We start from the raw sequence: 576,716 nt of genomic DNA on the forward strand, positions 1-576,716 counted from the left end.
CTTAGAATAGAGAAATGATGTTATGGCAGGACAGGGAAGATATTCGCATGACATCATTTCATTTTGTAAAACGCAGCTGTTGAAATTGAACCATTCCACACCGACAAACAAACCCAGCAAGAAGCACAGGACGCCATGTAGCCAGAAATACTCATCTAAGGAACATTCTTTTCTCAGTCTGCCTCCACATAAAATCCTACCCACACACATCCGCGCGCGCACACACACGCGCGCGCACACACACATCCGCGCGCACACACACACACACACACGCACACACACACACACACATCCGCGTGCACACACACACACACACACACACACACACCCCCCATTTCCTTTCAAAAGCATGACAGTTCATGTCACTTGTGTCTGCATATTTACTGTTCCATGGTAACAACTGGGGCTCAGCGAGCAAATGGGAAAAGGGAATATGAACAGTTTTCTAAAATGAGTTCTCAAAATCTGCTGGGGTCAAATCACTAACATGCAATCACTGTGGCCTCTGTGGGAAGCAGCCAGATTATGAGCGGCACAAAGAAAACACTGTTTTCTCAGCTCAAGAACGGACTAAATTCTTCAAATTGCAATTAAAAACACTTGTTCAAAAGTCACGGGGGGGGGGGGGGGGGGCAAAGTTACAAAGCAAGCATTTATTAATGAAAGACATATTACAAAATGTCAATCTTGTATTTGTTCTTTTGTCATTCTAGTGCTTGATCTGGGTTTGGTCTCCGTGGGTTTCCTCTTAGAAAACGTCAAGTTTAGAATATAAGTGGAAACTGATATCGATTTGTTGCAGCCAGTGAGGAAAGCTGATACTGGTTTGTTGCAGCCAGTGAGGAAAGCTGATACTGGTTTGTTGCAGGTGAGGAAAGCTGATACTGGTTTGTTGCAGGTGCAGAGAGAGAAGCAACAACATGCCTAAACTGGGCAACAATTGCGTGTGAACTGAAAAATAAGAGAAGTCAAAGGAGGTGTAAGTGCTGCATATGCTGGGCTTTTAACCGAAAATGTATTGAAAACAACATTTAGAACCTACAACTTAATGTTGGTCTCATGTCAATTATTTAATTAAGCAAATGTCATTTGGTTAATACTTTCCCCCAATGCATGCGTTCATGAGTTGTCACCTTAGAAAATATATACTATTTGTGTTGAGTCAGAGTCACGTGCCTCCCCCTCATCCAACCAACAGACAAACAGTACAGTACGACCATGTCAGAGAACTATGAGGACAGTAAAAGGGCAAAAAAGCATATAAAATAATCGTTCATTACTTCATTAATCATAATCGAGGATAAAAGATGATAAAAATGATTTGAAGTCATATCACACAGCCCATTTCACAGCAACCGTTTTGAAGTGGTAAAACAGGAAGGAAAGCAGGTGTAACTAATAATAACATTCATGAGAGAACCTGGAGAGCGTTGTACTATAGGCCCACTTCACAGCAACTGTTTTGAGGTGGTAAAACAGGAAGTAAAGCAGGTGAAACTAATAACCTTAACGAGGGCCCTGCGGCACCGCAACACCTAAGCGGAATGGAAGCACCGTTAATGGTATTGGTTGGTTACACCTGCTTCACCTCCTGCTTTACCACCTCAAAACGGGTGCTAAATGGGACTATATAGCTAGCTAGCAACGCGGCTGGATGCCGGTGGCGACCGAGCCTCTAGCCGTCCAAAGGCCTACCCTCTCTGTCAGCTCACATGCTTTTCAGTAAGACATGACGATGGTATTATGTGACTATTTAAACTCCATGTCTGTCCTGCTGCCGTGGCACACCTCCTCCATTTCAACACTACTCTGCAAGCGTCCCGCCATATCTGCCTTGTGACAGCTCCTCCCTCAGTCGTGTGCTGCTGTTTCCCTGCACCATGCGGTCCTTACAGGGAGTTTGTTTCATGCGGGCAAGTGGGAGAGGCACATGAGTGTGAGAGAGTGGGGGGAAGTTGGCATGTGGGCTCTGCCAAATAGCCTCAGGAGGCAGGTTGTGGAGTAGAGAAAGATGTAATACTTCAATGCCCCCTAGTGATGAGTTATGATAATGCCACACAGGAGACCTCCCTACATGATGTGTGTCAGGTAGGTATTTATTTAACCTCAGATCTTTTGCACCTTTATTCTATGAACTGTAATTCTTTGACAAGTTTAGCTCCATTTGTGGAAATATTTGTAAATGCAGTTTTGAATAAAGGATCAACAACACCTGAAAAAGAAAAGTGAGACTGTTAAGTAACTAAGCTATATTCTACCTATCTGAAAAGTCCAAGTTTGCTCTTTAAGCTCACATATTTCAATAGAACAAAACACTTAATTCAACAAGTTAAATAACAATATCACACTCACAACACCAAACTTGCAAACTTGCTGGGAAAAGAGTAGCTGTTCCCACCTATGCGCAGCCTGCAGCCTCCTCTCTGTGTCCTCTAGTATTAAGCCACCCTCTAGCTAAAGTCTGAACATTTTGGCAAATCCCCGGAACAGACTACGACACCCTACTGCTTTACTTCCCCATATTTAGGATCCCACCAACCTCACAGGCGCCTCGCTTTTAAAGCTTCCAAAGCAATACGATTTCACACTTTCTTCTGCTCCAAGTAAGGAGGGCTTCCAGCCATAATCCTGCTCCTACCGCTTGTCAGGATGACAAGGAGAACAGAAGTGTGTGTGTGTGTGTGTGTGTGTGTGTGTGTGTGTGTGTGTGTGTGTGTGTGTGTGCGTGTGTGTGTGTGTGTGCGTGTGCGTGTGTGTGTGCGTGTGTTTAGGCACACATGCATCTGGGGGCAGGGTGGTCTGCTCAAGGAAATACAAAAACAGGGAAATCAGAAAACCGGCTACCGGAGAAACAGGGTGGAGAGAGGTAGGCTACAGAATAACATGTAAACTTGTTGGAGAACCATGTGAGGGGAATTAACTCTGTTTCAGCAAAAAGGCAGAAATATTAACTAAAATAACTTTGAAAACTGTTTTAAGTTAATTTAATGATAATATGATAGCACTTTTCAAAATGTGATTATGAAGTACTTTACTAAGGAGAAGAATGGCAGACGTCAAAAACCAACATTCTATAATTGCCACTAACTAATTTTTACAATTAGTTCATTAATATCAATTTCAAATCGTTCTCTTCCAATTAAGACCTTCCTCATGTGACTCTAAAGTCATGTAAAGCCACAGTAGAATAGCCATTTCTGTTGTCAATCCCCGTTATAAATTGGGACCCAGTGGAACCATCACTCTCCCTTATTCGACAGTGGGAGACTCTTGTCAGTAATGAAAAGTTCTCCGTTTCTGTTGTCTTCCTGCTCTGTTTGATACCCGCTGTTTCTTGGAGGGCAGAAAGAAAGGGGTGGAGGAGGAGGGAGGGAGGGAGGCAATGTAACCACTACTACACTAACAGGATGTGTATCAAAATTGAAAACACCTGAATAACATCTGGTCCGATGAGCTACAGCTACTGTTGCGGTGGAAACTGAACATCTGGCAGAATATTAACCACATCAAACAAACCATAATGTCTAAATAGAAACAAGCAACAAAACTTTCCATCAGAAGTACTGTAAGCCAGGTAACATAGTGTGACTAGCTCCTACTGTAGCATATCTTCAAGAATTCTTTACCAACAGAATATTGAAAATGACTGACACATACTGTACAGTACACAAGTCTTGGTTTGCAGCATTATGGCCAAAAAAAAAAGATAACTTTTTCTGGAATTGGGCAGAAACTTTAACTGTTGTGAGTGACACATTGCTTTTTTGTTTAATTCAAATGTTCAAATTTATGCAGTGTCCACATTTCAATTAAATCTGAAATGGCGTCAAGCATCTAGCCTGTAATTTATTTCTGGATACTGATACTGATGATGATCCCCAAAAGACAGAGGTCAAGATCTGGATTTAGTGTCTTTGGGGATGGTCTCCCTGCTGCTCCATTTGCAAATCATATTCAACTGCTATCATGCATAGACACACAGCACAGGTGTGAACAGGTAATCATATTCAACTGCTATCATGCATAGACACACAGCACAGGTGTGAACAGGTAATCATATTCAACTGCTATCATGCATAGACACACAGCACAGGTGTGAACAGGTAATCATATTAAACTGCTATCATGCATAGACACACAGCACAGGTGTGAACAGGTAATCATATTCAACTGCTATCATGCATAGACACACAGCACAGGTGTGAACAGGTAATCATATTCAACTGCTATCATGCATAGACACACAGCACAGGTGTGAACAGGTAATCATATTCAACTGCTATCATGCATAGACACACAGCACAGGTGTGAACAGGTAATCATATTCAACTGCTATCATGCATAGACACACAGCACAGGTGTGAACAGGTAATCATATTCAACTGCTATCATGCATAGACACACAGCACAGGTGTGAATAGGTAATCATATTCAACTGCTATCATGCATAGACACACAGCACAGATGTGAACAGGTGCTATCATGCATAGACACACAGCACAGGTGTGAACAGGTCATGCATAGACACACAGCACAGGTGTGAACAGGTCTTGCATAGACACACAGCACAGGTGTGAACAGGTCATGCATAGACACTAGGGATGTTCATCAATTATCGAAAATCGATAATCGATCGTTAAGGATTGGAATCGATCCTGTGGCATTTGGATCGATTTTTTAATTATTAAAAAAAAAAAAAAAAAAAAATTTTTTTTTTTTTTTTTTTTTTTTTTTTTGGACTAGGTTTGGGTGGAATTCGTTCCTCCTCGCCCCACTCCATTGCACAGCCGACTAACGTGAGATGGAGCTTCATATAGTCTCTAGTTTTCTGGCTGGGCATGGGCCTTTGTGCCAACAAAACTGTTTTAAACATGAGAAATTCACACCGGCATGCGCCGGGGACAGCAGTGTTGGAGAGGAGACACATTGAAATAAAGAGTTCATTGAGGAGAACACGTTGTCTTTCGTATTTTCTGCCATAGGCATTCATTTTGTTTAAAAAAAAAAAAAAAAAAAAAAAAAAAAAATGAAAATATTGAAAATTTTCTAAGTATTAATAAAATCGATAATCGATAATTGATCGTTAATTCTCACCGATTATCGATTTTGGAAAATTTTCAAAATGAACATCCCTAATAGACACACAGCACAGGTGTGAACAGGTGTCAACATAGACACACAGCACAGGTGTGAACAGGTGCTATCATGCATAGACACACAGCACAGGTGTGAACAGGTGTCAATCCTGACTCTCCCATCCCAATTCCGGTAGAATGACTCCCATCCCATCCCGCTCCCATTTCTTTTCACATGTCAGATGTCTGCCTGCAACCAACCAACCAACCAGCAAAGCAGCCACCAGAGCAGCCAGGGAATATTAAACAAATAATAGCATTAGAACTGCATATTTACACATCAAAACTGATGATGTCATCATTCCCGCCCCCGCCCGCTCCCGTTGAGTTTTTTTCCTGACCCGTCCCAATCACGTGATGAATAGTGAAAATGACTCCCATCCTGCGGGAATCCCACTGGAATCCCATGACCCCACCGGACCCCTGAAAAATGTCAGCCTCTTCTGTGAACCAGGGTATCATCAGCACCTACAGGTACCACACCCAATCATTCATAATCCCAAATGTAGAGAATTTAATGCATTTTGAAATGTGACCAAAGACACCCAAGATTTGAGAAAAGCCTTCTGCAACAGCCACTGTGGAGGTCAACTAATGACCTCGGAGCCATGGTTTTACAACAGCAGTGACAGGTAAACATTATGGTCCGGAGGATTTCAGGAGTTCTGAACAAAACTGAACAAAAACATAAATGCAACACTTTTTCTATGCACATAAAAGGCTTATTTCTCTCAAAAGACACATTTGTTTGAATGCGTGTAGTGAGCACTTCTCCTTTGCCAAGCTAATCCACCTGACAGGTGTGGCATAGTCACAAAGGCCACACTAAAATGTGCAGTCATACATCAGATACTGTCTCCAGAAAATACATAATAGCCATTTGAGATCCGTAGTTCAGTGCCCAGTAGGCCCTTTTCACAGGAAAAGTTTTTAGGTGGTAGAGCAGGAAGTAAAGCAGGTGTAACCAATAACACTAATGAGGGCCCTGGCACTGGAACACCTAAATAGAATGGAACCATCATGAATGGTATTGGTTAGACATGCTTTACTTCCTGCTTTACCAGCTCAAAACGGTTGCTCTGAAAGCTCTATAAATGGCTTTTTTCAAGAAAGAAATTGTCATTTTCTACATCACTAGCGGGAGGCTAAATACTCACCAGTTGATGGTGTGGTGTGGTTTTCTCCTCAGTCTTGCAGCTTGTTGTGGGGGTTAATGTCCAAAACCAGGCCAATCGAGTTCATGAGGACTGTGACTTATAATAAGGCTATATCCTCAAAGTCCGTCAGGTAGGCTACTCTGTGTAGCAGATTTATATTATGCTACACGTTTATGTGGACGTGGACGAAAGGTTTAATAACTAACCGGACAAAGGGTGTAGTAGTAATTCTTCAAAAGCCGAGAAATGCCATATTTGGTTAGCCAAATTAGTTCAAATTGCCGACCTGTATGGACGCCGACGGTCAACAAAATATTGTCATGGAATCATTTACAGACTGCCACTGCCTTGTCTTCTGCTAAGCTAGCATGTTTCCATGACCTCTCAAATGTTGTCGAGCTCAATCAAAACTGCCATATTGATTGGTGTTGGCTGCTTGCTTCTCTTCCGAGTTCCGCGCTTCCGACCATGCTGCCCGAATGATAATTTTTTCCCATGATGGTGAAGGCATGACCCGCCCCTCTCTGCCTCTGATTGGCTGACTGCACTCGGCTGCTCTCGCCTGCTTCCCAGGCGACCCAGAAGTAATCTCAAACGGGCCTAATATATAAATTACTTTCATTCAATGTCACGATGCTGCGGGGGGGAAGTAGGCTACTTCCAAGCATTATTACTAACTAGATTAGGCTATTAGTGGTGTGTTTGCTGGACAGCTAACGCATACAGCCGGTGACGTCATTCCAAGACGGCCACGCTGTGGCGATTCTCGCTCAAGTCTCGTCACGTTCGCGAGATTTTGGTGCAACGCGGGATGACCACGCCCCGAACCCAAAACTGCTCTTCCTAAAAACCAGAGCAGTGTATCAGAGCTCTGGCAAGTGGCAACTGCTGGGATACCTGGATACGCGATCCATACAAAGTGAATGAACAGCAGTGACAGCCTGCATCAAACGTAGCGCAAATTTGGTCCCACTGTGCCAACCGTCCAATCAGCGCCGCCTGACGTCACGCATGTAACACCATGAGTGAAACAGGTGTTCACATCTGACCCTATATATATGCTAGGTTTTCATTTCGTAGTTGTGTGACGCCTGTAGTCACATCAGCCTGCACACAGCTGTGGCTAAGATCGCTGGTTAAGATATAATCATAGCTACCTATACAGGATAAGTGTGCGGCTGGACTCGGGGTCACCTACCTTTTTTCACAGCCGCATTAATCTCCCGTAGTTTCTCGCTTTGCTGTGGCAAAGATGGCGGAGGCCTCCGTTTAGGAATTACTACATAAAGTAAGTAATTTATCATTCAATTTGGAATGACATTTTAATGATTAGACTCATGTTGTTTTCGTATGTTACTTTAGACAGAGGTGTGTTGCTGTGCATTAGCTTAGTTAACGTAGCGTTATGGGGTGAGGGGGGGGGGGGGCAGAAAATATTGATTTATTGACGTTAGGATATATGATAGTATCATGTGTCTGGTTTCACTGAATGTATGTAACCTGGATCACGTTAGCTAATGGGCAGTCTTGAGGTTTGTGTCTCAATCGCTTGTGGTTATATTACAGTAATATTGTCTACTGGCTAGCTACGACTTAATCTGAAATCAGGGTGACAAGGTTGACAGGTGACAGGGTGCCTTTCTGTGTAACTGAGAGTATCTTCTCATAACATAACGTTACTGCCTGCAGCCCCTGAAGTGCTGTAGCTACAGCTTGTTTACAGTATACAGACTGTACTGTTTGTAATTCTTAATTATGTGTAGCTTTGCTGTAACTCTGTATAGCTCTCTATAGGTGTCATAATCAGCAATGCAGATTGTAGCTTGCTATGCTATTGTAGCGTTCCAGGTAATCCAGGTATTACCTGTAATGTGATGTGCAATAGAAGTGTCTAGATTGCAGCTAGGAACTAATGTGTGTGGGTGTGTTCCTAGGGGGAAGGGGGTATATAGGACCAGCGGCCGCGGGCCGGATGTCAGTCTAGCTATGCGAGCGAGCTGAGACGGTTGCTGTGGGTAGAGCTAGCGATGTGAAGCTAGCTGCTAGGAGCTGAATGAGCCTGTGAATAAAGAACCTGTACCAACTACAACTCTCCGTTCCTTGGCGTATCAGCGATACGCTACATTGGTGTCAGCAAGTGAAGCGGTAGCGCCTCTGATTCGGTCGAGAAGGGAGAGAGTGAGGAGGAACGGCGGAGGAAAAGTTGGAGATCAAAGGCTCGAGCGACCTAGCGGTAGCAAGCTAGCTGTGTGAGCTAGCTGCTACGGGCGCCACGTGTGATGGTGCGCGAGGAAGAATGGCCATCGGTGAACGGGAGAAAAGAGGAGCTGACGACGGAGATCAGCTCGATGCTGGCGGGCATGGAAGCCTGTGTGTTGAAAGAAGTCAGACGGCTGGTGGAAGAGACTCCTGCCTGGGCAGTAGAGGTAATGCGGGCGCTGCGGGAAGTCATGCAGCGGGTGGATTTGATGAGCGCGGAGGTAATGCAGTGTGGAGAACGGCCGGAGGAGCCACAAAATAGACTGTGTTGGATCTGTGGAGAACCGGGCCACGTGGCGAGGTGGTGCCGAGGCGGTCCCGGGAGACGGACCGGGTATGCGGGACAACGACATGGACAGCAGGGAGCCTGCTGGGCATGCGGCGCGATCGGACATTTAGCCAGAGAATGTCAAGAAGCTGTCGGGGACTGGAGAACAGCGGGAGAGGAGAGACGTGCAGGCGGCGGACAGGTGAGACTTTGTTGGACGTGCCGGTCGCCTGAACATTTAGCTAGAGACTGCACTAAGAGTGCGAATGCTGGAAGAGACACACAGCCGGGGGAGCAGCCGGAGCAACAGGCAGAGGAGCAGCGGAGTAGCGGAGAAGTGGAGCAGCCTGAGCTACAGGCAGCGGAGCAACGGAGCAGTGCAGAGCCGGTTGTTCTGGGCAGGAGAGTGACGTTTGAGCCGGCCCAGGCTAGCTGCTCTGCATCCCAGCCAGTAGTGGGGGAGATCACCATCAGCGACGAGACGATCAGGATAATGGGAATCGTGCTGAACAGCCCGAGGGAAGCGGGAGACATCACCTGCAATGCTGTGGCAGTCGGGGAAGCGACACTCGAGCCTGCGGGTGAGCCTGGGGGGTTACCGCCGGGGGAACCGGCCCAGCCTAACCGCTATACACCCCCTAACGTTGCACTGCGGAGAGCCGAGGGGAAGATCGACGCCGGTGGTGTTCGCTCTGCTGTCCTCAACAAGCCACCCCCTGGAGGAGGGGGACGGAAAAACGAGCGAGTGCGAGGCTGGGAGGACGACGCCAGGGTCATCTGGAGAGTCGACGGGCGCGAGTGGAGACGCGGGCAGGCGGAGGACGCGGATGTCGATCCGGTGCTCGTTCGTGCATTTGGCTACTGGGACAAACAAAAGGGGGGACCGAAAAGAGTGCTTCAGGCGGGACAGAAGCTGGGAAAAAGGGGGGATGGAAATGGGGTTTAAAAGAAAAGTTAAGGAAAATGTGGGGGCTTGTGTTTGAATTGAAATGTGTGAAAAAGAAAGGAAATAATGAAAAACTAGACATTATGGAGTGCCTAATGGGAAACTAGACATTATGGGGGTACCTAATGGAAAACTAGACATTACGGAGTACCTAATGAAAAACTGGACATTATGATGGGGGTGCTGAAAAGAAAAGACTGTTGTTGGGGAATTAGAATTGATGTGGTGATGGAAAAATGTTGTGGGGTGCTGTGTTTTGGTACAGGGGGGATATGTGTGTGGGTTGTGCATGTCGCGTGGAAGCGACATTATTGTTGGGCGGGGAGTATGTAGCGTTCCAGGTAATCCAGGTATTACCTGTAATGTGATGTGCAATAGAAGTGTCTAGATTGCAGCTAGGAACTAATGTGTGTGGGTGTGTTCCTAGGGGGAAGGGGGTATATAGGACCAGCGGCCGCGGGCCGGATGTCAGTCTAGCTATGCGAGCGAGCTGAGACGGTTGCTGTGGGTAGAGCTAGCGATGTGAAGCTAGCTGCTAGGAGCTGAATGAGCCTGTGAATAAAGAACCTGTACCAACTACAACTCTCCGTTCCTTGGCGTATCAGCGATACGCTACACTATGCTCTTGAGTAGTTTGGGAATTAGAAAAAATGTTAATAGCTTTAGGTTGTTGTGGAGCCACTTTGAGTCCACAGTTTTTGTTGATGATCAGAATAATGTACAGTATAACGTTACTAGAGGGATGCTCTTATGACCCAGCTGCTGCCAGTATGTATTGTAGCGATCCAGGTAATCCAGGTATTACATGTAATGTGGTGTGCAATAGAAGTGTCTAGATTGCAGCTAGGAACTGATGTGTGGGAGTGTTACCGAGGGGAACACTAGGTTGTGGGAACGCTTCCGGGGGGAGAGCATGCGTGGAGTCAGTCTCCGGTGACCGCCTAAGGAGAAGCAGCTAGCTAGCTATGGCGTAGCAACCGCCTAGAGTTGTGATATGACTAACTGAGAATAAAGAACCCTGTACCAGCAAGAAGCCTCTGTCTCTTAAATACCAGGAACGCTACAGTATTATATCAAATACCCTGCACCAACGTCACCTCCAGTCAAGAACATAGCCTAGGTTTGCCTGGAAAAGTATGGAGTTTTAAAATGGAAAGTGTGTAGGAACCCTGCCAATCATCTCACATTCTGATATTTCTGCCTGTGAAGAACAATCTTCGTGCTCCACTTCTTTGGCCGACTTCTTTTTCTTCTTCTTCTTTTGAGTTTAATGGCAGTTGGCAAACAACTTTCGGGTGCATTACCGCCACCCACTGATCTGGAGTGTGGACTGAAATCTATCTCTGTGATTCTATGCACACCAACAATTAATTCATATCAAACAATAAACACACTAATCATAATTAAATAATAAGGAACCGATTAACTATAATCAATTCTTCACATTCTATTTATTAATCTTGTTGATATTAAATACTCCAGAAGGAGTATCCAACACTTATCCCCTGAAGATTTTCTTAGACTATTACTAATATGTTCCTCTCCAATGTCTTTGGCCGACTGGTTAGCGTGTTTGACTTTGGAGAGAGGAGAGAAGGTGAGACCCTGGGTTCGATTCCCCTACAATATAAATAAAACCCAAATCCCAAGGGGAGGTAGTGTAACTACTACTTCATCGGGTTACATTCAGCTCCTGGTCAGAAATAACAAAAACAAAATTGGTGGCAGTTGCTTTATTTAAAACAAAATCAAGCACCACAGAGCTGCAGTGGGAGAATGAACAGAATAAAATGTCTATTAAGCATTTATTCATTTATTTATTTATTGTTTGACTTCTTTAATGCTGTAACATAAGGCCTATTATGTAGCCTACAGTATAGCCTATTTGTCCCACTAGACTTGTTAGTGTGGATGCATGTTAGAGATGCCGTCTACATTACATAGAATATGAAACAATAATAGGCTACATTTAATAATTAAGTGCATCACTTTTACCAATTAACATATTTCCGACAGTATTTGAAGGCAGCACAAGGACCCCAGCCCATGATTGCTTCTGAGGTCTGATGTAACGTTATATTAGCCTATTGACTTAATTTGATTTCAGATGTTATTCCTGCTTTTAGATTATAGTTGATCACAAATGGATTTACATCAAAGAAAATAATTATACAAAAAGGAGCAAATTGCTCATGTAACCGAATGACTGTGAGTCCTCGTGAATCCCGAGTGGTAGCGAGTAGGTTGGTTAAACTCACTCCCCAGTATAAAGGCCCATTAATCAGCTCCGCCAAGGGAGCTCGCTCTCTTGGGATAGATAGTGGTTCGTCTTTGTTCGCACCAGCCGCTTAACAGACGCAGAACTGAAGCTTAAAAGCACGCTGAAGTTGAGCTCACGCTTAACCGGTCCCACAAGAAGCAGTCTCTTTCCCTCAGCGCCTCGCTCGGCGCACCTTGAACCCGCCCACAGCTCCCATTGACTTCATGCCTGGCAGCTTCATGCGTCAAACTTGGAAAATAGGACTGAATCCTGAACAATCGCTTGAGCGTGCCTTGAGCGTGTGTAACCAAAGTGAATCAGCGTCGATTCCTTGTGAGGCCCGTGTGGTAGCGAGTGGATTGATTAAACTCACTCCCCAACTATAAAGGCACGTTGATCTGCTCCGCCAAGGGAGCTAGCTCTTGGAGCGTGTTTGACTCCCAAGCCGAAGGTCGGCGGTTCGTATCCACCCCTGGGTAAGCCCTTAACATGGGTTGCTGCAAGTACCACCAACACAACGCCGTGCGTTGAGCATGCCTTGAGCAAGGCAGCTGGTGTGAACGGATTCGCCTGTTAACAAGGATGCCGAAATGACACTTGTGGGTTCAGCGTAGGTTGAGCTTAGGTTGAGCGTTGCTTCGGCGTATGGTGTGAATGGGCTGTTAGCGTGTGCACTTTGGAAGCGGGAGGTCGGTGGATCGAATCCCGTTCCACCCCTGGGCAAGCCCTTAACATGGGTTGCTGCCAGTGCTTCAACACAACGCAGGTTACATTGGTGCTGTGACCTGGATGCCTAGTGGAATGAGTTTAGGGGGGCGAGCGTAACCCCGAGTGGTAGCTAGTAGGTTGGTTAAACACTACCCAGTATAAAGGCCCGCTAACCAGCTCCGCATAGTGGTTGGCACGTTCGTGCACTTTCGAAGCGGGAGGCCGTCGGATCGAATCCCGCTCCACCATTGGGCAAGCCCCTAACGTGGGTCGCTGCCAGAATTGTCGACACAACGCAGGTTACCCTCACAGGAGTTTTGTTTTTACTGGAGCATATGAGACACATCTGGTGATAAACACCTGTGATAAAACACCTGTGCAAGTCAGTCATCCAAGGGTTGAATGACTGAAACCAGTTTAATGATGGAAAACATCTGTGAAAAAAAGTGATGAGGTTGACTGAATAGGATATGGTGGCAGGAAGAAGAAGAGCGAGGACAGGACAGGGGGGGGGGCATTTGAGCAAAGAGGGAAAGTTGAGGTATAAGTTGACAGTGAGAAATCACATGAGGATGGAGGGGTGTGTGAGGATGAGCTTGAGGGACGGCCTGAGAGAGAGAGCGAGAGGAGGGGAGGAGAGATGAGAAGGCAGAAGTCTGACTCTGACAGTAGGCTACAGCGCTCAGCTCATGATGGTTTCCTAATGAAGTAAGCCAGCTGCAGAGGAGGAGCCCACACTGACAAGGCAGAGTCCCACTTTGACGGATGATAGGGAAAACACGCACGCACGCACACACGCACGCACGCACGCACGCACGCGCACACACACACACACACACACACACACACACACACACACACACACACACACACACACACACACACACACACACACACACACACACACACACACCGGGAGACAGCTAAGATTTAAGCATACCAAACTGTGACAGACGCTTGCAATGAGCAGACGTGTGCTTTCTAGATGCTGTTGTCAAGATTGACTGTATGATAGCCAGTTCCCCTTCTTACTCCACTGCACATGGGGAGCTTTCTTCTTGACATTGTGACATCTCATAATTCACCGTCCGCTTTTAATTGTCTTTGTCACTATATATGACATTATGACAACAAATATTTTATTTGACATAGACAGCCTGTGCTGTGTGCACAAGCTGCCACACGGAGACTCCCACTGCGAGGGAAAATTAATGTCTTTACCTGCTTTACTCATTAGTCAGTCAGGCTGTTGCCTTTTTTGATGTCAGCTCATCTTTAAAAGCCTATTTTAAATGACTTTAATGGACGTTTTGTATTTTTTCATATTTTGACATATGGGTTCATTAATAGTGCGTGACGCATTATGTGCTGGTCAGGTCACCATACCTCTACTTACTCTCTCTCTTCTTTCTTTTTTTTGCTTTTTAGATTCTATGTTTGTTTTGTTTGTTTTGTTTGTTTGTTTGTTTGTTTGTTTGTTTTTTCCATGTAGGCCTAATTGACAGGAACTTATAAAGGGAGTGAATAAAAAAGCCAGAGGGCCCGCAGTGAAGGATCTGTATCTGTGATCTCTTTTAACAGGTGCACGTTGCCTCGGTTTGTTTTCATTTCATCCAAAGAGCAGAGGTACTGTAGGCTAAGTGAAGCATGCTCTTTCCATCATTCCACCTTATGGGACAATCTGTGACCCATTTAGGCAAAAACAATCCTGTAGGAAAAGCATATAGCCTACACAGAATGAGAAGGTATAGATGAGCAGATGTAGAAAAAGTTGAAGCCATGGCTTGACAATGATGTAAGGACATTTTTTGGAACGTGGATTAACATTGATGTATAGATGGGAGTTTCTAATTGTACACTGATGAAAAAATAACCTCAATTTAGTTTATCCCCCTATTTCAACAAAATTTGGAACCCTTAATTTCAGTTGCAAAGTCCTCTACTTCCCTCTTGAGGATGAAGAAAGTATGAACATTTCCTTTTCTGCTCTGATTCATGAAGAAGACAGGAGGGGAGAAAGAATCCCGCCTAAAGGCTGTTGATACGCATAGGCTACTCATCATTTTTAAAATACACATAAGGAGTAGTGATGTCACGGTACCAATAATTCAGTAGTCGGTACCGGTACTAGTGAATTTCCATGGTACTCGGTACCAATTTCGGTACCACGGTAAAAAAAATAGACTGATATTTCTTCAACATATTCTCCTTTATTAAAGTATGCAACCATTTCCAATGAACAAATGGCATGTAGCCTTCAACTTTAAAACAAAACAATGTGCTTCTGCTTACTTTATTCAACTCTGTATGGCAGTGAGTGCAGACAGTGCAACATCAGTGGCATGTAGCCCTCAAGTATTGTTTATTGAATAAAAAAAATAAAAAATAAAAAATCGATACCCTCGGTACCATGCAAAAACAGGTACCGAAGTACCGAAAACAATGTAGTAGCGACTAAGTACCGAAGTACCGAAAACCGTGACAACACTAATAAGGAGGAAAAACTCCTCATAGTTAACATTAGCTAAGATTATTCCAACTGTGCTGGAAGAAATGGGTAAATTAGCCATCCTCCAGCCAGTCATATAATAACTCGCCATAACACTGACAGGTAATCAAAGTTTAGTATCATTTCATTCATTCCCAAGTCCCAAGTCTACTGGAAGGGTGTTGAATGTGCTCATATGCTGTTAAATAATTCAGGGCTCATACAGTTTGGAAGGGAATCGACAAAGACATGGCTATAAGATAAGCACTTTCTGCTTATTTCAATAAATAAGAAATTCGTATTGCTTTGCTGTATATTTACGTTAGGCAGAACCCAGCACAGTATGTATAACAAAGATAAAACAAAAACTCAACTTATAACTACTTAATGAAAGCAATTGTCCCCTATGGTGTAACAAAGTTCAGTTCTTGAGCTGGGAACGGCAATTCAAGGTGACTGCCACTGTAACATTTCACATGTATGAACAAATGAATGGTCCATAACTTGACCATGTTATGATTTTCTACAGATGCCATGCAGCTAATCGGCAATCATAAGCCTGAATTAATTGGAATTACTAGTCATTGATCAAACATTTCTCTGCACTCTGAAATATATTCAGTGCAATTATGAAAGTCCAGTCTCACACTCTCAGACCACGCTTTAGTGGCAGGGTCACCTGGGAAGTCTTTTCTCTGCCCATTCATTACAGGGCCACATGTTATTTTATCTGGAAGGACCTCTCTTTGTGGAGTATTTAATAAGGTCATTGCCTGTGAGATTCTGATTCTCCCATCGGGCGACATCATTTCTGTCCTGTTCTCATCCGACGGTGGGAAGGGCACAAAAATGGCCTTCTGTCTGTGAGGGAACAAAGGTTTTAAAAGAGTCTGTCTCTGAAGGTCTTTAGTTGTGGGCCCCGACACTTCATCACAGCGTTCAAGCAAATGTTAGAGATGTGTTTTGCACTGGTGCCTATAGCAACACAAGTCAAGCTCTGTGCGTTTGAAGGAGAATACATATTTTATTTCTTTCACCTACCTAACAGTGGGAGTGTGTGGGATGTGTGACACTGCCATCATACTGTATGTTTATTTTGGTTGCAAATTGTAAGCCAAAAAAGCTATATCACTCTGGCCACTTATCAATTACACACACAATTTCCACAATTTCTGTGTGGAGTTTGTATGTTCTCCCCGTACCCCCCAGGGGGTTCCTCCGTACATAACCCCCCACTAAAAACATGCAGAAGATCGTCATCCGACCAGTGACGACAACATCTGGAATTGATCCAATGATGGTCCAATGATGGTCCCCGGGCACTGGAAAGAAAAAGCGATCACTGCTCCTGGCCTGCCCCCTGGAGGAAAGGACAAGCCTGGATGGGTCAAATGCAGAGGACATATTTCACCGGCCACCGTCAGCATGAGTGTGTGTTGTGGCCGCATGCATGTGTTGTAGTGTGTTCGTGTGACAATAAAGACGGGCTTCCGTCTGAACTCGTGTTTTTTAATTATTAGCCTTGGCATGCATTTTGTTGTGGCATTGATTCCAATCGGAAACAAGCAAAGTGAATCTAAGGAATTTAAGGCATTTGAAAGCATCATTATGCTGGACCAGGAGGACTGAATGTTATTTTCCAGGTGGTCACCGTCTTTATGCACTCAGTCCATAAAATTACCTTTCAGCAAATATGAAGACTGCCATCAACATTGTCAAGCACATGTTGTGCTGGTTGTTTTTGATTTCCACATAAAAAGATAACATATCAGCCGCACTTCATTTCCCATCACTGATGTGATGCATTAATATGTAATAATTTTGATGGCTCAGTCCATCCACCCCTTTCCCTCTTCTATACAGAAAATGCCATTTTTGCTTTCATCCCTTCAATACTAGAACTATTGTCTTTTAACAGCCTGGGAATTTTCACCTGAACAGCAACCACTTAATAACAGAAGCTGCAGTTAAGAGGAACAAACAGCAGGTGGCAGAAAAATACCATGCTTTCTAGATTTGTTGAATACAAGCATTGAGGTTTTCCTCTCAGCAGTATCAATTCACTGGAGTAAGTTTAATAACAATAACAGCCTTCATTGTCAATAAGTCATGTTTTGATATTTTAATGTAAGCGTACTGATCATAAATCAAAATCAGTTTTCCCCCTTATATAAGTCAGGTGATTAGTATTGCTATTCATGGAACTTTATGTATACTCATGAATGCAAAATGTCTTGACACTCATATGGTTAAATAAAATTGTTTATTAAACAATTGTTAATCAATAAAAATTAAATGTTACAAAAGAATCTCTGAAATTACAGAATTGTACAAATCATGGCTCCTTATTTAAACCTGCCTCGACATAGAAAAATACAAAGGCACTGTGCAGTGAAGTCTGCTGAGGAATATATAAAACATTATTTTCAACCAAAAAAATAAAACACTAACGAGATTTACAGCATTGTTTCCCCCCCCCCCCCCCAACATAAACCACGGTGTTGGGGTTAAGCAAAATTATAACCTGCTAAAAATAAAGCAAGCCCTATCCATCTGTAGAAGACACTCTTAAACCCTGACATGTCCATATCCTACCAGTGCAGGTTTATTGTACAAGCCAATTATGTCGGGAGCATATTTTGAGAAAGAGGAGACAACTTAGAATACTTCGATTTGACTCGGAACATCAATCAAAATGGAAGGAGCTTATAACTGGAAGGAGTGTGAAAGAGATCATTTCTCAAATTGAATACAGTCTAAAGCAAAACACCAAATGTAGGGATGACGGTGTGTGTCTGTGCTGCATGTGTGTGTGTGTGTCTGTGCTGCGTGTGTCTGTGCCAGATACCGTTTAACCAGCCAACAATAAATTCAACATATTTGCCCATCACCTTATACCCACGCGGACCCTTGGGATCCATTTTTAAGTAGTGCTCATATCATAAACAGGTACAATATGTAGAATAACTTCCCCAAATTTCAACAAAAACTTTTTTTTTGGGGAATATCTTTGAAAACTCTCAAAAGTTTTAAGAGCCTACTTCAAGACAAATCCCATCAAAAACATTAAATGGGCAGAACTAGGGCGGACATCTTATTATAACACTAAAATGAAAGTAGTTCAACAAAGAAATACAAGCATTCCATAGTTTGAAAGAAAATAGATGGGTAAGACATAGGTAACTTCGTGTGATTTTTCTCTTAATCTCTTGCGGGGTAAAGTGGCTTTTTGTGAGACATTCTTCAACCCTTGGCTCATGTGTTCCAAGAAGTCCGAACATGATCGACAGCGAAAATCTTAGGTGCGTTTCTTTCTCTGTACGTTTTTTTGGCTCTCATTACTGTGCAAATTCAAAAATGACAGCTACCAAGTAGCTCATACGAAAAGCAGCTACAGAGAGTTAGCGAGCACTCCTGCCTTTCTTCCAACAGTGTTTCAGGACCAATCTCTTTGGCATCCAATCTCTTGTCCAACTTTGCATGACAGCTATGCAAGCAAATAAACATCCCGGTTCATTTTGTGCAGTAGCAGTCATAGTGGGTAACAGTTAGTTTTGACATCTGCAGTCATTGGATCGTACAAGGTGGCTTGATGCTTTTGCTCAAATCACAAGAAACCATGTTCATCAAGTCCTTTTGGAGTAACGGGGTTCCACCTTGCAGTCGGTTTACTCGTAGAATAACCTGAAAAATGAAGGAGAAAAAAATGAATCAATGATAGCTCTACAGTGCGGCAAACACTCTGGTACAGTAAAAGTCTAACAGTCTTGTAAATATTACCGTATGTCCAGATACCTGATTCTGATCTGTTTTTTGGAGGCTCTGGCAGTTGAACATTTGGGATCGGAAGCCCTTTCCCTTCCACGTCACTCTCCCCCGATGAGGTATGCTCCTCTCCTTTCAAGTCTGTCACCATGTACAAGGCGGGCCTCTTGTGGTATTGGGCCCGGTAAGTGTCTGTCATACAGTTATCCACAGAAAAGTAGGTGGTGGGCAGAGCCATCTCTGTGGAAGCGGGGGAGTCCATGTTGTCGTCGTCGCAGGGCTTCGGGCTGGGATACCTCTCGTCGCTCTCGCTGGCCGACAGGTCGTTCCGGTCCTGGTCCGACGAGCCCGACTTGGAGCTGGCGTCGGACGAGAGCTTGTGCTCGGCGGGCGTCTCGATCCACCGGCGGAGGGTGGTGTGCGAGAGGGAAGACAAGCCGTTTCTGGCCTCCTGGCGGGGGCTCGCCCGCGACGGCGCCTCCAGTTGCTGGGGGTGGAATCCACGCGGGTCGGCATGCCTGTGGCCGTAGGTCTTGGGGGGTAAAGGCGGGGCGAGCGGGGGGTAGTAGTGTGGCGAGGGGTCTTTGTGGGCGACGGCGGTAGTCTCCTCTTGTTCGGAGAAGGGTCCGGCGAGATCATCCGAGCTGTTCCACTCAGAGCTGCTAGTCTTTGCGAGGTAAGGCGGCACGGGGCTCACAGGGCTGCCATCCACGTTCTCCTCTCGTTCCCCGTCCACGCCAATGTTCTTCTCCAAGATCCCGGGCGTGTATCGGAAAGCTCTTCTTCTGTTACAATGCAAAAGCACAAAGATCAGTATTGTCTTTTGCCCACGTGTTGAACTGAGAAATTGTAATTGTTTGTATTCTTTTACCTTTGTAAGGGAGGACTGGTTTTGAGGTTTGAGTCTTGAAGATCTGGAGATTTTCTGCCATGTTCACCTAAACAACATGAATGAAGGCGCATGAGCATTTTATACCACAACACTCTAATTTGTAAACTAATGGTCATCACAGCCAGATGGTATAACATAATAACATCTGCCATGGGTTTCCATTTGAACAGGGCTACAATGTTTTTCTGCGTCTCTCCAGCAAAGACATGTTATCTAACAGGGGTCACGGTGAGGGCCATTGCCTGGCGCTGCGAGAGGAAGTATCAAAGCAGATAGTCTGGCAGAGCGCCCTCGGGCCCCCTGTGTACCACTCTGACCGTCTGATCCAGCCAGAGAGTGTGGGGCCCCTCAAAGGGAAGTCGGCTCCGCATCCAGGCTGTTAGCTCTGAGCTAACAGCGCTAAGGATAAACAATGCAGAGAGAAACAGGAATGTAACGCAGTCATGAAAAACTTGCCAAATTCTATTTATCCATCCATCTGGGTCAATTAGGTTCTGATGTTATGTCAGTGAAATTGTGCCGCAATAATATAATAGGTAATCTTGCAAATGAGATCAATAGAGGCAAGTTCACAAATGGTTGCCCCCCAAAAAAATAAAAATAAAATAAAATAAAGCCTCAGAGTTGGCAGAAAGGGTGTGATTTTTAGCAGGCTTGAGACAGATGACAGCTGACTAACCGGACAAGGAAGAGAGTGAGTGGCTATGGACCATCTGTGATGTGTCAGCACACCCTCTCTCTCTCTCTCTCTCTCTCTCTCTTTTTGTGCTCTGTCGGAGCATTAGTGTTTAAATCCTTTGTGCTGGCACACAATTACCCCCCCTCCCCTCCCCAGCAGTCAGCACTGCTGCGTTTTTAAGCCGCTACGTCCATGTGGCAATTCACAATTTGATGCTGTTGATTTGCAATGTTAGCATTAGCAAGCAACGCTAACATGTCGTTCTCAAAAACAAAAAGCGGGATGCGGTTAACAAGCCCTGTTACATTGCTCCTTCGTAAATCCCCTCATTTTTACAGTCACGTGCGCTGCTGCCAAGAGAAAGCTTGAGGGGGAAAAGCAGTTGGATAATGACTGTGCTGTCGGGGTCTAAGCCTGTGCATTACTGTTGAAATCAAAAGATTCAACAGCAATAACACTATCTAATCCAGGGGTGGGCAACATTTTTCCCCAGAGGGCCATATCGACTTACATAAAGTAAGCGAAGAGCCACACATTGGACATCATACCTGCTAACACGACTGATTTTTGTGAGAGTCTCCCTATTTTTAACCCTCTCTCCCGATGTGATTGGTCATTTCTCCTGTTAATCTCCTGATATCATGGTGATACAAATCTAATGGCTATAGCAGATGACATTTATTAACATAATGCTGTCTTTTATTGACTTTTTGGGGCGCTGTTCGGGGCCTCATTTTTCTTAGGCTCAAGGTCAGGCTGATAGCCATCGCACATACAGTGGAGCTTGGGGATCACTGCTGTAGCTTTCAATGCCTGCAAAACAGACATATTCGGGGTCTCTTGCTGTTTCCATGGCACTTGCCTGGGATACATTACCATCCATGTTTCTGTGATTACATGGATTTGAATGTGGATTGATGTCGTCAAGGACCCCTAAACCGACACAAATTAGACCATGGACCCCCATCTGATAAGATTTGGTCACATGGTCCCCCCATTTTTTTTTGCTTTTAGATCTTTTATTACAGATATTACAATCCCCCTTTTTGCTGGGGACCTCCTGGAACCCCCTCAAGGACACCTGGGGGTCCCTGGACCCCACTTTGCGAACGACTGATCTAAACTACACCAAGTGGAATAAGTGGACTCTCTTTAAAATAACTGTTCACTATACACTAATACAAGTTCACACAGATATATTTATATTAACTGGATGGCATACAATCAGCTAGTCCAAATAGGAATGTGAGGAAAGTGAAGTGGCCTAGTTTTTTCTTGTGCAGGTTTGTCTCAGGTTGCATTTCATTATATATTACTTTTAAGTAGCCTGCAGCACTTCACAAAAGGTGCATACAATTAGTGGCTGGTTTGATTGAATGGGGCGCCTGCTATGTGTGCTACTATAGCTTCAGCATCCGCGATGGGAATAAAGATAGCGTTTCTGGGGATGTAAATCACAGATAGACCCGTCTCTGATCCCATTCCAGCATGAAGGATTATGCTGAGCAAGCCAACAAAAAGAGACACCTGTTTGGTGGGATGCCGTGATCTGCTGAAAAGTCATTCAGGTCACTTAACGGATCACAGAGATGATGATTTGACACCGTCTCAATTATTAACTGCCAGAGTGTGAATCTTTCAGACGATATGGAAAATCTGTTTCTTTACATGCCATGAAAGCAAGCCCAATCGCGATTTGAGAAATTATGAGTGTAAAATTTGTTGACAGCTCTTTGAAGTTTTGTTGACGCAACAAAACGACACAACTTGGCGTGTTTCAGTTCTAAGGCTGGCGAGTCAAGATTTGTAGCTTCAATCAGGCTCTCTGCTTTCTGCTGATCCGCGGTATTTCAAATTCTTCAACATCAATCACACTTGCATGCATATTAGCAATTCGGTTCTGCATGCAGAACTCAACTATGTGGGCAGGACAAACAAACCCTGGCAAAATGTCAAGCTTTCAACAAATATTATTAACTGGCATTTATATATAGTCCCTGTTAAGATATAACTTGTTCAGGCATGTCACTGGATAGTGTACATGTCAAAAGGAACTTGATATATTTTGGCCTGTAGATATACAGTATATACTGTAGTTGTCATCATTGCTGTCAACTCAATTAAAATAGTCCAATCAAATTGTCTCAAACTCACAATTTGACAACTCAAAAACTCATGATAAAAGTATAATGTCCAATGATCAAAATATGATCTTGTGTTTTGTTAAATCACTCCACTCAGTACAGTACAGTACAGTACAGTGTGTGTGTGTGTGTGTGTGTGTGTGTGTGTGTGTGTGTGTGTGTGTGTGTGTGTGTGTGTGTGTGTGTGTGTGTGTGTGTGTGTGTGTGTGTGTGTGTGTGTGTGTGTGTGTGGATTTGGCACAGGCCTGGGAACATTAAGTCAAAAGCCACAATATAAATGTGGCCTCATCACATGGCATTAACACTTACAGTAGGTTAACACATCAGTCACTGGCTTGTTAAGTGGCATCAACAGAACATTGTAGATGAACACGCTAACTCATGGACAGACATGCACATCAGAAAATGCATGTAACCACACTTGTATCCGAGGATAATTTTCCTCCTGACTGCTTTTATGTATTTGCTGAAAGTTTGTCACAAGCAGAGTTTCCTCAGACTGATAAGTCGGCATGTGAAGCTAAGCATAATAAGGGAAAAGGAGGAAAAAGAAAAAAAAAGAGCAATGGTGCATTCTCAAGCAACTGTTTTCGCTTTCTTTTTACATGTTCGAAATAAAAGCGATCAAATCAAAAATCTGTGTATAGGCATTATGTTAATGTGCTAACAGCGCAATAATAACTTCTGAAGACTGTCTCTCTATGGCGTCTAGATGAGGTCTGGGGAGCCACAGGAGCCAATCAGGCTAAATTGAGTGAGGGCATGATTTACGGTTTAGATGTAGCAGGTTGAAGTGCCTGAACATCTCCCAGCAGCCGTGAACTTTCACCCCATCAGAGACAGAATGTTCTGCTACAATATCCAGTTCAAGTCTGCTGTGGTTCCAGAGGAATTTCACCCACAAGCACAAAAGGCTGTCATTCAGGTGACCAGGTCTGGACAGCAGCCCATGAAGCGTTCTAAAAAGAAAATGCAATCTTGACTTTTATCTTCTCAAATGCTGCAGAGATTGTCCAAGTTTAACGTGTCGGTCAACTGTGCTTCTCTCAATGGAAAAAACACTGCCTAGTGGTGCCTGTAAAACAGAAATCTGCAAAGGAAATACCATACAAAACCCAACTTAAAATACATGTTGTCGACTTTTTGAATGTGAGCAAACCTGTCACATATTCAAAAAAGACTGTCAATATTAGTGTAAAAAACGTCTCCGTTAGATGACAGGCCAATGAAAAATCACCGATTCCAAAGCACTAGAAATGATCATTTGAGGGGAAAAGCTTAGCAAAAGGGCAAAAAAAAGGAAAGGAAAATTGCAGCAGTGAAAAAAACCCATATCTGTCTCAGAAGTTGTTTGTTTCACCTCTTCATCACTCTGCAATCTGCATAGGCAGATCCTCACAGGCCAAAACACAACCAGCATTTAACTCCACCCGTTTTCTGTTTCTCCTTCTCAGCTCACCACACTTGTGCAAAAGCGATCTTCAATTTCGGATCAAAACAAAACACTTCTGCAGCTGTTGTTTGCAACCAATGTTCCCATTCCTTGCCTCATATCCATTTGGGACTTGGGACAAATACTTGTGGCGCCTCAAAATGCCATTATATGCGCCTGCACATTTGAATACCACCTTTTGACAGGCCCGGTCATGGCATTTACTGCCCGGCTAGGCACAGCTGGGTGGCCGACCACAAGCACTCCGGTTTAAGCTCCATGTATTCCTATTGTGGAACTTAGTGACGGCTCTTGCAAAACCTTTGTTAATTCAAAAGATATGTTCCCTCTTTTCTATGGTGATAGATCACGTGTAGTGGGAAGGAGAGACAGAGAATGTGGAGAGTGACCAGCCGACAAACCCCCTAGTGCTATTCAATCTCCCTCCATCCTGTCGAGAGACAATAATAACCATTATAGTGACTTCTCATCTATGTTCCGTCAGTGGTTTTGCTACCAAAAAAGCTTTGTTTCTCACTTTATACAGAAGGGGAAGCAGATTAGTTGGGTAGATTTTGTTTCAGTGTTTCCTTTTTTGATAAATCAGTCAGTGAGGACGGACAAACAAGCTAAACCCAAGCCTGGACTTGTATTTCTACAAAACAACACATTAGGTAATATTGCTGTTGATTTCAGAAATCCAAAACACATCTACAGTATGATCGAGAAGCAGTCTTTGCACAGCACATTACAGTTAGACTTGAATGAGACATACATTATTTTTTTCAAATTTGCCCCCCCACCCCCATCACCAAAATCAACATTTTGAAACGCAGAACGCCCGTTTACATTTTGGGGTGATTTTTCCTTGAAGGCCACATGCATTTCCCTGTGTGCAGCATGGCATTAACTTTCCTCAGGCAAAAAGGTCAGGGCCAGTCGGTGAGGAACTGGAGCACATAGATTTCCACACAGTATCCCTTCAATCAGACTCTCTGACCTTAACATGTCTGATAGAACAATAAATCAAGGAAATTACTCAGTACTATCTTAATGTTTCAGGTCCTTACAATACTTGGCAGTCCATTGGCCAGAGGGGATTTATATAATGAGAGGGACAAGCTTTGTGAATGATTGACTCTTCCACTTGTGACCTATTTCTACGATGTAATATACAGAAAAGAAATATATTTCTGAAATAATGGCTTAATCATTTTTGTCTTGATTAAACCACTGCCAAGTCTCTACAGACGAGCTCCAAACTCTTCCCAGGTGCAAGTTTAACTGTCTGATGGTGTACATTTAGATTTAGGAACCCGATATACTAAGAATGCAAAGTGTCTGTCTGTCTGTCTGTCTGTGTGTCTGTGTGTCTGTGTGTGTGTGTGTGTGTGTGTGTGTGTGTGTGTGTGTGTGTGTCTGTGAGTGAGCAGAATTGTGTTCAGCCACAGCTATGCCATTTTATGTGTGATCGCGCTGAATATTTCAGGTGACCTAACGTGATTTTTGAACTAGGTAATTAGGGCTGACTAAATGGGGAAAATAGCTCATTAGTAGCCAAAATGCCTCAACACTTTGAATCTGCCAGGGAAGTGGACTATGAAAAAAAAGAGAGGAGAGGCTACAACACAGGCATGGGTATTCTGCTAGTGTACAGAATAGAGGCAGACATCAATAGAGCTCAATAGAGAGCCAAAGTGAACGTCACTTCCTGCTTCAGCACTGTACCAGAAATCTTCTTCTGCAAATTATTTTCCAATAGACATTTCGTAAAAGCTTATAAAAATAGTTTTACTTGTTCAAACCAAATGGTACAGACATATTTAAAAACGCATAACATTTCACTTGGACCAAAAGGTTAAAAAAAAATGCGAGTTTAAAGAAAATATCTTTTCGATGTAGTTTTTTTTAGGTTTTGGTCCAAGTGAAATGTTCAATGGTCTCTCTCGATTCTAAATATAGCTGAACCTTTTGGTTTGACCAAGTAAAACTATTTTTATAAGCATTTTAAAAAATGTCTATGGGAAAATAAATTGCGGAAGAAAATCTCTGGTACAGTGCTGAAGCAGGAAGTGACGTTCACTTTGCCTCTCTCCATATGTTTTAGGCTCACCGAAATAAGTGTAAAGTGACAGTTTCTTACCGTAGGAAAAGGACGAGTGCAAAATGTCAGACTTGAATTCATCACTTCTCCTCTGAGCGAAGGGATCCCTAAAATACAAAATAAATTTGATTATGTATAAAATGGGTAATGCCACAGGATATTCAGAGTATGCCTTTGGCTGTGCCTCAACATGCAGATTTTCCTCTTACCCACCTTTTAACCCATTGATACCTGATGCAGCATTTGTGTGTGTATCCCTTTAAGAAGCAGTCTTAAAGGGATACGCACACAAATGAGGGATATACACGCAAATGCTGCATCAGGTATCAATGGGTTAAGGAGATTAAGATTAAGATGGATCTATCCTGCGGGCGTAAACAGGGAAATAAGCCATCGTGACTTCAGCCTATCTAGATTTGTTTCCCCATGAATGATTTACAAGAAGGGAATCCAATCCCCCCAAAAATGAGAGGACTGCATGCATATAGGCATCTCGCCTGTCAAAAATAGTGGTGCCCATAAAATACAAAAAGCATACCTTATTACTGGTAAATTATATATGTTACACATATTCTCAATGACTTACACATTAAACTCGGTCACAGAACATGTTCATGGGATATATGGCGACGAATGAATAATTGAGCAGCACTTAGGCAATCCACTGTCAAGAGATAGGCTTGAATAATAGACTAGTGGTTAGAGTTGGCCATCCCCTGGCTCTCCCCTCGGAGTGGAAGAGCTAGGTGTCAGCTACTCGGGATCATTACCTCCAAACAAGACCTGTAGTGCCGAGCCAACAAATGACAGGCCCGCACAATAACCTCGCTGTATCTGCCTGCTGTGCATTTATGTTAAATGGGTCTTTCTATTCTTAGAACCGATTGTTTGTAATATTTAATTATTTAGAAATGGCTGCACATTTGAGATTCAACTCCTTACACAAGCGGGGCATGGGAGGACAGAAGCATTTTGACACGCTAGTGGCCACTCAGTAAACATGATTTATAAGGAGTATCTAGCTTAAATTTGCATGCACAATACTATATGGTAGAGAGAGAAATGCGATTTCATTTGATGGGAGTGGTGCGGAGGGGCGGGATTGTTAAAAAAAATGTTTTTATTGGATAGAAACTTATATTTATGCCTACAAGTGCAGGATGAGGTTATCAGCAAAGAGATACTGTGTGAGTAAAAGTAATGGCAGTTCATTTCATGGGGACTTTAAGTAAATATATATAAATGAGGAATTACACTGTACTGTATGTAGGCTGATTTAAAAAGATAAAACTCAAGCATGATGATGCATTGTACCTCGTCAGATGCAGCTCGGGTATGGGCCTCAGCTCTTTGGAGGGGAAGTTCTCCACCACCGGTGAGTCCAGGTTGGCGGAGCCGTTGCTGAGCCTGTCGCTGCTTTCGTATCCAGACTCCGTCCGCTGGATCTTCCAGGTGTCACTGCGGACTTTGAGGGTGGCCGAGCCTTTGTCGCTGTAGCCGCTCCGGAAGTCCGAATCCAGCGAGCTCCGGCTGCCGCCCGTCTCGTGCCTCTGCTCGTCCTCGTAGATCGTCATCAGGCTCTTGGGTTTGCGCTCTTCTCGGCCTGCCCATGCGAAGTCTCTGTCCTGCTCTCGGTCCCGGGAGGGCGGCGACTGACTCCCGGGCCTCGTCCGGGGGCTGTGCTGTCTTCGCTCCTGACTTACCGCCGAATTACCACCACCACCACCGCCGCCGCTTATCACGCTGTCCACGTTCAGCGCTTCCCGCATGGGCTTCCACGGCCGACTCGGCCTGCTGCCGCGGCTGTTCCCTGTGCTTCCGGGACGCTCCCGCGAATCCTGGCTGCTGCTGTCCGTATCGTATCCGTTAGAGACCTGCTCCAGTCTCCGGCTGTGGTGGCCACCGCCACCGCCGCCGCCGGGCACGGCGGGTAGCACGTGCGCCCTGGAGTGAGAGCGAGTGGGCTCGTGGGAGGAGGAGCGACCGCCCAGGCGGGGCGTTCGCTCAGTCCGCGTGGGCCCTTTCCCCTGGCTGCTGTAGAGGCGAGGCTCCATGTACTGCTTAAAGCCGTTCTCTGGAGGGGAGACCGAGCGGGAGTAGCTCCTCGGAATAGGACTTGGATCTGAGGGCGAGGGAATTACGTTCAATGAGTGCTTTAAACCGACAGCACACCATATTGCCAACAGATGCTTCAGGTCGCCGATTCAAGAATAGGACACTTTCTTGTTGAAATCAAACGTTAAATTTGTTTTTTCAGCAAAACGATGCTAATTCTGACACTGCATGTTGGCTGGCGTCACATCTCTCTTGCTGCTCTGATGCCAAATGACAGTGCTGTGTGTGTCAGGTTGCCAAGAACTAAATTTGACTCTCACCAACACCTTGACCCGGGACACAAAGCCTTGCTAAAGATAACAGCAGGGGGCGACAACGGGGTAACTGACATTTACTTCGGTGATGTGTGCAGACGAGAGGAAGGTGTAAATAATAGACACCAGGAGTCAATTTTCCTCCATGGTGTGTACATGGAGGGAAACCAGCTTGTATCCTGACACGAAACGTAGATATATTTTATGTGTGTAAATATGCATTTGTCTGTGCAAATACATATGTGCGCGCACACACACCCAAATTTGTCTAACACTGCAAAATGGAGATCTTTGAACAGCAGTAAAAAGTGCTTTATTCCTTTTCGGGCTCTCTCTCCTGCATCTCCGCTGCGGCGCTGCTTCTGCTCTGTTCCTTGTTTCTAGGTTTGCATAAGCTTTTTGTAACTCTCAAAATGAGGTGAACTCATCAAAATGGTTCATTAGTTAGCATTAAAAATGGTTCTGTGAAAATCACTAGAACCTCAGTAGCTGTGATGCAAACTGTGGTTTGGGGGGGGGGCTTTTGTTCTGTAAAGTGTGGTCTTGTTCTGTTTTTTTCAAAGTCAGGTTCGACTTACCGTAATTCTTTTATTTCTTTATTTAATCTTTACAGTTTACCAAGGGATAAGAAGCTGTAGTGGTGACAATTATCCGTCCCACATTAATGCAAAACTTGAATTCTGCACGTTCTTCTCATTTTATTTTCAAGGCTCATCTATCCTCCACTATAGTTGTGTCTGACAGTGAATGGAGTCACAGGTCATGTGCTCTGTATGGACGGCGACATAATGAACGACAGGTGCACGTGATCTGTTGCAGGGTGATGGTGAAACATAATAGGAGACAACACTGCCAGCCCACGGAAACAACGTCACAAGAGATGGAGTTCCTATTTCTTTGGATTTTGCTGAGTGATAAATCACTGAAACATTACTGTCCAGGCGTTTGGCAGAGTGTTTGGTGTGATTGTGCTTCTGCTGCCAGCTCCCTGATGTGAATGCCTAAAATGAAGCCGAGGTTCATTTGTGGGAGAAGAATACTATAACATCTCTAAATCAATTGAGTCAGACATCATTTAGAAACACATAGGGTCAACCAACCCCTCAAATCCCACAGTCTGAACCGAGTGCTGAAGTTTTTTTCCTCTTTGAGCGGTTCGAGTTTTTTTTTTTCCCCTTTTTTCTGGAGTAGGCTTTTTAGCAAAGTGCTAGCCTGGGCACGAGCAGTGCCGGGGTAGATTTATACTACTTACATTAACTGTAGTGTCACCTCCAGCCTCGCCATCCATCAGCGCAATGACGCTAGCCGCCTTTAGCCGACTGCATTCAATCATAATGGGACGTGAGCCTGGTGCTAACAGAGGCTTGCTGCTGTTTACTCGCTGGATTTGGGGGGGGGGGGGTGTTACAAACGGCGTTCCATAATCCCTGCAGGCCTGCACAGATACTTCACTGAGAGTGCTGCTGGTGTAAGCATGTAAGGAAGAGGACCAACGGGCCGCTTAATTAGAAACACCGCACAAACTCATCAGTTGTCGAGATGAGACAAACGAACATGTCGACCATCTTGCTGGCAGGAGCTTTTGGTAGCTTCCTGTGAATTTTGCCAGCCACAAGTACAATTAAATCCACCTTCATATTGAAGCACACATACATACATACTGTATATGGCTATTTTGCCTTTGCCTGTTTGTGTGTGAACGCTCGTGCAGACCACAGAGGGGGAACCAGTGGCTGAGTCTGCATATGAGCGAGACGGATGAAGGCCGGCTTGAACAGACGTCAGCACTTAATCCGCCTTCTGACACATTGCTCCCAAACCCCCGGCGTTACATAAGGGAGAGTGGATGGAAGGATAGAGGGCTAGTGGACGGAAGGATAGCCTTTTGTCTCGTCGAGCCTGGCCATTCTCATGCCTATGTTTATGTGACTCATCTCTTCTGGTGCCCTGCTGTGCGTCGGTCAGCGTGTTTATATACGGTCAGCCGGGGGAACACAGCTGTCCTATGATCTCTCTCACTCTGCTGTGTGCGTGGTGGTGTTCATTTGTCCACATGAAGAGATACACGCACTCTGTACATCTGCTTGTGTGGTGATGGCTGCATTAAAATAATAACAACAACAACAATAACAATATAATAAATAAATAAATAAATATATATATTTAAAAAAAAGCCTACCCAGGGACAGGGATTGCAAATTAGCCTTGGCTAGATATCCTATATGCATCGCATATGTTTCATGTTCCTGTAACTTGTAAAATGATTCTTGCATTGTCCCTGACAAATAAATGGGGAAAAAAAAAAAAAATATATATATATATATATATATATATATATATATATATATATATATATATACCGTATATAAATATATATATAAATATATATATATATATACACAAATACACACGGTGGATTGCGAAGGACAACCAACCTCTGTAGCGTGACTCCTGCCTCCGCTGGCCGCTCCTGTCAGGTTCTCTTCTGGGTGGATGCATCCCCCGCACTTCTCCCGCTCTGTGGGCAACTTCTCTGTAAATCTCCCTGAAGCGACTCTTCGGATCACCGCTGCCAATCTTCACTACAAAACAGAGGCGGTATAGGACATTATCATCAACCATCATTTTAACACATCTTCCTCCCAATGAGGGACAAAGGGGGGACACCGACGACGCCGAGTATGCAATTAATGCAAGGCGAACGCACACAAAACTGTTGTTTGACGAGCTTCAAAGGGGGAGTAGATGTGCACACATGGGTCTTATAAGCCAAGCTGGAAGTGATGAGCAGGGGTTAAAGGTGACGTTAACCCTCTCTATGCAGTAGTTCATTTTGTTCAATCTGCAGACTCAATTAGGAAATATGATCTTCATCTAGATCTATAGATGTAGAGCTAGATATACAGTACTATCACTATACCATCCTCCTCTCTTTCCTTGCCAGCATCCTCCAGCTCTTCGCTGCCTCCCCCCCCCCCACACCCCCACGGCATTGGGCAGCTGCTGAGTCTGTAGACGGGGGAACTTTACGGCAGATCGATGTGCTGATGCATACGCCACGTTTTCTGCTGCGTGCGGGGAAAGGCACCGAGGTGGAACCACGACCATGCAGGAGCCTCGGCTCGACACTCCGCCCCCCTATCTCTGTGTCTGTGAGATCTGAACAGGGACTGAAATCACGTCCTTGTGGGCATTTCCCCTATATCAAGACATACAGTATGAGAGTATTTCATATTCTCCGCTGCACCAAAACCGGTGGAAATATTTATGCATTATCGACTTCCAGACTTAAAACTGAAATCAATGATGAACCAATAGATTTTCTTAACATACAGGCACTTGAGTTGTAGGATCACAATTAATCATTCATGGCCAATTTCCTGTCCAGAGCTCTCTAGTTTGACTTTGCTACTTAGTTCTAAATGCTCTCGCTCTCGCGCCTGGCTCCTCCTCCGGCCCCTCCCTAATACCACCACAGGTTAAGAGCTACTCGCTTCAAACTCAACAACAATGACCAGGAGATCAAGATCACAAGGACACACACAACTCCATAAAGCCATATAATAACACTGGAATGTGAAATAATACCACATGTGTAAGGTGCGATTTCACCATTTGTCCTTCGCACCTATCCTTGATCTTGACCTTGTTTTCACTACTGCACATTCCTTCTCTCTCTCTCTCTCTCTCTCTCTCTGATTGTAGTCTGTTGCTACTACTGTCTTGCCAGGGCCGGATCTAGAGAAATACTCATAGGGGTGGCAAGATGGCGGTATGAAGATTTTAAGGGGTGGCAGTCGGGCAGAAATATATCCTGTATTTGCTGATTTAATTGTAAACAATCACGTATCAATACTTTGCTTGGCAAAGCCCCAAATTTGAACAAAAAAAACATTACATTATAGTGACAATGAATAAAGCATTGAATAGAAATATCTAAAGGTGGTATTAGGGGTGGGTAGTAAGGAGTTACAAGTGTAACACACATGAGTCAACATTGCTGATGTGCAAGGTCAGATAACATTTGTCATAAAATGAAACCAATAGAAAACTGCAGTTCTTATTCGAGCATGTGTTTAGGGGGGGGGGGGCAGCTGCCACCCCATGCCACCCCGGTAGATCCGCCCCTGTGTCTTCCACCCCTCCCCGTCTTTTCCACTAGGCCCACTTACTTATCTTTCCATATCTCTGTACTTCTCAATATGCACTCTACTCCCTCCCTACATCATCAGTATGTGCAGTTGTGCTCTGTCTGACCTGCCTCGTTAACAAATGCCCCTAAATCCCCTCTGTATTACTAACATGGTCAGATTTAGTTGAACAGGAAAGACATTTAATTATCTCTTCCCCCGGTCGCTGTGCTCCATCCTCGCTTGTCGCCTTTGTCTGTGAACCCAAATGTGTATAAATGACACGCTCTTTAAAGGCTAGAAACTTTGCCACGTTTCATTCTCTCGCTCACTGCACTGTAAAAACACTCTCAAACTATCTGCCTGCTGGGGTGAGATCTTTGCCTCCTGGAACAACCTCATGCACTGCAAAGAAATATTAACAAGTCATTTAGTGTCAAAATCTGGGTTTTCTTGAGAGTGAATGAGCTAAATGAGTGTGATAATTCCACTTGTTAGCAATGGAGTTTGCCTATTCCCAATCATTTTCTTTGAACAAATGACAGTATCTTAAAAAAAAAAAAGGCAGGTCGTTCTACTACTTTTTTCAAAATATTGTGAATGAAAGTCTTCTTTTAATTAGCACTGAAAACAAGTGAAACGATGTCACCCCACTGACAGATTGTTTTCAAAACTTAAAATGGAGATTTTTGCAGTGGGTTTCTTTCCACGGCATTTCGGGTTGCAGATCTCTCTCCCACTTTTCTCCCATTGCACCCTCACATATGCGTTCTTTCCACTTCTCCTCCACTCCTGTCTCGTACCTGGTCCCCGTCCCCCGCTGGTCTGACCGCTGCCCCGACTGAAGGTGGATGGGGCCTTCTGTTTGAAGGAGCCTTGGCCCAGCAGAGCGTTCAGGTTCTCCCTGGTGAGGTCCAGCTTCTTGGGTACCGGAAGTGGAGACTCAGAGCCTGAGTAGCAGCAGCAAACGGGGAACACAGAGAGATTTTGAATCTTCTACGTCAATCCTAATTATTAAAGTCACAAAAAAGTTGTCAAAAAACACCGACAACACACACAAAAAAAGCTGGCAATAGCGCTATTATATACTTCACTTAAAACTAAGAAACAAAATTTTTTAAATAAAATAAATAAATCCATGCATAATGTTCTTGGTTTTGGAGGATGATCTGATTTACCCCACCCTGACCACACCCCCCACGCAGCTAACCCAGTGTGTATGACGAGACATTGACTGTATCTATAGCAAATGTAAGGGGAAAACTATAAAAACCATGCTTAACAGGCCCACTACAAAGCGAGCTAACGTCTTGTTGTTGAGATAAGGACACTAAAGCGTAATTTATACTTATTGGAAAGTGTCGCTCAACACATGGTCGCCGACGAAAAGTAAAGTGTCTCCCATGGAGTTGCATTTATGGTTAACCACATCGGACATAAACAGCGCTGTCCCTGCAACCTGATGTAACGTTCAACTGCAGCATGACGAGACACAACTCACCTCCTCTCTCTCTGGGAAGTTGGTCACGGTGTTCTTTGTGATATTCACGAAGTCATACATCCAGGACAGGCCGATAAAAAGTAGCGGCGACACGTTTTCATATTCATTTTCAATCTATTTCAATACAGCGAAAACCAAAACAAGGAAGTCAAGCGTGCGTCCCTTCTATCTAGCCCAGTGACAGCCAATCACACTTGCGCGACACTTTGTGACATAGTCGGCGACATTAGAAATTTCACTTGGTAGGAGACACTTCTCGGCGACACTTAAAAGTGTCGACAAAACCTCATTTTTGACGCAGACGGTTTTCAAAAGCGTCGAGAGACGAAGTATAAATTGGGCTTAAGGCATCTGACAGAATGAGACTGTGTTGCCAACAGAGATGAGATCATAACGATGCAGTTGATGCTAATTATGATGGTGATTTTCATTATTCCTTATTGGGGGCCTCGTTCAAATAAAACCGGGCATATAGTGAAAAATGTTAAGATAATAGAAACACGAATGTTGCCTGAACTGAGAGGAAAACCTGCTACGAGACAATGGGGGTTGCGGGGGTACTCGGGTGCCTAACGGGGGCCTGTTGGGGTGGCGCTTCCTACCTTGGTCTTCTCCGTTAACAGGGCTCTTGTAGTGGGACTGGCTGCTGTTTTGGCGTGCGGGGTCATCTGCAGCGACGGCACTCCCATCGGGGTTGGAGTAAAAGAGGAGGAGAGGCTGGAAGTGACCCTTGATGCATTTGGTGACCACGTCTTTCCACCTGGATCCAATCTATGGCAAAAGACAAAGACAAGGTGGGTCAATGCACATTAAAGTGAGTGAGAGGGAGAGAGAGAGAGAGCAAGGCGTGCACACACACACACACACACACACACAGAAAATAATTTGCTCTCTCATAACTCAAATCTGTTTTCAAAAATGTATCGTTTATATCTAAACCAATATCAAGTATTGCCACTAGCATCTGAATGGAACATTCTCCGCTATAATGCCCTGTTTGCATCACCAGGAGGCCAGAACACAACTCAATCCTAACCCGACAACAAAATGCTCAGGGAGCGTTCAGAAAATTCCATTTGTCTACTTCGATACAAAACCTGTGTGTGCAATTCCATCCATTGTGCACGGTCTCATTTGTTTGTGATCTGGAGCGAATATCACGCAGTCAGCCAGAATCGCACCATCACATTAGCTACGCTGGGCGAGGTGCGTGTCTCGCCACAAGAGCGCCACAAACGCCGGCTGCAGGCTAACAGATGCTCATGTGCTCCTTAATTAAGCAAATGACGGGGGGGGCAGAAGGTAGGGGAAGGAGAGATGGGGTGGAGAGACGAGGTAGAGACCCACGCAAAGGAAAGTGAATGGGAGGATGTACTGTAGAATACAGAGGAGACGGGGGGGGGGGGGGGGGGGGGCACAAGAAAGAGCAAAAGGAAATGACATTGTGGACGAGGGAGTACAAAAAAAAGGGACAGGAACAAACTCCTCGAGTGTGCTAAATAGTCTCTGTGTGTGCTAAACAGTCTCTGTGTGTGCTAAACAGTCTCTGTGTGTGCTAACAGTCTCTGTGTGTGCTAAACAGTCTCTGTGTGTGCTAAACAGTCTCTGTGTGTGCTAACAGTCTCTGTGTGTGCTAACAGTCTCTGTGTGTGCTAACAGTCTCTGTGTGTGCTAAACAGTCTCTGTGTGTGCTAACAGTCTCTGTGTGTGCTAAACAGTCTCTGTGTGTGCTAAACAGTCTCTGTGTGTGCTAACAGTCTCTGTGTGTGCTAACAGTCTCTGTGTGTGCTAAACAGTCTCTGTGTGTGCTAAACAGTCTCTGTGTGTGCTAACAGTCTCTGTGTGTGCTAACAGTCTCTGTGTGTGCTAACAGTCTCTGTGTGTGCTAAACAGTCTCTGTGTGTGCTAACAGTCTCTGTGTGTGCTAAACAGTCTCTGTGTGTGCTAAACAGTCTCTGTGTGTGCTAACAGTCTCTGTGTGCTAACAGTCTCTGTGTGTGCTAAACAGTCTCTGTGTGCTAAACAGTCTCTGTGTGTGCTAAACAGTCTCTGTGTGTGCTAACAGTCTCTGTGTGTGCTAACAGTCTCTGTGTGTGCTAAACAGTCTCTGTGTGTGCTAAACAGTCTCTGTGTGCTAAACAGTCTCTGTGTGTGCTAAACAGTCTCTGTGTGTGCTAAACAGTCTCTGTGTGTGCTAACAGTCTCTGTGTGTGCTAACAGTCTCTGTGTGCTAAACAGTCTCTGTGTGTGCTAAACAGTCTCTGTGTGTGCTAACAGTCTCTGTGTGCTAAACAGTCTCTGTGTGTGCTAAACAGTCTCTGTGTGCTAAACAGTCTCTGTGTGTGCTAAACAGTCTCTGTGTGTGCTAAACAGTCTCTGTGTGTGCTAAACAGTCTCTGTGTGTGCTAACAGTCTCTGTGTGTGCTAACAGTCTCTGTGTGCTAAACAGTCTCTGTGTGTGCTAAACAGTCTCTGTGTGTGCTAAACAGTCTCTGTGTGTGCTAAACAGTCTCTGTGTGTGCTAACAGTCTCTGTGTGCTAAACAGTCTCTGTGTGTGCTAAACAGTCTCTGTGTGTGCTAACAGTCTCTGTGTGCTAAACAGTCTCTGTGTGTGCTAAACAGTCTCTGTGTGTGCTAACAGTCTCTGTGTGTGCTAACAGTCTCTGTGTGTGCTAAACAGTCTCTGTGTGTGCTAAACAGTCTGTGTGTGTGCTAAACAGTCTCTGTGTGTGCTAAACAGTCTCTGTGTGTGCTAAACAGTCTGTGTGTGTGCTAAACAGTCTGTGTGTGTGCTAAACAGTCTCTGTGTGTGCTAAACAGTCTGTGTGTGTGCTAAACAGTCTGTGTGTGTGCTAAACAGTCTGTGTGTGTGCTAAACAGTCTCTGTGTGTGCTAAACAGTCTGTGTGTGTGCTAAACAGTCTCTGTGTGTGCTAAACAGTCTCTGTGTGTGCTAAACAGTCTGTGTGTGTGCTAAACAGTCTCTGTGTGTGCTAAACAGTCTCTGTGTGTGCTAACAGTCTCTGTGTGCTAAACAGTCTCTGTGTGTGCTAAACAGTCTCTGTGTGTGCTAAACAGTCTCTGAGTGTGCTAAACAGTCTCTGTGTGTGCTAAACAGTCTCTGTGTGTGCTAAACAGTCTCTGTGTGTGCTAACAGTCTCTGTGTGTGCTAAACAGTCTCTGTGTGTGCTAAACAGTCTCTGTGTGTGCTAACAGTCTCTGTGTGCTAAACAGTCTCTGTGTGTGCTAAACAGTCTCTGTGTGTGCTAACAGTCTCTGTGTGTGCTAAACAGTCTGTGTGTGTGCTAAACAGTCTCTGAGTGTGCTAAACAGTCTCTGAGTGTGCTAAACAGTCTCTGTGTGTGCTAACAGTCTCTGTGTGTGCTAACAGTCTCTGTGTGCTAAACAGTCTCTGTGTGTGCTAAACAGTCTCTGTGTGTGCTAACAGTCTCTGTGTGCTAACAGTCTCTGTGTGTGCTAAACAGTCTCTGTGTGTGCTAAACAGTCTCTGTGTGTGCTAACAGTCTCTGTGTGTGCTAACAGTCTCTGTGTGTGCTTAACAGTCTCTGTGTGTGCTAACAGTCTCTGTGTGTGCTAACAGTCTCTGTGTGTGCTTCATTTTATTTATACCGCACTTTTCATTCACAGAGAATCTCAGAGTGCTACAGAGTTAAAAACAAAAACAAAAACAAAACAAAAAACAGTCTGCTAAACAGTCTCTGTGTGTGCTAAAGCAGTGGTTCTCAAATGGGGGTCTGTGGTCTAATTTTGGTCAGTTTAGGGTTCCTTCATGTGAAAAGATTTGAGAACCACTGTGCTAAACAGTCTCTGTGTGCAAAGCGCTAAACAAAGCCACGGTTATTGCCAGGGTATAATTACAGTGCTTGGCAGCGTCTAACTCCTGCCATTAAGCAGAAAAATAACTGCATGTTGGGAATCCCACCGTTAATACTCCTGGGAGACTGGAAAAGAAGCACAAGCGACTTCCAAGATTAGAATATTTTGCCATCCATTTTTATATACATGCGTTTCTTTTGTCATAATACAAAATGATTTTCAAGGCCTTGCTTGTGTGCGCGTGTGCAGAGCCGTATAATAGAAGAGTTCCGACATCTCCATTCACTCCAATGGACCAGTTTTTTTCCAGGAAGTAGAAAGTGGAACTCTTCAGTAAAAAAAGCAGCACTGTCAAGTTGCATCAAAATAGACAGTGTTGTACTTTGAAAGGGTTTTTCATCCCTTGAAATGAATCAAATTGTACATTATCTGCTTTATTTTAGCATGCAAAAGTAGCGCGAGACCCATTCCTGGCTGTTCATTGGCTAATGATTCTTGCATTTTGGTCCTCCGCTGACGCCACTCTCTCTCTAGAGGACACTACGCGTGTGGTTCCCCTGGATAAGCCCTGATAGGGCTACGCTAGGGTAGCCATTTATGGGAGGTGGGACTTGGGGAGTCACTGAAATGCTGCCGAGTTTCGATCCAGGTATGGACTTGGCAGGCGCTCCGCCATCTGAGGGGCGGGGAGGGTAGGTGGGTGGGTGGGCAGTGGGTAGGGGGGCGGGGGGTAGGGGGTTGCACACACAGCACAAGCTGCTGATGGATTGACAAGGAGCCAGCCAGCCGCTGCACCACACAGTCGCGGGGGAAAATGGATGGCGAGGATGTGCAGGGCACAAAAGGCATGCTCAGTGCTCACACACACCCGGATCATAAAAACCACATCCAATTAAGACAAGAAAAGAAAAACAAAAATAGGGAATTAAAAGCTGTACAGACGCACACACTCGCACTCGTGTCCATCAGCAAAACAAAACGCACACATAGAAACACACACAACAACAGCTTACCAAAGACAACGATGTCTTCATACAGAAAGCTTCACAACACAACAGTCACTTGCACACCGCTACTGCAGCACTTTGTAGCAACAGAGTTGAGGAGAGGGGGTGGGGGGGGTTCACTGCAGTGGAAGGTGGGGAGGGGGGGGGGGGGGGGGGAGCCCGCAGGCTCGTCAGCGCCATAAACGCTCATCAACCCTGAGGCTCATGAAGGGCGATCGATGGGGTGATATGGGGCGATAAAGAGAGCGGCGCTGGAGATACGGGACTGAACAGTGCTACACTATGCTGTCGCTCGTAAAAACAAGCGCCGCGTTTATCAACTCCACACAAGCGCATTTTATATGCGCTGGGTTTCCCGGACAAAGGGGATCTTGGTGCTCCCGCTGTCAGGTATCTAAAATGTGAGCTGCGGCTAACCTGTAGAGTTCACTCAATCTCAGCAGACGACCTGACCACTTTCAAAACATGTATATATACCCTTGTAGGCTTTTCACTGGACACTTCATTGTATTCGTACGCTGCTGTGCTATACAGACATCTGTGTGACGCATTACGCTTGTGTGCGTCAGCGTCTCCTCACCTCTTTCACGGTGGCGTCGTCGAAGAAGACCCATTTGGAAGATTTGGTGTGGAAGGCGAAGGCACAGTAGTGGCGGCTGGAGTAGCAGATCATCCCGACCAACAGCAGCTCCCCCTTTTTGGCGTGTTCATCTGTCACCCTGTAGAAGAGCTGTATGCATGACATGTAGCAGTTAGCGGGCCGGCTGCTGAGTGAGTGATGTTGATAGCTAGTGGAATCAGTTACTCTAGTCTGTTTATAGATTGAGCTCTGAGGGAATCAAGCCGCATTGATTTGACAATCAGCGGAAAATCATGGCCGGTTTAAATCAAGAGCTGTCATAGCGGACCTTGATATGGAGATCCACAGTATTCTTAGCGAGGGCCTCGATTGTTTTGCTTCCCCCACCTGGGTCAAATTATTGGCTGGAATCCACGCACCAATCGCTGTATGTCCACTGACCTTCGAAGGAACCCCGTGCTGGGTTGAGTATTGAGCCGAGCTCTCTGCACAGTGAATGCATGTTCACAAGGCAAAAGGAATCTCGCTCAACAAAAAACACTTTCCTTTCAAACATGCATCTTTTGAAGAAGTACCGGATGTCTAGCCTGGTAAACCAGCCGGTCACGTGAACTCACAGTTCATTTCGTTCTTCGCTTCCGTCTGGCCCCAAGCTTTCACACGCTGTCTGCAGTGGGCGGAGGTTGGGGGGGGGGGGTGTACTTGCCTCGACAGACAACTCCTTCAGCCAATCAGCGTTGGATCCAGTCAAACCCAAATCCACTTGGGAGAACGGCAAAACCATATTTTCCGCCGAGGAACTCCACGGTTGCGGCGATACTCCTGTACTTATTTAATTGTTGTTATTGAGTCTATTTCCGCAATAACTGCACTTTATGGCTGTTTAAACTCGACGAATGCTGACATTACTCCTCGAGGCGGACAGGCAAGGAGGCGGCCATTAATGTTTTGCTAGTGGCGTTCCTGATTGGCTGGTCGCGATGTCAACTACGAGGCGGGTCGCTGATTGGCTGGTCATGATGTCAACTACGAGGCGGGTCGCTGATTGACTCGTCCGCTTTGCAGTTTCTGCTAGGTTACCTCACCCAGGGCATGGGGCCAGACGGGAACGACGAACACACTGAAATGTGAGTTCACGTGAGTGACTGGTTTACCAGGCTACCGGATGTCACCATCGGCCTGCTAAATCATATCCTTTCTCCTCTGCTCACTTTCCTTCGAACTCTCTCCGAAGCTCTAACTTTATTTATTTTCCAAGTAATTTTCGCGTATATGATTATTAAAACGCAGTCAGAGAAATATTACCAGGGCACTATAAGCCTGACCCTTGCAAACATTATTAAATATAAATTTAAATAAACTTTTTTCTCTTCTCTTCTTCTTCTTTTTTTAGATTATGTGTTGGCCTTCCCCAAAATGGAGAGAGGAACAACTGAGATAGAGAGGGGGGGATGACATGCAACAAAAAGGTCCTGGGACAGATTCGAACCCAGGATGTCACGTTTATGGGTCCGGGATGCGGCTTAGAGTGGTAATGTTGGTCACTTCAAATCTAAAGCTACTGATGGACTCACTGTAAATCACTATGGATGAGTGTGTCAGCTAAATGCCTACAGTACATTCCAACAACAGCATTTCAAAAAGAAAAACGGCAGTGGGAGAAGTGGTTGTGAAACAGCCACTTGTTTCTCCCAAGTTTCCTGCACAGCCGGTTCTCTCTCTCTCTCTCTCTCTCTCTCTCTCTCTCTCTCTCTCTCTCTCTCTCTCTCTCTCTCTCTCTCTCTCTCTCTCTCTCTCTCTCTCTCTCTCTCTCTCTCTCTCTCTCTCTCTCTCTCTCTCTCTCTCTCTCTCTCTGTCTCTCTCTGTCTCTCTCTGTCTCTCTCTCTGTCTCTCTCTGTCTCTCGCTCTCTCTCTCTCTCTCTCTCTCGCCTTGTCTGAGACAATAGATTCCAAAGCAGGGGGAGGGGCTTCCCTTAACACCCAATAAAGTCACATGAAACGCTCCCTAATGAATCAAGGCCTTTGTGCCATGCTAGTGGGAAGGGGGGAGACTAATCCGTGGGAAGGGGGCAGACTAATCCTTGTGATGGAATGCTTTCGAAACTCGCGAGAGGGAGCCGTCAAATAAAGGGTCTGAATACTTCAATGGAGATGTTATATAATGTGTAGAGCATCGAGTGTGCCCCGATTTGAACTTCACGGATTGATTTTTATTTATTCATTTATTTTAACTCTTCCAACACGGTGGACCGAAGCGAACCAGCTGCTGAGGAAATTTAGCATGTCATCATGTGCTATGCACACAACTTCCACTTATTATCCAAGTGGAAAATATTATTTTTATGGGGAGAAAAGGAGATGTGGAAGTTGGCAAAACAAGTGTTGTGCTGCACAGTACAAAGAAAAGCACACTAACATCACGCTATGTTAATATTTGAGGTTTCGAAAGACACATGCTCACTTGTGTACTTTGTGATCAAGCGTGTGTGAATATAAACGGGACAATGAACACAGTCTGAAACACATGCTTGTTTCCTATCTCAATGACATCTATTCAGCCCACGTGTTCTCTGAGACGCGCACGCGCCCACGCATTGCGCAAACACACACACACACACACACACACACACACACACACACACACACACACACACACACACAGCTTGAGGGTGGGGCTTGACAAGCTGACCAAGGCCAGCAGGGGCTCAGTGGATCAGTGGCGCGGGTCAACTGAGCATTGGGCGTCAACTGCTTACGCAACAGACCCAACTTCCAGAGGAGTAAATCCCCCACTTTATTTCCCACATACGGTATACTCAATCAGACCAAAAATAAACTGACTTAACATGACGGCTTTACAACTTTACTGCCAAAATCCATGAATACAGTAGCCAGTGCAGCCAGCCCTGCTAAATAAGTGCCTCTGAAGTTTGACAACCCAGCATTTGGAATGCATATAGCACTTTTCTAGTGTACCGGCCACCCAAAGCGCCTGCATTCACCCATTCATACACCGATGGTGGCAAGCTACCACGCAGGGTGCTGGCACAACCATCGGGAGCAATTTGGGTAATCTTGCCCAAGGACACTTTGACATTGGGACAGGAGGAGCCGGGGATCGAACCACCGACCTTTGATAGTGGATGACCCCCTCTACCTCCTGAGCCACACCCGCCCCGAGCATAGCCACGTGGAGCTTATTCACTTTTTCTGAAAGCAAGGGTTCAATGGTATATTGTGTTTTGGTACATGCAGTGCTTTTGCAACTCAAATCTTTAAATCAGACTATTCTCAACTTAGCTATGTGAACAGGGTGCACTCCAAGATCATTGAGTCTTTGAATATGTTTTTTATGATCCTGTGGCTTTCCAACTTTGACATGTTATAAAACTGCACCAATTCCAAACAATTCCACAAACCACAAAGTATCTCTTCGTGCTTTTAAGGCATGCCCAAAAACTCAAGTACAGAACGGAAGCTGGACATAAATTGTTGGTAATAGCGGAGCTGGAGTAAACATGCTTTTTACCCCAGAGAGGCTGAGATGAGGCCCCAGCGAGCGGATCACGTCCTCGGTGAGGTCTGACTGGTCAGTGTCCCAGACGAAGCCGATGGTCACAATCTCTGGGGAGTTCATGAGGACCCGCCTCATCTTTATCCTCTGGCCACAGTTACTCTGGAGAAGAAAGGTGGAGATGCAGACAGACTATTGGCTAATTGGCTAATCTAGATTAGCCAATGGTGCCCTTTATTTTGGTTACAGCCAAGACTGCCCCACACTGATGCTAACCCACATCACACAAAACCGAGCCCGTCAGAAATATGAGCATCTACCACTGTAGAAAATTTAACAAATATTTTGGGGGCAACTTTTGCTCCCCACTGTCTAAGAAAATGGGGGCATTTACACAATTTTGGGGGCACTTAAAGTAATCCGGAATCTCTAAGTCTGAGCCTCGTGCACTCTGTAATCTCAAAATTCACCAATGATACCATTTTTATATGTCATCAGTAGTGCTGGGCCAAGCTTGATACACTTTCTTCCTATCTATCACTCTCCGTGTTGTGTTGGCTACAAGTATACAGCAATTTGCTGATCACCGGCGCTGTGGTATTGGCTGTTGTGCTGTCTCGTAGGCGTTCTTAGCTCAAATATGCAACCTGTGGTGGATAAATGTGTGTTTGAATCTTTTTCCCTCTGCTTTATTGCTTGAAAAGTCCTTGAAAAGTATTGTTACAAAACTGTGAAAACCCTGAAATTGCTAAAGCGTAGTGTGAACAAAAACACTGTTTGTGTGACTGTGAGTAATGTTCTTCATCATCTTCTTCTGGCAAACAGCTTGCAGGTGCTGAGTGTGTGTTAAATTAATTGAATGTAAATAAAATTATCCAAATCTTGGGGGTGATTTTTGCGCCTCGATCATGGTTTTTAGGGGCATTCTGAGATTTCTTGGGGCATTTTTGCACATTTCCTACACTGGCATCCACAGAGGAAAATATAAGCATTTTCTTGTTTTAGTTTTTTTGCGGACGAAAGGCTTCTGTTGGACAATGAGGTATTTGATCGGCTGTAAACTGTATTCCTACTGTAAAACAGCTCTTTGGAGAGAGTGAGATCAATGTGTCGGCCTTCTTAACGAAGCCTTTCAATCTTAAAAAAAGAAACACTTACTGGACAGTTACGCAGGTCCCCGATGGTACTTGCTGCTTGTAGCAGTTCCCCGAACGACTCGTCTCGCCGCTGATACACCTGTTGGCTGAGGAAGAAGAGACGCAGAGAGAGAGAGAGAGAGAGACACGCGTCGTCAGCAGGGAAAGCGCAGGAGAGAACAAGCCAGGAAGAGGAAGGGAGACAAACTGAGACAAATGGGGACAGACAGACGAGGGCTTGGGACATGTGCAGCAGAGTTACAAAACCCATGATGTGTGTGAAATGTGAGGTGAAAAGTGAAGCGGGGAGCCGTACCAGAGGGCGGTGGTGGAGACATAATGCACCAGCTCTGTGAACGGCAGCGGGTCGGAGGACGCCCCGCAGCTACGGCACACAGACTGCAAGACGGGAGACGGGGAGAGACAGAGAGGACAGACAAACACAACAAAACATGATGCACGGGTGTTAGCGAGGCACCGCGTAGCCACTGTCAAGCACTCATTATCAAGTCAGCGTCTCGTTTTGCAAAGGGCGGGTCCGCAGATCGTCACGGTGTGAGGAACCCCCTCCGCGCTTGTCTTGTATCAAACGAGGAGAGAGATAACGGGGTGCAAATAGACAGGGGGCAGCAGCAATAATCTTGGCGATAGCAGGGTTCGAGTCCCGCGGCTTCCCTTGCCATCGATTACAAACAGCATGGGCTCTATAGTATTCAATTATAGCTATTCAACTCGGCGACTGCGGTGATTGACAAGCCAGGTGTCCGATTCAATTTCTGATGTCATCAATCTCTCATCGACCAAAGCGCCCGCCGCATGCGGCGTACAGGAGCCTTGATAATACAATCAGTGCTGGATTGGTTTGCTCTGAACTCGGGGTGGGTGGAGCCGAATCCACTGACTCCGAGCCTTGGAGGGATTGACTCCAAAGGCCACGGTATCTATCGGATACAGAGATAATAGAAGTGGCGTGGGGACTAAAGGGACGGTGACGGTGACGGCCATCGCGGGCCAGAGGGCAGGGTGGCACGTGGCTCTGCTGGGGACGTACTGTACGTGTGATTTATCTGCTGCTACTGCTGCTGCTGCTCTGCTCCGGGGGAAGCCGACCTGCGGGCTAACCCAATCGCAACACATAACAGATTGGACCGCTACCGTCTCAGACAGTGATCCATGTGCCTGTCTGTGTGTGTGTGTGTGTGTGTGTGTGTGTGTGTGTGTGTGCGTGTGCGTGTGTGTGTGTGTGTGTGTGTGTGCGCGCGCATGCACGCTGCTGAATCTTCACGCTGGCTTGGATAGCGTGTGTTCAATTTGTCAACACACTGTAAGCCGGAGGAGCAAACAATATGTGTGTGAACAATATCAGCAGCAGCAATATGAGGGGGGAAAAAAACATGGCAGACAACACGGAATTATAATCAGCATCGCTTTCACAGACTGATGCAGTGGCACAAAGCAGTTCGTCAGCGTGAAGGAGTAAGTCACCGCCTCTCCCACGGATTGGTGCAGCAGCAGAAGGCAATCATTCATCACAAGTAAATGAATATGCCGATTCATAAATCCCAACGCCCCCCCCCCCCCCCCCCGCTCACCTGCTCGTAAAGTGACATGGCAAACTTCTGGTGCGTGATGCAAGACTTTGAAGTGCAGGTGTCTGTCTCCTCAGGCACAATGTGCAGGTGGATCCTCTCCAGGATGTTCTCCTGTGATACAGTAAGAGGTCTATAAGGTACAGGTGGTGAATATCGGGAAGGTGTCCTACCACCAGAGATGCTCAGTCCAAGTCGAGTCTCAAGTCTTTGAGCTCAAGTCCAAATCAAGTCTCAAGTCTTTGAGGGGCAAGTCAAGTCTCAAGTTTTTGAGCTCAAGTCCAAATCAAGTCTCAAGTCTTTGAGGGGCAAGTGCAAGTCAAGTCTCAAGTTTTTGAGCTCAAGTCCAAGTCAAGTCTCAAGTCTTTGAGGGGCAAGTCCAAGTCAGGTCTCAAGTTTTTGGTCAAGAACAAAGTCTCTATGGATGCGCGTTCTATCATCTGCTGCATACCATCTGGTCTGCTTAGAACACTAAAACTAAGGAATTCAAAGCATGTACTGTCTTATCGTCACTCGGCCTCACTCCTTTATCTATTGGCATACAGTATCAGCATTGATTGGATTAAATTAGTAGACACTTGCTTAATGTTAATGCACACAACAAAAAAAGATTGTTCACAAGTCTCAAACCTCAAGTCAAAGTCAAGTCCAGTCTTTGAGGACAAGTCACAAGTCAAGTCTCAAGTCACTGTGTGTGTGACTTAAGTGCGACTGTCTCAAGTCCAAGTCCCCATCTCGGTTTCCTACTCGGCTGTATGGAACCCACTGCTATATATATATATAAATCACTATACAAGCAGCAGTGGAGATTCTTATTCCCACCTCATGAAGAAAATCATTTGAAGCCCTTATAAGAAGTACCACCACGACGACGCCGTACATTTCTCTTTAGAGACTCATTCAGAGTTCACACTTCGTGTCGTAAACATGCCAGCCGAAGGAACACATTTAAATAAGTGGCACTCCGTTTGAGCTCCGTGGTCGTTGCTATGGAGCCCTTGTGCGTTTATAAAATATTAAGGCAAGTATGTAGGCCTGCAAAGGTTACAGGCGTAACTTCACAGGCACTTAATCTGACACTGGCTAATTCTGCCCCATCAATTGTCCCCTGGCATACCGCTGCCAATGCATTACATCATGTAATGCATTCTATAATGTAATGGATTACATCATGTAATGCATTACATGGTGTAATGCATTACATGGCCAGTGTTCAAGGGCAAAGATCTATGTGGGATTAAGCATCAAGATTCCATATAAAAGACATACATTTTGGCATGTACACTTCAGCTGGAAAGGGGTTAGAAAAAGGTAACTTCAAAGAGTATATATCTGTATGAGGCGACTTTGTAACTTTGTACGCGAAGCAAGAAACAAAACACCAAAGCTGTTTTGCCTGCATGTATCCGACTTCAAAAGGGGCAGCAAATGTGCTGTAATATTGCCTGGTCGAGCGGTTGCTTAAGGGGTCAGTTGTCCGTTACAGAAGAGTGCACGAACCGAAGAGTTGGAAGTTAATGTTTATGCTTGTTTAACCCAGTCCTTCACACACAGAGTCTCAACAAACTGCTGCTTTAGAGAGATTTGATTCTCTCCGCTGTTTACGCATTGCTGTGCAATAAGACATGCTGTGCGAATGAACAAGAGATTAAACTGCCGTCTCAGTTTAAAGCAATTATATTCAATTAAGAAACCACCAAAAACACACAAGCAATAAACAGGGTGAGAATAAACTTATGGACAGAAGGAAACACAGAGGAAAAGTGAAGGGCAGCAACACAAAGGCTGCACTGTTTTCTATTTGATTAGTCAAACTAATTTAGAAGTGGAGTAGAAAAGGAAAATAATTTAATTGCAGTTAGGAAAAAAGACGTTCTGGCCAAAACGGTGCTTCGTTTTGCCAAACGGACCACAAAAATTGCATTTGTTAAGAAATGACCCGTGGCCATTGGTCAATGATGCTACATAATATCACAAAGCACAAAGCAGAGGGGTTCAAACGCAACTCCGGTGCTTATATAACGTGTCCCGATGATATTTAGAGGCAGTGTGGCAGAGGTGAGGTGAGGGGAGGGGGGACAGAAGCTCTTTCAGTGACCTCGCCAAACAGTTTGTTACAGTGCATTACCCTAACTAACACACACACATTCCTTTCCATCCGCTGGCCTCCCTCCCTCCCTCCCTCCCTCCCTCCCTCCCTCCCTGACTCCCTCCCTCCCTCCCTCCCTCCCGGTTACCACAGGAACTTACGAAGCACTCTGCGGCATCATCCATGAAGCCCAGCTGGAAGCGCTGCTCGTCCTTAAAGGTCTCAGCCAAGGCGTGACGCAGGTTGTCAGAGGGCAAGGCGCGCTCCCGACTGTGCTGAAACTGGGAGAAAATGCCCTGCAGAGAACACAAGAAGTTGCAGATGAACTATCAAGACATTTCATTTGTTATTATTCTAAGGAAATATGTGGTACCCTTACTGCTCTATATGCAGAGTCTGGATAGTTAACCCAACTAGAAGCCATGTCAAATCAGAATCAGAATCAGAATCACTTTTATTGCCACAGTATGCAAGTTACATACGAGGAATTTGTCTTAGTGTCTGTATGCAGCGTAGCGGTCACATCAATATACAGAGATAAGAAGTAGGAAGATAACTAAAGACAATCACAAAGTTGCAAGTGCAATCAAATTGAGTAAATATATACAATATGTACATGAGTGGTGAAGTGTTCTGTGGATGATAAATATGAATTTACGTTGAATTTACATGAGATTTACAGACAGTGACAAACAGCAACAAGTCAACATTAGTTCCCGGTCACTACGCTGCTGAATGTACCTTACCTTCAATGCACAAAAGATGCAGGAATCTCCAAGACAGAAGTGACCAGGTAGCTGCCTCAAGCTTCGCCTGAAGATGTCCAGGTGCCATAGGACCTGGACAAGGGATTGAAGAGAAGACGCATAATATAATCCCAGGCCTGGAATTAAGTCGTTTTTTGGGCAAGGCCACTTAGGACTTTGATAAATAGGACAATAAGGCTAAAACCAATGGTTATGAATCCTTTTTTCAGTCAATTTTCCCCAACAAAAGAAATACTCTGACAGAAAGGTGCTACACTGTGATATACAGCGCATAATGTAAGATGGCTCAGACTGCAAACTTAGTTACATGTCCAGTAACGCACAATAATGTGTAATAACACAATAAAGTGTGACCCAGTTTATTTTCTGTAGCTACAAATTACAGATGTCCCCGAAATGCCTCGCACAATGGCTAGTTGAAAACAGGGCATGCCAAACTGGCCTTGCGGGTAGTTAATTTTAGAAGGGGCATCCATGGCACTGACCTTTTGACCTTTGAACTTGGTATAATAATTCCTGCCCTGTAGTCCAAATGCTCTGACCTTAATGCAGCACTCTTAGTCACACAGACTAGTTTTTTGCTCATTCAAACTATGATAGGCCCTTTTCACGGGGGCCATTTTGTGTCAAAAAGGCAGGGTAAACACAGGTGCAAGCGAAACCCTCGTTAGTGTTTGGAATGTGGTGACATTCCAACCAATAAAAGCGACATGAGAAATCCCATCACGCCAATCAAAATAAAAATGGCCTTTCTCTCCCTAGCTGAAATCCCATTGGTTTACACACCTTTGAATGATGAATGAGGTCATGTCACACCCCAACATCCTGTATCAACAGGAAATCCACCACATTAAGAAAGCAAAAGACTTACTGAAAGAATGAAAAGAAGATGGCAAACAAAAAGCATAACAAATGTGACACAATTAGGGATCATCAAAGGTCCATAAACTCTAATAGCCAACCAATTTAAATCAACAACTCTTTTAACCATCAGTTTTGTAAGAGCGGGTGTTTTTTCTTCATATTATCTGGCTCCTTTCGTTGTGTATGGTGCTCAGTGACAAGACACTACAGTAGGGGGACAGAGTCTGTGAGGTCATGGAGCAGAGGGCAGAGTCTCTGAGGTCATGGAACAGAGGGTACGGTGGAAGAGGAAGCCTTTGCACAGAGACAAAGACGAAGGTAACGATCGTCTTTGACCAGCTCATCGGCTCTCTCACCATCTGACTCACGGTTCCTGAGAATGACCTCACTGTGGGCTGGCTGACCGCAGCAGTCAACAGACTCGCCTGCCACTATCCCACTAGACAAAAACAAGCTTCCAGTAAAACAAGCTTCCAGCTTCCAGTGAGTTTCTGAGCAGCTCTGACTAACTTAGAGAGTGACTAAGTGATGGTCATGTTTTGAAGAGGGTCGGAACATGGTGAACAGCCCCTATAGACAAAGCAACAAGAATGTACCACACAGGGGGGGGGTTTTCTTCATATAGGAACCCCCAAAAAACATGCAATATCCTGGTCGCTGAAGTGGTGCCTCCTCTGGTCGTTCGGGGCGCCTGTTCGGAGGGAGCGGAACTCGTTGGAATAGCGTGATCCTCCCACGTGCTATGTCCTACCGGTGAAGCTTCCCCTGTCAGGTGAAAAGAAGGGGCTGGCTACTGCCCATGTCTCGGAGGAAGCATGGAGCCAGTTTCGGCTCTCCCCAGATCGGCAGAGGGTGGAGCAGCAACCAGGATAAATAAATTAAAATTAGCACTAATGGGTGATAAAAATGGGATTTAAAAAAATCTGGAAAAGGGGTGGGGGAGAATGTAGCACACAGGCGGGAATAAAATCACTGCTTATAGGCTAACCCCTGCTTAGCAGATCATTCATCCTGGAATGGTGGCATTACTTTAACTTTACGAAATAAATCCAGCAGTTGGAAAGTGTAATAAAGCAAAGGGAACTACGCTCCAACGAACATGCCCACCCCCATTACATGATGCATGGGAGAGCTGTTAGCGCTGACCAGTTCTGCAACCTGGAGGAATGCTATTGACAAGTGAAATAATAGCGTTCAAAGCTTTGCTATTATTACACTTGTGTAAAACCAGGGGATTTTGCAGCTTACAAAGAGATCGCCTAATTAATGGCTTGCTTCGCACTGTTCGCACTGTTCCCGCTTAGTCAAGTTCAGTTGAATTAAATAAGGATGAATACTGTTATAGTATAGGCACAAAGAGTTAGGAAATTAATCCAAGTTTAATTAACCCTGAAAATCACTTTTGTTAGTAGAATTCTGGTTGATAGTCCAATAAACCTCCTAACACGTTTCCATTCACAGATTTGTTTGAGGTCAAGGACTCCAAAACCAAAAGGCAAAAATGGAACGGAACGCGAGTAAAGATTTAACTCCTTAACTCCTCCTCCTCAGTAGCTTCCTGAATTCCATCTCCGTCTTTTATTGTGTGTTTTGATGTAATTGTTGTTAATATTGGTTTAACTTCTTAGGTAAGAGACATCGCATAAGCCCATTTGGGTTTCTTGTCTCTGCACCTGCACAATCTTTTCAACCACTTGTATCCTTTGTTGTTTGTTGTTCTTGATTTTACGATGTGCAAAAAAAAACAAAAAACAATCTCACATTTGGCGTATATTTTTGAGCAATTGTTCATTATATCAAGAGGAACCTTGTGGATACCTCAATAGAGAGCCAAAGTGGAGCGTCACTTCCTGCTTCAGCACTGTACCAGAGATTTTCATCCACCATTTATTTTCCCATAGACATTTCGTAAAATGCTTATAAAAATACTAGTTTTACTTGTTCAAACCAAACGGTTCAGCTATATTTAGAAACAGGAGAGATCGCATAACATTTCACTCGGACTATAAAAGTAGAGCAGAATGATTCTGAATGATTCTGAAGAAGGTTGTGAGACCGAAACGTCTTAATAAATCTACTGGGAGACATCTTAACCCATTGATACCTGATGCAGCATTTGTGTGTGTATCCCTTTAAGACCGCGAACCGCGTTAAAGGGATACACACACAAATGAGGGATATACACGCAAATGCTGCATCAGGTATCAATGGGTTAAAGCAGTGTGCGGACTCTACTTTTTTACGTGTAAAGCGGAATTTTAAACAGCTAAAATGCACCGTGCTCACAGTGCGATGGGACCCACCTGCACGGCGCTGTTGAGGAAGCAGCTGTTCTGGCCCGGCTCGTTCAGCAGGCCTTTGGTGGGGGCTAGAGACAGCATGCTCCCCGGCTGGTACGATTTGGCAAGATTGCCTCCCGGCTTCCTGAAGAACTTCACCCATGCCATTGGATAGCGGGGTCTGCCTTTTGACGGGTGGGAGAGTCAGACTACGGGGCAGGATTGGTGTTAAGGGGGCAGGCTCCCTCGGCCCCGTGAAGGAGGAACTCCCCAACAGTCTGAGGCTACGTTATTCCACAAGAAGCAGCAACTGTCCCGCTACACATGGGCCTCTACTCCATTTCTGCAGCTCGAGAGGAACGTGTTTTTACCTTGTCTGCTCCTTACAAGGTCTCTCAGATGAAACGATGCGCGCACAACACAAAATAAAAGGGGGAAATTACGAGGAAAGTCTCAGTTTGGGAAGTCCTTTGATATCCAGCGGTGTGGCATTTCTGAAGACAAGTGTTTTGAGCATGGAGGGACGTGCCTCAGTCATCGTCTGGTCTTGATGGTTCTCCACAAGGCTTCAGATGAGGCTCAGGAGGGACTGTGGACCCCGCGCGTCCCCAGTGGATCGCCACATGGTCCTGATGCGATTGAGGACAGCCGAATGAGTCGGTCACCCTGAGGTTCATCCATAGGGAAGATCTATCCAGGCATCTCTCAGCATTGGATATCAAATGCGGGCAAACTGTTCAAGAGAAAGAGAGAATCAGATTTTAAGACAATTGCTACATTTTTATTACATTTTATAGCAGACATTATTATTAAGTTACTGTATTTCTGGCATCCTTAATTGCCTCATTCATTATTCAACGTGTATGCAGCTGAGCAAAATGCAGAGTGGTTCTTTATTAAAAGAGCACAATTCTAGTGTGAGAAAAGCAGTCGTCCCATGCCCAGTTCCAGGTTAGATATCAAACTGGAAGCTTAGTTTCTACACATGTCAACAAAGCTTACACATTAACTTTTATGAACACCCTTTGCACTGAAGGTCTGTCAACATCAACACTGGAAGCTGAAACTGCCACTCTGATTCCAATACATGAAAAAGTATACATGTATACAAAAAGTATACAAAGTACACAGGAGTGTGTCAACACTTTACTTTAGGAACATTTTGGCCCTAGCATGAAACGACATAACCTTGGTTTACACTGCCATGTTTTCATGTGTTAAAACTATATATATGTTTTTTAAATAAAAAAAGTCATAACTCCAGATCAGGGGCCAAACCCCATTCACAGTCATTGTAGAAAAGGCCCTCTCATACCGACCGATGAGACCATACACATTGGAACACCCACGGGCCGGATTCGAACCTGCGACCTGTCATAAGTGATGTCATCAGTGCAGTTGGGATGTGATTAGTGATGTACCTACACGCCAAGATATAAATGAGCGATGTTTCATGCCCAAATAAAAGCTGAAAGCTCTGTGATTCTGATCGATCACCTGGGGCGAGTTTCTATTTACCGTAAATAATCCAGCACATAATAACATCATAATAACAACTTCCCTACAGTCATTCTTTTATCAACAGGCTACAAAAGAAGGCTGGCTTAATCAATCAATCAATCAATCAATCAAAAAAATAAAAGAAGCAGAGCACATGATAGCAAAGCACTGAATGTGCATTTCAATTCAGGATTTCCTGCTTGTAGCTCGAGCAACAACAACAACAACAATATGCAGTGAATGTGCCAGCGTACGACTGAAAGATGAAAGCAGAGTTCTTTGAATATTTTTGACAGGCTGTTTGTCTGCACCATGTGGCTTGGCAGGTTGTGCAATGATTCAGTTTGATGGATGAGTATGATGGTACTGATTCCGTCAAACCTGTGTCAGGGTTATTAAGGTTAGCAAATATCTCAAAGGGGACAGAATAGTCTTAGTACAAAAGAAGTGCCAAGAAGAACAAACCGTGAGCAATAGTTTCTTGTGTGGTCTATGGTGATTCATCCGCTTTTAGCACTGGAACACCTCAAAAAAAATAACCCCACTGTCTGAAATTAGAATCTTCTGCTATTCAGAGAGTAAAGGCATGAAATACTGCCCTAGTTTGCACAAACAATGAAACATCTCTTTTGTGGCAGTCTCCAGAACACCTCCAAAGTTTCAGCCAAAACCAGTTGGACAACGTTTCCTTCCTGATCCTGGTATTTCAGGAATTCTCAGAGGATCTCTTCACTTGCAGCCATATAGCTACAGCACAGCAGGTTGCATTACATTCTACGAAACAAGGACTTGCTAATAGAGAGCCGCAGGAATGAGTCCGGAAGTATACTTCCGGGTTCTTCAGTGGAAAAGTCGATAGGATTTAACATGGGGGTTTTGCTTCAATCCATAAAATAAGGTCTGTGTTGTTTTTTTAATACACAAACAAGAAAAACAAACTCAGACACAGGAAAGAAAAGAAAAACAAAACAAACAAACAAAAATGATACAACATTACAACATAGTGTTACCAGTCGCATAAGGTGCTTGCACCTTATGCGAGCCATCCGTCACTTCTAACATCAGTCACTTGTCATTCTGTACCTCATCAAAGTAGGCCAAGAACGGGTCCCAGATAGTTGAGAACCTTCTAAGCGAGTTGGTTCTCAGGGACCTGAGTCTCTCCATCTGTATAACAGAGAGCATGTCCATCAGCTACACGTGAAAAGAAGGTGAAGAGGAAGACTTCCATTCCTCCAGAATACGTTTTTTGGCGACAGTTGTCCCGAGTGTCAGAGATTGCTGCAAAGCTGTAGCGAAGTTCAGAGAGGACTCCGAGCAGGAAGGTCTGTGGTTAACAAAAGTTTATGGAAACGCGAATCTGGGTTCTGCATGATAATCTTCACAAACGTGAATAACTTTTATGACTTTTGGAACGTAAATGCGTTGGGTTTTTTTTTACATGATTTTTTATCAAACGCTTCAAAAGGCATAAAAGTTATTCACGTTTGTGAAGAGTATCCTGCTGAACCCAAATTCACGTTCCCATAAACTTTTGTTAACCACACAGACCTTATCTTATGCATTTAAGTGAAATCCCCACTCTAAAACCCCATGGACTTTTCCACTGAAGAACAAAATGGCGGCGATTTCTGGATAAAGCCTACAAAAACACCTCATCCTCCCTGCGGTACTCTGTGTTTCTGCCTCAGTACTTTTGCAATTGGACTCCATGGAAACAACATTCCAAGACAATCACTTAGTTAAGCCCAATGTTGCTCAAGAGCTGTTGTCTTCCGGATGAGTTTCAGTGCTAGACGGGCAAGTGGAAGAACTGTACACTCCTGTACAGCTCACCTGTATGAATGACGTCATTTGACCCAACAGGTAACAGGCGTGTTGCCATCTCCAGGCACAACGTGGTTTGACATTCAAGTATCACTGGTCTAACCCAGAGCAATCTAGTAAGAGAGTGGCATCAGCGGAGGTCCAAAACGCGTGACTCAGTAGCCAATGAATAGCCAGGAGGGAGGCTCGGCTCGCGCTACTTTTGAATGCTAAAATAAAGCAGATTGTGTACAATTTGATTCTTTAAACGTCTGACCCTTTCAAAGTACATCACAAACTGACCATTTTGCTGCAACTCGACAGCGCTGCTGAATCCAGAACCTTACTTCCGGGAACTCTTGAGAGTAAAAAAAAAAAAAAAGTCCATTGTAGTGAACGGAGATGTCGCAACTCTTCTATATAGACGGCTCTGGTCTAACCCATTATAACCACTGTCCCACTGGGAAGATAACGTTCAACCACCAGTGCACACGCATCCCGTTAGAAGGAATGTTTGTGGCGTCGTCAGATAACACAACCACCACAGCAATGAACCGATTTGGAGACAGTGAGACCCAGTGCTGGTGGCACTGGGCGTCTATGCACTTATTCACCACCACCACCACACATGGCTCATGTCAATGCTTTCACTTTCTCCGGTACCAAGAGTTTGACATTTTGCAACTTAAATGTTCGTAAGTATGAGTGATTTCAAACTTGCAATAACTGTCAAAAACCTTGCAGTAACCCAATGTGTCCCAATTATGATTTTTATCACGTCGTCTACGACAGTGCATTACAGTCTTGGTAGACCGCAGTGGCCTAATGTTGCCCAGGCACATTCATAGAATATTTATCGACCACACACCATTCGCGACCGCGAGAGAACTATGTGTTTGTCTGTTTAGAACTTTGAAATCTACTGGCCCGAGCAGGCTACTTACAATGTTAATCTAATAATCTAGCTCTGGAAATATGCCTCCGGGTCAGCAGGGAAATGGCAATGCCGGCCCCCTGTGCAAGTTTCTTATAGCCATCCATCTATTGTGTAAGCACATATATATATATACACATATATATATATATATATATATATATATATATATATATATATATATATATATATATATATATATATATATATATATGTACACCGTATATACATATACCGGTACATATTCAAATAGTCTGGATGAGGAGAGGACTGATTACCGGTGAAGGCCCTCAATGCATTTCCATTATTCTTAATGCCACCGTGTCATACAGTATTTCCTTCAGACATCTCCATCAGTCCAGCGTCAAATCAGATCAAATCAAATGGTGATCCACATTACAAACAAAATCAGTCTTGCATCCAGCCCCTTAAGGCCATGTACTACGTAGTGTCATTTACAGACAACACTCTAACATGACTCTCTTCCATGCATAGAAAAGACGACACATCCCCGGCATGTCCAAATAATTTCACATCAAATACGACGCCATGGAGAATGAAGCCCATGCATGTTTCGCATTGAGCGGCTGCTGACAACAGCAAGCGCAAAGATGGCTCCGCCTTTCTAGTCACAGATTTAGATTGCATTATGGAACTCAATCTGAAAATCTGACAGCCTCACTTAGGTTCAACTATCTCTTAGTCTGACCTAACTTGGCCCTTGCTGACTACAATTGGATGACATGATTCGAAAGATTACGCTCCATTTCTGAAGGTCAAAGATCATCTCTTGTCAACAACACAAGACAATGACACCACGTTCCATTCAAACAACGTTTGGTAGCTTCTTCATTAACTCCTTTGGCAGATCACACACTGTTACTTAGCAATAATTATCATTTCTGCCACTACTGCCACCATTTTCTTTATGATGTGGTGAGCCCATCGCTGAAGAGAGAGATAGCCATTAATGTACCCATTAATTAACCCATTAATGTATGCAGTGGAATTTGATCATTTCCTTTACAGCGCGTAATGTACTAGGCTAGCTGAGCTAAGCACAAACAAATCCATTGACGTTAATTAAAATCGGTCATGAGGCCACAGCACACGTTTTTCTTAAATCAAATGAATGAAAGTCAAATGTTGTTTTTTAAGAAAGCCACCAACGTATAAATTAACTTAAGGCATGATAAATGTGTAAAATCAAAAGTTTTGATGTTGTCATGTGTAGCCACATGTCTTGACAGTTTCCACAGCAAATTGGCTGCTTCTACCTCTAACAGACAGAAAAGTAATTATCTGGGGGGCTTTTACTAAATATAGTCGTTAGTCATTAATGGGTTAATTCTTCCCAGAAAGAAAATAAGCATTGGGTTACTGACTGTATAGATGGATTATGAAATATGACACTCCTTGTCAGACAACAACATACCAAAGGGACAGGGACAGACACACATTCAGACATGGACTGACTGAATAACATGAATCCACAGAGGGTAAGGTGACACAGAGCTAACCTGCTTTTGGCGCGCATGCGCGCGTGTGTGCGTGTGTGTGTGTGTGTGCCGATAAGCTGGAAGGGATCATATACAAAGTCTGCACAGGTGACTAAGGACAGGGACGTGCCTATTGCTGTCATGCTCTTGTATGATTCAAAGATCTAGACCCAGAAAATGAATTTCAATGTATTGAGTGTATCATAATATGAAATATCTGTTTCCTGGTTTAAGACAAATCTAGGTGGAGAAGATGACTGTGCTGATTGGCCACAGTCATTTTCTCCACCTAGATGTTTCATAAACCAGGTGACTTGTGCTGATTGGTCACAATTCTGTAAACAAGCCGGGTTATGTCATTGCCTAACGTCGTCTAAGCCAAGACGACTGTTCACACCCTTCTGTTTCAAGTGTTCGGCCATGAATGACATCATTTCCTTCAGGCCGCAATGTTCCTTATGAGTTTGATCATATAAAAAAAAGATCATAAAACCCCTCTGGCTTCATATAAATAGTGTGACACATACTAGTGTGTCATTTCAAGGCTAGCTGATGTTGTTGAAATACTCCTTTCTTTCTGAAACACACCGGCGTCTGTCTCCAGCCGTGAACAACAAACTGTATCAGACAAAGCTCGTCATATAGATGGCACACACAAAAAATGTTTCACCTCCATAAAAGGACTTTACACTGAACACTAAGAGCGTTAGCACTAGCGCTAGGAGTGTCTCATGACAGTCCTGATGCATGACACATGCTTGCGAAACAAGCGTTCAGTCATTTCTGGCCTTAAAAAGGACGCTCCAATAGGAAGGAATGTGTCATCATCAATGCCTGTTACTGTGGGGAATTACTTACAGGTACAAAATAAAAGAAATATCACTCTGAGCGCATCTCGGGGGAACCTGCCAAAGATATAATATAGATCCGGAGATAAACCGAACAAAAGGGCTCCAGAAGTCGTTTCACTTTTCGGAAGCGGCGTTGCACAGGAAGCCCGCGGCCTTCCTCTGTAAACAAAGACTTGCTCAGTCGTGTTGAGCGAAGTCTAATTTTTCCTTGTCGTATGGGGGAAAACGCTATGGCTAGCACCTTGGATGACCAAATCAGCCAAAGAGTCTGTTGTGCATCAGCAGCAGCTCTGAGCTCTGACAGGCTGAGGGAGTCGCGCTTAGACCTGCAGATCTCTGGTGTCAAAGGCGTGGGGAGTCTGCTGCTATAATTTATCTATTAGCAACGTGTTGATGGATCGCCTCATTAAGAATGATTTAATTGATCTATTCTATATGGTAATGCCAAGAGCCTCTGATGGATGGATGTGTGGTGAACTGAACCCCACTAACTCACTGTCTGTAACAAGAATAGGTTCGACACAGACACCTCGTGAGAATAGCACACATAGCAGGGAAGACGCACTCGAGTATAAGAAGAGGTATTTGTTGGAGCAATTGAGTGTACTTACAAGTCCAATCTCTACCCAATCTATACCCATTACAACAAACAAACACAGAGTAGGCTACTGTACTGCCTGCTCTAGAGCCCGACCGATATTATCGGCCCGCCGATATTATCGGCCGATATTGGCGATTATTGATATATCGGTATCGGTAAAAAAAAAAAAAAATTATCGGCCGATTTTTTTTTTTTTTTTTTTTTTTTAATATATATATATATAAGTTATAGACAGCATGGACAGCATGTTGTGTATATTTGATATTTTTTCTTAACTATTTGTTCTATTGTGTTTTTGTATTTCTAGTTATTTATAATTATTAAATTCCCAGTTAAGTTTACTGTTTCATTGCATTGAGTTTATTAATAAGCTGTAAAATATCCTGCCTACATCACATATTTCAATTCATGTCAACTCAATCATATCTTTGTCAAGTGTTTGATATTTGAGGGTTGCTGATGTGGTGCCTCCTCTGGTCGTTAAGGGCGCCTGTTCGGAGGGAGGGGAACTCGTTGGAATATCGTGATCCTCCCACGTGCTATGTCCTACCGGTGAAGCTTCCCCTGTCAGGTGAAAAGAAGCGGCTGGCTAACTGCCCATGTGGAAGCATGGAGCCAGTTTTCGGCTCTCCCCAGATCGGCAGAGGGTGGAGCAGCAACCAGGATAAATAAATAAAAAATTAGCACTAATGGGGGATAAACATTTGATGATAAAAACAAAAATAAAATAAAATAAAAATATCGGCCGATATTATCGGTATCGGTAATTTTTTATTCCCTAAAATCGGTATCGGTATCGGTTTCAAAAATCCCATATCGGTCGGGCTCTAGCCTGCTCCTAAAGCAAATGTATAACTTAGAGGCATACAACAAGAGTTTTAATGGCAACATTACCCCCCAGTAGCACCAAAGCCCTACAATTCTCTCTCCATTCCCCTCCTTTTGATCACATCCAAAATGCTTATACCATAGGCCTTTTTCACAGCAGCCATTTTGTGTCTAAAAAGGCAGGAAGTAACACAGGTGCAACCAAACATTAATTAGGGTTTCCAACGTCCAATCCATTTTGGGTGTTCCAGTGCTGGGGTCCTAATTAATGATTTGGTTGCACCTGTGTTTACCCTGCCTTATTTTAGAGACAAAATGGCGGCTGTGAAAAAGGCCCATTGTCCGTTGGGCCATGCATATTTCTTGCAGACAGGTGAACCATAATGGCACAATGCCCCCCCCCCCCCCCCCCATCATCCAGATTCCAGATCAATACATCAGCCTATCAAGCTGCTGCAGTGACAGCTGAGTGTCCCTTCCTTCCTGTTACTCCTCAACTCTGTCTGTCTCAATGTTGATGGATGGCTTTCCTGATTGGGGACGATGTTCAACAGTCAAACCTCCTCCCATGGGGGGCAAAGTAGTCTGTGATCCCTGCCTTATTTTATCTGTATTTTAACCATTACAATAGCTTTATAGCCCAAGGCGGACAAAAAAAGTAACTTGAGTTATAACTGGAGGGGAAAAAAAGAAAAGTATATGTCCACCTGTTTCACACCTACACTAAGCCCACACAACAAAGCAACTATTTTTGATTTCAAAATACACGTGATCATCAACTGCTGGCTGACAGCTAATTGGATGGCACTGGGTGAAAATTAAATTAGTGTGTTGTTGCTAGGCTAAGGGTAGGCCATTGCTTAAAGCTGCAGACCTCAATGATGATGAATCAATTCCTTTAGCAACACATTTATTTTATGTTTTGGGAAACAATTGTGCTACAGTTGGCAATTAACTGGATGCGATTATGCTAACAACTTAGTAAATAGGGGCATAAATTGATTATCTTAAATGGAGTAAAAAAAACACACCAAGCAACGTAACTTTTGTGTGCTTGTTGCTATAAATTTCAGATATTGTAGCACTTCCCTTGTCAGATGCACTAACCTGAATTCCACTTCAGTCAGTGTTCAGCTGTGCACCAGACAGTGTATTTAAAGTAAGTTCCTGGAACATGTATGACAGTGAAGAAGTGGACAAATACAGAGTTTTTCCTAACTCTGGATTTAGCCTTGGGAATGCGTAAGAATGCTTCCAAGTTTGGGTGCAGCCATGCAGACGTCTCAAAGGTCTGACTCACATAGTAGATGTATGAATGAATTCACGACTCCTTGGGACTTTTATATATGTGACAACTGACTGTTTACAACCTAGACTTCTCTACTTCTACAGTGTGATTTTTGCACATGTATCAAGTGGTGAAATAAGCCTCTGATGTGTGTGAAGTAAACAGATTCTCCCCTACCAAATACTTTCTAGATTTCCTCTCCAATACCAACACCAAATTATGATTTTCTATGATACTAGGTACCTGATATACTTTTCTTCGATTCCTAGGCTCACTGACATCAGTGATGTCACAATGCACAATTGCTCAAGTGACATCACTGATGAAATCACTTATGCCATCAGTGACATCACTGATGACATCATCAGTGGGACAACATTTGAAACAGAGAGCAGAGATTGCCGACAGTCTCTAGATTTCACTTAATAAGACTTGGCATCGAGCCTAGACACAAAAATTCTCTAAACACACACAAGCATGAACACAAATGTCCACTACTACTTAGACAGAGTAATGAAACGTGACCCTGGACGCCAAAGCCCTTAAAAATAACAGTGAAACTTGTCAAATTCCCTAAAGACTGCAGAGACACTGTTTAAGCCTCTGGGCAACAATGCAGTGTTTCCTGACTGTGTGGGCTTCCTGCACAGAGGCTGCTGCTTTCCAGCACGCGGTCACCACCGCCGCGTTCAACCCTGTGAAAAGCCACCAGGTCACCCACACCACGACGGCGCTGACTCACCCACTATTCCCTTCTCCGTCCGACAGAGGAAAAGGCAGAACAAAAGCACATGTTCCTTAGTGGACACCATACTGAAAAGGCTTTGATTGAAATATAACATCCTCTTTTCCACTCCTGAGACTACTTCCCAAATGTCTCCCGGCATTTATTGCAGCTGGCCAATAAATGTCAGTGTGCAGCGTGATGATGCTGGCTTTTCCCTTCGTTACTGAATATATAATTAATTATAATTTCTGCTCCAAAAACTAAAATGCAGTGTGGCAAAACCACTGGGTCAGGTGGTTTTAAACACATCCTGGCATAGACTCTGTGTAAGCAGGGCTTGCATTATAGTTGCCACCATAATCTTGCAACGCGGGCGAACCCTCATCAATAGCTGATGAAGGCTTAGCACATTAGCCAACAGCGTAGGCTACTTAGTAAATGGAAAACTTGTTTGTTTCCATGTATGTGCAGTCAAAAACATACAAAGTAAAACCGTTGCAGGGGGGTAGTCTCCCATGCCTGCAAACACAGAAGTGACATGGTAGGCTTACTGTCAAAACTGGTTCTTCGGCATGTTTCCATATTTACTTTATCATTTTGAGCCTGAAGAAAATATTCCACAGCTCAAGCACGAGTATGCATGGTAGAATATCTACAAAATGGTTTCTAACAGCTGATGATATTTTGCTCCATCAAAAAAAGCTCATCATGACTATGAGAGAGGTGGGTAATAGCCTAGGTGGGAAAAGGGGTGATAATTTTTATGGGATATCATGCAGTTCAGTTTTCCATATCGAGGACGTGGACCCATAATTTATTCCACATTCGGGCTACAGACCCCCACTTGATGAGATTTTGTCTCTCTGAACCATACCTGCTAGATATGATTTTGTCCAGAATCCTCTAGCTGTATTGTAGGTAGAGTGATAATAAGGGACCAGGACTATAGTCTAACTATGATCAATACAGTCATTCCTCGTGTTAAAACTTGGAAATATAATAAATGGTGAAGTTTGATTTCCAAGTAATCGATTTCTTGGGGATTCCCCGGAAACCCCCCCCAAGGACCCCTGGAGGTCCCAGGACCTCATGTTGAAAACTATAATTCTGCTGACTCTTCAATGAGCAAACCTCTGCCCAGTGTCCAGTCCTCATCAAACCTGAATGAGACCTGGCAGGGAGGCGAGACGTGCTGATTTCTCTCAAGGTGTCGCAAAACCATCAATTATGAAAGGAGGCTAATACATCTACTCCTCACACTAACAAACTAAGCTGAAAAAGATGTTTCTGCATACTTGGACTATTTTCAACACTCTCAGCTAACGCTATATCATTCAAAATATGAGTCACTTTCGTCTGCCTTTTGTTAACTTTCAATATTTAACGCTAATAAATAAAAACCTAACGTAAAGCAACAATAGCAATAAGCAGTAAACATGCGGCGCGACAGGGGACGACTCCATATCGTTTCATAAGTAGACATAACAGCATGCAGCTATTTAGACACAGATGACAGATCACAGAGCATTTTAACGTTAACTTCTCTAAAACGAATTTTGTAAACAAGTGACAAAGTGTGCTAAAAGCTACACGACCGACAAGATGCTACTGACGCCAGGCCTACATGTCATAAGCTAGCCTACCTGGGTTTCAGACTTACCTGAGTTTCAGGTAGGGCTACATTTCCTGTTCGCCATGCGTAACGTTATTGCTGCGACAATAACACGGCTTAAAAAAGTTTGAAGAACCACTCAAACCAAACTTAAATAGAGAGTCACTCACCTCGGAGCGGATCATAACTCCAGTGTGGTAAGTAATATCCTTCAGTGTGGACCGATCAGACGCGAGTTGGGATATTTTGGCTGAGTTTCGGTGGAGAGGGACAGAGAAGCCGTGGCAGACGCTGGGTCAAATGTACCTACTTGAGGCGTTAAAAACTAACAACACCAACCAGAAAACAAACAAAGTGTCGCCGAAACTTCACGATCGCCGTCTTTTAAAACCCTATTTTACAAATGCCACTTCGGATCCTGTACAGGAGGCGTCCCCATTCACTTGCTCTGTGTGTGCGTTTTTTGGAGGCGTGCTGTTCTGTTGCAGTGTTGGCTGATGCGCGGCGGTAGTGAGCAATGGTCGACTTCTCGGCACCTGAAATACTGGATTAGTGATGTTTTCAGAGCTGAGGTCAAACCCCGCCTCTTCAACACTGTATTTACTGCAGTCTCTGGACTCCATGCTACTGTACTGTACACTACTGCCAGTGTACGCTCACTCACACATTGCATTCGCAGAGCACCGCCTTGGCAGTCTCGTTAATGTATGCAGGAGTAGAAGGAGTTTGCAGCAGCCCACAAGTGTGTTGTTGTCAACCATCCATTAATGCATCAATAGGCTTAGAAATGGAACAAAATGGTTTAAAAAAAATGCATGCATTACATAATGTTTTTGTTCTTTTTGAAGCATATATATATATATATATATATATATATATATATATATATATATATATATATATATATATATATATATATATATATATACATATATACATATACATATACATATACATAATAACATATTTATAGCAACATAATAAAATATAGGCTATGTATGCAGCATAGATAATATTTCAAGCTGTAGCTCAGTGGTTCCCAACCTGGGGTCGCGGGGACCACCAGGGGTCCCAGGGGGTCCCCAGAAAATTTATGAATTATTAAACTTCAGCATTTCATTTACAAGAAGTTAACTATTGAATGTAGAAAAACTGCTGTTTTCGTCCATTTTTGGCTGTTATCTCTCTATAGTGTGGACAAAATCTGGACAAAATCATATCCATCAGTAAAAAAATATTCCCAGAGTTGTGTTCAAGAGACAAAATCTCATCAAATGAGGGTCTATGGCTCTAATGTGGACTAAATTAGGGGTACTCTATATGAGGGGAAAAAAGTTGACAATATCTGCTGTAACCTTCAGTATAGCCTACATTTCAAATGTACCCTGGATTTGCATGTATGAATTGCAGTGTAGTGGGAAATAATTAAACAAGCTTTTAGGGGTGTTAAATATTTACACGAACTGGTTATGCCACAGCAATGCGGTGACAATTATAAGACAGCTAGATTATGATAAAGAACATAGAGCAGGGGAATGTGATGTAAGGCTCTTGTTACCAAATCACCATCTGCCTGATCCTGTTACATAAAGAAAGCAATGAAAAGGATGTACAATTAAAGTGTTTCTCCCCTTTTCAGTGGCAATGGACGACTGAATGTAATATCACCCTGATGTCACGCCGAAGGTTTCCACCAGGCTGCCCAGATTTCTTATTTGGAGTAAGTATACTTTCTTCAAGATGTGTTACCGGTAAATTATACAAGGTTTAGGTTTAGTTTATTGACAAAGTTTAATAGTAAGTAGAAACATTTATCACAGCTTAAAAAAAACTTCAAGCAAAAACACAAAAAATTGTGTGGTCCTTGGTATCAAGATATATGGTATTGCTATGAGAGCATAAGCTTTTAATGTCCAATTCATGTAGACATCTTTAGCTTTTCCCACGGCGCTGGGCCAGCAGGCCCCCTCGGGTTCAGAAGTGACAGTCACTCACTCACTCATGGATGTTTAGTGAAGGGGGCGGGGCTAGGGGAAAAGGGGCCGTCGCTAGGGATAGGAAGGTGGTAGAGTCGGGATTCGAGGGGTGGTTAGGGGGAGTGGGTGGTGGGGGCATGGTGCCATAAAGCTGAATGGCTACACCACTGTGCTGTGCGCTTGTTTGTCCTCCAACCACCTATTCCCTAACTTTAAGATTGAACACAATTTCACACAATTTTATGACTGAATGCACATGTTCAGGTATTGTGACTTTTGTAGCCATGGAAAATTAATTTGTACAATATTTATAACAAGGACTCTTGCTGATTTGCAAAGGGCAGCCATCTGTTTCTCCATGACCCCACAAATCCAGAAGTTCTGTGAATGTCGTGCAGATTCCACATTGCCCTTTTAAGAAGCATTCAAGAAACTAGTGTGTGCTCTCAACCTCAGTGTAGATCCTCCTTTAGATAAGACGCGCAATGTGAAAATGTACTAATCTTTTTCACCCGGGCAATAGGGCCAACACGCTTTTTTATTGAAGAAAAACATTGGGGTTCAAAGAGATCAGCACAATCAGTGAGTGTGGCTGAGGAAACTGGACGCAGTGACCGAGTGTGCGGTGAGGGGTCACAGAGTATCAGAACGGGCCAGGCTTTCCCCAGGAAGTAGTTGAAAGGTCCCATCGAGGAGACAATGCCTTTTCCCTCTGCACACATTTCCTCAGGGGACATATAATGCTTCCTCTTAGAATACGGAGCAAGTTTGGGAGTGTGTTAATCATTATAAGTGATGTGAGCTCAAGGGCCTCGCTGCCAAGGTGTTTGACCTGTCTGTTCAATTGTCTTTTTCTTTTTCTTTTTTACATCTGTTTATTGGTAGTTTTCAGTTTAACCATACAGCAGTGCATACAACTTCTTTAACATGTTACAAAAAATATCCATAAATAATATATTATATTATTATATTATTATTATATTATAAATAAATATCCATTACAAAAAAAAGTTCTTATGCACAGACACGCAAAAACAAACAATAAATAATAAAGATAAATTAAAAAAAGACAATAGAAGACATACAGTAAATATACAACAGAATACAGGATAAGCAGAAGTACAGAGTATTGACGTCTTATCAGAGGCATAACATTGTGGCAGTTCTTACATTATGTCTATTGCCTAGCCTCTACATCCAGTAGTCAATGAAGGGTTGCCAAGTCTTGTAAAAAATTTCAATGGAACCTCGTAAGGTGAATCTGAGTTTTTCCAATTTTAAACCCATATAGGCCTATAGTAGGTTTTCAGTCTGGCTACTCCATGTTCACTATACAGTACTTCAAAAGTAGGTTGTCATAAACAAGCTCTAAAACATTTACATTAAATTAACTCACCCAGAAAACCTTGTAAGCAAAGCAAAAGCACTTGGAAATAGTTACACGTTATACAAAGCACTCTCAAAGAGAAAAAAAAATCTGTTTCTTTTCTAATAAAACAGGATTAAGTATTTTCTGATCATCATGATGCTCTGAGCACAGCCAAGTGATGTATTTTGAAGCTCCGTCTGTCCGTGTTGGACATTCCCACCTCGCTTTGAAGCGCTGCCAGTGAATATCTTATATTCCGTAAATACATTCTGGATCAGACAGCTCAAGCAAAGCGGGCCTTTGCGCAAGTTTCACAAATTGAAACTTTTTGTGTGACCTTGGATTGTTTGCCATTTCAGCAGCTGAATCTACCAATTTGTGCCCGGTCAGCACTGCTGCCTAACACCGAGCCAAATGTCCAAAAATGACTGTATCGTTGCAGTGTGTGCATTGACGGGCCATTTTGCCCGGCTGGCAAGCACCGTGAGTGACTTCTGCACAGTAATGGCTCATTGGTTTCCTATTGTTTCTGGATGGGGATTATTCATTGTTATCCCCAGATTTGTCTGCGTGTCCTATACTGTCCTATAGGGGTTGCCATTTTGCAACTCCAAGCTTGTAACTTTGCAAGTTTATGAAGTGAGTATTGTAACTGGATTCCCTATGAGGTGGGAATATACCTTGCTGAATGTCAGACCAAATTGTTTCTCGATCACAAATCTAGCGGTCTAGCAAACCACCGATCCTATATGACTTTGATTCTGTTGTGAAGGGCATCTTAATTTCAGATTAATTAACAAGGGTTTGCCAGCGCTGCAAAGAGACAAGTGCACGCAGCAAACGCCCCGCTGAGAGTTGGTGCCGTTGCCCTGGCTCCTCACCTTGAGAAAGCCCCAATGAACAGCAAGGGATTTGCTGAACACAGCTCAAATGACAAACGGTATATGTCCTCTGTCTGCCCATGTAGCCCTCTGTGCAAATTCACCCAGTAATAATCAGAATAGTCATAATAATGGTTAAAAAAAAAATCCTAATTTTGAATTAGGTTTAGTTTAAATTCTATACATCAAACAGGCGTTTGCTTACTTTGGTTTACTGTTTCTCTAACTAGACAATACAGCCATACAGTAAGTTTCATGACCTCTTTGTCCAGTTTCTTGACCAATGAAGTATTTGCCATAATTAAGCCCTTGTTTTTGACTGATTGATTGACTGATTGATTGATTGACTGATTGACTGACGGATTGATTGATTTATTGATGATCTTAATTGGGAGCTAAATGGCATTTCTCAAATGTGGTGTGTCATTTGAAGGGCATCGAGGGCTATTTTTAGCACAGCTGTCTGGCTTTTCAATACTTAGCCTACTCTATTATTAATAGTGCTGAGACAAGAAACAGGAAAGCGGGACACTCTTTGCGCATTCCATTTGCACTGGGAACTAGGAATTTCCCAGTTGAATGACGTCACACCCGAGTTGATCGCGTTCCAGTAAAACGCATGTGGAAAACCAGCCCGGGTTAGCCCTATAGCCACTAGCCGGGCAAGCCATTGTTAGCAGTAACAGTGGATAACAATGCATTACATGGTATTTTACCATACAAATACTGTAGCAACATGTCCACAGATAGAAGTTAGACAGTACTGTGTGTACAACTGATTTAATGAGGCACAAATAAGACAGAAGTTTAAGTTTATTTGGATCGCCATTAGCTGCAGCATTGCAGCAGCTATTCTTCCTGGGGCCCAAAAGCCTAGATGTTATCAAGATCAAAAGAAAAAGGATGTTTGGACTATCAACCCTAACATGCATGTCTTTGATGGTGGGACTCAAGGAAAATCACACAAACACAGGGAGAACATGCAAACTCCACACAGAAAGGACCTGGGACGGACCAGGGTTCGAACCCAGGACCTTCTTGCTGTGAGGCAGCAGCACTGAACCACTGTGCCGTCCAAGTGCTAATACACAGTGTATTACTACAGCTTTCACTACTGTTGAAACGTGGACCTGCCATCTTGGATTTTGAGGTCGGGCTGGTGAGGTTTCTCCAAGTTCAGAGCAGGAAATCCCAGTTCAGGTCACGGGGGGCATTCCTGTGATGTCAACTGGTAAATTCCTAGTTTCCAGTAAAACTGGGACACGGTTTGAAGCACTCCGAAACCATTCTTCTTTTGTAAAGCTGGCGTTTTCACTGCGTGGACCTGTTCACACCAAGACGTAAATAAACCAGAGAGGCACTCATGCATTTTAAATAGTAAGGGCTTAAAATTTATTTAGATTAATAACGCAAATAAAGCAAGAATCCTTTCAATTTATGAAGCATTTTCCGACAAGACAGTAGGCATATGCTATAAATACATATACAGTAGAATGCTCCTTCTAGCTCTGATCTCAACTGCTGTGGTCATAAGTGCAAAATTCAACTGTACAGTACCTAATTAAAATGTAAACTTAATCTGCTCCTTTCTCAGCCCCTAAATGCCCAGCTTGTTTATGCGTGTTGTATGCACACACACACGCATGAGTAGTATCATGGGAAATGCAAATAATTCAAATGGAACTGCCATGAATAGCAATATAAGGACTACTGTTCCCACCCTGTTCAAACTTGATTGACATGATTAGAAAATCTCCTTAAACTCTCTTTGTTCACAACGGATGCCTGCAAAAACTGTACCGAGTGGGATGACCGAACAAGACAAAGCATTTCATGTTTTCTGTGAATACGACTTGTTGTGTTGCTATTGGATTACAACTAATGAGGAACCCACAATAGTACATGAACAATACTGTGGTTTGAAGAGATTAGACACGCTTGTTGCCACAATGGGGACGACGGGAGACAACACCTCTGAAGCAACGTGTACTATATTTAACCAGGGATTAAAAACCTGTAATGATGAGTTTATGAACCGAAACTATTCCTCCGGCTTCTCAAGAACAATTGGCCCTTTTCACAGCAGCCATTTTGTGTCTAAAAGGCAGAGACTAGCACAGGTGCACCAACACATTAATTAGGGCTTCCAACTTCCAGTTCCAGTGCTGGGGCCCTAATTAGTGAGTTGGTTGCACCTGTGTTTACCCTGCCTTTTAGACCCAAAATGGCAGCTGTGAAAAAGGCCCATTAAGTCAATAGTTATTTGGTGGTTTTTTCTTCTTCTTTCTTTCTGTACCAACCCCCCCTGAACCCCTGAATTTCTCCCTAATTGTACAGTACCTGGCCAATCCCAACCCCCCCTGAACCCCTTCCCCGCTGTCCCGGTCGCTGCTCCACCCCCTCTGCCGATCTGGGGAGAGCCATAGACTGCAGTAGCACCATCCTTCCTCCAACACAGTTGCTGCAGCCGCTTTTTTTCACCTGACAGCGGGGAGTTTCACCGGCAGGACGGTTCTTTGGTGTGTTTTTTTGAGTCGGTGAATGTCTTCCACTCCAAATCGCTAAAAGTATTGGTGGTTATGCTGAATATATCGTCTACAGGGTACATCTGCACGGAAGAACTGCTGTAGCTATGTATTGCTCATGGAAATGGAATGACATTTGTATGCTATCATGATGAATTGGCATTACCATAAAGCCAGCATGAAATCACAGCATGGCTGCAGTTCATAATGCACCAAGGGCGCAGGTGAGAGATTTAGTTCAGCCAAGAGGAACAAATGGGAAGACTGTAAAGAGTTCACTGCTACGCCCTGTGTGTGTGTGTGTGTCTGTGTGTGTGTGTGTGTGTGTGTGTGTGTGTGTGTGTGTGTGTGTGTGTGTGTTTCATTTTATTATATATTTCACTTATATATTTAGTTCCCTGCTTCACTGACCACTGACTGTATTCATTCGTTTACAGCAGAAAAGGGGATGACATAAGCATATTTTTTTCCTCTTTATAATTGACCATGTGACATTAATTTTGGCGCGCAGCCAAAGGGTGACTGTGATGTATTTTGCGGCTGTGTTTGCTGTAGCCGCGGTAGCCGGGGCACCCGGGGAAAGCATGCCACCGCTGAAAATAATAGCCTTCGTTGACTGGGATAAGTCACATTTATTATTCTTTCCCCCAGCAACATCATCAAAAGACGGGTATTTCCTCCCTATATATCCACTTTAATGCTGTGCAGGGGCTTCCCCCCCTGCTCCCTCCCCACCTCCTCCCTTTCCCTGCTCCCTCCTCCCCCACATCCCCCCGCTCTCCCTCTCCTGCTCTTTCCCCCCTTCCTCCCTTTCCCTGCTCCCTCCTCCCCCACATCCCCCCGCTCTCCCTCTCCTGCTCCTCCCCCCTCCCTTTCCCTGCTCTCTCCTCCCCCCCATTTCCCTGCTCCCTCCCCACCTCCTCCCTTTCCCTGCTCCCTCCTCCCCCACATTCCCCTGTTCCCTCCCCACCCCCTCTCTTTCCCTGCTCTCTCCTCCCCCACATCTCCATCCCCCTTTTCTCCCTCTCTTTCTCTTTCTGTCTCTCTCTCTCATATGATCGTTCAATCATGTTGTCATTATTACTACCGCAATTGTTAGTGTTGTGTCAGTTAGATTTAGCGTGACTTATTCTCTGTGACGTCCTCTGAGACATGCTTGTGAATTAGGGCTATACAAATAAACTTGACTTGACTTGACTTGACTTGACTTTCAAAGACAGTTTTTGTGCTCTCTTTCAACCGTTTTGAATGGGAACGGAACATTTATCCGACATCACTGCAATATGTTTATTTATTGGTTGTTTTGTACCCATCTGACTTGGTAATTCTCCCATTACCTATTAAGAGGAGGTTAATATATATATTGACCACTCAGCAGGGGGAGAATATAGATGAGCCCCCTGAGGTAAAGGGCATGGGCTGGATTACTGTGAGCGCTAATTGGTCTCCGGGGCGTTGCATGTAAACAGGAACACCATGTTGAATGTTCAGATGTCCACACAGGCTAATTACTAGACCTCCCTCTGCTCTGTGCACCCGCCGCGCCATCAAGTTGCCTCTGCCGTGGTGTATTGCTTCATGTTTAAAGTCGAGCTGAACCCAAAAATGACTTTTCTTTTATTTTAGTTCAAATACCTGGGTATACTATGCAGTGCACCTATTTAATAATGTATGCCAAAAAATCACAAAAATCTTTCTTTAGTTTTTCACACTTTTTCACATCAAAAGTTCATTTTTCAAGATTTCATTGATAACAGTAATTTACAGTTTGCTGACGTCACCTAGTACTATCAAATTTCTACCCCATTTCAACCAATCATATCACGACATGGCAGCTGTCAATCAAATCTTCATTTCAGGATAAATTTCTCTTCCAAATGAAGGGGAAAATGGCGCCTAGTGCCTGTCATCTGGCAGAATTTCTAGCCCATAAACTAACTACTAACTTGAGCAATTATGCAAACTAAATCAAACGGTAATGTCTAAGAATGCAAAGAAATTTAACTTGCTTATTAAAAGTCGCATTCCAGGAATATTATTTAATGCAATGGCGATATTGGCGCGCGCCTCGCCACCTCACAGAGAGCCTGGTTGTCAGGGGTCGCACCTCGGAGATTCCAGGCCGACGTGCTGCACTCTCCGCTCGGCAACACGAAGGCAGCTGGCTGCCTGCGCTGAGCTCCACTCAGCCACTAACCTCGCGTCAGTCAGCAGGCTCTTCCCGAGGGGAGCACCACAACACGCTGAATCCCACCCGATTTGGAGGCGGAACACGCCAGGATTGGCCAAAGCCCAATCCAGTCCCCAGAATTGTCAAATAAAATCATCGACATGATACTATGACCCGCCTCTCAACTTGTCATCACGTTTGTTTTGTCAGACAAATTATGTTTTCAGTCTGAAACGGACTCAGACGCACGTGACGAATGGGTTCAGCTCTACTTTAAAGGGATGCTTGAGTTCACCCCAAAAATGAAAATTCTGCCATCATCTACTCACTCACTCTCGTGCCAGTTGAAACACAGGTGAGGTTTGTCCATATAGCACACAGGGAGGTTGCTAGCACAACCCGAGAGAGAACACGTCCCTAGTGACTTCAGTACACTTACTGAAGTCAATGGGGACCTGTTCTCTAGTAGGCCTATATTATGTTCCCTTCCCTGTTGTATGGGAAAACTTCATCTGTTTCAACTGGCATGAGGGTGAGTAGATGATGACAGAATTAAACATTTTGGGTGAACTGTTCCTTTAACGTCTCTCATAGATTAGATGGAGTGCACACACTGTTGAAGCGTTTATTTGTACTGGAAAGGATATTTTCTGGAATATCTTGTATATATATCTGAATATATATATCTTGTGTGAATATCTTGTCTCTGACTGATAATAATATCAGAAAAAAAACCTCCCACACACTCACACGTGCGCACACACACACACACACACGCACATGTGTGTACACACACACACACACACGCACACACGCACATGTGTGTACACACACACACACACACACACACACACACACACACGCACACTTGAATGCACATGTGGAGGGCACCCTTTGAACACCTCTCGTCACGCGTGATTTATTAAAAATTGCTCCTGGGTGCAACATAGTCGGGCCTGTGACGTCAGCTCACCTCATGTCAGCGGTGGAATGTGTGGGCCAATCACCTTTCACCCGATCTCATCAGTAACCCGACACCACCCCACGCTGACCGCGGGCTTACTTTATTTTCACTCATATTTTTAGGCGTCCCATCGGGCTTTGCACTCCGCTGTGAGAATGGCCACCTGCTGTGAACATCCATCAGGGCGTCTATGGGTGCGTATCGTGTCATCAGCTGAAAAAGACATACACTAGACCACTGACAACACTGTACATTGCCTGCACTTTCTTTGCAGTTATTTATGGATTTATGTCAGGAGGTCAGGTAACACAAGATTACCAGTTTAAACCCAGCTCTCCGAGACGTCTGCTGGAAAACGTGAGATTTCACAATGTCAATATGGCAACACTCACCCTAAAACCCCACTGTAAACTCTGCAAAAGTATGCCTGCATGCTGTCTGTACATAGAAAGCCTTCAGAGGCAGTCTTACTATATAAGACAGGATAAGGACTAATGTAAACCTATTTTTAATCAAATTATTTATTTATTTTAATTTTTAATGATTTTTTTTTTTTGTCTTACAATAATTTCAAGACTTGAGCCTTGGTCACGCCCCTACTCAGTCAGGCGGGCTAGTGAGATTTTGCCACTGGACTTTGAGCTAACTTTCCTTGCCACTGCATCAGTAGCTGAGAGAGAACTCAACAAATTCAAACAAGCAAAGCTAACTTTCCATATTGAATGGATGCATTAGAAAGTGAGAGATTTGGGCTTCAGGGGGGGACCCACCCCCTTTGCTTGCCTTTGCCGAGGGCCCAAAATCACTAAGTCTGCCCTTGAAAGCCTTTGAGAGAGAGAGAGCCATATGCTGCCAACGCCAAGACCAACTGTTCATTTAGGTTTCATAACATCTCCCTCTAGCTACGCCTCAGTGTCCTTGCAGTTTCTGCTTCGCAATAGATAATTCCCCCCCCCCACTCGACCCACGTGTACTTAAGGAAATCCTTGGGGTATATTGGCTGGTTGTGTGGCTCAACCTTTTAGCAGTTGTCTGTGTCAGCAGCACACACTGGTTTGTTTGGTGCTGTGTGTGCAGATGGAAACCCAAGGGACCGAGGCTCTGCATGACAGTAAAAGCAACAGCAGCAGAGCCCCTTAACTGCTGATGAAGATACTGAGGGCCAGTTGCAATATAAGACAAAATGATGTTTGAACTTCAATTTAATTTCTAACGTCTGTCTCACTTCTATAGCTCGCTCAAACACAAGTAAGATGTGTTGCCATTTTATCAGTTTTCTCGAATTACACCCTAGTCCAGTCTTCCTGTAGGTGTCTGAGATGGTGTTTGTGTGCTGTTTCTCCCTCTTCAAAAACTATTTTGTTTCGGCTTGAGTTACACTACAGCTCACTGCCTTCTAGAGTGGTGCTAACATGCTCTCTAACCTGACGCTGTCAGATGGTTTGTTTTCCCATAGCCGTCTGGCAATGAGCCATTTCAAAGGGCAGGCACTTTAAAAAAAATACCTGGCAGGTGAATGGTTGAACCATCTGTCTATCACAGGCTCGCTATCGCTGGCGTCACACCTAAAGCCCGCCTGTAGCTGCCTCGGAGGACACTGATTGGTGCGAACCACTGGTGGTTTGGATTCAAACCAATAGATTGGAGCGTGGCAAGATGGATTTATCATGTGATCATGATCTCATGATCTTGTGAAAATCCAGCTTCCTCACAAGGTTAAACATTCTCTCCAATATACATTTACCTGCTGTTATCCAGACCAGGCAACGTAGGAGGACTAAGGAGGTCCGAGTAGCGTTTTGCTTGGGGAAACTTCAGTAGGAGACTTAGCTGTTGCGTGTGGACCACATCTGTGACCTTTCAGTTGAGGGACAGTCACTCTAACCACTAGGCCAGCCCAGACTTTAAGTAGACTCTCTGGACCTGGCAGCCTACCACCCCCTGTGCCCAGCGCCTGCTGTGCCATCTCATGCCAAGGCAAACACCCTTCAGGGGGAAACAGGCGCACGATTACAGACAAATAATCGAATCGTCTGGTCCCCCGACCCTCAGCCTCTGCTGCAGTTAACTGCCGATAATATTTCCGCCCGCTACGTTTTTGATAATGCCTACATTCAAAGTTCAAAGAGAGTTCATGCCCGCCCTTGATAAACAGTGCTGGATATTGACTGTGGTGCTTGGCAGAGCAGCGAGCGCTGTGGGATGCTGGGCGGTGTGCAGTGCACAGTTATGTGGGATGCTGGAGCGAGGAGTTCAAGAAGGCTGCAGAGGGAGCGGCACCGGGAGGCATTCCAAAGAGTGTCCGACAGAGGCCTGGAATGCCGATGTGGGACTTAGTCATATGACCACAGGGAATATGAGAGGCATTTCCTGATTCATTGGGGAACAACAGAGACCTTAATAACTTTTATCAAATGAAACACATCCCTTCTTCAAATCGACACGCATCAAATTCCTCCACTATGGCGGTCAAACCTTAAGCCATTTCGCACGTTCAAATACAGTTCGCATGAGAAGGCAATAAAATGAGAATTTTGTGGCTGGTTTCATCAAACTTTGAATTTAGGATAGCTTATTTTTCAATATTGCTAGAAATGTGTTTCATTTTGATGTTCCTTTTACTGTATGTGGCAATTTTTATTTTTGGTTTTTGGTTTTAAATTACCATTGCTGTGGTGTTTCTGCACTGAATTTCCTAGAGATCACTTGGCCAGTAGCTACTGTTATTATTATTATAATATATTATTATTATATATTTTCTTTGGATTTTCTTCTAAATAGTTTGAGTGCCACTCTTTTCATTGTCTGTTTAGCCATGCTGGTCGTTACGCTAACTACCCAGTTCTTCTTCTATTTATTTATTTATTTCAAGCAAACCGCTGTTGCTACTGCAGGAAACGTGAAACGCATCTCTTCCTGTGCGCCGCAGGATTTTTCTCGGGAAAGTGTAGAACAGCAAATGTAGTAAATGCAAAGGCTTTCGTGAAATGAGCATGGTGAAATCACTTTAGTGTTATATCATTAAATGTCTGTGACATTTTTATGAAAATGTCACAGACATTTAAAGGATAGGTTCACCCAAAAATCCAAATTCAGTCATTATCTATCTACTCACCTCCAGGCTGATGGAAGGGCGGGTGTTTGTTTTTTAGTCCACAAAACATTCAGTGTTTCACAGCAAAACACAGAATTCTCCTAAACAATTGAAGTGGCTGGTGACCAACTTTCAAAATGTAAAAACAACAAGAACAAAAAAAGCCTCCAAGCTGCTCGTCTGGCCTAATCCAAGTCTCCACAAGCCCCGAAATGCCAAGTTGATTTGAAAAGACGTCATTTACACCATATTTTTAGTTGAAATCTAAAGTATCTGCCCCCCAGCTTCTTGGAGCACCTGGCTACAGTAAAGAGTATGGAGGTTTTTTCCCCTGTTATTTTTTAGTTTGAAAGTTGGTCATCATCCAATTCAATTGTTTAGGAGAATTCTGCAATGGTGTTTTGCTGTGAAACTCCACAGGTGTTCTGTGGACTAAAAGGATTGACCCGCCCTTCCATCGGCATAGAGACAGTCCGCATGTCTGGGAACGCCCATACAGGCGCTAGGAACGCCCACAATAGACGCTGAGTTAGCTGGCTCAGCCTTGCTGGGGGCGGGGTCAGGGTGGGGTAAATTCCCCCGTTCTATCCATTCAGCAAAGTTAGAATTTAGCTGATAGCCCAGCCCAGGCAGACACGATCGGGGATTTAACCACCGCAGTAAACGCACATCTGAGCAGACGTCTTGTGTTCTGCTCTAGAACCCCCAAACATGTCGTTTAGAGCCGCAGCACCGTCTTTTGGTGAGTCAGCCCATGAGATATATCGGCGGTTTTACCCCACTCGCGCAACAGCCGTTTAACATTTTGTGGGCGTTCCCAGACATGCGGACTGTCTCTATGGGCGTGAATAGCCTACATAATGACTGAATTTAAATTTCTGGGTGAACTTCCCTTTTATCCTTTAACATCTTGAAATTCCCTCACAGTCAGCAGAAACCAGCTCAGAAAAGGGACACTAACCAAGCCTCATTCTTCATTGGAACAGCCAGTATTCATCAGATGACTTGCAATCCAGAGCTATAGTCAATTTAGCTGACGGCAAAGCTCAGTCGTATATTACGCCATGTGGGTTATCTTATGTACCACACGTTGCCAGAATGATTGGCAGCTATGCCTAGAGTGGGATCTGACCTCCTCTGACCAAGACCTGTCCGTCTCGCCTGTTTATCTGTCTGACTGTCCATCATTTTGTCTGTAGCTAATGTGTCTTTCCTTCCATAACACTTTGACACAGTTAAACCTAGCAAATAAGAGGACGACAACAACAATCCTGCAGTGGATAATACGAGCGTTATACCATACTACTCTTAAGATCAGAGCATCGCTAATCTGTGGTCTGTGGTAATCTGTGAAATGAGCGAATCTGCTCTTTTATGGCTTTAACCTTGCGGCACGTGACAGGTGAGTGATTATATAGGAAGAGGAAGATAATAGAAATGGATGACACAGAGTGAGGCTGCAAGAAATACCTCAAATATTTGCCCCTCTCCACTCCCTCTGGTTTGTTTCATTTCTTCACATTCTGTACCTCACGAGGTACCATGTAAGCGTTAACATACGTTTGAGACATTGAAGAAATGCATTCATATTTGGGATTTTTGTTATTTGTTATATTTCTGTAGCTACATTACAGGGGAAGAAGTCTACATTTGTCCATGAGCTTCCTCAAAAAAAGTCACTCATGTTACTAGCATCAATGAGCACTGATCATCAATCAATCAATCAATCAATCAATCAATCAATCAACCAAATTTATATTTATATAGCCTGCTTGTTAGCTTCCAACTAAAAGTAGCTATTGTCATGCTAAAAAGCTGTTTCTTTGGTTCACCGAAGTTTTCATCTCCTTATAAGCGCCCAATGAGTAACCAAAATTCAAAATAGCCCTGAAATGGGATTCAAATTGTAAATTGTGATCAAATGTAAAATGTCTACATATATTGAACATACAGTTGGCTCACATTAGACATGTCTTGCAAAGCCTGTTGGTAATCTTGCCATTTCAACCTCATGTTGGCTTAAGCCTAGCCTATTATTTCTGAGATAAATTTGGAAGTGCTGTAGCGATGAATAGAGAGACAGATAAGGAGCGGGCACAGCTCATCACGCAGCTCCCCCATCAATCGCACTCCTTTGGACTGGGCACGGCCCAAAGGTGAGAGACGCATCAGTCACTCCGGCTCGCGTCACCGACGCACATTTGATTTGTCAGGCAGTAACCTTGAGGCGTGTTACACTGACTCACATGTATCTCTGGCCTCTTATAAGACGTGCTAACTGATGGGTTTGCATACGGCTACAGTACACAGGCGCGCGCGGTCAAGTCACTCAGGTTCAGTCAAGTGAGCCTTCAGTGTAGATCAAACCAGGACACTCACTGGGAAGTTATTTCACGCATCACTTAGGGGAAATATGCTATGAAATATGTCACTGATTTGAATCTGAATCCAACAATAACACTATCTTGAAAGCGTATATTCATTTTGTTAACGGCAGGAAATAAAATTCAAACTCAAGAAAAACTGATAACTGAAAACTGATAACGTTGGGCTTATGTTTTACACAATTTTATTTGGTATATAAATGAATAGCATGAGCAAGGAAATGTGTCAGGAAGATAAAATACTCTTATACACATTAATATACAATTTTACTTATTCCTGTAGTGACTCTGCCTAGTACAGTATTCTGTATAAGGTGTTTCATTTACTTTCAAGTGCAGTGAAATAGTTTCGAGGCCTGGGAAAAGCAAGGGCTCCTACTTCATGCATGATAACTCATACCAGCAAAGCCCACCAAACTGAACCTTACCCCCTCCCACAATAACCTCAGGCGCAGCAACTACAGCGTCTTCGGATGACTCCATCCGGGGGTTCAAAGGTCGTCTGACTCGGGGACGAACGTGGGCTCGAGGGAAATGGTGGGGATGATGGCAGCGGTGCCCGTTGACACCCATCCCACAGGGGCTCTGTTGAAGGAGGGCCGCTTCACCGCCGCCTCTCCCTGCAGCTCCGGGTATTCAGGCAGGGGCTCCACCTGGGCGGTCCCGATGGGAGCGGGTCCGGGGGCCCTGCCGAAGCCGCCGAACGGAGTTGCCACCCTGGAGGAGGAGTCGGATTGACAACGTTAGTAGCCGCCATGCGCTAATGAGAGGGACTGAGGTGACAGTCCCAACTGATTGATCTAATTAAAGTGGAGTGAAGACTTAGCCCGGGGACAGAGATAACTGCTGTGAGTTATGAGCATGTTTATGGCACATTGTGACTTAGATGAAGGGCAGTTACTTGCTCACTCAGCACTTTATAGAAACAACACATCTGCATAATGAATGTGCATAATTCTGGATGCATGTGTATGTTCATTATGCTGCTTTAATGGACTTAATAAACAGTCTTAGCGTATCAGATAGTGTGTGTGTACAAGATTGAAGATTACATCAACATTGTGATATAAAAATATTCACGAGAGATACTTTTCCACCTGTGACGTTCTCACCTGTTGAAGCTTTTGTACCCTGGTAGCTCTGCTCGGGGCTCGGGCTCTGGCATGCGGGTGATGAGGGTGTCCGCCAAGGCAGGGTCGCTGATGATGGCCTGGTCCCAGGGTGAGTGGTAGGACTTTGGGATGGCCGTACTGTTGAACTTCTCCGGAGGGACGTTTTTCAAGGGACCTCCGTACCCTGAGGAAATAGAGATGGGTTATATAAGTTAAGTTATCCTTTATTTATCCCCTTGGGGAAATTCATCCTCTGCATTTGACCCATCCTCTACTAGGAACCTTCCTAGAACTAGGAGCAGTGGGCAGCCACTGTGCAGCGCCCGGGGACCAACTCCAGTTCTTTTGCCAGTACCTTGGTCAGGGGCACGGACAGGAGTATTAACCCTAACATACATGTTTTTCTTGATGGTGGGAGGAAACCGGAGCACCCGGAGAAAACCCACACGGACACGGGGAGAACATGCAAACTCCACACAGAAAGGACCTGGGACGGACCGGGGTTCGAACCCGGGACCTTCTTGCTGTGAGGCAACAGTGTTAACCACTGAGCCACCGTGCCGTCCAAACACAACAGACTGATTGGAGATAGGCTTTTACTGTGTCACTGAGAGGATTGCTGGAATGGAGAAATTACCCATTTCCTCCCAACTGAGACCCTGTAGTGTGAAATACAAACTGTCTCTTAAACAGCAGCAAGTGCTAAAGATGGACTCGCCAACGTTCTATCATTTGCCTCTCATCCCTTTAGTAGCCTCTCCTTTGGTTTAAAGCGATCCTACTCTGGTTGGGTTGGTAAACCTAAGTGCTGTGTGTGTACCTTCTGACGTCACGTCACGTCACATGATTTCTGGGTATTGAAGTTCAGAATCTTTACCTCTTGCTGCTATACGCGAGGCCGCCGACACGCAAAGTTGCCTCGTGCAACTTCAAAACACGGATTATTATTTGAAACTTCAGCAATTTGACACTTCGATTTTTTTTTTTACATTCATGCCCGCCAAGCATCTTGAAAGCAATTAAACTGATGTGAAATGAGGTGTTTGATGAAGTCAAATAGAGAGAGAGAGAGAGAGATAATGTGTGAGTTTGTGTATTGTGTGTGTGTGTGTGTGTGTGTGTGTGTGTGTGTGTGTGTGTGTGTGTGTGTGTGTGTGTGTGTGTGTGAGTGAGTGAGTGAGTGAGTGAGTGAGTGAGTGAGTGTGTGTGTGTGTGTGCGTGCGTGCATGCGCGCACCTGTATCTATGTCTACCCGCTTATTGTATGTGTGTTGCGCTTCACTCAGGGGGGCTTACGAGCTCAGGCATTACATAATGTGGGGGCGTCGTGTCACATCCTCCTCCTCTCTCCCCTCCCCTCCCCTCTCCTCCCCTCCCTCCCATCTCCCCTCCCTCCCCTCTCCTCCCCTCCCCTCTCCTCCCCTCCCTCCCATCTCCCCTCCCTCCCCTCTCCTCCCCTCTCCTCTCTCCCCTCCCCTCCCCTCTCCTCCCCTCCCTCCCATCTCCCCTCCCTCCCCTCTCCTCCCCTCCCCTCTCCTCCCCTCCCTCCCATCTCCCCTCCCTCCCCTCTCCTCCCCTCTCCTCTCCTCCCCTCTCCTCCCCTCTCCTCCCCTCCCTCCCATCTCCCCTCCCTCCCCTCCCCTCTCCTCCCCTCCCTCCCATCTCCCCTCCCTCCCCTCTCCTCCCCTCCCTCCTCTCCCCTCCCTCCCCTCTCCTCCCCTCCCTCCCTCCCTCCCTCCCCTCCCCTCCCTCCCTCCCTCCCTCCCTCCCCTCTTCTCCCCTCTAACAATGAACAATCCCCCTTCCTGAGTTGATGTGTTGCCCTGAGGAGGAAGCAGTGAAGACCAAACAGAGACCTTTGGGAAGTTTACGGTTTTGGGGAGGGGGGGGGGGGGGGGTCAATTCCAAAGAACTGTATTGGGGGGGGGGGGGGGGGGGGGGGGGGGGGGTCAATTCCAAAGAACTGTAAAAGATTTTCTGGGGCGGTGACTTTGAAAGAAAAAGCGAAAGACGGCGATTTTTGCACATGCGTTTTGTTTTTGTTTTTTTCTTATTTTTTAATGCAATGCTCAGATGTGACAGCATCTCCTCAGGTTAATATTGCCACCTAAACTAAAGAGAAGTTTGTTTTTTGTTTTTCATACTTTTACTCCCTTTGGATGTGAAATAGAATAGCACAATGACTATGATGTTAAAATGCACAGTATATTTTCAGCCATATTTAAACCATTGCTGTGGCAGTATGCCTATCTTTGTAAATTGCAAGAGGGTATCTATCAAGCTGGTTTTGAATACCTTCCTGATACAAAGCTTAAAATCCTTCCTACCCAGCCTGAACTCTACTGTACTTTACTGTATAGTCAACCTAGGGACATCATCAAACAGCGCCTGAGTTGGCGAATCTGAACTAGCAAATCTAGGTAAATTTCAGACTTGAAAGCAATGTCCTGTCCTGCCTTGTTTGGGATGAAATGCAAATGAACTAGAGTCATATGATCAAATGTTTCGCGTCCTCGATTTGCATTAACATCTAACAACAATGAGTTTTCTTATTCAGGCTCTACAGGAATCCAAGGTTCACTCTAGCTCGGTTAAGCAATTTAGCCACCTATGCCAGGCACAGCTTTCTGGTACAAGCTGTGGGACGTGCACCTACTGTACAACACCTGGGTAAATGACTGGACTATTTAATTAAATAACTCTTATCCATTTCATACCAATTGACTTTGGCCTGATTTCTGCCACAGCCGGAATGACTACATCCACAGGCTAGCGACTGAGGCGTGGCGGTGGCTAGTTGTAGCCTCCAGAAAGAACACCACGTTCTGTGTAAATGTGCTCATCCTTGAATCAGTATTGGTTTTGTGTCAGCTGGGCAGAATTGAGAGATGAGGGAGGATGCGAGTGCCAAGCTTATCCCGATGGTATCAGTGGCAGCGGAGGCAAACAGGAAATACTCCTCGCACTTCCTGTGGGGTGCAACTAGACAATTATAAAAAACGATGGTTACAGCAGATCAGAACAAGGAGGGCTCCAACAAGAAGAAAGAAGGGGGGATGGGCGGATGAGAGAAAAATGTTGGGAGGAACACGCATGAAAACAGAGGGGTGGGATCAAGTTAGAGAAGGACAGAGAGAGAGAGAATGGAGAGAAGCAGAGGGAAATTGAAAGAAAGAAAATAGAAAGAAAGAAAATAATAACATGTACTTGTACTCTGCCTAAGGGTGGCAGATTCCAGGCAAGGATAACATGTTTTCCCACATGATCAAAGTATGCGCGAGTACGAACAAATGAAAACACTTGTTGAATCCTTATAAAAACACTGAACACACATTCTGCCCACCAGGAGCAATACCTCATATGCTGTACCGTAGATTAAAGACCCTGAGCCCAGAAGCCAAACATATGTTTCCTTCTTGTCTCTTCAGCTGGATGTCTGAGCTTCACTGTGCAGAATGACGCCTGCGCCGAGTTTGATACTAGAAGGCTGTTTTCACATTTGTCTGCTGAAAGTGGAAAGTTTCTCTGTACTCATTGAAAATCCAACTTTTAGGGGTGGGCCTACGAGCATGATTTGTGACATCCCTGTCCAATTTCAATTTGGAAATTTAAAGTCTCTATTATGCTGGAGACTCAATGGACTTTACAGTGAAGTAGAGACATTGTGTGTCCAGCAGGAAAACTTTGGAGTTTAAACGTATTTGCATATTCATAGACTCTGGAATTTTGAATGGGGGAGAAGGAATATTATGTGATTTTAAGGATTTTAACAAGATAATTTAACTTTTCTTGTGCGGAAAAACCACATCAGACAAATTATTATTCAAAGTATAGTATTTTACATACATCTTAAAACATAACTTTAGGGGATGTTTTTAATATACTGGCATATTATAAAGATGCACACCCAAAGAAGTTCTACATAGTAAAATCACAATAAAATGCAAATAAGGCCAAAAAAGGATCCGACCATGTTTTCAGCATGTAACCACCGTCGGTGTTGATGATAAATGATAAATGGCAAGCAGTTCCTCATATTGTTCTATAGACTTTGTGCCTGCAGGATCACAGGGGTCGAGTAAGGCCGTTGAGTTAAACAGAGGTCAATTGGGTTTGTTATTGCTGTGGTTTCGGGGCCCTTGGAAAGTGTTGTGGTTTCCTACTGGTCTGTGTTACCTACCGGGGGCAATACTGTCTGGGCTCGGCTCTGTTCTTGTGTCTGGTGCCGTTTCAGTCGGCTGGTCGACTCCCAGGTTGCTCTCGCCACTTTGGTTTTCCGTGGCATTGCCGTTCTCAGTTTGAAGGACCATTCCGCTCTAAAAGAGAGACAGAAAGGATGAGTTGGGTTTGAGAGAAAAGGAGATTAGAATGTCCTATCAAAATGTTTAGATTAATGGTAAATAATACAAATTTTCACTTCTCGTTTCTTTTATTGAAATGTGATTTTAAATGTTTTGGTTCACATTATGAAAAGTGTCCACTTGTCAGTGCTGGTGTTCATCTCCTCTCAACGCGCTCACATAATGAACCTGGATTTGTCAGGTTGTCCAACAACAACAAGCAGACAAATTCTCTGCTTGTCCACATTTCCTCAACATTTAGAGACATTGTTTCAGGCTGGGACAACGTGCTGCAGCCATAGCAACCAGCTTTCATCCCCTGAAAGATATTTATGATGATTTACTTCAGCACTTCCTCAGGAAATGTGGACTACTTGAAACGAAATCCCTCCATTGACCCAAGCAGTAAACAACCCAAAGTATGGAGTCATTCTCACTTAAACCAAGAGGGGGAAACTTCACTAAAGCATTAGTATGAACGAAGAGGGGCATAAGTCACATTTGACCAACTTCACAGGAGAGTCTAAAAAAAACAAAAAAATACTATACTTTGTCCTGATTTTATTAAATTCAACATTTAATATGAAAACTTATAAACATGTGGATGACATTAATGAACAATATTTTGACATGGGCGGGATACTTTTTTCCTGATTTCGCCCCCATTTTCTCCCCAATTGTGCTTGGCCAATTTCCCCTTGCTGATCTGAGGAGAGCCGTAGACTAGCACCATGCTTCCTCCGACACATGCACAGTTGCCAGCCGCTTCTTTTCACCTGACATCGGGGAGCCTCACCGGCAGGACATAGCACTTGGGAGCATCACGCTATTCCCACCAGTTCCCTTCCTCCCCGAACAGCCAGAGGAGGTGCTAGTACAGCGACCAAGACACATACCCTCATTCCGGCTTCCCACCCACAGACACAGTCAATCATGCCTGTATGGACGCCCGACCAAGCCCGAAGCCGCTTTCACACACAGATCGCGCAAAATTGCAGTTCAGAAGGCCCGCAAAGCCGGCAGCCTCGCCACAGAAATTGCTTTCACACACAGCAAAGCAGCACTGCCACATTCCCGTTCTGGGGTGTGCTTTCAGGTGACAGCCACGGCTCCCGGATTGAAAGGCGAGCGGAGGCATTACCACCCAGCTCTTCCTAGCCCAAATTAATATTTTCATAGGTTAGTGTAGCCTAGGCTACTGTATGATGAACGAATTCATTCAACAACCAAACATCGCCAGCCAACTACGTGCAGCTGCGGTCGTTAAGGATCAAAGTGATAAAACACGAAATTGTCCATATGCAGCATGGTAACAAGGCTTTCAATATTTATCTGATCGACTTTATGGAGGATCATAGATGCACCATCATGTAGCCTATTAGGTACAAGGCTAATTCTTATCTTTTGGTTCCAGTTTTTTGTAAAGCAAATTATTCCCATGAAGTAGCCTAATTAGCGTCCGTTCTGAAAGACGACGCTCGCATATCAAACAGCTGCAGTCTGCATAACGTTACTCGTCGTCGGGAGAATAGTATAGGCTATAAATGCACATGACTACTATAACGTTAGTAGTTTTTGTAAGGGAACGCACAACTGGCTAGCTAGACAGATTGCAGTTCTGGAGCTGGTTTCCAGAGGGAATATCCTCAGACCAACTCGCCACAGACAGCTATAAGAAGCTTATTATTATATCCGTTAATTTTACCTACTAATGTCAACATCGTTTGAGCATAAAGCCTAACCTACTTACTGAAGTAAAGTAAAGCCAATTTTTTTTACTTTCACTTATGCTTTTCTTGCTGCATGAGGTGCTTCCCCCTGTATTTTTTTTAATGAATGAGCTGACCATTTGCACCGTTCCGGCTTGCCACTCCGACGCTTTCAGGTGGAGGCGGGTTGCAGGGTAACCCGGCGCTGAGACTAGGTCCACGGGCGGAACGAAAGGCGTACAACAATTACCCACCAACCCGCTTTCAGAACTTTCACATCGGAGGCGCGGATCTCATTTTCCGTGCATTTTACGGCTTTCAAAGTCGGTGTGAAAGCGGCAGAGGTAACACGGGGGTGCAAACCTGCGACCCTTGTGTTGGTAGTCAGGGAATCTACCGCTACACTACCAAAATGTCACTTAGGGGCCTCTTTGGTTGTCAAGGTCACCACACAGCAACATGAAAGAGCATAGAAACTAGTGCTGCTAATTAATTAGACAAAACAAAGGGAAACTTTGTTACTTAATGTCGATTCAATTTGAGTGAGAGCTCCAGCGCCTAAATTGCTCCATGTGTGACCATGCAGGCCGGACTACTAAGATAAGTGCTGCTGGGAAAGGAAAAATGATGACTTGGCACGCCGCCCACGCCAACACAAAGGAACATGAATAAAGCGTCTTATGACCGGCCGTAAGGCTTTCACACCTACTCTTCCGTGTCAGCCCATGTCTCGAATAAACACTTCAAGTACTCAATCTTTCCCACAAATACTCAATCAGGATGTGAGGTATTGTGTGCCGCTTAATCTTTTTCACAGAAGGGAAGGGAGGGAACGCCGTAGGGAGGGAATGCCGTCAGCAGAAACGTCAAATATTCCCGTTGAAAAAGTCTGTTTTAACACAGGGCAGCATCATTAATCACTTGTAATACGTATTTACGCAAATTGAGTTAAAGTCCGAATGACTGACAGCATGTGGGTGACCTGCCTGTCATGTGCTCTCCTGTACAGCAGTGGTTCTCAAACTTTTTCACGTCGAAGGACCCCTAAACTGACACAAATTACACCAAGGGCCCCCATCTGGTAAGATTTTTGCTTTTAGATGTTTTATTACAGAAAGTGTATGAAACCCATGACCAAAATAATCATACATTCGGTCATTGTTTTACTTATGGATGGAATTATAGTGAAAATAAATGATTCCTCTTTTTGCTGGGGACCCCCTGTAACCCCCTCAAGGACCCCTGGGGGTCCCCGGAACCCACGTTGAGAACCACTGCATATGGCATTCAGTAACAAACAACAGTACGGTTTCAGCTTACATTGATCTGCGTGTTGGTTTCATTCTGGATGCTCTCAAAAGTGTATTTCTCCGAGCGTCTCTGGCGCATTTTGAAGAGACGAGAGCCACGGTTGGAGGTAAAAGACAGCTCGTCCAGCATGATGTCTTTAGGCACGCTCACCTTCTTCCCAAGGTCCATCTGTATGTCTGGACACAAACAAACGGCTGTTACTCATTTAATTTGGCCACTTTACTGCTGGGTTTCCAAGCAGTACCTTGACCTTTTGTGGGGGATTTTGTTATTTAAATGTTTTCTTTGTTTGCTGTCATGGCAGTGCAGTACTGCAGCAAACTGGCCGAACAAAATGAGAAACAACTGTACCCACAACACTGAAGAGATGTGTATGTATGTGTTCCCCTATAGCCTATAGTGTGTGTTGAGATGTGTATTCCCCTATAGCCTATAGGAACACATACATACACATCTCAACACACACTATATAGGCTATAGGGGAACACATACATACACATCTCAACACACACTGTAGGCTATAGAGGAACACGTACACACACATCTCAACACACACTATAGGCTATAGGGGAACACATACATACACTAAATTCATGGCGGGCCACTTAAAAACGGGCAGCGGGCCGCAGTTGGCCCGCGGGCCGTAGTTTGGCCACCCCTGCCCTATATCCTATAGTGTGTGTTGAGATGTGTATGTACATGTTCCCCTATAGCCTATAGTGTGTGTTGAGATGTGTATGTATGTGTTCTCCTATATCCTATAGTGTGTGTTGAGATGTGTATGTATGTGTTCCCCTATATCCTATAGTGTGTGTTGAGATGTCTATGTATGTGTTCTCCTATAGCCTATAGTGTGTGTTGAGATGTGTATGTACATGTTCCCCTATAGCCTATAGTGTGTGTTGAGATTTGTATGTACATGTTCCCCTATAGCCTATAGTGTGTGTTGAGATGTGTATGTACATGTTCCCCTATAGCCTATAGTGTGTGTTGAGATGTGTATGTACATGTTCCCCTATAGCCTATAGTGTGTGTTGAGATGTGTATGTACATGTTCCCCTATTAGCCTATAGTGTGTGTTGAGATGTGTATGTACGTGTTCCCCTATTAGCCTATAGTGTGTGTTGAGATGTGTATGTATGTGTTCTCCTATAGCCTATAGTGTGTGTTGAGATGTGTATGTATGTGTTCTCCTATAGCCTATAGTGTGTGTTGAGATGTGTATGTATGTGTTCCCCTATTAGCCTATAGTGTGTGTTGAGATGTGTATGTACGTGTTCCCCTATTAGCCTATAGTGTGTGTTGAGATGTGTATGTATGTGTTCTCCTATAGCCTATAGTGTGTGTTGAGATGTGTATGTATGTGTTCTCCTATAGCCTATAGTGTGTGTTGAGATGTGTATGTACGTGTTCCCCTATTAGCCTATAGTGTGTGTTGAGATGTGTATGTATGTGTTCCCCTATAGCCTATAGTGTGTGTTGAGATGTGTATGTACATGTTCCCCTATAGCCTATAGTGTGTGTTGAGATGTGTATGTATGTGTTCTCCTATAGCCTATAGTGTGTGTTGAGATGTGTATGTACGTGTTCCCCTATAGCCTATAGTGTGTGTTGAGATGTGTATGTACGTGTTCCCCTATAGCCTATAGTGTGTGTTGAGATGTGTATGTACATGTTCCCCTATAGCCTATAGTGTGTGTTGAGATGTGTATGTATGTGTTCCCCTATAGCCTATAGTGTGTGTTGAGATGTGTATGTATGTGTTCTCCTATAGCCTATAGTGTGTGTTGAGATGTGTATGTACGTGTTCCCCTATATCCTATAGTGTGTGTTGAGATGTGTGTGTATGTGTTCTCCTATAGCCTATAGTGTGTGTTGAGATGTGTATGTACGTGTTCCCCTATATCCTATAGTGTGTGTTGAGATGTGTGTGTATGTGTTCCCCTATTAGCCTATAGTGTGTGTTGAGATGTGTATGTATGTGTTCCCCTATAGCCTATAGTGTGTGTTGAGATGTGTATGTATGTGTTCTCCTATAGCCTATAGTGTGTGTTGAGATGTGTATGTACATGTTCCCCTATATCCTATAGTGTGTGTTGAGATGTGTGTGTATGTGTTCTCCTATAGCCTATAGTGTGTGTTGAGATGTGTATGTACGTGTTCCCCTATATCCTATAGTGTGTGTTGAGATGTGTATGTACGTGTTCCCCTATATCCTATAGTGTGTGTTGAGATGTGTATGTATGTGTTCTCCTATAGCGTATAGTGTGTGTTGAGATGTGTATGTATGTGTTCCCCTATATCCTATAGTGTGTGTTGAGATGTGTATGTACGTGTTCCCCTATATCCTATAGTGTGTGTTGAGATGTGTATGTATGTGTTCCCCTATATCCTATAGTGTGTGTTGAGATGTGTATGTACGTGTTCCCCTATATCCTATAGTGTGTGTTGAGATGTGTATGTACGTGTTCCCCTATATCCTATAGTGTGTGTTGAGATGTGTATGTATGTGTTCCCCTATAGCCTATAGTGTGTGTTGAGATGTGTATGTACGTGTTCCCCTATATCCTATAGTGTGTGTTGAGATGTGTATGTACGTGTTCCTATAGCCTATAGTGTGTGTTGAGATGTGTATGTACATGTTCCTATAGCCTATAGTGTGTGTTGAGATGTGTATGTACATGTTCCCCTATAGCCTATAGTGTGTGTTGAGATGTGTATGTACATGTTCCCCTATAGCCTATAGTGTGTGTTGAGATGTGTATGTATGTGTTCCCCTATAGCCTATAGTGTGTGTTGAGATGTGTATGTATGTGTTCCCCTATAGCCTATAGTGTGTGTTGCCCTTAAGGGCCGTAGAAAGAGCTCACCAATAATAGCTTTTATTTGATACACTGTATAACAAGTTTTCGCCCAAAATGGCACTTACTTAATAATTAGCTCCTTACTTCTCTTACCACTCTCACCCCTCACATAAGTAAATCTGCCAGACCTCTATGAATATTGCATGTTCTCTACTCACACCTATCAACACTCATTAATTCTGCATGACGATCCATCAGTGCAATAACACGCTGACTACATGGATTGCTGACACGGTATTCCTGCCAATATGATAAACGAGGAATAATCTCTCCTTGTCATTCACTCACGTCCAGTGCGTGTGTTGCGGTTAGCGCCGCCGCGCGCATGCTGGCTCATGCATGCTGATGGTGGAGATGTCATAGGCCTATATCCAAGTGGGAGACGCATGATTTGCCAGAATATCTTTCAGCTGTCAGTGGCCTTCAGGCCCTCCCCATCCCAAAGAGCCACACAGTTGTCCTCACCCCGAAATAGCGTGTTCAAAGGACGACGACAAAGGGATTAGTTACGTACTTTGGCCAATAAAAGTTCTCATTTGCTTATTTATAGTACGGGTCGTAGAAGGGAGTGTTGACTGCGAGGGACTGGGAGCTGATACCTTTTATAAAGTGAATCTGGCGACTGTGTGCGTCTGTGTCTGTGTCTGTCTGTCTGTGTGTGTGTGTGTGTGTGTGTGTGTGTGTGTGTGTGTGTGTGTGTGTGTGTGTGTGTGTGTGCGTGCGTGCGTGCGTGCGTGCGTGCGTGCGTGTGTGTGTGTGAGAGTGAGAGAGTGAGAGAGTGAGTGAGTGAGTTTTTGTGGAACGGGGGGGGGCGGTGCTTCTACTGTTTGGGTGTGTTTTAATGAGTGATTTGTTTGTAGTGTTTACTGTATGCCAGTGATTCTCAACCTTTTTCCTATCAAGGACCGCTAATTTACTACACAGAGAGCCAACTATACCACCAGTTGATGAAATTCTGTCTCTGACCCAATCTGAGAAGATTTTGTCAGATTTTGTCACGTCGGCTATGATTTTGTCCAGAATACCATAACTACCCGTATTGCAGGTAGAGAGATAAACAGTCGTTCTTCTACATTCTTCAATGAAATTATTTCATTTTACTAGAAGTATTTTATTTCATTTCGTTTGCTGGGCACCCCCTGGAACGCTCTCAAGGACCCCTGGTGGGGCTCCACATTGAGAACCACTGCTGTATGCTATTGAATCCATGTACATTCATATGTGTGAATGGGATACTTTTATGTTAGAAATGGATGGGAGAGGAGAGGAGTGAGGGAGTGACGGGACTAGGAGGAGGGAGACAGAGAGAGAGAGAGAGAGAGAGAGAGAGAGCGAGAGATCACAGGTCAGAGGGGTCACAAAACGAGGAAGTGACGGGGAAGTGATATGCGGCTACCTTCCGGGGCTTGAACCTCCCTGCAGATCGCCGCCGCCTGCATCTTCCTCTCCCTGGTCGTCATGGTAGAGAACTGTGACATGGCCGCCCCTGCACGGGGGAGCAAGGGGGAGCAGAAAGAAGTCACGGGGGACGGTCCACATCAGTGCATGCTCCGTGTTAACACACCATGGAGGTTAACACACGGCGAGTCACAAAGCCAAAGACCGGTGGGCCAATCGATTGAGTGACATTAAGCATCCTCGCCACGCGCACACCCTCCCACTTGAAGCAGGTAGAATTTATCACGGCGGCCAAAAGGGCAAAGTTAGCACATCCCCTTTAAATAACTTGGGCTGTTAAACGCCAAGCACATGCTCTTCAGACATGGCAACCCGCTGTGTCAGGGGTCTGCCGATCAATACGTTTGAAATGACCCCAAGTGGGCTGAAGGGACATGGTGCTGTCACAGCAAGCGGGCGGGACAGTGGATGGAATGAGGCGGCGAGAGATAAAGTCCACACCGAGGGAGGAAACTTTTACCTGCTGGGTCACCAAATAGCCCTTTATCATTCCTATCCAAAACAGCTTTCAGCATGTTTTGTGAAGAAGCAGAGGGAAAATGTCATACTCAAATGCAGAAGTCCAGTCACCATGCAGTTCACTCCATTGTTTGCAAAGCTTCTGTTTCTGCTGACCAGATACAAAAGGCATGTTGGCACAGTATATTCTTAGCTCCCATAAATCAACTTCTGAATGCTATGTTATCGGTTTACTCTGAATTGTCACAGCAAAGAGATTATTTGTTTGTTAAAATATAGTAGGCTACAAGTGGAGGGAAAATGTAGAGTTAAGCATACTGGAATAAATCCCACATATACTGTATACGTATGCCTTCTAGTCAGGACACAATGTAACCATCAAGCATGAGACAAAAAAGGATTTTGATTGATTAAATAAACAAAAGCAAAACCTAACGTTGCACAAGAGAGGTTGATTATGAAATCCAATGCAAGCTGCTGGATTGGCTGGAAGAGGTGGAGGGAAAGACTGTAGGCGTTAGGGGTGAGTCATGCTTCATTTGGGTTGTCACGGTTTAGAACTTGACAGCGAAAGCCCCGCGCGACACACCTGTGTGAAGTGGCCTCAGGGATGGCTTACCTGTCCCGTGGGGTCCCTTAGGGGCGTCTTGACTTGTGCCCGTCTCCTCGAGGGGAAAGGAAGGAAGTCAGAAAGGTGAGAGGCGAGGGGGTCAGACTGTGCGGGTCCTCGCGCTCCCCGGCGTTGTGGGGAGGGTGGGAAGAAGAGGGGGTATAGCAGCCTGATCCAACTGAGTGACTGAATGAGTGGGTGGGTGTCAGTTTGTCTGTTGTCACTGGTGACTAAATTTAGAGCACCCTCGCTACATGCTCTCTTTGCCCTCTACCCCCCTCCTCCTCCCCAGTGTTTTTACAGTAGCAAAGGGTGTGCTATATGACTCCCTGTGGCGCCCTTCACCCATATTCACCCTGGCTGATTGCCTGAATGTATATGCTTTAGCCATGGGAAAATATAGGGTGACAAAACTTTGGGTCACACTTTATTTGGATTATCCAATGTTGATAGTCAACTTCCTATCAAGTGACTAGTATAATGTGTCACTAAATAGCGTTTGAGTGATTATCATAATTGCATGAAAAGTATAGATATTATAGATATGCCTGGGCTAAGGTGGGGTTAATGTTAGAAATAGAGTCAGGGTTAGGGTTGGGGTTAGGTTTAAAAATGGGATTATGGTTGTGGTTCTGGTCTGTGGAGAATGCACCAAATTGGCAAGTGACACTTGGTTGAACATCTACTTTTTGCCATCTGATACTTACTGTAGTTTAGTATCGACATTGGACTATTCAAATAAAGTGTTATCAAACTGTGTCTGTCTCCTTGACACTGTGTAACTCACCTATAGGCAAAAAAAGAGGGGGTTGCAACCTTGCAGCTCCATCAAGCTGCACGAATCAAAAATAATCAAAGTAGTGAAAGCAATTCATGTTGACCCTGGAAAAAGCAGACATTGGCTATTGAATCGTAATTAGCTATCATAATGAAACAATGAACGAGACAGTTGTACTTGACTTTGCACACAACAAAGAGATCCCTATTCATTTCTGACACAGAAATCTATGCCAATAACCATACGGAAAATTAAGTTCAAGCTATCAATGTCACACTTTGACATGAGGAATGAGCTCATATTTATATTCCTGTTATCCCATTTCATAGTATGTGAATAAAAGTTATGATAGTGCTTTCCAAGTATTATAAATTGATGGGCCAATCATTTCTATCTACCATCTCTCTGAGTCTTTTCCTCGCCTTTCTCGTATAGTTCAGCTACATAGGTATCCACTGTTTTTATGTAAGTGGCTGTCTCCTTGGGAACAAGTCACCCTGCCACCACCTCCCCAACCCACTCCAGAGCGAGTGACTCTCCAAGACAACACAGCATACAAAAAGCTTCATAGGATGGTACTGCAAGCAACAAATGGCCCAGAGCAAATTATTACAGAGTATTTAATGCTTATAAAGTAGAGATCAAAGAGTAAGAACACACACTGAAATCTGTGAAATTATGCTATATATTTATTTTGTAAAATACTTTTTTTTGTCAATGGAAATCAGGATTAGTCTGGAGCAGAAATTGCACTCCATCTGAGTTTTGGGTTCATGAGATTGCTTGGTGCGAATGACATCAGCACATTGCAAATGCCAACCTATTTAATCTTTGGAGATTATTACAAACAAATCTGCAGTCTACAGCATAATCTGTGAACCAAAAACAAGCAAAACACACACATATATATATATATATATATATATATATATATATATATATATATATATATATATATATATATATATATATATATATATATATTACACATTGTGTGCAATCTGCTTGATCTATGCCAGTATACCTATGTGAGAGATTTAATCATACATGTACCGAGTGATTAAAATACATGTAGAATATGTGACCATTTGGTAAACAACTTTATAATGAAGCAATTAACCCTGTCTGACATTTATGAAAGAGGAAGTTCAATGCTAGGCCAGAAACTTTCAAATGTACAGACAGTTGATCTGAAAAACAGTTATGAAACAGATGGACTTCCCTGTTCCAGAAACAGTTCTAGACAGAGAACTGTGTCTGGAGAAGTAATTTCACTTTATGTCAGACAGGCAGATATGCAAAACAATATACATGCCTCTCTGAGACATTTTTCCGTAACAACCTATCAGAAACTAAAACAATCATAATCAACCTCCTTAAAATCCTCTTTTCATTTGGGAAATACAGCTCAACAACTCAATAGTCCTTCTAATTCTAAAACACACACATATATCTCACTCTTCAGTATACAGTGGGCTGCATTGTGACCATTAGCTTGTGTAATACCAGGGTCATTTTTCCAGGTGCCCAAGGTATAATTTAGGAAAACTGTCTAATGAGAGAAACATTGCCTCCCTTTTTAAGTCTTCCACTCTCTCTATTTATTGCTCGTTATCTGCCACATGCAAATGTGCTAAATTAAAACACTGTCTTTCTTACTGGAGCTTCTTACACAACAAACTGTCCACCTACAATTAGTTAGGCTTTTCCTAGTTTTAGGCCTCATACCCAGACTGGTCACACTCTGACAGTGGAAGGATTTCCTGATCACAGATCAAACTTTGTCTGAAAACACAGAAAATCTGTCATCGGACAACTTACCCATCCTCAAGTTTCACGGACTGAGGAAACAAACCAAAGAACAGACAAAAGAAGTGCATAAGCACCGCAGGAACCAGCATGCTAAATACATCCACAGCAGAATGTCACACCCTGATGCACAGCAAACCCACAAACCATTATATTAGGCTCAAAACACTGCAAAAAACAATCTTTTATTGCTGCTGCCGTGGTCACTGCTTTCTCTTAGCGCCACCAAATAAATGTCATTATACCAATCTCTTATTTAAGCTTTCATACCTATTTTGTGGTCTTTGTGAACTGAACTGTATGACAAACATATTTTAAGTTACTTTCTCTTCATATCTTTACAAAATCACTGACATCATCATTCAAATCTTCCACACCTTCCGCTTATTTTGTTCTATACTTACCGGTTCTTAACCACATGCTCATTGTCTCCTCTGAAGTATATCCCACTGTTTGAAAATTCAAATAAAATCATTTACGTATAGCCATACAAAAATAAAAGTTGTGAATTAAATGTTTTTGAAGTAAATTCTAAACGTTTCCGAAAGTCTACGTCTGTAAGAATAATCGCCACCGTCCACATTTGTGCGTGGCATGCGTAGTAAATGATTCCAACTAAATCCTATTTGCCTACACTTTAAATGAAAAGAGCCAGAAAGCATTCATAAAAAAATAAAAGTGGCATTTCAAAGGAAATCTTTCAGGATGTTCACCTTTCCTCAATAAACATCATCTTACGTATTTCCGTCAACATGATAGCCCGTTCTTGTGTCTTTGCATTTATATACTGATGAGTAAAAAAAAGAAGAAGCTTTAGACTGCAGTTGAATGCATGGAGTAACTAGGTCAGTGGTTCTCAAATGGGGGTCCAGGGACCCCCAGGGGTCCTTGAGGGGGGTCCCCAGCCAAAAGGGGGTAATTTAGTTTCGCTATAATTCCATTCATAAGTAACACAATGACTATTTTGGTCATGGGTTTTATACACTTTCTGTAATAAAACATCTAAAAGCAATCTTATTATCATATGGGGGACCGTGGGACAAAATCCTATAAAATGGGGGTGCGTCGTCTAATTTTGTCAGTTTAGGGGTCCTTCATGTGAAAAAATGTGAACCACTGAACTAGGTAATGGGATTTTCTTCATTAACGGTCACACAGGACGGGAGGGGATGTACCCTATCGCTTCCAACTCCATGCAGTGTTGCTGGTGTACACAGCCTTGTAGCTTGGCTTTCCCAAGGGCCTCTTATACTCAGAGGACATCGAGGGCCGGAGGTTGGCCTCTGTCACGGACCTCTGTGGCTGCCACTGTCTGGGCAGGGACCTGTAACCAGCAGGACCAGCAGGGGCGGAGACAGTGCTCCTGGTCGGGGACACAAACGACGGCAGGGGAGCTCGACTCTGACCGCGACTTTGGCTCTGGCTCCAAGTCTGGCTGCCAGTTTTCTGGGGGGCTTGGTAGGACACTCTGGCCTTCCACTCTGCTGGTGGCTCCGGGAGCATTTTGCGCTGAGCTGCCGAGTGGACGTTTGAGGCAATGGCTTGCTGGAGGTTCTGAAAAGCGAAGGCTTCGTCCACTAGGCCCAGCGGATGGCGGGAGGCAGCCTCCCAGGGCGTGGGGGGTTTGTAGCTCCTCTCCAGCCAGGATGTGTGCCTTTCTCGGGGAGCCGAGGAGGCCCGAGCCGGAGGCTTGGGGGAAGAGGAAGCCGAAGCTGACCGCTGGCCCCAGGATGGTACTCTGGCGGGTGGGGAAAGGGAGTAGTGCCTGAGTGCCTGCAAAGAAAGATCCAGACATGTTTACTTTAGCATGGGCTCGTTCTATTCTGTCTGACTATAGCCCTCTGGCCAAATCAAATCACACAGTGCAACTTGGAATATTTGGGGAAATATCGCCAACACATTTGTTTTAAATATGTACTGTAATAAATTTATTGTGAAGAATGTAGCCTGTGCCATTCTTTAAAATATATAAGTGTAAATTGTAAAATAGCCTATGCAAATTATACAGCTTGTTCATCTTGAAAATAAAAACAAAGGTGACATTTTTGTTGAGCAGAGGCCTGCAGAAATCCCCTTCCCTCAACACAGATTTCCTGTACGCCAGAACATGTAGGCTACATGTCAAGGACAAAAATCATGGTGTATGAAGGGGTGGGGGGGTGGGGGGTGTCATGTAAACTCAAGCTGGAGCGCACTGTCCTTACTTGTGCCAACAGTCAACTCCACCACAATCAAACTGCAATACTTGATCCACTTCACAGGAACAGGAAGCCTACTCAACCAGCTACTTCATCATTTGTCCTGGCAGAGCACAAGCACTTATGGACTGTCCTTTGATTTCTCACAACAAGTGGTTGCTATATGAGAGTGGGTTTCCCATGTAAGCCACATTTAGCTTTTTTAAGTTGGATCTGCCCCCTCTGCTTTGCGGATTAGACAGAAAACACCTTCGAGGCATCTCAACGAGTCGGCGAATCTTCTCAGCGGTTGTTATCTAGCTCCCTCTCCATGTATCAAAGACCGGGGCCCTTTTAAAAGTCTCCATTAGGATGCCTGGACAGGCAGGGGATATGTGGGGTGATGGGACTGGACAAAAACACCTCCCTACTGTACTGATTATTACTGTACATTTCTTCTGGAGAGGGTAGACAGGACATGCAGGAAAGGCAGTGCTGCCATCATCTGGTGAAAAATGGGTAAGATCAGCCGTAAGGAAAGAATGGAATAGAGTGCAGTAATAGGGAGAGAAAAAAAGTAGAAATGTGATTGAATGAGTCATGGGGGGGAATACATTCTAAACTGATGCAGGAATCTGGTCTGATTACTTGCCACTAAGCACACTGGGGAAGGCCCCAAATGTTTGTCTTGGAGTAATTCCTTTCTGTGACATTTTTGGGGAATTCAGCACCCACAGAAACTATTGAGAGTTGAGCAAATTTCTTTCTGGTATTTTGACCTGATGTTGAATCAGTCAAGATGTCTGTGACAGTGTTATCCTGGATTAGGACAGACACGCATATGGATAGATTAGGTCATTTGATTCAAGAACAGTGCCAAAATGGATTACCATATGAATGTACAGTATATTGACATTGGTTGGGATGATTAGGAGAATATGAGACAGGCATTCTGAAAGGAGTGTGAAATGTAGCTTGCTGCGCAACTTAGATCAGACATGGGGCTGAGCAGGTCTTTGGAGTAGGCTGGGTGTCCTGGATGGCATGCTTTTCAATGGCTTTTGTTTTGAGACAGTTCGACTTATTCTACATCAGTGTTATGGATCAGATTATCTAGAGATTCATGCCTTTCAATCCACGAGTCAGTAGGTCTGGATAAACGAGACTACCACGTCAGTTGAAAATAAACGCTGTATGTTAGGGATGGGAGCATGAAACCTGGACTGGCTGATTTGAAGCCATGGTAGGGTGTCCTAGGTCAATGAGGAAGTGTGTATGAGGGTGGAAGGTCACACTTAAAATAATCTGATCACCTCACCATAATATGTGGAACACATCTTTCTGGATCTCGTGCCAGTTTTTCTTGTTTTTTCTATTATGGGTTTGAATAACACAACCATTAAAATGCAAAATCTTCCTTTGTTTTATGATTAAGAAGCAGGGGTACAGTGGTGCTTCACTCCAGTCATTTAAGTGGGCATCAAATTCCTCCAGATATAGCTACAAGAATCTGCCAACTGAAGGCAACAATTGAAATCTAAAAAAAATAAGGAATTCAAACTTTACAAATAGGCTAAATGCCCCTTCTGCAACTGCATGACGCACCATGGGTGCACATTTGAGTCAGAGCCCACTCACATATCCTCCAGAATTATCCAATGAGGTCGCCTCGTTTCAGTGAAGTCACCAGTCTAATAATACCTTTGACACCTACAGCATCATGTAGTCCTTCCGCAGCAATGTGCTCTTACTTACATCAATCACTTACATCAATTGTAGAAAAGGTCTGTCATTTGAGAAATGAGCTGCTGCCAGCTGCTATTAACAAGAGCTTTATAGTGTACAGTATGTGCTCTAATGTTGAAAGGTAATTGGTTCTGGACAACTGCTTTCGTGAAAAAGAAGATAGCGACTGTAAGAGTGTTCGTCAAACCTAAACTGAGGGTGCTTCAGTAAAAAATCGATTGAGACATAACTGAAACTCAATCAGTATTTTTGTCTGATGAAATACAGAATGTGTTTGATGATGGCTAATATTTATGGTACAGGGGCGGGCAGAGAAGTGGTGAAACTCAGCAAGCTGTAAAGAAAGGGGACTAGAAACAGGGAGGATAGGTATGAGTGACAAAGAAAGGAAAGCCAAAGAAGGATAAAAGACATTTTAATGGCACTGCAGTGAATCATACAGAAAGTGCACTATGAAGAGCAACACACAAAGGAAAACAGAAAAAGAACATGAAGAAAAAGGCAGAACCAAAATTATATGTATGAACATTACAGGGCTCGTTAACCTTTCAATAATTGGTGTATCCTTGGTGTATCTTTTTTCATCTATCCATATAAAACAAAAGCAGGTGGAGATGCGTGGGTGAAAAAGATGCAAGAGTGAAAACAGGGTGGGGAAAGCACAATATGAGGGCTTGAGAAGTAGTAACTTAGAATGGCTGAATTTGAAATTCAAGCCTAGTATCCCTGGACCTCAGCACTCTCTCACATGAGACAGTTTAAATATAGTACCTAACATGACGCAACAGCTGGTAGGAAGTTTAAAATAAAACTAGCCCACTCAAGTCGAGTCTATGGAAGACACTGAAAGTAGATAAGGCACTAACAAAAATATACATTTTATTAATTAATGTAATATATTATATTATATTTTATATTTGCAATACTTTGGTAAAATGAAACAAGTGGGCGTTAGTGTTAATGTTTCCTATAGATTGCTGTATCCTCCAACCATTGCAAAAAAAAAAAAAAAAAAACTCCACTGAGTTATTACATAACCTCTGGATTTGTGACATCATTGCTAACTTGGACTTCTGCTGGGGTATCTTTACATCCCCCAACCCCTCCCTCGTCCCTTGCTACCCTATCTTATTTCCAACATAAGGGCACAATTTTACACATGGGAACAGATCGTATTCTGCATCATATATCAAATAAGATTGCATACATTTTGCATTTTGTTCCTTCCTTTTAAATCTCCTTTCCAATATTAACTTCCTGTTATCATTCAGCCATCATGTTTCCTCCCATTCACACGTTTCTTTCCATTTTTTACTGAGCATCATACTCCCCTACATTCTGCTATTGCCACAATATATTTGATTACATCTTATGAGAACTCATACTGATTTGTTCACTAATAAGTCTCAATATGCATAATTGTATATAAATGTGTTCAAATATACATGCTTTATAAAAATATAAAGTTCATTTGGGCTCAGTTGTGTCTGATAAGCTATACTTACATCTTATGTTCTTATTTCGATTGTGATGCCATGAGGATTATTAGCTCTCAAAACTCTGACTGACCTTCAAGCTATTTCTTATGATAATAGCAAGAGTAGAACAGATGGAGCTGAAGATAACCATTACCATTACAACAGCTAGCTTAAATGCATCAAATATGCAGCTCAGCTGTGTATTGTAAGAGCACCCGCCAATGTTTCAAGCAAAGAGCAAGCATGTCATGAAAATCACTCTTGATCAACTGCTGTAGGCTTCCACACTTGAGCTGAACTCTTTTTAGCCATAAACTTGGGCTTTGGAGCAGCTACAGTGTTGCCACCTGCGGCGGATTCAGGCCTGGCAGCGACTGGGAAACTAGCAGCAATATAGCTGCTAGGAGGCTGTGGTTGGTAGGGCACTGTGGGAGCTGCCAGGTATGGAGGGCTATTGGCTGGTTGGTAGGGGACCTGCGGCACCTGTTGGTAGGGAGGGTTTGGAGATTGAGGAGCTTGGGGCTGGTAAGCAGCTGGAGGGGCTTGTTGAAACTGTGGGTTATATACTTGCTGGTATGGGCCACCAGGAGCCTGCTGATAGGGGTTGGCAGGATAAGCGTTAGCTGGGGCTTGCTGGTAGCGGCCATCATGCATGAGATGTTGAGGCGGCACGCCATAGGGTGGCTGGGGATATGGGGCAACAATTGGTCCAGCCGGCTGGACGGGAGCCATTTGCTCGTATTGAATTGGTTGGTTTTGGACAGGGGGGGTTTGGACAGGGGGGGCAGGAGGTGAAGGCTCAGGTTTGGGGGCAGGGGGCTTGGCAGCCTCTACCGCTGGCCCATAAGTAAAGAGGGAGGAATTGAGTTGATAGGGTTGATGCTTCATGACATCTATAACATTGAGGGGTTTGGGGGTAGGCTTTGGTTTCTCTTTGCCTTTTTTCTTGTCTTTGGCTAAAGGGCTCGATGGAGGGGGCTGCTTTATTGCTGCTGGTGGATAGGAAGGGGAATGGATGGGATTATATGCCAATGGAGGGGGAGCTCGTATATTGGGGGAATATTTCCACTCATTCGGTAAGGAAGCAGCTGGTGATATAGGACGGCTTGCCTTATTCGCTTGCACAGTCTCCGAGTCCACGACAAACCTCTCCATACGGGACTGCCTCTTGGCAAACAGATCAGCTCCTTTCCCTCTGACAGTTGGCATATCATAAGATGAACTAGATGAAGATGGATTTAAGACACTGGCCATTGGGTTGATAGGCGATGAAGATCTTCGACCAATGGTATAAGACGTCATTCGTGGTGGGGGTGTTGGAGGGGCCTGGTTATGTGGGGCATTTTGTGGAGGATGCCAAGGTTTTGGAGAAGCTTGAGTCACCCTGGTGTTCACCATCGGAGCTGAAACATTGAGAGGTGTTTGCTGTGACTGTGGAGCCCAAGCATTGACCGGTGTTTGGGGCTGTGCCTGTGCTGGAGACCATGCATTCATTGGTGGCTGTGGTGGAGTCTGTTGTTGTGGAGGGGGCTGTTGCCAGTTTGATTGTGGTGTGGACTGAGTTGGAACTGATTGAGCCCAAGGTGGCTGAGGTTGGGCTTGATTCTGCTCTGGGCCCCAGGAATTCATGGGGTGCTGAGCGTGTTCTGGAGGCTGCTGGGCCCATGATGGTTGGAGCTGAACCTGGGCAGGTGCTGGTGCCCATGGAGGGGCCTGAGGCTGGGCTGGAGGTTGTGTTTGGGCTGCTTGGACCCAAGGAGGCTGGGCTTGGGCTAGGGTCTGTGATGGAGGCCATGCATTGATTGGAGGCTGTGGCTGCTGAGGCTGAGGTGATGAGACCCAAGGTGGCTGTGGCTGCCCCTGTTCTTGGGCCTGAGGCCATGCTTGTTGTGGAGCCTGATGCTGAGGTTGCTGAACCCATGGCGACTGTGGCTGGGATTGTGGCTGAGGCTGTTGGACCCAAGGTGGTTGTGTTTGGGCCTGTTGCGGGGGCTGTTGAATCCATGGTGGCTGAGGCTGAGTGTCTGTTTGTGACTGCTGTGCCCATGGGGACTGGGGCTGCTGTTGCATCGGTTCCTGAGGTTGAGCCCAGGGGGGTTGCACTTGCTGAGGCTGTGGCTGAGCTACGTAAGGTGACTGAACTTGTGGCTGAGACTGTGGTTGTTCGCTAGGCTGGGCCCAGGGCGGCTGAACTTGGGGTTGCTCTCCAGGCTGGGCCCAGGGCGGCTGAACTTGTGGTTGCTCTCCAGGCTGGGCCCAGGGCGGCTGAACTTGTGGTTGCTCTCCAGGCTGGGCCCAGGGCGGCTGAACTTGTGGTTGCTCTCCAGGCTGGGCCCAGGGCGGCTGAACTTGGGGTTGCTCTCCAGGCTGGGCCCAGGGCGGCTGGATTTGTGGTTGCTCTCTAGGCTGGGCCCAGGGCGGCTGAACTTGTGGCTGGGGTTGTGCTTGCTCTTGAGGCTGGCCCCATGATGGTTGAATTTGAGGCTGGACTGGAGGAGGGGCCCAAGCATTCATGGGAGGTTGAGGCTGTGCTTGTGGCTGAGCAGGTTGATGTGTCACCCAAGAAGGCTGTGGTGGAGACTGACTTGCAGCTGGCTCCTGGGGCTGCACTTGGGCTGGACCCCAGGAAGTAGTAGATGGCTGCTGTTGTGCTTGTGTTTGTACTGGGGCCCAGGAACTCACAGGGGCCGACTCGGGGTGAAGGGTAGAGTTAGTGTGACCATTTTCCTCCCAAGCTGTCACTTGCTGGGGCTGTTGTTGTGGCTGAGGCTCTGGCACAGTCCACGTGTGCTCTTCCTCTGGAGGGGAGTTGGCAGGAGCCTCCTGGGGGGCAAGGGGTGGGGGTTGCTCAGGGGCAGGTGCAGGGGTTGGCTCTAGTTCTGGAGCAGGGGTAGTCTCTGCGGTGGGGGCCAGAGCAGGTGCGGAGACACTATTTTCAGCGTGCTGAGGCATGTCCTGGTTGGTCTCTTCAGTCTGTGGTGACCAAGGAGGACAGTTGGGGTTGATCAGAGGCTTTGGGGCCACTGGCGGAGGGGTCTTGTGTTTAACTCTTGGAGACTGGAGGAAATTGCAGGCCTCAGCCCCCAGGCTAAGGTAGTCTTCCTCAGGTCCTGACTCAAAACCAGACTTCTTTTTACTCCTGTTGAGTAGGTTCAGCAGCACTGGGCTAGGTGATACTTTTGGTGCCTCTTTGAATGTGAACATGCCACTAGTTTTCCTCCTTGTGTCCTGCAAAACGCCAGTCCTTATTGCAGGTGTAGAAATGCGCTCATCGCGGGAAGCTATCTGCTCTCCTTGGCCCACAGCATCTTGATTGGTCCCACTCACTGCGGGAGAATAGGGGGCAGGCGTCATTTCTTCTGCTGAGAAAGGTTTGGCAGAACGGTTACTTAAAGAACTCTGCATTTCTTCAGTTTGGTGGTGGACTATGCCATTTACATTTGCAGAATACTGCTGAATTTGCTGTTGCTGCTGGTGATACTCTTGCTGCTGATGATATACTTGCTGTTGTTGATAATGATGTTGTTCATACTGTAACTGTTGTTGCTGCTGATACTGTTGTTGGTACTGCTGCTGTTGGTAGTGATGCTGTTGTTGTTGTTGTTGTTGCTGTTGTTGTTGTTGTTCATAGTAGTGTTGTTCTTGGTACTGCTGGTACTGCTGTTGCTGCTGGCTTTGTTGGTGCATATTCACGTCCATGTATGCGTGGCCCTCTGTCGTAGCCTGCATATACGAGCGCTCCTCCATCTTCTTTTCAACCTCCTGCACCCCTTCCACGGGAATCCCCTGGCGCCTTAACTCCTCATGTTCAGCGGCGATCTCATCCATCCTTAGGCGCCGTTGCGCAAACATTAGGGCACCCTTACCCTTGGTATCAGGCAAACATTCCATTTTTTCCTGGTTGTTCAACATACGTTCGATCTCAAGGAGTCCCTTGTCCCAGTTTAAGGTTAGCACACCTTTGCCACCCTGGGCATTCGTGAAGAAATGCTCGTCTAATTCGGAATCACTAGTGGCCACTAGGGTAAATTCAACAGCGTGGGTGTCTTTTTTGTCGTCGTCCTCGTCTTCGTCGTCGTATTCTGGTTCGCTCTCTCCTGTGCCGTAGCTCACAAGTGTGTATTTCTTGGCCCTCTGCCGATGCTTCTTGAACATCAACACCCCCTTGTTGTTGGGGTTGGGCGGAGCAGCCGTGAGAAGGAGAGCAATACGTTTACATTTGGACTTCGCCTCCTTCACATGCTTCTCAGACAGACTCTCGCTGCGCCTGAGCCCTGCATAGAGAAGAAAAAACGACAGAAAATCAGTGCACAGTATAAGGGATGTTAGACAGCGAGATCAAAAGGATCGCTTCTCTTGGACTACCGATGATTTGATAGATGGTGATTAGATATTAACAGCTTAGGTTGGCGATGGCGATCACCACAAATCATCTTTTTGGAGCATGTATGAACTGTGTAGATTCTTGAAACCTCTCAGATATCATGGCGCCATTAATATCCCTTTCATTTAGTTTTAAGTTCTTTGATCAATTACTTTGCTGATGTATTGCACTTAACTTCAACAAGTAGATTTGTTTTGCTCACTTTAACAGCATTAATGATATAATTGCAGTAGTTGAAATTACTTTTGACAAGAACACAGAAAGCTACGTTCAACATAAGCCCATTTTCATTATAACCTGGGCAAGAAGAAGGGATCATGCTATTATGAAACCCCCAAATTAGATTTTTCTGGCAATTTGAAGACCTTACAAATAAAAGAATTACAATAATTATGGTAACAGAGGGCAAAACAGAGTTGCAATTTAGTTTCAGTACGAAACACCATTTAACTTATTTTTCAAACAAGTTTCTTCAATAAATCAAATGGATGTTCATACTAGAGAAGGCAGCAGAGTTGTCAACAATACATTCAAATATGACAATACACCATAAGGAGTTGAACTGATACCAACACAGCAAATATAAACTGAGCTATTAATTGATTGCTATAGAATTAAGATACAGTACAAGTACATACAAAATGAATGAACATTGCATTCCTTATAGTAGTCCATAAGAAATTCAGACAAAGAAAACCTGATTTAGCTATATTTAAACAAGTGATTTGCAGATCTAATTATCCACATATAATGTGATGGTATTATTTCAGATGTGCTCATTCAATTGAACATGCCACAACAACTACAACCCATAAAGCAATTATCAAACTCTCTGAACCACATCTAACATCCTCAATTGTTCTCAGATAATAGACTATATTAAAACAGATGTGTCTGTTCACCCCCATAACGTAGCCTGTAGTAGGAAATGGGAGATTAAAAATAGCCTGAAGGCAATACATTTACCAGTACCACGAGCACCTTTACCAGTCCTTATCTGTAAGTTCACAAGCTGTCCACTTAAAACCCTATGGTCCTCTTGAATCGGTCACTTTCGCTGACACCTAAGGCCAAGCCGATGACAGACATCGTGCCACACAAACACTCTCTGACGCCCCGACCCACCAATCGATGCACAGCAAAGCTGTAAAAAGTAATAATAACAAGTCCTCTTACATTTTTATATTCCTGTAAGACTAACCTGAAGGTAGAGGAGGCAGCAGGAGTGAGCAGCGGACTCACTTTTTTAGCTCAGTTAAAGCAGCCGGTGTGAAAGGATCAGGTAACGGGGCTGGGGGGAGCACATGCTGGTGTCTGTCAAACGGCCACTTCAGCTGCAGGCATCATCAGCGTGTTGCTGTTATATTTCTGGCTCCTACACAGCCCAGAGGAACGCCTGCAGCCATCATTCACGGAAGCCATATCCTCACCAAGCCTCTACTACACATTCATTGTTTGAGACTTATCAAATAAGGGCAGCAGCTTCACTCAAACGAACGATATGGCTTTATTTAATTTCACATGTCCTTTTTGACATCTTGTTTTTGTTCTAATTCAGCCTTTGTCAACTGCCACCATCCACTCTGCGCTGTGCTTGCCTACTACTTGCCCACTATCAATTTTGATTATATTGTGATTCACGTTAGAACAGGAGGTATCTAACAAACCTCCCCCAATTGCAGTAAGAGAGATGTTTTACTATTTTGAGGCTCCGTTTGAGACGCACACGCTTTGGAATGCACACATGTTGACAAATGCAATTTAGTGCTGACCTACTGTATGCCTATTACGTTGCAGAATCCCCCTTTAAGAATAGATCTTTATTCCTCATAATCACACACATATACATATAATGATGTGCACCAATATTGTGCAGCATGGCAGGAGTGGAAAACGTGCGTTGTACTTACTGGCGTGCTTTGCCCGGTGCTTGTTGGGTTTGTCTGGGTCCCCCTCAGAATCCGAGTCGCGCTCCTCTGCCGGTGCCGCCTCCTCTGAGGGAATTCCAAACGAGACAGTGAAACACTGAGGAGCGCCCTCGCTCTGGCATCCCCCTTCTTCTCCTTCCCCTTGGGATCCAACACTGCCACCGTGCCTGGGGCCACCCACAGTCACATTGCCCCTCCCAGCTCCTGTGCTTGATGTTGCCGGTTGCTGCAGAGTGACCACCACTCCATGCTGGCCAAGCGGCTGTCTGACCGAGCACGGAACCCTGAGTGAATGGGTGTTGGCGTGGATAGTGTCGGAGGCCTCTCTGTTTGAGAATAACGTGGGGTCGAGGCCATGAGCGCTCCCGAGAGAGGTGCAGCCTATATCCCCTAACGTTTGCTCAGAGAGGGACACCTGGAGCTCCACCACGGCCCCGGGGGAGAAGCTCCGCCGTGCTCCCTCATCTTTCTCCTGGTAAAGAGGCTCCAGGCCTGTGGGATCGCCAGATGTGGGCACTCGTAGCTGCGTGCAGAGCAGCTGTCCCTTATTGGGCAACTCTGTGTTGCTTTCCACCTGGCCATCATAGGCCTCGTCCCGGGACTCGGTTATGTAGAGCTCCCTGGGGCCTTGGGACCTGTGGTTAGGGGACACGATGTGGAGGGTGGTGCTCTCCAAAGCCTCGCCGGAAGATGCCCTCTCACCAGGGTATGTCCCCTCTGATTCAAAGTCTCCAGGGGCGATGGAGCCGTATCTTTTAGAGAGGAGAGGGGGAGAACAGGGATGAGCAAGTGGGGTAACTTTCTTAGTCTAATGACCAATCTCGATCATTAAAATAGCTTAAAACTGAAGAACTCAATATGCACATGAACAACAATGAATCTTGGATTCATTGTTGATTGTTTTGGGTCTGTTTCTATGGATAAGTGACAAGTTATTGACTGTTAATGAGTGATATGTAAACATCTTGCAACACACTTCCTGTATATTCCTCAGGCTATTTTCCCTCGCAAAGAAAGAGAAAGAAGACAGAAAGAGATACATCTTTTGTGTTTTTGTTTGGATCATTAGCTTACAATAGATTTTAATATGTAATCATCAGTGAGGGATGGAGTCACTGGATTGTCAAGTAAGGCCTGTCTCATCTCCCAGTCCTCAAGTGGCCAAAGTAATCAAGCAAATTCAATCTTCATGTGTCAAGTTAAATGACTGCTGTAGTACACCGACGCGCCGGAGTGGAAAGTAATCACATCTCAATGTGGCTCCGCTTTATTTCCTCTTTCAAGGCCACCGAGGAATTGAAAAACAGAACGCCATTATTATCTGTGAACACAATTATTGACTTGAAGTCAATTAGACTCCGGTGACCAGTCCTTTTCTCCAAAGAGGAAGGAGTGACATGTCCTTAAAACATTTTGATAGCCGCGAGCTGAGGTCATCTGCCCCCCCCGCGAGACTGCGAGAGAAGAGATATCACCACCACCATGCAGTTACACATTCAGTTTAACGACAGAGCTATAAGCATATCTGCAGTCTAATAATATGTGATAATATGTGCTATAGTCAAAGAGAATCTACTTTCCAAAAAAACTACATAAAGAACTAGATCTAATTTGATTTGTAGAAATCTGCATTCAAGACAACCGTGTCCCCTACTGCCCAGTGCCCTCCATATTGCTTTCAATATGGGCATGTACTGTAGTGGCCTAGGCTGCAACGTTTGAGGACACTCCACCCTAACACTGAGACTTGTAATTCCCCCACGAGTAATGGCTGAGCAGCTGCTTGTCGATCCGTAGCACTTGGTTTTTACAGAGGCCACGCCAGTTGGAAGGTCAATGTGACTGGCACACATTCACTGGCTCACACGCGCTCACGTGCACGCGCGCGCATGCACACACACACACACACAGGTCATAAAACAACATACTATCTAAATGCTAATACAATGTGCAACATGGACCTTGTACTGTGGCCCAGTTGGAGTTGAACACAGACAGATACTACAGAGTGAGTCACAGAGTAGCATTACTGAATTGTCCCAGCTTTATCTGATCTTAAATATCACTCTATTCACTCTATGGCCACATCCTATGATCTTAAATACCTTTTGACAAGTAGCTGCAGGCAGCCAGTTGATGTGTCGATGAGATCAAAGATCTGTGAGAGAGTGAGATCAGAACATGGCTCTCCGTTGACTGACACCACCTCATCACCATCCCGAACTCCAGCCAGGAAGGCATGGCCACCCTCCTCGACCTGTGGATCACAACAGCACAGTAAGAGGATAGAAGATGGGACTAGAGTAAACTATAGGAGGAGAGGAGAGGAGGGCAGAGGAGAGGAGAGAGGAGAGGAGAGGAGAGGAGAGGAGAGGAGAGGAGAGGAGAGGAGAGGAGAGGAGAGGAGAGGAGAGGAGAGGAGAGGAGAGGAGAGAGGTCAGGAGAGGAAAGGAAAGGAGAGACAGAACACAATCAAAATCAAGTTTTATTGGCTTGCCTCTTACATTAAACGTAAAGTAACCATAATTATAAAAATAAATAAAAGTAGACATTTTGGGAAATGTCTCCTTAAGACATAGGTTGAGAGGACAGCAGTGAAATTCTCATTTACATAGTAAATAAGAATCATGTAAAAGTATTTAAGTAGTTTAGGTATAAGTGATGTATAAAAAGAGTGGTATATATATTAAAAAAAAAGTAAACTTAAAGAGGAGCTGAACCCAACGGAACCCTAGTGGCGCGTGGGTCGGACGTTTCAGACTGAAAACAAATTTTGTCTGAGATGACTGAGTGTTGAGAGGCGGGCCATAGCATGTTGATGATTTGATTTGACAATTCTGGCGTGTTCTGCCCCCAAATCGAATGGGATTCAGCGTGTTGTGGCGCCTACGCGAGTGGGATCCGCAGAGGCAGCGGAGCGGAGAATCTTAGGGAAATGTGCCGCCTGCCGGCCTGAAATGTCAGAGGGGCTGGGGTAAGACCTGCGGACATTAACGTTATCCTAGAGAGTCAGGCAAGTGAGACTAACGTTATCCTGGAATGCGAGTTTAACCAGCCAGTTACATGTCTTTGCATTCTTAGACATTACCGTTTGCTTTATTTTGTATGTTACATACAATTGGCCAAGTTATTGCTTAGTTTATGGGCTAGAAATTCTGCCAGGTTACAGGCACTAGGCAGCCATTTTCATTTGGAGGAGAAAATTCTCCTCAAAATGAAGATTGATTGACAGCTGCCATGTCGTGATATGATTGGTTGAAATGGGGTAGAAATTTGATAGTACTATGTGACGTCAGCAAACATACTGTTATGAATGAAATCTTGAAAAATGAACTTTTGATGTGAAAAAGTGTGAAAAACTAAAGAAATTAGATTTTTGTGAAATTGTTTGCAGACATTATTATTAAATAGGTGCACTGAATACCCAGGTATTTGAAAAAGATATTGGGGGTTCAGCTCGTCTTTAAGATACAAGACTCTTATCTATACAATATGCCCATGGTTCTGTTGGAACCTGACTTGTAACTGGGATGGTTATGACTTGACATGTCATGTTGTTGTAGTACTTATTCTAGGGTTAGAATTCCTTGCCAAGTAGATATCAAACTTGGGTATGTAATAAAACCTGAGATGCTGCTATAGCTGTGCTAAGCCCACACATTAGCTTGAGAATTAAGATTACATTTAACACTCAGATAAAGTTACTGCCTCCTCTCTTTGCTATAGCTCTAAAGCTGTCAATACTGTTGACAAAAAATATAGTTTCAATAAAATGTTTATATTTTCCACACAATTTAATCCCCAGTTAGGATGGAATCTTCCATAAGACATTATGGCCATTAAAAAAAAAAAAAGAAATAAGCACAAATAGCCATATCAAATTCTGGGTCTATAGGTTAACTCTTCCCCAATGAGGTCAGAGCATCATCATCAACTCAGTGTCCACAACAGGTGGTGACCCAAAAACATAAATCTCAGGCTCCTCACATAAAGAACTGGAATAGCTTGGGATGTCCCAAGTGTGAGAGTTATCCAACCCTTGACCTTCATACAGAGTTCAGCTACGAGAGTAAATACAGAGCAAGACAAAGGAAGACATGCCTGAAATGCTAAACAAATTGTCGCTTAAACAATTTAACGCCACAATACAGCCAATTCTCTAACAGGTCAGTATTCATGTCCAATTTCAATTGTAAAAGTAAGAGCATGCCTTATTTCAGCTTAACAATAAGCCAATGAATGCGTTATGCATTCTTGTGAGAATAATATAAGAAATCTAAAGTTATAAGTGTAGCATAAATTAAAGAAAAGCATGCAGCCTATAAATTAGGGCTGTGCAATAAAATCGATACGGCAATATATCGCGATACTTTTTTCCGCAATACTGTATCTATATTTCAGAAAGATATCGTGATATATCGCCATATCGATTTTTTTGCACAGCCGTGTGTTCAGTGACACAATAAGAATACTTTTTATTTCAGTGCGTTCAGTAAGACACTCAACACTCAGTAGTTTTGACTAAATTTGTCAACTAAGTTAACAATATAAAATTATGTTCATATTATTACACTACCTGGGTGGTACACAGCGTGTTGTATTTTTAGCTATATTTTAATTTCCAGTAAATTATGTAGAGTATTGCAATGTATCACAATATGTATTGTATCGCAATGTATCGTGGTACAATCGTATCGTGAGGTCCTTGCCAATACCCAGCCCTACTATAAGTAATGACAGTGTTCTCTGAGTAAAACAGCCCGTCCTTGTAAAATTTACACCACAGCGGTTTATGTTTAGCACCAGCTGCAATGTGAAAGGCCTCTACAGATCAAATGGGGCTTCCTACTGTAGGAATGCCAACGGGCACTCCGCATCAAGGTGTAAATCCAAGCCAGGCAATGGATGATAATTATGTTTGCAGAAGGGAATAATTCAATGTGAAGACAGAGTCCTAAGTTAACAAAATGAAAACACATTTTCAGACTGGATTATTATTAATATTGCAGAGATTTAAAACGATGAACTTCAGCAGGCAATGGATTTTTCTCTCCCCCCAAATGGATACATAATATTTTGGAAATGAAGTCTTTTTTTTTTTTTTACGATTTGTTTTTATTTACCTGATGCTCACTTAAGTCTTCATTTATTTCTATGGCAATCTAAGAAAGATTCAATTCAAGTTTAGCCTCAGCACAGATCAGGTTCATTAATAAGAGCATTTAATAAGGAGAAACACGCCATAAATTTGGCCGCTTATACAGCTAGAGCAGACCTGGGGCCGGTTGCACCAAGTGGTCTTAACTATGCCTGGTCGTAACTCCTACGTCGGTCTTAGTTAAGACCAGTCTTTAGAGTGGATTTATGCCTGTTGCACCAACACGGCTTACGTCTGGTCTTAACTATGCTGGTCGTAGCAATGCGCGTCCATGTGAATTGCCAGGGAATGCACCATGATTGGATGATGTTGGAAAAATGTGCCTCGCGACCTGCTTGGAGCGCACTGTGCCACTACGCTCTCTCAGCCACTACTGTAAGTGCATCACTACACCCTCCCTCATCCCACCCTCCCTCGCTCCGGGGGAAAAATGGCGGCGATTGAGGCAGACAGACAGTCTGAATGAAATTGAATGTAACGTTCCCAATTCTATGTATTAAATTCTAAAAAATTAACGGCAACATTTGGGAAGGCTAAGCCACACAACTAGTTAGTTATAATCTAACATCGTGCTTTCAAAGACGGAGAACTGGCTGTGTTACGACAATGACGGTAAGGACTCAAAAAGGTCTCCGCGGAGACAGGCAGGCGCTACGCCTCCTCCTGACCAGGCGTAAGAGTTACGCCTGGTCGTAGTGAAAAGAAGGCTTAAGCCGTCTTGGTGCAACCGGCGTAGCTGTTAGGTCGTAAAGTTACGACCAACTTAGCTTAAGACCAGTGTAAGACCAGTTGGTGCAACTGGCCCCTGGGCATTATGAGGCCCGGGGGCCAGAACCGGCCCTCATGATGGTTCTGCCTGGCCCCAGTGGCCCGGGAGGTCTAAGACAAACCACACCAATTTACTTAGTTATGAAGCTAGAAAGATCGAATGATATGACATAAATTGGCAGTTTAGAGTGATTTTCAATATAATAAATGCTGAAGAATAAGTGAACAGTATGCTTTCTATAACGGAATCTAGTGATTAAATTAGAGGTTACGTCATGACAATACTTTTTTGGCCCCCGGCAACAATATGGATTTCTCATGTGCCCCCACAGGAAAAATAATTGCCCACCCCTGAGCTAGAGGGATAAACTATTACTTCACTACCTTGCAATTAGGTGTTATGCGCTCATGAAATGTGTGTTGCCAATACTGCAAATTGAAAATGGGTTAGAAAGGACGTTTGTTGCTCAGCTGATTTCTCAACATTGGGACCAGTTCAAAATGTGCAATGCTTAACGACATGTCATTAATCAAAGTCCCAGCTAATTCTCTCAAAGGACTCACTAAATGTTCAAGTTTATGAGAGAGTGGAGTCAATACACGATAATCTCAGTGACAGTGTCCATTTCTATACTTGTATGAAACTGCAGATGAATGACTGACAGTGGTGCCCTCTAGCTGCCATGACAGCACTCTCCTAAAGGTGCATTTATATTTTCACGCACCAGTCAAATACAACAGTCTCACCAGCTCATACATTGGTTGTATTTATAAAGTTGTTGTTACCAAAACGGACCCCAGGCAGCCAGCAAGACACATAACTCATCATGTACAAAGCTCTCCTTCCAAACTCAACATTCTGGGAATTTCTAAACAGGCAATTACGGTGATCATTCCCCAAGGAAATGTCCATCTCCATGACTATTTCAACAACACAACACACACAAGGCTTAATCAGAGGAGGGTGAATCCATCATGTTAAGACATTCAAGGTACCGACACATCAAAAATGGCTCTCTTACCGAGCCCCTCTCCAATTTTGTTGATACCCACATACGTCCTCTAGTTGTGAAATTACCATCCTACCTAAAGGACACTAATGGATTTTCTTGAACAACTAGCACATGTGCAAATTCCTGATGATGGTCATATCCTTTTGGCAACACTAGATGTCACCAGTCTCTACACCAACATCCCCCACTCCAGTGGTTTGAAGGCTCTTCAGTTTTCCTTGGACAACAGGGATGACTTAACTCCCCCCACACAAATCTTGGTCGACATGTCCAACCTCATATTGACTAAGAACTATTTTCTCTTTGAAAATGATGTCTTTCTGCAGACTCAAGGGTTTGCCATGGGTGCAACATTTGCTTCAGACTATGCTAATTTGTTCATGGGTTATCTTGAGAACCAACACATCTTTTGTAACAACCCTTTTGATTCTAACATGCTTTAAAAAAAATAGTTACATTGCTGTTGTTGTTGTTGTTGTTGTTGTTGTTGTTGTTGTTTTTATCTTTAGGGGTTCACAATCTGATTTGACTGCCTTTGGTGACTACATTAATTCACTCTCTGAGACCATCAACCTGAATATGGAATCCAGTGCTTCCGCCATTCATTTTCGAGACACCAAAGTTACCTTGACCGACAGAACACAGAACACTCTCCTCAACACTCTATATGAAGCCGACAGATAAATAGTCTCCTACATGCTTGAAGCTTTCACACATCACCATTGAAAAGAGGTTTACCCTACAGTCAGTTTGTCCATGTGAAACATATCTGCACACTTTTGGCAGATTTTGAACTGGAGACTAAAAAACTATATGGCCAATTCCTTGCAAGGGGCTATCCCAAGAGCTGAGAAATAGAGGCCATTTACACCTGGCGTGATCCTGGTGGTTTTCTGTGATCAGATTGCAATCAGATTGTGTTTTATCACTTGAAAGTACAGGTGTAAACACCCCCAAAACGCATTGAAGAAGGATTGCAATCTGATCGGCCAAACCACCTTTGGAGGTGGTCAGGGATGCATTGTGTACACATTGAACACAAGTGTAAATGCAATGTGTCCTCTCAATCTGGATACAGCAACTTTATGCGGATTGAGAGGACAGCCATTTCTGCCATCAGATTGCAATCAGAAACCATTTCAGAAAACGCATGTTAACGCCAGGTGTAAATGGCCTCTATATGACCAATTCCTTGCAAGGGGCTATCCCAAGAGCTGTCTTAATTCAGCATTAGCCAAATCACGCTCCTATACTAAACCCATTGGGCTATCCAACAAGACACCTCGTCCTGGTAACCTCAGGTGCTAGACACTTTCAGGAAGCCAAACATCCGGCCGGCCACTGTACTTATTAAATTCTGTGGCATTGACAAAGTTAAGCCTCATCGAAGACACAGATCGGGAAACAAAACGTTTACCTGCTCAAAGCTGAACAGCGTTTAGGCCTCAATGAAACACTCAATCTAACTTGTTTTCTCTCATTCTGATGCGTACAGGATCTGCATGTATCAGCATGACCTCATGAACCCAGCTTTGCCAGTCTCTGTGTTCCCTCTGTACTCTCAATGAACCGTTTTTGTGTCTTGGTTATATAGCCATTTCAGTTTTTTTCAATAACCATGTGTACAGTATTTAATAACCATGTTATCTCTTTGATCTATGGCCTATGTCATTTTTGATGTTTCTGTACCTTGAATGTCTTAACATGCTTTTCACTCCTCTCTGATTAAGCCTTGTGGCAGGGTGCCTTCAATTAGACAATCAGGCACCTGATAATATCAGGCACCTGATAATACTGTATCAGGTGCCTGATTGAAAAACAGGTGCATTATATCAGGCTGATATAATGCAGCTGTTTTTGGTCCAGCCCTGTCTTTATCTCTCCTGTCTAGCATTGTACTTTCAACACTGATGATAGTCCCTTACTGAAACGTTTGCTGTGTGCTGTGGTTTTAATTCACTTTTTATTTTTGTCACTTTTTGAGCACCTTCTTCACCATGTCTTGAATTAAAATACATTCTTCTTGGAACTTGACCTCAACCTCTGGACTGTTCATTTTGGCTTGTTTAGCCTTGGTACATTGGTGTGCGGATATTTTCACTGTCGGTCCTCTAGTTATATCTTCCATATCGACGCACCCAAGACTACTTTTTTGATGCCCTGAGTCGGCGCAGTATCACAGCATTTTGATTGTCTTAATAAAAAAAAGGACATGGATCTGATTGCAGGGCAGAAGAAAGAAACCCTGTATGAGAATATGAATATGAATGGGAACAGAGCTTTTTTATCTAAAAAGAAAAGAAAAAAGAAGCAAAAATATCTCATACACCAAAGGAGAATTACAGATGCCAATGCACAAATTCAATTGAAAGTGCATTACTACACTGAAATCCTATTTTAAGTCATCAAATGGAAACAAAACATATCCTCAGTCTCTGTTTAAGTTTTGATACTTGTCACTGCTTCTGTTGCATTTACTAATTATTCAGTACCACATACCAATTGCATGGAATTGTACTTTTTTACTAACACAATAGACAGTCCAAAGAGCATGCATCGTTTGAGTGCAGGACCTCAGACATAACATAGTTAGGCCTAAGTCTAAACTGGGCAATAAAATAAGGCTGCTTTGCCATATATACACAAACATTTTACGAGTTACTTTATGGGGCTGGTGACTTTCAGATAAAACCCCTTTGACTCCATTGCTCTGAGTTTGTAGGAGTCGAGTGTGTGCACACAGGCCCTATAAGGCCTCCTGTGTGCCTGTGTATTTGGCCTCGCACCTCTCTGTGGGGGAACAAGGTTTGTCTGGACCTCTGCACTGTCACCACTCGTCCTCCAAAAAAGGAGGGGAAACCTCTCTGGTCCCGCTCCCCCTCCCAACACAAAGATACACAGTTAGTCAGGCGGTGTTCAAGGGAGGCAGACTGACACCACCTGTAGTGTCTAAATACAACTTGTCATATGCTGCTTGTAAAGGGATAGTCTGCGGTGAGTGTGCTACTGTGTTTAATCAAGACTATATAAGTAAGTTGGTGGAAATGATAACATAGGTGCCAGTCAGACAAGAGAAGAAAACAAACGGTATAATTGTCAGTCTTTTCAAATACGAGGGTGCTTTCCAAACAAATTTCCACCGTTACATTGGACATCAGAATTGACTCGACTCTGGGAGTACAGTCGGATATCATGTCAACGAGGCCACAATGTTATGCTCGTGCTATGCTGGGTTGCCCATTTCCAAATGACCAACTTAAGCCCTAATGGGCTTGAACACAACAGAAAATCACAGGAAACAGAAGTGTATGAGTTCACACAGCCCCAAGCGGTTCCTGCCCCTCGCAGCTTTAAGCAATTATGTTTTGAAATTTCAGGCAAACATTTCCCAGCTGCGTTACAGGTAGCAGCCACACTGTGTGGGGCGGAAAGCTATATGTACATTCACTCTCTCTCTTTTCCCCCCAGCTAAATGCATTTACAGCCAGGAACATCACAGCTCATTCATATAGCATACTACAGTGGAATCAGCTTATAGTGATCACGGTTATAGTGATCAAGCGCTTATAGTGATCAAAAAGCTTGGTCCCGAATCATTCCTATATTACACATGCTGTTTAAATAATTTGCTTATAGTGATCAATACTTTTCATTTAATCATTTTGGGCCTTTGGGCACTATATCCTGACGAAGGCTATGTGTGGTAGCTATTAAACACGGCAGAGGAGAATTTGAGCGTGCGACTTTCTTCATGTTATTTTGAATTCTCGTTAGTCTGCACCTCTTCAACTTTTTTGGGTGTGCTCCACTCTGTATAATTTGAATCATTTTGGGCCATGTCACACCTGAGAACACTGGAAAACATGTTTATACTGTAACTACAGTAACTTAATTTTCTTTTCTTTAATTAGAAACTGCTAAAAATGAGCCAATGAGATATAGCAGCGATACTTGGTGCATGTCTGTCTGTATATAGAGAGATCGTGGCATCTCTGTCTGTCTGTCTGTCTGTCTGACTGTCTGTCTGTCTGTCTGACTGTCTGTCTGCCTGTCTGTCTGTCTGTCTGTCTGTCTGTCTGTCTGTCTGTCTGACTGACTGTCTGTCTGCCTGTCTGTCTGTCTGTCTGTCTGTCTGTCTGTCTGCCTGCCTGTCTGTCTGTCTGTCTGTCTGTCTGTCTGACTGTCTGTCTGCCTGTGGAGAGATGGCGGCGTCTCTGTCTATGGAAGACCGCTGTGTTTGAAACAGCTGGAGGCCTAACTTACTATATGGATTTTTAAAGTCAATAACATTCAGTAAATAGCTAAGATGTCCCATTTCATTACTCTATATGTACTATAATGTAATTCATGGTAATCTGCATGAGAAATAAAGAAAAAGAAAGAAAATCTGTTATAACGATCATCCCGCTTATAGTGATCAATTTGACCCGTCCAAAAGGGATCACTATAAGAGGAGTGCACTGTAATTAATATATAAAATGAATATATCATGTTGTGGGATTACTGTCTTTGATTAGCAGGGAAAAAATAAAGCAAGCATGAAGTGAAGTCATGCTTCCTAACAGAACCACGGTGCTGATGTTTTGCTGAAATACACGATGCCAAAGCTTCATTAAGGAGTGAGAGCTACAGAGCACATTGTTTACTTCCTGAATCCTGCATCAAATGAATAAGACGCTGGCATTTTGCTGATTGCTTGACTTAATAGGGTTCCTGCAGTGCTCTATTAGGACTGAAGCAGCAGCGACAAGGGCCCTCTTTGCTCTGCCAAAAGGACAAGATGACCCTGCTAAAGGCTTCTATGTTCAAGCATTACGCCAAATTATATTCACATTAAATTATATTCATATAATGAATATAATTGAATGTAATTTGGCTTATTTGCAGCTGGTTGCAGTGGGAAACCACATGCATAGTGTGTTCTTCATTCTGGGGGGGAGAATGGGTCGGTGGGTAGGGGGGGGGAATATGTCTTTCAAGCTCTGTATTTGATCTCTATTTCATATATGGAATAAGGTTGCCTGTAACTCATTGCAATTGTGAATTGTTTGCTCTGAAAATCCAATAAACAAAGATTGAAAAAAGTGTCTAAGAGTTAATCCTAACGTTCCTACTCTCACTCTTTTAGATGATTCTGATAAGTTTTTTGTTTCTGTTTTTGCTCACAAGACTTTTGGTAAATGTATTGTGTAGTTTCTGTATCTTTAAAAATGAAGTGAGTCATGAGTTCATCAACTTTGTACTCCGTCCAGGATTCCAAATAAGAAGAGAAAAAACAGCTTCCCTTATATGGGAACAAGCTTTTCAGAGTGGATACCCCACCATGCTCCTGCACTGCACCGCCTGTCAGCGCACTGACTGATCACTTTCCCTCAGGAAACAAAACCCACGTTTCACTCAATTCAACCAAAGCTTCAGAGAAACCATCATCTTATCAGACACTATCTGAGGAGGATTTCTCATCATCTTGGTATGATTGCTTTTTCAACTTCAAGCTAACAGTCCTGGCTTTCCCCTCCTTCCCACAAGAAATGTGTTCGAGGTGTGATTAGTTATGCCTTCCAGATGATGTGGGCTCAAACCCCCCAAGATGTCCAAAACTGAGGCACACATTTGCAAGATGACTCATACAGTATGCAGCTACTTCACTTTTTATAGGCAAATATTAAAGTGCTAAGAACAAGACTCGTATAACATATAAGCAGAGTTGCATCCCTCCTGCAGCTTTTAAGGTTAGACAACTCTAAACACCACATTTCTGCTTGGATTTAAAACATTTGAATTCTAAACTAATCATCAGTGCAGTTAGGAACTCCAACATATAATGAAACTATAACATAGCAAACAATTAAGGTCATTCAATATCGCTTTAACTGGAATCTAAGCTTAAAATGCTACTGTGAATCTACAGGTGTGGTGTGTCTGCAATATAGATTTTGGCTTACATTCCTTTATTTATCTATCTTTCAGAAATGATCATTGTAACTACTATACCTATACAGCAAACAACTTCACTGAGTGCTATAAAGGCGACATGGTAACTTTTTGTGTTTGTCCTGAGAATTCTGGTCCAAGCCACTCACCAAATGCCAGGACTTAGCTCAGTGATTTCTCTCACTCTCTCAATATCAACCAGCCAGACTTTTACCAGCTTCCTCGAAGGCCTCGGCACCAGCAAATGTGGGAAAAAAACCATCTACATTCATACAATATCAAAAATAAACTCACAAATGAACTCGGGGAATGAATTGTTTGAAACACAGGTGACCAGACCATAGTGACTGAGAACAGGCCTGAGAGCAGGTCACGTGGGGGATGGGTTTACCCAGGCTAAATACTATCTACCGGTATATATACTGCCTCAACATGTTGCTCCTGTATTATTGCCTTTACGGTGATTCATATGTACCAGTAGTCCAGCAAATAAGCACTAATGACATGATCTACTGGCATCTATGATGTATTACCACACTAACTGGCATGACTTAACAAAATGATTCATATGACTAAACATATTTAGCAGAACTTAATATGTCTCACTTCATTTCTGTTGCTTAGTCAAATGATCTTTTAAAGTAAGCAGGCGGCTTATATCTCAACTTTAGGTCAACATTTTACTGCCTTTCGTGTTTGTTTAACTTGGCATTCCCACATGAGCGCTGCAGATAGCTTTCACTCATCGGGTAGGTAGGCTACTCCTCTAGTCTTACCAGATCACACTGCCCTCACCTCACTCACAGCCTCACACTCTCTTCATGGCCTTGACCATATAAGGGTCCCGAGGAATCTTGCACCAAAACAGAGCCGACGCGCACAAAAATGCAGGGACAAGCACTGTTCCAAATAAACTCCCACCAGTTTGTTCAACTCTGTCTTCTTTACTGGGAATTACACACAAAAAACTCTATCATAAAAGATAGCCTAGACTAGACTAGAGTGTAGGCTGTAAGCCAAATGGAGGTTCTCTTTATTATAGCCTATAGGAGGCATATATCCAAAAGGGCATGTGGTAAAACTCAGTCAGTTTCATTGATATGGCATTGTAGGCTATGGTGAAAGCCCAAGACACTCATGATGTATTATCAATACATGTCTGGCATGATCCTAAGAAAATCAACGTTTAAGAGATTTTTTCGTGTGCAAAAAGTTTGTTGAACTTGTTGATAATAACACCGAACACAAAGACTAAAACTAAAACATAGATAGATAGCTAGATAGATAGCTAGATAGATAGCTAGATAGATAGATAGATAGATAGATAGATAGATAGATAGATAGATAGATAGATAGCTAGATAGATAGCTAGATAGATAGATAGATAGATAGATAGCTACAGTAGATAGATAGATAGATAGATAGATAGATAGATAGATAGATAGATAGATAGATAGATAGATAGATAGATAGATTGATTGATTGATTGATTGATAGATCTAATCAGATAAGGCGGATTCCAGCAAACATCAATCAGGAGATAATGCTAGTTGATGGATGGATGGATGGATGGATGGAGATAGATATATAGATAGATAGATAGATAGATAGATAGATAGATAGATAGATAGATAGATAGATAGATAGATAGATAGATAGATAGATAGATAGATAGATAGATAGATTATGCTCAGCAAATTACCTGGAACACCTGGACAGGTGTGTAGGTGTCCTCCTCTCCCTCGCGCAGGGTGAATCCCCAGGGCGCGCAGCCGCGCAGCGTCACGCAGATGTAATCCCCGGTGCCCATTCTGCATGCGCACAGCTGCTGATCAGCCGAGCCTCCGCTGCGCGTCAGCGAGACCAACGGCACTGTGCAGAACCCAGAGCAGACCCCGCTGTATACTCCTAACATTAAAACTAACATCGTCTGAGTGATGCCTCGGCCAGCCCGCTGCGATGTGACGTCACGGCGTGAGGACCCGCCTGCGTGCGTAATTGCATCCAACTGGTGGTTTGTTCTGGGGAGCTCCTCCTCAGACAGTTGTTGCATGCATCGTCTGAGCAATAAAGACATGTAGTTGTCCCAGTCTGATAACATTTTTCTAAAGGGACAATCCCAATGGCCAAGGGCCAGCGTGCACTCCTTAACTCATCCCGGGTTGAAGTAGTGGTTACACTACCTCCCCTTGTGTGGCTGTCGCCTGGCCAGGGGGGAATCGAACCCGGGTCGTTTGTCTGACATTTTTATACAAAGTCGCACACGCTAACCAGTCGGCCAAGGAGACAGTCCCACTAAAACAAGACTATACAGTTATAAAACTTATGGTCGCCTATAGGCTACTACTAGCCATAGGCTAGCCTGAAAACGAAAAGAAAAAAAGTACAACTTCTATAGCCTAGATAAAATATCACTCAATCTCCTATAGAAATAGGCTACCAGATGACGTAGGCTGTCTATCATAAAACACAATAACGGTTTCTAGCCTATGGGCTATTATCAATTTTGACTACACACTGTAAATCGTAGCCTATAAGAATATGAAATGGATATTGTCGTCATGTCATGTGGCTGTGGCTGTGGCAAGGACTTTTGGACACTGGAGACATTTTGAATAATTAGCCTAGTAGAAAATATCATATCATATCATATCATATCATATATCAATATAATATCATATCATATCATATATCATATCATATTATTTCATATCACATCACATTAAATTGTTCCAATAACCTCAACCACTGAGGTCTTCATCTTCACATCTAACATCATTATGTGTGACATTTTGAGTATGCTTAGAGATCATTATAATTCTTAGTATTCAACGTAGGCTAAGTAATTTCAGGTGAAACATTGAACACTTGAGGAAGAGCATTAGGACCTATCATGCCACACTATGGGCGCACATTCCCTGTGCTGCTCAGTGGTGCTGACGTGTAGGCCTAGGGGTTCCGACTGGTTCACGCATGCGCACAGCCCTCGACAAGATACACTGCTACGTCAAGTTAGTCAAAAGTAGACGGACTAAACCCGGAAGTTAAGCTGTGTAGTCTTCAACAACCTCGTCTTGTTTGGTTGTGAAAACGAAATTTTTGAAACACATGACTTTAGACCGTTTAGAGATGTTCTTCACTGTCACTTTGGTACTTCATATCGTTCAAGAATGTTGCTAAACATGTTCGTCAGTAACGGTTTATTTTGAAAACAAATACCGGAAGTTGTATGTTATATTCCGTCGGGCTTGACAGTGGTGAATCACTGCGTAGCGTGAGACCGGCGCTGTGGAGGAGTTTGACGTGGCACTCTGCTTTCACTATTGGCAATACATTGAAGAGGACTCGGCTGATACTGTCCACAATTCAGGTAAATAAACCGATTCGACAAGGAAAACTCAATAGCTAGCATGGAAAAATGTCTAATGCCTACCCGAATGGCTTATTTGACAGTAGTAAGCTGTGAATGAAATATGCTGCTGCTACAAGGGGAAACTTTGTAGCAATTTCCGTGTTCATAAAATGTTTTATTATAACGCCAAACAAGCCAGATGCTGTGATATTGCAGTCTTTCGATAACATATAGCCAGATTAGTATTGTAGCTACTACAATAGGAATAACACGTTTGTCCATACGGTTAGATAGCTCTATGACCCAAGAAAGGCAGGGATGCTCAGATTTGTAGCGATCATAACGGTTTCGACGTGGCAATTCTGGGCAGTGTTAGATTGCAATGAGCAGTGAGTCATGAGCTATATTTCTTTTGATATAGCGTATATTTTAGTCTTGATAAAATAAGGCTATGTTGAATTCATTATGTAGTAATAGGCCGTCATATTTCGAAGAAGGAGCTGTCAATGCGCAGCTGTTACCTTTGTTGGCCCAGCTGTGCTGAAGTTCAGCAACTCGCCCAAGAAGGTTTGACAGTTTAAGGCCCTTGAATGTATCAATACTCGTTATTTAACGTTACTCGGTTTCAGCTAATACCCAAACTCATGATATAGCCTGCAAAATAGGCCTTAGTAGATGCAGTTGCATAAAGTTTTCTTTTTAAATGGTCTCAATTCCAGGCCTGTGTTTTATTTACATGGTCAGAAATAATGGCTGTCTGTGGGTGCAAAGTGAATTAAATGCTATCAATCTTATCTTATATAAGGGAGCATGTGGGCAATATTTGTTCTCTATTCTCTGTTTCTATGTTTGTCCCTTAGGCATTGTGACATCACTGATGATGTCATCAGTGATGGCCATAAGTACTGATGATGTCATCAGTGATGTCATAAAAGACTGATGGATGTAAACTTAAGGGGCACACACACACACACACACACACACACACACTCACGTGCATGTAAACTTAAGGGCAATAACATTTTGTGAGAGAAACACAGACACACACACACACACACACACACACACACACACACACACGCCAATAGAGCAGGTGAGGCCATGCAGCAGCCGAGCTGTGTATGCGAGCTGCAGGGCCAGCTCGGAAAGCTGCAGGGCGGGAGAGGCTGCGCAGCGGGCGAGCCTAGCCTAGCAATTAGATGGCCAATGAATACACGTGACAATGTGCATTACTGGTAGCAAATAGAAACACATACATGCAGTCACTTGAAGATATGTGTGTGTTATCACACTGACAGGCCTGCCTTATCTCTCAATAAAGCAATGTCAAAACAAAGTCCATGTTACACGAGTGTTGGTGCTTTCTTGAGGTCAAATATCAGTTGTTTGTGGTGTGATCTTATAAACATACCAGATTTGTGAAAATGTCAGCTGCTGAAAATTGTCCACTCTAGGCGTTTTTATCAGTAGGCTACCTTAAGAAAAATAACACTAGATTCTCTTCTTATATTCTTGCCCTTTGTCAAAATGCTATAGAAAGAGTAAAGTACCTTTGAATTACATTGTACCTTTTCAACTTCACAGGTTGTCAGAACTCACCTTGGCATGAGAAGACTGTAAAAGCCATCCCAACAAGATGAGTCAACAGGGTTATGTTGCTGCACCGCCCTTCTCCCAGGCCCAGCCCGGGATGGGGGGCTACCAAGCTGGATTTGGATCTGGCCCCACACAGCCCCTCTATGGGCACTATGGAGGACCACCACAGGCATTCTCTGCTCCGCCCACAGGTAAGATACTTTCAGTCTTGTGTTTGGTTTTCTCCAAAATAACATGTAGCCTACGGATATTTTTATCAGCTTTGCATTTGACAGGTCCGGTCTTGCTACCTGAATGTGTACATAGCAGCTCATTCATTCTTGAATTGTTGTAATTAGCGGTCTTTCTCCTCAGATCCAGTAGAACATAACGAATGTCAAGCTCACACATAGAGTAAATAAATAAATAGTCTACATGTCTGACTTGCTTCCACACTATGAACCCTCTAGACTTCTTAGGTCATCCAGGACAGGTCTGCTAACTGTTCCTATGATTAAAACAAAACATGGTGAAGAAGCCACATTCACTTATTATGGTGCACACACTGTAGCTGTAATAACCTTCTGGAAGATCTTAGATCTGCCCCAACTCGGCCTACCTTTAAAAACAGGGTAAAGACTTGTATGTTCACCTTGGCCTTTAATTGCTGCTAATAATTGTATCACATTCCTGTTTTTATGTTCATTCTGTCTATTTTTATGTTTTACTTACTTTATTTTTTACTTATTTTTATTAGACTTTGTAAAACTTCAATCTTTTCATTTCTCTATGCTCTTTTCTTTTTATCTATTTCATGTAAAGCATTGTTGAACTGCCTCTGCATATTAAATGTACTAAATAAACTTGCCTTGCCTTGCCTAGAGGCTGTTTGGCTTGTGACATTTTGGGATGATTGAACTACATTGAAATACAGTGCCTTAACTATTTTGCAGACTATGAACATTTGCATGTAACATTTCTTGTTTTGCAGGTGAAAGTTATTTGTGTATTTTCACTCGGCAAGTAACAATCACATACAGTTAATAAGATATATTTATTTTAAGATATCAGTGCGTATTTTGTTCATTATGGGGGGATTTTCTTCCAAGAGAGGCCATTTGGATTTTTGAACTTTAAATAAATAGTTTTTATCAACTGGAATAGCAACACATTAGGTACCACCAGTCCACCAGAGGTGATGGAGACCTACAATAAATTCATTGGGCTGATTCAATTGACTGTCTTTTATTCTGACCATAAAATAGTTGTCATAATTATTCACATCCTTAGTTGTAAAGCTATAATTGTTGTAAAATTCCACTATATGCCACAATATGCTGCTTCAATAGATCTACTTAAAGGAACACTCCGCCCATTTTCAACCAGCTTTGTATCATTAGAACATCACTAGTATATCAGAAAACTGTAAACGGTTTTGAAGTCTGTCATTTAATTTGACAGTTATTGAGTGTTAAAGTGTGGACCAGTGACATCACTGGTCCACACTAACTCAAATGAATAACTCATTAACTCAAATCAACTCTCAATAACTGGAGTTAATGAGTTATTAATTTGAGTTAGTGTGGACCAGTGATGTCACTGGTCCACACTTTAACACTCAATAACTGTCAAATTAAATGACAGACTTCAAAACCGTTTACAGTTTTCTGATATACTACTGATGTTCTAATGATACAAAGCTGGTTGAAAATGGGCGGAGTGTTCCTTTAAGGTGTCACCCAACAATCCATCACAATATTCATAGATATAGTGAGGACAACACAAATACACATGTCTGTCTGACAATGTTACTTGTTGTAGGTATGATGAAAGCACCAGTGTTGTCTGCTCCTGGCATGCCTCCACCAGCAGTGTCCAGTCATTACAACCCAAACGCCCAGCAGAATGGAGGTCATCCACAGAGGTACAATAGTGGAGACTTCAATTTGAAGTATTCTGCTGTCGTTGGACAGTACATCACCAGTACTGGTGTGTCTTTTCTGTGTGTGTGTGTGTGTGTGTGTGTGTGTGTGTGTGTGTGTGTGTGTGTGTGTGTGTGTGTGTGTGTGTGTGTGTGTGTGTGTGTGTGTGTGTGTGTGTGTGTGTGTGTGTGTGTGTGTGTGTGTGTGTGTGTGTGTGTGTGTGTGTGTGTGTGTGTGTGTGTGTGTGTGTGTGTGTGTGTGTGTGTGTGTGTGTGTGTGTGTGTGTGTGTGTGTGTGTGTGTGTGTGTGTGTGTGTGTATCAATCAACAAGAAAGGAGGCTATGAATGCGCCGTTCAAGTAGTATGGTTGAGTGTGTCCTGGTGGCTCACCTGGTAGCACGCGTATGACGGAGGCTCAGTCCTTCGCGCGGCTGATGCGGGTTCGAATCCGACCCGAGGTCCTTTGCTGAATATCATCCCCTCTCTCTCACCCAACCTTTCCTACTGTCCTATCAAAAAAAATGCCTAAAAATAATCAAGAAAAAAACAAGTCGTGTGGTTGAAATGACATTCCATAGTATTGTAAACGGAGTAAAAAAAAATCATTTTATTATGTGGATAATAATGTTCCACTTTGTTAGGCGACAGGAATAAAACTACAGTATAGCCTACGAAGCTTCACAAGCAACATACCATTGGAAACCATGGGAATGCATGTCTCCTTACTGTTACACTGAGTCATTGTTTTAATTACTGGGTGGGAATGAGCTAGCATTAGAGGCAACAGATAACAATTTAAGTTTAACCCAATGGTGCCTGGTAAAAGCAACTTGGAGTATTTTTGCACTATGGCAGCAGCATCAGACTACATAGCACCTTTGTTACAAGCCCTTGTTTCACCCCTCAGGTACCCAGCTCCCCCAGCTGCCTATGGACAACCGCCACAGACCCCATACCACACCATGGCCTCTCAGGCCCCGCCTCCAGCACAGCAGCTCACCAATCAGATGAGTGCTATGAATTTGGGCAACTATGGTAAGTTTGCTTTATTATACTGCATGTGCAGTCAGGCTTACAGCAGGGTGTGGGATACCTAACATAACAGTAGTGCAGTCAAGTAGTCAGCTGATAATGTTTTGATAGATGACATAACAGTAGTGCAGTTGAGTAGTCAGCTGATAATGTTTTGATAGATGAGATAAGTTGTAATTTATGTGGATGTTTTTACTGTTTGATGAAGTACTGCTGGCAGATCTGTCAAAGGAAGCCATTGACTGGTCGTAAAGCTGGTGTCTCAAGGACTAAAATGGTATCATTTGCCCGTGGTGTCATTTGACAAAAAATGGCAATTATAAAAAACTAAACCGAGCCATGATTAAAGTATTGCTTCCCCTTTCCTCACTGTGTAGCCCCAGGACCCATGCAGAGCCCTCCTCCCCCAACTAGCCCTGCAGCGCAGCAGCCTTTCCAGGCACCGCCTCCTCCAGCCATGGGCCAGCCACAGATGCCTCCAGGCCCCCAGTCACCCCACATGCCCCCCCAGATGTCTCCACCACAGTCACCCCCAGCAAGCATGGCGATGGCAGGCCCCCCGATGGCAGGCATGGGCAGACCCTTCCCTGGGGCGCCTCCTCCAGGCGCTGGGGGGTTTCAGCAGCCTGGCCCTGGAGCTGCCGGTCCACCGGGTTACCCTCAGCCTCCAGGTAACGTGACCCTGTAACCCAAAGGAATTTGAACCCTCACCACGCAAGCCCTAAACCAGCGGTTCCCAACCATTTCCAAGCCAGGGCACACTTGAAAATCTCAAAAATGTTCGTGGCCCACATCCAACCGTAAACAGTACGGATGCTAGCCTGGTAAATCATCTGATCACGTGAACTCACATTTTGTGTCGTTCTGCGGGACCGTCTGGGCGTTTTCAGAAATTACAAAGTGCACAGGCCAATCAGGAACCTGCCTAGTAGTTGACATCGTAACCGGCCAATAAGCGGTTTTGCCAACCGCTGGCAAAACAGTAATGGCTGCTCCCATGGCTCTGCGGCCCCTGAAGTAAGTTTTACAGCTGCTTCTTTCCCCGTGTATGTCTATGGGAAAACATATTTTTGTGTCACATGACTAGCAATACTGAGCTTGGCCACTACTCCAAAATTGCTACAGAGCCCAGAGCTGTTCCCGGGGGCTTGGTTTTAGTCAACAAAACAGAGTTCTACACAAATATAGAACTTTACACATTAGCTAATAATCAGCCAATAACTGCTAATACTTTCTGCTTTCCTTGTCCAGGTCAGTTTGGGGGCCAGATGGCTGGGCCCCAGCCCGGCTTCCCCGGGGCCTTCCCTGGAGCAACAGCCCAGATGTCCGGGCCACCTCAGAAGAAACTGGACCCTGACTCTATTCCCAGCATAGTGAGTAGACCAGTGGTTTTCAAACTTTTTGTGTCCAAGGCACACCAAAGGGCAAGCCAAAATCTCAAGGCACACCTATATTAATATCCATTCAAAATAGTCTGTATTTTTGATAAAAGCGCTATATATATGCAGTCCATTTACCATAAAGATCTGGAATTCCAACAAAGGGTTAGCATTTGGTTGTCAGTCATGTTAATTTGTGCTACGCATTCATAAATAAGAAAAAAAAAACATTTGTTTGCAGTGTAGTTAGGCTGTCCCTACCATGGACTGTAAATAAGTCCCTACCATGGACTGTAAATAATATGGACGTAGCCATCCTGTTTTGAGATGGTAGATATTTGATGCCTAGTGTGGCCTGTCGCCATCTTGGGGTCCTTGGCACGAGACAAGGGGTTTCCCAGAGCAGCTCTGACTGCTATTGGTCCATGATCGGCAAGCTGTGTGATCACTGGACAGGCGACCTGCCAATCTCTCCAAAAACATCTTCTTTTCTATCGTCTGTTTTACTATAAACAGATGAGTTATATAAAAATTCACCCCCGTACAGTTGTTATGAAAGGTGAAATTAGATATACAAGCTAAAACCGTGTTTTGAACGAAAACGGCTGTAAACATGCTTAATCCTGTTACAAAATCGGGCATTTTAACATGGGGGTGAACCGAACGGGCAACGACTCGACTCCCTTTTGGATACCTCCTCAAGTGGCCATTCGAGGAACTATAGCTTTCAGTATCACTTCTGCAGCTTCCTCTATCAAACCCTGAGCTAGTAGTCTCTCAAGCCAGACTGTCTCTTCTACATTCTTCGAGTGCACCATATACAGTCTGTACTTCACACCCACAGAACCTGGTCAAAGGATGTTGGGGAAAAAAAAACTTCAGACCGGAAGGAATTTTGATTGAATTAGACCAAACACGACACACCGAGGCAGGTGATTGGAGAAATTAGCGGATGCGCCCGCCTTCAGCAGATGTACCCGCCCAGAGCCATGTAGATAGAAGAGTCCCGACATCTCCATTCACTCCAATGGACCAGTTTTTTACTCTCAAGAGTTCCAGGAAGTAAGGTCCTGGATTAAGCAGCACTGTCGAGTCGCAGCAAAATGGACAGTTTGTGTTGTACTTAGAATTTTTTTTTTTTCTTGAATCAAATTGTACATTATCAGCTTTATTTTAGCATGCAAAAGTAGCGCGAGACCCATTCCTGGCTGTTCATTGGCTAATGTGTCTCGCATTTTGGTCCTCCGCTGACGCCAGTCTCTCTCTAGAGGACACTGTACCCGCCTTATATCCGTTGGGAACTATTGGACTCTGATTGGACTAAAGGCGGGAAATCTGCTCTTTAGTCCAATCAGAGTCCATCCATTATCTTCACCGGAGTTTCCCCTTTCCGTTTTGACCAACCTTCCTCTGCATGAAGTACAGACAGGTAGGCTGAAGCACTGAGCTAGCCCACTGGTCTCTACTCTACCAATGCAGAATCAGTTGTGAAAGCCTGCTATCTATCTACCTAACAACTCTGAAGAGGTCAGCTTGTATTGCAAGGCATACAGTTAACTCTCTCTTCTGTTTTAGACCCAAGTCATTGAGGATGACCAAGCAAAACGAGGAGGACAGCTCTACACCACAAACCTCAGAGGCCAGGTTCCACCTCTGGTCACCACCGACTTCACGGTACAGGACCAAGGTAACCTATGATAACAACCTCCCTTCATGCACAAAATGTTTGTAGTAAATACTTCCATTAATGTCCATTAAAACTGTATTGATATGGGCGTCCGGGTAGTGTAACGGTAGACTCCCTGCCTAGTGCCTAGCACTGCCTACCAACAGGTTCATGCCCCTGTGTTACCCCCCGGCTTGGTCGGGCGTCCATACAGGCACGATTGGGTGTGTCTGCGGGTGGGAAGCCGGATTAAGGGTATGTGTCCTGGTTGCTGCACTAGCGCGTCCTCTGGCCGGTTGGGGCGCCTGTTCGGGGCGGAAGGGAACTGGTGGGAATAGCGTGATCCTCCCACGTGCTACGTCCTGCCGGTGAAGCTCCCCACTGTCAGGTGAAAAGAAGCGGCTGGCAACTGCGCATGTGTCGGAGGAAGCATGGTGCTAGTCTAAGGCTCACCCCAGATCGGTAGAGGGAGTGGAGCAGCGACCGGGGCAGCAGGGGGAAATTGGCCAAGTGCAATTGGGGAGAAAATGTTGGGGGGGGGGGGGGGAAGTCAGAAAAAATATATATTATAAAAAAAATTATCGATATAGGTTTTCCTTGTAACGAAGATGAAAACATTTGTCAGACAGCTTTAATTTCCAATACAGCCTTTGTTCTTTGTTAAGCTGTGTGACATCAAGTTGAATAATTTAACATTAACTCTGTAATGTATGGGCTTTTGCTCAAAGGGTAGGCATTTCCTGAAGGATTAGTCCTGTAAACTACTTCTAATAATCACAAATTAAGGAAAGAATTCATATTTAATTGCGATACTACTATTATTTACACAGTAACAACAACAGTGCCCACGTTCGAAGAGAGCAATATTGGAAATCGTATCTATTACACCACTCAAGTAATCCCCTGATTGTGCTTCTAATTCCAGGCAATGCCAGTCCCAGGTTCATGCGCTGCACCACCTACTCCTTACCCTGCACAGCTGATCTGGCCAAGCAGTGCCAAGTGCCCCTAGCTACCATCATTAAACCCTTTGCCACTTTGCCAAAGAATGAGGTAAGTCAAGGTCGTTACTTATAACATACAACTAATTCCCCCAACTAAACCATTGGCAAGTTCAAAACATGGGAGATTCCAATTAATTGCTCTGGAAAACTCCCACAAATATATAGCAGGCACTTGCCTAAAATACAGCGGGTGGGAGTAGGGGCGGAGGTTACGGTGAGTAGATTCCTGGCTGCTCTGCTGTGGTATCGTCTGCATCCTCACATGCTTTAGTTAATTCTAACTCTTTCCAGGCCAGATACATGCACAGTCACATTCTTCCCACACCAAAACATGTCTGTCCTGGGAGTGGTCACTATGTATTTCTGACATTATGTGAACCACATCATCCCTTTGCCATCTCAATTTTCACAACCTAACCTTATTTGAACCCATATGATATGGGAGATGATTTGTTCATATACTGCTGGAACATAGAATAATTGCATTTCTTATGGAGGAAACTATCCTTTCAATATAGTTTCAGATATTTTGTAAAATCTATATCAAGGTGCACTGCAGCTACAGTTCTGGCAGTTGGTGAGTAGCCAGTGCCTCGTTAAGATGCCTATGTTGATAATTATTTTATTTTGGACAGTTGCTTGTTACAGGATAGAGAGGGAGACATTTCACAGATGCTTCTCTTAAATAAATAAAAAAAAATGTTGAAATTGAAAGTTAAGCTGGGATGCCATAGTATATACTGTAGTAAGGGGCCGGAATGAAAGGCATGCTTGAGAGTAAAAAAGGATGAGTTCTCTTTGGATAGACATCTCTCCTTTACATCACATCAAGTACTGTGAAAGTTGCATTGTCCTGTGAGTGACCTCCTTTTGGATGCTGTGTGGTCCAAGAATCCTGCCTTAGATATCCCCCCCCCCCCTCTCCACTCTCCTTGTCCCAGGCGCCAATAAGCCTTTTTAGGCAATGTTAGCTTTCATCCATCGCGCTTTGGGCTAATTAGCTAATGTCAGATCCACAGGGACCATTGCAGATGAAAGGAGTTTATACAAAAAGAGACTCACACTTAAGTGTATTGAATTTGCACATTTGTTTTCATGCAGTGCAATGTGGAGGGATAGTCAATGCCAAAATGCTCTGCAGGAGAGTCTGCTGTTGTGCTGGGATGTTCTATGTGTTATTTTATCATTTGACAGATTGGGTAAACATGAAGTCTCCCTTGATGGACCGGTCTAATAATAAACCTGCTTGGCTGCCTTGCATGTGTTTTGTGGCAGAAGAGTTCATTTTCAATGCATAACAAACTGTGAGCAGAGAGTGCAAATGTTTGTGAGATTTTGTTTTCCTCATTTTGTTTGCTACATGTCCTGTAGATAGTGTTAAAGGAACAGTTCACCGACGAATGAAAATTCTGCCATCTCCTCACCCTCATGCATGCGAGTTGAAACACCGGTGAAGTTTGTCTATATCAGGGATGGGCAACTTTGATGATAGAGGGGGCCACACAAAAAAATTCCTTGCTACCAGAGGGCCAGATTGTGACCGTGCACTTCCACCAGTAGCCTACTGTAACACCATCACTCCCAATTATAGCTACTAATTTGATGAAAAGGACTGGTAATCACAGTTTATTATACCAACATTTATATTTTTCATATTCAAATTGAGTAATTCTTCCATTCAGATAGCACCAGAAACTTTGCTCTAGCTTTAAAACAGCCCACTACAACAATTTGATGGGGTACATCACCCAAATATGTAATATTATTCAGATTAGTAAATGTTGCATGTGCAATGTGCACCCTAGACATAGTTTGTTACAATAGCATTAGCTCAAATGCTAACGTTAAACAGTATGTGGATGGACAATGCTAATGCCATTAGCGCCATGTTATGGGTTGTACAGTAAAATAAAAACTCAGATTTTGGTGGTCTAACCTAACCTAACCAAAAACGTCCGCCTTGTTAAAAAAAAAGAAAAAAAAGGGGAAATTGACCCAGGGGCCACATTGAGTGAGGTCAAGGGCCGCATGCGGCCCACGGGCCGCCAGTTGCCCACTACTGGTCTATATAAAACAGGGAAGTTGCCAGCACAACTCCAGAGAAAACCAATCACCATTGACTTAAGTAAAGTACAACTGAAGTCAACGGTGACACGTTTTCTCTCAAGTTGTAGATGATCACCGAATTGTCATTTTTGGGTGAAGTTTCCCTTTAAGTCAGTCTCCAAGATCTGTGGGTCTGCATACTCACCACTTAGTGTGAGAAACTGTTCCGTGCTACAGTATATTAAACAGAGGAGACGCGCAGCATTTACATTCCACCATGGATGGATGAATGTTCTTTATATGAATGTGTAAAGCATAATGGTTATCGTGTTATGGGATTATTATTGCTTAAGAGACATATGGACATTATGTGCTATTGCACCTGTTATGGATGAATGATGGACACACGATGTAAGTTATTGGATCACTGAAAATATAGAAACTACAGTTAATTCAACCTTTAATTTGCATGTTGTGTTAGGTGTGCTCTTTCCCTCTTCATGTCAAACCTGAGCTGTTGCAGTCTTTCTCTTAGATCTAAACAGTTTATAACAGTCCATTGCCTTGTTAGAAACAGTTAGGCGAGCTCTTTTCGGGCCCCTGACTTGATTTGGGAGCAGCTTGTTGAAAACGTGACTCTTAACGGTCTCTTTTGTGTTGACTTTCTCCCCGCTCAGACCCCTCTGTATGTAGTAAACCACGGCGAGACGGGGCCCATCCGCTGCAATCGCTGCAAGGCCTACATGTGTCCCTACATGCAGTTCATTGACGGCGGCCGTCGCTACCAGTGCGGTTTCTGCAACTGTGTCAATGAAGGTACAGCGGGATGCAAGAGAAGCTGCACAATGTGGCCTGGAGATTTTAGCAGGCAGCAAAAACATTTGTCTCATCTGAACTGAAGATCAAGTGGACATGATCTTAAAATACGGTTTCTCTCTCTGTGTCTTACCCCAGTGCCAGTCTTCTATTTCCAACATCTTGACCACATGGGCCGGAGGGTGGACTTCTACGAGAGGCCGGAGCTGTCCCTGGGATCCTACGAGTTCTCAGCCACCATGGATTACTGCAAGGTAGAGATGAAACCATATTGAAACTTTCATATCACCATTATAGTGACCAAAATGATCACGGTTCTCAGTATTATCACGGTGTTGTTGAAATGTACTGAAAATGTTCAAAAAGTACTAATACACTCACAGAAATCATTTCACCAAGTTTTATATTATATATATATATTTTATTTTTCAATTTTCCACCAAGTTTTATATTGACAACTCAGACCCAAAAAGGATTGATACACTCACTGAAATCATTTCTCCAAGACGTCTGCATCTGGGAGACGGTTGCCAAGTTTGGTTGATGAAGGACAGTATTTAGCATGTTTGTTAAAGCGTACAGTTATCGTAAGGAATTTTATCATGTTATCATTAAAACCGGTTCTTGATTGCCAGTCAATCAATACTCATTATGCACACTGGACTCAATTGACCAATGGAGACCGTTTATGCATGAAAGTGCATAGTGTGTCTTGAAAGACTTTAGTCAACTGAAATAGATCATCCCCACTGGAGTCTGCCATGCCATGGACAAATGAGGAGCGAGGATACAAGTGATTAGCACCTCTACTGTATATAGCATTGGCTTAGTGATCTTCCCCTCACTTGGCAGGCCCTTGAGGGGAGGTGCTCACCTTCTGGCAAGCACCTTGCATTTGATTCAGCAGCAGATGATTAGATTGCAGCTGAACGCAGGCCACAAAGCGTTTAGCTCAGTTCTATCGAAACCAGCGAAAAGACAACGATGCCAATCTGTGTGTCTCTATGGAGGCTGGAGGCTGTGGTTTTTGTTGGGCACAACAATGTAGGGCAGCCATTCCAAAACTTGAAGAATGCCGCGGCCCTCTTTGAAAAGTGAAAATCTTTCCGGGGCCCACCCAACCCTTTTAATCACAACTCTGATCATCAAAATGCGAGACTAAGATAAAGGTATTTCCCTAATGTATATACGAAATTATTATTTTTATTTCATAAACGGAGCATGTGAACGTGGGCATACGGGCAATGCAGTGCAAATTAATAATCCAGCATAATAGCAGTGTTTATTGTGTCACTTGTGGAAAAACAAAAACAAAGAAAAGGTCACACATCTGACCCAGGCACATCGCAAAGTGTAGAAATAGAATAAAAAAGCGCTATCACAGAATCAGCGACAATAACGGTAGACTCCGTTCTCAGCTGTGGCTAACACTGGGTAGAAACAATTTGAGTAAAAAAAAGAAAGTCTGCATCGCAGACCCAATCCAGAGTCTTTAGGGCGCCCCTTCATGCAGAAGGGCAGTGACATGCAGAAGCCAGGTGCTTGTAAACTGATCAAATGGAATCAGATAATGTAACGTTGTAACTCTCTGTGTTACAAAGTGATTCGCTGTATCTCCAGGTTGTTTCACTACGGAAGACAATGGGGAAGAGCGCCATTTCCCATAACTTGACAAAGAGTTTGTTAGCAGCCGCTCTCGCCGCCTTTCAAGAGACTATTTTTGACAAGGAGTTCCCAGACGATTGGTAGGCCGAGACTACAATAACTATCTGTCTACCAACAGCTCCCTCCCTCTCTGTCTGTGTGTGTGTGTGTGTGTGTGTGTGTGTGTGTGTGTGTGTGTGTGTGTGTTAGGGGTGGGAATCACCAGATGCCCACGATACGATACTGAAACGATACTTGAGTCACGATACGATAGTATAGCGATACTGCGATATTTTCGATATTGCGATATATCGATATTGCAATATATTGAATATTTTCGATTTTTCGATATATTGCGATTTCTTACATTTTCAACTGCAAATGATGTCCCCAAAGGAAAACTTTGTCAAGATCTGGTTTATATAAGAACAATTTTTCAATCTGTACATCTGACTTCAACCATTTTATTGCAGCAACATTGCCAATTAGACAGACCAACAACTTTCATAAAGTCATGTCATAGTTGCATGCACCTGACAAACTGAACTGTTTGTTACAGTCTACTTACAGTCCACCTTAACTGGATGTGTGTGTGGACTACTGTACTTATGTAGTTTTTGCAACTTCACTTCACTTACACAAAACATCTTGTGCAGCCCATTCAGTAACTGGGGAATTTGTAAATTACTATTATGACAAAACTGTTACTGTTAAAACAAAATGAAAATATGCTACCGTTTGTTTACTGCTGGCCTTGGAACTAAAGTTTATAGTAGCCCGGTGGCCTGCAAAATTTTTTTTTTTTTTTTTTGCAATATCGATACTTGGCGTCCAAATATCGATACAATATCGTCAGGCAAAATATCGCGATACTGTGGTGTATCGATTTTCCCCCCCACCCCTAGTGTGTGTGTGTGCGCGCGCGCATGTGTGTGTATGTCAAAAATGTTACTTTCAGGCATGCATGCAGTGGTAGATTCCCTGGCTACCAACTCGAGGGTCGTAGGTTCGAGGCCCCGTGTTACCTCTGGCTTGGGCGGGCGTCCATACAGGCACAATTGGCCGTGTCTGCGGGTGGGAAGGCAGATTAGGGGGTATGTGTCCTGGTCACTAGTGCCTCCTCAGGGCGGAACTGGGGGGAATAGCATGATCCCCCTGTGTGCTACGTCCTGCCAGTAAATCCCCTCGCTGTCAGGTGAAAAGAAGCGGCTGACGATAGCACGTGTATCGGAGGAAGCACGTGCTAGTCTATAACTCTCCCCAGATCGGCAGAGGGGGTGGAGCAACGGCCGGGACAACAAGGGTAATTTGCCACGTACAATTGGGGAGAAAATGGTGGCGAAATCTGAAAAAACCTGATTAAAAAAACAACTTTACCTTAAATGCAGACTTTTGCGCTTTATTTTAATATTTTGTTTATAGCATAACATGATTGATAGCTAAGGTATTCGTCTGGATGTCTAGTTTCAGTTAATACCAGAAGCTCCGCTCTAGCTTAAAAACGGAGGCTTGCGAGAGCTCATCAAACATGGACTGCGCTTCTTCTTCCTCGTGTCCGGCCGTCCTCTATATCACGTCTTTCCAGTGGTTGGCGCAGGCGAGTGCAGCGGCATTTGGCTCGGCCAGATCATCTCCAGTGCATTTTGGAGCATAGCTACATCTCATGATGTGTTCCATTGTTTGTGGTTCGCCGCACACACATGCATCAGAACATGTTAGTGTCCATTTTTTCATGGCTGCCTTGCAGCGTCCTTCGCCGACCCGCAGACGGTTCAGTGTTTTCCAGACGGCCCAAGGTTGGTCATGGCCAGTCGCTAGGCATTCGTCTGGGGTGATGCCTCTCTCTGTCCATTGGGTTATCTGGCTCCCCAGGCTGTTCCACTGGTTGTGCCACTCTGTAGTCCTGGCAGCAGATGGTGTGGTCTCCAGTTCTGCAGTGGCATCCAGGAAGCTGCCTCTGGACTGCGCTGTGCCATAGGAAATAATGACCAAGCTCCGGACCTCGGTGACCTCATAGGCATGTTCGCTGCAGTACCTTCACGGCCCACCAGTGGGCCGCAGCCCACACATTGGGAATCAGAATCACTGCTGTCTGGTACGAGCAAGCTGGCAAAGCAGTGACTCACTCCCTTGGCCTACTTGTGCTGCGTTTATTAATACTTGGAAACAGCGTCTGCAGGCCAGCCAGATACAGTATTAAACAAAAGCCTTCAAGGTGAGACCCTTGTCATGGGCTGTAACCGTGGAAACAAAACAATGTCCCATTGACCCCCCCCTCCCTGCCCCCACCCACTGTCTCCATCGCTATTGCCCTCCATTTCTTATGAATGTATAGCCGTTACAAACGGTCTGCTCACAACGACACCAAATTATAAACAAGTCAAAACAGAAACAACATTTGAGAAGGAAGTGCAGAAACTGAAGGTAGGTTGGTTGAGCCCAAGTTGGGGCCCTGTGTTGAGGGAAGAGAGAAATAATAATGTACGGTGAATGTAAGCAGGATCAACTTTACTTTGTCAATTTACTCAGTTTTTCCTCTTTGGTAATCTTCTATTTTTTGTGTGGTATGTTTTATGCTGTAAGCCTACCAAGCCATCTGAACCTCGAAAGAGATTTAAAAACAGCACTGAACGCTTTCTCTCCACCTGCTGTCTTTCCCACAGAACAACAAGCCTCCCAACCCTCCTGCCTACATCTTCATGATCGACGTGTCCTACTCCAACATCAAGAGTGGACTGGTCAAACTCATCTGTGACGAGCTGAAGACTCTGCTGGACAAGCTGCCCAGGTACGCACACACACACGCACGTCACGCACGCACGCACGCACGCACGCACGCACGCACGCACGCACGCACGCACGCACGCACGCACGCACGCACACACACACACACACACACACACACACACACACACACACACACACAAAACTCAGGGCCACACTTTAGAGCTATGACAGCCATTCCCAACCTGTGACTCGGGGCCCCTTGGTGGGCCGCAAAGGTATTGCACGTGGGCCACCAATTCATTAGGTAGATATGAGAATGCATTTCTCCATTGCTGAATGATGCCGTTATTTAATTTGTAATCAATTCTTTGTTAATTAGCATATTGCAGACAGCCCCTCACTTTTAGCTTTAGATTTCTGTGTGGTGCTGATGGACAGCTCCTTTGATCATTTAAATATAAAGTGCTCTGAGAAGGCATTATTTGGCCTCCGTACTGTTTACAGCTGGATGTGGGCCACGGACATTTTTGAGATTTTCAAGTGGGCCATGAGTGGGAAAAGGTTGAGGACTGCTGATCTGTGAAGATGCTTGTTTTCAGCGCCCCTCCACTTGCAATGCTGGACACAAGTAAAGCTGGGTGCTTTACCCAGGTTGCAGAGTGGCACAATCTCCTTCAAATGTAGCTGAATACTGTTAAAAAGCTGCCATATATGCCTTGCCAAATATGGAGTTCCCACATGTCTTAAGCTTAGAGGGGGAAAAAAAAACGTTAAGCCAAGTATTCAAGTATCTCATCGGTTGAAAATTCTTGCTGGAAGGTTTGCAGCGGGTGCGTACCGGGCAAGGAGGCTGCCAAGGCTGCCCAAAACGGAAAGTATTATAATGCAGACTCCCATCGCTGAAAGGCACCAGAGAGCAAACACAACAAATGCTCGGTGCCGGTGGTACAGATGGCTCTGGTTCTGCTCGGTGGTACAGATGGCTCTGGTTCTGCTCGGTGGTACAGATGGCTCTGGTTCTGCTCGGTGGTACAAATGGCTGTGGGTCTGTGGTAGCCAGTCCAGAAGTGAGTTTTTGATTTATCATTGGAGGACTAATAGACTTCACCTGGACACTCCTGAAATAACTTGGAAACTCTCTTTTCTCCTCCCCGTGTCTTCAGCACCAGCAACAATATGTCCATATTTGTCTGCAGCCATTACATCATCCCTCAAACACTTAGTTGTAGTGCACTCCAAATAAGCCCGCCCTCCTGCCCTCCCTCCCTCCCGCCCGCCCTCCCTCCCTCCCTCCCTCCCTCCCTCCCTCCCCCACTTGTGTTTTAAATCTGTCTTTTCCTCCTGGCTCTTTCTTTTTTAGGGCACTAAATTGAAACACGTTGGACACGCTCGACTTTAACATGGTTCAGGCACTGCTGCAGTATTTGTCAAAATGCATGTTGATCTCACTCAAGGAAAAGCAAGCGAGCTCAGAGAGAAAGTCAAAACAGATGTGTGGACTCTACTTCTCGCAGTGGCATTTTCTTTATCATCATCATCATCATCACAGCCATTTCTCAGCACTTTGGCCTCGTGTGAGAAACGAGCCGTACGAACTTCCCTCCCTTCCCCATCTGTTATCTGTAGCAGCACCGGGCTGTGGATAATATTCACAGAAGAGCCCTCGTTTGGACAGTTGACCGATGGGACGTTTACTTCAAACGCCACCTGATTTAAGCCACATTACTTATTCCTGACTGCGTCTGTATGATTTAGGAAGAGAGACCTACAAACTCCAGTTAGCAGTGTGTCAGTAAGGAATGCTTTTAAATGATTGCCATGATGATGGCGAAGGCTTTTGATGTACGGTTTTGGTTCGCCCGAGCTACCAGCTACTGCTATCAGAGCACTCTGCTCAATGCCAGGGTTGCTCACTTCCCTTAGTCCCGCCCCCTCTGATAGATCAAGCTTGTGTCAGCCACAAACACCGAGTGTGGGAATGAGAGAAAAGGGGGGGGGGTAAAAAAGTAAATAAATCTAAAGATGGCAGTCATAACACTCAGCAGAAAATGGGTATTATTGTTTGATGCACCAAACAAAATGTACTTGGTTCTCTTTCATCTCCAACAGTTACTTCCTTCTCTTCCTTCCTTTCTCTCCGGACACACACACACACACACACACACACACACACACACACACACACACACACACACACACACACACACACACACACACACACACACACACACACACACACACACACACACACACACACACACACACACACACACACACACACACACACACACACACACACACTCTATAAACTCATACACTCTATAAACTATTCCATATTGGATGTTATTACACTCCTGGATGGATGTTTATGCCCGTTAGACATGGCTGAGTAATAGCCATTTTAATTGGGGGGGGGGGGGGGGTGCTTGGAAGTGATGCCCATTTCAAAGTTAAACCAGATTCCCCTCTTCTGTTTTCTGTTGCGCTAGAAAAGAGACAGATTTAATCTCTGAATGTTTCTAAATATCAGCTGCCATGCTTCAGTGATTTACTGAACGGGTAAGTTATCTCGGTTGTGCAAATATACAAAAAGGTCCCGAAAGCAGGCTTGCAGTAGGGCTTCAGCCATGACTTGAGGGCTGCTGGACAGTAGAGTCTTGTCAACATCGCCATTAACTTGAATATGGCTGCTTCGTGTGCTATCATATTTGATTGTCCTGCATTGTAGAAACCGCTGCATGCATGCAACAGTGAACTCACATTAATAACAACTCGCATATAACTCACATTATATCAACTGAATGGGCAGCTATGGAACTTACAGATGCTTCTGCTCTACCCTTCTCCAGAGAGGAGGGTGCGGAGGGCTCAGCGGTGAAGGTGGGCTTTGTCACCTACAACAAGGTCCTCCACTTCTACAACGTGAAGAGCGCCCTGGCCCAGCCTCAGATGATGGTGGTCTCAGACACGGCCGAGATGTTTGTCCCGCTGCTCGATGGCTTCCTCGTCAACTACCAGGACTCGAGGGCGGTCATCTACAAGTAAGATCCAGATGGTCGTTGGTGTGGGCAGAGTATTTGTTATTCTGAGTATGGGGAGAAAGAACCTGGCATGTTATCCCTCAGGCTCACCAAAGCAGGATCTGGGATCTGTGGGATCCAGTGATACAAAAATCAATTTATTTGTCCAGCCAACAGAAATTGAATATCTGTTGGCTGGACACTTAAATTGGCAGGCTACGGTACAATCCACATTGTTGCAATTTAATATAAATGAAGTGCTTATTGACAGCTCTCTCAGACCTCTTGCCAAAGAAAAGCCTCTAAATCTTGTTTGCCTCAAACTGTCTCATTATTTCCCATCAGGCTAATACATGTCAGGGATAATGTTAAGGCGCTTCTGGAGGGATCTTTATGGAAAACATGACCACTGATTTTCACAAGCTTATCTAGCTAGATAGTTGCAGATGGATTGTGTCATTAGTTCATTCCAGCCTTTCTAGCCTAGTTTAAGTCCTTTCAATCCATGGGACAAGTCACATATTACATGTTTATCAGTTTTGGCATAATTCCTTATGATGATGTGGCACTCTGTCATCATCAGACATGCTCTCCCAAAGGCAGTTTCATTGACACAGAACTATAGTATAAATACATAAACTTGACTTAACTCAGAGAGAGAGAGAGCACACACTGGGGTGAATGCGTCTTGAACTTCCTCCCAGTCAGAGAACGTTCCTGTCTAAAAACGACACATCACATTTACTATTGAGGATTGGCCAGGCAGTTCTCCAAGGAGTTGTGTAAAAGTTGATTCCTCTGAGCCTGAGGAAGCTGATGCTAGCTGCTTAGCTTGTCTGAAATCTCTCAGTATGCGCTGAATGTGCTGGATTTCAAAACACAGCTTGAAGCTACCTATAGCCTTTGGCTAGTTAGCTAGTTAGTTGGCTGGCTGATTCTATCCTATTCTCATCGTGCCGCAGATTAATGTAACATACTAGCCAGTAGCCAGTAGCCAATATTATGATATGCCCTGATATACTACACTATGGGATACTGTGCTGTCACAGTTGCTTCATCACTGAAAATATGCAATATGTGAGCAAACATGGATTTGAAATATATCAAATAATATCAATAAATGTACCATATCTCACACTCTTCCATGGCCAAGCACTTGCTACAAGATTCTGCATGAGAAAGACACAAGAATCATACGAATACTGAAACAGCATTGGGTTTGACTCTGATACAACCCAACATGGCCATGTGAAGGTATTTCAACAAGGCACTGATGGAAGTAGGACACATCCATGGGGCATCAACACAGATGCTGCCACTCAGTCTGCTGGCTGTGTGACATGGTGACCCAGCCATAACCCTGTCCCTCTCCTGTCCTCCCCTCCCTTCGCTTCCCCTCTTCTGTCCTCCCCTCCTTTCCCCTCCCCTTCCCTGTCCTCCCCTCCCCTCTCCTCTCCTGTCCTCCCCTCCCTTCGCTTCCCCTCTTCTGTCCTCCCCTCCTTTCCCCTCCCCTTCCCTGTCCTCCCCTCCCCTCTCCTCTCCTGTCCTCCCCTCCCTTCGCTTCCCCTCTTCTGTCCTCCCCTCCTTTCCCCTCCCCTTCCCTGTCCTCCCCTCCCCTCTCCTCTCCTGTCCTCCCCTCCCCTCCCTTCGCTTCCCCTCTTCTGTCCTCCCCTCCTTTCCCCTCCCCTTCCCTGTCCTCCCCTCCCCTCTCCTCTCCTGTCCTCCCCTCCCTTCGCTTCCCCTCTTCTGTCCTCCCCTCCTTTCCCCTCCCCTTCCCTGTCCTCCCCTCCCCTCTCCTCTCCTGTCCTCCCCTCCCTTCGCTTCCCCTCTTCTGTCCTCCCCTCCTTTCCCCTCCCCTTCCCTGTCCTCCCCTCCCCTCTCCTCTCCTGTCCTCCCCTCCCTTCGCTTCCCCTCTTCTGTCCTCCCCTCCTTTCCCCTCCCCTTCCCTGTCCTCCCCTCCCCTCTCCTCTCCTGTCCTCCCCTCCCTTCGCTTCCCCTCTTCTGTCCTCCCCTCCTTTCCCCTCCCCTTCCCTGTCCTCCCCTCCCCTCTCCTCTCCAGCCTCCTGGACCAGATCCCTGACATGTTTGCAGACACCAATGAGAGTGAGACGGTCTTTGTTCCTGTCATCCAGGCCGGAGTGGAGGCCCTTAAGGTTAGCCAAGGCCCACCTCTGTCAGCATGGAGTGGGAGATGAGAGGCCCACTGCTACATGCTGTGTGCTGCCGTGTACTGCTGCTGCTGTAGCCCTGGGTGTAAACCAGCAACATGCTGTGTGCTGCCGCTGTAGCCCTGGGTGTAAACCAGCATGTACATGTATGAGTCACACAGGCAGAAAGGTCAGAGGTCATTAGCTGAACCTCCACATAAATCCCAGCTTCATATTTGAAAGGGTGTAAGTAAAATTCTGACGAATCTGCAGACACTAACAAGTCTGTTTTAAGTCACATGACACGACTACTCCCTGCCCCATATGTTTATTACTATATATAATAATACTAGTGGATTCAAATACCAAATGCGACAATCTGCTTGAGTTTTGGGAAGTGCTTACTATTTTATTTTTTTTACTTATTTGCAAGAAAGAAAAGGTCACAGTTGTCCATGCCACAGCACATGAAACAGAATGATTTCCTGTGTCAACGCATTTGAGATCATATTGCCTGAGTTTGCTAACTTTGGCATTGACTTGTTACGTCATTCAAGCTGTCAACTCAGTGGCTCAACATGGTTTTTCTCCTCCTCCTGATATGTTCCTGTTTACTTTGAAGTCTGACTGAAACTTGCTCAATGATATGAGCTCAATGTTTTGCGTCAAGCAAGGGAAACATTCACATGCAGCTTGCCACTGGAAACCCTTTTGCAAAAATACACACAAGCTCACAGTTAATTACTTATCTTTATTTATTTGTTCACATTTGTTCATGTTCAAATTTTTATTTATTGCTACATCTTTCTCTTGTGAAGCACGTTGTAACATTGTTTTCATGAGTGCTAGGTTATTATTACTACATTACATTATTTGGGTCCTCTGCACGATTTGAATTTTGCATGCCGTTAACCATGACATGAGCTCATGATTTCACTGTAAAGCTAGAAACAAAACACAGAGGCAGTCACGTCAGGTCAGGAGAAAACGTGTTGCACACCTTAGTGAGTTTTCTTTTTTGCGTTTTCCTCTCTCTCATCCTTGTCTCCGCTGCAGGCAGCAGAGTCGAGTGGAAAGCTCTTTATCTTCCACTCCTCCATCCCCACCGCTGAGGCTCCTGGGAAACTGAGGAACAGGGACGACAAAAAGCTGGTCAACACCGAGAAAGAGAAAGTGAGTGGCCTTTTTGTTTCGAGCAAACTTCCCCATCACATGCTGAACTGCAATGGCAGGCGGCGGCAGCCCGTTCTACAGCGAGTGAAATCAAAGTGCAGGGTTGGTTCTCTTACAATCGATACAGAGATTGGATTTGATTTAACCTTTCAAAAACAACCGTTGCAAATCTTTCTCTCTAAAAATGATGTCATATCACATCGATCAAGGCAATTATTGGATCGAAAGCTATGGACATTAGTTTTGAATTCATTCACCTGAAAGTGAAATATCTACAACCCTGCAGATACTCTATCTTGAAGCTTTGTTTGACATTTGAGACGGGTACTGCAGGAGACTTGGACTGATTTGTCTGCGTTTTCTTCCCGTAGACCCTGTTCCAGCCGCAGAAAGGTGTGTACGAGCAGCTGTCTAAGGAGTGCGTGGCCCAGGGCTGCTGTGTGGATCTCTTCCTCTTCCCCAGCCAGTACCTGGACATGGCCACCATGGCCGACGTGCCCTCGCACACTGGAGGCTCCGTCTACAAGTACAACAACTTCCAGGTATAACATTCAACACCACACTGCAAGGAGGAGACACGTGTAGTATTATGGATATCATAACAAGCTTCTCGACAACGACATCCGATCTATGTTTACAGCTCCTGTTGATGTCCTCACAATGAAAACTCATGGTGTAACAGATATAGTCTGGGACATTTATGGGATAATACCAGCTAGTTCCCGCCACATAATCACTCTGGCACATTACTCATAGTCCAATATAGCACTGTCCCATAGGAATGGTGCAACAAGGCGTGGGAAAATGCAGCAAACGGTACAAAACAACAGATGGTAAGGCGATACTGTATTGTAATGATACCTCACATACTTTGTAGGACTACAGCGAAATACCTTGGGTAACAGTAGTATATACACACACAAAACAGGAAGTGCCACAAAGAGCTACAAGATTTTAAAGCTCCAAAACAACCACATAATTTAATTCATTGTAGTTTAAATATTCAATTGATTGTAATTTACTCTATGGGATTACTTGTAAAAGGATAAAAGTGGGCCCAAGTGTCCCTGGAGTGGAGCAGTGACAACACTGCCCCCTGGTGGCTAAAGCATTATATACATGTGTCACTGACTCGATGCGTTTGATGTGGTCAGGTGGAGACAGATGGGGAGCATTTCCTGAGAGACCTGAGGAAAGATGTGGAGAAGCCCATGGGTTTCGACGCCATCATGCGTGTTCGTACCAGCACAGGTACAGAATAGCACGGGAGGTCGCATTTGGGACCCGGGAAATACAATGTTCCATTTCCACACATCTCTGTGCAAATCCCATGCTTCTCTCAAAGTGTACGTATGCTGATAAGAAGGTGGTGTGTGGGCGTGTGCCCTCTCTCAGGCTTCAGGGCCACAGACTTCTTCGGAGCCGTCCATATGAACAACACCACAGACGTAGAGATGGCGGCCATGGATTGTGACAAGGCCCTGACCGTGGAGTTCAAGCATGATGACACGCTCAGTGAGGAGGCTGGAGCGCTCATACAGGTGCCAACGCCTGACAGACACACACACACACACACACACACACACACACACACACACACACACACACACACGTGCATGCACACACGCACACACACAGGAAGGAGATTTTATTTTAGGCGTGTGTGCGTGTGCGTGCGTGCGTGTGTGTGCGTGTGTGTGTGTGTGTGTGTGTGTGTGTGTGTGTGTGTGTGCACACGCGCATGCGTGTTTCAGCGGCTTTGAGCCACTCTGTAGCGTGCCAAAGTCTCGCCATCGCGACATTGCCCATGGGAAACTGAGGAAGTGAATTCTCCATTCATTTCCCCCTAGACATAGACAACCTTATTTAAATAGTCTTACTTAGACAAACCAAGCGATTCAGCTATAATCAGAATCACTCTGACCAACAACAACAAAATGTTTTGTTTTGTTTTGTTTTGTTTTGTTTTGTTTTGTTTTGTTTTGTTTTGTTTTGTTTTGTTCCAAGTGAAATGTTCTACTATGGTCTCTCGTGATTCTGAATATACCTGCATCACTTGGTTTCACCAAGTAAACCTCTTTAAATAAGGATTGTAAGAAACCCTTAGGTCCCATGCCGATGTGGAGCCGGGGGGAGGGGCTTAGGCTACAGACATCTCATGCTCAAACAGACATCCTGATAATAACAGTTAAATCCCCAGAGACTGCTCATAACTTATCTTTGCACTCCATTTCCCAGTGTGCCTTGCTGTACACCTCCATCAGCGGGCAGCGACGTCTGCGCGTCCACAACCTCAGTCTGAACTGCAGCTCCCAGCTGTCGGAGCTCTTCAAGAGCTGTGAGACCGACTCACTCATCAACTTCTTTGCCAAATCAGGTGACTGTCGTTTCACACTCAACTGCATTGAAAAAACATTGAAATCGTCTATCCCACACTTATGGATTAGCGAGAAATGTACTCATAAAGCATAGACTATCTTGCAATTTAGACTGAAAGCATGGAAATAGTCAATTGTTTTTTTCCCCAAATATGGGAAAAAACTTCCCTCTCCCATGGTGATGAAACAGGCCATTATTTCAAGAGGCAGTCATCCTGTCCAGTCAGCACTCTTTCTCCGGGGGTGTAATATATTGCAGACTGGCTGATGTACTGCGGCATCAATTTGACCTTTGCTGAACTGACCCCATGCATCACCTGATAACGTAGTCATGCTCAGTTAAATGTACTCATCGGCTTATGAGTCAAAGAAGAATGACTCATGGAAATGAGGACCACATGTCTCCCATAAAGTATAGATGACATTGAGCCTCTTTCTCTGATTACCGACCTTCAGTTGCCTTCCCCTCACTCTTCTCTTCCATCGGCCGAACGTTACTCCCCAGCTCCCTCTGTGCCTCGAGACTCCCCCTCTCCGTTTGACTCCCCTCCTTATCCATATCTCTCAATTAGGTTCCTCTCCTCTCCTTTAATGAGCCGTTTTTCTCATGCCCACTCAGCTTACCGTGCCATGTTGAACCAGCCTCTGAAGAACGTGAGGGAGATCCTGGTGAACCAGACCGCCCATATGCTGGCCTGCTACAGGAAGAACTGTGCCAGCCCCTCCGCTGCCAGCCAGGTCAGTGTAGGACCGCTCCGGGACTGGTCAGTGCAGGACCGCTCCTGGACTGGGCAACCATGGAGCATAATAACAGTGCTTTTGTGTAGGGTGAAGATTCAATAATGCATCCATTCTCTGTCCTTCCATCTTGTAGCTGATCCTGCCTGATGCCATGAAGGTGTTCCCAGTCTACATGAACAGCCTGATGAAGTCGGCTCCCTTGGTGAGCAGCACAGAGCTCTCCACAGACGACCGCGCCCACCAGAGGCTGGCCGTCATGGGCATGGGCGTGGAGGACACCCAGCTGCTGCTCTACCCGCGCCTCATCCCACTGGTGAGGCACTACCTTCACACATCTAGAGGGGAATGTGTGTGCACTTACCGTGTGCGTGTAATGATGAAAGAAAAATTCCACGGTGTGACATCGCACACATGGCTTTGACTTACAAGTGAACGTTTAGCCCGCTTCATAGAAAACACAGGGATATATTATTGTGTCTCGCCATTCAGCCTAAAAATACAGAGATAGGATTTTTGGTCCATATGGCCCAGCCCTATACCAGAGGAAGTGGGCTTTAGCTCACCCAGATAAGCATAAGGATCTGGTGCAGAAGGTGGTTAGTTCAATCCTTGCATCAGGTTATGGTTTCAGAAATCTTCAGTTCATTCAAGAACACTCTCGTCATAGATTTAACCATTTATTGCATAAATGGAAATACAGTTATGTTTGGCGTTGAAGGCTCCGCTCCTTACAGAAGATGCTCCTCCCTGAACCGGCCCAGCAGCATGCTACGCCGAGCAGGGAGGGCAGCAAAATCCCCCCATGGGGATACAAGATTCCAGATTAATTTAAAGCCATAGTGAGTAACAGAGGGAGCCTAAGCAAGACATGGAAACATGTTCACTTTTTGAGCCATGCAGACTCTAGCGCTAGAATACATGATTAGCCTTTGAGCCAAGCAGACTGAGCTATAAAGGTGGAGGCTGGGGTGGTGGAGGCAAAGCTTTGCCAGCAGCAGCAGTGTGAGGCAGCGTTTGTGGAGCAGATCAGAGTGAGAGAGGAGGCCGTGTTTATACGGACGGCCTTATTGTGAGAATGGCTGTGGTTGGTGAATGAATGATCCAATCAGCGGCTGACAGCTGGATACAGCTCGCGATATTTTTTTTCCCATGATGGCGAAGGCTAGGCGAAGGCATGACCCGCCCCTCTCTGCTTCTGATTGGCTGACTGTACTCGGCTGCTCCCACCTTCTTTCCAGGCGAGCCAGAAGTATCAAACGTGAGCAGCAGGTGCAAAACAATCATTAAATCAACAAGCATGAGATACTTCATTATATGGAACGTTACAATTGCAAACCTTATCTGAGATATTTAGGCCTACTTATTATTGCACAGACGTGTAATTTTTTCTTGTCATTCCAAATGTAATCACGTTGTTGCTCTGATTAAGTAGAAGTACAGTTATTTGTGTAAGAAAAAGACTGGTAAAGCAGAAGTACTGATTCAACTTAATTACTCAAGTAAAAGGAAAAAAGTACAGGCTCTGAAATGTACTCAAGTATAAAAGTAAGGTTTTCTGTGCAAGGCGAATAGAAACTCACGTCATATTAATATAATTCAAATACTATTCAACTTAAAAGGTCTCTTCAAAATATATTTTAAGATGCATAAAGACTATACTTTAATCTTCTAGTCTAAATCCAGTGTTTCCCATACATAAAGGAATTTGTGGCGGGCCGCCACAATAATATTTGGACCGCCACAATAAGATGTTGCCAAAAAAAAAAAAAAAAATTTTTTTTTTTTTTTTTTTTTTTACAGTGCACCTGAACGCAACATGCAAGATATCCGCTGAATAAGTGTCCAATAAATGTTCATGTCATTCTGGCCAATACTTCTGTTATAGCTTTTCAGTCTGGAATATGGAATATCTTTCAATAATCTATGATTTAGCTGCTAAATTGTCAAATACCGCCATCTGCTCGCTACCCAGGCACTTATGTATGTACTTAACCCAACTAACTTAACCTAACTAACTATCCGGTGTGCACAACACTGTCAGCCTAAACTCCGGCTGACACCCCAAAAACCTACAATCCGCTACAGAAAAATGTATATTGTTTGTTTATTAACTGGCCCCTCGCCTTCTATCATTTCACGAAAGTGGCAAAGCAAGTTGAGTATCCCTGACCTATAGGGAGAAATTTAGTTTGTCATTGTAAACCCACAGCACAGTAATGATGACATGTTCTTCATAGATCTAGCCTTTTAATTTTGCTCTTAAGCTTTCTCAAAGTACATCAAATTCATGCATTTTACTTTAAAATGTTTAAAAAAATCTCGCGGGGGGGCATGCCCCCGCACCCCCCTAGTGGGTCTGCGGTCCCCCACCACAAATTCTCAAAATCCTGTGGGAAACACTGAAATCACTATGACCCACTAGCTCAGAGAGTTGGATTGCTGTCTAGCAGTTTGGAGCTTGTGGGTTTGAGCCTCAGTGACTATTGAGGTTGTGGGTTCGATCCTCAGTCAGTTTTGAATGTTGATAGCCAGAGGAAAGAGTCATTTAAATCCCTGAGAAAACCTCATTCAATCAGTCTGACTTGGTGGCACAGAGAGTAGGCTTGCTGCCTGGCAATATTGAGACCTCAGCCACTTTTGCGGTCGTGGGTTCGAGCCTCAGTCAGTTTTGAATGGTGCCAGGCAGAGGGAAGAGACAAGAGCGCCCAGAGAAGAGCTGTGAGTGTGAAGGAATAATACACACAGAGACCCCGGGGCCAGAGGTTGTGGGTTCGATTCCTGCTCTGCTGCCACTACCTGGAGCCAAGGGGGGGGCTGTTCTCCCCCCTGACCTCTGCAGAGACATGAGCTGAGGGTTATGAGACAGAAAACCACAGATCTTACTGACATCGGAAGTATGTTTTACATTTGCTCTGAGTCTTGTTGCCTGGCTGCAGCTAGGGGTAAAAATAACTTTTTGAAAAACTGCTCTAGACTCAGTATATGACATGTCTGGATCTCTTTGCAGTCTGTCCACAGTGTCCATTTCTGTGGATCTGTAGGAGGCGCTGTGTCGCTCTGTGTATCTGCCTGTAAGAGGCGCTACGCTGGTGATGTTAAAGACAGGGCAGTGCTATAATATGTCTCCTCCATTGGGAATCAAACCAACAGTCTACCTGTCAGACAGAGACACAGCCGCTCAGCCGACTGAGCTATGAGCTGTTGGGAGTTTAGCTTCTGATTTCTAAACACTGTATTTACACTGACAATAACACAGCATAAAGAGTGAGACAGGTGAGATTTGTACCAGTGAGTTGAGCTAGAGTCAGGGACTGACTACCGGTAGTCTCCTTCATCAGCTTATTTCTATCAGTGTTCAAACTACTGGTGATGATAAAGAAGGATCACTGCTGCAGCTTAATGTGAGTACTTTTTAAGAAATTGCCTGAAGCTGGGATTGAACCAACAACCTTTGCATATCACACAACATTCACACGTTTATCTGAGTGAGCTATAACCCACTTTCTCTAAAGCTCTTATCATATGTAGTCAACCTCATCCTGATTTTATTTAGTCAAGTTTTCATTGACTAAGTGTCTAAGTATTTTCATCTCATCTTAGTCAAAGAAAACCGTAACTATTCATTAGAATTTCCAAACTTATTGTAAAGATATATTAATCTGTTATTCTGGAATTGTTTTAAGGTTTGAATGTGCAATACAGACACAGATGTTTAACTTCTTCTTCTCTTCTGATTGGATCTCTGATTGGAAGCTTCATTTATAAGCTGGTGATTGTAAGATATCAGTAGTGATGTATCTTTGTCATCAGTACTTTGAACACTGATATATAAATAAGCTGATGAAGGAGACTGGACGTGGTGCCTGATTCTAGATCAGTGAGATTAGCAGCTGCTTGTTAGTTGTTTGCTGGTTCAAATCCCACCTGTCTCACTCTTTATGCTTTCCATGTTTAAAACCGCTAAACTAAGCTCAACCCATTGACACATGGGCTGACAGAGCAACACAGTGCCTCCTACAGGCAGATCTACAGAAATACACAGCATGGATAGACTGCAAAGAGATCCAGAGCAACAGACAGGCTGCGGTCAGGACTGGGATCCATACTGGCTGCTACAGACACAGCTCCCATACAGTCTAGATGTGTTTTGAGTTGAAATGCTTTATGAACTCTCCCAAACCCAGGCAACTTTTACAATTCTCTTAGTGTAAATCCATACTCATTCATTTCCAAAACCTTTCTTCCAGCACAACCTGGACATTAGCAGCGAAGTGCTGCCCACTCCGGTGCGCTGCTCCGAGGAGCGGCTGGCGGACACCGGCGTGTTCCTGTTGGAGAACGGCCAATCCATGTTCCTGTGGCTGGGCCAGGCGAGCCCACCTGAACTCATCCAGAGCCTCTTCAACCTGCCCTCCCTCGCCCACCTGCAAGGACCCATGGTGAGATGACATCAGCACCCAGAGCATGTAGCTTTCTCTTTTTCACGCCAAGGGTTGAAACCTTCTAAACCGTTCTGACATTCTAAAATTCTCCCAGCTTACTTCCTGTTGCAGGGTTTGCTAGTACAATAACTGGCAGGACATAAGCTAGATCCCAAATTGTTCCCTAGCAACACAATTCTGTGAAAACTGTCTATAGTAGAGGTTGGTCAGGGCGCCTGTTCGGGGGGAGGGGAACTGGGGGTAATAGCGTGATGATCCCACGCAGCGGCTGGCGACTGCACATGTATCGGAGGAAGCATGTAGTCTACGGCTCTCCCCAGATCGGCAGAGGGGGTGGAGCAACGAGCGGGACAGGGAATTAGCCAAGTACATTTGGGGCGAAAATGGGAGGAAAATCACAAACACACACGCATGCACACACACGCACGCACGCACACACACACACACACACACACACACGCATGCACACGCGCGCACACACACACACACACACACACACACACACACACACACACACACACACACACACACACTTACACTTGTATAGATAGTAGCAGGTGTGGAACTGAAAGTCCAGTATTGTGAAATACATCCCTTAATGACCACCTTAACATCATTTATTCTCTTGGAATAATGTGACACAGGACACCATGGTTGAGATTCACAGCTTCATTAGATATGAATACATGATTACTGCACATGTGAAGAACCTGTGTGAGTGGATTGTATTTGATGAACCTGTAACTGTATATTACAACGTTGTGATTGTTCTTCCAGTGTGCTCTACCAGAGCTGGATAACGCCCAATCAAAGAAGATCCGGTCCATCATCGACACCCTACTTGAAATGAGGCCCAACTCCATGAAGGTAAGATATCAAGATCCAGTTGCTGTAACACACTCTCAAAACCCAGTACCACACATCAGAAGTCTTTGTTTGTTTGTTTGTTTGTTTGTTTACTAAGAAAAGACTAGAGCAAACACTTTTTGAATGTTGTGGGCTGTAAAACAGTAATGAGACAGTCTGTAATTGTTAATTTGGTAGTAACGTTAAGAGGGAGCAAACTGCAGCAGCTTTTCCTGATCTCTGCCTCCACCTAGTGGAGCTAGTAAATAAATGCACAGTCTCACAACTGCTACTTAACCTCACAGCCATGTTCCCATAACCAAGCTAATGACAACACATGCCCAGGCAAGAGTATTATTCATTCCACATTTGAATGGATGGATGGATAAATGTTCATCACTGCTTGTAAAGGTACAGGGCATCATTTCTTGAAGAATGGTATGATCTTTATTGAACTCTTTGAAATTGGTCGACTACATTGCTATGTTTGAAATCTGAAATCAAATAGTCAGAACAATGTTTCGGTGTATCATTTTGAAATACAAAGTGTAGGTCAAGGTGTGTGCCCGACACAATGGCTGAACATAACATCCCTGTTAACTGCATTGGGATTGGAAGCAGGGGTTGATGTCATGCCTTGCTTGATATCTTTTCCTCCTGCCCCCCTCTCAGCTCCAAATCGTGAGGCAGAAGGACAAGCCCGAGATGCTGTTCCGACAGTTCCTGGTGGAGGACAAGGGTCTCTACGGTGGTGCTTCCTACATGGACTTCCTCTGCTACGTCCACCGGGAGATCAGGCAGCTCCTTACTTAACTCCCCATCCGCCTCCCATCCCCACCCCCAAACCCGGGCCTCCGTGTCCCCTTCCTGAGACACGGGCCATCCAGTGGACCACGCACACGTCTCACCGGGTCGCTCTCAACAGGCTCTCATTGATTCTACAACGTTTGACTGCATATAAGACAAGGAAGGCCCAAAGAAAGACACGTGTTTCTACGAAGGTAGAAGAGGGAACAAGGAACCAGGGAGAGCCTTTTGAGATGGAACCTCCAGAGTCCAAAGCTGCCTTTCCAACATGCCTTTGCCACCCCTTATTACAATACACATAGTTACTGTATATGGGACGTTGGCGTAATCTTAAAAAAAAAACGTAAACGCTTGAGGAACCTCCAATTAGAATTTAATGGATAATGTGCGTTAAGTATTTTAGCCTTGCTGCAACACAGCCAGCATTTCTCGTTCAGACATGCTGCGTATCGGACTGTGGAGTCGGCCAGTAGAATGACATCCATCCACGAGGCTGAAGTACCTTTAAGCACACGGTCCATTGGTATAAGGCTATAAGCAATACAACTTAACTCCACTGTGCATTCTATGGACTGAGTGAAGCATTTCCGCTAATGTCACCTAGCCCCAGTAACCTGACTCCGCCAGATGGGGGCGGTAATGTTTTCACAACAAGACACGCAGCCCTAGTAGATTTGCAGGGATTGGACAAGACAAACAAGGGGTTATTTATGGGCCATGTTGTACTTTGACGCTTTTAAACTCGAAGCCTCCGTTGAACATGACTCTCCCAAGAAACTATAATATTGGAAGACTCAGTAACTCATTTCAAACTATCTTGCTCAAACTATATTTAGTAGATTTCACTATCCTTGGGTTTGTACATACTACCATACCATCACCATGTCTTTGGTTCATTTAGTGGAACATTTCCTATTTAAATTAACATTTAACAATTTGGACACCCAAATTGTAATACAAGTGACGTGAATTTTCATTCTTCGGAATAGCGCGTCTCAGCAACAGATGATTCTTTATCTATAGAAACAAAGGCTGGAATAAAAGCCTCTGGTTACCAGGACTGAAAATTGGTGCTAGGGTTTAAAATGTATGGCTTATTACACTTAAGAATGATCCAATGTATTCAGTTTACACAGGCACACATACACAAAAATAATACTGTATGTGGCAGAGATTTGACAGACACACAGCAAACAACTTTTGTTTTGGAGTCTGAACATAAAAGGAATAACAGAACTGCATCACTTTACTTTCACCAAGGTCTGTCTCAGCATGTCCTGATGAAGAACATTACCAAAAGTAAAACATTGCTTTCTCTACAACAGTCAGACAGGGTTAATAGACATTTAGCATGTTTAAATGTTATAAGGGAGAGAGTATGGAGGATGAATGGTGCCAGTGATGGGTCCAGATTAGCCAAAAATGAAAATTCTGAAAGGGTGGTAGATCAGGGCCACATGGAAGGCCAGGACTAAGGTCACTTTTACAACAAAATTATCAGACAGCAAGAGATTTGTGTGTGCTCTGGGACAGCGGTGATTAGTTTTGAGAAATACCATCCAAACATCCCTAACCTGCCACCTTACCAGAGGTTTGTCTTTAATGAGCTTACAGGTGAGCGGAAGACAAAGTCCAAGTCAGCCATCTTATGAATGAGGTGCCAGTCAGCTGACATTCAGTGCAATTGAAAGTAATTTCATTGTGAAATTATCAGGTATGATTCGAAGATCAAATTGTGTCAGCTAGCCTTGAGTATAGAATAAAGCCAAATTAATTTTCAGCAGCCCAAATTCAGAAACAGTGTGTTGACTAAAATGGGGAATTACTATTATGCAAAAAATATTTATGAGATTAAACATTCCAATCCTAGGTTGAAGTACAGTTTAGCATTATGCCTTGTTTTTTTTTTATAGAGGTTTTTGCTCATGTAATTCATGTATTTGATAAACATTGTATGATATTCTATGTGTGGCCTACAAAAAAAATTATGTTTGTACATGAAATGGGCATCTTTTGTGTTTGCAAAATATTACCACCTGCCTTAAGTTGATATAGTAGATGTTAGATGTATTTGTTCTAGAGCTGTGTGACCCAGATTTCTCAATCTATTTGGTTTGTATGCAAACTTATCTCAGGTAATTTGAGTACCTTACAATTTCCGGTGCCGAGTTGGCAGCAGCCATTTAAGTGTAACTGGAAAGACTTACGTGGAAAGACTTGCTCAAGTCTGGCTGTGTTTTGAATGGACTAGTGGGCTTGGTGTGCCATGTACATTTTAATCCAACCCCGATACAAATTTTTGAATTAAATTCTTAACTGTCTGTTACTCCTTGATTATTGTTTAGTTTTTTACCTCCACACCTACAGTGCAGAGAATTCCCCTCTCAGAAAGCACATATTTTAAATTTGGGAAAATGGCAAAATAAGCTTCGTCAGGCCTTGCCGGTCCACACGAGACACTAACACTTTCAATGTTTATTTTCTTTCATTTTTCTTTTCTTCTCTTGGCAATTTTATTATGGTTGTTTCTGTAGTGATATTAAAAGTGATTGGGAGTTAGAACAGCTTACTTCTGGAAGAATAGTGATTAGGTATTTACTAGGTATTTACCATTTACTAGATTAGGTAATTACTTAATGATGTGATGTCACTCGAGCAATGATGTCACCAGTGATGATATCACCAGTGATGATGTCATCAGTGATTTCATCTTTCCTGGCAAAACACTCCTCTGTGTTTGCCTTGCACCTGTGTTTGTTTACCCGCCTTTTCGACACAAAATGGCCCAGTGAAAAGGGTCTGAATCGCTATTCCACTTTTTTAGGTGGACCGGAAAATTCCAATCGGAAGCTGCGAATCGGATGCCAACTTCAGCGTTGTGCTGAAAACTGCGATTCATAGGGGCTGGATAGTGGATACCAGGCTATTAAACACCTTGGATATCAAACAATTCAACACAGACACATAACATTCTGGGTTTATTGTTGCTCTCTTATAAAATGCACTCAACCTAAAATGCACAATGACACAACTGTACATCAGAAACGGCCCAAGAGGCCCATTATCCTAATACATCTGTAGAGCAAGATCCCTCCTATGTAGCGGTAATTCACTTAGTTCCTTGCAAACCAGACCTACTGCATCTAAGGTAGCACTATCCAGAAGTTACACATTCAACATGCTGATTGCTGGTCACCCTCTTAATTTGTACACAATCTCCTGTACTGCAGGCCATCCAATATGCAGACTATTTTTGTATTCAGTGTTAAAAAAACATGGGGCTTAGATCCATTTGATCTGTTAACCTAAAGGAACATTTTATAGACCCTTTCCCTTTAGTATGTGGACAGCAAAAGCATACACAAATTTGATCGCCTCTTCTCATGAGCTTACAATACACATTTTTGAAGGTGCAATGAGTTTTTCTGATCCATGTTGGCCGAAAGGAATTGTGCCCCAGTGGGTGTGACCCCCTTCCCACCAAGAGGGGGCGCCACATAACTGTTCTTCAGTTAGACTGAGCCATGTGGTGATGCTGAACAAAATACGTTTTAATCCAGAATATGATCTGCTTTCGGTGCAAACTACACACCTTTTAAATTAATCAATGAATACAAACTGAAACATACAACAACAATGATATAGGCTATACAGCAATTGGCTCGTCTGAGCAGTTGTTAAATCCAATCTCAGGGTGAAGGATTTCAGTCCAATCAAATTAACTAATTTGCAGAAACAGGACAAATGAGGTTCAGTTTAAAAAAAATCTGTCAAAGTTGACATCAACCAATGTTGTCGTAACTATAAATTATGGTAATAACATTTAGAAAGTTTGAAGGACGTGAGCTTTTCTCACCTTGCCAAAATGTTATTATGGTAGAATGAAAAACTGAGAAAAGCATTTGTGAATGTTTTTCAACCTAATCTTCTATTGTGTGAAAGGCCCTTTGGCCATCACAAACAATGAAATGTTTCCTTACTACTTAAAAACAACAACAACTACAGATGTAGCCACCTTATTGCCGGCTGATCCCTGACAGTTTCCTGGCAGACAGGGCCCATCCCGATCCATGGCAGATTAAACAAAAACTTAACGTAATACTTATTACTTAAACTTAACGTATCATAACTTAAGCCAATTCAACTTCTTAATAAACAATTTATTATCATTCATTTCTCGAAAGCAACATCGGTTAGTTTTTTGGTATGGCAGCCAGCTGGGGTCCGGCTGAGAGTGGCAATAGACCCTTTTCACGTGGGCCATTTTGTGTCGAAAAGGCAGAATAAACACAGGTGCAAGCAAAACACTAATGAGGGTTTCCAAATTCCAATCATGGAAGTTGGAAACCCTCATTAGTTTTTTACTTGCACCTGTGTTTACCCTGCCTTTTCGACACAAAATGGCCCCCGTGAGAAGGGTCTATTCAAGGTGGCTTTAACTGTAGTGAAGAGATTCAACAGTGAATTTAACATGAATTATATCAGACAACAGTAGTACATGTTTGAACCAGTTTTAGTTTTTCATGTAACACTACAGAACCACAGGAGTGAATGATTCTAAACTGAAGCAGGCTAGCAAAACAGGACTGTGAAAAACAGTTTAATACCATAAAGAGCCAGTTGTGAACAGTTGCTCAGGATATGAAATAAGTTACTGATTACTCCTTTAAAAAGTAATACAATTACTTTGTATCAAATGTAATTAGTTACATTACTCGTTACATTACTATATTACTTTCGCTACCACCATTCTAAAAAAGTGAGACAACCAGTTTAGCCAGCTCCTTTTAGAAATACATACTTTCAATTTATTTGCCTACCTAGGGCAACAAACCAATCGACTTCTGGCAACACAGTAGTCTTGCATAGCCAGACCTATCTCCACACTTCATTTTAGTGCTGTGCCAGCGCTGGAGAAAGTAATACAGTAACTATAGTTACTTGGATTAGTAACTGTAACGTGGTCTCGACCGAATTTCATGAATGAAGATACAGTCACGTCACCATATATCACTAATATATCACCCCATCCTCAATAGCCAATCAGCCCATGATATCTGTCTAATATGACGTCTGTTATGATGTCGTTCATCTCCGTCTGCTGAGCCAATCCCCGAAGAGGACAGTATATATAGCCATGTTTATCACGTTATCATCCTCTTCCTGATTGTTCACCTCAGTGGCTGGTTGCATCTTGGGCTGAACGTCTTCTCTGGAGGTGTGTTTCGCCCCACCCACCTCCCCAGTCCACCACCAACATATTGACTCCTGAAGAATTCCCTACAGGGGGGATTTTGTATCTGAGCAGATGCCCTCCTCTCTCACCACAAGGGGAGCGACATCTTATCGAGTCATTAGGCCAAATTAGTTGCCATGCCATTTGTGAATAAAGCTTGCTTGTTCAATTTTACCCACTGGTCTCTCATGATTGAAATATAATTACTGTTTTGGAAACTCTACTAGTTACTGGGAAAGTAATCAAATTACAGTAATGCGTTCCTTTTCTTTACTGCCCAACACTAAAGGAGAACCTTTAGTGGACAATAAAATATGCAAATGCACTCAAGTCTTTATCCAACTGGGCCAATTTACACAGATCTGGAAGAGTGAGCTAAAAAAACAACAACTCTTGTCATAGTTATTCTCGCATCTTTTTCAGAGGTTATTGACTTTGGAACGTTGGATCTTACTAGCTGAAGAAATGTAAAATTACTTAATTACTCAAACACAAATGATGGCAGGCGTGATGTTTATCTTTGTTGAAATACACATACCTTCAATCAGTGAAAGGAATAGAATAAGTAAAATACATCTTATTAATAAATTGATTGATGATCAACATGGCTGATTTGGGGGGGGGGGACAAGAGTTGTGTGTTTGTGACTCTTACTACATGTAATAAAACAAGTACAATAACTCCTTACTCTCCACAGAGAGTAATATTGTAACATGTTCGTACCTTGAATGACAAGTAACATGATGGATTATTCTGCCGAATGCTGTAAAATAAGTATTCACCAAATATCAACCAATTCTCAAGAATAAGTTAAGTCTCGGGCTGGTTTGATGGATACAACTAGTATCCAAGTCATTGTAATTAAAAAGAAAATCATACATCCACAGATAGCGTGAAGCGGCGGAACACTCAGTATCTTACTTACATCATGATCATATGTTTTTTGTTTGTTTGTCTTCCTGTGTCAGAGCGTGTTCGTTTGTCTTGTCTGTAGCCACACTGTTCTGCAAAATTGAAAATAAAATATAATATATAATATATATCATGTCCACACATTACTCTCAATGATCCAGTAGTTTCCAGCAAGTGAGAGGGGACGTCAGCTTAGTGAGACTTCAACCCAGCATGCCATGTGTTTGCTCACATTTCGGGCCAATCAATGGTTTAATCACAGACAGCAGGGACCAGTCGGGCTGAACCACTGAGTGGGCTGAACGGGTGGATGCGGACTGGACCGATGCCCAGAGACGGAGGAAAGGGTCAGGGGGGGGGGGGGGGGGGGGGGTCCAGTAGAAAGCATCTTAACCGACAACCAAACGGATGAGCTGAATATACAGTTACAACATTTGTACCGAACGCCGTCACCCTTTCTCCTTTAAAACAGTGAAATACATAAACAATCTGAAGACCTGAAATTCACCCGAGGGGGAATCTGTGTGTAATACTGTACATCTGACGACCTTTTTGTACAATGACCATAATACCGTATAAATAGTCAGTGTAAACTCCAAAATAGTGCTTCAAAACAAATGAAAACATATCGATAGATGGTTTACATCTTTACAGTGAATATATATATATAGGATTAAATGAAATACATTAAAAGCAGCATTTTTTTTATGACAAAGATATCCTCTTCTTATACTCTTGGTAAATATAGCTACCTGTGTGCTTCTGTTGACAAACCGTCAATATTATGGTCCAAGTTGACATCAATACAATCCTTGTGTTGTCTCATTCTAATTGGCAAGTAAACATGAACAAAGTTGAAAAGTTTCTGCATTATCTATAGTATATACAATTTTAAAAATGGTACAATGTACGTTTTTCTTTTTCTAAACGTTTCCTCCGGAGAGCAAAGGAAAGACCACAACGGTTCACTCAGTTGTGGTAAGAACACTCTGGAATAGTGAGCCAGTTTGCACTAAAAAGCATCTTGGATGTAAAAAGCGATGTATGTGATATTCTCTCAGATATTTAGTAGATATATTCTATGTTGTTTGATGTATAAAGTCACAGTGATTGTACTCTTCAATAAATAAATAAAACAAGTCAAAGGTGCAACCCAAGAAGAAATCAGAAATCGAAACCTTTAAACCTACTCTCCAAACTCTGAATTTGATCTGAAACTCTTATTTTCCACGTCGATGATGTCAACAGCGTTCAGCAAATAGAGACTCCCGAGACAGACGGTGAAACTCAACCTTAACGCTAAGCTGTTTTCACTTCTCCATTCAGTGAATTCAAACAAGCCGCTGGATAAAGCCGTCCAGCAGCAAAAACCTTGCTTCTCTCCACCATGTAGGAAAAAATAAATCCCACCTAAAGTCGTCTCTTCAAATGAAACGACAACTTATTTGATAAGATGTTCGAGCGGCGAGTAATTCCAGAGTGTTCAAACCGTAATGCCTGCTTCTACTTGCGGCGATGAGCAATATTCTGTCAATGGTGGAAAGTGGTTGAGTCTGCATAGCACACTGTACACAGTATCCAAGTCAGGGATCGGAACCCAGCTAAAGATGAGGGTCTTTTCCGAGGCTTCCACCGTCTGCTGACAGGTTAAATGACATTTTCAAAGAGGTGCATTGACCTCATGATATTTTCATCCTGTGGACAAAAAACAAACATTATGATGAAATGAGAAAGTCAGCTTGCATCCACATGAAAATACACATAGTGAAGATATCCCACTCACATTTTGGCAGCAGTCAATAAACTCATCTATGGTTACCACACCATCCTTATTCTTATCCATCTTCTGTTGGAGACAGAGATGGGAAGTATAAATAAGTATAAATAACAAGAAACCAGGTAATTTGAGCCATTTGACTTACAGTAGAACGGGACTGCCGACTTGCCTGAAAGAATATTTCCACGTGCTGACGAGGCGTCTCCTCTCTGAGGACGGGGTACGTGCATTTTCCCATCATGTCATAGATGGCTTTCATGATGTCTAGCATTTCCTAGGAGATACAAAAAAAGGGCTACTATGAATCCAATACCTCTTTATTGTGTCCTTTGAGGTGGATGTGTTGGCATTTCAGTGATCATCTCATGACATTCGACACTTTCAGAGTTTAGGGTCAATACCTCTTTAGTAATATATCCATCCTTATTGATATCATACAAGTTGAAAGCCCAGTTGAGCTTCTCCTGGATGTTGCCTCGCAGGAGGATAGAGAGGCCCATGACGAAATCCTAGAGTGGAACACAAGATTCACAGAGGAGATCGACTCAATACCTTATCAGATACACAAGTAGAAAGACAAACACCTAACTAACACTAACACGTATATTATGTATAAAATGATTCAAATAGATACACATTTCCGCAAGGATATTATGTCAGGCAGATGATGAAGCGACAGGAGTGACATTATAAATCACAGATTCTTTATTAATCAAATGATTAGCAAAGTCAAACTCAGTCAGTCCTCGGGGAGTTGCAGTGCTTTTAAACAGAGAGATGTGGAGAGATGAGAGCGTTACTGTCCTAATAAGCAATTATGCTCCTCATAAATATTAACCACATGTTAATAGCAATCTCAAGTAGACATGGTTGGGATACATTTAAATTAGTGGGGCTGCAGGCCATCTAATGCCTTGGGTCAGGGCGAAGTTCCCAACTTGGCAAACATCAAGTTTGATATACGTTTGTACTTTTTCTAACACTAAAGGGTGCTCTCTCACTGGTGCCCCGGTACCGTTCCCGAGCACACTTGTCCCCGAATTGACCCCAGTTTTGGAACATTTGACAAGTGTGAACGTTGCGTTCCGTTCTGTTCCGTTCCGCGCCCGGGCGCGCAACAGAGAACCGTGACAGGATCCACTTGAAAAGGTGGTCTGGGGAGCGCTTTGGCGTGCCCGGGCAACGGAACACTTGCGAGTGTGAAAGCCAACCGTTCCGAACCTCATAGACCACACATGGAGCAAGGATACACTGCGGGCATAGTTGATGACGCAAGTGCACTCTGTTTTGTTTCTGAGCGTGGAAGAAATGTTAAATGTGAAAGCTGACCAGCGGGGGAGAGGGGAGGGGGGGCAATCGTTCCCGGGTGCGGAACAGAATGGAACGAAAGCAATCGTTCCCAGTAGTGCAGCAGATAAGTGGAAGAATCGTTCACTTTGTGATGCAAGCATGAAATTTTGCACAAACACTCTCCAAGGGCCACTCATTTGAAAAAGGGCGCTGGCCACTCAAAAATCCAAGATGGCAGCCCTTTTTCAAGATGGCTTCCACGTGTTGTACTAAATGAGCATGTAACCTATGTTTGGTAACATAAAATGTTTTATGAGTCTCACATTTCTTTATCTTTAAGTGTTATTTTTGTCATAACTTAAAACAAAAAAACGATTTTCAGACGGCAGCCCGTCTTTATTGTCACACAACACACTACAACACATGCACGGAGGGCCACAACACACACATGCTGACGGTGGCCGGTGAAATTTGTCCTCTGCATTTAACCCATCCTGGCTTTGTCCTTTCCTCCTGGGGCAGGCCAGGAGCAGTGGTCGCTTTCTCGTACAGCGCCCGGGGACCGACTTCGGATGTTGTCGTCACTGGTCGGATGATGATGACGATCTGATCTTCTGCATGTTTTTTAGTGGGGGGGGTTATATACGGAGGAACCCCCCTGGGGGAGCACGGGGAGAACATGCAAACTCCACACAGACAGAAAGGCCCTTACGACGAGATACCCCACCTGGGCAGTAGGCACTGAAGATATGGGGGGGAACACAACCACAGCGCCCACAGTGTCCCAGGCGAGAATCGAACTCAGGACCTTCTGACTGCGAGGCGACAGCTGAGCCACCGTGCCCCTACTATGTGAACTGCTGTAGCAAAGATGGTGTGCAAGATGGTCGCCATAAAACTAGCTGTGACGATATCTCATGATCTAAAATACATAGAAACCCAGTTTTTGGGTCTATACATACGTTTTTGGGATTGTGGATGAAAGGCGCTGGCCACTCCAAAATTCAATATTGCGACCATTTTATCAATGGAGCATCATATCAATGTAATTATTTTGGGTAAAACAGTCTGTGTATGGTATAAACCAAGGTTTTGGGGGTCATATAATTGAGAAGGAATGCTACTTTGACTGAAACAGCTAGTTGAAAATAGCTGTATCAAAGATGGCGTCCAAGGTGTCTGCCACAAAACAAATATTTGTAATATCTCAGTAACTAATAAAGATAGAGACACACTTATTTGGTCTGACCCAAGGTTGTTTGGGTCAAGGAATTAGATAGACATGTTGTTTTGGCCCTAAGTACCACCGGTAACGCTTTACAATACTGGTGCAAACATGTGCATGAATGCATGCTTAACTCATGATGAATTAAGCCATTAATTGATGCTTACCGCATCATCAACTAATGAAAGGTATGTTTGATGAACACACCGAGTCATATATGAATTACTATTAATTAAGTAGGCTATGCCTATATCATCATAGTTAATTCCTCATCAACACATACATTAACACACTGTGTTCAATAATACCGTAATTCATGTGTTAATTACCACTATTAATGTCACTTTTCCCCAACCAATCTGCATTTTCCTTCCTTCTTAGCTATGTTTTATTCCTGCTGTAATTTGCCCTGTTTTTAATATATGTTCTTATTACGTGAAACTGTTTTTATATGCACTGTAAGGCGACCTTGGGTGTTCTGAAAGGCGCCTCCAAATAAAATGTATTATTATTATTATTACTATCGACATCCAGCTCCCTGCAACCGGAACTTTAGCGTTACCAGACCGCAATGCCGATAGCCCACATCAGAACCAGCTGAGCGAGGCGGTGTGCAGCATGTCAGGGACCGGCTGGATCTAACCTCTCCCAGCCATTAGCTTGTTCATCATGGGCATTCCTTCCTCTTCGAAGCTTGGTCCACTGCAGGGACGCAGAACATGTGGCCGGTGTTTTGTGCCTATCTTACCGGGTGTCTACCGCGTTGATACCAGCGGTGGAAATGGGCCATGCACGACCCAGCAGGCCAGCCACCCTCTACCACTACCCAGGCTAAGAGCCTCTCTCCCGGCCCGACACCCAGGGCAGCCCCCCTACTACCACCACCCATCCAGTCGCCTGCACCCGGGAAATCGATTGAGTTTCCCCCGTTGCATAACGAAGACGGGATGCGCTAGCCACGCTCCTCCTTGTCCGAGCTAGCCTGGTAAACCAAATGAAATGTGAGTTCACGTGACGGGCTGGTTTACCATGCTATGTCCGAGCGACATCTCAGGGAAAACATACTCGACTTCGGGGAAAGAGAGTTCTCTTTGTTTGACCGGTGCCTAGCTGGCTGGAAAGAGAGGCGTTCGGGGTGCAGCGGAGTCGCCTCTGCTGTTTACGGTAGTTTGTCAGTGGTGGTGGCCTGGCGGAGACACTGGCGCTATATGTATGACTGGGAAGCGTGTGTTTATGGGCGAACTGTGCTGTAGTCTATTAGATACTATCAGTAGGCTATCATTCTGATTACTTGTTACTAGTGTAGTGTAGGCTACGCTATTTTATGGAGGTTCCTCTCGTGGCTCAGGCTGATCGAGTGATTGATGCTTGGTGCTCACGGGTAAACTCAAATTGACAGTAGCCTAAAAGAGCCCATGTGTTTACCCAATCTGTCATCCGCTGCATGTATCTTTGGGATTTGCCCCTGGTAATCCGAAATAGGCTAAAAGCGCACTGTGAGCGTGCTATTTGTTTGACATCCTGACCTGCAACATGTTCTCATATCAGACACCATTGTAGCTGGGCCACTGTCAAGGTAACCACGAGAAAACATGTTGTTTCCGGCCAAGACTTTCAGAATAAAAGTCGAAATTCATGTTGTAACCAGCTACGCAGTACTGAGCTCTGCGTGCTTTTATTTTTGATGGCAGGCTGAGGCAACGGAAGTAATTGTTTGTGTGCCATGTCTTTCTTGACACTTATCCTCGTGGTCGAGAGCAACTAGCTGGGTTGCACAAGGTGGTGTTCGTTTTGCAAATATCAGCTGCCTCCGTGTTATTATTCTACAAAGAGTACAAACTGCAAAGCCTAAAAGTCGGTCACAGTGGTGGTGGCAGTGTCGAATGGATACCAATCGCAAGAGGAACGAGCGGGTTTGTTAGAGTTTCAGGTAGCTAGCCGTAGCAATTTAGCTAACTTGTTTGTTGTGTGTGCGTACATGGTGGAGACCTGTCGCTACAGTCACGTTGGTTCGGGAAGTGAAGAGCAACACAAGTGAAAAAGGACGAGAGCTGGACCCGCCGGAGAGATCGAGCAACGCGGGCCGTGGGGAGGAGAGGGGAGAGGCCAGACTGTTTCCCCCAGCTGATACAGACAAGGGGCACTGGAGAGCGAGTCCTTGCTCCAGGGCAGACTTTGGGGGGACATGTTCACAAACTTGATAAATAAATGTGCTTTTATAACTCCAATGATGGTCTTCACTGATTACCTATATATTTTGAATTGTTCACATGACTATACTGTATAAAAGTGATTTCATGATCAGCATCAGCTAATGATTTGTGAGGATATCATTATGTCGTGACTTTACATTATGTGGCACAAAACTATTAATTAATACATAAGTATGTCGTGACTTTACTATTTGTGGCACATAACAATTAATTAATACATAAGTATGTCGTGACTTTACTAAATGTGGCACATAACTATTAATTCATACATAATGATATAGGCACTTGTGAGGCACAACACTTAACTCATACATATGTGGTTCTTGGCATATAGAGCCTACAAGACATACATCCAGTGTTTGATGTCTGTTGGAGATGCACAGTGGATACAACGTCAGAGAATGTGTTGGAGTTGGTCTGGTTCGGGGCTACTACACGCATAGCCTATATCAGAGCAGCAACATCGGAATGATAGCTACTACAGCTGCTGAAATAGCCGTACCCGGCTAAGAGGTTCTGAAGGGGTCTCGGCCGGAGGTGTGGGACCCAGGCAAGGTGAGGGGCAGGGCGGGTAGCGGTTGGGTGGTGGTAGCCTGGGTAAACCCAGCCCCCAGTGACCTCGACCTGCTCTCAGACAGACCCTGGGCTGCCCTGGGTGTCGGGCCGGGAGAGAGGCTCTTAGCCTGGGGGTGGCTGGCCTGCTGGGTCGTGCATTTAGACACCCGGTAAGATAGGCACAAAACACCGGCCACATGTTCTGTGGACCAAGCTTCGAAGAGGAAGGAATGCCCATGATGAACGAGGTAAAATGGCTGGGAGAGGTTAGATCCAGCCGGTCCCTGACACGCTGCACACCGCCTCGCTCAGCTGGTTCGGATTGTGGGCTATCGGCATTGCGGTCTGGTAACGCTAAAGTTCCGGTTGCAGGGAGCCAGATGTCGATAGTGGTAATTAACACATGAATTACGGTATTATTGAACACAGTGTGTTAATGTATGTGTTGATGAGGAATTAACTATGATGATATAGGCATAGCCTACTTAATTAATAGTAATTCATATATGACTCGGTGTGTTCATCAAACATACCTTTCATTAGTTGATGATGCGGTAAGCATCAATTAATGGCTTAATTCATCATGAGTTAAGCATGCATTCATGCACATGTTTGCACCAGTATTGTAAAGTGTTACCGTACCACCTAGGATTAAAAAAAAATATATCCATGTCTGCCCCCATGGGTTAGGGTTAGGGTTAGGGTTAGGGTTAGGGTTAGTCACATTGGTATTTGTTTGTTTACAAAGCCATCCTGAGCCAGCTACCAATTTACTTAAGCACCTCGCTCACTCAATCTAGAGGTGGTCATTACAATCTGAGATCAAAAACCTCTATCTCATATCATGTTCCTACTGTGAGAACTGAGTTTGGGAAACATGCCTTTAGCTGCTCCTTTCTCCTGGAACCTGCTACAAAAGGATTTGAAATTACCTTCCCTGATTAGGATGGATCATTTCAAATAACAAATTGGACAACTGCTGGCAAAGGAGTGCTCATGTTTTTAAATTTGCCTTTATTTGAATTGCGAACGAATTTTATTTCCTTCTCGTGTGACCCCATTGTCTAGTATTTTTTACTTGTTACTTGATAAATACAATAAAATAAAGAATTAAAGCCAAGAGCACAATAACCCTCTAATTGTCCATAAACTTATGGAACATGTTGTCAAAAATATAGGGTTGGGGCCCTAAATACTGTAACATCCCCACACATCCCCCACCAGTTGAAAAAACTGGTGCTGAACTAAAAGAGACTCAAGGTAAAGAAAGGAATGTCTGCATCAGTATATTGAATAACTAAGTAGCCTATTTAGTGTATAGTAGCTTACAGTTATAAAGTGTTCGCAAAAAATACAGTTTCTCAGTAGTAAGGCACTAGTGAGAAATACAGCAATGAGTGAACAGTGTGACCATATGCCCTGCTCTCCCCTACATAAAGCAATCTTATTTAGTCATTCAACTACCTGTGTAATGCCTTGTCACTACTGTAAGGTGAGGTGACCATTAAGACAGTCAGATACAGTTTCTGGGTTGATATGTCTTGGGTTGTGTGCCAGGGTGAGACCTGCCAAGTTCAACTAAAACTACGATATGTAGACTCTTGAGACTGTGTGTGTGTGTGTGTGTGTGTGTGTGTGTGTGTGTGTGTGTGTGTGTGTGTGTGTGTGTGTGTGTGTGTGTGTGTGTGTGTGTGTGTGTGTGTGTGTGTGTGTGTGTGTGTGTGTCCGTGTGCTATCTGTGTGCGCAGGCATGCCTGCCTACAGGCAGTGTGTGTCATAATATCCTGAGGATGTTGCAAAGCAGATGGAAGAGAAGGAGAAGAGGCCCCAAAGTGTCACAACTCATTTAGCAAACAACTCCTTTTACTAGCTAATTGATTGGGCGCTGTTAGACAGCATTTGGGAGACTAAACTATACTATCACTATTCATCACAGTATTAGTAAAACTAGATCAGCTCACACTGAACCCCATGCTGAGTTCCACAGCAGTGATGTCACCAGTGTGCCCTGGTTGCGCGCTGACATTCACTCTATTAAACTAAGCTAAATTGTGCTCTGACAAGAAAACGAATAGCTCTATTGGAATCCACAACCCCAAAAACCTATGTATAGACCCAAAAACTGGGTTTCTATGTATTTGAGATCATGAGATATCATCACAGCTAGTTTTATGGTGGCCATCTTGCACGCCATCTTTGCGACAGCATTTCACATAGTAGCTATGACAAAAATAACACTTATAATAAAGAAATGTGAGACCCATAAAACATTTTATGTTACCAATAGGTTACATGCTCATTTAGTACAACATGTGGAAGCCATCTTGAAAAAGGGCTGCCATCTTGGAGTGGACCTTGAAGAGTATATGTGCCAAATTTCATGCTTGCATCACAAAGTGAATGATCCTTCTGAAATATGCAATTATCTGCTGCACTACAGTGAGAAAGCACCCAGCAGAGTTGGATGACATTAGAGGGCCAATTTCCAATATTCAATAAAAGGTGAATATTGGCCTGATATATGGGCAGACCAATATCTCTGTCTATCTCTATTTGACAGTAGTAAAAGTCCTGTAATAGAATAATAATAATAATAATAATAATAATAATAATAATAAATCAGATCAACAACCATGTGACCAACAGCTCGCTTACCTCAAAACTCACTGACCCGTTGTGATCCGTGTCAAATGCATTGAACAGGAAATGTGCATATGTCGATGCATCTGGGAAGAAAGCCACAAACATACACATGTAGTCAAACGGACACAATGAATCCATTTACACCAACATCTATCTAAAAACCCACCACTGCTGCAAACAACAAACTGCTGGTTCAAAGGGGAATGCTGTAGCTTCTTGTTTTTTCGAGGCAGCAGAATAAGAAGGTGCTAAAAGCAAAGAGTTTTTAATGCTTTGCCATCGTTCCCAGTGTAGCACGCTGTTAGCTCTGCTCTGGTCTATCTTTGCTCAGGTAAATCAAAGCACCTTCATGCGTGTCTTTCCTGTCCCTCGGGTGCAGTAGAATAGCAATCCTTACGCAACGATGAGAGCCAAATGGGAATAACTCTCGGCTGTATACTGTAAATACAAAGTGTTTTCTCTCCCTCTTTTCTTCCCTCTCTCTCTCTCTCTCTCTCTCAATCTCCCTCTGCATTTTCTTTGATGAAAATGGAAGGAGTCCTTCCATGCAGCCAATTAAGTGATCATCAGATACTTTGCCTTAACTCAGGGGTGCCCACACTTTTTCAGCTTGGGAGCTACTTTTAAAATGACCAAGTCAAAGTGATCTACCAAACATATTTATTTATATATATATACACTGAGTATACAGTGGAAAACAGTGGAAAAACAGTGGAAAAACAGTGGAAAAACAGTGGAAACAGTGGAAAAACAGTGGAAAAACAGTGGAAAAACAGTAAAAAAATTTTTTTATTTTTTTTCTTCCCCTCAAAGCCATGCGATCGACCACACTACCTTCGCGATCGACCGGTCGATCGCGATCGACGTATTGGGCACCCCTGCCCTTAACTGAAAGATTCACAGGGAATACGCATCCTCATTGTGCCCATGGCAGCCTGAAATATGAATGCATGGAGATTCCAAGAACCCAAACCCTCAAATTTAGTTTCAAATATTCCACAAAAAAAAGTCATTTGGTAAGCCTTTAACAGGAGCTCTCTGCTGGAGGAAGTGTACATTTCTTAACTTCCGCTATTATTCATAATAGCAAATGAGCTTGAGGCCAAATGCTGCTGCCGCCACAAAGGTCTCTTGAACAAGTGCAAGGCTGCCCATGCGGATTTAACGCTAATGCGACATTAAAGGCGTTCTGTGTGACTTGAACGTGTCGTTATGTCGGGTGAGAAGCGAGCGGCGGGAAGGCAACACAAGATGAAAGCGGAGTGTGTTGCGTGTCTCGTGAATAAGAACGTGGCCACGAACCTCCTTGCGGGAAAAACTGCGAGTAGATTTCTTTAAAGGTTTCCTCGTTGACGACTCCACTGGGGCATTCCTGAGGAAGAGATGGAGAGTGCACACGTCATTAGGATTCAACAGCCTTCCACACTTTCCCATTAGCAGGCCCGCCTTTACTTCTTTAACTCAATTAGGAAGAATAATGTCATCGGGGGTTAACACTGGCAAGCATCAACATTTTGATCAAAGACGTTTTATTATTGTAGCTAGCACTCGCTCACTCGTTTCTCAGACGGTGTGTAGTGTCATCATCATACAAAAAAAAATCTAAAAATCAATCCAAGCCAGCAGACATCTTGTCTAAGGCCATTGACACTCACCCACCTGAGGTTGTCTGGTAGCATTCAGTGGGAGAGATTGAATATGTTTATATAACACCTCTAAGAAGCGTGCTTTTGTCTCATTTAAAAAGAAAAAGAAATAAATAGGTAATAGACTTGGTGGATGACCTTGCGCGGTGCAGAATAGGCACGCGGTCTTTGCCAACTCAATATGTGCCTGTCCTCGCACTCTGGCAGGATATTGCATTTTGGAAAAGGCCATTTTTCTGATCTCCAAACCAGGAGGCACAGGGACGTCTTTGGCTTTTAATCAGTTGTATATGAGAACACTAAATGTTCTTCGCTGTGCTGCTATTGCTGTTATCAGGCAATTAATATGATAAAACATTGAAACAGGGTGTTTATAGGTTTGCAGTATATATATATATATATATATATATACATACATACTGTATATAATATTTGACAGTGAAGCTTGGATGCACAAGTCACAATAAAAAAAAAATCCACAAATTAGGTGTCTCCAGAAGTTTGTTTTCAAATCCAAATCTATCCTGTGTTTTTATCAGGTCACTCCAGTCTTTACAGCCAGCGATTTGCTCCATTTTCTCTGAGATGATGGGTGGGGCTGGCCTGGCACGAGCCAGAGAGGAGGAACACTTTCCCAGTGGGAGAGAGCTCGTAGGTATCAGGGGACAAGTGGGTTCCCGGCCACGTTGGAGTCTAATCGGATGCTTTGGAAAACACGGAGCTGGAGCAAAAGAAGAAGCATGTTGTCTTACTTCACACAGGCTGCTTGGGTTTCATGCTAAGAGGCTCCCTTGACGCTCGATCTTCCGTTTCATATCTTAGTGAGGTGAGGTCACCAATGTCTCAATTTGCCATAAAGTTTGGGGAAGTTATGGAAACAGAATGGGCACAAGTCTGTCTCACCCGATTACTTTTTTGGCTTGTGACCTGATTCTATGGAGATGAATTGTAAGAGTCTGGAGTGAGTCTGTGCTAGGTTCACCTAGGATCAGTGTACCGATCCAAATAATGTAGACTGAAAAATGATATGCATTCTCCTCCTAGTTTTTGTGGCATGGATATTGACTACTATTTCAATTGCCAATCCTACTCATTTGTAAATATGAGGTGTTAGTGTCAATATTGTATAGTCATTTAGAAGGATTTTGGACAGAGCTGCAAAACAAATTTGAAGCTTCTCAATTTCTCTCTAAAAGCCTTTGAGTACAGTATGTTACAAGATCTTCAGCATCAAACACAGAAAAACATCAGAACAAAAACCAACAGAAAAAAATAGATAAAAAAAGAAAAACAAGAAAACAAGGTTGCTCCTGCTGTATCGACATTTGACAAAGACAGTATTTCTCTGTGTTTGTATTACTCTGTGTTTGGTTGAGCTTCGGTTAATACAGTAGGGTTTCCCAAACGTTTCCATGCCAAGGCCCCCCAAATAGCAAGATGTCTTTAGAAACCCATTGGCAATACTATTGAAAATGTCAAAATTCACTAACATACAACCTCAGAATATATTTCCTTACTTTTATTTTATGTAATAACCTAATAATTACATTTGTATCTTAAATATTTTCTTTTCTGTTTTCCATTATAAACATTGTTCCAGAGTCAGACTACTGTATCACACCAGGGGGAAATGACAATGAATGTGATGACAACTGGCAGGCAATTAGACAGATGGGCATGGCAAATACGATTATGTGGAAGGAAAGGATTCAATTATATTTGTTAACACTACACTAAATATAATTATAAAATATAATAAAAAATATATTCTTGATTTATTATACTATAGTATTAACAAATATAGCTGAATCATTTCCTTCCCCATAAAGATGTTTTTTTCTCCCCATTAATTTGCTGAAGCCCCCCTAAGGCCCCCTAGCAGCCACCCAGGGGCCCGCAGCCCCCACTTTGAAAACCACTTGAATGGGTTGTCAAAACTAAAGGCCTCCATCCTTTTGATGAAGTCGTGCAAAAGAGTGTCCCGTAATTATGTACAGTACCTAAAGTAGTTGAGGTAGAAACATTTAAACTAATAATTTCACTACTACTAATAACTACTACCAATTCTACCTCTCCTGTGCCTGGAGTCTGCACGCATGTGTACAGTGAGCATGCAATTACAGCTCTCAACACTTAATAGAACACACAGTATGTGGGCTAGTAATATAGACTGTCTGTGTTTCTAACCTTGGTAATTCATCCACAAATCTGAAGGAAAACGAAAGGTCAAAGAAGATGAATGACTGTTGAACCAAGACTCACACACTGAAGGTGGAATTGAAATCATAATGTTGTCCTCTCAGCATCAGGACCACACAGGCACAGGAGATGAGCTTTCCATTGAGAATCAATCCAATACTGTGAAAATTGCCTACTTATTACATCACACGCAGCGCCTTGCAATTAAATTTCAAGTCGAGTAAAATAGTTAAGAGTACAGTACATCTCAGTCGATAATGATGGTCATTTGCTCACCGTGTTTCAATAGCAACGCAGCTTGGCGTTAAAGAGATAGTTTGGCGTTTTGGGGAATTTGGCTAATTTTCCTACTTACTTTTCCAGAGTGAGACCAACTCATTGGGATTCCATTTTCATGTCTACTGTAGCCTTATCGCAAGATTGCTCATGGGACCTGAGGAAGTGAATTCTCCATTCATTTCTCCATAGATGTTTTGTAAAATCCTTATAAAAAGAGATTTACTTGGAAAAACAAAGCAAAAAAAAATCTAAACTAAATAAAGAGGTGCAAGTGAAATGTTCTATCTCTCTTGTGATTCTGAATATAACTGAATCGCTTGGTTTGTCCAAGTAAACCTCTTTTTATAGGGATTCTACAAAACATCAATGGGAAAATTAATTGGGAATGCCGAACCCGGAAGAGGGCGTGACTTAGGCACTCTATTCCAAATAACAGAAATCCATTTGAATTGTCCTCCAACTTGGGACTCTTCTCCTAACCCACCAATATAACACTTCCACAGTTGGAAGGTGGGAAATAGGAAATTCCAATTGGGAAGTTTCCTGCTTGTCCTGAATGCAACATTACTTCCGTTTCTGCTTTCTTCTCACGAGACTCCAGATTTGTAAACCCAAAACTTTCAGGAGCCATCTATCTAGCCACAACATTTAAAAAAAAGCATCTTCAAGGTCTTCTGACTCTGGTTAAGTAGGAAAAATAGCTATCTCAGTGGAGAGTACAGGACTGAAAGAGCCAATTATAACCAGGGATGATTAGGTGGCTATGATGGAAGGAACTTGGAAGACCTGTTTAGGAATTTTGCCAGGGCACCGGGGTTCCACCCCTACTCCTGCAATGAGTGCCGAATATTAATATGGATGTGCCCAATACTTGGCTGAAACGAGTATCTGTTACAGATAATATACTTTTAACGAGCACGAGCATCACACGCGCGCGCACACACACGCACGCACACACACACACACACACACACACACACACACACACACATTAGGAGTTGCTTTCCTGTCGCTTAATTCCTATGTATCCTGCTGCTGGTTGCCCCCCAGCATGATCACCTGATTTCCAAACAAGCCAATGGTCAATGGTCTCACCTGAAAACAAGCTATCCACCTTATTTTTGAATGCCCCGCTATAAAATAATTATGGGTACAAGGTCCGGTGTGACTTGATTGTTGCAGCTTGCCATTTCCTTTGTTATACTCTTTGTCTGTAACCCGAATTATAAACCAGAAACCGGTTAAACGTTATAAATACAGTCACGTTATAACAACTAACCAATACTGGGTGTCCGTATGGAAACAGTGTTACTCGAAATGGTTAAAAGTTATATCAATTTGGTCATTCAGTGGCGTTTTACTGCCATGTAACATAGCTAGCTAGTCGCTAACATTAGCCACAGTAGGCGATTACACATGATGCATTGTGCTCTTAAAGGGATATTTATCGACGGATTTTTGCCAAGCTGGACCTGATTAGTGATTTGCTCCGTTCGCCCAGACGGGTGACAAGCTGTCAGCAACAAGGCTGGGAGGATCACACCGGAAGAAGCACCCATAGGCATCATGGCAGCTAGAAATAAGGTGGATAGGTTTTAAAAAAAGAAAGAAAAATGTGTAAACCACACACACTTTCAGTTTAACCCGCCCAATTTTGATTTAACCCACGCCCCCTCCAAGTACGGATACGGATACAGATAATTTAGTTCGTTAAACAGATAAATATAATGGTGTACTCGCTCATCCCTAGTTGTTATTGAATCGTGTTTTATGAATAGGCCCATTCTCCTTGAGTGCAGCATTGGTAGATGCACCATGTGAGGGAAACAAACTGACAATGAGTGAGCAGGTAAAGGTTCAGCTAGAGCGCTATTTCTCAACCACTGGGTCGTCCTCTAGTGTGCCGCAAAATGTTTTCAAGTTTAAGCTCAGCAAATTTGTGGGCTGTGAGTCCGTGCTTGACAAGGTCTAGCGCGCTTAAGCTACAGTAGCCTACAGGTGGAAACTGGAAATCTGTTGTGGCACAGACTCCCTCATCCCTGAGTGTACCTCCAAAAACAGTAGAGTTCATATCAAAACCAAACCATAATCTACAAATAAAAATAATTTTGAGTTTATCGACAATTTCTAAGGAGAAGTACGTCACTGTCAGAGAGATAAACATGTCAATATTCCTGTTAGAGGTGTATGGTCTGATTAATTTTAGGTTGACACCATGAAACTCAACCTGATACAAAACAGAGAGCCCATCTGTCTTTGGCATAGGATGGATGGCTTCCAAAAGTGGCTGTCCTCCTTACTGATTAAGACATTTTATGGCAACAGGGACAAATTATTTTTCTTATCCAGATGTCCTGTTTTAAGTGGGACTATTGTGTTGCTCAAGAACAAACGAGGGGGTAATATTTCCAATTGTCCTCGGATGTTATTCCATATTGCACATTATTCACCGCCAGTCTTATCGAAGAGAGTGAGAGGTGAGAAAATATTTGAATTCATTTGATACGCTTGCAAAACGAGCTCATCCGTGACAATGAAATCGCAAATACAATTTGAGAAATGCAAAAAGCAACCAGGCGTGAAATTCCTTTGCGAGGCTCCTGGAGGGATGGGCGAAATAAAGCGTATGGGGAAATAAACTCTGCGCGGGGGTTATCATCTTAATCTTGCGCCCCCAGGCGATGCCCCTCGCAGGTGAACTGTGAGAGCCGGGACAGGTTTAGTCATACCAGACGTGAGAAGAACAATATAGTGTCACTTCCAGGAGTTCGAGGTCAAGGAATGGAATAAATAATGGAATCCTGTCATATCTCAAAGATTGAGTGCCACGTCTGAGGGTGACCTCTGTTCAAATGACTGCTTTCCGTCAAGACCCGAGGACCACGGGTCTTTTGCGTTCTCAAACAAAGCTGCACTTCCACAGCTTGTGTTACAAGTGGACGACCTCATCCCGCCACCCACATCCGCTAACGCCCAAGCCATTTGATTTGCTTCCAAACCTCAGACACCAAGGACAAAGGGCCAAATCTCTCATCATGGGAACCGTGCCAGCCTCCATTTGTCTGGCTGGCGGCTGCCTTAAAAGGCTTGCCTGCATTCAGCCAGCGCCACCGGGTTGGGGTAAGATACAGATGAGCTTTTTGACCCCGGGCGACTAAAAAATTAGCTACAGTATAGACTCAGTGATGGACAAAAGCCATTTAGCAGCAAGTAATTTGATTTCGGGAAGCTTTGCCCAAATGGACCGCTGCCCAAAACAGTATCGGTCCAACTACACAGCAGAGAGGAGGAACTTCAACTACACAGCAGAGAGGAGGAGCTTACACAGCAGAGAGGAGGAACTTACACAATGCGATGTCCTGACGCCAGGTATCCCAGCATGCTTTGCAAGCTGGTGAGCGACAAGATGGCAGCGAGGGAAATTTCGAAATCGACCAATTGAAGACGGAAATACAGCAAGGCAGCCAACCACGCTGTAGAGCGGGGCAGGGCTTACTGAGCGAGTGCGAGTACATGCAAGTTTATCGCGGGCGGTGTGTAGGAGCCGTAAATGGTCCAAAATTCTAAATGTTATCCTTTTCCTTTGTTATTGTCATTTATAGTGGTTATTTGCATAAAAACACACAACTTGAGTAGGAAGGATTGAAGGAATTGTATCTTTATTCAAATATGTGCTTTGATTAAAAAAAGTAACTAAATTTGTAACTTGTGTTACTTGACAAAGTAACTGGTATAGTCCGGGAGCCAAAGGCTGTTTTTTTGATGAACCTTGTTTCGTCTGATAAAGTTTTTTTCTCTGCTGATTCTTGTAGTTTGGGGATACCTATTCAAAATACAGGAGGGTGCCCGGTGAGCACCCTTGAGCATTTTTAGATATTAACCCCTTAATTGCCAAAATCCTATACAAATAGGGATTTATGAGATTTCATGCAAAATACTCAAATCAAATGCATCAAATTTGCTTTCTCCAATGTTTATTCATAAAGGAGCAAGGATGTCATGTATAATGAAGCCTATTTGTTTCCCCCGCCATGTGCCCCCCCACCCCCAATAAAAACATGAAATTAGCAGAGGACTTTTAATCTGATAAATCACTCCTAGGTGTTGGAAGCGGTGCAGGTTTGCGCAAGTCAGACCCTTCTCCTCCACTCCCCTCTCTCTGGCACTGTGTGTGTGCGTGCGTGTGCGCACGTGTGTGTGCATGCATGTGCGCGTGTGTGCATGTTTCACCGGCTTTGAGCCGTTGCACTTTCTGTCTCCACTCTCAATTCCTTGTACAGCCGGGGGAAGGGGTCTAGGTGCACTGTTCAAATGCTGTGCACACATCTTGGCAGGGGAGTTTCTAGGGAGTGGCCAAGGGTGGCACTGGCCACTCCTTAAATCTAATTGGCCACCCCAAAATCCTGAGGGTGCTGGCATCTGTGGCCAACAATACTGTCTTTCAGAGGCTGTAGCAGGCTAATTTTTAAGCTAAGCTAGAGTGATGTTAGGCTAAATTTTGGTGAGGGAAAACCTTTTGACATCCTTCCTAAATGCCGCAATCAGTGCCACCCTTGCTTGAGTCTGTGCCCCACCTGGGCCACCCCACTCAAAATGGTTGGGACACTGCATCTCGGCTCAGACACATCTCGCCTCAAACAGACACACATGTCACTTATAGATGTGGCTGCGCTGCTTAAAGTGTCTTGGGGGTATGCACGCATTGATGAGTTTTGTTGGGGCTTTATGTTCACTGATGGCTGATAGTGGGCTCTCTGGAGTTCCGGTAAGACATTTCCAGAAAGCAAATGACCTGATGAGAGCCTTCAGAGGATCAGATTGTGAGTCAGACCAGAACAGACAAACTTTGGGTTTAGGTCTTGGTGAAACCAATGATGCTGATGCTGATGTCATACATCTGGGCTGAATGTGAGGGTGACTTGCTTCTTCATCTGATCACATTCCAGAAGATGCTTACCTACTACTTTGCAGCTGGCCATGTCAACCATGTCTGTTATGGCCTCTACTATCTTTGTTCGGAGAAGCTTCCTCCACAAAATAATTTTCTCCAGGGGCAGCATGTGATGTGACACTTTAGTGGAATATGGAATGGCCTGTGGATCAACCAGTTCATAACCACTTTCATGAGGTACGGCCACAGTGATGGAGGAATCATTGGAATAACCATGAAGCCAGAGGCACTGAAGATCTGGGCCCTGAGCCACCACATACTGTATGCTGCAGGATTGAGTCACACATGAAGGAGATGGAAGAGGATGAGACAGATACAAAGGTTCATCTCTATCACAAGGAGGGGGTTAAAGCCATGAGTTAAGCAGATGCCAAATTCATGGACAGGGCTGGACTTTGTCAGAAATTGGAAACCTGCCTCCATCCATTGGATCCCAACGAACATCCAGGGGAAAGCATCATGAACATCAAGATCACCCCACCAGTGACAGTGCTGTGAAGATGGGGGGGGGGGGGGGGGGGGCGATGTTAGAAGATTTTGAGAAGACCTGGCCAGAGGGATTTTACAACACCATCTCAAACAAAGTAAAGACAATGACAACAACCAAATCAATCCAAGTTGACAACTCCACAATTTATGACCTAAATACCATCGATTCAAGCTTCGGCAGCTACTCTGATTACAGAACTGTATCAAGTCCATCACCTGAGATGTCACAGAGACAGGGCTCAGCTAGAAACACCATCTCTTAGCTCTTATGTGAGGAACTGACCCAGGAGGGATCAGCTTTTCCATCTGCAGAGCACAAGGAAACAAGTTGGTGGTGACAGGGGAGGAGCCATGTGACAGGGGAGGTGACAGGGGAGGAGCCATGTGACAGGGGAGGTGACAGGGGAGGAGCCATGCCCCATTGAGATCAGGTTTGAATAAAGAAGGAAAGAGGGTAGAGCCTGCACACTTACTCACAATGCCAAAAAAGTTTAATTCAAAAACAAACGTTTTCGATCCACACTGGATCTTCGTCAGGTCAGCAATGATTGGTGGATGAAGAATGCCCATATATATAGTACACCACAAGCGCAGTCATAGGCTGATGGGCTCTATGCTGATAGGTGGGGGTGACACAATCACCACCTCACAGGGTGGAGCACATCCACACATAATTGATAATTAACCATGTAAAAAAGCCCAAGGAAATGGATAATAAAGTGAAACAAAGTGGGCTTAAAAGGGAGAACAATATACAAACAACAATATAGGACTATAATGTAAAAAACACCAATTAAAATCTACATTACGCCATGATACATAATATAAAGGTAGCAATGGAAGTTTTGAATAGAAAAATAGAAAAATAGAATAATATGGAAAAGGTTTAATTTTGTAAATGTTTTAAAAGGGGGGGTACATATATTATACGTATCTAGATGGTTCAAGGCCCAATAAATAAATAAATAAATCAACCGGACACTAGAGAAGACATTAGGAAACAATCAGAGGGGCAATAATAAAACCTCCTATACATAGGCACATTTACAACTGTTTCAAGTTTTATTAAAGAAAGTGTTTTATATCGTACTCTTGGTTCAGACCTCTGGGTGCGAGAGTCTGAAGGTTAAAGATATGAAAACTCTCTCTTCTAAGTAGGAGGGTGTTTTGGTCACCTCCTCGTCTTGGAGTTGGTACATGCTCAATGCCTATATATTTCAGGGTGCTTTGCCTCCCTAAAATGGACTGCCACCGGGTTCCGTGGATCCTGGGTTCTGATGCAGCTCCTGTGCTCTGCAATCCTAGTTTTAAGGGCTCTTTGTGTTTTACCCACATACGCCAGGCCACATGGACATTTAATTAAATAGACCACATTTTTTGTTGAACAGGTTATCATGCCCTTTATTTTCATCGTTTTACCTGTTGTCGGGTGAGTGTATGTGGTGCATTTATATGTGAAATTGCACTGTGTGCAAGAACCACATCGGTAGTTGCCAGGTGGCAGATCAAGAAAGGTGGTGTTTTTTGTTGGAATGAGGTCAGATTTGACCAGCATTTGCCTCAAATTAGGAGGACGTTTATACACTACCTTGGGAGCAAAATTGAACTCATTTTTGAGCGATGGATCCGAACTTAAAATGTGCCAGTGTTTCCTAATAGTTCTCTCAAAGTCTTTCCCCAGAGCTGAATAATTAAGGAAGTATCTAGGGGTGTTAGTGGGTGGAAGTTTATCCTTCTTAATAAGACTTTGTTCTTGTGTGACAGTTTTAAACCTATTACGGGCAGAGTTAACCCAGCTGTCATTGTAGCCTCTGTGCTTAAATCTATACTCCAAAACATCTGCTTGTTTTTCATAGTCAGTGGGTTTGGTGCATATTCTTTTTATCCTACTGAATTGGCTAATGGGAAGACTTTTTTTCTGGTGTAGTGGGTGGAATGATTGACCATGTAGGAAAGAACATTTATCAGTTTCCTTTCTATACAGGTCCGTAACTAACACATCACCTTCCCGTAAAACCAAGATATCCAAAAAGCTGATTTTTTGTGTATCATGCTCAATGGTGAATTTCAAATGTTATTGGTTATTGGTTAAAATTGGTTAAGGAACTCATAAAACTCCATCAAAGTCTCGATAGAACCATCATAGACCATAAAAACATCATCAACATACCTTTTCCATAATTGAATATTATTGAGGAATGGATTATTAGGGGAAAAGACAAAGTTATTTTCAAAACAGGCAACATACAGGGAACTGAAATTAAGGGACATTTTGCTGCCCATGGCTGTCCCCTTGCATTGCCTGTATAAAGAAGACACTTTTTCAAACATAAAAACATTTTTGGACAACACCAATTCTGCCAATTTGCCTAGACACTGAGTACTGGGTATAGTTCCAAGTGGTCTTGTGTCTAGGAAGTGGGTCAAAGCATTTAGGCCGCCCTGGTGGTCAACATTGGTAAATAAGTTTTGTATGTCCATTGTGACAAGATGTGTGTCATTACTGAGATTATTCACTGCCTTTAAAATGTTAATCATGTCCATTGAATCTCGCACATATGATGGGAGAGCAATGACAAAGGGTTTTATAAAGAAATCGACTCAGTGAGTGATCCAATGGCAGACACAATGGGTCTCCCAGGTGGATTTTCCAACCTTTTATGTATTTTTGGCAGGATATAAAAAACGGGCATAATGGGGTGTGCCACCTTCATAAAAGCACATTCTTTTTTTGTGATTTCTCCTGCTTCAAAAAATTAATTCAGTTTTACATCAATTTCACTTTTAAAAACATGAGTTGGATCCTTTGCAAGTGATTCATAATAAATGGGATCTGACAATTGCCGTTCAACTTCATTTTTATAATCAACCCGTTTTAATATGCAAATTGCACCACCTTTGTCGGCAGGTTTAATAACAATACTAGTATCTTCCTTAAGTTCAATTAAAGCATCACGTTCTTTCTTGGATAAATTGTTAAATACTTTGTATTCTTTTCGCATATTCAACAAACCCATTACGTCTTTTTCTACAAGTCTACAATATGTATCTAAGGAAGCATTTCTATACTTGGGGGGACAAAAAGTAGATTTTGCCCGGAAAGGGGTAGAGACCCTGTTATCCTGCTCCGGATCGGGCAGGATATTAGAAACATGTTCATTAACCACAGCAACAGCAACATTCTGCTCATGTGCATTTATTGTGCTTTCATTGGAAGCCTTATTGCATGAAAAAAACTCTCTTAATCGCAGGCTGCGGAAAAACTTTTCAAAGTCAACAGAGGCTTCAAAAGGATCACAGTGAGTGGTGGGGACAAAATTCAGGCCCTTACATAGGGCAGATTCACATTCTGGGGAGATGGATCTATCAGACAAGTTCACCACACTTAGGAAGTCTTGTTGTGGGTGATGTAATAGCGTGTTGCAGAAAAAGAGGAGGAGGAACTGCCAACTGGGGTCCACCACCACCCCCTCACAACTGGGCACCGCCCTTCCCCCACCAAGAAGAAAGTGCCGACGGGGTAAGAAAAGAACAAAAACGTTATGCAACACGCTATTAGGACACATCAGTGACTGTCATGACTCATGATCCTAAACATCTCATGGATTTAGATCATCATGCTTCATTACCTGTGACCTGTTTTTATACGCTGATGATTCGGCTCTGGTAGTTGCTGATAAAAATGTGGTTCAACTCCAGGAAAGACTTAGCGAACAGCTATCTAACATCAGTGCATGGCTGGCCGACAATAAACTCTCCTTACACCTTGGGAAAACAGAATCAATTTTATTCGGCTCCAAACCAAGATTAAACAAAGCCAAGGATTTTAAAATAAGTTTGAATGATAAAGACATCACTGTTAAAACGTCTGTTAACTATTTGGGCTGTACACCTGATGCCAATGTAGGGGGTGCAGGTATGGCCCTGAAAGTGGTAGGGAAAGTGAATGCTACAACTAAGTTCCTGGCCAGAAAGTCAGAGTTCCTGGACAGAGAAAGTCACAAACTTGTGGCATCCAGCCTAATTCAGTGCCACAGCCTGGTACTGTAGTCTTCCCAAGCTGTGGAAGACAAAGCTCCAGGTCTCTCAAAACAAGCTGATGAGAGTGGTCCTTGGTCTCGGGCCCCGTGAACACATAGGGAGGAACCAGTTCATGCAGCTAAACTGGCTCCCTGTGGAGTCCAGAGTGACACAGCTCAAACTCTGTCAGGTTCATAAAATTGTAAATGGTAAAGCCCCAAATTATTTACTGTACGTCAAATACGTCGAATTTAAAATGTTTAAGTACGTCCAAAGTATGCACATGACATGTGCACCTATGTGCAGTGAATATGCCACTGTCTCTGACTTGTCTTATCACTCTACTGCCTTATTGCTTGTTGTGTCTCTTGTTGTTTTTGCACTCATATGCCCTGTTATATTTGTACTATGTTGTAAACGGAGTTCACAGCACAAGAATTTCACACGTGATACTTGTACTACGGAGTGACAATAAAAATCTTGAACCTTGATAGTTGCAAACTTGCAATATGAGAAGTCTCTGCTCTCTCCTCCCTCTCTAGAGCATCTACCAGTCAAGTCCAAGTTATGTGACACCCCCAGGAGGTGCTTCACTGCTGGTCCAACCCCCTTGCTTTTGCTTAAATACACGCAGAAAGAATAAAAGGTCCTATTCACTTATCTCCCGATTCGATACTATCACGATTCTTGGGTGCCGATTCGATTTATATTGCGATTCTTAAGTATTGCGATTCTACGATTATTGCGATTCGATATTACGATTTATTGCGATTTTTGTTTATTTTTTTCTTTTTCTTTTCTTTTTTCAGTTTGTTTGCTTTTTTACACTAGATTAGAACATGGGAAAAGTTGAATCATACACTAGAGACTGTATATTATATATCATGAGTAGGGCTGGGCGATATAGTTAAAAACAGGGGCGGACTGGGATCATAATTCAGGCCGGGCATTAGATACCAAGCAGGCCAGGCCGATATGGGCCAACGCGCGTGAAATTTGGGCCGTTTGAAGCCAGATTTGGGCCGTTTGAAGTCCAATTTTACAATGAGATGCACCCACTTTAACCCTGAAGTGTAATTATTACTTCAGACTAACTAATAAAGTAATAAAACCACTAGTAAACCAGTAGGCGGCGCCTAGCCTGGTGTTCAGTGAGTGGCCTGACTGCAAGCACCCAATTTTTTTTTTTTTTTTTAATTTGCGATTATCGATTCTGGAATAAAAGATCGATCCAAAAAATCGTGACATTAAAAATCGCGATACTTAGGTGAATCGATTTTTTCCCCCACCCCTAATCACCACTGTCCATTTCAAATAAGACGAACTTCACCATCACCACTGTCCATCTCAGCTGAGACAAACAGCCACTATGGAAAGAGTGGCCACTATGGAAGGAGGCCAGGCCCGTGCTGCTGCCCCATCCTACCTACGATGGTCCATCTTCACCGCTCTGTTCTGCTGGCCCCTGGGGATTCCTGCCATTCTCATCTCCTCCAATGTAGGTTGAAGAGTAAACTTCTCTAGTCTCCTATCTGCTGCTACAGTACCTGCTCCTGCATTGTAGGAGAAGTGTGGGTGTTTTGTAAGCAGGCAAGCAGCCTAGTTGATTTGACATGAATGTACATTTTCCTGATCATCATAAATGTTATTAGCCTTTGAGATTGAAATTTGAGTCACTGAGTTGTAAAAGCTAGAAATGTTATTTCTATTTACCGGTAACTGTATTGAGCAGTGGTAGGTTTTCTCTTGATTCTACTTAAATTGGTTAAAATCCTCGGGGAGGAACACAGAGATGATGGCCTCGCCCCTGGGCTGTGCCGGAGCTCGGTTTTTTAATGTAATTACATTTATTCCGACATACAATATTTTGTTGTTTATAGCAAACTGAATGGCACACAAACTGACTAAAGCCATTTCTTGTTAAAGGCACAAAAGGCTAACATTGTCGGCGACGCGGCTGTAGCTGCAGATGCATCGAGGACGGCCAAGATCCTGAACATCGTGGGACTTGCCTATATAAGCATTATCTTCATCAGTATCATCATCCTCCTGAAGGAAGTGTCAAGTGTGATAGCAAAATATTGATTAAGTGCTTATTGATTGATTGATTATTAATTATTAGAAGCCTGAAGGAACCTGACCAAATTTGCAATTAGGGGGAAAAAAGCATGAAGGGAGCCTTTTATAATGTATATGATAATATAATTATAAGCTCTTTGAGACATGCTTGTGTTATTCTATGCTATGTTGTGTTCTTCTGCTTATTTGCTTAATATTGCATTTACTACTGTTTATTTTATGCTATGTGTGTTCTGTGAGTGAGCTACTGTAACTTGTCCCAATTTCCCCCCAGGGATCATTAAAGTCTTTCTGATTCTGATTCTGATTCTGATAAGGGACTATAACTATACATAACTATACATAACTGAACTGAATGAATGGCAGCAAAAAGTGGCCACCAAGGACCAAGGACTCCAAGGACCTGGACAAGGGGACATTTTGTCCCCCTAAACATGAGAGAGAGAGTGGGGGGGAGATTTGTTTTCTTTCTTTTTTTTACAGTGCACCTGAATGCAACATGCAAGATACCTGCTGAATAAGTGTCCAAATGTTCATGTCATTCTGGCCAATACTCCACTTCTGTTATAGCATTTCAGTCATATGGAATATCTTTCAATAATCTATGATTTAGCTTCTAAATTGTCAAATACTGCCGTCCACTCGCTACCCAGGCACTTATGTATGTACTTAACCTAACTAACTTAACCTAACCAACTATCCGGTGTGCACAACACCCCAAAAACCTACAATCCGCTACAGAAAAGTGTATATTGTTTGTTTATTAACTGGCCCCTGGCCTTCTATCATTTCACGAAAGTGGCCCCCGGGCAAAGCAAGTTGAGTATCCCTGCCCTAAAGTCAAACATCAGTTTTTCTTCTTGTTCCTACAGCTGGACGTTTGGGCTTCATTGTGCAGAATGATGCCTGTGCAGAGTTTGACACTTGAAGGCTGTTTCCAGAATCCTTTCCTGCTGAAAGTGGAAAGTTTCTCTGAGCTCACTGAAAAGGCCATTTTCAATTAGCATGATTTGTGACATCACAAATACTGGAGCCAATCCCTGTCCAGTATTCAGCGGTGAAATCCAGAGCAATCTAGTAAGAGAGTGGCGCCAGCAGGGGTCCAAAATGTGTGACTCATTAGCCAATAAACAGCCAGGAAGGAGCTCGCGCTACGTTTGAATGCATAAAATAAAGCTGATAATATACAATTTGATTCTTTAAACATCTGACCTTTTCAAAGTACATCACAAACGGTCCACTTTGCTGCAACTCGACAGCACTTCTCAATCCAGAACCTTACTCCCGGGAACTTTTGTGAGGTAAAAAACTGGTCCATTGGAGTGAATGGAGATGTCGCAACTCTTCTATTATATGACTCTCGTTAAATCACTTCTTTGTATGCTGTGATTGGCTACAGTAGTTATGTTCAATAACCCTGATTGGTTGCTTTGGCATTTTTAATGAGGCAGAAGGAGGGAAAGTCGTTTTAAGGATTTTAACAAGATAATTTAACATTTTTTGTGGGAAAAACCATCAGACACAAATTATTATTCAAATTAGAGTATTTTATATACATCATGACTTTAGGGGATCTTTAAACTTCACATTGTTTCATTGACAAGAAGTTAACACAATTAGAGAATGTATTAGAATGACTGGTTTGGTCTCTTTGTTATTTCATACCTACAATACAGATAGTCATGGGATTCTGCTGGACAAAATCATATCTCTGACAATAAAAGATATTCTCAGATTCGGATTCAAGAACAAAAATCTCATCAAACGGGAGTCCGTGGTTCTAATGTGAACTGAATTAGGTGTTGTTGATATATATAAAATAAGCTTGAGAATCACTGGCTTATATTATGACGTTGTCTCCCACATGGCTAGTGGAAATCAGGCAGACTATGGGGCACAAATTAAAGGCCTCATTAGTGCACTTCTTACCTCACACACTCTCTGCCTTCAGTGCCAGCGGAGGGCTAAGGGCCAGGCTTTGCGGGGCCTTTGTGGGCCCAACAGGGGCCTAAAGCTGCATAGGTATTCCAGTGACCTAAGACGAGAGCCACCACTCTCTCTACACGTCTCCCTTTCGTCGCCAAGACAATTTGGGTTGAGTTAATTCTGGGTCATCTCATTACGCCTCACACCGGAGGTGACAGCGAAGCCAGGCGCTTTTATATGGGCCACTCTCGAGAACTTTGTGTGACCTGGATTGCTCATCAGTAATCTTCACAGATGTGTGCTTGAGGTGTGACCCAATTATCCTGTGAAGAATGTACTAAAACATAACCTACAATTCAATTTTCGGCGGTGAGTTGATGTGCTAACATTTACCGCAATATGCAGATGATTCAGCAAAATTGCATCCCTCTGAGGCTAGCGCTGGATCCTCCCAATTATAATTTTATCACTACACAAGCAGAGTGGGGAATCAAATAGTGACACGAGAACTAAACAGGAGTGGAGCTATTTGTGGAGTGTCAAAGCAGTGTAGAAAAGTAGACAAGCTTTCGGCTGTGGTAAAAAGAATAACTCAAATACTCAAATCAAAGGGATCTTTTTTGATGTCCACGAGAGACGTGTACTTTTTGAGAGAGATCAAAGACCAGAGCTGTTAGATGTCAGGTGCCGAGGTGCGCGCTGGGCTGGTCACTTACGTTCTTGAAGCCGCGGTACAGGATCTGCAGCTCCTTGCGAGAGAAACGCGTCTGGGCCTCCAGTTGCTCCAGGGCCTCGGGGCGATGGCGGACTGCGGAGAGTTCAAGCTCATCCTCGACGCTGTCTGGAGAGGAGGAGGAGGAGGAGGAGGAATGTCAGATTTGCACAGATGCTGTTAACACTTTCTGCAGATTAGCAGTCTTCAGGCTAGTCTTCAGGCTATCCTTTACTTTCCAAGTAACTTCCAAACATAGGCGATAGTACGGATGCATGATCACTATCGGCCTAAGTTTTCATATTGAGAGGAAGCAATGCAATTATGGGCTTTTCCAAATGTTTTGGAAATGAAGAAATACATGACCTTTTCAAATTCAGTGATTACACGTGTTTTTCAGTACAGTATTTACAAAATATGACATTTTCATATCGGTGCCTCCCTAGTCGATAGCTAAGCAAATACTGCTCCAGACACTGTAAGTCATCACATTCACGTCGCTTTTCTATTGAAATTCTCACATGTTGTCCTGAAATAGCCACTGACTCTATAGCTATCCTTCTAAACAAAAGCCCATTCAAGTGTATGCATTGCAAAGTCTTTCTCCCTCCTTTATACATGTATCTGCAAATGTGACTTCACATAGCCAAGCACATGTCAGTGCTCAACCTCTGTTCTACACCAAATATGACTGCAGGGGCAATTAGTGTTATCGAGACCCCCAGAACACGGCCCGTCTGGCAGAGAGCCTCTTCAAAGACGGGGGGGGGGCCACTCAACCCACGTTCAAACTTTTTAATGGGGCCTGTAACGATGGCAGCCGCTGTCTGGGCGCCGTCAGTGGCGGCGGCACCACGGCAGTGTCCTCGGAGCACAGCGTTTGACTCGTGGTATTGGTGCTGCTGGCCCTGAAGTCCAAAGTTCCACACAGCCTCTATCTAAGTGCCTCATTGGCTCCCGTGGTCTTATTGTGGCCCACAGCCAAAAGGCCATGATTAACCTGCTGCACTTGAGCCAGGACTGTGTGTGTGTGTGAGTATGAGATGTCAATCCATATATCATACAGAGCTGAAATTGTTCTTTGACCTCATACGTTGCCCTCTTTATTACGATGTCATCATCAAATTACTCCGTAAGTCAATAGACCTCTGTAATTAGTATAGATTGTTGTAGCTCAGGCATCCAATTTGACTTGACACCAAATGAGCACGACAGAAATATTCTGCAACATACAGTACAAACATATTCATCCAGTTGTACACAACTGTTGGCATTAATACAAAAAAAAAAAAATTATAAAAAAAGATTTGATAAATGTTATTATGTTGTGTATCTCTAACCAAATAAATGATAACAAAAAAAAATCCACAACAAATATATGCACATGCTCATTTAATAGAGTGAACTATGTCTGGCATTTCAATGCTTCCCAGAAATCAAAACATTTCCCCTTGACTGAACATGTGGCCTTCCCGAGCACAGACTGACTGCTTACATTACTGTAAAGCTACAGTCTAGTTAACTGCTGAGGGTTTGGCAAAGATGACAAAGGACGTGCAGAAAACACTCTCTGGTCCACATGTAGCATCGCATCATGAGCCAGATATCCCAGATGAAGGATTTAACACACTCACCAAACATCTGGAGCCTCATTTATCAAAGCGTGTGTAGAAGAAGTTTTAAATGTGTGTGTAGACTGAGGAACTTGTTATTTACCAGACGTGCGTACGCACAGCTGTACGCAATAACTCAACCATGATAAACCCCCTTACAGATGCAGCGATCTTCAATTAGCGTGTGGGCCCTAACAGGTCCTTTGCAGGTCCCTGACAGGTCCTTGGCAGATTAAACAAAGATAACAGAAACTTAACTTAAATACTTCAACTTAACTTAGATTATCATAGCTATCATAACAGTATAGATATCATTAGTTTCTATAATAAACAGTATCGATAGCATTAGTTTCTCTAAACAAGCAATGTCCCTTATTGTGTAACAAAGTTAACCCAACTGAAGATCACTGCGACTGTACATCCCATATGAACGGACCATACGGTAAACAACCATCTCTTTATATAAGACCATCACAGATATAAGTTTCATTGCTGAAGACAACATGAATTACCAATTACGCATGGTCAGGACTAGGTGTGAATTAAAGATGGCTGACAAATGAGGCCTCTGGTGTCGACACCCTTTCTGTTCCCACAGCTGCAAAACTAAAAGGTTCATTTTGAAGATGCATACAGTAAGACTATGACTTGACAAAATAAATCAAATAAATATGTGTGCTACATTTCACGAATGTTCAAAATGAATGGTAGGTTTTGCAGTTGTGCAGCAATGACGTGCAGCTACAGTAAGCCCCTTAATGAAGTGTATGCCCCGCCCCCAGACAAAGAAGAGACAGGAGAGACAACAACAAAATCACCAGAGTGAGGGAGAGAGAGAGAGAGGGAGGGAGAGAGTGAGGGAGAGAGAGAGAGAGAGTGAGGGAGAGAGAGAGAGAGAGAGAGAGGGAGTGAGAGAGAGCCTTGGAAGAGAGCCACTTGCTTTGATTACTGGCGGATGACTTTTTGGCAGTGGAGCATGGAAAGAGCCTCATGAGTCGAGCTCTCACCCCGCGCTTGTGGCCATTCTGAGGGTAACCTAGGAAATACAGTCTTACAGTTACCCAGGCAACTAGAAGCTTCAGTACATTCTAGCAGACCGGACATGAAGATGCAGTGCGGGAGGGGAAGGGTGTGTTTGAGGTTGATATGGACTCAAGGCTTTATAGCGGTTTATTCAGGACAACAACACATGAAACCCATTTGAGTACAGTAGAAAAGTGCTATATAAGTCATAAATTATTATTATTATTATTATTTATAATTATTGTTATTGTTATTATTATTATCATCATCATCTGCAGCTTAAGCTGTCAACTTGCACGTTGACAGCTCTAAATGGCCCCAACAGATAACGGTTTCAATTTAGGAGACCGTTTTGGAATTCTCTCTTTAGTTTTGTGTCGTCACTTCCAGTGGGTGGAAAGACATGGCACTCGCCATACTTTGGCTCGCGCCACGATTGTATCTGCTCCACAAAGGTCATTCAAATGAGAGAACACACCCAAGCACACAAGCCTCACTCCATCATTTCCATAGCAACGGAACTGTCAAAAGGCTGACGGAAACCAGCTGACATCGAATGGCTGTGGTGATTATTTACTGTAGATAGGTGTCTGTGGATCAGTTCAACAAACCAAACCTCCTGAAACACTTCAACCTACCTTGCTAACTGAGTAATCCTGCTTGCTGCAATACCCCACCTGGACTCTAGTGCCTGGAAGGCAGGTGTCTGACTGATGGACATTGTAGGCCTATACAAAACCAAAGCTGACATTCCTTGCATTTCCCCATGTATAGCGGGGTATTTTATGGTTGGATAATTTTTTTTGCTGGCATGTAACTTTTTGCATTACCGTATATTTTGTTATAGGACGAATCAGCGTGACATCACAACAACAACAAATCCCCCAGAAATGCAGAAGCCCACAGCAGTTAACTAGTATGAGTTGTGCCAAACAATCGTTAAAATCTCAAAAACTATACACTATGGCATCACTTATATTTTGACATTCTGAGTGAGAGCAGAAGTAGCTCAAGTGTGTGATGTATAATATATGCATGTCGTGTTAAAGTTGTGTGAACTGTTGCAGTTTTAAAAATGTAAACCGCACAGCCGGGGCTAGACAGCACTCAAGGCTGGCTCCATAGGGTCCCACCCACTGCCGTTTTTCCCCCAGTGACACAGTTTGTTTACCAAAATGCTGCTCGGCTTATCCCTCGTATAGTTTTGTATGTAAATTGTCAACTTGGTCTTCAAAGTAAAAAAAAGGGCAAGTATAATTACTTCTCTAAGGACCTTTAGTTAACCAAACTAGCATTCTCCCTAGGGTAGCTTTGCTGTACAGTACTTTCAACTACTTCCATGTGTGAAGTAATTGGTAGCTTGCAAAGCTATGGTTTCAAAGCAACTTCCCCAACACTGGGCGAATCTACAGGGTCTCAATTAGGGAGATGGGAAGTTCTTCACTGTTGCAGCGCCACTTCCTGTTTTAGGCTGGTAAGGACAACACAGTGTGTTTTTGCCAGCCCAATCGGCAGAATCAAATCCACGGAAATGTAATACATGAACATTTTTGAACCAAAATACATTGCACATCACGTTTCTAGCTACATGAATAATTAACGTTATACACGTCAGAGCGCAATGACAGTCTGAGGTTTTGAGTAACTAAGTCAAAGTCACATTAGGGGGGGTGGGGGGGGTGGGGGGGGGGGGGGCTGGGAGTGGCGGGCCCGCAGCGTTCCCAACTTGTAACTTTCTTGTGATGAGAGAGCTGGTTCGAATCACGACCCAAACCATAACCCTAACCAAGTTGTTTTTGTTGCCTAAATCCAACCATTCTTTTACTTGCCTAAACCCAGCCAAGATGTTTTACTTGCCTAAACTTAACCGGAGATTGGCTCCCGCAACTCGCTGCCGGACCGAGTCGGTGGTCACGCCGAGCCAGCAGCGGTCGCTCCTCCAAGGCGGGGGGAAGGGACGCGGTTATGTGACTGAGCTGAGCTGAGCTGCACATAACCAGGGAAGAGCCATTAGTGTCTGTGCTGGAGGACTGAAATGTCCATTATAACACATTTCCAGGTGATTGGGTTGATTTTTTAACGTAACAATCTTTTTTTTTTTTTTTATGTTTTTTTCCCGATTTTTTATCCCATATTTATCCCCCGTTTAGTGCTCATTTGAATTACTCAATCCTGGTTGCTACTCCATCCTCTGCCGATCTGGGGAGAGCCGAGACTGATTCCATGCATCCTCCGAGACATGGGCAGTCAAGTCAGCCGCTTCTTTTCACCTGCCCGAGGAAACTTCACCGGTAGGACATAGCACGTGGGAGGTTCACGCTATTCCAACCAGTTCCCCTCCCTCTGAACAGGCGCCCTTAACGATCAGAGGAGGAACCATATAAGCAACCAGGATGTTGCATGTTTTTGTGAAGGGGGTTCCTATATGAAGGAGACCCCCGGGAGGCACGGGGAGAACATGCAAACTCCACACAGAAAGGCCATTTTGCCAACCCCCACCCGGGTGGTGGGCACTCGAGGACATGCGGACGGGCACGCATTCCTTCAGTGTTCACATCGGCCCAGGTGGGAATCGAACCCACGACCTTCGAGCTGTGAGGCGATAGTGCTTACCACTGCACCACCGTACCTCCTAACGTAACAATCTTGCTTAGTGCAGTTTTAATCACTAGGCGCTCGATTCCTAGGCTCAGCCGCTGCGCGGGCTCGCCCGCCCTGCAGCTCGCATACCTATTTATACAGTCTATGTCGCATACGCAGCTCGCCGCTCGGCTACTGCGCAGTGTCTCCCTCTCTCTCTCCCTCAGTCTCTCTCCCCCTCAGTCTCTCCCCTGACCGCTATAGCCGATAAAAAACATGGCAGACTATCTAACGATGTACTCGAGTCAAGAACGCGAAAGTCATTACGGTAAGTAAAAAGTTTAGAGCCTCGCCTAAAAGCGCTCAAACCCATTTCCCCTCGCGCTGCAGGCTGTTCTGAAAAATTTTGCGTGACTGATTGATAGTGTGACGGCAGTGACTGATTGAGTGTGATGGCAGGCAGTGGGCGTCAAGACAGGCTCCTGAGTGCTGCGACCCATTAGTCAATCATCACGCCCGCCCTTAATTAATCTCAAGGCCAGGTAAGAAATAATAGCATAGGTAGAGAGCTCGCGGCGTGTTTACGACGGGTCGCACAAATGTCAAGACTCGCTGAACCTGGACCATAAAGGATGTGGCGGGGGACAAGCCCATTCATCAAACAGAGGTTGTGTGAAGCTGAGGTGGTGGTGCGGACCCCCGGACGGGTCTAAAAAGTTACAAAGTCAACATCTCCCTTCACAGTGGGCCCGCTTAAACCGAGCGCAGCAGACACAGAGACACAGAGCAGATGGTTGAAAGCTCAGATTTGGCTCACTTTACACAATAATCAACTTCATGGCGCACACACCACCAAATGTCGCTGCAATGAGTGACGGCGGTGATTGGTTTAAATCTGGCTGTTATATAACGCCTTTAAAGCCAGCTCATATTGCCCTCTGTAATGAGACATTGACTTTGAGATTTGGGGGCTCTCATCCATTCTTGTTACCCGTCTGACACCCTCCTTGAGAGGAGTCTGAGTGGCGTCACTGAGGTTGAGCTAGACAGATGCTGCTTTGGTGCCTAGAGATATTGGTGTTGACGGCAAGCTATCTTTATTTGGGAGCATAACTGTACAGCAAAGGCATCTTTTGCACACCGGGAGCTCACCCTAAAATCCAAAATACGTTTTTCATCTCACCTGTGTCGCTATTTATCCATCTGGATTGTTTTGTGTTAGTTCAAGATCAAGATCAAGATTAATTTAGATAGCCATAGTGAGTAATCAGATTACAAATCAGATTAACTCATTGAGTGCCAATGACGACAATCGTCGTCAATTCAAATAGTAACGTAGAGTGCCAATGACAACGATTGTCGTCAATTGCGTTTTTTGACGGTGGGACGTGGATCAAAGCCTGATGCATCTCCTGTGAAAGTATGGGGGATGTTGAATGTGTAAAAGCTATTTTACGGACCCATTAGGTGGCGACAGTACTCTCCAGATTAGAGAAAGGTGAGGAAAAAAACAGAAGAAGCCGTGGGGACACGGAAACCGCATCGGTATGCATCGATATGCATGAAGCATAACGTTAGCTGTGCCTGCAGCAGCCAATCTGCTGCCACAATTGAGCCCCTCCGTCTCTGCTGCGATAGCTCCTCCACATGATTAGTTGTGGAGTTGTTATTATTCTCAGTTGGAAGCGCTGGGAGCGGGCGACAAAAACGGCAGAACGCTGTGAAAAAGCTGGGTTTTCAGTGCAGAGCAAACGCAGCAGAGAGCCACCAGAGCCACCAGAGACACACCCACGGAGGAGGGGTTTTCAGTTGAGGGGGGTGGGGCACGCAGGGCAGCATACAACACTGACCCAGACAGCAGGCTCGATGGACAGATTGGTTGGCAAACACAAGCTAGAATATCTGATGCCCACCAGCAGTAAATCAAGACCAGCAAGAAGGTGTAGGGTCTGCGCAGCAGGGGCCAGCGCTGCTGGTTGCAGCTAAAAAATATTATTTTGCCAAACAAAATTCCTTTGTTTTCGCTGTTTTATTGAAGGAAATTATTTTTGAGGTGTCACTACATCAGAAAATATTAGCTTCAGAGTCAGTGATGTGCTTGAAATGCTTCATTTCACAAAAGGCTGATTATCTCAGCTTCTAGTTTGAAACGTCTGTTTTTGCTGAAAACAACCTATCTTCTCCGGCTGATAACTAAAGAACGGAAAATGATATCAATAAACTTTTTTTTGCTGATGATACAATAGACTCTCATCGTCCTTTGGGCGTGTTCAGTGTTTACATAGTAATATCACACAATATTCTGTGGGCCTCGAGAAATCACTGAAAACGCTCTGAAAGGGCTGGCACTGGGAGCATCCGTTTTCCAAAAGTGGCTGGCACTCAATGAGTTAATAATGGGGAATTTGAGTTAGTGCAAGTATGCAGCGCAGCGGTCACATCGACAGCAGAAGATGGAGCAGAAAACAATCTCAAATTGCAGCTAGCGGGTATAGTTCGGGCGAAAGGAAACAGCTCCTACATGAAACTGCTCACAACAAGGGCTGTGGATTATCCTGAGTAACCGGGTCATGATTTATGGAAAGAGACATCGCTGTTGAGTTTTTGAAATGTATTCTTGTGGCGCTGTGAGCAGCACAAGCCCGAGCGCCATCCAGTTCCATTGTATTCAAGAGAACTCAGGTAACTAACACAAAACGATCTAGATGGATAAATAGCACTTCAGGTGAGAGGAAAAATATGTAATGTATTTGGGATTTTAGTGTGAGCTGTCCCTTTAAGGACATTTTGGGAGGGGGGGGGGGGCTACAATACAGGCTTATTCTTTAGCGCCTGGCCAATAAATGAGTTTGGGATGCAATGCAAAAATGAAGGAAAATAAGATTTATTTGCTGAAATAGACTTTTACGGATAATATTACTTCCTGATTGCTTATTCAAATTGAGATTTTGAAGTAAATATCAGTGATTGGGTAAGATTTCTTTCCATTTCAGCGACAATCTTGTGTCTATATAAATTAATATCAGAGCTGATGAGGCTCTGAGGCATTGAGATGTATCACAATGCATAGAGGCAATGATAATATTTATGCAAATGGAATTGCTATCCTAATAATGTCTCTGCCCGGCACCGGTATGAATATATTATTTGTAATCATATGATATGTACTATTTGCTCTTCAGAGAATTAAAAGCATGCGTGCTGTGATAAGCGGCACAGACACAAGAGGCAATCAACTGTGTTCTGCAAAGTGGAAGAATGTGCGGCATGAGTGACACTGGTCTTAATCAGACAGGAATAGAGCATGCCGTCTAGATTAATGTTTGCCCTTTTTGTTTCCTTATTGACTAAACGGATGGGTCTAAGAGGACAGGATGGGTCAAAATGGATGGGTCAAAATGGATGGGTCAAAATGAGGATAGTTTGTGCTGTGAGTTAGCACTAATCCCCAGTCCCTTCACTCACCACAGTCAAAGTTAATCACTATGCTTGTATTGCGCCACTTGTCACCCATTTATTAAACCATCAGTGTTGTTGTCCTGAAGTATCAAACATCAAGCAAACACACACCCACGTCACACACACACACACACACACGGTGGGTGACACGGTAAAGGGATCCCAAACATCTTACATCGCTGATTCAATCATTGCGTGCACACACAAAGTCATGCCATACTTTTGCCTTCGTTGAAAGGGAAAAACGCTAACCACCTCGTGCACCGATCAGCTTGTAGCCTGACTCGCTGCTGCAAGTTGTAGTTGAATGAACAGCTCATCAGAAATGTCATTCATAAATATAGCCAGCTCAGAGTAACAAAGCTGCCCCCTGGCAATACAAGGGAATCAGATGGAATGCCTCGTGAGGGTTATGAGCACAGAAAAATGCCTCAGCGCAGCATAATCACCTTGGGACACACGGGAACTAGCGTTGTAGGCTATAGCCACATAAATGTAGCCTGGTAAACCATCCGATCACGTCAACTCACATTTCATTTTGCGGGGACCGCAGAATGAAACAGAATGTCAGTTTGATCCCGATGGTTTTAAGCAGGCTAATAAAAATGCTATCCAGTGTAGCCAGTGTCTTGACTCGTGTCAGTGCTGCCAACTGTCTTCTTGGCTTTGTCAAAGACTCGAAAGGAACGTCAGAATATTACTCATAAAACAAGGCTTAGGTGATCAATCGAAGCCCAACTGCTACATTCCTTCAAGGTCTGTGATCCAGGAGACATTTATCTCAAAGGTAAAGCCAAGCTAAACGCTACCAGCTCGCCAGGCCTATATCAATTCAATGGAGCGAAAAAGACGGGTGAATAAATATTTGATAAATCTATATCATGTTCAAACTAAAAGCCCTTTAGTTAACCTCGGATGGCTGCTCAAAATCAATCAATCCTAAGTCAAATTTTGTGCTGAAACACACAGTTTGATGGATTTTGCTGCTGTGCTTGCAGGCAGCTCTATTCTTCTGTATCAAGACGTAGGTAATGAACAGGGCTAACAGATGGCCCGGGGGACCATGCAGGACTGCTGAATTTACTAAGTGCAAAATACTCCATTGGGTTTGGCACACAACCTGAAACTAATTAATTAGACCGATCTCCAACAGGGAGGGAAATTAGTCTAAAGTCTAGGTTTAGTCTCTGTGAAACCACCTTATCTCAGCTATTATGCATGCTAAGGACTTGCCTTTGGTGATAGTGTGCACTGCACACTCTGCATGTTACTTCCTCATTGTCTCTCTCTCGGTCATTAATTACCACTAGCATTTTCACCCAATGTCATCAGACTGTAGGAACCAACCAAAGAACAGAACAGGATTGAAATATAGTATAAGTGTACAACTTAAAAGTCTGTGACACTCAGTCTCAAGTGTCTCTTCCCAAGAGCTACTGCCTTGCGTGTGACAAGGTCTTAACCCTCTTGCACAATTTAGCTTCAGCTCGTCTCCTTTTTTTTTTTAGCACCGCGGTGCCAAGGAGGTGGGATGCACATACAGAAGTAGGCCATGGCTCAGAGACGGCACAACTTCTCTTCTGACAGATGATAGTGTTACGGGCAGCAGCACGGCCGGTCCGGGTGGGAGGCGAGCCTCCAGCTTTACTGCTGGTCTGAAGATCTCGGACCATGCTTGGACAGTGGTTCTGCTTTATAGTTAATGGCCCGACATAGTCTAATTGGCGTCGCGGTGACCTCCCTGGGTTTAACTTCCCAAGGTTTAAATAATGAAGAAGCTGGAGGAGACTTTGTGGAAATTACAAGTACCCACCTACCACTCGCCCCTTAGTTTCTTCATGACACAGATGAGCTCCTGAGATGCAGGGAAGAAGTAGAACTATTAGACTACTAGAAATAAGAGACAATTCAATACAGACAAAATTGGCTGTGTCTACGGGTGGGAAGCAGCGTTTTACAAGAGAGACAGAGAGAGAAATGAAATGAAGACGTCAGTCCACTGAGCCAGTATGTTGACCAAATTTGTTGACCCAATCTTTGATTTGTAACTGTTAATTTTTAGTCATTTCAAGTCAAATGTGCTGTGTTGAGAGATAAAGCAGCACAAAGTAGGCTACCAAGGCTGAGAACTAAAACGCCTTTTTACATTCAGTGATTTTTGTTGTTGCCGTGGCTCACCACGTGGTTCTACCAGACGGTCTGGTAGAACGAAATGAAATGTGAGTTCACGTGACCGGCTGGTTTACCACGCTATCTCTATCTGAGCCTTAACAGGGAATTGACCAAGTACAATTGGGGAGAAGACACCGGGAGGGGAATCTGAAAAAAAAAAATATATATATATATATATAATATAGGGGTGGGGGGAAAAATCGATTCACCCAAGTATCGCGATTTTTATTGTCACGATTTTTTGAATCAATCTTTTATTCCAGAATCGAATCGCTTGCAGTCAGGCCACTCACTTAACAGCAGGCCAGACGCCGCCTACTGGTTTACTAGTGGTTTTATTACTTTATTAGTTAGTCTGAAGTAATAATTACACTTCAGGGTTAAAGTGGGTGCATCTCATTGTAAAATTGGACTTCAAATGGCCCAAATCTGGCTTCAAACGGCCCAAATTAGGCTTCAAATGGCCCAAATTTCACGCACGTCGGCCCATATCGGCCTGGCCTGCTTGGTATCTAATGCCCGGCCTGAATTATGATCCCAGTCCGCCCCTGTTTTTAACTATATCGCCCAGCCCTACTCATATAATATAATATACAGTCTCTAGTGTATGATTCAACTTTTCCCATGTTCTAATCGAGTGTAAAAAGCAAACAAACTGAAAAAAGAAAAGAAAAAAATAAACAAAAATCGCAATAAATCGTAATATCGAATCGCAATAATCGTAGAATCGCAATACTTAAGAATCGCAATATAAATCGAATCGGCACCCAAGAATCGTGATAGTATCAAATCGGGAGATAAGTGAATCGCCACAGCCCTAATATAATAATAATAATAATAATAATAATAATAAATAAATAAATAAATAAATAAATAAATAAATAAATAAATAAATAAATAAATAAATAAATAAATAAATAAATAAATAAATAAATAAATAAATAAATAAATAAATAAATAAATAAAATAAAATAAATAAATAAATAAATAAATAAATAAATAAATAAATAAATAAATAAATAAAATAACTGGTTCATCCTTAAAGGGATAGTTCAGTTTTATTTTGATGTGGGGTTGTATGAGGTACTTGCATACAGTCAGTATACTACATGCAGTAGAATGCAGCCAGCGCGATGCCAGTTTGGGGAAATGGAGACCGGCTGCATCAGACAAGTAGAGCTGTTTGCTGAGTGTGAAGGGGGCCATGAGCAAAAACGTAAAAAACAACAGAAAAAATACATAAAATGCTTCCATACTGCTCACCTGGCATAATCCAAGTCTCCACAAGCCCTGAGATGCCAAGTTGACTTTAAAAGATGTCATTTACACCCTGTTTTTAGCTGAAATCTTCACTGTAGTCAAGTCAAGTCAACTTTATTTATATAGCACATTTACATTCAGCGGCAGCCGAACCAAAGTGCTTCACAGGCGGGGAGTAAAGTGCACAGATGTAAATAAGTAAAGTGCAAAAAATACTAATTGAGAGCAACATAATACAAAGTGCATATATGATGACAATTAAAATCTAAAAGATAAGCCAGGTGGGGCAAGAAGTGGAGCTGCTGCACCACCTGGCTAGTGGCTACATTGAAGATTTCAGCTAAAAACAGGGTTTAAATGATGTTTATTCATAAAAAAAGGAAAAGGGTAGCTCAGCTACATGAATAACTACATGAATAACCTGGCTGACTGACAGAAATCTGATTGACAGAACTGGTGGTAAGCCTTTGATAATGTGTTCAATAAGAAAAAAACATGAGTTTGACATTAAACATTGAAACACTTGGTCTTGCCCTGTTGCATGATAATCCATCAAGTTTGGTAGAGAAAGAAGATTGGAAGGAAAACACACTGTCCAAACTTGCAATAAAGACTGTTTATTGTCACGTTTCGGTCTCTGACGGTTTTGAAAAAGGTCAAAGACCGTAACGTCACAATAAACAGTCTTTATTGCAAGTTTGGACAGTGTGCGGGACTCTCTTTTTTACAAGAGGAAGAAGATTGGAAAGTTGAAGGTTGGCCAAGACAAACCCTTTGATTCAAACATGATTAGATATCATTAGTCATCTTAATGGCCAAAATTTATGGTAGATTGCAAACAGACAAAGACTTGACCCTTGACTGATGAAATATAGAGAGACCATTGCACTTGTCATATTATTATATTAAAACGGCTATCAACATAAACAGCATACTTGTGTTTGTAAATATTTGATGCTAAGTTACTTGTAGTCAGGATTTACTGTAGCAATGTGGTCACTCAGGCTTACAAATGTATCTTTCAGGCACTCAGACAATGCTATAAATCTTCACTAAAGAAGCGATCAGGCTTTTTAGGTCCGATTACGTATTATACTAACAAAAGCACATGATGAAAAAGTGAAAACAGTAAAATTTCAATATGACAATGTTTAACAGATTGTTGTTATGGTTACATGGCATTTCTGGCCTAACCATATGTAAATAAATCAGTTTTTAACCAAACATTGTTACTTAGTGTGGCCTTGATGCTGGTGGCACATTACATATGTTTTCATGGATGCTTTATGTTATACAAACTGTTTCTAAATGATACACCTTTTTACACCCAGTATATTTCCTATATAATTTATTTTTCCTTCTTACATATTATGTTGGGCAGCTTTTGTTTGGTTTTGATCAGACAGTTGAAACAGTTGATCCCATACAGTCATCTGTCATCATCTACTCACCCTAATGCCAGTTAAAACACAGGTGAAGTTTGTCCATACTGTATAACAGCTGTACTGTACTGAATCAATGGTGATTGGTTTTCTCTCGAGTTTTGCTAGCAACCTCCCTGTGCTATATGGAAATGTTCCTTTAAATGTCTATTGTCTGATTATAATTGGTGGCCGATCAGTACATCCCTAATTCAGTTTAACCGACCTCTATAGAGCTGAACAGTCATGTGATGTGTCTTGCCCCGGAAGAGAGTTCCCCATTCATTTCCTCCATAGACATTTCGAAAAATCCTATGAGTTTTAAGGCTGGAACTAAACCAAACATAGAACTCCTGAATCGTGAGTGACCATAAAACATTTAACTTGGGAGCAAAAACAAAAAAAATCAAAAGCCTCTCCCCCAGCCTTAAATCTGGTTATATAAAGATTTTTCTAAATTTCTATGGAGAAAATGAATGGGGAACTCTCTTCCGGGGCAAGAGACGTCACGTGACTGTTCAGCTCTATACAAATTTTCCCACCGGTAAGCTCTCACTGCTCATGACACATCCTGCTGTGGCTGACACACTAACCCCAGAGCCACTCAACACAGATCGTATCTTGACCTCCGCTCACTCCTAATATAGTCCCTTCTGGGTCTTGGCAAGGCAACAGAGAACCACCAACCTCATGCTATCATGTTCATCATAAGACTACCCTCTGCCTGTAGTTGTCCATTTAAGGGCGAAATATGTCAACATTAGTATGTATGGATGATCACTATGGAGCAGACAATAACAGTATTGGTTATGTATGATCGTGAGTAGAAGATTTAGCCTACTGTCAGGCTCCAAGCAATATCCCAGTGTCACTTGAACAAGAGAGCAATATTTGAGCGACCTGATATCGCCACAGAAACAATATAACTGGAAATTTCGATTCTCGGCCTCCAATTTAATTTGATCACAACTCTGTGCACGTTATCAGTGAAGTCATCTTCAAGGACTGCAATAGACCTAAGAACATCCCGACACTCGCTCATACAGGAGCACTTGGATGGATGCATTATAACTTGGCTGGCTGATGCTTGCTATCCTTTGGGCCATCTCACAGCTACATGATATTATTGATGAAAAAGATAAGTGCATTTGTCCTATGAGGTCACATGCATGTCCTTCGAACTGATGTATTTAACACTGGGAGCTATAGAAGTAATATTTTGACATTGATGCTTTCCTCATCCCTAGGTATTAAACTGGATGGTTCCAAGGTGTCACAAATCAACCAGATGGTATCAAGTTAATATGAGGGCACCCCTGCCTCCGTCAGTATGGGAGATTTACACTAGAGTAGTATCATAGTAATACCATACTGCAATTTCCTGGAGGAGTCATATAAATGATAACTTGTGCATTAACCTTAACCTGGCAACTCATCCTGTACCTCCATCTGCAACACATCAATAACTGCTGGCCTTCACCCCTTGGCAGGGAAACATCTGACTGCAGGTGCACATTTTACATCTCAAATTCCTGTGATCTGACAGCTGGAAAGAGGTCATCAATGACATGTGAATTGGCTTTCAAAATACTACAAACTAAAATGAACTATTTATTACTCGTTGAATAATAACCAAACAAGGTTATAATGTTAATAATGGATAATTGATCATTGTAAAAACACATTCTTTTTTCACAAGATGTTAAAGGAACGCTGCTGATTTTCAAGCTTTGTATCACTACAAAATCAGCAGTACCGGTATATCACAAAACTGTAAACAGTTTTGCAGTCTTTCATTTAGTTTGACAGCTATTGAGAGTGGATTTGAGTGAAGTTGTGGACCAGTGATGTAATTTGTGCATGAATGACATCACTGGTCCACAACTTCACTCAAATCAACTCTCAATAACTGTCAAATTAAATGAATGACTGCAAAACTGTTTACAGTTTTCTGATATACTATTGTTTTTGTAATGATACAAAGCTCATTGAAAATCGGCAGTGTTCCTTTAAAGTGGAGACTGATCAGTTTGTTCTACATTTTACACATATATACATACAGTACATACATACATACATATGTCGATGATATATGAGATATATATATATATATATATATATATATATATATATATATAATGTATATATAGGGACAGCAAGTTCACTTCAATACCTCATTCCAGTGTAAGTCCCAACACACAAACAGTCCCTTGGCAGCGAGAAATCAACCAAAATTACCCTACAAAGTGAAATTAGCCTACACAGTGAAATTAGCCTACAGAGTGAAATTAGCCTACACAGTGAAATAGCGGACGAGGAATGAAGTTGACAAAAGTTGGGCAGTCCAGCTGATATTTTATCCAGGCTGGCAGGTGTCGTGTAAAATCACTGGTGTGAGATGGAATTGACCTGCTCTCCCAAAGTTACACCGATACTGTTGGCAGTGCACCCCTGATTTCCCAGCGGAATATTCAAATTGGCAATTGATGAGTCATGTAGCTATTTTGATTTAGTGCTTGCAGAATGACCCACGCAACAGCACATCTGCTACAGCAGCATTTAGAGGTGAAGCCTTTTTAAAATTCCAAACATACAGTGAGCAGGGCAGGAACTATCCCAAGGCCAAAAGGCCAGTGCTGCGGATGCCCCGTAGTGTGGCCGTAATGCCCCTCCTAAAATTAACGACCCACAAGGACAGTTTGGCATGCCCTGTTTTGAATTGGCCATTGTGCCCTTAAACTAAAGTTGTGGATTTTGGAATTGACTGAATAAAGGATTTTAATAACCATTGGTTTTGAGCTTGGTGCCCTTCATTTTGGCCGCGATGCACCAATACATTTGTTTTGATCAAAGGTTTAACTGGCCTTGCCCTAAAAATGACTTAATTCCAGGCCTGTTATTGTGCCATCTGTTGCATTTACAGTATACGACACAACAAGCCACCAGGTCAAGAGAATGCTTTGTTCGTGCTTTAGCGGAATGGGAATTTTTGGACATACAGAAACTCTGCCTGAAGCCTTTCATATTGAAGTGGAAGGAATTGTGTACGGTAGTTAGTCTGGGTTAAGAATCCTTTGCCTGGGGTATCCTGGTGACTCAGTGGTCTAATTACCACGGTGCGTTCATGACAACTCGGAACGCAGGAAAGAATGAGCTCCAACATGTAAAAAATGAATTGAACGGTTTCTCTATACTGTAGCTTGGAGGGAGTTCTAAAAACACTGGGAACCAAAAATCATTTATACTGTCGGTCTAATCATTATAATACACTATGGAAGAGAGAAAAAATCTGTTCCAAATGCATATGCTTTTCACCATGCAACACTAGCTTAGTCTAATTTGCAAAGAAGCAAGTCTCGTATTTTCTAAATGAACGAATCCCCATTACAAAACCCATGGAAATTGAGATCAAATAAACTTGCAGAAAAGGCGAATGAAAATGCGACATTAATAAATATTCTGCTAGCCTCGAGGAAGAGGAGTCATATTTGGCTATATGACAGTGTGCCTTTCCTGGGAGGTAATGAATGCCTTGTGGCCCCTTCACAGCTCCAAATTTGCAAATGTTCCAACACAAATTGGATCACCCATCCCAATATCAGAGCTGCCAACAATGGACATCTCTCTGATGACTTATCTGCTGCTGCACGTGTTCTGCAGATCCATGTCGAGAGGAGAAAAGTAATTTGAACACTCTCTCCAGTCTGTGATGACAAAGGCTCATTTTATTATCAGAGCAATCACAGGGAAGATGAGGGGGGAGGATATGGATTAGCCATTTGGTGAGCCCAAATACAAATAGGCCCAAAGATTGGAATCCATGAGAGTGATATGTCATTGTTGTTATTTAATAAAGCAGGCTCCAGTTCCCTATGGCTGTCGGGAAAAATGCCAGTGAAATCGACCTGGATAGAAAGACAGGGTCATTGCATAGCCTCTATGTAAATCAAGGCCCCTTGGGTCAATTATGAGATGACAAAGAGCAACTGTTGAGCGACTGTACTGAAACAGTGTTTTGCATTTGAAATCTTTCTGTTGAGATATGAATTGATTTGTTTTTGGAAATGACAGCAAGTTTTGGTGCCTTACTGCCTGGTGAAAAAGATCAGTCTGATCTTCAGTCTGAGTACATTTGTGAAGGCAGGGATGAGGGAGACTGTGAATAGATTTGTGTAAACACTACCAAATGGTTAAAATCAGATTTGGACTATGGGCAGTGGTTCCCAAACTCGGGTATGCGTACCTCTAAGGGTACATGGAGGTACTACAGGGGGTACTTGAGAGAAAGGGGACAGCAGATTTTTTTTTTAAAGAATAAATCATGAAAATAAATGAAACGTTAACATAAATCTGCTCAGGAGGCACTAATTGCAGCTCTTATACTCAATTTCTTATTTTGTAATGTTATATTTTTCAAAAGGTGGGTTATCATTCATTCATTGCATCATGCTATAGTTTTCTCTTGCAGTTTTCTAAGTAAAATGTTGTAGTCTTGATTCAGAAATCAGGGAAAGTGGATACTGAAGCCAAAAAAGTTGAGAACCACTGGACTAAGGTATTGATTATTCCCTGTACTGTACGTTAGCACAAACGAATGCAAGACAAACGGCAAAATATATAACAAACTAGGTCTTCACTGGCCTAATAATGCATTGTCCAGAGGTTTCTGCTATTAGTGCAAGTTTGCTACCGTATGTTCGAATCCGACTCCTGGTCCCTTGGCTCATGCTCGCTCTCTCTCTCTCTCTCTCTCTCCCTCTCTCTCTCTCTGTCTCTCTCTCTCTCTCTCTCCTCCCTGTCTGCCTACTGTCCTATCAAATAAAGTCAAAATCCCCCCCCCCCCCTAATAAAAAAGAAAATACCCAGATTGAATATGGGAAATTTGTTGGGCCCTATATAAAACGTCAATGTCTTCTAGTCTCAGAAGCCCATTTTTCAGCCTTAGAGGCATGTCAAATAAAATGCTGTCCTTTGCCGTTACGGGCTGAGTGTGAGTGACGGCGCCGGAGCGCAGGGGACCGGCTGCCAACATTCTTTATGAAGGAGAGCACGGCTCTCACGCCAGCCATGATGACACCCCATCAGGGGGCACAGGCATTTGCTGGAAACTGGGGAAAAGTGCAGTCTATGCCTTTAATTGCAATAATTTGTCACTGGGAAGTGTTTCGATAACACAGTGTGTCTAAAAGGAAAGCTGGCTCCCGCACAGAGGGGAAAGAGCCCTCTGACCTTTCTGCTCCAAGGGACATCATTTTAATGTTTCAGGGGAAAAAAGAAGGGAGGAGGGAAGCAAGGCGACGTCTCAGTATTTAAGCACACTGCAGCTTCAAAGTTACTTTTGTCACAAAAAAAACTAAAAAAGATACCGAACAAGGAGAGGAAAGCACAGAAAAGAATGGCAGTTTATATAATATAATCACTTGAAATGACAATGGAATATGAATATGAAAGATGCCAAATCTAACCCTTTGAACGCACACTTACATGATCTCTATATAGTTTTGCCAAAATACAAACAGAATGCCAAAGTCGGGGGGAAATACTGTCACAATTAATTCAAAAACGGACATCTATGTCAACAGGCCAACTGTCTAAGATCTGAGATTGTTTTAGTGAGTTCAGGTGCCGTCCCGCAAGTAAACAGCACCAGTCAAGTGCAAGTGTGTTGGACTGTTGATTACCACTGTAACTCACTATTCTATAATGAAAAGTCCCCAGCTACTTTGGTGGCAGAGTGATTTATGTCCCGTGAACTTCAAAGGCACCAGCCTATTTCCCTAAAAGGACTCAAGTGATTTGTGTGATGGGAATGAAAATGTAAGCATTCTATTGCCTGCTGCGGTGTGGACCCAACCAAGCTCATGGGTAGCACGGGCTTCCTTTGTCATTGGTGAGCTGCTTTATCAGACGTGAAGCTAATTAAAACGTAGCTATTATGTAGCTAAGGGTTCAATATATCATAGCATATGAGTCACTGTAATGGGATTAGATCATCATATAGGCACACGTCAGCACTTTCCCCCGTGTGCCCGTTCTCCATGCATACAGAGCAGCACCACCACCACCCACTGATGCAAACGGTGAAACGCTGAGAGCTGCAGGCAATTTTCAACACATTTCTTTTCATCTGTGATTTTGCTTTCGATCAATAGGGCGAACGAACGCACTTGCAGTTCGGGTAAATAGGGAGAAGCAACAATCAATCTCATAAGACGGGGTATAATGCAGACCTCACAAAAGCAACTTTCAAACAATGCTTTTTTCGTCTGTGGAAATCTGAAAGCGCCACGAAGCCCAGTACAATAACGTCGATCCATATGGAAAAACAACAGCTAAAACTTCTCATTTAAGCTTGAATGTCTGCAAGGCATTTCTGCATTATGCATGAGAAACTACGTCTTTGGCTTAATTATGGAAAGTTGTTGCTGCGTTCATGTGGCAATATGCTTATTCATTTAGCTGCCTAATTAAAGTGATGAAAGTGCTGAATGAGCACATACTGCCTTGTGTTGCTTTGATTGAAAAATGACAGTAATAGCAGATGGGTTACATGAAGCCGGCGCACGTGTGCAGCTTAAATAATTGATTTTATTTTATTTTTGCAACAACACTTTTTAAGACACTTTAATTACCTCCGCCAAAGAGGTTATGTTTTTGGTGCTAAGTGATATTTGTGAGTGCTGACTTAATTGTAATTTTTATTCATAACTCATAACTCATAATTACTAATACTAATAATTACCTCCGTAAGGCGCTTATGTTTTCGGTGCCGTGTGTCTGTCTGTTAGCAGGATTATGGAAACATTACTGGGCCAATTTTCAGGAAACTTTGTGGAATGGTGTAGAATGGGCCAAGGAAGAACCCATTAAATTTTGGAGTGGATCCGATCCGACTCATAAAATTCACATATCATACAGTAGCAGGCTGGACTATTGGCCGTGGTGGAGGTTTGCGCTCTCTGAGTGCGCCTCTAGTTGCCCCCGCCAACAGAAGGTAATGTTTCTGTCTCCGTTTGTCTGTCAGTTGGCAGGATACTGTATATCAAAAAGTTATGAACAGACGTACACAAGACTTGGTAGAAAAGCAGGTCATGGGCCTTTTCAATTATTAAAGACCCCCTAAAGTCAAACATCAGTTTTCCTTCTTGTTCCTACAGTTGGACGTTTGAGCTTCATTGTTCAGAATGATACCTGTGCAGAGTTTGACACTTGAAGGCTGTTTCCACAATCGTCTGCTGAAAGTGGAACGTTTCTCTCAGCTCACTGAAAAGGCGATTTTCAACGAGCATGATTTGTGAGTGACATCACGAATTCTGTAGCCAATTCTGTCCAGTATTCAGCAGTTAAAGCCCTTGTTTGTATGCTGGCTTTTATGTTCTAGATAACCCTAATTGGTTGCTTTGGATTTTTTTAATGAGGGAAAAGGAGGGGAAGTTATTTTAAGATAATCCAACCTTCTTTTGTGGGAAACACCATCAGACACAAATGTATTAATATACATCTTAAAACATGACTTTAGGGGGGTCTTTAACTTGCCACGCCAACTTGCCAAAACGGATTCGCGTAACACCTAGAAACTTTGTAGAAAGGTTGGCAGAGGTACGGTAAGTAAGCACTCTACCGAGTGCCTCTAGTGATGCAATATCTTGCCTTTAATAAGATCCTGGCAGTCTGCATAGCCAAATACTGTTGTGGCTCACAGCACTGAGCTTCTGAATTAATGAATATCCCAACAACTCAACAAGCATATTCATATAATATTCATGCTCATGTCTTCTAATAATGTCGAATAATGTCCTGGGATATCACAAGACCTCTGGCGCCTCATTGCTTTAATGACATTGTAAATGACGTTGCTGGGGAGCAGTCAGCGGCCATTCAATGCAATACATCTTAAAATACATACCATCCAACCATTATTAGATCCCCGGGCTCATCATCATCCGTCATTCTCCCTCCATCACAATTGACTATCTGTGATGTTTTCAGCTAAATTGATTGCTCGAGTTAAACTTGTCCTTTACGTTCCTAACCCAAATTGACAGGAAGTCCTCCAACTTTCAATGCGCTGCCCCACCATACTCTCCATCTCTCTGATTATACAGTCAAACAGCAGATGGACCCTTAACTTAGGACGTTCAATGAGGTACATCATGTCACCACTCTAATTATGCATCATGGAAAATAACCAAAGGGTAGATAGGCCAGCTGACTGCTGTCCTAGCTGAATTGGAAAGAGGCCACAGTTTTCGATGGGGGATGCTTACAAACCGGCTTGCATTTATTCCCCATTTTAGTAACTCAATCAAACTTGCTTGTAAAGACGTATGAGATGATACTCTTCCCTGATGGTCATGGCCAATTAGCTTACTGTAATTGGAGACATCTTAAATGCCATCATCGGAAATCATGAAAAGATGCTAAACAGTCCTGCTGACTCAATGTTGATGGATGGGTGACTCAACAAAATACACACACTTCTGCTGCACTTAACTCATTGAGTGCCAATGACGACTTTAGTCGTCAATTCAAATAGTGACGTAGAGTGCCAAAGACGACTAAAGTCGTCAATTGCGTTTTTTGACGGGGGGATGTCGATCTAAGCCTCTTACATCGCCTCTTACAATATGGGAGCTATTGAATGTGTCTAACCTATTTTACAGAACCCTTAGGTGGCGACAGTGCTCTCCAGATAACAGAAAGGCAAGGAAAAAACAAAGAAGAAGTCGTTGGGGAAACGGAAATCGCATCGCATCCGTATGCATCGATATGCATGAAGCATAACGTTACTGTAGCTGTGCCTGCAGCAGCCAATGTGCTCCCACAATTGAGCCGCTCCGTGTCCGTTGCGACAGCACATCCGCATGATCAGCCGTGGAGTTGTTATTATTCTCAACTGGAAGCATGGTTGCCGGTGACAAACACACGCTGTAAAAAAGCTGGATGTCGCGCACCCTTCACTGTGCACAGCAAACTCAGCAGAGAGCGACCAGAGACACTCCCATAGTGTCTGCAGTTGAGGGGGGGGGGAAGGGGGGCACGCAGAGCAGCACACAACACCCAGACAGACCCAGACAGCAGGACAGGATTGACAAACGCAAGCCAGAATATCCGATGCCCACCAGCAGCAAATCAAGACCAGCAAGAAGCTGCAACCAGCAGCACACGCAGGGGCCAGCGCTGCTGGTTGCAGCTAAAAAATATTATTCTGCCAAACAAAATTCCCTGGCCTTCACTGTTTTATTGAAGGAAATTATTTTTGAGGTGTGACTACATTAGAAAAGATTAGCTTCAGAGTCAGTGATGTGCTTGAAATGTTTAATTTCACAAAAGGCTCATTATCTCAGCTTCTAGAAAAAAATTGCTGTTTTTGGTTAAATCAAGCTATCTTCTCCGGCTCATAACTAAAGAACGGAAAATGGGATCAATAAACTTTTTTTTGCAGATGATAGAATAGAGTCTCATCGTTCTTTGTGCGTGTTCAGTGTTTACATAGTAATATCACACAATATTCTGTGGGCCTCGAGAAATCACTGAAAACGCTCTGAAACTCTGGCACTGGGAGCGTCCGTTCTCCAAAAGTGGCTGGCACTCAATGAGTTAAAGTCCCTGGAAACCAGAAATAATTTCTTTATTATTTAGCATTTTGAGTTCATCACATCACAGGAACCTATGTTAATAAGCCACCAGCCAAATTTGAACGATGATGAACGTCGCAAAGTATATAAATTTAGGTTTGACAGTCATGGCAAAAGTCATGAGAATCAATTCGATTTTAGACCGTCTTTTCTCCCACGGACTGTGTGGGCGTGTCCCGTCTGCAGCAGGTCTCCTCCGAGAGACAGAGAGAGGGAAATGGAGAGAGAGAAGGAGAGAGAGAAGGAAAGAGAGATGGAGTGTGTGTGTGTGTGTTCGCTCGTTGCTTGGCGGCAGCGCATGCTGACAATGAGGAAGAGATCTCTGCCGCTGCGAGTGCACAGCGCTACTGTGTGTGTGTGTGTGTGCGGGCGCGTGTGCGTGCGTGCGTGTGTGTGATTCGATTAAATCTTATGACGTGATAAGATCATGCATTTTAGCACCGCGCGCACCGCTGTCTTTAATGAGGAAGTGGAAATCCAGACCTTGTAGAAAAGTGGCGATTTTGGGGGTTAGGGTTGAAACTAATGTCAACTACTTTCTGAGGCGCACAATTACTCACATAAGACCCTAAATTTAATAGTTAGAAGGTTTTTGTGGATTTTGGTTTCCAGGGACTTTAACAAAATGAAGAACACGCTTCAATATTTTACAGTGGCCCAATCCCAATTCCTATCTTAACCCTCAATCTTAACCCTCAGTCTCAAAAATGCGCACTCCCGCGAAGTGCTAGTGCTGTCCCGATTCTCACTTTGTTAAGTTAAGGGTCGAGTTTGAGGGCTCTACGGCCCTCAGTTTTGAGATTTTCCACGACCACACTTGGCGGTGAGTGCGATCCCAGAATCCCTTGCGTGTCATCAGCTAGATCCATTCAGATGGAAGATGGCGGCGAAAGGAGGAAAAAAGTAGCCCTACAAAGTTAAGTATTTCCTTGTTAATAGAGATGTAAAAATTACGATAACCATTGTATTAGCTTAGTTTAATGTCATTTTATGGATTTCTGTTTTGGAATCCTAACAACAATTGTTGTTGCTAACGAGTGGGGGCTAGAATGACCGTGCTTTCCGACGTGAGGGCTGGCTTGACTGCAGTGTTTAACTGCAGTCAAGCCAGCCCTCACGTCGGAAAGCACGGTCATTCTAGCCCCCACTTGTTTTGTGGTGCGTTGCATTACACGTAGGCTGTATCTTGATCAAAACAACTCAACAACGACATTACCACCGAGAATTATGGCATTTCGTAACAACGTTAACAATGTTATAATATAATAATAATATGGCTTGACCAGCACGGCTACTGACTATCGATAGTTAGCAACAACAAATGTGTTAGGCTCCAAAACGGAAATCCATAAAATGACATTTAAACTAAGATAATACAATGGTTATCGTAATTTCTACATCTATATTATCAAGGAAATATTTGTAAGGATGCTTTTTTCGTCTCCTTTTGAATTGACAGACTGGACGGAGCTTTGGCATATTGCTGCCCCCCACAGTCTGAAGACGTATCTGCCTTTAAGGGCTGTCCCATTTTAAAGTCACAAGATAGCCCTTAACACTTAGTTTTGAGGGCTACTAAGATTGAGGGTTGAGCTTGAGGGTTAAGATTGAGGGTTAAGAAAAGAATTGGGATTGGGCCAGTGTTTCAAATCTCCCACTGGTGGCAAGTCTCTCAAGCCAGTCTCTCTCTTCCACAATCTTCGAATGCTCCATAGACAGTCTGTCGTTAAAATTTGCCCAGGGGAAGTTGTCATCTTCCCAAGACAAAACAAAAAACTCTTCAGTTCGATGGTATCTAATCTGACCAATCACGATACGTGTAAACATAACCGAGGCAGGTGATTGGGCAAATGAGCCGATGTCCTGCCTTGAGCGGATGTCCCGCCTTAGATCCGTTTTGACCAACTTTCCCCTCCACAAAGTACAGACGGGTAGGTGGGAGCATTTGCAAATTGCGTGAGCCAACGCATCTGTTTTAAGAGACTAACTGGTGGCCTACTTTCAAACAACACCATAACGACCTGTAAAGACCGCTCTGACTAGCACAGTCACCTTCTGGGCATGAAAAATAATTGTGATTGTTATACTGTACGCCTGTTTTATTACTGTACCGCGGTGAAGTGATGATCGATGACAGGCACCTCAGAACTACAGCACACCTAGAAATTCTCAGAAGAACTATGGGACACCATTATTTCACAAATTCATTCTTCATCCTTCTGTGTGAGACTTAAACTAATACAATTTAAAATATTTCATCGTTTGTATTTCTCTAATGATAAATTATCCAAAATATATCCATCTGTCAGCCCGGAATGCCCGAGGTGCCACCATGCCCCGGCCTCTCTAGGGCAGTGGTTCTCAAATGGGGGTCCGCGGACCCCCAGGGGTCCGTGGCACTTTGCCAGGGGGTCCGCGAAAAGTTTTCAGGTAAAAAAAATAAAAAAAAATGCTACATGTTACTTATTCCTTCTCAAACTACTTCCTACATGGTGCTAGTCTATCAAAATATCTTGGCTGTCATTGATTGTGTTGCATAGTGGTTTTCTGTACTGTTGACAAATTGTGATATTGTAAGTCGCTTTGGACAAAACAAAAGCGTCTGCTAAATGACGTAATGTAAATGTAATGTAAAAAAAAAAAAGTATATATATTTTTTTGCAAAATCTTCATAGTTCAACGAAAATAGTTTATGCTTTAAATCTAAAATGGTTCATGGATTACATTCTAATAACAAACCTATCAAATTAAAAGTCGAGCACGTTACCGTGGAAACAATTAAGCTTAGCCCAAAATCACAAATCAGAATGAGGGGGTCCCCGGTATATTTTCTATCTTGTAAGGGGTCCTTGGCTGAAAAACATTTGAGAACCTCTGCTCTAGGGCATATGTTCTGGTCCTGCCAATCTCTGAGCAACTTTTGGTCCAAATTTTTGAGTGTTTTTCATCTCTAACTAACACAACACTGAGTCCTAATCCCCTCATTGCCATCTTTGGTGTAGTCCAACCAGAAGAGAGCCTCCGAGGTCACCAAAGAAATACAATTGCATTTGCCTCTCTTCTGGCCCGCCGACTCATTTTGTTTAATTGGAAGGCAAAAAAACCACCGTCCTTTAAGCAATGGCCTCAGGAAGTGATGTCAATGTTGAAATTGGAGAAGGTCAGATATACTGTGCGTGGATCAAAAGAAAAATGTTATGAAACCTGGTCTATTTTTATTAGTCACTTTGAATTTATATCCTTTGACTGAATATTATCTAACTGTCATACAAACGTTAATGACAAAGCTAGTATGACCCTGGATGGGAAGATGTGGGTGGGGGAGGGTATTGGGGTTTTAAGTATGTTGATTACATTTCAATATAATATGTCTTACATACTGTGAAAACTTAAATAAAGTTTGTAAAAAAAAAAAACTACAGCACACCTGAATGCCACCATACAACAGTAAGGGTCTTTCATCATTTTCTATCCTAAGAAATCAACAACCATGTTTGACTTCGTACCTCACAGTTTTGAACATCTATTCCGGATCCCCCCCCCCCACCCTGATTCTACTTGGCCAAGTCCCGCTGCCTAGGCGGGCCCGGTCATTGCACTACCCCCTGTTGTAGACTCTCACATGCCTCCTCTGACGCATGTGGAGTCACCAGCTGCTTCTTTTCACCTGAAAGCGAGGAGTTTCAGCGGGAACATCAAAGTTTTACACTCTAGTTTGGACCCGTCATTGGTTTTGCCCTCCAGTGGTGCATGACGGAGAAGCGGACAAGTCCCAGAAGCTCTGACCTCCCGTCATTTTGAATTTCCACTGTCGACTACTGCGAAGACTGTTTACTGCTGATAGCAACCAGCAAAGTGAAGCTTGGCTAAAAGTGGCCCGACTCCAGATCAGAGCATTTCAAAGCATAAAATTAATTATGATGATTATTAGGCGGGGGGCAGCTTTAGCCTGGGGAGGTAGAAAAGCAAGCTTGTGTGACCTGACCACAATGCTGCCTGTTTGAATATCCATCTGGGAAAATTTGGGTAGGCGAAGTGAATAGTTGCTGTAACAACTACAGCCAGCCTTTGAGCAAGGCACTCAGTGGCCACACGTAGAAGACTTGTGTGCAGTGCACACAAGAAGCTGTTACAGTAATGTGTGTTACGTGCGGATTTGAGAGAGGAAAAGACTAGAGGCATGCAGTACTTGTTGAGTGTGTTACAGTGTGGATTTGAGAGAGGAAAAGAGGCGTGCAGTACTTGTTGAGTGTGTTACAGTGTAGATTTGAAAGAGGAAAAGACTAGAGGCATGCAGTACTTGTTGAGTGTGTTACGGTGTAGATTTGAAAGAGGAAAAGACTAGAGGCATGCAGTACTTGTTGAGTGTGTTACGGTGTAGATTTGAAAGAGGAAAAGACTAGAGGCATGCAGTACTTGTTGAGTGTGTTACGGTGTAGATTTGAAAGAGGAAAAGACTAGAGGCATGCAGTACTTGTTGAGTGTGTTACGGTGTAGATTTGAAAGAGGAAAAGACTAGAGGCATGCAGTACTTGTCGAGTGTGTTACGGTGTAGATTTGAAAGAGGAAAAGACTAGAGGCATGCAGTACTTGTCGAGTGTGTTACGGTGTAGATTTGAAAGAGGAAGCGACTAGAAGCATGCAGTACTTGTCGAGTGTGTTACAGTGTGGATTTGAGAGAGGAAAAGAGGCGTGCAGTACTTGTCGAGTGTGTTACGGTGTAGATTTGAAAGAGGAAAAGACTAGAGGCATGCAGTACTTGTCGAGTGTGTTACGGTGTAGATTTGAAAGAGGAAAAGACTAGAGGCATGCAGTACTTGTCGAGTGTGTTACGGTGTAGATTTGAAAGAGGAAAAGACTAGAGGCATGCAGTACTTGTCGAGTGTGTTACGGTGTAGATTTGAAAGAGGAAAAGACTAGAGGCATGCAGTACTTGTCGAGTGTGTTACGGTGTAGATTTGAAAGAGGAAAAGACTAGAGGCATGCAGTACTTGTTGAGTGTGTAACAGTGTAGATTTGAAAGAGGAAAAGACTAGAGGCATGCAGTACTTGTTGAGTGTGTTACGGTGTAGATTTGAAAGAGGAAAAGACTAGAGGCATGCAGTACTTGTTGAGTGTGTAACAGTGTAGATTTGAAAGAGGAAAAGACTAGAGGCATGCAGTACTTGTCGAGTGTGTTACGGTGTAGATTTGAAAGAGGAAAGGACTAGAGGCATGCAGTACTTGTCGAGTGTGTTACGGTGTAGATTTGAAAGAGGAAGCGACTAGAGGCATGCAGTACTTGTTGAGTGTGTTACAGTGTGGATTTGAGAGAGGAAAAGAGGCGTGCAGTACTTGTCGAGTGTGTTACGGTGTAGATTTGAAAGAGGAAAAGACTAGAGGCATGCAGTACTTGTTGAGAAAACAAAACAATTACTGTAGTACAGTTGCAGCCACCGTAAATTGGTGCTCCCAGTGCCGGAGGCTGCCATGCTAAAGAAAGAACTGAACTTTGCTATACCATAACGGGCATTGCTTTAAAGAAACAAAGGACATCTATATTAAGGTGACCAGACGTCCTCAATTTTTGGGGACCGTCCCCGTTTTTGGAGACCTGTCCCCGAACATGTTCCCGATTTTCTAAGTCTTCATCCGCGGCCGACATAACTGTCTTTCAGAGGCTCCAGCGGGCACATATTTAAAGCTAGGGTGGATACTTACTTACTGTATATCATATGAGACTAGAAGACCTAAGACATCCATTGGACCATGTCATGCTAGCTTGTCGGGAGGGCGACTAAGTCAGAGTACAAACTGGCGTTGCCATTTTCAAAGGGCTCCCTCAAGATATCTGAATGAGAATGGGTTCTATGGGTACCCAGTACCACGAGTCTCCCCTTTATAGCCAACAGTTACCATGGTCAAAATACATGAAACTGGACGTGTCACCCTTTTTTATTTCATAGATAATAATATTGGATATTTTAATTATATATTATTGACTGCCGAACTGGAAATGTCCCCGATTTTCATTTCAGAAATCTGGTCATCTTAATCTATATGGTTTATTAATAGGTGGACTTGCTTTATGTTATCTTAAGTCAAGTTTAAGTATGTTAAGTTAAGTTTGTATGTTATCTTTGTTTAATCTGGATGGGCCCTGTCAGCGGCCTGTCAACGATCAGCCGGCAATGGTGGCTGCATCTGTAATGTCCACCTGCTTTCTACCATTACTGGACATAGCAGCAGGTACTAATGGTGTATAATCAGTATGTGGTTGTAGTAGTGATCATGTATATAAGTACAATAGCTGTACTAGTGCCTACATCCCCTTCAAACAACACATTCTGTGGTTCAACTCATGCAGGAGGCACCAACCACACACATGACTGTTCATTACTGCCTACACTACACTACACTACAGCAGACGATCAGGCCATAACACGGGGCATTAATCCCAGCAGCAACACTCACCCAGGTCAGTGCTGACACTAACTCACCAAGGTCAGTGCTGACACTAACTCACCAAGGTCAGTGCTGACACTAACTCACCCAGGTCAGTGCTGACACTAACTCACCAAGGTCAGTGCTGACACTAACTCACCAAGGTCAGTGCTGACACTAACTCACCAAGGTCAGTGCTGACACTAACACCAAGGTCAGTGCTGACACTAACTCACCAAGGTCAGTGCTGACACTAACTCACCAAGGTCAGTGCTGACACTAACTCACCAAGGTCAGTGCTGAGACTAAATCACCAAGGTCAGTGCTGACACTAACTCACCCAGGTCAGTGCTGACACTAAATCATCCAGGTCAGTGCTGACACTAACTCACCCAGGTCAGTGCTGACACTAACTCACCAAGGTCAGTGCTGACACTAACTCACCCAGGTCAGTGCTGACACAGGTCAGTGCTGACACTAACTCACACAGGTGAGTGCTGACACTAAAGGTCTCATTATGCTTTCCGCATCAGCGAGGAACGCGAGTGTCCGCGCGGAAAAGTGACGTCAAATCAGCAGACAACGCCCCTCCGCAGGGCTCCGTGCGGATGGTTTTCGAGCGGCCGTGCGCACGCCGAATTTTGTAACTACGCGGACGCGGACGGGCGGACAAAGTGGAGTTTTCAAGACTCGCGCTCAATTCCGCCTGCAGAAACCCACACAGAGTATACAAGCTCCACACGTTTCCTCGTCGGATTCCGTGTCTCTTATTTCCGTACGGCCGGCCAAAGCGTCAAGCATAATCCAGGCTTTACTCACCCAGGTCAGCGCTGACACTAACTCACCCAGGTCAGCGCTGACACTAACTCACCCAGGTCAGCGCTGACACTAACTCACCCAGGTCAGCGCTGACACTAACTCACCCAGGTCAGTGCTGACACAGGTCAGTGCTGACACTAACTCACACAGGTGAGTGCTGACACTAACTCACTCAGGTCAGCGCTGACACTAACTCACCCAGGTCAGCGCTGACACTAACTCACCCAGGTCAGCGCTGACACTAACTCACCCAGGTCAGCGCTGACACTAACTCACCCAGGTCAGCGCTGACACTAACTCACCCAGGTCAGCGCTGACACTAACTCACCCAGGTCAGCGCTGACACTAACTCACCCAGGTCAGCGCTGACACTAACTCACCCAGGTCAGCGCTGACACTAACTCACCCAGGTCAGCGCTGACACTAACTCACCCAGGTCAGCGCTGACACTAACTCACACAGGTCAGTGCTGACACTAACTCACACAGGTCAGTGCTGACACTAACTCAGCCAGGTCAGTGCTGACACTAACTCAGCCAGGTCAGTGCTGACACTAACTCAGCCAGGTCAGTGCTGACACTAACTCACACAGGTCAGTGCTGACACTAACTTACACAGGTCAGTGCTGACAATAACTCAGCCAGGTCAGTGCTGACACTAACTCACACAGGTCAGTGCTGACACTAACTCACACAGGTCAGTGCTGACACTAACTCAACCAGGTCAGTGCTGACACTAACTCACCACCCAGGTCAGTGCTGACACTAACTCACCACCCAGGTGAGTGCTGACACTAACTCACCCAGGTCAGTGCTGACACTAACTCACCACCCAGGTCAGTGCTGACACTAACTCACCACCCAGGTCAGTGCTAACATTAACTCACCACCCAGGTCAGTGCTGACACTAACTCACCCAGGTCAGTGCTGACACTAACTCACCCAGGTCAGTGCTGACACTAACTCTCTCTGTGGCCCGACCATAAATCCCCAACAAGGACACAGGGAGAAGACAAAACCCTTGCTAGATGGTTATCTGCACTAAGACACTCTCTGTGCTCTCGGCCGGTAATGGCGTACGGCGAGTCCAAATCGACACAGCATTCGCTCCCTGTTCGTGTAATGGAGTACACGTGTGTGTGTGTGTGTGTGTGTGTGTGTGGGGGGGGGGGGGTGGTACCATTGAACTGTAGAAATATTAATCATCTTCTGACAGACTGATTAGTCTGTGCGCTATGAGACTTGGCTCAGCACTCTGCGCTAATGAGAGAGAAAAACAAAGAAGAAAGAGCTTACAGTACGTATGGGTGAGTGCCATGCTGTTGTGCATTGTGCCTAGTGTGCTTGCTTTATGCTACAAAGCATCTGAGAAAGTCAGTCTTGGACATGAACACCTAAAAGTACTGCAGAAAAACCAAGGCCAAACATAAATAACAAGAGGCCTCAGCAGCTGATCCATCACTTAGCCAACTTCTGCCAAATCCTAATACTGGCCGTGGGATAGTTGCTACTACGTACGTACGTACGTACGTACGTACATACATGCATCAATTCTATACAATTAGAGAGTGGCTATTCACACGCTACTTATCAGGATTCAGCTCACATCCACAGTAAGGCGGTGTGGTTGATTGTTCAAGGTCTGATGCAACGATGATGTAATATTTCTCCCAACACAGAAGCCTCTGGCAGAGACGCCTGCGGTGAATTAGAATATTCTACTTGGTCTTGACAGTTGCCCACAACTTTTTTGGCTGCTGCAAGTCGATGCTACAGTCGAGTCTGTAGACCTGTGCTAGTACCTCTCAGCATGCATCCTCTATGGAGCCAAGTCGAAGTGTACACACACAGCAGTAACCTGGATTTTAAAGTGTGCTAGTCTCGCGTTAAGTCAATGTTTTTAACACATTTACACAACCACACAGTTGAACAAAGGAGCGCTGAACAGGTTACAGATAACAGCATAGACAGATAGATAAGTTTGTAACGAATAGGAATAAAGAAAACAATAAACGTAATAAAAGAATAAGGGCACAGCATAAAATGAAGTCGAGGTGTCAAGCTCAACTTGAATTGAATGATAACGAGAAGAGATGAGCCTTCAGCAGCGACTTAAAGGGTGTCTGCGCAGTTCTGATATGAACACGTTAGCTGTGGCAGCAACGCGAAGGCTCGTATCGTGTTCTGATTCCCCGGAAACCCAGGAATAAGATGAGCCGTCACAATAATTTGGCTAGGATGATTGAAGTTGTAATTTAAAAATAATTTATTATAAAACTTGCTGAGATACAAAAATAAATGAAATAAGCTACAAAAATGACCTGTTAGAAATACAGGTGGAGTAGGAAATTCTCCATTGAAAATGAGCCGCACCCAATCCCGTCTCTCAGACTGATCCCAGTTAGCTGACAAACGAAGTTGAGTGAGACTGAGTCCCAATGTTGCAACGTCTGCTTATATCTAAGAAAGACTTCCTGTTTCAGGGTGTTTTTTCCATCAATACACATATAGTCAAACATAAAAATGCATAACATAAACATAAATGCATAACGGGTTAAACAGGAGTTCAACTAAAGTATCTTTGTGGTTAAACCATACATTGCTTCTTGTAAGCTCTGCGCCTAACGTCTTTACCTTCCTGGAAAGGGTTATGGACAGGAAGTCTGCACCTGCACAAGAAGTCTACACTCCGCAGCCTGCAAACACGACAAAATTGTTGCAATTTCCGACACTCGGTCGCCTCTGTTTTTGTACCTAGATCTCGAACATCCAAGAGCTGGTTTGTCAATCTCAGTGCTGTAGCTTGAGTATGATGATGCAAGAGATAAGAAGACGCCAGCCAGTGAAGAGAGACCTATGGGGTTATGTGATCACCTTTTCTTTTTCCACTTAGAAGTCGAACGGCAGCATTTTGTAACGGGAGCTGATCTTTGCGTCATCCGAAAGGTTGCCAGTTCAAAACTCTACAGTCCAGCTGAGCAACTCAAATGTGAACACGTCCAGCTCTATAAGTGAAACAGTGCGTGGCTTCATCAAAACATTTTCTCTAAAGGTTAAATAAAAAATAAAAAATAACTTGACTAAAAAATAACTTTTTAGTCAAAAGGTGACAGCCGCAAAACGTGTTTGTGTTAGAACATACAAAGATGGATCGCTATATATATATATAAAAAAAAAATCCTCTAATTTCCTGTAATTATCCTGCTCATGTCAAACGCCTAAAGGGCTTTTCCGTTTTCTTCCATGACCACTTCTCAAAAACGGGATGAATGAGCTTGGCCTGAGACAATCCCAGGGTTGAAATCTCCCCCTCTTCTCCGGAACATGACTGGTTGACACATGCAGGACATCAATACCTTTTATTGACTGGTTGTCAGGTGGACCATAAGCTCAGATAGCAGATATTCTGCAGGCAATTACACTCTGTGTGAAACTCCTGTGTGGAATACCGATCAGATCAGTGAGCCGATGACATCGACACACCGGCTTTGATGTCTTTGTCACCGCGCCACGGCAACGGATCGATACGATGACAGCTACATTTGAAAGCGTAGAAGGGAGGAAGTGAACTGCTGACCGCTGTTTACTGAAGCACGTAAACCACCGCGCTGCGCACCAAGTCCACAAATTAAGCATAAATCATCAAATGAAAACACCCGGCGTCCGGCTAGTGTAGCGGTCGATTCCCTGCCTACCAACACAAGGGCCGCATACAGGCACACCTGTTTGATGGGAGGGGGACTGGAGTGTGATCCTCCCACGTGCTACGTCCTGTTGGTTAAAGTTCGCTTCGCTGTCAGGTGAAAAGAAGCGGCTGGCGACTGCACATCTATCGGAGGAAGCAGGTGCTAGTCTACAACTCTCCCCATATTGGCAGAGGGAATGAGCAACGACCAGGACAGCTTAACTCATTCATGGCCAGTTTAGGACTGCCAATATTTAGCACAGGCCAAAGATTTTCATAATTGTTGGTCATCTTTCAAGACCCACAGTAAATTATCTATTAGCACCAGAGTGATTTGCAATACCTCAAAATGAAGATGTACGTCTCTGGGTTCACCAGGAAAAAAAAGTGAGCTTTTAGCATGTTCTGTACTCTACTTATATCCATTTATATACACCCTGTTTTCACCCAATAGGTCTCTCTGAGATGACAAACAGGAGAAAAGTCAATTTCTGTAAAATACACATTCTCAAGCAGAACTCGCTCTCAATTCTTTTATTTTGAACTGTATTGACATCAGACATGTAAATACTATTCGTTATGACACAAATGAAAATAAATAAATATATATATATATATATATATACACATGAAGTGCTTTTTTTTTACATTCAACAATACAGCAGTGTGAGTGAGTGTGCAGACAGACACACAGACAGACAGACAGACAGACAGACAGACACACCGACAGACAGACAGACCGACAGACAGACAGACAGACAGACAGACAGACACACACACACACACACACACACACACACACACACACACACACACACACACACACACGATCCCCCTTCGTTGCGTGATTTCTAACCCCACATAGGATAAGCAATAACCACGCCCTGTGGCGCCGGGATTGGCCAGGAGCAACACTGGAGGGCACGCAGCCCAGCGATTTCATGAACCAACTGAATAGCTCTTGAGAACAGACAGCGGGCTGCTCTGACTGCCGCTTCTGCCGTGTGTTTATTTTGTTTTGTTCTGGTGCACCCGTCCTCGTCCATGTCTCCCTGACTGTCCTATCCTGCCTGCTATTTGATCGTTCCCGTTTTCCCCTCGGCTATTCAACACGTCCTCCTCACCGCCCTCTGATCGATCATTTCCTCATTCCTCCGATGATCAAACGCATCTGTGGATTACTTTCTCCCCTTTTCTCCGGCTGGCACACAGGAAAGCGACCAGCTCCTGCAGCGCGCGAGGGGCGTTTCAATGGCGTTTCTCCTGTCTGCACAAGGCAAGCTCCTTATCCGTTTTCTGCTTTTCCTCTTGCTCAATTTCAAAACAACAGCTGCGGTATGTGTTTGATCGCGTGTTGTCGGTTGTCTTTGAGGTTTTAGGGACCTGATACCATGTGACAGGCTGGGGAAGTGTTTTAACTATGCGCTGCACGAATAAAAACAAAAACACGTCAAACACGTCATTGGCCCTCTGGGCTATTCCTGATAACACGTCAAAGACGTCATTGGCCCTGAATGAGTTAACAGGGAGAATTGGCCAAGTGAGATCCAAAGTCAGCGTCACTTCCTGCTTCAACGTACAAACCAGCGAATGGCGGTGAACGGCGAGAGACGGTACTCTTTTTAATCCTGTTTGAATTGTGCCATAAAAAATACAATGAAAACATCATCGCCACGTGCCCTCCAAAAACGTACCACGACCAATCCAGCATCATTAACAAACCCATCTAAACATTCCCCTTAAGCCGGGGTCAGCTTTTTCCAACCACCTTCTAATACAATAATAAAATATCACTTTTCTATTGACTTATGGTGCCTCTGAGTAGGAATCATATCACCTTTCTATTGACTTATGGTGTCTCTGAGTAGGAATCATATCACTTTTCTATTGACTTATGGTGTCTCTGAGTAGGAATCATATCACTTTTCTATTGCCTTATGGTGCCTCTGAGTAGGAATCATATCACTTTTCTATTGACTTATGGTGTCTCTGAGTAGGAATCATATCACTTTTCTATTGACTTATGGTGTCTCTGAGTAGGAATCATATCACTTTTCTATTGCCTTATGGTGCCTCTGAGTAGGAATCATATCACTTTTCTATTGCCTTATGGTGCCTCTGAGTAGGAATCATATCACTTTTCTATTGACTTATGGTGTCTCTGAGTAGGAATCATATCACTTTTCTATTGCCTTATGGTGTCTCTGAGTAGGAATCATATCACTTTTCTATTGCCTTATGGTGTCTCTGAGTAGGAATCATATCACTTTTCTATTGCCTTATGGTGCCTCTGAGTAGGAATCATATCACTTTTCTATTGACTTATGGTGTCTCTGAGTAGGAATCATATCACTTTTCTATTGCCTTATGGTGCCTCTGAGTAGGAATCATATCACTTTTCTATTGCCTTATGGTGCCTCTGAGTAGGAATCATATCACTTTTCTATTGCCTTATGGTGCCTCTGAGTAGGAATCATATCACTTTTCTATTGCCTTATGGTGTCTCTGAGTAGGAATCATATCACTTTTCTATTGCCTTATGGTGCCTCTGAGTAGGAATCATATCACTTTTCTATTGCCTTATGGTGCCTCTGAGTAGGAATCATATCACTTTTCTATTGCCTTATGGTGCCTCTGAGTAGGAATCATATCACTTTTCTATTGACTTATGGTGTCTCTGAGTAGGAATCATATCACTTTTCTATTGACTTATGGTGTCTCTGAGTAGGAATCATATCACTTTTCTATTGACTTATGGTGTCTCTGAGTAGGAATCATATCACTTTTGTATTGACTTATGGTGTCTCTGAGTAGGAATCAGCATTGGGGACGTTTGATTGATCATCCTAATTACTGTAGGAGATAAAGCACGCTTGCCAAACAGAACTCTGATGGATCGGCACGGTTTAAGCGCAAACTGCTTACTATGCTGCTCTACTTTATTTAATGAGACAACTGAGGCAGGGCCAAGCTAAACACTTGATTTAGGCCTGACACAATCTGTGACCGGCCAGCCTGGCTGTGCCCTTACTTAGTAGCACACGATGGGGCACGGTTTCCCTTGAGTGCGCAAACAGTGGTTAGCAGTGTTGTCTCGCTGCGAGAAGGTCCTGGGTTCGAACCGCGCTCTGTCACAGGGTCCTTTCTGTGTGGCGTTGGCATGTTCTCCCCATGTTTGTGTGGGTGCTCCAGTTTCCTCCAACCATCAAATGTTGTGAGTTAATACTCCTGTGGCCCTGATCAAAGTACTGGAGTGGGTCCCCGGGCACTGTACTGCGCCTGCCCATTGCTCCTAGTGTGTGTATAGAGAGGACCTGGAGTAATAATTTAGACCCTTTTATGATTGCATTGGGAGTAAAGAGGCAAGATGGAGGGATCGTTATGCAGACAAAGTAAACTTGTGCAATTAGCCACACAGACACTTGAATACATGCACACAGGTGCACACAGACTCGCCAAAGGAACTCTCTTCAAAGGCTTGCACAATAGCAAAAGCAGCTCTACTAGGGATGTTCACAATTAATCGAAGATTGGTTAATTTTTTTGTTATGGATTTGCTCGAACACGTGACATTTACTCGATCTACTATCAAGCAATGTGTAGTAGTCTCATATTGCATTCTAGCTGTCAGCAAAAGGTGTATTTTCAAAGTATGTTTCAATGAACCGCCAGGGGACGCACCAGCCCGCCGCAAGAACTATGACCAGGCAGTCATCCCGGGTCTAATATAAGTGGGCCGAAGTGAACCAAAAGGAGAAAATAATGCCACCTGCAAACACTGATTCTGTGTTTGCGAGGAAGAGCTGCAGCGCACAGTTTACAGGGAGTTGTATAGTACCGTATATGCAGCGCCCGCGGCTTAAAGCATAATTTAGAAAATATATATATCCTTTAAAGCCGACACATCTAGGCTTCTATGTTTTTATATGCTTCATAAGGCTATGCAATGCTGTGAGAATATTCAATATGTTGCTGCTGTGGAAATAAAGCGTTTGATTGAGGAAAGAACGCATTTAGCATTGTTTGGTAAATTTGGTATTTTAATTACAATTAACCAATTGATTGATCGTTAACATTACCGATCGATTCAGGAACGTGCTTACAATTTGCAACCCTAATCTCTACCACTGACAAAAGTTTTGATACCAAACAAATTCATATGTACTTGTTCACATGGAGGCCACGCGCACGCGCACACACGCGCGCGCGCGCACACACACACGCACACACGCACACACACGCGCACACGCGCACACACACACACACACACACACACACACACACACACACACACACACACACACACACACACACACACAGTACACAAAGGAGGAGGGACCACACCCACAGTCCTCAGCGGAAAAGAGAAGCCGAACTCAGAGGGAGTTCAACATGACAGAGGCACTTCTCTCATAACCACAAATCTCCTCGGGTCTCTGAACCAACGATAAGAGATAATTGAAAAATGCAATCATAACTCTGCTCTCCAAAGCTCTCTGAGCCCCCCCTCCATCACTTTCTCCTGAGTTCTGCTCAAGCTCTTCCTCCCTTCTCATCACATCACATCTCTTTTCCTCACACTTCAGTCACATCTTCTGGTTTTTCAGAACTTCATCTCACACAATATGACATCTCTGAGCCAATCCTGCTTTAGTATGGCGAACTCAATTAACTTGCCAAGAACCTTCACGTGTGTAGCAAAGGAGAACTGGCGACAAAGGAGTAACCTTGTTATATCAAAGCGACAGAAAAGCTGGAAAAAGATGGGAAATAATTTGAGCTGAGAATTAATTAGAATGACAGAAATTTGCATAAGCTGTAGCTCTCTATCAGCAAGTCATTTTGGTTGCAGTTGTTATCTATCTCTCTCTCTCTCTCTCCACCTCTCCTCCGGTGTCTCTTACCTTCGGAGAAGTTGATGAGCCCTAGCAGGTGAAGCAGCTTGATCGACGCGCACACCAGCACCACGATGCCCACCGTCTGCAGCCCCTCTGTCTCCCAGATGGCGTTCATCATTGCTCCGCCTCCCTCGGCCCACTCCGTCCCGCCACCATACCCGGACTCGAACCCGGAGCCCGACCCCGAGTCGGGCTCCCCGCCCTCGGGACCCCCGCCCGCTCCCCCCCCCCGCGCTCCAGTTCCCCAGCACCCACTCCACCGCCACGCCGGCCCACACGCACGGGCCGGGCGCCCCGCGGCAACCGCCTGCCGCCCGCTCCTCGCTCCCTAAATCCAGTCTGGGTCGAGTCGGGGATGGGACGGGGGGTTAGAAGCCGGACCGGCGGTACGATGAAACGATAGGTCTCAGGTTTGTGACGATCCCCAAGTCATGAAGTTTCGCTCTGGTCTCGAGGGGTCACCGAGATTTGAGAAAAGCTGATTCCGAGAGGGAGAACGTGCAACAGACAGAACGGCTGATGATCTCAATTCTTCTTCCTCCTTTCCTCTCCTCCCAAATGAAGAGACAAGAGAGAGCTGGTAAAAGAGAGCGAACTCTGTTCTTCTTTGACAGTTTGCGGCTCTCTCTCGCTCTCTGTCTGCCTCTCTCTCTCAGGCACGCTGCCACACTGCGAAGTAAAGGCAGGGAAGATGAGAGGGAGTGGATATGAGTGAGGGAGTCGGAGGGAGGGGATATGGGACAGAGGGGGGAGGGAGGTGTGGTGGGAGAGAGGATGCCCAGCCTCTCAAACACAACGGTTTACTTCAAACACTGAAGCGCAGATCTCGAAGCGCAAAATACAGTCCTGAATCTTTGTCTGTAACAGTTAACAGAATGTACAGTACGTTATGGCAGTGCAGTGTTGAGTGAGTGCGCTCGCGGCATCGTCCAAAATCTATTCTCACAGGCTGCAGGACCGATTGCAGAGCAAGATGATGTGACAACAAAGACAAAACACAGGCATTCCATAGAAAAAGTATGACAAAAGTATGAAAAGCAGACTGGACAGCCACAACAATAGCTTGTACAATCATGCTATGTAAAAAGCATTCTTATAGGGGTTCATTGTAATTCAGATGATATGAGTTCAATAAATCTTCCAAACTGCTGCTGAGAAGAGGCTTTGTTTCAACGGGGGAAATGCTGCAAATTCCCAATACTCAGAATTTGCTTAATCGAAAGAAGTGGCGTGCTCAACCCACGCAGTGTTTACAGTGTAACGGGTGCCGGCCCGAAAATGACAAAAATAACAAATGAAGTCGTCAGCACTAAGTGTACTGTAAATCACTGTTTTTTAATGACGCACAGCAGCCAAAAAACGGACGTGTTTCAGCTCGAGGCTTTCCTGAGCATCATTAAAACAGTGATATACAGTACACTCATTTGTGAGTGCTGACGACTTCATTGTCATTTTTACAATGCTCATAATTACATCTGCCGTGTTTTCCGTGCTGTTTGTCTGTTTGTTAGCCGGATTACGGAAAAGTTACTGAGCCAATTTTCATGAGACTTCCTGGATGGTTGTGTACCCTGGGCCAAGGAGAAGAACCAATTAAATTTGGGAGCGGATCTGATCCGACAAAAATTTGCATATCATAGCAAAATTGGCCTTGCACTTCTAGCTTATTTCTATGGTATTTTTTCCCCAAACGTAAAGTTTTTGCAAAGTGCCTTGAAAAAAATGCAGGCACTTAAAACAGTACAGTACATTAGAATAGGATGACAGTCACACAACAAAATACAAAATAATATGTACAAGAAATTGATTACCGGTAAATACTTTAAAATCCCTGCCAAAGTGATTGCTGATTTTTTTTTCTTCTCTAGACCTCTTGGGCAACGCCATATTGGTCCATAAAAGTCTTGGTGGATGGGTCCATTTGTCTAAGCAGCCTCTCTCTGACACACACACACACACACACACACACACACACACACACACACACACGCCCGCACGTAAACGTAAAGACATGGAGAGTGGGGTGAAAAAGCCTATTGATCATGCCCGGTCATTAAATGTACCGTAATTGATTGTCTTCAGGGAGCCAGCTAGTTCTTTCAAAAGGAATCCAATGTCACTGAGATGTAGTGGAGCGATCAAGAGTACAACTACAGCACAGGACGAGAGAGAGAGAGAGAGAGAGAGAGAGAGAGAGAGAGAGAGAGAGAGAGAGAGAGAGAGAGAGAGAGAGAGAGAGAGAGAGAGAGAGAGAGAGAGAGAGAGATTGGATTAGACATCTTTATTGTCCACTTTGTCTTTGGCTTCGCAGACTTTTGGCTTCACAGAGACATAGATACACTTAAAAACTTCCTCAGCCATGGGTTAGAATACATGTTGATAAAGAATTCATAAAACGGTATGAAAATCACGATTATAGTGACCAAAATGATCACGGTTATCATCAGTATTACCACGGTATTGTTCAAATGTGCTGAAAATGTTCAGAAAGTACTGACTGATACCCTCACCGAAATCATTTCCCCAAGTTTTATATTGAAAACCCAGACCCAAAAATGACTGACACACTCACTGAAATCATTTCACCAAATTTTATATTGAAAACTCAGACTCAGTCTCATATTGAAAAACACTCAAAGTACTGCTATGAATCATTTCACCAGCCTGCGCCTGAGAGACTGCTGCTAACTTTGGTTGATGATGGACAGTATTATACTTAAACAAACCCACCGTAGGCCATGTCGTCCGCATACTTCAAAAGACACAAGTTGCTGTCTAGATCTGCATTTTCATTTATATACATAGACAAAAAAGTGCAGGAGATAAAACACAACCTTCCCAGGATTCAAAATTATTTCATCACACGGGAGTCGTGTACAAAGACTCTTTGAAGGCGGTCAGATAAAAAGCCTTTGATGCACAGTGCAAGGTGTCCTGATTGCTATCAAGTTTATAAAGTCGAGACAGAGAGAGAGAGAGAGAGAGAGAGAGATATGGTTAACAAACCTGATCAATGGAGTCCACAGTTTTGTATATGGCTCAGACCTGGGGCTGGTAGATAAACAACATTATGCGAGAGAGAGAGAGAGAGAGAGAGAGAGAGAGAGAGAGAGAGAGAGAGAGAGAGAGAGAGAGAGAGAGAGAGACTTTCATGTGGTCAGTGTGTTTGTAGTAAAGGAGTGGAAACACTACCATCTACTGGCCCTGTGGAGACGTGGTTATCAATATCAACAACTAGAGGTGATCCACTTCGTCACAGTTTCAAATCACATCCAAACGAAACGAAAATGTACCACAACTATCTGAAATACCTGCATTTCATTTACAGAAAAGCTATTCATTTATCAATTACTAACACTCGACATCAAACAAAAAAGCTCAAAATATACCGTCACGCCTTTTCAAATTTAATTTGAAACGACGTCATCACAATTTCAACGGCTTCAAAGACTCGGAGAGACCATTCTTTTCAAGCGATTTATCCTTCCCATAGTGACGTCAGCCATACATCACTGACATACAACAAACATATTAAGTACATTATTCCGGCACCGTGACAGAAACGGTGACTCACCGCCTAATCAATTCGCTCAATGATAAATTGTCCAATAATAACAATCAGGCCTGCGTTCGTGGGTTTCATAAAAGCAAGAAGTGAAGCGGCTTATTCCTGTAATGGATAATCCCACTTTCCACACATGCATCAATTCAATCCATCCGCTTTCTGAACAACAGAGAGTGAAAAATGTTGTTTCCCTTTTTCTTATTTCTTTTAATCTTTTGGCCACATGAGTGATTGTTGCTGTTGGACAAAGAAAATGATGTTCAGCAGACACATCCTGGTTCATCTGAATGGGCCCTGGCCTTGTGACGACTCATTGGTATGTGTGAAGCTCATCTCCAGCATGTGAAAATACCCCGCTGAGACAATAACGCTGAATAGATAGGAGGACCTGGTGAAATATGATGATGGGATCATCTCAAGGAGCATCTTTGTGCTGTTGCAGCAAGGAGAGAGAGAGAGAGAAAGAGAGGGAGGGAGAGAGAGAGAGAGAGCGAGAGAGAGAGGGAGGGAGAGCGAGCTGTTGTGAAAATAGATTGAAGTCCATGTTCTTATACAACAATGTAATGAAATACTGAAATGAGTGTGTTGATCAGCTTACTGTTGTGTGAGAGTAAGAGAGGTAGCAGTATTTCCTCTGTGTGTGTGTGTGTGTGTGTGTGTGTGTGTGTGTGTGTGTGTGTGTGTGTGTGTTTTTTTTCCAGGTCACTACTATGAATGTGAATGCTTATACACCCATCCTCTACTAGGAAGCTTCCTAGAACTAGGAGCAGTGGGCAGCCGCAGTGCAGCGCCCGGGGACCAACTCCAGTTATTTTGCCATTGCCTTGGTCAGGGCCACTGACAGGAGTCTTAACCCTAACAAAGATACATGTCTTTGATGGTGGGAGGAAACGGGAGCACCCGGAGAAAACCCACACAAACCCGGGGAGAACATGCAAACCCCACACAGAAAGGACCTGGGACGGACCGGGGTTCGAACCCGGGACCTTCTTGCTGTGAGGCAACAGCGCTAACCACTGAGCCACCGTCTAATTTCTAGGTATTTAGTACAGAATTGCAACAGCTGTCCAAACATGAGGGAGAGATAATGAGAGAAAACTTTGGTATTTTTTTTTTTACTCTTAAGTTACATGATCTTATTATGTGCTAACTTAACTTAATATTGTGAAATTAAAGAATTTTTCATTTTGCTAAGAACCCCGTTAAATCCATTCGAGGAGGTAAAAGCCAATCTGCAACATTGTTGCTGCAGAATGCTAAGTTGATCAAAGATCTTGTTTGCCAAAAGCTCTGGCAATCATTTAATACAACCAAACTCCCATGTGGACGGACTGTGGATTCGACCCAAAGAATGATCAAACAGACTCCATCTATGACAATGTGTCGGCGGACCTTCGCACTGTTTTTCCAACAGAAACTTCATCAGATGCATCGTGGTCTCGCGGGCTGCTAACATCAAACTCACCGCGGTGCTGCCAGCGTACGCGTACTGGCACTACATCAGTGAAGCCGCCGCGCGCGCGTGCACCGCATCACAAAGACGATCACATTCAAGCCACGTACGTATACAGTGGCCAGTGGCTTCACTGACTTGGCTGAGTTACTGTACAGCCAAAGATCCCAAAGCCAGCTGGAAGCTTTGCCTCTGGCTTGGCTCTCTTTGCCTCTGGCGTGGCTCTCCAAACGGCCCCTGATGGTTAATAAAACATGGAGGGATGAATGATGAACCCGATCATACACTCTCCCAACACAGAGATACTGTATTCAACCCATACATTATGGAAGACATGAACATGGAGTAAGGAGGCAGGCAGGTGATATGAGGACCATCAGTCCAGCCTCTATCAAGGGGTCTCAAACGCAAATGACCTGGGGGCCGCCGAGTGTCCAGTCTTGTCACAAGGGGGCCACTTCATGTATTTAAAAAAAAAGAGAGAAAAATGCAACCATTCGAATTCTCAACATTAACAATTTATTCATTTATTTGAGGGACAATCTATTTTTTACATTAACAATTTATTTGTTTATTTGAGGGACTTTGTTTTCTTTTTTTTTAGGAACAATGCACATTACTAAATTAGGCAGTGTTAATTTTCAACTGTCCCTTGGAACTCCAGCTAGAATTAGAACTGATCATAAATGTCACTTGACAGCTCAGTAATCCGCTCTGCCACTGTGTTGGCTGAAAGGCTGATGTTGCTTAAGTGACTTTTTTTTCTGGACAGACGATATACAGTAACATATAACAGAAGTGGAGTATTGGCCAGAATGACATGAACATTTGGAAACTTATTCAGCGGGTATCTTGCATGTTGTGTTCAGGTGCATTGTGCCGTGAGTTTGAGACCCCTGAACCATGATTCTATCAACACCACTGACAAGAGGTAGATATTACACCCTACATTCCATTCCATTAACGTCACATAAATTGTGAACAGTTTTGCAGAAGATCACAAACTGAAATCTGAGGAAAGTGTTGAAAGTTGCTGTGCTGTGAAACAAAGTTCTGAGAAATTGCCCTTCAAGGTTTTGAGAGGGTTTGCCCTTTCAGTGATGGTCTATAACGGTAGGCTTGCTTTGAGACCAGTGGTAACAAAATCATGTTTTCTATCGATGGAGCTACATTGCCCGAGCTGCTGTGCTTCTTGCTGAATTTTGGTTCACTGCAGCTATAAAGCATTAATATTTCAAGATCAAAATGTGATTTATTCGGTTTAGCCTTCAACCTTAGTGCTGCACTAGGCAAAGTGCTCGCTGGCGGCCCCAATTGGCACTGAGAGGTAGCCGTTTGAATTTGAAAGACAATTCAATACACTTCAAATATTGAGAAGGGTGGAGATTAAAAAAATAATCATCACAGACAGTTGTCCAGCTTTGTCTGGATGGAGCACTCGTCCGCCACCGTTTTGTACTTCTCTCTTAAGTTTTGGTTCCTCAACTATTGTGCACAAAATATTTTTCCCTGCACACAAACATTGCATTTGGAAATCCACATCATTTGCATTTGGGGGGATGGGATGCTTTTCTTTGTTGCACCACCATTTTTTGATTTACAGTAGGCTGATAAGATGGGTGTATTTTATTTTTGCAAACATAAAAGGGTAAAATTGTCTGTTAGTTCTGCTGTAGTGTATGTTCTGCATTGTTGGACATGCTGTGAAGAACTTCCTCAGAAACAAGAAAAACTACCATGAATGACAGAAATGTGTTAATAAGGACCAAAAAAAACCAGACCATTTAAGGGATAAGAAATGCTTTGGGGAACGTTTGACGACGGCACAAAAACATCCAGTCACTTCATGACAGCTTAACGCCACCCAAATCCCCACATGCCATCATGTCTCCAGTGAAGGCTTTCACAAAGTAAAGGACTTGGTCTGAAATGTCAGGCCACATTGAGGCCGGGAACGTCACGATTCCTCCGTGGAAATTCCTTATCGGTGTAGCGAACAGGGTAAGTCTGAGTGACAAACCTGCTGGCCTTTTGTCCCTCTTCCTCTGTAGACCAATAGACATCGATTTGGGGGAAAGATGACATATTTGCGTGGCTCATGGCTGCCACCTGCCTCCGGCTCTTTCCTTGCCCAGTAGTCGCAAGGGGAGGAGGGGGGGGGGGGTCTTATCGCTCCTTGTCTGGGCGGACTGGACACAGACTGGACACAGAGGACGCAGCCAGCAGCAGTAGAGGTCAATGAATCAATGTCCCCAACAACACTGGCTGCATTTTGCCTCGTCATGAAAGGCACCGGGACCGACGGAACAAAGAGGGCAGGGAACCGAAAATCCATCTGTAAATATGCAAATAACGTCACTGCTGACTGCCGTCCCCACAGATTTCATCTCCAATGCTTTAGTTGAATCCATCGCCTCTGTACACACTAGCTCAGTCATTCCCAACCTATGGTACGCGTACCACTGGTGTGTTTTTTTTTTACAGTGCACCTGAATGCAACATACAAGATACCCGCTGAATAAGTGTCCAAATGTTCATGTCATTCTGGCCAATACTCTACTTCTGTTATAACATTTCAGTCTGGAATATGGAATATCTTTCAATAATCTTTATGACTAAAAGGATAAAAGTAATCTCATGTGTAAGAAATGACTGTTCTACATTGAAGTAAAAAATTTAAATAATTATATTTAATTAATTAATATTGGATTTATTTAGCTTCAAGAGTGCATTTTTGTTTGTGTGACCCTCAACACAGGCTTTGATAATCCCCCCAAGAGGGTCCAAGCAAGGTCTACCCACCACAATCTCCCCAAATCCTGTGGGAAACATACAGTTATTAGTATTTTCTTTGTTCTTAAAAATATACATTGCCCGTTTGTGTTTTGCAATATGGATATTGTTTTATTTATAATTAAATCGAGCATTGGGCCTTTATAAGAATGTTTATTTGTATTATTTCAATTGTCACACTCATCGATACATATTTGAGGTTTATTTATTAATTGGGAAAAGGACCACTGGAACATGATCCGGCTACTTTTTCAATCTGACTGGCTACTCAAAAGTTTGGGGAACTCTCTCATTTAAAATGAGATATTCCTCTAAATTGGGCTTCAAATGGCCAAAATTTTCCAACGCCGCCCTTCGGACGGCGGGATCCGTGGACCCGATGTGATATCCTTTCATGGGGCCCGAAATCCCTGGCCACGGCCCTGGTGCTACCCCTTTGTACATTGTGGCTGTGGCTGACAAAAGTTAACAATAAATAATGTTATTAGGAATAAATGTGCCTCCTGCGTAAACTGTGCAGCTGAATAGACTGTATTTTAACGTCGGTCATATGGTGGTACTTGGAGAGCCAACTCATTTCTCAGGTGGTACTTGGTGTAATAAGGTTGAGAACCACTGCACTAGCTGATGATGATATGAGCACTTTTTTAATAATTCCCTTCCAAATCCCTGGGACTATTAGGGCAAGCGTTCTGGAACAGTAAATCGTGATAAAAAAAACAAGTTAAACACCACAGATGGAAAAGTAATTTAAGAGTTTTCTTGTGAACGTAACCAATTTGAGCTGTTTATTAGCTTTCTCCACATTCATAGTGGCAAAGAGGCCCCCGGGGAGAGCAACATTTTCCATTAGCTATTGGACAGCTGTTATCTTTCTGGAGGCATCTACTGTGAACGTACAGGATCAAGAGAGGAGGGGGGCGCGGGAGGCGGGGAGTTGGTCTCATTGTAACCGTCATCAATCACAGCGGCGCCGATCGGCAGAGGTGACGAAGAGATAGTGCCGTTGTTCAGCTCAGGGTCCAAGAGGCTGATATATAATTAGTCGACACCTGCAGCCAAGTTGCTCAGGCGTGCAGATCAGCATTAAGCGCTTGTGTTGTGTTTTGGAAGACGGCGCGTTAAAATGAGCCTGTCATGTTTCCTGCAGCGCCGCCACCTGTGAAGGAGGGTTGGCAATTATGAGCTATGAACCCAGGCAACCCCCTGGGGGAAGCTGCAGGTGCGATCAACCATGCGGTGGCATGGGGTGAGCCCGCTACTGAGGACTTACTTTGTAGACTCACTCACGCTGCATGGTCTGCACTGCACGCGTGCGGCGGGACTATGCAACTCCCCAACTCTCACCTCTTCCTGCCACACACAGTCACACACAGAGCATTGATCCTGAGGGAAGAAACTCTGCCTGAACTGTTTTCAGCTCCATAAGGGGATTGATGGCTCCCTGTCAGTGTGTCCATTCATTCAGTGTAATCCCGAGATTATGAGAAAAGCACCTTTGCAGATTCTCTGCAATCACAGTTGGAGGGCCAATAATCACGTAAACGTGCTTCCTCTATGCTGATCATTTCCCCGTGGCAACCGTGAAATCAAGATAAAAGCAAGATAAAAGGTTGTTTTTGGGAGAGAGAAAAGTTGTAAACTTGTTTTTTCATATCACGCAAGTTTAAATGTTGAAGAACACATTCAATATAGTCTCACGTGGTCAGGTCTGAATTACAAGTCAGCATCGCAAGCATCTGATTGGCTGGGCTATAACGGAAGTGCGGCTCCCTGCATGCATTGATGAATCGTTAAAAAAGTGCCGGCCCACAAGTTGCATCACGCAAATAAGGAGGTCCATGATTGGTCAATTCATAAGTCTGTCACGCATTTTGTTTTGGTCTCAGGGGGTAGTCCAGTCTTAACCACTTGTGAAGAGTTGTGCCCCTGACATAGATACTTACCTATGGCTGGCTACTACTGCGAGGCTACACTCAATATAACAAACAACAGTTTTAGGATCACTAAATACTTACCAGTCCCTGTCACATTTTATAGAACATCTCGGGGGTTAATGAGGGTTCCCAACTTCCAGTCCATTTAGGTGTTCCAGTGCTGGGGCCCTCATTAATGTGTTGGTTGCACCTGTGTGCTACTTCCTGCCTTTTAGACACAAAAAAGGCTACTGTGGAAAAAGGCGGAATCAGTGCGCCCGATCAGGGCCGCCCAGAGAGATGGCAGTGCCCCTGGAAGGGTCCAGCCACTATGCCCCCCCTCCCCCGCACGCGCTTTACTCATATCAACGCTGCAGCTTTCGGAGCTGACTGAAAAAAGTGTGTTAACAGATTGTTATTTGGGTCTAAAGCCCTTGCCTGCTCCCGCTTTTTTTTTGCCTTGCGATTTTGGCATCCTGACTTTTGTTTTGCTCCTGGCATTTTGCTATCACCGGTCTTGTTTTGTTTGCTATCACCTGTGTGTTGTGTGTTACACCATAAATGGTCCCTCTAGCTGCTGCTGCCCCAAGCAAAATGGTCCGCCCCAAGCCTGCCTTGTTCTTCTTCTTCTTCTTTTGGCTTTCCAGCAGACTAGATGCCTTGCAGCACATTGCTGCCTCTCACTGCACTGGTCGGATGGGGGATTACATCAGAATGGCACTATTTTCCACAGGAGCACTCCTGCCCAAGCATGCCTTGTTACTGCTGCTGTGTTTTGTGTATTTGTTCGACTCCTTGCAAAAAAATTAATTAGTTGCCGCATTTTCAGGATGGGAGATATATTTTAGTGTTAAATTGTTTTTAGTTTTTTTTGCCTGGCTCCAATGCCCCCCCTAGTGGCGATGCCCATCGAAGCTTACCCCTTTACCCCCCCTTATGGGCGGCCCTGCGCCCGATCAAAGCATATGGTCTTCCCATTTATTAACCCTACAGCTTCTCTGGAGAAGTGTTAACATCCCATTAATGACTGTCATTCATTTTCAGCAGCCATGCCAGTCCTCCCTGTACAACAGCACCAGCAGATTCTATCTAGCTCCCAATCCATCGCAGACGATTGGTAAATGGGTAAAGTCAATGGCATTGTCTGCACGTGGACAGTGGCACAAAGCTGAGGCCAGGGTGCTGCAGCTGATAACATTGACCTGCTGTTCCATGTGTCTTCGCCATATTCGCTCGGGCACGGCTATCTGACAGCTCAGTATGGACGCCATGCGCGGGGACAGAGGAAGACACCGGTCGCATCTGAAGGGCCAGGCTTGTCCTCTGATTAACGGTGTGTTGCCCTTCAGCATCAAAGTGCCGATCAAACTCAACTTTGAAAGCGTGAAGGTCAATGGAGACTACGCATTCAGACAGAATACAGGACGGCTGGAGCCACTGTCCAGAGGATGAGATATGACGAGCGTAACTCACCGGCGTGAAATGGACGCTGGGAAGAAATCGATAGAGGTGGTTATCTCTTGAAGGAATCATGAGTGCGGGGGGAAAGTGCGTCTGTGTTTAAGTCACCAAAAGAATAGAAACGGTTGTTCTTAAGGTTAGAGAAACTAGAGGTTCTCTAAAACTCACCAAAACCTCGACAATTTGTCGGCAACTCAATAAAAATCCCTTGTTGCTTTACAAGTGCAGCAAGTCAGCAACTCAACCTAAAATCGTTGAAAACAGACATCAACTCCCATCAACTGATCTGCTATAATGTAGTATAGCATGAATGTGGAGAGACATTACAGAAACAGTGACACAAGGTCCATGATATTCTTAATATGTCCTACAAAATGTACACTTCTACATGCTTTAGGGGAGGAGCATAAAGCCGCTATCATACTGTAGGTACAACACTTCATCATATCCTGATTCACTATAGAGACACTGCGGAGCGCGTCATCATTCAGAAACCACGCCCAAAACGGGGGGAAACAAAAGGCCCCTCCCCAATTCTGGCGTTCTCCTATGCACACAAAGATCATATATACGGAAGATGAACACTTCAACTTACTTCCTTGACAGCTAGATCCACATTTTTCTTCTCGCAAATTCTCTATGGCTCTATGGCTTCCTTGCTCGGGAGTACAAAAAAACTTTAATTGGCGATTTTCTACATTTGTTGTCTGCGCAGCCCACCACACAGCAGCTTTTAGCTATGTTTAATTCAAGGAAAATGACGCTGGTGTATGGGAGTGAATGGAGCGCTTTCCCCCGTGATGGGCGTGGCCTATTTCATGCAGTGTCTCTATTAGGAAAGCAGAAGAGAGATCACTTGCTTTCACCCTCAGAGACTCAATCAATTACAAATATTTCGTCTGCATCAAAGTGGACCGCTCCACTTGATATTCCAAGCAAGTGCTATTCCTGCAGGCATATTCTAATATTATTTAGCTTTCATTAATCTCTCACTACTTGATATTCTAGTGCCTTACACCTTCTCCTTCCTGCTTAATTGTGTGGAGACATAACTTTGCCATAAAAATGTTAAATGTAAAAACAGATTTATTGGAGCTCTTTTGTACAATGATCTACACAGCACGTAAAGGCTTTAACAGTCCCATAGAGAAATGCCAAAGACAGAAGGAGATATATTTCAAGAAGACAATATAAATTGCACTCCATGACTGACTTAAATCCAGAGGGAACACTATTGCCCTATTATTGCATTAGCGCGCAAAAAGCCTCGTAGGAATTAATATCATCCAGTGAGTCAAATTAAAACTATTGGAACCCCGTGGAAGAGATTGCAGAATTGATGGTCAAGAGATTTCCTGAAATGAAAAGCGAAAACGCAGATAAGAGGGGCTGAAAAGATTGAACTTCGATATACAATCATGTTCCTTTAGAAACATGTTACGCAAGGCATGTCACGTAACACAAGCTGGTGCACATTTAATTAACCCCTTCTGAACATTAATCATTATGGATTGGTGCATAATTGCACTCACCCAATGATAACCCCAATAAATAACACTGACCCCGCCCCTTTCCTCTACTCCAGGTTTCCACACAGGCGCTCATTCTAGTTCAATAGCACTAAGGACAATTACATTAAATCTTGTGTACTGGTAAACGCTCGTGACAAGAATTACCACCCTGTTTGTTTTACTGTGTGGCACAGTAAACACTCATGCGTAGCGTAATGGGAGGTGACAAAATTATGTTTTGGGAATGATCAAAAAAAGTGTTCAGTAATTACAGATTTTCCAGTAGCTCGTTCTCAATCATACACAACTTTGCACAAGTCAAAATAATTGACCAGTGCTCTAATTTAATTGTGTTTCTGTCTAGGCATCGTTAACGCTCCAGAGAGCCAACACTGTCATTTAGTTATGCTTCAATAGAGTATTTGGATTTAGGATGATGTATTTTTGTAGGCTTACCCAGAAGACCCGGCACTGGTTCCTAAATGTGAAAGTCAATGGGATTTTTGTATGGGGATTTCGGTCAAATGCATGAAATAAGGTCTGTGGTTAACAACGACCGTTTATGAAACAGCGAACTTTGTGTTCAGCAAGATTATCTTCACAAATGAGGACCACTTTGATGACTTTTGAAGTGTTTTCTAAAAATCGCGGTACTGCCTTAAATTGGTCTGTCAAATGATTCAATCTATTCCAACTCCAACTCAACTCTCCATGTCAATTGAATTGTGCCATAATGTTAGAATTCTGTGTAATTTTGACTCGGTATCGTCAAATATGTGGCTGCCGGGGCTTGGGATTAAAACTGGCTGAGCAGTGACAGAAAGGTTGTTGGTTCAATATCTCTTTCTATGCTGCCCTTGAGCAAGGCAGATAAGGTAACCATGCCTGAACATTTTTAGGTGCTTTAACCAAGTGCATGTATTGCATGTTGAGACTAATTTGTCTGAGGTCAAGGACAAGATGGTGCCTTCAAAGTCACACTTTCTTCGTAAAAGTCACTTCTGGTCACAAGCCGATATGCATGCTCTCTGATAATTGGACAAAATAAAAGGGATGTAAAATAGATGTCTTCCTCTCAGTCAAGATTCCAAAAATGTCTCCTGCAATGAGCTCAGCCTGGAAGAAAATGGGATGAGTGTGGGGAGTATTTCCAAGCCAACCCAGACAGGCGCAGATCATTCAACCCTGCCAAGTTGAATCCCAATGCTTGTCTATAGAGGAAACGTAAGCTTGATTCTATCACTGCCAAGGTCCAACGTATAAATTGTTTAGTAAGAGCAAAGTCGCCCGAGTGCGTTAGCAGGAGTTCAAAGCTGAACACTTTTGGTTTGAAGTGCTTAACTTCAAAGACAGACACTGTGTTGTGCTCAGAGCCACTGAGAGAAAGAGTTGCGTCACCCTTCATTCACTGAATCAGATGTTGGCTGTTTATGCCAGTGTGAAGATGTAACAGTACCATCTTGTCCTTTTTATGTTAATTGTATGTTAATGAGGGAAGAACATGCCGTCACTTTTTGTTTCCCAAATAAAAGTAATCACTTATTCTAGTCCTGTTCACTCTTTGTCTAACACTCTTATCAGACTTAGTAACACCTGATTAATAAGAGAGATTTGTATGTCGGCCAACTCTCTCATGCACTATGTTCATTGGTGTACCTAAATAATAATAAAATGTGAGTACCTTCCTCTAGGTCAGTGGTTCCCAACCTTTTTACACCAAGTACCACCTGAGAAAGTAGTTGGCTCTCCAAGTACCACCATATGACCGACGTTAAAATACAGTCTATTCAGCTATGCACAGTTCACGCAGGAGGCAAATTTATTCCAACCTGCAGCCTATGTGCAACCTGCAGCAGCTGCACTTGTGCTGGGTTGACTGCTGTCTTCACCTCCTTGTGCTTCATCGTTGCTGCTCTCCTCTACTACAGCTCTTTTACGATTCCCTCCCGTTTTCATCCACTTTAGCATCCCTCCTCTTCTCGTGCGTTCCTTTATCGCAAAAGAACTGGGACGTGGAGGCTAAATGACGTCACATCCGTTTTGTTAATCTTCTTCTTCTTCTACTATTGTTTTATGGCAGTTGGCAAACAACTTTTTGTGCATTACCGCCACCTACTGGAGTTTGATGTCAGCATCCCTCCTCGTCTTTGTTCACCACTTGTGTAACCATGCGGGGCGGGCAGGTAATTGTGCATGCGCAACAGGTATAGTGTCCGTCAGAAACAAATATTTGTTTCTAAATCTCAAGACAACAAAATAAACCTCAATTTCAATGATCACAAGTTTATTTTCATTCATAGTATTATTTTGATAGATGAACATGTTTTACAATTGATTTTAAACTTGGGTTTATTTCATAATTTAAACATTGAGATTCCAGGGATCAAGTACCACCAGCAGGGGGGGGCGCAAGTACCACCTACCTTGAGAAACACTGCCAATAATATTAATAATAATTATTATTATTTCACTTTCACATGTTTGAAAACTACTACTAATGACCACCATGGATTTTGCACAAAAAATAAAAAAATAAAAATAAAATTTGAATTTTCACAGAGCCTTCCAAGTACCACCAGCAGGGGGCGCAAGTACCACCTACGGTACGCATACCGTAGGTTGGGAACCACTGCTCTAGGTCTAGGACTATGTCTAGGGTCTGTACTTTAGAAACTTGAAATGAGTATGATTTAGTTGGTGTCAGTGGAATGCTTTTATAGGTCATAGACTGCTCGCAAGTAACTTTCAATGACAGCACTGAACATCACTCACTGCTGCCCACTGCTGTCAGTTGTTGGTGGATTCACACTCACAGCACTGGGAGAGGCTAACTTGATGGATTGATTCAATTCATAGCTTCTGGTGACATTATGTTAAAGTCCAAAAAAGTAAATAATAATACAATGGGCCTTTTTCACAGCCACCATTTTGTATCTAAAAGGCAGGGTAAACACAGGTGCAACAAACTCATTAATTATGACCCCAGCACTGCAACACCTAAATGGACTGGAAGTTGGAAAACCTAATTAATATTTTGGTGCACCTGTGTTACTTCCTGCCTTTTAGACACAAAATGGCTGCTGTGAAAAAGGCCTATTAGGCTACAATAGGATGTAACACAGTGAACAGTGGGCAGCCAAAGCAACACATCATTGGCTATAGGTGGCAAGCCTTTATGACCTATCTTCTATTTTGAGATGATTTAAAAATAGGAAATATTACAGACATATAACCTGTCAGTTTACAATACTCTAAATCAGTTGTCATATTGGTTATTATACCCAAAGTTGCGGCTGTTAGTACTCTTCCAATAGAAAACAATGGATTTGACTGGACCGCATTGAACGATTGGAGCTACATGAACCACGTGACCGTCATGTGACCGAGTGGCATTTTTGACCCTCCGTTGGCACAACAACTCTTTCTCTCAATGGGCTCTGGTTGTACTTGAGTGACGTCTCAATAAATGCCCTGGGTAAGACTTAAATAAATGCACAGCTGAAATGGTCAGTACCTTTAGGTGAGTCGATACTACTCCCTTTTCAGGTTCCATTGTCAGCACTGTGGGTTTACTGTGTGCAGCAATGGGACTTTCAACTCACCGCTAAATGCGTTTCAATAAAGGGAGAGCAAGACGTCTGTAGAGACAGTCTAAAACAGATTGGTAGCTCTCGTATTACTGTTGTGATGGATGATACAGCAAACTAGCTCTGTGGCACAACAATATGACAATATGTCATTCTACCTGAAACCTGATAGTCTAGGAAGGGGGCGGCAGGCCATTATCAAAAAATCCAATAAATTGTTGAGCCTTCATGCTTCTTTATTTTACAACATCATCTATTTTGTTCAGAATCATAAGCATGCCATAAAGAGAACACTAGCAGTATGAACATGAATAAGAATTACATATATTTTAAAACTAAAGAAGAAGAACAAAAGATGGGTTTGAGTCCTCACTCTATTTGGAGATAAATTGACAAAACATGTTTCTAATAACAGAGCAAGTCCAAGAGTGCAATATTCATAGAGGTTGATGACATTGGACATTTGATTAAATGTTGAAAAGAATCGTGGCCTGAAACCCTTGGAATGGGCCAAATGCTTGGAATCCACAGAATAGGCTAATAAATAGGCTATGAAAATGATAAACGAAGAAACATATTGACTTGTTTGCACAACATCGAACATCCAGACTGGTATGCTGTCAGCAGCTGTGTGACTGGTCCAGGCTGGCGATAAGCTTTGCCTCCCTCTGCTGGCACCATGTGGTAATTCTCACAAGTACCGTGCACTTGAATGAAAGGGAACATGGGGCAAACTGTCCAGGCTCAATCTTCCAAGCATAGTCAAATGGGCAGCTTTGCCACTGAAAAGCCAAGTATGGGATTAATCCCCCCCCCCCCCCCCATTCCCAACTCGAAAATGACTTCTTGATATCAGGGTAAACAGCTATTATGAACTTTTAATAATGCTCTGAAGATGAGTTTATGTTGGCAATGTTTGTGCAAACTAATGTAAAATAGATCAATGATTTGAGTTGGGATGTATTAAAACCTTTGGATATAACATTTCCACTTACAATTCAAACTGTGCAAGAATATATACCACAAAATGTATATACCACAGTTAAAGCTATCCTGGATGAGTGCTTTATTTAAATCAGAATCACTTTTTTTATTGCCACAGTATGCAAGTTACATACGAGAAATCTGTCTTAGTGTCTGTATGCAGCGTAGTGGTCAGGTCAATATACAGAGATAAAGAAGTGGGAAGATAACTAAAAGACAAACACAATGTTGCAAGTGCAATCAAATCAAATTAAATCAAATATATCTATACAATATGTACATGAATGGAGGAGTGTTCCGTGGATATTAAATATGTTACGTTGAATTTACATGAAATTTACAGTCAGAGTTAAATAGGCTTTAAATAGGCACTGATCAATTTACATGAATTTACAGTCCGAGTTAAATATGAGTTTACATTGAATTTACATGCAATTTACAGTCAGAGTTAAATAGGCTTTAAATAGGCGATGAATTTACATGAATTTACAGAGCATGAGTTTAATGAACATGAGTTCAGCTGAGTTCAGAACTATATTCGGTAGGTTCTCTGGCACAATAGTCCTGGACCTTCAGGCCAATCACTGTGCTTAAACACGGCAAACTCCACTCAACTGGGATGCCGAGCGACTTTAAACAAATGCACAGGAAAAGGAAAAGCACAGACAGTTTACTGAGCCGCGGAGCTGACAGGGTATGAAAACTTTGATAAAGAATAAGAAACAACACATTACTTCCTATTTTAACCCAGTGTGAATACAATGTGTTCAAATTAATTAAACTTGTTTCTATGAAGCAGCTTCGTTATGAGCGAAGGCTGCTGTGTTAATGTCTCTCCACCAGGTTGACTTTTTATGACCACGGGAAACAATATTAATGTGTTGAATCCCAAAGCATTTGGCAATAAATGTATATGGCTGATGCCAGTTTGCTCTAATTGTTTGTCATCCAGAGAAGTCTGATGATCACAGCACAAGCACGTCCCAGTGTAGCCCCCTCCCTCCACTGCGAGCGGAGACTATATAGGTTATATCCATTATGCAAATTAGAATGTTACGTCAGTTATCGATTTTTTTTTTTTTTTTTGCTGTATTGAAAACGTACCGAATCGTGACACCACTGTGTCATATTGAACCCAACCGTGAATTTTGTGAACTGTTACACCCCTATTATGAAGCAAACACATTTTTATTCCACTGTGGATTCAAAAATGGAAAATTGAGAGTATTGTTGCTGCCGCATGTAGCTCAGGCTTTTGTTCAAAACATGGGTTATGCTTCCCTCAACCATTAGCCTGGATCCACTTATATTGTTGCTCAAAAACACATTCATACTTGATAATAGAAAACCATTTGCCATGTTGAATTACACATTTACATTACACCCCTGAACCACAGACTGCTTGGGAAAAACAAATGCCAACTCAATGGGAGAAGAGCCCATATAGGCTGTAGTCGCGCCGGTAACACAATAGAGCCTTTTCACGGGGGCCATTTTGTGTCGAAAAGGCAGAATAAACACAGGTGCAAGCAAAACACTAATGAGGGTTTCCAAATTCCAATCATGGAAGTTGGAAACCCTCATTAGTGTTTTGCTTGCACCTGTGCTTACCCTGTTTTTTCGACACAAATTGGCCCCCGTGAGAAGGCTCTATAATTTCAGATGAGGATCAGAAGGGTAAAGACCTCCCACGTGCTACATCCTGCCGGTGAAGCTCCCCGCTGTCAGGTGAAAAGAAGCGGCTGGCAACTGCGCATATGTGTCAGAGGAAGCATGGTGCTAGTCTACAGCTCTCCCCAGATCGGGAGAGGGAGTGGAGCAGCAACCGGGGCAGCAGGGGGAAATTGGCCAAGTACAATTAGGGAGAAAATGGGGGGGGAATCAGATAACATAATATTATAAAAAAAAAAGACAAAGTAGGGCAAGATCGACCTGCAACAATGGGAGTTTAATGTGTGACAGACAAGTCTCTACAAACAGACATGAGCACACAGAGGCCCAGATGGCTTGACTGAAACCGAGTGACACGGGGAAGACTGGTGGCATGAAGAGCGCCCTCTGTCTGCTGACGCTCATAGCTGAATGTAAACATCATATTTTTTGGCAGTGAGGTGGGTGGAGGTAAAACAGTGAGAGAGGACCATAATCCATTGCATTTATTTATACATGTAGCGCTTTTCTAAGTACTCCAAGCACTTAGCACATATGGGGGGGGGGGGGGGGCAATCTATGATTTCCTTATCAATCATAGATTAGGATTGTGTGTGGTAAAGAAACTGAGTATAACTAATGTGTTTAATTGGAATCAGTCGATACAAATATGGGAAAGAGTGGCTAGCTGACATTATAAAATAGCTTTTTAAGAAGCAGGGGGGGGGGGGGGGGGAGTTTTGAAACAATGCCATCAGAAAAAGTTGATTTTGAACTTACTTGGAGCTACGATTATAATGTTAAGTGCAATTTACAAGTCAGATGACGATGCCCAAAGGAGAAATGTATAGAAATGCTAGAAAACACATTTATAGTAAGTAAGTAAAAAACCTTCCTCCAGCCATAAAGTTTCAGGGAACACATTTGGAAGCACGAGCCATGCTGTAAAGGGAGTGTTGTTGTTGTAACCATTTCTAACCTCGATCCATTACCTAAAAACATCTTTACAAATGCTGGATGGAAGCCACCTTGGCCAGGGGGAGGAAGATGATCTGTATGAAACTGCCATCAGACTGTCAGCTGTCACGTCACGACAAGCTGGTGGCACACCACTGTCACTCACTGTCACACCGCCAAAGACGAGCCACACAGACTGGAAAGAGACATTTGCGTCCGGCTGTGTCGCAAGTCTATTTTTAACCCGAGCCATCAAGCAGGAGAGGATCACACAGGCATGAGCAGTCCTCCGAATCGGTTTCCTTTCGGCGAGCATTTCAGAAAGATTTTCGTTTTTTCAATTTTCAGGAAAATTCCCAAAAACAAACAACAAAAAAGAGTGTCTGCTACAAAGCCATTGATCAAAATAACATCAACTGTTTGTGCATTCACTCGCATTGAGCCTTGAACAAGCTCTAGTCCGGCTCTCTCAGGTGGTTTTATTTACATGTCCTTGAGAACTCAGGGGGAGAAACAATCCGATAAGCCGTCAGCACACTTCCTGCATGTTTACAGCTTGTTTGGCTCAGTGGATGATGGGAGATCGATGCCTCCTCCTGTATGTAGGCTACGCTTGATGAAAACACAATTACAGTACATCTGATACAGTAGGTGTCCTCTGATCTATTTACAGTAAGCAAGCTTAAGCCCACTTTACAACTGCTGCTCAAGTATTCTTGAACAAGACGCGCATGCTGCTACTGCTCTGACGCAACCGCTCAATGGTACGGCAGACTGTTATGAAATAGCGGTAAGTCTGAAGTGGAAGGAATATTGTTGACAAAGAGCACATGAGTTCAACCAACTTGGGTATATCAGAGGTAAAAAAAATAAAATAATAATAATAATAATATAATAATAACAAAAAATCTGGTAAAGTTTCAGACACTGATATATGGAACAGTTAATAAAAAAATGCGATATGAACTTTGCAATTTGGAAATAGCAGAGGATGGAATAGACCAGGGGCCAGGGGTTTTCAAAATCTGACACTGCGGGCCTCCCCTCGGCCCTCGGACAAAGCCTGGAACCGCATCCCCCCAGTTTACTTGCTTAGTTTCGCTAAATCCCATATGCCGACTGTATGGGATCGTGATTATGTTATTTGATCCTATAGACGGTTTTCACCAGCTGCAACCCTGCAGCACTTCCTTTTGTTCAGCTTCTTCTTCTGTGTTTTATGGTGGTTGGCTTGGCATCCATAAATGTTGCATTACCGCCACCTGAATTGTATCAGCTTCACAGTGCTAACTATTTATAGTGTCCACTTTCTAAGCTGTTCAGGGGAAAACACTGACATAGCCTACTTCTATTTCTATTTTTGCTATACGTTTAAATGTAAAGATAGGCCTATGTGTGCAATAATGTACTGATAGTCAGCTTACTCTGTAACATGTAGCTTTTATTAGCCTCTCAGGCTAGCTCCGGACCAGATAACAACGCTTCCTACTACCCAGCGTACATTCACGTCTTTCCGACAGGGGTGGTTGTTATGGAACTATCAACAACAACAACAACAGTTCAAGTCAAATGCTTTACGGTCACTCGTGATTAATCTCCTAGCTGAATCGCTTGGTTTACTTTGTCCAAAGATTGAAATGTCTTTGCAAATTAATTAATTTGGTTCCATTGATAATAGAGAACAGAACCATTTGTTAGGCATGCCAGTAAATCACTTGAATATTATCCTGCCCGGTCCAACATTCAAATGGAGAAGTAATTACTAAATTGAAAAAGCAGGCGGCATATTTCTCAATCAAAGAGACTACATTTTTAATCTAAATAGTGATTAGAATGGACTACCTGGCATGGGGCAGATTAAAAAATGAGTAGGCAAAAAAATATTAGTGTGCTAGCTAGTCATTGTAATTGCAAATCTTGGCTTTGAATACATTTTGCCATCAACAAGTATAGATGAAACATTCATTAATGATTAATTTAAGGACGAGTGACAACACATGGTGCATTTGTGAGTACTTTCTTCAAATTGAGAGGCAAAGAGGGAAAACAGATTTTTTTTAAATGTTTTTTGAATTTTTGGTCCGAGTGAAATGTTCTATGGTCTCTCCCGATTATAGCGTTAGCTGAACCGTTTGGTTAGAACCAGTAAAACTCTTTTTATAAGCATTTTACGAAATGTCTATGGGAAAATAAATGGCAGATGAAAATCTCTGGTACAGTGCTGAAGCAGGAAGTAGGCGGTCACTTTGTCTCTCTATAACACTGATAGCGCTTTCAGACAGACACGGTTCTGGTTCTGGCTCCGGCTCCGTTCTGGAGTCTCAGAACCTTGGTGCTTTCTGGCGAACCAGCCCGTGTTCACACCAGTTTAAGCGGAACCAAAGTGGGAGGACATTATTCGGTAGTCCTTCTTCAGTTTATTTTTTATTTTTTTAAGTTTATTAATTATTTGGTCTGGCGTTCGAGTGAACCCAGCCTTGGCCCTCTCTTCTGCAAGTTCGGCATATGACTTGCTCTTTCTTGTACTGCTTTCTAGCTTTTCTTGAGATTCGGTAGATGCCTAAATCGCCACTAAACATTTGGTTTCCTCAGGAGACCACTGCAAATTATTTTTCTCCATGTTGTCACTGCCTTCTTCTCCTTCTTGCTCGTTTTCACAGCCTAGAATGAGACACGCCCACTGATGATGTCACGGTTCCCAAGAAAAACCAACTATTTTTTGGTTCCGCTGAGAACCAACTTTTCAGGTTCCGAACCAATTATTTTTTCGGTCTGAACGCGCCGGCCAGTTCAGATTAGGGTTCTGGAACCGGAACCGGCACGGAGCCCTGCCGGTGTGAAAGCCCTATGAGTGGGGACTAAAGTGCAGGGGCCTGCCTTTGGTGGGACTTTCTCAATCCCATGAGTAAATATGAGTGTTTGCAACATTTTGAGAGTAAATACATTGTTTGGATTTGACTCTGAGAAAAAGGGACATACAGTACATCATGACTGTACAAACCAATTAGAAGAAGTATAAGAAATAAGAAACTACATGTGCAGGCCTACACCACGGCCAATTAGAGGCCTGCATTCTGGAATCCTTCTGAAATTCTGACAAGTCGTAGGTAGGGCTCACATCGGGCTCGGGCCCGAACATGTAGGGCCCGGGCCGGGCTATAGGGCCTAGATTTGAGGGCCAGTGCAGGGCTCTAAGGCCAATAGTCCAGGCTGCGATATGCACATTTTGTGAGTTGGTTCCGATCCGCTCCAAAATGTAACGGGTTCTTCCTTGGCCCGTGCTACACACCCTTTCCACCAAGTCTGATGAAAATGGGTCCAGTATTGTTTTCCGTAATCCTGCTAACAGACAGACAAACAAAGAAACAAACAGCATCGAAAACATAAACTCCTTGGAGGAGGCAATGATTACTTTCTCTAACTGGAAATGTCAACATCGGCTATAAGGAGTTTGGCTTATTTTGCTCTATTGCTTGGTGAGAGTCTGGAGACGTCTGCTTGCCTCTCAGCACTGAAAGCTCAGCAAACAGGCAAACAGCTCAGCAGCATGTTTGGGGCGTATATATAATAACAGCTATAACAATAACAACTCCTGCATATTAGATTCACACTTTCAATCAAAAGAGAGAAACGGCACCGCCTTGACAAATCTCCAGCAGGCACAGGTTCCGCCATTGGTCCAATAAGACTTGGCCCTCTGAGTTATTCATGTAGCAAGCAGTAGCAGTGCAAGAAGTGTTACTTTCCCCCCGATAAGAGAACCGCAATCAATTTACGACTTTCTTTTGCATGCAAAGCACTTGAAAAGAACAATACAATTTTGTGCCAACTTAGGAGAACATTTCGTTATCTTGAAACGTCTTTCTTCACTAAGCCTCAATTCATGTTTAGTTTATTACATTTATTTGTCAGGGGCCATGTGCAAAAGATAACACTGGTCTCAAAGAGAAAATAGACTTTGCACCTCAGTGTTTCCCCTACCGTTCTACAGGCCTGGCGGTAGAGAGCTGCAAACCCGAGGGTACCCTCACGGGCCCCTCGGGCCGACCAAAACGGGCCGAGGCCGGGCTTGTTTTTTATTTTATTTTAATGAATAGGTCCGGGCCGGGCCGTTTCAATAATTCAATTAAATAATGTTGTATTAGCGTACTCGCTTGATTTGACACAGCAGAGCACAGTCAGACAAAGAGGAGGAGTGCACAGACACTCCCCCAGCCACACAGTCACACACAGACCCTCACGTGACGTTAGTAGCTGTAGACAGCTCCCGAAGAGAGATAGAGAGAAAAAAACAAGCCGTTTGTGCCGTGTCCGTCCATGTACAGCGAGCGGACAGCTCCCGAGCACAGAGAGAGAGAGAGAGTCAAATAGAGAGACAGACAGAGAGAGGCTGCGCAGGACAGCCGCGCAGCGACGCAGCACGCGGAACAGAGAGGGAGAGATGTGTCATTATATCGTAATATTGGCTTCGGGCCTCGCAACGGGCTCGGGCCAATTCATTTTATAACTCCTCCGGGCCGGACCGGGCACAGGTCTGCATGTCACGGGCCGGGGAGGGCTCGGGCCGAAATTTCAGGCCCGCGCAGCTCTCTACCTGGCGGGCCCGCCAGGCCAACGACGCCCCCGCCAGGCCAGAGTTTTTTTTCAATAAACCTTTATGGCATAATACTGGTGTTGACAGTAATAGAAGATCCCAAATCATTCAAAACAATAAGCATTTTGCTTTTAGGAGCAATGTGCCAGCGTGCAGCACTGTTCCAAAACGTGTCAACGTGTGTCGTTACCTGGGAAAACGCACATCCCATAATACAACTGTTTGCATCCCATCCCATAATAGTATGATGATACTTGGGATGCCATTGCGAACAGAGATGCGAACAGGTTAGCTAAAAGTTTAGCGTCGCCAGCGAGGGCCCCCACCGTTGCGGTCAGGGGACGTTTTGAAATCCCTCCAGGCCTGAAAGATTTTCTAGGGGAAACACTGCACCTGATTATAGCAATTTGCCAGTTTCCATCTCCAGTGCCAGGGCAGGTTGACATCTGTCCTTAACACCCCTTTTCAAAAAGATCACGTCCAAAAACGAACAGCATGTACCCAATCTCATTCTGAGTCTATACTTCTCATTCCAAGCTGACAAGAGGGAAATAGATGCCTTCATGGCAGACTGCCGCTCACTGGGTAAGTCCCAAATTCTTATAAAGTCCATTTCCACCTAAGCATGATTATATTCAGTACTCTCATTTGGATAAACACGTTAGCCAACCCACAGATAGATGCTAGTTTTCATCTCAATCCAATTAAATTAAAATTCGACAAATCATTAAAGTAGGTGTTAGAGGAAGCAATTTGTCAAGATGGTGCAGCAAACACCTGATGTAAATCTGACCACAGGGACCCTGTGGAAAGTCAAAAACAAAGGTCTAAAAGCACCACAGGAGATTACAGTATTAATCTCAATGTATAATGGATGACTCATCATAATAACTCAACCAATCAGCAACTAAGTCAGGCGAAACCTGAAGAGATGCAACATATTAATCATATTAATTAAAATTTAAGCTACTCTGGAGGATTCCTTCTCTGGACTAAGCAACAGTTGCATGAATGGCCGATTTGAGGCTGAAGAAGACCATTTTGACCAGCGGCAGGCTGAAAGTTCAACCCAAAAATGTTCATAAAAGATAACCGAAACATTAAAAGTCTTCATAGGATAACAATGCTGCTCTAACTGCAAAAATATCCATGACACTTGGCCAATTGTACCCATTTGTAATCCTTAAATACAGTTTTCGAAGCATTATGTTCATGCTTGCAATGGGATTCTTCAAGATATTGCCCTGAGAGACACTTAAACTTCACCTTAACACAGAGTGCCAATCACTTAAGAGGTGATAAGCTCCAGTGCGGAATCAGATGCTAAAGACAAACTCAGCTTTAAATATATACTGAATATTGCTGATTCACATAGTCAGTGTAACAAATTGAGTAGGCTATGCTTTTCATAGCAATCAACCACTTGTTGTTCCCTTGGATCGAAATCACAAAGCTGGTCAAGACATGCAGAGAGTTTGCCATTTCCCTACCGTCATAGTCAGCCTCCAACAAACCAAACTGGTCCAGCACCTTGACAAAGAGGACCACGACCACCAGCACAGCGATCATCTCCAGTCCCTCCAAGTTCATATCCAACATGTCGGACAGGTCACAGGCTGCCCATGGCCACACACACAGAGCTGGCTGTGCAGCGCTGTCTACAGGCCGTTTGACTCCAGTTACAGCGCGGCATCTCCGGCTGACGAGACACCGGCACACGCCAGCAGGGAGGGAGGGAGGGAGGAGAAGTGTGTGGAAGAGCGAAAAGAGGGAGGGGGGGGGGGGGAGTGTGTGGAAGAGCGAAAAGAGGGAGGGGGGGGGGGGGGCGGAAGTGTGTGGAAGAGCGAAAAGAGGGAGGGGGGGAGAAGTGTGTGGAAGAGCGAAAAGAGGGAGGGGGGGGAGAAGTGTGTGGAAGAGCGAAAAGAGGGAGGGGGGGGAGAAGTGTGTGGAAGAGCGAAAAGAGGGAGGGGGGGGGAGAAGTGTGTGGAAGAGCGAAAAGAGGGAGGGGGGGGAGAAGTGTGTGGAAGAGCGAAAAGAGGGAGGGGGGAGGAGAAGTGTGTGGAAGAGCGAAAAGAGGGGGGGGGGAGAAGTGTGTGGAAGAGCGAAAAGAGGGAAGGGGGGGGAGAAGTGTGTGGAAGAGCGAAAAGAGGGAGGGGGGGGGGAGAAGTGTGTGGAAGAGCGAAAAGAGGGAGGGGGGGAGAAGTGTGTGGAAGAGCGAAAAGAGGGAGGGGGGGGGAGAAGTGTGTGGAAGAGCGAAAAGAGGGAGGGGGGGAGAAGTGTGTGGAAGAGCGAAAAGAGGGAGGGGGGGGGAGAAGTGTGTGGAAGAGCGAAAAGAGGGAGGGGGGGAGGAGAAGTGTGTGGAAGAGCGAAAAGAGGGAGGGGGGGGGAGAAGTGTGTGGAAGAGCGAAAAGAGGGAGGGGGGGGGAGAAGTGTGTGGAAGAGCGAAAAGAGGGAGGGGGGGAGAAGTGTGTGGAAGAGCGAAAAGAGGGAGGGGGGGGGAGAAGTGTGTGGAAGAGCGAAAAGAGGGAGGGGGGGAGAAGTGTGTGGAAGAGCGAAAAGAGGGAGGGGGGGGGAGAAGTGTGTGGAAGAGCGAAAAGAGGGAGGGGGGGAGGAGAAGTGTGTGGAAGAGCGAAAAGAGGGAGGGGGGGGGAGAAGTGTGTGGAAGAGCGAAAAGAGGGAGGGGGGGAGAAGTGTGTGGAAGAGCGAAAAGAGGGAGGGGGGAGGGATGGAGTGGCAAGGACGACGACGAGGGGGCGTTGAGGAGAGAATGGGGGGGAAGCAACAGAGTAAGAAGAGAAATGATGGACAGAAAGCTACAAGAGGATTAGATTGCTCACAACCATAGACTATGCTTGCAACTCAAAGAGTGAGAAATGAGGATGATGATGGTGGTGTGTGTCTGTCTGTGTGTGTGTGTGTGTGTGTGTTTGTTTGGGGGGGGGGGCAGAGTGTAATCACTACCAGTTGCTGTGGAATACTGACTGCTGGGAGCATGAGCAGAGGTCCGAAGTGCAGGATGCAAAAGAGTGCAGAAACTCACAGTACAGAACATAGTCATTCACACAGTTCAGTGATTCTCATACTTTTTTGGGCTTCAGTACCCCCTTTCCCCTTTCCCCCCATTTCTGAATCCAAGTACCCCCTTTACCGGACTACGACATTTTGCTTAGAAAACTGCAAGAGAAAACTATAGCATGATGCAATGAATGAATAATATACTGTAACATTACAGAATAAGAAATGGAGTGAAAGAGTTGCAATTAGTGCCTCCCGAGCAGATTTATTTTAACGCTTCAATTATTTTCACGATTTATTCTTACTTCTTTACTCTCAAGTACCCCTGTAGTACATCCACGTACCCCTAGGGGTACACTTAACTCAGTTTGGGGACCACTGAATAGATACCATAGACCAGAGTAAGCTACTTTGATGCCTGAAATCCTATGCAATCTTATCCAACGATGACTCTTTGGACCAATACACAAGCTGGGTGCTACCACTATTTTCCCCATTCACACATTTAGATTATATTAGCCGACTACTATTTTGATAGTTATGAAATATTTCCTCAAATTAGCTAATTATTACCTCCGTCAAGGCGGTTATGTTTTCAGTGCCGTTTGTCTGTCTGTTTGTTAGCAGAATTACGGAAAAAAACTTGTCGGCCAATTCTCATGAAACTTGGTGGAAGGGTGTAGCATGGGCCAAGGAAGAACCTATTACATTCTGACGTGGATCCGATCTGACGCCCCAAATTTGCATATCATAGCAGACTGGACTATTGGCGTTGGCGGAGATCTGCGCCCCCCCAGCCCCCCCCCCCCCCCCGGGTGCATTTCTAGTTTACTCTCCTTCTGCTCATTCTAAATACCAATGTAGAATCTACCCAGCATTTCCATTTTATAAATGACCTTCTGGACCATCTTATTCTCCTCCAGCAACAGTGTTGTATTTCTTCAATGGGTCTCTGTCTCTGTCTGGCAATATAATGTCAACATTACATCGAGCATTAGTCTTGATTAGGGCACAGACAGCAGCCACTTATGTTGTCCTTGCAAGTGGATGGATAAATGGGTTCAGCTCGACAAAATACAGGGGAAGGACATGGGTTTCATTTAGATTATAGTCATTGAATGCTGCACTTATGAACCGGATGTTTTTTCAGTGGTATAGCCTACCTTTCAGATCAGTCTCTCAAATAATACATGGTTTCCATGTTGCATTATCCAAAATCAGATGGGCATGTTATTTTACAATTATACAGTGTTTTGAAATAGTGCTACATTAGAAATAAACGAAATAAAAATATAAATAAACAGACATGGGCTATGATGAGAACTGAAAACAAAAGCAAAGTCAGACTAACAAATCCAAAATATCCATGATCTTCAAGACGTGCACACTGCCAGGATGCTGGAGCGGTCTCGGAAGATCATGGCCGACCCCTCCCACCCGGGTCATAAAGTCTTTAAGGCCCTCCCCCATGGCAGAAGTCTGAGGTCTGTCGGTACCAGAACCTCTCGCCTGTACCGCTGTGCTGCATACTTGCACTAAAACGTATTCCTGGTTTGTAATCTGATTACTTACGGTGGCTATTAAAGTGAATCTTGAATGTCTGTAGACACACAAAAATAAATGAATGCCTGATAAGCAAAACGCCCCTATGATTAGAGCTGATCTAGATCAACTACCTCCACTTCACGATTCCATAATTCTACAATAGCAGGAAATCATAGGAGAAATGCTATAGCGAGTTTCAAATCCCCCATCAACTGAGGTAGAGTTCCCTCTTATCAATAATATTCCCAATATTTCCCCCCTTTTCAATATAATGGGTATGATTGAGCAGAGACTAAATAAAGTGGCTGTGATGATCAGCATAAGATGTCAGCTGAATAAAGAACTTGGTATGTGACTCAAAATAAACCGTGAAAACCTTAAGGGAGAGATGAGGAGAGGGAGGTCAGAGAGAAAGACAATCCGACAGAGAAGAAAGGACTTCAGAGATCTTAAGTGGAATTTTGCCTGCGGTCGGGTCGGTGACTAATGGTTGTCAGAGTCAGAGGAGTCTGGGTAGTGTGGAGGTAAAAGCACTCGCGTCTCTGTGGACACCCGGGTTCAATTCCCAGCAGCGGTACTTCCGGCTTGGTCAGACGTTCCTCAAGACACAATTGGCCGTATCTTCGGCTGCTCGGAATCCTCTCTGCTCCTCCCCACGGCTGTGCAGCAGTCTCTGACGCAGGGGATGACTGTGGCCAAAAGACTCATTCTGAAAGATTGGAGTCCCCCTCCCCGCCTTCTTTTCAATTGTGGCTGGCGGACATGGTTTCGGTTGTACGTATGGAAAGACTGAGGTTCTTGAGGCCCAAATCACTCGGGAAGTTCTCAACCATATGGGACCCGTTTCTGGCCTACTTGGACGAGGTTAGAAACGACGAGTAACTTTCCCAGTCTAATTCTTTTGTAAGCGCATAGGCTTCTTAGGTAGCTGGTAGCACCATGTCGCAATGTTGGTATGTTTTTTTTGTTTTTTGTTTGTGTGTTGTTTTTTTCCTTTCTCTGTGTTTGAGTTTTTTTTGCTTTTTTATGTTTTTTTGTTTATCGTTTTGTTTTTCATGTTCTAAAAGTTGAAAATTTTTAAAATAAAATAATGAAAACAAAATAAGACAATAGAGGGTATGCATGTGATGTCACAGAAGCAGAAGTCACTGTGGGGTCACGCCCACTGAGTCACAGCAAGACTGAGCTTGAATGCAGTAATCAGCCTAGATAAGTGACACCTGCTGCTCAGGGAGGAACTTGACACTCATTTTGGCACTCATTCCCGATTGAGGGGGCATGTTCCAGTGGGTGTGCATACCCTCTATTGGCCGTGCCTGCAGGTGGGAAGCCAGTGGGGTATGAGTCCTGGTCGGGGGAGGGGAAGTGGGGGGAATAGCATCATCCTCCCACGTGCTACGTGTACGTCCTGCCAGTGAAACCCGCACATGTATTGGAGGAAGCATGTGCAAATCTACAACTTTCCCCAGATCGGCAGAGGGGGCGGAGCAACGATAAAGTATTGATTGCATTAAGTTCCACCAAGTTCCATCATTCAATTTAAAATCCAGAAAAGTCATATACTTTATAAAGAGTTACATTGAGCTTATCCTTCAGTGACGCATAATACCAGATAGATGCAAAAAGAGAGAGATATTCACACTTTTCCAGTGTGACCTGAATGTGTCTCCGCCGTGCCAAAATCTGGTGAAAGGAGTTCACAGCTTTCATAAAATTTTCACAATGAGCCAAAACAAGACAAATAGAACAGTATCCATCAAAAAGCCTACAATGCCTCGTACAGACAGAGCAAAGGAAACCGATCCATGCAAAGACACCCCACACATGCTTATCGAGACCAAGTGGTTTATAATTAAAAGGTGTCCCACTGATAGGGTGCCTTGCAGAGGCTCTCCGGGATGGAACTGATCTCACATTCATCTTCCCGCCCCATGCAGCTTCAAGGGAGTTGTAAGGGTAGAGACTGACCGTGGAAACGACCTCTGTGCTGCACGCTCTCGGCCAGCAAATTTAGCCCACTATCGGTTACTTTTCTTTATTTGTGGCAGCTGAGCAAGTTCTAAATATAGCTCCCAAGCCCCAAGCGTGTATGTGTGTGTGTGTGTGTGTGCATGTGCGTGCGTGTGTCTGTGTGTGTGTGTTGTGTCTGGACATGACAGGACGCAACTGCGGAGGAAGCTCCCCTCGAGAATAGGGGCTGTAAAGGTGAAAAGGTGTCCTCGGAGTCTTACTGGCGAAAGCTGTAGCAAGACAGATAAGAGGAGAAGTCGGATTTCAGCTCCCAAGAACGTTCCCCTTTAGCTTTAAAACATGTTTTGAATTCATCATATTTTAAAGACTCAAAAGTAGTAGTAGATGTCGGAGCATTAACTAATGTCAAATAAAAAAAAATTTTATTTAACCTTTGTACCAGATAAAAACAAATTGAGATTAAAAAAAAAAATCTCTTTTTACCACGGCGCTGGGCCAGCAGCCCCACCGGGGTCATAAGATGGAAAAGTCAGGACACTCAGTCAGTCAGTCATCCACGGACATTTAGTTTAGTGGCTAAAGGGAGGAGAGGGGGAGGGAAAAGGGGCTGGTTTGCGCTTGTTCAATGGCCTTATTGGCCAGGTCAGGCCAATAAGGCAGTAAAGTTACATGTCGATTACATACATAAAATACAAATCAATACAAATGGTACAAACTACTAACAAAAACGACTGTCCACACATCAAAAGAAGAGGTTCCTCTGCTTTAAATCTGCTCTCCAATCACCTCAGAACTTTAATTTTCACAGAGGGACTAATCAAATGAGCAGTCCAAATTAATGACGTGATAATTATCATGTTTTATTTTGGTGCATTTGAAAACAAAACAGAATTCCAATTTGTTGACTTTCACCGTCCTCAAATGACTTTCAGTTCTTTATAATTTATTTGAGTTTATGTTTTACTCTACCATCAGAGCAGCACTCAAATGTTACTGTGCTGTACTGTGAATTTGTCTCCTATCACTCATTATATTTTGTGCTACATTGTTGTAAAAAGCTGCTTCAAACCTGTTCTCTGCTTTAGTTCGTCTTCAGCCCCTCTTGTGGCCTCCAGGAAAGAGGAACAGTGAAAGCCGCGGTATTTTTCTCGTTTCAGTCGTCCACTTTCAAATAGCGGCTAAAACGTCCATCAAAGAGCACTTTAAAACGGCCGATTGCCTCCTTGCTTCAGTAGATGATGTATCTGCACAATTACTTCAGTACCTGAAGCATAAAATCAGTTGGGAGAGTCTGGTTGCGTGTGATTAATCAACAAGTAGTTTGCATTCAAGGATTACCTATCCAACTAGCCCCCTTCCTCTGTATATTTAGGCCTGTTTCAATTCAAATAGATTAGACCTGTGAGTTGTGGGGCCGCAGGTAAAAACTGCTCCTGATGGAAATAAGTAAACACAAAAACACGTTTCCTTGTGTTTACTTAAATTGAGTTATCATTGAATTCCCATCTCTAGACAAAATACTCTTGAAAGCACAGCACTGCTGCATAGCGTTAAAATAAATTAATGTCCGGCATTTGTTGGTGAAATTGCACAAGAACGCCCCGATTGGCCTGTAGCCTTCAAACAATATGGTTAATTGCAAATGAATCTGATTTGGCTCTTGGTACAATTCCCAGTAATGGATTGTGGTGCAATGACTTTGTAGACAAATTTCTCCTGCAAAACATGTCCTTGGACAGAGAACATAACCTTTTATCAAATAGTCACACAGAATTCAAAAGGAATTAAATTAATAACCAGGACCCTTGTTTAATAGAAAACAATGTTGCAAAGCACTCAGAGCCCTGCTGTTCAAGAGCGGCTGTGCATGAAGGAGCTGAAGGATTACTACTAGGTACATATTTGACTTAAATAACAACCAAAATGTCTAACAGAAGAAACACTGAAAAATTATTATTTCAATCATGTCCTCTGCTATCTGGCTATTTGTTCAAATTCAACAGGTTCCGAGAACTGTTTGCATAATGCAAGGATCACAAACTACAATAGAGAAACTGAATGTATTCTGATCATCAGTCTGCAAACATTCATAAAGGTTCTGATCACTGTCAAATTTAGAGGATGCACATGTATTATGATCTTAAGTTAAGTGAAGTTCATCCTTTATTATCCCCATGGGGAAATTAATCCTGTGCATTTGACCCATCCTCTACTAGGAACCTTCCTAGAACTAGGAGCAGTGGGCAGCCGCAGTGCAGCACCCGGGGACCAACTCCAGATCGATTGCCAGTGCCTTCAGGGGCACTGACAGGAGTCTTAACCCTAACATACATGTATTTGATGTTATAGGAAACCGCCACTGGAGCACCCTGAGGAAAACCCCACACAAACACGGGAAGAACATGCAAACTCCACACAGAATGGACACCTGGGATGGACCGGGGTTCGAACCCGGGACCTTCTTGTTGTGAGACAACAGTGCTAACCAGTGAGGCACCTAGGTTATCATGACTGTTTCCTACATGTACTCATACACACACCAATGGTACTAAGACAATGCAATATAATATCCTGCTTTAAGACAATGTACAGTAATAATAATGCACCACACTACTCAACATTGGACTAGAACAAACTACTTTATACCCTTTTGGATGATCATCCCTGAGGAGCAATTGGCATTTGGATGTGGAGATCTGCATCTGCTCACATTCATTCTGCTCTTAGTTCTCCATTAACAAGACAATGTATAGTGCTATTACTGAACTTGTAAGCTGTAGTTTTCAAATTTACATGACTGGGTTTTCCTAAAGCATTTCACCCAGACTAAAGAAAGAGAGACACTACTGGCTTTTTGCAACCTTCTACAGGTAGATGATGTAATAACCATCAATTCTCCCTCATACAACTATCAGTCTTTTTATTTATTTTTGTTTACACAAAATATTCATTCTTTGCTGCCACTGATAAACCCTATTGGCCTGAGGTTATTTCCCCTAATCAATCTATCCACAATTAAATCTCTAGCCCCCCCCTGGCTGCAGAATGTATAGGCTTAATGCAGTGAGGGAACCACTGTGGCACTGCAACACTGAACTGATTATTTTCTGGGTCTGCATTTTTGACAATATCCTTGAAGGATCAGAACGACAAACACAAAGTATCACAACACTGACAATGTCAGTGTATTCTGGGCTTAATTCAATGTAAATACTAATGATATTATCATTATTATCTTTTTATTATATTTTCATAGTTGATCAATATCATAGTGAGGGTCCACACATGGCTATGCTACTGTATCATCAATTGAAAAGCAACACTATTGTTTTTTTCCCTCTTGCGTTGGTGTCCAACTGCAACAAAGTCGTTTGTGAGATTCTGCTGCCATCAAATGGATAGTGGGAGAATTCACAAGCCTAAGCTCTGAGCTGGATGGAGGGAAGACAGAAACTGTTAAATGCTAGAAATGCATCAAACTGCCACAAACAGAGAGCAAACAGAGAGAAAATCAAACAAAACGAACCGATCTGAGAATCATCCTAAATCTACACAGCATGACACAACTGATGAAAAATGTGAACATAAAAACAATAAACAAAAAATGTTGCATTACACAGTGCCAGCGGCACACTAAATAGGCAATAACAAAAATAATACCACTTATGGAACCCATTGCACACACTGTATCTGAAATATGCTGTTATTGCATAAGTATTGATGTCTGTATTACGCCGTTAAGCAACAACAGAGGCATAGTGCTGTGAACCAAGTGAGGGTGGGGGAATGAAGTGGTTGTGAAAGTGAAGCAGGACTGCAGTGCACACCCAGGGGTTATGGTGAGTATGCGGTCACCCTGAGGCTGTCGGGACGCGCTCGGAGCAGCATGGCTACGCCCGCTGCTCTGCACCTGCTGAGCCTTTCTGAGACAGAGGCTCATTAGTCCAGTGGGAGCCCTCTTAATACTGGTCACTATCTATGGGGAAGGAGTGATTCATTTCACAAAGTAGAGCAGACTGCTGCACCGAGCGCCACGCCACGCCGGAAACAAACACAAGCTCACAGCCCAGGTGCCCTGATAAGCAGAGTGTACTGTGGCCTTGCTTTTCCACTTTAAATGCTAATTCAGAGAAGTGCCAAACCATACAGTATGATGATTCAACAGTGACTTTGAAAAATGAGTGTTCAAATGACATGTTACATTGCTGTAAAAAATAAAATAAAAAGGGGGGGTTTGAAAGCGCCATGGATGATGACCTCTTCTCATCTCCTCATGTAAACAGTAGGCGGGGTCGTTTTTCCCCCTCCCATTTTCTCCCTAATTGTACTTGGCCAATTCCCCCTGCTGCCCCGGTCATTGCTCCACCCCCTCTGGTGATCTGGGGAGAGCCGTAGACTAGCACATGCTTCCTCCGATACATGTGCAGTCGCCAGCCGCTTCTTTTCACCTGACAGCGAGGCATTTCACCGGCAGGACGTAGCACGTGGGAGGATCACCCTATTCCCCCCAGTTCCACTCCACCCCGAACAGGCCCCCGCAACCGACCAGAGGAGGCGCTAGTGCAGTAACCAGCAATCATACCCCACTGGCTTCCCATCCGCAGACACGGCCAATTGTGTCAGTAGGAACGTCTGACCAAGCCGGAAGTACCGCTACCGGGAATTGAACCTGGGTCTCTCTGTATTGGTAGACGAGTGCTTTTACCCCTACAATCTATAAAAGGGAGCATGTGGGCAATCTTTGTTTGTTTGTTTCCATTTTTGTCCCACTGCTGATGTCATAGGAGGCATCATCAGTGATGAGATAAGTCACTGATGATATCATCAGTGATGTGATAAGATGCGAAGTTGTGAGATCATCAGTGATGTCATAAGAGCAAGGGAATGCGCACAGCAGTCGAGCTGCAGGGCGGGCGAGGCCACGCAGCGGCCGAACCTATAGGAATCTATCTATCTTCTATCTATCTTTCTATCTATAAAAGGGCCGGGCAAGTGGACAATCTCTGTCTGCTCTCTGTTTCAGTTTTGTCCCGGAAGTGATGTCACTCAACTGGAAGTGATTCATCAGTGATGTCACTTGAACAATTGTGCATTGTGACATCACTGATGATGTCATAGGCATTGTGACATTATCAGTGATGTCATCAGTGATGCGAAGTTGAGACATCAACAGTGATGTCATAAGAGCAAGTGAGCCCGCGCAGCGGCTGAGCTGCGTATGTGAGCTGTACAGCCAGCTCGGCAAGCGTAGCGCGCGAGGTGCCTAGTATACCCACACTCCCTGAGAATATGAATATTTAAAACCTTTGGTTTGATTATATTCCTTGTTGTTCCATTTCAGATCATTTTTGTGTGGGGAATTATCACTTCATACAAAGGCCATTTAAATGCAATGAGAGCTGTTGAAATGTGAAATACTGTATTCAACAGAGTGCTGTTCTACTAAGAGTGATATAACAGCTCAGGGTGAGTCATAAGTATTGCACATCATCTATGTGACCACTGGGCATTTACTTGAGTTCAGTGGTGTAGTCCAGCTTATTGTAGTGGGTATACTGTAAGTGTCAGCCTGGTGTAAGATTTAGCTCCTGCGCGGGATGGGAGTTGCCATGAGGGGGATTCCAGAGGGGGTTCATTATTATTTCATAGACAAGAAGTTAACACAATGACTGTTTTGATCATAGTTTCTCTGTTATCTCGTGGCATAATAGTGTAGTGCAGTGATACCCAACTTGCGGCCCGGGGGCCAGCTGCGGCCCATGATAGGGTGCAGAGTGGCCCCCCAACCATTTTCTAATTCACAACACACAAATTCACAACACACACAGTTTGACTGAGCTCCAGCTAAATTGTCAAGTATCGCCACCCCATGCTCACCGACCAGGCACTTACAGTATATGTACTTAACTAACTTAACCTATGTTTGGTTATTTTTCTTTTTGGAGAGACGTTGATTGATTTGATTTCTGAACTCTATTTTTGGTGAATAACATCTAGCTTGGTTGATTATTTGGATTCGCCTGTAAAGGACATTTCTCTTTTGTGAGTGGTTTTCATTGTACCCTCAATACACTGAGTTTGTATTGAACTTTCGCTCTGATTATTGCTTTGACTATAGTTTGTATTCTACTTGGTGGTTCAGATTGATGCTATGTGGGTTCAGAGGGCAGAGTGTAAAAAATGTTCTGGCAAAATTGGCGGACTAAACTCTGCCTGGCCGCCCAAAAACTGATAACTGAGAGAAAAATGTATATGATTAATGTTTGTTTATTAACTGGCCCCGGAAGTGGCCCCCGGGCAAAGCAAGTAATAGATCAATATAGACTTGTAGCCTGTGGTGAATAGATGAATACAGAATGCTAATGCCCCTGAATGGACTGATGCTCTCCCAAACCCACAGTCACATCGCAACATCCACCCAGTATTTCTGTTCTGGGAAAATCATGTAAATTTATGCAGAGAATTATCTGTCTTCTACTGAAGTGCTATGAGACAATGTCCATGTCTAGCTCATACATTAAAATGATTTCTCTGGCTCTTTTTTTAAGACCAAACCAAATACCAAAGGTTATTCCGCATTTGCCTGAAAGAGGCTGTCGACAGTACAACTTAAAGGCACCTGTCTCCAGCCTTGAGGGAAGCGTCACCTTAGTTTCAACAGCCTTCTTTGCTGCTATTCTGCTCAGCCAATGATGAGATGTGACGCACAGACTGCGTATTTACTGGCTCTGGATGTCGCCTCCAAAGGTTTTTCTTTTAATCTGAATTTGGCTTCTTTTCATTTTGGCCATTGGACACGGACACCACATGGATGTTGGTGCCATGGCTACCCCCAAGAAATGACAGCTGCTCTCCCTGTGGTCAGCCAAGGTCAGCTGGTTCTGTAAACACCAGAAGGCCAGGAATTATACCGGGCCAGCGACAAGAACCGTACAAAATATCTCCACCGCCCCTCGCATTGTCACGAGGAATTAGCACGACCAAACAAACTGAGGCCCACTCAAGTATCATGTTCAGACCTTGTTGACCGGAACTCTTCAATTATACAATGCTTTTTCTGCCTTTTGGTAATATATGATCACGTGTCAGTAGCTGTACACAGCGTTCCAGTCATAGGAACGCACCAAACCCAGACAGCACTAACATTCATTTCCCAGCAGGTTGCTTCGGTCACAGTGCGTGCTTTGCCGTTTCAATTCGAGCAGTTCTACTTCTTTGAGTGCACCTCCTACACCAACTCCAACCATAACAACATCTACAAGCCCAAAAGCGATCATAAGTGACTACCACCATAATTATCCTGGCAGCTGGCAAGCTCGCTTATCATGGGGTAGAAACACTCAGGCTGAGTGAAGTTGAGAGGGGCCGGGGGGGAGAGCTGCTGTCGGGGGGGAAGGAGTTGCTGTGGAAGGGGGGGAGAGTTGCTGGGGGGGGGGGGGTCACTGTGGAAGGGGGGCAGAGTTGCTGTGGGGGGGGGGGGGGGGGAGGGTTGCTGTGGAAGGGGGGGAGAGTTGCTGGGGGGGGGGGGTCGCTGTGGAAGGGGGAGAGAGTTGCTGTGGGGGGGGGGGGGGGGGGGGGGTTGATCTGGGTGCGTGTTGGACCGTCGGCTCTTGTCATGTGGATGAGTGCTATGATAATTAATGGCAGTCATTTGAGTGGGTAGTGGAGTAGCACTTTACTAGGTCTCTCCGGCACTGAACGATCATCTGAGCTCGATTCATCTTCCTGTCCTGATGTCTGATGGGCCCCATAACGTGCAATTCAGGTCCCCCACCTCCCCCTTCATATCTCCTTGATATGTGAAACCGTGTGCTTGAAATGCATATTTGGCATTACGCAGGAACATTAAGTATGTTGCATAAGTTTTGCAATTTTTATTTGAAATGAAAGTTTTGCTCCTGAGCAACTTGTCAGGTCTTCACTGATCTGAGCTGGATTTGCACAATGCTCGAGAGAAGCTCACTAACGTTACACCACTGCTGCTATTGTCCAAGCACAACAGTATTTGTGACACATGGAAATGTAAAAAGAACGCCACCGCCATTCTTTGGCAACCATCCACCAACTACTGCTGTGATGCTTCCCAAACACATGAGAAACTATTTTGACAAGTCTCAATTCAAATCAGATGAATATGACATTGCTGAAAATTGTGTGTGTTTACTGTACTGTATCTCTTGAGCATGACATTCTCCTCTCTAGGTTCCTGAGTGCTTACAGCGCACACAACTGCCATCTGCGACTGTGATCTATTGCTTGAGAGATTGTAAGACGACTCCCTCATTCATTTTGCTTTCAAACCCCCTCACAATAACCCAATGAAATATGACTTAAGTTAAGTGCCATCCAGTCTGTCTCTCTCCCACCACACACACCGCTAAATATAACCTTTTGACAGTTATCGCCCTCCACTGACCACCCACTTCATCTCATCTTTCGTTACAGTGACAAGTCACGACTTTGATGCAGATCAGCACATTGCTGATCACATGAACACAGGGAGACACTGAGGTGCAGCATAAGCTCGTGAGCCCGTCTTGGCATCGTCGCTTGTGGCGTGCTGCGTGGGCTGCCACTGTCAAATCAATATCGGGAATGGTAAAACGGGGAAAAAGTCGAGCAACTTTGTGAAGTTCAGACTGAAATGTTTACCTCAGCCTGAAGGTCGACAATTCCGAGGCAATTTCATGGACTGGTGGTGTGGCACATGAACTCAAATGGGATTAAACTCTAAACAGGAGCGTGTGATTAATAAGTTTCCGAACTGCCGGAGCAGGAAAACATGTTGCACAGACAGCGTGACTGCAGGAGAGCGTCTTACACAAACAACAATAATCTGTGCAAATATGTGACAACGAATTCCCTTGGCTCCAGTACAAAACTTGGGATACTCCTCCCTCTCACTTTAAGCGATACATACAGGAATAACTTAAGTCGTATGGCAATAGTACCAAAGCAAAATAAATGTCTCCTCTCCATCTGTGCACCAGGCCTACCTGATCTCTTGCGCCTTTGTTGGGGCTTAAGAGAGAAGATGACCATCAAAGCCCCCATGTTGCCCTTCAGCTCGTGTTGCTCAGCGATCCGGAAGTCCTGTCTGGGTTTTTCACACACTTTGACAGCTCGGGAACAAGTGGAAGAAAGAAAAGGAGATGCCGGGAGTCGGGTGGAGAAAAAAAATCAAGACTCCGTTCCAAGCTTCCCCTTTTTATTCACCCTGGCTGGGTGGGTTGGACCGCGAGCGAACGGAGTGGGAGTCAAAACATGCGTGCCTCTGTAGAGGTTTTGAATTTTGATGCGCACCCTCTGCAGCCCCCTCCCTCCCTTCTCTTCTCCACCATGTGGAGTGGGAGTTCTCTCGGCGCTGCGCCCGCTACTTTGTAGCAGTTGAGCACCTAGATTAATTGAGATCTCTGTGAGGCGGCCAGCGACATGCTGAGCGGAAATGCTACTACAGTGCCCACTGTTTCAACAGCTCTCTCTCCTCACAAGGGGAGGGAGAGAGAGAACCCAGAGCTCACACTGTAGGTGACCATTATTCTGCCTTTTAACGACACCTCCCGCTGCGAACAAGAGTAGAAAATTGTGCCGTGTCCGTGGCTGAGAACAGAGGCGGGCAGGGCTTTGTGTAGATATTTCAATTATGTACAAGTCGTCATGAGCAGTGAGCAAGCTCCATCTCTGCACCCTATCCCTCCTCAAAAGCCAATTTATAAGCAGATTAATGCGCAGAGACTTTCCTTGTCCCAGTATGTGGTCATATCAACCATGTCCTGGCTTCTTGATTGCCTCTACAGATCCTTCCATATGTTTTCAAATCACCAGATGATAACCAGATAATTACTATTATGCCACAGCAAGCATGCTGAGAATGTCCCTCAATGTATTAATACATCCCCCCCCCCTCCCATCTCTCTTTGATGTACACACTGTAATAAATGCCGTTTCGCGCCATCACAAAGCTTTCGAGTGTTTTCGTGTTTTTTTGAGTCTGCGCAATCACAGTTATGTTGTTATGCAAATCTGGTGAGAGCCACTAGATAGTGAACGATCAATAGAGAGAAACGATTGCTTCTCGAACGCCTCGAGGAAAAAAAGACACATCCAGCAACATTTAAAGCAATCGAGGGAGTGGATGCCGGGTCGCTGACACAATTCAATGTTTGCAATCATAGAGACAACATCCCATTGTCACGCTCAAGTCATCTCCCCAGCCCATCATACAAGCAGTGGGAAAAAGTGTGGTCTCTCTCTTTAGAGGGCAGGAGAGCCTGGAAGAGACAAGGGGAGGTTCCCAGGTCAATGCAGGTCACGTCGGGGGGCCGACGTCTTTCCTTTTCATCCTTCAAAACATGGGAAAATAGCATAGAGGTGCTTGTCAGTTCTTGGCACATCAAAAGAGAAAATGCATTAGAAACTCTCTTCGCTTCTCTGTCTGACACCCCCGCATCAGTCTTTTCATGAACATGACGGCAGCACAATTCACCATACACACACACACACACACACACACACGCACCAACTGCTGCAATCAAGCACCAATTTTCACCCACGCCATTAAGCCGCTTCCCCGCAACCATGTGCACTTTGAGACCTCCTGCTGATATCAGACGGAAGGGACGGCCAGACTGAGATGGCGAGGTTTAATACCAGCACTGATGCAGAAAGACTCTATATACACACATACATCCATAGTACACTATGCAAGCAGCAACCTCCGGCTTGGACAGATGAAGCTAACGCAGAAGTGCCTCGAATGGTCACTTGAGGCTGGACCCCATGTTGAAATGCCCGAATTTACAGCAGAAATAATCGTGTTTACAAAAAAATTCTTATATAACTCAACCATCAGTTTACGAAAAGGACTGAAAAGGAGAAGTCGGAGTGTATAGAAATCAATGGGAAAATGACCCTACTTCTCACTTGATTTATTACCTCAGTAAACACTTTCCTATAAATTAGTTTATGGTCTCAATCGCTAGTGTCAAGTCTTCTTCAATATGTATGGTGTTCATTTACAGTCAAATAGATAATAAAGTAGTAGACTAATGGTTTGGAGCGTGATTGACAGGTCGCCTGTCCAGCTTGCCGATCACGGACCAATAGTAGGCCGCGCTGCGGCTCTTCTCTTCCAAATATGGTCACTTCTGGCTCCAAGAAAACCAAGATGGCGACGGTCACAATGAGTCCAGAAACCAGTGGGGTGACGTCACGGTGAAGAAGACAGACTTTGTTCGCTCTGTGACCTGGGTGAAATTGAAAATGAGATTCATTTTCTATTCTATTGTACTGTCTATGATGAGGTAAGGGAGATACTGTTCAGTAAAATGTCCTCTATTTATGATGACTTTTTTGAGATGGACGATTATGAAAAACTTGAGTTGTGTCTTAAGAAAGGCACTTTCTTTATTGGAAACTTTCTTTCCCAGGCATGGGAGCTAAGGCAAAATGTTCTGTTCAGAAAATGATGTAATGATTTTGTTTTGCTGCTGTGGTGTATGTTGTTATGCTGTGATTTAGTTTTATTACTGCGGCGTTGGCGTATGTTGTACTGTATAAAGTATAATTTGTGTGTCTTGTAAGCCCATGAGGGCTGGGCACTGTCAAGTGACACATTTAATAAAAATCAATCAATCAATCATCCATATTTTTATACAGTCTAGGAGTACATGTGATGGAACGGAAGGGACCACTTGCAGCCATTCTGAAGGTCACGCACCTCTGAGTCACCCGGCGCACCCTATCTACATCATAATTGGGTTTCTCCTCAAGGAGTCTGACCAGCTATGGGGGGCAATCTCCTCAGCTTGACAACTGAATTATAACACGAGCCACCTTGAAATATAGACACGGCTGTGTGTCTTAATAGAACTGTGCGCCACTGAGCAACCGTCACGATTCTGTTTCCTTGCCTCCACACGTTGTGCCCTTTACAAGTGTAGAGACCACAGTTGGAGTGAGAGAGACCGCAATTTGCTACCCATGTGCCACAGGCAATCCCTTTGGACTCAGGGATTGGGTTTTAATTAAATTCCACGTTGTTTGCACTGATAAAAGATTAAGTTGACGTGCCCCAAAGAATGTCAGACATGAAGGCGAGCCAGTGAAGGGGGGTGGGGGGGGGGGGGGTTGCTGTCACTCAATAAATGAATAGAACTCTGAACACTCCACGTGCCTATTGTATGTGTCTTTCATCTCTCATGTGTACGGCTCTATGCACTTCTATAAGCAAAATGGCAGTTACTCGTGTCGAAATGCAGCACCATCAACACAGCCAGCGTCAACGCTCTTTGCTCAGCAGCACATCTTGTGATATGTTTTTGCTACTACACCCTCTTACTAGCTGAGATGTTAATGAAGTGCAGCATACTGTACATTTCAGGCGGTGTCTCGTCATAGACGTGGTCAATGGGTCAGCGTGGGGGAAATCCTCCCAATTCAGCATACAGTAGTTAGCATTTAGATTCAAACACCGCAGTAAACGCACATCTGAACAGACGTCTATGTACCTGCTCTAGAATCCCCGATCCTGTAGTGTAGAGCCATAGCACCGAATGGCACGGTGGCTCAGTGGTTAGCACTGTTGCCTCACACCAAGAAGGTCCTGGGGTCGAACCACGGTCCATCCCAGGTCGTTTCTATGTGGAGTTTGCATGTTCTCCCCGTGTTTGTGTGGGTTTTCTCCGGGTGCTCCGGTTTCCTCCCACCATCGAAGACATGTATGTTAGGGTTAATACTCCTGTCAGTGCCCCTGACTAAGGCAATGGCAAAAGAAGTGGAGTTGGTCACCGGGCGCTGCACTGCGGCTGCCCACTGCTCCTAGTTCTAGCAAGGTTCCTAGTAGAGGATAAGTCAAATGCAGAGGATGAATTTCCCCGTGGGGATAAATAAAGGATAACCTAACTTAACTTAACTAAACTGTCCTTTGGTGAGTCAGCCCATTGAGATATATGGGGGTTTTTCCCCCACCGTCTAGTCTCGTGCGCCAGCCGTAGTAACATTTTGTGGGCGTTCCCACACAGACCGACTGTATCTATGCAAACTGTTAGCTTTAATTTGAGGGTATTTCTAGCTACTGTGTATCAGAGCCCTAGTGACCACTAGGGCTGGGTATCGTTTAAAAAATTACGATACCAATAGCAGTACCCTTAAAGTGACACTGACACCGATACCAAATAGAGTACACATACACCGCGCACAGACTGTATGGGTTGTAGCTGCTGTGGTGCGGTAGTGGGCAAATCACACGTCGCAATAAATCGAAGAACGCTTGCAGTGATTGGCTGTGAGCAAAACCATACAAATAGTTTTTTTTTTTCTAGATCTGTGTACAAAAAGGATTGAATGCAGGTATTGTTTGACTGGAGAAGTTTCAATACTACTTGGCACTGGGTTATTTCGGTCAATAACCTTCTTAGAGGTATCAAGCACTGATACCCAGCCCGCGTGACCTCTGTAATTGAGCAACGCATAGACATCTGACTTATCAGCCCCATACTCAACAGTCTCTTGTCAGGCTGTTGAATCTTTTCACTCTCTTCCCTGTGTGTTCACTATAGGGTTAAAATTCTGCTGTTTACTACAACTGGCTCTTAATTATACCCCAGCAGCATGGAACATTATCATCAAGCATCCATCCAGTAAGATGGCTCCCTCGAAAGCATCATTTAGGAGATTTTATGGGGTCTCTTTTGACATGAGATTCTGTTATCTCAAACTTTTATGATATGATGATGTGCCCACAGAGTACAAAGCAATATTGCTATTACATAATGTTAGAGAGATGAAGAGAGGTCCTCGTCCTCCTTGTTGGGAGCCTAGCCTATGTTTTTGTCATGCCATGCGCGTTCTGCATGATTGACAGGTTGGACTGAACTGACTGTATGTCGTGGATGTACCCAGTTAAGAAGATAGCAGTGTGTTTCACGCATGCATACTGTATCTGCATGCAGAGGAGGAGATGTTGTGTATGTGCCTCCAGCACTATAACGGTCCCCAGAGGTCCCCAGTCCAATAGTACACATAGCTGGTGTGATGTGAGAAGGTGTCAAAAGCATAGCTGCTTAGCATGTGCCCTTAAGCTGTAGTCCCAATTTGAGGATCAGTCCAAATCAACTGGGCATGGCTTTTCAAAGGGCAGCCTAATTATTGTGGCACATTAAGGACTTTTCATTAAATTCGACACATCTCCAGAGAGCAGCGAGGAAATGACTCTGCAAATGACTCGAGGGGGTAAATCATCTCCATGCACAGTGAAGCGTATTCCAAATCAACCGAGGAAAACAATCTGATTAGCTGGATGGGATTTAATAGAAATTAATAGAAATGGCATTGGCAGCACAATTTGTCATGCAAAGAGAATTCGTGAATTTGAATGGAAGTTGGAATTACAATGTTGTTGTTACGAAGCAATAGCACAGAGAGGGGGGTGCTGTTGCACTGTATATCAGCACTGCTGTGATCTGATTTGATTTCATCACAGCCGTGCTGATGTACAGTAACGGCAGCACGACCTCGAGTGACTTATTGGTTCTATGCAAAGTAATAGCAATTTCTTAAAGTAATTTGAGAGAAAAGATGATTTTTGTCTGTGCCAACAAAAGCAGTTCCCTCATGATTGCACTAGTGTTGCCAAGCAACAGGTCCACTTGCTGCCTTGCTGATTACTTACTTAAGAAAACATCTCCCCTTTGAATAAACTATCGATAGAATTAAGTTGGTATCAGCAGCTACGCGCGCTCGATGCCTAGGCTCGGCCGCTGCGTGGCCTCGCCCATAGCTCCGCTACTGCGTGGCCTCGCCTGCCCTATTGCCATGTTGGCGTATTGGCGTGTCTCTCAGCGCTGCCGAAGAAAATTAGACATTTTTTGGACTTTTAGCCATATTTAGAGGAATATATATATATATATATATTTTTTTTTATATATTTTTTCAATTTTTTATAGAACAATATACAAGACAAACAGGTTCAGACACAGGAAATGAAAAACAAAAAACAAACAAACATACATGTGCTACCAGCCGCACAAAGTGTCCATATGTTGGTATATGAAATACCAGCCGCCATCCGTCGCCCCTAGCTTCAGTCACTTATCATTCTTGACCTCATCAAAGTCGGCCAAAAGCGGGTCCCAGGTAGTAGAGAACCTCTTAAGTGAGTTGGTTCTCAGGGACCTGAGTCTCTCCATCTGTACAACAGAGATCATGTCCATCAGCCACACCTGAAAAGAAGGTGAAGAGGAGGACTTCCACTCCTTTAAAATTAGTTGTTTGGCGACAGTTGTCCCCAGTGTCAGAGACTGTTGCACATTAGGATTATACTGTTGTGATGTCATTATTCAGTATATTATCCTCTTCTCTGCAGCATTACCGTAAATTCCGGACTATAAGACGCACCGGTCTATAAGCCGCAGCACCAAAATTGACTATTTTTTTCTTCTATAAGCCGCACCGGACTATAAGCCGCGGGTGTTTTGATGTTTAATTACCATATGAAAGGGTTCGTGCACAGAGAGGAATGTCGGGAAAGAGATCGCTGTTTGGGGAAGCTCCCATTTATTAACATTTCAACAAAACAAAACAAAAGTCAGGTCACTAATCCCCAGACAAAATCACACAACAATAGGCTACCGTATATGTGCAGCAAACCTGTAACCAGAGAAGTCAAGTCACTAATCCTCGTCTTCCTCTTCTTCCTGCGTACTGAAACCACCAAAGTCCTCATCTTCAGTGTCGGAAACGAACAGGTTCAGGGTGGCTTCGTCAACCACTCTCCTCTCTCCTTCATTGTCACTCAAAACCAACGAACTCCTCTTCATCACTGTCGGCATCGAACAGCCTCTGAAGCCTCTGACGGCCCTCAGCGCCAGCTGTGGCGGCGTCATCCTTTTCATCCCGCAGCAGTCCAGCGTTTTGGAACCCGTTGGTGATTGTGGATGTTTTCACACTCCTATAATATTCCGTGATCTTCCTTTGTGTGAATTCGCCGAAGTTTGTGATTTTCTCCTGGTAGTCGGGAGGGAGTTGTTCAGTAGTTCTCCCCCGGACGGACAGTCCCTTTCGTCTCATGAATCGGTAGCACCAAGATGGCCCACCTCTGAAATGTTCAATTTTCATCTCGGCGGCGATTGTTTTGGCCTTCAGTCGGATCTGCACCGTGGAAACGCCTCGGCCGTCTCCTCTCTGGGTCAACACCCAGTCCTCAAGGGAATCTTCAAGTTCCGGCCATCTGCTTTTGTGGCCTCTGAAGGACTTTTTTGTCTTATTACACTGAGACAGTTCCTGCTGCTGCTGCTTCCAACGTCTCACCATTGACTCATCGATGCCCAGGCTACGCGCTGCTGCTCTGTTTGTTTCTTTTAGTGCGAGTTCGACTGCTTTCAGCTTGAAAGCTGCGTCGTGTGACTTTCTGCGTACCTTCCCCATGGTAAGTGAGAGAGAGACTGCTCGTCTTGTTGTGATTCCGGGCTGATGAACTTTGCTTACCGTAATTACCATATGTAAGGGTTCACGCACAGAGGGGATTGTTGGCTGTTTGAGGAAGCTCCCATTTACCGTATTACCGTAACATTTCAACAAAACAACATAACACAACACCTTTGTTTATTTCGACAGTGCACACAGTGTCCGCGGTGTGGTGAAAAGAGGGCAACAGAGGAAATTAAAACAGAAGTGGATTTATAGGTAGAAAGAGTGCTAAAAAAGAGAGATTTTATTTGTATTTGAAATTTTTTTTCTGAAAAAATCCATAGATAAGACGCACCGTTATATAAGCCGCAGGGGCCAAAAAACGGGAAAAAAGCCGCGGCTTATAGTCCGGAATTTACGGTACTCAATTTACCCTCAGGAATCAGGGACAGTGATAGCCTACCTGCTATTCCTCCCATCTTCCCATCATCTCATCTTGTCTTATCATCTCGTATCTCTTTCTCTTCACAAAGCTGGGATTTGACTGGCAGTCTTTTTGTCTCCGACTCCGTGAACAAAGTAAACACAGCTATGTAAACACTTACCCGAAAATCATTCATCTGGAGCAACCCGGAAATATGACTCACTGTTGACTCACTAATGCCCCCTACACTTCCGGTTGCTCCAGATAATGATTTTCGGTTTTTCAAAGACAGAAAAGTGGATTTTTATGCAACAATTTGGAAGCGGCAACTATATTTATTTAAAAGAAGAGGATGTTGGCCATCGGATAGCGTCTTCACTTCAAGTTTCTGGCTCAGGTAAGGGTTCCTTTTTATACCTAGACGTGAGAGCGGCACGATTGTCTGATTGGAAATGCGTCGTGGGTCGCCGGGCGCTAATGTTCAGTATGAGCATTAGAGCGAGAAGCACCCGGCTAGCGGGGTAAGTGTTTACATAGCTGTGTTTACTTTGTTCATGGAGTCGGAGACAAAAAGACTCTGCCAGTCAAATCCCAGCTTTGTGAAGAGAAAGAGATACGAGATGACAAGACTGACAAAAAAAGAAAGAGAAGATGGGAGGAATAGCAGGTAGGCTATCACTGTCCCTGATTACCTGAGGGTAAATTGAGTAATGCTGCAGAGAAGAGGAGAATGTACTGAATAATGACATCACAACAGTATAATCCTAATGTTAATTTAAAATTAAATATTCCTCTAAATATGGCTAAAACGTCAAATTTTCTTCGCCGCTGCCCGCCGAGAGACACGCGCACGCCAATAGGGCAGGCGAGGCCACGCAGCAGCGGAGCTACGGGCAAGGCCACGCAGCGGCCAAGCCTAGGCATCGAGCGCTTCCGTCCCTAACCTTGACCCATATCCAAAACCTCATTGAAAAACAAGAAAAGGGTGCCCTTTTGGACTATTCAAGTGTCGGACTAATAGGCAGTCCCCCTGGAGGTCCCAGGTAACTTGCTGCCTGCAGTCTCCCGACTGCAAGCTAGCTAAGCTAACGTTAGCTACAAAATTACTTGCTAAATTATCCAAATATGGTTTTCATGAATGTACATACAGATGGTGATTCAATTATTTACAAAACAGAGAACAATATGTCTGTGTCAATAGCTAGTCTTCAGGAAGATCTAGAATAACTTGTAGGGTTCCCGAAGGATGAATATTTGGACCTTTGTTGTTATTAATTTACATTAATGAACTTGCTGCTGCATCTTCTAATGATGCAGCAGCAACTGATTATACCAATTTAATTATATCGCACAATAACATTGATTCTCTAATATCAGAAGCAAACAAGGACATGGGGAAAAACGCTATATGGTTTACAGTATATTCAGCATATATATAAACTTCATGATATTCACTAGAAAGAAATACTGTAACAGTGCCAAAATCATAATCAATGGGAATGGAATCCTTCAGGTCTCATCTACTAAATTCCTTGGAATTCTTGATGAGAACTTTAAATTGGAAAAAACCACATTCATCTTGTCCGTAGAATAATGAAGTCAATTGCTATCATCAGAAAGATATCCATCTAAATATCATATGGGCAAGTACATACATCTCCGTTCTTCGCAGAATTCACATCATACAAAAAAAAAGTTTGGTTGGCTACATTCTCTAACAGCTTTGAACCAACAGCTCCTCTTAAAACAACCCCATGCAGAATACTCCCCATTCATGATATCAACACACTATGTCTATAAATGTATACACACACCTGTCCCTCTCCCTGCACCGCGTAACATACATCCACATAATACCAGACATTCAGATCACCTTCACCCCCGCATGCTGTCACACTACCAACAAGCAATTTTCAATACACTACAGAGGTGCCATACTATGGAACGCCTATATCAATACTGCCAAACATGTACCATCTCTTCTTCACTCATTCAAATCCAAGCTTAGAATCTCTCTGAGTCACACATAGACATTTAACTGTCTCTACTCACTCATTTTGATTGCTCTTTTGTTTTCCTTTTTTGTATTGCATTTTCTTTTTTTACTGTTGCTTTTCTTTTCCTTATCTATTCTCTTCTTGTTTGCGGTCTCTTGTTTCTGTTACATTGAATGCTTTGTACGGATTATGTATTCACATTGGTTTCCTGAAATGAAGCAAAATGCTTGCAAGTGCTGTAAGATGGCATTTTTCAGTTGCATATTCTGTATTTTACTGTGTGTGGGCGAAGGAGGTTTAGCTCCTAGCACAGCACTACACACATCTCATTACCAGTTAACATTACCACCTTCTGTTCAAGCAGAGGCGGAAATTATCATTTTCATTTGGTAAAAGAAGCATCATAATTCTCCACCAGTTCATGATAATACTTGTTTTGCCATTTTTGGTACTACCCATCTAAGCTGAATCTAACTCATTTCGATCTGCAATACCAAACGGCCCGTTTTCTTGCGTGTAGGTGTTTTTCACATATTTTCTACGATCTGGGGGGAAGGAAGTGGAGCAGTATTAAAAGGATCGCTGTCTGTCAGTAGGTGTTTCTTACTCAGATACAGATGGCATGTTACTCAGATGCAGATGGCATGGCATGACGGCAGGATTGCTGTTGCCACTGTCTTCTAAACGGGTTATGTGCAAAGAGCCTCCATCACTGAAAACCACCTTCTTCTGAGCAGGAGGTACTGCATGATTGATGAGAGCAACAAATGTTAAGCTGCACAGCGTTGCGTGGGCTGAAGAACACCAGAAGAGGTTTGGGTAGGACATTACAGACCGGCAGTTAAACGCATCAACTTGAATGAACTCTGGCTGTCAAACTTTATTTTCTAAACTTTTCGAAAAGGTTTAGTGGTCATTCTACTTTTCGCTTGTACTCTGCACCTTTTTACAAACAGTAGAGACAGTTAAGTAAGCCATGGAAGTGGACTAAGAGAAAATGAGTGTTGACACGAACCCTCATTACGCATTATTGCATATTTACATTAAGTTAAGTTATCCTTTATTTATCCCCATGGGGAAATTCATCCTCTGTATTTGACCCATCCTCTAATAGGAACCTTCCTAGAACTAGGAGCAGTGGGCAGCCGCAGTGCAGCGCCCGGGGACCAACTCCAGGGACCTTGGACGGACAGGGGGTCCGAACCCAGGACCTTCTTGCTGTGAGACAACAGTGCTAACCACTGAATCCGTTATGAATAATTATTACATCATTGCATATATTCCTGCAATAATGTAATAATTATTATTAATAATGAATTAGTCATTAATTAATCATTATTACATTATTGCATATATTCTTGATAGAGTACTGTAGCTATACAGGCAGAAAATAATGAATGACTGGGCATCAGGGAGAGCATCAACTGAAGCAGCAAAGAATAGAGCAGCAGATACAGCCTCAGACAACTAGAGCGCTGAATCAGGGCATTGAATCAGGACATTGAATCAGGGCATTGAGTGGTTGAGTGGTCTCAATTTCAGTTTTGTGCAACAGAATCTCATGTTATCTCAGTGAAGTAATGCATGCTATGCTATGCGATGCAAGCTATCCCATGCTCCCCGTCTAAACTGTATTTAGACCAAAGTCATTCTGCCTTTGAACACCTGAACGTGACATGCATGCAACAGATGTTCTAGCAAAGATTGGGGCAAGCTTGACAAAAATGACAATGCTGTGAATGAACAACATAGAACAGACAACTAGAACGACCGCACTGCGGATATATGCCTCTGCCGACAAGAGAGCAGTCGACATCCGTGTCTGTCCAGACTTTGACGTTTGAGCCAAATGTGAAGAAATTTCGTCAAGGCATAACTGAGATATCACATTAACGAGCTTGAAAATGGCGTTCGTGAGGTCACAGTGACCTTGGCCCTTGACCACCAAAATCGAATCAGTTCATGATCATTGGATATTTAGCAAGAATATCCAAGTTCCTGGACACAAAGACAATGAGGGCGTTAGCTACTAGGGGTGGGAATCACCAGATGCCCACGATACGATACTGAAACGATACTTGAGTCACGATACGATAGTATTGCGATACTGCGATATTTTCGATATTGCGATATATCGATATTGCGATATATTGAATATTGCGATATCTCGATATATTGCGATTTCTTACTTTTTCAACTGCAAATGATGTCCCCAAAGGAAAACTTTGTCAACATCTGGTTTATATAAGAAATTTTTTTCAGTCTGTCCATCTGACTTCAACCATTTTATTGCAGCAACATTGTCAAGTAGACAGACCAACAACTTTCATAAAGTCATGTCATAGTTGCATGCACCTGACAAACTGAACTGTTTGTTACAGTCTACTTACAGTCCACCTTAACTGGATGTGTGTGTGTGGACTACTGTACTTATGTAGTTTTTGCAACTTCACTTCACTTACACAAAACATCTTGTGCAGCCCAGCCCATTCAGTAACTGGGGAATTTGTAAATTACTGTTATGACAAAACTGTTACTTTTAAAACAAAATGAAAATATGCTACCATTTGTTTAGTGCTGGCCTTGGAACTAAAGTGTGTAGTAGCCCGGTGGCCTGGCATGGCCACCGGGCCATGCCAGGCCTGATATTGCAAGCAAAAAAAAAAAAAAAAAAAAATTCTTTTTTTTTTTTTTTTTTTGTTGCTTGCAATATCGATACTTGGCATCCAAATATCGATACAGTATCGTCAGGCAAAATATCGCGATACTGTGGTGTATCGATTTTTCCCCCCACCCCTATTAGCTACGTCCTTAATTCAATGCCACTATGACTACACCTGTTTATACTGGTACAGTGGCATAACAAAAAAATCGAAAGACACACTCCAAATCCACTCATCCTTGGCCTCAGTCCAAGAACGCACATTGGCCCATCCCACTTCAAAGAGTTGAATTGGCTCCCAGTTGAAAGCAGAGTCCAGCAGTTGAAACTTGTCATGGTTTATGAAATATTACACGACCGTTGCCCCAACTACTTCAACAAGTACTTCCAATATGTCCGGGACATCCATAGCCGGAACACAAGAGCCAGTGTAGCAGATCTGAAATGATCTAATCTGAAGAGCAAAGTAGGAAGAAGCAAAATCCCCAATGAAATCAGGCTGGCGAATTCCCTCAATAGTTTTAAAAACCTTCTGAAAAAATTATTGATTTGTAAACTAGGGTAAAATATGATTAGAGTCCCTCTGTGTTTTATGGTATGTTTGTTTTAATCTCAAGTTCCTTTTACCCTGTGTCTGATTTGTCTGATTTTTTTCATGTTATCCCTTGGATGTTTGTCTGCATTATCCATAATAAAATTCATTCATTCATGTCCAAGTGGGCGTTTGAGCCAAATGTGACGAAAGGCGTCCCTGAGATATGGAGTTGTGCGCACGCACGCACGCACGCACGCACGCACGCACGCACGCACGCACGCACACACACACACACACACACACACACACACACACACACACACACACACACACACACACACACACACACACACACACACACACACACACACACACACAGGGGATTGTCAGAGGGGAGTTCAGTGTTCATATGGCAGTTGGGAAGAAACTGTTTTTGTTTTGTTGGACAGTGGCTTATAGCGCCTCCCAGAGGGCAATAGTTGAAAAACATGGTGTGCTGGGTGAATGGGGTGAGAAATGATTTCACTTGACCATTTCACTGTTCTTTTGTGGTGGAGTGATGTGATTGATGGGAGGGGGTGCCAATGATTTTGGATGATTTGTTGATGATTTAACAGTGATGTCACTTGTGCATGAATGACATCACTGGTCCACAACTGAACTCAAATCAACTCTCAATAACTGTCAAACTAAATGTGTGAGATCATGTGCAAACTAAATCAGCATTGTTTTTTCGGTGAAGTTCTCCTTTAAGCTACACGCTCTTTCAATGCTCTGCCAGTCTTTTTGAGTGACACCTACAACTAAGGGAGAAGACATGTGATCAATAAAAGTAATGTAAGAGTCTGTCCCTCTGAGACACAGGGGCTCCCTCTCCATTGATGAAGTGACTGTCGGGAACACAGAAAGTTTGATGAATCTGTGTCAACATTATTGCTCTGTAGCAAACAGATGGTTCTGACTGAGCAGCTTCAGGCTGCCCAGAGGTGACTGAGGGTGAAGACCCAGAGGAACCGTGCACACCATTAAGCTACTGTGGAAAAAGAAGAGAATGTGGACCTCTGGCCTGAAGAGCCATTTTCACACCAGCTACACTGGAAAAGGAAAACACGTGGACTTCTGACAAGAAGGTTACTGAACAAAAACCACAAACTAGGGTTCCACCGATATGGGATTTAAATTGCCGATAGCCAATATATTGTGGTAATGTTCAATATCTTTAAATTTGACCTTTTTGGGAGGCAACAAAATGGCTTAATATTTCCCCTCTGAATTGTACTCTTAGCAGGTTAGGAGAGCCTCTGAAGCAGCAATGCTAAGTGTGTGTGTGTGTGTGTGTGTGTGTGTGTGTGTGTGTGTGTGTGTGTCTGTGTGTTTGTGGTGGTGGGGGGGGGATCACACCCAGTTTCGAGTTCTCGGCCTTCATTTTGACTAGAAATAGTCGTGTGTCACGTATGTTGTCCCCCCACCAGTGATGCAGTTCCACCCTTGGGTCAGTCCCATTCATTGTCAATGCTGCCCCCTAGATTCCGCCAGATTCTGCCTCTCCAGCAGAACTTCCACAGCGTCGTTGTGACGTAAAACGCGTCACAATGGAGCGCTTTGCCAGAGGAGGAAATGGGAGATCTTGAGGAAAACAGAGAGAGAGGTAATCACTGCCCATGTGCTTATATTACAGAGATTATTAATGATACAAAGTGGGTTGATTACCAGTAAAGCCATCCTTTAAAGGTTTGCGCTTGTTTCAATGTGTGTCTATTGCATCCAACCGTCCCCCTAGTGGCACAGAGTCAACATTACAGTGTGACTAACAGATGGATGGACTGTCTGAGACCGATGCATAGTCCCCCCTAGGTCTCTGACCAGTGGGGGACAATGAATAAAATGTGCATAGTAGCTATGGTCAGGAAGGAACCTCCATCACATTGATACTGGACATGACCGGCCGATATCCAATATTTATAACTTCCACCTGATATATTGGCAAAATGATACATTGGTCTATAACCCGACTCCAAATTGTCCTGGACAGGAGAGTTGAATGAGTAATGCTCTCCCTTCTGTCAACAGTGCTCTTGATCCAAACCACCATTTGCCCCTGTGGAGCTGCTCAGGTCACCATCACAGGACTGGTGCAGTCAGTGGGCACCGTCTTCCCTGCCCTCCAGTCCACTTCAGTCCAAAAGTGATGTATGATGCAAAAAAGTGATGCAGTGGTCCCAGTCCCAGTCAAAATGGTTCTGGTGAGCAGGTGAATCAGGGGATGTAGCCTACAGCTGTGCCTTTTTCAGTTGGCTAGAATCTGTGGTTTCTTGACACACGGTATGTTTAAAAACACAAGGTATATTTAAAAAATAAATTGTTGTGAGGTCGCAGAAAGGGGCTGTTTAACATGTAAAGTATGCAAAGACAAATCAAATGATGATACATCAACAGAAATGTGAGACGTGCCCTCACACCTCAGCACTGCATACAAAAAGTCTGAATCATAAATACAGTTCGGTGCATTATATTTTAAATCCTATGATCAACAACCCTTGCAACATCAAAAACCAGGATGTACTATGTTACTGTAGCACAACAGCATCTCTATGATGATGTTCCACAATTTGTGACTGAATGCCATGAAGCGAGGCAAATTTAGTTTTACATGAGACCTAATTGACCCCAGAAAGATGTGATCAAAATGCACTTTTTAAACACTTGTTACCATAATGAACCAATTTTAAAACCTTGAATGCAAAGATCAATAATGTAAGGCGGATGAAAAAGGGAAAACAGCACTGCCATGTTTTGGACAGCAGAGGGAGCAATTGATTCATCCAAAAGAACCCAAGCACTCAAACAGCCTTCTGCATCTTTGATGACACATCTGAGTGTGAGTGTGTGTACTATCCGCTACTGACATGAATCATGTTATCTCAGTCAAATGATGCATGCTATGATCCCATTCTCCCTGTCTAATCTGTATTTAGATCAAAATCATTCTACATTTGACCAAATGAACATGACATGCAACAGGTCAGGTTTTAGAACAAAGATTGGGGAAGCATGACAAAAAAATGACAATGTAAACAACAGAGAACAGACATGCTTTTTTCCATGACTTAATACAAGGTTTGCCAAAAGCAGATTGTGAGCTGTGAGAGCTCTTTCTAAAACAAACTATACATATTTCCTTATCAATACGTATTAGACTTGTTCTATCAATGCTTGCATCATAACAAGCTGGCTTGGGGGGGGGGGGGGGGGGGGGGCTGGGCCAAAGCACAAGCATTCGGACTGAAAGAGAGAAAATCCCTAACTTTTTTATCTCTAAGAATAGACTACTTGCACAACTCCACTACTTCCTGAAATGAGTAGGGCATCTTGGTTTCCTGTCCTACACTATTGGATGAACTTATTAATCAGGTGTGCCTGATCACTGTTGTTGTGACTGCAGCAGTCAGGCACACCTGACATTAATCAGTTCATCCAATAGTGTAGGACAGGAAACCAAGATGCCCTACTCATTTCAGGAAGTAGTGGAGTTGTGCAAGTAGTCTATTGAGCAAGGCAGCACAGCTTAAAGTAGGCTAGATCTGAAATGGAATGACTGCAGGAAATTGCTGCACATTAAGCCTATTTTAGTGGCACGTCTTGTAGTTCAGACAGAGAGCGAAAACGGTTAATTAATCGTGTTGCTCTTTTTTCTGCAAAGACAGGACGGAGCTGTAAGCAGCAACACAGGATAAGGAAATTGTCTGCTACAGTGAAAAGCCAGCAGAATGGCTTTTTCCTTTTCCATGACTCTGCAAGCAGTCTTTAATCCATGAATGCAGAAGCACACAGGAAAGCAGCAACTGATCCTAGTCGGACTGTGATTAGGCTACATCTAGTTGTGCAAATGAAAAATCCACATGGGGTGGGGTTGGGGGGACTCATCAGAATGTCCAAAAGCAGCAGTCGTCAAAGGCATGCCAGCTCCTGATTCCAGCTCCTGGTACCCCAGCATCCAGATGCCCTCGTTTGGAACGAGCCTGCTACCTGCTGTTTCTAATTAGGGTCCAATTAAGACCGCGGTACTTTGAGGACACAAGCGACGCAGTGTGGGTGCAGAGGTTCTCATGAATGTATGTTTTCCAAGCCAAACTGAAGGAGTCAGTCAGGGGTGATGTGTTTGCACACGCAAGCTTCACTGTTGCATCGTATTTCTGGGACACATATAGGTGAGAATGATATAAACCAGAAAGAAATATCACAGCAATCATGCAGATATGATGAATGCAGGCCTGGAATTAAGTCATTTTTGTAGGGCACCAAGGCCAAAACCAATGGCTATTAAAATCATTTTCCCCAGCATACAATACATAATGAAGTATGGCTCAGACTGCGAAGATATTAACATGTCCAGTAACACACGATAACGTAAGTGTAACCCAGGTTATTTTCTGTACTGCAACTACAAATTACAGCCTAAACGCCTCAAAACTGGGAAACGAGAGTTTGTTTATTCGCTGCGTCGCATGTAGTTTTAAATGAGGAAATCCGCAACTTTCTTTTGAGGGCACAACAGCGCATGCCGAACTGCCCTTGAGGTTAAAGGGGGCATTGCGGCCACTCTCCGGGGGGCATCCGCGGCACTGGCCTTTCGGCCTTGGTATAATTGCTGCCCTGCATTATGCACACTCAGCATTTGACTTTGTACAGTCAGTCACACACCAGTGTCTGCTGTTACCGATATAGTCACACCTCCATCTACACAAGGACTTTGCTTTCATCTATAGATGAGTGAAAACACTGGGTTGTGTCACATTGACAAAGGGCTACTTGCCCAGATGGGCTTCCTCTGTATCCGTGGTGGGCATTGGCCCTCGTGACGTGTGCGCCGTCCAACCGCCATCAATCACTGACCAATTATGGCGAAAGGTTATTTCCCTTCAGAGACAAACGCCTGATTTGCACAACAGCTCAATGTTTACTGACCAACACTGAATCATCTGTTTGTTTGCCACTATATATCAAGGCTCACAACATGTATCTCTCGTCGTCCACAAGGTGAAGGTACGTATAAGTGTATAGTGTTTTGGGGACAATTGAGTGCAAAACAGGCGTTACTTTTGCTGATGTCCACCACAGTTCGGTACACATAACTGCATTGTTCCAGATGGGAACAGAGGTGTATGACTCATCACTAAGTTTACTCACACATCAAAGTACACAACAGACAGCGATAACAAACATGAGGGAGACATTATACCAGCCAGAAAGCACATCTCTGTGTTCAGTACTGTATACCCTAATTCCACATCAACAGCTAGGGGATTTAAGATGAGTATGCACTTTGTCTTTGTGTTGACGTCAGAGTGACTACAGATCTGTTGCCCTGAGACACTGATTTAAGACCCTCCCATCCATCACCACATGGACGCCAGCCAAGCCACTTACAGTTGGGCGCTAGTCTCAATGGCAGCCGCTGTTGTCGATCTGTCATTAGCACAGCCTCACCTGCTGCCATTGTGCCCCCCTGTAGGCCTGGCCTGTGTCACATTCTTTTATTACACCATGACATGTAGCTAATGCCTGCCCAGCCCGACACTGTTACAGATCAGTGCTCAGCCAGGCGTACATCACGTCTCCAAACGTGTCCACGAAAACAACCACCACAAGAAATGACAGTGAGGAGCTCCGAGACCCGGAGCTTTTGCCCTCAGTTAAACTCAATCAGGTGTCAAATGAATGAGGTCAAGCAAAGAGATGTGACATTATTACACATTATCTTCCACCCGGCGCAAAGAGCAGTGGAAGTGTCATTGGTAGTTTCCAACCTGTCATTTTTCTGCCTATGTTGCCTAAATAGCAAAGGTACTTGCTCCGCTCATCTGTGTGCCTGTGGGTTTGCTGGTCTTACAATGAGCTGTGGTCAGGCACATTGTTGGTGCACTGCTATCTTGAGGCAGCGGAAAGTGCTTGAGTTTTTGACGGTATGATAACCTTGGACAAAAATACCACGGTTTCACGGTATCGCGGTATTGCGGACCTTTATGTGTTGTCAAATGTGGCATAAAAAATGCCAATGAACAAAATGTATTTTATTTTTAACGGTTTGCTGAATTGTGGACTGAGAAAAAATGTTAGTGTAACCTCCAACTGTAATGACAGTTAACTGGCAAGTATGTGTGTGCTTTGGTAATATAGTACTGTTCTTACTTATAAATGTAAACGATTTAATCTAATTAATTTGATGTGAAACTAAAACATCATAATAATATCAAATACACGCTTCGCTTTTGTAATGGGTGAACACTGGACACAAATAATGATCGTTTCCTCACACGTACACCCCCACTCTGTCTCACACATAGGACACACACACACACACACACACACACACACACACACACACACACACACACACACACACACACACACACACACACACACACACACAGCCTCTGTCCCTGTTTCTGTCTCTCTCTCTCACACACACACACACACAAAGTTTGTGCATAATTTTCCACTGACAGGTTGGAGAAGTCTTTCGTCATTATCTAATGTTACTTCTCTTCAGTGCAATACGTTTTGATAATGACCTGCTGTACAGCGACGTTCGCTCAGTCAACTAACGTGTCGTTAACGTTAGTTAGTGGAGAAAGATAGCTGGTGTTAGCTAGCTAATTAGCTATGTTAGCTGCCTCAGTAGGTAACGTTAGCCTAGTATTTATCTGATGTTTGTTAGCTACCCCTCAAACCTGTGGGTGGAAATGGATTATGTCCAATGTGATGTATGTTGAAGTAAGACAACATTTTAATGTACCTTGAATTTGAGAAATAACGACCGGCCGTGCTCACGCAGATCTAAGCCCTGGACATCCTAGCTTCAACGCGAGACTAATTCTGATGAGTCTCGCGTTGAGGCTATGGCCATCTGTGATTTTACAATAGCCGAAATATTCCCATACAGCCGACGTCGTCTTTTTAGATGGGGGGAAAGTTCAGGGGGTCCTTGCGTTCTCCTGCTTTATCACACACACTGTTGTAAACACAGTCAAGGCCAGCTCCTCACAGCTCCTCACTACTGTGCGTCTAGGTAGGCATGCAGCAAGGGGGAGGGGCCGCGTAAGCTGCACTCTGCAAGCAACCTGGCCACGTTGTTTTGGGGAAACAGCTGATACCGTGGAGAAGGTATGATGACAAATCTTAGTGGTTTTGATACCGCGACTTTTTCAAACCGGGGTATACCTTCAAACTGGAAACCGCTGCATCCCTAGTGGTCTGTTGGTCTTGCTTGGCTACAGAAGCCTGTCGTCCAGACAAAAGCGGAGTGATTTGCCATGCGTCAAGGTGCATGCACACCTGGCTTTTAAAGGGAATGGGAGATGACACTGATTGGTTGAGTTCATGTTAGGCCCAAAACAGACCTATGAATAATTAAGGGGCTTAATTCAACCCCTTTGTACCGTGCGCCTTACTTGCGCCCAGATTGTGCATCCTCTAAGTAGGTAAATTGAACCTGAACACACCCCCAAACGCACGAGATCATGTGCTACAGTATGATCGTCAAAATAGGGCCCTAAATTTCTGTTGTTTTCCCCAACCAAACCCATTACATTCATCACTTCTTTATTCTAATACAGTTTAATTGCAATACAGCAGTGTGACGAAATGTGTACACTCTGAATAATAACTTGTCGCACGGGATCCAGCGTCAAATAAAAACAATGAAATTCAAGCTGAGATTTGACGCTGAACTCAAGAAAAGCATGAGGCAAGTTCAGTTTTATGATTGCTGCAGTTGTGCCACAGATATAGCTACTGTAAATAAGCAATACAAATGCTGGCTGCAAACACAATTGAATGCTCCTTTGAATTGGAGCAGTCCCAAAACCCCATTGCAATAAACATTCCTCCTCCGCTCCCACGTCATTTTTGAAATATTATATACTGTACCTGACCATTCAACAAACTATCTAACCCAATTATTCTTAATTTGAGATAGTAAGGGAGCATTACGTCCCCTGCATGTGAAATTATGGTGAGTTCTAAAATGTATTATTAAATATGCATAAGCCCTAATCAGTTTGCGCTTTTTCAATCACCTCTTCAACCAAGAGGGTGAGGGGTAATATCTACAGATTGCAAGGTCATGTAAGAGAGAGTGCACATCAGCAGCATAAGGAATTCTTATGTTTATTTTATGGCAACTCTGCTTCACTAGACAATAGCAGACACCAAGAGGAAAGATGGCCAGACTTTAACACTTGATAGAACATGGCAAATTTAGGTTTTTAATTGTTTTAGAACAGTCTGGCATGTTGGTATGTTTCAGATGTGCATACCTGCAAATTGCTTGGGAATAGGGCTGGGCGATATGACTTCAAATCAATATCACGATTATTTCAAAATTGTACCTAGATTATTAGATTATTTTAACACTGCCATCATAGGTCATCAAGGTCTGTACTCTTTGTCTGTTCATCCTCCATGACAACAGTTTGGCTTTGAACATCTGAACACGCACTAACGCCAAAACACGCACTAACGTTAGTTGGATGGGGCGGAGGCATGTGACTGAACATGACATGGCTTTTTTTTTTTTAAAGGGGACAGTACATGAACGCACACACTGGGTAAAGTATTAACTAAATTAAGAGGAATTATTGAATGAATAATATTAAGTCGGTTAGAGCTTCTAACTGTCGGTTTCGATACATTTTCGGTTAACTGCAGTACAGGAATATTGCATTACTCTTGATGGTTATCAATCTAGAGTTGATTTGCTTACAGTACTACCGTAGCATACTGTACTACTCGGGCCCATGTAGAAATGCAATTTAAAGCTTTCTGATGAGGACTGGTAAAATCGAAAAATCTTGACGGCTCAGTTACTTTATAGATAGAATGATATGTTGCTTGCAGTGCTCTTGCTCTCAAAGAAGGGGGGAGGAGACTTAAGCTATGGGGGATCATCACCGCCATCAATCATGTCAAGCTGTAATGTAACGGGCCATCATTTATGTGCTGCATGTCAATGCATTACCTACACCAAACCCAAAGAGATTTACAGTCTCGTCATGCCCAGCTAAACTTGATATGTGGTAATCTGACATGAAAAACGGCTCACTCAGCCTGATGACTAGTGCTTTTACTACAACTTTTATGTCATGTAAGAACTGCTTTATGAGCCTGTGTGTGTGTGTGTGTGTGTGTGTGTGTGTGTGTGTGTGTGTGTGTGTGTGTGTGTGTGTGTGTGTGTGTCAGTGTTGGGCAAGTTACTTTCAAAATGTAGTATACTACATATTACTAGTTACTTTCATTTGAAAGTAATAAGTTACTTTACAATATTACTGTATGTGTAGAGTAACTAGTTACTTATTACACTACTTTTGCATTATTTTCACCAAAATAAGAGCAGTAGCGGAATGACATCGCTGCCCTTGGCTTGAAACATACAAAAAACACTGTCTTGATGTCAGTATAAACCGTCCAAAATTCTAAATGTTTCCTTTGTTATTGTCATCTAGTGGTCATTTGCATAAAAACACACACTTTGATAGGGAAATGATTGTATCTTTATTTAAATTATGTGCTTTGATAAAACAAATGTAACTCAATTTGTAACTTGTGTTACTTGACAAAGTAACTGGTGTAATATTACTGAAATCCTATAGTAATACATTATATTACTGAGTTACTGCTAAAAGTAATATATCATGTAATATGTTACTTTTGTAACAAGTTACCCCCAACACTGGTGTATGTGTGTGTGCGTGCGCGCGCATGTGTGTCTCTGTGGTAGTTTACTGTATAGGCAAGAACCAACCAACCAATGATAACAGCACTCATAGCCCTCAGTTTAGCAAAGTCTGCTTGTCAAACATGATAGCAAAAATATCATCGCCGAGAAATGTAATGGAGTATCCTCGGAAGGACGACCTTGAATAGCCCTTGGCTGTGTCCGGGTCAGAAACGGTACCATGAATCACACACATTCATCAAGTCCCTTGGGTCATGATCTCATCTAAAATCCATTAGCCGGGCTCTGATGACAGCTCATCACCAAGTAACAGTGACAGGCGAAACAGTAGTGACAGGTGAAACAGTAGACGTGTCATCGATGCTAACACTGCGGCGACGCTGAAGGCCCGCCTTACATACGACTCGCTATTAATAACCCATTAAGTGTGGAAGGGAATCCTTTCCCTTGGTAAACGACTAGTTAAGAGCAGTCTTCTCATGCAGTCTGTAACCAAACGCTGACTGTGCTAGAGGCTACCAGCATTCACTTGCAGCAGGGGGTGAGGAAAGAAAGGACATGATGTGTTTGTCTGATTATGCTGCTTACAGGGTTTCTTCCTATATAACATCAAAATGGACCCCCACTAAAAACATGCAAGAAGATCAGCGGCGGTTGGAAGTACCGCTGTCATGCACAAATGACATCACTGGTCCTTAACTTAACTCAAATCAACTCTCAATAACTGCCATCTAACTGCTATCTGAATGAATGTCTGCAAACCTGTTTATAGTTTTCGAATATACTACTGATTTTGTAATGATACAAAGCGGGTTGAAAAAGTGGCAGAGTGGAGTGTTCGTTGAAGGGTTATGATGTTGAAACTAGAATTTGCCACCTTGGGTATCTTTAGTGAAGATTCTGGCCTAGGCCCATGGACTATAAGGGCTCAGCTCTGTGCACAGTACAGGACACTTTTGGAGCAATAGCTGGTTACCACCTGCAAGAACAGAAAATTGGAATACAGTACTTATTTTAAGATTATGTATGTTACTACCACTACTATTAATAAACAACACAAGCTGCTACCTGCTTATATACTGTATCTAGTTTTAAGTTAAAGTTTATTATTTGTCTCAAGTGGGCAATTTGTGCGGCAGCAAGCATAAAACCACATAGCAAAACGTAAAAACATACAACAGCTGCAGTTACCTCCTCCTGCCAACAGCATTCAAGACTCAAATGGAGACAGGGATGAAGGAATCTGTTACTGTTTTTCATGGCCATAAAGGAACTTACAGTAAAGGTAGGCCAGATGGTAACAGCTCTAAGCTAAGACGATGGGCACTTTGTGAACGGATGGTCATAGCTTTATTAAGCACCTACTTGTTGAATATGTGATTCAAGCTACTGAACTGTTACTCCCAATATCTTACTTGCCACCTTCACGATCTTATCAAGGGCATTCTTCTCTTTGTTGCCAAGGCTGCCATAATGGCAGATAATAGAAAATGAGATAACAGACTCAACAAAAGCCGTATAGAACTGTGTTTATATATATATATATATATATATATATATATATATATATATAGTTAATTTGCAAAAACAGGTAACGCCATTCTTAAAAAGAACAAACATCTGTTTGATACTCCCTGGAGTGCACATAGAAAACATTATTGAGGTGATTTATGTGAAAATTATCAGATGAATATGTTTTAGTTATGATTGGCAAAAACAAATCCCAAAAATAAATAAATTACAGTATAAATACATCAATATATAAAATAAAATGATAAAAACGGAGATACCTGTTTTTGCAAATGAACTCTATATATATATATATATATATATACACACACACACAATATACACATATATACACGTATATATATATATATATATATATATACCTTATGGATTTTACGGATTCGAAAGGTACACGCTCTACTCGGTGAACCACCGTGGCGCCCGATTTTTGTTTTTATAATTATGTACAGTACTGGGGGTATCTACAGTATACACTCCTGGTACCGCTTCCACCACTACTATTACTACTAATCAATCATAATACCTACCTTTTTTTCGCCCCCTCTGCACGGCAGACAGGTAGGATCATCCAACAGCCTCTGAATGACAGGGGCTCAAAACTACGGTATAACAACCTTTTTTTCATCGGTCATTGTGTCTGCCTACATATACATTTGTGGCCTTTCCCCCAAATTAGTGATGGTTCTGTCATTCTGTGATGTTGCATACATTTCAAATCTGATGCTTGCAGTGCGCTACAGGGGCAGAAATTGATGCGCATCAAATGACGCGCGTCAAGTTTCACTCCGTGTGCGTTTCGGGCTTTAAAGACTATCAAATTTGCCTGCAATACTTTTCTGTCCCCCCCCCCACCTCTGTATTATTTTGAACCTATACAGTCACAGACAAGACTGTAATACGCACGCTGGCAGACTGCACCACCAGCATCCTGCCTTATTAGTTTCATATGCCTGTTTGTTCCATTGCACTAAAGTGGCCACTGTGCAGTGACAGGAACAATGGCGGAAGTGGAGATTGTCTACTGAGTGGATGCTCCACATCCTGTCAGGCTAATTCAGTTACAAAGCCTTCACACATCGGCAGCTGGGAATAATAAAAACCTGTGATTAACAGCGCCCGTGTCTTTCACCATGCTGAGACGAGGGAAATGCTCTCTACCAACTGCATGGTAAATGTCTCATAAAGTGCGGCACAGGATACGGGACTGGGCAATAAACGGTGGCGATAAAGTGGCAGGAACTGGAAATGAGATCTGATCAAGGTGTTCTAAAACTGAGATGGAAAGAGTTATTGTAAGTCGCTCTGCAGAACAGCATCTGCCATACGCCTAAATTATAAATTGTAGATCATAAATGGTTTAAGATGAGGTCCAAACTGCAGGTTCGAGTAGGGGCAGGAATGTACCAATGAAAAGGTGAAGCTATTCAATATACAATTTTTGGGCAATTGGGTGAGTTGAGTTTAAGTAAAACATGAAAATCCAATTATTATTTTTTACTGCTCGATAGCCCTTCATACTCTACTATATTTCCTCCTTTAAGAACAAGCAAGACACCATCAAAATCATCTTAGCATGTAAGAGGAATGGGAATATTACATGATGATAGAGGTAAGCGACCATGTGAGCAAACATGCATTGTAGCTCATGCGTAACTGATGACACAAAACTATGAATTAATAATCACACAGCAACCCTCCCCAATGTACAGTAGCTGATAAATACAACGGTAACACTTTATAATAACGTTCAGTAGTAAGTCATTTATAAGATATTAGTTAATGATGAACTAATCATTTACAAAACATTAATATACATTTGTAGATGATTAAGTTGGAAGTCATTAAACATTTTTACATTCCAACCTGTCTCTATACACATTTGTTAATCATGAACAAATGATGAGCAAATCATTAGTAAATGAAAAAAATCATTAACTAATTGCTTATAAATGACTTACTACTGAACGTTATTATGAAGTGTTACCAATACAACTTCCTTATCTTCCGTATTCCTCAACATCTTTCTTTAGCTTAAAGTTGAAATAACACTATAGCTGCTGAATTCAAATTTCTCTCCACAGTTGTAGATCAGAATGACCTTTCACCTTACCCGAGCTATTTCTAGAGCCGACTCGGCGGAGGTGTGCCTAACGGATCTAGGTTGAAATCCTGCTCATGAAATTTACATGAGGTTAACTTGACTGGCAACTGGAAATGCCTACGGTAGCTGAATTATGCATTGCATGGATAAATACCTCGCACAAACAATGTACTCGTTCCGTCCTTTTAGCACTTTGAGAAGATGTTTCTGTTCAATTTAATACCAACATAAACAGCGAACATCCCCCCCCCGGGGGCATGGTAATGGTATACACCTCGTCTGGAGAAGTCAAGTCGCCAACAGCATCGTCGCCATATTGATGCCGGCAGCTGTGGTTGTTAATGGGCGTGTTACGCGTTAAACCTGCCTTCATGTCCCCCAGTCATGCCTCATTGATTAGTCTACATAGGTGGATGTGAAACAGCATGCGGAGTGAGTGATTACCGTAACGTTGACGGTGGGGGTTACCAATCTGTGCAAGTCAACCATTATGGGAATGAAAGAGGTGATATTTTTCTTGCTGCTGTGTTAAATTCCCCAACCCCCATTCCCACCTCCCACCACCCACCACCCACCACCACCCCACCCGCCTACCATCGCCTTTGCTGAGAACATCCTGAGTGCAGGTGGAGACTGCTTGTCAGGTCGGTGCAGTTTCTGGATCATGATGCTGCCCCCCCCCCCCCCCCCCCCCGCCCGATAGGTCATCCTTCTCCCCGCAGTCTATGCGGGGCTATCAAATTAGTGCCACATTCCTGCATAACAACAAACAGACACACACACACACACACACACACACACACACACACACACACACACACACACAGCACCACACACAAACTCTGCCTGTCTTATTTATTTTTTGGTCTGTTTTGATTGTTAAAGCTATATCTCAAATATCCCAACGGAGGCGAGGCAGCATGGTGAAAAATCTGATTCAGTATACTTTTGTCTACGTCCACCCACCAAGTCCATAGGACAAAGACACGGGGTGAGTGCACTCCCAACTAACCTGAGGCGGGGATGGCTTCTCACACCCAGTCAGTAGGAGGCACTGTGGGCAGGGACAGCGTTGGCATGGTAGAATGCTTTTCACGGTTGCAGTGCACAACGCTGGAATCCCGCCCGTTTCTCCACAATTATGCGATAAATTTCCACTGCACTGTTTGCGGGAGTCAATTATAATTTCACACTCTGCAGGTTTACAAGCTTCGTTCGCAGCTCTAATGTGAGACCACCTCGCGGTGCTGCAGGCGCTGCCTGTTCGCCATGCCTTCATCACGGCAGTACAAGCCAGCAACATTCAAGTGTTGTCGATGCGTTCATTTGGAGGGAATTACAGGGGAATTCAGTGAGTGCAAAATGTGACCTGGTCATGTTTTCATTCTAGCTTAGTACTTGGACAAAGCATGCGCACCCACGCACACAAATGTACACACACACACACACACACACACACACGCACACACACACCCCACTTCGCCAAGAGTGTTTTCCACCCAGGGGAAGTTCAGCAGGGGGTGGGGGGAGGAGGGACTGCTGTGCCGTGTTATCCATCTCGAGTGGAGGACACACATCACTCTCTTAGCCTCGCCTCATCGCCCGTCATCTGCACTGCTCTCTAGGAATGCCCAGAGGGAGCGGGAGCGTCCAGGGTTTAGACACAGCCAGGACACACATCACTCTCTAGTCTCGGCTCATAGCCCGTCATTTGCACTGCTCTCTAGGAATGCCCAGAGGGAGCGGGAGCGTCCAGGGTTTAGACACAGCCTCAAAATATCACTCAGGCTCCACTCACGCCAAGCAGTTACACAACGGGAGAGGGACAATATTGTGCCGATGATCGTGATACTGACAGGGCAGCAATTATACCAAGGCCAAAAGGCCAGTGCTGTGGATGCCCCGTAGTGTGGCCGTAATGCCCCTTCTGAAATTAACTAGCCACAAGGTCAGTTTGGCATGCCCTGTTTTAAACAGGCTGTTATGCCCTTAAGACAGTTGTGGATTTACTCATTTTAGCGTCTCTGGACATCAACAGTAGTGAGAGATTTCTCCCACTCCCACAAGGAACAGGGCTAAATTGTAGCATCTACCAATAGGCAGAGGCCGTGAGGTGTTTAGGGGACATTTGTCATTTGTAGCTACAGAAAATAACCTGGGTTACACTTAGTGCACGTTCACACCATACGCCAAAGCAACGCCAAAGTCACGCCGTTTCAATTCAGCATCCTTGTTAACAGGCGAGTCCGTTCACACCGGCCGCACGCCACGCCACGCCACGCTGACACCACACCAAAGCCACGCTGATCTGATAGTTTCAGCATCTGTTCTATTTTCCAAGCGTCCCGCACGCTGATCCTGAGCTGCCAGGCAGGCAGTCAATGCAATTTGTGAGGGGTGGGAGGGGCCAGAGCAGCAGCTGGCCGCTGAGGAAAAGAGAGTGTTTCTGGTGTGACCGCTTTGGCGTCAGATCAGCTTGAGTCTGCTTCAAGCTTCAGTTGGGCATGGCTTTGGCCTCAGATCAGCTTGAGTCTGCTTCAAGCTTCAGTTGGGCATGGCTTTGGCGTCTGGTGTGTCCGGCCACTTAGCCCTTGTTCACACAGGACGCTGAACGCAAGTAGAGCTGAAGCTTGAGGCAGGCACAGGCTGAGCTGACGCCTAACCGTTCACACAAGAAGATTCTCTTTTCCTCTCAGCGCCTCCTCGGCATGCCTTGAACCTGCCCACAACTCCCATTAACTTCATGTCTGGCAGCTTCAAGCTTCACGCGTCACACCTGGAAAATAGGACTGAATCCTGAACGATCGCTCCAGCGCGGATTCAGCATGATGTGGGGCTGGTGTGAACGGTGTCATCTATTAACAAGGACGCCAAAATGAAACTGCATGGCTTCAGCGTGGCTTTGGCGTTGCTTCGGCATATAGTGTGTTATCATGTGTTACGTGGACATGTAACTAACTTTGCAGTCTGAGCCATCTTACCGCACATATGCGCTGTATCACACTATTGCACTGGATTTATAGGATTAGGATATTTATTTTGTTGAGGAAAAATGACTGGAAAATGTATTTTAATAACCATTGGTTTTGGCCTTGGTGCCCTATATTTTATACATGATGCCCCAATAAATTCGTATTTATCAAAGGCCAAAGTGGCCTTGCCGCATACTGACTGAATCAAGCCAGTTAGAAAATGAAATAAGCTCCTTTATCCAACTGCTTTTAACTCACAAACACCCCAATCATGCAGTTACATTGACAGGGCAGCAGGTTGGTGTAGTGAGTAAGGAGCCCCTTCAACCAAAGGAGTCCCTATTTCAGCGAGTGTCCGCCCCGCTGAAATTCACTTTATCAAGGCAGTAAACTCCTCCCTCCCAGCTGCAGTAACGTCGTTGTCTAGCTGACCCTGTGCTCTGAAGGCCAAAAAGAGAATTTTCTCACGGAGATCAAGAATGTATCACATCACATCACATCTGACATTGCTACTACCTGTGATTAGCATTTCATAACCTGGAAGTCATACATGATGCGGCCCTGCTGAAACTCTCCACAAAGAGTTAAAGGCGGCGTCCCACAATGCAGGCGAGGTAAGCGTCATAAAAAAAAAACCTTCAATGGCCAATCACAGCCCTGCACTGCATCTGGGCCTGGGTCAATAGCCAATCGATGAAATTCATTTTCCATCTTCATAGTTGGGCAACAGAAATTGACCAAATTCATTTGAGGACATATAGGATTTGATAAGAATTGAACAGAGGGGGAAATTACCAAGGTCTGAGGGGACGCAGTCTGTGCCTGTGAATTCTCCAACCCCCATCACACTGTAGAGCAGGGTGCTTAACCCCCATCACACTGTAGAGCAGGGTGCTCAACCCCCATCACACTGTAGAGCAGGGTGCTTAACCCCCATCACACTGTAGAGCAGGGTGCTTAACCCCCATCACACTGAAGAGCAGGGTGCTTAACCCCCATCACACTGTAGAGCAGGGTGCTTAACCCCCATCACACTGTAGAGCAGGGTGCTCAACCCCCATCACACTGTAGAGCAGGGTGCTTAACCCCCATCACACTGTAGAGCAGGGTGCTTAACCTCCATCACACTGTAGAGCAGGGTGCTTAACTCCCATCACACTGTAGAGCAGGGTGCTTAACCCCCATCACACTGTAGAGCAGGGTGCTTAACCTCCATCACACTGTAGAGCAGGGTGCTTAACCCCCATCACACTGTAGAGCAGGGTGCTTAACCCCCATCACACTGTAGAGCAGGGTGCTTAACTCCCATCACACTGTAGAGCAGGGTGCTTAACCCCCATCACACTGTAGAGCAGGGTGCTTAACCCCCATCACACTGTAGAGCAGGGTGCTTAACTCCCATCACACTGTAGAGCAGGGTGCTTAACCCCCATCACACTGTAGAGCAGGGTGCTTAACCCCCATCACACTGTAGAGCAGGGTGCTTAACCCCCATCACACTGTAGAGCAGGGTGCTTAACCCCCATCACACTGTAGAGCAGGGTGCTTAACCCCCATCACACTGTAGAGCAGGGTGCTTAACTCCCATCACACTGTAGAGCAGGGTGCTTAACCCCCATCACACTGTAGAGCAGGGTGCTTAACCCCCATCACACTGTAGAGCAGGGTGCTTAACCCCCATCACACTGTAGAGCAGGGTGCTTAACCTCCATCACACTGTAGAGCAGGGTGCTTAACCCCCATCACACTGTAGAGTAGGGCTGGGACGGATCAGAAAACCCACGGATCGGATCGCGTGACGGATTTTGAGCCACGGATCACGGATTTTTCGGATCAGCAAAAAAAATATATATAGGCTATATCAGATTTTTTCTCTCAAAATTAGATTTTCGATTTGAATTTTTAATACTATTATACTTCTCTAACCATTTGTTGCCCTGCACAGCTCAAAAAATATTTTTTTCTCATGACACAATTTATGCTTTTACTCTGAAGGCAAAACAACCCAACTTCCTGTTTTAGGTGGCACTGCGCCTAACTTCCTGGCTGTTGCGTGCTAACGTAGTCACATGACACGGGTACAGACCAGACCGGGTGAGTCTGGAAACATAACGTTGATGCTACGTTAAGCTACTCGGTGGCCCCACGTGTTGTTTTGTTGTTATGTGTCCAAGGCAACATTTCACCGTCCGGTGATATGTGTTCATGAAACGTGTGCGCGCGTGTGTGTGTGTGTGTGTGTGTGTGTGTGTGTGTGTGTGTGTGTGTGCGTGTGCGTGTTGTGGCTCTCGCTGTGCAGCGCGCAACATGCTGCTCGCATTCCTGTGCTTTTTCAGAGGTGTTGAAATAAATTTGCTGTCTTTAGTAGCCACTAGCCACAGCCTTCAGAGAGACTTTACAGCGAAGGGATGAGGAAGCTCACTTGTGCATGCCATGATGATGCCTGTCTGTGTCTGGCGTTCTCATACACTAACGTTAAACGTTAAATGACCACGCGGACCACGACGTTCCGAACCGTGTGCCGAACCGTGGGGGCTGATCCGTACGGGTCACGGATTATCCGTGATCCGTCCCAGCCCTACTGTAGAGCAGGGTGCTTAACCCCCATCACACTGTAGAGCAGGGTGCTTAACCCCCATCACACTGTAGAGCAGGGTGCTTAACCCCCATCACACTGTAGAGCAGGGTGCTTTGGGTCTATTCTAATAATTCACATTTCACTTCACTCGATCAAGTTTCAAGGCATTGCATTCAGTGAATTGGAAAAGCCTTGTGTAACACAGCATCAAATGTGTCAACATCAACCAGTACAGAGCCAGCGTAATTTACACTGAACATAGAGTTCATAGCAGTACTCCTCATTATGTATGGCTCCTTCGTGGCAACCATCTGTCCTTGTCTCCTCCAGGACTGAAGAAATCACTCGGTCAGTCAGAAAACATGCTTCCCTGTTTTCTGCACTTTAATCATGGCCTGCACTTCGGGGCGGAAGGGAACTGGTGGGAATAGCGTGATCCCCCCCACGTGCTACGTCCTGCCGGTTAAAGCTCCCCGCTGTCAGGTGAAAAGAAGCGGCTGGCAACTGTGCATGTGTCGGAGGAAGCATGGTGCTAGTCTATGGCTCTCCCCAGATCGGCAGACGGTGCAGCAGGGGGGGAAATGGCCAAGTACAATTGGGGAGAAAATGGGGGGGAAATCAGAGAAAATGGAGAGTATATACAGTATATATATATATATATATATATATATATATATATATATAGAGAGAGAGAGAGAGAGAGAAAGAGAGAGAGACAATTGACAGACACAAGGGCTAACCGTGAAATAATAATGAGAGCATAACTGTGTTGAAAGTGAATAGGCAAGCCTGTTTCCTGTCTATGTGCAGTTGGTCTCTCTATGTAAGACGAGTGGAGTCATGCTGAGGCCATGAATAAGACATCAAAGAAAGGCACTTACAATGATCTCGAGAAAAATCTAAGCGAAGACACGGCATGGGCTCAACTTCAAAACAGTGTAAGCCAACTAAACCCACATGCATCTGGAATGGGATTTGTCTACGTTTTAATGATGATTGAATTATTGACGTAACCTGACCGAGCGCGTAATCTCATCATTACAAAAGGAAACGGTGCCCCGCTGACACCCTCTGAAGAATACATCATCACCAATTCATACTCTTGCCACAAGCTCCAAACTGCTTTGACCCGCAATCAACAGAATGCACCTGACTTTGCTGATGTACTGTCTGTGTATGAATGCAGGCAGAGAGACCTTTGAGACAGGCTGACAGCCCACGTGTGCACAAGTCCCCTAGAAATGTAGAGGGGTTTTTACACTGTTCTGTCAAAGCAGAACACAGCAGCAGCCACGCCACTATATTAACCCACACACCGCCCCCACCATCTCAATGACAGGCAGCACGCCAGACTAAAGCCACCGCAGCAGCCATCTGCTGTGGAAAAACCACTGACTGCTCCCTCAGAGCCAGCGAGAAGACCACCCGACATGTCGTGTACACGCAAATGTATATACCGTATAGAGACAAATGCGGAGGAGACGATTCTATTCCTAGTCTTCTTATCTTCCGAATGAACAGTTGTCTGGCGTTTGTTTAAGGCGTCTGTCTGGCAAGTTGTGTTGTTCAATTCACAGGACATCATACATATAAACAGTCAGCAAGCGTGCAAAGGGAACTCACATTAACTTTCACTGCCCTACTCATTCAGTTTGATAGCCCATTATAATCACTGCGGTTGTTGACTAATGAGACTTGCAAAGCAGAGGCTATCAGTATTAGTGTATTAGCATATTAGGATACCGTTAACCCGTGCGTGGGTTGTAAAACAGTGGTCGGCAATCAGAGGAGCCCGAACGTGAGGTGACTACCTAGTGAGGGGCTAACAGGCAATGTACACCAGATGTGTTACGGGTGCGGCCTCCAACCTCTTGCATACTCTCTTTCCTCCATTCTCCATAGTAGTAAACACAATCGGAAAGTTCTGATTGTGTTTACCACTTCCTGTGACTCATAGACCTAGTCTGACTCGTATGTGAGTCAAACTAGGTTTGACCAGGTGAGTCAGACTAGTTTGAGCAGGTAAAACAGCCGGCGGTTTGAACAAGAAGTCGTGACACAATGGGTAAAGTGGGTGGGGCTACATAAGGTGAATAGTAATGAGCTAGCACAACTACTGTACACCTGCTGCTTTAATCCATCAGAGTTTGAGAACTTTAGCTTGAGGACATCTCAAGCTGAAGGGAGAGACTGCCTGTCCATATCAAACCTCCTAAAACCCTTCACTCCCACATTAGTCCTGAGCTTTGGCGCACCATCCACAGAGTCTATTTTAGCCTGTCCCAGCTTGCAACGGTCAGAGTCATGGAGTGCATTGATCGTTTTGTTAAAAGGACAAGTAATTGTGGGCGAATGCTGTGCTCGGGTTGCCTCTGGCTTCTTCAAGACCGATTTGTCTGGTTGTCACTTGAGGCCCGGGGCCTAGAACTCTCTGTTTTGGGCAAGAAAGGGGCTTGAAGGGAGACGTGATCTCCTCGTGACGTGACGAGTGCCTCCACCCGCCTGTTTGTGTGTTTGATGGTTGATTAGTGAGGGTATATGTTCCTGCGTGTACTACAGAGTAACGTTAGTGAGGGTATATGTTCCTGCGTGTACTACAGAGTAACGCAGAGGGTATATGTTCCTGCGTGTACTACAGAGTAACGTTAGTGAGGGTATATGTTCCTGCGTGTACTACAGAGTAACGTTAGTGAGGGTATATGTTCCTGCGTGTACTACAGAGTAACGCAGAGGGTATATGTTCCTGCGTGTACTACAGAGTAACGTTAGTGAGGGTATATGTTCCTGCGTGTACTACAGAGTAACGCAGAGGGTATATGTTCCTGCGTGTACTACAGAGTAACGTTAGTGAGGGTATATGTTCCTGCGTGTACTACAGAGTAACGTTAGTGAGGGTATATGTTCCTGCGTGTACTACAGAGTAACGCAGAGGGTATATGTTCCTGCGTGTACTACAGAGTAACGTTAGTGAGGGTATATGTTCCTGCGTGTACTACAGAGTAACGTTAGTGAGGGTATATGTTCCTGCGTGTACTACAGAGTAACGCAACACAGACCATCGATAATGAGCACCCCCCCCCCCCCACCCTCCCTGTTGGAGTGTATTTTGTGTTCTCCGTCCTTTTACAGCATAATGTTTCAGACATGGTGTCTCACTGGAGTTCAGCTTCACAGGAATGGAATCTGTTTTTCTCATGTCAATAAAATGAGCCGATAGATCATTTGTGCACCGATTTATCGGTCGTACTACATCGGCACCGACCAATGATATTCGCCTTGTTGACTGCCATGGGCGACGTTAGGCCTGGGCATCGGGGGCTATAGCCCAGAATATTTTATTAATAGCCCTGGATCTTTCTTTTTCTTATTTTTTTCAAAGAAGAATAACCTTGGCCCCGAGATCTATTCATCTCTCATCCATGCCTTAAAGCTTTATTGTATTTAATTACCTACTACTTTGTACTTGTATTTGATGGTATGTTAAGTGTCTCTTTGTATCGAAAGTATTATTGGGGATGGGAGGGACAGTTTTATTGTAGTTTTCTGTGTTTTTCTATGTGAATGTTCTGTTAATTCAAATGTACAAAAAGCCAATAAACATAGTATTGGAAAAGAAAATGCTTTAAAGCCCTCAAAATAATATGATACATAACATTTTGCTTCCTCTCTCTGTGCAAGTAACCTTTAAAGAAGGAAGAGAGACAAGTCTCATCACAGCGTTCAAATTTTGCATTGGGGCTAGACTTTGGGAACAGTTCTATTTTAGTGAATGGGGCAGGCATGGAAAGTACCACTATACTGTAAACCATCATATCTCTTGTTGTTTCACCTTTGATTGAAAAATGCTTACACAGATTGCAAAATTTGAATGCTGTGATGTGAGTGATGTATTTTCCTTCTTTATAGGTTCCTTGTCTGTCAATCAAGTCTAATGCTGAAGTTTAACAAATTCATCAATTTGCTATGGGGACTGCCTGGAACCCTCTCAAGAACCCCATGGTGGTCCCCGGACCCCACTTTTAAAACCACTGATCTACTTTCTCAATATTAATCTCTAATTGCTTGAAAATTGTGCATTTACCTGTTGGACTGGTGACATCATCACTGATGACATCATCGATTGGCTGGAGTGACTTATGACAGACACTGATAATGTCAGACATTGTGGCATCATCAGTGATGTCATAACTTCTTCCCTGCATAGGCTATAAGCAGGACCGCGGACAATCAACGCAGTTAGCAAGGTGGTGATGGCTGTGACACATAGCACAGGTTTGGTTGTGGCTGGATTGTTACTCCTGCTGGCTGGATGCAATGCAAGGATACACAAACTCACCCTCAAGAATGATACCCGGTTTGTCGTCCACCTCAACACTTTTGGTTTCTACGCTAACGGGACTCTGGATGTCAACCTGCATTCTCTGCGCCTCCGAGACGTGGACTACAATAAGAATCCGGTGAACTACAATATGAACCCTGTTGGTTTCAGTCTCTCCAAGTCTTGTTACACAGCAGAGGAGACGGAGACAAAATGTCCACTCATCACTCCGTCGAGTCAGACACCCAACAACAAGCCTGCCATCCTTTTTATCACTGATATCAAAAAGCTCCGTGTCGATGTGACATCTTTTGGTGTACAAGACAATGTCCTGACAGCAAAACCTTGGACAAAGGCGCCGCCTCCCAAAGACAAAAATGTTAGGACGAGTGGAGATATTGCTCCTGGTCCTTCTAATAAACCAGCACCAGGTCCTGCTAAGCCAGAGGAATCAAATGATGACAATACGGTGAAGGACAAAAGGGCAGATGGCAAATTGCAGCCAGAACCTCCAGTAGAAGGTGTTAAGAAAGTGGCCGTGGTGGACAAGGTATTCCAGCTGGAGAAGACCAACCATCTTTTCAGTTTAGCTCTGGACAAAATTGATGACTCCTACAACTTCAGCTTCCACATGAAGTTTGGCTTGCTGGCTGAGGGTCTGTACAACCTGAACTTTCACTACTGTCAAAACATGCATCCTGGCTACCAGTTGCCCTACTCTTTCATTGTGGAAATAACAGAGAAGAATCCCGGTGGCTACCTGTCTGCAGGAGAAATTCCCCTTTCCCGTCTTTACATATCGATGGGTGGAGTCTTCTTCACAGCTGCCATGGTCTGGGTGTACACACTCATGAAGAACAGCTACAGTGTGTTTAAGATTCACTGGCTCATGGCAGCCCTGCTCTTCACCAAATCCATCTCTTTGCTCTTCCATAGTATCAACTATCGCTTTATCAACACAGAGGGCCATCCTATTGAAGCCTGGGCCGTCGTGTATTATATCACACATGTGTTTAAGGGTGCTCTGCTGTTCTTCACGCTGGCACTGATCGGCACTGGCTGGGCCTTTATTAAATGCATCCTGTCGGACAAGGAAAAGACTATCTTCATGATTGTCATCCCTCTACAGGTCCTTGCTAATGTCGCCTACATCGTCATTGAGTCGACAGAGGAAGGTTCCAGCGAGTACGCTGTCTGGAAGGCGATCTTTGTTCTGGGTGACCTCATCTGCTGCGGAGCCATCCTCTTCCCCATTGTCTGGTCTATCCATCACCTACAAGTGGCCTCCGACACTGACGGCAAAGCTGCCATGAACCTGGAGAAGCTCAAGCTCTTCCGGCATTACTATGTGATGGTTCTGTGTTATATCTACTTCACGAGGATCATAGCCATTCTGCTGAAGTTGACTATGCCTTTCCAGTGGCAGTGGTGCTATGAGTTTCTGGTGGAGGTGTCTACTCTGATCTTTTTCGTGTTGACCGGCTACATGTTCCGACCAGCGTCCAATAACCCCTACCTGCAGCTTCCCCAGGACGAGGAGGATGTCGCGATGGATGAAATAGTGACTGAGTCAGGTGTGTTGGAGGGAATATCTAAAGTCAAGAAGACGTCTAAAGAATTTGAGTGTCAGAAAGAGTCCACCTTGTGAATGTGAATCTGCATCTTTTGGGATGGACTCACTAAACATCCCCAGACCAGCTGGTATGAAGGGGTGCACACGGACCAAGGCTCCCCATCACACAAACAGCTTTCCTTTGAAACTCTGTAAATGGGTTGGTCTGGCTATGAGGAAGAAAAAAAAAACTTGTTGGACTTGCTGTCCATTTCCTAGAACACTCCAGAGAGGCACTATTTCTCTCTCTCTTACTCTCTTGCGCTCTCTATAAAGTAGTGTTGTCACGATACCAAAATTGTCACTTCGACACCGATACCAAGTTTAATATCACGACACTTATACGATACGATACTTGAAATTTAAATGGTATTTCTGCAAAAACAAGACTAGGCAAAATCTAGTATATGCCAGGCAGCATGTGTGTTACTGATGACATCACTGATGATGTCATCCATTTTCTGGCTGCCTGGCAAAAATATTGCCAGGCATCGGCAGGTATCGGCGTCGGCCAAATTATCATTTTAAACATCAGAATCTGTATCAGCCCAGAATTTCACAATCGGTGCATCCCTAATTTGACTGTAAATTCACATGTTATGCCTACTTGAACACTCCTCCACTCGTGTATATATTGTATATTGGACTGCACTTGCAATGTTGTGATTGTCTTTTTGCTGTTTTTCCTTTTTCTTTATCTCTGAATATTGACATGTCCACTACACTGCATAATGACACCAAGACAAATTCCTTGTATGTAATCTTGCATACTGTGGCAATAAAAGTGATTCTAATTCTAATAATTTGCTCTTCACTTTGTTGAGGTGAATTAGTGTGGCAGCTAATGTGAGAACACATTTAAAAGTTCCATGTGTTTTTTTTGGGACAAAACTGCTTTTGCAGTCAACTTGAAAAACTAAAAGGAAGCCTCGCCAGGTAGAGTTAACAGCATGACTTGCCCAGGCAAATCACTTCATTAGTATAACCTGTTGAAAACATCATTCATGTTGCCAATACCATCCTCGTTATGAAATCACATAAAAAGCTCATCTAGCCTATCATCGCCCTCTAATGTGTCCACTCTCTTTAGCCTTTTCACTGCGGTTGCTGTAAGCTCTGCATCTAGTCAGCCATTACTGAACAGAGCCAATTCTTCATGTGTAATGGGGTCCTCCATTAAACATGAACCTGGAAGGTACAGTCATTTAGCTTGGCGCCATCACTTCCACGGACCAGCAACAGATGCTCCAAGATATATGGCCTATATGTGCCGCGCAGACAAAAAGATAAAATACGCTAAATAGATTTACACCAAGAGGAAAATCGAATAGAAATGGGGGGGAAAAGGAATAGAGTTGAAACGGACTCCCTTCTCTGGTTCAGAAAAACAACTGTTCTGTGGAACATAAGGTGAAGTCATTAATTACTACCATGACCAAAACTTAACACCTGCTGCTTTCTCCAGTGTAGCGCCTGGTTTAAGACCAATTAAAATCAAGTCAGTTGCAGTTTTAATTAGAATTAATTGGAATTAGAATACCAGATGCAACCATATTCACACAAGCTGCATCACGCCGCAAGTGAGGGAGCAGACTGATCTGGCATGATTCCTATTGGTCAAAGGATCTTTTTTTTTAAATATTTAATCAAACCAATAATTTTACATTTGAAAGAGAGTAATTATCAAATGGAACACTCATTTATTTCTCTTTCCTACAGAGGTTAAAAAAATAGAAATCAATAATGATAAATAAATAAATGAATAAAAATCAAACTTCTAAATAGTATTTAAATATCATCGTTCGTGTGACCAGCTTATCATCCGTGACAAACTGCCTCAGAATGATCCTCCACTGGGCGGTCCATATGGCAGCAGGGATTCCCACTGAGCTAATTACAGAAGAATGTGCTTAGCCTAGTTGTCACTAAACAAATGTACTGCACACCATGTCAGGTACAGTTGTTAGTTGTTACTCAATTAGTTTGGCCACTTTGCTGCGGTACTGCTGCGGTACTGCCACAGCGGTAAAAGTGGGGGCTTTTCTTCTTCTTCTGTGGTGTTTTATGGCAGATCGCATCATTTTTGTTGCATTACCTCCTTCTTCTGGATTCCACGGTTTCCCTACATTCTGTCCCTCTACTCTCACTCCAGCTCCAAGCGCCACCTCCGACTCAGTGGGGGCGTTTGTTATTGAAATGTTTCTTTTTTGTTCTTTACAAAAGCACCCCCCCCACACACACACTGCTGCCATGGCAGCACACTGAGCACAGCAAATCAAATTAGTTGAGTAACATCTGTAAACGCATAAACCAAAACAAAGCAAAGCACTTGACTGAAGACATGGATCTTGTAAAAAAGACTTGTAGTAAGAGGCGAAATGTTGGGTTCTATCTGTATAATTACATTTTCTCTATGTATATAATATGCATGCATTTGGCTTCTAATCTGTCAGAGAGCTATAAAGCCAGTTGATTATTATCACCATTAATAATGACCCTGTTGGGGGCTTTTGATATATCTTGAAACCAAAAAGCAACGGTAAAATAAAAAGATAAAATGAAATAAAATTAAATATAATATAATTTATTGCATCTAAATGGAAAACATGTGCTGAGGAGGTACTATGCAGGACCAAGCAATACCAGACATATTTCAAAAGCAAGGGCTGCTGCCCACTAAACCATGGCACACTACCCTATCAAAACCTATATGAGTGTCAGATTACATACACAATGACATCAAACATGGCACAGCAACGCAGCCTCCAACCAGATTGAAACTCCACACCACTACCCTAGCAGGGCCGACAACATCAGCCTCCAGAACAGGGCCTTGTCTGGGATGGCATTGTCTTTCAGTGCATTGTGGGATATACTGCAGCCAGCCACCCAGGGCGTTCTCTGGCACTCTCTGTTTGCCCTATAGCTATAAAGTCACCGCTCATCATCAGACAGCTAACCTGAAGAGCCAGCCTCCAAATCAGCATCCTAATGACAATTTTAAGCAAAATTCAAATACAATTTCAAAATAGACAATCTGAGCTCGGAGGAGGAGGTCAAGTCTGGCAATATGATCATTTGATTGCATAATGACCAACCTCAACCTTTCACAATGAAGTATTTCACAATCATGGCGATAATACATTATCCCCAACCCTGATTTCATTACAGCTGATAAATGCAAACCACGTGCATGCATAAATGTGTTCAACACCGGGCTACAACGTAACCATTTGTAATGAAGTCACCTCAGGCAGTTCTATGTTCAAACTAGAAATAACCACCTGGCGGTTGTATGCCTCCGCCAACAAGTCAAGTCGGAGTCTACATCCACGTCTGTCCACACTTTAGAATCATACAAGCGCAAAGACCTTGAAGCCCACGGCTATGTGGTGTGGCCATTCAGCCTTATGGCACTTTAGGCAGTGTTTTGGGAGTACCTCAACAACACGGCTAATAGTTTGCAAAATGTAAAATGCCCCTAACCCACCCACATCCCCCCCGGTCACTACCCACCATACCCACCCATCGAATCCCGACTCCTGATGGTTGGTACCAATCGATGCCTTAGGTCTTCTAGTTTCATATGATACCAGAAACTTCAATCTGGCTTTAAAACTGAGCCCGTAAATCGAAGTTCTAATATTGTGATATTTGGGAAATATCACGATATTCAATATGATCAAAAATCGTCCCAAGCCTACAAACTGAAAGCTAAATGTAATCTCAACTCAAGAATAGGCGGGTAAAATTGCACTGTGCAAGTGATTAGCATGCTAGCTACCCACATCCCCCTTGTTGTGATGTGGTTAGCGATGAGGAGTGCACTTAGGTTGATCAAAAGCACTTAGTTTCTCCTTAGTTGGATGCCCCACTGTTCGAGCCCAACTCAAATGCCTTTTAAATTCCCCTTTTAATGACAGCATGATAACAACAACACAGCGGACCCCATGTCGCCCCCTCTCTGAGGAATGAAACCTCGGGGCTGTATTCATTTCACTTATCTCATGGCTGTCACCATGGCGACACATGTGGCTATGGGCTCAAGCATGATGCAATACTGCAATAAAGCAATCAATCAGAATCGCCTCTGTAGGACATTTGATTTTCTCACACCACAAAACAACAACAAGCTAATTTATCCTCTGCATCAATCCAGTGAGCCGAATACATAATGTCAAACGATAACTGTCTCTCTCACACACACACACACACACACACACACACACACACACACACACACACACACACACACACACACAACTGATGACCTACTGGCCTGTCCTAGGCTACAGCATCTTTAATATGATTTAATGTTTCTATTATGGAGTTTTACTACCACACTCCCTCACCCAAGACTGGGACTGTAGCCTACTTATCATGTCTCAGTGAATGACAAACTTTGACAAAGCTTTAACAAACAACTATACAAGTAAAGCTTAATTTATACTTATTAGAAAGTGTCGCTCAGCACATGGTCACAGACGAAAAAGAAAGTGTCGCTCATGGTGTTGTATTTATACTTTAGTGAATGTTCGCCTCGTTCAACGGTCACGTGACACCCGAACGCTATAGTGCTGCAGACAGCCAAGGCAAGAGAGGGAATGCACAGTGAAACCACCTCGGAGGCACGATGTAACGTACTTGACTGCAGCCGCATATAAACGACACACAACTCACCTCCTCTCGCTCTGGGAAATGCACAATGTTCTTTGTGATTTTCACGAAGTCATACATCAAGGACAGGCTGATAGAAATAGCAGAGACACGTTCATTCATTTCAATCGAGTGAAAACTAAAACAAGGAAGTCAAGCGTGTGCCGTCTATATAGCCAATCAGACTTGCGCGATACTATGACGTAGTCAGCGACACTAGACATTTCACTACTGTAGGTAGCAGACACTGCTCGCCATCAAGTCCTCATTTCTGTTGGCGACCGTTTCAAAAGTGTCGGCAGACGAAGCATAAATTGGGCTTAAGTCAAGTTGTGTGCCTTCAGGTTTATGGAAAACGACCACCTAGCCTGGTAAACCATCCAGATCACGGTCAACTCACATTTCGTTTTGTTCTGCTGATCCATCTGGCCTCCGGCCCATTTTCAGAAATTACAAAGTCCATGGGCCAATCAGGGACCTGCCTCGTAGTTGACATCGTAACCGGTCAATCAGGGACGCCGCCGGCTCCCGAGGTAACGAGCAGTAACGTAAACGTTCACAGAGTTTACACAGCCGTAAGTGCAGTCACTGCAGAAATAGACCAATAACAATAATTAAACAAGAAAAGGAGTGTGTGACACCGGAGTTTCTCATGCGAGTGGATTTGTATTTGACTGGATCCGATGCTGATTGGCTGAAGGAGTTGTCTGTCAAGGCAAGTACTCCCACCCACTGAAATGACTGTGGACTGCTTGGAGTCCAGACTGATAGGTAGAGCAAAACAGAATGTGAGATGTGAATCAGCATGTTTTTAACCAGGCTACTAACCACCAGGAACAGGACCGCCGCGTATCCGGGGCGGGCCCTGGACAAAATTATCCCATACGGACCCAACCCTCCTCCATCATCAACCACCCCCCCCACTCAAACACACACACACACACACACACACACACACCCACACACACACAGAATTTAGTCCCCAGTCTTGACCGCACATAGCACACTGGCCATAAAGCATGCACACAACGTTCCATTTGCGCACAAGAAAGGCAAGAGCTTCTCTCTCACATAGATGACTTTCACACCATTTGGTTCAGACCTTTCTTGATAAGTTTGGATGGTCCGGATAGGGTTGTCAACTCAATGTGACCAAATTACCGGAGATAGTAGAAAGGGGATAGTAGAATAGAAAGAAGGGTAGTAGACAAACACAAAAACTAATAATACTATGATGCCCATAGTTATTGCCACACATCATCTCTCTCTTTCTCGCTCTCTGTCTGCAACAGTACAGGGAAGGTGTAGACCAGATCAATCAATTTATATATATATATATATAATAGGTGAAAGTCAAATTGTTTCCACCCGTGTGTCAAGGAAAATTTAAAAATATACAGCTTTCATGTGACTCATAAATACCATCTAAAGGTCTCAAATATATATTTTTGACAAAATATTCCATAAGTCTATGGACAATTAGAGGGCTCTCCTGGCCCCCCAGGGCATGGGACAACTGACCCTGTTGTCCCCCCATCGACGGGCCTGAACAGGAATGTGACACTATAACTATACGCATCTCTCTCAAGTCTGACTTCAAGCCATTTTGGTCACAGCCATATTTACGCTGAAGAAAGCCTTTCGGCTGAAACGTCCGTTGCTGCTGTGTGTTTTGCCTTGCACCTAGGTTTTCTCATTGGATTGAGTGTCATATTTACAGCATGATTCCTCAGCGAAATTCTGGAGGCCTGTTTTATGCCTCAGCTTTTAAGTAGAGCCCGACCGATATATCGGTCCGTCGATATTATCGGCCGATATTGGCCGATAACGGATATATCGGTATCGGCCAATATGTTGGCCGATATTGCAGATATATATATATTTTTTTGTTATAGACCAAATCACCGTGACGTCACCATGTAAACAAATTTACTTCCGGGTACCACTTGGGGAAGGCGGCAGGTTTAAATGTGCGTGTTGTCAAATAAATGCTGTCAAACCCTCTCGCTGTTTTCGGCCGACTACTTTCAATTTAAATGGTTAAACGGTTGGTAAACATGCTTGTCCGACGTATCTAGCCTTTCTTCTGTGTTTGTTTTATGTAGTGTTAGCTAGCTAATAACGTTTGTTTGTCTGTCAAACTCGCTGTTTTTTTGCAGACTCGCTAACGTTACAGACAGAGCTACTGACGCCACGTTAATTTAATTTAGCTTCAAGTCTACTCTGGTCTGGTCCAACAGGTAAATTAGCTAGTCTGGTCTCCACTAACGTTAGTGAAAGTGTTGTTATGAATGATATTAAACAACAACACAACACGGACGAACCATTTTTGTCTTCTTTGTCTGTTTTTGTCTTCAACACGTCAGTTTGTGCCGTCCACCGCCATTATAATGTGTGGACCTCAGGGGTACCCGGAAGTAAATGTAAACATCCCCGCTGATTTGGTCTATAGACATCATGTTGTGTATATTTGATCTTTTTTCTTAACTCAAGTTATATTTTATATTTGTTCTATTTGTGTTTCTCTATTTCTAGTTATTTACAATTATTAAATTCCCAGTGAAGTTTACCGTTTCATTGTATTGATGTAATTTTGGACAATAAAGTTGATTGATAAGCTGTAAAATATCCTCTCTAGTGTCCTCTCATCTTTGTCAAGTGTTTGATATTTGAGGGATCATTGCAAGAAAATGGTGTAATATAATATGTATATATGTTATAAGAATATCGACCGATATATCGATATTGGATTTTTTTTTACTCCCTAATATCGGTATCGGCCTCAAAAATCCAGTATCGGTCGGGCTCTTTAAGCTGGCAGTGGCAGGAGTCTGGGTTCAAACCTGATCTTCTGCCTCGGAGGATAATGACTTTTAATCTCAAGATGGGAAGAGGGGTGAACACTTCTATTTGAATGGTCTCCTGTAAATGCTGCAGCACAGCATCTGACACAAAGATGTATGAATGGAATGGTGAGCACATTGATTTATTGCCCCGTGCCCCCTGAAGCAGAGCCCATATCTCTGTCCTGAAGCAGAGCCCATATCTCTGTCGGGAGTGATAACGACGCGTCACACCCTTTTATGAAAAGGAGATTGCACCTCTTGATCTTGATGCAGTTCACGTGTGCGTGTGCATGTGTGCACTGTGTGTGTTCTCATGTGTAGCCCCAACATATGTGTCTAATCTGGCCAAGCTGGCCGACCTGACCCTGGTTCAATTTGTCTGTGAGCTGCATCTCCTTCAACACTGCTGTGATTATTACCAACGAGAGAAAGGGAAGGTGCCGTGTATAATAAACCTGGCCTTCATCTACGATTGCAACATTGGAAACAGGAAAGAGAAAATAACATATCTGATGTAAAGCCTGCGAGATTTGCATTCCACATGTTTTTTGTTTGGTTTTGTTTTTGGGGTGGGGTGTCAACTTTTCATTGTCATTGCTGCCGATCTGGGTAGAGCCGTAGACTTGCTTGACATGCTTCCTCCGATACATGTGCCGTCGCCAGGCGCTTCTCTTCAGCTGACCGCAAGGAGTATCACCGGCAGGACGTAATGCGTGGGGGGGGGGATCAACCTATTCCCCCCAGTTCCCCTCCCCCTTGACTGACCAGAGTAGGGCCTAGTGCACTGACCAGGACTCATACTCCACCAGCTGCTCCCCCCCCCCCCCCTGCAGACACAGCCAATTGCCTCAGCGGGAACGTCTGACCAAGCCGGAAGCGCCGCTAGCCGGAATTAAACCCGGGTCTCTGCGGTGGTAGGCGAGAACTTTTACCTCTCCTCTACACTACGCAAATGCCCTTACATTCGACATGTAATCCATTCAAATAAATGTGTAAGTATAAATGATTGATTGCCAGTGCAGAACCTACTGTAGAATCAATCTAAATAGAATAACAGATGGGAGGAAAAGGCACAGATTTCCTTCGGGGGCGCAGTTTAATCACAGAAGAGAGGGAATAAGACGACAAGAGGAAAAATAGAACGCAAGGCCGGGGTAGAAGAGCAAAGGGGTCATCCATCCTTATTAGGTACAAATCGAATGTATCAGAGGCAATAGAATGGTCAGTATGATCTGTGGAGCTGACCAGGCTGTGTACAGAGAGAGCTCATGAGCTGCACTGGCCGAAGCTCAACGATCGGCGAGACAAGGATACTGTAAGTGGCAAACACAAACACCTCTTCCTCTGTTGCTTTGCATTTAAATTGAATTTGCGATGGTTTCAGTGGTCCGTGGGAAAATGCGTTGGAGCGAAGAGAAATTCTAAATTATACCTGTTCCCACGGAGGATGCTTCGTCGCTCCGTGTGTCATACATCACCTCCCCTCCGCTTTGCTTTATTCGTGCATAGAGCTGAAGTAATTTATTAAGCGCTCGAGGTGTTCTGCATTTTGCTGCATCATGTCTGAACGCGCCAGAGGAAACAGCAGGGCAATCTCTCTAACGGGCTCCGCAAAGATCTGTACCACACTCAGAGGGCTGCCGGGCATTCTTTTGTTTAGCTGAAAGTGTGACTTACAGTGACACAAGTGTCAAGACACACATACTGTACGATCATAAAACAGGCTGTTTAAATACCTCTAATGTGTCGCTCAAACTCAGATAGAAAACTCTATGAATATGAATATCTTTCCCACTTTTCTCATCTTATTTGAGAAACAAACACAACAAGCACACTGACTGAGTGCCATATACTGCAACACACGCACGCACGCATGCACGCACACACACACACACACACACACACACACACACACACACACACACACTAAGTAAAATGCTACACCCACCATACCACAAGGGCCAATGACGGATGCAAAACGCACACTGCAGCAGGGTGTGAAATTAACTTTTTTTGGCCACCGGCCAAATGGCTAGTGAATATTCAAATTTGACCAGCCACTCAATAGATTACCATGTTTTTTGTTGTTGTTGTTTTTGGCTGGTGAGTGAAGCACATCTACCAGCCGCTCGCATATTTGAGCAGCATTTGGCTGGGGGCTGGCCGATGCTAACGTTGCGCCCTGGCAGCACATTAGCCCGGCTCCAGCACATTTTGTCAATCCATTTGTCTACTCTAATGGAAGCACGCGGGCCGAGGCCAATGAACATCTTGTGCTTCCACGCTGCTGCTGCTACCGGGGTGAGATCTCTCCTGTTCACACCTGCCTGCTGTTGACACAGGCTGAGCCGGGTCAGTAATGGGGCCAGGGGTGTCGGAGGAATGATGGAGAAGGTGCTCCGTTTCCCGCACGGTCGTCCGTGACGGGAGAGAGTGACTGATTACACCAGTTTACAACAGAGGTGTGGGAGGAGTGCTGGGATGAGGGTGGGGGGGGGGTGGGGCTATCTGGAATGTATCTCGACATGAAACACCTCACTTATAACCCGCATTTCAGGATTATGTTGTACTGTCCTTGACTTGTATGCCTGTAGTCAAGATCATGGATCGACTGCTCAAGATGTGATGTTCTGGCCACACAAGCACACACAGGTAGTAGTACCAGTACCAACACCCCCCCCCCCCCGGGCCATTTACTCACAGTCCCCACAGAGCAGAGTTGGGCATACTGTCTCCACTCCAAAAACAGAATAGCGTTATGATATGAACATTTCCTCGGCTTGACCTGTGGCACTTGGACCATAGAGTAGTGTAAAAAATGTGATTATACATTCACTGTGCACACCTGCACCCTTTGCCCCGTAGTAGGAAAATAAAGAGTCCAAATAGGACATTGATTGCAAATAATTGGACAAATATCCATCTTTACAGCATTTGAACGTACATTCATCCCCCCCCCCCCCCATTGCTCCACCCCCTCTGCCGACCTGCAGGAGAGCCGTAGACTAGCACATGCTTCCTCCGATACAGTTGCAGTTGCGTCTTTTCACTTGACACCAAGGAGTTTCACCGACAGGACATAGTGCGTGGGAGGAGGATCATGCTATTCCCCCAGTTCCGCTCCCCGCCCCGCCCCAACAGGTGCCCCAATCAACCAGAGGAGGCACTACAGTAGTACAGCAAGCAGGAGAAACATCTCCGCGGTGGTAGGCGACAGAGCATGTGAGCGGTGATAATTACCGCTCGTCGCTCCCAGAGCGGTCCTTTCCACCCGCTCAAGCGCTCAAGACCGCTCCGCTCCAGACCGCTCCCCGCTCGATACAGATTTCACCCGCTCGCACTCACCGCTCCGCTCCGCTCAAAAGAATAAAAAAGATAAAAAGGCCAGGGTGTTTTAATTTGCGTTTAAACGCCTGGCATTGCTCACTACAAATAACATGAGCTCAGCAGAGTCGGCTGCATGTTCGTTTCTCTTCCTTCTCGTCTCGCAGCAGCTGGCAAGAAAATAGTGGGCGTGCACATGAAGTAAGCCAAGTCTTATTGGAGCGACATCACAGTGCATCACAGTAGAGGCTGTCACTCATCCAAATCACGTTAAATCTGTGAGGGATATATATAGCGCCTGGATTACATACATGTTTCACATAGGGTTGTGTTTTGATTTCTATGTTTTATTTTGTCCAATATTGAAATGTTCTACAATTGCATGTTGTGCTAACATAAACATTATTTCTATCTACCACTTAGCCTATTTAGGCTGATTTGGCTGCTATTTCTTGTCGAAATGTATTAGCCTCAATGCATGCTGGGAGATTTCACATGTGGCTCAATTAGCCACGCACCGATGCATTCTGTTTCGAACATGTTGTGATCGAAACTGGAGCGGGACTGAGCGGTACCGAGCGGGTGATCGGTGCCGCTTCAACTTTCACTCCGGTACTGCTCTGGTCCCCGCTCCCCGCTCAAGCCAAAATCCCCCCGCTCGCTCCACGCTCCGCTCCGCTCACATGCTCTGGTAGGCGAGCGCTTTACCGCTACACTGCCTAGTGCCCAGACGTCCTTGAAGGTAAATTCTGAAGCAATGCCAGATAAAACATCAAACATCTGGCAGAGTGTGTGAGCACTGTGATACTGTAGCTACCGCACACCGCACCTCATCAAATTGATTCTACACTCATATTATGACCAGCAGATTCTGTTTAAGAGCACAATCCTCAAAAGTGATCTTATCATCTCAAGTATCCGTCTAAGCTACACACAGCAGCTACTCTACACTGCAATGCCTCAGTGGACAAAAGCTCTGTGGTCTATCTGGAAAGACAGACAGGAAGGAGAGAAGAAGACACAGACACGCTCTCTGTGTGTGTGTGTGTGTGCGTGTGCGTGTGCGTGTGCGCGTGCACACGTGTACTCTCACTCCCTTTTGGAGCTCTTTCATGGCCAGCTGGGGACGTGCAGGCCTGACTGAACGACACACCTGCTCCACAAAGGCAACAGGGTGTAAAATTAGCGCAGAATTATGGGGGTAAAAGAGTGTTTATTCTACCTGTCTTGATATATGCTCACACACATTTTTTACTTCCTGATCCAGTGCACGCCATTAACTTGCTCACTGAAACAAAAACTCCCCACAAATGAGATAATGGGCCTGGCTGGTACACGATTATTATTAGCTGTCTGAAACATTGTATCTGTCATTGGAAATAATACACATCCAACTTAAAATCCAGTATTTTACATTAACTCTGCGTGTTTAGAATTCTGCAAAGCAGCATCAACAATAATTAACCCCTTCCCCCCCCAAAAAAAACATTGTAAAAGAAGTAAGGTCATGACTCACAGATATCAAGTGCTGGCAAGGTGCCAAGTGAACTGAAACACATTGAACATGTCTTATACCATGGTCTGGGTGAATACTCGATTCTGATTGGCTGCAAGGTGTCCATTCATTTGTGATAATGTACAGTGATAATGTACACCTAGCTAAATGGTCTGTTCACCGTTCATATGAATGCGCCAGGATCACGACAGAGCCGTTTGAGCTCTATACCACCATTAACGCTTAATATGGCACTTTTATAAGTTTAGAAAAAAAATTGAGTCGGTCAAAGTAACTATTTAGATTACCCCTGTGTGCTCAGTTTATTAAAATAACGGCTATTTAGAAATCAGATTTTTGTTCTGGTCAGCTGACAGAAGCCGGGCTCTCAGCTGTCAACTGTCAAACCCTCTGTGTACAACTTGAAGCAAGCAACAGCCAGGCACTCTGGGAGAGAGCGCGCTGCCTCTATCACTGATACAAATCAAGTCGAAGAGGAAAAAGACGAGATCAACAAAAAGAAAACAACAAAATTGGCAGTTAACAGCAACACACAGAGACGTCCTTGTACAAAACATACGTGGACTCCAACATACTGAAAGCTTCAGATGGTTTTCAGTCTACTCCGAGCATGGCGCGTGCCTTTTACGTCTATAAGCCCCGTAATTCCCTGGAATGTGAGTTTAAACGAGCCAGTTACATGGCGTTGCATTCTTAGACATTGCCGTTTTATTTTGTATGTTGTTACATACAATTGGCCAAATTATTAGTTAGCTTGATTTTAGAATTGTGCCAGGTGCAGCCACTAAGCGGCCATTTTATCCAATGATAGCCTATTTTTTTTTATTTTTTTTTTACACTTTAATTTTTATTGAGTTTCATTCTGATAGCCTAATCTTGAGCAGCCGAGGGGACTATTTTGTCTCGCCGGTTCTCAACTCATATTCAAAATTATGAAAACTAGATTTTGATTGCAAAATGCATGAAAATATAAATGGTCTTGTTTTGTTTCTTTGGCAAGTGACCATGGTATAAGCGGGTTAATGCACTTCGAGGTGTCCATGATCAGAAATTAATTAACTTCGCGGAACAACCGTCCTCGGCTTTCGCCTCGGACGGTTCACGCCTCCGCATCGTCCATTCATTTCTGATAATGGACACCTCGTCGTGCATTAACCCTTACAAAAGCTACAGTGTGTAGGAATAATAGGCTGTCATTCCCCTTGCCGCCTCTTGTCCGTCTTTCCATCGTGTCCGTTTATCCAACTGCAGGGCATTTCGTGCAGAGACAGAGCTGTTTGAAAACTCAATCTACAACCAATCAAAAAAAGGCATGCAAAGCATTTGAGAATAGCCATTTCATCATCGAACTGAAAGCATGTAGCTCGTTTTTTTAGCTTGAGGAAAATGAAATATGGACGAATAAAAACAGAGAAAAGGCAAAAGTGCCTCAATAAAACACAATGTGTTCAATACAAGGGCTTCTAACTCTGCCGGCACTTGTCACGAAATTCTTGGAATGAAAAATGACCGACATATGTGCATTCCCCACGATGATGCTAGCGCATTAAATATGTCATTATCTGAGAGGGTATTAATGATAGCAACATCCTGTAGCTTCCCTAGAGTCTCCACTCCCACCCTCCAAGGAGTATTGATTCTCCGTTTGTTGGCAGAGAGCTGCGGCAGGGCTTCAGTCCCGGTAATTGCCAGCTAACAGAGCGTGGAGAGGACATTGTCTCTCGTATCACAGAACGTCTGCAGCGGGGGGGGGGTCACTTTTTGAACACCTGGCCAGGCCAATGGAGACAGAGACAGAGGGAACTGACTGTCAGCGTTTGAGTAGACAACATTTGAAAGAAAGTGCCTCAAAAAGAACGTGTAAAATAAAGCGATTACAATGCCAAGAGTGGGAGAGAGAGGAAGAGGTCAAGTTGAGTGACAGAAGCGGACAAAAACAAACTTGAATCTGGACTTGAGACTGAAAGATCGAGAGTGGAGGGGAGACAACTGTGTAATATAATTTTGCAGTAGCAATGATCACTAGAGGGGGACAGACAGAACAGTTAGGCCAGCCAGGCCCTGGGGTAATGAGCTGGTAACAACAGTGAATAAAGAAAACAAATCAAAGCCCAAACAAATTAAGACTGGCCTCTAATTGCCTGCGATCTAAAAGGGCACAGTCTTGCGTTTGCACTTTGTAGTTCTTCAATAGCATTGGGCTCTGGTCCACTGCCATCGCCTCTCCACTCACATTAATATCCAGCTTAATCATGGAAAAGTGTATAGATGATATTTGATTTGGAAACAGAGGCCAGGGAGCTGAATTTTGCTGCAGGATCCCAAGGCTCAGAGTACAGAGAGAGCCCATAAACACAAGCTTGCTTCTAACTCAACCATGCCCTCCAAACCTGCTTAAGATAACTCCACCAGGCGCGGACTGCATAATCGTGCACGTCGGGCAAATGCCCGGTGGCCTGGCCTGGCCTGAAATGTTTTTTTTTTTTTTTTTCTTTGGTGCTCACAGTCAGGCCACTCACTGAACAGCAGGCCAGGCGCCGCCTACTGGTTTACTAGTGGTTTTATTACTTTATTCAGGGTTAAAGTGGGTGCATCTCATTGTAAAATTGGACTCGGCCCAAATTGGGCTTCAAACGGCCCAAATTGTGCTTCAAACGGCCCAAATCTGGCTACAAACGACCCAAATTGGGCTTTAAACGGCCCAAATCTGGCTTCAAATGGCCCAAATTGGGCTTCAAACGGCCCAAATTGGGCTTCAAACGGCCCAAATTTTTCGCCGCCGCCCTTCGGACGCCGGCACGCGCGTCGGCCCATATCAGCCTGGCCTGCTTGGTATCTAATGCCCAGCCTGAATTAGGATCCCAGTCCGCCCCTGAACTCCACTATTCTTTCCACTCAGAAGGACACCCATTTACAAACATTAGTGCAAATGGGACCAAAAAAACTGATTCCATTGGCTCGAGGGACTGAATTTGAATGGACAGCCAACTGGGATTACCAGAGGCCAAGCGCAAATACAAAAACATGAGGGAAAAGGAAATCCAGGTAGAGGTTGGTGGATGTTGTGGTGGCGCTGTAAAAAACCCCAACAACCTTTCCACATGTAGATGCCGCTCCACCTGTTGCAATCGAATAAAAATACGCAAAGTCAGCTGTTTCTCAGCAATAATACTGCTATGCTGTTCCCAGTTATTCAAGATTCCCATTTTATTCTGAACTGAAAGAATATTGTTCCTCCACCATCTTCAAGCTCTGATTAAAATTGGCCATAGAATTGGGTTTCTTTACGCACCCTTACCTTTCATGGCATTTCAGCTCTTAGAGATACCTGCAGCATGCGATGCGAGGTGGCATCAATTAATCAAAGTTATCAAACACACGCATAATTAAGAATCAATCAAACACAGTAATAAGAGTGTGTTTGAGTGAAGATACGGAGGCGTACACAAAGAGTCGGACTCGAGTCCCTCAACACAGACAGCTGTAATCACTTCTTTCAATCCCGAGGGTGACATTTAAATGACAAGCTCATCATTATCGAATTATTCATTCTAAATCTAATTAATAACAAGGTACTCAATTGTGGGGGCGCGGTGTGGGAGAGAGGGACTACTCTGCAACCACTGCAGGAAAAAAAAAGGTGCTCTAAAAGATTCTGTTTGGGCATTGACGCTGTGTTTCAAGTGGAGGGTCTTGATGCTTTTTGGGGGAACAGGAAACAGGAACAGGAAAGTGGTGCCTTATTTTGCCTTGGAATAATTCATGTGCTGCCACACGTCCACCCCCCTAACCTCAACAATAAACTCTGACTCCACCAGAGACACACGGACTTGAACTTGGTGCTGCTGACGTTAATTTTCCACTACAGTGCCCACACTCTCCCTCTCCGCTCGTAAAACTACACCGGCAAGCAGGCAGGGACGTTACTGTGAATAATAAAGCAGCCAACGAGATCCTGCCGGGCAACTGACACGGATCCACATATCACGATCAAACGTCTTCTCTCAGATGTGACACGGCGAAAGGTCATTGCGCAAGGTTAGACCACGTGGCCGACGCCTCCGGTTGACACCGATGACACGGATACTTTTTCCATTATCCAATGGGCTTTCGCGGGGATGTTTTGACATGCGGTTTCACGACATCCTCCTAATCAGCTGTTGCTTTAATTCAGGCTCTGTGCATGGCGTTGAGCCATGCTATTGTACTCACAGAAATAACACTAGTGACTGACAGAAATAACACAGCATGTCTGAATTCATGTTGGTTTCTTCTCATATTGGTATAAAGGACTTGTTGGTTTAAAAGGATGCTAGAAAGTGCCTTTCTTCAAAGTGTTCTCTAAGGAAGTTAAGAGAGGCTTTTGAGGACATACAGTCACTGAGGCTGAAAAAATAGCCCTCACTTGGGACGCTGGTAATTTAATTGTCCCCACTATCCTTGCTTCACTGCACCACTTCTGAGAGCCATTTGATGTGTGTTGACATCTATAGGCCTGTTTATGCTGGCAGTTATTTTGGCTTCTTCAGAGTTCCCTGTGAGAAAGTGCAGGTCTTTGAAGAATCCATTCTTGCCAGCTTCAAGTTGCATCAAAAACTCACAGTAGAGGAGATTTCGGGGGCAATCATTTCTTTAAGATGTGACAAACACACGATAGGGAAATGAACGAACAGGAAGCGAGCGGGGAATCATCGTGTCTTGCATAGCGTGAACACACAAACATAAACGCTCGGCCTGCGATGCACACAGATGCCTCTCAGGTAATCGAGCAGATGCCATGTCAGCTCATTGAGGGTGAAAGGACACATTATGCAACATGGTTAGCCATCTGTTATCGTTGTGCCTGTCCAAACAACATGGCAGAAAGTGTTTGGCTAAGATAGATGCAATGTACAAGGATGACATGCCGTAAAAGGTCATGGATCAGATTCGAACCCGGGCCGCCCGCCGAAAAGGACTAAGCTTTTGTGGTATGCGCTCTACCAGGTGAGCTCACGTGCGTGCTTTTTTGACGTCCCTGGGAATTTAACAGCAAAGCTAGCAACTGAGCTAAAATTAAAATGAAACACTGACACGCATTGGAAGATGCATTGCTCATTCTTTGGCAACTTAATATTTATCTAAGTGATGTGACAGGTTCACAAAAAACTTGAAACTTATTATAGAATTGGCACAAAAGGTGATATCTAAATCATCATTTAGTTTCTCTAATAGCAACACAACTTAAAGGCACTATTTGCCACATTTTGAGCATTTGTTGACAATGTTCTCTGTGTCTCTGGGGCGCAACTTCAGGATCCCTCAAACCGGTTTGAGGAAGAGAGCTGCAGATCTTGAAGCTGCGCCGGCTCGCATGGCTGTTATCCGAGCTACAGATTGTATTGACTAATGTTTGTATGCTCGCATCCATGGACAGAGAGAGACTTAACGAGCCTTAACGAGCCAGACCAGCTGGCAGGAGTGGAGGTTCTGTCCAGATGAACGGGGAGCTCGGAGGGAAGGTCAACATTGTTCATTATGCAAATACGACCGATTTTGCAATTCTACAATGCTGGTGGAAAAGTGGCAAATGCCTCCTCTAAGTCTCCAAACGGTAACACTCAAGCTCCATACTGAATGTCTGGATGTGCAAGGCATGATCTCAGTCCATAGCAGAGCAATGTAGTCCCATCAGCACTGCAGGGATCAATAAGGCGCTGAAAATATATCACGACTAATCTGCATTCTACACCCCAGTGGATAGTGACACAGCTGAGCTAAATAGCAAGTCTCGTCTTGCCGCTGGGAACGGGGACACCATCGCACAGACAGACAGACAGACAGACAGACAGACAGACAGACAGACAGACAGACAGACACAGACGCCAACCCAATCTGCCTGCCGGTATCAAATATTCAGTGTTTGGTCAGGGATTATGCGCTTTGAATGCACTGTCCTCGCGGGACAGGTGGAACATGACCTGCTAATAGCCGTCAGGAAACCAAAGAGAGGGAAACAAAGACGGGCCCCGGCGTCATGGGGCAGGCCCCCACACATGTGCCCACGAGCGCACGCTGAGCAGTCACACAAGTGTAGACGCTGTCGCTGACGATACCGTTTCTGCCACGTTCTGACCTGTACTCACAAACACCACAAAAATAAAATAAAAAAGAGAACCATTTGTTCTTTGAGTTTGTTGTTTTGGTTTGATATGTGTCTCTTCGTTCATTTATCAAGACAAATCTCCACTCACCGGATGCATACTTTTAACTGCAATAATGAACTTGCACTTCCGGCTTGCAAGTTGCAAGTTAAGAGACACTTCACACTTTGTTTCTAGCCTTTTATGGTGGTGTGTGTTCCTTCATAAATCACAAGAATTCAAAGCCTGTAAAAGAGCATTCAGGCCAGAAGCATAAGCAAACTGTTCAAGGGTTCTATAAAGGCTCCATGAATTGTTTGAAGCAGTATATAAAAAGTCTGAAATAAGATATCAGACTAACTAAAGTGAGAAAAATAATCCAGGCTTTTAGACAGGAACCTCGTTGACGGGGTGAGGAGCTCAGTGAGATGGGAGGACATCGGAGTAGAGGCACCTGGTAAGGATGCCCTACTACCCCCTAACCCCCCCTCCCCCCCCAGACACACTGGAGGGACTATAGTACATCTCCTATTTCACCTTTGACCGCCGGAGCATCCCCCCAGGAGGAAGTCTAGGTAGCTGCTGAGGAACAGGACATCTGGGCTGCTGCTTGCCCTTTCACCACCTCGTCCCTGACCTGAATAAGTGGCAAGTAAATCAATAGCAGGATGGGTGTATTTTTAGACGGCGTATTTTTAGACTGAACTAGTAGAAAACAGAGAAAAAGAAGAAAGAAAACAGTACTCATCGTAAACAGGCATCGTCTCTATTGTCAAGAATCGATCAAAATGAAATATGTGATTTCACTACCTCTCGATAGAGGCCGTACAAAGAAATGCCTGTGTGGCAATTTACTGCATCCTGCACGTCATCCGGATGTATAATCATTTAGAAGCACAGAGACGTTGCAATCGTTCAGCATTGTTCCATTATGAGGAACGGGGCCAAGGAAATATTTATCTCCTCGCAACCTAAAGCAATTGACCTGACAAACTAAATCAAATTACTTGAAATCAATATGAGCTGGTTAAAATGCTCAGAGGACCATTACAGCTTTGATAGAGCAAAGAGAAGTCCAACCAAGGAAACTTTCTCCAGGTGTGTGTGTGTGTGTGTGTGTGTGTGTGTGTGTGTGTGTGTGTGTGTGTGTGTGTGTCCTGCACTTTAGCCTTGTTAAACAGGGTGAGCGGAGGGGTTGAGAGGGCATCCAATCAGTTCAGAGTATGTGAAGTATCCGAGTACTAGAGGAGTAGATGTGTGGAGATATAGTCTCACAAGACAAACGCGCTGGCTCCTGCGCCTTACAAATGCTCACCACGCCTACCCCTCCGTACTTCGCAGCTCTCAAAGTTGGTCAAAAAATAAGGCGGGATGTCCGGTCAAAATAAGGCGGGATATCCGCTCATTTCCCCCAATCGCCTGCAGCCTCGGTTATGTTCCCGAGATTCGTGATTGGTCGAATACCATCGAGCTTCTTTCCGGGCTGAAGCGTGTGTTTTTTTGTCTTTGGAAGATGACAACTTGTCTCTGCCGCAGCATTCAAAGCTTGTGGAAGAGAGAGCGCCGTGATGTGGAGGGAGTGAGCGCATTCATTGCGATGCACGGCACGAGCTCAATAGTGGTGGAAAAGAAGCCTCGCTGCACAATCAAGGCTATCAATAAGATAACGGATAAGCGTTGAAATTGAGTCGCTGAAGAGTCAAGCGGCAAGATAAATCACCCGGGCTCCAGCACGTCTAAAAAGGTCCGGCATGGCCGAGGAGAGCTCACTGCTATCTCTCTCTCCCTCCTCTCCTATCAGAGAAACTGTATTTTCAATGGTGCCAGAGATGTGAAGATTTCCCCTGGTGTGAGCAACGGATAACTTTCTGCTTTTTAATATATTGAAGAAGTGCTGACAGTGCCGTTTGGATTTCTAACCTAGGAGCCCGAGCATCTGTGATTTTGTTTGTGCCCCTGTTTTCTTCCACACACACACACACACACTGGGCAGAGTGCAGCTGAGAAGAAATCCAAGGCCTATAGGGGGCAGCAACCACGTCAGTGACATGAATACAAATGGAAACTGCTGTCCTACTGTATCTATTGTATCCCCACGAACAATTGTCCCTGCAAGTGGAGCAACTCTGCCCGGGCCGGATCAATACGTGATTTACTGTGCTCAGTGAAGACGCGTGCAGCCCGGCACACTTCAACCGCGTTCGACAGTCAATTAATTCTCTTTGGATTGATCATTATCATATGAACGTGATGACTGATGTTGTGCGCGACTGCTCAAGGATAACGATGTGCACAAACGAGGCCTACATGGACAGAAAGCTTTGTGTGCACATTTTGCAAAACACATTTCACGGCTCCCCAAGTAGCCCTCTGTTATTATGACCATCGACCTATGTGTTTGTGCCGGCCTGGGAAAGTGAGCGATGGAAGCAGTGATGGAGAGAAGCCATTCTAGGACAATGACCGTCTCAATTAAAATCCCACGGTCCGCTAACTGACGTCGTCCATCATTCTCCTCACCCTGGTCACCCAAATATGGCCACGCCAGCTTTGCTCTGGTCGTCCGACCCCATTTGTAATCATCTACAGCACAGTCTGTGTGAGATAAGTTAATCCTCTGCAATTCACAGAGAAATGGATCCCACTTAAGAGGAACTTGTGCGTCTAATGGGCGACTGATAATGGGTTTCATAATTCTTAATGTCTGGTGTGCTTCTTTGTGATCTGGCCACATATAGCTCATAGTTTAACCGTACAGTATGAGCCAACAAACATTATGACATGGTCAGAATTGATAATCTGGTCTAGTAAGCAATGTGGCTCTTAACATATGACATCATTTAAAGAGAGAAAAGAGGCAATGCCACCATGCATTTAACACATTTTAAACGGTCTGAGGAATGCAATATATTGAGTAAATCTCAAATGAGATATTTAATTAAATGTCACCTCATGTCATTTGGGTTGATTGTATATATACACAACATTGCTATAGAGGCTGTTGGTATACAGTAGCCATATTTTAATAACCAAACAAATGAGCAAGTTATGCCACACATGGGGGTTAGGAGTACTGTATGTGTGGGGAGCAAAGGCTCAGGAAACAGCAGCTACAGTCATATTCATCAGAGAGTCTGGTCAATAAAACAGAATGTCCCTCTGACTCAGCACGCTTGGAGTAATTAGGCTTAACTCCAAAGGGAAATAAGTCTGGCCTTCGTATTTATCACTATTAATAATTAATAGGTACATATTGACGTTAAGGACCACAATTCGGCACCCAAACAGCGGGGCCTGCTCTGTTGCAGACGACAGCAATAGAAGATTGTTAGCCGCTCTGCCGTTTCAAAGCTTTGACGACAATGAAGGAAATTGTGGGTGAATGCAATCATGCCATCATCAAATGAGAACAGGCAATGTGACCACACAGTCACCTGTTGGTAGCTATGGAAACCGACAGCTATCTCCTCTGGGGAGGATCTCTCCAAGCGTGCCATCTCCCACAAAGCCTATATTAACTGGTGTGATTGGAAAGCTGATGCCACCCACTGTTTTTAGAGGGCGGTCCACTGTTGGGCCAACTTACTGTATCTGAGGCCTTCCTCTCCCATCCCCCAACCGCTTCTCTGTCTCCAAGGTCAAGCAGAGCGCGTACAGAAGAAAATAGGCCATGGACGTATAGAAATGTTCCCTACGCTAGTCGAGGTACACTTCTAAAATCCTCCTTTAATTAAATCTACGTGTGTGTGTGTGTGTGTGTGTGGGTGTGTGTGTGTTTGCAAGCTCATTTGCAGCCTCACACCGATGTTCAGGAGCAGGTTGAAATTCATTAGCACGTTCTTGTAGCACCTCTCCAGGGTTTAGCAGCATCTCGCTCGTGCTGTGAGATCATCAACTATTTACTCGGCGGCGGAGCTCAATTAATCTAAGAACAAGACGGGCGCAATATCCCCGCACAAAGACAAGGGTGTCGACGCGTGCTGCCAACGCTTCTCCCGAAAATATCATCTGCACACTGCGCCAGTGTGAAGCCATTTTGGCACTGGTATAGCACCAAGGATAAGCCAGTGCATAAACTATGATGCAAATAATCCATAGGAACAGGTTGATGTGCACACCAGTGCGATGATACCTGACTGTGCATGCTACTACTGGCAGCCTTTGTACTCCACTGAGTGATGGGGCGGTTGTGGCTCAGGAGGTAGAGCGCGTCGTCCACTAATCAGAAGGTCGGTGGTTCGATCCCCGGCTTCTCCAGTCCGCATGTCGAAGTGTCTATGGGCAAGACACTGAGCCCCAAATTGCTCCCGATGGCTGTGCCAGCACCCTGCGTGGCAGCTGGCCGCCTTCGGTGTGTGAATGGGTGAATGTGGGTACATTGGAAAGCGCTTTGGATAAAAGCGCTATATAAATGCAGTCCATTTACCATTTACCGTGATCTTCTGATAATCCAAGATGTAATCTTGTTAAAACCATTGATTGAACAGTATCTGTCTTATTAGAAAAGCTTGTGTGTTCATGGGGCAAAAGGCAAAGCTAAATGTATCAAGCTTCACAGCGTTCTAGAGAGATGGATACATTGTGTCTTGACATCATCAGCATGTTGCTCAAGGTCATTCCTTCACTCCTGACTGTTCACTCACATATTCACCATCAACACACTTTCTCCTCATAGCAGTTGGAAAATCAATGATCATAACAAGTAAATAAAGGCGAGTGCTGAATGCATTACGACTACAAGGCCGTGTTGACAAAAGCAAGGAGAGTGACGCGTCCTGGAGGCGAGTGCTCACACAAACGCCACTCTCAAACACTGCATCAGAAGCAAGCGGCAATGATATAATTGTGCATCTGCAAGCCGAGTTGTACTATGAGTATCAACTGTCCAACACAAGAGAGGCAAAGTAATAACATGGCCCTCCTTTCAGGTGCATCTCATCCTCGATACTTTCCAATTTCACTTTTTGCTTTACTTAAAGGTATAACTTCCTACACAGACAGACAGACAGACAGACAGACAGACAGACAGACAGACACACACACGATCTGGAGTATGTAGTAAATTGAATCCCACTCTAGAACTCCACACAATGCTGTAAGCCGGATTTGCAGGTCTAACTGTATACATAAACTAGAAAGTGTGAGGCATTGACAGCAGTCAAGTGTCCCAACACTAGTGTCAAGTCTTGACTTTGGTTGTGCCCTGCTACATGTAAGTCAATTTTGTCGCACCATGGATCTAGTGGAGAAGTTTGCCAGAACTGCCATGAGGATGACACAAGAAGTCAAAACCCACTGACTGTGTGGCTGCAAAAAAGAAAATCAATAAATCCTTCTGCTTATGAGAAGAAGAGTGAACGGAACCAAACGCTTTAGCCGAGAGGAGAAACGCGGGTCTTAAAAGTGCACCACCAGGAGCCTTACCTGTATCGAGTCTGCCGGTGACGAGTCGGAACATGTACTGTGCAAACTTGAAAATCTCCCGCTTGCACCTTTTCCTGCAACTCATGTTGGCTCTGGAGGCTGGAAGGGTCAGTGCAAAAGGAGGGACTCTTCTCTCGGCTTCAGGGTAAAATCCACAGAACCTCTTTTACTTTGAAAGTCCCACAAAAAGGGGGCGGCAATCCTCTCCCTCCACTCTCCTGGCTCTGGCAGCAGCGTGCCACTTGTGTCTGTGTGTGGCGGGAGTGTCGATCATGGGTGAGTGGAGAGTGCGCGATGGGGGGCTCGTCTTGGGGGTGCGGGTGTGTATATCAGGGCTCCTCTGCCATGCGGCTCCGGGATAGAGTGGGACGCGGTGTGCTCTTTTGTCAGGTCATTAATTTTTGCTTACCGCTGGTTTACCTCCTGCTCTCTGTGGGGGGTTTCTCTCTTCTTCAAACTCTATTTCTCACACTTTCTCTGCTCCCCCCCCCCCCTCTGGACACACTCTCTCCTCCCCCTCTTCTGTCTTTCCTACCTGTTTTACTAGTCACTACTATGTCAGCTTCATAATACAGTGGTTATCCAATGTCTCTCTCTCTCTCTCTCCCTCACACACACCCACCCATACAAACACACACACACGCTCCCTCACTTGATCTCGTAGTGCGCCTGCTGCTCGCTCTACTCAGCACCATCTGTGGATGTTTTACCCTGGCTGACGGTTGCCATGGAGGCGTGGCCTGATTGGCCCAGGGGGGGAGGAGAGAGAGAGAGAGAGGGAGGAGAGAGAGAGCACACGCAGGAGGAGGAGGAGGAGAGAAACAAACAGAGATGAGGAGAGAAGGAGTAGAAGGAGAAATTAAGGGGAAAGTGTCGATCCCAATGAATCAGCAATGACAGCCGATTATGGGGCCCGCCACATGATGCGTCATGGAGCGCTAAAATACTGAGTGACTGGGTGACAGTGATGGAGAGTGGTAATGCTATGACACTGGCTCCCGAGATAGAGGGGGGTGAGGACGTGAGAGAGAGAGAGAGAGAGAGAGAGATAGAGGGGGGTGAGGACGTGAGAGAGATCAAATGGCAAAAGTCGATAGAAGCAATAAGAGTGCTGCAGCAATGAAACCTGGAAATGCCGTTTCTTTTAAATGGGTTCTGGGTTAGATGCCTGAAATAAGGTCTGTGGTTAAAGTTTATGTTTATGATGAAAGTTTATGATGCTTACATTTTTGTGTTCAGTAAGATCATCTTCACAAAGTGAACACCACTTTTAGGATTTCTGAAGCGTTTTCTGGCAATCGCGATTTCTGACGATCGCATTTACACGCTTCAGAAATCCTACAAGTGGTGTTCATTTGTTAAGATGATCTTGCTGTATACACAAAGGCCTCAGTTTCATAAACTTTTGTTAACCACAGACCCTATTTCAGGCATCTAACCAAAAACCTGTTCAAAAAACCCCATTGACTTCCAAACGAGGGAACCCAGCGCAGAAATACGCCATCCCTGCGGCGGCCATATTGGGTGAGAGAAAGGAGTTTAAAAAAAAGAGTTTTGTTGAGATCTCCTGAAACAAAATGTCAAGGTCAGTGTTAATGACGACTGACCGGCTATGCCCCAAGCATCTGCAATGACATCAGCACCAGCCAAGTGCATCCTCTTCTTCGCTAATTAGCCCATACTGTACCTCAACTGCACTCATCGATCAATGCCAAGGCCCCGCCCCCCCCCCCCCCCTTCTGAAAAGACCGTCAGCATGACTCAAACCTCATCAGCCATCCATTCTCTTTTTGCTGGTTTTATTGCAACAGATTCCCTCGAGCAAATAGTGACGCCAGACAAAAGGACGGGGACGTTTCGCTCACGATATGCGCTCTGCTGTGAAATACGATTGGCTGAGGTCTTCTCTGAAATGAGGTTAACGTACCATAGGGCAGTTGACAGCGAAGGCAGGTCTATTTCTGTGAATGCTACCCCGCGCGGGCACCTCTTCCCACAAGTCAAATATCCTCTGAAGACTGTTGTCGGTGCGTGACGCAAGTATATACACTTTCTGTACAGGACTGAAGTGCCAGGGGGATTGTTCCAGAGGCAAGAAAGAAAGAAAAAAAAGAACTCTTCAAGGACTTTAAAAGGTCTTCTCGGATGCAACTATCTTACTGGGTCACGGCGGCGGCGAGAAGTAGTGTGGCATCTCAATTAGGTGAATAATTGACGAGCTACCTGTGGAGTGTAGCAGCACCCTTATCACATGGTTTGCTTGTCCTTTTCATAGGTCTTGGCAGGGGTTGTGACAGAAAAATGAAACCTGGACAGTCACTTTCAAAATAGGTCGTTTGTCGGCGTCCGGGGAGTGTGCCTCCGGCTTGGTCGGGCGTCCAGTACATGCACGGTTGGCTGTGTCTGCGGGTGGGAAGCTGGATTGAGGGTATGTGTCCTGGTTGCTGCAATAGCGCCTCCTCTGTTTGGTCGGGGCGGGAGGGAACCGGTGGGAATAGCGTGATCCTCCCACGTGCTACGTCCTGCCGGTGAAGCGCCTCGCTGTCAGGTGAAAAGAAGCGGCTGACGACTGCACGTGTCGGAGGAAGCATGGTGCTAGTCTACGGCTCTCCCCCGATCGGCAGAGGGTGGAGCAGCGACCGGGGCAGCAGGGGGGAAATTGGCCAAGTACAATTAGGGAGAAAATGGGAGGGATCAGAAAAAAATAGGTTGTTTTTTTCAGATTTGTTTTCTTTTGAAGATAGTTTTGCAGAGGTTCTTTGGAACAGTAGTCCCAGGAAAATCTGTTTTTATTAGACTTTTTGATCAATTAGATGCTTACTGTATGGAGAGAAAGGTCTACACACTAGAAAGTAAGAAACAAGGTTCTACTAGAACCAGAAAGAGACCGATACCCCATGGGGATAAACATGCAGTCCCAATGGAGGGCTATTTCAGTCTACGCAGGGAAAGTAGTCTGTAAGTGTGCATTTGTGTGTCAGTCTGTGGACTTGTATTTTGGCCCATATTTTGCATCCCCCACGGGAAGACTTAATTTCAACATCTGTGCAACACTGTCACCTCTCACTTAGCCCACAGTTTCCATTTCCCTCCATGTTCCTGATCAACAAACTAGGCTCCTGAAAGTCTGTGTAATTTCCATCAGGCAGCGTGATTGGGAGCAGCCACGCTGGGACGTTTCCAGGTCACACGATGCAACGCGTACCTGAGGACACGCGGTGGAAATGAGATATGCGTTCAATGACGCTGGGCACCTCAATATCAGCGAGGTGAACTCGCTGCTCGCATGAGTCACTGGCAAAGGAGCACTGCCCACTACATTTCAGGTATACAGTACACACGCTGCTGCTGGCATGTGCTGCATTTAAATTACCCCCACCACCACCACCCACCCATCAGTGACCCAGCTCAGCCCCCCCCCTCCATCAGTGACCCAGCCCACCCCCCCTTCCTAGTCAGTGACCCAGCCCACGAACAAGTGAATTCACAGATCACTCTAACGGCTCCGCCCCCCCCCTGCACATTACAAAGTGCGACGTGTGCGACAAATCGTCACATTCCAAGTCCATATAGAGTCAGGACAAAAGTCAACGTGAGTCATGTGTAACGTCATGAGGAAAACAGATATGAAGGCTGGGGGTCATTTCAAGCACAACTGTTGAAATTAGTGTGTGTGTGTGTGTGTGTGTGTGTGTGTGTGTGTGTGTGTGTGTGTGTGTGTGTGTGTGTGTGTGTGCGTGTGCGTGTGCGTGTGCGTGTGTGTATAGGATGTGTGTGGTGGGAGTTAACAAAATGTATTCCATTGAACCTTAATTTTCAAAAGGTTTATAGTGGAACTTTATGCTTATTATGTGTATTTGTGCCATGCAGTATGGGTGTTTAGCCTGTCCCTGACGAAACAAATGTCTAGACAAATACTAGCCATTGGATATTGGCAATTAATTATTCAGCGCCTGAATCGACAAATCTCAAAAATAGCATTTCCAAAGTAATTGCCCTCCAGCAAATGACTGCCCTCGTCCAGGAATGGCTGTCTGAGAAACAATATTATGAATATTGATTTTTTTTTTCAGAGTTGCTTAGGATCATTCCAACTGGCCTTGTTAAAGTCTATAACCAAATCATAAGGCCAATCAGCATCCTAAACACATCAAAGGTCAGAGTCTTACTCATTTTCTTTCCTTCAGCACGGCCAGATGTGGCTACTGACTCTGAGAATGGATACACATCAAAGCTATGTGGAAGTTCTTGCGCCCTAGATGATTTGGCTAGTCTCCCCCTTCCTAAGTACCCTTGAGCCTAGCAGAGGAGTTTACTTGAAGAAGTGTGGCCTGATTTCAATTCTGTGCCTGCTGAGAGGAAGCCAGAATCCCAAGTTGTGGCCCCCTGTTGCTCTCCAGTAATATGAACAAGGTGGCCGCGGCCCCTTTGACTGGCCAGGAGCTCTGTGGAGGGAATAGTTCTGCACAGTGAGGTGCCACTGTGGCAGGCATTACGCAGTATGTAGGGTACACTCTCCAATCAGAGACGATAGCTTTGTGCTAGTTTTCATAACGAAGCAAGCACCAACCTTGAGTTCTGAAGAATTGGGCCAATGCGCAAGTATGAAAGACTGCAGTTCCTCAATGTTTAAGTTAAGTTAAGTTAAGTTATCCTTTATTTATCCCCAAGGGGAAATTCATCCTCTGCATTTGACCCATCCTCTACTAGGAACTTTCCTAGAACTAGGAGCAGTGGGCAGCCGCAGTGCAGCGCCCGGGGACCAACTCCCGTTCAATTGCCAGTGCCTTGGTCAGGGCCACTGACAGGAGTATTAACCCTAACATACATGTCTTTTGATGGTGGGAGGAAACCGGAGCAACCGGGGAAACCCACACGAACACAGGGAGAACATGCAAACTCCACACAGAAAGGACCTGGGTCGGACCGGGGTTCGAACCCGGAACTTTCTTGCTGTGAGGCAACAGTGCTAACCGCTGAGCCACCGTGCCGTTTTGTGTGGTGACATTTTATATGAGTCGCCCGTTTATACAGGCTATGGCTGCAAAAATAAGTCTATACTGTATAATTCAATGGGAAAATGACCATACTTCTCACTTGATTTATTAGCTCAGGAAACACTTTACTTTCTTAATGAGTTTATGGTCCCCATCGCTTCAATTTCAAGTCTTCTTTGTAGTATGGTGTTCATTTTGTCAATTATGGTTCTGTTTTTAGAGTAAAATAGAAGATAAAGCAGAATATATTTTAACGTGTATTGGCAGGTCGCCTGTCCATTGATCGTGCAGCTCGCCGATCATGGACCAATAGCAAGCGACGCTGGGCTCTTCTCATCCAAATATGGTCACTTCTGGCTCCAAGAAAACCAAGATGGCGACGGTCACAATGAGAAAGACGAGGATTCAAATCGGGAGTCCAGAAAGCAACTGGTGATGTCACGGTGGCGACGTCCAAATTCTTCTATGGTTATTAACACGTTCACTGCCAATGACGTATTACTCCGTCAAAAAAAATCCAACGGTTCACTGCCAATGACGTATTAATACGTCAAAAAAATCTTTTTTTTTTTTTTGATGGTGGGACGTGGATCAACGCTCCCCACGTCTCCTATAAAAATATTGGAGTCAGCGAACGTGTACAACCCATTCCACGGACCCACTAAGTGGCGACAGTGCTCTCCACATTAGGAAAAGCAGAGCCAAAACTGTAGGGTAACGCGCGAGGAAACCATTCTCTACTGTAAAATGGATTGGCGAAAACGCTTTCACTTTCGCGCATTATCGCGCTGGGAGCTGGCGGTGGGGGATTCCAAAAATAGACTGGGTGGAAAACACAGTTTGAAACACGCAGCATAAAGCCTAGAATCGCACAAAGCTTCATCAAAGCTCTCAAACCCAAGAAACAAGTGAGCCCTATCCACACTCGCTGCCAGGGAGGGAGGCTGCTCAAACTCGCAGCAGCAGCAGCAGCAGAACACTCGCTTGTGACAAACGCAGGCTGAAAGCCACCAGACACGCCCACGGAGGGAGGAGTTTGAAGGAGAGGGCGTTCAGAACTATATTGTTTAGATGTCTGATCTCTCACTGATGCCAAAAATAAATGGTTAAAGTGACTGTTCTGCCTGTTTGATTGAATTTCACAAAACTGCGATTATCTCAGCTTTCACTCTCAGACGCTGAAACCATGCTGTACTCAACGGCTAATATCTACATAACTACTAACTCTACAAACTAACTCTTTTAGACAGAGAAAGCACACATTCTATTGGTAGTACTTTTGTGAACTTTGTGTTCACAAACTCCAAGCAGAAAATAATCCTCGGCTCTTGTAAAATGAGCCAGAATCCTCAAAAAAACCCTCTGGCAGAACCTACCTACAGTAAAAAAAAAAAAAGGCTGGCAGTGAATGTGTTAACACATTCAGTGCCACAGCGCTTCAGTAAAATTGTCTGGAGCCTGTGCCAGATTCACTTCCATTCAGTTGAAAACAGCTATAGAATTATGGAATAATATGAATTATGATTTTAGGACGTCCACAGACGTCCTTGGCACTCCTCGTTACTTTTTTTTAGGACGTCCACAGACGTCCTTGGCACTGAATGTGTTAAGGTGGTTATGTTTTTTTTTTTTTCTTTTCTGCTTATTTGCTTAATATTGCATTTACCGTACTACGGTTTATTTTTATTTTATTTATGCTATGTGTGTTCTGTGAGCGAGCTACTGTAACTTGTCCCAATTTCCCCCCGGGGATCATTAAAGTCTTTCTGATTCTGATTCTGAAGCCACACTAAGACCAGTGGAATTAAGTCAACTGTAGCCCACAAGTGCCCAATCTCTATGTGTGCATCTTGTGAGTGAAAAATGATTGATTGATTGCTTATTGATTGGTTGTTGATCATTATTGTATCTGTTCCATATTTTAGTCATTTTCCCATTACAATGAATCTATACCAACCATCAACTGCCTGGGAGGTGGGATCTAATGAGATGTAATAGCAATTCAAATACAGTGATAAAGAATACAGATAAAACATATGAAACCGCCATAAGAGTTTGCGCTTAAAAATGAATGAGTTACGATCGAAAATGAATCAACAAAAATTGATCTTATAATTGAAATTATTTATTAGGAATAACCCCTTGAGATGAACCATCTCGTTTTTCAAAGGTTTTCAATCTTGTACATTTTGGCTCACCAGCAAAGCTTCAAATAATCAACTAAGGAGTCCTGTATGCATATCATTCCCCATCAGAAACATAACAGCATTTACTCAATTGTCCGTGAGAAACTTCTCCAATGCAATTTCCCAAAGTCCCACAGAAACCTTTGTTTCACTGCAGGCTTTGATTGGAACATGAACCTTTCCGTGTTGAGCCTTGTGGCGACATGAAATAGCCTCCGCTCAAGCTGACAGATATATTGATCCATGTAGAAAAAGATGAGTGCTGGCGCCGGGGGGATGAGATGGTCACCATTACCACCAACAGCTGAAAGCAGCTTGGTCGGCTAGAGAACTACAGTACAGAGAGCAGCTCGCCATGAAAAATGGGAGAACGACTTACTACTAGGATATTATTCGGTGTGGGATGAATACAAAATCTGCTACTGTAGCAAACAGGCAGCAATCACACATGCTATACTGACACTGGCTCTGCTTTGATGCAGAGTACAGCTACTGTACTTGCCACAATAGGAAACGCAGCACCATAAAGCATCTTAATAGCCTGGAGCAACACCCTTCCTCAAGTGTCAGTAGTGAGATCCAGTGTCTGAAGATGCAGAGTACTGTTAGGCTTTTAGTTGTTTTCAAGCTAATCAACCCATTAAGGGATCATTTTCACTGTGCGGATGGAGGTGTCGTGATCCGCAGCGGAAATGGCTCCCATCTGAAGAGACACAAAATGGCACTGACAATTTAGTTTCATTAGAGTGCATCCGTACTTAGCCAGTAGAGACGCTGACAATGCAACAGTCACTTTGCTAGAGAACTACTGTACCAAGAGAGAGAGAGAGAGAGAGAGAGAAAGAAAGAAGAAAGAGAGAAAGAAAGAAAGAAAGAGTCAAAGGACAACACTTTGAAACTTTAAACATTTAAACATGCTCAACATAGGGGTGGGACGATACATCGATCATGATGATGTAACGATGTATATCGATTCGATATACATACGTCATCGATATTGTAATGATTTGCGTATCGATCGAAAGTGAAAACCTCGATATCTATCGCCAGAGCATCGTACGCCTTTCCAAGGTGATGAAGCATAGCTGTGCATGGCTTATGTTCATAATGGAAAGGTAAACAAGGGCTCTTTAGGTTAACTGATCAAAATAATTTGCAATTTCGTGATGAAATTTGTGATTCCTACACCTAGCTTAACATAGTGTTAACACACCCCACAGCCGACACCATGAAATATTCCGGGAAAATTGCACACCAACTCTTTAACCTTGGCTTGTCTCCGTGTTCACAATCACTTCCATTGCCAGGTGCTTCCTTTACGCCACATTAGAAAATTAATGTTACACTTCCACTTCTGCCAAATGCCTGGGCTAGTGTATTCCAGTGGAAAAACAAATTAGCATCCATTTGTAGCAAAAACCCACCGCTGTGATCGCAAAAATTTAAACAGCATGAAAATGTGCTTCTAAGACGACTTCTATGGCCGCCGGCTATGTTCATTCATTCCAAAGTTTGGTAGTTATCTCTCCAGCAGCATCATCACTGGGTATCAGAATGACGCATTCAATTTCAAATGGTAGCGTGAAGTCTGGGCTCTGTGCCCAGAAATTCTCACCAAGTCCACTTTCATCAGCCTCAGAAATAGGGTGGTGGTAACACGATGCTGCATCACCGCCAAACACTCTCACAGCCGAGGCAGAGGCAGCGATAGACCACAACAAGGCATCTTGGAAAACACACAGTAGGCTTTACTAAAGCCAGTAAGCAACGATCTCTCCAGCTAAATCCAGTGCCACCGCCGAGGCATAAAAAAAAAAACGGGATCAAATGCAAATCGATAAAATGAAATAAAAAGTAATTCAGCATCTGACCTTAAGTAACCACACACACACACACACAAAAATCCTCCTTACCTGCAAAACAAGTCAAGTCTACAGTTTCTCATTAAAACAAGTTTGGCTCCTCTCAGAGTGAACCCAATAAAGCCAGGGCAAGAATGCAGAGCAGGGTTCTATTCCTCCATGTCAAACTTTATACGCCAGCTGAAGCAGTGTTGTTTGGGCTGTTATGATTGTATTGGTCCCACGTCTACAGTACAATGAGTCTCCCAGCTGAACCTGTAAAACCTCAATTAAATCTGCAAAGTGCAAATGTAGTTGTTAAAAGCCTAATAGATTCACTGCCAGCAAAAAAAGAAGAAGTGGGGGAAGGGGGGGGGGGGAGTTATTCTGAAGTAAATGGTTTGAGACACTGTAGTGGGCCTGGATTGTGCAGCCAAAAAGGGAGCGGAAACTGGAGACGCAGGAGAAACGCCAGTAATCCATCAAGCCAAATGACTGCTATAGCAACCTTTAAGGAAAGATAAAGCAAAGTGATGGTGTCGTTAGGGGAGAGGTTGATCGATTTTGGTAAGAGTATGGTGGGAGAAAAGGACAAACAGAGCGGGTCAGTCTGAGGGGACCTCTGGCAAGATGGTCTGGTGATGATAAACAGCCCTATAAAACAGGGGGATTGATGTTGTTTCTGCTCTTCCCTCGGCAGATCCGGTTGGCCGTTGAAATTAGCCTTGAGCCCGAAGCCTCGCGTCGAAGCAAAGTAGGGTTAATGATCACATCTGAGCCTGTTCAGCTTTCCAGCCGATGTGTTACTCAATGAGTAGCGACAACCAATCAGTGGACGGCGATGGTTAATCGCTCCTCCTTGACCAATAGACCAACCGAGGTGAAAGACATCTAAGCGCTTTCCCTGTCAAGAATATCACGATATTCATCAAAGACACGTATGTTAGGGTTAATACTCCTAACATCCTAAGAAGATCTCTAGGCCTTGTGGACCCCAGGAAGGATAGCTGCTGCAATGCTGTAGCTAATGGTGATCCTAATAAACTTAAAACTCACGAAGTAGGGCATAAAGATTTTGTCAGGTAAGATTCTTCAGATACAAAACAATAATCATTTTTAAGAGGAAGTGTTTGAAGGGTCAATAAGCGTGGTACTGTAAAGATGCACAGAGCTGTTACTATTATTCTCTTACGCTTCTTAAGTGTACGGCTGCCACATTAAATATTGATCCAAAGTGCAAAAGGAGCCTTTAAATGTAAATCATTCAAAAAATAATGGAGCTGGAGTGCTTGCAGGGAAACACCAGCGCTTAGGCCATTCCATCAATTTATTCATAAATGCAGGAAATTAACACTGAACAACTGACCCTGTTTTATTATGTATGTAATGACGCACAAATGTGGTCTTTTACATGTACATAGTATAGTATATAAAGCCATGCTTACATGTGTAAGTGCATAACTCCTTTTTGGACCAAATTCTTCTCTCAAATGCCATTTTGAAACAAGTTACAGGTGCAACAGATTCCACTGAAGGGCTGAAACAGATGGTCTACTATATGTTTATTTCATTTTAGTTTTATTTCTGATTTCCCCCCAGTTTCTCCCCAATTGTACTTGGCAAATTTCCCCCTGCCACCCGGTCGCTGCTCCACCCTCTGCCGATCTGAGGAGAGCCGTAGACTAGCACCATGCTTCCTCCAACACATGCACAGTTGCCCGCCGCTTCTTTTCACCCGATAGCGGGGAGCTTCACCGGAAGGATGTAGCACGTGGGAGAATCACGCTATTCCCATCAGTTCCCTTCCGCCCGAACAGGCGCCCCCGACCGGCCAGAGGAGGCTCTAGTGCAACGACCAGGAAACATAACCCTCAATCCGGCTTCCCATCCGCAGACACAGCCAATCAAGATTCAAGATTCAAGATTCAAGATTCAAGATTTTTATTGTCACTCCATGGTACAAGTACCACGTGTGAAATTCTTGTGCAGTGGACTCCGTTTACGACATAGTACAAATAGGCAACAAGCAATAAGTAATAGGCAATAAGAAATAGGCATCAATAAGCAATAAGACAGCAATAAGGCAATAAGAAATAGGCATCTTATAAGCAATAAGACAAGTCGGTGGCTTATACGACAGTGGCATATTCATTGCACATAGGTGCACATGTCATGTGCATACGTTAGACGTGTTCAGGCATTCCAAATTCGACGTTTTATACATACATGTGCAAATAGCATGTACCTTATTAAACATACACTTAAATTTACAATTAAACATTAGGCACCTTATTAAACATACACTTAAATTTACAATTAAACGTTAGGCATCCGTAATAGTAGCAGCTGCAGTACGGTACTGCGGTACGACTACTGCACTATTTGTGCATATTTAGGAGTCTCGTGGCCTGCGGGAAGAAACTGTTCCTCAAGCGATTTGTGCGTGTTTTTGGAACCCTGTATCTCCTCCCTGAGGGTAGCAGGGAGAACAGGCTGTTGTGGGGATGGTTTGTGTCTTTGATGATCTTCAGGGACCTCCTGAGGCACCGCTGGTTATACAGTTCGTGCAGTTCTGGCAACTCGTCTCCTGTTACGTGCTGGGCCGCGCGCCTCACCCTCCGTAGCGCCCTGCGGTCCATGGTGGTACAGTTCCCGTACCAGGCGGTGAAGCAGCCAGTCAGCAGGCTTTCAATGGTGCCTCTGTAGAAGTCCCTGAGGATATCTTTCCTTAGCCCAAACTTCTTCAGGCGCCTGAGTCCGTGTATTCGCTGTTGGGCCTTTTTGACAACAGTGGCGGTGTGGCCGGCCCAGGTCAGGTCCTGGTGGATGTTGACTCCCAGGTACTTGAAGCTGTCCACCCTTTCCACCACTGTGCCGTTGATGGTGATTGGGGGGTGTGTGCCCCCCCCTCTCCTGTAGTCCACAATGATCTCCTTGGTCTTGGAGACGTTCAGAGAGAGGTGGTTGTCCTGGCACCATTGTTCCAGGACCCTCACCTCCTCTCTGTAGGCCGTCTCGTCGCCCCCCGAGATCAGCCCCACGACTGCTGTGTCGTCTGCAAACTTCACGATGGTGTTTGAAGTTTGAGTCGCCACGCAGTCGTGGGTGTAGAGGTCGTACCAGAAGGGGCTGGAGACGCACCCCTGGGGTGCTCCTATGCTGATGGTCAGCGGGGAGGAGGTGAGGTTGCCCACCCTCACCACCTGGCGGCGGTCTGTCAGGAAGTCCAGGATCCAGTCGCACATCGCTGTGTTTAGTCCCAGGTCCCTGAGTTTGCTTACCAGCCTGGAGGGTACTATGGTGTTGAATGCTGAGCTGTAGTCCACGAACAGCATTCTCACATAGGTGTCCTTCCCCTCCAGGTGGGACAGGGCGGTGTGGAGCACGTGTGCCACTGCATCCGCTGTGCTCCTGTTGGGGCGGTATGCAAACTGCAGCGGGTCGTGGTCCGGGGGGAGTGTGGGACGGATCTTTGATATGACCAGCTTTTCAAGGCACTTGCTGGAGTCAAAACTGGACACTAACAACCCCAGACACCTGTGGAGAGGGCTCCATGCTGCCACAGACTTCAAAGAGGTGAAACGACAGAACCCCAGCACGTCACCCACCCTACCGGACGAACTCAACGCGTTCTACGCTAGGTTCGACCCCTCTGCCAGAGCACCTCCCCTCCTCCCCCCCCCCCTCTCCCACCCCTCTCCCCCTCTCCTCCCCCCCATCACCCCCCCCTCCCTCCTCCCCCCCACCACCCCTCCTCCTCCCCTCCCCACCCACACAATGCACAATCGTGCCTGGATGGACGCCCGACCAAGCCGGAGGTAACACGGGGGGCGCAAACCGGCAACCCTCGTGTTGGTAGGCAGGGAATCTACCGCTACACTAGCCGGACACCCAAGTATAATATGGGTATAGTCCAGACTTTCTAACCCTGAGGTAAAAAAAAAAAAAGCCAATGAAATATCTATAACAAGATGATGAAAAGAGGCCATCAACTAGCCGTGTGGGTAAAGGTAATTGATGAGAACTGAGAACCATTTTGAAGTGAAGTAAAAGCGATTCAGGGCTTTTGTGACACGCATGGTAGTAGTTGTGTTAAGGCAAGGTTTCAGAATCAGAATCAGAATCAGAAAGACTTTAATGATCCCCGGGGGGAAAAAAATCAGATTTTCATTTTCAATTTAATCAGATAAGAGTCAGGTCGATATCTTAAGACAGTACTGAATTGCTTATGACATCAGCGTGCTAATGTTACTAGCACAACTGTTCCCCTTAGGGCTGTGCAGAAAGCCATATGGGATCCCTCCTCACATTAAGATCATGTGTTTTTTCTCTCCGTTTTGAATGCAGTCTGGACTTTACAAATCATTTAAATACGTTTGCATCCTGCTACTTTTCACATGTGTAAGAAATGTTAGCATACAGCGATGTAGTCATAGCTGGTTGTATATACCCTTTTCACGGGGGCCATTTTGTGTCGAAAAGGCAGGGTAAACGCATGTACAAGCAAAACACTAATGAGGGTTTCCAACTTCCATGATTGGAATTTGGAAACCCTCATTCCTGTTTTGCTGGCACATGTTTATTCTGCCTTTTTGACACAAAATAGCCCCGTGAAAAGGGTCTATTGTGCGACAGTATCATTCCCGCACCAAGATGCCCACTGCAGTCAGGTGTCATTAGCATGCATTGGCCTCAGAATTAGGCAGAGTTTGTTTTGAAAAGGTCATTAAAAAATTTACTGATATAATCCACTCCATTATAAACTTGCTGATGAGAAACTTAAGAGTAAAAGAGCACGGTGAAAGACGCTATCGGACTTTCCTCCTGGTGGTAACGGAGCATATCTCTGTCATTATGCCTCGAACGTCCACGTTGATGCTTTATCTACTCCCCGAGGCTATTTGGGGAGATGAAGGCTTCAGAACGAGACTCTGATAAGGGTGATTCTCTTTGTATGTCCACTCACATGAGCCAAAAGGGGCCTGTAATGGATGACTCTTATCTTCGGAGAAACTCTAGCCCCGCAAAGGTTTCTGCCTTCGAGCGAGGGCAAAGAGGATGTGCTTGGCCTGGCTCCACTTCAAAGATAAATGCGTCACTTCTTCCCTCTGGCCTTTTTAATCCTGCGCTCCGAGTTGGTGAAATTCACTTCAACTCTTCTGTGAGGCGCACGACTGTACGTCTTCTGAGGTGCACGACTGTACGTCTTCTGAGGGGCACGACTGTACGTCTTCTGAGGGGCACGACTGTACGTCTTCTGAGGGGCACGACTGTACGTCTTCTGAGGGGCACGACTGTACGTCTTCTGAGGGGCACGACTGTACGTCTTCTGAGGGGCACGACTGTACGTCTTCTGAGGCGCACGACTGTACGTCTTCTGAGGCGCACGACTGTACTTCTTCTGAGGGACACGACTGTACGTCTTCTGAGGGGCACGACTGTACGTCTTCTGAGGCGCACGACTGTACGTCTTCTGAGGGGCACGACTGTACGTCTTCTGAGGCGCACGACTGTACGTCTTCTGAGGCGCACGACTGTACGTCTTCTGAGGGACACGACTGTACGTCTTCTGAGGGACACGACTGTACGTCTTCTGAGGCGCACGACTGTACGTCTTCTGAGGCGCACGACTGTACGTCTTCTGAGGGGCACGACTGTACGTCTTCTGAGGCGCACGACTGTACGTCTTCTGAGGCGCACGACTGTACGTCTTCTGAGGCGCACGACTGTACGTCTTCTGCGAGAGACACTACTGTACATCTTCCGTTAATGCCTCCTGATGAAGGCTCTCGCTGTGAATCACCGGTGCGTCTCCCAACACTGTCATCTAGGCAGATCTTCACCTCTGGCTCTGAACCAGACACAGTTATGTGTACATCTATTTAGCCCACCAATTACTCGGGAGGGTCATTAACGGCTAATTAAAATGCAAATGATCAATGTGTGAATTTTGGAATGTCAAGGTGATTCTTCAAAGTGCATTCAGCGTAGTTAGTTTATTCATTTGGAGGTAATCTAATTACCGAGGTTGTAAGGGAGTGAAAATATGACCACCATTAAAATCAGTTTATTATTAGTATAGTGGGCAACATTTAACAGCTGAATGCTCTAACACAGTGAAACACTTACAACAGCCTGAACAAGATCCAGACAGCAAAGAACATAGCACAGCTCCACTGTTTTCAACTTTGACAAACTACTGTAAGCACCAGTGCAACAGTTCTCCTCTATGAGATCTATATATCAAAGTGAAGTTGGGGCCACAGTCCAGGTTAATCACTGGAAACCCAAACTGTTAGCCTCCAAAATTATACACACATATGGACAAATAGGGGTCAGAATCAGAAAGGCATGAGGTCATACAGGATGCAAGCCATTATGAGCAGAGCAGTAAGAAAGCAGAATAGAGCAGATCACAGTCTAGCTCTTTTAGTCGGATTTATCGGCCGGACATCAGTATTGGCCGATATTCACCTTGTTGCCTTCGGCAAATAAGATGACATCCACCGATGGCAGTGGCAGATGTTTATCTGTTGTGAGTAGGTGGTTTTATAGCAAGCTAAAAATAATCTTTGTCATGAAGGTCTCGCACATAACGGACGGACAGACAGACAGACACACAAAGTCACTTACCGCTTAATAAGGTTATGAAGTCTGTTGCAAAACAACAACACACAAATCTAGGCTCTGTGTGTGTGTGGGGGGCTCTCCATCCTCTCAGTTTCCCCCCTCATTAACTATGCACTGTTCTGAGTGGGTGGGGATGCCATGATAATGAGGTGCTGCTCTGATCGGCTGCCTGGGTAAGGGGGGAGGGTGCAGAGTGCAGACGCGGGAAAAACTCCAAAATCAACATGGCAGCTCCTTGTAGAAGAAAATTCTGTGGCAGAACATGTAAAACCAAACTCCAAATATGCAAATTGCAAACAACAACAACACATCGGTATGGGCCAAATCGTTATTTTAAACATCGCTATCGGCCCATCAGAATGTCACAATCGGCGCATCCATAGGATTCAATTGTTCTCAATTCTCTTCTAGTATATGAACTTGAGTGATTTCTTTTCATCAGGGGATTCGAATCTACTGAAGCCGACTGAGCAAATGTGCAGACTGAAGGTTCAGCAGGGAAAGGACAAAAAGAGAGACGGAAATAGAGAAGGGGGTTGGAGAAGACTCAAGAGGGCAGAGAGATGGAGAGAATGACGGGAAGGACAGGGGAACGAAAGAGGAGGAGAGGAGAGGAGAGGAGAGAAGAGAGGAATGGGGATACGTCTGGGTAATGAAGACCTCAGGGCCCGGGGCCAGTAATGATGTCATCACTCTGCTTGATTGAGGGAAGGGTCACGATTCAGTTTCGGTGAGAGCAAAAACAATAATGATCTGGAAGGTGTCAGTCCCTCCCCATTTACCCATTCTCTGGCCTGCCTCGTCTTTAAAAATGACGCCCCACTCGAGATGCAGATATCATGAATCTCAATCACTTTTCCTGCAGGTGGTTGTATGCAGGGGGGGGGGGGGGGGTAGAGGGAGTGGGGGTGGTTGGGTGGTCAGAATAATACGTCACGAACGAAATGGCGTTTCAATTATGGGTTGATATAGTGCTGCTTCTATCATGCTGCTTCTATCATGAATGGAGATGTGCGATTAAGGACACAGGGCATGTTAATAACTAGGTGGCTACATGTCCTCTAATTGGATAAACAAAATTGAGAAATCCATCACCTGCTCGCTCAAACTGACACTGATAACGAGCGAGCAAGCGTACCTCTTGCTCTGTAATTGATACAGTAAGAGCTAGCACAAAACATGTGTAACTAGCCCTTCATGGAGTGCCTCTCGTTTATTTAATTAAAGATATGGTGAAATTCTTAGGCTGCATCTTCATTACTGCGTTTGCAGGAACGCCTTCCCAGTCTACACTAGAGCAGGCTCCGTTCATAACAGCTCCTGCAAGACCCATGCTACGTGACATGTCACGTACACTGGGCATGTGCGTGCCTCAACGTGTAGTACTGGAGTCCACATCGAGAGGGCAGCAACTATGCCTACTGCCAAGGCCCACGGCAAAGAAGAAGAAAAGACGACAACGCTGTGCCACCATAATGCTTTGAATCACGAATAACATAGAGGTAGTGTGGACAATAGATACAAACGAAGTGCAGATGACTAAAAAATGGCTAATGTAGACATGGCCTTAAGCTAAGCAGTGTATACTGTATGTAGCTAGCTGTTTAGCTTTCTGCAGCAGGTTAAGGGAGCTAACAAACTCAAAGGGTTAAACTTAAAAAGGGGGGGGGGGATTGTTTTGCTCAACATTGGCAATGATATGAATTGTGTTACATGAGGACACAGCTTTTTCAGCACTTAAAAGACAGAATGTGGATACAGTATGGTGGAATTAGATGCAAATCTGTTCAGGAAACATATCACATGTATAATTCAAATGGAAATGTAATATGTAAAATGGCCATGTCATCCTACCTTTGAATTTGCCACTTGTATTTGCAGTTTTTGGCTCCAAATGAAAATTCTAATTCAATAATGTTATTTACATTTTGACAATTTTCATTTTCAGCCAACAACTGCACATACAAGTGGCACATTTTAATTCACAGTAGGATTACATGGCCATTTTACATCCATTACAATTTGAATTATGCCTGCAAGCAATACGCTTTCATAAATTTGTAGGATTTGCACAGTTTGAATCAAACGCCCAGGGACTCTGCATGGCAGTTTAGGAAGCTGCCTGAATCTTCTTTTCCTCTGAGAAAATGTAGTCTCTCAAGATTTGGATATTGCAATAATAAATATTGTGATTTCTATACATTTCCAAACAAATGCGCAACTGTAGTTATATACGGTCATGTGGGAGTAATTTATGTAAATTGATCCAAGCAGGAGTCAAGCAGTCTTTCCTCAAATTCTCAGGAGAAATGAATATTGGCCTAACTAGAGCAGTGAAGGGAAGGGGGGTTGCACTCCTTGCCTGGCAACATCTTTATGTCAGTGAGGGAAAAACACTATACATGCAGAAGAAAATGTGTACAGTATGTAGGATAATTCTCTCTACGGATCTACAGTACTACTTGGGGATGTAAGTTATTCCCAGCTCAGCCAAGAAAATAAATAGAACTACCATAGAAGCTGTTTTGAGTACTTTGGCAGGTGTTTATATGTACAGTATATCTGTCTGTGTCTCTGTCTATCTGTCGACAGATTTTGCAAATGCGATAGCGTCACAAAACTTTACAGGTGTGTAGTTGACATCAAAATGAAAGTCGAGTTCGAAAATAGGCGTGATCCGAGGAAGGAGGCCGGGCGCCCACATCGGCCAGTCCACTTTACGCCCCTTGGCCCACATTCGTTTTGAGCCGCGGGTGTCGTGGTTGGTGTGATCACAAGATGGTCTCTATTTCTTAATTTATTTTTTTATTTTACATTTTTCTTTATAGACCATAAAAAAGATTCAGGGACCAAACGTCAATAACAGTGGCAAGGTGTGACACCCTGTAAATCATGGATAAGAGTAACGGTGTGGAGGAGATGGCTCACCGAGGCCGGCAGACGTACTGTAACCCTGAGCTTGGTGGGAGTGGGAGTAAATACCAAGTGGGGGATGGCTTTACTGGTGTATGGCTCCTCTTTTATTTCATGATGCAGTTAACCCACAAAGGTCCACTAACTGTCACACTCATGAGCAATGCTGACTTTGCAGCAAGTGAGGGAGCGCTTAAAGGAACAGTTAACCTAAAGACTACAGCACAGCACCGCCCCAAGAGCACCGTCAACAGTCATAGTGAACAGCTATAGCACAGGTTTTTGGAACGTTACCACAATTAATTTTAGAGGCGATATTTCTATTTTATTTCCTTATTTGTTGTGATTTTCACTTCGGCATCTTACAATGAAATCAAATGTACCAATTGTTTGACAGCTGAATCAAACCTGGACTAGTTTTAAATACACACAAAATATCTATTTGAAAAACAAGTCAGAGTATTAGCATTGAGTGTTAATTCCTGTGCTTGCTTATTTTTGTATGTGCTTGCTTACTTTTTTGAATATGGGAAATGTAGGTAGATTCTTAGTTTGCTCCATGCTATCTCAGTACTTGGAACGGTAATGCAGGTGTGGCATTAAAGAACCTTGCTCTATTCAAATCCCAGTACAGTCAGAGAGTCCAGAGGGAACAATCGGGACTTAACATTTTGTGGCCTGTATCGTTATCCAGCCTGGAGGAAACACACACAATGAACCTGCCAGATCGTCAGCCAAGGAGCGACGTAGAAGCTTGTGTAAGAGATTTGCATTGTGAAATATGCAAAATAAGCTGACTCAATAAAGCCAGCAACAGTCTGAGATGACAACCCTCAACAGCTACAGCTACCTGCATTGTTTTAAAGAAATGGTGTCATAAACAAACATGTAGCAACATAATATTCCCAACCAATACGTTTTTTTTTTTTACCATAACACAGTTCATTGACTGTGGCACTCATTTGATTATAGTCACCTGTTAAGTTATTGCAATCGGCTGTTATTTTACAACGGTCGTCATTGCAAACACAAAAAAGAATGTTTTCCTCTTCGAATTTTTTTTTTTGCCTACTGTATGTGCTTGCTTCTCTTCCTCTCATGAGACTTCAATCTTATTAAATATATTCAAGTAAGCCGAACGTCTGACTCCAGAACTTTTACTACTACTCCACCAACAAAGATGGCCCTCTGGTGATGTAATAGAATGTAAAATATAACCTTCACTGAAACAAGATGATTTCAGAGCAGAAATTGCTGATACTTAAACGAGCCTGCAGCTGTGAGGCAAGAATTGTGCTGCGATAGGAACAGAAATATAGTGAAACCATTTGTAACCAAGCAAATTTTTCAAATTACCTACTTTGTAGCAACCTTTTAACCCTGGGGGGGGTCCAACACAATTCTCTCACACACACACACACACACACACACACACACACAGTCTCACACACACACACACACACACACACACACACACACACACAAAAAGCTGTTTACTGAATGACTGCCTTGAAGAAAAATAAAACAACATTTGATGCTGCCGTGGGAATGAGCAAATTACACCCACTGCCACACAGCACAAAATGTTCATTAGCCTGGTAATTACTGGGAGGCCATGGTGTTTGAAATTCATCAGCAGAAGTGAAGTGGATTGCTAGTAAGCAAGTATAAAGAAATGCATCACAAGGGGATTATGCGGTTCGCTAATGTTGTCCATTTTACAAAAAGGGGAGTCATTCCCAAATCCCTTGTCTAGCAGTTCCTGGAACAGAAGCCAGGTTACCATGTAAACCATCATGGGTCATTCCAGTTTGACATTGTTTGGCTAATGTGGGAGTCTGGATGTATGGATGATGTACAATGGAGGTCGTCTCTATAAACACTGTATTCAATGATTATATATACCGGTATATATATATATATATATATATATATATATATATATATATATATATATATATACACACAGTACATACATACATATATATACACGGTATATATGTATACATAATGTATATATATATATGTATATACTCTACACACACACACACACACACACACACACACACACACACACACACACACACACACACACACACATGATGCTCCAGTCCAAGCATGTAGGTGTAAGTGGAATGGACTAGTGCGGTTACTCCAAAATAGGTGTTGTTGCTCAAGATGGTTTTACAATGTCACACAAACACACGGTAAGAGCTCACGGGGATCATTTATCCTGGCGGAGGACTCTTGTTAGTGTTGAGATGGAGTTCACTGTCATAACAACGCCTATATTGTGCCATGCTAAAAAGCTCTACAGGACAGCTGAGAGGCTTGTCTTTTCCATGACCTCATTTCTGTTTGGTTTAATTCTTCCAGCAGGCCCGGTGTGGTTGTTTGACCTACATCCAAAGACGTGCCCGAGACGGTTGACGCACACAAAGCGGTTACTTAAGAATGATAGGCCTCGTCCATCGGGAGCGCCGATATGCTTTTCCTCTCGAGTGAGAACAAATGGGACTAGTGCCATTAGCGCGGGCACGCACATCGAGCTTTGCCCTGAATGTGGAGCGGCGTGGGTGAGAAATTCCCGACCTCGTTCACTGTGAAGGCGTGAAAACGTAGAAGTGCCATTTTATAAGAATGTTCTGGATGGCGGTCAATGCACCGTAGGAGACTAATAAGACGCCAGCTTTCAGTCGCCCCGCCTGAAAGGGACCGTCACTATAACATGAAGAGAACAAGGAGAGCTTTCGCATATAGGATTCTCCATGACAACATAAGAAACGAGTTCTTTGGAGTCCAACCCAGAACTGAGCAATTGACCAAATGTACTGAAAAACGAACAAAATCAAATTTATATACAACGTGGATTAGAACACATACATCACAGGCTACAATTTGAGGCTACAATTTCTCCCTCTGCTTATCGCTTCTATTATTAAGGCTATTGTCGATGATCAGACAGTTACGGTCAAGCATGTAGAGATTTGATGCCGTTCAACAGATTTCTGCTTGTGTCTCCTAGGCATTCTTTTTCTAATGCAGACAGCCAGCTCACAGCTGTGAAACGGGAGTTTCCTCTGCCGTTTGGGAGAGAGCTTCCATCTTCAACCATCTCTCTCTCTATCCCCCCCAAGAGCACGTCCTCTCTCTTATCACTCCATCCATCTCCACGTATGTAGCACCCTCTCCCCAGAGCTTCCTTTGCTCTATTGCTTCTTCCATTTATCTCTCCAATTACTCGACCCTTTCTCTCACCAAGGTCTTTCTCCTCCATTTCTCTCCAACTGTCCCTCTCCTACCCTCCATCCTCCACTCGACTCCCCCCATCTATCTCCTCACAGACGTCCCTCTTGGCCGGGGTGGTCCGCATTGCTGGGCTTGAGAGACTGCGCCGGCGGACCCAACCACCGGTCCATCTTTCCACTTCCGCTGCATCAAACCTTGCCCCTCCCCGGAGCCTCACAGGCTCAGCTCCGGGGCAGTGGCACGGCTAGCACAGGGAAGAGGTACGAATGAGTCAAACTGGGACAGTATTCAAATGGAAATAGCCTTCAGAGAGACTTGTGCCTTAGGTAGCAGGAATTATAGCGATCAAGACCTGCCAGCTTGTGTTTTATATTTTGAAAAGCATCTCTGATTTACTACTTTAAGAAAAAGAACACCCATGTGGACAAAAGCTTCAGGCTTAAATGTGTATTTGTTTATTTGTTTGTTTGTTTGTTTTGCTTAGTCTGGCAGGGTCAGAAATATGCAATATGTACTGCCGTCCAAGGGAGCAGCTGAACACAACTAACTAATGGAAGGTACAGCAGAAACCATAATGCAAGCTAAATGTAAACGAACACTTGGACCACTGAATTAGCAAAGACATAAAACAGACACTACATGAGACAAGAAGGAGCATTGTGGAGAGGAGGCTCTTCTACTGTGTGTGTAAAACAAATGTAAGCAGAACGATTGGTTCGTTTAAATTACAACTGTATTAGAGGTAGGGGAGGGGTGCTCCCATATTTGACACTTTCCAGTGCTTGAGTTTATGTCTTGGGGTCCATTAAAAACTGTCTGGTGTCATGTAACAAAAACACTCTCAATCCATTTTTACACCATTTTCCAGCATCTCTCTGAGGTTTGCCAAGAACGGGCTGTTTCTTTTGCTGTACCTTTAAGGCTCATTAATATTAATCACCCTCTGTTCTGATTGCTTAAAGGAGAATTTCGTTTTTTTACACCACGGTCCTTATTTCCAGCTTAAAATATGATGTTTTACTCACCCAAATAACTTTGGTTTCATTCGGTGATCCACAGAAGGTTTTGAGCTCGGAGTAGCATCCTCAAACAGGCTATAACGGGCGCAAACGGGGCAAGGTGCATGCGCTCTGTAAATAACCCATTTTCTGTCACATCGCGGTTCATTATGGTTGTTTCAGATCATATCTATATGCCAAGCTAGGCTGCTAAGCTAACAACAACATAACGAGTCAACTCTGACCTGCCCCGGATGTGCTTCAGAAGAAGCAGTGAGAAGCGCTTCTGTTAGATAAACCACAGAAAAAGAACATAAGCACTGTAAGCCCATCCGGCATGTAAATACACTACACTATAGCAAGAACAAAGTGAGAATAATGTCCTAAACGCATCGGCTAGCGAAATATAGCCTATCCTTGGATGTCATGATGAGATTAGATTGGTGAAAGTTTGGACAGAATGATTGCATCATTTTCTCCCGCAGCGCTGACTTTTTTTTCTCCCCCTCTGCACGGCAGACAGGTAGGATGATCCAACAGCCCTGAATGACAGGGGCTCAAAACTACGGTATAACAAGTTTTTTTTCATCCGTCATTGTGCCTGCCTACATAAATGAGTGGCCTCTCCCCAAAATACTGATGGTTCTGTCATTCTGTGGTGTACAGTGTATACATTTCAGATCTGATGCTTGCAGTGCACTATAGGGGCAGAAATTTTCGCTCCCTGTGCGTTTTGGGCTTAAGTGTGAATACAGATGGGGGAGTGATACGGAGGGCAACCCTATCTGTTCTATTAACAGCAAAGTCACCATCCTTCAATTATTCATTTGATTAGGACTCGGAGTGAAAGGCAAATATGTATTCTTAAATATCACTGTGTCATTAGGAGGTGGTGGGGCACCAATTAGAGCTGAGGTTAGAAATTGCAATCTAGCTGATGTAACAGTGACAATAATTCACTGTAAAACAACTTCATGGGTCACCTTTAAACTTGATTCTTGAGTTGTTTCGTGTCAAGTAGTGCACATGGTTCGTTTGAACCCCTATCTTAATTAAATAGAGACAAAACATGTACCGCTCCAAGTCATGGTCCTGACTCATTACTATGATGGTATTTTTGGACTTTCTGAATCAATATTCTGGCCATCAGAACTTTCATATTAATAAGCATGGACTTTTACTATGATTGACACTCATTTCAAATCATGATCTCATTTAGCTGGAAATATCTTCCTACCACAGAGCAGTCCTTAGCTGGAGGCTTGACATGAACAAAAATGAAGGGCCACACCAACACTCCATAACACACAATCTGTTAACGAGCTAAATACACTCTGTTAATGAGCTAAAGACTACAGCGGCACTCTTGAATTTGCATTCACTCAGAATTAGAATTGTGTGTATTTGCCGAGTTTATTTGCACATACAAAGAATTTAGCTCAGAGGTCGCTTGTGTACTTTGTTAAAAGACAAAAAAGAAAAAAAGACTTGAAAGTCTTGTTGCTTGTTAAATATGCTATTGTAAGTCACTGGAACTGAATAATTAATGCTCTTTTTCTCAACACAGTTTTGATGTTAATTCAAAAAACATCAATTAAAAAGTACCCAGTTTAATCTTTCTGTGCTCAGTTTGTTCCTCAGTGAGGAACTGGCTAAGGAGTGAAGTTTTGGAAATGAGTGAAAGTAAAAGTTTGGGAATGAGTGGAGGATTCATTAGCAAAGTAAAAACACCCTTTGAGAATGTTAACCTATTCATCATGCTGTCAAAGGCCCATTAAGCAGAACTGTTCCTAATTAAACAACAAACTTAATTATACAGTAGTTGCAATGCAGCAGTGTCGGGGCCGGCCATTTCTATGATGAAGATGATGAGGAGGAGGAGGAGGAAGTGGAAGAAGAAGAAAAAGTGATATAGAAGAGAGAGTGGCGTCAAGTCCAAAATGCGTGAGTCACGTAGCTATCCACCTTATTTTTGAATGCCCCACTGTAAAAATAATTATGGGTACAAGGTCCGGTTTAACGTGACTTGATTGTTGCAGCTTGCCATTTCCTTTGTTATACTCTTTGGCTGCAGACCCGAATTATAAACTGGAAACCGGAGGACGTTATAAAAGTTATAAATATAGTCCCGTTATAAACAACTAACCAACACTGGGGAACGTATGGAAACAGTGTTACTCGAAATGGTTAAAAGTTAAATAAATTTGGTCATTCAGTGGCGTTTTACTGCCATGTAAAGTAACTAAGGCTAGCCGCTAGCATTAGCCACAGTAGCCGACTACCCATAATGCATTATGTTACCCCAGCACCCGAAAGACATTTAATGCATAAAATAAAGCTCAAAACGAAAACCAGATTTCTAAATAGCCGTTATTTTTATAAACTGAGCACACAAGGGTAATCTAAATGGTTTGACCCTCTACATTTTTTTCTAAACTTATAAAAGTGACATATTAACCCTTACGGCTGTAGAGCAGAATGGCTCTGCTGTAAAACCCTCATAGATGTTTTTATTTTTGTCAAGTTAAAACCGTCTATTACACCGGAAGAAGCACCCATAGGCATCATGGCAGCTAGAAATAAGGTGGATAGTGTGTGCAGGGAAATAGTTCCAGGAAGTACGTTTGAATGCATAAAATAAAGCTGATAATATACAATTTTATTATTTAAGCGTCCGACCCTTTCAAAGTACATCACAAGTGGTCCATTCTGCTGCAACTCGACAGCACTGCTTAATCTAGAATCTTACTTCCAGGAACTATAGAGCTCAACAGTCACGTGGCGTCTCCAGCCCCGGAAGAGAATTCCCCATTCATTTTCTCCATACAAATTTTGAAAAATCCTTATATAACGAGTTTGGCTGGAACAAAGCAAAAACAAAAAAGTTTTTTTGATTTTTTTCCCCCCACGTTTTTATTTTTGAAATGTCTATGGAGAAAATGAATTGTGAATTCTCTTCCGGGGCTGGAGACGCAAAAACTCTTATATCTCTATAGCTCTGAGAAATACACGAGGGTCAGGACGGTTGCTGTGGCGCTACTATCTGGACTAATAGCCCACAATGGCAGTTGAGGCAGTTTGGCATGGGACTGGATCTACGTATGTGCAAAGTTTTGTTTATTTTTATGCATGGGAACTGACAGATTTCCTCATACGAAGATTATAATAAGATTTGAAAATACCCGGTCCCTAAATATACCATGTTAACCTTGTTTAATGTATGGTTCCCATAAGCTGGGTGTATTAGGCATCACACTATCCAGTATCCAAACCAGTCCAAATCACAAACTGCCTGCAACTGTCGAACAAGCAACAACAACTAAGCATGTCCAGCGATAACTGACATATTTTGCACATGATTCAAATCCCGAGACATGGCGTAAGCATCCATCAACCGGCAGTTAGAAAGGATTGCAATGCTGTCATTTGGGACCAATCTGCTGACACAATGCTGGTGCATTGTCTGATGACAGGCAGCGTAACTGAGCTGGTCCCAGTAGGACTTTAGTGTTACTCCTGCCACCTCCCATAGTGACAGGTTGAGGGAGAGGAGAAATGCCCCCGATACTGCACTCCAGAGTCAAAGTGATGATCAGCATTTCACAGATTCCCATCAATAATAATAAAACAGATCAGCAGATGGGGTGGAGCAACAACCAGGGCAGCAGGGGGAATTGGCCAAGGACAATTGAGGAGAAAATGGGGGGGGGGGTCTGACAAAAAACTAAATAAATAGAAATAACCATGCACCTCTTGGTTGTATGACTGCCACTCTACGGCCTTCCTATCACTAGCTACGGCCCCTCACCCCACATCCCCTCCCACCACCCACATGCCCCTAGCCACTCCCCCTACCCACCCCTCGAACCCCAACTCTCTACAACAGTCCGATCCATAGCTATGATGGATTTTCCCTAGCCCTGCCCCTTACTGATCACGCCTCCCTCCCACATCCCCCTAGTCACTCCCCCAACTCACCCCTCGACTCTCTATGACCTTTCTATCCCTAGCCCCGCCCCCGTCCTTAATGGACGGACAACCTGGAAACACAGTAATGCCTCCAGCCATGGCTATCATGGGCGGAGGCATAAAAATCTTCCCTCCAATCCCTTTTAACACGTTCACTGCCGTCGACGAGTTAACTCGTCAAAAAAAATCCAACGGTTGACTGCCGTGGACGAGTTATCTCGTCAAAAAAAAAAAAAAATTTGAAGGTGGGACGTGGATCAAACCCTTTTACATCTCCTATAAATATATGGGAGCTATTGAATGTGTATAATCTATTTTACCGACCCACTAAGTGGCGACAGTGCTCTCCAGACTAGAGGAAGCCGAGCAAAAACACCAGGAAAAAGCGTGAGGAAGCCATTCTCATGAAAATGGTTTGGCGAAAACGCTTTCGCGCTGGCGCACAACGGTGGGCGATTCCAAAAATAGATTCTGGGTGCAACACACTTTGAAATACCAGCAGAAAGCCCAGAATCGCACGCAGCTTCATCAAAGCTCACAACCGAAAACCCAGAAACGAACGAGCCCCATCCAGACTCGCCCGACGAGCGGCCGCCAGCAGCCAGGCAGCACAGACAGGCAGCAGAAACTCGCCTGTGACAAACGCTGCAAAGCCACCAGAGACACACCTACGGAGGGAGGAGTTTGAAGGAGAGGGGGGTGGGGGTGCTGTTATGGAGGAAATTACTGTTCAGAACTATATTGTTTAGATGTCTGATGTCTCACTGATGCCAAAAATAAATGGTTAAAGTGACTGTTCTGCCTGTTCTATCGAATCACGCACGCACACACACACGCACGCACGCACGCACACACACACACACACACACAATACAGTATACACACTTGCCCAAGGGCACCCATAATCACAGGCACGTGAGGTGGTTCTAAAAATCCATTTATCTCAAAACTCTCTGAAACTCTCTGAAACCATGCTGTATTCGACTGCTAATGCCTACATAACAGAACATGATAAAAACGAACTCTTTTAGACAGAGAAAGCACACATTCTATTAGTTCTTTTGAGATATTTTGTGTTCACAAAGTCCTAGCAGAAAATAATCCTCGGCTCGGGAAAGATGAGCCAGAATCCTCAAAAAAACCCTTGGCAGAAGCTACCTACTGATTGGAAAAAACTGTTGGCAGTGAATGTGTTAAGTGGACTTTTTAAAGATCCCCTACTAATTCAACTAAGGTGGGCATCTGTGACATTTTGTTGGGGTCTCTTTTTGATGACATCTTTGGTGCTGTGGTACTTTTGCTCTGCACTTCCCAGAGATCAGTTGCCAATCAAATGTGTTGTCCATTACTGTGACATATTTTTCCACAAAAACAACATTGGAAAAACATGACACACATCATCATAGACGATTACTTCATAATCGCTCAAAATCTTAACATAATATGTTAAAATACCAAAGTACAGCAGGCCTGAGGCGCCTATTCTTCATGTACAACATTAAATACATCTTACACTTATTAGGCGCCTGTCCCCGGGGGAACAACAGAATTAACCTGCATGGTGTTTGGGGCCTGGCAGTGGACCTCTGCCTGCTGTTTGCCCCACGGACAGGCCAGATAAATTAGACCGTGACAAGGGACAGGTGTGTAAAAAAGGGACTGGTGTGTAAAAAAAAAGGACAGGTGTGTAAAAAAAAGGGACAGGTGTGTAAAATCCGACTGACACAGACGCACGAAAGTCATTTGTGCCCCGCGGCAGAGAAAAGGCTTACGAGGTTTCACTGTACCAGTATCAATCAGCAGCCAGCAGGGCCTATTTATAGAGGGTCCAGGCCACTGCTAGAATACAAACACTGGACTGAAGTAGGTTACCTGCATAATACTCCTGTACTGTACCACCAGCACACAAAGAGAGAAAAGAGGACGGGTAAGGAAAAGAAGGCAGCTAGGTTAAAGACAAGATTGTATTCTATCAACGGAATAAAAGTAATCCAGAAACAGTTGGGATGATAGGCGAGGTGAGTAATGACACCAGGAACCACCGGATTATAAACAATATGAAAATAGAAATCCAGGCCTGCAAGATTATAACAATACTGGAATGAACTGCCAATTTATCGAATAATAGGACATCACTTTCTGATGCTTTTCAGGAAACTGTCTGCCCCAGACAACAGTTCCCAGGCATGACTGTGAGTGTGCATCATTTCAATTCGCATGCTGTGGCTCCATTGGGGAAGGAAGGGGGGGGGGGGGTCAAGCTATTAGTATTAAAAACATCCCTCAGAATATGATTAAGAAGGAAAAAAGAAAGACTAAATACCGATTTCTGGGGAACTTGGACATCTGATTTTCCAGACTATCCATTTGTCTATGACACTATTTTCTCAATTTCCATTTCCTTACTTCAACTTAATTATGAGCCTTCACATTTCCACAGGATGCAACCTTTTTGAAGAGCTTTTACATGATTTCATATACGCTTTTATATCAACCACATTTTCACTCCATAAAACTTGACCGTAGATCATTTGATTTACTTCACCAAAGCTGAGGTGGTACTTCCACGCCTCTTGCTCCTCAGAGCCGAAACACTAGTGCCAAGCGAAGGGCAAAAGTGCCACACGAGGTCGAGGCAGCCAAATGCAGCTTTAATGATGTATAGAATGAGCTCCTCATATAGAATAGACAAGGGAGCCAGCCCGGTTACAGGCATGACCGCCCCACGGTCAAGTGTCGGCCGGCCGCTAGTCTCAGTTATCTGGATCCAGTGACAGGACGGAGCCACAGCCTTATTGTCTGTCAACAGACTACTTTCAAGTGTTTTGCAGACGACATCGCGTGCGCGCGCGGGGGGGGCATCTATTCTCCAGCTAATCCCCGGCCATTAGTTGCTAATCCGTGTTTATCAACACAGGGGCACATGTTGCAGCCAAGTCTGAGGAGGAGCCGTTGTGTGACTGAGTGGAAAGTGCGTCTTAAATCATGCGTGGTTCAGCTGTCTGGCATGTGTGACGTTTACAGAGTTGTTTAGGGGGAGGCGGAGTCATAACTGCATTGCGCGGAGACCAGGAGAAAGCCTTTGTGCCGTTACCAACTACGCAATGACAGTGATGAAGATATTATCTATACTGATCACACCCCCCCCCCCACCCCCCCAACTAGTGATAAAAACACAGCATTATTTTTTTTGTTATGTTAAAATGCTTATGAAAGAGTAATGGAAAAGACAGCCTATCCAGCCGCAATGAGCTATAAATGTGAGGCAAATATTTATTGATAAATATCTGCTAACTTGCACCATGTATGATGTATGTTCTATGTTCTATTTTCTCTATGTTTTATGGTGTGCTGATTGTGCACAATACGTAACATACTGTATGTGCTGTGAAGAGAAGCCAAAGACAAATTTCCACTAAGGTGGACAATAAAGTAAATCAAATCAAATCAAATCAAATAATAATAATAATAATAATAATTGATTGTAGTTATATAGCGCCTTTCTAGATCAAAGCGCTTCACATATCATGGGAGGGGAGGGGACTCAACTCATCCACCACTGATGTGTAGCACCCACCTGGGTGATGCACAGCAGCCAGTTTGCGTCAAAACACTCAGCACACATCAGCTGTCACAGTGGAGGAGAGTTGAGGGCTGAATGTGCCAATTAAGTACCGAGGCATGATTAGGTGGCCATGGAGGAAGGAAGGTCTGTGTAGGAAGTTAGTCTTTAGTCTTGCGAACCGATTAGTACCGATGAGATCTTTACACAGAGTTTCAGAGTCCCTGTCTCGGACCAGGGGGGCATTGGGGATATTATTCATGAGACCAGAGGGAAGAGCGCCTCCTACTGGTCCTCCAACACCACTTCCAGCATCCAAGGAGTATCGAAGGCCAGACCTGCTTGGCTTCCCCAGGAAAGCCAGTAATGTAATGCAGGAGCCAGGGGCGGTTTTAGCATCAGAGCTTTGGGTGGGCTCAGCCCACCCAAAGGTCATGGACCACTGAACCCCTAGGGGGGTCCGGGGGCATGCCCCCCCGGAAGAAAATTTTGTACAGTTTCAAGTAAAAATGGATCAAACTGGCGCACTTTGAGATCAAAATGAAGAGACTAGATCTATGAAGAACTACACACATCAATATCTTCTTTACCGTTCTGTGGTTTTACAGCAATGAAAAAATAATTGTTTCCCTATATATACTATATATATTCTGCATACAGGTTACTTACTATATGGTAGAATTATGCTTGCATAAATAATACCAAAATCACTTCAGGGGAGTTTCAAGTAAAGTAACATTTTGCTTTGTAGGCAAAACAAAAGTAAAATTAAATCAAAAGGGAACTTCCTAACTTATTGGCTGGAATAATATTCCGACAAGATAATAATATACTGTAAGCACTAAAGCAGGAGTTTGCAGTCAACTAGTTGAAATTAATATGTGGCAGTATTTGTGGGGGTCAAAATCTATGTAGGGTGTACCACCACAAATAGATCAGTGTATGGGAAACACTGACTATTAAATTGTGTGACTAGAAAGACACCAATAAATCTGAGAAAATGTACTTTAATTTTGAACAACAGCACTACAACTGTGGCATTACAAATGGTATTATGAAATTATTGTGTGAAAAAACAAGAATGCCACTTTTTTCATGAACTTTAAGCAGAAAATTAAAAAATAGTTTTAAAGCAAAAATAAATAATAAATAAAGATAATTTTAACATTGGCTCAACCAGCCCATCTTACTGACCACCAGGGGTCCTGGTCCTTAATCCCTTTTTATTACTCCCATGCCACTGGTACTGTACACAAACAAGGCTGTTTAAATATCTGCCTTGCACTCCCTTAGAGCAGGGGTGTCAGACTCATATTAGGTAGAGGGCCGGATTTGTTCAACTGAGACCTCATGGGGGCCGGATTTTTTTTTAACTAAAATCAATTCGACTCATTTACCCATTTACTTCACAAAATAAATACTGCTCTTTCCATTTCTCTTGAAACTGCCTGCATTCCGTGTCAACCTTTCTCTTTTTCGACAGCATCTTGTTCAGGGGCGGACTGGGATCATAATTCAGGCCGGGCATTAGATACCAAGCAGGCCAGGCCGATACGGGCCGACGCGCGTGCCGGCGTCAGAAAAATTTGGGCCGTTTAAAGCTCAATTTGGGCCGTTTAAAGCCAGATGTGGGCCGTTTGAAGCCCAATTTGGGTCGTTTAAAGCCCGATTTGGGCCGTTTGAAGCCCAATTTGGGCCGTTTGAAGCCCAATTTGGGCCAAGTCCAATTTTACAATGAGATTCCAGCATGGCATCATGGCAACTTTGTTTACACCTGATGACCTACTGACATACTTCCTTGTAGTGCAGGTTAATTAACTTATGAATGAACTCTTAGCTTGCTTATTAGCCACACGTAGTTCATGATAATGGGGTGCGAATTTAATAATAATAATAATATATATATATATATTTTTTTAATATTCCAAAACATCTCGCGGGCCGGATGAAACCTGCCCGTGGGCCGGGCCGGATCTCTGACATCCCTGCCTTAGAGGGAAATAACAAGCCTGTAAGAACTTTTATTGAGATACTGAACTAACATCACAGCAAGACATAAGTGATGCCATGCACGCATGTTAAGCTATTGTCATCATCACATCAGACAGGCTGTGTAAAGCAGCCACTTGCGATTCTGAAGGGCTTAATTTCATTCAGATAACAAGGGACCCGTTTGAAAATGTTTGTCACTTATGCCCATATGTTTCTCAAAAAACATCACATCCATTTACACCCGCTTACTGCGAGCTAGCATGACATGGCTGGCTGGTGCCATGGTAGCCTACCTACCTTCCTCCAGTCCACCTGTTTGTCTGGCAGGCACAGCGACAAGTTCTTTTGTTTAGCCTACGACAACGTTACGTGCTAATTTGCATATCAATATGTGCTAATTAAGTAACTACTAACGACTCTGACTGCTCAATGCTCACCTCAGTTTCATTGATCATGAGTGGGGAGAACGATTGTGTGGACTGTGGAGGACCACTTCGCTGCTGTACTGTGTGTGTGACCTGTGTGAAGTGATGTGGGATTAGGCAGATAGATGGAGGAGGGAGCGCCTGCGCAGCCGCGGTTCTAGAAACTTTTCGGGTGGGCTGAACCCCCCTAAATTTTTGTCTCAGCCCACCCTAAGAACATAGAGGGGGGGGGGGAAACATGCACACAGCGCATTGAGTGTAGTCAGAAACTGCTACTAATGACCACCATGGATTTGGAGAGACATTAAAAAAAAAAAAAAAAAAAGTTTTTTGCCTCTATTTTTTTGGGTGGGCTGAGACTATTTTTGGGTGGGCTAAAGCCCACCCAAAAACGGCCTAGAACCGCCCCTGGCAGGAGCCACTGGTGCTGAAATATTTTGTCATAAACACGCAAGATTACAAAGATGCAATATTTCAGGGATGCTGGCCGCAGCAGATTTGCTATCGTCATCCCCGAGCCCATTAGGTGTTAACAGCATGTACTGTAGTATTTTCTGTCTCCCTGTCACCGACACTACCGGCGTGAACGAGATTAATGCCAGGGAGAGGCGTCACTGTTGGATCCTAGATTCCCCCCAGTCTCCAGCAACCATTTTACCAACGTATGAATCAAGCGAACGACAATGGCAATGACAATGTCTGCATCTCAGGCGGCATTCCCCGGGCCATCGTTCTTCCTCACCTCTCCTCCACATGGAGAGGCTGCATGCTGCCTCAACTTTCCCTCTAATCCATCATTGCCTTTTCCCATTTCCACCTTGGTTCCACAGAGGCCTGCACTCTGGACCAATAAGTGGCAAAACACCAGGGTTTTCTTTGGCTTTTTTGGAGGGCTTAGGTGCTATGTCGCTGGGGGGGATAGAAATTTTTAGAAAAGAAAAGAAAAGAAAAGAAAAGAAAGAAGCAATGTCACATAATTTTGGACGATTATTATTACCATATCTGTGTGCAAACATTTGGAAAAGCCAGAGCAAATAATAAATGAACCACACCCAAAAAGCTTAAAGACAAAACTTGCAAAAGTAGTCCACTGGGGACCAACCTTGATTTTACTTTCATTTTAGGTGGTGCCCAAGATGGCTAAGCCTTATAATGGTCGGGGAAACCCTGAGCACGTTGCTTTTACTGCAAGCAGACATAATGGACTATGAGTATCGCCTAAAGAAGACGCATCACAAATCCCAACCTAAGTATAGAAGAGTTCTTGTTCAGTGTATTCATCAATTAATAGAATGGCCGAATTACGGAGGTTGGCGATGCGTTTAAGAATGGTCGAATTCAGGTCTGATATGACAGAACACGTATAGTCAAATTGGTCTGTCCATCACATGTCAGTAGGCAGAAACACTCTTGAAGGACATGCACTCTACGACTCATTTGCATACCGCCTCTGTGATTTTTAACATGTTCTCCGAAATAGAGCGGCGTGGTGACTGACATTAATCCTCAAGGTTAAGGGGTATTTTTTAGCGCTTCTCACCATGGTGTCAAACCGCTGGATGTGTGGCGTCACACAGCGAGCGTCTTCGCAGCAATTAAATTCAAATCAGTGGAAGAGAAGCACTGGGGATTAGCTGGTGAAGATGGAAAAAAAAAATCTTAATTTATCACGCAATTTGATCTATACAGCACTTCTCAAAACAAATGCTACAAAGTGCTTTACAAAGGGAGAGAATAAAAGTGACAATTGACATGGAGCATCGAGATAAGACAAAATGAATGAAACGAACTTAAATTAAATAAATCAGGCAAAGCAGGATAATACGATCAATGTATCACAATGTGTGTAGGAAAATTATGCCTTGTGAATAAAAGTGACAACAAAATATAATGCTCAATTTAGAACTTGTCAAAAGTATCGATAAAATCGGTAAAAAGCTGAAACGGATACAATACTTATTTGCAACAGTATGCATACCAGCAACATACTACTGATTTCCCCTTCCTATCATTGGTGGGTATCTGTTGCTTCAACAAGCTAAAAGGGTTCTGATAGGCTGATGATGTAGAGCAGGGCTAATCTGCTGTGTAAGTGTAAAGTTTTTTAGCTTTATCGGGCCTAGATTATGGAGAAGCGTCATGCATTTATTTTTATGCAATCCCCCCCCTCCAGTATCGGAAATGGTATCAAGTATGGATATTTTCCTGGGTATCGGTATTGAAGTTAGGAATTATAATATCGTGACAACCCTACGTCCTCGTGAGGTCTTATTATTATGGACAGAAAGGCCTTGTAAATCCTTTGCAATAACTTCTATTTGTGTTTCCAGCATATTTCTAACCCTGCAGTTCAAAGGACACAGCCCTGTAGTGAAGGTGGTGTATTTGTGTTTCCAGCATATTTCTAACCCTGCAGTTCAAAGGACACAGCCCTGTAGTGAAGGTGGTGTATGTGTGTTTCCAGTGTATTTTTAACCCTGCAGTTCAAAGGACACAGCCCTGTAGTGAAGGTGGTGGGATTCCAGGCGGCTCTGTGGAGACTACTGAAGCATGCAGGAGGTGAATCAGTATGAGGAGACACTAGGAAATTGAATACCTAGTGAATGTTATGTTGACCTGGGGGAGATGTGAGCTTTGGCTGCTCAAAGCGAAGGTTTATCTGAGATTGGAATTCAATTGCATTGTACTCTTTATGCCATTTCCATTGTACAGTAAAGCCTACACCAAATCTCAAAATACTTTGCTCGACAGCTCAGTGAGTACAGATCAGATCAGAACTGTGTTTGCTCAGATCAGATCAGATCAGATCAGTACTGTGTTTGCTTGGTCTTCCCGTGCATTTCACCGACTAAGGATATTGCGCAGCATACTAATCAAGCAGCTCTCCATCATGTCTTCGCCTCGGCAGAAAATGTTAAGTGCACTCCATGCAATCAAAACTCACTGTGTGTCGAGAGTGAAAAATGGAACAAGTCGCTGGTGCTCTAAATCTCACTTGAGTGGTATTTGCTTCTGATGAATACTGATATACTCCACTTTATGTCTTGGCCTGGGTACCCAATAATTTGCCCCCATGCCAGCCGAGCACCATATATACATATTTCACCATCATCACATTTTAATCTGCTGCTGTCCCGCTATAAAGTAAACAAGACACCGTTTATCTTCAGCGAGTTTATATGGGGCTGCCAAATGACTACTGCAGTGCAGACATTCAGAAAATATATGACTGCATGAGACCAGTATAGAGCGATGTGAACACTCTGTAGGGTACCTCAATCCTCTGTGAGTGTTGCAATGACAATATTACATCATTATTATTCTCAATTAAATAAGATGAGAGAGCACACATCTGTAGCCGGCTGCATCGTTAAGCATCAGCATTTTTTATCATTAAAAAGCCTACAAAATAATGGCCAGCCCTAATATTGTTTTTCCAGACACTCTTGCTAGTAGAAGCCATGTGCATCTACTGTTAGGTGCCTGCACCAATGTGGGTGAAATAATCAAAGTGAAGTTCATCATCAAAGATAATGACTTTGTCAAGTTACTCCAATATATAAGGTCTGCCAAGTTCAATATGCATCTCAGGCACTGCTGCTGAAGCGCTCTGAAGGCAGTGCAGCATCTCGCTCAAGCTGCTGGTTGCTGCCCTCTCCTGGCAGTACAGGTGAGGTACATTGAGGTTCAGAGGTAGGAATTTAGACGTCTACCATAGAACCTATGATTCTTTCTACGGATCAGGTGGAAAACCAGAGACACAAACAAAGGCATTGTGAAGATCCCGAGAAGCTCCTATTGTACTTGCCCAATCTTAGAGCTATCATTAATGAATATCCCCACACAGATATTATAGATGTATTTAACAAGCATGTCATAATGGAAGTTGTACATAAGTGGCATAAAGGTTAGAGAAGCAAGGTTGTGACCGTAAGGTCATCCGTTCATGACCGGCAGGATAAATCTCGGTGGGAAACGTGAAAAAGCAGCACTTGCCCCTCCCTCATTCCCACAACTGAGGTGCCCTTGAGCAAGGCCCTTAACCCCAACTGCTCCAGTGGAGTTGCTCAGTAGCCAGCAGATCAGACTGTGGTTGTACTGGTCAGCTTCCAGGTATATGTGTGTGTGAATGTGAACAGAGCGCTCCTGAAAAAGAGAGCATTGATCTCAGTGACACTCCCCCTGTATAAAGTAAAATATATATATATATATTCATAAACAACAACAAAAACCCTCTGTACATCATAAAAACACCAAGCCACCACTAAGCTTGAATTATATCTGACGCATCTGTGAGGACCGGGAGTCTCCGTGCGGCCAAATCAGCAAACAGACCCCTCCCCGAGGCTCCCGTGCGGCGAGTTTTCGCCTGACCGCGCACACCCAAAATTTTCTAACTATGCTGACGTGGCTGGGCGGACAAAGTTTTCAAAAATAAGGAGGAGAAACCTGCACACGGAGTATAAAAGCTCAAAACATTTTCTCATCAGGATTCCGTGTCTCTAATTTCCGTGCAGCAGTTCATACGCCTAGCATAATTCCATCTTGATGCAGTGGTTCTTAAACTGGGGTACGGGGACCCCCAGTGGTCCTTGAGGGGGTTCCAGGGGGTCCCCAGCAAAAAGGGCAATAATTTATTTTCATATATAATTCCATCCATAATTAATACAATGACAGAATGTATGACTATTTTGGTCATGTTTTTCATACACTTTCTGTAATAAAACATCTAAAAGCAAAATTCTCATCAGTGGTCTAATTTGGGTCAGTTTAGGGGTCCTTGATGTGAAAAAGTTTAAGAACCACCGGTCTAATGAAGAATTCTGAAACTCCTATATTACCAGCCAGAACCTATAGGTTATCAGGTTGTAGCCAAAGCTACAATGAGGCAACAGCATAATGACTAATCTACTCTATTTCTTCAATCTAAATTAGATTATTTATTGTCATTGTAAAAGCACAAGGAAATATTCCATTTTGGTGCAACCCGTAAAGGCAGCCATTATAAATATGCAATAAATAAGTAACTAAAGAAAACATGTTAACAAGTGCAAAAAATCTACTATTACACTTAGGTCAGAATAATAGATTAAGTAATTCTAATAGAATCTATATCTCTATAAATGAGAAGTACCAAACAGGTTCCATACTAAAACTAATGCAAAAAAGGCTACCTTCACTTTAGAAAGTACGTCCTTACTTTATCCTGTGGATAAAACAATTGACCCATTTGAGTGAGCCACAGAGACAGCAGTGATTTGCACAAAGCTGTGCTGAAAACAGATTTGATGTCCTGGGGGGACACTGCATGGGGCTTGTGTATTTCTAGAAACACCTGCTTTAGTCAGCATGCTCATTTTCTGGAGCCTGCTCCCACATCCTGAGGGCACCATTACCACCTGTCAGGTCTTTGAGAGGACAGTCTGGCCAATGGCACAGGGGGATCATAAGATTACTCTGCGCCACAAACCAGTGACACTCTACACCAATGGCAGAGCATATGCTGAGATACAGTAGCAGACTATAAATCCTGATGGTTGAATTATTTAAGGAATAATAAATAAAGGTACGTCTCCCTGCAATACACAAGCGACCACAGTGCCTTAGTGCCAAGCGAGTTTATGAGTTTAGCAAGTGAAACTTTCATTCACCTCCAAGGCAAAAGATATATTGCTACAGTGGTACTGTAAAAATGTACTGTATCTTTCTTATTGTAGTTTAGTATTGAGCTCATGTTTCGGCTACCTAGAGCCCACAACTTAAATCGGTATGGAAAGGCAGCCTGCCCTGGGATAAGAGCAGCATCTCTTCACTGAGAGAGGAGCAGTAAAATGAATGAAAGTCTAAACAAACGCTCCATCTTATTCAAAAGCGAGGGGGCTGACCGAAACACCTGGCCCCTTGTGTGGGTCCAGCTACGGCCCCCAGCCTGTATGTTATTAGGGGGGTGGATTCAAATAACTGTGCAGGTGCATTCAGGGTTCCTACACATTTTCCATTTCAAAATTCCATACTAATAGCTAGATGTTAATTATGTAGGGGCGGCTGTAGCTCAGGAGGTAGAGCGGGTTGTCCACTAATCGCTTTGGATGAAAGAGGTCGGTGGTTCGATTCCCGCCTCCTCCAGTCTGCATGTCGAAGTGTCCTTGGGCAAGATACTGAACCCCAAATTGCTCCTGATGGTGTGCCAGCACCCTGCGTGGTAGCCTGCCGCCATCGGTGTATGAATGGGTGAATGTATACTACCTACTGATTGTAAAGCGCTTTGGATAAAAGCGCTATATAAATGCAGGCCATTTACCATTTACCATATGTAAATAAATGGTTTTAAAATCACTGTTGCTATCACTGTTCCTAAACATCACTGGCCAAAGAGCAAGTAAACTAACCGGTGCTACCTATACTCGCATAATTTCCCCTTAACATATTGAATAAATTATATTATATTATTTTTTCACCCATATCTTTAGTTTATTTTATAAATAAGAACCGAACGAGTTTAAAAAAGTTAAATAATTACATTTTCATGGCATGTGTGTAGCCGTGTTTATTCACTTTGTCCATGGAAACAACAATAAACGCAACGCTGCCATAAATGGAAGGTTTCCTTAGTGCCGGTTCACATGCTGTGTCTAGAGGCAGCTCTACGTAGTAGGAGTGCGCGTTCAGTCGCACGCCATAACCCACTTCTTGCCTTGCTTTCGATGACATCAAGCTCAGTCTGGCCCGCGATATCTCACAGAGTGGTCAACGTTTTGGCTGAGTTGGCTGCCTACTCCAAATGCCATGAAAAACCACTGCTTGTATAGTAAGTATAGTTGTATACTTTTCCATAGTGCGCAGCAGGGTAGGAAAATAACTTTTTTAAACTAGGGCTATTTTTGCCCCTGTGAAATATACTGTATTTCAGGGGCATTTTGGATCATTTCCAGGGCAATTTTTTCAAATACCTTAGTTGCACCTATGTAGCATGACAGACCAATCAATGACTCTTATCCAAGCATATTTTATTTCTAAAAGTTCATAAACAATCACAGTTAAAGATCCCCATTTCCTATCTCAACAACACTGTTGATTGTCTGGCATGTTATTAATGTACTTGGCAAAAACATGAGTGAACTAGCTGGCCAGCTAGCTTGTGCTGCCTGTCACTGAGGTAAATAACGCTAGTAGGAGGAGGGGCGGGGGTTGTATGGATGCCTAGTTGGCCATTTTCAAGTCACGCTTTGCAAATACAGAATAATGTTAAAATACAGAAAGTATTAAACTCTTTATTTTATGGGGGCATTTCAAAGCCCCCATCACCCCAGTTCCAAGGGAAATTCTAGAGTTTTTAGGGGCATTTTGCCCCGAGCCCCCACTAATTTCCTACCCTGGTGCGTAGGAACTCTGAGACCTACCGATGGCTAAGCCACAGTACAAAGTAAAAATGAAACTCCGTTGATTAAGTCATCTATAAACTGCACCTGCCCCATTGACACCAATATAATACTTTTGTTAAAGACCAAATGAGTAAGGAAGCCATCCCTCTCAGAAAAGGAGAATGTACATAATCCTGCGTTTGGCATGCATGATGTGCACAGTGTTTTAGGTGTCCCTCTGTTGTTGTTTTTCCCTCGCAGAAACATTTGTGAATTCCTAAAGTGACATTTGTGACGGTCTAATAGCCTCATAAATCATACTCGAGCCAGAGCCATTTTTCATAAGGACTGACCAATATGGTCATACCAATATGGAACAGTCAGCACCTGCCAATTCAAAAAAAAAAAGCTTGGCCTTTTAAGGTTATGCTTGGCATGTTGCTGAGCTACGATACAAAGACCATCATGAGAACCAAGGACCTGTCACTGATAAACAGCAACAATGAACAGATGAGAAAAGAATGATAAATGAATCTTCATTCAGAACATTTTACTATGGGTCAAAGTAACATTCTGCCATGACATCTCAAGGCAGAACAAAAACTGAAAGAGCTTACTGTACCTCTCTCATTACGTCTACCTCTATGCAAATGATATGCCAATCACTGAGCAAGACAGAAAAATGCCCAATTAAGAGCCATGAATTCAGGGCATCCCGGTAGTGCAGCAGTAGATTCCCTGCCTACCAACACGAGGGTCGCAGGTTCGAGCCCCCGTGGTACCTCCGCCTTGGTCAGGCATGGGCACAATTGGCCGTATCTGTGGTGGGAAACCGGATTAAGGATATGTGTCCTAGCCGCTACACTAGCACCTCCTCGGGGGGAGGGGAAGGAAACTGGGGTAATAGCGTGATCCTCCCATGCGGTTGGCAACTGCACATGTATCGGAGGAAGCATGTGCTAGTCTACAACTCTCCCCAGATCGGCAGAGGGGGTGGTGCAACGACCGGGACAGCAGAGGGAATTGGCCAAGTACAATAGACCCTTCTCACGGGGGCCATTTTGTGTCGAAAAGGCAGGGTAAACACAGGTGCAAGCAAAACACTAATGAGGGTTTCCAACTTCCATGATTGCAATTTGGAAACCCTCATTAGTGTTTTGCTTGCACCTGTGTTTATTCTGCCTTTTCGACACAAAATGGCCCCCGTGAAAAGGGTCTATTGGGGAGAAGAAGAAAAAGGAGTCATGTGTGCCAACAGCTAATGGACATTCTTAAATTCATCTAAATGTGACACAATGCCTCCAGCCAATAGCAACTTATCGTTTCCCTCCATCTATCCTGTAATTGTGTTTTACAGCCTGTACTTCCGCCTGCTCCCTTGGAACCTTTGCTGTGGTAAAATACTAAATTTCACGAGGCTATAAATATGACCAACGTAAATATACAACCCTTGAAGGAATCAATAACGCTCCGGCCTCAAAGTGAATTAATTTACTGGAGCTGTCAGCTGTGACTTATGGAACCAATGAGTTCTGGTCGTTTCTCAGCCCGTGGATATCATAAATCCCCGTGTTGCTATAAGGTGAAAGCATGACTGATCAATACCACATTAATATTTCTTAAATGCTCTTGACAGCCTGAGCGGCTTTTAGGATCATATACAATTCTTGACCCCGGCTTTAGTTCCATTGTTTCCGCTCCAAGTCAGGCAAAATATCATTTAGCGTTACAGTTGTGTAGTCTTGGACTGAATTTCAATCATGGAAGACTAAAAGGCATAGGTAGAGCACCCCATGCTCTCATACCCCTCAGCCCAAATGACGACACTAAATGACGTCACCATCACTGACATCACCATCTCTATGACGTCACCTTTACAAGGTGACGTCAGTTGCCCGAATGGCGTCAGTTATGACATCATAAATACCCTTCTCCTGGTACTATATAAAGCCCCCATCACCACAGCTTAAATCACACTTGTGCAGTCATCACTCACCTCGTGCCAGCATCCCGCAATCATCCACCATCTCCAGAGCAAAAGCTTCACCCCACCCCCTCCCCAGATCACCACCAATGTCATGACTCCTGTTGAAGCAAATCCCCATAGGGGGGATTTTCTATCTCATACAGCACTGACGCCCCCCTCTCTCATAGCAAGAGGAGCGTCACACCATGGAGTCATACGCCATACTCAAACTGTTTATTCTGATTCAATAAAGATTGTTAAAATGTCTTACGAGTCTCTCATGATTGAAATTGTATATTGTGTATTGTGTGTAGCCACATAGAAAATGGTGTGTGTGTGTGTGTGTGTGTGTGTGTGTGCGTGCGGCATCATAGTGTTGCAGTATTTTAGTTATTTTTAGACTTTTTAACAGCACTAAACTTGGTTATGAGACCCCAGTGTGTAGTTCTGAACTGGAACTCAAAAATCTATTTCTATGATTTTGTTTGTTTTTATTCTTTTCCAAAATGGAAAGTTACCATTATTAAGTCTAACATATTACAGCACATAATCAAGCAATCCTCCACATCATAGTCTGCTCATTACACTGGTTTAACAACCATGTGGATTGGGGGATATTCAACAAAAACAGTGGGGAATGAAACCTTTACTTTTCTATGTCCTATATATATCATTGGCCATGGTATTATTTCCACTGTGTATCATTTTTACATTTAGGCTGGAAGTTTCTATGCCACAGCTATTTGAACAATGAAATAACGGATGACACATATTACACACACAGCCCTATAAACAATGCTGATCCTTTTTTTGCTGCAAAGAAGGTGACAATACTGTATGACTAGAGCTTAGAACTGATTATAAAGAGCAATAAAGATCAGTGCTGCTTCCATGCCCACTGGAATGCCACTTTTGTTCTTGGGAAGGTGTTTTTAGTTAGTACTCCTAGTACTACTAAATGTCAAGCCATGATTGAACAAAACAATCATGGCAACTCTTTCTAAAATCCCCAAAGTCAAGCTTATTAAAAAGGTCACTAGACTAAGACGAGATCATCACTAACCAAAGCAATTTACTTAACTTACGTAGCTTTACTTAACTTAGTAGATTCGTTAAACACAGCACTGACGTTCAAAGTTTATCTAAACTAACTTGGATTACGCTCAATTGTTAACGAACCTGGTAATCAGAGGCAGTTTCAGTTAACCACAACTGGATACTGTGTGGCTACATGGCCTTAAATGGGAGGTGTTTGTACTGTACCTTTGGGGTTTGGGGAGGCCCAGCTGATGATGCGTCGCACCAGGCAGCAGTTGAGCAGGACTTTCTTGGAGAAGCCATGGTCCTTACGGAAGTGCTGCAGGTCCTCCCTCCACTGAGTCCTCTTGCCTGGTGTAGACATGGCTGGCACCTCACTACTGTCAAATATAGAGAGCCAAAGTCACACCCTCTTAGGCATATGAACCAAGGGATTTAAGAATAAGAATGTGAAGTGTCTGTGTGCATGCGTGTGTGTGTGTGTGTGTGTGAGTGAGTGAGCAGTATTTTATCCGGCCACAGCTATGCTGTTTTACATGCGATCGGGCTGAAACTTTCAGGGGGTGTAAAGAGCACCCGTGCGGGTGACCTGAGGGAGCTGGATTTTTTAATTGAGGTTGCCCTAATTACCTAATGATGAAGTCATCAGTGATGTCATCAGTGATGATCATCCTTTCTGGCTGAGGCTATACTGTATATATCATCAGTGGTGATGCCATGGTCCAGACCAGGTGGGCCTAACTCCCAGGGGGGTGCCCAAGGGTCCACTTGTTCTACTAATAAGAATGAGAAGTGTCCGTGTGCGTGCGTGTGTGTGAGCAGAATTTTATCCGGCCACAGCTATGCCGTTTTACGTGCGATTGGGCGGAAACTTTCAGGGGTTAGTAAAGAGCACCTGTGCGGCGTGCAGGTGACCTGACGGAGCCGCAATTTTTTAATTAGGTGATTGCCCTAATTACCTAATGATGATGTCATCAGTGATGATGTCATCAGTGATGTCATCCTTCCTGGCTGAGGCTATACATTCAGTGATGATGTCATCAGTGATATCATCATGTTCCAGACCAGGGGAACCTAACTCCCAGAGGGGTCCCCACAGGTCCACTAGTAACTAGAACGACCGCAACGCGGACTTATGCCTCCGACATTAGTTCATTCTTGAGTCCAAATCGCCATTTGAGGCAAATTGGAAGAAATTCCGTCAAGACATTCCTGAGATATCGCGTTAACAAGCTTGAAAATGGCATTCGAGAGGTCACAGTGACCTTGATCTTTGATAACCAAAATGGAATCAGTTCATCCTTGCGTCCAAGTCGATGTTTGAGCCAAATTAGAAGAAATTATATCAAGCCATTCTTGACTCTTGAGATATTGCGTTAACCAACTTGGGAATGGCGTTCGTGAGGTGGCAGTGACCTTGAAGTTTGACCACTAAAATGTAATCAGTTCATCCTTGAGGCCAAGTTAATGTTTGAGGCAAATTTGATGAAATTCCGTCAAGGCATTCCTGAGATATGGCGTTAACAAGCTTGAAAATGGCGTTGGAGAGGTCACAGTGACCTTGACCTTTGATCACCAAAATGTAATTCTTTCATCCTTGCGCCCAAGTCGACGTTTGAGCCAAATTGGCAGAAATTCCATCAAGCCGTTCTTGAGATATCGCTTTAACGAACTTGGGAATGGCATTCGTGAGGTCACAGTGACCTTGACCTTTGACCACGAAAATCTAATCAGTTCATCCTTGAGTCCAAGTCGATGTTTGAGACAAATTTGATGAAACTCCGTCAAGGCATTTCTGAGATGTTGCGCTAACAAGCTTGAAAATGACGTTCGAGAGGTCACAGTGACCTTGGCCTTTGACCTTTGACCACCAAAATCGAATCAGTTCATCCATGAGTCCAAGTCGATGTTTGAGGCAGATTTTATGAAATTCCGTCAAGGCATTCGTGAGATATCGCGTTAACAAGCTGGAAAATGGCGTTTGAGAGGTCACAGTGACCTTGACCTTTGACCACCAAAATCTAATCAGATCATCCTTGAGTCCAAGTCGATGTTTAAGACAAGTTTGATTACATTCCGTCAAGGCATTCCTGAGATATCGCGTTAACAAGCTTGAAACTGGCGTTCGAGAGGTCACAGCAGGGGCGGACTGCATAATCGGGCACGTCGGGCAAATGCCCGGTGGCCTGGCCTGCAAAAAAAAAAAAAAAAAAAAAAATTTGCAGGCCAGGCCAGGCCACTCACTGAACAGCAGGCCAGGCGCCGCCTACTGGTTTACTAGTGGTTTTATTACTTTATTCAGGGTTAAAGTGGGTGCATCTCATTGTAAAATTGGACTTGGCCCAAATTGGGCTTCAAACGGCCCAAATCTGGCTTCAAACGGCCCAAATTGGGCTTCAAACGGCCCAAATCTGGCTTTAAACGACCCAAATTGGGCTTCAAATGGCCCAAATCTGGCTTCAAACGGCCCAAATTGGGCTTCAAACGGCCCAAATTAAGCTTCAAACGGCCCAAATTTTTCCCCGCCGCCCTTCGGACGCCGGCACACGCAGTGGCCCTTATCGGCCTGGCCTGCTTGGTATCTAATGCCCGGCCTGAATTATGATCCCAGTCCGCCCCTGGGTCACAGTGACCTTGACCTTTGACCTTTGACCACCAAAATCTAATCAGTTCATCGTTGAGTCCAAGTCGATGTTTGAGACAAGTTTGATTAAATTCTGTCAAGGCATTCCTGAGATATCGCGTTAACAAGCTTGAAAATGGCATTCGAGAGGTCACAGTGGCCTTGACCTTTGACCTTTGACCACCAAAATCTAATCAGATCAGCTTTGAGTCTAAGTCGATGTTCGAGGCAAAATTTATGAAATTCCGTCAAGGCATCCCCCAGATATCGCGATAACAAACATCGTCCGGACAACCCGGATCCATAATGCCTCCGGCCTGGCTATCGCCGGGGGAGGCATAAAAATACTTTTACTTGGTCAAACCAAGTGATTCCGCTATATTTAGAATCAGGGGAGAGTGAGACCATAAAACATTTCACTCACTTTTCTTTTGGTAATACATCCATGGCTCGTATGCCTAACCCGTAAGTGGGCGTGACTTTATTTGTGGGCATGCCATTATTTGCAAAGGACGTATTATCGAGATAAATTGTGCCTAATTATTTGGTCGACTCCCAGAGAGCCGCCAACAGGCTTGAAGTCTAACAACTAAAAGTGCACCGTTGTGAGATTGTAGTACTTATAATTATAATATAGCATAAGATTATCAAATCAAATAGCTACAGCCAGTGCAAAAGAGGCAGTCAAAACTTCAGGCGATAAACGTGAGTCCATATGTAAGTAAGTAAGTAAAACTTTATTTATATAGCACCCTTCTCAACACGACATGTACAGAGTGCTTAACAAAAAGCTATGCTAATTGGACAATTGTTTTGCCCACAGTCATGTATGGCCATAATGAGAGGCAGGACATTTCAACTTGCCCTTTCAGTATTAAGCAAACCCTGTAGCGTGTACATCAAGTTGGAGAATTCTTCATTCAGTTATTCTAGTGACCGTGATACAATTTAAGTAAAAATCAACCTTAACAATCCATTCTACATTATTTCAATACAAACTGAACATGTTCCTTTGCCTACAATCCTTTGCCTCACACTAATTGGTTTCTTTTCAAAAGAAAAGAATAAGTCTGATAATCATTCCACTGTACAACACAAATTCCATGATGCTACTGAATAAAACATGTCGGCGCGTGCGATAGCCTACAGTGCCTTACTATGATTACAATCCCCCACACACACACCCCATCCCCCCCCCCACACACACACACACACACACCCCCCGAGGGTCCCGTTTCAACCGTTTCAACCTCCAAGACATCAACAGATCACACATCACACACAACCTGACTGAAGGAGTTTTGGGCTTGCTCAGTTTGAACCAGTTACATAGCATTCATCGCATTGCTAACTTAAGGAAATTGCGGCACAGTGTGGAGGCTAATTGCTATCAATTGTCCCTCTTAGCATCGTCTTACCTTGCGGGCTAAGACACGATGTGAGCTCTCTCCCTCCTCAGTCTGCAAGTGATGCTCAGGTTTCTCACGGGCACTTTCTCTTTTCCTGAGCTGAGCAACAGAGTGTGAGAGGGGGCGGGAGGAGGAGGAAGAGCAGCAAAGACTGCCCTAGGGGGTAGACAGAGAGAGAGAGACAGAAGAGAGAGAGAGAGAGAGAGAGAGAGACAGAGAGAGAGAGAGAGGGAGACAGAGAGACAAAAGAGAGAGAGAGTGGAAGAAAGGAAATTGCTGGCACTTGACATTTGAGCTTCACTTTGGAAGGCTGTACTGTGTGTGCGTGTGTGTGTGTGTGTGTGTGTGTGTGTGTGTGTGTGTGTGTGTGTGTGTGTGTGTGTGTGTGTGACAGTGGAAGACAGGGACACAGAGAGAGAGACACTTTCGCTTTACTTTGGAAAGTTGTACTGTGGGTGGGGGTGTGTGTGCGTGCGTGCATGTGTGTGGGCATGTGTGTGTGTAACAGTGGAAGAGAGGGACACTAGTTGTGTTTCCATTACCCTCAGAAATGCGCAAAATCTAAATATCGCAATAGAAATTGGGTAATGGAAACACGTGAATTTCGAAAAACCTCCCAAATATCGCAAAAAGTTTTTTCGCTCTCATGAGGTGGTTTTTCAGACGTGTCGATATAGAAGTTTATCGCAAAAGTGTAATGGAAACACATTTTTCGCATTTGCACGTCATGTGACCCATATTATCCCTTGGAAAAGGAGCGGAAAATAAGTTTGGTAAGTAAGGTTCGATAGCCGTGTCAAAACCTCCGCAGCAAGTGGAAAACTTTGAAGCAACGCTACCTAGCAGAAAGACGAGTGTTATGCAAAAGCGTAGCCGGGCAAATTAGATAATGTTTAATGGCAGAAATCGGTCCATGGTGACAGCAGGCTGCCTGTGTGCGCGCATTTGGCACAGCGGCGAGATGAGAGGATGAAAAGCACACACTGGTGCGGTGGTGCTGTCTGAAGTGAATACAGTGACTGTGAGTAGGCTAATACATTGCACACGTTTCAGGTGCAATTATAGAACCAAATCAGCCTTTTCCCCCCTCCATCTCTAAATCGGACCAGTTGTAGGCTATTAGGCTACCTTTTTTCCTCTGCCTGTCGCGCTGACTGCATTCACGCAGCCAGCAACATTTTGCGACTCATTTTCTTTTGAATTGATAATCAGGCTTGTTTATATGCATTGTAACTTCATGTTGGGATTTGCATTGACCATTGGTTGGATTTGAGCATGCAGGGGACGGGATATGGGGCAGATCCCCGTGCGTAATCACTGTGGCAGCTGCTGCAACGGGGAATCACTCAAACGCAACTTCAATGGAAACGCCTACAAGTCGCAATTGTACATTGTCGAAGTTGTAGAAATATCGCAATTCTTTTGCGAAAAACTGTAATGGAAACACAGCTATAGAGAGAGGGACAGAGACATACACTTCCTCTTCACTTTAAAACGCTATGTGTGTGTGTGTGTGTGTGTGTGTGTGTGTGTGTGTGTGTGCGTGTGTGTGTGTGTGTGTGTGAGACAGCGGAAGACAGGGACAGAGAGAGAGACACACATGAAAGAGAGACCCTTTCGCTTCACTTTGGAAAGCTGTACATGTGTGTGCAAAAAGAGGGAGCGAGCGAGTGCAAGATTCTCGGCGGCACCCTAGGGTGCCTCCTCAATGAGCCAATGAGAGCTCAAGCTTCTCCTTTGAGCTCAATGACATTTAACACACCCGTATGCTCACGCTCCACAACAGAAGAGAACATGTCCTTACCCTCCCGAGTATCAAACTGTCTGTCTCCCCAAAACAAAGTCAACAACTGCGCTGAAAACATGTCGGTAAGAAATAGCAGGTGTGTTTTTATTATCATCATCGCATTATTCACACTCACAGCCTCGTGGTCATCATCATCAACCAAGATGACCAGGAGGGTTGGCCCATGCCTGCAAACAGCCACCCTGCTGATGTGCCCCGGAGCCAGGCACCGAATCCCAACCAGCTCCACACTTGCGATGTGTCGTTAATAGGGGTGTCACAATATATCGTCCCACGAAATTTCGCGATAGTAAAACGTCACGATATGTATCGTTGAGATGAAATCTCATATCGGAAAAAAAAAAAAAAAAAAAAAAAAAAATTTTTTTTTTCTTCAAAAAATAGACTAAGAAACGTCTTTGTTTGTTGAAGTTCAATGTGTGGAAAGTAGTTCAGTTGAACAAGTCTCTGAAGAGACACATGAGAAGTTATACAGGAGAGAAACCATTCAATTGAGTTTCTGGCAAAACTGTTTACTTGACAGGAAAAACTGAAGATGCATAAAAAATAGATTAAGAAAAGTCTTGTTGTTTGAGTTTGAAGAAAAACTGAAGATGCATAATGAGAATTTATACTGCTGAGAAACCTTTTAGTTCAAAGTAAATCTAAGTGACGGTGTAACTCATTCTATTTCAAGATAAGCCTTATCTCCAATCTCATGTTTTTTCTAGTTGTTATTGTAATAACAATTTCCCACAACAGCATGTTTTGTATTTGTGCATTTCAAATAAAATACTACTTTTCCAGTCATATATTGTCATTATTCAAGTTTAAAAAAATATTGTTAAAATCGTATCGTATCGTATCGTTATCGTGAACCCAGTATCGTGATACGTATCGTATCGTGAACTGAGTGTATCGTGACACCCCTAGTCGTTAATGACAAACGCTACTGTCAGGACAGTACCGATCTGCGGTGAGAGATGATTCTAACTGAAGAGCAGAAGCCTGCATACCACGGAATTTATCACCACAATTGCTCATTGGGATATCGACTGTGGCGGGAAGTTGTGTCGGTATTCTTCTCGCTACGGGGCTCATACTGTACAGCACTCCTCTTTCATTTACATGATGGCATCTTACACAGCACATGAGAGTATCATAAACATGCCTCCCGTGCAAATAATCTGTCGCTGGCCTTCTGCCAAATGGATTTGGCCAACATTTAAATGCACATAACATTGATTCATGTGTGGTGATAGATGGCTATGCTTGAGTGGGAGACAGCAATGCTAAATCTAATTGCTTCCCCTGAGATGGGCAAGGCATATTATGTACCTAAGATGACAAAAGGGGGGTGGTGGACAGAGAGAGCCCGGGAACAGTGCCATCTTCTGCCAGCAGGCCGCCCGGGACACGGGCCTGATACCTGAAGGGAGTGAACCCATTGGTCTCAGAGAAACAGTATGCTATGCCCTCTGTGGATGAGCGCATAGGTAAGCACAAGCACAACCCGTGCACTGCAGTGCTTCATTGGTGCCGGATCCTGCCGGAACAGGATTTGGGTTTTGGACTACTTGCATTCCGGTACTTATTTACGTGGACCCGACACCTGGTGGCATTAAAGGCACTATGTGTAAGATTCTGCACTATTAAATATCACCAAACCATTAACTTGTATATGATGATGACTTACAGTGGTTCATTTCTGTGTTTACAACTAAGCCACGCCCCCTCCCTGTGTTGTGATGGCCCTCTTGGAGAGTAGAGCTACTACCCGAACCTGTTTACATAGAAACACCTCCCCCGAGAGGCCGACCTAGTGAGCCCCTCCCAGCCCACAGCCCAAAACAGAATTTTGTAGACAAAGATGGCGGATCCCTTATGCGGGCATTCCTGACATTCTATTCCCTGATCCAGCGTATGTCTGCGGTTTCATGCTTTAGCCAAATCGCCGCCGAAAAGAAATATCTCAGACCAGAGTCAACCTTGCCGGTCTGGCTTTCACTAGATGGAGAGCCCTACGAGCAGCTATATCTGGCCTGCAAAGTGACTCGGAGCTGGCGTGTTCTCCTGTACACACACGGTAAGTAACGTTATATATAGGTCAATGGTTATAGCGTTTGCATGTCCCATTTCAGTAACGTTACGCATGATAGCGAAATGTACAAGTTGTTATCGATATTGTGAATTTGTTCTGGGAATGTTGTAATCACTTGGCTAACTGTTGCTTTTCACGGCTATTCAAATGACTTTACACTGCTAGTGTAGCCTGCTGCAGGATTTGATTAGCTTGTCGTTCGTGTATAACTTATACACAGACATTCTGGTGACAAGTTGACATGCATGACATAACGTTACTTCCCATTACAAATTTCGCATGCATTTTCTGTTATAATTACGTCCAGTTGCTGTCACTATGACGCAGAACGATATAGTAATGTGTAAACACTTAGAAAGGCCATGGAGAAAAGCTAGCTTCGCTAATGTTAGCAGTTTGTTTTTCTATTCTGTCTCACTAAGCAACGTTACATTAGAAAATAGCTGTAACACCATCCAAACAAATCAAGGTTTGGTAAAAGTATCTAATTCATGACAATGTGGAGGAACCCTGCCTTGATATCTACCAGCTACAAAATAGATGATTCAAATTAATACTAAACACGTTTCCATTTGTCTGATTTTCAAGGTGCCAGTCATCCAGTCATCCAGAAGATGACAAGATAGAAAACAAGTGGACCCACCATTATGATATTTGAGATGGAGAAATTGTGCTTTTATAGCAAACCTGTATAATACATGTTCTATCATCTTTGATGTTTAGATGTTTGCTGTCTGCAATCTTCTGTACACCAATAAAGTTGACTTCATCCATGTCTCTTGGCCACTATTCTCCATTGTAACATTAGATTTCCCTAAAGCTGAGTGTGTCTAGCTACAGTTACAGTAGCCTACCAGTATTTGTGTTTCTGTGTATATATAGCCTACTTTATATAATAGACAGTGTATGTGATGTTTCTCAGTACATTGATTTCACAACTTCGTTTATCAGAAAAAATACTTTATTTGCTAAACTAAAATATGGGCTACACCAGAATGACGTGACCAGTTCCATCAGCTATGCAGTTCTTCAGGATGTCGACAAGATCTGCTATCGTCCTACAGCCGACCTTCCTCTCTGCGACCCTGCCTCCTCTTTGTCCCACTGGTGCTAGCCTGGGCTTCAGGCATACAGCTTGGTTTGCCTGCCTATAAAAAACAGCAGTGATTCAAGCGTTTGAAATTAGTTTGAACAACTCTAACAATGAGAAAATACTAGCGTTGCACTATGAATACATTTTGGCCATGTCTTGGTATTAGCAGACGAACAAAAACACAGGCTAAGCTACTCACTGTTGACAGACAGCTGTGGTTAGCTAGCGATGTCCCCAACATTGAATTGAAATCATCCTAATTTAGCTATGTCAACCTGGTTTTAGACAACGTTTTGCCTAACCGTACTTAGCAATAGGGCAGGCTATGCAAAAGGTTAGGTTACAATGTAACCTTTTCAAAATCCATGTAACCGTTACATGGATTTTGATCGGTTAGCAGATTATACAAATAAGTCTTACCAAGCGGACTATTGTCAATATCCTAAAGGTTTATGACTATCATGTGAAATTTGTCATTACTCAAGCCAAATACATAGCCGAGATGCATTCGTGCTTGTTTTATGTACTTACGTCTGCAGTAGGTAGGCTATGCACAAAATAGTTGTTTATATCTCCGTTGCTTGGGAGGGAGGGAGGGAGGGAGGCGGGGGAACCAGGAAGTGCTCTGCGCTGGTGGGTGGGATCGAGATTGTTTGGGTAAACAAGTTTTGTTATGGTTTGAAATGGCGACATCTAGTGGACAAAAAAATCACACATAGTGCCTTTAAAGTTTTTTTGTTTTGTTTTTTTGTCTGGCAAGCAATAATCCCAATAGTTGACTCTTCCTTACTGAGTTGGCTCATTTCCATATGAAGACAGGTGATTTGATAGAATGTAACAACAAGCAATTAATAATCACTTCACACTCGAGTGAGCTGCTCTATAGTAAAATGGTAAATGGCCTGCATTTATATAGCGCTTTTATCCAAAGCGCTTTACAATCAGTAGATACATTCACCCATTCATAGACCAATGGTGGCAAGCTGCCACGCAGGGTACTGGCACACCATCAGGAGCAATTTGGGGTTCAGTATCTTGCCCAAGGACACTTCGACAATGACATGCAGACTGGAGGAGCCGGGAATCGAACCACCGACCTCTTTCAGCCAAAGCGATTAGTGACGACCCGCTCTACCTCCTGAGCTACAGCCGCCCCTAATAGTGTGTTATGGTCAACTTCAGACAGCGTCATGGTATAAAGACAGTTGAATTTGCCGTCCATAATATTCTATGTCCGCTGTGTGGACTATTTATGGAAAATTAGATGAGGTAAGTGTGTTTATGTTTGTTTGTAAACTGTTCTCTGTTGAGACGATCATCACAATGACATCTAAATTTATATTTGCATAGATTAAAACAGAAATTATCTGCAGTGCGTTGTTTTAAGTCCCACAGAAATGTATGGGAAATATATTGCACATGTTATTGCACATGTTATGTTGAGTGTCCAGAAATAATTGGTAATATGATTGGTTGAGTGAAGGGCTGTAAGCCCCACATCAATGTGGGCATTTCTAAACCAGCGCAGACCACCTGAGTGTGCACATTTAGGTCGGCTTTTAGCTGCATGGCATAACCATGACACGTTTTATTGCTGTGATTGCGTTATTCGCTGACATCGTTTCCTACGTTCAAAATAGATGCCCTATAAAACTATTTGTGTTGAATGATGCGTAACTCCTACTCCAGCCAGAATCTGTCTGGTAAATGGTTGAAGTCACTGCAGTTTCCTTGATGTGTCTATAAGTGTGATCAGGATATCTCGCAGCCTTGGGTTTTGCACAGCGCAGTTCACTACTTCAAGGGTAGGTTTGTAAAATCAATCGTTTGACAAAATTAATTATGTAGACAATAATCAAATAGGCTATTGTTATAGGTCCCCAGAAGTCGGAGCTGTAATGTCATATAGTGGGTCTAATGTTTCGGCTGTTAGGTCTACGGTATATGGCTGTCCTGAGTATCACCGTGCCTCCAATGTTCCAGAACCTTTTCCCTCCACAATGACTCATCCCCACACTAGGGCTGCTCGATTATGGCAAAAATCATAATCACCATTATTTTTTGACTGATATTGAGATCACGATTATATGACGCGATTACTCGTTGACTTTTACAACATCATTTATCTAACTTTTCTTTTCAATACAATTGAACTGAAACTGAAAAACAAAGTAAATAAATGATAAAAGCAACAATTTAGATAAATAAATAGGATAACTAGAATAATAAAAAAAAAAAATTGTTTTATCTCAATTATCTTGTTTTCATAATTGTGTTAAGCCACAATTGTAATTGAGATTAACACACACCCTGAGGGAGAGCGGTTCAAAGCAATAACTTTGTCCCCACAATATGGAATCATTTATATTTCAGAAAAGCTGATGGTGTCAGACCATCTCAATCTGGGCACACAGTCTCTTTCAGTCTGTCTACTGATAAGACTCTGGGACAGACGGCTGATATTTCGGGGTTTCCGGTCTAGAGCGGATATCCGCGGATTCCGCTCCAAGACTTCCACTTCCAGGCACCGCGGTCATTGTTTACAGTCCGATTGACGCGAGAATGAAGTGGGAGTTGATCTATCGATACGTTTCGTAGGTGTTTCAGGTGATCTATCGATACGTTTCGTAGGTGTTTCAGGTGATCTATCGATACGTTTCGTAGGTGTTTCAGGTCCAAACAACATTTCGGCTAATCTCTATAAACAGGATAACTTGCATGAGAGACGTCATCGGACTGTGAAAGACGACTGGAAGCGAAAGTATTGGCGCAGAGAAACGGGAAACCACGAAAATATCGTCTGTCTGTCCCAGAGTCAGACTGATAGATTCAGCCCAGATTGAGACCATCTTACTCGAGTTAATTCCAAGACCAGGTTCAGTCGAGTTCCGAGTACAGATCAGGCCCACTCCAAATGCAAAAGCTCGCAGGTGCTGCGACTCGGCTCGCCGGGCTGGGCGGCGCTGTAGGAGCTGCTCACGCCTTTCATCCTGGACGGAGGCAAAACATGACACTGAGGTACAGTACCCCGGCCGGTCTATTACACGATTTAGCTTGTAATCAGGTTTGACTATACACACGCTGGGAAGAAAGAAAACAACGGATCAGGTGAAGAAACTTGCCGTCTATCTTTTGCCATCCTGTAGGGAACATCAAATTACAGTGGCGAGTACGAGTTAAAAAAGGTAAAATGACAGAGTCAAGTCCCAGATGTCAGCAGACATCTAGAAGGTGGGTGGGCAGACCATGAAGAGCAATTAAGATAAACAAATCCAAGGCACTTTTCTCAAACTTCAAGGCCTCTATTTTAACGGCTAAAGCCCAATTTATGCTTCATCTGCCGACACTTTTGAAACGGTCGGCGACAGAAATGAGGACTTGAGTCGAGACTTTCATGTGTCGGCGAGCAGTGTCTGCTACCTAGTGAAATGTCTAGTGTAGCTGACTACGTCATAGTATCGCGCAAGTCTGATTGGCTACAGTATATATACAGTATGTATATAGACGGCACCCGCTTGACTTCCTTGTTTTGGTTGGGGTCCACCCGCTAGTTTTACTTCGTTTCGAACTCAAGCTCTCACTTAGGGCTGCTCGATTAATCGAATTTTAATCTAGATTACGATTTGGGCTGTCCACGATTATGAAAACAAGATAATTGACATCAAACGATTTTGCGGCTCTTGTCTCTCTCGTTCTGTCTTGTGTTGTAAATCAAGCGCACCCCTTCCTTTGCTCGGCCCCTCCCCCAAAGCACACCAGCTCGAGTTGTGACTGTCGTGTGAAGAGCCACACAGGCTTTCTCCTCCCCGCTTATTTCACAGAAAGAGAGCCGCTGGTCGAGAAGAGAGGTGAAACAACGTATGTGGGGTGGAAACACTATGGTTTCGCCGAGTTTAAAGGTCCTTACACTGCGCGCATATCTTGCACTGTTTGTTCCATGTCTGTGGCTGTGACAGGTGGGTCAAAACTCGCATCGCAATTCCGTGCTGTATATTCGCATCGCTCTTGATGTGTAACTGATGAGCGATGCGAATATACAGCATGGAATTGCGATGCGAGTTTTGACTCACCTGTCAAGATATGCGCGGTCGTGGCAGCACCCCGCAACATGACCTCTCCCTCTGTTTAATCTCTTGAAATCCACTCACAAAGTGGTCTATGACCAAGAAATAACGCTAAATGAACAAAAAGACAAAGTCCCATCTAGTTACTCCTGCCACAACACAGTCATCGATTCAGGACACTCTTTACAATGCGACCGCATTGATATGATGCATGAATATGCATTCAACAGCTAACGATTTCACAGATAAACATTAACAATAGCCTATTATGAACCTAAACGTATGTCGCTTTGGATAAAACCATCTGCCAAATGAGTAGCCTAATTTAATGTAGCCTAATGTAAACGAACGTTACTCAATAGCGTTCTCATTTGGTTAGATTTGAGGTTTAAGGACTACTAGTTCAGATGTTTACCAACATATTGAATGTAGATTAATAGTTGCAGTTGGTTGTGGCAGTTCACTGCAACACAGTAGGCCTACACTGTATATTTATTTTAGTTTTTATTTTATTTCTAAATCTTTGCACTTTTATTATTTATTTATTTATTTATCTATTTATTTATTTTCAATTATATCTAAAATCCAAAGACATCCAATGTTAAAAAGAAAAGCCAGTGTCAATGTTCAATAAATGCATGATGTTCTCAATGTCAATGATGTCAATAATCGTGTTAAATAATCGTGATCTCAATATCAATCAAAATAATCGTGATTATGATTTTTGCCATAATCGAGCAGCCCTACTCTCACTAGTGCCTTAAACGCTGCAACGCAGCCCTATGGAAGACTGTTATTTTGCTCCAAAATTACTTTTCATTAAAACCTGACCACCCACCCGTAGGTGGCGTGGTACCCCCTGGGACTGACACGGATCCACGTGACTACGTCACGTCCTGCCAGTCCAGGGAATAATCACTTCCGCTTTCTTCCACCCGCTGTGAAGACGTGTTTTGTGAAAGCTCCGCGGTTATCGAGGAGTTCTATTATATAGCTTTAGATACTAGGCTCGTTCCGGCTGACGTGCCCACCTCAAGAGGGTCGCGTGGACGGGATAAAGCAGGCTTCGGAGACCCGACCCTGTACCCTTCACCTGCGGCGTCTGAACAAGTCATCTAAAAAGCTAAGAGTATCTTCCTTAGTTAACTGTTGTCAGCTGCCGCCGTGCAGTTGATGTGAAACGTTTCCCCGGGAACGGGGTAACGTTGTTAGGCTCGAGCGCATGACTCAGGTCTGCACTCATAACTCTAGCTAGGTTTGCATACATGCAGAATAGCTTGTACCGTTAGCACTAGAACAACAGGCTAAATAGCACAGTTGTCACAGTAGCTAGCTGCATCCGTGCGGTTGTTTCTGTTGCTAGGTACTTTAGGAACGCCGGCTTTAGAGCGCGCGCGTTAAGATAGTTAGCTAGTTTGCTCAGTGCAGCTAGCTTGGACTACCTTGTAGCACTCCATATCTGGCTGCGTCCCCAGACAGGGTAACACACCCGGTTATTGTGGCAGATAGCTAACGTGCACACGTGCAGTTAGTGTCTGTGTGCTAAGTACTTCGCGCCAGCTACCTCTGTGTAGGGCATGCCTTAAGCGAGAGTAGTAGCTAGTAGCCATGCTCTTCAGTGAAATAGCTAGTTAGCTGCTTGCTCCCGTGCAGCCAGTATCTAGCGATGTGTAACCCCGTTTTCCTGTTAGCAGAGAGAGGGGGGAACAGCTAGGTGCTGTATTAGCTGTGAGGCTACTGGCCGGTTACGACCGGCACAATTAATTTGAAACCTACATAAATGTAGTGTAGCTTTTACTGGCGTCTGAGATTTTAGCTGGGCGATTCGCTAGCTAGGTGAGCTCGCCCCGCACCTTGTGTGGGCCGCTTCTCTCAGTACTTACGCCATCTTAGCCAGCTTGCTTGTCTGCTAAGTGTTGCTTGCCTCGTGCAATTAGCATCTACTAGATTGCAACTCCCGCTGAGGAGTTTCTTCTGAGATTGACTAGCTTTGCGGGCCGCTGGCCTTTGCTTGCGGTCACGCTTGCTTCCCCGTGATACAGGGTAGAGACGCGCTGCACCGGCCTGTGCGCAGGCTTGTGTTAGCGCACGCTTGTCTCTCAGTGCTTATGCTAGCTTAGCTAGTGGCTTCCACGTCTGTTCTCTCGGGTTAACAGGTTGTGGGTATTGGTGCCCCCCCTTCGGGATGGGCTATTGCCGCTTACGTTACCATTGCACGCGCACGTTCGCTAGCCTCCGGGTTGCTTACTGTCTCGCCTGTGCTTCTTGCTAGCTTGCTTAAGCAGTACTCCCGCTAATAGGGTGCGCCCTGCGGGAGCTTGCTATTAGTGGTTAGCTTCCTGCTTCCTCTTGCTACTGAGCAGGGAAGGTCAGGGAGGGGATGGGCCGTGTGTAAAACTACTTGGCCGAGGATGAATCGGCACGTTAAGTGCGTGTTCGGCCTTGGGCACGAGCACGCGGCACAGGCACCTTGAACCTTCGGTCTTGTCCGCAGCTAAGCTCTTTAGAGCTAACCAAGGTCCGCTCTCAAAGAAGTGTTAAAGCTAGCTTGCCTTGCATAGGTGCAGATAGCAATATTAGTACTGTTTAGCACAGAACGATAGCATTTTGCAGATAGCTGGCGTGCACCCATGCAGTTAGTACCTGTGTGCTAAGTACATTGGGCGCGAGATACCTCCGCTACAATAGACATACTGCTCCTTGCTGGCGCTACGCGTCCAGCAGGGCTTACAGCTCGCCAAGGTCTGGGCTCAGTGCCAGCCTTTGGCTTGTAGCTCTAAGGACAAGCCCACCGCCCTTGGTGCCCAAGGCCCGGGGTGGTTGGGAGCTCTCCATGGGTCGCACTCCCTCGTTGGGGCGCCCCCTGCAAGTGCAGGGAGCCCGGCTGGGGGCACAGCGCACCTTGGTCCATGGCCACGCCTGGCCTCGGTTGGCAGCGCCCAGGTCAAGCCCACCGGTTGGCTCACCAAGGCTGGGCTTAGTTCCAGCCTGCGGCTTGTAGCTTTAGACCCACCGTCCTCGGTGCCCAAGGCCCGAGTTCGGTCGGGAGCTCGCCCAGGGTCTCATACCCAGCATCAAGACTCGCCTTGGTCCATGGCTACGGCCTGGCCTCGGCTAGAGGCTCCTAGGACAGCCCACCATCAATGGCACCAACGGCTCATTGCTGGTCGGGAGCTCGCCTGGGGGCCGCACTGTCGGACAAGTCCACGTGCGTCTCGAGAGAGAACGTTACCTCCGCAGTCCCCCCAGCCTGCGAAAGGCGCACGGCAGGGGGGGGGGGTTACTTCGATACAACAGCGCGTCAGTAGGCGGAGCTTGCGTAAGAAGTTCTCCCCCAGCATGCACAGCTTCTACGGAACTGTCCATGCGGCGGGGGGGCGTAGCCTCTCACGTCCCGCCCCCCCATCAGGGCACCGGATCGAAAGGTCCCGGTGCCCAGCAATATGCTCATGACTATATTTCAGGGATCATTTCTATAGTTTCTAACTTGAGAAATGTGTTTCTAAAATGTTCAGTCTCGCTATCCACGATGATGAGACGGTGATACTCTTTTCTGAGCGCGAAGCGGGCAGAGAGACTTGATTCAGTTCATATGCTCTCTGCTTTTGATGACCGTTCACTGTCTCCTATGGGGACATTGAGGGAGAGAGTATGATCGGAGTGGTGGAACGGGTTCCGCTCCGTTGGCCACAAGAGACCATCTTGTCCAACAGGCTCGATGCCTGGGAGCATCTATGTTCCCCCGTCCCCATTACGGCGCACCCTCCAGAGGGGATATGCGCTACAGTTGGCCCACCCACGTTCGACGGGACCCCCGATTTGGCCGTGGAGGAGGAGGCCATGGACGGCTCCATGCGTCCAAAATTGGACCTTCGGCGTCTCAACAAGACGCTGAGGAAGTCCCATCCCGAATGCTCTCTTCCCCGCCTGTTCAAGTTGAGACAGGGGGATTTCTTACTTCCAGGGATCTGGAAGGTGCGGTCTTCCATGTCCACATGGTCAGGAGACACAGGAAATACCTGAGGTTCTCCTTCCTGGGGAAGGCTTACGAGTTCTGTGGCTTGCCATTCGGCATGTCTTTGAGCCCGCGAACCCTCACGGTGTGCGTGGAGGCAGCCGTGGCTCCCCTCCGCACGAGGGGGATCCGCGTCTTCCTATATCTCAACGACGTTCTCTTAGCGGCCGACTCGAGGGTCTGTGCCGCGGATCATACCAAGGTGGTGACCGATCACCGGCAAACCTTAGGGTTTTTGTGAACTGGCAGAAGAGTTGCCTCGTCCCAGCGCAGGCGGCGACCTTCCTGGGGCTCGAGCTATACTTCCTGCGAGCCTTTCGCCAGAGCGACAGGCTTGCACGGTTCGGACAGCAAGCCAAGGACGTTAGGTCTGTGCCCTCGGTGTCAGTGCATCAGTGCACAGTGATGTTGGGCCTGATGGCCTCAGCACTGCATGTGCTCCCGCTAGGGAGGCTACACATGCTCTCGTGGTCCAAATATGGTTCTCAGGCTTCGCCTGGACTCGGCCGGGGACCGTCATCGCAGGGTTCCTCTGACAGGTCAGGCCTGGAGGGTGCTGGCTATATGGGCGGACCCCTGTTACCTCTCGAGAGGTACTCGGTGGGGCCCTGTCCCGCTCAGGATGGTTGATTCGCACAGACGCCTCCCTCTGGGGAGGGGGTGCGATTTGCGGGCATTTTTCGGCGAACGGCCGGTGGGAGGCTCAGGAGCTTCGCCACATAAACGTGCTAGAGCTGAAGGCGATTCGCCGGGCTCTGCCTCAGGACAAGCCCACCATCAATGGCGCCATGGGCCCATTGTTGGTTGGGAGGTCTCTTGGGGACCGCACTGCCGGACAAGTCCGCGTGCGGCCAGACTCGAAAGAGAACGTTGCCTCCGCAGTCCCCCCGGCATGCGGAGGTAACACTTCCAGCGGCTCACACATGGGCACCATGTGCTGATACGCTCGGACAATAGGGCAGCGATCGCCCACCTGAACAAAACAGGGCGGTGTGCGGTCGGGGGCGCTGAACCATAGCGGGGATTCACCTGTGGGTGTATCCCCGTCTCCTTTCAGTGTCAGCGGTCTATCTGCCGGGACGGCGGAGTTACGACCGGCCTGCTGTCTCGAGGCAATCCCCGTTATACGGAGTGGTGCCTCCACCCTCGGGTGATGGAACAGGTTTGGGCCAGGGTTGGTCGCGCCTGCGTCGATCTCTCGCATCGCGGCGCGCGACACACTGCCCACTGTGGTTCTCGATCCAGGAGGACAGCCCCCGTTAGGTCATGACGCGCTAAAAGCGCACGCGTGGCCGAGGGAGGGGCTCTATGCGTTTCCCCCGACCCCCCCCTGATCCGTCAGGTGTTGGACAGGGTGAGGGAACAGCGCCTCCGGCTCGTTTTAGTCTGTTTGGCACAGGCAGACATGGTTTGCGGACCTTGTCTCCCTGGCGCAAGATCCGCCCTGGGCATTGCCGGTACGGGCCGATCTCCTATCCCAGGCGGAGGGGGAGGTGTTCCACCCCTCCCCAGGCAGGTGGAAGCTAGCGGTCTGGCTCCTGAACCGGACCAGTTGCTAGCCCAGGGCTTGCCTGATAATGTGGGATGCACTATGCAGCAAGTAAGGGCGTGGATCCAGTGAACTGCAGTGTGCGACCAGTTCTCTGTTTCCTTCAGAGCCTGCTTGACGCGGGTCAGTCCCCGCAGTCGTTTAAGCTGTACGTAGCCGCGATTCTGCGTGCCATAGGGGAATTGAAGGGAGCCCCGTGGGGGCGTACCCTTTGGTCTTGCGCCTCATGAAAGGGGCGCGTAAACTGCGCCCGCCGTCGCGGTGCGTTTTTTCCCCCAAATCGGACCTGGTTACGGTGCTGGACGGGCTAACGGGTCATCCGTTTGAGCCCTTGGACTCCGCCGATTTAAGGGTTCTGTCTTTAAAGACCGCGCTGCTGCTGGCCTTGTCGTCAGGAAAGAGAGTTGGTGACCTGATTGCCCTCTCGGTGCAGCAGGCCTGTGTGGTAATGATGGGCGCAGGGTTACGTTGCGACCTAACCCGGCTTACCAACCTAAGATTATTAATGTCAGCTTTAGGTCTATGGTCATAGACTTATCAGCATTCTGTCCCCCGCCGTTCAGTTAGAGACGGGCGAGGAGAGACGTTTGCTCATGCTGTGCCCCGTAAGGGCGCTCTCGGCCTATGTGGCCAGGACGCGTTCTTTACGCATTACAGATCAGCTGTTGGTTTGCTTTGGGCAAAGGGCCCAGGGCGGACCCCTTTCCAAGGATCGCTTATCACACTGGATAGTGGAGGCGATCGCGTTGGCATACTCTGCCGTGGGCAAGGTTCCCCAGGAGGGTATCAAGGCGCTTTCTACGCGAGGTGTTGCGACATCCTCTGCGTTGTTGCGCGGTGTGTCGGTGGAGGACATGTGTGCCGCGGCCTCATGGTCCTCTCATCACACTTTTGTCAGGTACTACAGTCTCGACGTGTCCGGTGCGCAGTTCGCGCATGCGGTGCTGTCGGTGGCAAGAAAGTAGTATCGTTGCCACTCTAATATGTCAGACGGTTAGGCATAAACGTTGCCATTTGGCCGTGGTTCACCGGTGCCTTTCGGGTCGCCCTGTGGGGTGCTCCCGGCAGCAAGGTCGGTTGAATGGAGGCACTAGTGAGAGCTTGAGTTCGAAACGACGTAAAACGTTAGGGTTGTGCTACAACCCAGGTTTTACGAGTGAGAACGAGAGCTCTCACTACCCAGCCTTGCTGTGTCGATGCGTCACGGGGTGCGTCGGATCTCAGCGGGCTGGAAGAAATTAGAGTGATTATTCCCTGGACTGGCAGGACGTGACGTAGTCACGTGGATCCGTGTCAGTCCCAGGGGGTACCACGCCACCTACGGGTGGGTGGTCAGGTTTTAATGAAAAGTAATTTTGGAGCAAAATAACAGTCTTCCATAGGGCTGCGTTGCAGCGTTTAAGGCACTAGTGAGAGCTCTCGTTCTCACTCGTAAAACCTGGGTTGTAGCACAACCCTAACGTTTTCGCTCAATTGAAATGAATGAACATGACCCCGCTATTTTTATCAGCCTGTCCTTGATGTATGACTTTGTGAAAATCACAAAGAACGTCGTGACCAACTTCCCAGAGAGAGAGGAGGTGAGTTGTGTGGTTGTGTGCTGTTTATATGCGGCTGCAGCCAAGTACGTTACATCTTGCCTCCGAGGTGGTTTCACTGTGCATTTCGTTACCTCTCCTGCCTTGGCTGTCTGCAGTTGCTCATAGCGTTCGAGTGTCACGTGACCGTTGAACCGAGGCGAACGTCCTCTGAAGTATAAATGCAACACCATGAGCAACACTTTCTTTTTCGTCTGCGACCATGTGCTGAGCGACACTTGATAATAAGTATAAATTAAGCTTTATGCATAGCAAAACAGATGGAAAGCTCCGCTGACGCATCAGAAAAGTGGTCTGAGGACCGGACTCGAAACGGAGACCAGACTCAAGTAGAGTTGTCAAAAGTATCGATAGTATTGAAAAGTATCAATACTGAAAATTTGAATCAGATACAATACTCGTTTGCAACAGGTATCGATAGTATCGATAAATATCAATACTAAAAAATGTAAACGGATATATTATTTGCAACAGTTTTGATACAATCAGTCCTTTCTTTGAATGAAAATTGGTGGGTATCTGTCGCTTCAACAAGCTAAACGTGTTCTGATGGCTAGAGCAGGGTTCATCTGCTGTCTAAGTTCAAAGTTTTATCAGGCCTAAATTATGGAGAAGTGTGTGTCTGTCCGTCCATCTGTCTTAACTGTATTTTTATGCCTCTTGATGTGTTGTCATCCGCCCCTTCCCGTGGTATCAAAAATGGTATCGAGTATCGATATTTTCCGGGGTATCGGTATCGAGGTAGAAATTAAAGTATCGAGACATCCCTAGACTCAAGTGCAAAAAGCCAAAAGGTTCCAAGTCTTCCATTATAATACGCTAGTCAGGTGTGCGGTTACAGGACATTTACATTTCATGCATGCAGCTGATGTTCTTCCCCTCAGCCACTTGCAGTGTGTGTGCGAGCAGGCCAGGGTTCAGTTTCTTGCTCAAGGACACCTGAACATGATATATGGCTACTGACAGAGCTGAAGGGATCAAACCTGTGACCTTTCTGGTTGTAGGACATCTCCAGCTGCCAGCTGGCACAGAATTATGCCAGGTTGAAGTCTTTGTCACACCTGCTCGTGCTGCTGTTATTCTACAGCAGTGTTTCCCAACCAGGGGTACGTGTACCCCTAGGGGTACTTGAGCAGCTTGTGGCGGGTACTTGGAAAGATTGGGGAATACAATTTATTTCCGCCAGCTGTCAACTTACACTAGGCTACTCTGTGAAGAGGTCACGTTCACACATGTCAAACCGCGCAAATCAACTAGCTACAGTAGCATCGACCACAGATAAATGGCTCAAACGTCCAGTTGTTGTCACTCCCGATTCAGGTTTAGGGAAGCTCACTGACAAAAGGAAAAAGAGGCCACGCCCAAACACTGGCCGTTCAGCGACAGATACATTTTGTATGGATTTAGGCTACTCGTGCATCCACAGATCCACCACAGCCACAGTTTCCTTGCGGTACAAAGTACACGCATGAGTGAGGGGGTACTAACAGCATGGCAAAACAGCTCAAGGGGTACATAATACAAAAAAGGTTGGGAACCACTGTTCTACAGGACACAAACTCACAACAAATAGTTAGCAGAGAGGGGTGGTGATGGGATGGGGGGGTTATTGGGGCTGCACCCATTTTTAGTTATGGTTAACTGTCCTGCTCAAGTCAATTCCAAGATAAATTGCTAAAATAGGGAACACATACTTTTGTTGCTGAATGTGCACTTACAGGTGCTATGATGCTGGTTTGAGTGAAATATTGTCGCGCTTGTGGATCCATCGTAGACTTAAATCTTCATTGTTCCTTAATTACAGACACCCATTGATTCGGTCAGAAGCCATTTGCTGTAATGTATTCTAAAATCAATCAACACCTCTCTCCTTTTCGTCCTGGGTTACACAAATGGATGACATTATCATCGCTTCAGTTGTGGAAAGTCGTTAGTGAGTGTGTAAAGAATAGTGCCGCATAAAACATAGTAACAAGGTTGTTGACAACAACCTCAGCTTGCATGCGTCAGTCATTTCATCATACACATGTAAACAAGATAAAGCATCCCAACAGTCAGTGCTACAGCCCGCAGCCACGGAGAGACAAAACGCTTTGCTTGGCTACTGAATAATTCAGAGCATTATCGTGTCATTTCCATTTGGCCGCGGGTGGTCTCTGAGCAGTGGGAGTCCCCGGCCAGGGGTCTCATTTAGAAGAATCTTCAACTTGATCACAAGATCATTTCTCAAGATGTGCTTGTGCACTTGCACTATTTAGTGTTAACCTAACTGTCTCCATCCAAAGTTGCAAAACATTCTTAAATACTTGTCATTGCGCACTGAAATACAACAAGTGAACAATTTCAATAATTACACTGTGAGAAATGGTTCTATGTAAACACAACCCCATCAGATTTAATCATACGACCTTTCTGCACAACCGTCAACAACTTCCCAAATACCTGGTAGTGCTACTTGTGGCTTGGTCAGACGTTCCTACAGACACATTGGTCGTGTCTGCCAGTGGGAAGCCGGTGGCGTATGAGTCCTGGTCGCTGCACTAGCGCCTCCTCTGGTCGGTCGGGGCGCCTGTTCAGGGGGAATAGTGTGATCCTCCCACACACGTTACGTCCTGCCGGTGAAACTCCTCGGCGTCAGGAGAAACCGTGAAAAGAAGTGGCTGGCGACTGCACATGTATCGGAGGAAGCACGTGCTAGTCTACGGCCGAGACCGCAGAGGGAATTGGCCAAGTACAATTAGGGAGAAAATGGGAGAAAAATCCCCAAAAACTCGATCACAAAACGACTTCCCAAATACGTGTTATTAACTGCTCTTTTCAGAAAGAGGGTGCCAATATTGACACGTTCTGGACGCATTTCATGAAGAGTTAGAAGTTCAGTGGCATCATCAGTCACAGAACCGTCAAACCCACCAATGTAAGACAACTTCCCATAACGTTGGAGCTTCTGTGCCTTTAAGAGGAACCTTGACTCAAGCCTCTCTGAGGGTGAGGGTGGTTTGGACGAGTTAAAGGAATATTAACAACCCTGCTGTCTCAGTATCAAATGATGGAGAGACACGTCCAAGAGAAAAAGCTCATTTGAACCCGGTCCGCATTTCCATAAAACCTTGCAAGGGTAATGCGATGGCCCATTAAAGAGGCCATTAGCCACAGCCAAGGAGGCTGCTGCCCAGCAACATCACATGGAATCAGTGCTTTTTATTTCTTGAATGTTTTCCACCACATTCCTCCATGTACTGTAGAATTCACTAATTGCCTAAACGACTACTCAAGCGTAACGTTAAGTCTATAGAAAGCAGCAGTTGAGTAGAGCCTCATACCCTAGCCAATGTAAACAGATTAAGTTCAATCTTTTGGAAAATGAAACATTTATTTAGACCTAAATTGAATTATTTTTTACGGGATGTGATGAAACCCAATTGGAAATCTGTCTGCATCCAGATGTTCCCTAAAATACTGTACGAGTCCAAAGTAACAGTAAAATAAGATTACAGAAGACGGGTAAAACCTGGGTGAAGGAAAAGTTTAATCTTTCCCTTGCAACAAGACAGATGGGAAGCATTAAACCATATCATATCTAAACTTTCTGAAATTATAGCCTCATCAAAACCAGCGCTAAACGTTTAAACACAATCAAGCGAGCAAAACTGTGTAAGATAAGCTGATCGCAGGCTCAGGCCATAAACCCAAGCGCTCATTATTCTCTATAGAGAGAGCCAAAGTGACCGTCACTTCCTGCTTCAGCACTGTACCAGAGATTTTCATCCGCCATTCAGTTTATTTCCTAAAATGATTATAAAAAATGTTTTACTTGTTCAAACCAAACGGTACAGATATATTTAGATAGAAACAGGAGAGATAGCATAACATTTCACTCGGACCAAAACGTTAAAAAAAAAGCGGGTTTAAAGAAAAATATTTTTTCTGTGTTTTTTTTTGTTTTGGTCCGAGTGAAATGTTCTCTATGGTCTCTCCCGATTCTAAATATAGCTGAACCGTTTGGTATCTCTGGTACAGTGCTGAAGCAGGAAGTGACGTTCACTTTGCCTCTCTATAGTGTGATATGCTGAAATAAGCATCTACATAGTGTTGTCTGCCTTCTTGCCCGCGCTCCAATGTCACGGTGGTCAGAAACCCTGTAGTTCAGCGTTAGCAGGTCGGCGGGTAGTCACAGCATGGCGCGCCATGACCTTGTCCTCCAAAGCAGCAATGAGCAGAATGCAGGAGGGGAATAGTCTTCTCAATTAAAATAAACTACAATGCGCTATTTAGCGTCCTTATGAGCCAGGCTCAAAATAATAACTGCCAGATGTATAGGCTTCAGGCTAAATTCTAAAGACAAAGAGAAACATTAAAATCAATAGCACAACCAGCATCCATCCAATATATCAAGAGGTCCATCTCCTCCGTGGTTCTGAAAGATGAGAGCTCCATAATGCTGCTGCGCTTCACGGAAACACAAGTTGTTCACTTATTTACTTACGCTGACCTGAAATCGATGCACTGACCACTCTGACCTTAGTAACAGTAATGTGATCGCTGGGAGGACATGCTGCACAGGAAGCAAGTCAGCCAAGATCGGTGTCTGAATCAAAAAAATAAAAAGAACTTTGATCTATCCCTGTATTAAGTTCCCTCTCCTTCTTTTATTTGGGATTTTTTTTTTTTTTTACAAATAAAATGCAGCCCTGAAAAGTATATCTAACTGGTTGACTCAAATGAAGGTACTGTCGTCAAGGCTAATTAAAAGGTTAACATAAGATAATGAAAAACGTACCGCTGTATATCCAACTCACAACCTTGCTGGTACAATTATGTGTCAATCACAGGCAGCACTTTCTCATTATGATCATGCTTTAATTATGTACCGGTATTAATTATGGCAAGAATAGGAGTTCAGCACTTTTTAATGGGTAATTGACAACGCTCTTGCGAGCAGGCAACTCAGCATAATGAAAATTAATAGTGGGGGGGGACACTATTGCACCAGTTCATATTTGCCCTGTCTCTCCTTTCACTTGCTGCCTTGTCCACCTGTTAAATGGAGTGTGGCACTGTGGTCCACGTGAGGTGTGTGTGTGTGTGTGTGTGTGTGTGTGTGTGGGGGAGGGGGGGGGTTGACACTTAGAAAAGGAAACATACTAGGGATGTCACCGATATGACAATTTTGAACGATACCGATAGATATTAATATTTGCTGTTGTTACGTTCGATAGCCGATATTTACCGATGTCGACATGAGCTGTAGAGAAAGAAGTTTCTACGATAGGCTAATCAATTTTTGTACATGCTGGAAAAACACATGCAAACACTGTGAATTTGAAAAAGTAATGTCATGCTTTCTTTCCAAAACATTTGGAAAAGCCCATAAATCATAGATTCACCACATTGTTTCCTCTCAATATAAAAGTTTCGGCCGATACGATAACCGATATTAACATTGCTGTTATTTTGCTCATCGGACCGATATATAAAAAAATGACTAACATTGGGTGGTACCGATATGATTGTTGATATACTGTACCGTGCATGCCTAAACGTACATGTATTGGGAAGAGAAGAGCAGACACCTCTTTCGATCTCACTCACAGATGGGTGCCAAACCCACACAGAAGCACACGTGCACACACACACTTCCAGAGACACACGTATAGAACCTTTTACCACTTCCTTGCCCTCTGTGGGTGTGTGCCGTTTCCTGAGTCAATGTGTTAGAATGCCTCCATCAATGATTCACCTGCGGTGCCCATGCTATCTGCAGATAGCAGGAGCTCTTTATCGGTCAGCGTGTACAGAGACACTGTGCTGGTGACTGTACAAGCACCTCGAGGGGTTTGGACCACCTTCTGTGTAAGGATGCATGTCATTGTGGCAGTGGAGCATACCAAAGAGAATATAGCCTATCCGCAGTTTATGTTGGAAGGTCACATTCATTTTCCTCACGGGGGGAATCTCTCTTTCAGCTCATCAGACAAAAAGCCATCTTCTGCCAAGGCTGTCTCTGTTTGATTTAACCTCTTTACTGTTACAACTCTATGATGAAGTTAACTGACTTAAATAATCAACTCGTTTCCTGTCAAATGCTGCATAGCGGCCATTATATAACAGAAGCCGTTAGTATTCAGACCCCTTGAGTTTTGTGACATTTTGTTGTGCTATCAAGTTATTTCAGAAAGCATTTATTTGAGATTTTCAGTCTGAGTTAAAGCACTCCTATTTGGTCAAAGAGAAAACAAAGTTTAAAAGATGGATGTGAATGTAGAAACTAAAGTAACCTAACTAACTAGTATAGTTCACTTCTTTGGGCTAAATGGCTACATTAGCAAAAATGTGCAACAAAACAAAACTAATTATTTTTTGATCATCTGTTAAAGTGAATTTCGTGGTTATGAACAATGTTATGTTTGTTTTATTTGTCTTTCTTGGTAACAAAGCTGAGACCATGTCCCTTCACTAGAGGGACATAATGGGACTCAATGGGATTTTAGTGTGTAGGCTGGACTCTATGGGATACAAGGTTCATTTATATGGATTACTTACTTCAAGTCCAGTTCTTGAAGTTTACGAGAAAATACCACCTTCACATCGCAGTTAGGGAAATCATTTTAAATATTTATGAGTTCTTCCTGTCCAGTTTCTCCATTGACTTCCATAGCAATGGACTGGAAAACCCACTGAAACGGCACCTTTTTATTTTAAAATTACTAGTGGACATGTGGGAGTTAGACCCCCCCTGGGATTTAGACTAGGGATGGGCATCGAATTTCGAATTTTCGAATAATCGTTGTTATTATCAAGGTCGACTTTTATTATTGAAATTCGAAATTCGATTTTTTTTTTTTTTTTGAGTGAAATGTTGCATTGTCTCCCCTGATTCTAAGTATAGTCAAATCGCTTGGTTTGAGCAAGTAAAACAATTTTTATAAGCATTTTAAGCAAGGTTTATGGAAAAATGAATGGCGGATGAAATCCCATGAAGAGGGAGAGGGGGTGACTTTGGCACCCCTTTGGCACTCAGACCTGAGCCTACTAAATATTTAATGAACCACTCATGATTGTCAAAACTGTTTTTTATTTTCGAAAATGTCAATGTCATGTAACATGTTCTTTACTTCAGTGGTGCAATGCTTGTTTGAGCTAAAAATCCACAGCAGAAGCTTTTTATATTAATTAATAAAGCCGTAGACTTAGAATCAGGGGAGACAATGCAACATTTCACTCACCAAAAAAAAAAAAAAAAAAAAAATTACATTTTTATTTTTATTTTCGAATTTCGAATTAAATTCGAATTTGGCCAGCGAATTTCGAATAGTGTTTTTGCTAGAAATGCCCATCCCTAATTTAGACCCCCCCTGGGAGTTAGACCCCCTGGTCTGGATTGGAACACAGTGGTCTCCAAAGCCTCCGGGACACACTCAAATTAATCATAAATCACTGATGATATCACTTATGTATAGAATTGGTAATGTCACCAGTGATGTCATCAATGCTCGAGTGATATCACATCATTAGGTAATTAGGGCAATCATCATTAGGTAATGGGGGGGCAATTAATTGGCCCTAATTACCCAATTAAAAAATGTGTTGGGTCACCCGCAGGGGTGCTCTGTACACTTCCTGAAAGATTCAGCTCGATCGCGCGTAAAATGGCATAGCTGTGGCCGAACACAATTCTGCTCATACACTCACACACAGACACTTTGCTTTCTTATTATATAGGATAGTGTGATTGGAAAGAGCTGATTTATATTTTCACCTCAAGTACTAGAATCTAATGTCATCCATAAATGAGGTACAGTAGCTTATTCAGAAGTAGAGTCCAGCCCACACCTAAAATCTCACTAAGTACCGCTAAGAGTCCCACTAAGATCTACTGTAGTGAAGGGAGCTGGTGTAAGCTTTGTTGGCAGACAAAAAAATATATATATACACAATCTAAATATGACATGAATAGCAAATACAAGATTTTTACAGTATAGCAATTTAGCCAAAATGATGCAAAGGGGTTTAATACTTATGCAAAAATATTTTCAGTTAATTTGATACTTTCACAATTCTGCAATTTTGTTTTCGCTTTGAGAGAATAGAATGCTTTGCTCAGACTTTTTTGAATAACTTATAGCCCAACAAATTGTACAAATAGTCATCTCAATGTACTGATCCCCCCCTGGTGAATAAACAGGGCTGAGACATCTATCCTGCGTATGGGCAGCAGTGCTGATCCTGTGTACTATGAATAGTGTGTGAAAATGCTCTCTAGTCTACAGAGAGATCATTTCCTCAGTACAACCACTTGGTGGCAGCCTTGCATACTGTATGGACGCCGCGATCACACAGACAAATTCTCTCACAGACTTTATGGCTTGAAAGTTAGTTGACAGACATACCACTGAAAAGCATCTAATAATAGTTTAAGCCACACTGTGGATTAGCCAACTGACAGCCATTGTGCTCCTGTGAAGTCTGGTGTTATTTTTACAATCTATTTTCAGGTCTAGCCTAATTAGCGAGATGCGGCCCGCCAACACTCATGGCTGTTGTTTGTATGAATGGCTGTTATATTTAGTATTAGTTAAATCTATATTAAGGGCTGTGAGCCGGAGACCCTGGTGGACAGAGACTTTTGGAGGGACTCGAGTGGAGAGCTGGAAAGGCTTCTGGTTCTGGGCTGCGTGACTGGGACTAGCAGAAAGAACAGACGGCCCCTCCATTTGGCCACACATTCAAGTCCCGATCGGACCTGCCTCCACACACGGCCTGCATGTGAAGTTCAGCTAAAACTGATAAACTATTTTTCCTCCTTACATAACTCCACTGGCATGAAATCTGGTTAAATCCTTTATTGTGGGATTAGTTCAAATACATCATGGCAGATTTTGGATCTGTGGCAACGTTCTGTATCATCACACCAAGAAGAGGACATAAATTGTAACACTATATCAGATATATATATATGTATGATATATATATATATATATCACAACAGCACAACATACAGACAGCGTACAGTAGGTAAAAAGTCACAACACCGGCACACTCAGATTTTCTTCCCATCATCTAACACCTTCCTTTGCTTGGTCCATATCCATCTTCAAACTTGGCCTTCATTGTGATGTGAACCACTGTCGTCATGTAAAGTTTCCTGATCACATCTTGTATGGTTGTGATGCTATCACGGTGACCAAATCTGTCCACAGACAGACAGAGAGACAGACATACTATAAACAATTGGCAAAGTACTTAAAACCGCTTCTGTGGTAGTTCCTGCTACAATCGGTGTCTCTAGGACCACATTTTCCTTGACACACACACACACACACACACTGAAAACAGCACTGTCACGGCTGGTAATCAATGCGGCATACTGTTAATACGCAGAGCTAAAAAAGCAGCACAGAGGTTATCGTTAGTTTAGCTTCTTTTTCCACTACATTTAAAATTGTAGCCATTTAGCAAACTCCACTATCCTTAACCTGAAACGAGTGAGCAGATCACCATCACTCTGCTCACTCAAGGACAATTTGAATGGACACATGCTTCTGTCGGAATCAAACCTGCAACTTTTTGGTTATTGCATAGTCACTCTAACCAGCGGGCCGCCCCGACACCTTCAACACCACGGAACAAGTTACCAACTGAGATAATTAATTAAAAAAGACAAAAAAGATATCCTTGGCAGCAGTCTGGGGTGTAACTCAATTATACGACTAAGGGGAATATAAATCCAGACCACAATCCTTTTTGATTTTTGAACATGCCATACTCTATTTGAACTGTGTGATAATATAAACACTAGCTTACTTCACCTAAAAATGGAAACATATTTTGCATGGCTGATTGAAAAACTCCAAAGGGCAGTTATTCCATCTTTCCTTCCTGTTTGCCTAATCTGTGTAGCCTAGTCTGCTTTATTATATAATAACTATTAACCCCCACCCCAAGCTTTCCACCATGTGGATCTACTCTGGGCTGCCTGGATGAGTGGGAGCCACTGGTCCATTCTCACTCTTCTTCACATGAAGAAGGTGGGTTTGGTGAGGAGCTCCTCTGTGCTTCATCACATCTCTCTAGATATGCAGTTGACTGCTCCCCACCATATGGGCCATCTATGGACCATCTTGACAAATGGGAACCACTAGTCAGCAAGGATGAACAATGTCCTTCCTTTTATCACTGTCGCCGTTTTCACACATGCGCTTTTTACCGTTAAATGACCGGAAAGCGGTCTAATGCCTTGGAGTGTGAAAGTTGTTTTCTGGTATAAGCGCGACCCCGTCATCGCAGACTTTTCCCCAGTTTCGAGCCAGTCAGGAGAGCGGTATGCCGCGATAAGGGACACAAGCGTGAAACGGGTCCAGTCATTTGCCGGTCCTTCTCTCATGGGCGAGGTGTACACACGTTGCTTAACGTTCACTTCCAGCGTGCATCATCTAATCATTCGCGCACATCAAAGCAAACTACTTCCACATTTCGCTTCGTGCATTTGCTTTCTCTACATACATACAAGCGTTGGGCGGCTTGCAAGCCGCTGCCATTCTCGCTGTGTCTGTCCTGTGTCGGGCTGCTGCGAAGTGCGGAGGACTGAAGGACTGGCCTCTCTCGAGCAGAGAGGGGAGGGGGGAAATCGGCTGTGTTTATTACGCTGGCTTGACGCTGCCTGGATACTACTCTGCACTGCAGCCCATGAGCGAATGTGAAGGATACAACATACTCTTAAGTCAAACGAGTGTGATTTATTGTGTGACAAGCGAACTTATTTCACCATCGGAGTTTTGCCGACCCCCAAAATAAGCCCCGTGTCCTGCTGAAAACACCCTGATCCACCTGCTTCAGGAAGGATCAACCAACCTGCTTCAGTAGTTCCAGGCTCCAGGTCAAAGCTCGCCAAGCCTTGTGGTCTGACCCTGGAAAAGATACCCATCCAACTGGTCCAACCTACAGGACCTCAGGGTTGCCATGCCAAAGACAGTCTGTCAACTAAACCAAAGAAGAAGAGGTGTGGCTTCTTTTCTTGGCTATCTCGCATATTCATTATATTAAATTACGTCATTTAGCAAATGCTTTTATCCAAAGCGACTTACAATATCACATTTGTCAACAGTAAAGAAATCAACTATGCAACACAATCTATGACAGTTACGACCTTTTGAAGGAATACAGTAGCACTTGTACAAAGTAGTTTGAGAAGGAATAAGTAACATTAGTTGGATTTTTTTTTTTTTTTTTTAAAGAGAGAAGGATTTTAGTTCAAGACGGGCCCAGGTGGAGCCTGAAAAGGTGTGTTTTTAGTCTTCGCCAAAAGATGGGCAAGAACCGGAGCAAGAACAAGAAATCTGCTGACAACTTGGCTGCAGCAGCAGACGCCACTCCAACAGACCTGCCAGACAGAAGCAGAGGAGCCAAAACCCTGCTTGATTGACTGCCCTCTCACCTGCAGTCCACTTCTGAACTCCTGTCATCTTCCTACTTTACACAATTGAACAACTGAATCATTTTTATTTTAATGCATTTATTTGCACACTACTATTAGAGCAGGGGTGCCCAATACGTCGATCGCGATCGACCGGTCGATCGCGAAGGTAGTGTGGTCGATCGCATGGCATTGAGGGGGAGAAAAAAAAAAAAAAAAAAAAAAATTACTGTTTTTCCACTGTTTCCACTGTTTTTCCACTGTTCCACTGTTCCACTGTTTTCCACTGTATACTCAGTGTATATATATATAAATAAATATGTTTGGTAGATCACTTTGACTTGGTCATTTTAAAAGTAGCTCCCAAGCTGAAAAAGTGTGGGCACCCCTGTATTAGAGTGTCTTTGCACATTTCTTCAAAACACACATTTATTCCTGCAATTATGGGTAACCTGTAGCCTGAAGCAGTGAAAGTATAATGGAATTAGTAAATATGTTGTCCCTTAAGATTTTCTACACCTTTATTACTAACAATATAGTCAATATTCTAAAAGTTTTTTCACTGAGATTCCATTTTGCTTTTAACACGTTCACTGCCATTGTCGAGATATCTCGGCTTACAGAATCCAACGGTTGACTGCCAAAGACGAGATATCTCGGCTTAAAAAAAAAAAAAAAAAATTTGACGGTGGGACATCGATCAAACCCTTTTACGTCTCCTATACAAATATTGGAGGTATTGAATGTGTCTAATCTATTTTACCGACCCACTAAGTGGCGACAGTGCACTCCAGACGAGAGAAAGCAAAGAAAAAACAGCCGCGGGAGGAAGCCATTCTCAAGGAAATGGCTTGGCGATTTTACAGGTAAAGGTAAAGGTAAAGTCCCACTGATTGTCACACAATGTGTGAAATTTGTTCTCCGCATTTGACCCATCCCCTGGGGGAGCGGTGAGCGGCAGCGTGCGCCGCGCTCGGGAATCCCATGGTGATTTAACCCCCCAATTCCAACCCTTTGATGCTGAGTGCCAAGCAGGGAGGCAAATGGGTCCCATTTTTATAGTCTTTGGTATGACTCGGCCGGGGATCGAACTCACGACCTCCCAGTCTCAGGGCGGACACTCAGACCACAAGGCCACTGAGCTGGGTCATCCAGACTCGCCCGAGAGCGGCCGCGCCAGCAGCAGCAGCACAGACAAGCAGCAGCAGCAGCAGCAGCACACCGAGAGCGGAGTACGCCTCAAGATTGGAAGAAGGGGATCGCAAAGGAATTTCTCTCCCGTGTCCAACCCCCCGCCCTCGGCTCTCCTCTCCTCTTCCCCGCTCCTGCGATTCCCCTCTCTTTTTTTGGGATCCGTGAGGCAACAGAAACTCGCCTGTGACCTACGGAGGGAGGAGTTTGAAGGAGACACACACACACACACACACACACACACACACACACACACACGAGTGAGCCCCATCCACACTCGCCGAGAGGGGGCCGCCAGGGAGGGAGGCTGCTCACTGCAGACAGGCAGTAGAAACTCGCTTGTGACAAACGCTGCTGAAAGCCACCAGACACGCCCACTGAGGGAGGAGTTTGAAGGAGAGGGCGTCAGAACTATATTGTTTTTGATGTCTGATCTCTCACTGATGCCAAAAATAAATGATTAAAGTGACTGTTCTGCCTGTTTGATTGAATTTCACAAAACTGCGATTATCTCAGCTTTCAGTCTCAGACGCTGAAACAATGCTGTACTCCACGGCTAATATCTACATAACTACTAACTCTACAAACTAACTCTTTTAGACAGAGAAAGCACACATTTTATTAGTACTTTTGTGAAGTTTGTGTTCACAAAGTCCAAGCAGAAAAGAATCCTCGGCTCTTGTAAAATGAGCCAGAATCCTCAAAAAAAACCTCTGGCAGAAGCTAACTACAGTAAAAAAAAACCCTGGCAGTGAATGTGTTAATATAGAACTTGTTTTCTTAAAAAAAAATACACATACAATTATTATTATCATGGTAATATTACAGCTCGCTAATGACGTACCATAACTACCTTCTCTCATAGAGTACATCTCTAGTTACATCGTAATTATCATGCTGTAAAATAAAGCGTTACTTTTTGGTCCTGATCCTGATTATGCTTTCATCTGCACTCGCTGCACATAGGTAAGAAGTCAAGGTCCAGCCTGACTGACAGCTAATAATTCATGTCAAAATATGGAAATATGAGCTTGGTGACATTACCAAGCAGCTAACCTTGAGGTGAGGAGATGATCGATAACCTGGGGCGACGCCCTCCAGTTTCAGAGATTGCCTCATTTATCTGATGCTTGAAGCGCAAAATATATTTTAAAAAGCAAATAGCGGAGCAATGGTGCTATTAATATTGCTGAGATGTTGACATGTTAGCATACTCAAAAATGTCTTCCCAATATGGGGAACACTTTTGCTCAGTTCAAACAAAAATGGCAATTAAGAAATCCGGCCTACCGCGGCTTTAATTCACTGAAAGAACAAGTCGTTAAATATACGTGAAGAAGACTTTCAGATAAAACCAATGAAGAATTAATGAGGAATATTAAGAAGATATGAGGAATCTAAGCCTCAAGATATGCCATTCTTTTACCTTAGGAAAGGTTAGAGAAGAGCCTGGCAGAGGTTCTTTATAAAGAGTGCTTTATAGATGCAATACTTTTTGAAGAACCACCTGAAACTCTGGACATGGAAGCAAGATGGCAAAAATATATATGTACATGTATGTATGTATGTATATATATATACACACACACACACACACACACACACACAAGTTGGCACCGGCTGCTTGGCACTCTATCGAAGGAAGTCAAATGGAGTGACTTTGTGACATAAACAAGCCTGCGGGTGGAAATGAGACAGTCCATTTCTCCTTTTGGCCTTCAGCAATCATAAACATGCACCTTCTGTTCCCCCCTCCCTATGGTTATAGTCGCAGCAGCGGCTTGTTGTGTTGTGTTGTGTTGTGTTGTCCCTCCTTCCACATGGGCGGCTGTGGCTCAGGAGGTAGAGTGGGTCACGGTATGAACATTTCACATCGCGATTATCGTGACCAAAATTATCACGGTTATCGTATTATCACGGTATTCATAAAAAATGTATGAAAATGTTTAAAAAGTACTGAGAGACTCACCGAAATAATTTTTATAATTATAGTTTTATATTGAATCTGTTGAATTGAATTTGATCACGGTTATCATTAAAACCGGTTATCGTTACATCCCTACTATCGAAGGTCGGTGGTTCGATCCCCGCCTCCTCCAGTCCGCATGTCAACGTGTCCTTGGGCAAGTTACTGAACCCCAAATTGCTCCAGCACCCTGCGTGGTAGCTTGCTGCCATCGATGTGTGAATGGGCGAATGTAGGCATGTGTTCTAAAGCGCTTTGAGTGGTCGGCAGACAGTCTTTCCTTTTCCTATCCCAATCGCTCTCCCTCTCTTTATCCACCTCTCTCTCCTTCCCCTATCCTCATCTCGCTTTTTTTTATATATTTGTTTATTCTTCACCTTTATTGAATAGGACAGTAGGCAGACAGGAAAGTATAGGGAGAGAAAGAGGGGATGACATGGGTTGGATTCGAACCCGGGCCGGCCTCGTGGTACATGCTCTACCGGGTGAGCCACCGGGGCGACACCAGTCTCATCCCCTTTCTGTCCACTTCTTCTCTCGTTCTATCTCTGGCCCGAGTCCCAAGACAGATGGTCCATGCAAGCAGATGCTCCCCACCCAGTCTTCTGATGGAAAAAAACAATGGCTGGATCCAAAGCAAACAAAATCTGCTGGAGAGCACGCGGGAGACGAACGGGAAAGTTATTTGCTCAAATTAATCTTGGCTTTGAACGTGGACTGCTTTTTATAGAGGGGCAGGGCAGAAGCGTACAGGTGATTTTTATTTTATTTATGAAAATCAAGAGTACAGACTTCTTTCTGGCTCTCATCTTGATGCCAGGGAGTGTAATTAACCTCATACCAATAAGTACACCATTAAGTTCATCCCACTGAGGGATAATATGCCAGGTTTAACAGTGATGAATCAAACGATGCAATTTGTGATATAATAACAGATAGAGACACTGCGGAGCGCTTCATCATTCAGAAACCACGCCCAAAACAGGGGAAAACACAAACTCCCGTCCAATCCTGGCGTTATCCTATGTCGCGTGCATGGTCTTGCACAAAAAGATCGTATCTACGGAAGATGAACACTCCAACTTACTTCATTGACAGCAACATCCACATTTTTCTTCTCTCCAATTCTCAATGGCTTCCTTGTTTTCCTCGGGAGTACAAAAAAACTTTAACTGACGATTTGTTGTCTGCGCAGTCCACCACACAACAGCTTTTAGCTATGTTTAATTCAAGGAAAATGACGCTGGTGTGTGGAAATGAACGGAGCTTTTTCCCCGTGATGGGCGTGGCCTATTTCATGCAGTGTCTCTATAGACCAAATCACCGTGAAGTCACCATGTAAACAACATTTACTTCCGGGTACCACTTCGGGAAGGCGGCAGGTTTAAATTTGCGTGTTGTCAAATAAATGCTGTCAAACTCTCGTTGTTTTCGGCCGACTACTTTCAATTTAAATGTTTAAACGGTTGGTAAACATGCTTGTCCGACGTATCTAGCCTTTCTTCTGTGTTTGTTTTATGTAGTTAGCTAGCTAATAACGTTTGTTTACAACTGTCAAACTCGCTGTTTTGACAGAGGCTACTGACGCCGCTCGGATATAGCTCGGAACCCAGATGTTGTAGCTGTAGTAAGCCTGTGCCGCCGAATCCAGAGTTCTCTTTGCTCATGTTTGCCCTTTGCAGAGGGAATTCTGAATAATCCAAATCTTGACCCGCTCTTTATGGTCACTGGACACCCAGCAAGACAACACGAACGAACCATTTTTGTCTTCTTTGTCCGTTTTTGTCTTCAACACGTCAGTTTGTGCCGTAACCAGCCGTAACCAGGGGTAACCGGAAGTAAATGTAAACATCCCCGCTGATTTGGTCTATTGCTCCACACCGACCTAGCCTACATCAACAGATGTCAAAAATTATCTTTGTTAGGATGTTTCTATTGCAACCTCTATAGATTGCCAATTCATTAAGAATTTGTCCAAGCAACCAGCAACACTAAAGCAGAGAGAAAGTGAGACTGAGTTTCACATTATGTAATCTTATGTCGATACGATACGTTATGATTCAATATATTGCGATATATACTGTATATATATATTATTTGTTTAGGAAAACTGTCATAGTATAAAGAACACACGATCATTATGCATAAAATCCGAGTAAAAACAACTTGAAGTGAAAGAGTCAAATGGCTCAAGATACAACACCAAAATCTATTTTTTGTTTTTGAGAATAAATACAGTATCACAAAACATATCGCAATACTCAAACAAGTGTAACAATATTTTCTTACACACCTAATCTAACCTAAATAATATTGATAATTTCCCAGATGGGATTAAATCCTAGTTCAGCATCAGCAGGGATACATGTGGTGACAGCGGTAAAGGCTTTAAACACTACACAATACCTGGGAACAGATTCAGACACAGCAGCCTATTGGACAATGTATCGTCCTTGAAAAAAGTATGGGCCAATGGAGCTTCTTTTATTTTGTCTTACAATGTATTTAAATAATCCACCTAGGGCTTGGCAATATATTGATAGTATACCGATATCAGCCTAGGTATCGTCTTAGGATATTATCGTAATATGGCATAAGTGTTGTCTTTTCCTGGTTTTAAAGGCTGCCTGCATTACAGTAAAGTGATGATGTTGTTTTTTACTTACCACACTGTTCTAGCTGTTCTATTATTTGCCTTTACCCACTTAGTCATTATATCCACATTACTGATGATGATTATTTATCAAAAATCTCATTGTGTCAATATTTTATGAAAGCACCAATAGTCATCCCTACAATATTGTCGCAATATCGATATTGAGGTTATTTGGTCAAGTACAGTCTAGTTTTAATAAAAGTGCTTTCAAGTGATATCTCACATGCGGCTTTGACTTACAACTGAATATTTAGCTACAGTAACTTCATAGAAAATACAGAGATATATATTGTATATCGCGATTCACCTTAAAAAATACGATACGATATGATTGAGCTATGAATGAGAAATTGTCAGGCTGCACAGTAACTGGCCTAATAACAAGTCTTGGAAGAAATTTTAGATCATTGATCCAGTGCTACTCTCAAAACAATTATCTCAGAAGCAAAAATACACACTGCTCTCTCTCTGTTGTCTGACAGATTTGGAGCAGCCTTTTCCATCTGTTCCACAACATCACTGTGAGCTGAAGACCTCTGGCTGACAATCACTGTGAAGACACCCGTACACACAGACAGCCAGACAGACAGACACGCAAATACAACACACACACACACACACACACACACACACACACACACACACACACGCACGCACACACACACACAAACACACACCTCGTGTAGTCAGTTCTACCCTGCATAAAACCTCAAAGCTGCAGTCTAGGAGCAAACCTAATTAAGTCTAATGGGGGGGGGGGGGGGGGCACAGTGGCGCAGTGGTAGCACTGTGACCTCACAGCAAGAAGGTCCTGGTTTCGAGTCCCCCCCCCCCACCATTTTATCCCCCATTAGTGCTCACTTGATTTCTCTGTCCTGGTTGCTACTTCATCCTCTGCCGATATGGGGCGAGCCGAGACTGGCTCCATGCTTCCTCCGAGACATGGGCAGTCAGCCAGCCGCTTCTTTTCACCTGACAGAGGAAGCTTCACCGGTAGGACATAGCACGTGGGAGGTTCACGCTATTCCAACCAGTTCCCCTCCCTCTGAACAGGCGCCCTTAACGACCAGAGGGGGGGACCACATTAGCAACCAGGGTATTGCATGTTTTTGTGAAGGGGGTTCCTATATGAAGGAAACCCCCGGGAGGCACAGGGAGAACATGCAAACTCCAAACAGAAAGGCCCTTTTGACGACCCCACCTGGGCGGTGGGCACTCGAGGACATGCGGACGGGCACGCATTCCTTCAGCGTTCACATCGTCGCAGGTGGGAATCGAACCCACGACCTTCGAGCTGTGAGGCGATAGTGCTTACCACTGCACCACCGTACCTCCCCCGCCTGGGTCGCTGTTGGCACTGGGCTGGGGGTATGTCTCCCCATGCCTTCGGTGCCTGGTGCCCAGGTGGGCTATCTCTTGAAAAAGGGCCTGTCTGTGTGGAGTTTGCATGTTCTCCCCGTCCCTGTGCTCCCCTGGGGTTTCCTCCAGATAAGAACCCCCCACTAAAAACATGCAAAAGGTTGGTCCCCGGGCGCTTCACTGCAGGCTGCCACCACTCCTGGCCTGCCCATGGAGGAGGACGAGCCAGGATGGGTCAAACCCGGAGGACACATTTCACAGCGCCTCTGAGGCATCATGTGTGTGTGTCTGACCTCCGTGCACGTGCGTGCATCGAGGGTGTTTGTGACAAATAAATACAGGGTCAATCTTAATCTAATCTTGAGAACGCTTCCTTAGCATTCCAAAACAAAACAAAAGCATGGTTCACTTGCATGTGGACTACACAGCCTAAAATTAAAACATCCCAAACAAAAATGTTAATCAAAATTTTCCAAATACGAGTTATCTATCTAAGGTTTATATGATTAATGATATGATTTGGTAGCTCATTCTAGACTGTCAGCCTCACCTGTGAAGTGAATCTCGGATTTGTTTGCATGGCACTATTTGATTGTAGTGCCTCCTGAGAACTTGATGACAAAAGGATTAGGCCTACACTAAAAAAGCCACTGTTTACTGGCTGAAACTGCAAAATTCTGACTGAGTCAATATTGATGTTCTTAACATTTATTATTGAAGAAACGTCCACTTGTCTCCAATCCCATTTGTTAAGCGATGCATATGCAGCAGATTTACATTTTGGCTGCCAGTGAGAAAGTGCTCATATGTGGCAAGACCCCCTACCTGAGTGCACCATATGTTGGCACTTTCAAAATGTCCCTGATATACTTGTAAAATATCTCACTGGCTCCTCAACTTCTCTCTTGACTGTGGACAGTCGTTTGCAGTACTACTTTTACTTCTTTAACCTCTTTTGTTTTTGAGATTATTTTGGGGGGCATTTTTGCCTTTATTGGATAGGTCAGTATATTGGATAGGTCAGTATATTGACATGAAGGGTGTGCAGAGAGAGAGGGGATGAAGACATGTAGCAAAGGACCACGGGTCGGACACAAACCCGGGTTGGTGACGTGAAGTGCTACGCACTCTACCAGGTGAGCCACCGGGACAGCCCTGAATCTCTCGTACAGTAGCAAGTGAAACACAATGCAAATCAGTAGTTGCTATGTTCATGTTTTTCCTTAATGTTCTGCATATGAAGCGGCATAATTAGCAATGATAGTTCACATGGAAGCAAAGGCAATAAGGGCATTCATCACAGAGTTTACTACCGGCACTGAACAATTTAAATGGCAAAAGACTGAGCTGGCCGTGGTGCTGAAACGCCTGAAAGTAGCTCAATCAGAACAATAAACCTTAAGGGGCCATACTTCATTGGTTCACATTTCTGAAACTGAAAATATGCTACTAAAGGAGAGAAATGTCTGGGGGGAACCTTTGGCAAGCGCAGACAGAAGCAGCTCCTGGGAGGATCAGTTCATGGCTGGGTGGCTGTTGCATTTTCACAGGCGATGTTACATTTTAAGATTTCCCGGGGGAGCGGCCACGATGGTAGCACATCAGGAGGGGGGCGGGAAAGGAGGGAGCGCGACAGAACGAGAGAACATTTGAGAAGAAAGAGACGGAGTGAAGTGGAGAGGTAGTAGTGAACCCAGCCCCTAGCAACATGATTTGGTGTCTGTACTCATCTCTCAACAAGAATCAGTCATATTAGCCATGCAAAGTACAAACAAATGGCCCGCATGTCTCGAGTCCCTGAGACGAGACTGACTCCATCAGCCACGTGAGTCATGAGAAACTTGACAGAAACGTCAGGTTGCTGCTTGCTGCTAGTAGCGCACCGCTTTTCTTACGCAATGCAGTGAAACTCAAAACTTTTCGGCATCTGTACAAAATCCAAGCTGCCAGCGGCCGGGGTTTTAAAAGCTACTCTTGGACAGAGAACAACAGTGATTTATCCTTCAATAACAAGATAGGGGAACAGAATTGTGGACACATAACCTGAGTCTGAGTTTGCGTATGAATTTATGCATTTGTTACACAATTACACATTTGTGCCCACTGCTAAGTACCAACCTTTCAACACTAGAATTAATGTGCATAAATTCATACGCAAACTCAGACTCAGGTTATACTTTAGACACCACACCAGCACTGACAGTACCCCCCCAGCCCTCGCTCCCCCCTCCTCCTTTACACCACCTGGCAATATAGATTCAGCCATAGAAACATACAGCAAACTGGTCCACCAGGACATCGCTGTTCTCGAACGGAGCATCCCCTCTGTCAGGCAGAATTTATCCCGCAGGGAAAGAGATGCTCTCTTAGAACTACAACGGGATAATTCCATTGTGATCCGCCCTGCAGACAAAGGTGGAGCGGTCGTCTTACAGAACATGTCAGACTATAATGCGGAAGCTATGCGCCAGCTCTCAGATCCCACCACATACAAACACTGTAGCAGCGACCCCGGGCCCCGCACCCGCGTCATCATCAAAACACTGGTTGACGATGCACTGCAGGCTGGCCACATCAGCAAGCGGGACCACAGATTCCTTCTGCGTAAACACCACAGGACCCCAGCTTTATATCTCCTTCCCAAAATCCATAAAAATATCTCCCCCCCACCCGGGCGTCCGATCTGCTCTGGGAACGAGTCCCTCCTTGAGCCCCTGTCCAAGTTTGTAGACCAGCATATACAGCCTTTCGTGCATAGACTACCAGCCTACACCCGCGACTCCTCTGACTTCCTCCGCATTATTAATGATTGGATATAGATGTGTCATCTGTCAGACTGGCCACCATGGACATTGAGTCTCTCTACACTAACATTCCACAACAGAAATCATCAAACAGACACTGACAGGCAGAACATCTGCAACCCCCCCCAATGAACTCATAGCCTCTCTGGCTGAAATTAGCCTATATCACAATTACTTCCTATTCAACGGCGAGTATTATCTGCAGACCTCGGGGGGAGCTATGGGGTGCGCGGCAGCGCCTAGCATAGCCAATCTGTACGTGGGTGCGTTTGAGAGGGATTTTGTGCTGAACCCCAGCATCAACCCGTTCATCAGCTCCATTAAGCTATGGCGGAGATATATTCATGACGTCTTCATAATTTGGCACGGCTCATCCTCATCCCTGGTAGATTTCCACACCCTCCTCAACACTTGGAACCCCCACCTCCGTTTCACGTTAGACCACCACCCTGATCGGATCAACTTCCTGGATGTGTCTGTGTATAAACACAATACCAAATTGCATTCATCCATCTACCGCAAGCCCACAGATAGAAACACTCTGCTCCACGCCACCAGCTATCACCCCTCACACCTGAAAGATAACCTGCCCACCGGTCAATTCATGCGCCTGCGCAGACTTTGCAGCGACAGAAGTGACTTTGTACATGAAGCCACTCACATGAGACTACGTTTCCACGAGAGAGGATATGGGCGCAGACCCATTTCCCACGCATATAAACGTGCTCTCCATTCCCACAGGGACATCCTTCTGCAGCCCAGAACACCGGAGCCCAGCCCTCCCAGAGTCACAGCCACCCTCCAATACTCACCTCTCGCCAATAAAATCAAACGATGCCTGCTAAAACATTGGAGAGTACTGCAAGTGCATGAAACATTTACCACTCCCCCAGAATAGCCTTTACCAGAAACCACAACATCAGAGACAGCCTGGTCAAAACGCTCCACACCCCCTCCTCGACTCAACCCACCATTGACTCCCTGCCTCCCCCGGTTGGTCACTTTCCATGCGGACACTGTTCCTGCTGCCCCCAAACCAGCAAAATAAAATCCCTTTCGTTCCCTAACGGAGTTACTGTACAGCTGAAACACCTCACTACCTGCGCATCACAGGGGGTAGTCTACGCTATCGTCTGTGCGTGTCCGCTGCCCCTCTGGTACATCGGCAAGACTACCCGGCCTTTACGCACATGCGTAACGGAGCATAAGAGCGCCATCCGCCGCCGTGACACAAAAGCTCCTTTGGTGGAGCACTTCCTACAACATAACCACTCTGACACTGACCTCCGGTTCTGGGCACTAGATACTGTTAGACCGCATCCGAGGGGCGGCGACTTGGACAGATCTCTCCTACAGTGTGAGGCGCGGTGGATTTACTCTCTCAATACTGTCAGCCCTCACGGACTTAATGAGGAGCTGGACCTAACATGTTTCATATAGTGTATCATTTCCCCTGTTGCTCTCTCTCCCCCCCCCCTCCTCTCCCACAGGACGTTATGATTTTGCTTATAGGCTATGTCGTTTTTCCCTATAGCCTATATAGGCCATCTTGACTGTTCTCATATAGCCTTCTCTGCATGTGTGTATAGATCCTCATATTCATGTTGTTATTCTATTGGTGTGTATGTTACTTTATCATGGCCCAACCTACAGTATGATGTCATAGCACTGCCCACCTCACGTCATTGCCTCTGAGGGCACGGTGGCTCAGTGGTAGAGCTGTCGCCTCGCAGTCAGAAGGTCCTGAGTTCGATTCTCGCCTGGGACACTGTGGGCGCTGTGGTTGTGTTCCCCCCATATCTTCAGTGCCTACTGCCCAGGTGGGGTATCTCGTCGTAAGGGCCTTTCTGTCTGTGTGGAGTTTGCATGTTCTCCCCGTGCTCCCCCAGGGGGGTTCCTCCGTATATAACCCCCCCCACTAAAAACATGCAGAAGATCAGATCGTCATCGTCATCCGACCAGTGACGACAACATCCGAAGTCGGTCCCCGGGCGCTGTACGAGAAAGCGACCACTGCTCCTGGCCTGCCCCAGGAGGAAAGGACAAAGCCAGGATGGGTTAAATGCAGAGGACAAATTTCACCGGCCACCGTCAGCATGTGTGTGTTGGGGCCCTCCGTGCATGTGTTGTAGTGTGTTGTGTGACAATAAAGACGGGCTGCCGTCTGAAAATCGTTTTTTTTTTTTTATCGTTTGTATGTATGTCTCTTATACTCAGGTGCGGTGGCCGACGCCCAGCTATTCCAGCCTGATGAAGACCGTGTGTGGTTGAAACGCGCGTAGCGTTTTTGTTTGCCCGTGTACCCTATTGAAGATATATTCTGTTTGTAACACTGCTGTGTACACGAATATACTACTTCGGGATTAAATACTTTTCTTGTAAAAATTCAAGGAGCTCCCTTCTTATTTTTGTTTCCTTCAATAACAAGACATCAGGGGCCTGTACCACAAAGCAAGATTACTGGCTTAGCGAGGTAACTTCAGGTTTAACCCTAGTTTTGCCGTACGACGATGCTAGTTAACTTCTTATCGAGATAGATCACCATAGCAACTTATGCTCTACGGCTAACCTGCTTTGTAGCAGGTTAAGTTCAGAGGATAAGATCAAAACCCATGAAAGACCCACCTGCTTACCAATCAGCTCTCTGGAAACAGCGAGTCACCATTCATATGGTCCCCATATGAAAAATACATTGCATTCAAATGAAAAAGAAAAAGAAAAAAGAAAAAAAAAGGCTCCTGTTGAATTAATCAAGGACTAAAGCCTTGCACTTGTTGCAGGCTACATTTAAATTAAGCCCTACTTACCACTTTGGAATATGTTTTTATATATTCATTTTTGTGCTCTCAAGTAGCCTAGATACGTTGTTTGACCCCGCCGTGACTTTCTTGACGTGCAAAGTTATGTTTTAAATTGACAAAATTAGCGTTGGCACCCCGTGGCCCAATTCAAACGGGATTCAAAAAAGTAACCTTATTCTCCATCCACCGCCATTCATATTTTTCGCAGCGCTGGTACAGGGAGAAAGCAGGAAGTGACGTTTCACTTTGGCTCTCTATTGCTATAAATATGTTTTAAGTGAGAGAAATAGAGCCTAATTGCACTCAACAGACTCATTCTCATCATCACAAAGCCTAATTAGAAGTCAATTAGCTATGCAAACACGCCACACAAACATTGACCTGAGCTGGGAATAATGAGCAGTTAACTGGTCTAGCTTTGGGAGAGGCAGTGAGGAGGCCTGAGGGGAAACCTATCAACAGAGTGATCAGCATTCTGGAGGCCAGCCAAGTAGTGAGGAGGGGAGAAGCCAGGAGAGGGTTTCTGCTGCTCAAGCCGATGGTCTTTTTAAATTACAGACCTGATGCCAGTCTGTTCATTAACTCACAACCTGCAATCACATGGAGCGGTTCAACTCTTCAATGTAGGCTACCGTTGCCCATGATGAAAACATAAAATGTAATCCTGTTGAAGGGATAGTTTGGATTTTTTGACATGGGGTTGTATGAGGTACTTGCCAACAGTCAGTGTACTACATGCAGTAGAATGCAGCCAGCGCGATGCCAGTTTGGAGAAATGGAGACCGGCCGCATCAGGCAAGTAGAGCTGTCTGTTGAGTGTGAACAGGGTCATCATGAGCAAAAACGTTTAAAAAGAAATGCCTCCATACGGCTCACCTGGCATAATACAAGTCTCCACAAGCCCTGAGATGCCAAGTTGACTTGAAAATATGCACCGTAGCCACGTTGCTCGAAGAAGTAGAAGAAGCACTTGTGAAGATTTCAGCTTAAAAAACAGGGTGTAAATGATGTATTTTCAAGTCAACTTGGCAGGGCTTGTGGAGACTTGGATTACCCCATGTGAGCAGTATGGAAGCGTTTTATGTCTCCAAGCTGGGACCACGCCCACATCAAAATCCCTTTCAAATGCAAACAGCAGCCCTCGAGGTCCCTGCAGGTTCCTCTCTGGTGGTGAATAACACCTGTCACACAGTCTATCTCCACTGCACCGTCAACTATCAAGCAAAGGCCAAAAACAACCCAAGGGAGGAACAAAACCCTGCATACTCTCGGCCATAGATTCAATGGACAGCAGGCAGACTCGAAGAGCAAAATGAAACACGAGTCTATCATATCATATCCTTTCAACAGAAGGCAAAAGTGCAGTCACCCCAAAACGCTCACTTACAAATCTGTGTTGCAGAGGCATGCAAAGTTCGACTTATTTAGTGTGAGAGTTATGCCAAACTAGATGCAAAAACCCATGAATGTTGCCTTGCTTTGAAGAATATTATCGAGTGTCTACTGATGTTATGCGGCATAATAAACGAAACAGCGGTTATCAATTAGCCTACAATTTCAACTTAATTTAGCCTACACACTGACCACGCCCTCGATCAGCGCTGTAGCCTACGTTATTTTGGTGGAAGAATATTTGCGCGGACAACGAGGCAATAGTTAATTATAATTTATATAAGTTTAAATTTGAAATGTCTCTGTTGTTAGGCATGCATGCTTGCCAATAAAGCAAAGCAAGGCAGCATTCAATTGTCAGGTTTTTGTTTGGCGTGAAATGTTATTCATGCAATCAATGACCCATCGTCACCAAATTATCCACTCGGCGAAACGAAAGTGCCAAAAACATGCGACCACTGTCCTACCAGGTGAAGAAACAGCAGAGTCCACGCTGGCAGAAATGGTCTCCACTCTCTTTGCGTCCATAGTTTTCTTAAGTTGGACTTGTTTATTTAGTCGAAACACCCACTTTTCGTCTGCGCTCACTTGTAGGCAGGCACCTGGCAGTGTGGCTAGTTGTTGCTGCTCCAACTCCAAGTTTCGCAGTGTGTGTTTGTGGCGAGCGCCTGGAGACAGCGGCGCTGGAGTGCTGCTCGTGCACCCTATCCTCCTTCGCGGGCGCGAGCATTGGCTTGGTGGAAGAGGAGGAGGAGCAGGAGGAGGAGGGGGTGCGATATTCCCTTTTCATATCAAGGAAGGAAGGACCCCTAATTAATTAGTCCACGGACCCCCTTTAGTCCCCCATTGATATTTTGTCTCTCAGACCCAAATCTGAGAATATTTTTTAATGACTATTGTAGGTAGAGGAGATAGAGAAATCAAAGCAGTCATTCTTCCACATTCTTTAAAGGGACAGCTCACCCTAAAATTCAAAATACATTTTCCTCTCAGCTGTATTTATCCATCTATATCGTTTTGGGATAGTTGCCTGAGTTTTGGATATATCGGCCTTCTCTTGAATACAATGAAACTGGATGGCACTCAGCTTGTAGTGCTCGAAGCACCCAAAAATAAATTTGGAAAAACTCAACAGCATTGTCTCTGTCCAGAAATCATGACCCGGTTAATCAAGATAATGCACAGACTTTGTTGTGAGCAGTTTCATGTAGGAACTATTTTCTTTTGCAGTCTCATGTAGGAACAAGCTAGCAGGTGTAGTTCGGTTAAAAGAAAATAGTTCTTCCATGAAACTGCTCATAACAAGGTCTGTGGATAGTCCTGAATAACCGAGTCATGATTTCTGGAAAGAGACAATGCTATTGAGTTTTTCAAATATATTTCTTTGGCGCTTTGAGCACCACAAGCCGAGTGCCATCCACTTCCATTGTATTGGAGAGAAGGCAGCCACTCTGCGGCCGATCCAAAACTAAGGCAACTAACACAAAACGATATAGATGGATAAATAGCACTACAGGTGAGGTGAGGTGAGAGGGAATAGTATTTTGGATTTTGGGGTGAGCTGTTCCTTTAAACATTTCCCAAAGTGGGGTTCGGGGACTAGCCTACCATGTAAAATGAAGAATAGTTACATTTCTGTAGAAGCCCAGTGAGTGAGTGTGGAAGGGTAGCTGTTTTCATCAAATGTTTCCCTCTCCCCAACAACAGTTTAATTCTGCATCAAGTCAAAACAGATAACAAATGCCTTCTCCGATGGAGTTCTTTGGCACTCTATCTTATAAAGTGGGTAAACTCAAACAGCAGTAAAACGACAAGAGATAAATCAATTGTTTTGACAGTTCAGTATGTCTCTAGTCTATACAAATACACCAGCTTATCCACACATAGCAGCATGAAGAAACAAAACCACCAAAGCCAACAAAAAAGGCCACGATGAAAAGATAACTCAGAGTAAATTCTACTGCTTCTTCTCAGCACATCAAGACAACTGACAGCTATTTTGAAGCACAGAACATTTTTAACAACAGAGTGGATCATTTGCTTGAAGGGAAGGGGAAAAAAGGGGAAGTTTGCAAAAAAAAAGTTGAACTGTCTCCCAACAATACCACTGGGAATAAAGATTTCCTGTCGCGCTATGAAACATGCACTCAGTTTATTTAAACACAACAGACAGCTTTAGACAAATCATGGAACAGAAGGCCATTTTGCTCTGCTGGTAATGCTGTCACTTCTCAGAAACAAGGCGCTTCATTCTTAAACGATTTTGATGGGCGTGTTGGAGCAGGTAGTTACTGCAAGAGTTGATTCTCTCCAGGATATCCATGCATGGCGTGTAGCTGAAAAGGGAAAGTTTAGATATATGTGTATTAATGCGCACATGTTCCATATACCTGGCATGGATTGCAAGTGCAACATAGATATTATGTTCATATTCATACTTCAACCACATGTTCGTTCGCGTGAAGGGAAATGATGAAATTTCTGATATCACAGCTGCAGTCGCCTCATTAAACACAGCGGTAGAGAACTTTTGTGCAAAATCCAAAATGCATGATTAAACTTTGGGCACTCGACACCATGTGAGAGAAGCCTAGCAGGACAGAAATAGATGCTCATTTAATGATCTCAGGGGGGCCATATAGGAGGAGAGGAGGGCTCTGCTGGTGGCTTGATCTTTAAACAAAAACACACACACACACACACACACACACACACACACACTGTGACACACACACTGTGTCACACACACACACACACACACACACACACACACACACACACACACTGTGTCACACACACACACACAAACACACACACACACACAGTGTCACACACAGTGTCACACACACACACACACACACACACACACTCTCTCTCTCTCACACACACACACACACACACACACACTCTCTCACACACACACACTCTCTCTCTCTCTCTCTCACACACACACACACACACACACACACACACACACACACACACTCTCTCACACACACACACACACACACACACACACACACACACACACACACACTTTACAGATACTGCCATATAATGATGATATCAAGCCATCTACAGTCAGAGATCCCATCCCTATGTGTTGGCAGACCTGTGCTCTCATTGCCATCCATACCTCTGCCAGTCTGTCTGGACACATTTGACTTCATTGTCCTGCAGGTGCTGCGTTAGGTTATTTAAAGCCACCTGAAAAACATTATTATTAGTCAATGCCGGGTGACAGTGTCAGTGGTCCTGTCCAACACTCGTCTCACAAAGTGAAGCTTGTCTATTGGAATGCCTTTCCCCCTGTAGCCTACTGATTCTTGGGGGTTTGGATTCATTTTTTCTTTCTTTCTGAATGTCCGTTAACACTGGATGGACATTTCTGAACAAAGAGCATCTGTGAAGAGCTTTATCTGTGACCTAGTTATGTTCAATAGAGTATTTTTAAACCACAGCAGTGCTTTTCTGTGATGCCAAATTGAGATTTTGGAAGACGCACAAATGAAATGCTGACTACAAAACCCCCAGATGCTGGTCATATCCAAAAGCATGCGCTGCAAGCTGCTTTTTAGTCGACTACAACCGACTGAATCAAGTGATTTTAAACTTTTCAGTTAGATAAGCCCATCACACAAAATAAACCTTGCTCTGGCTCTGTCAGACACCCCAGGCCATTCCCATATGGTGTACATCAGGGGTCCCCAATTACTTTTCACCAAGGGCCACATTTTGCTGAGGGCCGAGGGCTGGGGGTCAAACGGTGCCGCCGCCCTTTGGGCGTCGATGCGAAAATTTTGGGGCATGCACTTGAAGCCAGATTTAGAGGAATAAGTTCTTTTAAATCAACAGTTCTGATGTCATTATTCAGTCTTAACCACCAATTTGATCCTTTTCTCACTCACTCCTATGTCACCACCTGGAGAGCTTGAAATTAACTTTTTTGACCACCTGCCAATATGGCTGCTAGATTTTAAAGTTACCAGCCAGTTAGAATTTCCACTAGCCTAAATATTTTTCTTGAAATAAACCAGAATATGAGTGGGTTAATTTAAGCATCAGTAAGTGGCCCGGGATTCTCAAAGCCTATGTTGAGGGTCACACAAGAACAAAAATGCACTCTTGAAGCTAAATAAATCCAAAACCAACCAGTTAATTATTTAAAATTTTCCTTCAAACTTCCTCAATGTAGAACAGCAATTTCTTACACATGAGATTGCTTTTAGCTGTTCAGTCATCAAGATTATTGAAAATATTCCATATTCCAGACTGAAATGTTATAACAGAAGTGGAGTATTGGCCAGAATGACATGAACAGCAATGGATAAACGTCCTATGTTAAACAGTTACATGTATGACATCACTGATGATGACATCACAATTACTCGAGTGACATCCCTGATGACATCACAATTTCTTGAGTGAGATCACTGATGGTAGAATATAGGCAGAAATATTCAAAAGTAGGTGAAAATAACACGTTTAAAATGCACGTGGTGACATCATCGGATAATTCCTCAGGGTTTGGGAGTCAGTCAGTCAATCAGTCAGCTTCAGACAGAGGCAGATTTAGGCCGGCAGCCAGCCGCATGGCAAAACAAAACAAAACAAAACAAAACAAAACAAAACAAAACAAAACAAAACAAACATCAAACAACAACATACATTCACCAATTATCTCAACAGACAGCTGCTTGACAGTACAGTGATCATCACAAACCCCTGGATGCTAATTAACACTTTAATCTATATTCCAAGCCTCTGGCATTTGTGGGTGATTAGCACACTGCAGGTAATATATTTTGGTTCCCCGGGACAGTTAAAGGCAGCTAATTACATTCAGCACAGATGGCTTAACTTTCTACAAAGTATCAATCTTCATTGCAGTGGCAAGTTTCCACAACAGAGCCAGATGCTTCCTCCAGGCGCTATGGGCAGCGATTGGAAAATGTAAACAGCGCATCACTTGTCGTCTGATGCTGGTGGTCCCCGTGCCGGCTAAGGCAGTGGAGCTCAGATACGCTCCGCAGAGTCGGCTAACAGGTGGAAGCACCGAACAGACGAGCATCATTCTATATACATTAGTGTTTATTATCCACCTGCAGGTGTTTCAATGCTTGTGTGACGCTCTCAAATCTTTTCTGATTTAGTTGCCAAAGATGTTGGTCTTCTACATGTCATTAACTGTGAGATTGTTAGTGTGATTCTGATATGCTTGATCCCCCCTTAAGAGGCCTGAATAAGATCTGAGGCGAAGACATCTAAACAACTATCTTAATTTGTTATCGATTTTTGCCCAAGGTGTCCCTGTGATCTTCAAGCAGATACTACCAGTTTATTTGGCCTTGATGAGCTCTTCAAAGAAAACAGAAAATGTGCCTTGAGCGCGCGCACACACTTGCCATTCCTGTCTGTAGCCTAATAGATGGGACCACAAAAGCAGTGGTTCTCTTCTCAAAGGGTCCCCCATCTGATACGATTTTTGTTTTTGTCGGTTTTATTACAGAAAATATATGAAACCAATGAGAAAACAGTCATACATTCTATTAGAGTTTTCTTATTGAAAGACTGTGTATATTTTGTCATACCTGACCGTTTCGACTGCTACTTCCTGCAGTCTTCCTCAGAGACGTCACGTGATGTTGTTGTGACGTGCTGTATGGCTGGTTTATGAAGGGTTGGCCATCCCACCTGGATAGGTAGGATGACCATGCCCCCTGCAGGTATGACAAAATATACACAGTCTTTCAATAAGAAAACTCTAATAGTTAATAATAGATAGACGAAATGAACTTGTTTGGATTAGTCATACATTCTGTCAATGTGTTACTTATGGATGGGATTTTAATGAAAATAAGTTATCCCCCTTTTTGATGGGGACCCACTGGAACTCCCTCAAGGACCCCTGGGGGTCCCCAGATCCCACTTTGAGAACCACTGCACTAAATAACCTTGTCCATTATTTGCAGATCACTCTCTCATTCAATCCACAAGGCCGCCACTAATCAAAGCACAACTACCTGCATAATTCAAAAGTCTTATTATAGTTTGTCATATCCAAGATGACTGGGCAATATATCTTTTCCACAGTGAAATATGCTTTTGATTAATATGCTGTTAATGGAAAATTGGAGCAAAACCTGTGCTGTCTCTTTGCTTCTTCTGTGACTGGGATGATCAGTAGGCAACGATTACTGACAATCTCTTAAATTTCAACATGACAATCAAAAAGTGCTAGCTGATAAAAACAAGATCATTGACTATACCATCACTTTCAATAGGTAGGACTGTATTGTGTCAAATCAACAATACAGAAATCCACACTGATAATGTTAATTTTACTGATGCAATGCACCTTACTCGTTATAATTATTATAATTTTTATTTTATTATATTATTATTATTATTACTGTTGTATTATTGTTATTATTATTATTATTATTATTATTATTATTATTATTATTATATCATTATTACTATTGCTACTATTATTACTATACGGCACTCTGGCTCAGCGGTTAGCACTGTTGCCTTACAGCAAGAAGGTACTGAGTTCAAACCCCAGTCCATCCCAGGTCCTTTCTGTGTGGAGTTTGCATGTTCTCCCCCTTTCGTGTGGGTTTCCTCCCACCATCAAAGACATGTATATTAGGGTTAATACTCCTGTCAGTGCCCCTGACCAAGGCAATGGCAAAAGAAGTGGAGTTGGTCCCAGGCACTGTGGCTGCCCACTGCTCCTAGTTCTAGGAATGTTCCTAGTAGAGATGGATCAAATGCATCAAGGATATCACAATATGTCAAAGACTTGTTTCCATTGTGGTCCTTGGACTCAACAGACAATATCAAAAATAAACACAGTATAAACATCTTGTTGTGGCGCAATAGTAGAAAATGTGCTACCCTGTGCTACCCTGTGTTTCTTAATTGATATACAGACAATTACACGAATACTGTGGTGCCCCCTTGGGCCAATCAGGGTCATTTTGAAAATCCTGAAACAGAGCTTTGGATGGACAGTGAAACAGAAGGCAATATAACTTGAGGTAGCTCAATTAAACATTAGTCCAACAGTACCATTGCCAGCAATATCACCTTGGATACTTCCGGACGCCACAGTAGGTTTTACAATATTGGAAAAGAAGAATATGTCTTTGGGTCATTTATAAACAAAATTAATTCTGTTATTTTTCTATCGATTTTTTTTGTAGTTATTTTACATTGAAGTCAACGGCTAGTGGCTTGTGTTTTCCCCCTAAAAGGGAACGCCTTGACGTTTTGCAAAGTACCCAGATTTGGTGGTCTGGTCTACAGACGCAGGTTGCACGTCTGAGTTTTCTAAATAAAACTTGGTGAAATTATTACAGTGAATGTATTTCATCATTATCATTATTAACATCACAGACAGCCATAAATATCAGCTGGTAACTGGGTTTCACCCTATAGTCTCTGAAAGGAAATTTAACAGGGGGGGCAATACTGCTGCCGAGAAGGACCAGTGAGGGTGTATCAGTTTACGCAGCAGAAATGTTTGCAATATTGTTGGCAGTACAGTGGCTAGAGGATACAAGACTGTAGAGATCACTCATTTGTTCAAGCACGTCACTACTTGTCAGTTTACAGACTAGTACAGTTCCTCAGACAGACAGCAGACCAGATATTTTGATTGAAGTGCAACAAACATTATACAGAATTGATGGGTCTTACAGTTACATTTGGGTGGATTCCAGCACATGTTGGTGTCAGAGGAAATGAGAAATGGTAGATGAGATTGCAAAGAAGGCTACAAAAAAATCAATACATTGACATGGCAGTTACCATCAGCAAAACAGGACGGTGGTTTTACAGGATTCAAAGGAAAGTGGGAGAAATTAGAGGTGCAGAAAGGAACTGGAGAGATGAGACAATCATATCAAGACTCAGGTTTGGACACACTGGATTAAACAGTTCACTGTTCATTATAGGCAAACATAATACAGGCAGATGTGACTGTGGGCAAGAAGAAACAGTAGAATATGCAATACTACACTGTCAGAGATACGAGGCAGAAAGAAGGCAGCTGGGTGGGCGACGAGAGGTAAAAATAAACTTTAGTTCATAGATATTTTGCAAAAGAACTCAGGATATATGTGTTATCGATTCCTATTTGAGGATCTTAAAACAACGAATTTGATTGAAAGGATACGATGATGTTATTTGTATTACATTTTCCCCCATTTTGTCCTACAAGACCTGACTAGATTCTGATCCACACACCATACCAGTTGGTGGCGGTAATGCACCAATTCGTTGTTTGCCAACCGCCAATGAAATCTTAGAGAAGAAGAAGCAGAAGAAGAAAGAGATAGCAGTAGCCTATTATTTCCAGGTTATTTCCTCGGGACTTCAGAAGTTTAATTTCCAAACACAAGACTCGTATGTGCGGATGATATTATCACGAATATATAAAGTGGAACCGGGGCTCCGTTTAACTCTGAGGGGAAGAAGACGCTCCTCTTATGGTACTCTGGTGAATGGTTTAGCTCATTAGCTGTGAAGCTAACGTTAGCTTAGCTGTGAAGCTGACGTTAGCTTAGCTGTGAAACTATTGGAGCTTTGAGTGATAACGTTAGTCAGTAAAGTAAATAGTTCATGAGGCAACGTTCCTGTCACTGTGTGAAAGTGAAAATGTCTAAAGACCAGAAGCTGCAGAGAGAAGTCTTGCCTCCAGATCCAGCAGCTGTTGGTCTGTAAAGAAGAGGTTCCCACTGAGCAGCAGGAGTGGAGCCCCAGTCTGCACCAGGAGGACCCAGAGCCCCCACATATTAAAGGGGAACAGGAGGAACTCTGGACCAGCCAGGAGGGAGAACTGCTTCTGGAGGACCCAGAGCCCCCACACATTAACGAGGAACAGGAGGAACTCTGGACCAGTAGGGGGGGGGAGAGCAGCTTCAAGGGCCAGAGGAGGCTGATATCACCAAGTTCCCATTCACTCCTGTCCCTGTGAAGAGTGAAGATGAGGAACAAGAGGAACTCTGGACCACTCAGGAGGAAGAGCAGCTTCAAGAGAACCCAGAGCCCCCGCACATTAAAGAGGAACAGGAGGAACTCTGGATCAGTCAGGGGGGAGAGCAGCTTCAAGGGCTGGAGGAGGCTGATATCACCAAGTTCCCATTCACTCCTGTCCCTGTGAAGAGTAAAGATGAGGAAGAGAAACCTCAGTCCTCACAGCTTCATCAAAACCAAACTGAGGAGAACAGAGAGGCAGAGCCTCTAGCCGGCAGCTCAACTGAACAGTTGAAAACAGAAGCTGGTGGAGAGGACTGTGGAGTATCAGAACCAGCAGTTTGTGGTAAAGGTTTGGTTCAAAGAGTACACTTGAAGTCACACATGATAGTGCACACAGGTGAGAAACAATTTAATTGCTCAGTCTGTGGTAAAGGTTTTGTTCAAAAAGGACACTTGAACAGACACATGATAGTCCATACAGGTGAGAAGCAATTTAATTGCTCAGTCTGTGGTAAGGTTTTTGGTTATAAACTCAACTTGAAGAGACACATGATAATCCACACATATGAGAAACCATTTCATTGCTCAGTCTGTGGTAAAGTTTTTGGTCATAAACTAAACTTGAAGAGACACATGATATTCCACACAGGTGAGAAACCATTTCATTGTTTAGTCTGTGGTAAAGTTTTTGGTCATAAACTAAACTTGAAGACACACATGATAGTCCACACAGGTGAGAAACAATTTAATTGCTCAGTCTGTGGTAAATGTTTTGGTCAAAAACCAAACTTGAACAGACACATGATAATCCACACAGATGAGAAACGATTTAATTGCTCACTCTGTGGTAAAGGGTTTGGTCATAAAACAAGCTTGAACAGACACACGATAATCCACACAGGTGAGAAACAATTTAATTGCTCAGTCTGTGGTGAAGGTTTTGGTCATAAAACAAGCTTGAAGAGACACGTGATAGTCCACACAGGTGAGACATTTAATTGTTCAGTCTGTAGTAAAGGTTTTGATTGTAAAGGAAGCTTGAAGACACACATGATAATCCACACAGGAGAGAAACCGTTTAATTGCTCAATCTGTGGTAAAGTTTTTGGTCAAAAAGCACACTTGAAGTCACACATACTAGTCCACACAGGTGAGACACGGTTTCTTTGCTCAGTCTGTGGTAAAGGTTTTGGTCATAAACCACACTTGAAGTCACACATGATAATCCACACAGGAGATAAACAATTTAATTGCTCAGTCTGTGGTAAAGGTTTTGGTCATAAAACAAGCTTGAACAGACACATGATAATCCACACAGGAGAGAAACAGTTTAATTGCTCAGTCTGTGGTAAAGATTTTGGTCATAAAATAAGCTTGAAGGGACACATGATAGTCCACACAGGTGAGAAACAATTTAATTGCTCAGTCTGTGGTAAAAGGTTTGGCTGTAAAGGACACTTGAAGTCACACATGATAGTCCACACAGGAGAGTAAACATTTAATTGCCATCTGTGGTGGAGGGGGGATATGACTGTCTGTATGAGAGTATGTAGCCTACTGTGTGTGTGTGTGTGTGTGTGTGTGTGTGTGTGTGTGTGTGTGTGTGTGTGTGTGTGTGTGTGTGTGTATATTATACATATATACACATATATATATATATATACATACATACACATACATACTGTATATGTGTGTGTGTGCTGTGTTGTGTTGTGTTGTGTTATCCTGTGTTTGTATCACAAAAACAAACTTAACACTATCACACAAGATTGCTATCTGTGGTAAACGTTTTGTCAAAATGGAAACAATAGCCCTGTTTGAAACCGTTCCCTATTACAGAAAAAAGAAAACGAGCATGCCGCGGTGTCGCGCAGTGTCTGAATTCTCAACTGTTAATTTGATTCACTTCAACTCGACAATAAACATTCTAAATTCCCCCCATCTTACTTCCTGTTGCAGCAGTGCTTGCTAGAACAATAACTAACAGGAAATAAGCTAGGTTCCAAACTGTTGCCTAGCAACATCATTTCATGAACTGTAACTCATTTGATCGTTCCCCATCACTAGAACACTACATGTGGAAGAGTGAGTGAGTGAATGAGTGAACCATTCCGAACATGGCTAATGAGTCACATGAAAGTGAAACCAAGACCGTAACATGTGTTTGTGTGTTGTATGGTATATTAGGGTCTTTTCTCACTTGGACCTCTTTAAGTGGATCAACAGAAACGGGACTCAATTATTTTTGTGTTTACATTGTCAGTTAATTTGAAAGAGGACTCTGTTCTCTTTCTGGTCCACTTCGGCTCTGATGGGGCCTCAGTCCTCTTTCTGTTCACATTATATGTAGTTCCACTGGAGCTCAGACCTTTAGTGCTTTGGATTATGAGTAGTTTTCACTTCGAACAAGATGGCTGTTATTATATTTGTCTTGCACTATATTGTATGTGTTGGATAAAAGAAACATATCTTTCAAAACCTTGTATCATACTAGCCTACATTAAACCAATGCAGGTTAAGTTCTGTTACCAACACAGAGTTGCCTTAAGCCTATCAGAAAACAGCAAATAGGCACATGGGCATAACAGGTAGAAGTCAGGCAATACACTCCCGAGGAGGTCTGAGTTCACTTGGAGGGCTGAAAGGGTCCAAGTGTCAAAACACCTTTAAAGTGTCCCAACCGGCCCACGGGATGACTTTGCAAGGTGTGAAAATGGCAGTAATGAAATGTAAAGAATCTATTTTCAATGGCCTTTGATATAGAGAAGGTCAGTTGCCGTTGGTTGTAATGCACAGTTAAGACAGTATACTTGATCATTTGTTTGATAGGCCTATGGTAGCTGGGACACCCCTATGTGAAAATGTGTTTTTCACTGTTTTCCTCATTTTCACTGTTTTCCTCATGATAATGAACAGAGTATTGTCCTTGACAATTGTTGTATTTAGTGTGTATCGTGTATGTCTTTTTAGTAGTTACTTTTATACGCTAGTTCTTTTAATGTGTCACTCTTCTACTTGTTTAAGCTCTGTCCTTAAATGAGTGAATTTCCCACTTGTGGGATTAATAAACGCTATCCTATGTATCCTATCCTTGTTTTATGGAATGTGCAAAAACTGATATATTATTGTTGAAATTGCACTTAAAAAAAAAAAGAAAACTAACCAACGCTAAATAAACTGGCTCTGCTACACGATTCAACAGGACACAAATTGTAGACATAATGGTTTGATTTAGATAACCACAATGAAGGTAAGTCCTATTTCCAAGTGTTTTGGTCTTGACTTGAACGTTAAGCAACAAAGATCTCTGTGAAAAGCTGGCCACAGCCTACTTGTTGTATAATATACTGTACAAGTACAAATGTACACTTGTTCCTCATTGTTCATGTTCCTCATTAGCAGAGACTGGCTCTAGTCTAGCTGTTTCCTAAAAGCTAAAGCGTGGTGTTGTGGTTAGCATGTGCGCTTTGGAAGTGGGAGAGTGTTAGAAGACAAGTTGTAATTCATTTTCTGAAAAACTATTAGATGTTCGAATAAGAAAATACTTGGGTTGTCCTGTGAATAGGTAAACATTATGCATAGCCTACTGGTAGGAATAAACGTTCCCAAAACCATTTTAGGTTTAGCCCTCATGGGGACCACCATTTCATTCCTACTCAGAATTTAAACCCTGCTACCGGTATGCTAATGTTGACTAGATAGTGCCACTGACACATACAATTCATTTACAGAAACAGAGGACGAGGAAGGCATATTCAATTCAATTCAAACTTTATTTCAGACCCAGGGAGATCCATAATATAATAAAAAGAAAAACAATAAAAAAGGCAGTACAATAAATAGTAAGTGTTGATAACAGCACACAGGTTACCAAGATACTCAGGGTCTAGTATACAGACATTTTCGCCAGTGGACGATATAAGGACTTTTATTGTAACAATAATGGGTATAACGAGCTATAAGCAGGTGGTGGTGGCAGCTGCAGCTTGTCCACCGGTGTGGTCATTTCCAGAGGTGGTGCTGATGGCATGACCGCAGTTGATGGTACAGCCATTTTCAGAGGTGGTGCTGATGCTGGTACAGTTCTCTTGAAGAAGTTTAGGCATCGCAAAACCCTCTTCAGTAGGGGAGACTTCTTTTTAGACTCAGTCTGTCCTTCTCTGCCTTCGTGCGTCAGTTTGTGGCAACGGGCAGCATGGTGTTCCAGCTTCTCTGTGAGTGCAGTCTGGTGTTCCAGCTTCTCTGTGAGTGCCTGGATTACCATGTGGAGGTCGTTGTTCTTTTTAGACTCAGTCTGTCCTTCTCTGCCTTCGTGTGTCAGTTTGTGGCAACGGGCAGCATGGTGTTCCAGCTTCTCTGTGAGTGCAGTCTGGTGTTCCAGCTTCTCTGTGAGTGCCTGGATTACCATGTAGAAGTCGTTGTTGTCCTGTATGAGGTCTGCCTTCTCCTTCTCCAACACCGCAACCCTGCTCCTCTCTCTCTGCAGAAGTTCCTGGTTGCCCTGCTTTTCTTTGCGCAGTTTTTGGGACAGGTACTGCAGTCTCTCCACATCGGACATCTGCTCGAACCGCTCAAACCGGTTGGCCCCCATGTCACTGCAGGAATGAAAGTAGTAGCTAGTAGTAGTAGTAGTAGATCGTTTGAAGGTTTTCAGGTCTGTGTCTCTGTGTGTCTCTGTCTCTCTCTCTCTCTCTGTCTCTCTCTGTCTCTCTCTCTCTCTCTCTCTCTCTCTCTCTCTCTCTCTGTATTGTGTAGTAGACCGGATAGACTCCTGAGTATGCAACCTCCAGTATATATAGCCCTGAGCCGCGAAGATGATGACACCACAAATGACGCATTTCGGGTGTCATAACGACGCCGCACCGTGATTGGTTCTGAGGTCCCACCACAGATGACGTCATTTCGGGTGTCAGAACAACGCCGCACTCTGATTGGTTCTGAGCGTTCTATGGGTCCCTCTGCTGTGCAAAGGGGTGACGCGGGGACCTAGCAAGCTAACTTGAAATAAAGATCGTGAGTTCCCAAACTCCACACAAACCACACATATAAACACAAAGCTGCCCGTTGTTAGCTCAATACAGTTTAAACTAAGATATTCCATTAAAAAAATAATTTTTCCAGCCACAGATTTAGCTACTACATCAACGAACTTCAGCGTTAGCTTTAGCTAATCGCTCCCTGCTAACATGAGTTCCTGTTGCCAAATCTCGCGAGTGTGTTGCTGATAGCGACAGGTCTTGAACAAGTTTATTTTTCTCCTGATCTGTCTGAAAAATGCAATTTTAGTGTCAGAATATTCTGAAGGTATGTGGCTTCGGAGAATGGGCAGAATATTTACTTTAATGAATATGGGGGCGATTCAAATAATCTGTCATAATCTGAGATCACGTTGTATAGTTTACAACTGTAATTGTATGTATGGATATTATCACGAATATATAAACTGGAGACGAGGCTCCGTTTAGCCCTGAGAGGAGGAAGAAGCGCTTCTCTCAGATGAATGGTTTAGTTAGCTGTGAAGCTAATGGAGCTAACGTTGGAGCGCTTTCCCCCCGGAAATGTCTAATGTCCAAAACCTGACAGCGTTGGTGAACTAGCGACTGTTGAAGAGATCTTTGGGCTGTTTGAAGAAGAAGCAGAGTACGAGGAAGAACATCTAAAGATCTTCCTAATCCACTGAGTTGACTGCTTCTGAATAAGGAAATGGTGTGTAACGACTTAACAATTCATTATATCAGGCTAGACTCTTCTTGTTCCAAAAAGATCAAGCAACACTGTTGGACACTGATTTAAATCCTGCAGTGCGGTTACACAGAGTAGCCATACCTCCAGACTTCCAGCAGTTGTTGGTCATTAAAGAAGTTGTTTTCCCTAAGCTGCAGGAGTGGAGCCCCATTCTGGACCAGGAGAGCACAGAGCACCCACAGGTGGAACTCTGGATCAGTCAGAATGAAGACTAGCTTCAGGAGGGCCCAGAGCCCCCACACATCAAAGAGGAACAGGAGGAACTAATCTGGACCAGTCAGGAGGGAGAGCAGCATCAGGAAGACCCAGAGCCCCCACACATTAAGACATCCAATCCCAGGCTGTTTATCTGTTTTGTAAATCAATGGTCCATTCACTGTGAATGTTTTCAAATTTCTTCTAAAAGAAACGGGAACATTTGGAGGTGTTGTTATTTATAGCTTATTATGCAATGCTTTTCTTTGTCTGGCCCACTTGAGACCAGATTGGTCACATGTGGCCCGTGAAGTAAAAAGAGTCTGACACCCCTGGTCTAATCTAATGTGTGTCTGCAAGTGAGTATGATACCCTGTAGAAATAAAATATACTGCTTCTGGAGGGTAGCAGAGGACCAGGGCTATGATGCCCTGTAGAAATAAAATATACTGCTTCTGGAGGGTCACAGAGGACCAGGGCTACCACTACTGGACCCCCTTACCAGGCTACCTGATTGGCCGGTTACAATGTCAACTGCTGAGGCTTTGCATTTTCTACAAACACCCTCCCAGGGCTTGAGGCCAGACGGTCTGGTAGAACGAAATGAAATGTGAGTTCATGTGACCGGCTGGTTTACACATTAGGTAGGCCACATTTAACTACAATTCCTTCCTAGCATTATAAGCTCTAAAAAAAAGTACAGTGCAAAGAAGTAATTGAACATTTGACTTCAGCTTGGTGATATATGAATACATGACATTAACCCCAAAAGGTGATGCTATTCCATCTTTGTAGCCGAGCTTCAGCAGGCACCACTCGGCTGTCACATCACACTGTATCTTACTCTCTCTCCCCAACAGTGACATCAAGCTGTGAGTATGGCTGCAGTGTTGGGCTGTGGTACAGACAGAATGGAGGGGGGTGGAGGAGAAAGGTGGAGAGGCACTCCTCTCTGCAGTGTTGGGCTGTGGTACAGACAGAATGGAGGGGGGTGGAGAAAGGTGGAGAGGCACTCCTCTCTGCAGTGTTGGGCTGTGGTACAGACAGAATGGAGGGGGGTGGAGGAGAAAGGTGGAGAGGCACTCCTCTCTGCAGTGTTGGGCTGTGGTACAGACAGAATGGAGGGGGGTGGAGAAAGGTGGAGAGGCACTCCTCTCTGCAGTGTTGGGCTGTGGTACAGACAGAATGGAGGGGGGGGGGGAGAAAGGTGAAGATGCACTCCTCTCATTATCCGTTCTTCTCATGGCAGATCCGACCGCCTCGAGAGTCAGCTGTCAATCACAGCCTTTGCGTCGAGTCAACGCAGGAGCCCAGAATGTACGGGGCCACCCATCAAACCTGCCTATACAGCCCAAAGCTACAGCCAGTCGCAATTAAAGTGTGGCTTCGCTGGGAGAGAGGAACATAAGGCCACCAGAAGTTCACTGAAAAACCCAATTACCAGCTTGTCAAATAAACGCTGTCAGCAAGGGTTGTTCTTGGAAACAAACCAGCTGTGACTCACCTTGGCACCGGCTTCAGAGACCCACGAGAGAGGGGACTGACCCACGAGAGAGGGGACTGCGGCTGTTATCAGAAGAATCCAAACTCTCAATTAGGTGAATGTAACTTTTGGTTTATTATGTTGGAACAAACTAGAAAATGGAGAGAAAAAAAGCCCCCAAGGGTATGCACAGGGCCACATCACAGACCATGCAGTTTCATGTACAAAACTCACAAATGGAGTAAGGGGTTTGGGATTAAAGGTTATAAAAATAGAACATTTACAAAATAAAAATATCTACAGAGCCAGTTGAGTGGCATACTCAATAGTGTGGCTAATTTGTCCAATAATTATTTTCAAATAACTATTTTTTTCCAAGAAAAATGTACAATCTAAACAAAAACAACACAATCATAGAAAAATACATTTCACAGTTGAGGCGGAGAGAGCATATAGAGAGGCAAAGTGACCGCCTACTTCCTGCTTCAGCACTGTACCAGAGATTTTCATCCGCCATTTATTTTCCCATACACATTTCGTAAAATGCGTATAAAAATAGTTTTACTGGTTCAAACCAAACGGTACAGATATATTTAGAAACAGGAGAGATCGCATAACATTTCACTGGGACCAAAACGTAAAAAAAAAAAAAAGCGGGTTTAAAGAAAATATTTTTTCAATGTTGTTTTTTTAAGTTTTGGTCCGAGTGAAATGTTCTATGGTCTCTCCCGATTATAGCGTTAGCTGAACCGTTTGGTTCCACGAAGTACAACTAATTATAAGCATTTTACGAAATGTCTATGGGAAAATAAATGGTGGATGAAAATCTCTGGTACAGTGCTGAAGCACGAAGTAGGCGGTCACTTTGCCTCTCTATAACTATGCAGTCTTTGGCACGGAAACTGACGCTACACAGTAGTTTCGTTTTTCCATAAGCCGGTCTTTATACTGCTCGTACACTCTGTGTTTATACTGCTCGTACACTCTGTGGTGATTAAAGGCAGTGCGGGCTGCTCGTGGTCTTTGAGCGTGCCGTTTGGAGTGATGAGGTTCAGTCCGTATGACTTAGGTTGGCTTTCGAGTTCTGTGTTGCTCGGCTGCTTCACCGCGACAGTGTCTTTACTTGAACTAGACAAAGCGGTAGCTGCTCGCTCAGTCTCTACTGTCACCACTACTGCTGATGCTGCTCCTCCTGCACCCACGGGCCCGTTGGCCAGAGTGACTGCCCCGTTGGCCAGAGTGACTGCCCCGTTGGCCAGAGTGACGGCCCCGTTGCCCAGAGTGACGCCCCCTCCTTTATCTGCATAGCGCGAGCGTCGAGGTAAGCTAGCGCTGTCGCTACTGTCCTGCTGCAGCTGACTCTGATGCCGCTCCCTGTAGGCCATGTAGGCCGCCCGCCGGCTATTGCGTGCCGCCACGTCGTGATGGTGGTGGTGCCGCCTGTGGGGGGCGCTCTGCACGCTTCCCTCCACGCTGGTGGGCACATCGTAGGCGTACTCGCGTAACACAGTCAACCGGCTGGCCCGATGGGCCCGCGCCCTGTTCTTGTGATGCCTGCCCGCATGTCCGTTAGTGGATGACGCAGGATTGTTGTTGTTGTTCATGGGGCGGAACTGCACCTCAACTGGGGCCACGTGCATTTTGATTTCATTGTCTAGCGAATGTTCAGTCAGGCTGTTGTCCAAAATGGCCGCGCCGTTGGCTGGCACCGGTAGCGAGACGGATTTACACTGGGCCGCCTCTGCGTGCAGGTTGGTCAGCTTGCTGCCCGGGGGGGAGGTGCGCACCACGGTGGGGGCACGCACGCTGGGGGCACTCTTATTGGTGCAGGAAGACTCGGCGCTGCTGTGGCCACACTTTGACGCCTCCCCGTTTGCCCTGCCGACAGATCCGGCTGAGGACGCTGTCGTCGTCGCCGCCCCCGGCTGGGGCAGAAGGACGTCTTCCTGCGCAGAGTAGGCTCGTCTCCCAGAGCAACACGCCTGCGACCAATAGCGCCTCATGTCCTGCCGGTTGACACAGTGATGTGCCACCATGAACGCCCCCAGCGCCAGCGCGGCCACCCCGCACAGGCAGGTGAAGGCGAGGTCAAAGGGGTGGTCCTGCGACACAGCCATGGCCCCGAACACCCAGAGGGCCGCGTAGAGCCCCAGTGCCCCTGCCGCGCCCATGAGCTGGGCGACGAAGGTGTGCTCATTCTCCAGGGCCGACAGGGGCACGGCACGGGGGGCCGACACCGTCGAGGAGGAGGCCTCGTGGGGCTGCAGCTGGAGGGTGAGAGGGTGGAGCTGGCTGCTGGGACCGTCCGCCCCGGCCGAGCCCAGGTGCTGCTGCTCCTCGGTGGGCTCCTTGAGCTCGTAGCGGCGCTCGGGGTGGCGCCGCAACTGGAGCAAGATGCTGAGGAAGTACATGCAGTCCACAAAGATGATGAAGCCCACCGGGCCGTAGAAGGCGCCGATGCTCGGCTCCCAGGCCATCCAGCAGCTAGAGGGGGAGCGAGACAAGAGACATGGCATCACACTTTCTTCTAGCAATCACTTTGTTTCAGTGGCTAGGGTAGAGCAGCCACAAAGAGAGGGTTTGTATACAATATTTCTGTAGTTTAGTCCCAATTCTTTAAGTTTCTGTTCCATTACATTTAATAATACAGGCTGCTAGTTAGAAATTAATTAAACTCCAAAGACTTTGGACAGATACGGGTCCAGATTTCTCAATGAGTCAGCCATGTAGCACAATGTAAACAGCTGCCACTGTAGAAAGGAGGGTGGGGTAGTCCACTGTAGGAAGGGGGGTGGGGGAGTCCACTGTAGAAAGGAGGGTGGGGGAGTTAGCTGAAAAGTGGCAGCAGCTCCTTGGTGCTTGGATGCACAAAGCATTAATAGACCTCTATAATCAGAACTTCAGGGACTGAACTTTTCCTCCCCTCATAAAAAAATATCCATTATTTACTAAAGCAACGCACACACAGTCTGGCCAGTTGATAACAAAGCAACGTCTCATGAGGACAGAATGTAAAAGACTTGGGCGGCAGTGTTTGTCTTTAATAGGCAAACACTTTTGCCCAGATAAAATATGACAGCATTTTCCTGAGCACATATTGAGGCACAGGAAATTTAATTGCTTTCTATACAATGTGTCAGCTGAACTGGGACTACTACTTACTATGGCGCATTGGTCCGGCTGCCATAGTTCTTGATGTTAGCGGCCGCAGTGATGCCACAGACAATGATGGGTATCCCTCCACCGATTAAGTAGAACCTTTTGGAGAGAAAAATTCTGTGTTAGCCCTTATTTTAGCAGGATGTGAAAATGGGCATGAAATTAAAATGAAATTCCATTGGTATCTCAGGCATCTACACTGACACCGTGTGGCAGTCGCCACAACAAACAGGACCCCTGATGGCAAGAGAAAGCAGACTGACCTACTCACCACTTCTCTCTTAGAAATATATAAATATAATATGTTTTTTTTTAAATTCCTAACATGTAAACACTTTTTTAAAGATATAAAGTGCACTAGGCTGTAGGCACAATTGTGTCAGATTACAAGACTATTCTTGTCCAACGAGGACAACACAGACTAAAAGACTAGTCCGATTCCTGTAACGTCAGGACACTGTGGACACATTCGGTGGTCAGGTCAAAGACGGGGCATCAGACATGAAGAGAAGGGATCACATGTACGTCACATACAATGAATCCCCCCAAATAAAACTGTACAGTATTTGATCAGCAAGTGTGTAGCCAGTGTAGGAGCTGTTGCTAAAAGTGAATTCTCGTCTATGGCGGCCGCCATTGATGTTACTCCTCGGCGCACTTTGACAACGGGAAACAGTTTGACAATGGCATTAGTCCCGCCCGTTGCGCTGTTTATTGATGCTGATTGGCTAATCGTGCTTTCAACCGAGGAAATCGATGTGTGCATGTCATGATGCCAGACCAAAGCAGACCAAATCTCAGCTGTAGTGTCGTACCTGAGCATCGGCCGTGGCGGGGGCGGCGGCTCGTCCAGCTCTTCGTAGCGCTTGGCCTTACGCGTCACCTGCTTGTAGATGTTGCGCGCGGTCACACCCACCCATAGCGCGGTAGCCAGAGTGGAATAGTGCAGCAAGATGCCCACCTGAAAGAGGGTGTGTATATTGTTGTAATTGGTGGATATCTCATGCTGGAATAAAAGTCTCCATTTAGTCAGTAATCATATTTGTAAAATAAAAAGATTTGTCTAAATTGGAAATTTAAATGAAGTGGTGACACTGCTCTTGTGAAGTCCTGCTGAAAACGACACGTAAAAAAAAAAGACACGTATTGTATTATAATGCAATGCCATGTAAATGCCAGACATGCCATCAAACCATTACGGTACATAAGAACAACAGAACCCAGTATAATGCGAGTCTTAAAAAAACATGCTGATCCTGCAATATTGTATCGGTTGGAAAGTCCCTCCAGAAATGTTCAACTTAAAGTTACAACTTTAATCCTAAGGGGACTTCGTAAATAAATAAATAAATCATATACACTGCCAAGGTTTTCCAGCCAGCCACTTTGTGGAAAATGAATAAGTAATACGTCTCAATTCAACACATCGTCAGGGGAAGAACTGCTGACCTTGATGTTTGAATCAAAGCATGCACAGCGGGGGATGCTGAAGGTGTGTGGGTGATGCGGAGGGGTGTATATATATACTCACCGACTGGCAGACACTGGCGTAGCGCGTCTGATTGATGCCGCCCACAAAGACTCCGCAGGTGAGGAAGATGTGGAGGCAGAGGTTGACCAACATGTGCCAACACTTGCGACTTACGCGGACAGACCTGGATTCACAGACACAGAATCGATAAATAAGTCTGTTTTACAAGCGCTTCCCTCTTATATAGAGGATACAGTCTGTGATGTTGACGCTGAGCCGGCCTGTAACTTTCGGTAATATTTCTGTCATTACCATCCGCCAGGAAGGTTATGTTTTCGGTGTCGTTTGTCTGTTTGGTTTGTCTGGATTACGGAAAAACTACTTGTGTGATTTTCATGAGACTTGGTGGAAGGGTGTAGCATGAGCCAAGGAAGAACCCGTTACATTTTGGAGCGGATCCGGATCCAACTCACAAACAAGCAATAATAGCGAATAATAGTGGGCCATGGCGGACGTCTGTGCTGTCCTTCTAGTTACTATTATGTCCATTATGAAACAAAATGAATCAAAGAGTGCAAGACAAGATGGCGTGTGTACTGGGGGCAGCAGGGGCAAAAATTAACAGGGGTCATGGCAAAAACATACAATGCCTGTGGGGAAAAAAGAAAAAAAGCCCTGCTAATTAAGAGTTCACCCATTTCATATTGTATTTATTGAGTTGTCAGATGTTCATGTGTAAATGAGACTACGGTACTGTCCCCCTTGGGCCACCGTAGGTGATTCATGAGAGCATTTCACTGGGGCATTTATTTCAGTGCGTCCTGGGTCAGAAAACGAGCGGTTTTTGGTAAGAAAAAACACGTGGGACATGTGGTATATTTTGATTTAAAATAAAACAAATGTTAGAGGTGTTTATTGTTTATTGGCCTAATGCTTCAAATGTAATATTTCATTGTAAAAAAAAAAAGTTTGTGTAATAAAATGAGAAGAAAAAAAAAAGAAAAGAAAAAAAGTCAAGCAACCACTTTTTACCTGTGGTGGTAGATGTAGCTGATGATGATGGTGAGCAGGCAGATGAGAAGTACAATGGTAGTGGCATAGATGACTGGGTGCAGGGGCTGGATGCTGGGGGAGAAATACTCCACACTGCTGAGATCCTGGAAGAGACATGAGACGACTCAGAGTCCTCAGAGATGATGTCACATCATTGCATAGAAGTCCAGGAATTACATTGCTTAAGACTATTAATTAAAAGAAAGATAGGAAAACCTAACAACACATGATGTTGTTTGCAAAGCTTGCCAACCCAAACATTGTGAAGCTATCATGCAAATTGAATGAATGCTTGTAACATAGAGAGACTATGTAAAATACTAAAATTCAAAGCCATCATAACAAATGAATAGAGAGGAAGCACCCGAGCACAAAGTCGTACCATGAGCAGGCCGTAGTTTGCGAGCGAGTCACATGACATGCTGGTGAGGTTGTCGTGGTGAGCGAGGATGCGGCAGCCGTCGCTCTGCCAGCCCCCCTGGCCTCCTGCCAGGCTGAGGTTCCAGCAGGCGGGCACGGCGTCCGAGCCGCGGGCGAAGCGCCGCAGGGTGATGTTGACGGGGCTCCGCAGCCCGCGCAGGCTCATGCCCTCTGATCGGCCACGGAGACACAAAGGAAAAACACACACGTTTTCACTCGCATACAATACCAGTCAAACGGATGCACTGATGATTTAATGTACGTTTTTAAATTGTCATTAAATGCTTGAAATGTGCTTCTTAGACAAATATAAATACCGTAGTGAAGTTGTTTCCCTTTTTCCTTCAAGGCAAAGTGTGACTAAAGAATCTAAAATATCAGATGTTTGATTTGTTCAACACTTTTTTGGTCACTACATAATTTACCGGTAATTCATTTTATCTCTTTACTATTATTCTAAAATGTGGAAAACAGTCAAAATAAAGAGAAAATGCATGTCCAAACTTGTTGAAACCGAATAGCTATTTTGATATTGTCATTTTGCCTGCAACACATTAAATGACTAAAACGTTCCGATTTCTCATCCGTAATGATGCCAATGAGGTATTACACAGGCACATAAACACCATCAATTTAACACCATGACATTACCAAAATTCATTTTAGGACGTCTCCACTTCAAACTCACCTATCTTGGTCATGATGACGGGGGTGGCCACACTCCTCCTCTTCCCACCATCAGCCAGTTGGGAGGAGTTGCCGGTGGAGGGGAAGAACTTGCCATTGCGGAAGGCCAGCAGGTGGAGCTTGTAGACCGTGTTGTCCGTCTGCCCGGGGAGGACGGACTGGGACAAGAGAGACTGAGGGAGCTGCAGAGACGCCTCCACTACAGTGCTCTGCAGGGAGCAAGGCACAGCGAATGTGGTCACATTTCCATTGCATTTTCATACGAGAAATACATATATTGTTATGTCAGGGGTGCCACTCTTTTGTCATGATAGATTTCAAGCACTTTTCAAGGACAAATAATTTCAAAATTACATAGAGCCATTCACATATACTAGTCTAAGTCCTTTAGTGCAGATTTGTTTACAATAAATCATTAACACTTAACACAGCGCAGTGTGGAGAGAGTGATAACCTTACTGTAGATAGGAAGAAAGTCTATCAAGCTTGGCCCAAAAATTTTGAGATGCCGGAGGCCCAAGGCTCAAACTCACCTTTTATGGTGCTTGTGTGCTGCTTTCACCCGTTTAAATAAACTGAAACTACTACAATACATGTGATTGTGCGCCATAAAAGAACTGTGCAATGCATGTCCTAAAGACACTGAATGCATATGCGATTTGATGATCCGAAGCTGTAAAACAAACCTCAAATCCCAAAATCCATGACCCAATTTCAGCTGCTAACAAGTCGCAATCACCGCTCTACTCATGTTTGGTATGGCTGGTAGGAACTGACCTTGTACAGGATGCTGGAGAAGGAGCTGGTGGTGTTGCATTTGAAGCTGAGCTGGCGGTCCTGGCCAGGCGTGCGCTCTGGACCGGGCCTCTGAAACAACATGCAGGTCATGCCGTTCCACTCGCTGGCCCTCACAGCGTGGGCCTCCAGCGCTATGTTAGGGGACGTCTGGGAGGACATACAGGACATTCAACAAAAAATATCACACACCGGATTATGTCTCAAGAAATGTGAAGATGTTACCCAGTCTAGGTGAAAAGTGAAAAGAAAAATGGTCTTTATGATGAACCCGAAGCTAAACTGAAACTATGCTGCCTCCCATATTGCAGAGCATCGTGACGTGGTGCTAACTGGACTGACCAGGGAGAAGGCCTGTGCGGTGGCCAGCCGGTGGACAGCGATCTTCTGGAGGCAGGCGATGATGCGCGAGCAGGCCATGGCCTCGCGCTGGGCCATCCACAGCACCCGCTCATCAGCCAGCATCACGTTACTGGCCATGCTCACCATCACCTCACCCAGCTGGGAGACGAGAGAGGGACATGCAACAGCACATTATACATGCAGAAGATTATGAGACATTATGTTGGACTGTTGACATATAAGCCTGGCACTCATCACCTCTATAACTACAGACATTGCCTTATTAACTGCAATATTTGAAATCACTCAAGTGGATACATGCAAATTGTGAATAGGGGTCCCGTGTCCAACCAGGGCATCTCGTTTTTAGCAAGCAGTGCTAAACAGATACGCGTCATTATGTGTCACTTTATTGTAAAGCGTCCTTGGGTTCCTTGAAAGGCGCTATATAAATCAAAGTTATTGTAGAAGCTAAGCCAATGCTTTAAGCCACTGAGGTGCTATGCCAGGGCTTCACCTGATTGACGCACACGTTACCTTGTATGATTGAATCAAAGTCCAGACAACTTCTTGCTTTGATACTCGTTACATTTATTTTCTAGTAATCCTCTTTGTTTCCACAGCATTTCCAGTAGCAAACAAACAACAAATAAACAGGTAACTTAGGTACTGCAGCAACAAGCTGCCTACCGTGGGTGTGTGTGGTCAAAAACTGTATGCTCTTCCGGGCGAAACACCTGATCAGCGCAAAGGGGTCGGTCTTACTTATAGAAGAGCGCTAATTGGCTCCTACACACCGCCCCCTAATTGTTAGTGGCGGCTAGACACAACAATTCAATACAAAACCACAGAGGAGCCAAATATGAAACCCACAAGTACCATAAATGCAGCACCATCACCACATGAAATGCAATGTAATTCAATCTACACCTCTTGTAGTAAACAAAGTTTCGTTATAGGTCTTTTAATAATGTTGTTTTTGGTTTGTAGATTGACAGAACGCACCAGGCCCCTTTTGTCAGGGAAAACCTCCAACACTCTGCCAAGAGGCCAGGAACCACGTGGAGCTGAAGGATCCATGATGACGACAACATCTCCAGCAACTAAACTCCTCTTCTTCTGATTCCACTTCTGTCTTTCTTGGAGCAGCGGCAGATATTCCCGGATCCAGCGCTTCCAAAACAAATCAGAGATATACTGAATTTGTCTCCATCGACGTTTCACATACATGTCAGCGGGTTCAAAGAGACCAGGTGGCAGAGCTGGTTTTCCTTTCAATAGAAGCAGATGATTTGGCGTTAGAGGTTCCAAATCATTCGGATCGTCGGATGACTTGGTTATCGGACGATCGTTAAGAATAGATTCCACTTCACACATAACTGTGTTGAGTCCATCGTCATCCAACATCTGCTGATGCAAGACTGAACTGAGGACGCGCCTTACTGTGCGTATGAGGCGCTCCCAAACCCCGCCATGATGGGATCCTGCGGGGGGATTGAAACTCCATTCCACTCCAGCTGACATAAGAGCTCCTTGAATCTGCTCATGATTTAATGCAGCAAGAGCCTCTCTCAGTTCTCTCTCTGCTCCGACAAAGTTGGTTCCATTGTCTGACTTGATGTGGACCACTTGACCTCTCCTGCTGATGAACCGACGTAAAGCATTTATGCAGGAGTCAGTCTCCAGTGAGTTTGCCACCTCCAAATGAACTGCTCTACTTGCCAAGCAGGTAAATATCACTCCATAACGCTTGCAAGTTGCTCTGCCTCTTCTTATTTCCACAGGTCCAAAATAGTCCATACCAACATTGGTAAATGGAGGTAAATCCGGGATGACTCTCTCCTTCGGAAGATCTGCCATCTTCTGCGCCATAGCTCTTCCATTATAGCGTCTGCAAAAGCTGCATTTAGATATGATCTTCCTGACAGCTGAGTTAGCGTTGGTGATCCAGAACTTCCTCCTCAGTGCAGACAGTGTATGGTTTCGACCACTGTGACCTAAAAGTTGGTGAATATCCTTAAGAATAAGCATGGAAATATGCTGATCTTTTGAGAGAATGAGTGGGTGTTTTACCTCCAAAGGAATTGCTCCCTTGCTCAGTCTTCCTCCAACTCTTAGGAGTCCGTCTTCCCAAATCGGATCCAGCTTATAAATAGAACTTTGTCTGCTTACTGTTCCTGCTTTAGATGACAGGGAGGAAATTTCGTCCTGAAATCTTTGCTGTTGACAATAGCGAACAATAGCCAACTCTGCTTCCAACAGATCTTTTGGTGCCAAGATGTTACTCCTTGGTGTGGCATTTGCTCTTCCCAGTTGACCAGCTTGTGCATCTCCAGCGGCGTTCAAACGCTTTCTCTGACTGCGCTCCAACAGAATGGTTTTCAGTCTGAGAAACCAGGCTACTGACACTTTGAGCCTTTTCCAGTCTGAGAAATATGTCATGAGATGGTCAGTTGCATTGAGTGGATTGTCAACAATGACAACATTCACAGAGGTATCCCTTTTAACCTCTGGATCATCAGAGTCCACTTTGATGTCCCCACCATACTTTGCTGGCCAATCTTCCTCAGAATTCCAAAGAAACCTGGGACCCTCCAGCCAACTGTGGTTCTTTAAAAAGTCAGGCACCTTCATTCCTCTTGATGCAACGTCGGCGGTGTTTTCTTTGGAGCCAACGTGCCTCCATTGTGAAGGGCTTGAAACTTCTCTTATGGTGGTGATCCTATTCGCCACAAATGTGTGGAATCTCTTGTCCTCGTTATTTATGTACTTCAAAACTGAAGTACTGTCTGTCCAAAACACAGACTTGTCGAGCTGCAGTTGAAGCTCCGACTGCAGCATCACATCGACTCTGGCAGCCAGGACAGCAGCTGTTAATTCCAGGCGTGGAATAGTTACAGATTTCAGCGGTGTAACTCTGGCCTTTCCCAATAAGAAAGCAACATGCACATTGGCTCTGTGGTTCTTCAGCCTGATGTAACTTACAGTGCCGTAGCCATCTTTGCTAGCGTCGGCAAAGTGATGCAGTTGGCTGTGCATGGGCTGACCAAAGTCCTTTGGCTTTATACATCTGTCCACCTTGAATGATGCCAACAACTTGATGTCTGCCAACCACTGTTGCCACTGATTTGAAATATCTGGCGGCAAGGCATCATCCCAGCCACAGGTTCTCCTGCTAAGCTCTTGTTGCATCATCTTGGCAGACAAAGTGACTGGTGCCAACATGCCCAAAGGATCGTACACTGAGCTGGATGTGGACAACATGCCGCGTCTTGTTAGAGACTGCTGTTTCACTTCCATCTTGAACTTGAAGACGTCTGACTCGACACACCAAAGTAGACCCAAAGCTCTCTCAATGGGAAGCTTATCTCTGTCCAAATTGAGCTCCTTTAGATCCTTAGCCCATCGGTCTTCTGCAATTGTTTGCAACACTGCTCGACTATTGCTGATCCATTTGTCCAGAATGAATCCACCTCTTTTACAGAGAGCATTGAGGTCGTTTATCATTTGCATGGCTTCACTTTCTGAGCCCAAGCTCATCAAACAGTCGTCCACATAAAAATGTCGCTTTACAGCTTGAACAGTCTCCGCAGAAAAATCAGACTTGCTGTCGTCAGCAGTTTTCCTCAGCGCATAACTAGCGCAACTGGGCGATGAAACAGCCCCGAACAAATGCACCGTCATTCTGTACTCCTGGAGCTCTCTGCTGAAGTCTCCCTTTGGCCACCAAAGAAACCGAAGCAGATCTCTGTCCTGCTCCACAACCTTCACCTGATGGAACATAGCCTGCACGTCCCCCATAAACGCAACAGGCTCCTGCCTGAATCGTACAAGAACTCCAAGCAATGAACTGGTGAGGTTGGGACCTTGCAGTAGCTCGCTGTTTAGCGATGTTCCTTTAAACGTGGCCCCACAATCAAACACCACTCGTAATGAACCTTTTCTGGGATGATAGACGCTGTGGTGTGGGATATACCACACCTTCCCATTTTGACCGTGCAACTGCTGCTGAGGTACTTGCTCCGCATAACCTTTATCAATAACTCCGTTGAGATAGCTTGAATAGTCCCTGTGCAACTGCGGGCTCTTCACAAACCTCCTCCTCAATCCAAGTATCCTCTGCTTGGCCACAGCAAAGTTGTTTGGTAGGAGAACTTCAGGTTTCTTAAGCGGCAACTTCAGCCAGTACCTCTGATCCTGTAGTGTTGCTGAGTGTTTCATGATCTCCATGAATCTGCAGTCTTCTCTAGACATCTCCTTGTCCTCTGAGGGCTTTTCATTAAAGTCGTAGCTATACTGATTGTTCAGCATGAGCTCCAAGTTGGATACAGAAATTCTATTCACCACAACAGAAGGAAGCTCAATGTCAAGATTGCTGCCACGCCCATTTCCATTTAAGGGACCATTGATGACCCATCCCAACACTGTTCTTATAGCGTAGGGGCCATCTCCACGACTGTTAACAATTTCCCAAGGTTCCAATAACCTGGGAGCGTTGGTTCCTATCAACATGTCAACATTGGCCTTTATGCTGGGGATACAAATCTTTGACAAATAAGGCCACCTTTTCAAGTCTGCAGCAGTAGCGATGTTATCTGCAGTAACTGGCATCTTCTTCTGTGTGAGAATTTCTGGGAGCGGATAAAAGTTATTTTCCTCAAGACCAGACACCTCCATTCCAGATAAGGAGTATGCTGGAACGACCTTTTCCTGCCCCATAGTTGTCAAAAGGAAATTAGTTCTTTTTCCTGGAATGCTCAACTTCTGCATAAGATCTTCTGAACAGAATGTAGCAGAACTGCCAGGGTCCAAAAATGCATAGGTCTGTATGACCTCATGTCCCTTGGCTGACTTGACCTGCACTGGAACAATAGACAGAATACACCGATCTCTTCCATCCCCTGTACGTCCACATGTCTGAGGGAGAGTTGATTGTTTCACTCCTGGTGCCTCATTTGTTTGTTCTGATTCCATATGCGTCTTCTTAATATGAAGCACAGTAGGATGTTGTTGCTCACAAACTTCGCAGGTCAAGCGTTTGTTACAGTCCCGACTTATGTGGCCAGTACATAAGCATCCAAAACAAATGCCTTTCTCCATTATAAGGCGAATCTTGTCTCTGTGCTTCTTGCCTTTAAATTGTTGACATTTCTCCAAAAGGTGAGCACGTGAACAGCACTGACAATATAAGCTCTCCTGTCTTCTTGAGCCATTTGTTGTAGTTTTATGTTCAGAATCCCTTGATGTTATTGTAGTGGCAAAGCTACTTCCTCTCACTCTGTGGCTTGACTGAAGATGAAACTTGTTGAAAGGCTTTAAACTGGCTGTTGGTGGCGACGTGCCCTCAATGTCACCAAAGATCGGGTCTGAGAGTACGCGCACATGTTTCTCAAGAAAAACAACAATGTCCATGAAATGAGCTCGATCTTTAGAGATTTCCATAATATCATGGGCTTTTGCTCTCCATCGCTCCCTGAGCTTGTATGGCAACTTGGAAATGACCATTCTCATATTAGTTGGCATATCCAATTCCTGCATATAATGGAGTTCTTGCATGACATTAGTACAACCACGCAAAAACAAAGCGTATGGTTGTAGGGCTTTAACATCATCAGATCGTATTGTTGGCCAAGCCAAAGCCTTTTCAATATATGCAGTGGCGATCTTATATTTATTTCCAAAGTGTTCTTGGAGGAGTCCCTTAGCAACAATGTAGCCACGTTCAGGAGCCATATGTTGGCAGCTACGAACCAACTCCTTTGGCTGTCCTTTGGTGAACTGTTCCAAATAATACAAGCAGTCAGCTTCGCTGGCCTTGCTTTCCACTCCTTGCTCAAATGATTTCATAAAGGCTTGGTATTGAAACGGATCTCCTTCAAACATAGGAATCTCTCGTGTTGGCAAGGAGAGTAGGCGCTGCTGGTGTACAAGTGCAGATGTTAATTCATTTTGTTTGTTCATGATAGTGATGACATCTCCAGATGGAATTTGATCATTTTGTTGTTGATTTACATATTGTCCACTACTTTGATTTGCTCGAGCAATTGTAGCACCACTTTGGAAAACATGTGATGTTTGCTGATGTTGTTGGTCCTGTGCATCCACAACTTGGTTTATTGCACTGAAACATTGCTTTGGTCTAGCATCCATCGCTGGTTGTTTGTTCTGTGGCATTGAGTAGCAATCTGTTGGTTTCCATACTGCAGGCTCATATGGCTGTGCCATAGGGTTAAGTGTGATGCATGGTGCCTCCTTTGTCCCTTTTTTATAATAAGAGTCCATGCCATCCATTGTTGCATGAGAGGAATGCTGTCCATCATAAGCATGCAAAACTGACAGCTTAGCAGTAGATGCTGCTAGCTCGGTTTCCAATTCCAGTTGTTGCTTTTTCCTCCTTATTTTTTGTTCCTCTTCCTCCAATGCTTGTAGCTCCTTTAAAGCTGCCATACGAGCAACAATTGCAGCTCTTTCTGCTGCTGCTTTAATTTGTGCTGAAGAAGTGGTAGACCGGATACTGGTGCAACTTTTATTTGAACCTTTTCTGCCCACTCTGGACACACTGTCATCAGGACTTATACCATCACAAAGCCCAACATTTTGATTGACAGTGACAACATCATGATTACCAGCATTTTGATTCAGATTACCAGCACCTTCATTCATATTACCAGCAGTTTGATTCATATTACCAGCACCTTCATTTTCAGACACATAATTTTCATTGCTTTTCATCCACTCTCGGACAGTGACAACAAATTCATCATTGAACATCATTTTGGCCTTATACCATATTTCATGTCGTTCGTGTTCCTCCTTTGGCAGTAAAGCCATCAAAGCATCATGTATGCACTCAATGTCATCACACAATTTAATGTAACCATCAAAAGCACCCTTTACCTTTGAGATTTCATTATTATCAATTAAACCTTGTATTGCTCTTCTTAAATCGACAGCCTTATTTAGTTTATTTTTTCTACTATTTTGCAATGTGTCCAATCTCTCAGCAAGTGCTTTAACGGAAAGTTTGCTCACTCGTTTTCCCAATACCTCCTCTTTACAGCCAGCCCCACTGTCCGATTTGGCTGCTGTATGCGCGCCCGCACCTGACCGCTTGTCAGACTGCTCCGCGTTACCGTTATTCGACATTGTCCAACAGTCAACAGTTTGCAAAAGATCAACGTTTATTGTTCAAGTTCATCCCCTTCAGCAACCATGGAATTACGCCAGTTAATGTGTGCACACAAACCTAGATGGCCATCTAAACGGTGGTAGCGCTACACATACCTCGATTATCCTGAATGTTGTTCCATGAATCAAAGCGGCCAGAACCTCCAACAGCGTTGCGTCCTGGCAGGCGACCAACAGATGCAATGCAGCTGGCAACACACTCCGCGTTGCGTCCTGGCAGGCGATCAGCAGATGCAATGCAGCTGGCAACACACTCCGCGCTCGGAGCTCCAACCTCCAAACACTGGCTCCCGTCCGGGGCTCTCCCACCGCCGCCGCAGCCTGCACACCTCTCGGTCTCTGCGTCCCGGGCAGCCGTTGATTAGACGAGATGCAGCTGGCGAAGTGCTCCAATCACACAGCAACCAGCCAATCGGAATCCTCCTCGCCGTTGCAATCACAACGTGAAGAAACTCCCAACTCTTCTTCAAACTCCAAACTCCACGAAAGCAAAGTTTTTGACTTGATTGTAGAAGCTAAGCCAATGCTTTAAGCCACTGAGGTGCTATGCCAGGGCTTCACCTGATTGACGCACACGTTACCTTGTATGATTGAATCAAAGTCCAGACAACTTCTTGCTTTGATACTCGTTACATTTATTTTCTAGTAATCCTCTTTGTTTCCACAGCATTTCCAGTAGCAAACAAACAACAAATAAACAGGTAACTTAGGTACTGCAGCAACAAGCTGCCTACCGTGGGTGTGTGTGGTCAAAAACTGTATGCTCTTCCGGGCGAAACACCTGATCAGCGCAAAGGGGTCGGTCTTACTTATAGAAGAGCGCTAATTGGCTCCTACAGTTATTATGATTATGATTATTATTTGAAGGAGGTGCTTATTGCACATTTACAACATTTAGTTAAAGTTTTAAAGGCTTTTGGCCTATAACAATGCTCAACGCTCAGAGCCACGCTAGGCTCTCAGCACTCCTTACCTTCTTTGAACATAATGTGAAAAAGAGCAGCTCTCAGTGGACTGAAGTAACTGAAGTCTTTGCGATCTCATCGTCACCCTCTCTACAGTTCCTCCAACTGTGCTGAAATGAGTGAGACACACACGTCTCTCTCCCGGTGTAACATTCTCACCCTTCCCTTAAAAGGACTGGCTAGCCAGGTGCACTGCAGCAATCACAGTGAGGGGGGAGAAATCTGATCTCATCCGTTTTCCAACCTCAGTTTCAGGGAGAAAAACCCCCCCCCCCCACATGGCTCATTCCAGATCCTATCTTATTATCCCCACTCATTTCGATTCCTCTGCAGATTAAAAACGGGACAAGGTTGCTTTGTTTGGCCGTCAGCTGTGCGGAAATGAAAGTCCTGACAAGATGTCCTTTCTCATTAAACCAGGACAACATATAAATTCTCAAAAGCAAGCATCACATTCTCCTGCATGCTGCTGAAGCGTATAAAAACCACATAGACCTATAACTTTACGCTGTAAAACATTTATCTCGACACTATAAAAAGCCTAATTGGGTGTGGAGTTGGAGATTAATGGCAGCCAATACTGACCTCTTTGAACTTCTCGGCAAACTTGCCAAACTTCTCGATCATTTCGGCCACAAAGATGATGTCCATTTTGTCTGAGAAGGTGGCGGCTTCCGCTGTGCAGACCAGCAGCCGCTGGGCCCTGGTCACCACATTGGTCACGTTCAGAGGGATCTGACGCACGGAGACAGACATTTAGGATGAAGGCATAAAACCGTCTGATATGGTGGCACGGACAGTTTATTATTATAAGGAAGAAAAAGCAGAAAAGGTCATTGAGAAAGCTGGGGAAATAAATTAAACACATAATAAGATGAAGATAATAAAGAAGGCAGAAGGATGACAGAAAGGATTAGAACAAGGTTGAAGTCAGAAAGTTACAAGCAAGAAAAATAATGTACAAGGAGGAAAATTGTCTTAATTCAACACAATAGCTATTTTCTGACCTATCGTGCATATTTTATTTTATTTTAGAGATGTGAGGAACGGAGAGAGAGTCGTATCTCAGGTTGCTCAAGCAAGTCCCTGCAGCCATTTATTTCCTCATTTCTAACCTTATACAGCATGTTGTGGCTAGCTAACATAGCACGGTGAAGTAGCTGTTGCAGCAGTAGCTGTGTGCTCTCCTGCCCAGAGGGGAGAGGAGACTTACTACACATGCCAGGGACGTAGCGTATTGTCCAGTTGGCCCATCCCACGAGAGTCACGTGACTCGGTACAAAAACTGCACTTGTGGTTTATGTCCGTCGTTCCCACTAGAGGGCGCTAGTGGTCAATTTGTGGTCGCCACGATATCACCTATCGCAGTAGGGATTTATGCATTGTCTATTAGTGTCTTTTAAGCTTGTGTAAAGGAAGAGCTGGTTAAATGAAGACCACTCTGTAGATCAATTAGTCAACCGAACCAATCACAGACCTGGTTGATGACATCGAGGAACCTGGTGACGTCTTTCTGGTACTGGCAGCGGGAGTAGTCGTCCTCTGCCCACAGCCCTCCGCGGTCACAGCGGCGCCACGCCCGCTGCTCCTCACCAGCGCTGCCCGAGTAGATGCCTGCGCCCGATGACAGTCTGTTGCAGGGCATGTAGGCTGTGATCCCTGCCAGGGTGCGTGGCCACCTGGACGGAACGGAGCCAAACAAATGACAGTTGTGGGTTTTTTGTGTGTGTGTCTTCGATGAAGTGGCACCAGCAATGTCTCTACTTCCTTCTTTCACTTGAAAGATCTCACAAGCTATTTGTTTATAGAATGGTGAGGATTAAGGTGGAGGGCAGGAAGACAATGCTTTGTGTTAGGACCAAGATGTTACCTTTGTGTCATCTGAACCATAATATAGAGACCGTTGCAACTTGACAACATCATATTCTAAATGTTCCATAGCAATAAACCTCTAGTGAAACCATCTATATGACATCAACAATAATAGAATGACATAATGAATGTGGCCAAAGGCATGACACTGCTTAATCAAGCACTTGTTTAACCACAAGGGGGTGCCACAGTGCTAGCAACACAGCTGCACCTCCACAGCACTAATAAACAATCCCTCAGACACATTTCATCCCAAGTATTGGTTCATACTAAACAAATGAATTAAATTTGTGAGTTTATATATGTTTAAAAGTATGTTTAAAATGTGACAGAGGACAAATTAACGGCTTTATCAATACTGATTACCATTAAATAAGCTTATTTGTTTGCTTATTGTAGATACAGGGTAGTTCAGATGCCAGAACGCACTGTTTAGCCCTGTGTGGTTTCGCACTAATTCAACTTAACATGTGTGGTGAAAAGTGCCGACTTGAAAACCCCAATGACATACCCGCTCCCACCAACTAGCGACATCAGATCTGGTGCATGGCTAAATGACAGGCCGCTGACAGTGGGGTGGCTACAAGCCTGTTTAAGTACGTATCCGCACTAACCGGAACTCTCCCTTGTTGTTGGAGACGCGTTCGGGAGCGCAGTACTTGGCGGAGCTCTCCAGCACCACAATGTGGACGGTCTTGGTGGTATTGCCCCTGCTTGTCCTGACGCGACACTCCCAGTTCCCCGTAGAACCAGGCTGGATGTTGGAGATGGTCAAGGCACTGGTGGAGAACAGAAAAGAGAAAATGTCTTCAAAATGTTCACAGACACACAGATAAATCTGTACTCGCCTAATGTGACATTAAAACAAGCCAGACAGAAGAATAGGTCTTAGGCATTGGAGGTCCGCGCTTCTAGGGCAAGATAATCAATTTAAGTGGGCTGTCGCCACTAAACACGCCTGATGCTTCTTTCATAGAGGTCCTTCATTTATACTGAATTCAGTGGGTTACTGCTGAAAACAGCAGCAGCCCTCAATGGAAATACAGTACACAACATAATCCCCCCCCACCCCCACCCCAACACACTATAATTAAAGGGATACGCCACTTTTTCGGGAGTTTAGCTCATTTGCCATATCCCCCCACATAACCAAGGTACACCATGCCTTTACCGTCACTGTCCAAGCAGTATACAGTGAGCTACAGTCTTGAAGTTAGTAAGGATCATCTTAGAATGGAGGCCAATGGTACACCCATTCAAAATAACCAAAAACAGATCTAATAGCGCTAAAATACATGTTGTGCTTCGGGTACTCAGTCACCACGGGATGAAATATCAATCAATAGTTACGTAAACGTCATTTTCGGAGTAAATCCCCACACCGAGTCACTTGCTTGTTTGCCCGTAAAGAGCGCTTCTGCTGTAAACAGTGCATGCGTTGTATGTTGCGCATGCCTGGCGGCCATGTTTAAGAAGTAATTCTGGCTATGTATTTACCTTAAAAAAAAAGCTAATTTCTCCACATTTGGATTAATATTTCATCTCGTGGTGAGTATCCGACGCACAACACTTATTTTGGAGCTAGTGAAGAATAAAAAATATATTTATTTATCCCCCTGAACAATTAGCCTGGGTAAACCCAGCCCCCAGTGACCTGCTCTCAGGCTGGTCAGACCTGCTCACGAGTCACAAGTAGTGACTGGGAACTCTGAGAGCAGGTCACGTGGGGGCTGGGTTTACCCAGGCTACTGAACAATCACCAGCCTATTACTATAGCAATACATGACACATAATCATCGTGACAAAATGCAAGAAGATCGTCGCCTGACCAGCGATGGACATAAAGAAGTTGTTCCCAGGGAAGCGTGTGTGTGCAAGCGTTGTTGATGGTTGCTTATGACAAATATAGACGGGGTTTGTCTGTCCCGTTTTGTTTCATCACATATTAGATGTTGCGTTCGCCCGCATACAATTAACAGCTCGATCATAAACAGCTGCAAAGACATCAGAGTGGACAATCTCACACACACACACACACACACACACACACACACACACACACACACACACACAAAACACAGCCTGCATAAACATGAATGGACTTGGCCATACCTTGCGATGAGGGAGCAGTTCTGCACCATGCTCTTCTCGATGTAGATGCCTTGGGCGGCGTCCGGCTCCACCATGCGGCCGTCTTGGTACCACAGCACCTGCATGTCCTCGGCCACGAAGGAGGCCTCGCACTGGAAGGGCAGGCTGTCCCCCTGGAAGACCACCTGCCGCTGGGACGGAGTCAGCTGGAAGGAGGGCAGTTCGAGCGGCGCGTCTGCGGCAGAGAACCAGAAGACGACGTGTGTAAAAGTAATTCTGATGTCCCGAAAATGACACATGGCAGAAATGGCCGTCAAGCACTCCCTTTTATCAAACTGTTAGCTTCTTAACAAAACGATTCAATTTAACGTGACGACCATCAAAAAAACGACAAAAAACCCCAAAAAAAGACTTTTCGCATTATTTCTAGTCACAAAATATCTCCGAAAGACTCAGCAAAATAATATAATATATAATAATATAATAATAATATATAATAATATAATATAATAATTCTTTCCTGGTTCTTAGTTTTTTTTGGGGGGGCGGGGTGATTTGTTACATTAATTCGGGAGACAAGACAATATCTTTTTGTTCCACCCATGGCATATTTTGGAGAGATAGGGAAAATATAGCGGTGCCTTGAATTCTGGCGTAGGATAATAGTTTTGTGCTATTTGTCATTCATGGCATGCAGTTGCCATGTATTTCATAACCCCCAAACTGATAAGATATGAGCAAGTACAAACAAAGGCAGCAGTGCCCTGCACGCCCCCTCTCTTATCTCCTGTGTCATTGCACAAGCTCCCCAAACACCAGCCTCTCTGATACCAAGAGGACAGAAACTAAAGAGGCAGTTCACCATTTTGACAATACTACCCCGCTGACTGATAACTCAGTGCCGGGGCTTTTTTTCAACCGGCCAACATCTTAACTGGTTCCTTTAGAGCTATAAAGTACTGCAGGAATGAGTCCGGAAGTAGCACTTCCGGTTCGTAGGGGGAAAAGGAGAAAGTGAATGGGACTTTGTTGTGGGGGTTTCGGTTACATGCATGAAATAAGGTCTGTGTTTAGCTAAAGTTTATGAAACAGCGAGGTTTGTGTTCAGATCTTCACAAACGAGGACCACTTTTATGACTTTTGAAGCGTAAATGCGTTCTTTTTTAAACGCGACTTTCAGAAAATGCTTCAAAAGTCATAAAAGTGGCCATGGTCATTTCATGCATTTAACCTAAATCCCCATACTAAAATCCCATTCACCTGTCCCCTTGCGAACCAGCATGGTGGCAATTTCTGGGTAAGCCTACAAAAATCCCTGCGGTACTCCATTGCCCTCTGGATTCATCTGGATTACAGAGATGCTCGCGTTCGGGTCGGGAAGGGCGTTAAAATCACTTTTAGGTGATTTGAGCGTGTAAGGCGATACAGTGTGTTTGTGCCATGTCTGAGAATACATCTTTGAGGCTGGGAATGCATTTCCAAATATTGTCAACAGGAAACATGAGCTCACAAGTTCTACATTTAGAGCACAAGTGAAACCGGACATCTTGGGTGTGTCACCAAACCTTTCATTACGCAAATAGGTGGAAAAGCACGGTGGATGGTGGATGAAGCAACCCATCATCAATATAATAAGAAAATAATTAGATCAACTGTTTGATAGTTGCATTAAATAAAACATCCCTAGCTCAGACTATCATGTCCCTTGATAATGGAGCGTAATATGAGTGACACACAAACAGCCAATCATTTAACAGACAAATCCTAAAGTTCCCACCCACACACATATTAAGTGGCAGACTGAACGTTTGTTTAGTCTCTTAAGGGCTCTTAGACAGCAGCTTAGCCCCAGACTAGCCTCAGGCTAGCGAAGGTCGTGAGCCTGCCAAAACCTGGTAGCGCGGCAGTCTGCGTTTTGTTGGGCTGCCCGTCTTTACAGACCGGACTTCTCGTCACTCACCACGCCATTTAACATTCACCAGCCCCTCCGCTCAACGCCCTGGCCAGTGGCCGACCATTCCTGGTTTCTCCCAGGAGTCTGCTGCCTCGTCTGAAGCAGAGTACAGGAGTCTGCTGCCTCGTCTGAAGCAGAGTACAAGAGCTAACAGAGCCAGGAGTCTGCTGCCTCGTCTGAAGCAGAATACCCAGGAGTCTGCTGCCTCGTCTGAAGCAGAGTACCCAGGAGTCTGCTGCCTCGTCTGAAGCAGAGTACAAGAGCTAACAGAGCCAGGAGTCTGCTGCCTCGTCTGAAGCAGAGTACAAGAGGTAACAGAGCCAGACTCTATTGGGTTTTCCCAGAGCTAATTACACAGCCGCAACACTCCATTTGTGTCTTTTTAATGGTTGTGTTAACATTCAAATTATTACCTGTGTGACTTGATAAATAAGCTGATTGAATATAATGTGGTTGAATCCAACCTTTGTACTCATGGTCTTTATTAAAAATAGACAAAGAATTATCAATAATTATTGATATCGACTGATATGCAATCATCATCATCATCATCATAACTAAAAGGGAGCAAGTGGGCTCTGCGATTTTTGTCCCGGAAGTGATGTAACTCAACTGGAAGTTATGTCATCAGTGATGTCACTTGAGCAATTGTGCATTGTGACATCACTGATTATGTCATAGGCATTGTGACATCATCAGTGATGTCTTAAGAGCAATAGTGAGATCATCAGTGATGTCATGAGAGCAGGTGAGCCTGCACAGCGGTCGAGCTGCATGGCGGGCGAGGGAGCAAGTGAACCCGCACAGCGGTTAAGCTGCAGGGCGGGCGAGGCCGCGCAGTGGCCGAACTGCACATGCGAGCTGCAGGGCGGGCGACGCCGCGCAGTGGCCGAGCTGCGCATGCGAGCTGCAGGGTGGGCGAGCCCGTGCAGCGGGCGAGCCTAGGAATCGAGCGCGCGAGATGCCGAGTATTTTATATCAACATATATTTTTTTGACTATATAGCCCAGCCCTATACAGTATAAATGTATACAGGGCAGGTGAAGTGTGTGTGACCCTACCACAGGTGAGGAGTTCAGGCTTGATGGAGGTAATGAGTTGGCCCTGGAGAGATCGGGGGTAGAAGCACCGGGTGTCCTTCACCCCGATGTTCCTGTCTTTGATCCAGCGCAGCAGCCACAGGAGGTTGCAGTCACACAGCAGGAAGGGCGTCTGAAACTCTCTGGGGATGTACAGCAACACACAGAAGATCAGTTTCAGGCACTGCCATTGGTAAAGTATCCAGTCAGGTGACGTGAATGGTACGTATGCAAATTAGCTATTTGCCTGATGGACAAACACAGTCTTGTTTTTGTATTTTACAGCTTCAACGCCGCATTATGTAACTCTTTTATCTTAATCTAACAGCTTTTTAACCATTTCGACGATACAGTGACTTCTAATGGGGAGAATGGCAGCTCGGCCTGTTTCTGCACTATGGATTTTTGGTGGCTGCGTCCCAGTGCGGCTTGACAGTGTCAAGTTGCCTGGAACATTTAAGTCCATTTTCTTTCTTTTCCTTCGAATTAAAAGTTTTCCACTGACAAACTAATGGCATGCTTTTATTGTGAAGTCCATATAGGGAGTTAAACATGTTTCACTTTCTAGCTTGATCAGCGGCGCGATTAACTACTTATTTCACTGAAACAAGTCGAGACAACATCATTTGGGGATATTTGGAGCTATCCCCCCCCCCCCCAGCAAACCAATTATAAACACTGCAGGAAGATTAGCAAAGTAGAGAGTACAAGCAGAAACATTAAAATAAGGCTGATATCTGAACATACAACGTGGGAAGTGTAGCATTTAGGTGGCGTCGCAGTTTCCCCAAATAGAAATGGGGACAGAATGGGGTTTTAAAGCATTCTGATTGACTTAATTGTCACGGTGAATACCCTGTGATTATGCTTGAATAACAACACGCGGACTCCTTCCTTGTCATCACACTTACAACGTTTTCAGAGACACCAAGCTGTCAAAGGTCCCCTGAGACAATGACGAGAACATGTTCCCTGACAGGTTTCTGAGGAGAAAAACACAACAACGGTGATCTGACCCATTTGATAAGAAACTGATCAAAAACCGATGATGCGGTAACGTGTCGTGTTTACATGAATGCCTACTAGACAAAGTCTGTATAATCATTGATTTTCCAGCACAAAACATATTCAATATTGATGACTTACAGTCTGACCAGGCTGGTGAGGCCCTTGAAGATGTCCACATTGAGACAGCCAATGCGGTTGTTGGATAAATCTCTGTAATGCACAAAGAAAGAGAGGCGTCTGGTTGGTTTTCGTCCACATTTCAAAAACAATGCAAAAACGACAGCTACAATCGGCTGAACAACCATCAATAGGCAAGTAGTTGTGTGTGAGTTTTATGACAACAAGATAAGCCATGGAAAATCAAATGGAATCATGTGACAAATTGATAAATACGAGGAAATGTATGTTTTAAGTCAGTGAGATACAGCCAGACAGGGTTTTCAAAACCAAAGCCAGGACTCGACAGAGACAGGTTGAGGCAAGAAGGCCAAAAAAAAGAAAGTTCAGTTTTGTCAGGTTTACAACTTTTCAAGGTGATTTGGGATGATGTCTGTGTTGTCCTTGGGGGCTAACCAACACATCAAAGGCAGAGTAACAGTCTGGGAGGTGATTCATCGCCCACGATTAAAGTCAAACGCGTCAAAACTGTGTGTTTCTCCTCTGGATGGGACCTGACATCACGTCTCTGGCAAACATCAGATGGAAGTGTCTGCTGCTGGGCTTCTCCAGGCCTTTTTACGAAGCATCGCAGACGATTCCAGCGCCTAACATGGAAAAGACTGATCCTACCTCTGTGAATTACACCTAATGTGCAAACATTTAGAAATGGCTTCGAGGGGGAAAGGCATTCATTCAACTGGAAGCCCCGGGTCAACTTTCCACTAATACACACTAGCTCACACTTCAACAGTCGGTTTCTTTAAACATTGCGCCAGGGCTGACTTAAAAAAAAAAAAAATCAGGGCATGTCTGGATGTTATAATGTCACATCAAAAGTCAGTCTAAACAAAGCCGACAAATGTGATTAATATCACACATCTAAATTGTAGACTCTTACAACGAGCGTGACAGAATTAAGCTGAAATTCCTAGATCGCCATCATTCGAGGCAACCAATTGGAGGTCAAGGTCCAAAATCACAGCTGAAACAAATATTCCCCTGTCCACTCCATACAATGATCACATGCTAGAGAAGTGCAAAGTAAAGAAATAACAAGAAACAGGGAGAAAAGGTAGATGATTACTTCAACCCACAAGCTAGTAAACTATATCCACAGACGCCGGAGGAATGCGATGCCGACACAAAGTGATACCTGGAAAATGACTGTCAGGCATATGCTAACTAACATCCAAGCATTTCTTTAATTATTGTTGTTGGTCCTTAAGGTGCCAGCTGGGGAATTTACTGTGTGAGGTTATTAGTTCCACTTGGAGTGGAAGACAAAGCCGCCTTTTGCCTGCTTGCCAGTTCTTGCTAGCATTATGTGCCAGCAGGGGAAGGATAACACAGTAGGAGTAAAGGGGGGTGTTTCATTAGCAAAGGTATACAATTTCATCTGACTTCATTGCCAAGCAGTGTTGGGGTAACGCATTACAAAAGTAACATATTACATGTAATATATTACTTTGAGTAGTAACTCAGTAATATAACTTATTACCAATAGGATTTCAGTAATATTATACCAGTTACTTTGTCAAGTAACACAAGTTACAAATTGATTTGTTTTTCAATCAAAGCACATATTTAAATACAGATACAATCATCTCCTAATCAAATTGTGTGTTTTTATGCAAATAACCACTATAGAGACAATAACAAAGGAAAAGGGTAACATTTAGAATTTTGGACGGTTTGGACACTGACTTCAAGACGGTTTAAATTCTTTTTTGGGATGGTTCCGGCGCGGCGATGTCCTTCTGCTACTGCTGTTAGTTTGGTGAAAGTAATGCAAAAGTAGTGTAATAAGTAAAGTGACAAGTTAAGGCCCAATTATACTCCATTTTCATCCGTAAATAAGGGCGTAATCGTCACTGCCCACATACTTCCATGCGTCTTTCACGTTGGTATCATGTTAAGCAATACATCCACCAGTGGGCAGTAGAGAGTCAAATGCATGAGTGTGGTGTGTGTGGTTTTCCTCTGTTTCATGCGTATCCGTAAGCTTTCAGATGACGGACAGAAAACGGACAAAATGAACGCAGAGTACGGACAGAAGGCTCTGTCCGTCTCCGTCTCCGTCTTTAACGTTGAGTATAATTGGGCCTTTACTCTACACAGACAGTAATATTGTAAAGTAATGTATTACTTTCGAATGAAACTAGTAATATGTAGTACACTACATTTTGGAAGTAACTTGCCCAACACTGTTGCCAGGACTGAAATACTTGATGTACAACTGTTGTCCATCAAGGGAAAAAGAGCCCTGAGAGATGATGCTGAATAACGGCGCTACTCTTTTTTTAATACATGTAACTCATTTTCCCCGTGAAAAGAATCTGTATCATTCCACACCGTAGATAATGTAAATAAACGTATCTTTTATATTGCTATGGAGCCATTACTGACAGGAACATAATAACACCACTAGTCTCCATCTGCTTTTCTTTATGGGAAGCGGTGGACGTTGCCAAAAGTCTAATCTCACGCACAGTCCTTGGGCCCACAAGCATGAGGCAAAGTAACAGCACAGAGAGGAGTGTTTGAGTGCAACGGCTTCTTCACTTGTTGTGAACGAGATGAGGAGCAGATGCAGAAATGGAGCAGATGCACAAATAGCCCGATGTGATTAGAGGCTGAGGCCACGGCTGTTCAGCTGTTGGTGGAATGTGGGCTAAAGGGGTAAAGGGTAAACGGGTAAAGGGGTCTGCTGGCGAGAACGTGCGTAAGGGCCCAGACAGATCAACTCCGTCGAGACGCGGCGCCCGCTGTAGTACGTAGGGATGTCACGATACTACAATTTCTACTTCGATACCGATACCCAGGAAAATATCGATACTCGATACCATTTTCGATACCACATGAAGGGGGGGGATGATGACACATTAAGAAGCATAAAAATAAAGTTAGACAGATGGATGGACAGATGCACACTTCTCCATCATCTAGGCCTGATCAATCTTTGAACTTAGACAGCAGATTAGCCCTGCTCTAGCCATCAGAACACGTTTAGCTTGTTGAAGCAACAGATACCCGATGATAGGGAGGGGAAAATCTGTGATTTTTCATTAAAAGAAAGCACTGATGGTATCAAAACTGTCGCAAAACTAAGTATTGTATCGGATTAAAACTTTCAGTATTGATACTTTTCGATACTATCGATACTTTTGACAACCCTAGTAGTACGACGATGTGGGAGTGTCTCACTGCCCTCTGCCCCACCCCCTCAAAACAAGTGTGTGTGTGTGTGCGTGCGCGAGCACAGGCTCTGTGGTGTGTGTGGGTGGATGTGTGTGATTGGCCAGCTGCAGCGTGACGTCGGGGTTGCATTCCTCCAAAGTAGGATCGCCCTGAACTTTCTCGCCATACGACCGACCTACCCCCATTGAAAATGAATGAATCGAGCGCTGTGTGTAAACTCCTTAAAGGGAAAGCTCGCCCTAAAAATCCAAAATACATATTTTCCCTCTCACCTGTAGTGCTATTTTTATGCATCTAGATTGTTTTGGGATAGTTGCCTGGGTTGTGGAGATATTGGCCGTAGAGATGTCTGCCGTCTCTCCATCCAATCCAATGGAACTGGATCAGGATGGCTCTCGGCTTGTGGTGCTCAAAAGCGCAAAAAAAAAAAAAAAAAACATTTGAAAAACAGCAATGTCTCTTTCCAGAAATCATGACCCGGTAACTGAAGATAATCCACAGACCTTGTTGTGAGGGGTTTCATGTAGGAACTATTTTCTTTCGACCGAACTACACCCACTAGCTGCTAGCTAGTTCCTACATGAAACTAACAGCAGCTAGAGCAGCAGCTAGCTAGCTAGCGGGTGCAGTTGGGTCGAAAATAGAAAATAGCGTGTATTATAGTGTGTCTGCAACTATCTGTGTGTGAAGAGGTCTGAGAGTGGGGTCAAGGGGCAGACATCTCTTTCCCCTGAGGCTGTAATCAACAGTACACCCTACACCTCTGCTCTCGGCTCTCATAATGAGCCCCAGACAACTGGGACCACCAGGCACCACCTGACTATGAGATCAGATGTTGTGAGGGTGGAGGTATGTGGTGGAGGGCTTCTCGGCGCCAGCCTGCTAGTCTGTGGACTGGATTTAACTTGTCATTCAGTTGACTGTCTCGTAACTTAACAATTAAAAAAAATATATATATATATTTATCTTATCTAGGGAAGTGCACATGTTCTTTGTCCAGCAACGCACTGCTTCACATTCACTCCGTTACATCCACATTCAAGCTGCCCAGCAGTAGCGGTCTTCTACCGTTGGCTACTTGGTGGTGGTGGTGGTGGTGGTTACACTGAAGCAGCGGTTCGGTAGGTGTTGAAGTGCCTTGCTCAACAGCAGCTTGACTGTAGTTGCTGAGGGATCATGGGAGAGGGTTATAATCATTTTCCCCCGACCCACATTTTCCCAGGCCGTGCAGGAATTTAACCCGTTGGCCTTCCAGTCACAAGGCTGCCTCTCCAACCTCTAGGAGAGCACTGCTCTCCACTCATCTGTTCATTATTTAATCTACAATGGCTGTGATGATGATGATGGGTGGATCCCCTACCATCCAAACTTCTGCTACTGTCCCTTTAATGTCCATGTGACTCCTCTTTCACAAGGCAGGTAAAAAAAAATGGCAGCAGAAATGAGAAGAAATCTAATTAGGCACTTGTGATGGGGGAGGTGAAACTGAACCAGTGGCTAGAGGAGAGGCAGAGAGAGAAAGGACCACCATCACAGCGTTGGGTGCTCATGCTATGGCAAAAGGTATGTGACAGGAAGAAAAAGAAGCGACATGTACTTTCATGTCATATTCTTCTCATCGCTGTCAATAGAGAGCCAAAGTGAACGTCACTTCCTGCTTCAGCACTGTACCAGAGATTTTCATCCGCCATTTATTTTCCCATAGACATTTTGTAAAATGCTTATAGAAATAGTTTTACTTGGTCAAAACCAAACGGTTCAGCTATATTTAGAATCAGGAGAGACCATAGAACATTTCACTCGGACCAAAACAAAAAAAAACATCTAATTTTTTTTTTTTTTTTATCCGATTTTTTTTTTAACATTTAGGCCCGAGTTTAAATGTTATGCGGTCTCTCCTGTTTCTAAATATATCTGAACAGTTTTCAGGTTTGAACAAGTACAACTATTTCTATAAGCATTTTACGAAATGTCTGTGGGAAAATAAAAATGGCGGATGAAGCAGGAAGTGACGTTCACTTTGGCACTCTATTAGCTCCGCTGCCATCTCGCACAAGCTGAGGTGGGCGTGGCCTTTGTGGGCGTAGTGCCAAAACTCAGCGCAGGGCTTCTGTGTGTGTGTGTGTGTGTGTGTGTGTGTGTGTGTGTGTGTGTGTGTGTGTACATTCCCAGCATTCAGGGCACTATTTACCTCCTCTTGTCTTTCACTCGTCTTCTCTTTCCTGTGCTACTTTCTCCCTTTCTTTCTTTCTCCCCGTGGAGAAATGCCTCAGCAGCTACGTGAGCGACAGATGGGGGAGGCAACCCTCCGGTACCCCTTAGGCAAGACCAAACTGTGTTCGGGAGAGAACAGCGCGATTCGGTTCCGTGTCGAAATTGTGGCTCAAAAACGACGGTGTAATGATAACAAAAGCGTCAGTGAACATCATGAGTGAGGAGGAGGAGGAGGGGGTGATTTTAATATGCAGCAGACGCGTCGCGGCGTTTAGGTAGGTAGGTAGGTATGAATCCATGCGAGTCCAGGATGAATATGCAACGAGGAGGCCGCAGGAAATGAGGCCGTGTCTGAGCCAAGCAGCTCTGAGGGGCTTCCTGTCTCGCTCGCATTGCTGCGCGCAGGCCGCCAAGCTCAAGTTTATGTTGGCAGAGAGACTGGGTACTGTTGGATCATTCCAAGTCATGCTCTCTCGCTCTCTCTCTCTCTCTCTCTCTCTCTCTCACACACACACACACACACACACAAAGGGAAACTCACAATTACACGCGCAGGTACACACCATCTTTGACCTAACTCCCAAGTGCGCACATATCTCCCCACCTATATGTCCTCTGCATATTACGTTTAGCCGTTCCTTACACAATATACATGGATGCTACTACACACATGTGGAGGAGGTGCATATATACATATACATCTAGCTCACCCTCCTCTCCTTGAATGTGTGAAAGTGGATAGGGGGGGCTGGCGCTGTCTGGAGTGGTCTCTGGCAGGAGGCCAGCAGAAAGCCAAGACAGCAGTAGACTCACTGCTGCTTGACCAAGCTCCCTTATAGAAAGTGGAGACACTATGGACCTGCTAGGACATGCACAGTAGGCTGCATGTATAGACACTGACGACAACAACTGCTTTCAACACAAGCTATGTGATGGGAGGCATTGCTGAAAGCTGCCTAGTAGCCTCTGAACAAATCATATTAAAACACAGCCCTGACAACAATACACAGACTCAAAGGGAATTTGTCGTTGCAAAATTCCAATTCCCAAAACAAAATCACATTGCGAACATTGAACAAAAGCACTCGACAGCAAAACCATTATTTCAAGTTTGTCTGACTTTGGACTCTCAGTTTTCATAAACCCTCCGGCTCACATGGCAAATAATCACAACAAGCACTCCAAACTGCCTCCTTGCAATTAAGAGGAAAACTGCTGAATTGAGCTATTTTGGTTTAGGAGGACCAAATGTGGTACGCGTGCAGAAAGACACTTGCACAGAACACAGTGGAGAATGAGAGTGAGGAGCTGCAGAGTGCACAGAACACAGTGCAGATGACAGCGAGGAGCTGCAGACTGCACAGAACACAGTGCAGATGACAGCGAGGAGCTGCAGACTGCACAGAACACAGTGCAGATGACAGCGAGGAGCTGCAGACTGCACAGAACACAGTGCAGATGACAGCGAGGAGCTGCAGAGTGCACAGAACACAGTGCAGATGACAGCGAGGAGCTGCAGAGTGCACAGAACACAGTGCAGATGACAGCGAGGAGCTGCAGAGTGCACAGAACACAGTGTAGATGACAGCGAGGAGCTGCAGACTGCACAGAACACAGTGCAGATGACAGCGAGGAGCTGCAGACTGCACAGAACACAGTGCAGATGAGAGCGAGGAGCTGCAGACTGCACAGAACACAGTGCAGATGAGAGCGAGGAGCTGCAGACTGCACAGAACACAGTGCAGATGACAGCGAGGAGCTGCAGACTGCACAGAACACAGTGCAGATGACAGCGAGGGGCTGCAGACTGCACAGAACACAGTGCAGATGACAGCGAGGAGCTGCAGACTGCACAGAACACAGTGCAGATGACAGCGAGGGGCTGCAGACTGCACAGAACACAGTGCAGATGAGAGCGAGGGGCTGCAGACTGCACAGAACACAGTGCAGATGACAGCGAGGAGCTGCAGACTGCACAGAACACAGTGCAGATGACAGCGAGGAGCTGCAGAGTGCACAGAACACAGTGCAGATGACAGCGAGGCGCTGCAGACTGCACAGAACACAGTGCAGATGAGAGCGAGGAGCTGCAGAGTGCACAGAACACAGTGCAGATGACAGCGAGGAGCTGCAGACTGCACAGAACACAGTGCAGATGAGAGCGAGGAGCTGCAGACTGCACAGAACACAGTGCAGATGACAGCGAGGAGCTGCAGACTGCACAGAACACAGTGCAGATGAGAGCGAGGAGCTGCAGACTGCACAGAACACAGTGCAGATGACAGCGAGGAGCTGCAGAGTGCACAGAACACAGTGCAGATGACAGCGAGGGGCTGCAGGCTGCACAGAACACAGTGTAGATGACAGCGAGGAGCTGCAGAGTGCACAGAACACAGTGCAGATGAGAGCGAGGAGCTGCAGACTGCACAGAACACAGTGCAGATGACAGCGAGGAGCTGCAGACTGCACAGAACACAGTGCAGATGAGAGCGAGGAGCTGCAGACTGCACAGAACACAGTGCAGATGACAGCGAGGAGCTGCAGACTGCACAGAACACAGTGCAGATGAGAGCGAGGAGCTGCAGACTGCACAGAACACAGTGCAGATGACAGCGAGGAGCTGCAGACTGCACAGAACACAGTGCAGATGACAGCGAGGAGCTGCAGACTGCACAGAACACAGTGCAGATGACAGCGAGGAGCTGCAGACTGCACAGAACACAGTGCAGATTACAGCGAGGGGCTGCAGACTGCACAGAACACAGTGCAGATTACAGCGAGGGGCTGCAGACTGCACAGAACACAGTGCAGATGACAGTGAGGAGCTGCAGACTGCACAGAACACAGTGCAGATGAGAGCGAGGAGCTGCAGACTGCACAGAACACAGTGCAGATGACAGCGAGGAGCTGCAGACTGCACAGAACACAGTGCAGATGACAGCGAGGAGCTGCAGAGTGCACAGAACACAGTGCAGATGACAGCGAGGGGCTGCAGACTGCACAGAACACAGTGCAGATGACAGCGAGGAGCTGCAGACTGCACAGAACACAGTGCAGATGACAGTGAGGAGCTGCAGACTGCACAGAACACAGTGCAGATGACAGCGAGGGGTTGCAGACTGCACAGAACACAGTGCAGATGACAGTGAGGAGCTGCAGACTGCACAGAACACAGTGCAGATGACAGCGAGGACCTGCAGATGGCTACTCACAGTCTTTTGAGTGCTGGCAGGCCGAGGAACGCTCCTGGCTCGATGCGACTGATCATGTTGCTCCTCAGGTCCCTGTCAAAAAAAGAGAGGAAAGTTTAGCTTGTGAGCAAATTATACAACAACAAAATAAGACTTTTCATACTGATTATAGATTATATGGCCACACATTTTCCAATCCCAGACTAGTCCTCAACCCCGTTCTTTGTAGAACATTATCAAATGTACGGGTTGTAGCCTATAGAGAGCCAAAGTGAAACGTCACTTCCTGCTTTCTCCCTGTACCAGTCCAGCGCTACGAACAACGGCAATTTTGTCAATTTAAAACGTAACTTTGCATGTCAAGAAAGTCACAGTTTGTCGCCAAACTGTTGCCCTAGAAGTTATAAATCAGAAAGACTAGCTGTACACATACACATACACGTAGACATGTACATACACTGTCACTTAGGCGACAGTGTATGTACTGTCGCCTAAGTGACGTCACTTTCTCTACCGGCAAAGCTGAAGACCGGCGACATGCCACGAGCTTCCACAAGCTATGTAGTTGTTATACTAAACTAACCCCTACGTTTCAGTTTGACGACAAACTGTGACTTTCTTGACATGCAAAGTTATGTTTTAAATGGACAAAATTAGCGTTGGCACCCCGTGGCACAATTCAAACGGGATCAAAAAAGTTACCTTATTCTCCGTCCACCGCCATTCATATTTTTCGCACCGCTGGTACAGGGAGAAAGCAGGAAGTGACGTTTCCGATACCTATTAGGTAGTTAGCTGACGCTGCAATTTGCAACTCACAAGTTGAGGTTTAGTAGGGGACTGAACCTGAGAATTTGTTATGCGACACCGCTAGGCTACGCTACCATCTTTCTGAAATCAACATCTCAGTGAGTAGTGACGCCTTTCACAGAATTGTCTTGCGAGGGAACCGTTTGAAACCTAGCTTATCACTGCAACAGGAAGTAAAGCTAGGGGCAGTTTATGTTGTCAAGTTAAAAGCGTCTATAGCAGCACCAATATGGCAGGCAAGTAAAAAGTGACAAGCACAGACTTCCATCACTGTCTGTCTGATGTCAGGACAGTGACCTCAGACATGATGAAGCCCCTAATAGTGAGGCTGTTATTTGCTGCACAATGAACGAACACACAGTGGAAATGGACGGTACACACGCCCTCCTTGTCCCATGGGCCCAGTAAGCAGACCCAAATCAATCATCACCACACAGTGACATTGATGACCTGGCCCCTGGGGACCTCTCTTCCTCTCATCATTCTCTCTCATACACACAGAAACACACACACACACACACACACACACACACACACACACACACACCTACCTCCCCCAGGAGGTTCAAAGGCTTGCGGTCACAGAATACCTGCGGCGCTCACCTGCACTGGCACTGCCTAGTCACTCATTACACTGTGGGTTCAGGGGGGGCTCGCTAGTCGCCACCTGAGCCCACACAAAGGCCCCTGGGTAACTCTGTCCGTTTGATGTGAAGGAGCTGTCATCTGGAGGTGGGTGGGTGGGAGGAGGGGGGGCGGGGGCGGGGCTACGGATAGGTCATAGACCAAAAAAACGATTACTAGTTAGCGGGATAGCTTTTGATGTGCGCTAGAAGAACTGCCTTGCCTGTATAGGAGTGTTGACAGAGAAATGAAAGAGTGGGGGGGGGGGGGGGCGCGAGAGACAAAGGAATCAGACTTAGCCTTATGATAAAGCAAGGGAAAAGGCTGATATAAGCCCTGATACTGTGTGGTATGTGTGTATCTGGAGGGGAGGGGAGGGGGGGGGGGTCTACTAATTTGCTTGTCGCTGAGGCCACTTAAAATCCCTACATTGAAAGCAAACAGCAGAGATATATGGCTCGATCAGTGTTGCCCAGATTCTGACATATTTATTACTCATTTATGTTGACACAACATGAGGACTACGTTTGCTGAATTCAAACTAAATATCAACTACTGGCTTTAACCCACGTTACGTTAAGACGACATAAGGTGCCCTCCACAAAAGCATTCTGAAACCTATAGGTGCGTTTGAAACAACCTCCTAAAACCTGAGGGATAGATGCCGAAAGGGTTAACGACGCAGATGCTGCATCAGGTCTTAACTGGGTTAAGGAACTAACTAACATTGAGACATAGATTAGAAGAACTAATAATGGCCACACATTAAACTTGTCTGCCAACTTGAGAAAGAAATGCAAAATGCCACTTGACAGTGGTCGTATATTAAGAGCTCATACTGAGGGCAAAATGTCACATGTGACTCAATTAAAAAATAAATGCAATACTGTTACCAACCAACCAAACAAACAACCATTTGAAGCATTTGGGGGAATGCCGACTTCAACTGGCAACAAAATCTGTCTTGTAACTTTAGTAGCAATGCCTTGAGCCTTGTGCCAACTAGGCAGGACGGGTGCCAGCCAAAAGTCACATGTCAACAAGACGTCAGTGCCACGCCCACGGCACAGCACAGCCAAGGCTCAACAATTCAGAATTGTTCTGGGCTTATTTCAATCTCTACTTGAGTGACATATTTACAATCCCCCCCCCCCCCCCCAATTGTCCATATTGCATACTCGACCTTCCATTAATAATTTCCCCATAATCTCATAATCCTAATAATTCCCCTAATTCAGTCTGTGTGTGGGAGAGGTCAAATATTTGTTAAGACGACTGCAGCAGCAGCATTCTTGTAAGAGAATAAAGGTAACTTTAGTCTTTAATTAAGAGGCTTGGTGGAATCTCCAGTGCACGACGCACGCCTGTCAAATCACCAGTCAATGTCAATCATGATCAGCCAAAGCATGATCACGATTGTCTGTGTTGCACGACCCCATTTACACCTGGTTTTTAAATGTGACCTGTATCCGGATAAGTTATCTGGATGTTATCTGGATAAGGAAAAATGCATGCTGCTAATGCAAGGTGTCAAATGCATCGTGATCAGGAATGGACGTGATCAGAACTTCCGGACCACATCTGGAGGTAGTCTGGCTCACATTGTGTTCAGAACTTTTACACCCCATTTACACCTGGTTTTTGAATGCGACCATTATCCAGATAACTTATCCGGATACAGGTTGCATTTAAAAACCATGTGTAAATGTTGGTTTCTGCATGTAGTTTTCCCCGTTCATTCGCTGCGAATAGAAGTAGAGAGAGCAGTAATGATAGTACCGGTAATAGTGATGGTGATAGGAATAGTGACACCATGGCAAAACTGCTCCAAAGAGTTTGCCTGTGGTGTGGTGTGTGGAGAGACACCAACTGATTCAATTCAAAGTTACTCATCATCTTCACTATTCTAAGCATAAGTTGCACAAGTTCTTCCCCTCTGTCTCGCCACTGTGTGACTGGTGTCGGAGGGCTAATGTACACCGCCTCCGGAACAGATGAGGTACGGCTGCGAACAGACCCACACTCATGTCATCTGTCAGACGGATGCGTGATCCCACAAAAATAGAACGGGTGCGTAATCTTTCCGTACCGCACGCATCGCCCACCAATTAACATGGGCGAGAGTCGATCCGTCGGTTTTACCGGATCCGCAACGCACCCGTAACGCAACTGGTGTACATTGCCTGTTAGGCCTACAAAATAACCCTTCAACCGGAGGCGGAGCTCGCCATCTTCGGCTGCTCGGGGACGTCTTTGGGCTTCCCCGCGGCTGTGCAGCGGTCTCTGACACTGTTGCCAAAAGATGTATTCTGGGAGAGTGGAGGTCCCCTTCTTCGCCTTCTTTCCGAATGTGGCTGACGAACATGATCTCGGTTATTCACCTTATTCTTTGCCCATACAAGGACGCTTCTGCATGACGTCATTTCGTAATCGTCTTTCCGGTTTTAAACACGGAAGTAGAGTACGCCTACCGCAGTCATTTAGACTTGCCAAAAAGCTGTTTTCAAGCTAAAAAAAAACCCAAACTGTTTTAAAGTTTTAATATTTGTCGGGTGAGAACGTAACATATGTGACCAGTTCATCAGAATAACGCCTATTGGAAATCTTTAACGAGCAGCGAGGACCGGGAGTGCTGACTGTGCTGACACCCGGTCGGACTAGCTATCTGTCAAACCCTACTGTAGTTAGGCTACTGGCAGTGAGAAAACACTGTCGACGTGCTTTTGTAACTAACGTTAAATGCCGACCGGGTACAGCCATCGGCTCCTCGCAGCAGTAACGTTATTAACATGTAACTGAAGTTGGCCGCAGTGTAGCTTAATTCTGAATGTTGCCAAACTTCATTCATACTGATGTTTTATTTTGAAAATGGCCACCAACTAGCGCTGAACCGGAAGAACAAATACGTTGCGTCGAACGCTGAAGAGAGAAAAAGTGGGCGTGGTGAATAAGGTGAATAAGGATGGGAGGCTCAGATCCCTGAGAACTATTTCACTTAAAAAGTTTCAAACTATTTGGGACCGGTTTCTAGCGTACCTCGACAAGGTTGGGGGCAATGGGTGACCTGCCCGGCTGGTTCCTATTGGACGCCTCGCGTGGGAGCCCATGCACAACGTGTCTTACAAGCACATAAGCACCTTATATGGACGCTAGCACATTATAATAACTGTTGATATTATAATGTACGTTTCTCTTTGTTTTCCTTTCCTGTGTCTGAGCTTGTCTGTATGTTTTGTTCATATATTGATCAAATTTAAAACAAAATAAATAAATAAAAGATGGAGGGAAGTTAAACATTGCTCATTTGCATATATATTACCGATTTTGGAATGATACAAAGCTGGTTGAAAAGTGGCCCTTTAACTTGAAGTTACTGGCTAAAAACAAAAGTCCACTCCGAGTCCCAGAACTCTGTTTGAACTTGGCCCAAATCCGAGCTTGGTTTTGGAGCGGTCGCCATTTTGTGAGGGCACATGATCCGAAAGTGTTGTTGTTCAGCACAAAAGTAAGGAGGTGTGTGTGGCATTAACTTCAGATTAACCAAAGTGAACGTTCTGCTCCGAGTTGTTTTTTTGGAGTTCTTTTCTTTTTATATGGAGGATTCCTGGCATGAGGGTGAAAACTCCCACTGTGGAGAGAGAAACCCAACCCATGAAACAAGCCCCCAGTCTGGAACAAAATGATGGATGGCTCCTTCTCAACACATCACAAGCCCTACTGAACCCATCGTTTGCTCTGCCAAATCTCTCTTAATCGCACTGGCAAAACAAAGAAGAGTCTAGTTGTCAACAACAGATATTTATCTTTCGTCTGAAATCTCTCCCATTCAAAAGGTGTAATCCAGAAAAGCATCCCAGTGTTACAATTTACATTTCAAACTAGCTAAGTTCAATGGGTGGGAATCACCAGATGCACAATACAATATAGTACTGCGATATGTTGTGATTTATTACCGTTTTTCAACTGCAAATGATGTCCCCAAATGAGAAAAACTTTGTCAACATCTGTTTAATATAATGAGATAAAGTTTCCAGTCTGTTCATCTCACTTCAATCATTTTTATTACAGCAAAATAGGATTGTCAAGCAGACGGACTGACCAACACTGTCATAAATGTTGCATGCACTTGACATTTTGTGTAATAAAATACCCCAATACCTGGCACTCGATACGATATATTGCCGACAAAATATCGCGACACTATGCTGTATCGATCCCCCCCCCAACCCTACTAAGTTCTGCACATGTACTTTGAGTATAGCACCATTTGTGAACAGATACGATCAACTCTGTAGAACTAGAAACTACCCACTAGAGCAGTTCGTTATCCTATCTCCATTTTGCATAATGCATCCCTCCACAGTGGTGGCTTTGGGAAAGCATTAGCATGTGATGCTAGCTAGCCTAGCTTTGGTTCATACTTCTGTGAAGAAGAGAGCGATCATGGGGATTCTGCTGGGTTTATTTCCAAGCAGGGACACCTTAGGACCCGACAAAACACAGCGGCCTCCACAGTTACTCTGCAATTTCACGCGGAGCGCCGGATGGCTCTAATCGATTCTCCCCCCCCCCTCCCTGCAGCGTCTCAGTGTTCACAGCTGCACACAGCAGCCAGCCCCAAAGCACGGAGACCTGCTTTGTTGACCGTGGACTAAAGAAGAAGCTGAGAAGCCGGGAACAGAGGGGGGAAGGAGGGGCCAAAGGCAAGATGGAGCCCCTCGGTGCATTCAGACACACTCAGGCAACAAATTCTGTTTTTCCCCAGAGTTTGAGGAGAGAAAGAAAGTGTGATGGAGGGAGGGAGGGAGGGAGGGAGTGTATGGGAACAGCTTCTGGATGCAGTCAAGCTGGCATTGGGTGTGTGTGTGTGTGTGTGTGTGTGCGTGTGCGCGCGCACACGTGCGTGTGAATTGCACTGCCGACACCTCTGGCCTTGGCTTGGCCTCATTACAATGACAAAGCAGGCAAGCAGGCTCGCTTCAGTGGACGAGGGTGGAGAGGAGAGGAGAGGGGAGAGGAGAGAAGGGGATAGCGGAGGAGAGAAGGGGAGAGCGGAGGAGAGGAGGGGAGAGCGGAGGAGAGGAGGGGAGAGGAGAGCAGAGGAGAGGAGGGGAGAGGAGAGAAGGGGAGAGTGGAGGAGAGGAGGGGAGATGAGTGGAGAGGAGGGGAGAGCGGAGGAGAGGAGGGGAGAGGAGAGGAGTGGAGAGCGGAGGAGAGGAGGGGAGAGCGGAGGAGAGGAGGGGAGAGGAGGGGAGAGGAGAGGAGGGGAGGGGAGAGGAGAGAAGGGGAGAGTGGAGGAGAGGCGTGGAGAGGAGTGGAGGGGAGAGCGGAGGAGAGAGGAGAGCAGAGGAGAGGACAGAAGGGAAGGGGAGAGCAGAGGAGAGGAGAGGAGAGGAGGGGAGAGAAGGGGAGAGTGGAGGAGAGGAGGGGAGAGCGGAGGAGAGCAGAGGAGAGGAGGGGAGAGGAGAGAAGGGGAGAGTGGAGGAGAGGAGTGGAGGGGAGAGGAGGAGAGGAGAGGAGAGGAGGATGGGAGTGGAGAGGAGAGGAGAGGAGTGGAGAGCGGAGGAGGGGAGGGGAGATGAGAGGAGAGCAGAGGAGGTGAGAGCAGAGGAGATGAGAGGAGAGGAGTGGAGGGGAGAAAAGGGGAGAGCAGAGGGGAGGAGTGGAGAGCAGAGCAGAGGAGTGGAGCAGAGGAGTGGGGCGGGGTTTGCCAGGCACAATGGGAGCAGCTTTGGAAGGTAAACCTGCCTGCAGTGACTGTGGATAGAAGCTAGTAGGACAGGCAGAGCAGAGTGTACGGGCCAATCGTTCAAACAAAGCACAGAAGCGCCTTAAAGGCTTCTTTGACGTTCGAGAGATCAAAGCTTTCTTTTTTTTTTGCACTTGTGGATTCAGCACACAGACTTCTGTTGATCCTGTGGGCCTCCGCTCTGAAAACTACTGCAACATCTGACCCAATTCAGGAGCCCAGAGGGCATTCTCCTGCAACAACAACAATAATAATCCACAAACTATCTAGGAGCGGGCAGATGAATGTCTTATATTATATGGCAGTGAACATGAGGACAGCCATGCAGGCCAAGTTCACACAACTAAAAACCACAAACTGCCACCACAAGACGAGAGAAACATTGGCATAAAGAAATAATAGCGCACCTGTTTTATTCTGAGGAGGATGTACATAATCAAGTGCAGATTGGCAATATAAATATGCAATATCACAACTTCTACAAAGAACACTCAAAGGAGGGTTTTGAGTACAAGATAAGGTGGCTCAATGAGACGATGGAAAAGTGTGTATGTGTTGGGTATGTGTGAGGGATTTATTATTATTATTATTTCTACGTAGCCTATTTTGTGAATATGTAGATCCACAAGCATTCCACTGCATATTTGTACTTCTATCTTCAACTACATGCCAATGGTTTCCAAACTGATAGCAGAGTGCTACGTGTAGGCTGCTTGCCACTGACTGCTGGCCTTTTTGAATAGGACCTGGAAACATGTCGGGGGAAACGTGCTCTTAGAATTCCATACCAATGGCGTCATGTGTTATTGTAGCCTTGGGTAAAAGCAAGGCCATTAACGGCGTGGTTATTTTATCTGCGTGAGGCCATTCCGGAGTGATAAATCACCCACGGGTATGCTTCGGCCCAGAGCCATTTCCCTGAAATCTGGTGGGAAAACGTGGGCGATGAGACTCCAAACCCCAGAGTGAGAGTCGCATGGCATCTCCACGGCTCACGCGATCCTCCCATAGTGCATTGCATTCAATATTGAAAGCACATACCCCCGCTACCCCAATAGAGAGCCAAAGTGAACGACACTTCCATGCTTTTAGTTTTCTCCCTGTACCAGCGTGTACATAATATATGTACATGTATATGTTACTCTTTTGATCCCGTTTGAATTGTGCCACAGGGTACACATTTGACATTTTGTCAATTTAAAAGATAACAACTATGTCTATGCATGTCAAGAAAGTCGCAGTTTGTCCTGAAACTGAAATGTAAGGTTTAGTTTTGTCAATCAACTACATCCTCGTGTCGCACATATTCACCCTCTACTCTCCTCTTCTTTCTTCTTCTTCTACACAAGATTTACAACAGTAACGATAAAACAACTGTAGCCTGGCTGTCAGGGATGGGCTGCCCACAAAGTAAACACCTCATTCACAAATCTCGCTCCATTCTATCCGAGACGAGTGACATGGTTGAGGATTCTGAGTTTTGCTCCTTTTGAAGAAGGCAGCAGCACCCATCCCCCGAATCCTCGCTCTCCTGTCTGTTGAGAGAGCATTGACCAGGCGGACAACAGCCAGCCCTGGGGGGGGGATATACCTATAATTAGCCTTTTCTAGTGCCGTCCGCAGCATGGCCGTCTGCCACGACCTCATATTCTTAACTGCTGGCTAAGTGCTGCGTGGATGCCTGCTCATTTTCGATGACCTGGATGTTCCGCTGGCATGAAGCCAATGTGTGTTTTACAAAGCTCCGCCTCCACAAGCGCAGCCTTCAACTCCACAAGCGCAGCCTTCACTCACGGCGTGATGGATAGATCCCTGCTAATGCACTGGTTAGGTGTCACATGAAATACAGCCTGGCCGCCTGGCATCAACATCAGGTTCTGCCATTGGAAAGGTCTATTGCTGATTTTTCACGGACGCGCATAAACCGTACATATCTGCTTAGTGGAACACTGCACGAAAACTAGGGCTGTCAAACGATAAATTTTATTAATCGCGATTAATCTTGCGATTAAATATAGTTATTCGTGACTAATCGCATCTTTGTATCGCATGTTTAAAATGCCATTATTTTGCATTTCAAAGCATTTTGAATTAGATATTAATCATTCTTACCAGTGTGTCATGATTGGGAATCAAATGAATGCAAATAAATGTACTTTGTGATCTTGAATTTTAGATTTATTTTCAATTCAATAGAAGTGGAATGTAGACAGGAGGTGACAATGTCTACAAAATATATCTAGAACCGATACTTCCGGCGGCGGCGCTGTGGAGCAGTCGAAACCCAAAATGACACAGCCGAAGAAGGCTCTGTCTGAGCTAAAAACTTTGGCACTTCCATGTGAATAATGGCTCGGTATTGGAAACTGTGTATTGATAACTTGTATATCGCGTGAAGCCATTGGAGCCGACCTCCCAGTGGTTAGAGGACCCGCGCATCCAAGACTCTGAAGGAAGAATGATTTGATGAGTCTCGCGCTAGCTAGCTGGCTGCTAGCTACTTTTAGGTGATCGCTCGCCTCAAACTCGATGTACTTCGGTGATATTTTAATTCCGTTTTACACAAGGTGCAAACTACGGCTCTTGACTTGTCCACTGTGCCATTTGGGGAGTTTTTTCAAGTAAAACGAGCCATTTAGAAGCGTATTGCTGTCGTTCTCTTCCATGCCTGCACAAGCAAGAGACAGGAAACCGAACGGCTTGACTACAAGTACGGGTGCGACGAAGCGACAAAATAGCGGCATGCGATTAACGTGATAAAAAAAAAAAAAACGCGTTATGGTGGGCCCTTAATCGCATCGCGATTAACGCGTTAACGCTGACAGCCCTAATGAAAACGTTCAAATCCATCCTATTCCTCAGATTAGCGTGTGAATCCTATTCAAAGCAGAGATGTCATTCCCCCATCTTGACATTGTCCTTTCAGACGTATTCAAAACGATGCCAATGCGCGAGCAAAGACATGACTGCGTGTGTCATGTGTGAACTATGATACAGTGCTTCTCGTGCAAATAACTTTTCGGGAAAATAAAATAACAGTGATATATACTCACAATCTTTCCAATGTGGACAATCCAATGAAGGATCCATTCTTCAGTTCTTGAATCTTGTTGTTGCTTAGAATTCTGTGGAGAAAGAAAACATGTCATCAATACAAAGTAACCAAAAAAACAAAAAAGATGCAACTATTGAAACTGAACGTATAGTGTACGAGTAGTAAAACATATGTTTACTGTCTTAACATGTTAATGTAGGCTGTCTTTTCTTGCACTATATATGAACTCTTGCATGTAATTGTATGTTTCCCCGTAGTAGTGTATATAGTATTGCTCTGCACTTGTCTCAACAAGTCATATAAAATGTAAATTGAATATGTTTGGCAAATAAAAGCAATTGTCATAACACCAGCCACCAATTTCAACAAGTTGTCAGAAAAGGGACCGATTATGCTCAATTCAATTTTGGAAGTGACTTGTGTAAAATCAGGTGTCTCTTTCCACAAACAGCAGCATTGACTGTGCAGGCCAGGCAGTACTGCAACACTGCTACTTGTTATAATAGCAATATTACCGTATGTCATATCTCATGCTTTGTCCTATTTAGAGGTCATACTCTTTAATTCAAGACAGTCACAGAATGTTCCGTGCTGCCAGGAAGAGATCCGAGGAAAAACAACTTGATGATCTTCAGCAGACTGTGTTCTTTCATGTTAAATTGGTAGCATCCGAGCACTCCTCAAACAGGTCACTAAAATTGAGATGAAGTGTAGTCTTTCTGCGAAACCCCCTTGGCTTGAACGGGTAAAGGTATTATAATCTGTAAAGGTATTATAATTAGTGACACACTCCTCCCCCCCCCCAACCGCCACATAAGGTATTCATGCACTCTGGCAGTAGGGATATGTTTGATCACAGACGAGGTCAATTGAGGTTTATAGCTATGAACTTAAGCAATGTTAGATGCTTGCTCACTGCTGGATAATAGTGGGTTAGATTTGATTTACTTCACAGCCATTTCAATAGTGATACTAAGATGTTTGAGTTTGACAGTATGCCCACAGAGTTTGGCCTACCTCCTCAAATGGAGCCCGCAAAGCACATCCAACTGGCTACTTTTGTAAATATGAGATCCACAATCTTATCTAAGCAGTTACGGATTGCACTACTGTGGTGCCAAAAATAACTGTGTTACACGGTGTGCATTGTGCAATAAAATAATCCTACGCCTGAAATAGCACACAAACAGGTTTTGATTCTCTACCTCCCATTCGCAGCAAGCAACAGAAACAGATTGTTGTATCACTGATGTCATTTTAAACATTGTCCTAAAAATAGAGACCGTTGGTTTGAGACAACCTCCAAGTCCAACTGTGGATTCTCGATTACTTCGTCACCCACTAATAAACCAGGCTTTATATCAAGTGTACCCCGAGCGCTATGCACACCAGCGCAGGCATCACAAAGACAAAGCACGAGTCTGCACGACCCCTCCTCCGCCATCAGTGCCCATGTCCGTGACAGCGCCTGTCTCTCTGAGACCTGTCCCGAAAAACAAGGCATGGTAAATCAATAGCCATGTTAACTCCTGGCAGAGAACCAAGCAGGGACTTGCGGTTAGCATATGTTTTTGGCTAGCAGGGAGGGGATGTGGTGGGTGACATACATGCTAGCAGCACCCACAACCCGGGGCCAGATTGGAGTCATTATAGGGTGTTGAGGGGTTGTTTTATTATAGGGTTGGACGGCGGAGAGTCACTGGAGATTTGTTCGCTGGCGCTGCCGACCGCTTAGAGAGAGTACGCACACAAACACTTCCTGTGTTTCACGGCCTGTGTTTTGCAGGCTTCTGCACGCCTAAAAAAAACGGCAGATGTTAAAGCGTGGTGAAGTCCGAGACTGCAAACTCTATCACGGCCCGCGCACACATCTCTGATGATATAGGCAGAGACGCTGGGCCTCCCACCAAGTGATCACTCACAAAGCTCCCATTTATATGGTCGAATATTTGGCACCGCGAGGAAGACCTACGCCTATGGAGGATGATGATGATCATCATTCCGCGAAATAGGGATCGGCTCATCGTTAAGGTTTGTGTGAAATGGTACTGTGGCACTCTATATCAGCATAACTAAAATACATCTAACTTCTCTGGCTTTCTACTAAGATACAGTGCACTCCTCTTAGGACGGGTCAAATTGATCATTATAAGCGAATGATCATTAGAACAGATTTTTTTCTTTTTCTTTATTTCTCATACAGATTACCATCTAAGTTGTATATTTATTACATGAATACAGTACATATAAAGTAATGAAAGGGACAGCGCTGTTATTTAGCCTACTGAATGTTATTGACTTTAAACATCCATACAGTAAGTTAGGCCTCCAGCTGTTTCAAACACAGCAGTCTCGCGTAGACAGTCTCTCCACAGACAGACGGACAGAGATGCAGCCATCTCTCCATCTACAGACAGACTTGCACCAAGTATCGCTGCTGTATCTCGTTGGCTCATTTTTGGCAGGCCCAAAATGATCACTGTAAGCGGAGTATTGATCACTATGCGAATTAGTCAAACAGCATGTGTATAGGAATAGGAATGATTCGGGACCAAGCTTTTTGATCAATACAAGCGGTTGATCACTATAACCATGATCAGTATACGCGGATTCCACTGCATTGATATACCGGTTAGATTATACAAAGAATATAGTGCCAGTCTTTCAACACAAAAGTGTATCTTCAGTGCCTACTGCCCAGGTGGGGTATCTCGTCGTAAGGGCCTTTCTCTCTGTGTGGAGTTTGTATGTTCTCCCCGTGCTCCCCCAGGGGGTTCCTCCATATATAACCCCCCTCCCCCACACTAAAAACATGCAGAAGATCAGATCGTCATCGTCATCCGACCAGTGACGACAACATCCGAAGTTGGTCCCCGGGCGCTGTACGAGAAAGCGACCACTGCTCCTGGCCTGCCCCCCGGAGGAAAGGACATGCCTGGATGGGTTAAATGCAGAGGACACTTTTCACCAGCCACCGTCAGCATGAGTGTGTTGTGGCCGCATGCATGTATTGTGGCGTTCGTGTGACAATAAAAAGACGGGCTTGTCCGTTATGAGAGTTTTTTTTGATGAAGTTCCATACAGTGCAAAACTGCAAATCAGACTAGGGTTTCTCACAAATTGATGTGCATGATCAGTGCTTATATTCACAGGAAAAATAATGTAATTAGGTTTACAGAGTAGCTTATGAATTCAAAACAACGCTTCTAGTTGGGAATCATTCAAGTCCGGCTGCAGAAAAATACACTTGCAGCCTTGTGACTCCAAAGAATGTGAAAATAAATCCATGTAAGAGCCGAGGGTTCTCCTTCTCCTGAGAGTTCTTTGCTTGCCCTCTTCCCAACCCTCCCTCCTCCGCATGCTTTTAGCCTCCTTCACTAGCCTAGCCCTGGTCCCCCCCTCTTCCCCATGACAGCAGTGTGACCTCAGTGCGAGGCGAGGGATGCCGCTTTGGCTGCAAAACACAGCGGTCTTTACACTCTCTCCCATTGGTGAGAACACTGCTTACCAGTAATATCCTTTATTTACCTCCCAGGAGTTGGGACACGGCAAGCAGAAATAGGGGAGAATCCGTCAAAGCTTGCGGGCTATTTTAATAGGTTTATCATCAGGTTACAAGAAGTTTGTCTTTGGTTGGTGTTTTGATGATGTTTCAATGAATAAGTCAGCCTACTCTGTAGATCAGTGGTTCTCAAATGGGGGTCCGTGGCACTTTGCAAGGGGGTCCGCGAAAAGTTTTCACGAAAATAGAAATAACTTTTTTGTTGTTGCAAAAGCTTCATAGTTCAACGAAAATATGTTATGCTTTAAATCTAAAATGGTTCATGCCATGGATTATATTCTAATCTAACAAACCTATCAATTGAAAAGTCAAGCACGTTACCGTGGAAACAATGAAGCTTAGCCCAAAATCACAAATCAGAATGAGGGGGTCCCCGCCCCGCTATATTTTCTATCTTGTAAGGGGTCCTTGGCTGAAAAACATTTGAGAACCTCTGCTGTAGATAACAACACAGCGTGAGATTAGAACAAATATTTGCCGTCTATGTCATGAAGGAGTGCTCCAGGAGTATTCTGGTTAGTGTAATAATCACTGTCATTGTAGTAGTTACATCTAAAATATCTAACTTCCACCACCACTGTTCAAAGCAAATAGCTGATAAAAGGCTGAATATAGCTACTACTACACATGTGATATATTACATCTGAAGTAGTCTCGCTGTCCAGCCTCTCCTCCCTTCCGTGAGAGGAGTCTGGCGGCGCTGGTCACCATTTATGGAATTGCGATGGGCGGCGCTTAGCAGCAGTGCCCTTGGAAAATTGTTTCCAACAATCCAACTTGCCATTTTCAGCGTGTAGCAACGAGCTAGCATGTAAGTTTCTGCAGTTAGCTGTTAGTTAGCTTGCTAGCTAGTTAGCGTTGTTGTTTTCACTGCGGCGGCAGGGGACTGTTTACAGCGACACACAGAGAGGAGGGAGCGGAAGCTGCTCTGATTGACATGGTCGGAGCCAATGACAGAGCTTCTTAAAGGAGAATTTCGTTTTTTTTTAACCTGGAGCCATTTCCTGGCATTAATTATGATTTGGCCACTCACCTAGCGATGTCTGCAGCGTTTCTGGGCGTCCTAGCGTTGTTTTGAGATCAATATCGTCCAAGTCAGTCGTAAAATGGAGTTGATTTGGGGCCAAGTGGTAGCCTGTATTTCCTGCATCTAAATAGCTATTTTTCTTCCCGTTTTCGCCACATATCGCCGTAATCAGATCCGTCAACATCCAGCCGAGTGTTATTTCACCCCAGGCTGTTTCCTGTGGTTTCCTGGACTGCACAGGGATCAAATGACCTCAAACGTGATCTAGGTCACCAAGTCTCGTGAAGTCCCGCGATACTTTCCTGTCGACTGGCCAAATACAGGCAGGACGCTTTGCGGTCGTGGTTTTAGCGTAACCTTTGTGGGGTTTGGCGTAACCTATGTGGGATTCGAAATAACGAAGGTTATGCCAAACCCCACATAGGTTACGCTAAAACCACGACCGCAAAGCGTCCTGCCTGTATTTGGCCAGTCGACAGGAAAGTATCGCGGGACTTCACGAGACTTGGTGACCTAGATCACGTTTGAGGTAATTTGATCCCTGTGCAGTCCAGGAAACAGCCTGGGGTGAAATAACACTCGGCTGGATGTTGACGGATCAGATTACGGCGATATTTGGCGAAAAAGGGAAGAAAAATAGCTATTTAGATGCAGGAAATACAGGCTCACACTTGGCCCCAAATCAACTCCACTTTACGACTGACTTGGACGCTATTGATATCAAAACAACGCTAGGACGCCCAGATACGCCGCGGGGATCGCCTGGTGAGTGGACAAATCATAATTAATGGCAGGAGATGGCTCCAGGTTCGAAAAAACCGAAATTCTCCTTTAAGCGGGGAGCGGAAATCCGGCAGCGTCTGAAATCGACGCTTGCAATGGGAGAGCAGCTGTAGAGCAGGGGAGGGCTTATGCCAGCAGCCTGTTTCCGTGCAGCCAGACTCCTCTCACGGAAGGGAGGGGAGCCTGCCCAGCGAGACTACATCTGAAGTAGTGCTGGACGATAATTTAGAAACTCACACAAAATGAAGTATGGTAGGGATAGTATGTGAAAATTTCAGTTTAGTTTGACATCACACCAAACCATTTGGTTCAATATAATGAACATGAATTTAACCCTCTGTGTCTCCACCACCCATCAGGAGGTCTGAAGCTAGACAGTCTGCTTCCTTGCTGTCTGTTCCTGGTGGTCGGCCCCAGGCTCGCAGACTAAATAACTAGTCGTCTATGGAATTCCTCTGGGCAAGGCCTGAAACGGTGGAGGAGGGGAGTCGCCCTTATCTTGATGCAGATAACAACAAGCTGCAGTGGGATGACTGGGATCCAAACAAATCTCATATCTTGTCCCCTGATGAAGATGCTATGAATTTCACACGTGATACTTGTACCATGGAGTGACAATAAAAATCTTGAATCTTGAATCTTGAATGAATCCAAAAGGAAGCTATTTAGCCCATAAGTTGCCTCTGAAACCTCTCCTCTAGCCTAGAGGAAGTAACTACATTACAAGATAGGCAAACTCCTCAAATTCAGTGATATATCTATCTACTCCCTGTTGTCAAGAGACATCATTTCTTGTTTTCCTTAAAGATATTATAATGATCTAAGAGTTAATAGAGTCATTTAACATAAACCTCAATGCCCTAATATACCTCATCTCTTCTGACAGTATGCCTGACATTATCAGTCTCGATGGGGGGCCTGTGTTCTTTCACTTAAACTCCACGTCTGAAAGCATAGGCCTTAGGTTGTATGTAAGCACAACGTTAACCAGAGATTAACTAAAATGGCCAGCCACTGCACAAGCGTCTCACAGACACAGAGCGTTTTAAGGGGCCGACTTACCAGGGAACTAGACAAGCACTATTCCTTCATCGCCTCACGTTGCCTCTGTCGGAGCCAAACAGTTACACTGATTCTGATTCTGATTGAACACACCACAAAGACTACAGCCGACGGTCAGCTAGCACGTATGTTCTGCGCCTGCATGAGACCTAGGACTGATATACAAACCAGATACATGAAACAAAGCAGCGTTTGCCTACCATTTTCACACCACTTACACGGTTTCGTAATCATAGCTACTTCTAATGGAGAATATGTTGCAGATGACACTGGCGTTGTCAGCTGTTGCCCGGTCTTTTGCTTGTTGAAGAAGAAAGGAAGAGGAGGAGGCGGAAAAAGAAGCATAAACTGCACTAAATGGGTGATATGATATCATACAGCGCCAGGCTCCAGGGGCTTTCCTGAAGGCCATGTCGTTCTGAAGATATTTGTGTATTTGGAATGATCAGATGAGATACAGTTGAAGGTAACATGAGAAGATACATTTTGTGCATGCCCTCTCTTCTCGTGCAATGCTTCACTACCAGCTGCCCAGCCAATCGGAGTGATTTCTCTCACCGACCGCCAGACATCTGCCGAAAAATCCAACCGACAAGGCCGACAGACGCTCACCGACGGACCAACGGTGCCGACGCCCAAAACTGGCCTGGGTGTGGGTGTGTGCGTGTGTGTGGGCTGTTAAGGACAAAGCCAACTGGTGCTCTCTCAACACGTTCTTTACGCTCGGCTCAGGGGGTCATAGACAGTGAACTCCCAAGAGCGGAGAACTGGAACCCTTCAAGAGGCTTTCAAAATAGCTTCAGACTAGAGGGGAGCTCATAAAACCCCTGCTAGAGTGACTTCCTCTGCTTATAAAAACCCTGCTAGAGTGACTTCCTCTGCTTATAAAAACCCTGCTAGAGTGACTTCCTCTGTTTATAAAAACCCTGCTAGAGTGACTTCCTCTGTTTATAAAGACCCTGCTAGAGTGACTTCCTCTGTTTATAAAAACCCTGCTAGAGTGACTTCCTCTGTTTATAAAAACCCTGCTAGAGTGACTTCCTCTGCTTATAAAAACCCTGCTAGAGTGACTTCCTCTGTTTATAAAAACCCAGCTAGAGTGACTTCCTCTGTTTATAAAAACCCTGCTAGAGTGACTTCCTCTGTTTATAAAAACCCTGCTAGAGTGACTTCCTCTGTTTATAAAAACCCTGCTAGAGTGACTTCCTCTGCTTATAAAAACCCTGCTAGAGTGACTTCCTCTGTTTATAAAGACCCTGCTAGAGTGACTTCCTCTGCTTATAAAAACCCTGCTAGAGTGACTTCCTCTGTTTATAAAAACCCTGCTAGAGTGACTTCCTCTGTTTATAAAAACCCTGCTAGAGTGACTTCCTCTGTTTATAAAAACCCAGCTAGAGTGACTTCCTCTGTTTATAAAAACCCTGCTAGAGTGACTTCCTCTGTTTATAAAAACCCTGCTAGAGTGACTTCCTCTGTTTATAAAAACCCAGCTAGAGTGACTTCCTCTGTTTATAAAAACCCTGCTAGAGTGACTTCCTCTGTTTATAAAAACCCTGCTAGAGTGACTTCCTCTGTTTATAAAAACCCTGCTAGAGTGACTTCCTCTGCTTATAAAAACCCTGCTAGAGTGACTTCCTCTGTTTATAAAGACCCTGCTAGAGTGACTTCCTCTGCTTATAAAAACCCTGCTAGAGTGACTTCCTCTGCTTATAAAAACCCTGCTAGAGTGACTTCCTCTGTTTATAAAAACCCAGCTAGAGTGACTTCCTCTGTTTATAAAAACCCTGCTAGAGTGACTTCCTCTGTTTATAAAAACCCTGCTAGAGTGACTTCCTCTGTTTATAAAAACCCTGCTAGAGTGACTTCCTCTGCTTATAAAAACCCTGCTAGAGTGACTTCCTCTGTTTATAAAGACCCTGCTAGAGTGACTTCCTCTGCTTATAAAAACCCTGCTAGAGTGACTTCCTCTGCTTATAAAAACCCTGCTAGAGTGACTTCCTCTTGTTTATAAAAACCCTGCTAGAGTGACTTCCTCTGCTTATAAAAACCCTGCTAGAGTGACTTCCTCTGTTTATAAAGACCCTGCTAGAGTGACTTCCTCTGCTTATAAAACCTGTTAGAGTGACTTCCTCTGTTTATAAAGACCCTGCTAGAGTGACTTCCTCTGCTTATAAAACCTGTTAGAGTGACTTCCTCTGTTTATAAAAACCCTGCTAGTAGTCCAGTAAAAATGCCACTTGACCTCACACTAATTGCAACAAAACCAAACTCAACTGATTTTGTATCCTCAATATGTCCTCAATGAAGGAAAAAAAGTGTTAAGGAAATGTATGAAGGGAAATTTTTGAAAATGACCCATATGATGCTACCAAAAACGTTTTATTTATTTATTTTTTAACATTTTTATTTATTTATTTATTTTATTTTCTCCTTGAAGCAAAAAACACATACAGGATATAAGTGATGAGATTTATGGCACATAAAAAAAAAAAAAGGCTTCCATCATATTTAGGTCATTTTCAAAACTTTCCCTTCATACATTTCCTTAACACTTTTTTTCCTTCATTGAGGACATATTGAGGATACAAAATCAGTTGAGTTTGGTTTTGTTGCAATTAGTGTGAGGTTGACCCACATATTTGCGTAAAATGCCTGGACTATAGAGTGACTTCCTCTTGTTTATAAAAACCCTGCTAGAGTGACTTCCTCTGTTTATAAAAACCCTGCTAGAGTGACTTCCTCTGTTTATAAAAACCCTGCTAGAGTGACTTCCTCTGTTTATAAAAACCCTGCTAGAGTGACTTCCTCTGTTTATAAAAACCCTGCTAGAGTGACTTCCTCTGCTTATAAAAACCCTGCTAGAGTGACTTCCTCTTGTTTATAAAAACCCTGCTAGAGTGACTTCCTCTGCTTATAAAAACCCTGCTAGAGTGACTTCCTCTGTTTATAAAAACCCTGCTAGAGTGACTTCCTCTGCTTATAAAAACCCTGCTAGAGTGACTTCCTCTGTTTATAAAGACCCTGCTAGAGTGACTTCCTCTGTTTATAAAGACCCTGCTAGAGTGACTTCCTCTTGTTTATAAAAACCCTGCTAGAGTGACTTCCTCTTGTTTATAAAAACCCTGCTAGAGTGACTTCCTCTGTTTATAAAAACCCTGCTAGAGTGACTTCCTCTGCTTATAAAAACCCTGCTAGAGTGACTTCCTCTGTTTATAAAGACCCTGCTAGAGTGACTTCCTCTGTTTATAAAGACCCTGCTAGAGTGACTTCCTCTTGTTTATAAAAACCCTGCTAGAGTGACTTCCTCTTGTTTATAAAAACCCTGCTAGAGTGACTTCCTCTGTTTATAAAAACCCTGCTAGAGTGACTTCCTCTTGTTTATAAAACCCCTGCTAGAGTGACTTCCTCTGCTTATAAAAACCCTGCTAGAGTGACTTCCTCTGTTTATAAAAACCCTGCTAGAGTGACTTCCTCTGTTTATAAAAACCCTGCTAGAGTGACTTCCTCTGTTTATAAAAACCCTGCTAGAGTGACTTCCTCTGTTTATAAAAACCCTGCTAGAGTGACTTCCTCTGCTTATAAAAACCCTGCTAGAGTGACTTCCTCTGTTTATAAAAACCCTGCTAGAGTGACTTCCTCTTGTTTATAAAAACCCTGCTAGAGTGACTTCCTCTGCTTATAAAAACCCTGCTAGAGTGACTTCCTCTGTTTATAAAAACCCTGCTAGAGTGACTTCCTCTGTTTATAAAAACCCTGCTAGAGTGACTTCCTCTGCTTATAAAAACCCTGCTAGAGTGACTTCCTCTGCTTATAAAAACCCTGCTAGAGTGACTTCCTCTTGTTTATAAAAACCCTGCTAGAGTGACTTCCTCTGCTTATAAAAACCCTGCTAGAATGACTTCCTCTGTTTATAAAAACCCTGCTAGAGTGACTTCCTCTGCTTATAAAAACCCTGCTAGAGTGACTTCCTCTGCTTATAAAAACCCTGCTAGAGTGACTTCCTCTGCTTATAAAAACCCTGCTAGAGTGACTTCCTCTTGTTTATAAAAACCCTGCTAGAGTGACTTCCTCTGCTTATAAAAACCCTGCTAGAGTGACTTCCTCTGTTTATAAAAACCCTGCTAGAGTGACTTCCTCTGCTTATAAAAACCCTGCTAAAGTGACTTCCTCTGTTTATAAAAACCCTGCTAGAGTGACTTCCTCTGTTTATAAAAACCCTGCTAGAGTGACTTCCTCTGCTTATAAAAACCCTGCTAGAGTGACTTCCTCTGTTTATAAAAACCCTGCTAGAGTGACTTCCTCTGCTTATAAAACCCTGCTAGAGTGACTTCCTCTTGTTTATAAAAACCCTGCTAGAGTGACTTCCTCTGTTTATAAAAACCCTGCTAGAGTGACTTCCTCTGCTTATAAAACCCTGCTAGAGTGACTTCCTCTGTTTATAAAAACCCTGCTAGAGTGACTTCCTCTGTTTATAAAGACCCTGCTAGAGTGACTTCCTCTGTTTATAAAAACCCTGCTAGAGTGACTTCCTCTTGTTTATAAAAACCCTGCTAGAGTGACTTCCTCTGTTTATAAAAACCCTGCTAGAGTGACTTCCTCTGTTTATAAAAACCCTGCTAGAGTGACTTCCTCTGCTTATAAAAACCCTGCTAGAGTGACTTCCTCTGTTTATAAAAACCCTGCTAGAGTGACTTCCTCTGTTTATAAAAACCCTGCTAGAGTGACTTCCTCTGCTCATAAAAACCCTGCTAGAGTGACTTCCTCTGTTTATAAAGACCCTGCTAGAGTGACTTCCTCTGTTTATAAAAACCCTGCTAGAGTGACTTCCTCTGCTTATAAAAACCCTGCTAGAGTGACTTCCTCTGTTTATAAAAACCCTGCTAGAGTGACTTCCTCTGTTTATAAAAACCCTGCTAGAGTGACTTCCTCTGCTCATAAAAACCCTGCTAGAGTGACTTCCTCTGCTTATAAAAACCCTGCTAGAGTGACTTCCTCTGCTTATAAAAACCCTGCTAGAGTGACTTCCTCTGCTTATAAAAACCCTGCTAGAGTGACTTCCTCTGCTTATAAAAACCCTGCTAGAGTGACTTCCTCTGCTTATAAAAACCCTGCTAGAGTGACTTCCTCTGCTTATAAAAACCCTGCTAGAGTGACTTCCTCTGCTTATAAAAACCCTGCTAGAGTGACTTCCTCTGCTTATAAAAACCCTGCTAGAGTGACTTCCTCTGCTTATAAAAACCCTGCTAGAGTGACTTCCTCTGCTTATAAAAACCCTGCTAGAGTGACTTCCTCTTGTTTATAAAAACCCTGCTAGAGTGACTTCCTCTGCTTATAAAAACCCTGCTAGAGTGACTTCCTCTGCTTATAAAAACCCTGCTAGAGTGACTTCCTCTGCTTATAAAAACCCTGCTAGAGTGACTTCCTCTGCTTATAAAAACCCTGCTAGAGTGACTTCCTCTGCTTATAAAACCCTGCTAGAGTGACTTCCTCTGCTTATAAAACCCTGCTAGAGTGACTTCCTCTGCTTATAAAAACCCTGCTAGAGTGACTTCCTCTGCTTATAAAAACCCTGCTAGAGTGACTTCCTCTGCTTATAAAAACCCTGCTAGAGTGACTTCCTCTGTTTATAAAAACCCTGCTAGAGTGACTTCCTCTGCTTATAAAAACCCTGCTAGAGTGACTTCCTCTGTTTATAAAAACCCTGCTAGAGTGACTTCCTCTGCTTATAAAAACCCTGCTAGAGTGACTTCCTCTGCTTATAAAAACCCTGCTAGAGTGACTTCCTCTGCTTATAAAAACCCTGCTAGAGTGACTTCCTCTGCTTATAAAAACCCTGCTAGAGTGACTTCCTCTGCTTATAAAAACCCTGCTAGAGTGACTTCCTCTGCTTATAAAAACCCTGCTAGAGTGACTTCCTCTGCTTATAAAAACCCTGCTAGAGTGACTTCCTCTGCTTATAAAAACCCTGCTAGAGTGACTTCCTCTTGTTTATAAAAACCCTGCTAGAGTGACTTCCTCTGTGAATGGAGTGAATGGAAAAGCGGACCTCAGCTCAGGTGGAAAAGAGAGTGGTCCGATCGGTTGAGGTGCTGTGACATCAACTTGGCAAGGTAATTCCTTTAGCTATCCAACCCTTGCTCCTTCCACGGTCTGAATACGAAGATATTTCCATTTATATATTTCAATCATGAGAGACTCGTAATATAATTTTAACAAACTTTATTGAATCAGAATAGACAGTTTGAGTATGGCGTATGACTCCATGATGTGACGCTCCTCTTGCTTATGAGAGAGGGGCGTCAGTGCATGACCCCCGTTTTCACTCTCCCTGTTCCTGAAATAACTTTAAATTCCTTTGGGGGGATGTCCTATCTCTTACAGCACCGACGCCCTCTCTCATAAGCAAGAGGAGCGTCACATCATGGAGTCATACGCCATACTATTCTGATTCAATAAAGTTTGTTAAAATTATATTAAGAGTCTCTCATGATTGAAGTGTAGTCGCAGACTGAAGTTCAATCATGGAAGACCAAATAAGGCATTAATAGAGCACCCCATGCTGTCATAACCCTCAGCCCAAATGACGTCACTAAATGACGTCACCATCTCCGACGTCACCTTCTCTATGACGTCACCTTTGCAGCGTGACGTCAGTTGCCCAAATGACGTCAGTTATGACATCATAAATGCCCTTCTTCCAGTACTATATAAGGCCCCCATCACCACAGCTTAAATCACACTCGTGCAGTCATCACTCACCTTGTGTCAGCATCACGCATCCATCCAGCATCTCCAGGCAAGAAGCTTCATCCCACCACCTCCCCCAGATCACCACCAATGTTATGACTCCCGTTGGAAACAGATCCCCTCAGGGGGGATGTCCTATCTCTTACAGCACCGACGCCCTCTCTCATAAGCAAGAGGAGCGTCACATCATGGAGGGGGGGGGTGGTCCCCTCCCGGGGGGGTCCTCCCTTCAACAACTGGGCTGCTGTCCTCATCAGCCATGCGTCCTACATCCATCCAGAGCAAGCTGCTATATCATCAGCCCAAAGATGCCTCCTTCCATGATTGGTAGGAAGTATTAATGCATTTCGTTGGTGGCGGTCTTCTCTCCCAATCCCCGTTTGGTGCCCATGCCCGGGCAATTTGCATATAACCCCATAAGTGTCCTTGCCATTGCTTAACCTCAGTCAGCCCACGTCCTGACAATTTGCACAACCCATCATCCCTGCATTCTGCTTAAACATCAGTCAGCCCATGTCCTGACAAGTCAGCCCCCGTCCTGACAATTTGCTCAACCCATTATCTCTGCATTCTGCTTAAACCTGTCAGCCCACGTCCCGAGAAGTCAGTCCACATCCTGACAACTTGCTCAACCCATTATCCCTGCATCCTGCTTAAACTTCAGTCAGCCCACGTCCTGACAAGTCAGCCAATGTCCCGACAATCTGCATAACCCATCATTCCGGCATTTGCATAAACCTCAATCGGCCCTTGGCCCCCTTTCCTCATCTCTCCCCATCATCACATGACAGGATCCTGGTTCATCCTTCACTTCAAGACCACACTCCAGAAATGCAACATCCCTGCAGAGAACTATTCCAGTCACTCCTTCAGGATCGGAGCAGCCACATCAGCAGCCATGCAGGGGGGCGTCCTCCGCCTCCCTTCAACAACTGGGGCGCTGGTCCTCATCCGCCTATGCATCTTTCATTCGACCAGAGCAAGACACCATATTATCAGCCCAAAGATCCCTCCTTCCATGACTAAAGAGGCAACAAGCACTTCGTTGGTGGTGATCAAACTCTCCTTTTCCTCATCAATGCGCCCATGCCCGGGCTATCCACATCCACGCCCTTGCAACCCCGCTTGCCTTAAAAAACCCCGGTCAGCCCCTCATCTCCCGACATGCCTAAATTCTCCCCCCGTCAGCCCACGACCTGACTAAAGCATACCCCAGGCGAGCTCCATGACCCCCGTTTTCACTCTCCCAGTTCCTGAAATAACTTTAAATTCCTTTGGGGGATGTCCTATCTCATACAGCACTGACGCCCCTCTCTCATAAGCAAGAGGAGCGTCACATCATGGAGTCATACGCCATACTCAAACTGTCTATTCTGATTCAATAAAGTTTGTTAAAATTATATTACGAGTCTCTCATGATTGAAGTGTAGTCGCAGACTGTAGTTCAATCATGGAAGACCAAATAAGGCATTAATAGAGCACCCCATGCTGTCATAACCCTCAGCCCAAATGACGTCACTAAATGACGTCTCCATCTCCGACGTCACCTTCTCCATGACGTCCCAAATGACATCAGTTATGACATCATAAATGACATCATAAATGACATCAGTTATGACATCATAAATGCCCTTCTCCCAAATGACATCAGTTATGACATCATAAATGACATCAGTTATGACATCATAAATGCCCTTCTCCTGGTACTATATAAAGCCCCCATCACCACAGCTTAAATCACACTTGTGCAGTCATCACTCACCTTGTGTCAGCATCACGCATTCATCCAGCATCTCCAGAGCAAAAAGCTTCATCCCACCACCTCCCCAGATCACCACCAATGTCATGACTCCTGTTGGAAACAAATCCCCTTAGGGGGGATGTCCTATCTCATACAGCACTGACGCCCCTCTCTCATAAGCAAGAGGAGCGTCACATCATGGAGCGTCACATCATGGAAAAATATCAAGCCTATCTTTGCCTCATACAATTTGGGATAAAGTAAGTGCACAACTAAAGAATATAACATTATGTCTACTCATTTTTAGACATTTTCCTGCCATAATAATATAATGCTAAAGGTTAAATATTGCATCTTTAAGCCATTGCTGGCTATGCTCATGCAGGTTGTTGCGACCTTGGTCATTACTGACCTTAAAAAATGCAGGTCATCGCTGACCTTTTTCTTTTGGGGGGGGTGGTCCCCTCCCGGGGGGGTCCTCCCTTCAACAACTGGGCTGCTGTCCTCATCAGCCATGCGTCCTACATCCATCCAGAGCAAGCTGCTATATCATCAGCCCAAAGATGCCTCCTTCCATGATTGGTAGGAAGTATTAATGCATTTCGTTGGCGGCGGTCTTCTCTCCCAATACCCGTTTGGTGCCCATGCCCGGGCAATTTGCATATAACCCCATAAGTGTCCTTGCCATTGCTTAACCTCAGTCAGCCCACGTCCTGACAATTTGCACAACCCATCATCCCTGCATTCTGCTTAAACATCAGTCAGCCCATGTCCTGACAAGTCAGCCCCCGTCCTGACAATTTGCTCAACCCATTATCTCTGCATTCTGCTTAAACCTGTCAGCCCACGTCCCGAGAAGTCAGTCCACATCCTGACAACTTGCTCAACCCATTATCCCTGCATCCTGCTTAAACTTCAGTCAGCCCACGTCCTGACAAGTCAGCCAATGTCCCGACAATCTGCATAACCCATCATTCCGGCATTTGCATAAACCTCAATCAGCCCTTGGCCCCCTTTTCCTCATCTCTCCCCATCATCACATGACAGGATCCTGGTTCATCCTTCACTTCAAGACCACACTCCAGAAATGCAACATCCCTGCAGAGAACTATTCCAGTCACTCCTTCAGGATCGGAGCAGCCACATCAGCAGCCATGCAGGGGGCGTCCTCCGCCTCCCTTCAACAACTGGGGCGCTGGTCCTCATCCGCCTATGCATCTTTCATTCGACCAGAGCAAGACACCATATTATCAGCCCAAAGATCCCTCCTTCCATGACTAAAGAGGCAACAAGCACTTCGTTGGTGGTGATCAAACTCTCCTTTTCCTCATCAATGCGCCCATGCCCGGGCTATCCACATCCACGCCCTTGCAACCCCGCTTTGCCTTAAAAAACCCCGGTCAGCCCCTCATCTCCCGACATGCCTAAATTCTCCCCCCGTCAGCCCACGACCTGACTAAAGCATACCCCAGGCGAGCTCCATGACCCCCGTTTTCACTCTCCCAGTTCCTGAAATAACTTTAAATTCCTTTGGGGGATGTCCTATCTCATACAGCACTGACGCCCCTCTCTCATAAGCAAGAGGAGCGTCACATCATGGAGTCATACGCCATACTCAAACTGTCTATTCTGATTCAATAAAGTTTGTTAAAATTATATTACGAGTCTCTCATGATTGAAGTGTAGTCGCAGACTGTAGTTCAATCATGGAAGACCAAATAAGGCATTAATAGAGCACCCCATGCTGTCATACCCCTCAGCCCAAATGACGTCACTAAATGACGTCACCATCTCCGACGTCACCTTCTCCATGACGTCCCAAATGACATCAGTTATGACATCATAAATGACATCATAAATGACATCAGTTATGACATCATAAATGCCCTTCTCCCAAATGACATCATAAATGACATCAGTTATGACATCATAAATGCCCTTCTCCTGGTACTATATAAAGCCCCCATCACCACAGCTTAAATCACACTTGTGCAGTCATCACTCACCTTGTGTCAGCATCACGCATTCATCCAGCATCTCCAGAGCAAAAAGCTTCATCCCACCACCTCCCCAGATCACCACCAATGTCATGACTCCTGTTGGAAACAAATCCCCTTAGGGGGGATGTCCTATCTCATACAGCACTGACGCCCCTCTCTCATAAGCAAGAGGAGCGTCACATCATGGAGTCATACGCCTCATACAGCACTGACGCCCCTCTCTCATAAAGCAAGAGGAGCGTCACATCATGGAGTCATACGCCATACTCAAACTGTCTATCCTGATTCAATAAAGTTTGTTAAAATTATATTACGAGTCTCTCATGATTGAAGTGTAGTCGCAGACTGTAGTTCAATCATGGAAGACCAAATAAGGCATTAATAGAGCACCCCATGCTGTCATAACCCTCAGCCCAAATGACGTCACTAAATGACGTCTCCATCTCCGACGTCACCTTCTCCATGACGTCCCAAATGACATCAGTTATGACATCATAAATGACATCATAAATGACATCAGCTATGACATCATAAATGCCCTTCTCCCAAATGACATCAGTTGTGACATCATAAATGACATCAGTTATGACATCATAAATGCCCTTCTCCTGGTACTATATAAAGCCCCCATCACCACAGCTTAAATCACACTTGTGCAGTCATCACTCACCTTGTGTCAGCATCACGCATTCATCCAGCATCTCCAGAGCAAAAAGCTTCATCCCACCACCTCCCCAGATCACCACCAATGTCATGACTCCTGTTGGAAACAAATCCCCTTAGGGGGGATGTCCTATCTCATACAGCACTGACGCCCCTCTCTCATAAAGCAAGAGGAGCGTCACATCATCCCCCATCTCATACAGCACTGACGCCCCTCTCTCATAAAGCAAGAGGAGCGTCACATCATGGAGTCGTATGACTCCATGATGTGACGCTCCTCTTGCTTATGAGAGAGGGGCGTCAGTGCTGTATGAGATAGTACATCCCTCCATGATGTGACGCTCCTCTTGCTTATGAGAGAGGGGCGTCAGTGCTGTATGAGATAGTACATGATGTGACGCTCCTCTTGCTTATGAGAGAGGGGCGTCAGTGCTGTATGAGATAGTACATCCCCCCTAAGGGGATTTGTTTCCAACAGGAGTCATGACATTGGTGGTGATCTGGGGAGGTGGTGGGATGAAGCTTTTTGCTCTGGAGATGCTGGATGAATGCGTGATGCTGACACAAGGTGAGTGATGACTGCACAAGTGTGATTTAAGCTGTGGTGATGGGGCTTTATATAGTACCAGGAGAAGGGCATTTATGATGTCATAACTGATGTCATTTATGATGTCATAACTGATGTCATTTGGGAGAAGGGCATTTATGATGTCATAACTGATGTCATTTATGATGTCATTTATGATGTCATTTGGGTTATGACAGCATGGGGTGCTCTATTAATGCCTTATTTGGTCTTCCATGATTGAACTACAGTCTGCGACTACACTTCAATCATGAGAGACTCGTAATATAATTTTAACAAACTTTATTGAATCAGAATAGACAGTTTGAGTATGGCGTATGACTCCATGATGTGACGCTCCTCTTGCTTATGAGAGAGGGGCGTCAGTGCTGTATGAGATAGTACATCCCCCAAAGGAATTTAAAGTTATTTCAGGAACTGGGAGAGTGAAAACGGGGGTCATGGAGCTCGCCTGGGGTATGGTTTAGTCAGGTCGTGGGCTGACGGGGGGAGAATTTAGGCATGTCGGGAGATGAGGGGCTGACCGGGGTTTTTTAAGGCAAAGCGGGGTTGCAAGGGCGTGGATGTGGATAGCCCGGGCATGGGCGCATTGATGAGGAAAAGGAGAGTTTGATCACCACCAACGAAGTGCTTGTTGCCTCTTTAGTCATGGAAGGAGGGATCTTTGGGCTGATAATATGGTGTCTTGCTCTGGTCGAATGAAAGATGCATAGGCGGATGAGGACCAGCGCCCCAGTTGTTGAAGGGAGGCGGAGGACGCCCCCTGCATGGCTGCTGATGTGGCTGCTCCGATCCTGAAGGAGTGACTGGAATAGTTCTCTGCAGGGATGTTGCATTTCTGGAGTGTGGTCTTGAAGTGAAGGATGAACCAGGATCCTGTCATGTGATGATGGGGAGAGATGAGGAAAAGGGGGCCAAGGGCTGATTGAGGTTTATGCAAATGCCGGAATGATGGGTTATGCAGATTGTCGGACATTGGCTGACTTGTCAGGACGTGGGCTGACTGAAGTTTAAGCAGGATGCAGGGATAATGGGTTGAGCAAGTTGTCAGGATGTGGACTGACTTCTCGGGACGTGGGCTGACAGGTTTAAGCAGAATGCAGAGATAATGGGTTGAGCAAATTGTCAGGACGGGGGCTGACTTGTCAGGACATGGGCTGACTGATGTTTAAGCAGAATGCAGGGATGATGGGTTGTGCAAATTGTCAGGACGTGGGCTGACTGAGGTTAAGCAATGGCGAGGACACTTATGGGGTTATATGCAAATTGCCCGGGCATGGGCACCAAACGGGGATTGGGAGAGAAGACCGCCACCAACGAAATGCATTAATACTTCCTACCAATCATGGAAGGAGGCATCTTTGGGCTGATGATATAGCAGCTTGCTCTGGATGGATGTAGGACGCATGGCTGATGAGGACAGCAGCCCAGTTGTTGAAGGGAGGACCCCCCCGGGAGGGGACCACCCCCCCATGATGTGACGCTCCTCTTGCTTATGAGAGAGGGGCGTCAGTGCTGTATGAGATAGTACATCCCTCCATGATGTGACGCTCCTCTTGCTTATGAGAGAGGGGCGTCAGTGCTGTATGAGATAGTACATGATGTGACGCTCCTCTTGCTTATGAGAGAGGGGCGTCAGTGCTGTATGAGATAGTACATCCCCCCTAAGGGGATTTGTTTCCAACAGGAGTCATGACATTGGTGGTGATCTGGGGAGGTGGTGGGATGAAGCTTTTTGCTCTGGAGATGCTGGATGAATGCGTGATGCTGACACAAGGTGAGTGATGACTGCACAAGTGTGATTTAAGCTGTGGTGATGGGGCTTTATATAGTACCAGGAGAAGGGCATTTATGATGTCATAACTGATGTCATTTATGATGTCATAACTGATGTCATTTGGGAGAAGGGCATTTATGATGTCATAACTGATGTCATTTATGATGTCATTTATGATGTCATTTGGGTTATGACAGCATGGGGTGCTCTATTAATGCCTTATTTGGTCTTCCATGATTGAACTACAGTCTGCGACTACACTTCAATCATGAGAGACTCGTAATATAATTTTAACAAACTTTATTGAATCAGAATAGACAGTTTGAGTATGGCGTATGACTCCATGATGTGACGCTCCTCTTGCTTATGAGAGAGGGGCGTCAGTGCTGTATGAGATAGTACATCCCCCAAAGGAATTTAAAGTTATTTCAGGAACTGGGAGAGTGAAAACGGGGGTCATGGAGCTCGCCTGGGGTATGGTTTAGTCAGGTCGTGGGCTGACGGGGGGAGAATTTAGGCATGTCGGGAGATGAGGGGCTGACCGGGGTTTTTTAAGGCAAAGCGGGGTTGCAAGGGCGTGGATGTGGATAGCCCGGGCATGGGCGCATTGATGAGGAAAAGGAGAGTTTGATCACCACCAACGAAGTGCTTGTTGCCTCTTTAGTCATGGAAGGAGGGATCTTTGGGCTGATAATATGGTGTCTTGCTCTGGTCGAATGAAAGATGCATAGGCGGATGAGGACCAGCGCCCCAGTTGTTGAAGGGAGGCGGAGGACGCCCCCTGCATGGCTGCTGATGTGGCTGCTCCGATCCTGAAGGAGTGACTGGAATAGTTCTCTGCAGGGATGTTGCATTTCTGGAGTGTGGTCTTGAAGTGAAGGATGAACCAGGATCCTGTCATGTGATGATGGGGAGAGATGAGGAAAAGGGGGCCAAGGGCTGATTGAGGTTTATGCAAATGCCGGAATGATGGGTTATGCAGATTGTCGGACATTGGCTGACTTGTCAGGACGTGGGCTGACTGAAGTTTAAGCAGGATGCAGGGATAATGGGTTGAGCAAGTTGTCAGGATGTGGACTGACTTCTCGGGACGTGGGCTGACAGGTTTAAGCAGAATGCAGAGATAATGGGTTGAGCAAATTGTCAGGACGGGGGCTGACTTGTCAGGACATGGGCTGACTGATGTTTAAGCAGAATGCAGGGATGATGGGTTGTGCAAATTGTCAGGACGTGGGCTGACTGAGGTTAAGCAATGGCGAGGACACTTATGGGGTTATATGCAAATTGCCCGGGCATGGGCACCAAACGGGGATTGGGAGAGAAGACCGCCACCAACGAAATGCATTAATACTTCCTACCAATCATGGAAGGAGGCATCTTTGGGCTGATGATATAGCAGCTTGCTCTGGATGGATGTAGGACGCATGGCTGATGAGGACAGCAGCCCAGTTGTTGAAGGGAGGACCCCCCCGGGAGGGGACCACCCCCCCCAAAAGAAAAAGGTCAGCGATGACCTGCATTTTTTAAGGTCAGTAATGACCAAGGTCGCAACAACCTGCATGAGCATAGCCAGCAATGGCTTAAAGATGCAATATTTAACCTTTAGCATTATATTATTATGGCATGAAAATGTCTAAAAATGAGTAGACATAATGTTATATTCTTTAGTTGTGCACTTACTTTATCCCAAATTGTATGAGGCAAAGATAGGCTTGATATTTTTCTCATAGTTTTCCTATCTATCCGTTCTATTCCTAATAGATGCACGTTCTGATTTGTGCATTTTGACATTTGGAATATTAAAGGTGGGCTGACCATTGTTAATAAGTACGTTTTCCCCTTGGATTTGACTTTAAGTTGCGTGTCTACAGTATGTCTATTATGGGCCTTTTTCATTTGTTTTGACAGTCGTGTACTGTCACTTCGGGAGAGTTGCACCCGCACCCTCGGCTGAGCTGTTGTACGGTGGACTTAGTTCAGTTGAGGCAGAGACTGGCTGTGGAGACACGCGGTTTTCGTGCCATGACCTTTTTGATTAGTTTTGACGTCCAGCGGGAGGGGGAGCAGTGAATGTGCTGCATCTGTAGAAAGTTTTAAGTCGTCGGCAGACGAGACGATTTCGTCGTAGAAAAATGAGATTCCGTTCCAATTTTCTAAGAGGTGTGCCCAGGGGGTATACTTTTGCTGAAGCCACTGTGCTGTGCCCGGCTATATGCTTTGCTGGAGCCACTGTGCTGTGACCAGGGAGGAGCTCTGCTGAAGCCACTGTGCTGTGACCGGGGATATGCTTTGCTGAAGCCACTGTGCTGTGACCAGGGAGGAGCTCTGCTGAAACCACTGTGCTGTGACCAGGGATATGCTTTGCTGAAGCCACTGTGCTGTGACCGGGGAGGAGCTCTGCTGAAGCCACTGAGCTGTGCCCAGGGATATGCTCTGCTGAGCCACTGCTGTGACCGGGATACAGTGTTGCCAGATGGGAAATGTTGAATTATCGTACCAGAGGGTCAAAATTATCGTTTTTGGAGTGAAATTATCGTACGCCCCCTCCCCAGCGCGCGTGCCTTCGGCGCGCCTATGTCGGGGGGCTGCGCTAATCACAGGCTACTTTTTGGACTTGGCATGATTTTTCAACACTGTGGTCTCAGCCTGCGTTGCAACAACAACAAAACACCCTGCACGTATTAGCTGCAAATATGTTTGTTTGAAGAGATGATTGTATAAACAGATAGAGTGATAGACGTAGGATTCGTCTAAGTGTCACGAAATGATGAGATTCTCGTACGTTTGGGGGATTTGGGGATTATTGATCGTACATCGTACAGAGGTCAAAATTATCGTACAGGTACGATAATTATCGTACGTCTGGCAACGCTGCCGGGATATGCTCTGCTGTAGCCACTGTGCTGTGACCAGGGATGTGCTCTGCTGAATCTACTGCGCCGTGACCGGGGAATGAGCTCTGCTGACCTGACGAGTTATGCATAACGGAAAGCCGGGTGATGCTGCACTGCACATTAAAGCCGTGGTGGACTGGGAGGAGCACCTTTTGTTTATGATCGAGACTGAAGCTTCGTATGCATTTGCAATACCAGAGTAAATCTCGTAGAGGAAGATCGATTCCCTACTGGGAGAAAGTAGGGAACTCATGGTGCCTCTTTTCTGCAACCATTCACCTCTAGAACTTAATTCAAGCATATGCTGAAGCCAGAACCACCCGCAAGCATTTTTCGGTTGAAAAGACGTTTAAATTTGAAAGTGAAAGTTTTTTCACCCGCTATTTGCAGACGTTTATTGAACTTCAGATTTAGACCATATTTCACCAGGATCTTAAATTAAAATATCAGCGCGCCGTGGATTCGAACCCCGCTTTCCCACATTCAAGCCAGTCCGCTCTAGCGCTGAGCTATACATTTTCTTATATTTTGAAGGACGGCAACAGCAGAACTGATGATTATCGCCATTTTGCCTGAAGCATGCGACGGGAGACGATAGTGTCGCATCTTGCATTTGCAATGCGCATCTTTGGCAACGCTAGACCAGCCACGCGCATGCGCAGTATAGCATGGAAGGCCGGTGGCTAGCCAGGTAGCTAGCGCGCTACTCAGCATGGCCGGAAAAGTTTACAAGGGTTATACTTTATCTAAATGACTGGGATTGGATCGATGGATTGGATGCGTAAGAGAGGAACCATGCTATGAAAAAGAAAAGGTTGACTGGAAACTGGGACTAGAGGCATGTTGTTAAAACCCGAATGGACACGGGAGAGGGAAGCGGCCGTATGCCGTATGCCGTATGCTAAGGGATTGGCACCCGGCCTGAAATGAGTGCAGCAGCAATGCCGCAACGTTGACTGAAACCAGGGACTAAATGCATGTTTGATAATACCCGACCGGACGCGGGAGAGGGAAGCGGCCGTATGCAACAGGGCAGAGTTGCTCGGGGATTGGCACCCGGCCTGCAATGAGTGCGGCCGCCGGAAGAGATGCCGGCTGAAAAGGGGGGATACGACCTGAAACCTGGGGCAGGGGTGTTTGGGCTGCTGCCGTGGGGAGCGTGGGGCTCGCGAGCTGGAGCCTTGGCGCGTCCGCCGAGGAGCCGGCAGTCGTGGTGCGCTTCGCTGGGCCTTTCTTGGAGGTGGACTTCTGGGCTCTTTTGCTGCGGCCACGGCCTCCGGAGTGCTGTGCGGACTGAGATCCGGGGGAGGTGGACTTCTGGGCTCTTTTGCCGCGGCCGCGGCCTCCGGAGTGCTGTGCGGACTGAGATCCAGGCGAGACGAGGACCTCCTTGACGTTGGATCTTCTTTTGCGGCCGCGGCCCCTGGTGAGGGGAGCGTCCCATGAGACGCCTGTGACGCCCGGAGATGGAGCCTGGGGATTGGGGATTTGCCCGAGGCTGGCCGGGGCGTTGAATGTGCTCTGGAGGAAAGCGTCCACGGTGGAGCTGAAACTTTGCTGCTCGTTTTCGGACTCGGACATGGTGCTGGACTGAATGAAGCTTTTTGCTCTGGAGATGCTGGATGAATGCGTGATGCTGACACAAGGTGAGTGATGACTGCACAAGTGTGATTTAAGCTGTGGTGATGGGGCTTTATATAGTACCAGGAGAAGGGCATTTATGATGTCATAACTGATGTCATTTATGATGTCATAACTGATGTCATTTGGGAGAAGGGCATTTATGATGTCATAACTGATGTCATTTATGATGTCATTTATGATGTCATTTGGGTTATGACAGCATGGGGTGCTCTATTAATGCCTTATTTGGTCTTCCATGATTGAACTACAGTCTGCGACTACACTTATTCAGAACATGGGCCACAAAAGGCTGAATATTTTTGGCTACTTACAGCATTACCTTTTACATGTCGTCATCCTGTATGTATACCAAATAACCTTTAGCTATTTAGCTATGAGGATTGTCACGTCATTTGCTTACTCCTCGGCCTCCTAACAACTGCATACAGTCTTGCCGGGGAAAGGAAATATCTAGTCCTGTAAAGGAATTCACTTTTGTTGAGGCAAGCTGAGAAGGACACATGTCATCTTTGTCTCATCCCTCTCCCAAAGTCATACGCTGACAATATCCCCGTTTCAACATCTGAAAAGCCATGCTATCAGTATGATCTTTATATCTTCCTCTGGCTGAATGGAAAAATGATCCACCATGCAAACAGCATTACAAAGACAGAGCAGCAGCAAATGAACAGAAAGTAGGCATCGCATGCACTTAGCTCATGTCCGTGCACAAAAGTGAATAGCTTGTCTGTGATTCACTCTTAGTGCAACCTGGCAAACCCGTGGCTCAACAGGTCCTGCGTAATGAGAGGCTGTGAACTGACGGACTAAATGAATATGCAGCTGTCACTGCCTTGCCTTTTGGGATTTTGTTTTTCTTCTGCAGAGATGGCAGAATGGCTCAGGAAAACACAGGCGTGTTGCTTTAGTCCAAACGAAAGACAAAAACAACAACAGACCTTTCTTACCACTGCACATGCATGACAGCAAGCAGCTGGCTACGAGCTACACAAGGACATCAAAGGCTCCCAGCACGGCAGAGTACGGTACCTTTTTCATGTTAGGGCTCCCAGCACGGTAGAGTACGGTACCCTTTTCATGTTATGGCGGATAAAGTCAAGGGATTGACATAAGGAGGGGGGGGGGCGTGATGCTTTTGGACACGATGACACCCTCAAAAACAGACTGAATTCAACTGACGGTAGGGATGGGTATCGTTTAAAAATATTACAATACCAGTTAGGGCTGCAGTGCAAACTAACAATTATTTTTTTCCTCAAATGTCTTGTTTTGTCCACAATCAAAAGATGTTCAGTTTGTGTCATGTCATAGACTCAGGGGGAGTAAAGAACCCAGAAAATATACACATTTAAGAAGCTGGGATCAGAGAATTTACTTTAAAAAAAAATGTTTTTTAAACCGATTATCGAAATAGTTGGCAATTAATTTAATGGTTGACAACTAATCAATTAATCATTGCAGCTCTAATACTAGAATCAATACCACTACCTTTAAAGTGATACCGAATATACCGATACCAATAAGAGTACTTCATTCGATATCTAGACTTCACACAATCACACGTCTCATTAAATCGGAGAACGTACAAACCATACAATAGTATTTTTTTCAAGTGTACATGGATCAAATGCAGGTATCGTTCGAGTGGAGAGAAGCTTCGATACGACTTAGTACTGGGGTCGGTCAAAACCCAGCCCTAACCGATGGTCAATGAAAGACATGATTAGAGACTCGGACGGATATAGAACCCTAATGACTTTGACGAATTACAAATCGCTTTCGTATTATTCTATTTTTAATCTGGCCTTCTGAAAGTGAAGTCGGAGTACCCCACGACTCTAGTTTGCTCCAGTGACGGATAAAGGGAGCGAAGTCTCGGGGAAACCAGATGCGTGTGTGACCCTAACTCATGCTTTCTGCTGCTGTGAACCATGACAGTTAACGGCACTCCAATGCGTCGTCAAAAGCTGCGTGCGCTTCCTGCAGCCCCGGGCAGGAAATCCCTGCTCTCTTCCTGACGTTGGTCCCGGGCCGCCCGCGCTACAGGGGGACTAAAAAACCAGGTGCGCTTGTTTGCACTGTCCAACCCAGGTGCTTCGGAGAATGGGATCCCGATTACCAAAAACAAGCCCTGCCAAAGAAACATGAGCCGGGGCGAGTGAAGACTACGAAAAGCACGCTTATATATAGTCGGTCTCCGGTTCCTGTCGGCTGAAACATGAACAGGTACACAAGAATAAACACTCGTGTACACACCCAAACAGACTATGCACGCAGCCTGAATGATCCCACCATATGAGACAAAGGGTTAGATCCGAGCCCTGGTATTTGAGCAGAGTCCTACACCCGACATGGCCGGACACTACAGGCCAGCTGGAAACACATTTGTGTCATTTCCTCTCGGATGACTTCGGCATGCGGTATCATTGGGGACAGCACAAATGCAGGGAATGCATCACTCATCCTTTCTCTACAGAGAGCCATTCAGAGTCTTAACTAGGAGAGAGCTGCACTGCATTTAACTACATACATTCACACTGGGGCTGAACTGACACTGACACTACCCGCAAACTGTTAGGTCAGTTACAATGATACTTTATTGGGTTACTACTACTACTGCTTCAGGTACAAGTCCAGGTATACTCAAAATGAAAGGGGCCGCCCATAGTAAGTCCCATTGTAGCTGAGGATTCTGGGCTTCCCGCCCTGGTTCGGGTTAAATTCACTGGCAATGGAACCAAACCAATCGTCCAGACGGTTTAACAAACACGATCGCCTGCACAGCCCAAAGAATGTCCGAGGAATTATTTCGAAGAACTGCACATTTTGGTTTCAATCGTCGGTTTTCTCTCGGGAAAGGCCCTGGATTGGAATTAAAATTCGGAAGCACCGTCCCGACTGCTGAGGAGGAAAACAGGAAGTGTTCAGCCCAAAGAGAGGATCGAGGTGTGATGAATAGGTCTCTAATAACTTAACTTAATAACTTAACTAACTTAACTTAATGAATAGGTCTCTAATGACGCCTAACTCGGGCCACGCTTTTTGCCAAGACCTTTAATTAGCACGTGCAAGAAGGCGTTTAAATAGACCAAATAAACAAGGGAACTGTATTTTCAACCAGTTGCTACATTAACTAAATAACAACATCACTGTAGAAAAGTGTCATTCCAAAGTCAGGTGTGAAATTTGCTGTTATATTATGTCATGTTTACAAATGTTTGACTAATTTACTTATACCGGCGGGCACTAGGCTTGACTTCTCGGCACTGCCGACTCCGAGTGAAAAGCATGGATTACATCCAAAACAAACCAGAGAGAGAGGTGCATGTGCCAACAGCAATGAAGGCTGGTTATGCAAGCCATTTAGATCTAGCTCCATATTGAACAGATTCAGAAAACATGGCTTCAGAAACCGTAAGGAATCTTAGCAAAATATCCTTTTTGAGACATATATTCACAAAGGTGAAGAACACATACAATTGGCCTTGTGCGATTTCCATAATGCATAATAGGGCTGCGTGATAAATCAATAGCAATATATATCGGCGATAGACAATTCATCAATACAATAAGAAAATAGTTCAATATATATGGATATGTCCCTTGATAAGGGAGCGCGCTACGAGTGACACTCAAACAGCCAATCAGACAGACAAATCCTTAAGTTCCCATCCAAGCATCTATTACACAGCTGCAACACTCAATTTGTGTGTTTTTAATTGTTGTGTTAACATTAAAATTATTACCTGTGTGTCTTGATATATAAGCTGGTTCAAAATAAAGTGGTTAAATGTAACCTTTTTTCTCATGGTCTTTATTAAGAATAGGTAATTAAATCAATAATTATCGATATCGACTGATATGAAATATTCTATATCAATAAGAAATGTTGGGCTATATCGCCCAGTCCTAATGCATGACATTTTTTATCATCTTCTTTCATTTTCTTGAAGATAAACGAAACTGTCTCCGATTCCTTACATACTGTATCTGGATAGGCACAAATTCATTTTAATTTCAGTAGGGTCTAGTGTAGTGAACTGACTGGCTGAACTTGGTGGTGTCCTCTCACCAAGGCGAGAAGGTCTGATTTTCAAGTTCGGGGACGGTTTAGCAATGGCAGAGAGCGAGACCTCTGCAGTCCAGACCAGCTGTGTCCAGGCCACAGTCAACCCCACCACGAGACATGAGACCTCAGCATGTCCAGACCAGCTGTGTCCAGGCCACTGTCAAGCCCATAAAACAAGCCGTTGGACCAGGGAGAGCTAGCCCGCCTTACAGGTCATAAATTAACACCCACAAACCATGTAGTCAACAGGAATTGCCGTTTCATTGCCGCCTTCTTCTGCAGGGAATTGTGAGGCAAGTTCCATTGGAAGAAGATTTCAAAGCACTATTGTTCTGAAAGGCGTTGACAGATGATGTCAAAAGAGGAACCCAAAGAAAGCCAAGTGGGGACTGGGAGGAATTCCTGAGTTATGCGGTGCTTGCTGTGTCTAGGCTCTCTAATTACATCTTTCTTGTTCTGTGGAGGCCATCCTTGTCACACTGCTTAAGCTCAATGCTGAGCCGTGAGGAACATGGATCAACCTCCACCCTATCGCTGTCCGCCAGGTAAGACAAGATGACAGACTCCGAGCTCATGGAAGACATACATACATATAGCAAACACCAGAAACTGGAGAAAGACTTAAAATGGCCACTCACTCTGATTTAGCTGGCATTACTTTACAGCAGTCCATAACTCAGATAATATTACTTACCAGAGGTTTTCAAAGTGGGAGGCAGGCCTCCCAGGGTAGGGTAGCTGTTTCAGGGGTAGAGATGTAACTGTATGAAAATTTCACATCACGATTATCGTGACCAAAATTATCGCGGTTATCGTATTATCACGGTTTGTTAAAATGTGCTGAAGATGTCCAAAAAGTACTAGTGAGGTCTCTAGACCATATTTCAAGCAGAAGGCCATTTCGTGCATAATCTAATCCGATCACCCCTGACGTCAGTCAAGTTCTAGTATGACGTGGTCAGTCAAAGTCTTAGTATGACGTCCGTAATGACGTCAGATATGACGTCAGTTAATTCTCATATATATAGCAAGGGTTCTACGTCACCTCTCTCTCTCTGGCCGATCATAACAGCAGCAGCTTCACGGCAGTCCATCTCCCCTGAAGCGTCCTCCGAAGCGTTGTTTTGCCCCACCCACCTCCCCAGTCCGCCACCAACGAGTCGTGACTCCTGATCCCCCACGGGGGGGGGGGATCTCCTAGCCTACGCAGATGCCCTCCTCTTGCCTCAAGAGCAGCGCCACTGGCTAATGGAGTCATGCGCCAAAGTATTTGCCATGCATGCCGATTGCTAAATAAAGTTTGTTAAATCCTACCAACTGGCCTCTCATGATTGAAATACACTCACATAAATCATTTCACCAAGTTTTCTATTGCACTGAAATCATATCTCCAAGGCTGCGCGTCTGCATCTGGGAGACGGTTGCCAACTTTGGTTGATGATGGACAGTATTTACCATGTTTTTCAAAGCACTGTAATCATGGTAACGGGGTAATCACGGTACCACGGTTTTAATAATAATGAAAATTTTAAACGGTACGTTATCGTAAGGAATTTTATCGCGGTTATCATTAAAACCGGTTATCGTTACATCCCTATTCAGGGGAGGCTCAGGGAACGGAAGTGAATAAATATTACTTTAGTTAGTTATTACAAAAGGAGGGGACATAGAATAGCTGAAATGTTTGAGTCACAAACAAATAAATGCCTTCAGCAGACCATGTATTATGTATTTGGTGTAGTCTGAAGTCAAACAGCAATATCAGAGTATCTTGGCTCAATTATTGAGTGTCTATATGGGATCAAATAATCACGATCCCATAGGCATATTAGGAATTAAGCAAAACTAAACAAGCAAACGGTGTGGGGGGGGGGGGTTCCAGGCTTGTCCGAGGGGGGGCCCGCAGTTGGCGCAGTGTCAGACTTTGAAAACCTCTGCTTTAAACTCATATTTATGAATGAGAGAATATTATGAGAGGGATAGCATATTGTGGTAGTAGTCTCAGTATGTAGGTCCAGTGTCAAGATCCATTGAATACTGTAGGTGCAACTCACAAGCTATCAGCAATTTCTCTTCCTTTGATTCCTCCCCTGTCTGTCACCTTGGCTGTCAGTGCCCTCATATTTCCCCACCGCTCGCTCACCCCCACAAAAACAAGTGTTCTGAGGCCCCGGCACTTAAAATCTGTGATGCGTTTCCTTCTGGTCATTTTGTTTTCAAATCTGTGATGCGTTTGCTTCTGGTCATTTTGTTTTCAAATCTGTGATGCGTTTGCTTCTGGTTATTTTATTGTTTTAATCTGTGATGTGTTTGTTTCTGGTCATTTTGTTTTCAAATCTGTGATGCGTTTGCTTCTGGTCATTTTTGTTTTAGCAATTTGTTGTGAAAGCCTCCCCTCAACCGAATAGTGAAAACACACAGGAGGTTGAGCACAAGTGTAGCTAGCTTCATATGTCCCGTGTACGTGTTTGTGACCTCAAAGATTGGATTCACAAACAACATCATACAGGTTAACACAGGAGGAGATGGATGGTCAGATGAGTTCCAGTCTGTCAAACTCTTATAGCTTGATGAGCATTAGCTAACCAGGTGACAAACTACAACTCCCTTCTTATATAATCAACTGGACGAAGCCCAATGAATTATTGGCTAATTAAAGCACGGGACTAGCTAATACTTGTGCACTACATAAATTGGATGTTGCTCTATCAGACAGCTGCGATATCTATTAAAATGCCACTGAGATATATGAAGAGAGGTGAATAGGTCTTTGGTGTGAGGCTGTGAGCACTGTTTTAACAGCCAAAATACCTTACTATGTGTGGACCACCAGACTGGAGGAAGACTGGAGGCTACTGTTACATGGGGTTTACATTTACACCATTACAGTATGCAGCTGTGAAAGAGGGATGTATGGGTTACAACAAATGGACACAAATATAACTTGGTGGGCTTCTTGGCAAGCCTCATATACCTTTTTAAAGATGGGCGGATTATATGATTATTATGAATAGGACACAGACTACTTATGTGGAAGTTAACATGTAGTTATGTTTAGCATGCCATGCATCTAGATCAGCCTTTCCTCCATTTGGTAAGCCAATGATAGTTTTAGAAGGATATGAGGACTGATACATATTACCCTCTGTGCAATACACTTGTCACTTCTATGTACATAGATCTCACTTTATTACATGTGTATACTGCTCTAATATACTCTATTCTATTTGTATTATATTGCCCCCCCCCTCTCTTTTCTGTTGAGCTGACTCTCATCCAGTACTTTTCATTATATTGTTGACCTGTGTTATTAACCTACAGATGACAAATAAAACGAAACTTGAAACGGGTATCACAAAAACATGTAGAAGCCCCTATATTAATATTATGGGGAAATTATAGTGATATATCATAGGGGATAAAAAGAAAAAAATATAATAATGTACAACGCAGAATAGTAATAACACTCACTCCTAGGGAAATATAGTGATAATAAACCGATCAATATTGAAACTTTGGGGTGAAATAAATAGGCCTGGCCTGGGAGAAAAGATGAAATTAGAAATGTGATTTAACGTTAGCCTGTCATACTCACAAAGTGACTGTTCTGTTGGGGAAGGAGTCTGGGGGTAACACCTGATGGAGCTCCATGTTGCTGCACACCACTTTCCTGTCGGACGGCTGTAAGCTTTTCCCAGCGCTGCTTTTGGAACGTTCATCATATGATTTGCAATCAGATGACACCGCCGAGCCAATGCCAACGGCGAGCACGAAAATCACCAACAACTGCAACAGATCCACCCTCATTTTTCCCCCAAACACGTCTAGAAAACCCGCTGCAGCATCGACAAAGAAAACAGCGTATTAACAATGGGGTGGATTGGGATTTGCTATGAAAGGGCGGTCTGGAAGCCACACTCAACGTGCCCCGTTAAAGGCAAAAATGAAAACATGCTGCAACGAATATGTTGTTTGGCTCAAATGAACGTTCCTCCTCCATTTCTCGCAAGGCTTGCGCTTTGCTCGGGCGGCATACAACCCGACAGAGGTGTCCTCCTTTGTTTGCCACACGACTCATTTATAATGCCCTTTCCATCCTGGTTTGGCGCTGCTTGCTGGCCCCGACATGGCCATTGCCCAGTGTTTTAACGATTGAACGTGTCCACTGACGATAAAACAAGTTGTCCGCTCGGGGAAGAACAAGAAGAGGTTTCTTTGTTGGATGATCTTGCCTGTCTGCTTCTACAGTCATCCCAGGTGATCAACACGACCACCATGCACCAAACTTCAGGAAACGAGCTAACTTTCTCACACTCAACCAAAACAAAGAGCAAGTAGTAAAAACGATCCACCCTTTCTCTCGCCCTCTCTCCCTTTGTAAAGCTTCAACTTCACCCCCCTACGAAGAAATGGTATCCAGTTTTAGTTCCAAGAGGAAATAATGCTACTCAGTCAGGGGGAAAACAACAGCCGTTCCCGAGTTGAAAGTGGGAGTGTAAATCCTCAGTAAAACGATGCAGGCTATACTATATCCCTCGCCTCGATGGAGAATATCCAAAACCGTTGTTGTTGTTGTTGTAGTAGCTCTTTTTCAGCCCCCTCTCTCTTTGGAAAGTATTCACACAATCCATTGAGAATTCCTCTTCCATGGTCCTGCCTCGGTGCCCCACCAACATCAAGCCCGATGGAAAAGAAGATAGTAGATCCGGTCCAGACTTTCAAAATAAAATACTTAGTACAGTATATCAGTTGCAAGGTCATAAATGTATTCTCAAGCAGATAGTTAATACTTTGAGTGATTGAGTGGTACGGACTTACTTAACCACTTGGTAAAAAAAAGACATTTAAATACATGTACCTAAAATATGTATTTCAAATACATTGTACATTGTGTATTTTGTAATTGGTATTTAGCTGGACTGAGAAAAATAAGATGTAATTTGTATCAAAATGCTTTCAGACTTTGTATTTTGTGTATTTTAAATACATACACTTCTTTTATTCATTTATTCTCAAATTGACACATTTTAAACATCGACACAGGTTTAAAAAAAAACTGCTATCTGAGATGTCACTTCTACTCCGCCTCTGATTGGCTTACCCTCAGAACAAACTCAACCACAAATCAGTGGCAGAGTAGGGTGGGTCTTGAGTCAAGACTTCACAATCTCTTATTTGTCTAAAAACTAGTACTGAAGCCTCGTGTTGGCGGAAATTCCCCCAGAGATAAAGTATCTAAATAATTATGTTAATTGTGTGTGTGTGTGTGTGTGTGTGTGTGTGTGTGTGTGTGTGTGTGTGTGTGTGTGTGTGTGTGTGTGTGTGTGTGTGTGTGTGTGTGTGTGTGTGTGCTCTTGTGTCTGTGTGTGTGTGTGTGTGTGTGTGTGTGTGTGTGTGTGTGTGTGTGTGTGTGTGTGTGTGTGTGTGTGTGTGTGTGTGTGTGTGTGTGTGTGTGTGAGAGAGAGGGGGGGAGAGAGAGAGGAAAAATATATTGTAAAAAGTGAGCATCATTTGCAAATGGCACCAAGTCCCTGTCGAGTCTGCAACCGCCACCCAAGCTGCACTGATTCAGCATGTCAAAAGGGCACTGCTGCCTGCAGGCCAGCCTCTACTGGAATCAGGCAACCTCCGTCCAGCAAAATATCCAGAGTTCAGTATGTGGATCTGGTACTGGGAATCCATGACTAAGTCTTCGACTTGGGAACCTTACTGGACCCACCTTGCAGATGTAAGTAAATCCTGCACCATCCTCCTCTGCTGCAGCTGTAAAAAGTCATGCTCAAAGCAGTGTGCAATGGGATTTGAGGTACGTTAATTGTCTCTCGTTTTGGTGGGTATGTCAAAGTTCCAAAACTTGAGGTTGTAGAAATGCTGCCTGTAAGTCAAAAGCCCTCACAGAAGGTGATGATTAACAGCTGAAGTGAGGGAGAAATTAGTTGTGCTGAAAAAACAAACTAAAACTGAAATGGAAGAACTGTAGTGTAGTGTGTTAGAGGGTAGCCTATACAAAGGAGAATACTGTTACAGAGGACTAAAGAGACGATTTGCCAGCTAAATAAACCATAAAATGTCACATTTGAGAAGCTGGAATCAGAGAATTAGGATATTTTTCCTTAAAGAAATGGCTCAAAATGATTAACAGATTATCAAAATAGGCAAAATTTTAATCCTGAGGCCATGATGCTTAGTCTGGGTTTGATTTCAGGACCTTTGAGGGCTTGACACTCACTGAAAGGAGTTTGTCTGTAAACAACAGACTTTCATTGACCCCCCCCCCCCCCCATTATAACTTAGGCCACTGACCTATGGTGGGCAATGCACCCCCACCACCCCATATAGGCTAGTACTGCAAAATAATAAAAGTGTCTTAAAAAAATCGGTAACACTTCATAATACTGTAACACAAAAAATGGGTAGTTACTGAGGAACGAGTAAGGAACGAACCATTAGTTCATGAATAGTTAATGATTAGTTAATGAGTAGTTGATAGGTAGTTCCTTAATGGTAGTTACTTAAGAACTGACCATTAGTTACCATGTTAACGAACCAGTAAGTAATGATTACTTCCCTAAATTTTTTTTTTTTTTAATATTTCACTAGTTCTTGGCTCAAACACTTAGTAAAAAAAACACTTTTTTTGGTAGGGTTTACATATCGCACTTCCGGTGGGCGTGGCCTAACCAAAGTAGGCTAGAACTGTAGCCACGCCCCCAAGGAGTTCGAATGTGAAAAATAGGCTCCGCCCCCTTTCCCTGGCTTCCGGCGGGGTGGGTGGAGCCAAAAAAGGTAACTCCGCCCCTGAAGGTCGTAGAGCCTCGGGGGCGTGGTTTTAGTGGGGTACCTCGATCTCCTAAGTGGGGTAGGGTACTTTACTAAAGTGGGAGGAGCTACACTTTTTTAATTTGCATACTTGAATAAATTCGTCTTCACTAGTAAAGTAAGCAGGAAGTAATGGTATATTCCTTAGGAACAACTCAGGAAGATGTACTGCTTTACTTGAGGGGGCACAAACATGTTAACTAATGGTAAAGTAAGCAGGAAGTAATGGTATATTCCTTAGTAACAACTCAGTAAGATGTACTGCTTCACTTGAGGGGGCACAAACATGGGAACTAATGGTAAAGTAAGCAGGAAGTAATGGTGTATTCCTTAGTAACTACTCAGTAAGATGTACTGCTTCACTTGAGGGGGCACAAACATGGGAACTAATGGTAAAGTAAGCAGGAAGTAATGGTGTATTCCTTAGTAACTACTCAGTAAGATGTACTGCTTCACTTGAGGGGGCACAAACATGGGAACTAATGGTAAAGTAAGCAGGAAGTAATGGTGTATCCCTTAGTAACAACTCAGGAAGATGTACTGCTTTACTTGAGGGGGCACAAACATGTTAAGTAATGGTAAAGTAAGCAGGAAGTAATGGTGTATTCCTTAGTAACTACTCAGTAAGATGTACTGCTTCACTTGAGGGGGCACAAACATGGGAACTAATGGTAAAGTAAGCAGGAAGTAATGATGCACTAACATGGTAAATAATGGTAAGGTAATCATGAAGTAACGATGAGTACTCATGAACAACTGGGAAGTATTTGGTGGAGTCATGCTCACGAACATGGTAACTAATAGTCAGTTCTTAAGGAACTACCTGTTCATGAACTAGTGAAATATTAAAAAAAAAAATTTTTAGGGAAGTAATCATTACTTACTGGTTCGTTAACATGGTAACTAATGGTCAGTTCTTTAGTAACTACCATGGGAACTAATGGTCAGTTCTTAAGTAACTACCATTAAGGATCTTTAAGGAACTACCCATTAACTATTAATGAACTAGTGAATGAAAACAAATGAAAAAAAAAATTAGGGAAGTAATCATTACTTACTGGTTCGTTAACATGGTAACTAATGGTCCGTTCTTTAGTAACTACCATGGGAACTAATGGTCAGTTCTTAAGTAACTACCATTAAGGATCTTTAAGGAACTACCCATTAACTATTAATGAACTAGTGAATGAAAACATATAAAAAAAAAAAAAATTAGGGAAGTAATCATTACTTACTGGTTCGTTAACATGGTAACTAATGGTCAGTTCTTAAGTAACTACCATTAAGGAACTACCTATCAACTACTCATTAACTAATCATTAACTATTCATGAACTAATGGTTCGTTCCTTACTCGTTCCTCAGTAACTACCCATTTTTTGTGTTACAGTATTATGAAGTGTTACCAAAAAATCGCTCAACACATTGGATTATTCTCGGATGAATAAAATGTCTTGAAGGGTGAAATAACAACAGGCCAATTCCCAGAATGACTTCTTCATGAGCAGCTTGTACAGGTCATGAGAAAATCATCATCTCTCACGATAACATGCGCAGTAGTGTGCTGCCTTCACGTGCTCACCGTCAGCCCCCACTTCCAACATCGCAAGTTGACTATCAAGAGAAAGGAACTGATGAAGCGGCCATGGAGTTTAGCCTAGCATTAAAAAGCGTCAGAATAAAGAAGGGAAAAGGCATAACAGGCATGTAATTGATGTTAAACTCGAGTTAAGTGTGCTGTGTGCATACAATGAGTGACAACTGAAAACTAAAATAAATAAAATAGCCAAGTGGAAAATAGAAACATCGACATGAAAAATAGCATGCCAAAATAGTCACAACAAATAGGCCAATATACAATTGATCACTTTTACCATCACCCTGGCTGGCCTGACTAGGGTTGCCAACATTCCATCCCAGCCAGATAATATAGCCGCGCCCACCTGAGACACACACACACACACACACACACACACACACACACACACACACACACACACACACACACACACAACGCTCTGTGCAGCTGTGCCTGCCCCCTGTCATCAACTGAGGGGTCCTAGCGCCCTTCGTGTTATCTCATACAGCACACAAACACACAGACAAGCAGACAGACAGGTCACAATATATATGCCTCTTACCTTAAACCCGGGACAAGTGGCGTCCCGTACGGGACACGTCTCTTTTGACCCAAATACGGGATGTCCCGGCTAATACGGGACTGTTGGCAACCCTAGGCCTGACCCCCCTGGCAACATTCCCGGTGGCAGTCGACTGTTGTTTCGTTCACCAGCGTAAAGCCGTAATATCAGACAGCTCGTGAAGGCAACATCACTCTTCCCTCGATCCCTCCCTCTTTTTCGATCGGAAGCTGTAACATGGCCCAGTCCACTCCACAGTCCAACTCCGAAGACAGCCAGACCAGCCACAATAGTAGCGCCTAGCGTGTAAACATGTAAACACAAAGAAAGAATAATTAGTGATTTGTTCAGTTGGTTAAACTAATGAACATGTTCCCATCTGACTTTGCGTGGGGAGCGGGAACTGCTGCATATCAAATAGAAGGTAAACACACCACCAGACACTGATTCAAGACGAGGCTTTTACTAGTCTCACGTGGTCAGTGGAGGTAGTTCCGGGGGTAGACACTTGCCGACTGATTTGAGAGATACCACACACTTGTTTATTGTTTATTTCTGTCACACACACACACGTGTATATATATATATGTATATATAATATAATTATTATTATATGTGTGTGTGTGTGTGTGTGTGTGTGTGTGTGTGTGTGTGTGTGTGTGTGTGTGTCTCAATGATACCTACTGTAGGAGATAAACAGATGCTACTGTCACAATAAACTCCCTGTACTGCAATATAACATCTAAGTCCCAATAGGAGTATTAGAGTGTTTTTCTTTACATTTCGTGCAGTGAAACGTCGTTTATCTGTGTGTTGAGGTGGCTGGGATGCGGACGGCAAGGGAGCGAGTATCTGGGACACCTTTTGTCACCAGCAGAAAGGCAGAGTGTTTGGGGAGCAGAATGGAGATGTGGCCTGTAACAGCTATGAGCTGTGGGGGGAAGACCTGCGCTGCATCCAGCAGCTTGGCCTGACACACTACCGCCTGTCTCTCTCCTGGCCCCGCCTGCTGCCGGACGGGACCACACAGCAGGTCAATCCAAAAGGTATTTCCATCACCCCATGAGACCCACACCACCGTTCTATCCAACACGCGGTGACAAGTCTGTTTGTGGTAGGGTTTGTCTAGAATTTCTAACTTCGATACCGATACCCAGGAAATTATACTCAATGCCATTTTTGATCCATTTGTGGGGGGAAATGACAACACAACAAGAGGCATAAAAATAAATGAAGACAGATGGCAGACACTTTTAGCTTGTTGAAGTAACAGATACCCACTAATGATGATAGGAAGGGGAAAATCAGTACTATGTTTGATTTTTCATTAAGAGAAAGCACTGCTGCTATCGATACTGTTGCAAATGAGTATTGTATCCATTTAAATTTGTTTGTATCGATACTATCGATACCTGTTGCAAATGAGTATTGTATCCATTTCAAATGTTTTGTATTAGTACATACATGTATATAAAAACTTGGTAAGAACACCATGCGATTGATCCGTTTCAACTTCAATCAATTCAATCATTCCATTCAAATTGAGAAAACAGAGTTTATATTCAGTGATATCTGGTGACCTTTTGTCATGATTTTGTCATAACTAGAAACCTTTTCAAGTCATCAAAGTCAAGTCACCAGAACCCAAGTCAAGTCTTGAGTATTCTCTTCATGCAGCAAGTCACTCAAGCAGTTAAAATTGTGACTCGAGTCCGAATTGAGTCCAAGTCATGTGACTGCTTATTACTCATTTGCAACAATCCTTTGTATCTGTCTGACAGGTGTACAATACTACAACAAGGTGATTGATGACTTGTATCTGTCTGACAGGTGTACAATACTACAACAAGGTGATTGATGACTTGCTGGCCTGTAACGTGTCACCCATGGTCACCCTTTACCACTTCGACTTGCCTCAAGCTCTCCAAGACCAGGGTGGCTGGACATCGCCAGGTATAGCGGCTGCCTTCGACAGCTACGCCCGCTTCTGCTTCCAGACATTCGGGGACCGCATCAAGCTTTGGATCACCATCAACGAGCCGTACGTGTGCGCCAAACTGGGCCACGAAGACGGCGTCCACGCTCCAGGCCTTAAAGAACCGGGGGTCGCCGCCTACCTGGTGGGCCATAACATGCTGCGCGCCCACGCCATGGCCTGGCATAGCTACAACTCCCTCTATAGGCCGGAACAGGCGGGTGCAGTGTCTCTGGCCATCAACAGCGACTGGGCGGAGCCTTTGCATCCAGGAAGCACCGAGGATGTCGCTGCTACTGAGCGCTACCTCGCTTTTACACTGGGGTGGTTTGCCTGGCCGGTGTTTGTCACCGGAGATTATCCAGATGTTATGAGAGCCGCCATTGACGCTCAAAGCAAGAAGCTGGGACACAGCGGCAGCTCCAGACTGCCCAGTTTCCCCCGAGACGAACCTGCCATTTTGGGCACGGCCGACTTCTTCGCGTTAAACTACTACACCTCTCGTAAGGTGAAGCCGGGAGGAGGGTACGGACAGGCGCTGTGTGTGAAGAGTGATCGAGATGCCGTAGACGTCTTGGACCCGTCCTGGCCGGTGTGCGGGGTGTCCTGGCTGGCTGTGGTGCCTCATGGCTTGAGGAGACTTCTGAAGTACATCAAGGTAAAATCACTACCAAGGCCTTTGTCATTTGGGGTCATAACAGGCGTTGGGTTTATTCACCTTATTCTTTGCCCATACAAGGACGCTTCTGCATGACGTCATTTCGTAATCGTCTTTCCGGTTTTAAACACGGAAGTAGAGTACGCCTACCGCAGTCATTTAGACTGGCCAAAAAGCTGTTTTCAAGCGGGTACGAGTACAGCCATCGGCTCCTCGCAGCAGTAACGTTATGAACATGTAACTGAAGTTGGCCACAGTGTAGCTTAATTCTGAATGTTTCCAAACTTCATTCATACTGATGTTTTATTTTGTAAATGGCCGCCAACTAGCGCTGAACCGGAAGAACAAATACGTTGCGTCGAACGCGAAAGAGAGAAAAAGTGGGCGTGGTGAATAAGGTGAATAGGCAATCCTATTCACCTTATACAGCCCTGCCCACTTGACCCATTGTATCATGCCTTCCTGTTCAAAACACTGGCTGTTTACCTGCTCAAACTAGTCTGACTCACCTGGTCAAACCTAGTTTGACTCACATATGAGTCAGACTAGGTTTATGACGGTACCAGACGGTCTTCTTCTGCATGAGGTGAATATACCGGTATCATAATTCAAAAACATAACAATACCTATCGTTTGTGAATCATTCGAAAAAATGAATCGCACTATTAGCTCCATTTTATTCTGCTGCTGTAGTAATCACAAATGAGACGGCTTGCCCATCACTATTTCACAAACCATCCATATTATATTTTTTGCACTGTGTAAATGCCATTGTTAAATTGTTGTTTATATTCTAGGAAAGCCAGTGCCATTGCTAGAATGATTTGTGGATCATAATTCTGCCCTGTTGTCACTGAACTTATTACATCGTATTGTGGTTGTATTGCATCGTGAAACCCATATTGGGTATTGAATCATATATTGTGAGATTAGATTACCCTATCTACCTATTACCTATCGTCCCATCCGTAGTTTATATGTTTCTGTTTCATGTTAAGCTAAAAGTAAGCTGTAGTTGTCACTTATTAGTGCTCACCAACAGGGGAAAATTACAACTCCATGATGTCCCTCAATTTGACTTTGAATTCAGTCAGTAGAAATGTGAAGTAGCAATATTTCCGTTTTCCTCCTACAATCAAACGGAATCGACAAACTCGGAAACAAATAGCCTCCAACCAAATGAGGAGAAAACTCTGACATTTGTCGAGTGTCTGGCTATGGATTTTGCATGCCGTAATCTCCTTTTTAACACCCCCAGAAACACACTGATGCTCCATTACTGCTGTCACATTGAATGAAGCGCTTATTTAGGTGAAAACTATTTGCAAAACGAGCAATTTCCTGCTGTTGTGACTTGTCACAGACCATTAGCTTGAGCTTGGCAGTGTGGAAAAACGCAGCTAAACGGCCCACTGTAGACCACTTTGTCTCTGGCTGGAATGTTTGACAGCCACGATGATGGTGCCTTGTTTGACTAAGACGTCCACTCTCCAGGACACCTTCCACAGCCCCGCGGTCTACATCACAGAGAACGGCTTCTCTCAGCTGGGGCCGCTGCGGATGGAGGACGTGCAGCGCTGTGAGTTTTACCAGGACGCCATCTTGGAAGTGGCTAAAGGTAATAACTGGCAAACCCTCTCTACATGTGTGTTGGATGTCTGCCGATGAAAACGAAGAAAACACTTCATTGTGAGTTGTGCAGTCGCAGAAAATACAGCCGAGGAACGCGTCTGCTCGTCGTCAGAGATCACATGATATATAGAGAAACCACTTTCATGGTGTACTGTGTTAAGATGGTAATGTATAACTCTAACAACGGACTATGCCATGTCTTTGAGTTTTCTATGTACTCGACGATTGCAAAGAATTATGGGTAGTGGTATGTAGTTTGGCTACTTGTTTCTTATTCTTAGTAGTTGTAGTTGAGCCTTTTATATGCATACTTTGTGCGTTGTAAAGACATCTGGTGGACCATCTGATGAGGTAAGCACTTGACTATGGTAGTGTGTCTTTATTTTCTGTTTCTTCAATAGATAGGTTTTTACAGGTCAACATGTAACATACCCTACTCTATGCCAGGGGTCCTCAACATTTCGATGACTGGTGCGGGCCAATTTAGGGCCCCAACATTGGATTGAGGGCCGCCCAAGAAAAAACTGAACACAAAATAAATCCAAAACAGTAAATAGCCTTTTCTAAACCAAAAGTCATGCCAATTGTACATTGTGTGAGAATACACTGTTGTGTTTTCTGGAGGAGGGGGGAAAAATCCCATTTGTCCATTGTAGATGTTTTGAACACAACACACACACACACACACACACACACACACACACACACACACACACACACACACACACACACACACACACACACACACACACCCCACCTGCCAACATTAGGCTGTGAAAAAGAGGACTCTTGAAAATGGTTTCCCCCTCGCCAAAATGTAGCCTAAATTTGGAGCGTTATTTACCCGCCTTCCCGACAAACAGGCATGACATGGTAGGTACAGTACCAATGGATGCCTCAGTTCATCTCCTTTCATATGATACCAGAAACAAAATGACAACTCCTCTCCCATGTCTCTTGCTGTGTGTCCTTGTTTAGCCATCGGAGAGGACGGGGTCGATGTCCGTGGATATTTCGCGTGGTCACTCTTGGACAACTTTGAATGGGCCGATGGGTTCAGCGTGCGTTTTGGATTGTTCCACGTGGACTTCTCTGAGGCAGAGCGAACTCGAGCCATATACCGCTCTGGACAGGAGTATGCTAAGATCATTATGCAGCACAGATCTCAGATCAGTCCAGGTTTGCCCTCATGATGTACAATGCCTGGAAAAGAAAATGCCAAGTTTGACTTTTCCAGACATTCATAATAAATTAGCAGCTTCTGCATAATATACATTGTGGTTGTTCCCTTACTGCATTCGATGTGCCAGATATACTCCAGACCTCAAATAATTATTTGAAATACTTCTCACAGTTTGTTTTAGTTCAGCTTAAGTGCCAGGTGGGTGGAGTTTGCCTTTTAGTACAATCTTGCCCTTGTTCTTTGAATAGTATTTTGGTAGCCTTCAGACAACAGTCTCTGATTGGATGAATTTGGCCTTGTGCTAAATATCAATACACCTGACAAGCTCCACCCATCTGGCCATTTAAACACCACAAAACGAACACTGCAAAACAAGAAAAGATGATGTGCAAATAATATTTGACCCTCACTTACACATACAGTATTTATACATAAAACATTAGACTAACCAACCTGACACAGTGAAGCAAGTGGCCACCTGCTTCATTATGGAACCCGCTTTTAAAACAAAACGACAAGAAGTACGCTTATTTCGTTGCCTTCACGAGAAAATGTGACTTTGGCAGGGGATGCGAGGACACGGCCAGAGAGTGTTAAGTTGAATCAACGGAATGGAAATTAGCATTCTATCCTGCCCAATTCCCAGGCAATCTGTACAAGGAGGTTTATGGAGAGGGGAGAATTCCCCACACAGTGGGCCAAGCCGGCTGTAAGCCTTCCAGACCAGGCTGCTGCTGCTGCTGCCAGCGCAGAGGGCGGGGGCCGCAACGTGTGCGTCAGTAGAAATATCATGCTATCACTTTGAGAAAACAGAAGAAGTTATTTGTGTGTATCGTACACGTGTGGACCATATGCATGTACCTGTGCTGGCACTCTGTCAGCTTCTCGAACATCACATCTCCCACTAAAGCCCCCCGACAACAGTCAGATGATCGCGCCTTTGATAATTCAGCCTTCATGCTGAAACTGAAGACACAATACCTGGCATTGTCCTCTGTGGAGGTTTCAGGTTGACTGGGAGGTTGATATAAGACTATTAAGAGGAAACCATACAGGTAGTGAGGCAGAGCGGGAGGGGCTATGCCAAGAGACACAGGGGTTTGTAGTGATTATGATCTAGGTAGGAGCTTATGGTACATTATATTTGCTGTGTACAGACAGCAAATTACACTGCATATTGATTTCTGTGGCTTTGGTGAATATAAGTGGAGATCTCCCTCCAAGAGAAGAAAACCACTTACCGGTATGTACTATGCAGAAGTGGTTTGGAAGCCCAATTAATTTTCATAGTGCCTTTACTTCAAGTGAAAACCCTCTCAATCAGCTTATTGTGCAAAGTAGCAAGACAAAAAAGGTGTTTTAGATCATGCTTGCAAAACAACCCAAATAGAGTGGTAATAATAAACCTATATCAAAATATGTTACGACCTGTTTCATGAAGGTAAGAAAATATTTTAGTTGTAGCTGTACAATTTATGTTCTCTGCAATAAACAGCCTTGTAGATCGGTCTTTCTCTTGTCTTCGCCTCCTATATTCGCAAAGAACACACGGCACCAAAAACACAAAACTGCTCGGCCATTTCACTTATCTCATTGGAAAACGACCCGAATAAAAACATTACTTCCAGAGGAAACACAACGATCCACTCAAATGGTTATTATAAGGCTGTCAGGCCGGATAAAACACACTTGGGTAGTCTGAGAAGGGATGCCAACTGAAACGAGCAACAGATGCCCTGCCCTGCCACAGGAAGAGAGAGCGTAATGCCATTTTGCGTGGCCCCGGACAGCTGTGCAAACTCCCGTGTGTGAGAGAGAAGCGAGGGAACAAGGTGAAACTCCTCCCTCCAGCCGTCTGCTGACTATGGGTAAGGTAGGCTTATTTAGACAGACTGCTCAACAATGCACGGCAAACATCTACAAAGCCTGAAGTTTGGATGCTGATTGTGAGAGCCCAGAATGACATTGAAGAGAGCAACATTTGACTTTAGTGTGTCTGAGAGCGAGAGAGAGAGAGAGAGAGAGATGTTTTTGACAATTTGTACGTTTCCTTAGGTTCGTGCTTAGTTCCATGCCAAAGTAAATTAACTTGATTTTTCCTTCGCATCAGTGAGATGATGAGGAAAACAGGGACACTGATGTTGATGCTGCCTTTTTGTAAGCCTACACTGCCACCCTGTGGTATTAAAGCGGGATTGAAGGTTTGCATACTAAATGTTGCCTACACTGCCCAGTGTAAACTGTACTGTGTGTAGCATTAAACAACATGGATGTGGTGTTTCGATTAATAAAACGCGTCCTATTGCTGTAACAATAACCAAATTAAGCAGCTCCCTAACCACAATACATCATGGATTAAACACAATTAATATTTATGCTTCGATGTGAAGGAAAATGTCATTTATATTCTGTTGGGAGACTTTGTTTGCATTAATAAGCAGTGTGTATCGTGACATCCAGTTGGCTGTGCATATTGTTTTCAACAGATGTGAATAATGCCCTCGTGGCCCTCCTCCATCTATGTCAAGCTGAGTGAGTTTCTCCTTTGTCTTATGATGAATAACAAGCTATTGTGGCGCCATGAATAATGCCACTGCCGCCTGTATTAGAACTTCTCTGCAGACCATTTCAAACAGCGAGTTGAACCACATCCCACCCAATTTCCACACTTGACTTATGAAGTCATGAGGTTCGTCCGATATCTGTTGCTCTGCCAGAGGCTGCTGGTGATCTTTTTAGTCCCTGCAGAATGATGGTTTTAAAATGGTAACAATATGTGATGGAGCACAAAACACCCTGAGATACTTAAAGGATAAGTTCACCCAAAAATGAGGATTCAGTCATTATCTACTCGCCCCCCAAGCCGACGGAAGGGCGGGGTGACGTTTTTTAATCCACAAAACATTAGTGCAGTTTCACAGCAAAACACATTTGCTGCACTCTCCTAAATAACAGTCATCCTGTGGGCCGGTTGGGACACTTTAATATACCACACTACACACAAACACTTTAATATACCACACTACACACAAACACTTTAATATACCACACTACACACAAACACTTTAATATACCATACTACACACAAACACTTTAATATACCACACTACACACAAACACTTTAATATACCATACTACACACAAACACTTTAATATACCATACTACACACAAACACTTTAATATACCATACTACACACAAACACTTTAATATACCATACTACACACAAACACTTTAATATACCACACTACACACAAACACTTTAATATACCATACTACACACAAACACTTTAATATACCATACTACACACAAACACTTTAATATACCATACTACACACAAACACTTTAATATACCATACTACACACAAACACTTTAATATACCATACAACACACAAACACTTTAATATACCATACTACACACAAACACTTTAATATACCACACTACACACAAACACTTTAATATACCACACTACACACAAACACTTTAATATACCATACTACACACAAACACTTTAATATACCACACTACACACAAACACTTTAATATACCACACTACACACAAACACTTTAATATACCATACTACACACAAACACTTTAATATACCATACTACACACAAACACTTTAATATACCATACTACACACAAACACTTTAATATACCATACTACACACAAACACTTTAATATACCACACTACACACAAACACTTTAATATACCATACTACACACAAACACTTTAATATACCATACTACACACAAACACTTTAATATACCATACAACACACAAACACTTTAATATATCATACTACACACAAACACTTTCACATACCATACTACACACAAACACTTTAATATACCATACTACACACAAACACTTTAATATACCATACTACACACAAACACTTTAATATACCATACTACACACAAACACTTTAATATACCATACTACACACAAACACTTTAATATACCATACTACACACAAACACTTTAATATACCACACTACACACAAACACTTTAATATACCATACTACACACAAACACTTTAATATACCATACAACACAAACACTTTAATATACCATACTACACACAAACACTTTAATATACCATACAACACAAACACTTTAATATACCATACTACACACAAACACTTTAATATACCATACTACACACAAACACTTTAATATACCATACTACACACAAACACTTTAATATACCATACTACACACAAACACTTTAATATACCATACTACACACAAACACTTTAATATACCACACTACACACAAACACTTTAATATACCATACTACACACAAACACTTTAATATACCATACAACACAAACACTTTAATATACCATACTACACACAAACACTTTAATATACCATACAACACAAACACTTTAATATACCATACTACACACAAACACTTTAATATACCATACTACACACAAACACTTTAATATACCATACAACACACAAACACTTTAATATACCATACTACACACAAACACTTTAATATACCATACAACACAAACACTTTAATATACCATACTACACACAAACACTTTAATATACCATACTACACACACACACTTTAATATACCATACAACACACAAACACTTTAATATACCACACTACACACAAACACTTTAATATACCATACTACACACAAACACTTTAATATACCATACTACACACAAACACTTTAATATACCATACAACACACAAACACTTTAATATACCACACTACACACAAACACTTTAATATACCATACAACACAAACACTTTAATATACCATACTACACACAAACACTTTAATATACCATACAACACAAACACTTTAATATACCATACTACACACAAACACTTTAATATACCATACTACACACAAACACTTTAATATACCATACAACACACAAACACTTTAATATACCATACAACACACAAACACTTTAATATACCATACTACACACAAACACTTTAATATACCATACTACACACAAACACTTTAATATACCATACAACACACAAACACTTTAATATACCATACTACACACAAACACTTTAATATACCACACTACACACAAACACTTTAATATACCATACTACACACAAACACTTTAATATACCATACAACACAAACACTTTAATATACCATACTACACACAAACACTTTAATATACCATACAACACAAACACTTTAATATACCATACTACACACAAACACTTTAATATACCACACTACACACAAACACTTTAATATACCATACTACACACAAACACTTTAATATACCATACAACACAAACACTTTAATATATCATACTACACACAAACACTTTAATATACCATACTACACACAAACACTTTAATATACCACACTACACACAAACACTTTAATATACCATACAACACACAAACACTTTAATATACCATACAACACACAAACACTTTAATATACCATACTACACACAAACACTTTAATATACCATACTACACACAAACACTTTAATATACCATACTACACACAAACACTTTAATATACCATACAACACAAACACTTTAATATACCATACTACACACAAACACTTTAATATACCATACAACACAAACACTTTAATATACCATACAACACACACAAACACTTTAATATACCATACTACACACAAACACTTTAATATACCACACTACACACAAACACTTTAATATACCATACAACACACAAACACTTTAATATACCATACAACACACACAAACACTTTAATATACCACACTACACACAAACACTTTAATATACCATACAACACACAAACACTTTAATATACCATACTACACACAAACACTTTAATATACCATACAACACAAACACTTTAATATACCATACTACACACAAACACTTTAATATACCATACTACACACAAACACTTTAATATACCATACTACACACAAACACTTTAATATACCATACTACACACAAACACTTTAATATACCATACTACACACAAACACTTTAATATACCATACTACACACAAACACTTTAATATACCATACTACACACAAACACTTTAATATACCATACAACACACAAACACTTTAATATACCATACAACACAAACACTTTATTATAAAACGGCTCTCTCAAATCAAGCAATCTGATTGGTTCACAGCCATTGTATAATTCCAGTAACCCAGAGCCATATAATAGAAGAGTTCTGACATCTCCATTCACTCCAATGGACCAGTTTTTTTCCAGGAAGTAGAAAGTGGAACTCTTCAGTAAAAAAAGCACTGTCGAGTTGCATCAAAATAGACAGTGTTGTACTTTGAAAGGGTTTTTCATCCCTTGAAATGAATCAAATTGTACATTATCGGCTTTATTTTAGCATGCAAAAGTAGCGCGAGACCCATTCCTGGCTGTTCATTGGCTAATGATTCTTGCATTTTGGTCCTCCGCTGACGCCACTCTCTTACTAGAGGACACTACAGTAACCGAGTTCAATAACCCATGGCCATGGGTTATTGGTTGCCATGGCAACTCTCTTACTAAAAGGCAGCGCTGCGCTCGAGCCAAACAGCTTTCTCCTGATCTGCTGTATGGAGGGTCACTAGTCCTTCAAGTATTTGTACAATGAGTCATTATGGACGCATGATGGCGCAACTCTCTTACTAAAAGTACCTCAAAAACAAAATGGCGGAGACACCTTTCAGATGCTTGTGAATCGATCTTCGCTTATAACTTTACTAATACTTCGCAGAAAATGATGTTTTGTACAAGAATAGACGCAGGCTAATGTCTTAACCCCTCTCTCGCACGCCCTCACTCTTAACCCCGCATTTCTAAATAAGACGTAACGTTACTTGGTGTAGGCATACGGCTCTGGTGTTGGGCTTTGCAAAAGCTCTCAGCAAGCGCCAGGATTGGCCAATGTAGACTTCAGTCTCCAGAACGATCCAATCAAATCACCCGCACGTCTATCTTCTTGCTAGAGGTCCCGCCTTACAGTAGTGTTTCAACTGACTCTATCAGAATAAAATGCCAGTCGGACTTATAGTATTATTATTATTATATTATTATACTTGGAAACCGTTTTATAAAAGCAATATAGCACTCGAGCAGCGTGTGTTGTGGAATATATCCCGCTGATAAGCTGTTATCCCACTCGGCCTGCGGCCTCGTGGGATAACAGCTTATCAGCGGGATATATTCACCACAACACACTTGCTCTCGTGATATATTGCTTAAATATACCATACTACACACAAACACTTTAATATACCATACAAAACAAACACTTTAATATACCATACAACACACAAACACTTTAATATACCATACTACACACAAACATTTTAATATACCATACTACACACAAACACTTTAATATACCATACAACACACAAACACTTTAATATACCATACAACACAAACACTTTAATATACCATACTACACACAAACACTTAAATATACCATACTACACACAAACACTTTAATATACCATACTACACACAAACACTTTAATATACCATACAACACACAAACACTTTAATATACCATACAACACAAACACTTTAATATACCATACTACACACAAACACTTAAATATACCATACTACACACAAACACTTTAATATACCATACTACACACAAACACTTTAATATACCATACAACACACAAACACTTTAATATACCATACAACACAAACACTTTAATATACCATACTACACACAAACACTTAAATATACCATACTACACACAAACACTTTAATATACCATACAACACACAAACACTTTAATATACCATACAACACAAACACTTTAATATACCATACTACACACAAACACTTAAATATACCATACTACACACAAACACTTTAATATACCATACTACACACAAACACTTTAATATACCATACAACACACAAACACTTTAATATACCATACAACACAAACACTTTAATATACCATACTACACACAAACACTTAAATATACCATACTACACACAAACACTTTAATATACCATACTACACACAAACACTTTAATATACCATACAACACAAACAACTCTTGGTTTCACTTTCATGTGACTCATTAGCCATGTTTGGAATGGTTCACTCATTCACTCACTCACTCTTCGCCATGTAGTGTTGTAGTGATGGGGAACGATCAAACGACATACGGTTTTCACGAAATGATGTTGTAAGGGGACATTCAGACCAAAAGCGTTTTTTGGAGCTGCCAGCGTCTTTCTGCAATTCATTCTCTATGTAAGGACGCGCTAAACGTGCTCCTCTTTTAATGAACGCACCTGGCGTTTCAGCGCTGGTGGCGTCTGTTGTTTTTGGAGGAGTGCTGTGGGCGTTTTAAAGCTGAAAAAAGTTGAACATTAGAGGAAAAGCGCCCTGATCGTCTTTTTCACTCCTACCTTTTCTCCTCCCGAGGGATTTTCAACCTCGGCTGCTGCCAGAATTGGCAATAATCTGGCTTTCATGTTGACAGTGAACAACATCAAACAGACAAAACCAACTGGCTACCTACCGTCCTTGTGGTCGTTGTGTTGTGATCTGTACTGCACGCGACTACAGGGGAAAACAAACGGAGCGCAAAAAAAACACTCCGTGCGCTGTGTTTTGTGCACAATGGAAGCGCTCTCAACATGATACCTCCACCACAGATACTGTAGCAATTCAATGTTTACTCTCTTGTGTGGACTATCATGTGTGACTTCAAGTGTCCTTTTTGACCAAAACCTTTACCACTACAATTGTTTCTCACCTGTGTGGATTATCATGTGTGGCTTCAAGCTTTCTTTACGAGAAAAACCTTTACCACAGACTGAGCAATTAAATTACTTCTCACCTGTGTGGATTATCATGTGTCTCTTCAAGTTTGTTTTATGACCAAAACCTTGACCACAGACTGAGCAATTAAATTGCTTCTCACCTGTGTGGACTATCATGTGTGTCTTCAAGTTTGTTTTAAGACCAAAACCTTTACCACAGACTGAGCAATTAAATTGTGTCTCACCTGTGTGGACTATCATGTGTCGCTTCAAGCTTCCTTTACAACCAAAACCTTTACCACAGACTGAGCAAAGAAACTGTTTCTCACCTGTGTGGACTATCATGTGTCTGTTCAAGCTTTCTTCACGAGTAAAACCTTTACCACAGACTGAGCAAAGAAACTGTTTCTCACCTGTGTGGACTATCATGTGTCTGTTCAAGCTTTCTTTACGAGTAAAACCTTTACCACAGCCTGAGCAATTAAATTGTGTCTCACCTGTGTAGACTATCATGTGTCGCTTCAAGCTTCCTTTACAACCAAAACCTTTACCACAGACTGAGCAAAGAAACTGTTTCTCACCTGTGTGGACTATCATGTGTGACTTCAAGTGTCCTTTTTGAACAAAACCTTCACCACCAACTGAGCGACTCAACCGTTTCTTCCCCAAAACTTCACTGTTTCTCTGTGAGTCTAAACCTGACTGAGGTTCACTAGTTTCCATCCATTCTTTATCACTTTCGTCAGTCTCAGGTTCAGAAGAGTCGTCAGTCTTGTCATCACTAGTTGGCTGTAAATGACTAGCTGGATCTAAGTCATTTGCTGGTTCTGATACTACACAGTCGTCTCCACCAGCTTCTGTTTTCATCTGTTCCTTTGAGCTGCTGGCTAGAGGCTCTGCCTCTCTGTTCTCCTCAGTTTGGCTTTGATGAAGCTTTGAGGACTGAGGTTTCTCTTCCTCATATTCACTCTTCACAGGGACAGGAGTGAATGGGAACTTGATGATATCAGCCTCCTCCAGCCCATGAAGCTGCTCTCCCCCCTGACTGATCCAGAGTTCCTCCTGTTCCTCTTTCATGTGTGGGGGCTCTGGGTCCTCCTGAAGCTGCTCTCCCCCCTCCTATTCCTCTTTAATGTGTAGGGGCTCTGGGTCCTCCTGAAGCTGCTCTCCCCCCTCCTGTTCCTCTTTAATGTGTGGGGGCTCTGGGTCCTCCTGAAGCTGCTCTCTCTCCTGCCTGGTCCAGAGTTCCTCCTGTTCCTCTTTAATGTGTGGGTGCTCTGGGTCCTCCCGGTGGAGACTGGGCCTCCACTCCTGCTGCTCAGCGGAAACCTCTTCTTTACAGACCAACAGCTGCTGGATGTTTGCAGGCAAGACTTCTCTGTGCAGCTTTAGACATTTTCATTTTCACACAGTGACAGTAACGTTTCCTCCTGAACTATTTACTTTACTGACAAACGTTATCCTTATATAAAAGGGAGTAAGTGGGTTCTGTGATTTTGGTCATGTTTTTGGTTACACTCGTGCAATTGTGATGTCACTAATGATGTCACAATGTTTGACATTATCAGTGATGTCACTCACTGATGATGTCGCAATGTCTCTGACATCATCAGTGATGTCACTCAAGCAATTGTGATGTCATGTCTATGGCATCATCAGAGATGTCACTCGAGCACTCGGTGATGTCATCACTGATGGTAAGTGGGCTCTGTCTGCGATTTTGGTCTGCGATCTCGAGCAATTGTGATGTCACTGATGATGTCAATGTCTGGTCAATCGTGCAAATGTGATGTCATCGTGAGTGATGTCATCAGTGATGGGAAGTTGAGCAATTGTGTGCTGTGCTATGCCAATAGAGCAGGCGAGGCCACGCATGCGTATGCAAGCTGCAGGGCCAGCTCTGCGAGCTGCAGGACGGGTGAGCGAGCCAGCGGAGCGGCTAAGCTAGCGAGCCCGCGCAAGCGGCCGAGCCTAGGAATCGAGCGCAATTATTTAAAGCTCCAATAGCATGTGCATCCTGGTGGCTCACCTGGTAGCACATAAGACGGAGACCCGGTCCTTCGCGCGGGCGACGCGGGTTCGAATCTGACCCGAGGTCCTTTGCCGCGTAGTTCATCCTCTCTCTCTCCCCACCTTTCCTGTCTGCCTACTGTCCTATCTGAATAGGCAAAAATGCCCCAAAAATATATATAAAAAAAGAAGCTCCAATAGCTTCACAGCTTAACCATTCACCTGAGTCCCATAAGAAAGGAGCTTATTCTTCCCCTCTGAGTTAAACGGAGCCCCAGTTCCACTTTATACATTCGTGATAATATCATCCGCACATACGAATCTTGTGTTTGTAAATTAAAGTTCTGCGACGGTCTCTTGGCAAATGAGCTAAACGTAGCTGTCTCAGCTTTCAGTGAAAAAGTATAATTCAACTTCCCAGCGCTCCTGAAAGCGACATCTTGCTGTCAAGTTTACGCTTCTTTGCTGTGGCCATGTCTGCCACTCAGTGGGAAATGTCTGTTGCTAGATAACCGTTCCTTTGCTGTTTACCATCTGGAAACATTAGTTCCACCTGCGTTGTTCTTGTTCCTACTTGGTGCTTGTCTACAAACTGTATGATAGTCCTGTCATCATTAGGTGAACAGAAAACACACAAAGTGCACTTGCTTGATTAACTTCAGTCCTTCCATCAGCATAGGGGGTGAGCAGATAATGACTGAATTTAGATTTTTGGGTGGACTTCTCCTTTACCAAATAAAATATGCAGCGAGACTTTTGCAATAGCATACTTTTCATTTAAAACCAGCACACTCTTACTAAAAACTGAAATGATTTTTGTCAAAACAAGAAAAATAATTCAGAATTCTGCAGTGTCTATTTCAGAGACAAAATCTGAGCTAAAAGCAATACTGGCCGTGGTTTCCCATGATTCATTGAGGCAACCCAACTCAATCACGGGGAAACTGAATTCCCACCCAGCAGTTGATTAGTAATTCCACCAACTGTCTCTCAATATTGATGGATTTCATCTTCCTGTGTGACTGGCTAGAAGCAGCTGCACGCACGGGTGAAAGAACCCACCACTGCGGTTGCATTGATTGAATGAAATATGAGTAAGAAGTTATACTCTGCTCTTAGTGAATGTCGAAATTAGCCGTTTGTGAGAAGTGAGGAATAATATGTGCCTATTGCAGTTTGGAAAGCTTAAAACATTAATTAGCATTTAAATAATTCACTGTTCCAGTCTCTTTAATAGCCCAACTACGAATATTCAACCTCAATTCATTACAGGGGGGGGGGGCAGAATTTATTCTGATTAGGCTGTGATGTAGAAAGTCACCGAAGAAGCCATTTCTAAAATGTGCTTTCCAATTAAGCACCAAATATATCATGTGTATAGATAAGTTGCTTTTGACAATGAATTAGTACGTTTAATTGTAACATTCAATCACGTTCGCTGGCGGGGTTTTTGCCTCGAGGAACGTTCTGGCAAATTACCAAGGGAGGCCCATTTGTATTTGAGCAAACTTAACTCGTTATATTTTGACAGGCACTATGAAATATTCAACAACTGAGAAACTCATTTACTTATTATAAATTAACTAAATAATGTAGCTGCTAATAAACTATCTTCATTGTGAATTATATTAAAAAATATATTTTGTGTATTGGTGCAGTGCTTACAGGTACAAAGGGTATGACTTCTGGCAAATAATTACCTTTTCTATTTACTGATTACCTTCATATGCATATTCCCAGGGGAAACGGTGTAATTAGATTGTTGCCTCAATATCAGATGAAGAGATGGCAGCCACCCGCGCCTCCTCTACTACAGCACTGATAGCTGGCTTTGCCCTCTATCTGAAGATCTCTCCGCACTCAGTCCTTCCATCTCCTGCTTTGTCTGCCTCTCTGTCAGCTGCTGAGGGACCCATGAGAGGCCCAGACCGCCACTCAGGCTGTCTTCTGTCTCTCTGTCTCTCTCTCTAGCTCCCTCCAGTGTTGTAGTCGAGTCACTATATCTCGAGTGCAAGTCGAGTCTCGAGTCCCCAATGTCCGAGTCCACGTCACCCAAGAAGAGTCCGAGTCCAGTCCCTCTTACCTGAGTCAGAGTATGGAGTTAGCCTACTGAACATGAGCGTGAATCCACATGCAGGTGGAACGCACGTCCCTGCCCTTGCACGAAATTGAATAATGTCATGGTGTTAATATAGCTATCAACAACGTATGGTAAATTATTAGGGCTTATTACCAACAAAAATGAACAAAAACAAAAAAGTATTTTTCAATGAACAATGCTCGAATCCAAGTCCGAGTCATCAGTGGTGAAGTCCAAGTTGAGTCACGAGTCCTGGAAAATGTGTCCAGACCAGGACTCGGACTCGAGTCCGACTCGAGAGTGGCGGCAGCGAAGGTCCAAAATGCGTGACTCATTAGCCAATGAACAGCCAGGAAGGGGTCTCGCGCTAGTTTTGAATGCTAAAATAAAGCTAATAATGTACAATTTGAAAAAAAGAAAAAAAATAACTTTCAAAGTACATCACAAACTGTCCATTTTGCTGCAACTCGACAGTGCTGCTTAATCCAGAACCTTACTTCCTGGAACTCTTGAGAGTAAAATTGGAGTGAATGGAGATGTCGCGACTCTTCTATATACACGGCTCTGGGCTCTACTACAATACTGGCTCTCTCTATCATCCCCCACTCTCCTAATTACATTGCTCATTTTCCATTGACAAGAGAGTATGAGTGTGTGTGTGTGTGTGTGTGTGTGTGTGTGTGTGTGTGTGTGTGTGTGTGTGTGTGTGTGTGTGTGTGTGTGTGTTGGGGGGCAGGGGGCTGCACAAAGTTTCTAAATCTCATTGACCTACTTCGCCAGACATTTCATTGGGAATTCATAAAGAGTAAGAAGAAGCCATTTTCTCCACAAGCCCAATGTGATCCTGTATGCACACTACAGTCCATTATACAAGAGGATGAACGCTTCACCACGGCGTAACCAATGCTCTTGGTAGCTCTGTCGCCACTTTTGTCAGTGGCGTAAAAAGCGTGACATCGGACTTAAACGGCGCTTTTGGAACAGCCTCGTCTTTGATTGGCGAATATCGCCCGGGCCCCTCGGAAGACAGGAAGCGGAATTATGACAGAGAACCCGAAGCAGACGGAAGAAAAGGGAATAAAAAGCAGGAAAAGAGGCAATTCAAATATTTTCTTTTAACTCCCTCCCCGAGGGACTGGGGACGACCCCGCTAACGACTGTTGAAGTTCCAACTCCCTCGAGTCTTGATGGCGCTGCATGATGGGAGAGGGTTCACGGACCTGCCTGAAAAATTGAAAGCTCCTAGAATATTCAGCTCGCCTCGTGCTCACAGTGGGTGGGGTGTGCGGGGCACGTGCAAAGATTGGTATTCAGGGTGTGTGTGTGTGTGTGTGTGTGTGTGTGTGTGTGTGTGGTGGGTATGCCCAGCGGGGTGTGGTGAGAAAGAGCCCCTCCCCTCTCGCCCGGGTGCGCGTGTGTATAAGGCAGCCAATGATCCGAGCGTCATCGTCTCTCCTGGGGACGGCGGTAGGAATGTGAGGGAACAGAAGTGAGAGAGAGAGAATTTATGGAGCCTTTTCCAAGAGACTGAGAATCAGAAGAGAATAGACTGTGGTGGCGGTGTAGTTATCAGGCCCGGATCCAAGCAGAGAGACTAATGACATGGATATAACCTCGTGCTCCCAATATGCAAACACAGCCTCAACAAAGTTAAAGTCAATTCATCTCCTCTAAAACTCTCCCAAAACTCGCTATGAAACAGATGGACTATAGGTGTTCTCTGTTCGCAAATACTGAGAGGGATGCAAGGATCAACATTCTCTTTTGGCCTTCATTAATTAAGGTGTTTCATTAAAGTCATGTTTTAAGATGTATATCAATTTTCAATCAATCAATCAATTGCAATAATTTGTGTGTGATTGTTTTCCCCCACTTTTCAGTTCACTTATCTTGTTAATATCCTTAAAAAGACATCTACTCCTTCTCCCTCATTAAAAATTCCAGTCCGTGAATATACAAATTACTCTATATGTAATTTCAAAAGTTTTCCCTTTTGTACTCAAGATGTCTCCTACTTCACTGTAAAGTCCATTCTCAGTGTATGTGCACTGGAGGCCTCAGGTTTCCGCATCACAATTGTGTAACTTGAATATTGGACCGGGAGTGGCTTCCAAACTATTTGTGATGTCACAAATCATACTCGTAGGCCCGCCCCCTAAAAGTTGGATTTTCAGAGAGCACAGAGAAACTTTCCACTTTCAGCAGCTGAATGTGAAAACAGCCTTCTAGTGTCAAACTCCACATACATCATTGTGCACAATGAAGCTCAAACATCCAGCTGTAGGAACAAGAAGAAAAACATATTTTAGAGTGGATGGGGACTTTAAATTAAAGGTCAGGTAGGGGCAAGGGTGAGCACAGACAGTAGCCGTGTTCAGAATGGTTCACTCACTCACTATTCTCCATGTAGTGTTTATCATATAGTGAACTATTTGAGGAACGATCAAACGAGATTCAGACACTACCTCACTCTTCTTCTCCTTCGGCAAACACGACAGCATTGCATTGTGGTATATGGGAGAAATTGTAGGGTATAGTCTCTGTTCACTAGAAATTGAAGTGCATTGTGGGTATTTTACAGTGGACTATATTGTGAGTCAAATTAACAGGTGAGAATTCAGACACTAGTACAAAATGGCCAACATATATAGTTGACTATTTCTATAATAGGGACTGGTTTCGAACAGGCTCCCATATTAAAGACATCGACTTCTTTGGTCTGTTTTGACGACAGTACACAATTTTCCTCAAAGTTTCAAAGGGGAACGGTTCTCTCTCTCTCTCTAACCGTCCAATCACCCGCTGTCTGTGGAGCAGGCATCTTCTCGGGCCGGCGGTTCCCCACGCTGGGAAACTCTTGGGCGTATCCGGAGCCGTGGTGAGGAGAAGCGGAGCGGGCGGACTAATTAACTCTAAGTGTTGTAAGACATGCTCCCTTCTCACCCGCGTTGTCACTCAGGGTTTGACTGGCACTAATGAGAGAATTATCTCGCCCTGGACCCTGGTAATGCATTCAAATGAACACCAGCTGACCTGACCTATGAGAGGACTTTTTAATCTCACCACTTAATACGAATCAGACCTGCTTTCACATGTGCCCACATCGGGAGGGCCCTCCTGCTCCACACGCCGGCACCGTCCATGTTTTTTGTTTTTGTTTTTTTGCTGTTGATCTAAGGGAGAGCGTTAATTGTCTTGGTTGACTTGAGGCCCTCTGCCGATATGCAGACAACCTCAGGTGTACAGGTGGATAGGGCTTCTCAAGTGTTCGCCACACATCAAAGTGGAAGCGGTGTTTGTGGATGTTTGTATGAGTGTATAAAGTGTGTGTGTGTGTGTATGTGTGTGTAGGGGTGTGTGTGTGTGTGGGGGTGTGTGTAGGTGTGTGTGTGTGTGTGTGTAGGGGTGTGTGTAAGCCCCTTATCATGAGTACCCAGTTGAGGATTAGGAAGGTTAATGAGGTCATGAGTTTGCAACAAAAGTCTGTGACATCATAGAGCTTTGGCATTGTTGGATTACCATAATCATCGTCCTTTGGTGCCCAAACCTGTACCTCAATTGTTGTGCATGCAGTGTTTTCAGATGCAAGACAAACGTTCTGCAGGGGGGCGGGTTGGGGGGGGGGCAGAATTTAATAATTACCTGCTGGCATTACCAGTTGAAGCATTCATACTTGAGCAAATAAGCCTAGTGTTTCTAATTGGATAAAGGTATTGTGGGGTTTGTTGTCTAGCGAGCTGCCTGTGATGGTTTGTTCTTCCAGCCAGACGGCATTGAACTTAACATGAGCAATAAGCCCTCTTCAAGTGTTTGGTGCTGTAGCCCGTTTTTTTTGTTTTGCAAAGTGCTCGAGGTAAAAAATAGCAGATCCGCCAGAGTTCAAGGCTGCTCGCAAAATGGTTTATGCATTTCAATGCCTTTCGGGGAGGCTTTTATTGTTAGAAATCTCGTGGCGTATTTGGAGTGTGTGTGTTTGAATGAGTGTGGTGGTGTGTGCCGGGGGGGCTGACTGAGGCTCGGGTAGAGCATGTGTTCACTTGTGAATGAAAGTTGTGAAGCTAATCAAATAGCAGCTTCCTGGCCGCATCCCACACTTTAGAGCGAGAGTGTGCAGGGATAGAGAAGAAAAGAGTGAATAGAGAGCCAAAGTCAACGTCACTTCCTGCTTCAGCACTGTACCAGAGATTTTCATCCGCCATTTATTTTCCCATAGACATTTCGTAAAATGCTTATAAAAATAGTTGTACTTGTTCAAACCAAACGGTTCAGATATATTTAGAATCGGGAGAGACCACAGAACATTTCACTCGGACCAAAACGTAAAAAAAAAATGAAAGAATATGTTCTCTAAATCCGCATTTTTTGAATGTTTTGGTCCGAAACTCTGAGTGAAATGTTATGTGGTCTCTCCTGTTTCTAAATATATCTGAACCGTTTGGTTTGAACAAGTAAAACTTTTTTTTTATAAGCATTTTACAAAATGTGTGAAAATAAACGATTTTCAGACGGCAGCCCGTCTTTATTGTCACACAACACACTACAACACATGCACGGAGGGCCACAACACACACATGCTGACGGTGGCCGGTGAAATTTGTCCTCTGCATTTAACCCATCCTGGCTTTGTCCTTTCCTCCTGGGGCAGGCCAGGAGCAGTGGTCGCTTTCTCGTACAGCGCCCGGGGACCAACTTCGGATGTTGTCGTCACTGGTCGGATGACGATGACGATCTGATCTTCTGCATGTTTTTAGTGGGGGGGGGGGTATATACGGAGGAACCCCCCTGGGGGAGCACGGGGAGAACATGCAAACTCTCTGCTACAGTGCTGAAGCAGGAAGTGACATTCACTTTGGCTCTCTGTAGTCTAATGTGCAAGGTCCACCACCCCCAACCCATTTTTAAAGTCTATATTTACCTCCACCATGGAGGTTATGTTTTAACTACTACTGCACCGATTTTCATGAAGCTTGGTGGAAGAGTGTAGTATGGACCAAGGAAGAACCCATTACATTTGGGCGTGGTTCCGATCCGATCGGGGGCAGGGATAGGGTTGCAATCCAAAAATGTGCATACTGTAGCAGACTAGCGCATTGGCGTCAGCAGAGATCTGCGCTCTCTGAGTACACTTCTAGTTTTCATCATCAGGTCGAGTGGGTTCCTCGGCAGTTTTAGATTGTTCACAAGTAGTCAGGATTGGACTGAATTATGCCCAATTAAGGGGGATTTAGGGTTGTCAAAAGTATCGATAGTATCGATAAGTATCAATACAAAAAAATTGAGACAGATACAATACTCATTTACAACAGGTGTCGATAGTTTTGATAAATCAATACAAAAAAATGTAAACTGATACAATACAATATCTATGTACTACAGTATATTGCTTCAACAAGCTAAAGGTGTTCTGATAGGCTGATAGAGCAGGGGTAATCTGCCGTGGAAGAGCAAAATTTTTATTAGTTTCATCGAGCCTAGATTATGGAGAAGCGTCCGTCTGTCCGTCCATCTATCTTTGTTTATTTTGATGTGTTTTGCCGTTTACCCCCCATGGTATTGAAAATGGTATCGAGAGTATCGATATTTTCCTGGGTATCGATATCGAAGTTGGAAATTCTAGTACCGTGACATACCTACGTAGGGGGATTGAATAGGATTTGCTTGTTGCTGATTCAAGGAGCTGCTTCCTAGACTTTAGCCGCTCCACTCTGCAATGTAGGTTTTCCAGTTGCATTTTTGAACTGAACAATGGGCCCTTTGGAGGGAGTTGTCATCTAGAAGGAACTGGTGAAAGATGGTATGCTGAAACTGCGATAATGGCCGGATTAGATGCGTATAATCATTATGCTGGCCTCTTTTGTTTCGCAGAGGGCTCTTTACACTCAGGCACATTTGTTCCTATTTGTCAGCTTTGCACAAATAGACACAATACCCTTGTTTCCACAGTTTTGGATCAATGCATGCATTTAACAGGATATATTGCTCTAAGTGTGGTGGGTGGAGCAGTTTTGCAGGAAGACTAACGATATAGACTGTATAAGACTCATCCTAAGGGAGTGGAAGTCCCCCTCCCCACCTTCTTTTCAGCTATGGCTGTCGGACATGGTTTCAGTAATACGTATGGAGAGACTCAGGCTCCTGAGGACCAATTCACCTAGGAAGTTTTCTACCATCTGGGACCCATTTATGGCCTACTTAGACGAGGTTAGCGGCGACGGGTAACTCACCCAGCTGATCTCTCATTGACTCCTTACACGGGATTCTATATATCGTCTCTTAGAAGCACATAAGCACCTTATGCGACTGGTAGCACCTCATGATGTTGGAATGTTGATATGTGTATGCTTTTTCTTTCCTTTAATAATAATAATAATAATTCATTTATTTTATATAGCGCTTTTCAGAACTCAAAGATGGAAGTTTCCTTTCCTGTGACTGAGCTTGTTTGTCTTTGTTTTAGTTTTTGTGTGTCTTTATTGGATATAAAAAATGAAAAATAAAATATATTTAAAAAAAAAACGATATAGACTGTATAAAATATATAGACGTAGTCACCGTGATGTCACCCATTGATTTTTGGATTCCCGTTTTGACGCGTCGAGGTTGGCATTTTTGCTGTCTCCATTTTGGTTATTTAGAGCCAGAAGTGATGTGAATTTAAGCGAGAGGAGCTTCAGTCAGCGCGGCCTGTTATTGGTCCATGATCAGCGAGCTATGCGATCACTGGACAGGCAGTGTCAATCACACCCCAAAACATTGTCTTTTCAATTGTCTATTTCACTCTAAATGGGACCATAATTTACAAAATGAACATCAGGCTGTATTGAAGAAGACATGAAACTGGCAATTGAGACCATAAACTCATTAGGAAAGTGTTTACTGAGGCCATAAATCAAGTGAGAAGTACGGTCATTTCATTTCCCCATTCACTTCCATCTACCCTACTTCTTTTTGCAGCCAGTGGAGTCGCCCCCTGCAGGCCATTCGAAAGAATACAGGTTTTAAGTGACTTCCGCGTTGGCTAAACAAACGGAGCTACGAGCTAGCCCCTGGAGACCAACACATCAGACACAATATTCAGTGACATGTTATTAGCGGGCGTGCATTGTACAGCACATGTTTACAGGCCAGCGGCTGACAGCTAATTGTACAGCACACAATAAGGATCAGTCGTTGCGTTGTGTGTGTGTGGAGGTTTTGCGCAGCGAGAGTTGCAGCTTTTTGTCTCTATCTCGGGCGCACACAGGCCCCATTGTCATGCAGGCGCTCAGGTAAACGGGCCAAGTCGTCACTCATCCCGCCTGACGTGCGCTGCTATCTGCCCTGACGGTGACTGATGACGGGGAGAGTGAGCGAGTGTGTGCGTCGGGCGCCTGAGCGCGTGTCATACCGAGGGGGGTCCGTGTGGCAGGCAGTGAGGGAGCTGAGATGGATCCCACCCTGGCTGGGGGCTCTGCTGGAGGCCGGGGGGCGGGGTTAGGGGAGGCAGCGTGTGGCGCGGGGGGGACGGGGTTAGGGGAGGCAGCGTGTGGCACGGGGGGGACGGGGTTAGGGGAGGCAGCGTGTGGCACGGGGGGGACGGGGTTAGGGGAGGCGGCGTGTGGCACGGGGGGGACGGGGTTAGGGGAGGCGGCGTGTGGCGCGGGGTTAGGGGAGGCAGCGTGTGGCACGGGGTGGACAGGGTTAGGGGAGGCAGCGTGTGGCACGGGGGGCAGCGGGCACATCGACCAACCAAGGACAGCGTTGACGAGATGGATCAGCTGTCATATCTGGGCAGCGGACCCTGAAGAGAATTTGTAAGGTGTTGTCTTGGAGTCTGCTAGTTGGTTCTGTTTACGGCATGGACTGACAAAGAAACATGCAACAGACTTAATCCGCTCCCTGCAGAAAATACCCCAGGGAGGGTGGACCAATTCATTGTTTTCTATTTTTGTGACTGCACTACAGTACTCAAGGCCCTCTACTGTAAGTCAGTGGTTGTCAAAGTGCGGTCCGGGGACCCCCAGGGATCCTTGATGGGGTTCCAGGAGGTCCTCAGCAAAAAGGGGAATCATTTATTTTCACTCTAATTCCATCCATAGGGAACACACTGACAGAATGTATATGACTATTTCGGTGATGGGTTTCATACACTTTCTGTAATAAAACATCTAAAAGCAAAAATCTCATTTGCAGTTGGGGGACCTGTGGTCTTGTGTCAGTTTAGGGGTCCACTGCTCTAATTACACACACACACACACACACACACACACACACACACACACACACACACACACACACACACACACACACACACCCCTGCCAAAAGCAGTGCAGTGGACCATTTAAAAGGCAGACAATGAGCTGTATCATTATCCTTTAGAATCACCACACACAGTATTTTGTCAGGTTAAGTATTTGACGAAGACTGAGGAGGCGCAAAATCCATGAGGGGATGGCATGTGTGCGTCAACGCGCGCATCACGTATGCGCATATGCGCAGACCCAGGCGTGTGCATGCATGTGTGTGTGCGCGCGCGCGCGTGTTCCCAGCGCGTCCGAGGAAGATCAATGTGTCCCCGTCGATGCTGCCTTGCCCTCCGCACGTGAAGGGAATGGAGGGGGAGGAGGCGGGGGGAGGAGGAGGAGGGAGGGCGTGTGGGAGGAGAGTGGGAAGAGAGGCGCGCACTAAATGGATGCGATGCAAATGGCACCAGAGGACGTAGGAATCAATTTACCTTATTGAAACAAATGAGGGGAGCTCAGCCCTGCCGCGGTGTCTTTTTGGCCGCCCCCATTGTTATTGTAATTAACCCCCCCCAACCCAAATCCCTGACCTCCCCTTCTACAAACACCGCCAACCCCCCAGAAAGCTCCGTCCACGCCCGCCCGGGGTCCCTTTTACCCTAATGAAAAAGCCCCGGAGGTGCCCAGGTAAACATCTAGGCGCTGTAATGGTGATTCATGGCCCTGGGTGACATGCTAAAAGGCATGGGAGATGTGCCTAGGAAAGCATTTAGGAAAGGGTATTCCATGTATGCAGGCCAACCACACCCCAATACTAACACACACACACACACACACACACACACACACCACCTGTAATGACTTACGGTCATTCCCTACTCCCAGCACGCTCGCCTGTTTATAAACCCCACCCCCCTCCTCCCCACATCCATGGAATCTCAATAACCAAAATGGACTCTTATGTGTATGGTCAGGAGTGACCTCGGAGGAGAGTGGCCAGCGAAATGCTTATTTCATATAGTGATGCCTGACGTCCTATTGGGGATTTGCCATTCTTTCGTTTAAGGGGAGGCCACAATTGACGCCCGCTCTCTAATTCCCCCGTGTGGCATGGGCATTGTGTCGGGGTCTTGGGGGACGGATCAATAGCTAAAGGAGAGCGATGGGGGTCACGGTGGAATCGATGCGCCGGACAAACGACCTCCAGCTGCCGCCCGCGCCTTCCAAGCCCGCTTGACACCTGAGGCGATCTTTACCGAAATGTCCTCTGCTGAAATGCCACAGGGCCACGGGCTGCTGAGCAGTCACTCATGCAGCGCTCCCCAGATCAAGTGGTGTATGCAAACCGGGTCCGCTGTCATCCGCCTTTTGGCTCGCCATTACTACGTAAACAAAAACCCATGCACCTGAGAATGTCAATTACTTTGGCGCCGGGCCCTCACGACCGGCGCCACGCACGATGGCCAAATTGGGATTAATTTGGGGGGGAGGACGGGGGGCCGGAGTAGAGGTGACACCGCGTCGTTCCGCCCCGAAGAGTGAGAGAGAGCGAGAAGCGGGCGGTGGCGTGGAGAAACGGGAGTGGCAGGGCCCGACTTGATTGTTCCCTTATTACCGCCGCGCACCATTTTGCATAAGCGGCAAAAACGGCGCTGATGGATACAAGTGGCGCTTTCAGGTCGGAAGCAGACACCCAGAAAATGAGCTCCCCCCCCCCCCATCCTTCCCTTCGTACCCTTCCATTGGGTCGCATAATTCAGAGGAGCCATCTTGTGGAAATGTCAGCTTGTGATGGCGGCGGAGCAGGCAGCGTGACAGAAAGCCGTAACGCCTCCCGGGCTGGGGGCCTCGCTGCAGCGCCACGCCCGGGCCCGCCTGACCTTGCGGGGGGGGGGGGAGGGGGGGGGGGCTGATGTATGCGGCCGCGTCGGCCTCAAAGCAATGGACAGCGGATGCCTCTTCTTCCTCGAAGGTTTTCGCCACCGCCGGCGCAGCTTCTTCCCCCGCGTCGGGGGTTCATGGAGAGGTGGTGCATATTTCAAAGAGAAGGCGGTGTATTTTTATTTGCTTGAGGATATAGATTTCTTTGCTTTCCCCTCCTTTTCTTCTTTGAATAGAGGTCAGTTTCCCCACCGTGCGTTGCCTTTATGCGCCCGCTCCCTATTCGTCATTCATCTTACCTGCTGACACATCTGACAACACGCTGCTGTATTATCATCCTCCCCCAACCCCCAGCTCTATAGCGTGCACAACAACACGCGGGGGCCAGCGCCACTCCTCCTCCACCCCTTCCTCGCTCTCCTTTTAGAAAACTGATTATAAATGGTCAATTTGAAAATAGAGTCGAAAAGTCCCCAAGGCTGCTTGGCTTGTCAAATTGAAAAGGCACAAGGACAAGTCAGTCGACTTGCCCCCCTGTCCGCCCGTCCTGATATTTCCCAGGCAGGCGTGCACGAGAGGGGAACATAACAAATTCCCCCCATGCGGCGGCGGACAAGGCGATGGCGAAGGATGGCGGCGCGAGGGCGGGGCCGCGGGGAGCGAGCGCGGAAGATCTTCAACATCTCGCCCTCAGCATTTATATCACAAGTCTCCACAAAGAGTGTATGGATCACTCCAGCAGGCCGGTGTTGGCAGTATCAGGAAAAGCCATGGGCTGTCACCGAGTATGTGCCTTTCATATTTCACCGCCGACAGCCGTCCCTTCTCCCGGCCTCACTCAAAGCAGCCTTTGAGGATAATATCTTCAAATCTCTCCCCGCCATGCCGAGAGGCTATTTTTAAATAGATATTTATTTCATTCTCTCCATTTCTCTTCCCCTCTCTCTCTCTCTCCCCTTTGTCCTGCAGGTATCGCTTTACCACTTGTGACTGCTGGAGGTATCGGCGCAAAAACCGGAGAAGCGCTTCTGGCAAGGCTTGTGTTTCTACTATTCTTTTGTTTTTCTCTCTCCCGTTTTCCTGTACCATTCAAAGATCCTCTTCTCTTTCCACCCCTCTATGACTACTACCATCCTCCATCCTGGTCCCCCCCCAAATATTCGACACAAAGCTAAAAGCATTTCATCGGAGATATAAAACCTCGAGGCTTCACAAATACGGAGGAGAAGAAGAAGCCTTGGTTAGGAATGAGCTTTTCGACACGTCACCCCATTATGCTGAGGTCACGGTCCCCCGTACGCAGACAGAGTGAATAAATACTCTGTGTTGTGAAGAACGGTCATCCCAGGCGTCTGCGGGGACTTTTTTGTGCGAACAATAATGCCGCCGCTCTCTGATGAATCATTATTGGCGAGATGGAACGCACCCTTTGATGTAGTTGAGACGTCTACGGCGACGGACGCGATCCGTCAGAGGAGAGCTTGTAATCAGATGGGACGTGTGCTTCCCCCCCCCGCCAACACGTATCGCCCTCCTCCTCCTCAGAATACATTACAGCTTCCGTGAGCGACGGAATCATCAGATACCAGGAGGTGAATTGAAGTGGTCGTGAACCTAGTGTCAAACTCAAATAGCTGAATGGCGATAGATAAAACAAACACGGGGGACGTGAACGGCCTGCAGAGGGGTGTAGAGGCAACCGACGCCGCGACGTCTCCCAACTTTTATACAGATAAAGGAGCCAGCTTGGTCCTGCATCGCAATCGGGCTATTATCGAGCGGCGTGACCCCCCTCCTCGCTGTAGCTGTAACGTATGACCCGGAATTTATGTCTCGCGTGAACTTTCTCCCCACGTCGCGTCACATGACTTATGTTTGGTGGTGAATTGTGAGCTGTCCCGCTTCTCCCCCCCCTGGGCTCCCGGGGGCCTGACCCACAGCGGGGAGAAGAAGGTGGACGGTAAAATTGATGTGCTCTGACTTTCCCTTTGGGCTGAATGTTGCTATTAGCAATGTGGCCACGCTTCAGGTGGAATACTGCGGGGGTTGGAATACACAGTGAGCGAGAAATCGGCGAACACACAATAAAAAGCTTATGCACTCAAAAGCCTTTTACTCTTAGTCCTTCAAGGTGGGCCTCGCAAATTGACAGCCTTTGCGTCTGATGCGATATTACTTTCATGTTTACCACTACAGACGCGGCAATATTAGATAAACACGAGACACTATCGACCTAATGCGTTCTTATTCCCACTCCCCCCTACTCCCCGACCATTGTTTCTTGCGCAGCAAGCACATTTTGAAGTTGTCTGTTATTCTTTTATCTTATTTCTTCCTTCTAACCGCGCTTCAAAACAGTTTTCCCTATCTTCCCCTATTTCTGGGCTAAGCCGCGTCTTAGAGCTGCCCCTCCGTTTTACGGGGAGGCAAAAAATGCTTGGCTAAGCAACGGAAGGATTCCTCCTCTGCTACTTCAGGAGGTAGTCCCCTCCCCTCTCCCCTCCCTTTAGCTGAGATTTCTATCCGGGGCCTTTATTATCACCAAACAAGCACTTTTTGATGATGATAAGTAATAGCCCCATCCCTATGTGTAGGACTGGCTTCTCAGGGGAGTACGGAAAGCACACCGGTCATTTTTCTTGCCTGTTCGGCGTTCCGACATTCCCTGGGAAAAAAAAGGGGGCTGGCTGGCTGCATGGGGCCATTCTGCGTTTGTGCAGCACTATTCACAATCGGAGGCATAAACACAAGATTGTGAGAGTCATGCTTTTTGGCTTTCTGTGGTGCGTTTTAACCGCTTCTGATTTGACAACAAAGAGCATACATTCCTCTACAATTCAGCAGGCAAAAAAAAAGAGAAAGAAGTGGCGACCACACATTATAGTGCTGATCATAGAGAGAGATTTCAGATTGATTCATGGCAAAAAAAAAAACACAGCAACGGTGAGGCGTTTATACAGATTTCTATCCACTCATTCACTATATACCTTTCACATCACTGAGGACAACAAGGAGTAATCTGAAATGCTCACAGAGGTTCAAATTAAATATATCCGGGCATTATCCGACTTTACAATGTGACTGTCAGGCAATATGGATAATCCTAGTGATATATCCCGCCTTTGATTGTTTGCGGCAACAATGGCGGGGAAGGAACCCGTGAAGAAAGCGACTGACTTTGGGGTCAGTGCTTCCTGACGGAGGTTTTGTGGCTGCTAATAGGGTGGCTGGGTGACGGCGGCGGCGGTTGGGGAAGGGGGGGGGGGGGGATGATAAGCTGCGGACAAAAGTGACGATATCCTGTGAAACGAGCGGACGCAAATAAACAGCTAATCCCGCGGCATGGGCTCGGCGGTGGCCTGTCAGAGCAGCGCGGAGCAATTTGAATGCGCAGCAGGGGGGGGAAGTCCCCTCCCTTCAATTTGATGGGGGCCATCTTTATGTGCATGTTTATTCCCTGGCCTAAATGAAAATGATGAAATTGATGCAATAGGGGCCATGCTTAAAGAGAGCTGGAATATAGAGTCAAAATAAATATGAGATCAAACATTTTAGCCTGCCAGACACAACAGCTTTTTGCACGAGAGAGCGGGAAGTTGAAGGTGCTCCTTTGTGAGGGGCTGGCCGGCTCTAAGAGCTCCCAGCCAGGCCCAGCCAGGCCTTGGGGCGTGGTGTGCCAAGTATGCCACTCAGCGGCGGCGCTATTCAAAGCAGGTGTCCAGAGCAATATATCAACAGCTCCATCCCCGAGCCAACACCGCTTTGTGGCGAGATGCGACTTGAGAGAGGAGACGAAACAGCCCGTTGCTTCATGCATATGCGATCCTATCCGGGGCGAATTGGTAATGTTCTCTGAGAATATCATTTATATTCATGGGGACATTAAGATGGCCGCGGTCAAGATTCAATTTTTGCCGCTGCCATAGATGTCCGAGATTGACAGAAATTCCAATAGAGTAACAAATAGGTGACAAATATTTTCTGAAGCTGGCTGGCTAGATTACAGAAAGCCTTGTTGGGTAGAATTGGTGCGCATATGTCTACATCTACTTCCTACATTCACTTTGCCTCTTGGGAGCATTTTGAAAAGACAAAAAGGGGAGAAGCCATTTAAGAGCAATGTCTGTGGTCTAAATATATATGGCTATTGAGTGTGTGGTCACATCTTCTCCCCCCTCCTAGTGGCTGTCACAGTGCATCCCTGAGCTGCCACTGAGCAGCCCGACCTTTGGCTCTGCCTTTTAGTGCATTGATCTCCCCGGTCACTTTGAGCCAAGATGGCGTCCCTCCTCGCGCCCGCTCCCTTCCAGTTAACCCGAGCAGACCGCCCCCCCCGGGCAACTTGAACTGTGACCTCCGGCACCTGCGCGGCTCTGCGCTCCTCCACACTGTCACAATTATTGCCTTTTTCAAACATCTTAAATGATAATCAGTAGACGTGAGAGAAGCCGTTCTGCGTGGCGGGACGCACGGGGTCATGCGTTCTAATTTTAGGCGTGGTGTTAATTGCGGCCCACTCGACTGTCCTCCCTGCCACCTCTGACAAAAGCAGCCTTCACGGCCAGCGCTGCTAGGAGCGCTGCCTGGCGGAGAGCCCGCTGGGCCAGTTGTTCCTGACACCTCCTTGGCAGCGGCAGGCCCACTCTGGCAGAGGTGCCCGCTAATGCCTGTCTGTCTGTCTGATGTAGCCTCGCCAATATGCACGCTCTATAAGCGTACATTTCGCCTGCTCTCGCCTGGGGGGTATGCGTTACACGACACGCTGGTCCCCCCCCCCCCCCCCCCGCCCAGTTCCAGTTCGATTTCAAAAGCAAGTTGCGTAGAATTACAGCGGCGTCAGGCCCCTAAGAGGTGCGCTGTATTTCCCAGATAAGGCTGATCTGATCGAGGCTCAGCATGGGGAGAACAAAAAAAAAACAACGGAACCGATTCGGTGCGGCCCATAAAACATCGGGGGCTGTCTTGATGTAAGTGAGGACGTTTTGTCACTCGAAGAAGGCCCGGGAGTTCACCTCGGAATCAGGGGGGCTCGCGAACACACTCCCCAGCAAAAAGGCAGCGGAGGTGCGGCACGTGCAGCACGAAGCAATTCAGCATTCTAACGCCCTGTCACCGGGCTCGCATTTCAACCATTCTTTATTCTCTGCCATAGTTCCAGCAGGGTGTAAATTGTGCCGGCCTGTAATTAATCCATGTCAGGTCAGAAAGGAAGTGCAAAAAACCCCAAAGAAAACGAGCTGAAGTATGAGGTGCCTTTGATGGTGCAATCCCTCCCGCCCCCCCCCCCCCCCCCCCCCCCCCCCCCACTCCACTGCGCTATATTGTTTTGCATTCACAGGGAAAATCTGGGACCCCCAAGGAGCCGGGGGGCTCCTACAGCACTTTCATGTTTCTAATGCCTGCCCAAGCTCAATTTGTCCCATTGTCCTCCGTCACCAGTATGGGACAGATCTAGCCTTCTCAAGGGGTAGAACAATGGACTTTATTACAAAAAGACATCTTCAAAAGACACCACCGCACGCTGCTGTGCTCCTATAATGTGACCACGGTGTAACCCCAATTTTCGCCAGCATCGTCAAATCAGGGACGTGGAATTGATCCAAATTAAAATGTGCGTCGAGAAAATACGACGCGCTACAAAAATGTTACAGCGCAAAGTCACGTTTAGAGAAGAAAAAAACGTTGAAAACGTTCCTTTTCAAGGTTTAATGCAGGTTAAAAGCTTGGTTACACTCCGCCCTTTGGTGATATGATAGTTGACTTCAGTCACGTTGAGAAACAGTTGCAGTTGCAGAATGGGAGTGGTAGTTCTTGCTAACATGGGTGACAATTTTGACCGTTGGGTGCCTGTCTTATTTTATTGCGCTGTAGAAAACCTAATCCTAGTACTATAATTGGAGAGCTCTTTGTCTGTTTGTCCGCAGTTGCAATAAGGTGCACCGTTGCTCCGAACGCCTCCAAAATGAGCCAAAACACCTCTCAGGGGTCTGGAATGAATCTGTTGCAAAAAAAAGAAAGAAAAAACCACTAGAGCAATATTTTAAATTTTTACGCGTTCACACCTTCACACTCACAGAGCCATTCACATCATCACCATCCCTTGCCTGCTTCCCACTAACATTGTGACATCATCAGTGACAGCATCATCTTTTTTTCTTTGTTTGCTGTTTCAGAGAATTTTATTTACATTGGTTTCTGCTGAGAGTTTGAGTTCCACATGTTCTAAATCCTTTTTCAAAGCCTAGTGCGGTGATGCAAGGATATTAAACACGGTACTGTAAAAGAAGTATCTAAATGAAATAAACTGCCATGGAAACATCACTTTTTTACACTCTTTGGACACAATTATGTTTGGATTCATTAATATTCTATATAATTATATATTCTACAACATTTCAAGTGTGAGTACTTTCAGTCAATAAAAAATCCAAAGTAAGCAATATACTGTATCTTCACTTACAGTACCGGTAATACTCAACCAGACTCTCCTCTATAAATGTATACATTTTTGTATTCATAACATACCAAACTAGAAAAGTGCATGCACTGCAGATCTCCGACAGGCCCCGCTATGCCTAAAGCCCAATTTATGGTTTGTCTCCAGTTGCACTTAGCTGTTTCACCATTCCTCAGCATCATCATCATCATCGATGATGACGTCATCAGCGTTGTCATCGTTGATGTCACTTGAGCAATTGTGATGTGATCAGTGATGCCAGGCCACTTTATAGTAGTAGGGGGGCACTTTTTTTTTTATGTTTTTAGGCCTTCTCACAGAGCCATTGTGACAGCATCAGCAATGGTAGACATCAGTGATGTCACTCGAGAATTGTGATTTCATCAGTTATTTATGACAGACACTGATGATGTCATAATAATAACACAACCCAGGGAGGAGGGAACAGATAATATCAGCAACAGCCAGTCTACATCAATGTTTTACTCTTGCCTGCAAGTTTGTTTACAAGACCTGCCAGATAACGCCATGAGGCGCGTGGGAGTCACCTACTTCCTCGTCTTAATGAGCAGTCTTGGTCTTACTGGCACCGCTCACGCTGAAGATTGTTCCAAACCTTTTGGAGGAGACAACATGGATTTGACAGACGGTGACATTCTAAAAACAACCTTTGTCGATGGATCTGCTGCTACCTTTAAATGTGCATTTGGCTATGAGATTGCAGGGGGGTCTCGGAGCATCACCTGTACTGCTGGTACCTGGAGTGAGGTGAAGCTTCGATGCCAGCGTAGAAATTGTGGCTCCCCTGGAGAAGTGGAACATGGATATTTTGACATGGATGGGACTCAGTTTGGGGACACGGTTACGGCCGTTTGCAACAGTGGTTACCGTTTGGCCGACAGAAATGCTCAAAGGACTTGTCATGCCCGAGGGTGGACAGGGAGGGTGCCTACATGTGAAGCGGTTATTTGTGGTCCTCCGCCTGAGGTTGGGCATGCAGAAAAACATCCTCTTCAAGACAGCTATTCGTATGGAGATGTCGTAGGATACACGTGTAAGAAAGATTACACACTCAAAGGATTATCAACAATATCTTGTTCAGATGATGGAAAATTCAAACCTGCTCCTCCAACATGTATCCAGGTTGAGTGCAAACTTAATGTTACACATGCTAAGAGGGAACTAGGTGCGTTACCCCCTTATGGATACAAGGCTCATGTGACAATCAAGTGTGATCCTGGATATTATATGGAAGGAGCATATGTTCTTTCATGTGAAATTGATAACACATGGTCACCTAAACCTCCAGTATGTAAAGCGATTCCAACCAAAGCTACCATTACGTCTACCACTCCAACCAAAACCCAAGCTACCACTACAACTACCACTCCAACCAAAACCAAAGCTGCCATTACAACTACCACTCCAACCAAAACCAAAGCTGCCATTACAACTACCACTCCAACCAAAACCAAAGCTGCCATTACAACTACCACTCCAACCAAAACCAAAGCTGCCATTACAACTAAAGCTACCACTAATCTGTGGTATCAGTCATGGTGGTTTATTTCATTGGTTGTTGTTTTTGTTGCTGGTTGCGGTGGTATCTGTTTAGTAGTTTACAAGAAAATAAGCTGCTCTGTGGCTACTCTTCAAATGTGACCATAAAAGATGAAGAGGGGGAGTTCTAGCACTCTGTTGGGCCTCTTTCACAGCCGCCATTTTGTGTCTAAAAGGCAGGGTAAACAGGTGCAACCAAATCATTAATTAGGGGCCCAGCACTGGAACACTTACATGGATTGGAAGTTAGAAACCCTAATGTTTGTTTGCACCTGTGTTACTTCCTTACTTCCTGCCTTGTAGACACAAAATGGCTGCTGTGAAAAAGGTCCATCCATCTAACTGACTGGAACTTGATTATCTAAGGAAAAGTCTAAAAAGTGGCGACAAGATAGCTCAGCAGGCCAATATAAACAGAGCTTCTTGATGCTTATAGAAGGATTTAATAAAGAAGTAATGTACAGTTATACTTCACTTCATCCTAACTGTATCCTAGGCAAGCAATGCACATCCTCTTACCAATTGATTGTACATATTTTGAGCTGCGACATAAGTTCAGCTTGTACATTTTAACAGGTTTATGTGTATAAAGCAATCACTCATGGCCAGGCTCTGGTCAGATATACCGTACATGTATAATGTTCCATTTTAAAGTAGAGATTCCAAGCTTCTCTGATGATATGACATCAAGAAGCTCCTTTTTTCTATTTACTTGATTATCTAAGAAAGATGCATGTCACTGGATCCATCTTTGAATGTAACAACATCCATGTGCATGCCATTGTCACTGTGGATTTAATCAATGGAACACCAGAGGGCCCAGTCTGACGTTCAGAAACTTCACAACAAGTGGAAAATGGGCTCAGTCCCATGCTTATGTTCGAGCGGCTGCTCTTTGCAACTATTTAATACTAGCAATCTCGTGCGCTACGCGCCCCGACTGCGCGTCACATGCGGAGCTCGCCCGCTACACGGCCTGCTACACGGGGCGGCTGTGGCTCAGGAGGTAGAGCGTGTCGTCCACTAATCAGAAGGTTGGTGGTTCGATCCCCGGCTCCTCTAGTCCGCATGTCGAGTGTCCTTGGGCAAGACACTGAACCCCAAATTGCTCCCGATGGCTGTGCCAGCACCCTGCGTGGCAGCTGGATGCCTTCGGTGTGTGAATGGGTGAATGTAGGCACATTGTAAAGCGCTTTGGATTAAAGCGCTATATAAATGCAGTCCATTTACCATTTACGGCCTCGCCTGCTCTATGACATCACTGATGACATCATGATTGATGACATCATCACTGAACTTATATAGCCTCAGCCAGGAAGGATGACATCACAGATGACATCATCACTGATGACGGGTCACCCGCACGGGTGCTCTTTACACCCCCTGAAAGTTTCAGCCCGATCGCACATTCCTATTATAGGAGGATAGTCTGTGTGCTTCAAAGTCCACTCTTCAAATTTTTTTCTTCTCTCTGATTCAATTCCCTAAGTTTGGGATGCATTCCTTTCCATCACAAGTGTTTTTCCATCCTGTACTCAGGAAGGAGTGAAGAATGTCATATCATCAGAGAAGCTTGGAATCTCTACTTTAAAATGGAACATTATACATGTATATCTGACCAGAGCCTGGCCATGAGTGATTGCTTTATACACATACTAAACCTGTTAAAATGTACAAGCTGAACTTATGTCGCAGCTCAAAATATGTAAAATCAATTGTTAAGAAGATGTGCATTGCTTGCCTAGGATACAGTTAGGATCAAATTATTGTTGCCTTTGAAGTTGAGAAATACAGGAAATTAAAGTTAAGCCAATGGTAGCTGTTTGGAACAGAGTGAGGGAACAGACTCAAAGACAGACAAACAGCGACTGAACAGAGTGAGGGAACAGACTCAAAGACAGACACATCAGCGGCTGAATTTGCCCTTATTTATTGTAAAAGTAGTATGGGCTCACTGTAGTATTTACATTATATTAAGCCAATAGCATAGTCACTATTATTTGTGACTAGAAATCATAATGTACACAGCAATGTAGATCGCAAAATGGTTACTGCGTATAATCTGGTGATCAAAGCATTGTTTTTCTGAAAGTTTTCATTATTTGAATTCAACCTATTCCATCCTGTGCCGGTGTCTCTACTAAGGAGAGGAGAACTTGCCGAGGAAGAGGATGGACTTGGTCTTGTTGTGCCTTATGAAGAAGAGGAAGGGGTGGTCTGCTGTGAATTGTTCCCCCATCTGCCGGCGGAAGTTTACCAAGCCAGCTGTGGCTGCAGCCGCCTCCGTCCCCTCCTCGTTCACCTCCACAAAGGCCTTGTGGGCCACCGTAGACAGGTAGAGTCCGCCATTGCCATTCATTCCAGACAGGTCGGCTTTTTCCTCACAGAACACTTCCGTCATGCCCAGTTTGCCCAGAGTCTCGTTCAGCTCATACTGCTCCTCCAGCTTAAAATTGGGCAGGTGAACTAGGATTTCTGAGATGGTGTCCATATTGTCCCTGTTGGTCCACTTATCCAGCTTCTCCTGGGTTAACTCCTTCTCTAGCTTGAGCAGCGGGTCAGAGCCATCAGCAGACGCCCCAGGGAGCAGGACGAACATGCTGAGCTCCTCCTCCACATAGGGCAGCTCCAGGATCTGCAGGCTATAGTCAGGGACGTAGTTGAAGGGCAGCTTGTTCCTCTGGTACATCATCTGCACTGGCTTGGTCTCATTCTGGTTGAGTTTAAAAGGCATCTCTTTGGTGTTTGCCACATTGAAGCGGTTCATCCAATTTCCTTTGAAGTAGATGGCATTGACCAGAGCCATTCTCGTCCGAGTACTGACCGTGCCTGGCTTCAGCAGATCTTTTATCTTCTTCTCCGTCTGCTGCTCCACCCAGGTGTTGATGACCACTCTGCACTCCTCTGGGGCTCCCATGAAGTCCACAGCCTTCAGGTCCGCATGGTAGAACGTCTGTGTGGCTTTTAGGAAGTCCGGGAGGAAGTTGAAAGTATTTTCTACATAAAGGCGGTTGGCTAGTTTGAGGATGTATGAGGCAGATGGCGAGTTGACATCAGCACTGAGTGTCTGGAAGGCTGTGTGGACGTCCTTATCCAAGCTAAATGAGAGGGCCTTTGCCATTTGGGTGGCAGTGTCTCCTTTAGCTCCCAGATAGACCATGGCCAGGGCCGAGCTGATGCTCAGGGGGGAGAGGAAGAGGTTCCCGCCGGGGTTGCCTTGGCTCAGAGTGCGGTACAGCTTCAAGGCGAAAACTGTGTTTGAACTGCTGAGGGTGTCCATGGCTGCTGCCATGGCTTCCTGATCTGTCTCCCGCGGTCTGTCTCCCCAGTGAAGCACAGGCTTGCACAGAGCCGAGTGAAGCACAGGCTGGCACACAGCCAACGAGTGAAGCAAAAGTAAAAGGTAAAAACAAGCCCGAAAAAGTCCCTTGGGGGAAGAACAGCGTGGTCCTGACGAAGTGGATAAATACATGCTTCCGTCCAGTGTTGCCAGGTGGGAAATGTCAAATGATCTTACCGGAGGGTCTAAATTATCGTTTTTTCAGCCAGGAAGGATTTATGACATCACTGATGACATCACAATTGCTCGAGTGGCATCACTGATGACATCACAAGTGACATCACTGATGACGTCACGATTGCTGAACATGACACTGGTGATGACATCACAATCCCTGATTGCAGCGCACACGATTTCTATACAACTACAACAGCGTTCTGTAGGTCTCACCCCATCTTACTAGCCTAAGCAATGAAAAGAGCACGTGAACTTGGACTGCCTTAATGAATCGAATAGAGGTGAAGAAGCTGCTCCAATCAGACTGATTTGGCAGAGGGAGAGAAGAAGAAGAGATACTTCATTTATATCAAGTGCAGCACAGGGAAAAGACAAGCAATAGGGCTGAAATATGCCCATAAGAATTTGTTTTTCCATTACCTGACTCCCTCTTACTGTTGTTCAGCTCACTCCATCTAACTTTCTGAATCTACTTTTACGGCTCAAAAAAGACTTGAGGGGCTCCCTGGAATCTCCTACCTCTAGTAGTCCAATGTCTTTGTGTACTCGGCATGGTTGGCCCATACATAATATACAGTACACTTGAATCAGCAAAGGCTTCAGATAAAAAAGAAATTCTTATCATGCTGAGTCCAAATCATCAAGGAGAACCTGACACGAAACTTCTGCAAGCAAAGGTGTGAAATGAATTAAGTACTCTGAAGGGGCCTGCCTGTACCTTTCTTCTGCCCTCCTCCTTTTTTTCCTACTTCTCAAGTTTTGCTTCATTATGACTTCTTCTGCTGAACATCTCTTGACTTAGTCCGGTGAAGAGAGAGGTGAGTAGGGGGTGGATTTAAGCCTACCGGGGGAGGGACAGAGAAAATCGAGCACAGTAACAACCCACGGCGCAGAAAAGCTATTTTTTTCCCAGGCTCCGTTTAAACTTTGAACAGATACCCTCGTGTGTTTTACTCCACACTCTCAAAGGGTGAGGGATTTATGGTTTCAGCTCCTGCCCCCGTGCTCATTTAGGCCTTATTAATCCAATTACTTGCCCAATTGTACATTATATTTAACATCGCCCTGGTTCTCTCCCAATGCGACTATACGAAGATGCTCGACCGACTCAGCTGCCTATAGCTTTATTATAAGGAAAATTACTGAAGGCTTGCAGATAGAGAGAGAGAGAGAGAAAAAAAAAAGCTAAATGGCTGCAATTCATCAAACGATTACACCAATTATGTCGCGGGAATTTGGACGGGCTCGGATCGCGGACGTCTCCGTCTGGGTTTCCTGGCAGCCAATCCCATGCGCACACAAGTCCGAGATACCGGCTCATTTATCTATCTTTGGGGAAGTCTGAGCCAATGTTAATGCCCCCACCATGATTCCCCATCATCTGCTTCACCCGGTTGGTGACAGTAGCGGTTTACACATAGGTTATTAATGCTCTGCTCTCTATATTCACTCTATGTTTAGTGGGACTTTGCGGTGGCCAGTAGTAGCGGAAGAGGTTTGTGTCGGGCAGGGAGTTTTTTTTTATGTCTTGACGTTACTGCGATGGCGGGGCCTAACCTTGGGGATCTGGCCTGATGGGGGATTGGACCTTGGCTTGAGGCACCACTTTTATTTGCCGGCTTTTCACGACTGGTGAGGCAGTGAATGATGAGCCGCATGCTTCAGACCGCTCGTTCTTATCTTCCCAAAATACAGAATACAGGTTTCATTTATTAAAATTTGACTAGGCAGGATACAACAGTATAAAAACAGTTTTTAAACAGTGATCCTGAAATGCATCAAAACTTTACAGTGATCAATCATCATAGATCATAGTTATGAATTTAGCAACATAAAGCCTGAAGGCCAATTTAAATAAGCGAAAGGAAAACACCATTTATAAAACAGTTTAAGAGCGCGAGGAAGAAAAGAGAGTTTGTGTCTTTTGATTCTGCTTGTGGGCACAATGTATTCTCTACGCCGGCGGAGAGAGTAAGTGGGAGTTGAGGCTGGATGGAGGAAACCATGCAGGGGGGGAGGAGCTATCCTTGAGTATGTTGGTGAGGGTACGCAGGGTGGCCTCATCACGCCTTTCCCTCAAAGATGGAAGAGAAGAAGACGGAATTCCAATGATCCTGCAGCATCTTTTCTGTACCTTCTCCAGCTCCTCAGAGATGCCTTTTGTCAGCCCACCCCAGACTGGGCTGGCATACTCGAGGATTGGGCGAATGAAGGTCAGGTAGATTTGTTTTAAGACATCACAAGGAAGACCAGCTCTTTTGGCAACACTGAGGTAATGGATTCTTGGCCGTGCCTTGGAGAGCATGTATTTAATGTGGGCGGTCCATGACAAGTCAGGTGATATCTGAACTCCAAGCAGTTTAAAGGTGGAGACTCTGCTGGTGTTTTGCCCAGAGATTGTTGGGGGCGGTGCACAGGGGATGTTGCCCTCTCTCCTGGCACTGATTGCTATGTCCATAGTCTTAGCTCCATTCATTGCCAGTGAAAGCTCCTGACCGCATTCAGCCACAGAATCCAAAGCCTTCTGCGACAGGCCAGGTAGAGACTCCCTCAGAAGCTCTGTCTAGTGAGGGAGGGCACACCGCCCCACCGCACCGCACCGCACCCCAACCCACCCCCTCCCTCCCCAGTCACACACGCACTCGCTACCAGGACGTTATCATACTGAAACGACAGAACAGGTGGATTTCCAATGACTCCCAACTGTATGAGTGAAACGGTGCGTGCAGGTCATCTGGTCTCTGGCGACGAAGGAGTTGAAAGACGAGGATGTTACCAATTGCCAATCCCACCCCCCTCACCCTTACGTGTCAGCGACCTATTTCGATAACAGACTGTCGTTAACGTTAAATACCGTCGCCAGAGGTCGCTGCTACTTCCTGGTTACAGCTCCTGCCTCTGGCGTATGTATGCACTGCACACATGCACTATAGTCACACGACTACCACCTTAAAAATCGACCAATGTTGTTTTTCTTGTGAGGATGGGCTGCTCCTAAACCCTTTCCTACAACAAAACAAATCCATCAAAATCTAAAACTTCCCTCCCTGCAAAAAAAAAAAAAAAAAAATGTACACAAATGCCAAAGATGAGGCAAAAAGCAAAGAGAGGAGAAATTAAACTACATTGTGAAAAATGAGTCAGCTGTCTCCCTCTGCATATTTCCTTTTTTTCCCTTTCTACAAGTGAGCGGCAATCGAATCTCCACAAATCCAAATGCAATCAGACAGCTGCCTGGAACAAGCGCGGCGCTACATACACCTTGCTCTCGCCGTGAATTAAATTGCCATTGACAAAGTCTTGTCGCTGCTGCTCCTTTCTGGATACGATTTGAATTGGATTCATGTAGACTCTTCTGACACCACGAAATGGGGAGAGGCGGAAAGGAAGGACCAGAGATGCAGTGGGTAAAAAAAAACAAGGGAAACAGAAAGACAAGGTGAGCAATCAGAGAGAGAGAGAGAGAGAGAGAGAGAGAGACTGAGAAGGTGGGAATGAGAGACAGATATAAAAAAAAAAGGAAATCAGAAAAAGGGGTCGAGCCAGTTAGAGACAGAAGAAGCGAAAGGGGTAAAAGACAGGGTGAGTGTGCTTCTCTAACTGTTTCACCGCTTCATTCTGATGCATGGAGACAGACAGCAGAATAGATTGGTAGCCTTGGGTGGATAAGGACAGAACCATTCCCCAGAGAGATGGATTAGACGTGGGAGTAGAAATAAATGATCGCAGATTTTAATGGCCTTTTGGCTTGCTGTGCGTCCCCCCTCCCCCCCCTTTCCCATTTCCATCCGGGGGGGGGGGGGTTTACAGTGATGACATTTTCACATGCCAACTGTCTTCTTACCTTTTGCAGTTTAACTTCTCAGAAACAATCGTCATGGCGCTGCAGCCAAAGCGATCGAGGGAGCGCGGAAGGAAGGAGCGCGCGCGTCTGTCTTCCAATCCCAGATGCACGGCGAGATAGAGGAAACGGACACCTGAGCTAGAATTACATGTAGTAGGTGACCTATACAAATCAGGATGTTTGTGCAATAGCCCGCTCTCAGAGGTCATTATAGAGTATAAGGAGAGTGTGACCTTTCCCTTATCTTTTACTAACACACACAGGCGCACACACAGGCGCACATACTATACACTCAACCATGCAAATGTATACAGACATATTAACCAACTCAAGTGTGTTTCAAATTCAAACGGTGAATCTCTTTAGTTGACAGCTTTTTACTTGAAAGCCTCTTCAAAATATCTCAACAGCAATGTTTACAATACTTCCCCCCCCCCCCCCCCCCCCCCCGATACATACATTTGTAGATATAATACAAAACCTAGGGACCAGACTAGAGATACATACATTTGTAGATTTAATACTAAACCTAGGGACCAGGGCCGTTCGAGTTTGCGTTACCCCAATCTGCGAATCCATCGGCCATGCAAATAGAAGATCAGCCTTGAGCAGTGTTGGGCAAGTTACTTTCAAAATGTACATATTACTAGTTACTTTCATTTGAAAGTAATAGGTTTCTTTACAATATTACTGTCTGTGTAGAGTAACTCGTTACTTATTACACTACTTTTGCATTACTTTTTACCAAAACAACAGCAGTAGCAGAATGACATCGCTGCCCCGGAACCATCCTGAAAAATAATTTCAACGCCTTCAAGTCAGTGTAAACAATCCAAAATTCTAAATGTTATTCTTTTCCTTTTCCTTTGTGATTGTTATCTATAGTGGTTATTTGCATAAAAACACACAGATTGATTAGGAAATGATTGTATCTTCATTTAAATATGTGCTTTGATTAAAAAAAAAAAAAACTCAATTTGTAACTTGTGTTACTTACTTGTCAAAGTAACTTGTATAATATTACTGAAATGGTAATAAGTTATATTACTGAGTTGCTGCTAAAAGTAATATATTACATGTAATATGTTACTTTTGTAATGAGTTACCCCCAACACTGGTGTTACCCTAACTGAACCTTGTCCCTCATGGGAAATAGCTATGTATTATAGTATCTATGGAAATAGCAGATGGCTTAAAGTTACTGTGGTGGAGGACACGCTGTAAACGAAGCATGTGTCGCAAGTTTCAGGGTAAAGGGTTCAACGGGGACTCTGGACAACCTATGGCGAAGGTACTGTCCAGCACGTGACTGTTGCCTATTGGCTGACTCTGTGGTAAAAAGTGCATAGGCTAATATATTAATATCATAGTGCAAGGGGATACACTTACAATACCACTCTTTGACCTTCTATCACTGCCAGAATCTTCACCTTTCCTGTCTTTGTGCAAAGAGGCGGTGTTGATGTCAAAATACAGCCCCGCATTAATCTTGGCAATTTAAACATTATATATATATATAGCCTATGTATATTTAAAATACGAGGGAGCCTGCACATAAGTCAAGACAGTTGAATATTATACTTGGCCATTACATTTTATGGAAATGTAGCCTTGGGTTGTGGAATAAAAAATGGGTCTCACTCTTAATTTCTGTTATGATAAGTTCCATACCTGATTGCCTCCATAAGAGGTAGATCTGTCTTCATAAGGCCTCGTGAGGCTCCTGACAACTATTTAGCTGTGCTAATCCATTTGTTTGATTTATTTCTTACAGTATGCGGGTAATGTCTTTTAAAGATCTAGCAGCTACAGAGAGATGAAGGGAAACCAATTGCCGACAGATAGCATCAAATTTCTGAGCGTCTAATCATTCGTGCATATCTTCTTTGCCTCAGATTTCCTTTTGGTTAATAAATGAGAAGCCTTGATGAGCGGAAGAGATATGGATGCCATTCCACGCAGCGGTATTGCGCTCCCTCTGCGAGATAGTGATTTTGCGGTTGCGATAAGCATCGTCTAAATAATGCAACGCGCTACACAAAATAAATTGATGACATGAAACATAGCGCGCCGCTCCGGCAGCTTAAAGAACTATTCTCTGCCGGAGAAGACGGCAGGGAGGAAACAAAGGCAGTTAATTCAGAATGAGGAGAGGATAATTTAGTATGCTTTCTTCCACCAACAGCCTCTCCTCCAACTTCCTTCCTCCATACTCATGACTAGCAATACTTTTTTTTAAATGAGTATTAAGTATTTTCGTATTTTTCTCCCATTTTCTCTGCAATTGCCCCCCTGCTGTCCCGGTTGTTGCTCCACCCCCTCTGCCGATCTGGGGAGAGCCGTAGACAAGCACATGCTTCCTCCAATACATGTGCAGTTGCCAGCCGCTGACGTGGAGTTTCACCGGCAGCACGTAGCGCATTGGAGGATCACGCTATTTCCCCCAGTTCCGCTCCCTCCAGAACAGGTGCCCCGACAGACCAGAGGAGGCATTATAGACCCTTTTCACGGGGGCCATATTGTGTCAAAAAGGCATGGGAAACACAGGTGCAAGCAAAACACTAATGAGGGTTTCCAACTTCCAATCATGGAAGTTGGAAACCCTCATTAGTGTTTTGCTTCCATCCCATGCCTTTTCAACATAAAATGGCCCCCGTGAAAAGGGTCTATTGCAGTGACCAGGACTCACGCCTCCACCGGCTTCCCACCCCGCAGACACGGCCAATTGTGTCTTTTAGGAACGTCTCACCAAGCCAGAAGTACCGCTGCCGGAAATTGAACCCGGGTCTCCGCGGTGGTAGGCGAGTGCTTCTACCTCTACAATACCCAGACGGCCCCCCTCTGCCTAGCAGGTCCTACCATCACTCTCTGACCTCTGCCCTGCGGTGGGGTCTAGCCGGGTGGGACCTGGCCGGCAGGTTGAGGCCGGGGCTGAGATGACTTTGGGGGGTCTCCAGCCCTATCCGGCCCCGGGCATCCGTCACCGTCAGAATGACCACTAGCGGGGCTTACTCTAGCATAAGGGAGAGAGGGGTTGGGTGGGGGGTGGTTGGAGGGCAGGAGGATGGAGAGATAAAGACTGATGGGTGAGGGGCTGGTGCTCCTCTATCATCATTTCACAGCTGTAGGACTCTGAGACGGCAGCCTCTCACACTCGGAATCACAGCTGGTCTGGGAACGGATGGAGGGAGGGAGAGAGAAGAAAGGTGCGATGCTAAAGGAAGGTGGAAGGAGCGCAGTCAGTTTGGTTGGCTGGACTAAAAAAAAAGAACCACCGATTTCAGCCGGTGAGTGAATTGACAGTCTGATTGAAAACTGCACACAATGGCATTTGAGAGCCACTTGGAAAATATATGTGGCGCTGCCTGCTGAGATGCTGGGCGGCTTCCATCAGTTCCTTTGCACAATTTCTGTGCAAATGCATGCAAATGGAACGCAGTAAACACATGCATATACATTGTGCACAAATGTGGAGCGACTTATCCTGGGAGAAATAGAATGTAGTGCAAAGAAAGACACACGCGCAAACATACAAATGCGATGTACGCTTTACACACACAAATAAGCTCTCTCTCTCTCCCTTGAGTAAATACACAACTGCACATTTGAGAGTGTGCGCACGTAAATGTACACACAGCAGGTGCACGTGCCCACACAGTCATGGGCGCACGTACGTGCACGCACACGCACGCACACACACACACACACACACAGAGAGAGAGATGTGCGTACACACACAGATTAGGCTACTGCTGGGACTGAAGAAAATGGCTTCAGGGGACCCAGGGCAGCGGCTGTGGTTCCCTGTCTCTGGCTTAGACACAGCCACGTCGATAACTAATCCTGACCTTTCCCCAGCCGCCAAATTGAAAAATAAGAATAAGAAAAAATAAAATAGATGGCGGATGCTATCGAGACGCCTGTGTTGCTTCCTGCAGGTGTTGGAGGCGCTCCATCTAATGGATTGAGAGCAGGAGAGAGGGAATAGGGATGGCTGTCAGGTCGGCCATATCTGCCTTTCGCAAGGTCCCTTCACATGAGACTAATACCATCCTATAGTGGCCCAATCCAAGGTCCCTTCACATGAGACTAATACCATCCTACAGTGGGCCAATCCTAACCTAGAGAGACGCTCACTGGGGCAGCGGCATGTCTGTCGTCCAATCACAGATGCGTAGTGAGATAGGAGAAATGGACAGCTGAGCTATAGTATTACATGTCATAAGTGACCTATGAACCCAGTCGCCAGGATAAAATGTAGGCATTGTATACGTTTCTGGTGGTAACCATGAAAAGTAATGTTTGATATCTACGTTTGTTTCTGAAGTTACGGAGGCAAGTATGTTAGCATAGCATGTTGCATAGCGCATAGCATTTCTAGATACGTGAAAAATTAAAATGATACACATCATAATAATGACAGTCTGAGGTTTAGTATGTCAGTAGGGAGGGGGTGGGGGTGGGGGACCCGTACCGTTCCCGGCTTGTAACTTACTCATGAGAGAGCTGTTTCGAATCACGACCCAGACCATAACCCTAAACCCTAACCAAGTTGCATTTGTTGCCTAAACCCAACCAAGATGTTACCGGGCCGGTAGCCGAGGCTCCCGCAACTCGCGAAACATTTCCGTGGAACGGAATGTAAAATAGGAGCATTTCCGTGGATGCCGACATTACGTACGATGGCGACATTTTATCCTGGCAATTGGGTATGACCTATACAAATCAGGATGTTTGTGCAATAGCTCGCCCCCTGGTTCATTATATGAAGGGGAGTCTATAACCTTTCCTTTATCCTGTGGTAATACACACACATACACACACATACAGACACACACACACACACACACACACACAGCCTGCTTGCTCTGTCATACCTGTTAGAGCTCTAAATTACCTTCGCCACAACCATGGCGAGTGTCGCCAAGCATCTCGCTGTAGCGCATATATTTGGTTACATTACCCGACCACCCATGGTGTGCCACTGAGGAGGTGACGTGCTCTCTCTGGATTCCTTGATAGGTGACTTCATCAAAATACTTTGACCCCCTGGGAGTGCTGGATCTAACCATGTGTGTCCACCATCACAATATGAATAATTGGCATATAGGTGCCATTACTGTCTGGCGGATAAGTGGGAAGTCCAAAATATATTATGCACTTTAGAATTTTAATAAGATATGGATGGGATTCTCGTTGATCATGCAATTTGAACCGTCAAATTCATCATCTTGGGAACTGCAAATTACTTGTGGAAATTTCCGAAGCCATTTCACTGAACAGTATAACCTTGAAAGAGAGTAAAATAACAACAAACTGGCAAGAACAAGCTCGTTTAATGAAATTACAAATGAAATTACCTTACTCACCCAGATGAAACCAGACTCATTTTCCCATTCTGTCCACACAAAAGGGGGAAATATCATGTAGGGAATTTCTGTGCTGAATTTGGCAGAAGACTCATTCAGAGCTGCAAACACACACACTAACTTGCACACACAGTCTTTAGTCACTTTTGGGGTATTTACATAGACTTACTGTACGTGCATTCCCTGGAGACCTATACCCTAACCGTAACCACTACTTGCCTAAACCTAACCCTAACCTCTGACCCCCAAATCAGCTTTTTACCAACTGGGGACACAGCTTTTGTCCCCAATTGCACAAGCCGTCCCCAATCAATCACCTGGTCTTAAGTCAGGTGTGTCCCCAATTTTGACTTAGAAGCCCACGCAGCACGTGTGCTTACGCACCACGCACGAGCACACACACACACGGTTCCAGGGTGTCCAGATTGGCTGATACTCCACCAAAATCCACCAGGGGGAGTGGTAGTTTTGAGTCAATGAAGACTTGAAGGGAGCTGCTGCTCCAACCCGGTCTCATAATTCGCGGTGCCGGTGCTGTCGGGGCTCCAGCTCGGGTCTGTGCAGTGATTTGGGGGTCAGCTGGTTTGCCGGTCCCTAATCCTCTCTTGTTGGTTCTGCAGATAATAAGGTGCAAAGATCCGGTCCCGGGTCATTAGGCAGTTCTAATCCACCTCCAGCAGCCAGGAGGACACAATGAGGGAGGCAGACAGGAGGCAGGCCGCATTGTATACTCACACACAGGATGGAAATACACGAGTGAAGGCACGCATATAAATGCAAGCATATGCACAGAGACATAGAAGCACGAGCAGCGACGTGCACACGGTGCCTCTTATGCAGATGCACGAGCTGCTATGCAGTAAACAAATAGCTGAGAGACCAGTATGCACACAATAGCATTCAGTGCCGTGCCGATGCTACAGAGGAGAGACAATTCTCCCCAAAATGATTGCCGCACAGAAAGACAGAACGGAACAATCTCATCTTCCCCCTGCTCGTTCCCTCGAGTCGTTCTGTCTGTTGGCAGATCAACAGGCCGTACCTGTAACTGCCTCTCGTTGCCAGGCGCTGGTGCGTCGCGCCGCTGAAATGTGCCATGGCTTTTGATGCAAATAATGCACGTTTGTAAGACTCATTAGTCACTCAGTGGGTAATGGTGCCAGACGGCGTCGGGCAAACAGGAAGGCCAGGCAGAACAAAAAAAAGAACGAACAGATTAAGGCCTTAACTCCTTATACAAAACACAAATGGACACGTATAGAATTGTACACCGGTGGTTCTCAAAGTGGGGTCCGGGCACCCCCCAGGGGTCCACGAGGGGGTTCTAGGAGGTCCCCAGGAAAAAGTTGAATCATTTATTTTCACTATAATTCCATCGATAAGTAACACAATGACCGAATGTATGACTATTTTGGTCATGCAGTTTCATACAATTTCTGTAATAAAAGATCTGAAAGCAAAAATCTTATCAGATCGGGGGCCCTGCGACAATATCTTATCAAATGGGGGTCCATGGCCCAATTTGTGTCGGTTTAGGGGTCCTTGATGTGAAAAAGTTTGAGAACCACATACACAACAATGCACAACAGTACATGCTCAGAGACACACAGTTACATACAGATAGACATGTCATGTGCATAAGATTTTAGGCCAAAAACATCAATAGTAAACAACATGAGCAACCCTGAGCATTGGAAAGCAAAGTTGCCAATCTTCAGAGGAGAGAAGGAATGAAATCTGTCTCTCTGGGGCTCTACAATTTGTGCATTTATATGCTACAAAAAAATCTACTGCGTGAATCCAAAATAATTCAAGTATAGTCTCTCTAGACACGACAATGTGCTCTGAATTCATTTTCAACCATCAGGCTGAAAGTAGCAGCTATCATAAAGGAAGAGAAGCAGGTGCTTCACATTGTTGGGTTTAACTTTCTGGCCTACAGAAAGTTTCTAAACGTTGTTTGTTCAAAATGAGGGAGAGAGAAAAAAATCCTATTATGAATGATCCAAGGAGGAATTTCCTCCGTTTAAGATCAACTCATGTGGATTCTAACATTTTGCCTTTAAAACGCACTTTTTATGAAAAGTAAAAAGTCATTTGATTGCGGTCATAACGTATTTAGAGTGACCACCTAATCCTTGGAATAATTTGGCTGCACTGACTTCAAATAAAGAGAAGTCACATAGTTACACTTTTCATGCAGCCATGAAATTAATGGATTTCAATGGCGTCAAATGTAAAAAAATAAAATAAAATAAAGAAGAAGATGAGATTTGTCCTCGGCGTCCAACGTAAAAAAAAAAAGAAAGAAGAAGAAATTTGTCTTCAGTGTCCCAACGTAAAAAAAGAAAGAAGAAGAAAAAGAAAGAAATCTTCCATTTGTAGCACGCAGGGAACAACAAACTTGCGTTTTAGACCTTTATTGTTGTCTGCCACTGATTCACAGTGAGAGGTGAGATAAACCTTGAGCCCAGTGGGTTGTTTCGGCGATTTATCCACTAAACTCCCTCTAACTTTGAAGTGACATTTTTGGAAAACCTTCCATCACATATGAGACATGACAAGGGAAAAGATGTCATCAATTCACTGTTTGCCCGTGCTGTCACTGAGTCTCACAAGCTTTATCTGGCTGTGAGCTTTTCACATGATGCGGCCTATGTAGTGTAAGCCGATCCCCAGTCTAAATTAGCCCAGCTCAGAGGGCTCGAAGGCAACAAGTCAGACCAACAGAGATGCACCGTGGCCCGCTTCCAAACGCAATCCATTCTATACATTATCTCGCCTCCCTGGCCTTGTCGGAGAAGGTCACCGGAGCAGCGCCCTCCGGTGGCGAAGTGACAGCCATTTTCTGCTGCGTTTTTAGTTCCTTTTAATGGAATGTTTGCCTCCAGCTATCCACAGCATGCCTAATTAATCGGAGTAATTATTTGCTTAGGCAGACAAAGTGAGCGTTTTGTCTGTGTTCGGCAGTTTTCGACAGGGGAACATTGTGTCCGGATGAGGGCACGTTGAATGGAGCGGTATCGCCGGGGGAGAAATTCCCCCCCGTTCTTTTTGTGCGTGTATGTTGGGGGGGGGGGGGGGGGGGGGGCACTATGTCATCTTCCATAATATTTGGGAATATGGAGCCAAGCAAGTCTCGCAGTCTCTGGGCAGACACTAATTAACTTATCCATATCTTGACACCAAACTGTGGCTGCATGAGCTGCAATCAGCCATACTGCAGTTGAACCCCGATGTCAGAGAGCCTCTTTGGACTTTGCGTGTTTCACGAGAGAATGAAAATGTTTGAGCAAAACATGGACGCACAAGCAAACTCATGGAGTCACCTACGATACACATGCAAACTCATGTAGTCACCTACGATACACATGCAAACTCATGTAGTCACCTACGATACACATGCAAACAACATGTAGTCACCTACGATACACATGCAAACAACATGTAGTCACCTACGATACACATGCAAACAACATGTAGTCACCTACGATACACATGCAAACACATGTAGTCACCTACGATACACATGCAAACACATGTAGTCACCTACGATACACATGCAAACAACATGTAGTCACCTACGATACACATGCAAACACATGTAGTCACCTACGATACACATGCAAACACATGTAGTCACCTACGATACACATGCAAACTCATGTAGTCACCTAAGATACACATGCAAACAACATGTAGTCACCTACGATACACATGCAAACAACATGTAGTCACCTACGATACACATGCAAACAACATGTAGTCACCTACGATACACATGCAAACAACATGTAGTCACCTACGATACACATGCAAACTCATGTAGTCACCTACGATACACATGCAAACAACATGTAGTCACCTACGATACACATGCAAACAACATGTAGTCACCTACGATACACATGCAAACAACATGTAGTCACCTACGATACACATGCAAACACATGTAGTCACCTACGATACACATGCAAACAACATGTAGTCACCTACGATACACATGCAAACTCATGTAGTCACCTACGATACACATGCAAACTCATGTAGTCACCTACGATACACATGCAAACTCATGTAGTCACCTACGATACACATGCAAACAACATGTAGTCACCTACGATACACATGCAAACAACATGTAGTCACCTACGATACACATGCAAACAACATGTAGTCACCTACGATACACATGCAAACAACATGTAGTCACCTACGATACACATGCAAACTCATGTAGTCACCTACGATACACATGCAAACTCATGGAGTCACCTACGATACACATGCAAACACATGTAGTCACCTACGATACACATGCAAACTCATGTAGTCACCTACGATACACATGCAAACAACATGTAGTCACCTACGATACACATGCAAACTCATGTAGTCACCTAAGATACACATGCAAACAACATGTAGTCACCTACGATACACATGCAAACAACATGTAGTCACCTACGATACACATGCAAACACATGTAGTCACCTACGATACACATGCAAACACATGTAGTCACCTACGATACACATGCAAACAACATGTAGTCACCTACGATACACATGCAAACTCATGTAGTCACCTACGATACACATGCAAACTCATGGAGTCACCTACGATACACATGCAAACACATGTAGTCACCTACGATACACATGCAAACTCATGTAGTCACCTACGATACACATGCAAACAACATGTAGTCACCTACGATACACATGCAAACTCATGTAGTCACCTAAGATACACATGCAAACAACATGTAGTCACCTACGATACACATGCAAACTCATGTAGTCACCTACGATACACATGCAAACACATGTAGTCACCTACGATACACATGCAAACAACATGTAGTCACCTACGATACACATGCAAACTCATGTAGTCACCTACGATACACATGCAAACTCATGTAGTCACCTACGATACACATGCAAACAACATGTAGTCACCTACGATACACATGCAAACAACATGTAGTCACCTACGATACACATGCAAACAACATGTAGTCACCTACGATACACATGCAAACTCATGTAGTCACCTACGATACACATGCAAACTCATGGAGTCACCTACGATACACATGCAAACACATGTAGTCACCTACGATACACATGCAAACTCATGTAGTCACCTACGATACACATGCAAACAACATGTAGTCACCTACGATACACATGCAAACTCATGGAGTCACCTACGATACACATGCAAACAACATTCAGGGATCCACGATGATATCGGCACATCATCGTTATCGTCCGTTAAAGGCTTTAAGATATAACGAACATTTCTGCAGATATGACAGGCCGATAAAATGACGCCCAAATATGGCATGTTTTCCATAACCTAAGTTGAAGGAGTTTTCTTATTTTGCTCAGGGAATGTGTACATTTTGAAAAGCATTGTATTTACTGTATGTCTGCATTTGCCAGTGGGCCATTATGATAAGACTAGGCATAATAATGTGTTCATTCCACTACAGGAGAGACTTGATGTTCTCTGAAATTATGTGGAAAAACACGCACGCAAATATCGCCAATCGGACGAAAGAGTTGGAAAATATCGGATATTGGCAGAAAAATCCAATATCGTGCATCGCTAATGCACACAATGGGACACTCACTCTCACTCTCACCCGCGCACACACACACACACATGCAAGGACACACGCATACCCCACAATACAAACAACCCTAGGAGCAGAAAGCGTGATAAAATAAGGCACTTAAGAAATCAAAGTGAGATGGGAGGGGCTCGGGAGAGAAGGACGCCAGGCAGGGGCAGAGGAGGACAGGTGTGTGTGTGTGTGTGTGTGTGTGTGTGTGTGTGTGTGTGTGTGTGTGTGTGTGTGTGTGTGTGTGTGTGTGTGTGTGTGTGTGTGTGTGTGTGTGTGTGTGTGTGTGTGTGTGTGTGTGTGTACGTGCGTGCGTGCGTGCGTGCGCACAGGGTTGTCCCGTACACTTTCCTTTGGCTCAATCTCGGCAGTAAACATGATTGACGGCAGCCATATATCCCCAACCATTATACAACTTTATGTATCAATAATCAGAAATAAAGGCAGCCTGAACTATACATTTAGCAAACCTTAGCAGCCACATATAAATGAGCAGTCGCGCACGCACGCACACACACACACACGCTCACACACACACACACACACACACACACACACACACACACACTCACACTCCCTCTCCTGCCCATATTGAACGGGTCGGGTCCTTCGAGCACCCTAAATCTGTTCATCTGTCAAAGTGTCAGAGTCTATGCATCATCCGCTAGTCCTAGGAGCACACACACGCACACACACACACACACACACACATACACACACACACACACACACACTGGAGACAGGGAGCATCTCTCAAAAGCCAAAGCAGGAGGCTTTACCATATTTTAAAGGCTTGCTGAGATATCAGATTGCTCTCCATCTTGGGGGAGACGGCTGCTGCTCTTGTGTTTGTGTGAAAACATAACAAAGTGTTTCAGGGACCCTGTGCTGCCTTACAAGCTGCTGGACGAGACACATTCACACTTCCAAAGTAGCCAAAGCAATACTGGTGATGCCGCATAGAAGAGATACTGTATATTAATTATATATCGTTCCATACTAACGAACCAGTGAAGGTTTTTTGAGTTAGGCATGTACCAATAAAGACAATGTTGCCCTGTTGATCACTTGTAATGCACTCTTGACAAGTTAATAATAATCTTTAGTTCAAATTGGCTAAGTGGGCGGTGTCTGTGGGCTTTGTGATGTCATCAGTGATATCACTTGAGCAATTGTGATGTCATCAGTGATGTCACTCGAGCAACAGGCCCCAGTGTTTAGGGGCACACGATTCCGCTCCTTACTTTGGTTGGTTGTAATGTTTTTGTGATTATGGGATTGAAACATAATGTATTCTATTATTGCACTAACAGTAGATTGATAGGCTATTGATCATAGGCCCTCAAAATGCATGGGCTCCCCCATTGTGTTTCTCCTAGAGTAGGCTTATGATAATGAGAATAACCCTAGTAGAGACCCAATTAACACCCTTATTATCGTTATTCCGGTCCTCCTTAAATCTTGTGATGGCGTGATGTGACTCGAGCAGCTGGGATTGCCCAACTGTGATGTCACTCAGGCAGTTGTGATGTCATCAGTGATGTCAATCGAGCAACTGATGTAGAATTAAGGAATATAGCATGAGAGCCAGTGTGTTGTGAAGAATATATCCCCCTGATCAGCTGTTGCCGAGTGGGATAACTACTGAGCAGGGGGATATATTCCACAACACACGCATCTCGAGTGCTATATTGCTTTTATAAAACGGTTTCCAAGTATGATAATATAATAATAATAATAATAATACTATAAGTCCGACTCCGACTGGCATGTCATTCTGATAGAGTCAGTTGAAACACTACTGTAAGGCGGGACCATGCGGGTGATTTGATTGGATCGTTCTGGAGACTGAAGTTGACATTGGCCAATCCTGGCGCTTGCTGAGTAGCTGAGAGCTTTCTGGAATCCCCGACAGGCAGCTCCAGCCGCAGCGCTGCATTCTCAGCGCTTGCTGAGAAGCTGAATGCTTTCTGCAAAGCCGACACCAACTAACGTTACGGGGTTAAATGCGGGGTTAACAGCCTTTCTTTTGCAAAGAAGACATTAGCCCGCATCTATTCTTGTACAAAACATCATTTTCTGCGAAGTATTAGTAAAGTTATAAGCGAAGATCGATTCACAAGGATCTGACAGCTGTCTCCGCCATTTTTTTTTCTCTACGTTGTCATTTGAGGTAAGCCTTATTATTACTCTCTTAGTAAGAGAGTTGCCATGGCAACCAATAACCCATGGCCATGGGTTATTGAACTCGGTTACTGGAATTATACAATGGCTGTGAACCAATCAGATTGCTTGATTTGAGAGAGCCGTTTTATAATGAGACCTAGATAAGTGGGCGTTGTCTGTCTGTCCGTCAGTCACGATTTTGGGAGTCGCCACCCGAGATTCCTATTACCCTAATAATAAAATGCCCGATACCGATAACCAATATTAACATTGCTGTTATGGCCGATAACCAATATTTACAGATGACGATAGACCTGTATAAAAAACTATAAAAATCTAATTTTGTATACTGAAAAACACATGTAAACACTGAATTTGAAAAAGTAATGTCTTTGTTTATTTCCAAAACATTTGGAAAGGCCCATAAAGCATTATGATTTACCACATTGTTTCCTCTCAATATGAAGGTTTTGGCCGATACCGATATTAACATTGCTGTTATTTTGCTCATCGGATTGATACCGTAAAAAAATGACTAACATCGGCCGATATACCGTTTGATTGCCGACATTGCCTATCATGCATCCTTAGTTTGAGTCACTCTTGAGGTGACTGGATCTTCGCACCAAGCAGCTAATATACTGACAAACAATATAAATGTAAATTGGCCTCTGAGGTACATAATGTTCTAAATCTAAAAATACACAGGAAGTGTTACTTGAGGGGAATATCTCTGTCGAGGACTGATGCTGCCTGTGAGAACATCCTAATAACTCCGGCGCCTAAACAGTGTGTGGATTAGGCGGCCGTGGCGAACAAAACCGGTCAGAAAACTGCAATCTCTGCACGCCGACAAACGCAGACATGTCCTCGCGTCATTGGTCTTCAAGTAACCCCACTCGAGGTGCTTATGTGCTACGACGAGGCGCTGCTCCACCGGCGGTGTTACATATTCCTCAGAGATGCAGGGATGCAAACGGGGAACAGTGCGCTGCTGCGCTGTACGAATATGATTAGGGTGTGGAAAAGGGCACGGCCTCCTCCGTACAGGTAAGGACAGTCGTAGATGCGAGCGTAAACAAAAACACATTCCCATGCTAGTTAGGAGGGGAAAAAGTCATTTGCAATGTTACGTCGTCAGTGGAATTGCAAAAACATGCGTCCCTTCTGTCCCCCCCCCCCGCCCTCCCCGATCCTCTCTCTGTGCCTTTGTCTCTGTCTCCCTCACACACACACACACACACACACACACACAAACACACACACGCTCTCACACACACACACACATTCTGATGGCCGTAACTCAAAGGTCACTGGAGCCCTGGAGCGTGTAGTATCTTACCACACCTCAGTGGTCCAACACCGCTCCCAGGTGAGCGGAGATGCTGTGTGCTCAGCATGCTGATGCCAGCGCGTCTCCTAAAGAACAGAGCCCAGCAAAGTAATTTGTTTATGTGTGGCATTGTCTTTGATTGTATGCAACCGCGTGCGATGTACAGTACAGTACGTGCCCGAGAACTGCCGGCTCTTGCACTCTTTGCCCGTTGCCTTTCCGGTGGGCCGACGGTGTCGTCATGGCGGACGCCCCCCCCCCCCCAAAAAAAAAAAACCCCCACAAGCGTCACCTAAGCGCCTGCAATCTCTCTAATTGCTCGCGCCGCGGTGCTTTCGGGGTCCGTATCGCCTGAGCCACCGCCGGGCTGCTTCTGTGCGTCCGCCCGCCCCGCCGCCGCTCTGACAGCTGTCACCTTGGTCTGCGCAAACACCGGCCGGGAGAGACGTGCCGCAAAGAGCTGGCCCCCGAGAGGCACCGCGACGGGATTCCAAATGAATTTGTTTCCGTTCAGCGTTGTTAACCATCAATTAAAATAGGGTTCGACAAAGATGACATGGTTAAAAATATAGGACACAAAGCAAAAACAAGGGTGACCGAAGTTGATGTCATGGTTAGAACTCGGCTTCAAATCAACATTTTCTTAAATCAATTCAGCCAATGAGGTTGAGGTAACTCGTCTCCAATGTAATTACACTTGTTTCACGAATTTTCTAGAAATCAGTGTTAGTAGGCCTACCTTGAAACAAGTCAAAACAAGGCAGATCACTGCAGTACTATCAAGAAAACACGAAAAACGGTAGATTCTCTGCCTACGAACCATTGAGATATATGTCGATGCTATCAACATGGGGGTCACAGGTTCGAGCCCCCGTGTTACCTCGGGACAACCATGAAGGCACAATTGGCCATTTATGCGGGTGTGAAGCCGTATTAGGCCTGTGTCCACCTAGCGTCTTTTCCTCAGGTCCAGCGTCTTTTTTCAGTTGTTTCCAATGGGGGGAGAGCGTATGCGGGCGCACACGGACGTCTAGAGAAAGTGCGCTGCACCCAGCGTCTATTTTCAGAGCGCTCCGCCGTTTTTGTGCGCCGGTTCCAGCTGAAAATAATTTAACTTTTCAGAAAGACGCTGGTGTCGGGTGCTCCTTTTCTGGCAACTAATCATATGGAGAAACTATCGCAACAGAGACAGAAAGGCTCAATTGTGGGAGCAGATTGGCTAGACACTTAATATTTCTGGTGAGTGTTGTGCTTACTGCTTTTAATAACGTAGCCTACCTGTGTTGTTAGCTTGCTAGCTGTCGGCTATCAAGCTACTACCGCACTGAACTAACGTTAGTTTCAGACTGCTTCCTTGTATATTGTGCGCTGGGATCAGCGCTGGGATCAGCGCTCCCCAGCGCACTCCCAGCGTTTAACAGTCGGAAAAAGATGCTAGGTGGACACAGGCCCTTACCCATCTGTATCCTGGTCAGTGCATTAGTGCCTCTTCTGGTCATTCGGAGCTCCTGCTCTGGGGGGGGGGAAGAGTAGCACGATCCTCCCATGTGCTCCATCCTGCCGGTGATGTGATTTCTTTCCCAGCGAGCCTCCATTGGCCTCAGATCACCTCCCCCCAAAGCTTTTCCTGTCTCTCTCCCACTGTTTAAAAACACACTAAAGGTGACTAGACACTAGACAGCCCATAATCCTTTTTAGGAAGAAGGGGGGGGGGGGGGGGGATCGTAGACAAGATATACAGCAATTATAGAGAGAGCCATTAGGAAATTGGGTTATAGGCCATTGGAAAGTTGTCCTTAAAGTTTTTCACAACCTTTTTCTGTCTGCATCGTTCTTTTTTCCTGCGTCTCTGAGGCGTGTCTGTCCAACTCTCTTACCGTAACTCCCCCCCCCCCCTCTCTCTCTCTCTCTCTCTCTCTCCCTCTCTCTCTCTCCCTCTCTCTCCCCCTCTGTCACACATACAGACATTATCATACTCCCGTCCCGCTCTCGCTTTCTCTCACTCCTTTCCTCTCTACTTCAGCACTTCCTGTCCCCTGCGAATAGTAAGATGAGAGTATGTGTTTGAGGGAGGGGGGGAGGGGAGGGGAGGGTTTAATGTCAACCCAGGCCGTGATCCGCTCGGAGGAGTTGATTTGCTGCGGCTCAGCGCCCCAGAGCCTGATTAGCATTACGCCGCTAGCTCCCCAGCTCCCCTCATACTGTACCGCGCACAACCCTACGTATGCCTCTCTCGCCCCCCCCCTTCTCTCTCTCTCTCTCTCTCTCTCTCTCTCTTTGTTTTGACTCAGATGGTCCTCCCGTCCCGTGCCACCCCATGCCTATAAGCAGCCCTACAAATAGCTGTGTCACGCCCAGGCGTACCGGAGCGGCCCTATTGGGATTGCCTCGCCAGCACGGAGTAATTATCAGTCGGAAAGGAACACTCTTATTCCTCCCACCTGCTGCGCATGTGAGTTTTACTTATTGTTAGTGCGTGCGCCGCGCGCCCCCCCGGGGACAATATATACTCTCCGACAAGGGGCTGAACTTGTGGCCCTCTTAAAAGACTCGCCAGGCTCATTGGCATTTTGGCCCCGTCGCGGCTCTCGGGGGTTTTTTGGCGCTTTTCCCACACTCAATGAGACAGCCTTAATGAAAGGTGTGCCAAGGCGGCGCAGTAACATCGATCGGGAAGAAATAACCAGATTAGTCCCTCATTGGGTCTGGGACTACGGATAAGCTGCCCCCCCCCCCCCCCCCCCCCCCCCCCGTTCAGGACTGGCCCATCCTCTCCAATTGGGTGTCAAGATGAATTGGACCTGATATCGAAAGATAAATGATAGCTGAGAGTTTGAGATGGAATTTCGACCGCCCGTCCCAACAGAAGGCAACAAAATAACAGTGC

The 576,716-nt window shown here is 44.4% G+C and overlaps 8 protein-coding genes and 2 pseudogenes across 16 annotated transcripts; 3 read left to right on the forward strand and 7 right to left on the reverse strand.

The window, feature by feature from the left end:
- Positions 1 to 17,467: 17,467 nt before the first annotated feature.
- On the reverse strand, positions 17,468 to 64,035 carry usp53a (ubiquitin specific peptidase 53a). Of its 2 annotated transcripts, none has more exons than XM_083640326.1 (17): positions 63,716 to 64,035; positions 51,924 to 52,632; positions 48,736 to 48,828; positions 48,151 to 48,285; positions 45,904 to 46,014; positions 44,628 to 44,710; positions 44,334 to 44,418; positions 43,191 to 43,337; positions 39,662 to 39,811; positions 34,840 to 35,008; positions 33,540 to 33,686; positions 31,042 to 31,188; positions 27,552 to 28,359; positions 26,277 to 26,344; positions 19,858 to 19,924; positions 19,017 to 19,768; positions 17,468 to 18,905 (listed from the first exon to the last, which is right to left on the reverse strand). In XM_083640326.1, the coding sequence occupies exons 2-17, from the start codon at positions 52,065 to 52,067 to the stop codon at positions 18,829 to 18,831; spliced, it is 3,183 nt and encodes a 1,060-aa protein (XP_083496452.1). In that variant the 5' UTR covers positions 52,068 to 52,632; positions 63,716 to 64,035; the 3' UTR covers positions 17,468 to 18,828. The 2 variants fall into 2 exon arrangements, with proteins under 2 accessions (XP_083496452.1, XP_083496451.1); XM_083640325.1 differs by having other exon boundaries at positions 19,017 to 19,771.
- A 15,089-nt stretch (positions 64,036 to 79,124) lies between these two features.
- On the reverse strand, positions 79,125 to 92,905 carry myoz2a (myozenin 2a). 2 transcript variants are annotated; one of them, XM_083640291.1, is made up of 6 exons: positions 92,780 to 92,905; positions 91,640 to 91,729; positions 87,389 to 87,555; positions 84,200 to 84,335; positions 80,021 to 80,204; positions 79,125 to 79,625 (listed from the first exon to the last, which is right to left on the reverse strand). In XM_083640291.1, exons 2-6 carry the CDS (start codon positions 91,719 to 91,721, stop codon positions 79,400 to 79,402), a joined length of 795 nt encoding a protein of 264 aa, XP_083496417.1. In that variant the 5' UTR covers positions 91,722 to 91,729; positions 92,780 to 92,905; the 3' UTR covers positions 79,125 to 79,399. The 2 variants fall into 2 exon arrangements, with proteins under 2 accessions (XP_083496417.1, XP_083496418.1); XM_083640292.1 differs by having other exon boundaries at positions 91,640 to 91,712; positions 92,780 to 92,876.
- A 3,218-nt stretch (positions 92,906 to 96,123) lies between these two features.
- LOC310779579 (synaptopodin-2-like) lies at positions 96,124 to 98,776 on the reverse strand (the record flags this gene model as incomplete). The annotated part of the gene is made up of 2 exons (XM_083640102.1): positions 96,124 to 97,130; positions 98,753 to 98,776. The coding sequence occupies 2 exons, from the start codon at positions 98,774 to 98,776 to the stop codon at positions 96,534 to 96,536; spliced, it is 621 nt and encodes a 206-aa protein (XP_083496228.1). The 3' UTR covers positions 96,124 to 96,533.
- A 2,237-nt stretch (positions 98,777 to 101,013) lies between these two features.
- On the reverse strand, positions 101,014 to 121,753 carry synpo2a (synaptopodin 2a; the record flags this gene model as incomplete). Its single annotated transcript, XM_083640276.1, has 4 exons — positions 101,014 to 105,032; positions 107,053 to 107,822; positions 109,176 to 109,327; positions 121,646 to 121,753. The coding sequence occupies 4 exons, from the start codon at positions 121,751 to 121,753 to the stop codon at positions 101,014 to 101,016; spliced, it is 5,049 nt and encodes a 1,682-aa protein (XP_083496402.1).
- A 3,178-nt stretch (positions 121,754 to 124,931) lies between these two features.
- sec24d (SEC24 homolog D, COPII coat complex component) lies at positions 124,932 to 156,980 on the forward strand (the record flags this gene model as incomplete). Its single annotated transcript, XM_083640412.1, has 22 exons — positions 124,932 to 125,082; positions 126,692 to 126,794; positions 127,700 to 127,827; positions 128,202 to 128,495; positions 129,076 to 129,197; positions 130,779 to 130,890; positions 131,795 to 131,922; positions 134,597 to 134,735; positions 134,874 to 134,989; positions 139,043 to 139,167; positions 141,956 to 142,147; positions 144,186 to 144,279; positions 145,330 to 145,446; positions 145,818 to 145,988; positions 146,601 to 146,697; positions 146,842 to 146,987; positions 147,685 to 147,823; positions 148,444 to 148,562; positions 148,699 to 148,878; positions 152,813 to 153,004; positions 153,785 to 153,874; positions 154,526 to 156,980. The coding sequence occupies 22 exons, from the start codon at positions 124,932 to 124,934 to the stop codon at positions 154,664 to 154,666; spliced, it is 3,096 nt and encodes a 1,031-aa protein (XP_083496538.1). The 3' UTR covers positions 154,667 to 156,980.
- Positions 156,981 to 162,455: 5,475 nt separating this feature from the next.
- kcnip4a (potassium voltage-gated channel interacting protein 4a) lies at positions 162,456 to 419,039 on the reverse strand (the record flags this gene model as incomplete). Of its 5 annotated transcripts, XM_083639758.1 has the most annotated exons (9): positions 162,456 to 162,503; positions 162,592 to 162,654; positions 162,755 to 162,859; positions 162,987 to 163,094; positions 170,524 to 170,594; positions 171,814 to 171,883; positions 188,817 to 188,937; positions 191,362 to 191,461; positions 418,979 to 419,039. In XM_083639758.1, 9 exons carry the CDS (start codon positions 419,037 to 419,039, stop codon positions 162,456 to 162,458), a joined length of 747 nt encoding a protein of 248 aa, XP_083495884.1. The 5 variants fall into 5 exon arrangements, with proteins under 5 accessions (XP_083495884.1, XP_083495883.1, XP_083495886.1 ...); XM_083639757.1 differs by lacking the exons at positions 191,362 to 191,461; positions 418,979 to 419,039 and adding an exon at positions 372,917 to 373,055 and having other exon boundaries at positions 188,817 to 188,941; XM_083639760.1 differs by lacking the exons at positions 191,362 to 191,461; positions 418,979 to 419,039 and adding an exon at positions 329,565 to 329,649 and having other exon boundaries at positions 188,817 to 188,941.
- LOC310780228 (protein GPR108 pseudogene) lies at positions 303,997 to 305,712 on the forward strand (annotated as a pseudogene). Its single transcript has one exon. The product of its transcript is annotated as a protein GPR108 pseudogene (transcript).
- A 16,033-nt stretch (positions 419,040 to 435,072) lies between the features above and the next one.
- On the reverse strand, positions 435,073 to 510,482 carry adgra3 (adhesion G protein-coupled receptor A3). The gene is made up of 19 exons (XM_083639628.1): positions 510,157 to 510,482; positions 478,005 to 478,076; positions 467,790 to 467,861; positions 459,145 to 459,216; positions 458,910 to 458,981; positions 457,981 to 458,141; positions 454,987 to 455,200; positions 453,489 to 453,653; positions 452,480 to 452,681; positions 451,588 to 451,737; positions 442,850 to 443,008; positions 442,490 to 442,657; positions 441,714 to 441,921; positions 440,988 to 441,196; positions 440,585 to 440,709; positions 439,613 to 439,736; positions 438,897 to 439,042; positions 438,085 to 438,180; positions 435,073 to 437,406 (listed from the first exon to the last, which is right to left on the reverse strand). The coding sequence occupies exons 1-19, from the start codon at positions 510,366 to 510,368 to the stop codon at positions 435,831 to 435,833; spliced, it is 4,203 nt and encodes a 1,400-aa protein (XP_083495754.1). The 5' UTR covers positions 510,369 to 510,482; the 3' UTR covers positions 435,073 to 435,830.
- Positions 510,483 to 515,766: 5,284 nt separating this feature from the next.
- gba3 (glucosidase, beta, acid 3) lies at positions 515,767 to 520,978 on the forward strand (the record flags this gene model as incomplete). Its single annotated transcript, XM_083640625.1, has 5 exons — positions 515,767 to 515,944; positions 516,339 to 516,566; positions 517,351 to 518,153; positions 519,648 to 519,771; positions 520,764 to 520,978. Exons 1-5 carry the CDS (start codon positions 515,884 to 515,886, stop codon positions 520,976 to 520,978), a joined length of 1,431 nt encoding a protein of 476 aa, XP_083496751.1. The 5' UTR covers positions 515,767 to 515,883.
- Positions 520,979 to 554,104: 33,126 nt separating this feature from the next.
- LOC310779107 (leukocyte elastase inhibitor pseudogene) lies at positions 554,105 to 555,244 on the reverse strand (annotated as a pseudogene). Its single transcript has one exon. The product of its transcript is annotated as a leukocyte elastase inhibitor pseudogene (transcript).
- Positions 555,245 to 576,716: the final 21,472 nt, after the last annotated feature.

Source organism: Poromitra crassiceps (assembly GCF_964638095.1).
Source record: "Poromitra crassiceps genome assembly, chromosome: 7".
Taxonomy (NCBI): Eukaryota; Metazoa; Chordata; class Actinopteri; order Beryciformes; family Melamphaidae; genus Poromitra; species Poromitra crassiceps.

What these genes read in the sequence shown, in the direction of transcription:
- usp53a (XM_083640325.1), bottom strand. Translation starts at nt 52,067, where the DNA reads ATGGCATGGGTGAAGTTCTTCAGGAAGCCGGGAGGCAATCTTGCCAAA. An exon ending in ATGATGCCGCAGAGTGCTTC is followed by an intron (nt 46,015 to 48,150) that starts GTAAGTTCCTGT and finishes ACTGTATCACAG; the next exon opens with GAGAACATCCTGGAGAGGAT. An exon ending in CTCATCTCAGCCTCTCTGGG is followed by an intron (nt 39,812 to 43,190) that starts GTAAAAAGCATG and finishes TCATGCATACAG; the next exon opens with CTCTTCTACAGGGTGACAGA.
- myoz2a (XM_083640291.1), bottom strand. Translation starts at nt 91,721, where the DNA reads ATGTCACAGTTCTCTACCATGACGACCAGGGAGAGGAAGATGCAGGCG. An exon ending in GGAGGTTCAAGCCCCGGAAG is followed by an intron (nt 87,556 to 91,639) that starts GTAGCCGCATAT and finishes GTTTGTGTCCAG; the next exon opens with ACATACAGATGGACCTTGGG. An exon ending in GGGTACAAAAGCTTCAACAG is followed by an intron (nt 79,626 to 80,020) that starts GTGAGAACGTCA and finishes CTCCTCCTCCAG; the next exon opens with GGTGGCAACTCCGTTCGGCG.
- adgra3 (XM_083639628.1), bottom strand. Translation starts at nt 510,368, where the DNA reads ATGAGGGTGGATCTGTTGCAGTTGTTGGTGATTTTCGTGCTCGCCGTT. An exon ending in CAAACTACGGCCTGCTCATG is followed by an intron (nt 440,710 to 440,987) that starts GTACGACTTTGT and finishes TGTCTCTTCCAG; the next exon opens with GATCTCAGCAGTGTGGAGTA. An exon ending in AGCTACATCTACCACCACAG is followed by an intron (nt 439,737 to 440,584) that starts GTAAAAAGTGGT and finishes CTGTGAATCCAG; the next exon opens with GTCTGTCCGCGTAAGTCGCA.